Here is a 522038-nt window from a genome sequence, read left to right as displayed (position 1 = left end):
GAATTTTTGCTTTCAAAAATTTTCATTCTTGATATTGTTCTGCTGGAAATTAAATTCATTTTTCAATAAAATATAATATTTAAAAAATATCTAAAATATTTATCCTACATCTGGCGATCCTGCCAGGAGCATTAATTTTCTGTAATTGCAACATCAATAGAGATTTTGATGCAACATCTACAATAGTTACAACAACTACTTAACGAGCTTAATTTGTACTGGACAACAGAAATAAAGAGAAATAATAGAAACAAATAAGGACATATTTATGTGATAAATAATTAAATAGTATAGAGAACTTAGAACTACATTTAAAGGGTTTACTACATATAACAACATAATAACGAAGGTAAAATAACAACAATTTGAACAAATGTGAAACTAAAGGAGCAGCAGATATCGTGAGGAATTTATCAGTCAGTTCAAAATCAGTAAAAAATATAAGAATTACAACAACAACAATACAACAACAATAAATACAGCAGAGTCAGTTCAAAATCAGTAAAAAATATATACAACAACAATAATCAACAATACAACAACAATAAATACAGCAAGAAAATATATTTTTAAAGAAGATCCTTATAAATAACAATTATATGATTTGGGTGAGCTGTATCGAATATTTTTACGATTTATATTTGTAGATTACTTATATAAAAAATATATATATGCTTTGTAATTTATCTATAATACTTCATTCATTTTTAGATTTTAAATTGTAAACTTCTTTTTCAGAGATCTTTAATTTTTTTTTTATTAAAAATGTATCGTACGCCACCACGTGACACACACACGTCTATACCAACACATCGTACAAATGACTCGCTTATTGATTTACAAGGTGATGTTTTTCAGAACGATCTTGTAAATCCATACGCCAATCAAAATATTGAAATATTTGCCACTTCAGTGAAACTTCCCCAATTTTGGACAAATTGTCCTGAAGCATGGTTCATTCATGCAGAAATGCAATTCAATAGGAAAAATATTATGCAGGAGACGACAAAATATGAATATGTCATCACTGCCCTTCCTCAGGATGTCATTATGACAATTTTGGATTTTATTCAAAATCCTCCTGATGATAATAAATTCTCAGCCTTAAAACAGATTTTAATAGAAAGGTATTCTTTAAGTGAAAATGCCAAATTGGATAAGATTTTGACTGATTCAGAGATTGGAGATCGCAAACCCTCAGAGTTTTATCGGTCTCTGGTCTTACTTTCTGGCTCCAATCTCAGCTGTGAAGTCCTTAAAAAGATTTGGATGAGAAAACTTCCTAAAAATTTAAACGTTATTTTAACGAGTTCGAACTCTAATGATATAAATGATCTTTTAAAATTGGCTGATAATGTTTGGGAAGTTGTTAGCAAAAACGAAATAACTTTAGTCAATAATTTGCAAAATTCTAAAAGCGAGAATGCAATAATTTCCAATTTGGTTCAAACCACTAATCTAATATGTAAAAACTTTGAAAAATTATCTTTAGAATTATCAGAAATGAAAAAAGAAATTAATCAAAATTATTCTAGATCCCGTTCGATAAGTAGGAATCGTTTTAGAAGTCAGTCTAGATATAGGTCCAATTCGCGTGAGAATCCGAACTGGCTCTGCAGATATCATTATAAATTTGGTAACAAAGCTATTAAATGTGAACAACCATGCGCCTTTTCTAAAAATAATTCAACAAACTAAAGTTTTCCGTTGTTGCAGCGACGAACGATGGAAATTTTGAGGTATCAACTCGTCGCTTATTTATATTTGATAGGGAAAACAAGTTAAATTTTCTTATTGATAGTGGAGCAGAGATTTCGGTACTTCCAGTGACTAAATTCTTGTGTAAAAATAAATCTAACGATATTATTTTGACAGCAGCTAATGGTACTACGATTTCGACTTATGGTAAAAAAAATTTAAATATAAATTTAGGATTGAGGCGCGAATTTCCATTTACTTTTTTAATAGCTGATATAGGTAAGCCAATAATCGGAGCTGATTTTTTAAGCAAATATGGCCTACTTATCGATATTAAAAATAAATGTTTAGTTGACCCGTTGACAAGCCTTTCAGCCAATACTATTTCATGTTTTTGCAATGTCCCTCTTCCCAAAATTTTCTCAGTAGACAATCAATATACGAAATTATTAAAAACTTTTCCATCTTTAATTACGGAACCTGATTACTCAAAGCCAGTTAAACATGCTACGGTTCACAGACTAGTTACAGAAGGTAACCTACCATAATCTAAGCCCAGGCGTTTAGATCCTATTAAATTTAAAGTGGCCAAGGCCGAATTCGATTTTTTATTAAAAACTGGAATTTGTAGATCTTCAAATTCATCCGTGGCATCTCCTCTTCATTTAGTACCCAAAAAAGATGCTAATGACTGGCGTCCTTTTGGCGATTTCAGAAGACTAAACGTAGTAACAGTTCCTGATCGTTATCCCTTGCCCCATATCCATGACTTCAATATGAATCTTCGAAACAAAACTATATTTTCAAAAATTGATTTAGTTAAAGCGTACCATCAGATACCAATGGCTAAAGAAGACGTATATAAAACGGCAATAACGACACCCTTTGGTATGTTTGAATTTTTACGTATGCCTTTTGGGTTAAGGAACTAAGCTCAAACATTTTAAAGGTTTATTAATGAGGTTATAAGTGGATTGGATTTTGTGTTTGCCTATATAGATGATTTGCTTATAGCAAGTGAAAACGAACAGGAACATTTAAAAGATTTGAGTATTCTTTTTGAGAAGTTGTCGGAATACGGTCTAAATATTAAACCGAGCAAATGTATTTTTGGTGTTGGCAGTATTGATTTTTTAGGGCACAATATTTCTAGTTCTGGAATTAGTCCTTCCGATGAGAAAACAGCAGCCATACGTAATTTTGAGCGTCCGAAAAATATTAAACAAGCACAAAAATTTATAGGGATGGTAAACTATTACCATAGGTATATTCGAAATCTTGCTGAGTACACGAATATAATATATGATTTAATTAATAGAACAAACAAAAAACATGATAAAAAATTAATATGGGATGACACATCAAGAAAAAGTTTTGAATGTATTAAAGAAAAATTTGCAAATAAAGTATTATTAAATCATTTTAATAAAGATGCAAAGCTTTCTTTAAATGTAGATGCATCAAATACAGCTATTGATGGTGTAATAGAACAACATTTTAATGGCAAATCTGAGCCAATAGGATTCTATTCCAAAAACCTTTCTCCATCAGAGATAAAGTATAGTGCATTTGATCGAGAGTTGTTAGCAATACATTTAAATATAAAACACTTTCGATATCTTTTAGAAGGAAGACAGTTTACAGTTTTTACTGATCATAAACCTTTGGTTTTCGCCTTAAATTCAAAAACTGAACGTAGTCCTAGACAAACGCGGCATCTAGAATTCGTTGCGCAATTCACTAGTGATATACAATATGTTAAAGGAAAAGATAATGTGGTAGCTGACACATTGTCACGAGTTTTTGAGGTAGATGCTTTTCAAAATTTCGATCTAAATTTTAAAACCTTACGAAAGGAACAACAACAAGACACTGAACTTAATGAATTAATATCTGGCCAAACTTTTCAAAATCTTAAATTAATCAAAATTCCTTTGCTAAATTTTACCATCTGGTGCGAAGTTTCAGGAGAATGTCCTAGACCATTTGTTCCAAATAGCTTGCGTAAAACAATTTTTGATATTTTACATGGAATTGCTCATCCTGGTACGAAGGCTACCCGAAAACTAATAGTTATAAGGTATTTTTGGCCAAGTATGAATAAACAAATAAATTTATGGTCAAAGGAATGTCTAAATTGTCAGAAATCAAAAGTTATTCGTCATACGAAATCACCTATTAGCAAAATTCCAGTACCAAAAGGTAGATTCGAGCATATTCATTTGGATATTGTAGGACCTTTACCCATTTCCAGAGGACATCGTTATATTTTTACTATAGTTGACAGGTTTTCTCGTTGGCCTGAGGCATATGCACTAAGAGACATTTCTTCGGCAAATATTGCAAGAAAATTTTTCAGTGAATATATTTCGCGTTTTGGAGTTCCATGTAATATAACTACTGATCAAGGCTCTCAGTTTACATCAAATTTGTTTTCGGAATTGACAAAATTTCTTGGAAGTCACCACATAACAACGTCTCCCTACCATCCTCAAGCTAACGGAATGGTGGAACGTTTTCATAGACAGTTAAAATCTTCAATAATGGCTAGAAATGGGATTAGAGATTGGTACGAAGAATTACCAATAATACTTTTGGGTTTGCGATCAACTTTTAAAGAAGATATTTCAGCTACACCAGCTGAAATAGTTTTTGGTCAAAATTTAAGGTTACCTGGTGAACTCGTTGTCTCAACTTCTGAGAAAACAAATTCGACAGATGTTTTGAGCAGTTTACGTGAACATTTTAGAAATTTTAAATCAAATCTTGAACATCATAAAAATTCTTCTGGAATTTATGTTCCTAAAAATTTAAAAGATTGTCAATTTGTTTTCGTACGGGTTGTAAACAAACATTCTTTACAACATCCTTACGAGGGACCTTATAGAGTAATTGAAAAAGGAATTAAAAATTTTAAAATAGAAATAAATAATGAAATTAAAATTTTTCCTATTGATCGTTTGAAACCTGCTATGGTGGATTTTGCACACTTTACTAAAACAAAAACAAAAAAGAAAGTAACGTTTAATTTATATAACAATTTATCTCTGGAAGGGGGAGTAATGTAGGGTATTTGTAATAACTTTAAATAATATCAACTTTTGTTATTTTAAATATTTTATGTATTTGTTCTAATTTTCAATCTTGAATTTTTTGCTTTCAAAAATTTTCATTCTTGATATTGTTCTGCTGGAAATTAAATTCATTTTTCAATAAAATATAATATTTAAAAAATATCTAAAATATTTATCCTACACAGGATACACAAATTTTACAGTTTGAGGAAAAAATCGAGGCCGAGGTGGATGCTTTGAGAGGATGTATCGAGCAGTTACAACTAAATCGCCCGGCTGTTCCAGCGAGCAATCCGAAGGTAAAAACTCCATCTTTTGACGGTTCTGTTCCTTTCCAGGCTTTAAACTACAGTTTGAAAAGACCGCACCAGTGAACAACTGGAATGCTGAACATAAAGTTGCAGCTCTATTCGTAGCACTGCAGGGGCCAGCAGACGAAATCCTATGGACGATTCCCGAAGGAGAGCGGAACAGTTACGAAGCATTGATGGATGCTGTAGAACGACGGTACGGAAGCGAACACAGGAAACAGACCTACCAAATGGAATTGCAAAACCGCTACCAAAAAGCTAACGAGACTTTGAAGGAGTTTGCGTCGGATGTTGAAAGATTGGCTCATCTCGCAAATGCGGATGCACCCGTGGAATACACCGAGAGGGTTAAAATCCAGGGTTTTATAAATGGCATACGGGACGTGGAAACGAAGCAAGCGACATACGCAAACCCAAACTGACATTTGCTGAAACGGTATCCCATGCACTGACTCAGGAAACAGTGTAAGCCCGCATACAAAGCTCATCGCGTGGAAGTGGAAAGGTCAGATTGGGTGAACACAATTTTGGAAGCATTAAAAGGAACGCAGCAGAAAAACGATGGTGCCGTCAAATGCTTTAAATGTGGAAAGCCAGGGCACATTGCACGTTATTGCAGTACCAATCCTAACAGTTCCACCAATGTGGGTGGCTGTAAACGCAGAGCTGAAGGAGATGAGCAAATCTCCTTCGCCAGTGGAACACAACTCAATCGTTAAACTAAAGCGAGTCAGCCACAAGAGGCGACAGCCGGCTCCCGCAATTGAATGCCCCATAATCTCTATCTGGCAGAAGGTTGAGCAATATTACTGTCGGAGGGCATGGAAAGGAACGTTGACTGACTGTAGATACGGGTGCATCTCATTCCATCATTCGATCGGATTTAGTCAACAAGAAGGTAAGACCATTGCTTGGAGCAAGATTACGTACAGCCAGGGGAGAAGACACCCAGGTAATTGGAGAAGTAGCATGTGAAGTACCAATTGGGAATGTCACGGTACTACACGGTACTAGTGCCAGAGATTGTTGATGAAATCATAATTGGAGTGGACTTCTTAATCGACCAAGGCATCAAAATCGATATGCAAAACAAGACGATACGATATAAGAGCATGGATGTGCCACTTAATTTCGGCTACGAGAGAGGCTACAGCAGTAAACGAGTGCTGGTGGAAGAGAGTCAGCAGGTACCACCAAAATCCGAAGCAGTCATCTGGGCAAAGGTTGATGGAGATTGTGGGGCAAATAAAATTGTGGGCTGTTGAAGCAGCAAACAAATCAACACCGAATGTACTTGTAGCAAAAAGGCTGGCTATGACAAAACAAGATGGACGTAGTCCGGTAAGAGTACTCAATGAGTTCAAGTCACCACTCAAACTGAAACATTGCTACAACAACAACAACAACCACTCAAACTGACCAAAGGAGCTATTTTGGGAAGATGCCAAGAGACTGAAGTAGTAATTACCTGTGAACAGCTCCAGGAACAGGTTTCATCTAGTAATACTGATCTTTCAAATGACATCACGGCATGGACGGAGGGGCTAGAGGAAGCCTATCAGAGTAAGGAAAAACAACTGCTCCTAAAGTACGCGAATATAATTGACCAAGATGACTCCAAACCAGGCCGCACCAACGTTGTGAAACATGAAATTGGCACTGGCGAAGCGGGAAGTTGTGAGTCAAATCGTACAAGAAATGAGCGACAGCGGCGTCATCGAACCATCAGCTAGTCCATGGAGCTCACCGGTGGTACTTGTTAAGAAGAAGGATGGAAAATGAGGTTTTGCGTGGACTACCCCAAGTTGAACGACGTTACGAAAAAGGATAGCTACCCATTGCCAAGAATTGACGATACTCTGGACTCGCTATCTGGTACGAAATGGTTTTCCACACTGGACTTGAAAAGCGGCTACTGGCAAGTGGGGGTGAAGGAGGAAGACAAAGAGAAAACAGCCTTCAGTGTCGGTAATGGTCTTTGGCTATTTACAGTGATGCCTTTTGCACTTTGTAATGCACCAGCTACTTTTGAGAGACTCATGGACCAGGTACTGAAAGGACTACATTGGAAAACATGCTTGGTGTACCTGGACGACATCATCGTATTGGGCAAAAACTTTGATGAATATCTTAAGAACGTCGAGGAAGTTTTCCAGAGAAAAGCTGGCGCTGTTCTGAAACTAAGTCCCAAATAGTGTTCGCTGTTTAAGAAGGAAGTAAATTATCTGGGCCACAAGGTAACGACAGAGGGCATCTGCACTGCGAATGAAAAGATAGAAGCTGTAAAGGATTGGCCAAGACCACAGAACTTGCATGAATTAAGAAGTTCCCTTGGGCTGTGTACATATTACCGCCGGTTTGTACCGAATTTTGCCAGCGTAGCACATAGCCTCCACGAGCTTACAAGAAAAAATAAAGCTTTTAAATAGAAGAAGGAGCAAGAAGTGGCATTCCGAACATTGAAAGAGCGTTTGTCCACTACCCCAATGTTAGCATATCCGATTCCAGGAGCAACATTTATTCTAGATACAGATGCAAGCGGATATGCTATAGGAGGCATTTTATCACAACTGGTCGATGGACAGGAGAAGGTAGTTGCCTATTACAGCCGATCAATTGGAAAAGAAGAAAGGAACTATTGCGTTATACGGAGAGAGCTGTTGGCATTGGTAGAGTGTATTAAAGATTTTCAAAAGTACCTCTACGGGCAGCGATTCCGCGTCAGGACAGATCACGCAGCGTTAAAATGGCTCTTGCAGTTCCGTAATCCATAAGGACAATTGGCACGGTGGATCGAGCGACTACAAAGCTATGACTTTTCCATTGAGCATCGAAAAGGTAGTACCAATGGAAATGCTGATGCAATGTCACGAAGACCATGTAGTTTGGAATGCAAGCACTGCTCAAAGGCCGAGGCTAGAGAAGACATTATAGATGTCCGGCTAATGTCTATAACGTGTTAGGATGAATGGGACACAACTAAGGAAGTGCCAGCTAGAAGATACAGATATATCACATATTATGCAAGGGCTCGAACGAAACGAAAGACCAAATAGAGAGGAGATGTCAGCAGAAAGTCCCATTGCGAAGTCATATTGGGCACAGTGGAACAGTTTAGAATTGTTATCCGGTAGCCTTCATCGAGTATGGGAGAGTGAGGATGGTCAAAGTAAGAGGAAACTGATAGTTGTTCCAAGGAAAAGGATGCCCGAAGTTCTCAGTGAGCTACATAGCGGTCCAAGTGGGGGTCATCTTGAAATTACGAAGACGCTCGAGAAGATTAAGCAGAGATTCTATTAGTTTGGTTGCTGTCAGTCGGTCACTGAGTGGATTGCCAACTGCGAGGTTTGCAGCAGAGCGAAAGAGCCCAAAACCCGGAGTCATGGCCAGATGAAGCAGTATATTTAAGGTGCACCATTTGAAAGGATCGCCATGGATGTCGCAGGTCCATTTCCTACTAGCAACCGTGGAAACAAATACGTACTGGTGGTTATGGATTATTTCGGTAAATGGCCAGAGGTATATCCAATCCCAAATCAAGAATCGGAAACAGTAGCAGAAGTGGTTACAAACGATTGGGTTGCAAGGTATGGTGTATCAATGGAGTTACATTCTGACCAAGGCAGGCATTTCAAATCAGCCGTGTTTAAAGAAATGTATGTATGCCATTGTGGAACGTTTCAATAGAACCTTGGAGGAACACTTAAGGAAAGTAGTCGACAAGTACCATAAAGAGTGGGATACACACATATCATCATTCTTGATGGCTTACCGATCGGCAGTACATGAGACAACGGGCCAAAATACCGCAAAGGTAATTTTTGCCAATGACCTTCGACTGCCAGCTGATTTGAAGTTTGGGATAGATGCCGATGCAGAGAGATATGCCAAGAAATCCACTGGTGTTTTGGAAGAAGAGATGAGAGAAATACACTTGTAAGGCAACGAACAAAGATTATGAGTGACAAGCTGAAAGCCAGATACGATAAAGCAATTAATTAGGAAGGTTTTCGGGAAGGAGATTTGGTGCTGTTATACAACCCACAACGGAAAAAGGTTTGCCCCCGAGATTGCAGTGTAATTGGGAAGGCCCATAAAAAGTTGTAAAACGGATCAATGATGTAGTTTACCGCATACAAACCCCGAACCAAAATAAAAGTGGTTCATTTGGAAAGGCTGGCAGCGTATAGACCGGAAAATTTGGAGGGCAGTGTGACGAATATTACCATCTCTAAGGTTACTAAATAAAGGCACAACAACAGAAACATTAAGTAAGCTTCATAAACACATTAACCAACATTTACTCACATACATTCAAGGCAACGAAGAGATAACTCACATACAGATGTAGTCATCGGTGGAAGTATTACTCTCATATACACGCGCATATGGCTATGCGAAAGGCTATAAACGTGTATATGTAGTTTATAGCTGGTAACCAAGTAGAAAATTCTAGCAGAAGAAACGTCTAGACATTTGGGCACAGAGTATAAAAGCAGCGAAAGCTGAGTAATCTGTAATCAGTTTGATTTAAGCACGCTATCAGTTGCGAAGTGAACTTTAATTGCGAAGTACTCTTAAAGTAGTCTAATAAAGACCATTTTGTAATACAGAATATTGGAGTGTTTTATTCAACAGTTTAGTGATGCGAACGTACGCAGAAGGTTGCAAATAAGCGGAATTTTCCTAAATTAGTTACAATACACTGACCAGGCATGCTTAACGAACGAAACGATATCATTTCGTTACGATAATCAACGAAATGACTTCGTTTCGTTTATTAACGTTGATTATCGTAACGAAATGATATCGTTTCGTTCGTTAAGCATGCCTGACACTGACCAATGAACAGCTAATCACTGAAACTCAAAAGTGGAAAGCAATTTTGTATAGAATTTTCGACACTATTTTATTTTTGGGTGAAAAAGGCATAGCTTTCAAAAGCGAAAGTATATATCTTGGTGAACGAAGCATTTTTTGGGCATCTAAGATCTCATAAGCCATTATGATCCGATACTTAGAGATCAGTTGAAGAAATTAGGATTTCACAACAGCAGCACAAACGTTTACAAGTTCACTATCTTTATCCAGACATTCAGAACGAGTTTATAGAAATTTGTGCAAAGCACGAGGGGGAAACTATATTAGATCAAGGAAAGAAAGCCAAGTATTTTGCTATTATCGCTGTTGTTATGCCTGATGCTAGTCACGTTGACTACGTTCATTTTGCGCTAACTCCATTTCAGTTCAAAAGCAACAAATTTTACAATTCAAGAACGGTTTTTGGCTTTCGTGAATTGTAGCCAAAAAACAGGTCAGAAAATCGCTGATCTAATTTGCCATACTCGAGGTAAGCATGAAATTCCATTAAAAGATTGTCGTGCACAAGGGTACGATAGCGGCGCCAATATGAAAGGATCTTACAACGGAGCACTACGTCACATTCTCGACAAAAATTCGAATGCTGATTACTCGCCTTGTGCAACCCACAGTCTCAACTTATGTGGTGTTGATGCTGCAATTACTTTCTTCGGAGTTGTACAACAATGTTTTACAATTTTCAGCAGCAGTCCACAACGATGGGACATCCTCAAAAAAAAATTCACCGAGCTCTCTTCAGAGTCTTTCAGGCACTAGGTGGTCGGCTAGAATTGAGGCAATCAGACCATTCGCAAACCATGTCCCAGGATTAACACAAGCACTAAACGCATTACTTAAGCTAAATTTGACTGCACAAGCATACGGAGATGTTACCGGCATTCTCAAGTACATCAACAAGTTGGAATGTATCTTGCTCTCCTCAATTTGGTTTAAAATACTGACTACCATTAATGAAAGAAACGTGGTCTCTAAAGCTAGAGACGCAACCATAGATGTTGAGGTCCGACATCTGATTTGAAGTTGATCAGGAAACAATTTTAAACGAATGCAAAACATTTGCTTTTCAATTGAACATCTCGCCAAAATTTCCGTACATTCGAAAGAGAAAACCCAAAAACGTTCTTAAGGTAATTTAAATGAAGTGACTACGGATGATTCAGAGTCTCATTTTAAAAACAATACATTCCTGGTGATCGTTGATTCGGTAATCACTGGCATTACTAAACGATTTGCAGCAATGAGAAATTTAAGCGAGACGTTGGATGAAACTAAGGTTCGGGAGAGCGCAGCAAAATTTGTCGAAAAATACAAGTCCGACATTTCTCAAATCTTAGAATGGGAAATAATTCACTTGAAATACATTTACGAATCAAATTTTAAAAATAAAGGTCTGTCACCATTGGAATTGCTAAATGCCATCTATGTTCAAAATCTGTATATAATTTTCCCAACATTTGTGTTGCTTTACGTATCTTTTGCATTATACCTGTCACTGTAGCTAGTGCAGAACGTTCCTTCAGCGTCCTTTCAAGAATCAAAAACTTTCATAGATCGTGTTCATCTTAAGAGCGAGTTTCAGGATTTGCCGCGCTTTGTTTTGAATCCGTTTTGGCAAGACAGTTAAATTGTGATATTGTGGCGAATGTTGAAATCACTAGGCTAGTTAATAATCACGCAACAACAAAAACATGGAGCGGCCACTCTTATCTACAAGGCAACGAAGAGATACCTCACACACACAGATGAAGTCATTAGCCTAAGTTGTTACTCACACATACACACGCATATATTTAGCTCAATTACAGCAGTTATAGAAGGCGAAATGTCTGTACCTTAGTAGAAATATGCGGACGAGGAAACAGAGAGTATAAAAGCAGCGCAAGCTGAGGACTGATTAATCGGTTTTGATTTAAACACGCTATTGGTTGTGAAGTATAATTGTGAAGTACTATTCTCAAAGTAATCTAAATTAAGACCAGTTTGCAATACTGAATTTTGCAGTGATTTATTCAACAGTTTAGCGATACGAACGTTGGCAGAAGGTTGCAATAAGTTATAATATATAATATAAGTTTGGCTGTTGAAGTGAACGGACGTGTTTTTTGTTCGCTCTTGCTATGAATAATTTAACTTGTGCTAAATGCTCTAAAGCTCTTCGTGTTGGCTATGAAATCTCATGCCATGTTTGTAAAAACAAATTTCATAAAATTTGTGCAAAAGTGGATAGCAAAGATATTTGTGATTTGCTAGTTAATAATTCAAACATTGTGTTTAATTGCGATCATTGCCTAAATAACTCGCTAAATTTGGTGTCATCTATTACACGTTTGACTAAGGAGTTTAATGACTTAAAAGTCTTATACTGTTTTCACACAGACGGCTTATTGAATAATAAAGGCAGTTTTCTACATTAAGACGCTTATTGAGCTCAATCTTCCCTACAAAATTCGAATCTATTATTATTTCATTAGTAGCTAATCGAATGCCTAATGAAGTCAAAAGCACAATGCAACTCTGTTGGCAGCGTTCCGCTTCCGTTTCCGCTTCTTAGTTTTCAAAGCAAATGTCATTGCCTGCATGGCGGAACGATACAAGGTGGCCGCATCGAACAGCTTATTATAACCTTTTTTATTTGATTTGATACATCAACTACCGGCGCAGTAGGATTTTGACATTTGTCCATCGAATTTACAAGTACGTGGAATTTTGTTTGTTTGTAGGTATGTCAGCATGCTCCCACCTTGTATCGTTCCGCCATGATTGTCTGTCTCATCCTTCATACTAATCGAGCAAAAAAGCAAAAAATTTACGATTTCATTAGCAGGTGAAATGAGATCATTAAGTTTCTGTGTGAAAACAGTATTACTCACAAAGCTAATTGAAAGTGCAGTAAGTGATGGTCAAACAACAACAAAAACGTCTACTGTTCTTGCAAAGAATGTTTTGGCTGCGCCTAGCAATGTGCTCTCAGCACTATGAGTATTGATACTGATGCTGGTATTTCTTTGCGTTCCCCCCCCCCCTCCCCCCCCCCCCCCCCCCCCTGCTACTGCTGTTGTGCTGCCGCCCTCTCTCTCTGCTAATCCAGCTGCTACTGTTGGTTCTAATAAGTCGACAAAAGTTGTTGCTAATACGAATGGTCTTTTGGATATTTCTTCGCCTTCAGTTCGTGCTAATGCTGAAAATCCCCATACATCATCTGCTACTGTTGCTGGTCGAACGCCGCCGCGCTCAACTGTTGATGAATCTTCGTATGTAAACGGTGAGTGGACGAAGGTAATGAATATAAAGAATAAGAAATTGCCAAAAAGCAAACGATTACCACCCAATCGTAAGCAATTAAGTATTGTTGGTTTGAATTCAAATACCGATTTGGAGGTGGCCGGCCGTATGAAATGGTTACATCTTCCCTCGTTTTTGCCTTCTGTCTCTGCCGACAATATTATTGAATATATCGTCAAACATGCAGCTATTGAGAAGAAACATATTTTGTGCTATGCATTAGTTAAGCAAAATACACCACCCAATAGCGTTAGAAAAATTAATTTTAACCCTTTCGCTATATTGTTGCCATATGGCAACATTAAACTTTAGGACGGCGTAGTTTCCACCACTTACAAAAAAAAAAACTAGCAATTTTATGAACAATTATGTTTTTATATTTTAAGTAAAATACAAAAGTACAAAAAACCAATTTTTTGGTGTATTGAAGCTCATAGAGTGACTTGAAAGAAGGTAGTCTCTTCATTGCGATTTTTTTCAATAAAAGGCACTTTTTTGTTTTCCGGCTGGAAAAAATATTTCATAACTTTTTGAAAAATTTTTGATTAAAATATAACCATAAATATTTGCTTTAGAGACTGGTATTGAAATTTTGGATTATAAAGTTTTGTGTCGGGCGCTATAATTTTTTAAAATGTGTATGTTGCCATTTGGCAACATATGCCTTGTAAGGTGTTCAAAATCTCAGTAACGTGCGGCCAATTTTGAAATTGCATACATTCATTTGCGCTAGTAACTCCTAGCGATCAGACTTTTTTTTAACTTTAGCAAACATTTTTTAACCATGTCACGGAAAATGAAAGAACCTGATATCGAAAAAATTCTGATAAATTTTGACGACTCGCATATATCCGCACAGAGCACTCACACGATACGGAAACTTTTGATAATTTAATAAATGCATTTGACGAAAATGAAACTTTTTTGATCGAAGAGCTTTCCCGGCAAGATCAATATGAAATTAATATTTCAAATATTGACGTCGAAGAAGACGTAGGTTTGGGTGAAGCTACAATAGCTGAACCTAGCTCTATTTCACGTCAAGTTTCAAAGTTCATTCCGAAAAAAAATTGTGAGTTCCAATGGAAGAAAGCACCATAGACTCCTCTAAATACGTGTTTTACTCAGACCTACCCAAATTCTAATACGAAAGTCCCCGTGGTTTACTTCTTGGAGTATTTTTCTGAAAATTTCCTTGACCAAGTTGTGCAAGCCACTAATCAAATATCTTTATTGCAAAGTGGCAAATCTGTAAATCTCTCTAAGGAAGAGTTTCTGAAATTTCTTGCTTTAGAGATAACAATTGGAACATTGGGTTACCCTAGATTGGATATGTACTGGTCAAAGGCCACATCAATTCCGGTCTTCTCTCAATGCATGACAAGACCTCGATTTCATTCCATACGAAATAATTTAAAATTTACAACAGTCACAATCAATAGTGATAAACTGTTTAAAATTCGACCACTCCTGGATGCTTTTACACAAAAACTTTACACTATCCCAAAAGACGAAAATCTTTGTGTTGATGAAATGATGATTCCATTTAAAGGAAATACTGCATTAAGGCAATATATGCCTAAAAACCTATAAAATGGGGTATTAAAGTATTTTGTCTTTGCAGTTCGAAAGGCATAATTTACGATTTTTAAATATATTAGGGTAAGGGAACTGTTTCAATTAGTCAAAATCTAGAGTTTTGCTTTAATATTGTAATGCATTTAACGACAACTATATCTGATAATACAAATTTCAAGCTTTTTTTTGACAACTTTTTTTCTTCTCTGAATTTGTTATTATGTTTAAGCTAGGTGTTTCTATTTCATTTTTTGATAAATTGTTTTCGGCTGATCTTTGGCTTGCAAATGTGAAGGTACGCCCTTTTCGTTTTTTCGAAAAGAGGAGCAACAACAAAATCCCAAGTAACTACTGGGAATTTTAATGGATTGAATGTTTATTTTCAAAATGTATCCGGTATGCGAACGAAATCAGTAAATGTTCGCGCTGTTAGCTCGCATCTTGATTATGATGTATTCATCTTTGTTGAGACCTGGCTTAATCCAAATTTTTTTTGATGAGGAATTTTTGATGCCAACCTATATAATGTTTATCGTAAGGATAGAGATATGACAAAAAACGGGTTTAGCAAGAGGTGGTGGTGTCCTCATCGCGGTTCAACGTAAATACCAAGCTTATTTAGTATCACTTGAGAATGATGATTATCTAATTGATCAACTGTGTGTTTCTGTAAAGAGTACATTAACACATGGATCATTATTTTTTGCGGTTTCATATATTCCGCCAAATAGTGGAGATTTTCTCTATCGTCTACATGCTGCCAATATTACATCTATAGTCGTAAATAAGTTAAGTGATAATCAAATATGTATCTTGGGTGACTTTAACCTAAGTAATGTTAGTTGGTCTGGTAGCTTTTCAAGAGCAGGTCTTACACCATTGAACGTTAACTCTTGTCATGAATCTTATTTCATTGATAGCCTTTTAAGTCTGAATTTGATACAAGTCAATAGTTTTGTAAACAAATTGGATAAAATTCTAGATCTAATTTTTATTAGTGATAATTTGATATTCAATATGTCTGAATGCCTTTCTCCTATATCATCTTGCGATAAGCACCCTGTGCCTTTGATCGTTACTCTCAAATTTTATGAATTCTCGTCATGGGTTCCTGAAGAAAAAGTATTTTTTAATTTCGCAGCTTGCAATTATTACAAAATCGACGCTTCTTTAATGGATTACGACTGGGATATTCTATCATCCTGCCCTGATGCTTCTAGTTGCTATCATACTTTTAAAACTCTAATGTCCGACTTTCTTTTAAAAAATATTCCGGCTGTAAAGAAAAGGTCTTACAAACTTCCGTGGTATAACATTAACTTGAAAAAGTTAAAGAACCCAAGAAATAAACTCTTCAAGAAATTTAAATCATCTGGTAATCAAACCTATTTTATCAAATATCAACAATACTCCAAAGATTTCAATTGTTTAGATAAATTTTTGTACAGAAACTATATTCTTGGAATGGAGGAGAATATTAAATCAAATCCAAAAGCCTTCTGGCACTTTATTAAGTCTAAAAAGTCGAACTCTTCTATACCTTCGGCTGTATTTTACGATAAGCAGTTTGCTAGCACCCCATTTAAGGTGGCCAATTTGTTTGCAGATTTTTTCAGTTCAAATTTTGTTGTTGACGATGACAATCTTCCGCCTAGCTTGGACTATAACTGCAAATCTACTTTCAGTTTTGGTTCTCTTAGCCTCTCTTCTAATGATGTTATTATTGGCATTAATAAACTTAAACCATCTGCGAAAACGGACTCTGATGGACTTTCAGTTCTACTATTCAAGAATTGTCCTGCTTTAGTTGTTCCTTTAAAACTAATTTTCAATTTGTCATTGTCAACTGGAGTTTTCGTTGATGATTGGAAATTTACTTCTATTAGTCCTATTCTTAAAGGAGGCTGTAAGAATGATGTCTGTAATTATAGACCCATTTCAAAGCTTTCTACGATTTCGAAGCTTTTTGAAACTATCGTTAAGGATAAAATGTACTTTGTATGTAAGAGTCTGATTTCGCCAAACCAGCATGGCTTTGTCTCAAACCGATCTACGGTTTCGAATCTTGCAGTATTCAGTGAGTATTGTATTGCATCTTTCTCTTCGGGACTTCAAGTGGACTGCGTTTACACTGATTTCTCAAAAGCTTTCGATAAAGTTTCACATTCCTTATTGATCAATAAGCTTTCTTGTTTAAGATTTCATTCGGTTTTTTTGAAATGGATCCAGTCTTATTTATGTAACAGAAATTGTGTGGTAACAGTTGATGGCACTTCTTCTGAACCTGCTTCAATTTTGCTGAGTTCTTACTCTATGCCGATGATTTAAAGATATTTTCGAAAATTGCAAAACCGGATGATGCTGTTAAGCTTCAGAAAGACATTGATAGCTTAGCTCGGCTTACTTTAAATATCAAAAAGTGTTTTAAAGTCACTTATGCGAAAACTCGTAATATCTTGCTGACATCTTATCACATTTCCCATTCACTATTACAAAGTTTGGATGAAATTAAAGATCTTTTTTTTTCTAGTAACTTCTCTTTCAATAGACATGTTAGTCACATTATTTCGAAAGCTTATTCGGTATTTGGATTTGTTAGGCGCAATAGTTCAAATTTTTGTGACCCTTATACTCTCAAGTTGTTGTACACGGCGTTTGTTTGTTCTAAATTGGAATACGCTGCTTTTATATGGAGGCCTAGTCACAAAAACTACGTTAACAGGATTGAACGGGTCCAAAAAGTTTTTCTCAAATATGCTTTACACTCTTTGAATTTTGATGAACCAATTCCATCTTATGAATCTCGCCTGCTTTTGATAAATTTAAAAACTTTGGAAGCCAGACGAACGGTTCTCTCGCTTTATTTTGTTCATAATATTGTAACGAATGTTAGCAGCACTGAGCGATGCTATCGTCTCTAAGCCGATGCTAAGCAGTGACGTGAATGCACATCAATAATTCAATCATTATAAATTTACATAAACGAAACAATAACTGCGTCTACATATATGTACCATGTACGTATACAAGCAGAGGAGAGACAATGCACTAACACATGCATATATCTGAGAAGTTTGAGAGCTCATGGACAATGCTAGTAGATTCTAGAAAAATGCGAACGAGGAAACCAAAGAGTATAAAAGGCGACAGATGTAGAGGCGCTGTAATTCAGTTTGAGTTGAGCTATCAATCAGTTTGATTAAGCACGCGATCTGGCGGCCAATAGTAGAGTTTCATTTGAGTTATCAATCAGTTTGGTTATTAAGCCAGCGAGTAGCAAAGTATAAGTGTTATTGTGAAGTACTTTAATAAAGGCCATTTTTCCATTGTTCAATATTGGAGTTATTTATTCAGCAGTTTAGTGATTCGAACTTAGCGGAGGATTGCAAATAAGAGGATTTGCAAGTAAATTCGTTACAATTGGTGTCAGAAGAGGAATTGTTGAATAAATTCCGAAGACTTCGAATAAACTTGGACATGCCAAAGTTGAGTGAATTGACGATCCAGCAACTGAAGGAGGAGTTGGAAGTCCGTGGAGTGGCTACTTTTGGCGATAAATCCCAGCTACAAAAACGACTAAGTGTAGCTATGGTATTTGAAACACCGCAGACAGTGACGAGCACAGTATCTGTACAAACATCGACAATGGCATCTCAGCTGGAGTCACAGGAGGCACGCATTTCCGAAATGGCGTCGCAAATGTCATCTCAATTGGAAGAACAGAAGACATATATGTCATCTCAATTGGAAGCGCAAGAGGCACGTATATCTGGAATGTCGACAAAAATTTCGGAACAGGTATCATCGCAGCTCTTTGCGAAACTGGACGAGCAGGATGCAAAAATTTTACAACTCGAGGACAAAATTGATGCCGAGATAGAAGCGTTGAAAGGTCTTATGCAACAGTTACAACTAAATCGCTCAGCTGGTCCAGCGAGCAATCCGAAGATAAAAACTCCATCTTTTGACGGCTCTGTTCCTTTCGAGGTATTCAAGCTTCAATTTGAGAAGACGTCAGCAGTGAACAACTGGAATGCTGAAGATAAAGTAGCTGCTCTATTCGTAGCATTGAAGGGGCCAGCAGCCGAAATCCTACAGACGATTCCCGAAGGAGAGCGGAACAACTATGAAGCATTGATGGCCGCTGTCGAGAGACGTTATGGAAGCGAGCATAGAAAACAGATATACCAAATTGAGTTGCAAAACCGTTACCAAAAAGCAAACGAGACGTTACAGGAGTTTGCTTCGGATGTTGAAAGATTGGCTCATCTTGCAAATGCGGACGCACCCGTGGAATACACAGAAAGAGTAAAGATTCAGAGCTTTATTAACGGCATACCGGACGTCGAAACGAAGCGAGCCACATACGCGAACCCAAAGTCAACATTTGCTGAAACGGTATCCCATGCACTGACTCAGGAAACACCGTCACTTTTGAGTAAGCCGGCATACAAAGCTCATCGCGTGGAAGTGGAAAGGCCCGATTGGGTAGACACAATTTTGGAAGCACTGAAGGGATTACAACAAAATAATGCCGGAGTTATGAAGTGTTTCAAGTGCGGTAATCCAAGTCACATTGCACGTCATTGCAGAACCGGTCATGGTAGTTCCAACTTGGCTGGTCGTAAACGCAAAGCTGGAGGAGATAAACAAGAGCGAGTCAAATGTAAAAATCGAGGACTTGCCCCAGCTATGGAATGTCGTGTGATACCTATCTCGCAAACTGGAAGGAAATCGAGCAGTCTTACCGTCAAAGGAAATGTGGATGGCAAGGAGCGTGTACTGACTGTAGATACGGGCGCATCTCATTCATTGATCCGATCTGATTTGGTCAACAGGAAAGTAAAGCCATTATCTGGAGCAAAATTGCGTACGATTACTGACGAGTATAACCAAGTCCAGGGAGAAGTGGTATGTGAGGTCTTAATTGGGGAGGTCATGGTTCTACACAAATTCGTTGTGGCAGAAATCGTTGATGAAGTCATATTGGGAGTGGATTTCCTAGTTGACTATGACATCAGGATCGACATGCAGAAAAGGATTATGCATTATAAGAACCAGGATGTGCCAATTAACTTCAGTTTGGAAAAAGGTTTCAGCAGTAATCGAGTACTGGTGAAGAAAAGTCGACAAAGGCCACGAAAGTCAAAGGTAAAGGTTGATGAAACGAATGGGCCAAACAAAGCGAAATCAAAAGTACCTGCGAGAAAAACACCGGCATTGACAAACCCTAATGGACGCACTAAAACGACTGTAAGAATTTGCAGGAAGCATGCAAGGGTGGTTTCAAACCATCGCGCACTTCTGTTGGGAAACGGCGGAACGATACTGTCAAGCCAATCCGTCAAGCGCAAGCTCTGCGAAGTAGTTCATTGGTAAAACAACAGAGTGCGAGGGAACGACTAAGGATAATGAGTAGTAAGTTCAAACGCAGGTGCAATGAGAACAATAATTCGGAAGGGTTCTTGGAGGGAGATTTGGTACTGTTATACAAACCTCACCGGCGGAAAGGTGTTCCATCCAAATTTCGGTGCAGTTGGGAAGGCCCATACAAGATTGTGAAGAAGATCAGTGATACCATCTACCGCATACAAAGCATTGAGGAACCTCGGAGTAGAAGAGTGGTATATTTGGCGATGCTAGCAGCGTTTAGATCGAGAGATTTGTCTGATCGGGACGATCAGACTTAGGTGGAGGGCAGTGTAACGAATGTTAGCAGCACTGAGCGATGCTATCGTCTCTAAGCCGATGCTAAGCAGTGACGTGAATGCACATCTATAATTCAATCATTATAGATTTACATAAACGAAACAATAACTGCGTCTACATATATGTACCATGTACGTATACAAGCAGAGGAGAGACAATGCACTAACACATGCATATATCTGAGAAGTTTGAGAGCTCATGGACAATGCTAGTAGATTCTAGAAAAATGCGAACGAGGAAACCAAAGAGTATAAAAGGCGACAGATGTAGAGGCGCTGTAATTCAGTTTGAGTTGAGCTATCAATCAGTTTGATTAAGCACGCGATCTGGCGGCCAATAGTAGAGTTTCATTTGATTTATCAATCAGTTTGGTTATTAAGCCAGCGAGTAGCAAACTATAAGTGTTATTGTGAAGTACTTTAATAAAGGCCATTTTTCCATTGTTCAATATTGGGGTTATTTATTCAACAGTTTAGTGATTCGAACTTAGCGGATGATTGCAAATAAGATGATTTGCAAGCTCTTTTCTTTTGGAGAAAATTAATTTTAACATACCTCAGCGTAATCTTCGTAGCTTTCTACCTTTTTATGGCGTTAATTGTAGAACTGATTATTCGCGTAATGCTCATCTTGTGCGAGCCCTGATTGAATTTAGTTTAATCTCGAGTTCTATCCAACTTGATTTTTCATTTTCGAAAAGTGTTTTTTCTAAGATTTTAAATACTATATTCTAGGTTTTTAGTCTTAGTTTTTATTTTTATCGTTAATTGTTATTAGTCTGTAAGAATCTTTTGTTCATAGACTAACTAAATAAATAAATAAATAAATAAGCGGAATTCCCCAGAATTCGTTACAATATTATTATAAAAAATTTTGCAGCAAAAAAGCAAGAAAAGCGCACTCTTTGTAATCCGAACCTTCTACATTGAATAATTAAAATTTATAAAAATCATTATATTTATCAGAAATGTTCTAAAATGTTACCAAATAGCTAGAAAAGATTATTTGAAACAATATTTGGCTGTTAAAAGAGAATTTTATTTCTACGTCACAATAAAACAGTATAAATAAAAAAAATAAATGTAAGGCGCGATAACCTCCGAAGAGATCTAAGGCCGAGCTTCTCTTCCAATTTGCGTCGTGCTCCTCTTGATTTTTCCCTACAAATTGGCCGGACGGGACCTACATGTTTTATGCCGACTCCGAACGGCATCTGCAAGGCAGATGAGTTTTCACTGAGAGCTTTTCATGGCAGAAATACAATCGGAGCGCTTGCCAGACACTGCCGAGGGGCGACCCCGCTTAGAAAAATTTTCTTCTAATTGAAAAATCTTATTTCTAAAATTTTGATGTTGCTTTGCCGGGAGTTGAACCCAGGGCATACGGTGTGATAGGCGGAGCACGCTACCATCACACCACGGTGTGATATATAAATAAATAAATAATAAATAGTAAATATTCTGTGCTAATTTCATTTTCAGCTCTTAGTCCAAAAATCATTTAGTTGATGTGGCAAACTTTTTTTTTGATGTAATCCATCAATAATGATTCATGAATGAGACATCATTTATTAAAATTAATCAAATGTGTTAGTCTTTAGTCCCGGGCCCGGATTTTCTCACTACGGCCCTGCTGGCGAGTATAACCAAGTCCAGGGAGAATTGATATGTGAAGTCTTAATTGATGAAGTCATATTGGGAGTGGACTTCTTAGTTGACCATGACATCAGGATCGATATGCAGAGAAGGATTATGCGCTATAGGAACAAGGATGTGCGACTTAACTTCAGGTTGGAGAAAGGGTTCAGCACTAAGGGAGTGCTGGTGGAGGAGATTCGACAGAGACCACAAAAGTCAAAGAAAGTAGATCGGGCAAAGGTTGATGGAACGAATGGGCCAAATCAAATCAAAACCGAAGGATCTGCGAGAAAAACACTGACCGAAATAGACGAACTAAAATGAAGGAAAGAATGTCGCAGAAGGAATGCAAGAGTGGTTTCAAGCCAGTGCGCACTTCTGTTGTGAACCGTCAAGATGATACTGATGAGGCAAAGTCAATCCGTCAAGATCAAGCTCTGCGAAGTAGTTCATTGGCCAAACAACAGAGTGTGACGGAGCGGCCCAGGATAATGAGTAGTAGGATGAAACACAGGTACGACAAGAATAATAATTCGGAAGGTTTCCTGGAGGGAGATATGGTACTGCTATACAACCCTCACCGGCGGAAATGTGTTCTATCCAAATTTTGGTGCAGTTGGGAAGGCCCGTTAAAAGTTGTGAAGAGGATCAGTGATACCATCTACCGCATACAAACATTGGGAACCCACGAAATAGAAGGGTGGTTCAATTGGAGAGCTAGCAGCGGTTAGATCGAGCGATTTGTCTGATCGGGACGATCAGGCTTAGGTGGAGGGCAGTGTGACGAATATTCACATCACTAAGTGATACGAGCATACCTAATCCGATACTAAGCAGCCACTTGTATGTACGTTAACAAATCAGTCATTAATTATACATGTACATACTAGGCAGCAGAGAGATACTCAGCATCAGCCGAAGTAGTACTCACATATACACACGCATATGGCTATGCGAGAAACTATAAAATACAAATATACATGTACATATATGGCTGGTAACCAAGCATGAAGTTCGCGAAATTACTAGACCTTAGCAGAAATGGGTGGACGGGGCAATAGAGAGTATAAAAGCAGCGAAAGCTGAGTAGTGGTGATCAGTTTTGATTTAAGCACGCTACTGGTTGTAAAGTATAAGGCAAGGTGCACACGAGGCTACGCGTATTAGACGCTGCAAGCGAAATTTGTACGATTTGATGCCGAACACATGTATTTGAACGGAGAGCTGCATACGAGGCGTCAGCTGCATAAAAGCGAAAAAGCATGAAATTTTCGTGTAGCTAGGTGTACAGCAATGTTGGTCGCTACGCGTAAATACGCCTAGAAAAGAGCAAGAAGAAGATGTTTGTTTACAATTTTTCGTTTGCAAACTTGTGTGCTGTGCTTCCGTTTGTATAAATATATATTGAATTTATTTCATATAAAAAAATATAAAATGATCGACGCGACTAAATTCGTTCAATTGGTTGAGAATTATCCTTGCCTATACAAAAATAATTTAGCAGAATATTCGAAGAAAGATGTTACAGAAAGAGCCTGGACAGCAATTGGTGTGGAAATGAATTGGTCAGGTGTGTAGATTTTGGATTTCTTTTTATAAATAAAAACAAAGAATATGTGTAAATAGATCTAAATTTATTACAGTCTTCCTTACATTGCCTGATTGCAAAGAAAAGTGGAAGAATTTGCGAAATGGCTTTGTAAGAAGTCTCAAGCCATCTCCTAGTGGATCTTCTATTAAAGCGAAGAGGCCTTACTATTTGCACGACATTATGCAATTCGTTCTTCCATATGTAAAACCAGTGCATCATTCTGAAAATACCAGCAACATTATAATATCAGAAATGGAAGAACAATATTTGGATGCAATTGAAAAGGGATCAATTGCTGACGACAACTACAGCGGTTGTGCCCCCACGAAGACAGGGTCTTTGATCTGCAACAACCTAGAATCACATCCAGCCAAAAAAAGCAATTTGAACCAACATTTAGTGCTAAGAAGAGAAAGAAATCAGCCCGAGATGAAGTCGATGCGGCGGTGCTAAATTACTTTAAAACAAAAAAGGGAAATACAACTTCGGAAGATCCAAAAAAAATGTTTCTCATAAGCTTACTTCCCGACGTAAGAAGTCTTTCTCACAAGAATTTGCGCACATTTAAAATTCGATCTATGATGCTGCTAGAGGAGCTTTTAAATGAACAAAGGGCACAATCTGTCAGGCCGGAAATGTTTGATCCAGCAACGTCTTATGGCCAAAATATAGAAGTCTGCACCCCAGCTCCTTCGCCCGATGATACTCCAACCTATACTCCAGTACTATATAAAACAATTGACTGTGAAAATGAAAGAGCCTTTTACACAAACGAGTAAACTTTCGTTTTTGTATATTATTTATTATATAATTATACTATTATTAATTATAAACAGAGGTTAGAATGGGTATGTTTTCAGTGGGCTGATCTCATAAGTATTGTCACGGATATTAGCATCACTAAATTATCCCATCACTAAGGCGATGCTAAGGTCATGCCAAGCAGTATTTACGTTAATAATCAAATCAAGTATACACATATATAAGGCAGCCCAGAGAGATGTCACACACAGATGCATTTACTTATACGCCTATGTGCGCGCGAGAGACTGTAAACTACAAACATTCACATCAATAATTCAATCTTTATGTATCTACATAAACGAATAAATAATTGCGTCTACACATATGTACCATGTACGAATACGAGCAGCGGAGAGTCAATGCGCAAACACATGCATATATCTGAGAAGTTTGAGAGCTAATGGACTAGTAGTTTCTGGAAGCGCCTAAAAGATGTATAAAATTGTGCAATTTTAGTTATAGCTGAGAAGTTTGAGAGCTCATGGACAATGCTAGTACATTCTGGAAAAATGCGAACGAGGAAACCAAAGGGTATAAAAGGCAACAGATGAAGAGGCGCTGTAATTCAGTTTGATTTGAGATTTGGATTAAGCGCTATCTAGCGAGCTATAGCAGTATTATTTTGAATAGTAGAGTTTCATTTGAGCTGTCAATCAGTTTGGTTATTAAGTAAGCTATTCGTTGCAAAGTACAAGTGTTATTGTGAAGTACTTGAATAAAGGCCATTTTGCATTATTACCTATTGGAGTTATTTATTCAACAGTTTAGCGATACGAACTTAGCAGAGGGTTGCAAATAAGAGGATTTGCAGCAAATTCGTTACAATTGGTGTCAGAAGAGGAATTGTTGAATAAATTCCAGAAGACAACAAGGACATGGCAAAGTTCAGTGAATTAAAGATCCAGCAACTTAAGAAGGATTTGGAGAGCCGTGGATTGAATACAAGCGGCGTTAAACTCCAACTTCAGGCACGGCTACGAGAGGCAATGGAAGCAGAAGGAACTGATGTGGAAGAGTATGTCTTTCACCTTGATGGCGAGGAGACAACAAAAATTGAAAAGAATAACGAAACATCGCAGACGGTTACCAGCACAGACTTGAACATGATATTGGCTGCAATATCTGCACAAACATCGACAGTAGCATCAATGTCGTCGCAATTGGCATCCCAACTGGAAGCGCAAGAGGCACGTATAACAGAAATGTCATCGCAAATATCCACCAACATGTCATCTCAACTAGAAGAACAGAAAACAGATATAACATCTAAGATGGAATCCCAAGAGACACTTATAACATCAAAGATTGAAGCACAAGAGACACGTATAACATCAAAGATTGAAGCACAAGAAACGCGTATTTCGGAAATGTCAGCACAAATTTCAGCACAGAAATCATCTCAGATCTCCACACAACTAGAAGAGCAGGAAACCCGTATATCATCTAAACTGCAAGCGCATATGGAAAAAAAAACTAACCCAGTTTCATGAAGGCTTCAGTGGTCGACAGGATAAAATCGAGGCCGAGGTGGATGCTTTGAGAGGACGTATCGAGCAGTTACAACTAAATCGTCCAGCAGTTTCAGCGAGTAATCCAAAGGTAAAAACACCATCCTTTGACGGTTCTGCTCCTTTCCAGGTCTTTAAGCTACAGTTTGAGAAGACCGCAGCAGTGAACAACTGGAATGTGGAAGATAAAGTTGCCGCACTCTTCGTAGCATTGAAAGGACCAGCTGCCGAAATATTACAGACTATTCCAGAGTACGAACGGAACAGTTATGACGCATTGATGGCTGCTGTAGAACGGCGATACGGAAGCGAACACAGGAAACAGATATTTCAAATAGAATTGCAAAACCGCTACAAAAAAGCTAACGAGACTTTGCAGGAGTTTGCTTCGGACATTGAAAGATTGGCTCATCTTGCAAATGCGGATGCACCCGTGGAATACACGGAAAGAGTGAAGATTCAGAGCTTTATAAATGGCCTACGGGACGTCGAAACGAAGCGAGCCACATACGCGAACCCAAAGCAAACATTTTCTGAAACGGTATCCCATGCATTGACTCAGGAAACGGCATCATTATTGAGTAAACCAGCATACAAAGCTCATCGTGTGGAAGTAGAAAGGCCAGAGTGGGTAGATACAATTTTGGAAGCTCTGAAGGGATCACAACAGAAAAATGCCGGAGTTATGAAATGTTTCAAGTGCGATAACCCAGGTCACATTGCACGTCATTGCAGTAGCAATTCCAATAGTTCCAACAATGTGGGTGGCCGTAAACGCAGAGCTGAAGGAGATGAGCAAGAGCGAGTAAGAGGTAGAGAGCTAGATCCAGCTATTGAATGCCCTGTGATATCTGTGTCGCAAATTGGTAGAAAATCGAGCAGTCTTACCGTCAGAGGGAATGTGGATGGCAACGAACGAATACTGACTGTAGATACGGGCGCATCTCATTCCTTGATTCGATCTGACTTGGTCAACAGGAGAGTAAAACCGTTACCTGGAGCAAAGTTGCGTACGGTCACTGGCGAGTATAACCAAGTTCAGGGAGAAGTGATATGTGAAGTATTGATTGGGAAGGTCATGGTTCTACACAAATTTGTTGTGGCGGAGATTGTTGATGAAGTTATATTGGGAGTGGATTTCTTGGTTGACCATGACATCAAGATCGATATGCAGAGAAGGGTGATGCGTTATGAGAACCAAGATGTGCCACTTAACTTTAGTTTGGAAAAAGGGTTCAGCAGTAATCGGGTACTGGTGGAGAAGACTCGACGAAGGCCACGAAATTTAAAGGTAAAGGTTGATGGAACAAGTGGGCCAAACAATCAAAACCGAAGGTACCTGTGAGAGAAACACTGGCATTGAAAAGCCCTAACGGACGTACTAAAACGAAGAAAGATTGCAAGGGTGGTTTCAAGCCAAGGCACACTACTGTTGTGAAATATGGGAACGATACTGATTATGCGAAGCCAATCCGTCAAGCGCAAGCTTTACGAAGTAGTTCATTGGCCAAACAACAGAGTGTGAAGGAACGAACCAAGGTATTGAGTGGTACGATGAAACACAGGTACCATGAGAACAATAATTCGAAAGGTTTCTTGGCGGGAGATTTGGTACTGTTATACAACCCTCACCGGCGGAAAGGTGTTCCATCCACATTTCGGTGCAGTTGGGAAGGCCCGTACAAGGTTGTGAAGAAGATCAGTGATACCATCTACCGCATACAAAGCATTGAGAAACCACGGAGTAGAAGAGTGGTACATTTGGAAAGGCTGGCAACGTTTAGATCGGGAGATTTGTCTGATCGGGACGATCAGACTTAGGTGGAGGGCAGTGTCACGGATATTAGCATCACTAAATTATCCCATCACTAAGGCGATGCTAAGGCCATGCCAAGCAGTATTTACGTTAATAATCAAATCAAGTATACACATATATAAGGCAGCCCAGAGAGATGTCACACACAGATGCATTTACTTATACGCCTATGTGCGCGCGAGAGACTGTAAACTACAAACATTCACATCAATAATTCAATCTTTATGTATCTACATAAACGAATAAATAATTGCGTCTACACATATGTACCATGTACGAATACGAGCAGCGGAGAGTCAATGCGCAAACACTTGCATATATCTGAGAAGTTTGAGAGCTAATGGACTAGTAGATTCTGGAAGCGCCTAAAAGATGTATAAAATTGTGCAATTTTAGTTATAGCTGAGAAGTTTGAGAGCTCATGGACAATGCTAGTACATTCTGGAAAAATGCGAACGAGGAAACCAAAGGGTATAAAAGGCAACAGATGAAGAGGCGCTGTAATTCAGTTTGATTTGAGATTTGGATTAAGCGCTATCTAGCGAGCTATAGCAGTATTATTTTGAATAGTAGAGTTTCATTTGAGCTGTCAATCAGTTTGGTTATTAAGTAAGCTATTCGTTGCAAAGTACAAGTGTTATTGTGAAGTACTTGAATAAAGGCCATTTTGCATTATTACCTATTGGAGTTATTTATTCAACAGTTTAGCGATACGAACTTAGCAGAGGGTTGCAAATAAGAGGATTTGCAGCAAATTCGTTACAGTATCTTACTATATAGAAGTAGTCATGAATAGTGAACGAAAAAAGTACCAGTGTTACAAGTGGATGCTAGTTTGAATACATGTACACTCAGGGAAGTAAGTATTGGCACAAGGCCTTTTTGCGGTTTTCACCTAGTTTTGCTTTACAAAAATAATTATATAATTACATATATAAATAAGATAGACTAAAAAATCACATGCTTAAAATGTTTCCCAAAATTTAGAACACGTTTTTGAAATCGGTTTGCATAGTTTTCGTTCTACAATTCATTTAAGTTTTGTTTAAAAATAGTGAAAACAAAAAAGGAAGTAGCTGAAACAACTTGCATTAATTTTTGCTGCTATAATTTTATTCGCATGTGTACACATAGTTCAAACTAGCCTTATTCACAGAACAGATCGAGTACTATTCGCAATATTATTTGATGTGAATTATTATTAAATTAAAACAGTCTAACAGTTTTTATAAACAATAATTCCACTTCCAGGGCAAAGAAACATTTGGTAATAAAAAATAATTGCTTAAATAGTGTCGTAAGTTTTGTGGGGCAGAATTTTCCATTATGTTTACATTATCGAACTCTGGCAGAGTACTTGGGTTCCGCTGAACTGGTTGCTGGTTTTCGATATCGGGAAGGAAGGTCGTGTATGATATGCCATCTTTTTTCCTTATAAAATTATGTAGGATACAAGCACTTTGTATAATTGAAATGATTGTTTCGTACTTTTGGCATCGTACAGGTGTTGAGAAAGCTCCAAATTTTTTTTACCATCATCCCGAAACTGCACTCCATGTTCTTCCTACCGCGACTTAGTCTATAATTAAATATGCGCATCTTGTTGACAATGTTTCTTTCCGGATAATGCCGCATAACATTTTTCCTTAAAGGAAAGGCGTTATCTGCTACGAAATAATATGGAAACTTATTTCCACTGTCGTCATGCGGTAGTTCCTTTGGGGATGGTAAATTATTGTTACTTTCTAACCAACGTCCAAACGTCGAAATTCTAAAAACTCCCCCGTCGCTATTTCGCCCTGCAACTCCGCATTCTATTGATGTAAATATCCCGTCGGCATCGCAACAGGCAAGTAATATTACTGAATGGTAGTTTTTGTAATTGAAATTAGCTGAACCCGAATTTGGATATTTTTGAATTCGCACATGCTTTCCGTCGATAGCTCCCAAGCAATTTGGCAGCTGCCATAGATCAGAGAACCGTCCCGCAATACTTTTCCAACGCACCTCATTTGGCAACGTCATATAACAATCTTTTAATGAATTCCATATAGCTTTTGTAGTTTCTTCAACAATTACTCCGATTGTACGTTCTCCTCTTTGAAAATATAAAGCAAGCGCATTGAACGTGCATCCTGTAGCCAGATACCTAAACAAAAAGTTATAAAGAATTTAGACCACGCACATACACAACAACATGTTCGCCACCAACTCAGTAGTGGCCTCAATTCAAAGATACTCAGATCTAATGAAAAGCTCCGACTCAGAAAACATTCCTATAACAAATCGAATTTGTCATCAGAACAGGGTTGTTTAATTACCCCAGGTCCCGGAAGGTTTTGGAGGGACTAAGCACTATTGAAAGTACTTCAACCAGATTATGAAAGGCGAGAGGGTATCGGGCCCTGGAAATGTGCGTACCTATCTGCAACGTATGGAAATGCGGTTTAAGCCAATTGTGTTTAGAAACCTACGGGCCAGCACGTATTTATCTGGATAAAACGGTTTTCGGTCGGGAAATCGCGGCTTAGAAAATTTCAGAAGCAGCTTGTTTAGCATATCATTTCGATCTTCATCAAGGAGGAGTTCGTGTTATTCAGATGTCATAACCAAACATTCCATAGCAGTTATGAGTGTAGAATTATGGTAGGCCTGCAACTGTATCCAGTGGAGGTTATGTAGATCGGAAGACCATGCTGCAGGCTCACAAAAAAGATCTGTCGGCCAATTGCGTTCTACATCGTAGAAGGTGTTGCTTTTTGTGTCGCATCTCTACGCAGCAGTTTAAATGGCCTGGGCGGTTATGTGCTATTTAGTGATAACGACGGCTCATAGCTTTCACCGCAATCAAATCCAATCGCTCGCTCAACGGTTGAATTCAGCAATTGTGTAGGTCAGGGAAACAGACTCTTAGTCTCTACCTCCCTTTGCACCGTTTTCCAGCACAGAATATATACGTTTGCGACATCCGCTCAATGCAGCTCCTGCCATGGACGGTGCCACTTTCCTAGATGTTCTGGTCTCCGCGACGGCAACCCCCCCGACTGGTTTCATTACGCAATGTTGCCAGGCCGCATACCCAAATACACCGGGTACCCTAATGCTTACCCAAGAACGTCTAGTCCTAGGGCCACAACAGCAGTCGCGTCCTGGTTTTCCACAACCCAGGCGTAGTCACCCGTCACTTACTCCCAGAGTGATGACGTCTCCCTCTATGCACTTCAGAATTCTGCAGTTAAACTGTAATGGATTAACTGGGAAGATCACGGAGATAGTCGATTTCATGAAGCGGCACAACATCCGCATTGCTGCGATTCAAGAGACTAAACTCACATCAAGATCTGCATTGCAGACCTGTTCTGGGTATAATGTCCACAGAAAAGATCGCTGAGCGGAAATGGAGGCGGCCTCGCGTTTATCATACACCACTCTGTGCAATATCATATATTTGATCCCGGCATCGACCGCAGGGACAGTGTCTTAGAACGTCAAGGCTTATCTGTCCGGTCAGGCGATACAAACCTAGAAATCATCAACATCTACATCTCTCCTGCCACCTGTTGCCCCAGTGGATACCGCCCTAATATCAGCGCCTTACTCACTGGCAACAATCGCACTATCTTAGGCGATTTCAATGCCCATCACGATCTATAGTATTCAAAATTGCGGGCGGACAGTAGGGGTGAGATGTTGGGGATTAAATAGAAAAAACGACGTTCTGCACAATAAACGGAGATGCCCCCACACGTATGGTAGGAAGCTGTCACAGTTCGTCGGACATATCAATCGTGAGCGCAAGACTCGTAAACTGCGTCAACTGGCAGCCGATGGTAACATTGGCATCCGACCACCTGCCTATACTTATTTCGCTCGAGCGTTCCGCTGACTTCATCGTCACAGAAAAACGCACTTTCATTAACTTTAAACAAGTAAGAACGGGACTTCATACCTTTCATGAATGGGGCTGAACAATAATCTTATCCCGTTCGTAATCTCCGAATAATCGCATGTATAAGATAAGAAATATATAGTGAACAGATATACATACCTTAACGATTTTTAAGATAAATATAAAATAAAAAACGGGTAGGTACTTTGTGTGAGGATGCAAAGTTTCAGGTTTTTTGTGGTCTGCGTGTAAAAACTATGACTACGAATCACGTATTTCAAAAATATATGACGAAAACGTAACTATTTGATGAAATTTGATGAATTTTGAAGATTCTAGCCGTAAAAAAGGGGTCAAAATGACAGTTTATATGAAGTATATAATATATATACGACCGATCTCTATGATTTTTTCAGACAACAATATATGCTATATACGTAAGCATTTTGTGAAATTTGAAGCTTCTAACTGTTAAAACGGGGCAGAAATTGCGCAAAGTTTCTTATCTGAACAATCGGTTGTATGAGATATATACTATGTGTACCACCGATCTAAATGATTTTTTCAGACATCAATATATGCTATACACGTAAGCAGTTGGTGAAATTTGAAGCTTCTAGCTGTTAAAATGGGGCCGAAATCGTAAAAAAAATATTTATATACTATATATATATACTATATATACCATCATATATATATTATATATATCACCGATCTCTATGATTTTTTGACACAACAATACATACTATATACGTATCGGTGAAATTTGAAGCTTATAACTGTTAAAATGGGGAAGAAATTGCGCAAAGTTTCTTATCTGAACAATCGGTTGTATGGGATATATACTATATATACCACCGGTATCTATGATTTTCTCAGACAACAATATATGCTATACACGTAAGCATTTGGTGAAATTTGAACATATCTAAACGATTTTAAGATAAATATAAAATAAAAAATAGGTAGGTAATCTGTGTGAGGATGCAAAGCTTCACGTTTTTTGTGGTCTGCATGTAAAAACTATGGCTACGAATCACGTATTTCAAAAATATATGACGTAAACGTAATTATTTGATGAAATTTGATGAATCTTGAAGCTTCTAGCCGTAAAAAAGGGGTCAATATGACAGTTTATATGAAGTATATAATATATATACGACCGATCTCTATGATTTTTTCAGACAACAATATATGCTATATACGAAAGCATTTTGTGAAATTTGAAGCTTCTAACTGTTAAAACGGGGCAGAAATTGCGCAAAGTTTCTTATCTGAACAATCGGTTGTATGAGATATATACTATGTATATCACCGATCTCAATGATTTTTTCAGACATCAATATATGCTATACACGTAAGCAGTTGGTAAAATTTGAAGCTTCTAGCTGTTAAAATGGGGTAGAAATTGCGAAAAGTTTCTTATCTGAACAATCGGTTGTATGAGATATATACTATATATAAAACCGATCTCTATGATTTTTTCAGACAACAGTATATGCTATATACGTAAGCAATCAGTGAAATTTGAAGCTTATAGCTGTTAAAATGGGGTAGAAATTGCGAAAAGTTTCTTATCTGAACAATCGGTTGTATGAGATATATACTATATATACAACCGATCTCTATGATTTTTTCAGACAACAATATATGCTATATACGTAAGCAATCGGTGAAATTTGAAGCTTATAGCTGTTAAAATGGGGTAGAAATTGCGAAAAGTTTCTTATCTGAACAATCGGTTGTATGAGATATACTATATATACAACCGATCTCTATGATTTTTTCAGACAACAGTATATGCTATATAAGTAAATATTCGGTGAAATTTGAAGCTTCTAGCTGTTAAAATGGGGCTAAAATTTGCGAAAATATATATATATATACTATATATATATACTATATATACCACCATATATATACTATATATACCACCGATCTTTATGATTTTTTCAGGCAACAATATATGCTATATACGTAAGCATTCGCTGAAATTTGAAGCCTCTAGCTCTTAAAATAGGGCAGTAATTACGAAAAGTTCCTTATCTGAACAATCGGTTGTGGGGGATATATACTATATATACGACCGATCTCATAAATTTTTTCAGGCAACAATATGTTCAATATACGAAAGTATATGGTGAAGTTTGAAGCTTCAATCTGTTAAATTGGGTAAGATATTACAAAAATCCTCTTTTTCTGAAAAATCGGTTGTATGGAGGATATATGCTATAGTGGTCCGATCCGGTCGGTTCCGACAAATGTCTAATCGGACACTCAAATACACCTGCTCACCAAATTTTATCAAGATATCTCAAAAATTGAGGGACTAGTTTGCATACAAACAGACAGACGGACAGACGGACAGACGGACAGACGGACATGGCTAAAACAACTCAGCTCTTCAACCTGATTATTTCGGTATACTTAATGGTGGGTCTATCTATTTTCCTTTAAGGACTTACAATTTTCGGTTTCGTGACGAAATTAATATACCATTTCATTTTCATGAAAGGTATAAAAACGGGTTGGTACTTTGTGTGAGGATGCAAAGTTTCAGGTTTTTTGTGGTCTGCGTGTAAAAACTATGACTACGAATCACGTATTTCAAAAATATATGACGAAAACGTAACTATTTGATGAAATTTGATGAATTTTGAAGATTCTAGCCGTAAAAAAGGGGTCAAAATGACAGTTTATATGAAGTATATAATATATATACGACCGATCTCTATGATTTTTTCAGACAACAATATATGCTATATACGTAAGCATTTTGTGAAATTTGAAGCTTCTAACTGTTAAAACGGGGCAGAAATTGCGCAAAGTTTCTTATCTGAACAATCGGTTGTATGAGATATATACTATGTGTACCACCGATCTCAATGATTTTTTCAGACATCAATATATGCTATACACGTAAGCAGTTGGTGAAATTTGAAGCTTCTAGCTGTTAAAATGGGGCCGAAATCGTAAAAAAAATATTTATATACTATATATATATACTATATATACCATCATATATATATTATATATATCACCGATCTCTATGATTTTTTGACACAACAATACATACTATATACGTATCGGTGAAATTTGAAGCTTATAACTGTTAAAATGGGGAAGAAATTGCGCAAAGTTTCTTATCTGAACAATCGGTTGTATGGGATATATACTATATATACCACCGGTATCTATGATTTTCTCAGACAACAATATATGCTATACACGTAAGCATTTGGTGAAATTTGAACATATCTAAACGATTTTAAGATAAATATAAAATAAAAAATAGGTAGGTAATCTGTGTGAGGATGCACAGCTTCACGTTTTTTGTGGTCTGCATGTAAAAACTATGGCTATGAATCACGTATTTCAAAAATATATGACGTAAACGTAATTATTTGATGAAATTTGATGAATCTTGAAGCTTCTAGCCGTAAAAAAGGGGTCAATATGACAGTTTATATGAAGTATATAATATATATACGACCGATCTCTATGATTTTTTCAGACAACAATATATGCTATATACGAAAGCATTTTGTGAAATTTGAAGCTTCTAACTGTTAAAACGGGGCAGAAATTGCGCAAAGTTTCTTATCTGAACAATCGGTTGTATGAGATATATACTATGTATATCACCGATCTCAATGATTTTTTCAGACATCAATATATGCTATACACGTAAGCAGTTGGTAAAATTTGAAGCTTCTAGCTGTTAAAATGGGGTAGAAATTGCGAAAAGTTTCTTATCTGAACAATCGGTTGTATGAGATATATACTATATATAGAACCGATCTCTATGATTTTTTCAGACAACAATATATGCTATATACGTAAGCAATCAGTGAAATTTGAAGCTTATAGCTGTTAAAATGGGGTAGAAATTGCGAAAAGTTTCTTATCTGAACAATCGGTTGTATGAGATATATACTATATATACAACCGATCTCTATGATTTTTTCAGACAACAATATATGCTATATACGTAAGCAATCGGTGAAATTTGAAGCTTATAGCTGTTAAAATGGGGTAGAAATTGCGAAAAGTTTCTTATCTGAACAATCGGTTGTATGAGATATACTATATATACAACCGATCTCTATGATTTTTTCAGACAACAGTATATGCTATATAAGTAAATATTCGGTGAAATTTGAAGCTTCTAGCTGTTAAAATGGGGCTAAAATTTGCGAAAATATATATATATATACTATATATATATACTATATATACCACCATATATATACTATATATACCACCGATCTTTATGATTTTTTCAGGCAACAATATATGCTATATACGTAAGCATTCGCTGAAATTTGAAGCCTCTAGCTCTTAAAATAGGGCAGTAATTACGAAAAGTTCCTTATCTGAACAATCGGTTGTGGGGGATATATACTATATATACGACCGATCTCATAAATTTTTTCAGGCAACAATATGTTCAATATACGAAAGTATATGGTGAAGTTTGAAGCTTCAATCTGTTAAATTGGGTAAGATATTACAAAAATCCTCTTTTTCTGAAAAATCGGTTGTATGGAGGATATATGCTATAGTGGTCCGATCCGGTCGGTTCCGACAAATGTCTAATCGGACACCCAAATACACCTGCTCACCAAATTTTATCAAGATATCTCAAAAATTGAGGGACTAGTTTGCATACAAACAGACAGACGGACAGACGGACAGACGGACATGGCTAAAACAACTCAGCTCTTCAACCTGATTATTTCGGTATACTTAATGGTGGGTCTATCTATTTTCCTTTAAGGACTTACAATTTTCGGTTTCGTGACGAAATTAATATACCATTTCATTTTCATGAAAGGTATAAAAAGGAAAGTGGGACGAATACAAATCCTTTACAGACAACCGCTTTGCGGCCCTCCCTATCCCGACTGATGCCCGCCAAGGGGAGCGTACTTTCCGCAAGGTCATTGAATCCGCCTCGGCTCGCTTTGGTCCCGCCGGTAGAATTGCCGAAATTCGGCCCCACTTCCCGGCGGAAGCCGCAAGTTTAGCGAGAGAACGTGTCCTTATAAGACAGCTCGATCCCGGCGACCCCCAAATAAGGGATATAAACCAACGCATCAGATTGCTTGTGGATGAACACAAGCGGGCGAAATGGGAGGAGCACCTGAGCGGTTGTAACCTCTCTGCCGGTGTAGGTAAACTTTGGTCCACCGTAAAGTCCCTATCGAATCCTTCTAGGCACAATGACAAAGTTTCCATCGCCTTTGGCGATAAAGTGCTGTCGGATGCGAAAAAATGCGCGAGCGCTTTCTTCCGACAATATATAGTGATTCTACGGTCGACAAAGATGGACGGAGGGCCAACAGACACGCACATAAACATAAATTCAGCGCGTCTCCAATTACCATCACCGCCAAAGAGGTTGGCGATGCCATCGGTCATGCTAAACCATCCAAAGCAGTGGGCTCAGACGGCATAGCCATGCCGATGCTTAAAAGCCTAGGGAAAGAGGGTTTCAAATATTTAGTGCATGGCTTCAACCTGTCTCTTTGTCATACCCGAAAAATGGCCAAGGTGGTCCCGCTACTAAAGCCTGGGTAACCAGCTAACATAGCAGAGTCATATCGCTCGATATCTCTCCTATCGCCAGTAGCCAAGGCGCTTGAAGCCATTTTGCTCCCCTACTTCAAAGCAAATTTGCAACTAGCCAATCATCAGCATGGCTTCAGAAAATTACACAGCACATCCACCGCGTTAAATGCTATTAGTACTCAAATAAATTGCGGATTAAATCAAAACCCTCATCATCGGACAGTACTCATTGCGTTAGACCTGTCAAAAGCTTTTGATACGGTCAACTATGGCACGTTACTGCAAGACCTGGAAGGGTCTCCCCTTCCTCCGAGTCTTAAAAGGTGGACCGCAAATTATCTGTCTGGTCAGCTAGCATCGGTGAAATTCAGGAATGCAACTTCCAAGCCAAGACGAATTAAACAAGGTGTGGCACAGTGTGGTGTCCTATCCCCTATTTTGTTTAACTTGGAGAGCATGCAACCGCAATTGTACCGAAAATCCAGAGCCGTAATAAAATCCTCAAACCTCTTGCCGGCAGCACTTGGGATAAAGATAAAGAAACGCTCATTACTTACGCTTACAAAGCAATTGGCCGGCCGATTGCATGCTACGCGTACCCGATATGGTGGCCAAGCCTAAAGCCTACTCACTGGAAGAATTTACAGGCCTGCCAAAATACCGCCCTCAGAACCGCTATGGGCTGTCGTCTTACGTCCCCAGAACACCATCTACATAAATAGGCGAGAATACTCCCCATTAGGGAGAGAAATGAAATGATAACGAAACAGTTTCTGTTGAACACCCAGAAACCTGTACATCCCAACAGACATCTGATTGATGAGGCTATACCGCCCAGGGCTTAAGGGGTCATTTCCGTACGCATTATGAGGAAATAAGATACCTGAGGACACAGCCATATAAAGCTAAAAAGCACAAACAGGACCTCAGTGAAATCCACAAAGAGTCGGACCTCTATGCCAGGAATTGCCCGGTGAATCCAGTACTTAAAGAACAATACCCAAAACTAGCAGAAGAGGAACGACCACTGTTAACACAAGAACAGGAGAAACGCACTCTGCCTAGGGAAACGCGCCTCACTCTAGCTCAACTTCGATCTGGATACTGTAACAGGTTAAACTCTTACATATCCAGAATCAACCCCGACATACAAAATGTATGCCCCGCTCGCAATGTGTCTCCACATGACACCCACCATCTCTTTAATTGCAACGTGGAACCAACGCCTCTAACATCCCTTTAATTATGGTCCACCCCTGTCGAAACAGCCAGTTTCCTTGGACTCCCGTTAGAGGATATTGATGACAATTTGTGATCGGTCGCAGCTATTAGGTGGGGTGAAACATTACTACAACAACAACAACAACGTTACTGAACCTTTTCCAAAAATGAGGCCCTACAACTTTGAATCCCGTACCTACATTGAATGAAACAATATTATACACATACCTTAATGTTACCATAAGCCGTTCTTCAGGAGGGACACTTTCACGCATATTGGTGTTTTCTTTCTGTATGGAAGCACCAACGAGCATAACCAAATGCTTGAATGTAGCTTTTGACATGCGATAAAATATCCGGAACTTTGTATCATCCTGAGACAACTCCTTTGCACATGCAAACAGTCTACAATTAAATTTTTTCTGAATATATGGATGTGCCCAATAGTTTCTCTTTGTTTTATTTTCCTTTCTGCGACGAAGGAAATTTAGCAATACCAATTCTTCGTCGCTGGACATGTTTATGTTGACCGATACAAACAAAAATTGTTATTGAAAACCGTTTTGAATTGAAAATTCTTTTTTTCACTTATGCGCGGTGGTGAAAACTTTTGTTTTTAATTTTATACAAAATCAACTTTTGTATAATGTATATACAGCATAAATAAATTTTTGTAGCGACGCTTGTAAATGCAGATCTTGAAACGTAGAGGAATTGTAGCTACATGAAATATCTTGTACGCGTCTATGACGCGTAGCCTCGTGTGCACCTTGCCTAAGTGTTATTGTGAAGTACTTTCAAAGTAGACTAATAAAGACCATTTTGCACTATTGAATATTGGAGTTATTTATTCAACAGTTTAGCGATTCGAACGTTAGCAGAAGGATTCAAATAAGCGGAATTTCACTAAATTCGTTACAATACATTCCGGTAGAAGTGACATCAAAATATTTTGGAGTTCGAGGAGGGACAAGCATACGTGGCGCAGAGTCGAGTAAAGTCTTTGGAAGGATTATATATTGAGGACTTAGATTGTAAAAAATTTTCAGGAAAGAGTCCTTCTAATAATGAGTCACTAAATGAACTAAATAGAATGAGAAATTATAGGCAATTAAATAAAGACAAAAAACTTGAAAAGAAAATAATTAAAAAAAATTTTTAAGTTAAGCGCTTTTATTGAAAACAATATTTACATGAAGTAATAATAATACTAAAAGCTAGAAAATAATTAGGTAGGTCCTAGGTACTAGTCATCACACTCTTCATCAACCTAGGGCGTTGATCAGACAATTAAATAGAAGCGTTGGACGCGTCAAATTTCTATTGATAGTCATATATAAGACCAACTGAACCTTATTAAGGTTATGCTACGCCTCACATTTTTAGAAATTGCACGATCCCAACGCTTTTATTTAATTGTCTGGTCTACGGCCTAGATTGATGAGGAGTGTGATGACTAGCACCTACCCTGCAAAAATCGCGAGTACTCCATGCATGCATGTATGGAGTACTCGCTATGGACCAACCGAGTACTCTAAAATTAACCACAATTCATATAAATAATATGGTCCAATTTACATTGCGATGTCCTAGGACTGGATTATATACTCCAGCTCCGCATTACATCAGAGTAATCCATGGAGTACCCACAGTCCAATAAACATCGTGTAGTGATTACAATCGTTAAAAACGAGCAATGATCGGCTTACAATGTGTTCGTGTAGAAACGTGAGTTGGTCCATTGCTGCATTACAGAGGAGTATAAAGGTAAGTACTCCAGTGGACCACATGATCCAACGATTTTTGCAGGGTAGGACCTCCCTAACTATTTTCCAGCGTTTAATATTATTATTACTTCATGTAAGTATTATTTTCAATAAAACCGTTTAACTAAATTTTTTTTTTAATTATATATTTTATTTGAAATATACCCTTCAAAAAACGCGAGTACTATATAAATAATGTAAGGAATACTCCTTTGGGAGTATAGGACTGCTCCAAATCTATTCTGTATTCATACAAAAAATGTGCTCCAATTAACATTGCGATGTCCTAGGAGAGGAGTAGGTGATCGCACTCTCGCTTTGTTTGTGAGTATTCCATAGAGTACATACGTGAGAGTACTTTCCAAAGTACTTCCACTGTAGTACTCCATGGAGCACCCACAGAGGATCATATGCAAAAGTACTAAAGAGGAATTGTTATCGGAGTGAATTTAATTTAAAATGAAAGTAAATGAAGAGGGGCAATACAACTTTTATATTTTATAGTACGAATATTCTTATGTTATTTAGCATTTGCATGAATAAATTAATATTTCTCTATACTATAGTATGTATACATAAAACCAGTGCGCGGTTGCATTTTAGCAGAGTACCCATAGTAAAATTTTATTACCAGTTACCTATTTGTATGCAATATTTTACTTTTGGCAACTCTGTTAGATCGTCATCATGTCGTGATCACGGTCGTTAAAAAACGAGCAATGATCGGCTGATGGGGGTCCGCAAACGCATTGCAAAGGAGTAATGTTAGAGTACTCCAACATGAAGAAAATGGAACACGCCCTGCAAAAATTGTTGGATTACGTGTTCCATTTTCTTCATGTTGGAGTACTCTAATAATACTCCTTTCCAATGCGTTTGCGGACCACCATCAGCCGATCATTGCTCGTTTTTTAACGACAGTGATCACGACACGATGACGATCGAACAGAGTTGCTAAAAGTAAAATATTGCATGCAAATAACTAATAATAAAATTTTACTTTGGCAACTCTGATAAAATGCAACAGCGCACTGGTTTTATGTATACATACTAAAGTATGTATAGAGAAATATTAGTTTCTTTATTCACGCAAATGCTAAATAACATAAGAATATTCGTAGTATAAAATTATTACGGTCTGCTGTTATGGTCTACGGTTACGGTCCACTTGGGAGCGTTTTCGGGCGAACACACCTAGTGACTAGCGATGGGACAAAAAGTTGCGATGCAAAGGTATCGAAAACAGGAAAGAAACGATCTGCGATCACTAGCGAAAATTTGCATGCGTTTCCGGGCTTGAAAACTAAGTAGGTGGGAAAAAATTTTGTGAAGCAAAAAGATATAGCATATACGTATTTTTTTTGCTCAACGACAAGCAGACAAAGAAACTTTAAATTATATATAAGGAGAAAAGCTGCATTCACCGAAAAAAGAAAAGAAGCGACACATAAAGCCGACAGCAGGAAAACCACCAATACTGACGGGTCAAAGTGCTCCTATTAATTGCACACTGCTTGCCGTTTAACTGAGTCCCACATACTTATCGACCAACTACCCGGTCAGCACATTGGCAAAATAATTTCTGTGAATATTTTTACGCCTTCTAATTGTGGCGAAACTTTTAACTAGTATTGAACAGCTTGGAATCTTCCGTTCTTGCAATTTCCTGCGGACCAAAAAGGACATTTAAGAAACATTTAACGAATCTTGCTGATACGACAGCCTCGACAAGTCCGAACTCAAATAACCATTTTTGTAATAGTACAAGCACAAGCGAAATTGCTAGGTGATTAATTATAAAGCCAACTGACTAGATCAGCTGTTATGTCGAATATCTGTTTTTGCCGTCGACCACGGCTTTCCTCAACGGAAGACTCTTAAACCAACACCTCCGCCTCCAGGGCCAGCAGTACGCTGCAGCATAATGCAATGAACGCCAAAATTAGCACCAAGTCATACAGATCGTAAAGGTCAACACGAAGTTTTATTGCCACCAGGCCCACTCGATCACCTCGAACCCGAGCGCAACAACCACCAACAGTACCAACACCGCGCGCCAAAGACCGCGCCCCAAAACCAACAACAGAGACAACTTCACCAGCAAAAACGACATCACCAGTGACCACGCCGGCAGAGGCCCACGGTACGCACTCTGACGGCTATGTAAGTACCAGCAATGTATTAACTTAGATATAATTAGTTAAAGAAACTTTAAGTAAAACTTAGATATTGTCATAAAAGCGGTCAAAAGATTTGAAAAAGGGTCGACGTTTTTTTTGAGGAGTGTTTTATAAAAGTTTCGAAGTTTTACCTGGGTTTCCAGACTCTTTTCTTTGACCATCGAGTTTTGTTGGATGTTTCACAGTTTTTTTTAGAGAAAAAAAGTGGGGGGAATCATAGCTCGTTTTGAAACACTTCCAAATAAAACTGCGAAACTTCCATAAACATTTTCCCAACTTTGGATTTTATTTCTCTTCGAAAACGTTTTCGAACTGGTTTATATAGTTTTGTTTTACTAGAGTTTAGTTTGAGAAGTCAACGTGTGTTGTACAATCGCTAAGTGTTAAATAAAACACACATTTTTTTTTATCGGAAATGGTTTTTAAAGGGGTTTATATAGTAAGGCGCTAAACAATTCAATATTTTTTTTGCTTTTAAAATCAGATGTGAAGAAACGAAAAAAATATTTGCAAATCATTTTTGTTATTTTTTTACGCGCAGGTGTATTTTATTTATTGATTTCAATTATATAACTAACTAAATATAAATATTATACATAATTCTAAATACATATATATGTATATTGATATTGATAATGACAAAAATATATATATTATTACTATTATATACTTATATAAAAATATATATCTATATAGCATATATACATATATATTTAGACAAATTATTATAATGAATTTAAAACTAAGATACGACGAATTAAAAACACCGGCTGGACCTGTGCACCGGCAAAACCAAAAGCTGAACATTAAAACAAAATAACTAAAATCAATAAGAAAACAAAATAATTAAAAAAAAAAAAAATTATTACAGAAAAGCACGATCTTCAAAGAACAAAAATGTATCAAACTTTTTAAAAATATTAAGTAAATACGTATGTACATATATGGTGCAGACATTTCCTTTTTAAATGGAAAATAGAATAATTTGTAAATCATGCCAATTAGCAGGCAAATGCTGAAATATACAAATTGTGCGATAAATATTAAAAAAATATAGTACGTACTGCATACAGAAGCATATGTAGTTTAAAAAGAAAATGGCAATGTAGTAAATGCGCAAAAAGTTAAATTGGTTGCATTTATTTTTTTTCCAGTGCAAATTTAAGTGGAGTGGATTTTTTTCGTTTTCACTTAATTTTTTTTTGAAATGCCTTTATGAATAACTCTCAAGATCTGCTGTTTAAAATTCAAATTTTTATAAGCTTAAAATTCTATACATTTTTCTTTACATCGTTCCACTTTTGTGTGCAACAGCTATTGTTAGTCAAAATGGCACGGCTTTTTTTTTTATATTTTCCAGTATTTTTGAGATTAATTTTGCGCCATCGCATAAGTAGAAAAAATTTTATTTTGTACACCTCCGAAAATAGTAAAACGTGTTTAAGAACAATTTCGGAAATACTTTATAAAAAAAAAAAATTAATTTTTGCCTGCTTATATTTTAGCAACGAAATCAAAGAAACTTATTTTTCATCCGAAATAAACAAAAAACGACATTTTCTTGAGTATCTTGAAATTTTTCTCAAACACTAGAACTCTCAGATTTGAAGTTTTGAAAAAAATTTATAAATGTTGAAAATAAATAAATTTGATCTGTAGAACTTTCAAATTTAAAGTTAAAAAATTTTGCTTAAGTTACTTGCATAATGAATTATAAATAAATAAGTTATAAAACGGGAATGCTGACTTTCTCCGTCATTTAGAAGGAACATAGGCTTTACAGGTAAGGGGCCATCGAGAACTAGGTGCGTCGATGGCCATGGTTTTTGAGGGTGGGCCAAGCACCGGGCGTCGCAACACCACCCGCGGCGCCCCCTATATATTCGGCCCTCTTGTTTATTTTCCTTTTTGTTTGTTTTTAATTTTTCATCAGTTTTTTTTTTTTATTTTGATTTTCAGCGTTAGTAACCGACCATGTCCGGTTCGGTAATTTTTTTTTTGCGTCAGTCCTTTTTGAATTTGAATTTAAATTTTGAATGTTTAACGGTCTGTCCGTGACATCCGGTTCGACCGGATGTTGTTTTAGTTTGAATTTATAAGCGTTTTGAGTCGGTCTCTGCGCTTCTGTCGGTTTTTTTTTTGAATTTGACAGCTTTTAGTTTTGATAGGCATGATATAACATTTTTTTCTGTTTATGGCGCAGGAACAGTAAGGTTGGCAAGGACCCGCCCCAGCCGACAATGACTAGCCACTGTGCATCACCACATCATGCCGACCGCCTTCCTTACTGCTTCCAACGAAGATGCGATACCATAACAGATGGCGCCCAACGTGGCACCTGAGGCGCTGGTCGCGAGGGTCAGTCGGGTCAACCTGTGAAGTTGATCATCCCACAAGTCCGAGTAAGCAGCCACAGGAGCTGCCACCTACGTTGCGGTGGGATGGTTGGACGGATCAGGTTGCCCGGGCTGGTCATCGGGGGCAGTAGCTGACGGAGCCATGTGACTTAACGTCAGTTATCCGGACTTTGTATTCACCCGGTGAGGCAGTGCTGCACGTACAGCGGCACTCTTTCCTGTCCCACCAGACTGGGGGATCGGCTACGAAACCGCTCCACCCATTGCGGCGGAGACAGGAGAAGTGTCCGGTAAGAATGGACGGGAGGCCTCAATACCCCCAACCAGTCCCAGGGGCGAGCCCCTGGAGACTGCCCCTGCGTTGCGGCTGGGCGTGTTGAGACCAACCCGTGTGTGCCTGGAGCGGACCCTAGTGGCCCCAACCAGTCTCGGAGGGGGGCCTTAAAACCCCCTCGCATTGCGGTTGGAAGCACTAGGGACATGTATGAATGTATCTGTGTAATTTTTTTTATCTGTAGCCCGAGTGCCTTCGGGAAGGGGATGTCAGCGTTCCCATTGAGTACTCAAGATACACATAACCGACAATTATATTTCTGTTTTCAGCTGATTTTTTTTTCTACAGCAGTTATTCTCGCGAATTTTTTTGTAAACTTTTTTTTGTATAACCATTTTTTTATACCCTTCAACGTTTAGGGTATAGGGTGAAAGGGGGTGGATTTTAGCTTTTTTCCTCTAATCCCTAACTGCCTTACGTGGCAAAAGTTTTTTTTTTCGATCTACTACTTGACCACTTTTTTTTTTGATTATGTCGTGCGACCAGTCTTTTGGGCAACCGGACCGGAATACTCCGTTCGGGAGTGCGGGGAACTTTAGAGGACACCAGAACCGTGGCGGAAATAATAGTGGGGCTTTTCCAAAGGCTAAGCGTCCCTTGGTGGTGCACACCCCAGTAGGGGGGCAATATGGAAATCCCGCGGGGACACATACCGGCTGGGACCTGAACGACCCCCGCGAAAAATTGGACAGACCGGGAAGCAACAGTCATTTGAACGCGCCCCTATTAAACGCGCATGATATCTCGGGGCTAATGACCAATGTGTCGACTGGAACTGGAACACCTTGTGTGAGCGCACACAATGCACGGAGGAACAAATAATGGCTAGTTTCCACCTGTTTCTTTCCGGGCGGGCCGAAGAATGGTACTGGCTGTTCACGAAACAAAACCCAAATGCGACATATGCCTTTTTGTGCTACTCATTGAAAAGAGAGTTCGGTACTTTGAAAACTGACCACGAGATCATGATGGAGATCTCCATGCGCAAGCAGAAAGCAAGCGAGTGCTATGACGTGTTCCACACGGACATAATTTCCTTGAACGCGCGCTTAAGAGAACCCATGTCGGAGGTTCTACTGATTGACATAATAAAAAGAAACGTGAACAGTAGCTTTAAGCTGATGCTTTTCAGCGTAGGTGTAAGGACCCTTCATGATCTACGCGATGTAGCACGCAGAGGTGAACAAGTGCTGAAAGAAAGCAAGCTGTTGGGAGCCACTTACCCAGGACGGCATGTAAACGAAGCACGCGTGACAACCCCGGACATGAGGATGGAAGGCGAGGATTGCGAAATGGATCCGCAGATAGAGGCGCTGGAATATCGACGCAACAGGAGACCGGTTTATTCGGGAATCCAATGCTGGAATTGCCAGGCAATGGGCCACTCATACATATACTGCGAGGAACCCATTAGGAATCCTTTTTATTTTAAATGTGGCCATAGGGGAGTATTAACTCCAAAATGCCCTAGGGACCATCGCAGGCAGGGAAACCAGTACCCGAGCGAGAAATCGGAGGAACCTCGTTCGGCATCATAGCTCCCACACCAGCCAGTGCTCGAGGCGTCGTGCCGTGCACTGAACCAGAGGGTGGATCTCTCGCAGGTACCGAGTTGCATGGAGGTGGTGGGCTTCCGAGGTGCAGCAGTACCCTGGCAGAAGAACCCTCAAACGTAATAATAACTTACCCTGACAGTACGGACAATTCGAATAGTTCTGAATCCGATAGTCAAACGTCCTCATCCGCGATGGGCGAGCCGATCAAGATTCTGCGACGCCAGCATAGGGATGTCGCTTGTCAAACGCAATTTTCACCAAACCTAGAAGAAAGGGAACATAGGTATGAACAAATAAGACATACCATTTTTCAACAATACCCGGTATCGGACAATATTTTGAAGTGCAGGAAGAGATACCACAGGAGAGTACAGGAGCGTAGATTGCTGCAAGCCACCACGTTAACGCTTACAGAGGATGAAAGGCCTCTCGTAAAGGCTAAAATTAAAGATAGTTTTATTGTAGGGTTGTTGGACTCGGGAGCCAACGTCTCCATCTTAGGGAAAATGGATTAGAATTCCTAGAGGATAACGGCTTCGATTATCAGCCCTTACATGCGTTCGTATATACCGCGGGCGGCAACAAGCAAAAAATTTTAGGCTCAGTATCTCTACCGGTCACCTTCAAAAATATCACAAAGGTTATTCGTTTTTACTTTGTTCCTTCACTTCTCCAAGAAGCGTACTTCGGGGTAGATTTTTGGAGAGCATTTGCGTTAGCTCCCGAAATATTCCCAAGCGTAGAGTGCATAGAGATTAGACCTGAAAAGGAAGAAGAACTTAACCTCCATGAATTGTCACCAGCCCGGAAATTAGAATTACAAAAGGTCATCGAGACGTTTCCTTCGTACGAGAAGTTAGGCCTAGGGCAAACTAAATTAGTGGAGTATCACATTGGCACCGGTGATGCCGTTCCCATAAAAAGAAAACATTTCCCTCTTTCGCCACCGAGGCAAGCCGAAGCTTTTAGCGAACTAGACAGGTTACTCGAATTAGGAGTTATAGAAGAATCAAACTCCCCGTGGTGTAGTCCTGTATTACTGTTCCGGAAATCAGGTAAAGTTAGGCTGTGCATAGATTCGAGGAAGGTCAACGCGGTGACTAAGAAGGACTCATATCCCCTGCCTCATATCAACGGCTTATTGAGCAGACTGAAAGATACGCATTTTATTAGTGGCATTGATCTGAAGGACGCGTTCTTCCAGATCAAATTGACAGAGTCCTCCAAGGAAAAAACAGCATTCGCAGTTCCGGGGAGGCCTCTGTACCACTTCAAGGTAATGCCATTTGGTCTGTGCAATGGACCGCATACTATGAGTAGGCTGATGTACAAGGCAATCCCTTCGGGTCTGCGAGAGAACGTCTTTGTCTACCTGGACGACCTGATGGTATGCAGCACTAATTTTGAAGACCACCTGAAATTGCTAGCGGAAGTGGCCAGGGCTGACAATAAACGTCAAGAAAAGTTAATTTTGTCAGAAGGAAATACGCTACTTAGGGTACTTGATAGGCAGCGGGTGTTTGAAAGTGGATCCGGAAAAAATAGAAGCAATGCAAAACTTCCCGATCCCTAAATCCCCTCGGCAGGTGCGTAGGTTTGTGGGCATCACGAATCGGTACAGGGCGCTTATTACCAATTTTGCTGACTTGGCAGGTCCCTTTACGGACTGTCTCCGTAAGTCATCAGGCCCGTTCAAGCTTACCCCTGAAGGTATAGAGGCCTTCGAAAAACTAAAAGTAGCCTTGAGTTCCGCTCCTGTCTTGGTACAACCAGACTTTTCCAAGGAATTCGTAATACAATGCGACGCTTCCAAAATATGTGTTGGCGGAGTGTTGTCCCAGGACGATGACGAGGGCGCTGAGCATCCGATCGCGTTTGTGTCGAAAAAGCTGAACAATGCTCAACGCAATTATACGGTAACCGAGCTGGAATGTCTCGCCGCCATAATCAGCGTGAAGCGCTTTCGACCCTATGTTGAGGGATTACCGTTTCGGATTATCACGGACCACTCCAGTCTCAAGTGGTTAATGACACAAAAGGACTTGAGCGGGAGGTTGGCGAGGTGGTCGCTCCTACTGCAAAGATACGATTTTAAGATGGAACATCGTAAGGGCACCCTGAATGTAGTACCTGATGCGCTTTCGCGGTTTGATGCTGATGAGTTAACTTTCACTACCACACCCGGGGAAATAGATTTAGTCTCTCCCGAATTCAGCAGTAACGAATATTTAGACCTGATTCGGACCATCACCGAAAAGGAGGAATCGCTTCCGGATTTACGAGTGGTGGACGGGGTAATTTTCAAAAGAGTTAAATTTCGTAAGGGGGTGGAAGGGGAAGAAGACTCGCTGTGGCGATTATGGTTGCCAAAAGGGTTGACTGAGGAAGCAGTGAGACTAGCACATGACGCTAACCGGAGTTACCATGGTGGGTGGCAGAAAACCTTAGAACGCGTTAGGCAGAAATACTTCTGGCCGCACTAAGGACGTCAGGGACTACGTCCAGCGTTGTGACACCTGCAAAGCGGTAAAACCGACACAATCAGCAGTCGAGACCGCCTATAGAAAATACCTTTGCATCCGAAAGGCCATTTCAGCGATTATATTGCGATTTCCTAGGGCCGTATCCGAGATCTAAGCGGCGAAATCAATTTCTTTTCATAGTACTAGACCATTTTTGGCCAAAGCCCATGCAGAGAGCCACCACTGTTAACGTTATAAATTACTTCGCTTCAGAAAATTTTCCAGCTGTAGGGGTCCCTGAATTTATTCACAGTGACAATGGTAAGCAGTTTATCTCGAAGGAAATGAACCAATTTTTTTGCAAATTACGGGGTGACGCACGTGAGGACGGGGTTATATTCTCCCCAAGCAAACGCATCCGAGCGCGTTAATAGAGAAATTGTTTCGAAGATTAGAATTTTCCTCAAAGATAAACGTGATCATACCGATTGGGATAAGCATATACCCGAGATTTTATCAGTTTTGAGAAGTGATTTTCATACGGCGATTCAGTGCTCTCCATACTTTGCATTATATGGCCAAAATATGGTCCAACATGCCTCAACGTACAAAATTTTAGAGAAACTCGGCAGCCTTCGGGAAGATCAGGTTACGGTAGTAAGCAGAACTGATAAGTTGACTAATATTCGTGAGCAGACCCGTAGAAATTTAGATCAGGCCAAGGATAGGGGAGTAACCACCTATAACAAGCGCTCTAGGCAAGTCAACTACAAGGAAGGCCAGGAAGTTTTCCGGAAAAACTTTGCCTTAAGTAATTCAAACAGGGTATTAACGCCAAATTCCTGCCGAAATACCTTAAGTGTCGCGTGCTCCGAAAAATAGGCAATGCATTGTATGATCTCGAGGACCTAAACGGGAAATTGATAGGTCGCTTCCATGCTTCGGATATTCGTCCACAATGAACCAGAAAGAACGTTTCTTTGCCAAACTACAATTTGATTTTTTTTTGATATACCTACCAATTGGACCTTTTTTTCTGTCTGGATTTTCTCATAGGATGTCCACACGCGTACTCGCCGGGGACCGTGAACACCCTGGCAGTCTACGCTTAGGTTGGACTAGCCTTTCGGAGTTTGGACGAGTTCTCCATATCAAAATGTCTACACTTTTTGTTTTGCCTTTCTGTGGGGACGATAACCACTAGAAATCATCTTTCGGAGTTTTGACGAGTTCTCCATAACAAATGTCTAATTGCCGCAAAGCCCTTTTAAACTAGGAAACAGAATTAATTCCCAACTTGACTTAACTTTTTTTTTTGATGGACTTATGTTGCCCGGCTAGCTTCGTAGTAGGACTTTGAGTCTCTTATCTCAGGTGTGAGTCGTGCCCCACGTTGCTTGTCGTCGGAGGTCCCTGGCAGTGGCTTCCCACAGACGATCCGGTTTCCTGTTCGCTTCATCGTCGGGTCTTCAAAGCGAAGCAGGTTTGTTACGGTCTGCTGTTATGGTCTACGGTTACGGTCCACTTGGGAGCGTTTTCGGGCGAACACACCTAGTGACTAGCGATGGGACCAAAAAGTTGCGATGCAAAGGTATCGAAAACAGGAAAGAAAAGATCTGCGATCACTAGCGAAAATTTGCATGCGTTTCCGGGCTTGAAAACTAAGTAGGTGGGAAAAAATTTTGTCAAGCAAAAAGATAGAGCATATATATATTTTTTTTGCTCAACGACAAGCAGACAAAGAAATTTTAAATTATATATAAGGAGAAAATCTGCATTCACCGAAAAAAGAAAAGAAGCGACACATAAAGCCGACAGCAGGAAAACCACCAATACTGACGGGTCAAAGTGCTCCTATTAATTGCACACTGCTTGCCGTTTAACTGAGTCCCACATACTTATCGACCAACTACCCGGTCAGCACATTCGTAAAATAATTTCTGTGAATATTTTTACGCCTTCTAATTGTGGCGAAACTTTTAACTAGTATTGAACAGCTTGGAATCTTCCGTTCTTGCAATTTCCTGCCGACCAAAAAGGACATTTAAGAAACATTTAACGAATCTTGCTGATACGACAGCCTCGACAAGTCCGAATTCAAATAACCATTTTTGTAATAGTACAAGCACAAGCGAAATTGCTAGGTGATTAATTAGAAAGCCAACTGACTAGATCAGCTGTTATGTCGAATATCTGTTTTTGCCGTCGACCACGGCTTTCCTCAACGGAAGACTCTTAAACCAACACCTCCGCCTCCAGGGCCAGCAGTACGCTGCAGCGTAATACAATGAACGCCAAAATTAGCACCAAGTCATCCAGATCGTAAAGGTCAACACGAAGTTTTATTGCCACCAGGCTCACTCGATCACCTCGGACCCGAGCGCAACAACCACCAACCGTACCAACACCGCGCGCCAAAGACCGCGCCCCAAAACCAACAACAGAGACAACTTCACCAGCAAAAACATCATCACCAGTGACCACGCCGGCAGAAGCCCACGGTACGCACTCTGACGGCTATGTAAGTACCAGCAATGTTTAAACTTAGATATAATTAGTTAAAGAAACTTTAAGTAAAACTTAGAGATTGTCATAAAAGCGGTCAAAAGATTTGAAAAAGGGTCGACTTTTTTTTTGAGGAGTGTTTTATAAAAGTTTCGAAGTTTTATTTTATTTCTCTTCGAAAACGTTTTCGAACTGGTTTATATAAAAAAAATAAAAATAAATGTAAGGCGCGATAACCTCCGAAGAGATCTAAGGCCGAGCTTCTCTTCCAATTTGCGTCGTGCTCCTCTTGAGTTTCCCAACAAATTGGCCGGACGGGACCTACATGTTTTATGCCGACTCCGAACGGCATCTGCAAGGCAGATGAGTTTTCACTGAGAGCTTTTCATGGCAGAAATACACTCGGAGCGCTTGCCAGTCACTGCCGAGGGGCGACCCCGCTTAGAAAAATTTTCTTCTAAATGAAAAACCTTATTTCTAAAATTTTGATGTTGCTTTGCCTGGGAGTTGAACCCAGGGCATACGGTGTGATGGCCGAGCACGCTACCATCACACCACGGTGGAACTGGTTTATATAGTTTTGTTTTACTAGAGTTTAGTTTGAGAAGTCAACGTGTGTTGTACAATCGCTAAGTGTTAAATAAAACACACATTTTTTTTTATCGGAAATGGTTTTTAAAGGGGTTTATATAGTAAGGCGCTAAACAATTCAATATTTTTTTTGCTTTTCAAATCAGATGTGAAGAAACGAAAAAAATATTTGCAAATCACTTTTGTTATTTTTTTACGCGCAGGTGTATTTTATTTATTGATTTCAATTATATAACTAACTAAATATAAATATTATACATAACTCTAAATACATATATATGTATATTGCTAATGACAAAAATATATATATTATTACTATTATATAATTATATAAAAATATATATCTACATAGCATATATACATATTGTAACGAATTTACTGCAAATCCTCTTATTTGCAATCCTCTGCTAAGTTCGAATCACTAAACTGTTGAATAAATAACTCCAATTTGTAATAATGCAAAATGGCCTTTATTGAAGTACTTCACAATAACACTCAAACTGTGAAACGAATAGCTTGCTTAATAACCACACTGATTGATAGCTCAATGAAACTCTACTATTCAAAATAATACTGCTATTGCTCGCTAGATATCGTCTTAATCGAAACTGCTTGACAACTCAAATCAAACTGAATTACAGCGCCTCTACATCTGTCGCCTTTTATACTCTTTGATTTTAACATTCGCATCTTCTAGTCGCTTCGAGAATCTACTAGTCCAGCAGCTCTCAAACTTCTCAGCTGAAACTACAATTGCACAATTTTATAGTTTTTCTCATTGCATACTTATAGGAGTATCTCAGATATATGCATGTGTTAGTGCATTGACTCTCCGCTGCTCGTATACGTACATGGTACATATATGTAGACGCAGTTATTGTTTCGTTTAAGTAGATACATAATGATTGAATTATTGATGTGCATTCACGTCGGCTTAGAGACAGCAGCACTCCTTAGTTTTGCTAATATTCGTAACACGGCCCTCCACCTAAGTCTGATCGTCCCGATCAGACAAATCTCTCGATCTAAACGCTGCTAGCATCGCCAAATGTACCACTCCTTCCCAACTGCACCGAAATTTTGATGGAACACCTGTCCGCCGGTGAGGGTTGTATAACAGTACCAAATCTCCCGCCAAGAAACGTTTCGAATTATTGTTCTCATGGTACCTGTGTTTCATCGTACCACTCAATACCCTGGTTCGTTCCTTCACACTCTGTTGTTTGGCCGATGAACTACTTCGTAGAGCTTGCGCTGGACAGATTTGCTTTGCATAATCAGTATCGTTCCCACGTTTCCCCACAGTAGTGCGTTCTGGCTTGAAACTACCCTCGCATTCTTTTTCGGAAATTCGTTGCTTCGTTTTCCTGCGTCTTTTAGGTTTTGTCAATGCCAGTGTTTCTCTCACAGGTACTTTTGATTTTGATTTATTTGGCCCATTCGATCTATCAACCTTTGCCTTTGACTTTCGTGGTCTTTGTCGAGTCTTTTCCACCAGTACCCGATTACTGCTGAACCCTTTTTCCAAACTAAAGTTAAGTGGTATGTCCTGGTTCTTATAGCGCATAATTTTTCTCCGCATATCGATCTTGATGTCATGGTCAACCAAGAAGTCCACTCCCAATATGACTTCATCAACGATCTCCGCCACAACGAATTTGTGTAGAACCATGACTTTTCCAATTAATACCTCACATACCACTTCGCCTTGGACTTGATTATACTCGCCAGTGACCGTACGCAACCTTTCTCCAGGTAATGACTTTACTCTCCTGTAGATCAAATCAGATCGAATCAAGGAATGAGATGCTCCCGTATCTACAGTCAGTACACGCTCTTTACCATCCACATTCCCTCTGATGGTAAGACTGCTTGATTTCCTTCCAATCTGCGACACAGATATCACAGGACATTCAATAGCCGGGGCAAGTTTTCGTTCTTTACATCCGACACGCTCTTGCTCATTTCCCCCAGCTTTGCGTTTACGGCCACCCACATTGTTGGAGCTATTGGGACCGCTGCTGCAATGTCGTGCAATATGACCTGGGTTGCCGCACTTGAAACATTTAATAACTCCGGCATTTTTCTGTTGTCATCCCTTCAGTGCTTCCAAAATTGTGTCTACCCAATCTGGTCTTTCCACTTCCACACGATGAGCTTTGTATGCTGGTTTACTCAATAGTGAGGCGGTTTCCTGAGTCAATGCATGTGATTCCGTTTCTGCAAATGTTGGCTTTGGGTTTGCGTATGTGGCTGGCTTCGTTTCGACGTCCCGTATGCCATTTATAAAACTCTGGCTTTTTACCCTTTCGGTATACTCCACGGGTGCGTCCGCATTTGCCAAATGAGCCAATCTTTCAACATCCGAAGCAAATTCTTGCAAAGTCTCATTAACTTTTTGGTAACGGTTTTGCAATTCTATTTGATACATCTGTTTCCTGTGTTCGCTTCCGTACCTTCGTTCTACAGCAGCCATCAATGCGTCATAACTGTTCCGTTCGTACTCTGGAATAGTCTGTAAGATTTCCGCGGCAGGCCCTTTCAGTGCCACGAACAGAGCTGCAACTTTATCTTCAGCATTCCAGTGGTTCACTGCTGCGGTCTTCTCAAACTGTAGCTTAAAGACCTGAAAAGGAACAAAACCGTCAAAGGATGGTGTCTTTACCTTTGGATTACTCGCTGAAACTGCTGGGCGATTTAGTTGCAACTGCTCGATACGTCCTCTCAAAGCATCCACCTCGGCCTCGATTTTTTCTTCGAACTGTAAAATTTTTGTATCTTGCGCTTCCAACTTCGAGGAAATACCTCCTTCTTGCTCTTCGAGTTGAGCAGAGATCTGCGATGATATCTGTGCTGAAATTTGCGCCGACGTTTCGTATATTCGTGCTTCTTGTGCTTCAATCTTCGCTGTTATTTCAGATGACATTTCTGCAATACGTGTCTCCTGTGATTCCATCTTGGATGCCATATATGTCTTCTGTTCTTCCAGTTGTGATGACATGTTGGTGGATATTTGTGATGACATTTCGGACATGTGTGCCGATATTGCAGCCAATATCATGTTCAAGTCTGTGTTCGCCATTGTCTGCGGTGTTTCATTTTTCTCCTCCAATTTTGTTGTCTCATCGCCATCAAGATGAAAGACATACTCTTCCACGTCAATTCCTTCTAATTCCATTGCCTCTCGTAGTCGTGCCTGAAGTTCGAGTTTAGTGCCGCTTGCATTCAATCCACGGCTCTCCAACTCCTTCTTCAGTTGCTGGATCTTCAATTCACTGAACTTTACCATGTACTTGTTGCCCTCTGGAATTTATTCAACAATTCCTCTTCTGACACCAATTGTAACGAATTTACTGCAAATCCTCTTATTTGCAATCCTCTGCTAAGTTCGAATCACTAAACTGTTGAATAAATAACTCCAATTTGTAATAATGCAAAATGGCCTTTATTGAAGTACTTCACAATAACACTCAAACTGTGAAACGTATAGCTTGCTTAATAACCACACTGATTGATAGCTCAATGAAACTCTACTATTCAAAATAATACTGCTATTGCTCGCTAGATATCGTCTTAATCGAAACTGCTTGACAATTCAAATCAAACTGAATTACAGCGCCTCTACATCTGTCGCCTTTTATACTCTTTGATTTTAACATTCGCATCTTCTAGTCGCTTCGAGAATCTACTAGTCCAGCAGCTCTCAAACTTCTCAGCTGAAACTACAATTGCACAATTTTATAGTTTTTCTCATTGCATACTTATAGGAGTATCTCAGATATATGCATGTGTTAGTGCATTGACTCTCCGCTGCTCGTATACGTACATGGTACATATATGTAGACGCAGTTATTGTTTCGTTTATGTAGATACATAATGATTGAATTATTGATGTTCATTCACGTCACTGCTTAGCATCGGCTTAGAGACGGCAGCACTCCTTAGTTTTACTAATATTCGTAACAATATATATTTAGACAAATTATTATAATGAATTTAAAACTAAGATACGACGAATTAAAAACACCGGCTAGACCTGTGCACCGGCAAAACCAAAAGCTGAACAATTTTTGTTGTTATATCGGCCTACTGATTTTAAGATCGCGGGTTCGAATCGAGCTCAAGGCCTAACAATAATTTTTTATCATTATTATTGTTATGATAAATTTTTTCTTAATTGAAAAAATTTTTAAATTAGAATAGAAGAAAGAAAAAATTTAGACAACTGCCAAAGCTCGTTGTATAGATCCATTTCGGGAACTGCTAAATTCCTTCATCGGCAACGTTTAGGCGCCGCTGCTATAACCATTCAGCCATCACAGCGGTTTTTTGTTTGTCTTCATTAATCCTACTTCTATTCTGGTTCGTGCCAATTGATATTCACAACACTGCGACATCTGTTGCAGAATGGATGTGAAAATTGGACTTGTTTGATGGCAATGCCGCCATAGTGTCATATTTTATTGACACTTTTTCCCCGTGCTCTGGGATGTATTAACAATTTTTGTTGTTATATCGGCCTACTGATTTTAAGATCGCGGGTTCGAATCGAGCTCAAGGCCTAACAATAATTTTTTATCCTTATTATTGTTATGATAACTTTTTCTTAATTGAAAAAAATTTTAAATTAGAATAGAAGAAAGAAAAAATTTTAGACAACTGCCAAAGCTCGTTGTATAGATCCATTTCGGGAACTGCTAAATTCCTTCATCGGCAACGTTTAGGCGCCGCTGCTATAACCATTCAGCCATCACAGCGGTTTTTTGTTTGTCTAGGAAGTAGGATTAATGAAGACAAACAAAAAACCGCTGTGATGGCTGAATTGTTATAGCAGCGGCGCCTAAACGTTGCCGATGAAGGAATTTAGCAGTTCCCGAAATGGATCTATACAACGAGCTTTGGCGGTTGTCTAAATTTTTTCTTTCTTCTATTCTAATTTAAAAATTTTTTCAATTAAGAAAAAATTTATCATAACAATAATAATGATAAAAAATTATTGTTAGGCCTTGAGCTCGATTCGAACCCGCGATCTTAAAATCAGTAGGCCGATATAACAACAAAAATTGTTAATACATACCAGAGCACGGGGAAAAAGTGTCAATAAAATATGACACTATGGCGGCATTGCCATCAAACAAGTCCAATTTTCACATCCATTCTGCAACAGATGTCGCAATGTTGTGAATATCAATTGGCACGAACCAGAATAGAAGTAGGATTAATGAAGACAAACAAAAAACCGCTGTGATGGCTGAATGGTTATAGCAGCGGCGCCTAAACGTTGCCGATGAAGGAATTTAGCAGTTCCCGAAATGTAACTATACAACGAGCTTTGGCAGTTGTCTAAATTTTTTCTTTCTTCTATTCCAATTTAAAAATTTTTTCAATTAAGAAAAAGTTTATCATAACAATAATAATGATAAAAAATTATTGTTAGGCCTTGAGCTCGATTCGAACCCGCGATATTAAAATCAGTAGGCCGATATAACAACAAAAATTGTTAATACATCCCAGAGCACGGGGAAAAAGTGTCAATAAAATATGACACTATGGCGGCATTGCCATCAAACAAGTCCAATTTTCACATCCATTCTGCAACAGATGTCGCAGTGTTGTGAATATCAATTGGCACGAACCAGAATAGAAGTAGGATTAATGAAGACAAACAAAAAACCGCTGTGATGGCTGAATGGTTATAGCAGCGGCGCCTAAACGTAGCCGATGAAGGAATTTAGCAGTTCCCGAAATGGATCTATACAACGAGCTTTGGCAGTTGTCTAAATTTTTTCTTTCTTCTATTCTAATTTAAAAATTTTTTCAATTAAGAAAAAATTTATCATAACAATAATAATGATAAAAAATTATTGTTAGGCCTTGAGCTCGATTCGAACCCGCGATCCTAAAAGCTGAACATTAAAACAAAATAACTAAAATCAATAAGAAAACAAAATAACTAAAAAAAAAACTCAAAAATTATTACAGAAAAAGCACGATCTTCAAAGAACAAAAATGTATCAAAATTTTTAAAAATATTAAGTAAATACGTATGTATACACACAAGTATGTATGTACATATATATACATTTTAAGATCGCGGGTTCGAATCGAGCTCAAGGCCTAACAATAATTTTTTATCATTATTATTGTTATGATAAATTTTTTCTTAATTGAAAAAATTTTTAAATTAGAATAGACGAAAGAAAAAATTTAGACAACTGCCAAAGCTCGTTGTATAGATCCATTTCGGGAACTGCTAAATTCCTTCATCGGCAACGTTTAGGCGCCGCTGCTATAACCATTCAGCCATCACAGCGGTTTTTTGTTTGTCTAGGAAGTATGATTAATGAAGACAAACAAAAAACCGCTGTGATGGCTGAATTGTTATAGCAGCGGCGCCTAAACGTTGCCGATGAAGGAATTTAGCAGTTCCCGAAATGGATCTATACAACGAGCTTTGGCGGTTGTCTAAATTTTTTCTTTCTTCTATTCTAATTTAAAAATTTTTTCAATTAAGAAAAAATTTATCATAACAATAATAATGATAAAAAATTATTGTTAGGCCTTGAGCTCGATTCGAACCCGCGATATTAAAATCAGTAGGCCGATATAACAACAAAAATTGTTAATACATCCCAGAGCACGGGGAAAAAGTGTCAATAAAATATGACACTATGGCGGCATTGCCATCAAACAAGTCCAATTTTCACATCCATTCTGCAACAGATGTCGCAATGTTGTGAATATCAATTGGCACGAACCAGAATAGAAGTAGGATTAATGAAGACAAACAAAAAACCGCTGTGATGGCTGAATGGTTATAGCAGCGGCGCCTAAACGTTGCCGATGAAGGAATTTAGCAGTTCCCGAAATGGATCTATACAACGAGCTTTGGCAGTTGTCTAAATTTTTTCTTTCTTCTATTCCAATTTAAAAATTTTTTTCAATTAAGAAAAAGTTTATCATAACAATAATAATGATAAAAAATTATTGTTAGGCCTTGAGCTCGATTCGAACCCGCGATATTAAAATCAGTAGGCCGATATAACAACAAAAATTGTTAATACATCCCAGAGCACGGGGAAAAAGTGTCAATAAAATATGACACTATGGCGGCATTGCCATCAAACAAGTCCAATTTTCACATCCATTCTGCAACAGATGTCGCAGTGTTGTGAATATCAATTGGCACGAACCAGAATAGAAGTAGGATTAATGAAGACAAACAAAAAACCGCTGTGATGGCTGAATGGTTATAGCAGCGGCGCCTAAACGTAGCCGATGAAGGAATTTAGCAGTTCCCGAAATGGATCTATACAACGAGCTTTGGCAGTTGTCTAAATTTTTTCTTTCTTCTATTCTAATTTAAAAATTTTTTCAATTAAGAAAAAATTTATCATAACAATAATAATGATAAAAAATTATTGTTAGGCCTTGAGCTCGATTCGAACCCGCGATCTTAAAAGCTGAACATTAAAACAAAATAACTAAAATCAATAAGAAAACAAAATAACTAAAAAAAAAAACTCAAAAATTATTACAGAAAAAGCACGATCTTCAAAGAACAAAAATGTATCAAAATTTTTAAAAATATTAAGTAAATACGTATGTATACACACAAGTATGTATGTACATATATGGTGCAGCCATTTCCTTTTTAAATGGTAAATAGAATAATTTGTAAATCATGCCAATTAGCAGGCAAATGCTGAAATATACAAATTGTGCGATAAATATTAAAAAATATAGTACGTACTGCATACAGAACCATATGTAGTTTAAAAAGAAAATGGCAATGTAGTAAATCCGCAAAAAGTTAAATTGGTTGTATTTATTTTTTTTCAGTGCAAATTTAAGTGGAGTGAATTTTTTTCGTTTTCACTTAATTTTTTTTTTAAATGCCTTTATGAATAATTCTCAAGATCTGCTGTTTAAAATTCAAATATTTATAATCTTAAAATTCTATACATTTTTCTTTACATCGTTCCACTTTTGTGTGCAACAGCTATTGTTAGTCAAAATGGCACGGCTCTTTTTTATATTTTCCAGTATTTTTGAGATTAATTTTGCGCCATCGCATAAGTGGAAAAAATTTTATTTTGTACACCTCCGAAAATAGTAAAACGTGTTTAAGAACAATTTCGGAAATACTTTATAAAAAAAAAAATTAATTTTTGCCTGCTTATATTTTTGCAACGAAATCAAAGAAACTTATTTTTCACCCGAAATAAACAAAAAACGATATTTTCTTGAGTATCTTGAAATTTTTCGCAAACACTAGAACTCTCAGATTTGAAGTTTTGAAAAAAATTTATGAATGTTGAAAATAAATAAATTTGATCTGTAGACCTTTCAAATTTAAAGTTTAAAAATTTTGCTTAAGTTACTTGCACAATGAATTATAAATAAATAAGTTATAAAATGGGAATGCTGACTTTCTCCGTCATTTAGAAGGCACATAGGGTTTACATGTAAGGGGCCATCGAGAATTAGGTGCGTCGATGGCCATAGTTTTTGAGGGTGTGCCAAGCACCGGGAGTCGCAACACCACCCGCGGCGCCCGCTATATATATTCGGCCCTCTTGTTTATTTTCCTTTTTGTTTTCTTTTAATTTTTCAGCAGTTTTTTTTGATTTTGATTTTCAGCGTTAGTAACCGGCCATGTCCGGTTCGGTAATTTTTTTTTTGCGTCAGTCTTTTTTGAATTTGAATTTAAATTTTAAATGTTTAACGGTCTGTCCGTGACATCTGGTACGACCGGATGTTGTTTTAGTTTGAATTTATAAGCGTTTTGAGTCGGTCTCTGCGCTTGTGTCGGTTTTTTTTTTGAATTTGACAGCTTTTAGTTTTGATAGGCATGATATGACATTTTTTTCTGTTTATGGCGCAGGAACAGTAAGGTTGGCAAGGACCCGCCACTGCCGACAATGACTAGCCACTGTGCACCACCACATCATGCCGACCGCCTTCCTTACTGCTTCCAATGAAGATGCGATACCATAACAAAATATAAAAGTTGTATTACCCCTCTTCATTTACTTTCATTTTAAATTAAATTCACTTCGATAATTCTTTCCGACACAATTCCTCTTTAGTACTTTGGCATATGATCATGTGTGGGTGCTCCATAGAGTAATACAGTGACAGTACTTTCGAAAGTACTCTTACGTATGTACTCTATGGAATACTCACAAACAAAGCGAGAGTGGGATCACCTACTCCTCTCCTAGGACATCGCAATGTTAATTGGAGCACATTTTTTGTATGAATACAGATTAGATTTGGAGCAGTCCTATACTCCCAAAGGAGTATTCCTTACATTATTTATAGAGTACTCGCGTTTTTTGAAGGGCGTAATCCAACAATTTTTGCAGCGATACTGTTCAACATATATGTACAGGCACACACGCTTATGCATTCCAATAACATCGCCACAATCAACCAAGTGTTGCGTTTGTAATTATGAAGGAACTTCAGACTTGGCAATTGAAATGTATTACGCCTTGCCCATTAACATACAACATTTTGCGAAGCACTGTTATAAACATTCTCCCTATACAACAAAAATACTTGCTAACATATATTTTGTCGGATTTGATTGTTATATTGCACTTTTTAATTGCGAAAATTGTTAGAAAATTCACCAACCAGTGGAAAAAATAATTTGATTTGTAAAGTGTGCCAACACCCTTAGCCAAAGCAAACGTCAAATTCTTCTTCTGATTTGCTTGCAACAAAATTTGGGAGTTGGCTACTTTTCAATATCAGATGGCGCCAGTGTCGCTCATTCTACCGTTCTCCATAAAAATTCGTGCAATCTACTCATAATGCATACGCTTGTGTTAAACTCAACTAAAAAACTGCTTATGCGTCGGAGCTTTAATACTGCTATATTACTATTACCCTTTAAAAAACGCGAGTACTCCATAAATAGTGTAAGGAATACTCCTTGAGTGTTCCAAAACTAATCTGTATTCATACAAAAAATGTGCTCCAATTAACAGTGCGATGTCCTAGGAGAGGAGTAGGTGATCCCACTCTCGCTTTGTTTATGAGTATTCCATAGAGTACATACGTGAGGTACTTTCCAAAGTACTCCATGGAGCACCCACATAGGATCATATGCCAAAGTACTAAAGAGGAATTGTGTCTGAAAGAATTATCGGAGTGAATTTAATTTAAAATGAAAGTAAATGAAGAGGGGCAATACAACTTTTATATTTTATACTACGAATATTCTTATGTTATTTAGCATTTGCGTGAATAAAGAAACTAATATTTCTCTATACATACTTTAGTATGTATACATAAAACCAGTGCGCGGTTGCATTTTATCAGAGTTGCCATAGTAAAATTTTATTATCAGTTATTTGTATGCAATATTTTACTTTTGGCCACTCTGTTCGATCGTCATCGTGTCGCGATCACGGTCGTTAAAAAACGAGCAATGATCGGCTCATTTTAAATTAAATTCACTCCGATAATTCTTTCCGACACAATTCCTCTTTAGTACTTTGGCATATGATCCTATGTGGGTGCTCCATGGAGTTCTTTGGAGTGTACCTCACGTATGTACTCTATGGAATACTCATAAACAAAGCGAGAGTGGGATCACCTACTCCTCTCCTAGGACATCGCACTGTTAATTGGAGCACATTTTTTGTATGGATGCAGATTAGTTTTGGAACACTCCTATACTCCTAAAGGAGTATTCCTTACACTATTTATGGAGTACTCGCGTTTTTTGAAGGGTACAGGTACATTAACAAACATCAGAGTGCCGATATATTGCTGTTTAAATGTTTTTGTATTCAATAATCGATTGTACCCAAATTTAAATTTTGTCTTGTCACGCTTATTGTTTTGATCACAAATATTGTTTTGATTTCGAATTCAAAACTCATTGCGAGCATTTTCTACTAGCAATATAGGATATTACATATATGCTTTCAACCTAAATTCAAATGCGAAATTTCGAAAATAAAAAAATTGTTGTGGTCTTTATTTTTGGCCTTTCAAAAGTTATATTAAAAAGAATTTTCGAGTTCTAGGCCACACAGATATACATATGAGTAATAAAAATACCATATATTGTCGTATTTATTCATTTTGTCGATATTTCGATTTCAATTGGAATTCATTTTCAACGACTTGTGAATGCACCTTGTCGACTATATTTCAGGGTTCAGAAAAGTTCTTTTACAAAGAATTAAAATTTATTCATTTCATTTTTTTATACCGCCTGCGAATCAATTTTAAAACACACATTTGTTTTCATTTGATACTGACGAATAATTAAATATTCTATACATTCGGAAAAAACAATTTTTTTACGTTCATTTATGCCTTTACACAATTTTGACAAATATTCTGTTTTCATTTCATTTATACAACTGAATTATTTTTTTGTATACATTCTTAGTCAAACATTCCCGCCTATTTATCATAGGTATTTCAGCAGATATATGTGTTACGAGGATTATTGCGTTCTCGATCCCGAGCTCTGAGGAAGATAAGAAACCTATTTTTGAGACACGATAACCTAAAGGTGTGGGGATTCGGATTTTAGCGGAACTTCAATGAGTCCACTCCGAAATATTCGCCTACTGTTCACCACGATGGACGCCTGTAAGCGCATAAGTGGTTTGCTTTATAAAGTGACGCTTGCATTACAGAGTTCTCCTTTAGATTTTGGACTTGCAATATTGAAATAAGTTGCAATGAATTGCGAAACGAAAAAACCTCGTATGAACCGACCGCCTTTTCTTGACGACCTTGACAAACGTAAACCTGTGAGCTATGTAAGAAACAATTTTCTTCATTTTTAAGTACCGAAGGAGAAGATAATGTCTGCATTGTATTGCACTAATTTTGTTTTGTCTATATTTGAAATTCTGCCTATTCCAAACACTAGTTCACACAAGTGTAAACAATTTCTACATATGAGCAATGAAGGAAACTTTTTGGAGAATGAAAACAAATGTTTGTTTTTCAATTAACTCGTATTACAAATGAAAAGATAAATAAAAAAAAATTCAAATATTTGAGAACAAATTCCTGTGCTTTCTCACAAAAATTCAAATTTTTAAAGTTTTTATTTGTGACAGTAGTTGAACATGTACTCCAGCTGTATAAATATTTCAATACATTTCAAATATTGGGGAATAATAAGAACAAAAAAATTGTAAGCAAGTCTTTAAAAAAAAAAAAAGCAAGTGTTTGCTATAAAGAATAATTTGTGAAAAAATTATATTTCAAACATTCTCTGAACCCTGCTGCATTCACAAGTCCCTGAAGATGATTTCTAATTGAAATCGAAATATCGACAAAATAAATAAATACGACAATAGCCGTGTTTTTTTATACACGCCTATACGTTTACGTTTGCGCGTGAAAAAAACGCCTATCCTCGCTTATAGCGTTTTCTTTTCTGGCTAAAGTGTTACGCTTTTTGTACGCTGAGCAAGGGTTGTTGTTCTATTCTATAAAACAGGCAACGCCTTTACGGGGTATTTCGTTCTTTTGTGAAAATTGTTGCCTGCTCGCAACGCGAAAGCGTTACACTTTTACCCTGTATAAAATGGAAGTGTGGCAGTGCAACTCTATGAAACTCTCAATTCGCTCTTAAGTTCCACACATGGTTCAATTATGTACAGGTTGGCTCATCTCATCAGCTGATTTTATTTATGTCATTGCATGGTCGAACGGATTGTCAAAAGGAGATGGCAAACTCAAAATGAAACCAACACATTGGCAACATTTTACTTACACATACAAAAACTGCTAAGTTTTATGTTTCCATTTCATACCATTCGCACCAACACCAATACACAGATTTTGACAATTTGAACAGACATATTTTGTTGCTTTACAGATGAGCCAACCTGTATATAGTTGAGCCATGGTTCCACATATACTCTGTTAATATGAGTACCCAGATTGCGCATTCATGAGTTCAAAATTGCTTCGTTCTGCGCATCTACGTCACAGTTGACTGTATAAGTGATTGAAAGAAAGAGGAAAAAAAAACAAGAGCTAAAGGAAAATGACGTAAGAATTGCCCGTAAAAAAGGCTGATCTATTGTTAAATGCGCAATGCGCAATCTTCTTGTGTGATTTGTGATATGAGTGAATATGGTGAGTTGAAATGTTTTTTGTATGCACTATAGATGTTGACAATTTTCTGGGGTAGGAATAACTCTATTAAGGCTTTACCATTTACTCAGGCAACAATTTATTTGAGAAAAGAAAACGCTATTAGATAATGCATAGGAGACCCATCTAGCGGCAGTGGTTAAATAACTACAGCTACAGCACAGGGTGCACCGAAAAGCGGAGACACAACCCTCTGATTGCCATAGGGTATAACATATAGCTGAATCAGTGCGATGAATTGTGGACACACATAAGCTATCATCCGGTGGCAAGATCCTGAGCCAGATAAATAATTTTGCATGTAAATGCAACAACAACAATTTGAGCGAGATAAATCCAGATAGAAGTCTGGTTCGATTTGTGAGCCAGATAATTTGTTAATTACTTCTTTTTAGGTTGGTAACGCGGCCTTTAATATACCTACTTTTTCAAAAATAGATGTCGCTGCTTAGCCTTTCGCCGTATGAGTTAAATGAAAAACAGCAGCGACATCTGCCTATCACATTTCACGTGTGCGAAAATTTCACGACATCTGCTTCCCAAGTCTCTCAATGATCCAGAGCATTTCCGTGATAATTGAGCGTGAGCCGGAGCTGTAAGACTCACTGAAAGACGGCAAATAGCTATCATCCGGTGGCAAAATCCTGAGCCAGATAATGTGTTAATTACTTCTTTTTAGGTTGGCAACGCGGCCTTTAATATACCTACTTTTTCAAAAATAGATGTCGCTGCTTAGCCTTTCGCCGTATGAGTTAAATGAAAAACAGCGGCGACATCTGCCTATCACATTTCACGTGTGCGAAAATTTCACGACATCTGCTTCTCAAGTCTCTCAATGATCCAGAGCATTCCCGTGAGAATTGAGCGTGAGCCGGAGCTGTAAAACTCACTGAAAGACGGCAATAGAATACATAGAATTAGTGTAGAGGATGAAACAAAGACACATTTTTCAGTTACATCTGAGTATAATGCGTATTGAAATTTAGTAGTACACATTTTATGCGCAGCAATTTCAGAGGTGTATTTAAAGTTTGACGCTTAGCAGTCCATATAAAGTTTAAGCGTATAGACGTTTACGTGTAAAAAAGCCGTGTTTTTTTTTTTACACGCGTATACGTTTCATTTGCGTGTGAAAAAAACGCCTATCCTCGCTTAGATAATGCTTAGAAGACCCATCTAGCGGCAGTGGTAAAATAACTAGCTACAGCACAGGTTGTGCCGAAAAGCGGAGACACAACCCTCTGTTGTATTTCTGTGTATAACATATAGCTGAATCAGTTGTGATAAATAGTGGAAGCGCATAGAATACATAGAATTAGTTTAGAGGGTGAAACATAGACACATATTTCAGTTACATCTGACTATAATGCGTATTGAAATTTAGTAGTACTAATTTTATACGTAGCCATTTCAGAGTGTATTTAAAGTTTGTCGCTAAGCAGTCCATATAAAGTTTAAGCGTAAACGTATATAGTTGTGAAAAAAAAAAACACAGCAATATGATATAATTCATTGAATTGTTGTTACTCATATATGTATCTGTGTGGCCTAGAGCTCGAAAATTCTTTTTAAGAAAACAAAAGAATTCTTGATTTTTCAAAATTTTAAATAGAAATTAAATAGGCATATGCATTTATTATATTTATATTTATATTTATTCAGAAGAACATTTCTTACAGACTAATAACATGAAGGGCCATGCACATCAGCAGGCGATGATTCATGCCGTGGTTGAAGTCCGATTAGATTTTGGATATGGCGTAGTGGTGGTTTCAAATAGCTTGGCGCTGAGACCGGCATAATAATTTAATCCTGATTATCAAGTATGGATTGGAATCTGCACATATTCGGCAGCCAAATGGACCTATTGCCCTTAATAAGTTATTAGAGGCAAGCCAAGATCACAATATTCAATTAAAGATAGTGCACACGTCCCTGTATATGTGACCTGTTATATAATACGGAGCCACTGCACTTTTTGTGCTGCTATCTTGGGATAGGTACTTACAACGGACCATCCTTGACGCCTGTCCTGTTGAAGCATACATAGATATTGCAAAAGCGTCAAGATTCCAATTTTATTTATATTTTCTAGGCATAAATAAACCATTTAGGTCGTCAAATGAGCTCGCACAGTTTTGACAACTTTTTCTTTAATTATTGCAGTGCTGGAAATTTCCATAGGCATTTTCAAAAATACAAAACGAAAGAGAGACGGTTATCTTATCAATGATCGCCATGTTGAATGATTTTGTAATTGCCTCAAAATTTTCGTTGAACGTCCAAAAAGCGACTCATATAAATAAGCCCTACAGATGCCGCCAGGAATACTTCCTGAGCCGGAACGTTCTCTGTCTTTCTCATAATATGACATAGATAGCGAATCCATGTGGAATTTATTATCTGCTTATGTTTGCGTAAATCTATTTATGTTTGATACACACCGTTGTCATCACGGATAGGACCATATATTTTCCGGAAGACTTTTCTCTCGAATACTCCAGTTTCATCTCATATTCTCTACAGAATCCACGATTCCAAGACATACATCAGGTAAGGTGTGATGAGGGACATATACAGGGGTATTTTGTTCTTCTAGAGAGAACTTTAGCACATGTTGAGAGTGATTTTCATCTGACTTTTAAGCTGATCGTGGTCGTGGCTTAAAGACTAAAAGGCTTCGTTTATTTGGGAACCAGCATCAACACTAGCAACAACATCAGCACTGAAATCCAGCGAAGAATCAATCTTGCCAATAAATGCTACTTTGGACTAGGTAGGCAATTGAAAAGTAAAGTCCTCTCTCGGCGAACGAAAATCATACTCTACAAGTCACTTATCGTACCCGTCCTGCTATATGGGGCAGAAGCATGGACCATGACAACAGCAGATGAAGCGGCTTTGGGAGTGTTCGAGAGAAAAGTTCTTCGAAAGATTTATGGACCTCTACGCGTTGGCGATGGCGAGTACCGAAGAAGATTTAATGATGAGCTGTACGAGCTATACGCAGACATCACCATAGTCCAGCGAATTAAAACGCAGCGGCTGCGCTGGCTAGGCCATGTTATGCGAATGAAAGATGATGCTCCGGCCAAGAAAGTGTTTCTATCTGAACCCGCCTATGGAAGCAGAGGTAGAGGGCGGCCCCCACTCCGTTGGAAGGACCAGGTGGAAAACGATTTAAACTCCCTTGGTGTGACCAATTGGCGCCGGTTGGCGGAGCGAAGGAGCGACTGGCGCGCCTTGTTGGACGGCCATAACCGTTTACACGGTTAAGCGCCAATTAAGTAAGTAAGTAAGTAAGTAAGGTCGTGGCTACTATAGGGCAAATGCCTCTATTTGATTGAAGCAAGTAAACTGGCTAGTGCAGGACACGAGCACAGTACCTACGTACGCGATCGTTTCTTTCTGAAACCTCGCCCAAATTCGCTAACTCTAAAACTCCATCGCCAGGAGCGGTTATTCCTTATGACCATATGACTCTAAATATTGCATACTTTTCTGCGCACTTGAAACTGTTTTAGAATTTTTGGCGTGGAGTTTTAGCGTTAGCGATTGTTAGAATTCAGAGGCTGAACTTCCTTTCAACTATCAATGATGAGGTCTAATCTAAAAGCATGTATCGGCAGAGGGAAGTGTCTATTCAGAGTACCCAGCGAGTTGGGGGCTTATAATATACCCAACTAAAATACCCATACAAAATTGTTCAAGGAGTTATGTAGCGCCACCCTTCAAGTGACGGCCAGAGCAATTTAATACTTCGTCAACCCAATTTTTAACCTCACGTTCCCGTGCCGAGTCCTGTTTCTTAAGCAGACCGGGAAGTTTCTCATGGAACTAAAGGGTGGGGGCGGGCTGACCTAGATGGTTCAATGTTAGGTCATGAGGACCTCACATTAAGTGAATGAGTACTTAGTGTTACCAGAAGTTTATTTAACGACCAAACTGAAAAGCCCTATCGAAAACTAGGACCCATGTAATAAAATAACTCCGTCCTCTTGGCAAATACTAGAAGCTTTCTAGGAATAATGCCACTTGCTGCTTTTAGATCTGACAGCTGTATCACTCCTAATAGCTGGAGTCTTAGCCTGGCAAGCGCAGGGCTGAGTACAAAATGTGCTCGATCTTTTCCTCTTCCAACCCACACTTCCTACATCTCCTATCAGTGACCAAGCCTAATTTAAATGCATGTGACACCAGAAGGAAGTTTCCAGTCACAATACCCGTCATGAGTCTACAAGCCTTTGTTTTTAATGATAGAAGCAACTTTGTTAGTTGTTAGACCTACTCATATTCTTCGACACCTCACCGCTTGTGCACCTCTCGCCTTCTCTTAATCTTGCCCAACCTAATTGGGACGTCTACGGATACAATATAGATGCATTCTTTTCCCCGTCCCGATTGTTTCCAAAAATCTTTTAGATACTATGCTATACTGTTTATTTCGGGATCAGCACAGTATACCGCGGACCCCAGTCCTTCCACTACTTTGGAACGATCTGTTTTCACGTGTATCGCCTCGTCGGCCATTTGAGCACACTTGCGCCAACCAGCCACCTCTATTGTGGCTTTAAGAGCCACCTTGAAGCGCAGATAGGGAATCAGGTAGTCTGTTCGTCCTCGGCACTGAGCCTCGTTGCAGTTGTAACGCTATGTTCTTTGCTACCAGGCCTTTAGGTGGAATGTGCAGAATGGCATACAGTCAAGGTTGTTTTCAGGGCTCACGTAATGCTAAGCATTGATAGCCTGCACACCCCCTCTAATTTTTTGAGGCAGGTTCTTTTTTGTGTGGCTTTCCATCAAACAAGACCTCCATAGTATATAATAGGGTTTATAATCGTTGTAAATTCCCAATGAGAAAGAGAGGGCGATAAGCCCCACGTACACCGCAGCATTCTTTTACATGCATAAAGTGCCGCCGAGGCCGATATTATATGCCCCGGTACGAATATCCCGAAGCGCCCGATCCATCAAAGAGCTAATCGTGGGAAGGCACTTTCCACTTACGACAATTGCAACGTCATCTGCGTAAGCTATAAATTTTACGGCTCCCTCATCGAATCGCCTGAGCAGTTGGTTGATGACCAGCGTCCACAGCAGAGGTGATAGCACCTCATCCTGCGGAGGGCCCCTGTCCGCTGATTTCATGGTCTCATACAATCCCCATTGCACCATGTGCAACTCTCTCTTCTTTTAATTTGGTCACCAAGGGAAAAAGCTTCGGAGGATGCACTCTGTTTAGCTGGCTATTCGTTTTTTCATTGACATCTATTGTCATATGACCGGGGACCCAGTATGTAGGTATGTATATTTCTTGCTATACATATTCTTTCTACGGATTGCTTGCACCTTAACACAATGCTGTGCAATGCGAGATTATTGTCTTATTAATTGCTTGGTTATTAATATAAAAGTTTACGCGGCTGCGGTTGATGTCCCCCTTTTGAGCGCCCTTGCGCCAACTTTCCACAGCTACTGTGGCTCTAAAATCTCCATCGCAACGAAGGTATGGGATCAGTTAGTCTGTTCGTCCAATATTTCATGACGGATTGATTGGACCGAAAAATGAAAAGTACTTTCTAATCGCTAGTCTGTACAGTCGGGTTAGGATCATAGCCTTTGGCGTCATGGGGTCCAGCGTCCTATTTAATGCCATAAGGAATAATTTTGCTTGGAAGTTTGGAAAAACCCCCTTTAGACCAGCTGAATGAAATGATGGTAGCGGTTTACTCATCATCTAGATCATAACACCAAGCACACTTTCTTCAGATCTCCATCATTCGGTTGACTTCTCCTCATAGGGATTTCTGTAATCTACAGGTGCCACAGTCAGGGATTGATTTACTTCCCATGGTAGCCTCTTTTACATATTAAAGTGGCTGTCGTTTCCGTATAATGCCATTTTCAGACAGAGGCTTGATGAAATAATTAGTCAGATTTTCTACATTAAAGCCCTTATTCAACTAAATCTTCCATAGAATATTCAAATTCTTAATTATTTCATTATTGCTTTCTTGAATGCCTAATGGAGTGAAAAATCTAGTCAGTTTTGGTGGGTGTTTCGGATTATATTTTCAATGTAACAAACATATATGTATGTAATACTCCTATATTACTACAAAATGCTGGGTACATTCCCAAACATCAGAGTGCCGATATATTGCTGTTTAAACGTTTTTGTTTTTGTATTCAATAGTATAATGTACCTAAATTTAAATTTTTTCTTGTCACACTTATGCTGCTACAATCACAAAAATTTTATAGACTTTCTTGTTTTGATTTCGAATTCAAAAAGCATTGCGAGCATTTTCTATTAGCAATATAGGAGTTATTACATATATGGTAACAAATGACAACCACCAATAAATTATTTTCAACAATTTACGAAAAATAGCAAATGATCAGAAAATGAAATTTTTTTGCAGCTTTTGCAGGAAAAGATAGCATTGTTTTTTTTTTTTTAAGTAGGAACATATTGGGTTAGGTGCAACATCTATGAATTTTTATTGTCTTTAAAGTTAAAGAGGAAGTGGCTGCTATTCCCTTCCGCTGTTCACAGGTGTTCGTTAATGAAGCAAAAGACCTTGTGTGAAAATTTAAATACATATTATTAAATACATATTTCATTAAATGAAATTGCGACTCCATCAAGTTTCTGTGTGAAATCGGTATTACCTACTCACTAAAAAGCCTTTAAAAATTGTCAAAAATTGCCTGTAAAATATTTTTTTAAGGTCATAGGCAAACTTGGGCATTATTCAAATAAATTTCCATTTTTATAGATAACTAGCAGACCTGGAAGGCGTTGTTCTGCTCTAGCTTTGGTCTAGCTGCATAACTTTTAATAAGTTTTTACCTCTTACTCTCTCTCCCCATCTTCTTTATTATTTTCTTTCTAGCTCTCTCACCTCCTCCCTCCCCCGCTCCATTTATCCCTATCTCTCTACTTTTGTCTAACTACAATACAACCGGCAATAAACTCGAACTTGAAGCACGGCTACGAGAGGTAACGGAGTCGGAAGAAATTAATGTGGACGAGTATGTCTTTCATCCTGATGGGAATGAGACAACAACAAAAATTGAAGAGAAAAACGAAACATCGCAGACAGTTACGAGCACAGACTTGAACACGATTTTGGCTGCAATATCTGCACAAACATCGACAGTAACATCCAAGATGGAAGCACAGGAGGCACGCATTTCAGAAATGTAGTCACAAATGTCATCACAATTGGAATCCGTAGAGGATACCGTAGAGGATCCGTGAGGAGAACCGTATAACATCCAAGATGGAAACACAGGAGAACCGTATAACATCGAAGATTGAAGCACAATTGGAAGAACAGAAAATACACATGGCGTCACAAATTGCAGAACAATTAAAAGAAAAATGGGGCACGCATAACATTACAGCTCGAAGCACAAGAAGAGCGTATCTCTACAAAGCTGGAGACACAGGAAACAAAATTATCCTCGCAGCTGGAGGCTTTTAGTGAGCGACAAGATAAACTGGAGGCCGAGATGGATGCTTTGAAAGATCGGATTCAGGAGTTACAATTGAACCGTTCAATCACTTCAACGTCTACTCCAAAGGTAAAATCCGTAACGTTTTATGGTTCTGTTCCTTTCCAGGTATTTAAGCTCCAATTTGAGAAGACGTCAGCAGCGAACAACTGGAATGCTAAAGATAAAGTTGCTGCATTGCTCGGGGCTTTAAAAGGACCAGCTGCTGAGATCTTACAGACCACCCCAGAGTACGAACGTAACAGCTATGAAGCATTGATGGCTGCTGTAGAACGACGGTACGGAAGCGAACACAGGAAGCAGATATATTAAATCGAGTTGCAAAACCGCTACCAAAAATCTAAAGAGACTCTGCAGTAGTTTGCGTCGGATGTTGAAAGGCTGGCCCATCTAGCAAATGCGGACGCATCTGTGAATACACCGAGGGCGTAAAAATCCAGAGCTTCATAAATTCCATACGAGACGCGGAAACGATTCGCGCTACATATGCGAATCCAACATTTGCTGAAACGGTATCGCATGCACTGACTTAGGAAACAGCCTCACTTTTGAGTAAGCCCGCTTAGAAAGCTCATCGCGTGGAAGTTGAAACGCCAGACTGGGTAGACACAATTTTGGAAGCATTAAAAGGAACGCAGCAGAAAAACGATGGTGCCGTCAAATGCTTTAAGTGTGTAAAGCCAGGGCATATTGCACGTTATTGCAGTACCAACCCTAATAGTTCCAACAATGTGGGTGGCCGTAAACGCAGAGCTGAAGGAGATGAGCAAATCTCCAAATCTACTCAATCGTTAAACTAAAGCGAGTCAGCCGCAAGGGGCGACAGCTGGCTCCCGCAATTGAATGCCCCCTAATCTCTATCTCGCAAATTCGAAGAAGGTCAAGCAATCTTACTGTCGAAGGACATGTGGATGGAAAGGAACGTTTACTGACTGTAGACACGGGTGCACCTCATTCCATTATTCGAGCAGATTTAGTCAACAAGAAGATAAGACCATTGCTTGGAGCAAGATTGCGCACAGCCCTGGAGAAGACACCACGGTTCTAGGAGAAGTAGCATGTGAAGTCGCAATTGGGAACGTCACGGCACTACACAATTTTATAGTGGCAGAGATTGTTGATGAAATCATAATTGGAGTGGACTTCTTACTCGACCAAGGCAACAAGATCGATATGCAAAGCAAGACGATGCGATATAAGAACATGGATGTGCCACCTAATTTCAGCTACGAGAGAGGCTACAGCAGTAAACGAGTGCTGGTGGAACAGAGTCAGCAAATACCACCAAAATCAGAAGCAGTCACCTGGGCAAAGGTTGATGGAGATTGTGGGACAAACAAATTGTGGGTTGTCGAAGCAGCAAACAGATCAAGACCGAACGTACTTGTAGGAAAAACCCTGGCTATGACGAAACAAGATGGACGTATTCCGATAAGAGTACTCAATGGGTTCAAGTCACCACTCAAACTAACCAAAGGAGCTATTGTGGGAAGACGCCAAGAGACCGAAGTAGTTGTTATTAACTGTGAACAGCTCCAGGAACACGTTTCAACTAGTAATACTGATCTTTCAAATGACATCATGGTATGGACGGAGGGGCTAGAGGAAGCCTATCAAAGTAAGGCAAACCAACCGCTCCTAAAGTACGAGAACATATTTGACCAAGATGGCTCCAAACCAGGCCGCACAAACGTTGTGAAACATCAAATTGACACTGGAGATGCGAGGCCGATCCGTCGAGCTTGATATTGAATGTTACAATCATTCTATTGGCAACTATCTGAGAGGAAAGATATGAAATGTAGTCAAATGCACCCCACGCTTTTTAATCTGAATTAAATTATTCTGTTAATAACTTAAATTTTATTATAATTTTATTTTGAGGTGGTTAACTATAAATGATTGTTTGACCTTCTACTACTGTTATATAAACTCTTTTTAATTGAAAATTATTATCTATTTTTAAGTTCGGTTAGCTATAAAGCGTGTTTTTTAGTTTTTTTAAACTATTATTTATTTTTAATTTTTAAGTTCAAGTAATTTTAAAAGTTTTAGTCGAGAGTGATGAAACCTCGAAACGCCAGCGGTCCATGGATGAATCCAACCCCACGGCACCGAAAAGGGCCAAGACGCAGGGAGGCTGGACGCGGTCTTTCGCCGAAATTCCCAAGGGTCGGCAGATCATTGGCATTATAGACGAGAACAGCGAAGATGGCAGGATCCCGAAACAACAGTGGAAGTGGATCGAGCCCGCGCTCGCTACGGTGGCCGTTAAGGTTAAGAAAGACAACCCTGGTCCGCCGCCATCTTACACCGATGCAGGGTGCTTCCAGGGCAATGTCAAGCTAATTGCCTGTGACGATGCCAGGTCGGTAAAACTCTATATGACCGCCGTCACGCTGATAGGGGTGGTATATCTGGGCGCGCGCCTCAAAGGTAGTGGAGGCGCGTGATATCCCCTCACAACCAAGGGCTAGAGCCTGGGTTCCAGTGACGTCAACGGACCCAGCTGACATCCTGGAGCTGCTCCAGGATTACGTCCAAAAGCCGGATGGGCACTGGACGGACTCCAGCGCTGAAACCATAAACTTGCTTATGGATACACACTTCCTAGCAAGCGCGGGCGTGTATTCAAATATTGTTAGCGGAGGGTCACCTAATGATCAGCAAATAAACGAAATCACAGATGGTAAAAGGATTGATTGGGCTTTACAGACTTTCAAGCCATATAAATCGCCGGGGCCGTATGGAATTTTTCCGGCTCAGCTACAGTATACTGCCGAACTTATAAGGCCCTGGATAAAAGCGATGTTTATAGGTTGTCTTAGGCTCAATTACGTACCAGCATCGTGGAGAGAAGTCAACGTGGCCTTTATCCCCAAGGCAGGGAAAACCTCCCACTCTAAACCAAATGATTATAGGCCTATAAGCTTATCTTATTTTCTGCTAAAAGCACTCGAAAGACTCCTAGAGGACTACATCAGGAGGAGGACTGAGCCATCGCTTCTTTCGCAAGCTCAACATGCCTATACTAAGGGTAGATCAACTGACACGGCCTTGCACTCACTGGTATCCGTTATCGAAAGGTCACTTGACCTCAAGGAATACACACTGGTGGCATTTCTAGATATAGCGGGTGCCTTCAACAATGTTCTCCCTGAGGCTATCACCTCGGCGCTGGCCGATCTGGGGGTTGACGCGTGCTTGGTGGAGTTTATATACAATCTGCTTTCGCGTAGGCAGATTAAAAAGATGCGTTATCCGGTCGGCAGAGGCACTCCGCAGGGCGGCGTTCTCTCTCCGCTACTTTGGGTGGTTACCGTCAACCAACTACTACTACGCCTCATGGAGACAGAAGGTTACCAAGTGATCGGGTATGCAGATGACATCTGCGTCACCATGCGGGGGAAATTTCCGCAAGCTCTTTGCAACCTAATGGAAGGGGCACTATCCAAAATTTCTCACTGGGCCACATCCACAGTTTTGGAAGTCAACCTGGATAAAACCGAGCTTGTCCTCTTCACGAGGAGGTACAAAGTACCAAATCCGCCAAGAATTGGGGGTACGTTCTTAGCGTTTAGCGATCAAGTCAAGTATTTGGGAGTCATTCTGGATAGGAAGCTATCATGGCGTGACCATATAGTGGAGCGATCCAAGAAGGCAGCGGCAGAGCTGTTCACCTGCAAGAGGGCAATTGGCACCTCCTGGGGATTCTCCCCTAAAGTGACCTACTGGATTTACACAGCCATTGTGCCCCCGATTCTTCTTTATGCTGCCTTGGTCTGGTGGCCTGCACTAGCTAAAAGTACCTATCTTAAAATGCTTCAAAAGGTGCAACGGAGTTCGGAGCTATGCATTACCGGGGTTCTCGGCTCTACTCCAGATTTCGTTACATACATACATGGATACATAGATACATACATAGATAGATACAGGCCAAGCTAATAAAAGCGTGTTAAAAAAGGAATTTATTTAGCCATGTCCGACCGCCCGTCCGTCTATGTGTGCACACGATAACTTGAGTAAATATTGAGATATCTTATGAAATTGGGTATATGATTTCTTTGGCATTAATCTCCTATCGCTAATTAAAATGAGCGAATCGGAGAATAAACACTCCCACATTTTGTATATGTAACATTTTGGAAAACACAAGAAACCTGATTATTTGGTAAATAATACACCTATAATGTTGAAATTTGATGTGTGGACTGATATTGAGACTCTTGATAAAAATTTTAAAAAACTCTTGAAAGTCGGCGTGGCACCGGTCACTTGTGATAAAACCAATTTTACAAATATTATTAATCATAAATCAAAAACGGTTAAACCGATCATAACAAAATTCGGCAGAGAGATTGCTTTTACCATAAGGAATGATTCGAAAAAAATTAACGAAATCGGTTAAGAGCCACGCCCACTTTTATACAAAAGATTTTTGAAAGGGTCGTAGACGAATAAAATAAGCTATATCTTTGCAAATAAGAGCTTTATATCAATAATATTTATTTTTCCAAGTGGAATTATAACAACAAATAGGTAAAAATTCTAATTTTAAAAAATGGGCGTTTTAGTCTTGCGTGCACAGAACACGAACACAGAACGGGCGTTATCATTTCCCCATGCAACCTGCACTTCCACTTCTTATTGATATAAGTAAGTTTTGTTAGTCTTATAGCGTTTTCTTTTCTGAAATAAATTGTTGCCTAAGTAAATGGTAAAGCCTTAATAGAGTTACTCCTACTCGAGAAAATGTTCAACATTTATAGTGCATACAAAGAACATTTCAACTCACCATAGTCACTCATATTAATAGAGTATATGTGGAACTTAAGAGCAAATTGAGAGTTTCACAGAGTTGCATTGCCACACCGCCATTTTATACAGTGTTACGAGCCGGCAACAATTTTCACAAAAGAACGAAATACCCCGTAAAGGCGTTGCCTGTTTTTAAGAATAGAACAACAACCCTTGCGCGGCGTACAAAAAGCGTAACACTTTAGCCAGAAAAGAAAACGCTATTAGTCCTTTTAAGAGATTGCTTACATTTTACCACACTCTTCGAAGCTATATGAGAATGTTGCATTAATTGCTGCTTGGGTGTTAATCTAAAAGATGCAGCGGCTGCAGTTTAAGCTGTTTTCCTCTATTGCCCCCACTGCATTGGTCACGACCACTACTTAAACTTGATAGATAATACAGTGATTTGGTATCATATAGAATCTATTTATTTTCGGATCAGTACAATGTACACGTGTATCGCCTAGTCCGCCATTTCCGTGGTCACATTATTAATATTTATGCACTGCGACCTTTATTTGGGTCTATTGTGCTTAGGCAGCTAATCCAGCGTTGTCTGAACTGCTTTGTTTCCCAGTCACTTATGGTTTCCCCAGTGTGTGCCTTTGTGCGTCACAGGATGGCTCTGCACCATAGAATGCCGCCATTGCCCCCTGCTTGACTAGGTAGTCTGCCCATTCATTACCTTCATGACCCTGATGGAAACCCATTCTAATAAAACCTTGTTTTTGACTACCAGATCTGTTAGGACTCCAATGCCTTATTCCACTAGCTTAAAAGTAATTGTGTAAGATGTTTGGCCGTCTGATTAATGAGAATAGACATACCCAACCGCAATCTTCTATCGCATGGGTTTCTGCCCGAAAAATAGTGGAGTAGTATCACGTTGGTATAGATTTTTTGAAGAGCGGCCCACATGCTGTTTGAGGTTTTAATAGGTCATCTAGTTTTATGCCGTTTTTTATTTATGGAAAATTATTTTTGTATTCATTGCAATAAAGGGTTCAGTGTGCGTAAATTTATTATGGCATCCTTTTTTGACTGTGGGATTTTGAAATATTACATTTAATAGAAAAACAATTGGGGTAGAAAAAGCGCGAGTTTTTCAATGTTAGAAAGTTCGGGCTGGTACCTTAATGGTGCCTGTCACCGGAACGTACCGGATTTATATCCGGCAAATGACCATTAACATCGATAACAGTCCCCAAAACATTTGGGGAGTGTCTTATTGCTGCAACAACAGAGAGAACAACAAAAACATTTATCAAATTTTAAATGGTTAATCATTGTGTGCACCCAACAGCTCATATACTTAACCTGAGAAAATTTTTTTATTGTTTCAAAGAAAGAGGTCAAAGGAAATATTTTACAAAATAATTTATCTTTATTTTATAGATGTAACATATAAAAAATTTGCTAAAACGTTGCATATTCATAATTTTAATTTAATAATCAGTTAAAAATACATAATTATTTTCTAAAGTTTTTAATAAGAAGTTTTGGCATGAAAGCGCTGTTTTATAAAAATGTCCAATTATAATATGCTGTTTTTCAGTTCCATAAGGTGAATCCTTCTATACGCACACATCTATGAATTCCATATTTGTTTTTCATATGAAATTTAAAATACTTCATTTGGATTGAAATGGTTGTGTACTTTTCTTATGTAAGTAAAATATGAGAACATTCTCTGTGTATTTGTATTAAAGTTATTACTATATTTTATATAAAGGATTTGGTAATGGCTTAGTGCGTAGCCAATTTAATGTTAGGAGAAATTTATTATGTTGTGAGTGCGTGGAGAATTACATCCACGTGAATAAATAAAGATAACTAATTAGTAGTATGTATTTCAGAGCCCCATTTTAATTATTATTTCAAACTTTGAAATTGAAAACGTTGCCCAAAACCAAAAATTTATCAAAACCATGCTTTGTAATAATTTTCAAACGAAAATACAACTATTTTTTTAATGCTTACTTTATTTTGTACGTTGTTTCATAATTATTATATACGATAAGTATTTTTTTCGTTGCAAATAGAAAAACAAGTAAGGAAGGCTAAGTTCGGGTGTAACCGAACATAACATACTCAGCTGCCAAATTACAGCTTGCAAAACTTTTAAATTACCTTCTTTTAAAAGTGGGCGGGTTGTACTAATGGTGTTTTTAGACGCATTGGCCAAATAAAGCCTATTTCTATTAAATAATTTGGAAAAACGAATTGACCGGCTACAAAAAGTTTATAATAATTTGAGTTTTTCTTTTGTTTATAATCAGTGCTGCTCAAAATTTTTTATATGAAAGTGCAAATCAAATACAAATCCAAATTTGTTTTTACACTGAAATTATTATTGGATTTTAAAAAAAGTAATATAAAAATTTTAAATGTTTGAGGGCGCGATATGTTAAAGATCAAATCTACAAAATGTTTGCTTAAAATATTTCTTAAATAATTAAATCATCACAACAGACAATACCAATTAAATGAAATTCTCAAAGTAATATTTTACATACACAAAAAAAAAAATATATTAAAATCAGGTTCTACTTTTAGATAATCACAGATATTTTATCCAACGCGACATGTTCACTGATTATCGGTTGATATTTTATTCAAATTGTTATGAACAAGTGTAAGTTGGCAAAACTATAAAATATATAGGAGTTTATTATCCAAACTGACATAATCTATATACTTGTTTAATAAATTGAACAAGTGATGTTAGAACTAGCCAGGGTAAAGTTAGTCTTTGCTTGCAAAACTGAAACTCTTGGCAGCAGATAAGAAACTTTAACACAAAGTCACATCTAAAAATAAAAAAAGCTAGTTAATGTACATATGTATGTATGTTCCTATATTCTCGTATCGTCGGTATGTAGTTTTTAATCTCAGTTGAGCAGAGCTCACAGAGTATATTAATTTTGTTCGCATAACGGTACCCCATAATGGCATAAACTAATCGAGATAGACATAGACTTCTATATATCAAAATGATCTGGGCGAAAAAAGAAATTCATTTAGGCCTCTCCGTCCGTCCGTCCGTCTGCCCGTGAACATGGTAACCTGAGTAAATTTTGAGGTATCTTAATGAAATTTGGTATGTAAGATCCTGGGAACTCATCTCAGATCGCTATTTAAAATGAACGAAATCGGACTATAACCACGCCCACTTTTTCGATATCGAATATTTCGAAAAACCGAAAAAGTGCGAGAATTCATTACCCAAGAAGGATAAAGCGATGAAACTTGGTAGGTGGGTTGACCTTATGACGTAGAATAGAAAATTTGTAAAACTTTGGACAATGGAATAAAGGTAATTTAAAAGTTTTGCGAGTAGTAATTTCGCAGTCGTTGAAGATATCTTGATGAAATTTGGTCGGAACGTTACTAGTATTACTATATGTGTTCTGAATAAAAATTAGCAAAATCGGAAGACTTTAAAAAAATTTTTTTTAAAGTCAAATTTTAACAAAAAATTAAGTATTTTTACAGTATATAAGTAAATTATGTCAACATTCAACTCCAGTAATGATATGTTGCAACAAAATATAAAAATAAAAGAAAATTTCAAATTGGGTGTGGCTCCGCCCTTTTTCTTTTAATTTATCTAGAATACTTTTAATGAGTCACCGCTGATCCACCTTTATGCCGATATCTCCAAAAGTCGTCCACCTATAGATCTAAGGCCCACTCCCGTTTAAAACCCTCATTAATACCTTTCATATGATAACAATGTCATACGAACACATTCCAGGGTTACCCTAGGTTCATTTTCCTACATGGTGATTTTCCCTTATTTTGTCTGCAAAGCTCTCAGCTGAGTATGTAATGTTCGGTTACACCCGAACTTAGCCTTCCTTAAATTATGCCATTTTTTTCATTTTTCGAAATTTTCGATACCGAAAAAGTGGGCGTGGTCATAGTCGGATTTCGCCCATTTTTAATACCAAGATAAAGTCAGTTGAGATAAGTACGTGAACTAAGTTTAGTAAAGATATATCGATTTTTGGTCAAGTTATCGTATTAACGGCCGAGCGGAAGGACAGGCGGTCGACTATGTATAAAAATTGGGTGTGGCTTCAACCGATTTCGCCAATTTTCACAGAAAACAGTTATCGTCATAGAAGCTATGGTATTGGTACATTTTTTTTCGACTTATGGCATTAAACGTTTTCTAGACAAATTAAATGGATAGGGCGGAGCCACGCCCATTTTGAAATATTCTTTAATTTTTGTATTTTGTTGCACCATATCATTACTGGAGTTGAATGTTGACATAATTTACTTATATACTGTAAAGATATTCCATTTTTTGCTATAATTTGACTTAAACATTTTTTTTAAAGTCATCCGATTTTGCTAATTTTTATTTAGAACACATATAGTAATAGGAGTTTCGTTCCTGCCAAATTTCATCATTATATCTTCAACGACTGCCAAATTACAGCTTGCAAATTTTACATTACCTTCCATTAAAAGTGTGCGGTGCCACGCCCATTGTCCAATATTTTACTAATTTTCTCTTCTGCGTCATAAGGTTAACCCACCTACCAAGTTTCATCGCTTTATCCGTCCTTGGTAATAAATTATCGCAGTTTTTCAGTTTTTCGATATCGGATAAGTGGGCGTGGTTATAGTCCGATTTCGTTCATTTTATATAGCGATCTGAGTTGAGTGCCCAGGAACGTACGTACCAAATTTCATCAAGATACCTCAAAAAATTATTGAAGTTATCGTGTTTACGGACGGACGGACATGGCTAAATGAATTTCTTTTTTCGCCCAGATCATTTTGATATACAGAAGTCTATATCTATCTCGATTAGTTTATGCCGTTACAGGGTACCGTTATGCGAACAAAATTATTATAAACAGAAGTCGCTAGCGTTTTGAAACTTGTTAAAATAAAATTGAATGAGCTGCAAACATGCATACTTGAAAAATTTCTAAAACTTCATAGGAAAAGGTTGACAAATTTGCGCTCAATTGAAACTATGGCACTTCTTCTATTTTATAAGTTTTTTATTATTTGACCAATTTGTGCAGTTTTAATTGCGTTTGAAAGCAAAATCTTTAGAGGTTATTGATAACAAGTAAGAGGCAATTCCGTCCAAAATAAATGTATTAGGGTGGACCAAAGAAATGTAAAAATTCGCCCTCTTTAAGATTTCAAGCTTCTTACGCAACCTCTGATCTTTTTAGATTGACCTAAAATCTGCGGAAAGCTCGTACAACTCATCATTAAATCTTGTTCGGTACTGGCCATCGCCAACGCGTGGGGGTTCGTTAATCTTTCGAAGAACTTTTCTCTCGAATACTCGCAAAGCCGCTTCATATGAAGTTGTGATCGTCCATGCTTCTGCGCCATATAGCAGGAGGGGTAGGATAAGTGACTTGTAGAGCATGATTTGCGTCGGCTGAGATAGGACTTTACTTTTCCATAGCCTACCTAGTTCAAATTAGCATTTATTGGCAAGAGTTGTTCTTCGTTGGATTTCAGAGCTGATGTTGTTTGTGCTTATGTTTGTTCCCAAATAAACGAAGGGTTTTACTATTCCGAAACTATAGCTCTACTATATATAACTATAGTATTGTAACGAACTTTTGGCAATTCCGGTTATTTCCAACCTTCTACTAACGTTCGTATTGCTAAACTATTGAATAAATAAATATAATATTCAATAATGCAAAATGGCCTTTATTAAATTACTTCACAACCAATAGCTTGCTTAAATCAAACTGATTACTGATTACTCAGCTTTAACTCCTTTTATACTCTGTGATGTCTCGTTCACATACTTCTAGGCGTTTCTATCTTCTAGAATTTACTATTTGTTTACCAGCTATAAACTCATCAGCTATAACTACAGATGCAAAATTATAGCTTCTCACATAGCCATATGCGCGTGTATATGTAAGTGATACTTCCACCGATGATTGCCTACTTTCGGGAGTATCTCAGATATATGCATGTGTTTGTGCGTTTCTCTCCGCTGCTTGTATGGACATATATGTAGACCTAATGATTAATTTGTTTACGTACATACAAGTGTGGCAGCTTGCTTTATTGTTGTTGTGGCTTTATTTACTTAGTATCAGATTAATGATGTGAGTATCACTTAATGTCTCTAATATTCGTCGCAATGCCCTCCACCTAAGCCTGATCGTCCCGATCAGACAAATCTCTCGATTTAACCGCTGCTAGCCTCTCAAAATGAACCACCCTTCTATTTCGTGGTTTCCCAATTGTTTGTATGCGGTAGATCACATCACTGATCCTCTTCACAACTCTGCACGGGCCTTCCCAACTGCACCAAAATTTGGATGGAACAACTTTCCGCCAGTGAGGGTTGTATAACAGTACCAAATCTCCCTCCAAGAAACCTTCCGAATTGTTGTTCTTGTCAAACCTGTGTTTCATCTTACTACTCATTACCCTGGTTCGTTGTCTAACACTCTTTTGTTTGGCCAATGAACTACTTCGTAGAGCTTGCGCTTGACGGATTGGCTTTGCATAATCAGTATCGTTCCGACGCTTCACAACAGTACTGTGCCCCGGCTTGAAACCACCCTTGCATTCTTTCTGCGAAATTCTTTCATTTTCTTTTGTGCGTCCATTTGGGTTTGTCGATGCCAGTGTTTTTCTCGCAGGTATCTTTGATTTTGCTTTGTTTGCCCCATTCGTTCCATCAACCTTTACATTTGACTTTGGTGGTCTTTGTTAACTCTTCTCCACCAGTACTCGATTGCTGCTGAACCCTTTTTCCAAACTGAAGTTAAGTGGCACATCCTGGTTCTCATAGCGCATAATCCTTCTCCGGAAATCGATCCTGATGTCATGGTCAACTAAGAAGTCCACTCCCAATATGACTTCATCAACGATCTCCACCACAACGAATATGTGTATAACCATGACCATCCCAATTAACACTTCACAGATCACTTCTCCCCGGACTTGGTTATACTCGCCAGTGACCGTACGCAACCTTGTTCCAGGTAATGGCTTTACTCTCCTGTTGACCAAATCAGATCGAATCAAGTAAAGAGATGCGCCCGTATCTACAGTCAGTATACGTTGTTTGCCATCACATTCCCTCTGACGGTAAGACTGCTTGATTTCCTTCCAATTTGCAACACAGATATTACAGGACATTCAACAGCTGCAGCTAGCTCTCGACCACCCATGCTGTTGAAACCACTAGGATCAAGATCGCAATGACGTGCAATGTGACCGGGCTCCCGGCATTTGAAGCATTTGATAACTCCTTCACTCCGTTTTTGCGATCCGTTCAGCGCCTCCAATATTGTGTTCACCCAGTCTGACCTTTCTACCTCCACACGGCGTGCCTTGAACGCTGGCTTACACAGAAGTGATGCTGTTTCCTGAATCAGAGCATGTGATACCGTTTCTGTGAATGTAGGTTTTGGGTTTGCGTATGTCGCTCACTTCGTTTCCACGTCCCGTATGCTATTTATAAAGCTCTGGATTTTTACCCTTTCGGTGTATTCCACGGGTGCGTCCGCATTCGCTAAATGTGCCAGCCTTTCAACATCCGACGCAAACTCTTGCAATGTTTCACCAGGCCTCTGGAAGCGGGTCAGTAACACCATTTGATATATCTATCTCCTATGCTCGGTTCCGTATCGTCTCTCTAGAGCGCCGATCAATGCTTCATAACAGTTCCGTTCGCCCTCCGGAATGGTTTGTGAGATCTCAGCTGCAGGCCCTTTCAATACCATAAACAGTGCAGCTACTTTATCATCCGCATTCCAGTTGTTCACTGCTGCTGTCTTCTCAAACTGTGGCTTAAAGACCTGGAAAGGAACAGAACCGTCAAAAGATGGAGTTTTACCTTCGTATTACTCGCTGAAGCAGCCGGGCGATTTAGTTGCAGCTCCTGTATACGACCTCTCAAAGCATCCACTTCGGCTTCGATTTTTTCCTCAAACTGCGTTATTTTCTCGTCCATATGCGCTTCGAGTTTTGATGATATACGCGCCTCCTGCGCTTCGACTTGTACTGTTATGCGTGCCTCTTGTTCTTTCAGTTGTGTTTACATCTTTGATGTTATACGTGTCTCCTGTGATTCCAGTTGGGATACTATACTTGTCTTCTGTTCATTCAGTTGTGATGCCATATATGTTTTCTGTTCTTCCAGTTGAGGTGACATTTGCGACGACATTGATGTTACTGTCGATGTTTGTGCAGATATTGCAGCCAATATCATGTTCAAGTCTGTGCTGGTAACTGTCTGCGATGTTTCGTTTTTCTTTTAAATTTTTGTTGTCTCCTCGCCATCAAGATGAAAGACATACTCTTCCACGTTAATTGCCTCTAGTTCCATTGCCTCTCGTATTCGTGCCTGAAGTTCGAGTTTATAGCCAGTTATATTCAATCCATAGCTGTCCAACTCCTTCTTCAGTTGCTGGATCTTCAATTCACTCCACTTTGCCTATTTTAATTTTTTATAAAAAAATTTTGTTTAACCATGTCCTTGTTGTATTCAAAATCTTCGGAATTTATTCAACAATTCCTCTTCTGACACCAACTGTAACGAATTTTGGGCAATTCCACTTATTTGTAACCTCCTACTAACGTTCCTATCGCTAAACTGTTGAATAAATAACTCTAGTATTCAATAATGCAAAATGGACTTTATTAAAGTACTGCACAATAACACTGATACTTCACAACCAATAGCTTGCTTAAATCAAACTGATTACTGATTACTCAGCTTTAACTGCTTTTATACTCTGTGGTGTCTCGTTCGCATACTTCTAGGCGTTTCTATCTTCTAGAATTTACTATTTGTTTATCAGCTATAAACTCATCAGCAATAACTACAGATGCACAATTATAGCTTCTCGCATAGCCATATGCGCGTGTATATGTGAGTGATACTTCCACCGATGATTGCCTACTTTTGGGAGTATCTCAGATATATGCATGTGTTTGTGCGTTTCTCTCCGCTGTTTGTATGGACATATGTGTAGACATAATGATTAATTTGTTTAAGTACATACAAGTGTGGCAGCTTGCTTTATTGTTGTTATGGCTTTATTTACTTAGTATCAGATTAGTGATGTGAGCATCACTTAGTGTCACTAATATTCGTCGCAGTATAAAGTATCGTGGTTGCCAAGGCGCAAATGCGCAAATGCACTGACTCTTTGCTCGATGACAGCAGGTACTTCGTTTTGTCTTCATTCACCATCAAAGCCATCTCTTCCGCTTCTTCTTCAGTTCGGAGTAAGCAGAACTTACAACGTGGTTGTTCAGTAATGGCACGCTTTTTTAGAATATTGTTCCAGAGCGGTTAAGTTCTGCAGCTATTATAATTTTCTAAAGCATCAATTTAAAGAAATCGCACGATAGGTCGTCACCCCGTCTGAAACCTCGTTTAGCTTCGAACGGCTCGGAGAAGTCCTTCCCAATTCTGACTGAGCTGATGGTGTTGCCCAACGTAATTTTGCACAGCCGCATATGTTTTGCAGGGAAACCAAATTCAGACATAGCGGCATATAGGCAGCTCCTATTCGTGCTGTCGAAGGCGGATTTGAAATCGACCAAGGGGTGATGTGTGCCAATTATTTTTTTGCGAGCTTTTTCCAGGAATTGTGAAAATCTGGTCGATGTTAAATTTACCAGGTCTGAAGCCGCACTGATAAGGTGCAATCAGCTGATTCACGATGGGCTTCAATCTTTCGCACAATATACTTGACAGGACCTTATATGCGATATTAAGAAGGCTGATTCTGCGATAGTTGGCGCAATTTGCAGGATCCCCTTTCTTGTGGACTGTGCAAAGAATGCTTAGATTCCAGTCGTCGGGCAAGAATCTGCATGTGCCTTACCAACTCCTCGTCGCCATATTTGAATAGCTCCGCAGGCAATACAGGCTTTGTTGTTTTTATCTGGTCATAATCGGGTGGGGGCATATCAATTCCTTCCTCATCGGTTGCTGGATCGGGTTCATCGCCGTGCGCGGTACACCGCTCTATCCATTTAGGAAAGCAGAAAAGTGTTCCCTCAATTATCTAAGTACTCTCTGGACATCGGTTGCAAGGTCGCTGATTTCGTTCTTACAGGAGTAAGTAGCTATGGGAGATGATTGGCAAGGCAACCAAATATCAATTTTTAACAATATATATCGAAATGTACTCAAGTTATAGTGTTCACAGACAAACGAGCGCCCGGACATGGCTTAATAAAATAATTTTTTCATCATGATAATTTTGATATATATGTATATATCTTTATTTTTCCAGATTTGCGTTTACCGTCACTGGAATCCGTTGTGCGAATAAAATAAATGTACTCTGTGAGCTTAGCTCAGCTGCGTATAAAAATTTATGTGCAATCTTATATGTGGAGTTACCCAACGGTACGTTCAGAAAGTGATCACCAAATAATTGATCAATGCGACCAATTTGTGATTTTGAAAATATTCTTAGTCCTAGTTTACATATGTATAATGAGATTATCTTCTGCCCCTATTACGGTTAACAACTGAACTTAGTTGGGTTGTAATTAAAACAATTCAACTTTAAGACAACTCAACTCCTGTTTGGTATTACGAATTAAAACTTATTTCAGTTGAAGTTGAACTGATGTTGCCAACCTAAGAAAGTGATGATTTGACAGATAAATGAACAGCTGATCAATTTGTGGCGGAAATTTAGGCATTTGTAAAAGTGATTTTGTTATTAAAAGCAAACCGGACATTATATAAAATCTATTTTATAATGGCGAAAATGTTGGTGATTGATATTTTGCGAATACGAAAAACGTTCGCGTGATCATTCCGATCCCTTGGAACTACCAAGCACCAAGTAAGAAAATGTTTAAGTGACAAATGATGAGCTTCAAATGAAATTATTTTGCAGATTTGAAAGGAAGCATTTTGCTCATTACTAAACACAATTAAGGACGATTTCCGCAAACGCGTTCAAGGGAAGGCTTTACCCCTATTTTAAAATTATGCACCACACTCACTCTTTGTTGATGGCAGCTATCAAAAATGCTGTGGAAATGATTTTGGTGTTGGACTGGCTTTAGAAGTTATTAAGGAGCATATTTGTGCAAATTGGATTAATGGGAGTAGTGGGTAGTATCGATGGGACTCACGTTCGTATAATTTCACCTATTTTGGCTGCATCCGAACTGCGGCCAGCCTCGTCTAACTTCTGAATGTCGCTCCATAAAGTCAAAAAGTTATTCAATGTAATCCTTCGTTTAAACGTTGTTTTTTCTATAAATGTGTACAAAATTGTTGATCATTATTTGATTAAAAAATGTTTAACTACCGGCTTTAAATTTTTTTTTTTTTTTTTTTTTTGGGTAACGTTTTATGAGACCGTGCACCATCTAACTCTTATCAAAGGTGGTATCAGAAGGCGTGTTTCGATCTCCGTTTTTAGGATTCGAAAGCGGAAATAAAAAATTTTATTTCTGTCGAAAAATATTTACAAAAACCCTCAAAATGGCCCGAGAGGGTCCGAAATATGAGGCCCGATCCATAGTTTTTTTGCACTGAACATCTTTCTGCGTTGACGGCATTCGGCCGCGATTTGTAAATAACTCTGGGTGCATCCAACTCTTTTCTGCATTACTGTGTACAAAAAATCTGGCAAAATGCAACAACCACATGCAAATTTTAACCGAAATGACAGATATTGATATTGATATGATATGACAGAAATTAAATTTTTAATTTTTGTTTTGATTCTAAAATCGGAGGTCGGAACTTGTCTTTTGATACCAACTTTGATAATTTTTGTTAAAAATTAGGTGGTGGACCGTCTTGTAAAACGTTACCATTTTTCAAAACAACTGCAAAGAGACAACTGCTAGTAATCAGTTGTTAGATTTTGACGTATTTGACAACTACATCAACATATTGTTGTAAACGGTAATGCCACAAAAAGTTGTTAGACTAGACAACTCAACCATATTTTTTTTGACAGGTAATCTGTAATACGAAATTGCGTAATTTTAACCCAACCAGAGTTGAGTTGTAAATGGTAATAGGGGCATTCATTGTTTTACTTCACTCCTTATAGTAAATTAAATAACCATACACATTTTTCTCATCGATAATCGATAGTTATGACCAAATTTTAGAGATGCCTTTTTGTTTTTTTTTCATAGAAAAAATACCACCTCTAGCGTGTAGTCTCTAGCACGAAATATAAGAGAATCATGAAAATTTGACAGATAATAATCTAGTTCCTAGGGATGGAACATATGTAGAGATTATGTATTGAGGTTTTATTATAGATTAGTGAAGGTGTAAACGTGACTTTACGTTGAGCCAACTTTAATTTTAAGTAAACGAGCATCTACATTTGCTTTTTCACTTTAACATAATACTAAAATGAAAACTTTGTTACAAGCAAGTGAATGTAATGAAAACAATTTCTGATCAGTATTCTGACATATTTATACTTGAACCTGTTGGATGGAACTGAAATATTTAGCTAAATAGTTGGTGATCAATTGCTTGTCCGAAAGCCCCCATGGTTTTACTAAATCTGATTCTTTTTGTACATTTTATTGAAAAATTTGAGCATATATGAAAGGCAGGCTATAAAAGGAGTAGTAAGTAATTTTAAGAGTGAATAAAAGCGAAACTGGTAAATATATCCGAAAAGTGCGGTAAAAAATAAAACGGCAGTAAAAGCTGGACTTAATTCTTCCCATAAAACATGGACTTTTTTTATAAGAAGCCGACATACCGGATCATTTGATTCGGAACAATTTCAGGATCACTTCATGATTATTTTAAGTATCATTTCGGTAAAACTTCAAATTCATTTTGGCACTACTTCGGTACAATTTTGGGGCAGTTAAAGCATGCTTTCGGGTACATTTCGAAATTTTTTTAGGTATCATTTCGGAACAACTTCAGCTACAGGCCCACTTCAGAATAATTTTGAGACTATTTCGGGACCAATCAGGAACAACTTCAGGATAGTTTAGGGATTATCTTGTGATCTTGTAACTGCCCTGGAATTGTTCCGAATTGGTTACGTAAGAGTTTCGAAATAATTCCAAAAGTAGTTCTGACGTGTACATGAAAGAATGCTTCAACTGCCAGAAGAATTTTCCCGAAGCAGTCACGAACTACTCTTACTGTATATGTGGTAAATAAAAACTAGCAAAATCGGATGAACACGCCCACTTTACAAAAAAATTTTTTTAAGTCAAATTTTACCAAAGAATTGAATATCTTTCCAGTATATAAGTAAATTATGCCAACATTCAACTCCAGTAATGATATGGTGCAACAAAATACAAAAATAATAGAAAATTTCAAAATGGGCGTGGCTCCGCACTATTTCATTTAATTTGTCTAGAATAATTTTAATGCCATAAGTCGAACAAAAATTTAGCAATCCTTATGAAATTTGGTAGGGGCTTAGGTTCTATGTCGGTAACTGTTTTTCTGTCCGTCCTCTTGGCCGTTAACACAATAACTTGAGCAAAAATCGATATATCTTTACTAAACTTAGTTCACGTACTTATCTGAACTCACTTTATATTGGTATAAAAAATTGCCGAAATCCGACTATGACCGCGCCCACTTTTTCGATATAGAAAATTACGAAAAATGCCATAATTCCATACCAAATACGAAAAAAGGGATGAAATATGGCAATTGGATTGGTTTATTGACGCAAAATATAACTTTAGAAAAAACTTTGTAAAATGGGTGTGACACCTACCATATTATGTTAAAGAAAATGAAAAAGTTCTGCAGGGCGAAATGGAAAGCCCTTCGTGGTATTACATATATAAATAAATTAGCGGTACCCGACAGATGATATTCTGGGTCACCTTGGTCCACATTTTTGTCGATATCTCGAAGACGCCTTAACATAAACAACTAAGGGCCACTCCCTTTTAAAATCATCATTAATAACTTTAATTTGATACCCATATCGAACAAACACATTCTAGAGTCACCCCTGGTCCACCTTTATGGCGATATCTCGAAAAGGCGTCCACCTATAGAAATAAGGCCCACTCCCTTTTAAAATACTCACTAACCCCTTTCGTTTGATACCCATATCGTACAAACACATTCTAGAGTCACTCCTTGTCCACCTTTATGGCGATATCTCGAAAAGGGGTCCACCCATAGAAGTAAGACCCACTCCCTTTTAAAATATACATTAACACCTTTCATTTGATACCCATATCGTACAAACAAATTCTAGAGTCACCCCTGATCTACCTTTATGGCGATATCTGGTAAAGGCGTTCACCTATAGAACTAAGGCCCACTCTCTTTTAAAATATTCATTAACACCATTCATTTCATACCCATTGTAGGGTTCTTATTATTTTTATTTAACTTTGTATTTTAGTTACTTTGAACCTTGTAATTTTTAAATGTATTATCAATATTTTAAGTTTCAATATTGATTTTCAATTTTCAAAAAATTTTCTTGATTGTGAAAAATAAAAAAATATTGACGCATACATTTAGGCGTATTAAAAAAGTTTTTGTTATAAAATAAAAACGTAGTTTCAATAACTACATTGGCGATCTCTGCCTATTTGAAAAATTGTGTTGTGTGCAAATTTAAAAAAAAAAGTTCAAAAATTCGCAACAAAAGTTGTTTACAAAATAGCAAAAACCAACGCGACTTTGGAAGTTAGACGGAGACAAGTGAAAAATAGAAACATAGAAAAATAGAAAAGTGAAAGTAGAAAATTCACAAAAGAAAAACTTGAATCAGTGCAGTATGCTGTTGGAAGAACTCAATGAAAAGAAAAGTGTTTTAATGTAAAACCAACCAAAGGCCACATAAAGAGCTTACAACACAGAAACAACTTGATGAAATCCAAATCAAACGTCGAAAATGTGGCTAATTTAAAAAAAAATGAAATATTGAACGATGTGACGATTTGTGATAAATTCTAACCTAATTGCAATTTAACAGAAGTAGAAAGTGAAGAAGTAAATAAATATGCAAGTGAATCCAATAACAACAACGATAAATAAAATCTGACATAATCAAATCAATCAGATTGTAATGCAAATCAAGTTGCTGGAACTATTGGTTATTGATCTATAAACAGAATGGCGTCTGCTGGGTTTTCCTGTATTTATCAGTTGGAAATACTTGTTTAGTATTGTGTGAAGCTACATATTATATATAAGTAGTGAGAGAAGTATTTGTTTGACATCTTCATCAGCTGACCAAAGGAATTGTGATTAAATGCATATACATAAAAAACTGGTAAAACAAACAGAGATCTCGCAAATCACAATATCGGATCATATATAGACTAAATAGTCAATAGACTAGACAATAATAGACAATCAAACATCAAATCAAATACGAGGTGTGCTACCCAACGCTGTCTATTATCGGTGCTATTTGTGATGCAACTCTACGACGTATTATTTTGAAGTCTCTTGGTGTGTAGAAACGCAGCGTGAGGAAATTGGAACAAATAAACAAAAACACTTATCAGAGCGTATACAAAAACTGCAATAAAAACAGCAATCATTAAACAAATATCAACCAAAAAGAGCTGGAAGCAGCAGCAACAGTATCAACTACAAACTCAACATCATCAAAAGCCATTGCATAAATAAATAAATATTCGCAAGTATTTGAATAATAATATCATCTTTTATGTATGCATATTAAAATATAAAAATATTATTCTTATTATTATTGTAAACTCCTTTTTTATAGAATTACTAATTTATTTTACTCTTTAGTTAGTGAACTCTCTTTTTATTTAATTCAAAATGTTTCGTTCAGCACAACATAATACACAAACATCTACACTTACTAATAATTTAAATGACTCTTTGATATATTTATCAAATGACACTTCCCCACAACAAATTACAAATCCGTCTGCAAATATTACTCAAAATGAAATCTTGTCAGTTTCCGTAAAACTTCCACAATTTTGGACTAATTACCCGGAAGCATGGTTTATTCATGCAGAAACACAATTTAGTACTAAAAAAATTACACAAGAAAACACTAAATACGAACACATCATTACAGCCCTTCCGCAGGAAGTGGTAATAACTATTTTGGATTTTATTCAAAATCCCCCCATTAATAACAAATTTACTGACCTTAAAAAAGTGTTGATAGAAAGACACTCACTTAGCGAAAATTCGAAACTTGATAAAATTTTAAACGATTCTGAGATGGGTGATCGTAAGCCATCAGAATTTTATCGTTCATTAATTATATTAGCCGGATCAAATTTTAGTGAAAATATTTTAAAGAAAATTTGGATGCGTAAACTTCCTAAAAATTTGAGTATGATTTTGGCTAGTTCAAGTTCTAATAATATTACCGAATTAACAAAATTAGCAGATAATATTTGGGAAGTGATAAACAAAAATGAAGTATTTTCGGTTAATAATTTTTCGGATACAAAAGCACAAAATTCTGTTGTTGAAAACTTGGTTAAAACCACTTCTTTAATGTGTGAAAATTTTCAGAAACTTTCTCTGGAGTTAGCTGAAATTAAAACAGAAATGTATCGGAATCAATCTAGGTGGCGTTCCAATTCTAGGAACTATTTTCGAAATTCTGTTAGGCGTCGTTCTAGCTCGCGTAATAATCCAAATTGGTCGTGTAGATTTCACTACAAATTTGGAAATTATGCTAGAAGTTGTGAACAACCTTGTTCTTATAACAAAAAACAAAGATTCAGCAAACAAAATTCTTCCGATGTTGCAGCGACGAACAATGGAAATTTATAATTTTCGACGCGTCGCTTATTTATTTTTGACAGAGAAAACAAACAAAATTTTTTAATTGATAGTGGAGCAGAAATTTCGGTATTACACGCGTCTAAATTTCCTCATACGAAACGTTCAGACATAATTCTCACTGCAGCTAATGGCTCAACAATTGCCACTTACGGGAAAAGGCTTTTAAACGTAAATTTGGGTTTAAGACGTGAATTTCCCTTTACATTTTTGATTGCGGATATAGCCAAGCCAATAATTGGCGCTGAAATTCTTTGTAAATATGGTCTTCTTATAGATATTAAACATAAACGTTTAGTAGATCCATTAACCAATCTCTCAGTTAATACAGTATCTTACTTTTGTGATATTCCTTTACCCAAATTATTTGTGATTGAAAATAAATTTACAAAATTATTAAAAGAGTTTCCGTCACTTATTTCAGAGCCAGATTATACTAAACCTGTTAAACATACAACAGTACATCGACTTGTAACAGAGGGTAGTCTTCCATTTTCTAAGCCCAGGCGCTTAGATCCGGTAAAATACAAAGTCGCGAAAACGGAGTTTGATTTCTTAGTTAAAACAAGCATTTGTCGGCCTTCAAATTCTTCAGTAGCATCACCACTTCACCTTGTATCTAAAAAAGAGTTGAATGATTGGCGTCCATGTGGTGATTTTAGAAGATTGAATATTGTAACTGTTCCCGATCGTTATCCCTTACCTCACATTCAAGATTTTAATATGAACCTTCATAATAAAAATATACTTTCAAAATTAGATTTAGTTAGGGCATATCACCAAATTCCTATGGCTGAAGAAGATATTTACAAAACTGCTATTACAACTCCTTTCGGTATGTTTGAATTCATGAGAATGCCTTTCGGGCTTAGAAATTCTGCACAAACCTTTCAACGATTCATAAATGAGGTAGTAGGTGATTTAGATTTTGTATATGCTTACATCAACGACTTACTTATTGCAAGTACAGACGAAGAACAACATTTAAAAGATTTACGTATCCTTTTTCAACGCCTTACAGAGTACGGTTTAAACATTAAACCAAGTAAATGTACTTTTGGTGTACCTAGTATCGATTTTTTAGGACATAACATTTCTGGAACAGGTATTCGACCTTCCGATGAAAAGGTATCAGCTATTCGCAATTTCGAACGTCCAAAATCAGTTAAGCAGGCACAGAAATTTATTGGTATGGTAAATTATTATCATAGATACATTCCAAAAGTAGCAGAATTTACAAACAAAATTTATGATCTAATTAACAAAGTAAACAAATCTTTGGTATGGGACGAAAATTCGAATGAAGCTTTTGAATGCATTAAAGATAAATTTGCATCTACGATATTGTTAAATCATTTTAACAAAAATGCTAAATTATCTTTAAGAGTAGATACATCTAACACAGCGATTGGGGGCGTTATACAACAAAATTACAATAATAAAATTGAGCCCATTGCATTCTTTTCTAAAAAACTTTCTCCAACTGAAATTAAGTATAGTGCTTTTGATAGGGAATTATTGGCGATTTATTTAAATATAAAACATTTTAGATATCTTTTGGAAGGACGACAATTTACAGTTTATACGGACCATAAACCTTTGACTACTGCTTTAAATTCAAAAACAGAACGAAGTCCTAGACAAACGAGAAACTTGGAATTTATAGCACAATTTACTGATGGCATACAATACATTAAAGGAGAATCCAATGTTGTAGCAGATACGCTATCTAGAGCTTTTGAGGTTAATGCAATATATAATACAGAACTGAATTTTAAAATTTTACAAACTGAACAACAAAAAGATGATGACTTAAATCAACTTGTATCTGATTCTCAATATCTAAATTTAAAGTTAATTAATATTCCCATTTTAAATTTTAATATTTGGTGTGAAATTTCAGGAGAAACTCCTAGGCCATTTGTACCGAGTAATTTGCGAAAGACAGTATTTGATATTTTACATGGAATAGCACATCCGGGTACAAGAGCTACACGACGGCTCATAGTTAAAAAATATTATTGGCCTAATATGAATAAGGATATTAATATTTGGTCAAAAGAGTGTCTTAATTGTCAAAAGTCTAAAGTTTATCGTCATACAAAATCCCCTATTGTCAAAATTCAAATTCCCAAGAATAGATTTGAACACATTCATTTAGATATAGTTGGACCATTACCTATTTCAAAAGGACATCGCTATATTTTAACGATTATTGAAAGATTTACCCGTTGGCCTGAGGCATATGCATTAAAAGATATTTCAGCATCTACAATTGCAAATAAGTTTTTTAGAGAATATATTTCTCGGTTTGGAGTTCCGTTAAAGATAACAACTGATCAAGGTAGCCAATTTACATCGAAATTGTTTTCAGAGTTAACTAAATTACTTGGTAGTCACCAAATTACAACATCCGCATATCACCCTCAAGGAAATGGTATGGTTGAAAGGTTTCATAGACAATTAAAGACTACTATAATAGCTAGAGAGGACACAAATAATTGGTATGACGAGTTACCTGTCATATTACTTGGTTTGCGATCTATTTACAAAGAAGATATTTCGGCTACACCAGCGGAAATGGTTTTCGGTCAGAATTTACGTTTGCCAGGGGAACTTGTTGTGCCATCAGCTAAAAATTTCTCATCAACTGAAATTTTAAGTAATTTACGTGAACATTTTCGAAATGTTAGATCAAATTTAAGTCATCATAAAGATGCTGATACTGGAATTTATGTTCCAAAAGATCTTCAAACTTGTAAATTTGCATTTGTTCGAGTCATTAATAAACATTCATTACAACAACCATATGAAGGACCTTACAAAATTGTGGAAAAAGACCAAAAATGTTTTAAACTTGAAATAGATAATAATATTAAAACTATTCCTATTGATAGATTAAAACCTGCAATAATTGAAACAACGGACACAAACAACACGAAGAATTTACATAAAAAGAGAGTTACATTCAATTTGTTTAATGATAAATTTTCTTTAAGGGGGAGTAATGTAGGGTTCTTATTATTTTTATTTAACTTTGTATTTTAGTTACTTTGAACCTTGTAATTTTTAAATGTATTATCAATATTTTAAATTTCAATATTGATTTTCAATTTTCAAAAAATTTTCTTGATTGTGAAAAATAAAAAAATATTTACGCATACATTTAGGCGTATTAAAAAAGTTTTTGTTATAAAATAACAAGTAAGAACGGGACTGTCTTCGGCTGTGCCGAAGACTTCATACCTTTCATGAATGGGGCTGAACAATAATCTTATCCCGTTCGTAATCTCCGAATAATCGGATGTATAAGATAAGAAATATATAGTGAACAGATCTACATACCTTAACGATTTTTAAGATAAATATAAAATAAAAAACAGGTAGGTAATACGTGTGAGGATGCAAAGTTTCAGGTTTTTTGTGGTCTGCGTGTAAAAACTATGACTACGAATCACGTATTTCAAAAATACATGACGAAAACGTAACTATTTGATGAAATTTGATGAATTTTGAAGATTCTAGCCGTAAAAAAGGGGTCAAAATGACAGTTTATATGAAGTATATAATATATATACGACCGATCTCTATGATTTTTTTAGACAACAATATATGCTATATACGTAAGCATTTTGTGAAATTTGAAGCTTCTAACTGTTAAAACGGGGCAGAAATTGCGTAAAGTTTCTTATCTGAACAATCGGTTGTATGAGATATATACTATGTGTACCACCGATCTCAATGATTTTTTCAGACATCAATATATGCTATACACGTAAGCAGTTGGTGAAATTTGAAGCTTCTAGCTGTTAAAATGGGGCCGAAATCGTAAAAAAATATATATATACTATATATATATACTATATATACCATCATATATATATTATATATATCACCGATCTCCATGATTTTTTGACACAACAATACATACTATATACGTAAGCAATCGGTGAAATTTGAAGCTTATAACTGTTAAAATGGGGAAGAAATTGCGCAAAGTTTCTTATCTGAACAATCGGTTGTATGGGATATATACTATATATACCACCGGTATCTATGATTTTCTCAGACAACAATATATGCTATACACGTAAGCATTTGGTCAAATTTGAACATATCTAAACGATTTTTAAGATAAATATAAAATAAAAAATAGGTAGGTAATCTGTGTGAGGATGCAAAGCTTCACGTTTTTTGTGGTCTGCATGTAAAAACTATGGCTACGAATCACGTATTCCAAAAATATATGACGTAAACGTAACTATTTGATGAAATTTGATGAATCTTGAAGCTTCTAGCCGTAAAAAAGGGTCCAATATGACAGTTTATATGAAGTATATAATATATATACCACCGATCTCTATGATTTTTTCAGACAACAATATATGCTATATACGAAAGCATTTTGTGAAATTTGAAGCTTCTAACTGTTAAAACGGGGCAGAAATTGCGCAAAGTTTCTTATCTGAACAATCGGTTGTATGAGATATATATTATGTATACCACCGATCTCAACGATTTTTTCAGACATCAATATATGCTATACACGTAAGCAGTTGGTGAAATTTGAAGCTTCTAGCTGTTAAAATGGGGTAGAAATTGCGAAAAGTTTCTTACCTGAACAATCGGTTGTATGAGATATATACTATATATACAACCGATCTCTATGATTTTTTCCGACGACAATATATGTTATATACGTAAGCAATCAGTGAAATTTGAAGCTTATAGCTGTTAAAATGGGGTAGAAATTGCGAAAAGTTTCTTATCTGAACAATCGGTTGTATGAGATATATACTATATATACAACCGATCTCTATGATTTTTTCAGACAACAATATATGCTATATACATAACCAATCGGTGAAATTTGAAGCTTATAGCTGTTAAAATGGGGTAGAAATTGCGAAAAGTTTCTTATCTGAACAAGCGGTTGTATGAGATATATACTATATATACAACCGATCTCTATAATTTTTTCAGACAACAATATATGCTATATAAGTAAATATTCGGTGAAATTTGAAGCTTCTAGCTGTTAAAATGGGGCTAAAATTTGCGAAATTATATATATATATACTATATATATATACTATATATACCACCATATATATACTATATATACCACCGATCTTTATGATTTTTTCAGACAACAATATATGCTATATATGTAAGCATTCGCTGAAATTTGAAGCCTCTAGCTCTTAAAATAGGGCAGTAATTACGAAAAGTTCCTTATCTGAACAATCGGTTGTGGGGGATATATACTATATATACGACCGATCTCATAAATTTTTTCAGGCAACAATATGTGCAATATACGAAAGTATATGGTGAAGTTTGAAGCTTCAATCTGTTAAATTGGGTAAGATATTACAAAAATCCTCTTTTTCTGAAAAATCGGTTGTATGGAGGATATATGCTATAGTGGTCCGATCCGGTCGGTTCCGACAAATGTCTAATCGGACACCCAAATACACCTGCTCACCAAATTTTATCAAGATATCTCAAAAATTGAGGGACAAGTTTGCATACAAACAGACAGACGAACAGACTGACAGACGGACATGGCTAAATCAACTCAGCTCTTCAACCTGATTATTTCGGCATACTTAATGGTGGGTCTATCTATTTTCCTTTAAGGACTTACAATTTTCGGTTTCGTGACGAAATTAATATACCATTTCATTTTCATGAAAGGTATAAAAATAGGTAGGTAATCTGTGTGAGGATGCAAAGCTTCACGTTTTTTGTGGTCTGCATGTAAAAACTATGGCTACGAATCACGTATTCCAAAAATATATGACGTAAACGTAACTATTTGATGAAATTTGATGAATCTTGAAGCTTCTAGCCGTAAAAAAGGGTCCAATATGACAGTTTATATGAAGTATATAATATATATACCACCGATCTCTATGATTTTTTCAGACAACAATATATGCTATATACGAAAGCATTTTGTGAAATTTGAAGCTTCTAACTGTTAAAACGGGGCAGAAATTGCGCAAAGTTTCTTATCTGAACAATCGGTTGTATGAGATATATACTATGTATACCACCGATCTCAACGATTTTTTCAGACATCAATATATGCTATACACGTAAGCAGTTGGTGAAATTTGAAGCTTCTAGCTGTTAAAATGGGGTAGAAATTGCGAAAAGTTTCTTATCTGAACAATCGGTTGTATGAGATATATACTATATATACAACCGATCTCTATGATTTTTTCAGACGACAATATATGTTATATACGTAAGCAATCAGTGAAATTTGAAGCTTATAGCTGTTAAAATGGGGTAGAAATTGCGAAAAGTTTCTTATCTGAACAATCGGTTGTATGAGATATATACTATATATACAACCGATCTCTATGATTTTTTCGGACAACAATATATGCTATATACATAACCAATCGGTGAAATTTGAAGCTTATAGCTGTTAAAATGGGGTAGAAATTGCGAAAAGTTTCTTATCTGAACAATCGGTTGTATGAGATATATACTATATATACAACCGATCTCTATAATTTTTTCAGACAACAATATATGCTATATAAGTAAATATTCGGTGAAATTTGAAGCTTCTAGCTGTTAAAATGGGGCTAAAATTTGCGAAATTATATATATATATACTATATATACCACCATATATATACTATATATACCACCGATCTTTCTGATTTTTTCAGACAACAATATATGCTATATACGTAAGCATTCGCTGAAATTTGAAGCCACTAGCTCTTAAAATAGGGCAGTAATTACGAAAAGTTCCTTATCTGAACAATCGGTTGTGGGGGATATATACTATATATACGACCGATCTCATAAATTTTTTCAGGCAACAATATGTGCAATATACGAAAGTATATGGTGAAGTTTGAAGCTTCAATCTGTTAAATTGGGTAAGATATTACAAAAATCCTCTTTTTCTGAAAAATCGGTTGTATGGAGGATATATGCTATAGTGGTCCGATCCGGTCGGTTCCGACAAATGTCTAATCGGACACCCAAATACACCTGCTCACCAAATTTTATCAAGATATCTCAAAAATTGAGGGACTAGTTTGCATACAAACAGACAGACGGACAGACGGACAGACGGACATGGCTAAATCAACTCAGCTCTTCAACCTGATTATTTCGGTATACTTAATGGTGGGTCTATCTATTTTCCTTTAAGGACTTACAATTTTCGGTTTCGTGACGAAATTAATATACCATTTCATTTTCATGAAAGGTATAAAAACGTAGTTTCAATAACTACACCCATATCTTACAAACACATTCTAGAGTCACCCCTGGTCCACCTTTATGGCGATATCTCGAAAAGGCGTCCACCTATAGAACTAACACCCACTCCCTTTTAAAATACTCACTAACCCCTTTCATTTGATACCCATATCGTATAAACACATTCTAGAGTCACTCCTTGTCCACCTTTATGGCGATATTTCGAAAAGGGGTCCACCCATAGAAGTAAGACCCACTCCCTTTTAAAATACACATTAACACCTTTCATTTGATACCCATATCGTACAAACAAATTCTAGAGTCACCCCTGGTCCACCTTTATGGCAATATCTGGTAAAGGCGTCCACCTATAGGCCTAAGGCCCACTCCCTCTTAAAATGCTCACTAACACCTTTTATTTAATACCCATATCGTACAAACACATTCTAGAGTTATCCCTGGTCCAACTTTATGGCGATATCTCGAAAAGGCGTCCACCTATAGAACTAAGGCCCACTCTCTTTTAAAATATTCATTAACACCGTTCATTTCATACCCATATGTTACAAACACATTCTAGAGTCACCCCTGGTCCACCTTTATGGCGATATCTCGAAAAGGCGGCCACCTATAGAACTAACGCCCACTCCCTTTTAAAATACTCACTAACCCCTTTCATTTGATACCCATATCGTACAAACACATTCTAGAGTCACTCCTTGTCCACCTTTATGGCGATATCTCGAAAAAGGGGCCACCCATAGAAGTAAGACCCACTCCCTTTTAAAATACACATTAACACCTTTCATTTGATACCCATATCGTACAAACACATTCTAGAGTCACCCCTGGTCCACCTTTATGGCGATATCTCGAAAAGGCTTCCACCTATAGAACTAAGGCCCACTTCCTTATAAAATACTCATTAACACTTTTCTTTTGATACCCATATCGTACAAACACATTCTAGAGTCACCCCTGGTCCACCTTTATGGCGATATCTCGAAAAGGAGTCCACCTATATAACTAAGGCCCACTCCCTTTTAAAATACTCATTACCACCTTTCATTTGATTCCCATATCTTACAAACACATTCTAGAGTCACCCCTGGTCCACCTTTATGGCGATATCTCGAAAAGGCGCCCACCTATAGACCTAAGGCCCACTCCCTCTTAAAATGCTCACTAACACCTTTCATTTAATACCCATATCGTACACACACATTCTAGAGTTACCCCTGGTCCACCTTTATGGCGATATCTCGAAAAGGCGTCCACCTATAGAACTAAGGCCCACTCTCTTTTAGAATATCCATTAACACCATTCATTTCATACCCATATCTTACAAACACTTTCTAGAGTCACCCCTGGTCCACCTTTATGGCGATATCTCGAAAAGGCGTCCACCTATAGAACTAAGGCCCACTCCATTTTAAAATACTCACTAACCCCTTTCATTTGATACCCATATCGTACAAACACATTCTAGAGTCACCCCTGGTCCACCCTTATGGCGATATCCCGAATAGGCGAACTAAGGATCACTCCCTTTTAAAATACTCTTTAATACCTTCCATTTGATACCCATGTCATATAAACACATTCCGGGGTTACCCTAGGTTCATTTTCCTTCATGGTGATTTTCCTTTATTTTGTCTCCAACGCTCTCAGCTGAGTATGTAATATTCGGTTACACCCGAACTTATATGCCATGAAAAAAATTAAAAAATTGCTTCAAATAAATGTTTTCATACATTTAAAGCAATATGGGAAATCCCCGATTAACTCATACAAATAGACAAAATTGGTTAATTCGTTGTAGTTCTATAAATAGAACAAAAACAGCAACAATACCAAGTTCCCAGAAACACAATTTCTAACGTTAGAGAAATATTGTAATTTTGCATTAGAATTCTAATGCAGTTCTCTAATGCATTTCGAATCGAAAACTAGGTTAAAGAACTAGGTTAGAATTCGACTGTGAAACGATTCGAATAACACTAGAAATGCGATTTTATGATTATTGTCACAGTTATCGATTATTTGCACGACATGATCACTCATTCTTAGTGTTATACAAACAAAATAAAAATAGTGGAAATATTAAAATTTGCGAAATAAGTTTTTTATTTATAATAATAATAGTAAGTGAAAATGAATCAAAAAAAGTTAAAAAAGGAAAGCGAGCAGATTATTGAAGTGCTATTTGAATGGAATGAAGAAAACGCTTCCTCATCCGTACCTCAAACCAATGTTGAGCTCAATCTTTAACTACGGTTTAATTTTTTTATTATAATAGAAAAAGCCTTTGAAATATGTTCATTCTTAATGCATAAGATTAAACAATGAGAATTTCGCTGATTTTAAATAATTGAATTAATTACGCATCACTTCAAAATTCTCGTTAGAAACTCATTAGAATTTGACGTTAGAATTCGATTAGAATTCTAACCCTTTTCTTGATATCGAGAACGAAGTCCCCTTTTTGTCGAGAATGCTATAAGAAATACATTAGAATTCGATTCGTCTTCCAATCGTTTTCTAACCTAAATGTTTGTTGGGTTTCATTGAAAACCGCCTTACCACCAATCATAACTTTAATACATAATTACATACGAAGTATGCAGTGTGTAAAAGATTAAATAGGCAGAGAAGGCAATTGGGAGAAACTTTACAACAACTAAGGCATGACGTGGCTGAATGCGTTTGTAACACTTTCAACTATCGTAGGCGTGCGGGTCCAAATCCCACTCCCGGGAGAAAAGGCTTTGAAGAGATTTACAAGGTATAATCGAAACAGTTGTCGCCTTGTCCGTCCTAATGTCAAGTTGTTTGAATTTTTCCCAAATTATTAAATAAATTATATATATTTTTGTTTGCAAGGTTATTAAAAAATTTAATATTGAAAATAACACAGTTAACACATGAGATTTAAAAAATTTAACATATGAATTAAAAACACATTTATCTGTCCTAAAAGAAAATGTAACTAGATTTGATTAAGGCTAAACAAGCGAACAAGTATTTAAGTAAGAAGGGTATATTGCTTTTTAACCCAAAAATACATTGAACTGCACATAATATTTATACAACTTTAAATGTGTGCGGTTAGCTCCGTTGACGTTGCAGGTGGGGTTTGGGGTACTATTCAGTGGACATCTGGGAACGCCAGAGAGTATTTAAAAAAAAAATTGTAATATTTTGACAAATCGACTTTTGGCCAGCTAGATTGATCAAATACCCCACCGTGCGCCGTTTAAACTAAATACATTTTTTATTGCCGGCCTTTCATATATAAATATATCGGTCATTTACTTCAATACTGTCATAACTCAAAAAACACAATTTTCCAGGAGAGCCATTCAAAGATGTCAACTACCATATGTTGCGCATATAAAGGCATATTTTCATTTTTATAGAACGTGGTAAATTTTTGACTGATCACAAAGATTTTTTTATACGACATGGATCATGATATTGGGTACGTTTATATGTTATTAACCCAAAAGTCATGTTTTTTGAGTTATGACACTATTGAAGTAAATAAGCGATATGCTTGTATATACTAATATAATAGTCCATATATCGTACTTATGAATATGACATTAAAATAACTAATCTTCACACATCTGCGAATATAAATTTATATACATTCGTAACTATGTATGTACGTTTGAATGCATTTACCATATGTCTTTTGAGCTATACATATGTGAAAAGGGACAGTTATACATAATTTTGAAACCTCAAAACTGAGGCCTCCGTACGCTTGTGAGTATGTATTCGTTATTATATACCAACGTATTTTACAACATACCTAAAAAATTTTCTGTTATGTATGTAGATCTATTATACCCCTTCTGGTTTATGTATATGTGGCCTTGAAATCCACATACTATCTATCTAAAATATTATGTTAAAATTTTCTGTAAATATGTATATTCATATACTTATATACATTAACTTTAAATTTTCTTAACAGTTAAAAACTTGTACATATGTATTGATCGTAGCGTAAATTGGGAGGTATTTTTTTATCTATGACGATTTTTGTATTTTTATACATAAATACTGACCGCTAAACTTTTGGATTTAATGGTAAATGTAATGTGACAAAAAAAAAACAAATTTTAGTTGTGAATGTTTGAGAAAGTCGCTCATAATGGTTTTTGCTTTAAATGCATTTCAATAACTATGCTCCAGCATAATTTTTCTATAAAAAATATTTGTAAATATTTTGACCTATTTCTTTCCATTTTCCTAAGTTTTTTTTGTGTCTGTGTGCTTACTTCTTTGCATTTATACTTATGCGGCCTCTAAGAAGAGCCTTTTCTATTAAAAACTTAAAATAAAACACAAGTAAATAAATAATTAAAATCAAATAATTTTATTTTTAAATAAGAAAAAAAGTTGTTACAATGCATTCAACTTATACTCTCATTCTAAAACCAAACATAAAAATTTTACAGAAAGAAATGATAAAAAAATCAACACTCCTTTTTTCATTAAATAAAATAAAAGAAAAGAGAATATTTTCAAAAAACGAAACTAAATTTTTAATAATGTAGACATATAGGTTTTTTTTGCATTTTACAACTTAAACAATACTTAAACGATGCTAATATTATTAAGTTAATTTTTTTGTCAAGTTTTTTTACTTTAATAAAAAAATATAAATTGCACATTTGGGCAGTGGCCACAGGACTATGTCCTGCACTAGTTGGTTAGGAGTTTACTTTTAAAACTATTGCTGTAAAAAAAATTAAATTTACTGCTATGTTTTGTATGGGGCAGTGACATTTGACGGTATTTCTATAGAGAACAAATACTTTAGTACAACAAAAATTGCGGATATATAATTTAGACAAAACAAAGTAAATAAATGAGCAAGTTTCATAACTTCTCCAGATGCTCAAAACAACAACAGTAACGACCGAGCGTGTTAAACGAGTCATATACATAAACAGATATACATATGGTTTAGTGTAAATGGTAAAGTACGTTAAACTTTCATGACTATTATGGTAACGGACGGACGGTTGCTTTCCGGCAGGAGTGGTAATCGATTCGCGAAAAAAATGTTTGTCCATTTCATTTATTCAAAAGAAATATAAAAAATTTCAGGCAATCAATTCACACTCTCCTCGAAAGGCTTCAGGCTCATATCGTAATAAGCAGTGGGGCAGCCAGGATGAATTGAGATTCCTGGAAACATCACTGGTAATAGGTATGTTCTTCTTATTATCCACTACTAATTTCGCTACACAAAAAATATTTAGCTAAGCTAATATCCTTTTGTGAACTTAACATTTCCTATATTGTCCTTAATAATTTGCATCTGAGTAATTTAAAAACTCCTATCACCTTTTATCACATTTATCCTTCCATTATTTATACATATATATATTTTTTTTACCTAACCTATTTTACCAGTGATTCAATAATTTGCCACTTTTTTGTTTGCTATGTTTAAGTAATAAACGGCTTTTGACATTGTTCAAATTAGCATTAAAAGCCGAGTCAGATAAGATGAGTAGATTGCATGTATTTGCATAGAGAGCGACATCACCAGCGCCTTTTGACATAAGAAAGTAGCTCGGATCTATTTTTTGTAAAGCATAAGAAGAAGAATTCGACATTTTTTCGGCTATGAGAGCAAACAGACTTTACAAGTGTATTTATTTTTCCCACTAACATTTTTCACAATTTAAAACTGCACCCTAACAAATAATTAGGAGACCAAATATGTTAGAAAGTTTTTTTCTAGTGCAGGGGGAATCTTTATAACAGTGTTTCGAGAAATTTTTTATGAGAATGGGCAAGCCGAAAGAAGTTTTAACGGCTATTGTGACGATGTTCGCTTTTGCATCAATGCTCATGAACATGAGAAATTTCATTGTGACTCGGCCATAACTTCTTGTTGTACATGACCTTTAAGCTAAACATTTTCAACCACGATGCTGACAGTCAGCCAATTTCATTTGACTTATAGCCTGTGAAATTTTAGCAATGCAAGCAGCTTTTGTTACCAACAAAATGACGTTTCAATTCCACTAAAACAATTTCTACATTCCCTCTACTATCACCATTCTTCAAGAAATCACTCATGACGTGTAAATTCCTAAATGAATACTCTGTTTTTTTTTTTTAAATATCAACCCTATGTTTTAATGAGCGTCTCTGCCATCTTCTAATTTTTACTATTCCTCATCCATTTACATAGCGCATTGGCAATGTTTTTGAATTGGCTTTGATGTAAGGATTTTTGTATGATTGGCATTGAGATTTCTTATTTCCATTTTATGTTAAATCTGGCAGGTAAATAAACTTAATTTTTACAAAATTTGCACACGGCGATGGTTATAAGGACATGTTTATGAATTTGACTTCTTCAAGCTTTTCGGGAGCTGAGTTTTGAAGTCGAAATCTCCAACATTCAACTTCATACTGGTGTAAAGACAGCCCTACGAAGGAGCGATTGGCGCGACTTGTCGGACGACTAAAACCATTAAAACGGTTTAGAGCCAATTAAGTAAGAAAGTAATCCGTCCGGTCCGTCGAAAGATATACATTTTTGATATTCGCGTTTATTAATTCAGCTAAAAATTCAAAATATTATACCCACTGAAAATCTATGATATAATGGTGCATACAATCAGTAAGCGATATGCTTTTCGATCAATCTTGGCATTCATTTAGGGTTTGAACCGGCATAAACCTCACATCAACAGTTTTTTGAAGAAAAAAACATTGATCGGAGAAAGATAAAGTATGTAGATACAGACGCTCACAAGAAAACTATTAACAATTTTTTCTAAAAATATTACGATAAAATACGCTTTCATTTAAAGGGGCGAAGTTAAAATTTGAAAACTAAAAACACAATGGGACGATATAATCATATGTATGCAACATCTCCCGCGCAGAAAATGCGATCCGATTTTACCAAGTGCCTGGCTAGATTTTCGCCTTCAATATTATGTCTTTACAAGGAAATCATAATAGGGCGATTGTTAGCTTAACCGAGCCCAAAAAACGGTTGAAATTGTTGACTTATTAAATAATAAATAAATGTAAGGCGCGATAACCTCCGAAGAGATTTTAGGCCGAGCTTCTCTTCCAATTTGCGTCGTGCTCCTCGTCGACTCCGAACGGCATCTGCAAGGCATATGAGTTTTCACTGAGAGCTTTTCATAGCAGAAATACACTCGGAGTGCGTCCGAAACACTGCCGAGAGACGACACCGCTTAGAAACATTTTCTTCTAATTGAAAAACCTTGCTTTGCCCAGGGTGTTAACCCAGGATCTTCGGTGTGGTTGGCGGAGCACGCTACCATCACACCACGGCGGCGTTGACTTATTAAAAAACCAAAATTTAACAAAAGCGTTTTATATAGCTCGGTTTTGATAAGTCGGCTGTAGGATTATGTGAATTAACGCAATCGATTCTTTTTTATTCTGAAGCCCATTTAAGCATTATAGCGTAACCAACCACTGAACCAATTTCAGTGTAGCCTGTTTCATACCATTATATAAGTATATATGCCAGTGCCACAAAAAAAAATTTTCTAAGTATATGATGTCACTTTTCCCGAGATTTGAACCCAGGACTTTCAGTGTTGGTAGGCTGGCATGCTACCACTACACCAAAATGAAGTTTTTGAAAATAGTAAAAGCGGGGGGGGGGGGGGAAGTCATAAAGTGACATAAAATCTTTGTATTAACATATTATTCACAACAAAAGTTTAAAATAACGAAATTTTTTTTTCGTAATTTGAACTTGATTTTGAAGCTTTCAGCTACATATCGAACCTTCACCGCCAGAACGCGGAAGCGATACAATTTTCGTTCAGGTTTGCATAGCCTATTGTCAATGGCATTTGTCCTTAAACTTTAAAGCTCTACCGTAGCGAAGTTATGATTGCATCAATTTAAGCCTAGCTCCTAAATTTTTAAAGGTTCTTTAATTTTTTTGTAATAATAAATTTTTATTGTTAAATTTTCCTTTAGTGGTTTGATACTTTGTTGAAATTCGGAGAAATATTTAAACAAAAATGTTTAAAATAAATTAATACCCAAAAGTTTCAGAACAATCTCATTTTGAAAGTGGCCTTAATGTTTCGAAGTTGTTGTTGTTTTGTGCACAAAATTTTCCAAAACAAACAAAATAAAACGAAATTACAGCAAATTGTAAAACTAAAATAAACTTCAACATTTATGACTTACGACATAATACACATACATACATACATATATGTACATATGTATGTATATGCTACAGTGTAGGTATTTATGTGTGTTTATATTATTTATCTATAAACTAAGCAACAAAAACAAATCAATAGTAATCATAAGCTTTAGCTAGACGTACATATACATACAATTTATATATAGTTATATATTTACTTAGAAACGACCATCTGATAATTTCGTTTTTTGTATTTAATTTTACTAATAATTAATAACAATTTTAAAATATTACAACACTATGTTTTAACATATTTTTCTTAAACTTAAATATAATTATATTTTATTGGTTATACATACATACATATGTTATTGTGTACCTAAAATATACAATTTCGTTTTAGCGCTGCTTATAAATTAACATAAAAAATGTTCTAATAATAAATACAAATTCTTTACAGTTTGCATCCAGCTTTTATATAAAATTTTTAAACTCCGCAAATATTTATACTCATACGCATTTATAATCCCCGAAATTTGGCTGAGATTTCCGGAAACTATTATTGCTTTGTACATTCCACAAAATCGTTTAGATTTGTTAGGTGATGCTTTAATTCTAAAATAAATTTTGAAGTAAACTTGATTAGAATAAATCTTAAGTATATTTATTCGTAATTGAGTTAATCCAATTTACCTCAATGGAATGTACAGCTCCTTAATCGACGTTGTGTATTTGTCATCGGTTTAACCACACATACGCTTACACTCCATTACAATCGATTTCTACAATATCCTTTGGCACGTCCACAAATTGATAGACTAGCCGTTGGCCATCCACTTTGGCCAGAATACCGCGCTGGTAGTAATATCGAAGTGCCCGTCCCATGGTCTCATAATTCATATCTGGTTTATTTTTATGCATGCCCCATAGTCTTGATACCGCCTTTGAGTCCACCAATTTGAAAACACCCTTCTCGCGATTGGTCCACTTAATAAACCGCGGACAATATTCACGATCCTGCAGAAGCTTAAGTAGGAATTCCCATAAGTAGGTTGTAGAGCCTTCCCGACTTCTTCGCTTTACACCCATTTCAATTTTTGGCTTACGAGGTTTTTTGACTTTTCGCTGTGGAAAAGCACCTAGCTCCAGCATATAGGAGAGATCATAATTGACATTGGACGTGGCTGGCTGTATCACACTTGGTTGATGCAGCACACCGCCAGCAGCGGTCGCTTGACTATTTGCCAGCGTGGAATGCTGATGGTGGTGTAAGTGTTGTTGGTGTGCGTGCAGGGAATGATGTGATGTGATGCCGGGATTAGCACGTGGCGGGGAAGGCGTTGTGAAATAAGGTGTCGTTGAGTATGCTCCCGAATTACCGTTATTCAGCGTACCAACGGTACCGCCATTCGCAGCACTGCTGCTGCTAACCGACGTACCATTTGATGGACTCGTACTGTTAGCAAGTGGCAAGTAGTATCCATCCGGCACTAAAATGAATATATATATTTATTAATATCATATATGTACCATATTTATTACTCTTATAAACTATAATTTTTACTTAAACATTTCAAGTTTATTACTAGAGTACGGGCTTTAATAAACCGTTGTCCAAATAAAAAAAAGAGTCATCAGGTCCAAGATAATTGTAGCCCTCGTATGCATGTACCGTAGCATACTTAGTGCGTAGTAAGCCAAATGCTAATAGTTTTGTTCATACAACAAAAAAATGCTCGGATAGGCTCTAATTTCTATTTTAAAAATACAATACATCTGAAGAGATCTTTGGAAGGATCGAAATGGCTATAATATAAGTCAGTATGCTCAATTCTTTTCAGTTTCTTCTGTTTTTGTATTAAGAAAATGAATAATAAACAAAGAAAATAGATAATTTTGAAATAAAAAAAAAAAAAAAAACATTATTTTCTTATGATCAGGGGACATATTACGTTTTACGATCAGTGACTGAAAACCATTTTCACTCAGACGATAACGATGCAACTGCCAATTTCTATTTCTAAAAATAAAAAAGAGTTATGGATCTTACGAGTACTATTTGTCACTAGTTCACATATGCCATTAATACGATACACCATTCCGGAGGTTATGTTATTTAAAAATTGAGTTTCGATAACGGATCTTAAAACATAATACGGGCTCACATTTGCGTATATCCTCAAAATCTCGAAAAAAGTCATAAGTGAAAAGTCATAAGTACTAAAACTGGGGTTATAAAAATGAAAAATTTTTCAATTAAATTAAGGATAGTTATAGTGATTTAGATGTTCTGAATAAGAACTCGACGCATGTATCTGGATTTGACCTCTGATTTTATAGGAACTTCCTTTTTTACTTTTGCCCTCGCCTTACACCGGCCCAATGTTAAAATTTAGCGCCAAAAACGCGCTAAAGTCTTCATTTGTCATCCGATTTGAAAAATTAATTTTAGTAAACAAAAAGCAGTTCCAAATTATTGTAGGGCATGCCCAATCGAAAATATAAATAATATTATTTGTGTCTTTTATGATTTGTAGGATAGTCTGATCTAATTTATGCTGGTGCAAATAAAACGATTAATTCACTTTACGCCCCACGTTTCGCTGAATATTCCAGCATCCTCAGGGGCAACACTATTTATTGAACTGATCGCAAAAAACCCCAACAAAAAATATTATTTGTGATTTTTTTTATCACTTAAGGCCGTTATAAAACATTTTTTGTGAACAATGTTCACATGAGAAAATGACCCCTACAAAAACTTTTTTTTACTTCTAGTATCGTTTTGGGTTGGCTCTACAATTATTTGGAACATGTTTTTGTTTACTTAAATTTATTAGAATAATCAGAAAGCTGCATTATCGTAAAAATTCACCAGTATGCAATTTTAAATCTCAAGAGCTTTCTTAAAAAAAAAAAGGATTGAAATCGGATGACAAATGAAGACTGTAGAGCATTTTAAGCTCTAAAGTAAAACCGATATAGCTCTTTTCCTATTTCATACCTATCAAATCAGTGTTCAAACCCAAATACATACTTGGAATTCCTATTCAGAACATATGAATTCCATAGGAATATCTTTAAATTTTAAGCTGTTTTCGTAGCCGCAATTTCAGTACTTATGACTTTTTCGCAAATATCTCCTGATCTTGAGGTTGTACGGACTACTTTTTTATGTGCCAGTGTAATTAACTATATATGTACATTTCCATACAAGTTTTCATTTATAATCTATTTTATTGTAACGAATTTACTGCAAATCCTCCTCCATAACCACCAGTACGTATTTGTTTCCGCGGTTGCTAATAGGAAATGGACCTGCGACATCCATGGCGATCCTTTCAAATGGTGCACCTGAGTTTTATTCTTTCATCTGGCCATGACTTCGGGTGTTGGGCCCTTTCGCTCTGCTGCAAACCTCGCAGTTTGCAATCCACTCAGTGACCGACTGACGGCAACCAACCCAATAGAATCTCTGCTTAATCTTCTCGAGCGTCTTCGTGCTTCCAAGATGACCTCCGCTTGGATCGTTATGCAGCTCGCTGAGCACGTCAGGAATCCTCTTTCTGGGAACAACTATCAGTTTCTTCTTGCATTGACCTTCCTCACTCTCCCATACTCGATGCAAGCAACCGGATATCAATTCTAAATTCCACTGTGCCCAATATGACTTCGCAATGGCACTCTCTGCTGACATCTCCTCTCTGCTTGGTCTTTCGTTTCGTTCGAGCCCTTGCATAACATGTGACAGATCTGTATCTTCTAGCTGACACTTTCTTAGTTGTTCCTTGTTCCATTCATCCGTACACGTTATAGTAATTAGCCGGACATCTATAGTGTCTTATTTAGCCTCGGCCTTTGAACAGTGCTTGCATTCCAAACTACATGGTCTTCGTGACATTGCATCAGCATTTCCATGGGTACTCGATGCTCAATGGAAAAGTCATAGCTTTGTAGTCGCACGATCCACCGTGCCAATTAGCCTTCCGGATTACGGAACTGTAGAAAGCATTTCAACGCTGCGTGATCTGTCCTGACGCGGAATCGCTGGCCGTAGAGGTATTTGTGAAAATGTTTAATGCACTCTACCAATGCCAACAGCTCTCTCCATGTAATGCAGTAGTTCCTCTCTGTTTTTCCAATTGAACGGCTGTAATATGCAACTACCTTCTCGTGTCCATCGACCAATTGTGATAAAACGGCTCCTATAGCATATCCAGTCTCATCTGTATCTAGAATAAACGTTGCTCCTGGAATCGGATATGCCAACTTTGGGGCAGTGCACAAACGCTCCTTCAATGTTTGGAAAGCTACTTCTTGTTCCTTCTTCCATTCAAATGCTTTATTTTTTCTTGTAAGCTCATGGAGGCTATGAGCTACGCTGGAAAAGTTTGGTACAAATCTGCGGTAATATGTGCACAACCCAAGGAAACTTCTCAATTCATGCAGGTTCAGTGGTCTTGGTCAATCGTTTACTGCCTCCATCTTTTCATTCGCAGTACAGATGCCTTTTGTCGTTAACTTGTGACCCAAATAATTTACTTACTTTTTAAACAGCGAACACTTTTTGGAACTTAGTTTCAGACCAGCACCACCTATTCTTTGGAAAACCTCCTCCAAGCTCTTCAGATGTTCTGCGAAGTTCTTTCCCAATACGATGATGTCGTCTAGGTACACTAAGCATGTTTTCCATTGTAGTCCTTTCAGTACCTGATCCATGAGTCTTTCAAAAGTAGCTGGTGCATTACATAGTCCAGAAGGCATTACATACTGTAAATTGCCAAAGACCATCTCTGACGCTGAAGGCTGTTTTCTCTTTGTCGTCCTCCTTCACTTCCACTTGCCAATATCCGCTTTTCAAGTCCAGTGTGGAAAACCATTTCGTACCAGAGAGCGAGCCTAGAGTGTCGTCAATTTTTGGCAATGGGTTATCCTTTTTCGTAATGTAATTCAACTTCCGGTAGTCCACGCAAAATCTCATTTTTCCATCCTTCTTCTTTACAAGTACTACCGGTGAGCTCCATGGACTAGCTGATGGTTCGATGATGCCGTTGTCGCTCATTTCTTGTACGATTTGACTCACAACTTCCCGCTTCGCCAGTGGAACACTACGAGGAGCTTGACGTATCGGCCGCGCGTCTCCAATGTCAATTTGATGTTTCACAACATTGGTGCGCCCTGGTTTGGAACCATCCTGGTCAAATATGTTTGCATACTTTAGGAGCAGTTGGTTTGCCTTACTCTGCTTATATTCCTCTAGCCCCTCCATCCATGCCGTGATGTCATTTGAAAGATCAGTATTACTAGATGAAAAGTGTTCCTGGAGCTGTTCACAGTTAATTATTACTTCAGCCTCTTGGCATCTTCCCAAAATAGCTCCTTTGGTCAGTTTGAGTGGTGACTTGAACTCGCTGAGTACTCTTACCGGAATACGTCCATTTTGTTTTCTCATAGCCAGGGTTTTTCGTACAAGTACATTCGGTGTCGATTTGTTTGCTGCCTCGACAACCCACAATTTGTTTGTCCCACAATCTCCATAAACCTTTGCCCAGATGACTGCTTCGGATTTTGGTGGTATTTGCTGACTATTTGCATATCGATCTTGATGCCTTGGTCGATTAAGAAGTCCACTCCAATTATGATTTCATCAACAATCTCTGCCACTATAAAATTGTGTAGTACTGTGACGTTCCCAATTGCTACTTCACATGCTACTTCTACAATTACCCGGGTGTTCTCTCCCGTGGCTGTACGTAATCTTGCTCCAAGCAATGGTCTTATCTTCTTGTTGACTAAATCTGATCGAATGATGGAATGGGATGCACCCGTATCTACAGTCAGTAAACGTTCCTTTCCATCCACATGTCCACCGACAGTAAGATTGCTTGACCTTCTTCCAATTTGCGAGATAGAGATTAAAAAAATAAATAAATGTAAGGCGCGATAACCTCCGAAGAGATCTAAGGCCGAGCTTCTCTTCCAATTTGCGTCGTGCTCCTCTTGATTCTTCCCTACAAATTGGCCGGACGGGACCTACATGTTTTATGCCGACTCCGAACGGCATCTGCAAGGCAGATGAGTTTTCACTGAGAGCTTTTCATGGCAGAAATACAATCGGAGCGCTTGCCAGACACTGCCGAGGAGCGACCCCGCTTAGAAAAATTTTCTTCTAATTGAAAAATCTTATTTCTAAAATTTTGATGTTGCTTTGCCCGGGAGTTGAACCCAGGGCATACGGTGTGATAGGCGGAGCACGCTACCATCACACCACGGTGGCCGAGATAGAGATTATGGGGCATTCAATTGAGGGAGCCAGCTGTCGCCCCTTGCGGCTGACTCGCTTTAGTTTAACGATTGAGTGGATTTTGAGATTTGCTCATCTCCTTCAGCTCTGCGTTTAGGGCCACCCACATTGCCGGAACTGTTAGGATTGGTACTGCAATAACGTGCAATATGCCCTGGCTTTCCACATTTAAAGCATTTGACGGCACCATCGTTTTTCTGCTTCGTTCCTTTTAATGCTTCCAAAATTGTGTCTACCCAGTCTGGCCTTTCCACTTGCACTCGATGAGCTTTGTATGCAGGCTTACTCAAAAGTGGCGCTGTTTCCTGAGTCAGTGCATGGGATACCGTTTCTGCGAATGTGGGTTTTGGGTTTGCATATATCGCTCGCTTCGTTTCTACGTCCCGTATGCCATTTATAAAACTCTGGATTTTTACCCTCTCGGTGTATTCCACGGGTGCGTCCGCATTTGCCAAATGAGCCAACCTTTCAACATCCGAAGCAAACTCTTTCAAAGTCTCATTAGCTTTTTGGTAGCGGTTTTGCAACTCTATTTGGTATATCTGCTTCCTGTCAGGCATGCTTAACGAACGAAACGATATCATTTCGTTACGATAATCAACGCTAATAAACGAAACGAAGTCACTTTGTTTCGTTTATTAACGTTAAGATCGTCAAATTAACGTTAATTTGACGTTCTTAACGTTAATAAACGAAACGAAGTGACTTCGTTTCGTTTATTAGCGTTGATTATCGTAACGAAATGATATCGTTTCGTTCGTTAAGCATGCCTGCTTCCTGTGTTCGCTTCCGTATCGCCTCTCTAGAGCGCTCATCATTGTTTCGTAGTTGTTCCGCTCTCCCTCTGGAATGGTCTGTAGGATTTCAGAAGCAGATCCTTTCAATGCCACGAATAGTGCAGCAACTTTATCTTCAGCACTCCAGTTGTTCACTGCTGCGGTCTTCTCAAACTGAATCTTAAAAACCTGGAAAGGAACAGAGCCATCAAAAGATGGAGTTTTTACCTTCGTATTGCTTGCTGAAACAACTGGGCGATTTAGTTGCAGCTCCTGTATACGACCTCTTAAAGTTTCTCTTCCATGCGCGCTTCCAGCTTAGATGATATACGGACTTAATGCTCTTCAAGTTGTGTAGAGATCTGAGATGATATCTGCGCTGAAATTTGTGCCGACATTTCGGATATACGTGCCTCCTGTGATTCCAGTTGAGATGCCAATTGCGACGACATTGATGCTACTGTCGATGTTTGTGCAGATATTGCAGCCAATATCATGTTCAAGTCTGTGCTGGTAACTGTCTGCGATGTTTCGTTTTTCTTTTAAATTTTTGTTGTCTCCTCGCCATCAAGATGAAAGACATACTCTTCCACGTTAATTGCCTCTAATTCCATTGCCTCTCGTATTTGTGCCTGAAGTTCGAGTTTATAGCCAGTTGTATTTAATCCACAGCTGTCCAACTCCTTCTTCAGTTGCTGGATCTTCAATTCACTCCACTTTGCCATGTCCAAGTTGTATTCCCAATCTTCGGAATTTATTCAACAATTCCTCTTCTGACACCAATTGTAACGAATTTACTGCAAATCCTCTTATTTGCAACCTTCTGCTAAGTTCGAATCACTAAACTGTTGAATAAATAACTCCAATATTTAACAATGCAAAATGGCCTTTATTCAAGTACTTTCAAAATAACACTTCTATTGCTCGACAGATAGCGTGCTTAATCGAAACTGATTCTCGCGCCTCTACTGGTGTCGCCTTTTATACTGTTTGGTTTACTCGTTGACATTTCTAAGCGGTTCTGTTCTAGAATCTACTAGTTGGTTATCTGCTATAAGTTTCTCAGCTATAACTACAGATGCACAATTTTTATAGCTTCTCTCACAGCTCATGCGCGTGTGTTTGTGAGCGACACTTCTACAATTATATTGCATATCTCAGATGTGTGTACGTACATATGTGTAGACATAATGATTGAATTATTGATGTGCATCAAGTCACTGCTTAGCATCGGCTTAGAGATGGCAGTACCCCTTAGTGTTGCTAATATTCGTAACATTATATTTGAAGCATTCCTCGATATGGGTTAAATTGTGCGAACTTTTTAAGTTTTCGTCCTAACTAAATGCAAGCCATAACTTTATCAAACAAATTTTTAACTGCATTAACCTTGTATGGTTCATGTCCAAAAAAGAAACCTTTTTAAGTAAGAAAAGATCCAAAATATGCAACCATTTGTACGGAACAGCAAAAAGTGCACTGCATTTTGTGATTACTGTAAGTCAGATAGTATTTCAGTAAATAATAATTGAAAAAACCAGGGACCCAAACTGTTATTCCTTTTATAATAAAAATTCTTCAGAAAAAGCTATTTTATTAATGTGGACTTTTATTTAATATGGGTTTTTATTTTATAAGGACAGAGTAAATTTCCGACCCTATAACCATGGAACGGCTCTTCCAAGTGATTTCAATTCAATTTCAATTTATTAATTATTTAAGATACATCAGCGCATTAAGACTTAGTCGTTTTTTCATACAGTATACTTATTGTTTCAACAAAAAACGGTATATCAAATTTCGAGACAATATCTCGATTGGATCAAACTTTATGGCGAAAAAACAGGTGCAAGTTTACTATGTAAAAGTATAAGGGCAAATCCCAAAAACTTTTACTTTTTTGGATACTCGGGTTTTACACACGGGCAAAACACTTAAGGCCAGAAAAAAGTACAAGGACATTAAGTTAGACATTTTGACTCTCCGATCTGATGATTTTAAAAATCAAGAAAGTTGATAGTAAGTATTTGCAGAACTTGGAAACGTAAAAAACGTCGATTTTTACACTTTTTCAAGCGATACCCTTGATTTTTTTTTTTTTTTGAATTTTTTCGATAAAATTTTGAGGAATCGCTGAAACGCTATGGAATTTAAGCTCAATGTTGTTTTTGAGACGGAGATTCTAAAAGTATAAGCAAAATTAATGTGCCCCTCCAATACTCAAAACTATCATCAATCAAAATAGCGATACTTTTTTTTTTGTCATTTTCAAAATTGACAGTTTTTTGCTTATAGCTTTTTGAGGCAACTGAGTATTGAAATTTGGATTATTCACGATAATAGCCTATTAGGGACTAAAAATACCTGGGGCTTCAAATTCGATGTGCCCCTTTCAGTTTTGAAGGTAGAGGCAGAAAACTGGAAGCAGTTGGTTGCGTAAATTTTTTTCAAGAGCATGTTTTTTTGTGGGCACAGCTAGAATTTTACTTTTATCACTTCATACCAGTTTGTTAATTTTTTCTCTACACCACAGTGGTATACCATCAATTGGCTCATTTTGAAATATTTACGCAAGGAAAGTTATTGATGTTTGTACATGGGGCAAATATATGAAATTTTCGAGAAAAATTGGCAATCGTCAAAGAGTGTAGACAAATTTTTTAAATTTTTTTTAAACCAGGTTTTATTTAAAAGTAAATGAACGGAAATACAAATCTGGTACAAAATTTAACAAAAAAAAAATTTTTTTTCTATACTTTTAGACGATTGCCAATTTTTGGCGAAAATTTCATATATTTGCCCCATGTACAAACATCGATAACTTTCCTTGCGTGAATATTCCAAGATGAGGTAATTAATGGTATACTTCTGTGGTGTAGAGAAAAAATTAACAAACGGGTATGAAATATTTGACGGTTACCCGGTTTCATATTTTTGCCGATATCTCTAAAACCGGGTTTAGGGTATCAACAAAATTTTCCCTAAATATAACCCACATAGATATGTACACACCTAATAAAATTTCAACACAATCGGTTAAGAAGTGTTTAAATAAGTAAAAAAAAATTAAGGTTTTCCGGGTTTATATTTTTATCTATATCTCCAAAACCGGATCTCAGGTATTAAAATTTTTTTACCCAAACATACTTCGTTCACATGGCTATGTCTTTAAAGTTTAAAAAGAATCGGTAAAAATGTGTTAAAATAAATGTGTTGCAAAGTTTGCATTAAAAAATATTTGGCGGTTATTCGGTTTTATATTTTTACCGATATCTACAAAACCGGGTCTCGTGTATCAAAAAAATTTTACATAGCTAACAGCTGCATATATCTCCATATTTCGATATAATCGGTACAGAAGTGTTGAGGTAAATGTATATTTAACATTGCGACCTCAATTTATATATATTTTGCTCGAGTAACGGCGATGCATTATAGCTCCAATTTACCCTTCAATCTTCCTAACAAAAAGATATTTGCGTGATACCATGTTTCAAAAAAAAATTTTTTGCTCCAAAAAAACCAAAGTTTGGCGGATTTCCCCATAAGTATAGTAAAATGAGAGCTGGATCTCGTTTTTCTATGAAAAATTTGTGGCATTAGTATAAAAACTTTCAAATGACCACAAACCTTTCGAGTTTAGATATTTAGAAAAATCTATTGGTAAGAAATTCGTTGCCTTTTAATGAGCCGTTTCATAGCTAAAGGCCGGACTTTTATTGTCCTTAAAAATAAGAGTCCGGATTTAATTTTTATTTGTGAATTTTTTTGAAAAAGGTCCGAAAAATAAGAAGGAAATGCTATGGGTATCCATCGGATTCCATTAACTTTCACCTAAGACTTTCGAATCAAAAAAAGAAAATACCTTTTAAAATGGGTGGAAAACACTCAGAAATGGATTTGGTAGTACTCTTTTCAGGCTTCTTTCTTAACCACAATATATGTTCATTCCAAAAACAAGCCTTAGTGTACAAAATAATTGTATGTACAGAACATGCGTGTTTGTACTGTACTCGTACGAAATTCAGTTTTCTCATCTCTATTGATTTTCTCACCTCTTATACAGAAAAATTGTACTATGATTAACTTACGTATTATTTACGCATGTAAATTTACACCTGATTGCTTACACTTCTTTAAATTTACATATTCCAGGTATAGTGTTCTTCCCAAAGTTAACATATTGTGACGAATATTAGCAACACTAAGGGATACTATCATCTCTAAGCCAACACTAAGCAGTGACTTGTATGCACATCAATAAATCAATCATTATGTCTATACATATGTCCATACAAGCAGCGGAGAGCAACGCACAAACACATGCATATATCTGAGATACTCCCAAAATTGGGCAATCATTTGTGCAAGTATCACTCACATACACGCGCATATGAGAAGCTATAAACGTAGTAATAGCTGGAAATTGTATAGCTGGTAACTAACTAGTAAATTCTAGATATAGAAACGCCTAGAAATATGCCAACGAGGAAACCAAACAGTATTAAAGCAGCAACAGTTGAGGCACAACGAATCAGTTTGATTTAAGCAAGCTATCATTTGCGAAGTATAAGTGTTATTTTCAAGTAGTCTAATAAAGACCATTTTTGCATTATTCAATATTGGAGTTCTTTATTCAACAGTTTAGTGATTCGAACGTTAGCAGAAGATTTGGAATAAGTGGAATTTCAGTAAATTCGTTACAATATTAAATTTTTCGGGGTACTTAATACTCACAAATAGAAATAAGTAGTAGATAAAGAAATTAAGGTTGCTTCTAATGCTGCTTTCTAGTTTCTTTCTGTATAATTCTTTTTTTTAATTTGGTTTTGTCGGAAGTTCAGTCAGGAAGTAGTTTTAATTCCTCTAATCAGATTTTGCTAAACAAGTTTTCTATTATTCACTTCCCCATATGACCAACTTTCTTAACTTTTAAAAACTATAGAAAAAAATAACATTCAGGTTAGTTAAGTAGTTTTTCTGCAATAGCAAACCTGAAAAAAAAAATGTGATGAATCGATTATTCTTCGCCACTTTAGATTTTTTAGTCGCTCAATTTTGATCTCCTTGTGTAACGCACCTTACCAGCGGGATTGGCATACTGATAATATATATCTCTTCAGAAACTTCAAAACTTGCGTAACTTGTATGCTTTACAGTTTATGCGAAGCCTTCAACTAAGGTGGTAGAGCAAACTATGTAGTCTGAGTAAAAGATCGCAAAATAATCTGATACCTACCACCATTTAAACTATTATGCTAGCAAACCGAGTAAAAATGGCAGCTTAGATGCATAGAAAACTGGGTCGAAAAAAAGCGGAAAATACCGCCACTAAATTTTATCTATAAGTTGAAAGGGACTCGGTAAAACTATTCTTTATAATTACGGTGGAATTTGAAAAGTTGATATTCAATTTTGTCGTTGCTGGACAGCTCCATATTTCTCTCTCATCTTCTTTTGAGCTCGAACGTCGTTTTCAGAAATATGTCTTAGCTCCCATCGTTCGTGTAGAAAATTTTGAATTAATTAAAAATTAAAACAGATTCTTTAAGCAAAACACAGCCTTGACTTTTATATTTTTGGCCTATAAATTCTTCATTTGGATTCTATCACACTGTTGCCACTTTCGACCATTTGGACCAAAAATGGTCCCTTCCAACCCCATTTGGTCCGATGGTCTTTTTTGTTTTTTCAATTTTGGTCCTTTTTAGGCAGTAGCCGCGGTTTTGGAACTTTTCTTCCTTTTTTACTGAGGTTAAAATTCACAACTCTGCCCACAACATTTGGCACACTTTAATTAACCCACATATAATTTTCAATTTACTTATGTATATGGAAATCTTACCACAAAAAATGCTCAGTCAATAAAATGTAGCAGACAAATGACATTTCATAGGAGATATTTTAGGCGAGGCATTAATAAGAAAAGTCAAGGGTCTAAGGGCAAACACATTACACGGACTTATCAGATATAATTCTTGTTTTAGTATCCAGATATTTCAATCGGTTATCAAACACTTTTCGTGATAGATTTTTTTCACTAGTTGAGCTAAGAAAATTTTTTTTAAATGCACATGTGCCTCTAAAAAATTTGGCAGGGCTTTCCACTGATGGAGCCATTACGATGGCCGTCGAGTTAAAATTTGAATTTAAAACTAAGTAAAATAATGAAACTAATTGGTTTTATGTTTGGTAACACATTCAAAATTTTTTACAAAGGCACGCTGAATACTTGAAAACTAAGTAGCTCGGCATAAGAAATATTTTAACTGTAAGTCAGGCTTTATAAATGAATAACGAATCGCGATTGAACAAAATTACTTTTATATTCAGATTTTGAGGCAAATGTAAAAAAGATTTGATTTCGAAAGAAGTGTTTTGTGTTTTATTCTCGTAGGTACAGAACCCCATAAACTTCAATAACAACGCTGTTAACTAATTTCTAGTACCTACTTAAATGTAATCAGGTTCCGTTATTGCACAGTTGAAACTTTTAAGACGTTTGATTTTTAATCTGAATCCTGGGCTAGACTAAGTAAATGTGGGTTTTTCAAAAAGCACACTTACTAAATCTAGGCTTTGGTATGAAATTTCAACGTTCAGGGGAAAAAGTAAGCATCATTTATGATTTACTGAGTTTGCTCATAGTTCGGCTACACCAAAACGCAAGTTTTTGAGCCTTTTCTTACTAAATCAACAACATAATGCTGAAACTAAGAGCTATGTCAGCAAAACCACATTCAAAACGTATAGTTAGTAAAGGCATAGACTTTCCTAGAAATTTGAAAATATAATACCTAAAAGTAGTGTTTTTGTTTGTGCAATTGGAATTAAGTCTTCTATTCGCTAAGTTTATTAAAATTTTGTATAGGAAGCTATGGAAACATCCTGAAATTTTATATTTGACAACGACTACGACACTTTTGTGAATTGCTTGTATCACAATCAAATAAAACAAGAATTTGGTCATTTTTTCTTAGATTTTGTCCTTTTTGGTCCCAAATGAAAGCATGGTGTGGCAACCGTGTTCTACCATGTAAATATGTTACTCATACGCCCTGGTAAATGTCCACTTACGTGCATATATATACATACGCTAATAAACCCCACAGAAAAAAATATCAATTGCAAGCTACAAGTTAACTAGAAGTTTACTATTTTAGGGGCAAGAAAAAAATTACCCACTTTTACTTTACAAAAAAAAGGCTATTAAAATAGCCATTAAGTCATATATACACTGTTGTGCAAAACAAAAGCAGCAAATTTATTGCAATTTTTCATATTAATAAATTTAAAGAAACGATTCTTTAAAAATATGACGAAGACATTCGTAGGACAATTAGGTATGAAACATTTACTTACTTAAAGCAGTTACAAGTAAGCACAACAAAAAATTTGTAATTGGCCTAGTACGGAGCTGTGCAAAACTGAACCAAGAATCAATTATTATAATAGTAAGTACTTCTCCCATTAATTTTTCATAACGGGGAGTAACGGGTACTAGCCCCATGGGCTTTAGGGTCTTAAACAGATTAATGGGTCAACGAGTAAGTGACTATAAGCCTGCTGATTCATAGAAAATAATTTATTAGCTTTGAATATAATTTCGGGTTTTTATTGTACTAAACAATGCTTCTTTGAAGCACAATCTACTGCTATTGCTCGTTCAAGGGGTTGCGTAGTGCACTTTATACCTTCTCCTATCCAATTGGCAACCTTCATTACCCGTGGCAAGACCTGTTCCTCATGGGACTAGGGGGTGGCGAGCAGGATGGCAACAAAAGTTCAAAATAGTAATATATTAAACCATTTCCGAGATGGTCTGCCTTGTACTTTAATAGTGCTTGTTACCGGAACGTACCGGATTTACATCAGGCAAAATACCATCAACATCGATAAGAGTGCGCGAAACCTTTGGGGAGATACTAGCTCTTATTCTATCTCTTCCAATTGCTTCCAACTGACACTTTTAACATTATGATACCCTGCGAAAAAACAATAACCTCGTTTTAAGACCTTTAGAACGCATTTTGAACAGGTTCAGTCGTAGGGGGTCTGAGACTGTCGCTTCCTTTGAATGGTTAATTTAAATACGCATTGATCATACTTGAGCGGTGTTGGTACAACGGTGGCTGCCGATTGACCCGCTGAGCATCCGACTAGCACCAGTTCGGAGGTGGTCCTTAAACCTGTTGCGTGAAGTTGCCGACTTGCGCGACTCTTAAATTTTCTCTACAGGGTACGTATGATGCATGTGGATATGTATGTTTGTATGAATATGTGGAGCAACAGTATGCATGTGGGGTACTAATGCACGCACTCTATCTACTCCAAAAGCCTTATACTCTTGCCGGATAAATACGCTCATATATTTTGATTTTCACTCAATTCAATACGCTTTGCTGTTATGTTGAGCATGTAGTTGTGACCTTCAGAATTCGTGCAAAGGCAATGTGTCGATGACCACAGATGCATTCATACATACAAAAATATAAACAAATGACGAACGCAATAAAATGCATATACAATGCCATGCACATATGGAAACAAAAACTGTGCACATTGATACTGACATGCAAACATATTTATCAGTTTGATTTTATGAACCTTTAGAAAATGTATACCAACAACGTTAAGTCGACGCAAGCAGCATCAACAAAGCGTCAGTAGTCGGCAGTGAAGAAACATTTGAGACACACATACTCTTAAGTGCATGTACGTACTTACATATGTAAATATGTATATACGATGATTCGAAGAGAGTTACTACAGAGAGCGTGGAAATATTATTTTAGTAAGAGGGGATTGCGATTACACATGCATATCTACATATGTATATAAATGAGTTACTCTCGCGCTTTGGGATAAACGCATTTACATACCAACACATTTGGTAATTGCATTGCGTAAATATTCGCGAATTTAGTAAATTTTAATTTGAAATCATTGTAAATGTTAAAACTGTGTAAAAACATACAATGTTCATGTGTACGTATTTATATACGAGCTGGTGTATGTTTATTATTGAGACAATTAGGGCGATTTGATAAATATTTAGTCATAAGGCTTTTACATGCCAACCTAATAAAACCGCACTGCGTTTTTTTAGCGCACGCCAACAACCGGCGTTTTTTGCCCGAACCCAAATAAGCATGCGTTGCGACAATGTAAAGCATTTGTGCAAACGTCAAATCTAAATGTCACGCAGAACAAAAATTGGAAATCAAGTTAGGTTTTCACACAGCAAATTCAATTTAGGTTGCTCTCATACAAGTTGTATGTGCATGAGACATTTTTGACAGAAAATGACTTGCGTGTGTAAACTCTCCAAATTTTTCACAGCTGCCCTATTTCTACTAAACGGTCCACTACAGAAAAAAAACCTGCCATTACTGAAGGCAACCCTGGAAAAATCGTTGGATCATGAGGGCATGTGTGAGCTGGAGTATATGGTCCAGTCCTAGGACATAGCAATGTTAATTGGACCATATTTGTTGTATGAATTGGAGTTAGTTTTGGAGCACTCGCTTGGTCCATAGCGAGTACTCCATACATGCATGCATGGAGTACTCGCGTTTTTTGCAGCGAAGCTAACTAGTAGTTGACTTTTTACGGGTATACCGAAAATAACTCCAAAGAAGTCAGCTTTAAAACTAAATGTGAAGTCATGCAGCGTTGCATAAAAGAAACCACGGCTCACTATGTTTTGGTTCTGATTTTTGTCGGCCATCGTCATAGAAGAATAACAATCAAAGAACGTTAGTTTATTTAGCGTTTTCAAACAGATTTATAGTTAACTCGTAGTTATGGCATCATTTCGTGCAGGGCCATAAAAACGCAGCGGGATTTTTATCTAGTTTTATTTACTTCTATCTAAAAGGATTATTGTGCTATCTGGAGCTTGTGTAATATAATTGACAGTTTTCAATGAATTATTTAATAGTATTCCAAGATCCCAGAGCCGCCAGACGTTACTTCTCTTTTGACAAATAAAATGCGTCAGAAAGATTGATGTTACCGTGTGCTATGTAGGTGAGCACAACCGCAAGTTTTAGCCGTGGGCCAATTTCCCGGTACAGGACGATATGTAGTAGATAATATCATTAGATATTGAGAGATAATATTGCCAGACACCATTCACGGGCGGTTATTTGTGCCATACGCTTCAAATTATCATTATAATACTATATAAAATTTTATTGAAAATGCGGTAGCTGAAAAATCAAATCTCGAGTGCCAATCCGATTTATTTTTTATTATTTTAAAATGACGATTATCAACGACGCCAATAACAGAGATGGCAAATAAAAAAGAGAGAGGAAAAAAATAGAGTCACTTTATTAATGTTGCACTACTTGGGGAAAAGTAGTTGCTGGCATTCAAAAAGTGGTTGCTGGCATTTTTATTCATGAAAAAGTACAGAGATTTCCAACCTTTCTAATTCTTTACTGCTAAAGGATAAGTATTTTTTTGTTAAATGGCTTTTTCGATTGCTGCTACCGAAATCGATTACATTGCATATCGTGGACTATCCAATATTATTTGTATCGAAATCTTCGGCCCACCTAATTCTTTATAATGGATGCCAATCTTATGTATTCATTTCTTAAGTTCATAAATTTTCTTTTTAAATAATTTTTTATTGGATATACATATGTGCTGCTTACTTTCAACTTTTCCAGATAAATTAAATATGTACTACTTACTTCCAACACTCCGATTCCATATATTCCTTAATGACGCAGAATTTTGGTAAAGGTTAGGATGTAAAAATGTTCCTGATGGTATATGAGATGCATGCGGGTGACAATGTGTTGGTAAACCGAGCCTCGCTTTTATCTCATCACTACACGGTTGCCCTCCTGAACTCGAACTATCTACGTCAGAAACACCGCTATCAGCTGGACTCGGAGGAAATGAACCTATAAGCAAATACAATTTTAAAGTATGCATTTTTTATCTCGATTGTAAAAAACTATATCTTTTGGCATATCGTCCCGTTTTTTTGTTAACCACGTATATACAATTTAGAAATTTTCGGGAAAGCGAAGAAACCTAACGCAACAACTTACGAACTTCATTAAAAAATGTAGATACGTGGTAAAGAAGGAGCTTAAAACCATGAATTTATTTTCACATTAAAAACTGAATTTTTCAAAAATACATGGTTAACGAATATACGGGACGAAATGCCATTTAGAATAGAGTTACGATCTGAGACCTTGGTATGAAGAAATATATTAAGAGGTATGCACCGCAAAATCAATTAAAATTCAGACTTAATTCATTTCAAATAATATTATATTATACATTGCAAATGCAGAGCTTAACTTGATTAAATTACAGCAACTATAGACATATATATATGAAATGAAAGGACTTGACACTTAAAATTTTCAAAAATTGATCAAACAAAAAATATGTAGATTAATAGCGTTTTCTTTTCTGGCTATAGTGTTACGCTTTTTGTACGCCGCGCAAGGGTTGTTGTTCTATTCTAAAAAACAGGCAACGCCTTTACGGGGTATTTCGTTCTTTTGTGAAAATTATTGCCTGCTCGCAACGCAAAAGCGTCACACTTTTACCCTGTATTAAATGACGGTGTGGCAGTGCAACTCTCAATTCGCTCTTGAGTTCCACATATACTCTGTTAATATGAGTGCACAGATCACCTACCAGATTGCACATTCACGAGTTCAAAATTGCTGCGTTCTGCGCATCTACGTCACAGTTGACTGTTTGAGCGAATGAAAGAAAGAGAGAAAAAACAAGAGCTAAAGGAAAATGACGTAAGAATTGCCCATAAAAAAGAGGTGATCTAATCTTTACATGCGCAGTGCGCAATCTTCTTGTGTGATTTGTGATATGAGTGAATATGGTGAGATGAAATGTTCTTTGTATGCACTATAAATGTTGACAATTTTCTGGGGTAGGAGTAACACTATTAAGGCTTTACAATTTACTTAGGCAACAATTTATTTCAGAAAAGAAAACGCTAAAAAATAAGTACAATATCTTAGAATGACACCAGCTAATGTTGTCTATTTAGCATAGGAAAATTGGTCAGATCCCCTACAGCGCCTAGATAGAATTTTCTATTCAGATAGATATAGGGTCCCATCAATGCAGCGTGTAGTACCTGTAGAAAAAACCTGAAAGATTTCCTAAAGAAAGAGAATTATTCAGGCTGCATTTATAATAATCCAGGAGAAAATAAAGAGACCCATTACAGCACCTACATATATTTAACTTTCTATCCAGTCAGTATAAAGCATAATCTAGGAAAGATAGATATGCCTCTTTAAGCATCTACATATTTAGATATAATTTTTTTCCAGCTATAAAATCTAGGAAAAACTAGATAAACAGAATTTTCTATTCAGGCAACAAAGGGAATAGTCTTGCCTGGATCTTTACGGCATAAACGTACTTACATATCTAAAATTTTTGATATTTAGTAATTACTTATATATACCCAAAATTTATTATAGAAGCAGAAGTTTTCATTCATTTGCTGATTCAACTGCATTGATTCTGAAAGGAATTCTACAATCTTATGTACATCTTACTTGACTCCGCAGAAAACTCACCTGTGGTAGCTGCTCCGTATGTTCTGTGATGGGAATTATGTATAGAACCGCCACTCAGAAGATTATGAAGCAATGGTCGATGTGGTATGGCCAGCGGTTGAAGTTGGTTGGAGTTCGTACCAGATCCCGCCAGCGGACCGCTATGCTGTGGTAGGCCATTCACATGTTGTTGTTGCTGTTGGCCTTGTTGTTGTTGGTGTTGTGGTGAGAGTACTACATTTTGTTCCGCTTTTATATGTATAATACTTGGAGATCCCGAATAGGTGGTGTCCTGTGGTAGTTGCTGGTGTTGTGATGCTTGTTGCTGGTGATGATGATGCTGGTGGTGAGTTAGCAATGGACCTGGACTTGTTGATTGTTTTATAACCGGAATTTCAGTATCTATAAATAGAAGAAAATGAAAATTAACAGATAAAATATTTGTTTTCTATTAGCTATTCTTCTTCCTTCTTCTTATTTATCAAAGTATGAACATAAATGCAAGATTTCACTTTCCGCAAGGTCACTATTTTTCACCAAATTGAAAGTTTATTGGCGAATAATAGCCTTAGTTTGATCAATAAGGTTACTGATTAACTTGGGACATTCGGGCCTTATTAGATTTCAAGTTTTTTTCGAATGAGCACCATAATACCAAAGGCAATATGATCGAAAATCTTTATTGACCACAGTCAAAGTTCGACTTTATCTCACAACAAAGCTTTTAGCAAGTTTGGTGAACCGGGAAAGCCTATTTTTTTATTATTTCGGAGTTTTGGGTAATAACAGTGTTTCACTAGAGCGAATCACTAAAAAAGCTGAAAATGTGCCCTCCTGATTCGAATACTTACTTCATCGAGGTTTTTAAAAATAGGGACAATTTTTTTAAACACCCAGCGAAATAAGGTTTTTTGTTTATAACCCATATATTTGATCATTGATTTCAATGAGTGATACATTGTTGTAAAGGTTTTCATTCAGGCCATAATTTCTCCCAGGAAGTCATTTACTTCTTTGGCATTTTCAGTTTTTGTCAACAATTATTTGCGCAAGGTATACATATGTAACAATAATGTAAATAAGGAATAATAGAGTCAAATGTCACTTATAATTACTTTATAGTATTTACCAACGTGGAACATTTTGCTGCTTTTCCAGGATGCTGAACATTTATTTTTCGTATTTTTTTTTTATCTTGTCATGAGTTAAGTGCTCAAACAAAGAGGCACATTTCCATATGGTTTACATTCCGCACATCATTTTTATAATGCGCACATCATAATAAGTTTCAGGTGCGATCATTGTTTTGAAGATCGATAATTCTCCTAATACTAACTGTACGCATCGTATACCGATGGTTGCAAACTAACGGAAGGGGTCGGGTCTGCTGTTTAGTGTCGAAATAAGTAGATCCTTTAGTCAGCCAGATCACTGAAGTGTCTTTCATGCAGAAATTGTAGCCATGAAGAAAGCAGCAGAAATTCTGTCGCGTCAATATGTACATATATTGATAGTCAGGTGGCGATTAAGGCAATAATCTCACACAGTACTTCATTAAGAAGTTTCCTGCAATGTAAAGAAACATTGGGAAAACGTCGTTCAGGCCGGATCATACATCTGTACTGGGGTCTCGGTCATCAACGGATAGAAGGTAACGAAAATGCCGATGAGAAGATGTCTCGATCCGTTGCCAAATTTCTAAGATCATGTGAAAATCCTACGACGTTAGATTCACAAACTATCTTATATCTCCAAAGAGAGAAGGATTAAGGCTCACGATAGGCATACATGCCTGCTACTAAGCTAGGTTTTAGAAACATTTTAGAATTCGCCAATAGGTTGAAGTTATATTATAACATAAGTCCTGGTACCTAGTTGGGGTTTTTAATGTATTGTCGTCAAACAAATTATGGTAACACTAAGTATGGACACATTTTCTCAAAATCATATAAAGCGTCTTGAGTCAGTTCAAAAACAATTTTTGATATCAGCATTGCGTGGCCTTAATTGGGACTCACTTTCCTCCATACAGAAGTGTACTTCTGCTTATTAGCTTACCCACTCTGGAAAATCGGAGAATATTACTGGGGGTATTGTTTATCCATAAGCTCATTATTGGAGAAATTTATTCTGCGGGTCTTCTCAGCCGTTTGTTTTTTGCTGTTCCCCCTAGAGTATCCAGACACTACGTTCCTTTTTATTTACCCCTTTGTCGTTAAAAATTTGCTAAAAATAATCCTCTGCTTAGCTGGTGCTCGCACTACAATGACTTGTATAACTGTATCAGTATTGAATGTACTTTTGCCACTATACGTAATGCAATACTTGCCTATCTAATCTAACCTAAGAAATACAAGCTAATTTAATATACCGGCATTATTTCTTCCGTAAAAAGAATATCGTATAAGGATGAATTGGATACATGGGTTCTTCAACCTGTATCATTAAGAAGAAACAAGACAGTACTGTGCTGATTGGAATCTGGTGCATTCCAAAAACGTAACAAATATGCTTTCTCACGAGTTACTGACCGGAATCGTATGCATTCCGGCAGTATAATTTTATGGGTCAGGCATCGAGTTGATTGGAATCCGGCGCATTCCAACAACGCAAGTCATGTTACTTTTTTATGCATTGTGATGGCGTACCTCATTACACTACTCAGAGTTCTGCCGGATTCCCATGACATGCTGATTGGAATCTTGTTGCATTCCGCCAGTATAAGATCTTATTGTTTCTCATATTTCTTACTAATATATTCTGTATTTAAATTGTAATGTTTGTAACATTGTTGAAATTTCGATATATATTTAAATTTTAACTTTTGAGTTTATATTTATATCTTTTATGTTATGTAGTCAGCCATTTTACGTTTGCTGTCGACTTTAATTAAATAAATTAATAAATTCAGTCTATGTAAGGTTTTTATTGACCCGCCAGCTCAACTGTACACGTTCATACATATCAAGCATGAGTGAAAATGTAATATTCCCTGCAAAAATCGCGAGTACTCCATGCATGCATGTATGGAGTACTCGCTATGGACCAACCGAGTACTCCAAAATTAACCACAATTCATACAAAAAATATGGTCCAATTAACATTGCGATGTCCTAGGACTGGACCATATACTCCAGCTTCGCATTACATCAGAGTAATCCATGGAGTACCCACAGTCCAATAAACATCGTGTAGTGATTACAATCGTTAAAAATGAGCAATGATCGGCTTACAATATGTTCGTGTAGAAACATGAGTTGGTCCATTGCTGCATTACTGTGGAGTATAAATGTAATTACTCCAGTGGACCACATGATCCAACGATTTTTGCAGGGTTGTTCTCAGGTTCTTTAACAAACAACAGGTGGGAAAAAATAGTTTACAGACAAATCAATTACGTTAACTAACCGGTGAAATTGGGAAATCAAGATTTGGTGAATGGGTGGTGATCACCTGGCTTGTACTGTTGTTGCTGCGGGAGTTTCCCAAGCTGATAATCTATTGAGTTTAAGTAGAAATACAAACCTCACATTTCGTAAGAAATTTAAAGCAATTATTTACTATTAATTATTTATCAGTCTGATTCCTTCAGTAAATTGAAAGTTAGTTGTATGAATTAATTTATTATTCTCTATGTTTAAAATAGGTAGTTCTTGGTTGACCAAATTTATGTAATTCTATTTTCATCATTGTATGTAATTCTTTCTACTGCTAGAGCTAACATTACCATAACTAACTTGTCTGTGGTCAAGAAACTATTCACACATATATGGATACGTACGTATTTTTGTATGTTTGTATGTGATTTGTTTTCCGGTATACGACAGAACACTTAAAAACTGCAGTCAGACATGCAAAGTGTGCCTTTTCGAGTGCTAATAAACAACAATGCACCACCACAGTTGAAAGTGTATCCACAATGACATTGACCCGGTTTGCAGCAAGCTAACTCAACAACTTACCAAGCAACTGTCAACTGGGACTAAATTGGTAATAATAAAAATATTTATTTTCCCAAGTCGGCAGCCCAAATGCTGTCCAACAACAAAATTTTATAAAGAAAAATATCTATGTAGATACATATATGTATATGTATGAAAACACAATTATATACATACATACATATATGTATGCAAACAAGTTTTACTAAACCGGCGCTACTTTTTAATTTAGTTGTAAGTATTCAACTGGCACCGAAAGGAAAAATCCGCTGCAAAATGAAAATGAAATTGAAATCGCAACAAAAACAACCTGAGAAAATTCAAAGAAGTCATAACATGCATGTGTGTATGTATGTATATGTTTGCAAATGATGGTACACTGCATTATTGTATGCAATTCATCATGGTTGAGAAACGAGTTTCGCTTATGTAGTCGTTGTTAACGTACTTTCGCCAATAGAAAAAAGAAAAAAAAAAAGAAAATATCGGTAACAATATCAATAGTTAGTTGCAACTAATTATCATATTTGCAATAGCAACAACACTGCCACACTAATGCGGTTGAAAAAAATTAAAAGTAAAAGTGCATTTTCGCTAATTTCTATTTCCAGATGTTGCAGTTGATTTTGTTGTATTTATACCAACAAGAAATAAACAAGATTTCCCCTTTCTTTCCACCAAACCATCTATTTAACTAAACCGTTTTGAACCGATCTCGTGTTCGCATGTAATATTGCGATTCACGTTTGCAAACGCACATACATACATAGATGTAAGCAAAGAGCAACAGAGTGCAGCTTTTCGAATATAAACACTGCACAATGGCACAGTAATGATTTTCAATTATGTACAATAATGCTCGCTTTCAGCGATCACTATTTTTGTTGATACGCTGCCAACATTTTTCAGCAAATCGAGTGATAGAAAATTTGTTCTTTTAACAGCGAGTTGAGCCAACTGCCAAAGTAAATAATTATCCTAAATTTTTAAGGAAAGGGAATTCTTAAATAGTTTTTCACACTTCATTATAACATTAAGAAGAAAAATAGTATTCTTAACCAGCACTTTAAAATGTCAAAGAAGCCGAATAAAAACGTTGAGTGAATGTAGTGGAAAACGTTTATCTTATAGCGTTTCCTTTTCTGGCAAAAGTGTTACGCTTTTTGTACGCCGCGCAATGGTTTTAAATATATTTTGTTCTGTTCTAAAAAGCAGGTAACGCCTTTACGGCGTATTTCGTTCTTTTGTGAAAATTGTTGCGTGCTCGCAACGCAAAAGCGTTACACTTTTACCCTGCATAAAATGGCGGTGTGGCAGTGCAACTCTGCTAAACCAGGTGTTCGTGACAATTTATTTTCGTAACTTCACATATTTTTAAGCGAAGAAAATTGAAATGAAGGAAATAACTGCTAATTAATTTTTATTATCATTGACAGCGCGTTCGTGGAAATCAGCCAATACACGGGGTAGCCATTTATGTTCTCTGCATGCACTTTAAATGTTCAAAATTTTCTGGAGTAGGAGTAACTGAAAAAAAAAATACTTAACAGTGCGTTCAGAAAATGATTACTCAAGGTTTGGTCAACAGTTTTGTTCCCTGAAAACGCCCATGGCCAACTTTATACCATCTATTAATAAAGCCTGAAGACCATACTATCTACGGCTGTCTAGTTCCTTAAAGTCTCCGGAGCGAAGTGTAATAAGGCCAAGTACTAAATTATTTGTTTACCATCGATGTGATCAGAAAAAGCTAGTTTGGATTCAACAGTTTAATTGATAGTTGAAAACCCTAGTTCTTTAAAAAAGATGTTTTCAACATAACATTTGTCATCATGATGGAGGATATAAGATTAACAAGTTTTAATTGGTATTGTAACAAGCCAAATTAAAAAATTGACTTCGACTTATACTCTCAAGGACTCGGTGTTCATAAGCTATATCAAGTTGAGCGTACGTCTCAAAGAAGCTACAACATCCTTCTTTGCGTTAGTGGTTTCGGTAACGGGAAGAGGTTTTGGTAAACCTCGTACCGCACCAAAATTGATTGTCTTGAACACACTTCCACAATAAAGCATTTATTGTCTGTCGAAACTCAGTGAGTGAAGAACTCGACTAGAAACCACCTGCCCTTATCGTTAAAACAACAACAAGAACAACTAAAAAATTATATATTTTATACCATATATATAAAAATAGGGATAAAATAATAAAAAGTGCCAGAAATCTAAATTTGAGTGGAGACCTTGAACCCATCATGAGCAATTAAGTGACAAAAGTCCCACACTCAGAGAAAAAATCGTTCTAAAACGAACGAAACAAGTTCAAAAAGAACAGTCGTTGACAAAAGTCTGTTAAGTACGTTTTTTCTGAACTCGTGGCCGATGAGCTTGTTTTAAGAACAGTCTTTCCAAGCACACCGTTCGTATTTTATGACCAGTTTGGTATTGATGTGTGAACCACTATTTGTGCTTAAAATAAGATTTTTTGTTCTCACGCTTCGAGAACAACTTGTGGTCGATTTAAAATTTTTCGTTCTCAATTCAAGAACGGTTTGGGCTTGATCATTGATGGGAGGGGAAAGTATTTTATGCATTTTTTCTTATGTTTCTCTTATTGAGAAATTATTATTATTTGAAGGTGTAATCTGCATATATACTTAAAACATTTCATAACAAGTTTGAGAATTATCTGTGCATAAGTGAATCGAAAAATAATTGAACGAAAAATAAAAGTTAAAAAATTGCTTTAAAAAATTTTATAGTTTGACGGTGATCGAACTCGCGCCACGGGATCGCAACCACAACATCATAACCGCTGGGCCACTACGACTGGTTGATAGCTTGCGCCAAATGTTGTATTTAACATCGTAGTACACACGAATTTTACCGTTTCTTTTTACTTGAACCTAATTTAAGAACATTGTTCTCATTAATAGAACATTTGTTCATATTTTACCACCAGCCGTTCTCTTTTCAAGAAAATGGTTGTCAGTTCAAGAACAAGGTTGTTGTTTTGAGAACAGGTCGGTCGTGTTTCAAGTACAAAAAAGAACATGAAAATCTTGAATTGAGTCCGGTGGTGCTGGATTTTAGAACGGCGTTTTTCTCTAAGTGCATGTGTGCAAAAAAAGGTGTTTAAGGTAAAAGATCAACATTTCCGGACTTTTGGATTCTTCTCGAAAATTGTATCAGTAATCGAAAAAATATTCTTCTACTACTACATCTAGGCATTCCCCACCAAAAGTGATTTTATAGTTTTGGGGCCACGCCCATTTCCAATGACTTAATCGCCTTCAACAAAAAGTTGTCGTTTTCTATAAAATTACAAATGTAAATTATTCAATCAAAAGCGTTTTTTCATATAAGTCTGAATCTTAAAATTTGTAAATCCACATCGGAATATTTTGGTTTGTATTTGGTAATAAGTGGTAAAATTAAACGCATTTTTTTATTCAAAGGAAGACAGAAATTATCTCGTTCAGCTTTTTAAACGTGTTGTTTTAGTCCATGCAATATTTAATGAAATTTTATTTTCATAAGGAGTTAGGAAATCGGCAGAATTGATTTAAATTTTGATAAAGTGGAACCTAATTTATAATAGTGCTACATAAATATTTTGCGTTGAAAAAATGTCTCAAGCATATGCAAACAAACTTTGATTATCTTAATATGAATTGATCCACGGTGCAGCAGTGCCATAATTTAAGTCCATAAATTCGTATGCAACTCCTGCCACCATTATGACGAATGCATGAAAGTGCAAGCGAATACTGCAGGAAGGAAATGACTGACGAATTGTTATAAGAGTGCGGTGCAGTGAGGTGCATTGCGTTCACTAACGACTCATAGGCAGGCGCAAGCCGATATCATCAACATTTTAACAGAGGTAGTAGCTACGAGTGACGATGAATATTGTATGTACATACATATATGTTCATATGTGTCAGTATTTGGCAAGCAGTATATATACATACATATATCAAGAAGTAAGTGTATTTTCGACGGCGAGCCTCTGTCAGTCGATGCAGCTGCTGCGTTGCAATGCGCTTACAGCGATGTGTAATTGGGATGCAGTCGCACAAAGAAACACATGCAAAGGAAATGTGTAGGTACATATATGTATATGCACCAAAGCTACATAAATAGGCATTTTGTTAAGTTTACTAAAAGTACACTGTACGTACATATCAACATACGTATGTTTGTAAAATACTTATTTATGAATACATGCATATGTACATATAAAGGTAAATACAAATGAACGCCAAACGTCAAACGTATGGCCGCAAGAGAGGAAGAGAAATCAGGTCAAGGCTTGTCGGCATAGTAGTTGTCGTTTACAATTTATGCTTTGTTAGTTGCACTATTGCATGCTGTTATTTTTTGTTTTTGCTTTTTATTTTTATACCTTTCATGAACATGAAATGGTATATTAACTTTGGTCTGATGTTTGTAACGTTGAGAAATATAGAAGATAGACTCACCATTAAGTATACCGAATTGATCAGCGCGACGAACTGAGGTGATATAGCCATGTCCGTCTGTCCGGCCGTCTGTCCGTCCGTCTGTATGTTTGAACGCAAACTAGTCCCTCAAATTTTGATATATCTCAATGAAATTTGGCACAAGGATGTATTTTTGTATTATATTAGACATTTGTCGGATCCGGTAGGATATATATCTCCCATACAACCGATCGTTCAGATAAGACGATTTTGGCCATTCCTGCCGCAATTTAGAAAGCGTAAACGTGAAACTCGGTGATATATATTCTAATATATCATAGAAGATATCCTAAAAAAATCACTTCGATCGGAGCTATATATAGTATATATCCCATACAACCGATCGTTCAGATAGAATGATTTTTAGCAATTTCTCCCTTAATTTCCAATATAAAAACGTTAAACTTGGTGATATTTATTCTAATATATCATAGAAGATTTCATGAAACAATCATTTCCATCGGAGCTATATATAATATATATCCCATACAACCGATCGTTCAGATAGAAAGATTTTTAGCCATTTCTTCCTTAATTTCCAATATAAAAACGTTAAATTTGGTGATATTTATTCTAATATATCATAGAAGATTTCCTGAAAAAATCACTTTGATCGGAGCTATATGTATATAGTATATACCTATCCCATACAACCGATCGTTCAGATAGAAAGATTTTTGGCCATTTCTCCCTTAGTTTCCAATATAAAAACGTGAAACTTTGTGATATATATTCTAATATATCATAGAAGATTTGCTGTAAAAATCATTTCTATCGGAGCTATGTATAATATATATCCCATACAACCGATCATTCAGATAAGGGGGTTTTTTGCCATTTTTTTATTTTGTATTTATCTTAAAAATCGTTTAGGTATGTACATATCACTATATATTTATTATTTTATATATCCGATTATTTGGAGATTACGAACGGAATAAGATTATTGTTCAGCCCCATTCATGAAAGGTATGAAGTCTGCTTTGCTTCTGCCATTGTGCGTTTCGTACCATACTTTAGCTTTCTGTTGTTGCTAATAGTCACATTTGAGTTATTATTGTTGTTGTCAAAAGCAAGCTAGGGCATTGAAGATAGTTTTAGATCTGTGGCTTCATAGTTGTGTTGTGTACGTATGTATATATGTACTCTTACTTCACTCGAAAAATACGCTTTTTAGGTAGGTGTTTGTGTGAATGTGAGACGCTTAATAACGTAGCGCATTATGAACTATTCCGGCTCACCTTTAGCTACCACCCGCGTAAATGTGAATACCAAGAGGGTGTACGCTTCATTCTCCATACGAAAATATTAGTTTTCCCTCACCGTTATTACACAACTTATTCTAGTTTGTGATTTCTTCCATATATGTGAGGTGGACCTACATATTTTAAAATACATACATACCATATTGAAAATTTGTTATATACAAAATTAAAGTTGCAACAAATATTTTCAATTCGCATGATAAAAGAATTGAAAGCAAAGGGAGGTTTTGGGCAATGCTTTAAAAACTCGGCCAGCTCTATACTAATTTAAGTATTAAAGATATTCTCCTTTTTAACCACCGAAAAGCTGGGCAAGAGACACCCAAAGGTACATACATATGTACGTAGATACTTACTAAACTCATTTAAGCATCAAATGTTTAGATTTTTAGTTTCACTCCTTTATATGCTAATGTCACGGTCAAAGATGTGACATACTCATTTGTGTTTCAATTGAAGGCGTAAAAGACGTGTCACATAGGGATCAAAGTTGAAACTCTATGAAACTTAAAGGATAAGTATAATTTTTTTTAACCTTATACCCAAAGTCGATAATACATTTTGATCCCGATTGGGGGCGCTTAAAGTGTATCTTGATAGGATAGACTGAGTTTTGACCCATGTGCGATACGTCTTAGCCTCTCCATTCAATATGAAAGCTATATTTTATATCTTTGGCCGTAGTGTTATCGTTTGGGGGAGCTCTCGTTATAGATACATATATATTAATTCTACTGTTATATTTTGCTAACGCCTTATTTATATAAAATAAAAATATCTGGACGTCAATATTCTTAGGAAACTTTTCCAAATATTTTGTTCGTACATGAATAACACATCCCACGGTAGAAGGAAGAAAGTAGTAGTAGTCAGCTGTTGTTAACCATCTCATAGTCAAAAAAACCGTTCTACAAAATTAAAAAATTATGCAAAAATTTAAACTCCCGATTTATTTTGTAAGATTTCTCTCACATTTCCAAACACAAATTAACAGCTAATATTATGTTTAAAGCGCAAACATTTCCTCTTTCCGATGACATATAAGTTTGGTCCGTATACGTAGCATAAATAAAGTCAACCCATGAAAAGGGTGATTGTTAGCCCTTAACTCCAGGCTTTGAGGGTTTATTGGAAATTTTGAGTATGAGGGTTTTCTATAGTTGTTGTTGTTGTTTTAGCAATGCTCGCCCCACCTAATAGCCGCGACCGATCACAAATTGTCATCAATATCCTCTAACGGGAGTCCAAGGAAACTTGCCGTTTCAACAGGGGTGGACCATAAGGAAAGGGGTGTTAGAGGCGTTGGTTCCACATTACAATTAAAGAGATGGTTGGTGTCATGTGGGGACACATTGCAAGCAGGGCATACATTTTGTATGTCGGGGTTGATTCTGGATAGGTAAGAGTTTAACCTGTTACAGTATCCAGAACGAAGTTGAGCAAGAGTGACACGCGTTTCCCTGGGGAGTATGCGTTCCTCTTCTGCGAGTTCTGGATATTTTTCTTCAAGTACTGGATTCACAGGGCAATTCCCGACATAAAGGTCCGACGCCTGTCTATGGAGTTCACCAAGGACCTGCTTGTGTTTTTCCGCTTCATACGGCTGGGTTCTCAGGTGCCGTATTTCCTCAAAATGCTTACGGAGATGACTCCTTAGGCCCCTAGGCGGTGCTGGTTCGTCAATCAGATGTCTGTTGGGATGCCCAGGTTTCTGGGTATTCAACAGAAACTGTTTGGTCAGCATATCATTTCTCTCCCTGATGGGGAGTATTCTCGCCTCATTATGCAGATGGTGTTCTGGGGACATAAGAAGACAGCCCGTGGCGATTCTGAGAGCAGTATTTTGGCAGGCCTGTAGTTTCTTCCAGTGGGTGGTTTTTAGGCTTGGCGACCATATGGGTGACGCGTAGCACGTAATCGGCTGGCTAATTGCTTTGTATGTGGTCAAGAGCGTTTCTTTATCTTTTCCCCAGGTACTGCCAGCAAGGGATTTGAGGATTTTATTACGGCTCTGAATTCTTGGAACAATTGCGGTTGCGTGCGCACCAAAATGTAGATCCTGATCAAACGTCACACCCAAGATTTTGGGGTGTAGGACAGTCGGTAGCGTAGTGCCATCGACGTGGATGTTCAATATGGTCGACATTTGGGGCGTCCATGTTGTAAATAAGGTCGCGGAAGATTTAGTCGGTGACAATGCCAGGTTTCGCGAGGCGAAAAAACTGGAGAGATCAGGGAGATAGCCGTTTATTTTATTGCATAGCTCATCGATCTTTGGGCCTGGGCCTGTGGCCATTATTGTGCAGTCATCGGCGTAGGAAACGATTGTGACTCCTTCCGCTGGTGAAGGTAGCTTAGATATGTAGAAATTAAACAAAATCGGGGATAGGACACCACCCTGTGGCACCCCTTGTTTAATTCTCCTTTGTTTTGATGTTTCGTTTCTGAATTGAACCGATGCCTGCCGACCACCCAGATAATTTGCGGTCCACCTTTTAAGACATGGGGGAAGGATAGACCCTTCCAGGTCTTGCAGTAACGAGCCATGGTTGACCGTATCAAAAGCTTTTGATAGGTCTAACGCTACGAGTACTGTTCTATGGTGGGGATATTGATTCAAACCGCAATTTATCTGGGTGCTAATGACATTTAGCGCGGAGGTAGTGCTATGGAGTTTTCTGAAGCCATGCTGATGAGGGGCTAGCTGCAAATGTGCTTGGAAATAAGGGAGCAAAATGGCTTCAAGCGTCTTTGCCACTGGCGATAGGAGAGATATCGGACGATATGACTCACCTACGTTAGCTGGTTTCCCAGGCTTTAGTAGCGGGACCACCTTGGCCATTTTCCATTTCTCGGGTATGACAAAGGTGGAAAGAGACAGGTTGAAGACATGCGCTAAATATTTGAAACCCTCTTTCCCTAGGTTTTTAAGCATCGGCATGGCTATGCCGTCTGGGCCCACTGCTTTGGATGGTTTAGCGCGACCAATGGCGTCCTCAACCTCTCTAGCGGTGATGGTAATTGGTGACGCACTGAGTTTGTGTTTATGTGCGTGTCTATTGGCTCTCCGTCTATTTTTGTCGACCGTAGGATGCATTATATATTGTCGGCAGAAAGCGCTCGCGCATTTTTTCGAATCTGACAGCACCTTATCGCCAAAGGCGATGGAAACTTTGTCTTTGTGCTTAGTCGGATTCGATAGGGACTTTACGGTGGACCAAAGTTTACCTACACCGATAGAGAGGTTACAACCTCTTAGGTGCTCTTCCCATTTCGCCCGCTTGTGTTCGTCCACAAGCAATCTGATGCGTTGGTTTATATCCCTTATTTGGGGGTCGCCTGGATCAAGCTGTCTTATAAGGTCGCGTTCCCTCGCTAAGCTCGCGGCCTCCGCCGGGAAGTGGGGCCGGATTTCGGGAATTCTCCCGGCGGGAATGAAATGTGCCGAGGCCGATTCAATGACCTTACGGAAGGCACGCTCCCCTTGGCGGGCATCAGTCGGGATAGGGAGGGCAGCAAAGCTGCTGTCCGTTGCAGATTTATATTCTTCCCACTTTCCTTTTTTGAAGTTTATGAAAGTGCGTTTTTCGGTGACAATGAAGTCGGCGGCACGCTCGAACGAAATAAGTATGGGCAGGTGGTCGGATGCCAATGTTACCATCGGCTGCCAGTTGACGCAGTTTACGAGTTCTGCGCTCACGATTAAGATATCTGGCGAGCTATGACAACTTCCTACCATACGTGTGGGGGCGTCCCCGTTTATTGTGCAGAACGTCGTTTCGTCTATTTGATCCGCCAACATCTCACCCCTACTGTCCGCCCGCAAGTTTGAATGCCATAGGTCGTGATGGGCATTGAAATCGCCTAAGATAATGCGATTGTTGCCAGTGAGTAAGGCCTCGATATTAGGGCGGTATCCACTGGGGCAACAGGTGGCAGGAGGGATGTAGATGTTGATGATTTCTAGATTTGCATCGCCTGACCGGACAGATAGGCCTTGACGTTCTAAGACATTGTCACTGCGGTCTATGCCAGGATCAAATATATGATATTGCACAGAGTGGTGTATAATAAACGCGAGGCCGCCTCCATTTCCGCTCTCGCGGTCTTTCCTGTGGACATTATAACCAGAGCAGGTCTGCAATGCAGATCTTGCTGTGAGTTTAGTCTCTTGAATCGCAGCAATGCGGATGTTGTGCCGCTTCATGAAATCGACTATCTCCGTAATCTTCCCAGTTAGTCCATTACAGTTGAACTGCAGAATTCTGAAGTGCATGAGGGGTGACGCCGCCACTCTAGGGGTAAGTGAGGGGTGACTACGCCTAGGTTGTGGAAGGTCAGGACGCAATTGCTGTTGTGGCCTTGGGACTGGGCGCCCTTGGGCAAGCATTGGGGTACCCGGATGATTTGGGTTTGCGACCTGGCAGCATGGCGCGATGAAACCCGTCGAGGGGTTGCCGTCGCGGAGACCAGAACATCTAGGAAAGTGGCACCACCCAAGGCAGGAGCTGCATTGAGCGGATGTCGCAAACCTATATATTCTGTGCTGGCAGACGGTGCAAACGGAGGCAGGGACTAAGAGTCTGTTTCCCTGACCTGCACGATTGCTGCCAGAAAAGAGGGGGGGAGAAGAAGACGGGGGCAGGGGCTGATGCTCAGCATTGTTACCAGCTCTACTCCGAAGGTAGTAGTTATGAGTGGTATCAGCTGTTTGAGTTGTTGGCGCCGTGGGGCGCGAGCAGCAGCGGGTACTTGTTGTGGCTTGCTGAGCAGCGAAGCTGCTGGAAGGTAGTGGGGATACGCTTAGGCGTAGACTACGGGACGCCCTTGGGCGTGAGCAGCAAGGAGCCACAAAAGATTTATAAAAGTTACGTGGACGTCGGGTTTTGGGATCAAGCCCAGAACAACCTGTCCGATGCAACCATCCCTTGCACGAGACACACTGAACAGAGTATGACCGTCCTAAAAAGATTCTTTTCTGGCAAATGCAGCAAAACCATTTCTCAGGACCGGGGTCAGGAGGCGGACCCGTATTGGGTTCGATACCTTCCCGGAGTAAGAAAATATGTAGCAGTCCTGCTGCAAGGAGCTGCTGGGAGGATGACAATTTGTGGGAGGGACGAAACAAATTAAATGGGGTCACACTGAAATGACAGTCCTTGGTCGGGAAAAATCCCGAGTCGCTCCGGTACATAGAACCGACTGCCTTGGGAAGCGCTATAGTGGACAGCCCCTATCTCAGCTTTTGTTCATAAAGTGGAAATTGAAGTTCAGAATTTTCAATTGAACTTCAATTATAATTATCTGAACTTCAGTTGTAATTTCCTGATCTTCAATTGTACTTTTCAGAACTTCAATTTTAATTTTCTGAGATTCAATTGAAATTTCTGAACTTTAAATATGACCGGCAATTTAAAAAATTGCTTTAACTTTAAATTGTATTAACAAGGTCATTGAATATTTCGTAGAGATTTCACTCAAATCTACTGCGTTTCGAGATTTAGTTCAGTATGATAAAGTTTCAAAATTTATCACCGAATTTTTTCATAGGTCTCAATTAAATCCCTAAATGGATACATATGTATGTATGTATGTTTTATCAGGCATTCTACATAGCACTAAATAAATTATTACAAATTCGATTTTTACATTAGGAATTTGCGCCATGGCGGTTGGATTTGGGAAGCTTAACGCTAGTTGTTTGTGAAGAAATTATGTAAGACCGATCTTGTCTCTGCTTACTAAAGGCGATTCAAAATGATCTGCAAATATTCCGGAAAATTGTTCGTCATCCCTTGTTAATTTGAGGTCGATTGCGATGTCGTGATTTCTAAAACTCATTCATCATACCTATACTGATGTGTGGCTCGAAATCACTAACGCAGCCAAAGGAAAATGAGGGACCTTGGAGTATTAGGGCGAACTGTTTTTCGGAAAATTTATAATCCTTGCCATCCCAAAATCGAGTACCGAAGGAACGATATGTTCGAATTTTGTGGAGATATAAACATAATTCAGAGAAAAAAAAAATCTCAATGGCTGCGCCAGATAATTTACCTTAACAATTTAATGCACATGCTCTGACCCAGAATGATTGGGAAGAACCTTCATGAGCCTTTCGTAGCCCAACTAGGCTTGTTATGCAATGGCTAAAATTGCATTGCTTTTTACACGCCTATTAATGACAACAATGACTTCGTACATATGTATACATTTTATATTGCTAAGTGCTTTTTCTGTGTACTAGAGCTCTGACCGTGTTAACTGGAAGAACGCTCTGTGTTAGATGTTTTTTAAAAATAATTCAAAGAACATTTATTTCAAATTTATTTGCATATGTTCAAAATGACTTATATTTTTTTGTCAACATTAATAACGAACTAATAACGGGCCGATTCTGAGCGTTACCGGTAAAATAGTACCCAGAATGTAACCGAATGTAACCGAAAATCGTTACCAGTTCTTTTATTCGCGATTCTGGCCTAAGTGGTAATGCTGTCATCACTGAAAAACTCACCAATGTCTGTGGTGAAATTTAAAAGTTGGTTTTCTTCGCTTTACCCATGGCGGAACGATACAAAGTGGCAGCATACGACAGCTGAATATAAACTTTTTTATTTGATTTGATACATCAACTTCCGGCGCAGTACGATTTTGACATTCGTCCATCGAATATACAAAAACAAAGTACATGGAATTTTTATTTATGTTTGTAGGTATGTCACCATGCTGCAGCCTTGTATGGTTCCGCCATGGCTTTACCGAAAATGTGTCACTCGTAGATACGAGGTTAACGTATAAACGAGACGATGTGTATATATGTACATACATGCATAAGATTTTACATAGCTATATTGTAATTTATTCTGTTAAAGTACATAATGTAAACAAATATATAATATATAGCAAGAGGCAACACTTTTTTACTATTATCTTTACTTATTTGCGCTTACAATTCTTTATTTTTCAGTTTTGCCTTTTTCTAAACAACAGCTGTTGTCTGGTTATTTCGATGTAACCACCTACTTTTGTGGGTAAAAAATTATCCGGCTACTTTCGTGGATAGAATACCAAAAGGGTGTAAAAGTTTCCACATGATTTCGTTACCGTGGTGAAGAATGTTGTTACCACACTAGAATCGGGGCGTAAGTCGTAATTCTATTAAGTTATTTAAATTACAAAATTCACATTTTTGTTTGTAAAATACATACACACACTTAAACACATACATACAACACGCACGCGAGCATAAGATGATTGCGCATTCGAAGCTCGTGCTTGGCCATCAGCTTAGCGCACGGACGGACGAAGTATGGTTGTTACGGAAATGTTTATTGCGCATACGCAGTGTACTATAAGGCGGGTTTGCTTGTATTGCAATATGCCCTTTATTATTAAATACCAACATGAGTTGCATATTTTTCGGCAAACCGATATTTTGCGGAACGCTGAAATTCTCGAAGTTAATCAGACACGCCCACTATTTTAAACATGTTTTTTAGTAATATAATAATGGCCTCTGGCCCATATTTGCTACTTGCGCTGTGCACCACTACCTGCTTCATTGCTTCCTTATCTGATGCTGATGTACAGTGGTGTTTGTTTTGCTGCTCTGAAGGGGTGTAACTGTAATTATTGTACATACCCTGCAGGAAAAGAATTGAACTATAAACCGGATCGAGATCATTGACATGTTGTGCTGTTTGTGGAGTTTGTCAGGATATAGCCGCCGTTGATTTTAACGAAAGGCGACACCGGTGACGAGTACTCGTTAGGTACATAACTTATCATAATTTGTTTAAAAAAGTTTGACAGTTGCATAGTTGTCGTCTGAGTGCAAATGGTTATCAGTCACTGGTATAACAATGGTACGACCAGGTCTGGGAAGGAGGTATTTCAGCCAATTTTTTTAGTAATTTCTAAGTTTAAAACATATCTACTTATAAGATATAAAATCATTGAGATGGAAAATTTTGGGCGGAAACGGTTTTCCTTCTAATGTTCCATGGAGCTTTAAATTTTATCTTGTTTTCTGCTTAAGGTTTCTGGTATTCAGCAACAAATTAAAGTAATTTAGATTAATTCATTTCCTTTCAAATGTTTTCCTAAGAAAAATGCTTGAAAAATCATTTCGGAAAACACGTAAAATGTAATTAATTTTAAGTAACAAATATCGTGACGTTATCTACATAAATTAATATATTATAATAAGTATATGTGACTCTGCCTATGAAAAGGAGGCTTATGACCCAAAAAAGAAATTGCGAGAAACAGCTGTTAAAGATAAACAATACATTTCTACAGTTTCTAAGTAGTTTTATTTTTTTTTTTTTGAGTAATAAGCCACCTTTTCATAGGCCGGGTCACATATAACAAAAAATAAATTGAAAGTGTCGTGGTATGGATATGAATTAAAAATTTTCCGAGTATAAACGGAGGACGCGGGAAAAACATGTCAAAACCTTTTTCGCTGAAAGCCCAGATTCCACTAGGAAGCCTTTCTGGAAAGTATTTTGACAGATGAATCAGTCATCATATTGAAATCGAACCAGATAGTATAGTGAAGGAAGATAAAATCAGCTTAAATAATATAACTGGGTATAAAATTAGTGCGTCATTCCGGTAACGGTAATTTAGAAGACATCGAGATTGAAAACATAAAACATTCTTAGTACAAAAGATGGATAGCCGTGACTTGTAAACCTAATTAAATAAAAAACTGATTTTATATCATACTGAAGACAAAAATTACGGGCTTCATAAAATAACGATTTAAAGGACTTCAGCAACTTGTGACCTTGTTAACACAAATATTTACTAGTGACAGAAGCCGTGGTTAAAATCAAACGTAAAATGATTACAAATAAATTATAATTACAATGTTTAAATTTTTTTTAAGTCTTATCGTCATTTCTAGTTTGCTTAGTTAGCTTATTTTCAGGAATCCAAATTTTTTTCTTTAGGGTAACTCTTTGGAATTGCCAATACAACGTACATACAAGTATGTATATATAGTTTACGTTGCGGGCGTTCAATTTTTGCAGCGTGAGTTGCCGTTACCCCTTTTCTGGGGTCTTTTATTTTATGTTGCTTGGTGCGCTTGAATCTGTTGCATCATATATTGGATAGTAGGTCAATGAATACAAAGCAACAATAATAAAACCAAAAGTATTAAAAGGAAAAAAAAAATATGTTAACACCTGCTAAAGCAACAGAAACAAAGGTATCGGACAACGCAATACAAAAATGGAACGGTAAATTGTGAACAAGTATTTGCAATGACTTGCCTACATCCATTCATATGTTCGTATGTATGTGCGTACTTTGCAGATGATTGTGTATGAATTTATTTTAGTTATCTTTAATGGATAAACAGACTAAAGGCCGAGGCACAATGAAATTTCTCATATAAATGCGTTTAACACAAGCTTATGCATTCCAGTAACATCGCCACAATCAACCAAGATGTTGCGTTTATAAATATGAAGGAACTTCAGACTTGTCAATTAAAGGTGATTTCACCTTGCCCATTCATATACAAAATTTGGCGAATCACTGGTATAAGATTCTCCCTGTACAACAAAAATATTTGCTAACATATGTATTTGTGTCGTATTCATTTGTTATATTGTAGTAGTTTGTAATATGCGAAAAATGTTAGAAAATTTATCAACGAGTGGGAAAAATGGTTTCACTTGCAAAGTGTGCCAGCATCCTTAGCCAAAGCAAATGTCAAATTCTTCTTCTTATGCTTTGCTTGCAACAGAAGTTGCAAGTTGGCTACTTTTTTATGTCAGATGGCGCCAGTGTCGCTCAATCTATCGTTCTCCATAAAAATACATGCAATCCATTCATAATGAATAAGATTGATTTAAACGCATCTACATGAAAAACTGCTTATGTGACGGGCTTTTTACTGATGATTTTACTGAATTACAACAAGTACTAAAGTCATTCAAGCTGAGTTTACGCGAGTATTCAAAGGAGCTAAAAGCACAGTTGCCAGTTTTCGCAGGAATAACTGGTTTAGAAGTGTTTTTTAGAGAGTTGTAGGTGTGCAAGGCCAATTATTGTAGAGTTTTGAAATCCAAATAAATAATTACCAGTATTACTTAAATACTTCCGGTAAACGCGTTTATATCAGGGGCCGAAACTGTTATTCCTTTTATAATATAATTCCTTGCAAAACTATTAATTTTCAACTTTTAATATATTTGGATCAAGATAAAAATTATTTTCGGATTTTTATTTTTTGAGTCCGATAGAGCTAGTTAAACTCGGACTTTTAAAAATAAAAGTCCGGAAATAAAAGTTAAATCGGGACTTTTATTTTTTAAGGCCAAAATAAAAGTCCCGCTTGATACAAAGAAACGGCTTATCTGAAACAAACAATTTTTTTTAATTCGGATAAGCCGTTTTTTTTGTTATAAAGCCGGACTTTTATTTTGGCCCTAAAAAATAAAAGTCCGGATTTAACTTTTATTTCGGGACTTTTATTTTTAAAAGTCCGAGTTTAACTAGTTCTATCGGACTAAAAAAATAAAAATACAGATTTTACTTTTATATGTGGACTTTTATTGAAAAAGTTCGAAAAATAAAAAGGATGCATGATTCGACATGATATTGCTATAGGGATACCTGGGAACTCAAACATTTTCACCTAGGACAATTTTTTGACCAGGAATTTTTCGACTCCGAAAAAAAAAATTATTATTTTCCGTCCCTGGTTTATATACAAAAAATACTAAAAGATAGAATTTATAAATATACTAAGTATCTATACGTTACTGTATAAGGGCCTGTACAGCAATATATGAAAAATAGAAAAACCACAACGAAATGTGAAAATTTTTCTGCACGTAGCAGACGGAAGTAAAATTTTTTATCTCAGCCTTTGAATGATTGGTATTCAGTCCAAAAGGCGCATTTTGATACTTCAAATATGGGTTGAGTGCCGCCAACACTCATAGAACTTATCCGAATCCTTCTAGTCAGACTTGATCGTCCTCCAAATCTTCAAACTCCCTTAGAGTTATTCCCCCCTATTCTGCATTTCAATTATTACGTTCCCGTTCTACGCTCCGCTTTAATCGAAGTTGGGTATTCTGAATTACGACGGAATCGTAACGAGAAGAGGAAGAGCAAATAATTTTTCGATATCAGCTGTTTGTACGGAATGTGTGAACATTGGAACAAAATAAGTTAAAGAAAATTTTTAAAAACCAATGAAAAACGTTTATATTTTGTTATCCACGCCATTTTGTACAAAAAAATCAATAGTATATATTGCCGCAGTGTTATATTTTTTTGAGTGAAGTGCTTTCATAATTGTACGTGTGTTTTTGTGGTTCTTTTGGTCAATTCCCTGCCGTGGCCACCAAGTTTTGCTAAATCGGATTCCTGCACGAATACAGTTGACATTTTCTGAATTTTGTGGATGCAAATTTCATTGCACTGGCCTAAAATACTTCATGCAGATTTATTTATTCTTTCCGCAAGGATTGTTTACGTTTTCGCTTCACCTTCCTCTACTCCGGCAGCTTGCTTTGGCATATAACTGGACCCAACGAACAGAGTCAAATTATAGCTGTCTGTTACAATGGAATCAATAGCCGCGGTATTATTTGTGGAGTTGGAAAGCAACGCATGCGAAAATGGCCAGGCGAGAATGGAAAGGCAAATATTGCGACATTTGTGTAATCCATTTGAGATGAGTGACGAATTGTAAGAAATTGAACTTAAAAGTGGTAAAGTTTAATGATTTATTTTCTTATTTAGGTTCAAAAAAACTTTCGACGTAATAAGGATGCTTTCAAGTATGTATTAGATACTTTTGCGGGGCAAATACGTCCAAGGACTTCGACATCGACATGTTGTTTTTGACCTGGAAACATATAAAAAACAATCATCATCAAGACTGTTACGTTTCTTAACAAGTTTTACTCACATTTTTGTTAAAATTCTGTTATAAATTAATAAAAAAATAAAAAGAAAATATTTTTCCGCCAACAAATTGGCAACTTAGAAAAACGGAACTACGATCGGAATGCAGAATAAACAAAATCGAACGATTCGAAGTTGGATCGAAAGAGATTGGAACACAGACTACCCAAATTGCCAAATCGAAAAAATTCCAATCCAAGCCGAAATGCAGAATAGGACTGATTTTCTTTAAGCTACCGCAAGTATACATAGTTATGTACATATGTACACCTGCGCATATCTACATCAGTAAATTTAAAATAGTTAAAGATGTCTAGCCGAACAATCAGCGTTATTAATGACGAAAAATTTTCTAAAATATTCTTCTTAAATGCTTATAACTATTTTCATCAGCTTTGGCGCAAGTGTACTTGGTATAACCGATCGATTTGCTTTCGAATTTCATCGTGGAGTTTAGTTTATGATCTTTTTCGATTTATTGTAGTTTTATCCGCAAAATTTATTTTAATTGATCCAAAAAGTTCGACAAATAACTCTTATTTTTGTTCTGAGTTGATGTATACATTTATAAATTTATATTTCAAGCTGTCAAACTCCTCATAACTCCAAATTAATCTAAACCATTGTATAGTATTCCCTTTTGTCGATTTCTATTTGTCTGCATCTTCCTTTTTTAACTATTCCCCTTCCTTCTTTCTTATTCCCCCCTCTCTTTTTCCGCTTTCCAATTCTCTATCTTCCCCCATAGATTTGGAAACTGTTTCATCTTCCTGCCCACATTCCATCTGTCTCACTTCCCCCAATCTTTATATCCCTCAATTGTTTTCAACTCTTCAAACTCGTATTTCTCCCATCTCTTCTACATTTTTCTTTCTCTTTCCCTTTCTTAATTTCTGACCTTTATATACCACTATAACAAGTACTGGATATCAAGTTGAAATGTGTTTGAAGATATATAAACAACGCAGGACTTAATTTGAGATATGTACATACATATCCAGTCTTCACCTAATACTGATCTTCTATTACTCTTTTTCACTTTTTTCATTAAATTTTTTCTCCCTATTGAATGTCTCAGTCTTATTTATGAGCCGTTATTTACAGGGTGTAGGTTTGACAAAGGGACTTTGGGAAATGAATCCGATGAAATTGATTAATTTTCATTAAAGACATCATTATGGCCCCCCAGCGGGTAAGGGGGTCAGAATATACCCGCGGTAGGTATGCCTGTCGTAAGAGGTTCAGGTTGCCAGCGCAATATATAGCTTCTACAATTGGGTTTGTCAACCTCACCTATCCGCGGCGAATCCTGTTTCACTAACAGACGAGGCTCTGGCGACCCCATGCTCCTCATGGAACTTGGGGGTGGGGAGGGAGGATGGCCTGAAGGTTTAATGTGGCCACATAAATCGTTCCCGAGATGGTCGGGCTAGCACCTTAATGGTACCGGAGCGTACCGGATCTGTATCCGGCAAAGGACCATGTCATCGATAATACTCGCAAAGCCTTCGGGGAGCAACCTTATCGCTACAGCAAAAACAACAACATCATTATGGATCAGAATAACTTATCGCCCGAACTGTATCATCCCTTCCCAGCATTGGGCTTTCATTCTTTGCACTACCTTCATATTTGTGTAAAGCTCAAACCGCTGATCATTAAACCTACTTTCGGAGAACTTCTCTCTTTAATAATTCAGCCCCTAAACGAAGTTCCTACTTTCCGACGGACATAAATTCAAATAGCTAGTTTCCGCACACACTTCATCTCCAGTGTTAGTTTTCAAACGGAATGACAATACGACATCTAATCTAATATAATCTTAGGTAACAGTATTATGCTCAGAATTCTTGAATAAAATGTATTTATAAACTTGGTAAAAATAACTTAAGCTTGAAAGTTCAATAGTTGGGAAAATCTGACATACATATATAACTTCGTTAGCTGCAGAGATACTGCCTTTCAAATTAGACACATTTTTCAGAGCTACTTAAATATTGAGCGTGGTTGCATCCTCCTATAAAAATGTTTAATAGTATAGAAAACGCGAGGTTTCGATTTACAGAACTTTGAAACTCCCTACATTTGAATGTAGGCGTTGCCACGCCCAGGTACTTTAAACAATTTTCTAATTTCACCCATTTTCAATGTTAATCTATTAAGCACTCCCTACACTTCTTTGCGAACGTGCACGTGAGTATTTCCTTTAGTCCAACATCTTTGCCTTTACGCCACTTTGCGCAATAGATGTGTATCGAATTAAAAATACTCAATATATTGTGACGAATATGAGTGACACTAAGTGAAACTCACATCCCTAGTCTGATGCTAAGTAAATAAAGTCACAACAACAATAAAGCAGATAGTCACTTGTATCTACATAAACGAATCAATCATTATGTCTACACATATGCACGTATACGCAGCTGAGAAGCAACGCACAACCACATGCAGATATCTTATCTGAGATGCTCCTAACGGTATACAATTACAATTGGGGAAGTGTCGCTCACACATACAAGCGCATGGGGTATGAGAGAAGCTATAAAAATTATACATCTGTAGTTGTAGCTGAGAAATGTATAACTAACTAGTAAGTTCTGGAATTAGAAAAGCCTAGAAATGTGGAATGAGGAGGTCGGACAGTATAGGCGAGAATCAGTTTCATTAGAGCTATCAATCAGTTTGGTTATTAAGCAAGCTATTCGTTGCAAAGTATTAAGTGTTATTGTGAAGTACTTTAATAAAGGTAATTTTTCCGTTATTCAATATTGGAGTTATTTATTCAACAGTTTAGCGATGCGAACGTTGGCAGAATATTGCAAATAAGCGGAATTGCAATAAATTATTATTTATTACAATTGGTGTCAGAAGAGGAATACTTGAATAAATTCCAGAGGACAACAAGGACATGGCAAAGTTCAGTAAATTGAAGATCCAGCAACTGAAGAAGGAGTTGGAGAGCCGTGGATTGAATACAAGCGGCGTTAAACTCGAACTTCAGGCACGTCTACGAGTGGCAATGGAAGCAGAAGCAATTGATTTGGATGAGTATGTCTTTTATCCTGATGGGGACGGGACAACAACAAAAATTTAAGAGAAAAACGAAACATCGCAGACAGTTACGAGCACATGAACATGATTTTGGCTGCAATATCTGCACAAACATCGACAGTAAAAGAAATGTTGTCAGAAATAACATCGAAGATTGAAGCACAAGAAAGGCATATGTCAGAAATGTCGACACAGATAATATCCAAGATGGAAGCACAGGAGGCACATATTGCAGAAATTTCGTCAGAAATAACATCGAAGATTGAAGCACAAGAAACGCATATGTCAGAAATGTCGACACAGATTACATCCAAGATGGAAACTCAACTGGAAGAACAGAAGACATATATGGCATCCCGACTGGAATCGCAGGAGACACGCATAACATCCAAGATGGAAGAACAAGAGGAGCGCTTATCATTGCAGGTGGCACAAATGTCTTCACAGTTAGAAGCACAGGAAGCAAGGGTAACATCAAAGCTGGAAGCGCAGGATGCAAAAATCGCTCAATTTCAGGCAGAGGTCGATGATTTGAAGGGTCGTATGGAGCAGTTACAATTAAATCGCCCAACTGTTGCAGCGAGTAATCCACAGGCAAAAACACCATCCTTTGACGGGTCTGTTCCTTTCCAGGTCTTTAAGCTACAGTTTGAGAAGACCGCAACAGTGAACAACTGGAATGCTGAAGATAAAGTTGCTGCACTCTTCGTAGCATTGAAAGGACCAGCTGCCGAAATCTTACAGACTATTCCAGAGTACGAACGGAACAGCTATGAAGCATTGATGGCCGCTGTCGAGAGACGTTATGGAAGCGAGCATAGAAAACAGATATTCCAAATTGAGTTGCAAAATCGCCACCAAAGAGCGAATGAGACTTTGCAGGAGTTTGCCTCGGATGTTGAAAGTTTGGCACATTTGGCAAATGCGGACGCACCCGTGGAGTACACCGAGAGGGTAAAAATCCAGAGTTTTATAAATGGCATACGGGACGTAGAAACGAAGCGAGCGACATATGCAAACCCAAAACCCACATTCGCAGAAACGGTATCCTATGCACTGACTGAAGAAACAGCGTCCCTTTTGAGTAAGCCTGCATAGAAAGCTCATCGCGTGGAAGTGGAAAGGCCAGACTGGGTAGACACAATTTTGGAAGCATTGAAGGGTACGCAGCAGAAGAATAATTATGCAGTCAAATGCTTTAAATGTGGAAAGCCAGGGCACATTGCGCGTTATTGCAACACCAACCCTAAAAGTTCCAACAATGTGGGTGGTCGTAAACGCAGAGCTGAAGGAGATGAGCAGATCTCCCAGACCAATCAATCGTTACACTAAAGCGAGTCAGCCGCAAGGGGCGACAGCTGGCTCCCTCAATTGAATGCCCCATAATCTCTATCTCACAAATTGGAAGAAGGTCAAGCAATGTTACTGTTGGAGGACATATGGATGGAAAGGAACGTTTACTGACTGTAGATACGGGTGCATCCCATTCCATTATTCGAGCGGATTTAGTCAACAAGAAGATAAGACCATTGCATGGAGCAAGATTGCGTACAGCCACTGGAGAAGACAGACCATGTTCTAGGAGAAGTATCATGTGAAGTCGCAATTGGGAACGTCACGGTAGTACACAACTTTATAGTAGCAGAGATTGTTGATGAAATCATAATTGGAGTGGACTTCTTAATCGACCAGGGCATCAAAATCGACATGCAAAGCAAGACGATGCGATATAAGAACATGGATGTACAACTTAATTTCGGCTACGAGAGAGGCTACAGCAGTAAACGAGTACTGGTGGAAGAGAGTCAGCAAATACCACCAAAATCCGAAGCAGTAATCTGGGCAAAGGTTGATGGAGATTGTGGGACAAAATTGACACAAATTGTGGGTTTTCGAAGCAGCAAACAAATCAGCACCGAACAAACTTGTAGGAAAAACCCTGGCTATGATAAAACAAGATGGACGTATTCTGGTAAGAGAACTTAATGAGTTCAAGTCACCACTCAAACTGACCAAAGGAGCTATTTTGGGAAGATGCCAAGAGGCTGAAGTAATTATTAACTGCTCCAGGAACACGTATCATCTAGTAATACTGATCTTTCAAATGACATCACGGCATGGACGGAGGGGCTAGAGGAAGATACGTCAAGCTCCACGTAGTGTTCCGCTGGCGCAGTGGGAAGTTGTGAGTCAAATTATACAAGAAATGAGCGACAGCGGCGTCATCGAACCATCAGCTAGTCCCTGGAACTCACCGGTAGTACTTGTAAAGAAGAAGGATGGAAAAATGAGGTTTTGCGTGGACTACTGGAAGTTGAATGACGTTACGAAAAAGGATAGCTACCCATTGCCAAGAATTGACGACACTCTGGACTCGCTCTCTGGTACAAAATGGTTTTCCACACTGGACTTGAAAAGCGGCTACTGGCAAGTGGAGGTGAAGGAGGAAGACAAAGAGAAAACAGCCTTCAGCGTCGGAGATGGTCTTTGGTAATTTACAGTAATGCCTTTTGGACTATTCAATGCACCAGCTACTTTCGAGAGACTCATGGATCAGGTATTGAAAGGACTACATTGGAAAACATGCTTGGTGTACCTGGACGACATCATCGTATTGGGCAAGAATTTTGATTAAAATTTAAAAAACTTAGAGGAAGTTTTCCAGAGAATAGCTGGCGCTGGTCTGAAGTTAAGTTCCAAAAAGTGTGCGCTGTTTAAAAAGGAAGTAAATTATTTGGGTCACAAGGTAACGACAGAATGTATCCGTACAGCGAATGAAAAGATAGAGGCAGTAAAGGATTGGCCAAGACCATAGAATCTGCATGAATTGAGAAGTTTTCTTGGGCTGTGCACATATTACCGCCGATTTGTACCAAATTTTGCCATTGTAGCCCATAGTCTCCACGAGTTAGCAAGAAAAAATAAAGCTTTTGAATGGAAGAAGGGGCAAGAAGTAGCTTTCCAAACATTGAAAGAGCGTTTGTGCACTGCCCCAATGTTGGCATATCCGATTCCAGGAGCAACGTTTATTCTAGATACAGATGCGAGCGGATATGCTGTAGGAGGCGTTTTATCACAACTGGTCGATGGACAGGAGAAGGTAGTTGCATATTACAGCCGTTCAATTGGAAAACCAGAGAGGAACTATTGCGTTACACGGAGAAAGCTGTTGGCATTGGTAGAGTGCATTAAACATTTCCACAAATACCTCTACGGCCAGCGATTCCGCGTCAGGACAGATCACACAGCATTGAAATGGCTTCTGCAGTTCCGTAATCCGGAAGGACAATTGACACGGTGGATCGAGCGACTACAAAGCTATGACTTTTCCATTGAGCATAGAAAAGGTAGTACCCATGGAAATGCTGATGCAATGTCACGAAGACCATGTAGTTTGGAATGCAAGCACTGTTCAAAGGCCGATACTAAAGAAGACATTATAGATGTCCGGCTAATGACTATAACATGTACAGATGAATGGGACAAGGAACAGCTAAGAAAGTGTCCGCTAGAAGATACAGATCTGTCACGTTATGCAAGGGCTCGAACGAAACGAAAGACCAAACAGAGAAGAGATGTCAGCAGAGAGTCCCATTGCGAAGTCATATTGGGCACAGTGGAACAGTTTAGAATTGATATCCGGTTGCCTTCATCGAGTATGAGAGTGAAGATGGTCAAAGTAAGAGGAACCTGATAGTTGTTCCCAGAAAGAGGATTCTTGACGTGCTCAGCGAGCTGCATAATGGTCCAAGTGGATGTCATCTTGGAATCACGAAGACGCTCGAGAAAATTAAGCAGAGCTTCTATTGGTTGGTTGCCGTCAGTCGGTCACCGAGTGGATTGCCAACTGTGAGGTTTGCAACAGAGGGAAAGGGCCCAAAACCCGAAGTCATGGCCAGATGAAACAATACAACTCAGGTGCACCATTTGAAAGGATCGCCATGGATGTCGCAGGTCCATTTCCCATTATCAACCGCGGAAACAAATACGTACTGGTGGTTATGGATTATTTTAGTAAATGGCCAGAGGTATACCCAATCCCAAACCAAGAAGCGGGAACACTAGCAGAAGGGGTTACAAACGATTGGGTTGCAAGGTATGGTGTACCAATGGAGTTACATTCTGACCAAGGCAGGAATTTTGAATCAGCTGTGTTCCAAGAAATGTGCAAGAAGTTGGGCATTCGGAAAACACGGACAATTGCATTGCATCCTCAGTCCGATGGTATGGTGGACCGTTTCAATAGAACATTGGAGGAGCATTTAAGGAAAGTAATAGACAAGTGCTATAAGGACTGGGATATACACATATCATTATTCTTAATGGCCTACCGATCGGCAGTACATGAGACAACGGGCCAAACTCCCGCAAAGGTAATTTTTGGCAATGACCTTCGACTGCCAGCTGATTTGAAGTATGGGACAGATGCCGATGCGGAGAGAAATGTCAAGAAATCCACTGGTGTCTTGGAAGAAGAGCTGAGAGAGATACACGATCTGGTAAGGCAAAGAGCAAAGATTATGAGTGACAAGATGAAAGCGAGGTACGATAAAGCGATTAATTCGGAAGGGTTTCAGGAAGGAGATTTGGTGCTGTTATACAAACCACAACGAAAAAAAGGCTTGTCCCCGAAATTGCAGTGTAATTGGGAAGGCCCATACAAAGTTGTAAAACGGATCAACGATGTAGTGTTCTGCATACAATCCATTGGCAAATCACGAACCAAAATGAAAGTGGTTCATTTGGAAAGGCTCACAGCGTTTAGATCGGGAGATTTGTCTGATCGGAACGATCAGACTTAAGTGGAGGGCAGTGTGACGAATATGAGTGACACTAAGTGATACTCACATCCCTAGTCTGATGCTAAGTAAATAAAGTCACAACAACAATAAAGCAGACAGTCACTTGTACCTACATAAACGAATCAATCATTATGTCTACACATCTGTACGTATACGCAGCTGAGAAGCAACGCACAACCACATGCAGATATCTTATCTGAGATGCTCCTAAAGGTATGCAATTATAATTGTGGAAGTGTCGCTCACACATACAAGCGCATGGGGTATGAGAGAAACTATAAAAATTATACATCTGTAGTTGTAGCTTAGAAATGTATAACTAACTAGTAAGTTATGGAATTAGAAAAGCCTAGAAATATGCAATGAGGAGGTCGGACAGTATAAAAGGGCGACCACAGTGGAGGTGAGAATCAGTTTCATTTGAGCTATCAATCAGTTTGGTTATTAAGCAAGCTATTCGTTGCAAAGTATAAGTGTTATTGTGAAGTACTTTAATAAAGGCCATTTTTCCATTATTCAATATTGGAGTTATTTATTCAACAGTTTAGCGATACGAACGTTGGCAGAAGATTGCAAATAAAGGGAATTGAAGTAAATTCGTTACAATATTATACAATATAGTATATTTAAAAGCAGAGCTTGGAAGCTTATGATACCGCAACTGTAATGCTATAAATAATGCTGTAAAAAATTTGCGAATTTTAAACGTCCATATCAAAAAAATTCTACCGGGAATGCTTTTAGGGTTTCTAGACTTTACTTTACAATTCTAGGTATTTCTTCTTGAACTCAAACTATTCCGCGCTACAAAAATATTGTTGTACAATGATAGCATGAAATCGAAATCGAAGTTTGCATGAAAAATATTAAAGTAATTGTAATCATGACAATTACCGGCGCCGTGGTGTGATGGTAGCCTGCTCCGCCTACCACACCGATGATGCTGGGTTCACGCCCCGGGCAAAGCAACATCAAAATTTTAGAAACAAGTTTTTTTAATTAAAAAACAATTTTCTTAGCGGGGTCGCCCCTCGGCAGTGTTTGGCAAGCACTGCGAGTGTATTTCTGCCATGAAACGCTCTCAGTGAAAACTAATCTACCTTGCAGATGACTTTCGGAGTTGGCATAAAACAAGTACGTTCCCTCGTCCCGCCAATTCGTAGGCAAAATTAAGAGCACGACGCAAGTTGGAAGAGAAGCCCAGCTTTATATCTTTTCGGAGGTTATCGCGCCTTTCATTTATTTATTTAATTGTAATAAAAAATTTGTTTGAATCATATCAATCTTAAAGCTGTAGAATTACGATTATTGTAACTGTCACCTTAAAAATTGTACGATTACGATTACAGTAATCGTATTGGTTATATTTTTTAATTACAATTACTGTAATGTTGTTGTTGTTGTTGTAGCAGTGCTTCGCCCTATCCAATGGGTGCGACCAATCACAAATTGTCATCAATGTCCTTTAACGGGTGTTCAAGGAAACTCGCTGTCTCAACAGGGGTGAACCATAATGAGAGGGGTATTAGAGGCGTTGGTTCCACATTACAACTGAAGAGATGTTTGGTGTCATGTGGGGACACATTGCAAGCAGGACACACTTTTTGTATGTCAGGGTTGATTTTGGATAGGTAGGAGTTTAACCTGTTACAGAATCCAGATCGAAGTTGAGCTAGAGTGACGCGCGTTTCCCTAGGGAGAGTGTGTTCCTCCTCTGCTAGTTTGCGGTATTGTTCTTTGAGTACGGGATTCACCGGGCAATTCCTGGCATAGAGGTCCGACGCCTGGTTTTGGATTTCCCTGAGGACCTGCTTGTGTTTTTTAGCTTCATATGGCTGTTCTCAGGTGCCGTATGTCCTCATAATGCTTACGGAGATGACTCCTTAAGCCCCTGGGCGGTGTAGGCTCATCATTAAGCTCACCATTATTATATACCTACCTACGTGTGCCCGGATTATGGTTCCTGTTCCTCCCAATATAAAATATACTCTGCCGCGCAATGCGAATGGCATCATTGTTTACTCATCATTTAAATCGCATTTATATATTTTAGGCACAAAGTTATGTATGTATGTATGGTGAACTTATGTATATATCAATATAAGTAAGTATGTGCGTGAGGGTAAGTAAATTGTTTAAATTGGTGTTTATTTCGAACATGCCTTTGTGACGAAAGAGCGGTACAGCAACCTTTTTTTATAGAATTCTTCACGCTGGTGACGGCAGAAGCAGTGGCAGCGGCAACAGCGACGACGGAATCAACACCGATTGGTGTTGGATGTTGCCTAACCGCTGCTTTATTGTGTGGTTCGGCTACCTTTTACGAGTGTGTATGCGCTTATTTTGGAAATTTAGTCTCAAGTTCAAGGTCTTTTGGATAATAAATATGTATGTACATATATACTCACAGCTTATGCGGCCAGAGAGACTTTTTGTGGCTAAAAGTGTGTGTCGTTTTTTTAACGTGCCTTTTTATTAAATCATTTTATTGTTGTTTTGGGTAATATATTTTTTTTTTTGACAATACTCAGGCTAATTAAGCTTTGTTGTTTGCTGTTTCTCATGAAGAGTTTAGAGGAGCGTATGCTAGACGTTAGGGAAATGTCACTCTAAGTCGATGATATTCCCTTCGTTTTACATATGTAAGTTTAAATCTTCATATAAAATACATATATTGCTCGCTTAAACATTTATGAAATCTGTCGATATATATTGACTATTTCCTAAATGTTTCCGTAGTGGGACCGCTAACAGTGGGACCGCTATTATCCAATTGCTCTTTTAATTTTATTTCTACTAGAGCAAATTTTTTACTTTTATATAAATTATATAGCACAACACATTGATAGTAAGTGATTTGGGTAGATATTCTTAATCGGCTTTGTTTGAGGTTCCGAAATAAGTGCCTAAATCCGAAATAGTTGCTTTAGAATTTGTTTCCAAACAGGGTCACTCACCGGAATTATTACATTACCACAAACAGGCGTCGGACCTTTATGCCGGGAATTGCCCAGTGAATCCAGTACTCAGAGAACAGTACCCAAAACTTGCAGAAGAGGAACGCACACTCCTCAGGGAAACACGAGTCACTCCATCTCAACTTCGATCTGGATACTTTAACAGGTTAAACTCTTACCTATCCAGAATCAACCCCGACATACGAAATGTATGCCCCGCTTGCAATGTGTCCCCACATGACACCAACCATCTCTTCAATTGTAATGTGGAACCAACGCCTCTAACACCCCTCTCATTATGGTCCACCCCTGTTGAAACAGCAAATTTCCTTGGACTCCCGTTAGAGGATATTGATACAATTTGTGATCGGCCGCACCTACTGGATGGAGCGAAGCACTGCTACAACAACATTACATTTCTGCAATGCTTTTCAACAAAAAGTAGTCTGCAATATGTGAAACCGTATTGTAGAAAAATTTTAAAAGTAGCACACCACAAATTGGAAAAGAAGATTGCGCAACATTTCAAATATTTAAATATTGATTAACTCAGTTGATTTACTGATGTGAAATTTTTTAGAATCCATTTGTGTTGGATGTTTTGTTACTTTATTTAGGTTAAGCTGGGTCGATTTATTAACCTATATCGCGCCATCGATTTTTCGATAGGTTTTGGGCTCAGGAAAAAAAAGTTCCACTATAAATAAAAGAAAAATAAATGTAAGGCAAGATAACCTCCGAAGAGATCTAAGGCCGAGCTTCTCTTCCAATTTGCGTCGTGCTCCTATTGATTTTCCCTACAAATCGGCCGGACGGGACCTACATGTTTTATGCCGACTCCGAACGGCATCTGCAAGGCAGATGAGTTTTCACTGAGAGCTTTACATGGCAGAAATACACCCGCAGCGCTTGCCATCACTGCCGAGGGGCGACCCCGCATAAAAAAATTTTCTGCTAATTGAAAAATCTTATTTCTAAAATTTTGATGTTGCTTTGGCCGGGGTGTGAACCCAGGACATACGGTGTGGTAGGCGGAGCACGCTACCACCCAACCACGGTGGCCGCCACTCCACTAAGCATACCCAAAAAAATAATTTTCGAGCCTGCAAAATTTGAGTTTTTTGACTTTTTATACTCAGATGAGCAGAGTTCACAGAGTATATTAACTTTGATTGGATAACGGTTGGTTGTACAGGTATAAAGGAATCGAGATAGATATAGAATTCCATATATCAAAATCATCAGTATCGAAAAAAAATTCGATTGAGCCATGTCCGTCCGCCCGTCCGTCCGTCCGTCCGTCTGTACGTTAACACGATAACTTGAGTAAATTTTTGATCTTGATGAAATTTGGTATGTAGGTTCCTGGGCACTCATCTCAGATCGCTATTTAAAATGAACGATATCGGACAATAACCACGCCCACTTTTTCGATATCGAAAATTTCGAAAAATCCAAAAAGTGCGATAATTCATTACCAAATATGGATTAAGCGATGAAACTTGGTAGGTGAGTTGATCTTATGACGCAGAATAGAAAACTAGTAAAATTTTGGACAATGGGCGTGGCACCGCCCACTTTTAAAATAAGGTAATTTAGAAGTTTTGCAAGCTGTAATTTGGCAGTCGTTGAAGATATCATGATGAAATTTGGCAGGAACGTTACTCTTATTACTATATGTCTGCTTAATAAAAATTAGCAAAATCGGAGAACGACCACGCCCACTTTTTAAAAAAAAATATTTTTTAATTAAAATTTTAAAAGAAAAGTTAATATCTTTACAGTATATAAGTAAATTATGTCAACACTCAACTCCAGTAATGATATGGTGCAACAAAATACAAAAATAAAAGAAAATTTCAAAATGGGCGTTGCTCCGCCCTTTTTCATTTAATTTGTCTAGGATACTTTTAATGCCATAAGTCGAACAAAAATTTACCAATCCTTGTGAAATTTGGTAGAGGCTTAGATTCTAGGACGATAACAGTTTTCTGTGAAAAAGGGTGAAATCTGTTGAAGCCACGCCCATTTTTTATACACAGTCGACCGTCTGTCCTTCCACTCGGCCGTTAACACGATAACTTGAGCAAAAATCGATATATCTTTACTAAACTCAGTTCACGTACTTATCTGAACTCACTTTGTATTGGTGTAAAAAATGGCCGAAATCCGACTATGAACACGCCCACTTTTTCGATATCGAAAATTACGAAAAATGAAAAAAATTCCATAATTATATACCAAATACGAAAAAAGGGATGAAACATGGTAATTGTATTGGTCTATTGACGCAAAATATAACTTTAGAAAAAAACTTGGTAAAATGGGTGTGACACCTACCATATTAAGTAGAAGAAAATGAAAAAGTTTTGCAGGGCGAAATCAAAAGCCCTTGGAATCTTGGAAGGAATACTGTTCGTGGTATTACATATATAAATAAATTAGCGGTACCCGACAGATGATGTTCACATTTGGGTCGATATCTCGAAAGCGCCTTCACATATACAACTAAGGGCCGCTCCCTTTTAAAACCCTCATTAATACCTTTAATTTGATACCCATATCGTACAAACACATTCTAGAGTCACCCCTGGTCCACGTTTATGGCGATATCTCGGAAAGGCGTCCACATATAGAACTAAGGCCCACTCCTTTTTAAAATACTCATTAACACCTTTCATTTGATACCCATATCGTACAAAAAAATTCTAGAGTCACCCCTAGCCCACCTCTATGGCGATATCTCTAAAAGGCATCCACCTATAGAACTAAGGCCCACTCCCTTTTAAAATACTCATTAACACCTTTCATTTGATACCCATATCGTACAAACAAATTCTAGAGTCACCCCTGTTCCACCTTTATGGCGATATCCCTAAATGGCGTCCATCTATAGAACTATGGCCCACTTCCTCTTAAAATACTCTTTAATACCTTCCATTTGATACATATGTCATACAAACACATTCCAGGGTTACCCTAGGTTCTTTTTACAACATTGTGATTTTCCCTTACTTTGTCTCCACAGCTCTCAACTGAGTATGTAATGTTCGGTTACACCCGAACTTAGCCTTCCTTACTTGTTTTTCTTTGATTTTTAAGGTTTTTTTCATGACCTACTTAAAAAATTTTCATTTCATTTATACCCTGTCCGACTCAAAATTGTCCGCTAAAAACTTTGGCGGTAACAGTTTTTTGAAAAATGTTTTTTGGGTTTTGAGAAGTGTTTTGGTGAAAAAATGTATTTTTATTTTTTTTAAGCGTTTCTTCAGAAACATGCAAAAGTGTTGCCGATGAAAACGAATTTGTCTCATAGTTCCTATCCCACTTAAAATTATGCGATAAAAACGTTGGCATTAACAGTTTTTAAAAACAAATTTTTTGGTTTCTGGGACTTGTTTTGGTCGAAATCGATTTTTTTCATTTTCAAGGCTCCAAATCATTTTTTATGTATATGTTTCCGTTAGACCCACCAATAAGTATACCAAAATGATCAGGGGACGATCTAAGTTTATTTAGCCATGTCCGTCTGTCCCGTAGATGAGTTCGAAAAAAAGTGTTGATACCAACATACTTTATTAGCACGGCAGTGTAGATATATCTAACTTCATTTGGATCCTATGTAATTCCGGGAGTGAACTGCCAAGGCCTACTTTTTTAGTACGAGTTTAAACTACAGATAATGTTGGATAGACTCTAATCTTGAAATTCTTGATGCCAAAGATCAGTTTTTCAGTGCGGTTTTTAGCTGCAGTTTAAGTAGAACTCAGTTTAACTTTGCCACTTTGGCCGTTCACCAAAAATTGTACTACTCATCTCAGTTCAAATGCCCATCGTGACAGGTTGAAACTTTAGGTGACATAAATTCCCACTGAAACACCGGGCATTAATATGTCTTCCTAAAATTTCGATCAAAAATATTTTTATATATCAGATGTACCTCGACTCAAGTGATGAGACAACTAACATTATATTACGATAGAAATTTTTTTAAAACGGGGTCGATCCTAGGCTGTGATCCGCCAAGCCTTGTGGGTGTGTTTATGCAATGAAATCTTCTCATTCAAATTCATCTGTGCCAGCGAATGTCATTATGAGTAGTCATAAAATAGTCGTAGGTCCGCCAGTTTGTAGGAAAAAATAAAAAGCTACGCACCTCTTATTATAAGGGAAACTCGGTCTTTCTACTCGCAGGTATATGGCGCCCATAATACAAATATTACAAGGTAAAACCGGTGAGCAGCTAATGACGTTCGAAAGAAGTTTTAAGATTCACATTATTATTTTTTATTTTAATCAAGTTTTCGTTACAAAAATAAATAAGCGAAAACCAGACATCTATGTATGTATTAAAATTGTATTGCAATACACATGTATTCTAAAACATCAAGCTTTGGATTTGTATGTTAGGTAAAATTCTTCACAGTTGGTATGTGATTTTTTTGGTGGGAGAGGCATCATAACGGTTATGCTCATTACTAATTCTTCAACCATCCTCCTGCTTTATAGGGAACATGTACACAACGCTGTTAATAAGATGCGGAGCAAGCAATTTGTGTTAAATTTTTCCAAATCAGGCATCCTAGCAGACAATTTCTGTGCATCTGAGCCTCCTCGAGGTACACACGGACTATGTGGCCACATATAATACAGCGGAGAAACATGATATGGCCGTGATCGTATCCGCTCAGAGTAGGTGGCTTTCTTCAAATAGTCGCGATAAGCGAATCTCGTCATTCAAATCACATTTCCAGACATCGCAGAAGAAAAGAGCACACTTACTTTGACTCAACCTCGAGCGAGGCTACACAACTCATACTTATTGAGAATCATACTCCCCATTCGTGATATACATACGTATGTCCTGTGGAGCCAACACCTCTCACAGCAACTTTACCACCCAACCCGTTTGAAACGGCTACCTGTGATTACTTAATGTGGGCAAATTATGGTTGACCGGGAAGGCCTTGTAGGCAAGGAAACTATTACCGTGGGCATTCATTTAATGTTGCACCGGTTACGATGGCCAAGGAAAACCGGCAGCCGACAACATTTCTTCCAAATCCAGTGAACCAAAAATTTCAAACAAGAATTTTTTATTGATTTATTATAGTTTTTTATTTGGCATTAGAAGCAAGTAAAAAATGTCAAACATACAAAGTTTCTGCTAATGTCCTTTGGTTTGACATTTCCTCAAATTTTAGGAGATTAATTTTAAACGTTTCTTTTTATACTCAGTTGAGCAGAGCTCACAGAGTATATTAAGTTTGTTGGATAACGGTTGGTTGTACATATATAAAGGAATCGAGATAGATATAGACTTCCATATATCAAAATAATCAGGATCGAAAAAAAATTTGATTGGGCCATGTCCGTCCGTTAACACGATAACTTGAGTAAATTTTGAGGTACCTTGATGAAATTTGGTATGTAGGTTCCTGAGCACTCATCTCAGATCGCTATTTAAAATGAACGATATCGGACTATAACCACGCCCACTTTTTCGATATCGAAAATTTCGAAAAACCGAAAAAGTGCGATAATTCATTACAGAAGACAGCTAAAGCGACGAAACTTGGTAGATGAGTTGAACTTATAACGCAGAATAGAAAATTAGTAAAATTTTGGACAATGGGCGTGGCACCGCCCACTTTTAAAAGAAGGTAATTTAAAACTTTTGCAAGCTGTAATTTGGCAGTCGTTGAAGATATCATGATGAAATTTGGCAGGAACGTTACTCCTATTACTATATGTACGCTTAATAAAAATTAGCCAAATCGGAGAAGGACCACGCCCACTTTTAAAAAAATTTTTTTTAAAGTAAAATTTTAACAAAAAATTTAATATCTTTACAGTATATAAGTAAATTATGTCAACATTCAACTCCAGTAATGATATGGTGCAACAAAATACAAAAATAAAAGAAAATTTCAAAATGGGCGTGGATCCGCCCTTTTTCATTTAATTTGTCTAGGATACTTTTAACGCCATAAGTCGAACAAAAATTAACAAATCCTTTTGAAATTTGGTAGGGACATAGATTTTATGACTTTACTTGTTTTCTGTGAAAATGGGCGAAATCGGTTGATGCCACGCCCAGTTTTTATACACAGTCGTCCGTCTGTCCTTCCGCATGGCCGTTAACACGATAACTTGAGCAAAAATCGACATATCTTTAATGAACTCAGTTCACGTGCTTACTTGAACTCACTTTATCTTGGTATGAAAAATGAACGAAATCCGACTATGACCACGCCCACTTTTTCGATATCGAAAATTACGAAAAATTAAAAAAATGCCATAATTCTATACCAAATACGAAAAAAGGGATGAAACATGGTAAGGTAATTGGATTGTTTTATTGACGCGAAATATAACTTTAGAAAAAACTTTATAAAATGGCTGTGACACCTACCATATTAAGTAGAAGAAAATGAAAAAGTTCTGCAGGGCGAAATAAAACACCCTTAAAATCTTGGCAGGTATTACATATATAAATAAATTAGCGGTATCCAACAGATGATGTTCTGGGTCACCCTGGTCCACATTTTGGTCGATATCTGGAAAACGCCTTCACACCACTCCCTTTTAAAACTCTCATTAATACCTTTACTTTGATACCCATATCGTACAAACTCATTCTAGAGTCACCCCTGGTCCACCTTTATGGCGATATCTCGAAAAGGCGTCCACCTATAGAACTAAGCCCCACGCCCTTTTAAAATACTCATTAACACCTTTCATTTGATACCCATATCGTACAAACATATTCTAAAGTCACCCCTGGTCCACCTTTATTGCGATACCTCGAAAAGGCTTCCACCTATAGAACTAAGGCCCACTCCCTTTTAAAATACTCATTAACACATTTCTTTTGATACCCATATTGGACAAACAAATTCTAGGGTCACCCCTGGTCCACCTTTATGGCGATATCTCGAAAATGCGACCACCTATACAACAACCACCACTCCCTTTTAAAACCCTCATTAATACCTTTAATTTGATACCCATATCGTACAAACGCATTCTAGAGTCAACCCTGATCCACCTTTATGGCTATATCCCTAAATGGCGTCCACCTATAGAACTATGGCCCACTCCCTCATAAAATACTCTTTAATGCCTTTCATTTGATACACATGTCATACAAACACATTCCAGGGTTTCCCTCGGTTCATTTTCCTACATGGTTATTTTCCCTTATGTTGTCACCATAGCTCTCAACTGACTATGTAATGTTCGGTTACACCCGAACTTAACCTTCCTTACTTGTTAACTATATTTTTATCATGTATAGCTGGGAATAGAATAAAAAGCAGATGAACATGATCGACCAAGAGGGAAAGACGTGGGTTCAAGCGCGGGGCTGTAAAGTGTCGAAGATTATGTGTAAGTCTTACAACCTTAGACTAACAAAGTTGCTTCTATCATTAAAAAGAGAGGACTGTAGACCCATGATGGGTATTCTGACTGGACACTTCCTTCTGGCGCACATGCCTTTAACTTAGGCTTGGTCAGTGATAGCAGATGTAGGAAGTGCGGGTTGGAAGAGGCAACGATCGAGCACGTTCTGTGCTCATGCCCTGCACTTGCCCGACTAAGGCTCCAGCTATTAGGAGTGATACAGCTGTCAGATCTAGAAGCAGCAAGTGGCTTAAGTCCTAGGAAGCTTCTAGTATTTGCCAAGAGGACGGGGTTATTTTATAACATAGGTCCTGGTTTTTGATAGGGGTTTTCAGGTTGGTCGTTAAAACAAACTTCTGGTAACACTACGGACTCATTCAGTCTACGTGAGGTCCTCATGGACCGGCCAGTTCAACCTAACCTAACCTATCATGTATGGCGTCAATTTATTATTATTATTTTTGTTTTTCTAATTTTCTTTCTATTAGGATAGGTCGATTTGTATATGTGTGCGGAAAATTCAAATAAAGCATGTGTATATAAGGGACAGCAAAAAATTACCAGATTTCGTGGTTACAGTCACGGTTGCCACTTTTTCAACCCCATTTGGTGCGCTGGTCCCTTTTTTGTCAATTTGGGCCCTTTTCTGGCAGTAGCCACGATTTTGGTACGTTTCTTTCTTTTTCACAGAGGTAAAAATTCACAACACTGCCACACTTTCATTAACCCACATTTAATTTTTAATTTACTTCCATGGAATTCTTACCAAGAAAATTGCTAGGTCAATAAAATGTAGCAGTACAATGGCATTTCACCTAGTAGTTAATTTAGGCGAGGCATTAAAAATAAAAGTGTTGGAACTTAGGGCAAACACATTACTCGAACTTATCAGTGGCTAGATATTTCAGTCGATTATTAAACACTTTTCGTGATAAAATTTTTCACTGGTCGAGCTAAAATAATTTTATTTTTTTTTTCAAATTACGATGGCCGGCGAGATAAATGAATTGAGAGAAATGAGTTTTGCGACAATTTGCTATTCTGTAAGCTGCCTCGCGCCTCCAATCTCCAAAAGTGGTCACTAATTTGTGAGCTGGGCCGGGGCACAAAAATTGTCTCTAATGGAAAATCTCAAATATAGAGAATTGACTTGACTGAATTACAGAATCCCCCGTTAATTTACCCAACAATTTGTAAACATAATGTAAGTTTTTGAAAAGTTTTCTCAAATAAACACTAAGCTTAAAAAACATTGATTTTTTGTTTACAATTTGTTTAGAAATAAGCGTGAAATAATGGAAACGACTCGTTGCTTTTAAGCTTATAAACTGAAACTTATAAAAAAATATCTAAAAGAAAGCTTGTTATAAACGGTTTCCCAATGCTTTTTATTATAAACCATCGTTTTTATATATGACGATAATTTCAATAATAATAATATATACATAATATATGTACCTATCTATATCTTTCAACAATGGGTTCTTGAAGAATCCAAGAAACAATTAAAATGCGACCCATTCTTCTCATGAACAAACGTTAATGTAAATAATTTGAAATTCCCAAGTTGAAAAATATTGACAAAAGAGTTTTCTCATCTGTTTTTGTAAACATTATTTTATGGAAAACTTTCAAATATATTTAATACTCAAAACGCTGTTATATCGTTTAATGCAGCAAGTTTGCTTTAAGTTACTTTTCAAAACAATTCCAGAAATGCGTGTTCGGTATGTTCCAGCGTACCGAGAGATATTGAGATTTTGAGAAGCAATATATCAACGTGCAAAACAAAAGACAACACTTTGAAAATTTTTTACAAAGAAATTATATGTAAAAAATTTGAAAGCAAAACTTCTATTTGGGCACGTCGATATTTAAATCCTTTTGACACAGCTCACAGTAGCTCAATGAGTTCAAGGAATTCCAGGACTATTTTGGTGTTAAGCAACGAAGGATACTTGAAAACGAAATAGCTTGCAATAAGAAATATTTTTACATAATGCTGGAACTAAGAACTTTGTCAGCAAAACTAGGTTCAAAATGTTTGGTGGTGAAAGCCATAGACTTATCTTTAAACGTGAAAATATAATACCTAAAAGAATACTTTATTTTTGTTTATGGTTTATGCAGTTTGAATTAAGCAGTCTCGTTTTCGCTGTTTTTTTTGTTTAGTAAAATTGTATACAGGAAACCATGGACGGAACATTTCTTTTAGTACGGGACAAGAAAATAAGTTTTTGAATTGTGACTTTCTAATATCCTTTATAGAAAATGTATGCATCGGTTATCTAAAGCGAAGTTGACATAGAAATTAGCTCCCGTTTGCTTATAGTATGCGAAATAAAGATGTCCCAGGTACAGGTTTGTAGGGAAACTAGATTTTATTTTTAAATCAATTTATTTCTATATCAATTTATATATATTTTTCGGCAAATACTTTTTTCTTAAGCTGATATTAATCTCAAATCCTTCTTCCTTGGCACGTTGAAATGGGCTATGTTTACTATATATTGACATTGAAAACTTATAATGAGAACACACTCCAAAATCGACAAAAATTTAAAATTTTCCATGAAATGCTCGATTTATACAATATGGCTATCAAAAGATATAATAAGGAATGATAAGAATAATGAGGGTTAAGAATAAGAAAGGATAAGGACCACCATGGAGTTTTTTGGCCACAGAGCTCAGAAAAGAATAAACAGAAAGACAGTTTTCAGCTGAGCCATGAATGTAAGTGAAAAAGGTCAGTTTTAAAAATGATCCATACAAACTCGTTCAACCTAATATAGAAAACCGGAGCTTCTGCGCTTAATTTGAATTTTAGGGAATTCAAAATGAGAACGCATAAAATTCCGGTTATAAGTACATGTGGATTAAAAATATACATATATATTTATATATAAGCGCATATACTCATACTAAATGGTTTTTATGACATTTAAAAGATATTGTGCTAAAAGCTGGTTTCCAGAAATTAGATGATTGCAGCAAGACGAAATTTACATCAATGACACTGCTGCATTTCAATGGACATGGGTAAAATTAAAAAATAAAGTAGGTATATTTTTCAGTTTATACTGAATTGTAAGTGCTATGAAACTGCATTCGAAAACTACATATCTAAAAAATAATTCCATCTCTTAATAACACCAACAAGGGGCGTATGAGTAATAGTTTTAAATAAGTATATGTTTTAGCCAAAAGAAAAAAGTATTTCGCTATTGCATTTCAAGCTTTTCTTTCTGAACAACTATATGAATATTTAGTGGAAATGTAACGGATTTTAGAGTTCTCTTATCGGTATCGGAACCGAAAGCTGCTTACAGGATACTCATATCTTATTTGAGGAGGATGACGAATAAAGTAACACAAAAAATATATAGACGAGATATTATTTTACTTACTTAACGGACTAGTGTAGTAACTAAATAAATATAAATATTTTCCAGTGGCATAGACACCCCGAGAGCTTCCCCTTAAGTTGTTCCTTTTCCAGAAAGTGGATTTAGAACCGGCCAATTCTTAAACAATACTATTTCGCATACGTAGGGATACAGAGGAAGAGATACTGTTAGACGAAGATAAAGATACAAGGCGCCGGGAAGGGTGAAGAAGAGGGAGATAAAGACAGAGATGGAGGAAAAAAAGACGGACAGGGAGAAAGAGATACGCAGAGAGGGAAAATAGACAGGGAAGAGACTGGAAGAAGAAAGAGAGGGATCAGTAAAGGGGTTAAGAGAAGGTAAGAGGGGGAGTAAGAGATAAAAACCCTCTTAAAAGTCATGCAGATAGATCAAAATAAGGTCCGCTAGTAGGCGTATAAGGTTAGCATAATTGATAGATAATGCCGTGGTGTATGGGCGATACGTTAACGCTAAAAAAGCATACAAATGGGATATTTCATTCAACCCACTTACAAAATATTTTCATTCATTAAGCAGACGGGTTGTTGCTTAGTCGGATACAAAACTATATATTAATTTTAATTTTATTTCAAATGTGTTGAAATAATTTTTGAGAATATTTTGTCATGTGCTATATCTAGTGATAGAACGATACGAGTACTGAGTAGTATCGATACTCTTCCAAAATATTCTCGAGTATTTCGTACTCGATGCTTTTTCCCAAGTACTGAGTGAAATATCGATACTTTACCTCAATACTTTTCCTACTGTGAAATTTTGGTGGATGGAGTTAGCAGCTTTTACAGCATCATCGATGATATTTTGGTATTGAAAATGGTCGAAGTCAGACTAATTTTTTCTACAAATTGGCATGACGGGACGTACATGTTTTACGCCGCCTCCTAAGCTTTTCATGGCAGATATGCACTCGAAGTGTTTGCCAAATCACTTCCGAGGGGCGACCCCGCTCGAAAACTTTTTTTTTTTTAATATACATGTTTCTACATTTTTGATGTTGCTTAGTCTGGGGCTTGAACCCAGAATCTCCAGAATGGTAGGCAGAGCACGCTATAACCACACTACGACGGCCGCAAATATAAATTTTTTACATTAAGCTGAAGAAAATTAAAAAAAATTTGCAAACCCTTAAAAAGCTGTTGATAGTCTCACTTGTACAAATGTGTTAAATAAATTGAATTGAATTGAATTGAATATCACTTTGCAAAAATTCGAAAATATGGTCCTTGGTATTACATATAGATCCGATCAAAAGCAGATAAGAGCCACCCCTACTTTGAAAAAAATCGGGCTTACAATTTTAATCTTAAAAAAATTGTCAATATATATGGTACGTAACAATTCTACCAGCAGATATAGACTTATCAAAAGATTTTGATACAGTCAACCACGGCACGTTACTGCAAGATTTGCAGGGGTCCCCTCTTCCTCCTAGTCTCAAAACGTGGAAGGCAAATTATCTGTCTGGTCGGCAGACATCGGTGCAATTCAGGAACCTAGCATCTATACCCAAAACAATTAAACAAGGTGATGTTCTCTTCCCGCTTTTTTTTAACTTCTACATATCGAAGCCACCTTCGTCACCGGAAGGAATTACCATTGTTTCCTACACCGACCACTGCACGATAATGGCTACAGCTCCCGACCCACCCAAAAATAATAGGTGTGACGTTCGATCAGGGTCTACAGTTCGGCGAACATGCATCCGCAATTTTACCTAGAATCCAAAATTCTCAAATCTCTTGCCGGCAGCACTTAGTGTAACGATAATTTCATTGCCACTTATAAAACAAGCGGCCGACCAATTGCATGCTACGCGTCCACGATATGGTCGCCAAGCCTAAAGGTCACTCACTGGAAAAAAGGCCTGTCAAAACACCGCTCTCAGAACCGATACGGGCTGTCTTCTTATGTCCCCAGGGCACCACTTACATAGTAACACGAGAGTACTCCCCATTAGGAAGAGAAATGAAATGGTTAACATACAGTTTCTGTTGAATACACAGAAACCTGGACATATATTTAAAGAGTCACCGCTACCCAGGGTCTTAAAAAGTCATCTCCGCAAGCATTATGAGGAAATGCGGCACTTGAGATCTCAGCCTTAGGTAGAAGAAGAAAAAAGGTATGTAGAAGAAGAGCACCGTTCTTAAAGTTAAATACACTGAACTCGCAGAGAGGAAAGTAGTCTCCCTATGGAGACGCGCGTCACTCTATCTCAACTTCAATCTGGATACTGTAGTAGGTTAAACTCTTGTCTATCCAGAATCTACCCCGATATACATAATGTATGTCCTGTTTGTGCCCACATGATACCAATCACCAACCACAAAAAAAAAAAAAAAAAACAAATAAACGTGTCTAAGTTCGGGTGTAACCGACCATTATATACTCAGCTTGAGCTTACATTTCATTTCAGATAAGTTATTTTTCTACATAACACGTGGCACCGCCGGTTTAAAAGAAAAATGTCTCCCCATTTCCTCTTACAGTAAAATATCATTGATTCAAAACTATGTTTTGCTAAGTTATAGCTTATTATTCTAGTCTACGACCCTTTTAAACTTGTTTTCTATCTAAGTTGCCGTGGTCTTTAACCATTCCCGTCCATTTTTACTAGAAATATTTTCTGCTATAAGGAAAATATGTGTACACAATTTCATTACGATATCGTCGGTCCAATGCCAAAGTCACGAATGTGCATATTTGATGTTTTGAGAAAAACGCGTAAGACATTGTTAAAAATAGAGATTTAATTTTGTATTTTTCAACCACTATTGGAAGGTTTACTTTTGTAAACCACTAAGTAATGTTAATTGGAAAATGATTTTTGAATTTTTTTTCAAAAAAATGCACATTTGTTGTTTTGGCTTTGCAAAATTTGACATATGAGTGATTCTCCGCGAGCTTACAGTTTTGTGTCGTTTCGAAATTTGAAATATATTGAAGCATTTTCTATGAATTAAATTATGTAATTGAGCTAAAATTATGTTTAGTTTAAAGTTTCATGTTGAATTTTTTTGACTGGTCATCAGTTTTATGAAGTTATAGTTCATTATACCCTACAAATGTCACAACCGTGGCCTGTCCACAACCACATTTTTCAAAACATTTTAGGTGGTAACTTTTTTAATCTTTAATTACACGAGTAATAAACTGTCATTATATTAAATATTTCACGTGATCTGCAATATTAAATGTTGTTTTAATGATAACATTTATGTTTTCGATTTGTAATTTGATTTTGAAAAGTATCCATGAGTTTTTGAGAGAAAATTTTTATTCAAATCGTGAGGTTGGTACTGTTTTATTGCACACTGGTTTGTGGCGTGTGAATTTTGTGTGAGTGTGAATTTTGATCAGCAAGTGTTCCCGCGTATTTCCATGTTAATGCTTGCAGTCGTAAAATAACTAATACCAATTTTTAAACACTGAAGAACTGGAAGAACGGTACGTATCAAAAAATCATGTCACAATCGTGGCACTTGTATCTTTGTAGTTTTAAGTTAAGTACCGTCTATTGTACCATTTTTCTTTAAAGTTTGCTGACATAACCTTAAAAATTTACGGGAAATCTTGCGAGTCATACTAGATTTTTTTTAATGAGCAATTTATTGTTAAAATGTCACAACCGTGGCAGGTTTCAGTATCAAGAACAGAAATTAATAGCTGTAGCTCGTCCACTTTGGGAATATTTTTTAGCTATAAAAACTCATAGAAAAATGATTGAAAATATTAGAAAATCGAATATTTTTTTCCAAAATTTTGGGTTAGTAAAACTGAGAGCTCGCGGAGAATCGCCCGTATATAATATTTCGTTAAAACAAAAATGGCACATTCGTGACTTTGGCATTGTACCGACGATATGTTAATTTTTCTTCGAATTCTGGCTCCCGAAACATAGAAAATTGCTTAGTCATAAAAGGGGCGGTGCCACGTCCATTTTTTTAAATTTGAAGTTTTTCCTGTTTATTGTTATAAATCCACTTCGGAAATGAAATACCATTGATATATAGCTCTTCTTTGCAAAGATATAGCTTAGTTTATTCGTCCGCGGCCCTTTTAAAAATATTTTATATAAAAGTGGGCGTGGCCCTTAACCGATTTCGTTCATTTTTCTTCAAAGCATTCCTTATAGTAAAGGCAACCTCTCTACCGAATTTTGTTACGATAAGTTTAACGATTTTTGATTTATGATTAATAATATTTTTAAAATTCATTTTATTACAAGTGGGCGGTGCCACGCTCATTTATAAAAATTTGTTTCAAATTTTTATCAAGAGTCTCAATATAATTCCACATGTAAAATTTCAACATTCTAGGTGCATTATTTATTTATTTTATTTTCATTAGGGTTTTTGTGTTTTCCAAAATTTTATATACATATATAAAAAGTGGGCGTGGTTATCATCAAAATTCGCTCATTTTCGAACACCAATCTATTCTGAGTCCAGATAAGCTAGTGTACCAAATTTGGTGAAGATATCTCAATATTTACTCAAGTTATCGTGCTAACGGACGGACGGATGGACGGACATGTCTCAATCAATTTTTTTTTTTTTGATACTGATAATTTTGATATATGGAAGTCTATATCTATCTCGATTCCTTTATACCTGTACAACTAACCGTTATCCAATCAAAGTTAATATACTCTGTGAGCTCTGCTCCGCTGAGCATAAAAAAAAAATTGCAATGTGGAACCAACGCCTCTAACACCCCTTTCTCTGTGGTCCACACCTGTTGAAACAGAAGGTTTCCTTGGACTCCCGTTAGAGGATATTGATGCAAATTTTTCGAGAGCACTTATTGTTTGCGGCGAAAACACTGTTACAACGACAAAAAATATGGCAGTGCAAAGTATATAAGTTCTTTTTAGTTAATCTCGCCTCAAAACGTCTCGTGTCATAAAAAAAATAATATTTACCTCCGAGAGGAATTAGACCGAGCTTCTCTTCCAATTTCGGTCGTGCTACATATTTTATGGTGAATCCGAGCGGCATCTGCAAGGCAGATGAATTTTCACTGGTAAGCTTTTCATTGGAAAAGTACAGTGGGAGTGCTTGCCAAACCACTGCCGAGGGGCGACTCTGTTTAGGAAATCTTTTTTCTAAAGGAAAAAAATGTTCTTTTTTAATTCGATCAAAAATCATTCAATTTAATTTGTGACGTTTCTTTTTAAATGTATCCTTAAAATATATATAAGCGCACGCAAATGGGTATATAATGTTCGGCTTCGTCCAAACTTAAACTTCCTTAATTGTTTTCTATTAAATTCGAACTATTCTATCTCATTTTAAAAAAAGTGTCTTCACTTTTGGTAAAAATGCCGAAGTACTCACTTGGATCTAGTATACTCGATACCTTTCACTGAGTATGAGTACTAGCATCGATATTTTGATGCGATTGTTTTAAATGAGTACCGGTATCGATAATTTTTCTAAAAGTTCTATCACTAGCTATATCTCATAGCCTTTACTCAGTATAAGTGAAAATATGGAATTGTAATCCAGTAAACTAGATGTTAAAATCATTATGAATTTTTTTTTGTACGAGCAATAACATTCACCCAACAAAGCGAAAGTTACGCCTGCAGAGACCGCAGCAAAAATAGTGGCTGCCATAATTACGACCACAACCACATTGATGTTACATTACCTACTAACCAACCAACACATATACCTAATGAAACTACTAACACAAACCATTTCGTCTACGAACACCCAACCAGCTGAGCTAAATGTCATAACAATAAAAAAATAGTTCAACAAGAGCCATACTAGAAATGGTGTGCAAAGAGAAAAAACGATTCGAACAAACAAAAGCAATGTACATATGTAAATGTTCCCAACCTACCTCAAGAAATTCTTTGTTATGTTTGACTTTCAAAGCCGACTACCACTTTTATGCCTGGCTGTCTGGCCTACCAACTGCGCTGTAAAGTTTGTTTGAATTTTTTCTTAAAGGTTGTATGTATATATATATATACATATATATGTGTGTATATGATTTTGTTCCTATACTTGCAAACTATTGCTATATGAAGCGCCAGGCTACCAAAGCACTCAGGTCGCGCTGGAAATTCAGGGGGCCTAGTTCAACCAGAACCATTAGAAGGTAGGGCACATGAATGCTTTTGGTTAGAGCGGTACAATTGTAGAATAATTGGCGGTCCTATCTGACGGTTAAATTTTTGACTTCGTGGGCGCATACATAAATGTAGGTATACATATATTTATGTATACCAAAGGAAAGTTTTACAGAAAGCCGTTTAATTTGTTTCGAGTTTGGGGGTGCATGTCAATCTACATGCAAAAGTTTATATAAGTGGATCAAGTCCAACATTTTCAAAAGTACCGCCAGTCCCGCAGTCATAAATTAATTTTTGTGCTATCTTAAAGGTTATGATGCTGCTTGTGGTGCAATTGTATCTTTGGCTTCCCGGCATAACCGAAAATTGAGTTAGTGTGCGATTCGATATCGGGAAATGTTAATCGTTCCAGAAAGAATTCATTCATAATGTAATAGCCAACATTCATTCATTCATAATATCGACATTTCTCAAACAAAAAACTGTATTTTTCTTGGCACAACCGAGCTACTCAGCGTTTTCCCGGGATAAACAATTTTGTTTACATGTTTTAACTTTGGCAACTCAAATAGAGAACGATTCATGAAAGTTTTCAGCTTTTGACAAACTTTCTCCAATTTTCGGTTATATCGGGAAGCCACATATAATTTTGATAAATATAAAAAGTATGTATATAGTCATTAGAGCGTATCGCGAGGTATTAAGGACAAAAATTTGCAGATGCTCTAATTTGATTCAACTGAAATTTCAAAAATTAGGGAACAGTTGTACAATCCAAGTATGGAAACAAAATGTTATTTGGAGGTGGTTTTTCGCCTAATACATTCAAGGTCCCTGGAAACATTACATCGAAATTCCTAAGAAAAAAGTTTTCTAAACGGCGTTTTCTTTAGGCAATGGTCAGGTGAAAAGATAGAGAAAGTCAGAACAACGTCTGCCGGGTATGATCATAAGGTTCTCAGTATTTCATGTTGGTCCGTTATAAATTTTGACACGATTTACCTCTTTCTGTTCAATGTTTACATAGGTAAATGTTGGGTCTTGAGATTGTATACTGTCAATTCCGAGTTTTCTATTACAATCCACCCTCAACTACATGATATTCTAGATCTTCAATTATCTCACTGACGTCAATGGCCTGTCCCCATATTCCTTAGTTGTGAACAATGTGATACTCTGAAGATACATCCATTCCGTTTCGTTGACCGAAACGTTGCCATTTCCTCTAAGCAGCTTCGTAATTCTGCCGCAGTTAAATAATGCCCTCGGAATTAATGCCAGAAAACTAAGTAATGCCAGCGGGCCTTATTTCATGTACAACAAGTAAGAAAGTCCAAGTTCGGGTGAAACCGAACATTACATACCCAGCTGTGTACTTAAAACGCTGTTGTTGTTTACTTTGTCTGGTTAATAGTGTTTAAGGCTACGCAATAATATATATATGGTTCTATCCTGAGCTCATTTTCGTTCAATCGCTCATTTTCAGAGCAAACAGTTGTAGCTATGAAAAAAATGTTTATGCCAAATTTCGTTCGGATTGGGAGATTTTTGTTCGCTATTAAAAGTATTTTGGAAAGAGTAACAAAAAAGGGGCGGGTCACGCCCATTTTAAAAAATTTGTTTACGTTTTGTTCTTATCTCAGCCATACCACTACTGAGGTAGAATATCAGTCAAATAAAGTTAAGTTATTGCAAACTTTGTTAGCTTTAGGAAAAGTGGGCGTGGTCTTCAACCGATATGTATTATCTTCACTCAGTCTATATAATTCGGAAGAATAGTCTCTGCCAAATTTCAATGTAACATCTTTAACGCCTTTTGATTTACAGCTTATTAAACTACCAAATTTTCTTCTTCGGAATGTGAGTGGTCCACACCCGTATTACAAATTGTTTTGGAGGTTATGTTTTGCGTAATAAAACCAATCCAACTATCAAATTTCATTAGCTTATCGGTATTCGTTTTTCAATAATCTCTTTTTTTCCATTTTTCTAAATTTTCAATATCGAAAAAGCGGGCGTGGTTATAGTCCGACTTGGCTCATTTTCAATACCAATCTTTTCTGTGTCCAGATAAACCCGTATACCGAATTTGGTGAATATTTGCTCAAGTTATAGTGTTAACGGACGGACATGGCTTAGTCAATTTTTTTCGATACTGATGATTTTGATATATGGAAGTCTATATCTATCTCGATTCCTTTATACCTGTACAACCAACCGTTATCCAATCATAGTTATAATACTCTGTGTACACGTCCAGTGGTGTATAAAAAGAAAATAACGACCGTCAGGAAAGAAAATGCAGACCGCAAGCGTTATTTTCCTGCACGATGCTTCGTGTTTCAGAAAGGCGTGAATGTAGCATTATGTATGATACTGAAAAAAATCAACATTGCAGACACCTAAAGAAGCAAATATATGTAATTTATTAGGGCGATTATTGTCAAATTCGACACCATTTTGTAATATGTGCTGACTACTTCGATGTTGAAGTTTGTTGAATATTTTTGTTATCGGCTAAATCCCAGCTATCGAATTGACAACGCCAGAAAATATCATAGGCAAGCCATGGTAGGCAAATTGACAATTTTTTGTTTACACCCTTAGATAATCGATAAAATTGTTGAGGTGGGTTAGGAAACTGTTACCATATGAAACGAGTCCACACATACATAAGTTTGTACATGCATTCATACCAAGTTTATGTATATTGTGTATGTATGGTGTATATACATATGTATGTATGTGGCAAAATATTTAGATGGATTTGAAGAGAGGTAAATTAGTGGTGTATGAGAGGCAACTATTGCTGCTTTCGTTAAAAGCGGCTCTATGACGAATGTGACTAAATGTACAGCTGGTAGACATTTATATATAATAAATAAATAAATATATGTAAGGAAATATGTAGTTAAATGCATATATGCAGGCAAGTGTACATATGTATATGAAATGTGTGTGTGTAGCTATTAAAATGTGGCGGTAAATTTCAGTTTCGTAGCGGAAATTACGATTTCAAAATATAATTTTGTATGTTTTTAGATTTGTTTTGTTTTGATTTCCTCTCTTCTACACGTCGTTTTATTTACCAGAAAAAATAGTGTTGCTGGATAGTCATTGTTCGGTTGGCTTGTTGATTGTCTGGACGTTTGTTTGTCTATTTCTGGGTTAGCTTGATGTTAGGCATGGTGAACATCGGTTGATGGTTGGCAAATGCAGCGATTTCGTCATATTTTCCGGCTTAGCTGGAAAATCTTTCAATGACCTATGTATTTCTCATTCATGCTTAACTCGTAGTGCTAATGTACATAGCTGTAACAGAATAACTTTTCGTTTACGAAAGAGTTTCGAAATGCTAGTAGCTTAAGGTTGATGTAGGCACTAATTAAAAGTTTTAGTGAAAAAATTAAAAAAAAAAAATGAAAACTTATTGCAATTTGTACAAGTAAGGGAAGCCGTAGTTTGCTGGATGGAGGAGGTATCAGTTTATTGCAGTTCATATACATAGGCAATAGAATTCGCCAGCCAAAACAGCACTTTAAAATTTCTAATAATTTATTATAAATTTGACAACGAAATTTTTAATAGCTACTACTGTTCTTTTTAGGTTAACATAAAAATGTGTGTAAATATTTTAAACTTTTCACTTACAATATCGTTTCATCAAATTCTTCTTGTATGCTGATCGTTGTTCTGCTTTAAGCTGTGCATGTTCACTCTCAGTCACACCAGAACCCGAGTCCTCCGAATCTGTTTCCGAGTATGTACGATTACGAAGCGTTGCTGCACTAACTGATAAATCTAAAGGACTATCAGTATCCTCTTCGTCATCCTCTTCGCTGTTGCAATTTTCCATGGAATTAATAACATTCTCTCCAAGAACAATATTATCATCCTCACAATTCTCATGCATAATACGAACATGACAGTTATCATCTTGAATTTCTTTTCTTCTTTCAGGAGTATTGCATCTACGTCTCGCCTTTAGCTCTGCATCATTTTCACTTTTACTGGTAATCACCGTACGACGAACCTGTTGGCTTATTTCGGCATACTTTTCACGCTCCTCTTCAATAGAGTTATTTACGTTGTTATTCTGCTGATAACGTATTGAGGACTGATGGTCATGAGTGTTCCCAGAATATTTATGTTGCCTTAAATGATTATATAGTACCGTAAACTTTTCGCGACAGTTGAATATTCTCTCGGTTTCGGCACTAGGGGTGCTTACAGTTAGTGACGGTGAGTTCTGCGGACTGGATGTAGTCGAAATGTTCCTATTACTGTTGTTGCTATAATTAGGGGCAGGTGATATTTTTTCTGTATGCGAAATATCCGTAGTTTGCGTTGTAGACTTCTGTGTATCTATGGCACAACTTAAAATTTTGTCCTCGTTGTTATTATTGTTGTCGTTTGACGAACCCCAAATTTTATCATTGCACTCAAATGTTCTATGCTCGTTATGTTTCTGCTTATTGCAACAATTTAAAGACTTATCATCATTCAAACTGCCTGTCGTATTGACACTTGCATTGATGATGGTGGGCGATGCTAGTGGAGAAACGCTTTGCTGTGACAAAGCGACTGGTGAGGGTGAGCGTGCAGGTGAGGATAGTGCATTCGACGCTAATGATGCTGAAGAGGTTACTGAGGACACCGACGATGATACATTGTGCGTGGACGGTGGTGAGCAGGGTATGGGCGATGTGGAAACAGCTGAAGACAACGCCGACTGACTGACTAGCGTATGCGCTGCATTTGCTGCCACCAGGTGTTGCACCATAATCATAATGAAACAGTTGTTCAAAAGCGTCGAACTATCTACGACTTGAAAAAATTCGATGTTAATTTCTTCCTGGATTGAGCAGTTGTGCGTGTGATTTATAACATATGTAAATGGTAAGCAAGTAGTACTTATTTTATTTATGCCATTGATAACTGTTAATCCAGGAATCTCAAGCACTTTGTTAAACGATATCCTTTCGCACAATTTTCCTTAAACTTTAAGTTTTCTTATTTGGCTAACATTTTCAGCACCAATCTGATGTTGCGTATGACGTTGTCTTTCATCGCTCTTTTTGTCAATTTGCACTAAATATTCCATTTATTCTTGATGGAAGAAAGTGTTTTTTATTATTCACTTATTTAATATTTTTATATATTTTTTTCGTTTTTAGTACAAAAATTAAAGGATAATAATCTGTATATTTTTTTTATTTGATTGCAACCATAATTTCTTGTAACTTTTGCTGTTGTTGTTTTTTTTAAACATTTATACCTGAGCGTTGTCGATATTTATAATTTTTGAGGTATTTTGTTTATTTTGTACATTAGGATAGGACGTTTGACTCTAATATTTTAAAATTGTTTGGTTAAGAAAATTGATTGCAACGCCAAGTTAATATTAATTTAGCAGTTAAAATATTCATTAACGTTAGTTTTTAACAGAAATTCTTTACACACATTGTTACAAAATTTTGAGTTCAATTAAGAATTGTTTTTTTTTTTCTTTTTAGAGATTTCTTGTTGCTGCTCTTCTTTATTTCACTGTATAGCAGCAAAGACTACATAGATGAATGTTCAGCTGGTGTTGTCAATTCGACCTGGAATGCAACAACCGCTTGAACCACGAACGCACGTACATATACATATAATACTCACTCACGGATATACAGAATTCAAATTATCACATATGTACTGAGTATTCAATTACATATTATTCTATATCTTTGATTGGAGTAGCGGCACATCCGTTCGTTCATCTAATTCACATTCAATAAATAGCCATGTTTCATTAAGCTTAAATTAATTTAATTTTCATTCACATTTATAATTTCTTATACGTTTATGTTACTTGTATACAGTAATAATACATTCAATTCAGTTGAAACGCTGGCAAGTGAGTTAATTGGTTGAGGTATTATGCGCGTATTGCAATTTTTTCTATTATTATTGTTATGTCGAACGCACAACGTCGGTTATCTGTTACGGTATCAGCGAAACTGAAATTGTAGTTTAAACTCTAAGTCGATTACAGTCGAAGTAAGAAAACGCTGTAACTTGCGAGCAGCAAACAAGCGACTGCCAGAATTTATCGACGAAGACAACGAAAGCACCAACAGAAAAATACTAGCAAAGCCAACGACAGCAGAGCTAAGGAAGCTCTCAGTTGCGCATCTATGAATATTTATGTGTATATAAAATTGCACACACATATACCATTGCAAATCATACAAAAATTCAATTTAACAACAACACATATATATGTTGGGGATGATGACGACAACGCCAACTAAGCTGTCAAATGCCAACGACGAAGTATTGCTGATTTGGACGAATATACATACATAAAAATGTATACAATATGTTTAATTCTATACAAATAAACAGACCCACTTACATAAAGTATACACATTTGAATTTGCAACTCACACCGAACATACTTGTACATATCTAAACGAGTAGTTAGTCTAGACTCTAGTATGTAATAATATTCGCAACAAACAACTTCTTGTCTCATTTGCAAATATGCACTTGTACATAGACAATAATTTTTAAATATGTATGTAAATGAAAAGCAAAATAGTTGGTGAGCAAATCGGGAGAGCAATTTAAAATCCACCGACTGCCAATTCAACTTAAACCCCACTCAGAAGGCGCGAACATTTCCCATTAAACAGCGCAATGAGAAGAGAAAAATTTCCAAGTTATATATAAAAGTCCATACGTATAGGGCATGAGTCTGTTGCAGTGCACGGACTTTATCACTTTGTTGGTAGTTCTACAAACTTTTTAGTTTAATTTTATTTGCTGCAAGCAAAAGTTAAAAATTTACCAAATGAAATAATCGTAAACATTTTAAACGCTGAAACGCAATCCTGCAATAAAAAATTATCACTTGATAAAAAGGTAACTAAGAGTTTATTATTTTACGGGATTCTGGAAAGTAAATTACATCTAATTAACTTTAAAATATTTGAAAAATCATGCAACGTTACCACGTGAAATTGAGAAATTCGATATGAAATATTTGTAGGTAATAAAATAAAAATTGTAAAATATGAGGTTTTTTTGCTCACTCACGACGTATTTGACATAATTTTTGGGGCTGTTTCGCAGTTTGGAAAAAACTGCAAAGTTGATCGGGGCTATGTTTCTATTTTACAGTTTCATACATATGTGCGTAAAACAGTTGGTAATGTAAAGAATACATAACACCAAAGTAGTTACATAGCTTACTTTCTTGCTAGGAATCTTCGAACTTATTTAGACTTTCCCAGATTTAGGCAATCTCTTGCGAAAAATTCGTCTGCAGCATAACAACTTGTACAGGAAAAACCTTCGTATCAGATGGTTAAATAATTACCATTAATTTTGCATCGTATCGTTTTTTGCACATTCGATGATTCAGGTTAATTTTTATTTCTTGAAAAAGATATTTGTTAAATCTTCTGTAGAACTTATACTTTATATCAAAAGCCCGTGCACTGGTCTATTAATTTATTCTCATTTACTCGTACATGTACGCGTGTGTGGAGCCGAGAGCGCAATAAAAGTAAGAGTGATTGTGGGCAGTTTACTGTTTGATTGACGAACATGAGTAAATGAAAGAAAAAATTACAGTAGTCTGCACTACAATTAAAATTGTATATATAATCGACGCTGATTATCTTTCCGCCAAAAAATACTATTTAACGATGGGCCAGTATATTTTGTTGTTATAGGCCTTAATATAATCGTGCCGTTCGTTTTATCTTTGCGTGGCCGAATCGTGACATAGGATCACAGATCGAAAAATATTTTCAGAAAAAAAAATTCATGTTGTGGATCTAGTGAGTACGAGGTTTTCTAGTTTACATATTTTGTTAATCCGATACACAATTTCGTAGCTATTGTTATTTAAAAAAATGCCATTCCATCACGAATTAGTGTGACACGATTCGGCCACAGTTTTCGGTTTTGTGGTGAATGAAGACGATAAAACATACATGCTATTATTGAAAAGGGAAGAAGCAAATTTGCACCCTGGCAGTCATTTCTGCGTATAAAAATATAAAAATAAATGCAAGGCGCGATAACCTCCGGAGATATTTTAGGCCAAGCTTCTATTCCAATTTGCGTTGTGTTCCTTTTTTGTAATTTTACTACAAAAACTATGCGTTTGACACCGACTCCCAACGGCATCTGCAAGGCAGATAAATCAACAAGATTAACAATCCTGAACCCAATCATACTAAAATATATTTACTGAGCAATGAATTGCCCTTATGAATAGTTTCTGAAAGGGAATTGTTTGTACATGGCGTATACGTAATATTACTTAGTTGGATTTCGATGGTATTTTGTTAATGTTATTATTGAATTATTTTAATAATTACATACATATTACCATTTAACTTATTGAAAAAATTAATTTAGTGGTACAAACACTTCGAAAATTCATATCTTTATATAGAATCCCGAACAATAGCGAATATTTGTGGTCTTTAGTTTTGTGAACACAAAACATCGAATACAAGCGTTCAAAATTAAATTGATATTAAATAAAATCAGTAATATTTTAAAGCCGCCCAGATTTGGAGCAAGCTTCCCGCAATTTAGAATACGTATCAGTAGAATATGAAATTTCGTGTTCGAATATCTGACAAAAATTACCAAAATTGAAACAAAATGTTTCATAGATAAATGATGCCGTAAATGCCGTAAGACTGCGTAGTGTTACCCCACCGTTCTCTGTTGTCAGCTGATATGAAGAGAGCATGGAGAAACCAGTTTCTTTTGAGCAAAAGAAGAAAAAAGTTATAACCTAAAAAATATATATATTCTTTTATATGAGAGCCGATCTCTCACACACCTATGAACATAAAAATATGTAATAGGTATGTGCGAGGAAATCGTTAAGCAAAGTTAAAAAGAGCGCGACGGCAGTACATCCGCTAAACATTCAAACACAAGTGCAACATTTTTGTGTGTGGATGGCACTCTTGCTGCTCTTCGTTACTAAGTAGTAATGTTTATTGTTGTTGAGTTCCAGACGACAAATTCATCTGAATGCATGCCATGTCTGCCACCGTTTGCTGTTGACGAAGTTTACCGCGGAGGCCCCACATACAAAAACAACAATAGTACCATAAAATAGCAAACATATATACAATACAACAAAAATAATAAATTAAAACAAAAAACATCGACAACGAAAACGAAATCGCAAACCGGCAGTGGCTCTTCAGCGACCCAGACCCACTGCGCTGAAGCGACTTTTGCAAATTGGGTTGTGTATATTCATACGAAGGTGCAGTCAAACATACAAATATAGTTACGTATTAATGCACGTACGTTCGTAGGTACAAACATTTTCCACTCGAATAATTGTATGTACTTTTGTAAAGTATAAAATACATGATCATTTGATTTTTACATATATTTGTCTATGCGATTGTGAATTTTTGTGTTTGTTGTTATTGCTACTTTATCCGATTACATTCTAGACGGGTATTTGATGTGTGAGCAACTTAAGAGGGGATACGGCAGATGTTAGCGCCTACTTTCAGGGCAAGGATTACCAACACTTGCGGTATGCGGTGTTAATTTGAGTAGGGACGGAGTCTTCAGTTGCACTTCAAGAAACATGCAGAAAGTTTGGAGGTAATCAACAATACCTACATAGTTTATAGTAAACGCTTGCATGTTATGTTTGTACTAGGTGCTAGGAAGATATAACAGTGAGAAAGCCAAAAGTGATAAGCTCTTATACTTGACATAGGTTTGAGGTAGGGAAACTTCATAAAAACGGTGATATTCCAAAACAAATTTAGCGTTGTTTACACATTAGGTTTTCGCTACCTTTGATCTTCAACTCTTATGATGGAATATTTAAATCATTGTGATTATGATACATTCATATCACTTACGCGCATATAATTTGGAAAATTCAGAGTACTCCACTCATACTACAACGTTCGGTGGCATCATAAAATGACCTATCCTAATAGAAAGGTCCTAACATAGAACTTTTGTTAAAAAGAACGTATCAGAGACATTCTGTTAATAAGACCATATCTAAACGAAGTCGCTAATAAACTCGAGGAGGCTGGCTAAAAAGGTTGTAATTGAAATACAAATTTGTTTGGCAAAGAAATTCATTTTAATTTCTTTTCAATATTTGTTACGGATTGAAGTGCTAAACTATACTTTAGAAAACACACGAATCTAAATTCTGGCTTACCAATTCATGACTTTTGCGAATAGGAAATGCATTAAGTTAAATTCGAAGCTTTTTTGACACAAAAATAGTTTTTTAAGTTATAACATTTTCAACTGGTCTCCTGAGATACGACTTTATTAGCGACTTCTTTCAGATACGGCTTTATAAACAGTGTCTGAGAAATGTTCTTGTTAACAAAAGTTTTAAGTCACCACCTTTATTATCAATATAAGGATAGGCCGATATACATTAAGAAGGTTGAAAAATTGGAAAAGTACTTGGTGTAATATTGTTAGCTTTAATTTCGCTTCGGGCTTTGTTGTATTTTTAGCTATAGTTTCGAATTTATTTTTATATCCACTTTGCAGCTATGAAACATTTTATATGAAACTTCGAAGCTTTTTTCGAAACTAACACGAAATTTTTGATCCACTTTCGTTGCTATTTTAAGGGTTTAACCCCTCTTTAACATGATTTCAGTATTTTTATTAAACATAAAAAATTCCGGGCATTCAATGGCTGCGGGGTTATAGACGTCTGCAATAACACCATTATTATTGCAGGTAGATACTTGAACTGGCACTGTGGCACATGAAAAGCTAGCTCATGCAGAAGTGAAGTTCAGAAACATGTCCTAGGAACCATCGCTTTAAGCAATTTTGTAATTTTTCTCTTAAATCATTGACAGTAAAAATTTTATGAAACAATGAGTTTTGTTAAGTTTAATTTTTATTCCCTATCCCTATTGCTGGCTACATTTATTTAAGAAGGTGTAGATCATTAGTGTGTTTTTTCATTTTGTCAAAGTCTGGCCGACGAAGCCTTAGCAATATTTGGTAGCGGGTGAATAAGACCTATTTGCTCAACAGTGCTATTCACCTCATTTTCAAACCAGCTAGGCGAAGAGAATACACAAAATTAGTAAGAATTGTAACATTGAATATTACAATCAAAAAACGCTAGCTAAATCTTCGTATCTACATACAAGTGTGTGGTGTTCCCGTTTCCTCCTTTATCCTATCTTTGTAAAAACATAATGATGCATATTTGAGGGGACCAACATTGCTAACGTACGTATGGACGTGTAAGTGAACTAACGACGACGCCACGCAGTTGGCGCTATTGCATCCAATGGGGTGGCGAAGTACGACTACTGCGACACAGGCAGCGCAGCAAAAATTTTCACTTTCCGTTTGCGAATAGAGATTAGTTCGACTTTTCAACACGAACAATTTGTTATGCATTGCCCTCTTGTTTCACACTATAAACTTCCATCGTACATCGAAGGTGAACGGACGTATGTACGTAAGTACAAAAATACCTTCAAAAGAAAGTGCATTTGTTATTTGTTATATGTAAATATCTGAAATAAGCAACAATTTTTAAACTACTCTGGGTGAGCTGTATTAATGTTAGCTAACTCAAGGTTTCATCCACTCTCTTATGACAACGTTATGGAAAATACTGAGGTCCTTATTATGAACATCTTTCGGACTCCGAAATTCGATGGCTATCGAACATCTAGACTTACGCTGTCGAACTCATGTTCAAACGATTGGTCGTTTTCTACTTCTGTTCCATTGGGCTTTCCTCTTCATTTGACGAATCGTCAAACCTTCGTAGTCGCACTTTTATTTACATTTTTTCGCTCAATAATAATTTTGCATTTGTCTTATTTTATTTCATTTGACATCTGATGGAAATGTACTATTATGAACGTCTAAATTAATGTCATGATACTGAATAAAAATTCATTCGATCAACTCTTTCGAAGGTCGAATTTGTCTCATTTGTCTGGCCTGGTTTTCCATTTAATGTTATCTTTGCCTTAGGAGATGATAAAAATTTTATATGCAGGATTATGGGCTGTATGAAAAATCATATTAAAGAGGAAAATATATGAATATATATACATATGTCAGTCATTGTAATGGCTTTATCTTTTATTACAAAAATAACATTTTAACAGTTATTTTCCGAATTTTTTATATTGCTCGTCAAATAACGGTTATTTTTCTCATTTTTCTTTTTTGATTAGATTTAAATCCGAGATATTTTAATATGAATAATTTTTATTATCTGAGCAAAAAGTTGCAATATAACTGCTATTTTCTGAGTTGTTACAAAGCTAAAAGAAATAACTAAGTAAAATAAAAAACTCGACAAATAACCTCTATTTTTCGAACGAAATCCAAAAGCTTGAAAATCACTGTATTTAGAAAACAACATATTGACCGCTAAGTGGCATGCACCCAATCTCGGCAGCCAGTTCGAAACACCCTATATCAGAATATTTTGTAAAACGCTATTTCACAAAATTTCTACACCTCGCAGTCGATATCGAATCATTTCGGTTAGAGAGGCACTCTTCAATACAAGGCTGTATGGCAGTGTAAAACATGGAAGGCTTACGTAAAGCCATAAATATACACCGTGCTCTGATTCGACTTGTTTCCTTTTTACGTATTGTGGCGTAACTATCTAGAGGATTTTACCAAAACGCCCTGGACATTTCTTCCTCGCGACAACTAAGAAAGAAATATACATTTTGAAAACATAGCGGAACGCTGGTAGGCACATACATATGTCATGTTAAGTAGGGTATATTAACAATACTCATACATATGTATGCAGGTATTAACAATTTTGTTGAACTGAGAGATTTTGCACATGTTTTGGCCAAAACTAAAATTGAGTTGGTTTGCAAGCTTTCTATTCACTGGTGCAAGGAAAAGTCGGACAATACATACATAAGTACTCATATACTTGTATTTATATATGTACATATATGTGCATATTTTTGTGTGTGTATGCAAACACTTTATGGCCAAGGGAAGGAAGTCGCTTGACTAGTTCCACTTCCTTTGCCGTCGTGTTGAAAAACGAAAAGAATCATAAAAAATGAGATTTAACGAAAGTTAAGTGAAAAGTTCTATAAACAGTAGGGGGTAACAGGGTGGCAGACGAACGGAAAAGCAATCGACCGATGAATGTGACCATCAACAACGATCACCGACCCCAAAACTGTCCTCACACAGAATGACTATCAAAGCACAATGTGCTTAAAAATTAGATGAAAATTAAAATGAGAATTTTTTTTTTTAATTTGCACTAAAATACGAAAGCGAAAGTTTTTGTACATGTGTATGATTAGGCTGTTGCAAGCGACTTGTTTACTTTTTCGAAACCAATATTAATATCAAGGACTTTTTTGAGGTATTCGTGCGAAAGAACATGATGAGTCGACTTCTGAATTTGCCAAATGTATAAATATAAAATAGAGGCTATCATAAAAATCATTTGAAAATCTGGCGGCCGTGTTTGATATTTTATTTTCTCTCTTCTAGGGTAAACAAGTTTTTCCACATGTTGGCAAGATGGGACTTATATTTTGTGTGCCGATTCTGAACGGCATCTGCAAGACAGATGAACTTTGCTAAAACAATGTCGAAGGACTACCCCACTTAGAAAAATGGTTTCTAAAGTTATTTGAAGTTGCTTTTTCCGGGACTTGAACTCAGGACCTTCGGTGAGGTAAGCGAGAACATCTACTGTTTGTACCAGTGGAAATAAAAACTCAACGATTGACATGGTTATGGGTTGAAAACTTCACAATATGTACTTCAGATTCTCCTGGTGAGAATATCCAGCAAATAGGTTTTGTTATAAAAAGGATTTGACAAATATTAGAGCAAGGGCAACCCCAGTCTAAACATATAATATGCCCTTTGAACATTGAAAGGCCGTTGGAGGTGGCGTCCTGCACGTAGCAAACTAAAGGCCTTGAGTGTCCTTTACGTGTCCAGCCAAACACAGCATACTTTATGGTACACTTTTCTCCACATCCTTAACATTGTAAACTAAATGTTTTGAGAAGAACTCACCGAAGAGGCTTGATAATAAATATTGTAATAGAGCCAAGGGAAAGTGCCGAATTGTGTATCTTGCCGCTGTTAAATCCACAGTATAGTTACTTGAGAAACATGTCATGCTTTTTACCCTGAAGTTACTTCGTTTTGTTTGGTATAAGTATATTTTATTTAAATGACATTCATTAAAATTAAATTAAAGAAAGTGGGCGGGGTTGTTAGGTAATTTACTTGAATTTCTTCACAAATTATTCAGTAATATGCTTTTGGTTATGGTAAGAGGTTTATTGTCATTTCCTCCACATTTTAAAAGCTAGAAGCTTGATATTTCACGCGGTTCTTGCATGTAAGGCATACACTGTTGTCTGAAAATTGTGCAGATCAGCCATCGAGAACATCTAAAGAGATTTTAAGTCGAGCTTCTCTTCCAATTCTTTTAAATATTTCCTATAAATTGGCGGAACTAGACCTACATGTTTTATGCCGACTCCGAACGGCGACTGCAATACAGTTGAATTTTCACTGAAAGCTTTTCATGACAGAAATACTCGGAGTGCTTGCCAAATCACTGCCGAGGGGTGACCTCGCTTAGCAAAACTTTCCTTTTATTGTAAAAACTTGTTTCTAGAATTTTGATGTTGCATTGCGCGGTGCGTAAATCCAAGATCTTCGGTATGACGCTACCACCACACCACGGCGGCCGCCAATATATACAATATATATCTCACACAAATGATTTTATGAAATGTTACCAGATTATTGTACAGCTCCATTCATCAAACGTATGAGGCTGTGTTGAGGACAGTCCCATCTAAACTTATTTTAGGTAGGTTTACGAAAACCAAGCATAAGTAGTAGACCGTTTTAAGCAGATGTACCAAATATCAAAACGTGGAAAAGAATAATTCCAAAAACAAGTGATACCATAGATTTGAGTTGTAAAGGAACGGGGCGTGACACCCTTTATTTTGAAATATTTTGTATATGCCTAGGTCTATTCCTACTGAAGGTGGAAGTTATAAGTGGTTCGCACGAAACTTCGACAAATCTCTTTAAATTTAGGGCTATCAATAGTTATTAGATTATAGTTAGATAAGATTGTTATAATAGATCTAAGCAGCTCTCAACTCAAAAAATTTCAATTTTCAGAAAATTCCAAAAATTTACTGTAATGGACAGTGCTGCTTTTTAAATTGAAGTGCAAATCACAATGCATGTAAAAAATTGTACATACACTGAAATTTTTTTCGTATTTAAAAAATAAAAACAAATTTTTAAATATTCAAAGTGCTCAAAGTTTTAATAAATCGATTGCTTAAAGTATTTCGCAAATCGCCTTATAATCACAATACTCAAGAGCAATTAAACTTAGTTCTCAAAATCCAGCACAACAACTTCATTCATTAAAATGCCATTCCGATAATCTCCACCAATTTTTTTTTTACTATATTTGAATTATAACCAGAGTTATAAATTCGGAGTTGTGGTGAAAACTGAGCTTTTTAGGTGGAGCGTCGTCCTTATTGTAAAATTTTGAATCGATGTTGCCCGCGACCCAAATGTTATTCCAAATATAATATTTGAACGGGTTCGCTTGATTTATATCCAATATAGGTCGATGCAAAGTTTCAGCAACTTCTCCAACCTTAACTTGGAAATGGTTGAGACCTCGAAAAAGTACTTCAAGCTGGACCTGTGGAAAATTACATGATGTTCAACTTGAACTGAGCGCGAAACACGAGCAAGACATTTGCAAAATACTAAATTTTGCGTCCCTGGGTCTCGAACATCCTTAGACGCGCACATGCGACTTATCATAACTTTAAATACCATTAACATAATATCAACATAAAGGCGTATGCAAGTTTTCTAGTCTTATCTCAAATTCCGAGGCAAACCCTTAAAAATAAATGGCTCGAATAAATTTAATTGTTTTAATAAATCAATTTTGAATACAAATTTTTTTTAGTGCCATAATATTTTTGAATAATTTTTAGTTGTCAATTCGTTAGTGTAAATTTGTGTCGTTCTCGTTCATCTATGAAAGTGCTTTTGCTTTGCACTTACATATGAAAATTAAAAACTTGCATATGAATTTTATTTATATCTGATGGCATATGGGAGTGCTTTGAATTTTTTTTTATACTCAGCGTGCTTTGCACACAGAGTATATTAACTTTGATTGGATAACGGTTGGTAGTACAGGTATAGAGGAATCGAGATAGATATAGGCTTCCATATATCAAAATCATCAGTATCGAAAAAAAATTCGATTGAGCCATGTCCGTCCGTCCGTCCGTCCGTTAGCTCGATAACTTGAGTAAATATTGAGATATCTTCACCAAATTTGGTAAACAAGCTTATCTGGACCCAGAATAGATTGGTATTGAAAATGAGCGAAATCGGATGATAACCACGCCCATATTTTATTTATATAAAATTTTGGAAAACACAAAAAACCTGATAATTTAGTAAATAATATACCTAGAATGTTGAAATTTGTCGTGTGTACTAATATTGGGACTCTTTTGAAAAATTTTTCATAATAGGCGTGGCACCGCCCACTTATGATAAAATCAGTTTTACAAATATTATTAATCATAAATCAAAAATCGTTAAACCTATCGTAACAAAATTCGGTAGAGAGGTTGCCTTTACTATAAGGAATGCTTTGAAGAAAAATTAACAAAATCGGTTAAGGAACACGCCCACTTTTATATAAAAGATTTTTAAAAGGGTCATGGACGAATAAAATAAGCCATATCTTTGCAAAAAAGAGCTTTATATCAATGGTATTTCATTCCCCAAGTGGATTTATAACAACAAATAGGAAAAGCTTCAAATTTAAAAAAATGGGCGTGACACCGCCCCTTTTATGACTAAGCAATTTCCTATGTTTCGGGAGCCATAACTCGAAGAAAAACTAACATATCGTAATGAAATTGTGTACACATATTTTCCTTATAGCAGAAAATAGTTTTGGTAAAAATGGACGGGATCGGTTAAAGACCACGGCAACTTAGATATAAATCAAGTTTAAAAGGGTTGTAGACTAGAATAATAAGCTATAACTTAGCAAAAAATAGTTTTGAATCAATGATATCTCACTTATCAAGTTTTATTGCAAGAGGAAATGGGGAGATATTATTTTTTAAACGGGCGGTGCCACGTGTTATGCAGAAAAGTAACTTATCTGAAATGAAATGTACAATTGAAGCTCACGCTGAGTATATAATGTTCGGTTACACCAGAACTTAGACACCTTTACTTGTTATATTTGAAGTGTATGTGATAAGTGCAAGCAATACTTAATCGAGTTTATAAGCCGGAATTAAATTATTTTTAATTTTTCGTTTCCGGTGTTTACCCATTTTTTTATATTTCATTTTTCAATAATTTGGCTTGAAAAAATTTATAAATTTTCTTTGAAAAGTTTACTTTGGATGAAAATGGATTTTGTCAACATATATGTACAAAGATTACATAAAAAGAAAATATTTCAAATACTGCAATAATAAAAATGCTATATAACCTCAAATGCTTAAAACACAAACACCCCAAAAGGTAGTTTTCAAAGAAGATCCATTTTTGTACGCAACTCCTCAATTGATAATCAAAACTTTTAAAATTTTATTTTTTAAGTTAAATAAGTACCGAAGCGATTAAGCAGAGCCGGGAAAATTTGGTTCTTCTAACTATAAGTTAGTTAGGTAGATTCGGTTTTTCTGAAATTTTACAGATCCTCTCTCCGACAAGAGAAGATGATATTAGGATGGAGCAGTACAAAAAAGGTAAGAATAAGGGTTTACTTTTCCAAAACTGAGGCTGCTACTCCGACATCCACGATTTTGAACTCCTTTTTTGATGGATTCACATAGAAAATGTTTTTATATCGAGATTCCTGTAAACTAAACCTGGAAATGTGTCCAGCAGGTAGGCACGACTTTGGCCTAAAATACTAACATCGGTCTTCTAAAATTGTAATTAAAATACATAAACAATTGTATAATTTAAGTTGAAAATCGATTCGTCTTTACACAGTTAATTTGGCAACATAATGAGTTGGCGAATTGGTAAAGTGACGCATGTATCTGCATGTGTTTTGACGTTTTAAATCCAAATTCAATATTAAAATTGACATAAATGGTCCTGGTTCGGTTCTTAAGTCACCAGTGTTTTTTTAAACGTTTTGTAAGGCTTTTCTGATGACGGACACGTATTCATGATATAAAAGTATTATCTTAGCGAAAAATAATTGTTTTTTCAATATCCGAAATCGTGGTTTTGGGGAGTAGCGATTTTGGTTTTACAAAAAGTGAAACTGGTTTTGGAGGGTGAATTAGGCGCAACCTTCAAAATGCTTTATCGTAGCAAAAGTTTGAATAACGTCTAAGCTCAGAATTTGTTTGGAGAACGCCTCATATATTAGGTAAGTCGAGGAAACTTTTAATAACAGATGTATATATTCACTCAAGTACTCAAATGTTTTTTATTTGGTTTGCGTTAAAGGTGCTTTATTAATAAATTTCGTATGGTAAAAGTTACAAATTATGGAGCTGCAATCTAATTAATCATAGCAAAAAGGTGGAAGATTTGTATAATTGAGACGCTTAAAACTTGGACTGACAATGCTTTCTAACAAAGAAATTAATTTATTTTCTTTTTATTAAATCTCTTACTTTTTCCATGTCATTTTCCAGGTCATGTTCTTTTATAATATTTTGAGCGTAGGACCTCCAAAGGAATATCAGTAATAAGTTCTGTATAAGTATAATGACACGCCCAAATATATATAATTGCTGCTTTTTTTTTTTCATTATGCAAGAATATTCAATTGTTGCTATAAATTTGTTTACGTTAATGACGCTATACAGACATCTCCTTCTCATTCAACAATTCTTATGAGGTTCAACGTTTTAGCCATTTCACTGACTTAACTGCGCTCAAATTGGCGCGTGTACATACTCGTTCTTATAAATATGTATTTCCCTTTGCTACATCTTAACTGTATTGGCAACGATTTTGACTTGCTTTTGTTTTTTGTGTGTTTAGATTTAAGCACACAAAGTTTAAGTGAGTCATGAACAAGACAATACATGTTAGCGGTGAATGACCTGTTACTGTCTAACTCAAGCATTTTTTCTTATATAATTTTAACGGGTACAATTTAAGAAAAACTAAAAATTTAAGAAAAACTAAAATTTTTGATGAAAAATATTTACAAATACTAATCACTTTAAACATTTTTTTTTGCAAAATTTCTATTCTAGTCTAGAAGTGAAAAAATTGCTTCCAATTAATCAAAAATTAACTCAGATATAAAAAAGTAGCCATCAGTCTCACAAATGCACAGAATCGGAAGTAATAGGGCGTTTTTGGGGTTTCGTTCCTGGCTTGGATCTGTGGATATGTGGTACCAAGATATGGATCAAAAGCTGTGACATGCTGAAATTAAACTCTTAAACGAGATACGACTTTATTAATGATTTTCCTTAGATACGACCTTATAAGCAGAATGGTATGTCCTCCTTTACAAAACTTTAAGTTCACGACCTTTCTATTAGTATAGGTTTGGTTGAACCGGCCGGTCAATAAAGACCTCACGTCGGCTGAAAGTGTTCATAGTGTTGTTATTAGTATAGGTAATGTAATGATGGTAGTTTGATCAAATATGCTCGCCTGGCTGAGTGTTCGGTTTAGCAGAAACCTAGGCGTATGAGTAACTTTTTCAAATATAATTAATAGGGCAATCAAAATTCAACATTTACTGAATAATTTAGACTAGTACCGCCCGTGACAGAAATTCGACAGCCCTAAAATGGAAATTGAATGTGATATATTAGACATATCGCTCCAACTACAAAAATTGTTATAGATTTTTCAATAATTGTTCAAGAAGGAAAAATAAATTTTTTTCAGACCGTTAATACACTGGCACACAAAAAATGGTGGCCATACATAAGATCATATGCAAGCACCTTATGTGTTTCGGGGCGCAGTTTCCAATGTTATGAAGGATATTTCTAGTGAACTTTAATGCATCGAATAGGAACTCGAAGTATGTTTGTATTTGAAATCCGATTTTAAAAGGATGAAATGGGAAGCGGCCGGCGTAGTGTGAGGGCAACGTGCTCCGCCTACCACACCGAAGATCTTGGGTTCAAGTCCCGGACAAGGCCACATCAGAAATTTAGAAACAAATATTTTTTCAATTAAAAAAATTCTAAGCGGGGTCACCCCTCGGCAGTTATTTGGCAATCACTCTGAGTGTATTTCTGCCATGAAAAGCTTCTCAGTGAAAACTCCTCTGCCCTGTAAAAGCCGTTCAGAGTCGGCGTAAACTATGTAGGTCCCGTCCCGCCAACTTGTAGGAAACATTAAAATTAAAACATTAAAAGGGACACGACGCAAATTGGACGAGAAGCTCGGCCTTAATCTCTTCGAAGGTATATGGCGCCTTGATTTTTTTTTTTAATTCGAAAGAGTTTCTTTTTTGTTGTAAAGTCTTAGTTATTAAGTTGTTTCTATGGTATTCAATGTAAAATTTGATTAAAACATAGTACATACGACAAATAGTAGACCTTGTAAACTGCCAAAATATTAAAAAAAATCAAAACAAAATTAATTGGCTTATGCTTTATGAAATCTCACAAGTTTCATTTAAAAGAAAAATTTTCAAATCGAATGAAAAATAAGTATTGTACAGCTTTATGAATTTTAAGTTCTAATATTGAACCTCTGTGAGGCGAAGCCAAAAGTTAAATCAATAATCAGTAAATTTCCACCCGATATAATACAAATATAATTTTCGAATTCATATTCAGGGCATCTAAATAGCCAAGAAATATATATGTAGGATCCTACGACTGTAATAGTAAGGTAACCCGATCTGGACGAATCTACTGAATAACATTTTAATAACTAAACATAGTACCTTTTTGGTTTTGTAAAAAATAACGAATGTGAAAAAACTTATAAAAGAAGAGTTCATTTGTAAAATTATATGAGTTCAATTCTATCGCCAAATCAAATTGTACTTGGACTTTTAAACGTTTTCAAATAAAATAAATATATTTGTATAAAATAAAAACCGAAAATCCCACAAATTGGGGCTCAAGCGGGATCGTTTTGCGGTGAAAAAGATTAACTATTCAAAATCCCACATACATAGCTTCATTGGTGAATTTCTAATTTTATTTTTATACCCCCAGTTTTAGCAAGTACGCCTTTTTTTTGTGAATATCTCAAGGTTTTGAAGATATATTGGCAAATCTGTCTAAGAATTTAGAACCAGCGCCCTAAAATACCTGCGCCCATAGAAAATAGGTACATATGTGGGCCAAGGTGAATGTAGTAACGCCACTGAAGTTAGAATGATCTAATTTACTTTTATTGCTGGGGGTTCGGCCAGTGAGGTATGCTCCTTTCAAGATTGAATAATATACATTGAATGGAACTTGTGAATGCTTACCTGGCATGCAGCCAGGTTAGGTTAGGTTGAACTGGCCGGTCCATGAGGACCTCGCATAGACTGATTAAGTCCGTAGTGTTACCAGAAGTTTGTTTTAACGACCAAACTGAAAAACACTATCAAAAACCAAGACCCATGTTATAAAATAACTCCGTCCTCTTGACAAATACTAGAAGCTTCCTAGGACTTAAGCCATTTGCTGCTTCTAGATCTGACAGCTGTGTCACTCCTAATAGCTGGAGTATTAGCCTGGCAAGTGCAGGGCACGAGCACAGAAAGTGCTCGATCGTTCCCTCCTCCAACCCGCACTTCCTACATCTGCTAGCCTAATTTAAAGGCATGTAATGCCTGAAGGCAGTATCCAGTCAGAATACCCATCATGAGTCTACAGTCCTCTCTTTATAATGATAGGAGCACCTTTGTTATTCTAAGGTTGTAAGACCTACACATAATCTTCTACACTTTACAGCCCTGCGCTTGAACCCATGCCCGTCCTCTGTGGTCGATCAAGTGCAACTCTCGCCTTCGTTTAATCTCGCCCAGTCTAATTGGGACGTCTACGGAGCAAGCTTCAAGGGATGCGCCCTTTTTAGCTTGTTCATCCGCTTTTTCATTCCCATCTATTCACATATGCCCTGGGACCCAATATAGATGTATGCTTCTCCCTGTCCCGATTCTCTCCAGAGACTGCTTACGCTCTAACACGTATTTAGATGCTGTGCTATGCGAGATTATTGCCTTAATTGCTGCTTCTCTGTCAATATAAAAGTTAACAGGGTTGAAGCTTAAGCAATTCTCTCCCGGGTTTGTACTGCTTTGGTTACGGCTAATATTTCCGCTTGGAAAACGCTACAGTAATCCGACAGCCTGTAGAATCTGCTTATTTCCGGATCAGAATAGTATACCGCAGACCCTACTCTTTCCCCTACTTTGAAACCATCTGTGTAGACATGTATCGCCTCGTCCCGTATTTGCGCACCCTTGCGCCACCCGTCCACCTCTATTGTGGCCTTAAGATCTCCCGCGAAGCGCAGATAGGGAATCAGGTAGTACGTTCGTCTTGTTATTGATGACGCTATACTACTATGGCCATATGGTCGGCGCTCAAGATGCCCCGAGGCACCGAGCCTGGCTGCAGTTGTTAATGCTATGTTCTCTGCTACCAGGTCTACAGGTGGAATATGCAGAATGGCATATAGTGCAGCTGTCGGGGTTGTTTCAGGGCTCCCGTAATGCTAAGCATCGATAGTCTGCATACCCCTTCTAATTTTTTGAGATGTTGTTATACCCAGCTGAGCAGAGCTAACAGAGTATATTAACGTTGTTCGCATAACAGTAATCCGTAATGGCATAAACTAATCGAGATAGATATAGACTTCTATATATCAAAATGAACTGGGCGAAAAAGAAATTCATTTGGCCATGTCCGTCCGTCCGTTCGTCCGTAAACAAGATAACTTGAGTAAATTTTGTGGTATCTTGATGAAATTTGGTATGTAGGTTCCTGGGCGCTCATCTCAGATCGCTATTTAAAATGAACGAAGTCGGACTACAACCACGCCCTCTTTTTCGATATTGAAAATTTCGAAAAACCGAAAAAGTGCGATAATTCATTACCAAAGACGGATAAAGCGATGAAACTTGGTAGGTGCGTTGACATTACGACGCAAAATAGAAAATTATTAAAATTTTGGACAATGGGCGTGGCACCGCCCACTTTTAAAAGAAGGTAATTTAAAAGTTTTGCAATCTGTAATTTGACAGTCGTTGAAGATACCATGATGAAATTTCGCAGGCACGTTAATCCTATTACTATATGTGTGCTAAATAAAAATTAGCAAAATCGCAGAAAAAACACGCCCACTTTAAAAAAAAAATTTTTTTTTAAGTCAAATTTTAAAAAAAATTTAATATATTTACAGTATAAAAGTAAATTATGTCAACATTCGACTCCAGTAATGATGTGGTGCAACAAAATACAAAGATAAAAGAAAATTTCAAAATGGGCGTAACTCCGCCCTTTTTCATTTAATTCGTCTAAAAGACTTTTAATGCCATAAGTCGAACAAGAATTTACCAATCCTTATGAAATTTGGTAGGGACATAGATTCTATGACGATAATTGTTTTCTGTGAAAATGGGCGAAATCGGTTGAAGCCACGCCCAGTTTTTATACACAGTCGACCTTCTGTCCTTCCGGTCGGCCGTTAACACGATAACTTGAGCAAAAATCGATATATCTTTACTAAACTTAGTTCACGTGCTTATCTGAACTCACTTTATCTTGGTATAAAAATGGCCGAAATCCCAATATGACCACGCCCGCTTTTCCGATATCGAAAATTACGAAAAATGAAAAAAATGCCATAATTCTATACCAAATATAAATAAGTAAGGAAGGCTAAGTTCGGGTGTAACCGAACATTATATACTCAGCTGAGAGCTTTGGAGACAAAATAAGGGAAAATCACCATTTAGCAAAATGAACCTAGGGTAACCCTGGAATGTGTTTGTATGACATGGATTTCAAATGGTAGGTATTAAAAAGTGGGCCATAGTTCTATAGGTGGACACCATTTCGCGATATCGCCATAAAGGTGGACCAGAGGTCACCTTTGTACGATATGGGTATCAAATGAAAGGAATTAAAGAGGGTTTTAAAAGGGAGTGGCCGTTAGTTGTATATGTGAAGGCGTTTTTGAGATATCGATAAAAATGTTGACCAGGGTGACCCAAAACATCATCTGTTGGATACCGCTAATTTATTTATATATGTAATACCACGAACAGTATTCCTGCCAAGATTCCAAGGGCTTTTGATTTCGCCCTGCAGAACTTTTTCATTTTCTTCTACTTAATATGGTAGGTGTCACACCCATTTTACCAAGTTTTTTTCTAAAGTTATATTTTGCGTCAATAGACCAATACAATTACCATGTTTCATCCCTTTTTTCGTATTTGGTATAGAATATGGCATTTTTTTCATTTTTCGTAAATTTCGATATCGAAAAAGTGGGCGTGGTATTATCGGATTTCGGCCATTTTTTATACCAATACAAAGTGAGTTCAGATAAGTACGTGAACTGAGTTTCGTAAAGATATATCGATTTTTGCTCAAGTTATCGTGTTAACGGCCGAGCGGAAGGACAGACGGTCGACTGTGTATAAAAACTGGGCGTGGCTTAAACCGATTTCGCCCTTTTTCACAGAAATAAGTTATCGTCCTTGAATCTAAGCCCCTACCAAATTTCACAAGGATTGGTAAATTTTTGTTCGACCTATGGCATTAAAAGTATCCTAGACAAATTAAATGAAAAAGGGCGGAGCCACGCCCATTTTGAAATTTTCTTTTATTTTTGTATTTTGTTGCACCATATCATTACTGGAGTTGAATGTTGACATAATTTACTTATATACTGTAAAGATATTAAATTTTTTGTTAAAATTTTACTTACAAATTTTTTTTTTTCAAAAGTGGGCTTGGTTGTTCTCTGATTTTGCTAATTTTTATTAAGCATACATATAGTAATAGGAGTAACATTCCTGCCAAATTTCATCATGATATCTTCAACGACTGCCAAATTACAGCTTGCAAAAATTTTAAATTACCTTCTTTTAAAAGTGGGCGGTGCCACGCCCGAAATTTTACTAATTTTCTATTCTGCGTCATAATTTCAACTCACCTACCAAGTTTCATAGCTTTATCCATCTTTGGTAATGAATTATCGCACTTTATCGGTTTTTCGAAATTTTCGAAATCGGAAAAGTGGGCGTGGTTGTAGTCAGATTTCGTTCATTTTAATTAGCGATCTGAGATGAGCGCCCAGGAACCTACATACCAAATTTCATCAAGATACCTCAAAATTTACTCAAGTTATCGTGTTTACAGACGGACGGACGGACATGGCTAAATGTATTTCTTTTTTCACCCAGATCATTTTGATTTTGATATATAGAAGTCTCTATCTATCTCGATTAGTTTATGCCGTTAGGGATTACCGTTATGCGAACAAAGTTAATATACTCTGTAAGCTCTGCTCAGCTGACTGAGTATTAAAAAGAGATGAAACATGGTAATTGGATTGATTTATTGAGCCAAAATATAACTTTAGAAAAAACGTTGTAAAATGGGTGTGACACCTACCATATTAAGTAGAAGAAAATGAAAAAGTTCTGCAGGGCGAAATCAAAAGCCCTTGGAATCTTGACCGGAATACTGTTAGTGGTATTACATATATAAATGAATTAGCGGTACCCGACAGATGATGTTCTGGGTCACACTGGTCCACATTTTTATCGATATCTCGAAAACGCCTTCACATATACAACTAACGGCCACTCCCTTTTAAAACCCTCTTTAATTCCTTTCATTTGATACCCATATCGTACAAAGGTGACCTCTGGTCCACCTTTATGGCGATATCGCGAAATGGTGTCCAGCTATAGAACTATGGCCCACTCTTTAATACCTATCATTTGAAATCCATGTCATACAAACACATTCCAGGGTTACCCTAGGTTAATTTTGCTAAATGGTGATTTTTCCTTATTTTGTCTCCAAAGCTCTCATCTGTGTATGTAATGTTCGGTTACACCCGAACTTAGCCTTCCTTACTTGGTTTTGGTGTGGCTTTCCACCAAACAGAAACTCCATAGTATAGAATAGGGCTTGCAATCGCTGTAAAAGCCCAATGAGAAAGAGAGGGCGATAAGCCCCACGTACACCCCAGCATTCTTTTACATGCATAAATTGCCGTTGAGGCCTTCTTCACCCTCTGCTCCACGTTGAGCTTCCATAACAGCTTACTGTCTAGGATGATTCCTAGATATTTTGTGCAAGGTTTCTCCTGTAAGGTCATCCCTCCTAACTTAGGCCTGGTCCAATTTGGGACCTTGTACCTCTTTGTAGACAAGACCATATCCATCTTCTCCGCATTGATTTTCAACCCGATTTTAGATGCCGAGGTATGAATATCCCGAAGCGCCCGATCTATGAAATACTTAAACCTATGACAATAGTGAAAGCCCCGGCAATGTCCAAGAAGACTCCTAGAGCATATTCCTTATATTCCAGGGATTTCTCTATGCTTATTACCACCTTATGCAATGCGGTGTGCACCTACTTGCCTTTGGTGTACGCGTGCTGTGTTGATGGAGCAGCTTTTCATCCACGTTGGAATTTATGTACACATCTATCAGCCTCTCAAAGGTTTTGAGCAGAAATGATGTCAAGCTAATGGGTGTATAGTCTTTGGGATATACGTGATCGATCTTCCTCGCCTTTGGTAGGAAAGCTACACGAGCAGTTCTCCAAGAGTGCGGTACATGATTCAGCCTTATTTACCCATCGAATATTATTTTAAACCATTCCACGACCGCCATACTTGAAGCTTGTAGCATGGCCGGGAATATACCATCTGGGGCCGGCGATTTAAACTTAAAAAACATCTCCACTGCCCATTCGATTTTGGTATCGGTCACCAAGCCCGGCACTACCCGCTCCGTGATCGAAGTGTGAGTGATGTTGCTGGCTCTTCTAAAGCGTCTCCCGATGGGAAATGTGAGTCGAAAACCACCTCAAGGGATTCCTCACTATTGCGTGACCATTCCCCGTTTTCTTTCTTTATTAGTACCTGGACTATGTTTCCCCTCGCTAGGACTTTTTTCAACCGTGCAGTTTCGCTGGAGCACTCTATGCCCGTACAGAAACTTTTCCATGAGTTTCTTTTCACCCTGGTAATTTCACGCTTGTAGATCCTCAGTAGATCCCTGTACTCGTCCCAACACGCTTCGCCCGCGGTCTTTGCGAGCTTAAACATTCCTTTTACCTGTCTTCTTAGAAGACTCAGCTCATTGCTCCACCATGGCGGCTTTGCTTTTCCTCTGAATCTTCTTAGAGGGCAAGATTTGTTATACGCAATCATAAGCGTCCTTGTTAGGAATTCATGCAATCTCTTTGGGTTGTTCCACTTTTGTTTCTACCTGTTTCTGGAATTTAGTCCAGTCGTTGACCTAGGGTTTCTAAAGGTTCCTCCCTTCTCTACCCTCTTTAGGGGGATGCTGAAGCTGATATACGCATGGGCGGAGAAGTTTGGTCTATCAAGAACCATCCAATCATACCTTGATATATCGCGCTCCAGCTCAATGTAATATCCAGAACATTGCTGGATGTTGGACCAATGTATGTAGGGACATTTCCGCTGTTGGCTGTCTGCAAATTGGTTTGCAGGATGTAACAAAATAGAGATTCGCCTCTCTCGTTCGTATCTGCTACTCCCCACGCATTGCGGTGCGCATTTGCATCTGTGCCTATGCCTGCAGCCAAGAAAGCAAAAATGCTTTCTAAGAACCAAAAAATTGCCTTTTGCACAGCCCGATTAATATAATAAAATTAATAACAGCCTCACCGACAAACCTAAGACAACCAACTTCTACATCAAACTCAATTTACGTCAAATCTAAAAAGACGGATTTTTTATTGAAATGGTTTGGATTAGCTCACATAGAATTACTTATACAAATTAATTTATAAATATCTGGCTATTATACGAATGTATATGTAAAATCATACAATAACAAACAACAACGTTAATGCCCTAAGCACAAATGGTTAGTTTTACTGATGAATATGCAACTTTACAATGCAATGCCAATGGAACTCTTATTTACTATTTATGCATTTACCAATGACATTGCCACTGTAACTTGGCCGGTGCATGGTTATTCGAACCAGCAAATACAACAAAAAATGATGTTAACTGACCATCAACCGGCACTGAATTAAAAATATATATATATATATATATATATATTAAAGAGGATGTAAGCAAAACAAATTATTAACGAAATTACAAACTTAGAACTGAGTACAAACATAAATATATTTCTATAATAGCTTTAATAATGATACTTTTTTTATGGAAGGTGGTTAGTTATACAAACATAAATGGAAATTAGTATATGGAAGTATAAAGTGGCCTTCAAAAATAAAAATGAAAAACTTTTAAAATAGAATTGACAAACTCAAAATGAAATTGCAGAAAGCACAAAATAATTTGTAAAATGCAGAAGTCAGCATTAATTGAATGAAAGTATGTATCAGACTTTAAATAACTCCCAAGGACATATTCGAGTATGTGAAAGCAGAAATTAGAAGGCTGAAAGAAAACTGAGGTCAACATTTAGTTGGAAATATATGTATGTATATTTAATACTCAACAGTATTTTTATTTCGAAGAAAGTCATTGTACAAAATTATCACATCCTACATTTGTACTGAATACATAAATTGGAAATAACTGGAATAACATAGCTTATCCAATCCAAGAGTCAATCACACCTAAGCAACGCGAATTTTTTTGACGAATATCAGTGTGGACATTCACGTATTAAGCATGCGAAGCTTTGCTGATTTCAAGAACCTTACAGGACTTAAGGGCTCAGATAGGTCGTTTTGGAAACAAAATCTGAGATGAGGCGTATTTGAAACGGCAGCCGAGATAGGGTGATACTCTATTTGGCAGTCGTAGACCTATCGAAATTTGATGTGTAAACATACAGGTGTAAGTTGACAAGAGCTCGCCCAGGGATTTAAGTTAACTCACAACAGATGTTAACGAAATAGAAATTTCTTCTAATTGAAACACCTTGTTTCTAAAATTTGGATGTAGCTTTGGCCTGGGCGTGAACCTAGCATCTTCGGTGTGGTAGGCGGAGCCCGCTACCATCACACCACGGCGGCCTGGAATTTATGTTGTAGATATTTCGGGTCCAAATCGTATCGAAATGGTTCTGAAATTATTACGGAATGAGCCCGAAAAGTTAGCAGAGTGATCCCGGATTGATCTTACTTAAAATATTCGCACTATACCAAATCCGAAACACAACCGATTGTTGCTCTAACAGACCCTAAGTAGATGCAGAATGAACTGCATCTGGTGCATCAATAATTCCGAACCACACTTCCGACCTACTACCTCACAATTTTTCTGCTAGCTCCAATTCCTGCATCCCACATTCCTTTAATAGCCATATTAAAGAGAGAAACAACTTTAGGGCTATCCGCTCGGATCTCCGCCCTTATCTTCAAATTACATGAGATATCGAAATTGCAGATAGCCCAGGAAAGGCAAACTAACCCAGCAGGAAAGGAAGATAATCACAAGCTAACTTCAAGATGGTTTTCAATAGACCGATGTGCACTATTATTTGTTTGTTTTCTTTGAAAAAAGCTAAGTACTTTTGTATAAGAATGACCGAAAAGAGTCAGACGTGGGTAATTGCACTATTTGTCAACTTACTAGTAGTCAACAATTTTTTGTCGAAATATAATTAGGCTGACGACAGAGTGCAAGCGAGAAGCGTTGCTATAATATAAAGACGGAAAGGTATGAAAACTATTTCTAATGGAAAATTGTAAAAGTTGTCAAAGTGCAAAGAACGTTTCAATGTTTTAAAGCGAGCACTGTGCAGTCAGCCTTAGGCTATTCACAACTGTTATATGTAACTGTTATACTTAAAACCATGCATCAAATCCAACTAAAAGCCGGCTAGAGATAGCTTCTATTATCTGGACGAGGAAGAGGAAACAATTATTTTTATATTTTTTTCGAAACTTCAAAGAAACATCCAAAGTTCATAAAACAGTTTTTAAAGTGGCGGAAAGGACAAATATTTGTTTATGTTTAACAATTATTTTGATAGTGGTTGCCATGGTAGCGCTGCATGACTTTCCAACTAGTTAAAAGCTGAGTTTTCATAGTTAACTAGAAGTGAACTGCTTTTCGTAATCCCGCTAAATAGTCAACTAGTAGTGTGCTTTTTCTTAAGAAATTGATAATTTTCTTCTGCAGAGCAGTAATTTTTTATGAAACTGGAAAGTTGGAATTTAAAACCAGTAGCGGCTTCGATTACTAAGGTTTGTGGGAGCAAAGTTCTTGAAACTGCATAATGTATGCTATAAATTAACATTCAAATATTATTATAGGAAACTGTATAAACAATCGACATGAATACTGTAAGAATTTAGTTAGCAGCATCTAATATTTTAAGTTTAGCCGGAAATTAAAAAAAAATGTATTTATTTAATTTGCTTCATAGACAAATAGATAGATAACACCGTGTCTTCACTTGTTTAAGTTATCTTCAGCTAATTCTTGAACTGGCCATGAAATAAATTATAGGGTTTTAATATTTCGATTTAGGACAAATCGCACAGCTGTTGAAAATGAAATGACACAGTAACACAACTCTAGTTTAAACTAGAAATTTCCCCCGCTGCTCGTGAAGGCATCATCTAATATAGCCAGCGATGTGCATCCGTTAGAGCCTGTTTTCAGCCGCCGCAACGGAGTGTGTAGTATACAGATAAATGTATTTATGCATTTTTGGATATGCATGTATGTATGTATACATAATTACCAGTTATTTTTTTTTATAGGTTAACTCTAACTTCAATTGGTTACTGCACTTGCACTTTCTATTTACATTATGGACTAGAAAACTTTCGTTTTTCTCTGCTGCTGCAGCAATTTTCTTCGTTGCTGTCGCCGTTGGTGTTTTGCGATTCGAGTCAAATCCACTTTGCAATGAAAATGCAAAAATAATAAAAATAACAAAAAAAATTGCAATGCCACAATAATAGCAATGCAACATAAGCAAAAGCGGTAAAAGCAAAAATAAAAGTAAAATTGCATGAAAATTACTTAAGATACGTAGCTGAAGCGACGAGAGAGATGCTGAAGTGATAGCGATAGTGAATTTTTACTTTCTTCGTTTTTCTTCTTTTGTTTGGTATGCTGCTGTGTAACTACTTTTCATTCCTAGTTGTCGTAGTTGCTGTTGTTATTGTTGTGAATCAACCAAAGTGGCATGATGGCATGATGAGTTGAAAACTCACCAACTCATCGTTCGGCCAGATATGGTGATGACGCTAGTGATGACTATGCTAAACAAGTGGTATATTGCGATTGTTGAAGGCGGGTAAATACATACGTGATAAGGCAGGGGAAAAATTGTTGCACCTTGCTAAATTGCAAGCCAGACAATAAACAACAGCAAAAAAAAAAAAAAAAAAATTACACTAAAGTAGAACTGCAACTAGTTGTTTGTATCGCATCATTTTATAATGAAAGTGAAGTGAATTTCGCGCGCTCGCATGCACGCATACCAAAGTGGAAATGGAAAACATGAATTTGCGAGGTAGCGTTAAGCCAATACAATAAAAAAGTTAAGCCGCTATCCATATACAATAACATTACTAACCACAAAAGTCATAACAATTGAAATATTCCACATGAAATCGTAGACTTTTCCTTCGTTGAAATGAATAAGAAAAAATAGAAATTAGTTTGCACGAAAATATTTTGCAACAAAAGTTGGGTTAGTGATTGTGGAAAAGTCTCAACTATTACTGCAACCTATTACACCAGTCGACTAGCACCTAAAACACTTGCCAAGCTAATGATGATTTGGTTAATGGTCGGATTGGCTCAATATTTCACTGCCATGAAAAAAAGGCAACATACTGACCGAGTTTGTGGCTAACGTGGAGATCAGTTATTTAAATCTACTTATAGGTGGTGTGACAACTAAGTTCCGGTTGTTTGTCAATAAAAAACAAGAAAATTAAGTTTCGGGGAAAATTTTACCATCGACCTTCACAAAAGTCCTCATCTAACTCTATACAACAATTCAAACGTTTCTCCCATGTTTGGAAGCACTCTTGTAGTTCTTCGAAGTTAGCCCGTTTAGCACAACGGTTATAGCTTCTTGGACCTCGTGTACGCCGCCGTGACGAGTTCCCTTGAGTTGCAACTTCATCTTGGATAGTAGGCAATTCGCAAGGAGCAATATGGTGGAAGAGGCAACATTGCGATGCCTTTTTTGCCAAAAACTCTTGTACAGCGAAAGAGGAATGGGTCATTGCATTGTGGCGATGCAAGTTCCAACCATCCTTAGCGAGTTGGAGTCGCACACAGAAAACACGTGCTTGCAGCCTCTTCAAAATTCAAATATAGAATTTTCCCATCACTATCTGACCAACGGGATCGTATTGACGAATGATGCCACGGATATCGAGAAAAAAATCAAAATTGTCTTCAGAAGTGACTTTGACATCCTCGCTATCGTTGACCACTCTCATTTTGCACCCACTTTTGGCTTTGCTTACACTCCTCAATCAATACTCAAATATCCAGGTCTCATCTCCAGTGACCACCCATTGTTGAATTTTGCTGTGAAGCAAAATTCATGGCAGAAATATTATGGGGGGGGCAATAACTGTCGAAAACGACACCGTTATAGAAAATATTTTTAGAGTATTTTCATGTTACTTATGCCATCACTTAAATAGGGGACTTTGAGTACGCAGGCCTTCATGCTATCTCTAAGCCACAACGGTCGCCAAATAAAACCTATTATACAAATGCATGGCTCTGACACGGGTCTATTTAGTTACCTCAACACGCGGTTTGTTTGTGAATATCTTTAAAAGGTACATACTTGCGAAGCAACGATGCTTCTATATGTCCAAAGCGTGTGGGAAATTATACGGAGTCCATGTTGTTTTCACGAAACGCTGGAAAAGCTATCATTATTTGCTCAGATCGTAACAAGAAAAGGGGGAAAAGTTAATAACATGGAAGAGAAATTTAATTCTTTGCCCAACAACCTTTAATATGTACGTGCCGCGACCGTATCATTTGGTACATTTTCTTTGAGACTGAAGGTATTAAGTCGGATTTTTTTAATCAAGCGCAATATGGAGAGATTCAAATATTTTTAGTTCACGGAATTTTGTGGTACTAATAATTTTTCCATGTTAGTCCTCATTTTCGAGTTGTTCACCAAAGTTTGGCCCTGGATGACCTCAACATATTTTACGCCAATATTGATGTCACACGAAAGGGGCTACTTAGAAAGGATGCATTTTATTTGTATGTATACAACAACCAGTTCTAGAAATATCACCCAATAAACACTAAGAAAACTTGACTAAACTCATTTCATTAACATAACAACAAGATGTCGCGACCGTAATATTTTAAAATGCTTATAAATCAGAAAAAGGCTAAGACTTGTTTTCTTTAAACGCAGTGTAGCAAAAACTTCAAATTTATATATGGTAAGGTGTTTTAATGAGTTTATTCGGAAAATTATACAGTGGAAATGAGTTCCCCACAATTTATCAATTTAATAATGTCGCGACCGTAATGCTCTTCTTTGACCTTATCTGGGTTCTACCAATTCATTTTTTTATTTGTAAATTGCCCGACTATATTTCTTACTTCTTGCAGTTTTTTGCTTATATTAATCCAAGTGTCGCGACCGCAACAATCGAAATTCCGATATATAGATATTAATCGTCATTTTCCTTGGTAATGGAATAACTTCCATCCGGATTTTGCAAATTCTTTTTTGTTGTGTTTATTATTTTCAGTGGAAACTTAGTGGTCTTCTGAAAATAATTAACCAATTTGCTTTAAAGTTGACAACCTGATTCATTTCATGTGGTAACAGTTTTTCCGGGAAGTGCTTTAACCAGAGAAAATATTTTTTAGGTAATTCGCTCGAGACTTAGGACCTCTTTGACACGGTTAATATTTGAGATACTTTTCTTGCTTGCAAGTGGGGCAGGAACCGACCTGTTCTAAAAAATCTTATTTATCATGAGGTATTTTGTTTTTTCTTATTCGTGGTTTTATAGGGAGAAGGAAGAGCTGGTTGGTAAAAGAGAGGCGCAGAAGTAAAGAGGGGAGGGGCCGGTACGAGGTGAGGCAGAAAGATGGATAGGGATTAGGAGAGATAGAAGCACCCCTACTGAAAAACGGAAAGAGAGGGAAAGAGCGTAAGAGATAGATATAGGGAGAGAGAGTGGAGGAGAGATGGAGGTATAAGGAAACATAAGAAGAAGTGAGAAAGAGAGGGAGTGGATTTTTCAAATAAATACTGCTTTCTGAATTTAGTTCTTCTGCGGCAGCAACGCGTCGGTTAAAGCCTAGTATTTTATATAACAGGAAAATCTAAAAGCAGCATAATACACGTGGGAAGAGAAGGTCGCTCCACAAAAATATAAAAAGAACTTATACAAAGTCCGATATATCTGCAGGGCTTTCGATGTCGTAGGCGAGCACGGAACCACCAGATTACGGCGAAGGTCATTTCAGCTTCTATTGACACCATCAATGATACTGAGCCATACATCTGGACAGGTAGAATGAGCGTGATTTTTTCGGCAAGAGAGGTTTTCCTACTCAGTTTAAGGTTGCTGGCTTAGCCCCTGTTAACTCCACAACAACAACATCACTGACTTAGCAATAAACATACATATATAAATTTTAAAATTTTCGAATTTTCTTCGATGCATATTCTCATGAGCATCTGTTATACCTTAATCAACAATTTTAACACGTGAGGAATGTCGCGTGCGTATGAGCAACCTCAACTAAAATGATAATTTTGTTTATAGACGTTTAAGCAAAGTTGTTGACATCTGAACATCTGCGGATCGGGCAATACCATCAGACCCATAATACAGCTTCACTACACGACCTCTTTTCCACTGGGACCTCGGAAGGTCGGTTTCGCATGTAAGTAGTAGATCGCCGATGCTGATGGCCCTTGACGGTTGACATCATTTGCTGCGGCGGGTGAGTTCTGGCAAGTATTCGCGCATCCACTGCTTCCATAAGCCGTTCTTTTAAGTTTGAGCAATTCGCCACTGTTTCCTTAGGCAGAGCAACTTTTTATCTACTGGCATTGGAGTTTGCGTTGATTTTACAGAATTGAGCAAAAAATGATTCGGCGTAATTGGTTCTGGTTCGTCCGGTGTGACTGGTAGGTGCGTTAAAGGTCACGAGTTTACTATGTTTTCGGCTTCTATTAATAAACTATGTAACGTATCTACTTGCGGTGCACACTCTTTCAACATTATGTACAACGCCCTTTTAACTGATTGCACATGTCTCTCCCATACACCGCCTTCGCTTGGGTTTGACGGGCAATTAAATTTCCAACGGATTCCTAAAGGCGTTAAAGACTCCGAAATTGCACCGTGGTCTATAAAATCTTCAACACCACGCAATTCTTTCGTCAGGCCAACAAAATTAGTGCCATTGTCACTGCGTATCTGAATCAGCATACCTCTTCTGTTGATAAAGTTTCGTACGCACAATAGCAAGACATCGGACGAAAGATTTGTTGCCAATTCCAATTGAATTGCTCTGGTGGTAAGGCAAGTGAACAGTGCCACCCATCTTTTTTCTTTTCGACGGCGGATGGTGACAAGTAATGGTCCAAAGAAATCGACGCCGCTACACGTAAATGGAAGGACATAAGCAGTTAATCTATCGACTGGTAGTGGAGCCATCATGGGTTGAACTGGCAAGGCCTTGCGCACGCGGCATAGGTTGCAGTCGGCCCCACGCTTTTTACAAGCACTCGTAACGAAGGTATCCAAAACTTCTGTCTGATTTCGTTCACTATTAAATTAACGTTAATATGTCGCCACTTAACGTGATACCATTTAACAACAAGTTTCGTAAAGGCATGATTTTTCGGTAGTATAATAAGACGTTTCGCTGATATTGGTACAAATGGCGCGTTTTCTATGCGACCACTAAGTCGCAAAACTCCTTCGCTATCTAAGTAAGTATTTAAAGTTATTAACGAGCTATTTTTATTCACAGGCCTTTTGTTTCGAAGTTGATGCAACTCAACTTGGTACGCTTCTTCTTGTGCTATGCAACAAAGTACGATTTCCGCAGCCGCTTCTTCATCGGTTGTAAGTCCACCTTTTCTTACCTCAAGCTTCGTTCGCGCCTTTGCACAATTTCTTGTGAAACGAAGAACCCAGGCTATGCACCTCTTTACTCGAGAAAGATTTGAAAATCGCTTGAAGTCTACTATATTTGATTTTACGCTGACTGCTGCAAGTATCCGATGTTCTCCTTTCAACTCAAGTACGCTTTCTGCTGTCTGTGAACTATTATTGAGTTGTTGTGGCCAATCGTGCTGGGATTTCAGCAAAGAGGTCGGCCCTCTTAACCACCTGTCGTTTGGATCATACGATGCAGAGAATTTTGCCCGAGTACCGTCATCAGCAACGTTTTCTTCGGGAGGCAACCATCTCCACTGTTCGACGTCACTGCCTTCCAAAATTTCTGATATTCTATTTGCGACAAACTGCTTATAGCGTCGCGTGCTAGAGCGTGTCCAAGCAATTACCGTGGTTGAGTCACTCCAAAAGGTGACGTGGTTAGGCTTCACACTATGCTCGTTGACTATCGTTTCCTGTAAGCGGACTGCTATGACCGCAGCCTGCAATTCCAAGCGCGGAATCGATTGGTATTTAAGTGGGGCGCACTTTGCTTTTCCTGCAATAAATCGAACAAAAACATATTTATCCAGTACTCGCCAGTATACAGCCACTGCAAGAGCACTTCCGCTGGCATCTGCAAACACATGCAACTCCACTTGCGAGCACGTAAATCTTTGATAATAACACCGAGGTATTCGAACTTCATTAACCTTAGGCATCTGATCCAGCCAGGCAGTCCATTTGCTATAAATATCATCGGGAATCGTTTCATCCCACTTAACACCACGAGTCCAAAGCTGTTGATGATTAGTTTTGCTGATATAATAAAATTAGCCAATATGCCGAACGGATCGAACATAGACATAACCAGGCTGAGAACTTCTCTTTTTGTGGGCTTACGACGCTGGTTTAATATTTCCGGGGATATGCGATGAAACTTGAGAACGAACGTAAACTCATCCGTGTCCTTTGACCAATGCATCCCTAATATGCGCTCAATGCCATCTCGACTTACGTCGATCACGCTTACTTCTTTAACAATATCGCTTGAATCGTTGAGTTCTCGGTCCACTTTCTCAGAGTTCGATACCAAATTAGTGAGTTCGAATCCGCCCGTTCTATGTATTTCAACGACTTGCTTTACTACTTCTACGGCCTCTCTCTCAGTCTCAAAACAGTCTACATAATCATCTACATAGTGATGCTCGATGATGCCTTCCACGGCGCGTGGGAATTGTTCTTTAAATACAGCCGCATTCGTGTTTTTGACATATTGCGCCAAAGCAGGAGAGCACGAAGCTCCAAACAACATTCGTGTCATCACATACGTGTCTATGTGACTTGACTTATCTCCGCGTCGCCATAAAAACCTTTGGGCTTGCTGGTCTTCTTCGCGTACCACGACTTGCAAAAACATTTCGCGAATATCGCCACAGACTACGATAGGAGATTGCCTAAACTTAAACAGTATTGACAGTAGAGACTGATTTAAATCTGGGCCGCACAGCAGAGTTTTGTTCAGTGACTTACCGTCCACTTCAGCTGCGGCGTCGAAAACAATTCGTAATTCTTTCTTATTTGCGTTTCGAGCAAAATGGGGAAGATAAAAGGTTTTTGCGGACTTACAAGCAACTTCGTCCTCGCTTAATTTCCTAACGTACCCTTTTTTGACGTAACTATCTATCTTTTCGATGTATTGCTTAGCAAATTTTTCATCCGTCGACATCTTTCTCTCTATTCCTTCGAGCCGCTTCTTGGCTATTTCGAAGCTATCGGGAAATGAAAATGAATCACGAGCCCATAACAAACCGACCTCGAACCTGTCATTCCTGCGCATGACAGTTGCTTCCATTAAGAACATCGCGCGCTTATGTTCATCGGACAGTAGTGGGGCACACTTTGGCGATATACCGAGGCTTTCGTTAGCAAAGTAGTCATGGACCAAATAGTCATGGACTAAATGCTCAAGCTCCTCCAATTTGTTGCCATTTCTTGTCAGGAGCAAATGGTTTTTGACAGAAGCATGCATTTCGCTACAATTGCCGTATACTACCCAGCCCAATGGAGTTTTCATGGCTATCAAGCCGTTTTTGGAAAGTTGAAGTGGACGTCCCAAAGCTCTAAATAATTTGGCATTATCAAGGCCGGTTAGAAGACGTGCCTGCGCGTTGACATAACTTAAATTCAAAAGTTCTCTTGGTATACTCTTATCCCCGCACCGATCCAAATGGAATGACTGTTTTGGCAGATTCATATCATGTACTGTATAAAGATTTTCAATTTCGTAGGTCTTATACTGTTCACCATGACCTCTAATATGCAGGGTGACCCGCTATGTAGCATTCGTAGTAGTCACATTCCCTAACCAATGCAAATGAAGAGTATCTGAGGGCCCTGTTAGCTCCAACTCTTCTGCTAAGTCCCTCTCAACCATAGAATGCGATGCGCCTTGATCGATGAATGCATAGGTATGAACAGTTTTAGTGCCAGATGATACTACTACTGGGACAATTTGAAAAAGCACTTGTGAGCTGTCTGTAACTGCTTCAATTCTAAAATTCCGTGATACTTGGTTCGATTCGACTACTTGAGGAGCGGGACTACTATTACTTACTATTCTGTTACTATCTTCGATGTGCAAAAGCCTGTTATGCATTTTATCACAGCCGTTTACCAAACATTTCTTTTTTGAATAGCATTTTGCAATCGAATGACCTTTACCGAAACACGAATAACAAACTCTAAGCGCTTTAAACTTCGACCAGCGTTCGTTTACCGCCATTTTATTGAATATGGGACAGCTCGACATTTTACCGCAGTTATCATTGCAAACTAAACAGCTTTCTTGAGCATGAGCCAACAAAACTCTCTTTTTTACTCCCTTTGCTGGGCCAATTTCTTGCTGTTTATGCCTTTGAACGGAAGAAGCTGCTTGATTTGCAGCTCGTGGCAATGAATCTGCTATAATGTTGGCTCGCTTTGCTATAATGCTCAGAAAATCACTAAAATTGTCAATATTGGCATATCCCTGTAACCTTTCTTTATATTCTGCCCATTTCATTTGCTCTTCTATTGGAATTTTAGAAACCAATTCTCCTAACAATGTAACGTCGCAAAGCCTCCGCTCTGCCTTTGCATACCGTACGAACGCAGTCATATTCTTTATTTTATTGGCAAATGGTATAATTAAACTTATATTACCTGATGGTCACGGAGCGATCTTTCGTATTTCCATAACCTGACAATTTATAATTTGATCCGGCCTTCCGAAATTTTCTTTTAATGTGTTCATGATTTCTGGTACGCTATCTGGATACGGCAGCAAGGTGGCGACAGCAACTTTAGATTCACCATGCAAAGCTTCACGAAGACGAATGATATTGCGCGTGTTACTATAACCAAATTCTTGCGTAGTATCTATAAATGACCTTTCAAACATAGGCCATTCTAATGGATCACCTGCAAATGGCGGCAAATTCACTATTTTGGCATAAACTATTCGCTGACTGGTGACACTATAATCACTTTTCGTTGGCCGTACTGAATTGGCCAAGTGCAAAGGTTCTGAAGCGGCAGCTATATTTTGTGTACTTACTGTTGGCGTATCTATATTTTCTCTAGGCGCCATCCTCACCATTTCCTGTTGTAACGTTTGCACTGACGACCGTTTAAAATGTGCATAACCTCGTACCATACGAAAACGAACACTTTTTGATGAGAAAAGAGATTAGTCTCTATTCGTTCCCATATGACTATAAAGGAGAATGGTTCTATCGTTCCCGCTCGGGTATAAATGTGTACAATTAGTCTCTTCATAGGACATGCTCAAACAAAAGGGAACAGTTCAACGAATCCCTGCAAAAAATCGTGCGGTAAATCCCTACAGAGAGCGGCATGCTATTGATCTCTTTTGTCCACATTTGGTATCCCCTATAGTCCCTTTTGGGTATATTTGGCATCTGTCAGGTTGAAATTTATGTAACCAATTAAAAAAAAAAATAAATAAATAAAAAACGAACAGCAACGAAATGAATAAAATAAAAAGATTCAACGTGATTGAATAGTATTATTATTAGAAAAATGCGGAGCTGTTTACCGAACCTAAAATACTAGGACCATATGTTTCATTATCGTAATATTTGTTTTGTTTTTATTATTCTACAGCATGGAAAGCAAAAAAAAATTAAGAATATTATATAAATTATTATAAAATCAGTAAGAAATTCCCTACGGGTAGAAAAAGGCTTGTCCGACAGCACCCATAGGCGAACAAAAGAGACTTGCGTGACTCTGGCTGTAGAGGCACGGAGAGAATATGTCCGACACTACCCGTATGAATACAAAAATGGCCCGTTGGACATTTCCCATAGGGGTACAAAGAGGTAGTGTCGAACAGTATAGAAAATATCCATCCGACAGTACCGGGTAAAAAGAGGGTGTCGCGAAAAGTACCCAAAGGGTAGAAAGAGGAAGTGTCGAACATTACAAAAAGGATCTGTCCGAGAGTACCCGTGGGGATATAAAGACGCCCAGTCCGACACTGCCCGTTCAGGCATAAACATGTACAATTGGTCTCTCCATGAGGCATGCTCAAACAAAAGGTACCCTTCCAACCCATATAAAGAGATCAGTCGCATACTCCTTTGCGATTCATCCCGGACTCATCCTAGACTAGTCGCATTTTTTGCAGGGAATGAATATATTCAGTACCCGGCAATTTAGCAGCAAGTATAATACAAGTAAACGAAATATTTATTATAAATGCTGACCTATCAATGTATGTGTGTATGTATATGTGACCAGTGGCAGCCGGCATCCTCCTAACTGATCTCAAAGAGGAAAATCATATGCCTAACGTATAAAAATGAAAAGCAACGAGAGGGAAAGTTCCCGCCGCACGCACATATAACAGATTTTGCTATCTGGTCTATAAAATAAGCAGTCAAACAGCTAACCATCGATTGAATTTGCTGCACAAAACAATTGTGGTATTACAGAGGAAGTTCGCGAACTGAAAACGGTGAAACGTAGTGAAAATTTAAGCGGTTAGTAAGACGTTTATAGCAACTGCCTGTTGTCTAAGCCATAGGCTTTATGGCACCCATTTATGTTCATATTTTTGAAATACGTATGTGTCAGTAACTAAAATGAATTGCTGTGTTGCGTTCGCTGGATTTTCATTTTCAAGGTGCAAATACACATTAAAAATAATAAATTACAGTAGCGACAAAAACAAAATCACCATCTATCAATGCATGCTATGGTATCCGTTCCAGAAGCGTGAGTCTTTTATGACTCGGATATGAAGAAAAATTGGAGCCTTATGCCAAGAGTGTTCAGCAAACAAAGCAACTTCAGAGCAGTTATCTGTATATATACATATTTTATTTTGGAATAAATTTCATTTAAATTTAATTTGAATATAGTCATAACGTTTGTTGCTGTTCCCTTTGTAAATTGGTATGGACGCTTCGCCTAATTATTTTCTTAATTACACTGGATCACAAATTCCAATTTTTTTTCTGCACCAGAGATGCCATTATGAAATTCCTATGTAAAATCACCCTCTGATTCGGAAAATCAAGGTTATTTTTAATTATATGGTAACGTTTTTGAGATATTTACGAAGTACCGTATTTTCAAAAAAAAAAAAAAAATTGGGTCCACTTAATCATATATGTCCCAAGAATGAATTCAGCAATTCCCAAATGGTTTGATGCTTTTATAAACTGCGCATACAACACTTTTTGCTAGGCCCTGCAGATTCAAAGATAACGAACAATCATTACGGATTTTTTCGATTTTTTTTGTAAACATATAAAAATATTTGTATTTTGCGAGGAAGGATCTCGAAAACTTTTTATTATTTTGCACATTTTTTTTTTCTAAGTTCCGTTTTATTACAAAAAAAAAATAAGCTTTCATCCAACAAAATCGATGGACTAATACAAAAGTTATAAGCATTCAAGTAAACATGTCCATTTAATACTTAAGCACCCTACTGGTACCAGACGTGGATCGGGGGGGGGGGGGGGGGGGGGGGGGGGGGAATTGCTCAAACTAATCAAATACGAGGAACATGATTGTAAAATATGTGCCGATCTTAAATTCGTTGGAATTCTATGTGGTCTACAAAGTGGATACACAAAACACTGTTGCTGTCTATGCAAATGGGATAGCCGAGCTCGTCAAGACCACTACATCATAAAGTATTGGCCAGAACGAATCAAGTTTCAGGTTGGGGTGCATAAAATTAAATACTCCCCACTTATAAAGAAGGAAAAAATAATTCTACCTCCGCTCCACATCAAGCTCGGCCTTATCAAAAACTTTGTCAAGGCTTTGGACAAAGAAGGCGAAGCTTTTCATCATTTGAAGACAATCTTTCCAGAGATTTCAGAAGCAAAAATACAGGAAGGGATTTTTGTGGGACCGCAAATAAAGAAAATGATGACCAATAACCATTTAAAAGGACTATTGCCACCAGTGGAGGCAGCAGCGTGGGATTCTTTTGAAAAGGTAGTTACTTTTTTTTTAGGCAAACACAAAAGTCCTAACTGCGAGATGATAGTGAATGACTTAATCAAAAACTATGCGGAAATGGGTAAATAAAAAAACATATTTAAGACCGTTTTCTCAGTTAACTTTAAACCTAACTGCCCGAAAAGCAAAAAATTTGTATAACATTTTTTTAATTTACATGAGAATATATAGCCCTAAATCTGAATTCATCGTCCAGTTCCGACAAACAAGAATGAGAAAAATGTAAACAAAAAATTTGTTCTGAATTGAAAGATAAATCCAGCCTAAGAAAATTATATACAAATGTGTCACTTATGTATTTATCTAAAATATTTTTTTATTTTCTTTCAGGAGTAAATATGTCTTTAAAAATTCATTTTCTACACTCCCATTTAAATTTTTTCCCGCAAAATCTTGGCGACGAAAGTGCAAAGTTTTCACAAGCAAATGAAAATGATTGAAAGTCGGTATCAAGGATTGTGGGATGTCGCTATGATGGGTGACTACTGTTGGTTTCTCATAAGAGAAACCGATCCTAATCTAAATGAGCGTCAAAACAAGACACATAACTTTTTAAATTATAAAATAAGATCATGGAATTAAGACAGAATCATATGTATATATGCTATTATTTGTAGGGTACATAAGTTTTACTATATGGACATATTTATTTGAATGCTTTAAACTTTTGTATTAGTTTATCGATTTTGTTTAAGGAAAGCTTTTTTTATAATAAAACTGAGCTTAGAGAGAAAAAAAATCTGCAAAAAAATCCGTAACGATTGTTCGTTATCTTCGAATCTGCAGGGCTTAGCAAAAAGTTGTATGCACATTTTATAGAAAATTGTATTGCCTTTTAAAAGTTTCAAACCGTTTTGGAATTGCTCAATTCGTTCTTGAGATATATATGATTAAGTGGACCCAATGTTTTATTATTTTTTTTTTTGTAATAACGTTTATTCTTAAATAAAAACCATGATTTTCGGAATCAGTGGGTGATTTTACATAGGAATTTCATAATGGCGTATCTGGCGCATTTTGGTTGTAAACCAGTGTCATCAACATATTAAGAGTTTTTGTAAATATTTTGTACACTTTGAGCCTTTCTATCTCTTATATCTATTAACACTAACATTGGTATGGATTAAAAGAATATGTTCTTTTATAAAACATTAATCGAAGTCAGTAGGACTGATTTCATCGAAAGCTCATTTACATATAAACTTTTATCCAAAATTCAGTCGGGGCAGCACGAGAGTCTTAAAATGCTTGAGAAATAGATGATGAAACCGGAATTGCTGTTGTTGTTGTTGTAGCAATGTTTCGCCCCCACCTAATAGCTGCGACCGATCACAAATTGTCATCAATATCCTCTAACGGGAGTCCAAGGAAACTTGCTTGCTGTTTCGACAGGGGTGGACCATAAGGAAAGTTGTGTTAGAGGCGTTGGTTCCACATTACAATTAAAGAGATGGTTGGTGTTATGTGGGGACACATTGCAAGCGGGGTATACATTTTGTATGTCGGGGTTGATTCTGTATAGGTAAGAGTTTAACCTGTTACAGTATCCAGAACGAAGTTGAGCCAGAGTGACTCGCGTTTCCTTGGGGAGTATGCGTTCATCTTCCGCAAGTGTTTGGTACTGTTCCCCGAGTACTGGATTCACCGGGCAATTCCCGGCATAAAGGTCCGACGCCTGTTTGTGGAGTTCACCAAGGACCTGCTTCTGTTTTTTTGCTTTATACGGCTGAGTTCTCAGGTGCCGTATTTCCTCAAAATGCTTACGGAGATGACTCCTTAAGTCCCTAGGCGGTGCTGGCTCATCAATCAGATGTCTGTTGAGATGCCCAGGTTTCTGGGTATTCAACAGGAACTGTTTCGTTAGTATCTCATTTCTCTCCTTGATGGGGAGTATTCTCGCCGCATTATGTAGATGGTGTTCTGTGGACATAAGAAGACAGCCCGTGGCGGTTCTGAGCGCAGTATTTTGGCAGGCCTGTAGCTTCTTTCAGTGGGTAGTATTTAGGCTTGGCGACCATATAGGGGACGCGTAGCACGCAAACGGCTGGCCAATTGCTTTGTATGTGGTAATGATCGTTTCTTTGTCTTTTCCCCAAGTACTGCCAGCAAGGGATTTGAGGATTTTATTACGGCTCTGGATTTTCGGAACAATTGCGGCTGCGTGCTCCCCAAAATGTAGATCCTGATCAAACGTCACACCCAAGATTTTGGGGTGTAGGACAGTCGGTAGCGTAGTGCCATAGACGTGGATGTTCAAAATGGTCGACATTTGGGACGTCCAAGTTGTAAATAGGGTCGCGGATGATTTAGTCGGTGATAATGCCAGGTTTCACGAGGCGAAAAAACTGGAGAGATCAGTGAGGTAGCCTTTTATTCTGTTGCAAAGCTCATCGATCTTTGGTCCCGGGCCTGTGGCCATTATTGTGCAGTCATCGGCGTAAGAAACGATAGTAACTCCTTCTGGTGGCGAAGGTAGTTTTAATATGTAAAAATTAAACCAAAGTGGGGATAGGACACCACCCTGAGGCGTCCCTTGTTTAATTCTTCTTTGCTTTGATATTTCGTTTCTGAATTGCACCGATGCCTGCCGACCACCCAGATAATTTGCGGTCCAACTTTTAAGACATGGGGGAAGGGTAGACCCTTCCAGGTCTTGCAGTAACTTGCCATGGTTGACCGTATCAAAAGCTTTTGATAGGTCTAGCGCTACGAGTACTGTTCTATGGTGTGGGTTTTGATTTAGACCACAATTTATCTTGCTGCTAATGGCATTTAGCGCGGTGGTGGTGCTATGGAGTTTTCTAAAGCCATGCATAGCTGCAAATTTGCTTTGAAGTTGGGGAGCAAAATGGCTTCAAGCGTCTTAGCTACTGGCGACAGGAAAGATATCGGGTGATATGACTCTCCTATGTTAGCTGGTTTCCCAGGCTTTAGTAGCGGGACCACCTTGGCCATTTTCCATTTTTCTGGTATGGCAAAAGTGGAAAGAGGCAGGTTGAAGACATGTGCTAAATATTTGAAACCCTCTTTCCCTAGGCTTTTCAGCATCGGCATGGCTATGCCGTCTGGGCACACTGCTTTGAATGGTTTAGCTTGACCGATGGCATCCTCAACCTCTTTGGCGGTGATGGTAATTGGTGACGCGCTGTTGGCCCTCCGTCTATTTTTGTCGACCGTAGAAACTGCATTATGTATTGTCGGCAGAAAGCGCTCGCGCATTTTTTCGCATCCGATAGCACTTTGTCGCCAAAGGTGATGGAAACTTTGTCATTGTGCCTAGACAGATTCGATAGGGACTTTACAGTGGACCAAAGTTTACCTACACCGGCAGAGAGGTTACAATCGCTTAGGTGCTCCTCCCATTTCGCCCGCTTGTGTTCATCCACAAGCAATCCGATGCGTTGGTTTATGTCCCTTATTTGGGGGTCGCTGGGATCGAGCTGTCTTAGAAGGTCACGTTCTCTCGCTAAACTGGCGGCCTCTGCCGGGAAGTGGGGCCGAATTTCGGGAATGAAACGAGCCGAGGCGGATTCAATGACCTTGCGGAAAGCACGCTCCCCTTGGCGGGCATCAGTTGGGATAGGAAGGGGAGCAAAGCGGTTGTCTGTATAGGATTTGTATTCGTCCCACTTTCCTTTTTTAAAGTTAATGAAAGTGCGTTTTTTTGCGACGATGTAGTCGGCGGGACGCTCGAACGAAATAAGTATAGGCAGGTGGTCGAATGCCAATGTTACCATCGGCTGCCAGTTGACGCAGTTTACGAGTTCTGCGCTCACGATTGAAATATCCGGCGAACTGGGCCAGCTTCCTACCATACGTGTGGGGGCGTCTCCGTTTATAGTGCAGAACGTCGTTTCTTCTATTTGAGCCGCTAACATCTCACCCCTACTGTCCACCCGCAAGTTTGAATGCCATAGATCGTGATGGGCATTGAAATCGCCTAAGATAATGCCATTGTTTCCAGTGAGTACGCCGTTGATATCAGGGCGGTATCCACTGGGGCAACAGGCGACGGGAGGGATTTAGATGTTGATGATTTCTAGATTTGCATCGCCCGACCGGACAGATAATCCTTGACGTTCTAAGGCACTGTCCCTGCGGTCGATGTCGGGAAATATATGATATGGCACAGTGTGGTGTATGATAAACGCGAGGCCGCCTCCATTTCCGCCCTCGCGATCTTTTCTGTGGACATTATACCCAGAACAGGTCTGCAAAGCAGATCTTGCTGTGAGTTTAGTCTCTTGAAGCGCAGCAATGCAGATGTTGTGCCACTTTATGAAGGCGACTATCTCCGTAATCTTCCCAGTTAATCCATTAAAGTTTAACTGCAGAACTCTGAAGTGCATAGGGGGAGACGTCGTCACTCTGGGAGTAAGTGACGGGTGACGGGTGACTACGCCTGGGTTGTGGAAAACCAGAACGCGATTGCTGTTGAGGCCCTCGGACTAGACGTCCTTGGGTAGGCATTGGGGTACCCGGTGTATTTGGGTATGCGGTCTGGCAGCATGGCGCATGGTCGGGGGCTGCCGTCGCGGAGACCAGAACATCTAGGAAAGTGGCACCGTCCATGGCAGGAACTGCGCTAACATGCACTAAGGCGCAGACCACGTGACGTCCTAGGACGTGAACAGCAAGGAGCCACAAAAGATTTATAGAAGTTACGTGGACGTCTGGTTTTGGGGTCTAGCCCAGAATAAACTGTCCGATGCAACCATCCCTTATACGAGACACACTGACAAGAGTATGACCGTCCTGAAAAGATTCTTTTCCGGCAGATGCTGCAAAACCTTTTCTCGTGACCGGGGTCAGGAGACGGACCCGGATTGGGTTCGATACCCAAGAAGAAGTTTTTTTTACGGAAAATTACTTATAAATAGGCATATTTGAAAACTAAGATCTTTAGTTACACTTTTTCACACATCAACTTAAAATGCGCCGTATAAAATAAATCCAATTAAAATAAAGACACCTTAATGCATACATTCAGCGCCAGTGTTGCTCTTTCGCTGTGAACATTGTATCTTCTATTAGTCATATTGTTTGTGGCAAGGCTTTGGGTGAAACTACAATAAATACGGAGAAGTAGCAAAAATTAAAATAAAATAATAATAGACACTTTGACACTGAATGTCATACAGTGATAAACAGCCACTACAGCAACAAAAACAGCAGCAGTAACAGAAAAAAATGTGCAAAACTGTACATACCAACGGAAAGCTATTCATATAGCTGATAAATCCAACTACTAGCCAATTGTTAGAACAACTTGGCTATTCAGTTTTCATTTCATGCATCCATAATCAAATCCACCATTAGTTGGCTTTTATAAGGATGTGGTGCATATATAGTCCCGATATTTTTACTATAACACAGTTTACACACATGGAAAGTTACAATATTACTTTTATCCAAGGGGTTTCTTGGTGACACAATGGAACTTTTTATTTTTTGATTTAGTTTGTAATACTCTCTTATTTAATGAAAAAAAAAACATGAATAAAATTATTACAACAAAAAGGGATATGGTTGAAATATCGGAAATACTTCATACTTTTGGTGTCAACAGAAAGTGTACAAGACAATGGGTTGTACTTTGTGTGCTTCCCATTTGGTTTTACTACAGTATGTTAATGACATAACATAGATCTAGCAAGCAATGCTGTCACCTCCGGTACGATTTTCTACCATTACACTAAAATGGCGGTTTTGAGCATATCTTACCACCAAGGGATTTTCTGTCTAGGTTCTCCCATAGATGTTCGATGGGTTGATGCGCAGTGATCTAACTGCTTTGAGTGTGATAGAACACCCGATTTTTGACAACTTTCGTAGTCTGTTCGGAATCATGTTCTCCTAAAATACCCACGATTGATCCAAAACCAATTTTTCGGCACTCAATTATTGTTTAACATAATCACAGTGTCTAATTTATTCATGACACCCCCACACCATTACTTAACCACTCCATATTTCATTGTGGATAAAGCGTTACTTCTCGAAAAATGTCTTGTTCCCTATATTTTTCTTGCGTTTTTCTCCCCTGGTAGGTACCTCAAATTTGCTTTCGTTGCTAAAACTATACTGCTAGAAATAAATTCCAAAAGAAGATGTGTTTATACTCTTTTTGTTTGAGAGCTTAACCTTAAGGAAGTTTAAGGAGCGTAGCAAATGGTAAAAAAAACTACTAACGATATGCTATTTGTAGCGGAGCGGTAAGGCAGGTAGCGTATTGCCTTCCGTGATCATTTCGGCCACTTACGGAAGTTTTTAGGGACTATTTCGTTGTAATTTCGGCACGGTCGTAGGAACTATTCGGGTTCATATTGGGGTGGTGGTATGTACTGTTTCGGGATCAGTTCGTGTCCACATGACAGTGGTCCTCGGGGCTATTTCGGGAATATTTTGGTATAATTTTGGAGGTCTTTCAGGATCGTTTGGGATTATTTAATGGTTCTTCCGGTTTAATTTCGAGGTAAGTTTGTGGTAATTTCGTCAAGATATTTAGGACCATTTCGGGGTTCTCCAGAGGTCATATAGGGATATCTCCTGGGAAAATTCGGGATGGTTTTGCAGGCTATTTTGGGATCACTTGGGGACTATTTCATGGTTCTTCCGTGTAATTTCTAAGTCAGTATGTGGTAACTTTCTGAAAATCTTAGGGACTACTTCGGGGTTCTCCAGAGGAGATATATTTTTTGGTCATTTCGTGATGGTCTTGGGGACTATTTCAGGATATTTCCAGGGTCATTCGTGAGTAGTTTGCGGATGACTTCGCATCTATTTTTGGTTCTTTTCAGAATAAGCTTTTGGTTTATTTCAGGGTCCTACCGGGGTAATTTTGTGATTATTGTGGGAACTACATATGTTGAGCCCTCAAATAGTCCCTAATATCATAACGTCTTGGCTTCTTGACGTCCATTCACCTCAGCCACTTGCTACCTCAGCCAACTTATTAGAATGTTTTTGTTGTATATCATTGTATATTACAAGCTGTAAGCGCGATCGCAGAGGAAACTTTATATCCGGTTTCAACTAAACTCATGAGCTCGGACGAAACAAACGAGATTGGTAGCATGTTGCTGGCTATTAAGCGCGCCACTCCCCGGGATAAAGTTTCCAGTCGCTCTAATGTGCATTCGGAAGCATCGTCTGCATTTTTTCTTTTGCGGCCACGAGTGGGTTGTGGATGATGTAGGCGCAGGTGTGCGATTTGACAAAATCAATTTTTCAAATATTATTGGTCATAACTCAAAAACAGCTCAAGATGTCATCCCAAAACTTGTTAAACTGTTTACCCTCGCCATATAAAATGAGTCCGCACAAAATTAACGGGAATGGTAAAGGGCCATGCTTACTTTTATAGAAAAATCTTAAGCGAATAAAACAGGAAGTATCTTTGCGAGAAATAAATTTATATTAATACCATTTTACATCTAAAGTGTATTTATAACAAGTAAATGAATAAATGAAAAAAAATTTGATATAGGGCGTGGCCGTGCCTTTTTCTGACCATGCATTTTCTCACGTTTCGGGAGCCAATCGAGGAAGAAGAACTGAAAAATTGGGGAGAGATCGGTGCAATTATTTCCTTTATAAAGAGTATATTTCCAATAAAAGTGAACAAAATTTGAGTGGCCTTTTGCAACTTTTTTTCGACCTAATCTATTATCTACGAGCGTGAATACGTATGCGTAAAAGTATTTATATTCTGTGTATAGATGTAAATAAGTACAAGTTTATACATATATGTACATTAAACTAGGTCGATTTGTGTGGACGAAAGTTAACCTACATCGCGCCATCGATTTGATTTTTCGATAGGATTTGGGCTCAGGAAAAAAAGTTCCACTACGCATACCCAAAAAAAATAATTTTCGAGCCTGCAAAAAAAAAATCGAATTTTCGAGCAAAATTCTTCTAAATCTCCATAAAAGATTTTTTTTTTTTCAAAAACTGCATTTACCAATTTTGCATTTGCCATTGACACGAAAAAAAATACATAAACAATGATTTGGAGCCTTGAAAATGAAAAACTGCATAAAAAATCGTTGAAATTTTGCAGGCTCAAAAATTATTTTTTTTGGGTATGCGTAGTTGAACTTTTTTTCCTGAGCCCAAATCCTATCGAAAAATCGATGGCAGTGAATATGGTGCACATTAGGGCGTATCAAAAATAAATGCGAAACAGAGTAATCAGTGCGAAAAATGAATTTTTTCTGTTTTTACAGGGTGCCAAAATAATCGTAATAATTTTTGGCAAAGCATTTTTAGGTAAATATTCAAATCAGTCCGAAATATGTTTAACTTTTATTTTCTCCATACATACACTTTAAATTGTGAACATATGAATAGGCGATTCGGCATTCAGACGGCTGAGCATCGAGCGCCACAGTGAGATCAATTAGTGATCTAACTAGTGAATTCATAACATGCGACAACAAATTGCAATAAAAACAAAGTCAATCATTATCACAATACAAACAATGCAAGCAATATAGCAAACATGTATATGTATACATAAGAACAACAATATGCAAACAACAACATCGTTTAAGTGCATGGCAATGGCAGTGCTTTGGGGTATTGGCATTAGACGCGTCCATTGCTAGTTGTTGCAGCGTCGTTACCGTCACCAGTACCACCTCCATCACCACCGCCACCGCTGTAACCACAGCCGGCGTTACCGACGACATTCAACTGATAGAGTCAAAGTTCTGAGAGAAGGCAACAGATAGCACGTCACTTGACTCAAATGGGGACATGGACAACATGCAATCCGCCAACACTACCGACCCCGCACTAATAACCCACAGTCTGGCAGTCAGGCCGTCAAGCAGTTATTGTGGCAATCAGCCACGTAAATTGTTTCAGTTAGCTAACATATAAACTTGCATGTGCAGTGTCGGTGCATGCCAAAACAGCAAACGAATCGACTAAGCTACCCGTTTCAGGCGGCCTTAAAATCTCCCACCCACCCCCGTTTACACACACAATATCCATATTCTAATAGCCAGTGTGTCCGTTTTGAGCAATCGTCGGGCTGAACGTTGTTTCGTCTGTGAGTGCGTTTTGTCGCCTCTGACCGCTTGTTGCTCACTCCGCTTCCTGCCAGATGCAATGTTTGTGCATTCTAATGTTACACGCGATAGAAAAACATTTTTCAATTGTACATTTTTGTTTGCTTTTAATTTTTGTTTTCGTTGGCGTTTTTTACTTACATTAGCGCTTTTAGAATTCATTGTGCGTTTGCGTTGGTTGTTGTTTTTTAGTGTGGTGTGTGGTTCTTTGTTGCAGCTACGCAACTGCACTCAGCGCATATTGGCACGATTTTAGGTATTTAGCTGTGTAAGTTCATCGAGCATTTACCACACTTACACCCTCGTCCCTCTTTATCGCTAATAATATATGCTTGTTAAAATATCACAAATTGTCGACTTGCATTGCATTTTTTGACATAGGTACAGGGTGAGTGCCGCTGCTGTTTTGTGGCGTGATGATGCAACAGCAACACTCGGAAGTTCAAATGAGATCAAGGCTAGCCATTTTTATACTCAGTTGAGCAGAGCTCACAGAGTATATTAACTTTGATTGGATAACGGTTGGTTGTACAGGTATAAAGGAATCGAGATAGATATAGACTTCCATATCAAAATCATCAGTATCGAAAAAAAATTCGATTGAGCCATGTCCGTCCGCCCGTCCGTCTGTCCGTTAACACGATAACTTGAGTAAATTTTGAGGTATCTTGATGAAATTTGGTATGTAGGTTTCTGGGCACTCATCTCAGATCGCTATTTAAAATGAACGATATCGGACAATAACCACGCCCACTTTTTCGATATCGAAAATTTCGAAAAAAACGAAAAAGTTCGATAATTCCTTACCAAATATGGATAAAGCGATGAAACTTGGTAGGTGAGTTGAACTTATGACGCAGAATAGAAAACTAGTAAAATTTTGGACAATGGGCGTGGCACCGCCCACTTTTAAAAGAAGGTAATTTAGAAGTTTTGCAAGCTGTAATTTGGCAGTCGTTGAAGATATCATGATGAAATTTGGCAGGAACGTTACACTTATTACTATATGCCTGCCTAATAAAAATTAGCAAAAGCGGAGAACGACCACGCCCACTTTTAAAATTTTTTTTTTTTTAATTCAAATTTTAAAAGAAAAGTTAATATCTTTACAGTATATAAGTAAATTAAGTCAAAATTCAACTCCAGTAATGATATGGTGCAACAAAATACAAAAATAAAAGAAAATTTCAAAATGGGCGTGGCCCCGCCCTTTTTCATTTAATTTGTCTGGGATACTTTTAATGCCATAAGTCGAACAAAAATATACCAATCCTTGTGAAATTTGGTAGAGGCTTAGATTCTAGGACGGTAACTGTTTTCTGTGAAAAAGGGCGAAATCGGTTGAAGCCACGCCCATTTTTTATACACAGTCGACCGTCTGTCCTTCCGCTCGGCCGTTAACACGACAACTTGAGCAAAAATCGATATATCTTTACTAAACTCAGTTGACGTACTTATCTGAACTCACTTTGTATTGGTGTAAAAAATTGTCGAAATCCGACTATGACCACGCCCACTTTTTCGATATCGAAAATTACGAAAAAAGAAAAAAATGCCATAATTATATACCAAATACGAAAAAAGGGATGAAACATGGTAATTACAATGGTCTATTGACGCAAAATATATCTTTAGAAAAAAACTTGGTAAAATGGGTGTGACACTTACCACATTAAGTAGAAGAAAATGAAAAAGTTTTGCAGAGCGAAATCAAAAGCCCTTGGAATCTTGGAAGGAATACTGTTCGTGGTATTACATATATAAATAAATTAGCGGTACCCGACAGATGATGTTCTGGATCACCCAGGTCCACATTTTGATCGATATCTCGAAAACGCCTTCACATATACAACTAAGGGCCACTCCCTTTTAAAACCCTCATTAATACCTTTAATTTGATACCCATATCATACAAACACATTCTACAGTCACCCCTGGTCCACGTTTATGGCGATATCTCGAAAAGGCGTCCACATATAGAACTAAGGCCCACTCCTTTTTAAAATACTCATTAACACCTTTCATTTGATACCCATATCGTACAAAAAAATTCTAGAGTCACCCCTAGCCCACCTCTATGGCGATATCTCTAAAAGGCATCCACCCATAGAACTAAGGCCCACTCCCTTTTAAAATACTCATTAACACCTTTCATTTGATACCCATATCGTACAAACAAATTCTAGAGTCGCCCCTGGTCCACCTTTATGGCGACATTTCGAAAAGGCGTCCACCTTAAGAACTAAGGCCCACGCCCTTTAAAATTCTCATTAACACCTTTCATTTGATACCCATATCGTACAAACAAATTCTAGAGTCACCCCTGGTCCACGTTTATGGCGATATCTCGAAAAGGCATCCACCTATAGAACTAAGGCCCACGCCCTTTTAAAACACTCATTTACACCTTTCATTTGATACCCATATTGTACAAACAAATTCTAGGGTCACCCCTGGTCCACGTTTATGGCGATATCTCGAAAAGGCGTCCACATATAGAACTAAGGCCCACTCCTTTTTAAAACACTCATTAACACCTTTCATTTGATACCCATATCGTACAAACAAATTCTAGAGTCACCCCTGGTCCACCTTTATGGCGATATTTCGAAAAGGCGTCCACCTATAGAACTAAGGCGCACGCCCTTTTAAAATACTCATTAACACCTTTCATTTGATACCCATATCGTACAAACAAATTCTAGAGTCACCCCTGGTCCACCTTTATGGCGATATCTCGAAAAGGTGTCCACCTATAGAACTAAGGCCCACGCCCTTTTAAAATACTCATTAACACCTTTCATTTGATACCCATATTATACAAACGCATTCTAGAGTAACCCCTGGTCCACTTTTATAACGATATTCCGAAAAGGCGTCCACCTATAGAACTAAGGCCCACTCCCTTTTAAAACACTTATTAACACCTTTCGTTTGATACCCATATTGTACAAACGCATTCTAGAGTCACCCCTGGTCCACTTTTATAACGATATTCCGAAAAGGCGTCCACCTATAGAACTAAGGCCCACTCCCTTTTAAAACCCTTATTAACACCTTTCGTTTGATACCCATATTGTACAAACGCATTCTAGAGTCACCCCTGGTCCACTTTTATAACGATATTGCGAAAAGGCGTCCACCTATAGAACTAAGGCCCACTCCCTTTCAAAATACTCATTAACACCTTTCATTTGATACCCATATAGTACAAACAAATTCTAGAGTCACCCCTGGTCCACCTTTATGGCGATATCTCGAAAAGGCGTCCACATATAGAACTAAGGCCCACGCCCTCTATTTCAAAAAATTGTATTTGTGGGCCGATTTGGCTCACATGTATTTGGAGCACATATTACAAACATGAATAGAAATAATTTCATGAAAAAAGATCCCGATAGGTGTGGCAAGGATGGAGGTATTAAAAATACTCCAATTTCTGATCCGATTTGGCTCAAATTTGGAACAAATATTTCACACAGTCCGGTAGAAGTGACATCAAAATATTTTGGTGTTCGACGAGGGAAAAGAAGGAAGGATTACAAATTTTCAGGAAAGAGTCTTTGCACTAATGAGTCACTAAATGAACTAAATAGAATGAGAAATAATAGGCAATTAAATAAAGACTAAAAACTTGCAAAAGCAAAATAATAAAAAAAAATATTTAAGTTAACTGAACCTTTATCAGGTTATGCTACGCCTCACATTTTTAGAAATTTCACGCTCCCAACGCTTTTATTTAATTGTCTGATCAACGCCCTAGATTGATGAGGAGTGTGGTGACTAGTACCTAGGACCTAACTAATTTATTTCTAGCTTTTAGTATTATTATTACTTCATGTAAGTATTGTTTTCCATAATACCGTTATTTAAATTTTTTTTTTTAATTATTTAATCATAACATTTGGCCATTCACATTACTTGGGCCACATTTAATTTGAAGTTTGCAGGCTTATCAAGGACCAACACAATAAATTGCCTATTGAACTAAAAAACTTATATTTCTATTTGTTTAGAAACACTTTTATCAGAAATCTAAAAGCTAAGAGTTAGATATTAAATATGAAACAGTGATTATATTCAAATTGATTGGAATTTTCCAGTCAATAGGTTCCTCCATAGTGTTTTATGTTATCTATTAAAAATGTGCGACATGCCTATCAAGACCGCGGAACATACGGACTGCCATATTCAATGAGTGATGAAAAGAAACGCATGATGAGACCAAGATAGTAACTTTAAAAAACTAGTGACTAAAGCTTTTTGGGAACCAGCATTAACACATACAAAATCAGCCTTGAAATCCAGCGAAGAATCACTTTTGCCAATGCTTCTTTGGGCTAAGTATGCAATGAAAAGGTAAAGTCCTCTCCCGGCAAACGAAAATTAAACTTTACAAGTGTACGATAGAAAAATTCTTCGGAAGATTTACGGACCTTTATGGGTTGGCGACGGCGAGTAGCGACGAAGATTAAATGATGAGCTGCACGATCTTCGCGCAGTCAAGCGAATTGCGGCTACGCTGGCAAGGCCATGTTGCGAATGAAAGATGATGCTCCAGCAAAAAAGTTTTTTTGTCGGAACACGTTGATGCAAGCAGAGGAAGGGGGCTACAAAAAGAACTTGGCAGGAAGTAGTTGAAAAAATATTTAAACTCTCTTGGTGTTACCAATTGACGCCAGTTAGCACAGCGAAGAAACGACTGGCGCAACTTGTTGACCCTAACTGTTCAAACGGTTAATCATCAACCAAGTATGTTAGTAAGTACTGCACTGAACCAAAAAAGTGCATGTATACTAAGAAAAAGTGCACATATTTTAAGAAAACCTCTCCAAAAACCGTATTCGTAGAATTTTAGGAATATAAATAATATGGTTTCTTATATTATAAGAACGAAGTTTTGTCATAAATATAATTTTGCGAAATTTTTCTTAGATCATACGCAAATTTTCTTAAATTATATGTAATTTTTCTTAAATTTTAAGAAAAAATCGGAGTGAACTTCTATGAAGCTTTTTCTTAAGAAAACATGTACGATTTTGGTTCAGTGTGCTCATTATGGTTTTGACTTCTATCCCTTGTGATTAAAAAACATGGTTTCATGATGAAGTCAATACAAATTTAACATTTGATTATTTAAAAATTAGTATATTTACTTAAAAAAAAGGCTGATCAAAAGGTGAAAAAATATTGAACTTCTTTGCAAGTTTAACTTTGTCCTGTAATAGTGTTTCTGGTAAATTTTGAGCTTCTTAATTTTTTGTTGTGCTTCTTGTTTCTTACAAAGATAATGTTCCTGAAAATTCCAAAACCAAAATATGGCTGTCCAGATGGTGACTACGGAACGTCTATCCAATGAATATGATTTGAGTCATAGCAAGAAAGATGAGTGAAATCTAATGCAAGCCACCTTACTTAGTAAAATTGTATGTGATACTTTATCGACCTATATAAATACAATCAATTTGGTGTCCGGCAGATACTGAAGAAGTACAGAATTCACGGAAAACTGCTAAATTAGAAATCTCCTATCATATTGAATGACGTTTTCTCCTTTTTTGAAATGCATGCAAAACATGCCTTCACATTATAATACTGTAAGTTTTTGTATAAGTATCAAATAACAATTATCAATTTTTTCATATGAATTCCAGAGCCCAGAATGTACATGGTTTACACTCAACTTTCAAATAAAATGTCGCAGTTCTAAGTATTATCAATGGCTGAACATAAAAATTAATGCATAAAAAAAACAGCATTCCCAAGGTAGCCGGTTCTATGTACCGGAGCGACTCGGGATTTTTCCCGACCAAGGGCTGGCATTGCAGTGTAACCGCATTTAATTTGTTGCGTCCCTCACACAACATTAGGCTTAGATTCTTCAACGATATTTTTCTATATTTCTGAATCCGTAACATCTGAAATATATCAAGATGATCAATCGTGGGTCTCGAATAAGACTTGTTCAGAAAATACAGGAAAAATCAATGCAACTTCAATACCCACTTAATAATTCCGATCTAATATTATAAAAAGCATGCTGGAGAAAACGTCATTAGTACCGATAACATTACTTGGTTTTTCATTTTGTTTACTAGAGTAATCACTTTCACTTTCGTTTTGTAATGTTGTGGTAGGCCGCGTCCAGACGTTATCAATTATATATACATACATATGTATGTATATGTACATGTTCAAAGTAGTGTAAGGGAGTAGCTATGTAGATGACGGCATTTGCGCGCCCTGTGCTGCGTCGACTAAATGCATAACAACTACAATCATATAAACTAACAAAATATGTATGTTTGAACATGAGGGTGGTTTTTATTAACCAAATAAATGGTATTTCCAGTCTCACCGTTTAGGGTTTCAAGTTCAAATTACGATACGAATTTTCAATATTAAAATATGAAGTTAAGCACTATGTAATATTATCCATTTTCGGTGGTAGAAAACAAAAAAAATAAATTTACATATTTGAGATATTTTCGTACTTGGTATTACTGCTTGAAGCGGTGAGAACGAAACGAATCGTTAAATTGATTTACAGCGACCACCCTAATCCACATTTATATAAGTACTAGAGCCGAAGTGCAATTGCAAATATTGATCCACATGTAACACCCTAACCGGCCAATCATAATGCATACTCATATGAAGTCCATATACATATGTATGTATGGAGGATGTACATATGTATGTAATAATTTTGCTCGGATAATTTGTTCGCTTTGACATATTTTGTGATCTACGATGATGGAGAGCAGAATTGCAGAGCAATTGCATAAAAACGACAACAATAACAAAAGCTAGCAACAGCAATAACTTCTTCTGCGCCTATCCTAGCAAATGTTGTATAGTTGAACATCGAGAGCTTTATAGCAAACAAAAACGCCAGCAATTGAGGCAGCAAAGTTTCCTTTTCTAGGTCTAGGACAGATACACAATCACATTCTAAAAATTGTCTGCATGTGTTATATTAGGGGGACTCATGTAACCGTATAAATGCCTTATAAAGTGTGTAAACGTATAAATTTATCTAGTGCGTAAACGAACTGTCAAATTTTGTATGAAAAATCATTTACACAATTTGTATAAATTTACGCGCACATTTCATTGTGTAAACGCGGTAAACTCAAAGGAATGCAACCTTGCAGACATTACAGCAGGCATTTTCATCAGAAATCTCCAGCATCAGCAAGTCATTTACAAGAATATCTTAGTAAAGACGTTTTAGTTTTGATTTTTCACTCAATCTTTGCATTTTTTAATTTGTATAACAATCAAAAAATTTTTTGTTTGGCAATAATACAGCTGATAAACAATCAAGTTTATCAAGAGTATTTCTAGGTGCGTTCATATAACAGCGTGTGTAAATGGATATAATTTTACACCTTATAAGTTTATATGCTTTCATGAGTCCGCCTATTTTCATTTTAACACCCCGTTTCTTGCGGTACAAACATTGTCTATAGTTTAAATTTTTTGTGCCGACTTTTTAACAAGATCAAATAAAGAAACGAATACACTTCCACAGTGCTTCAATAATTTTCCATTTTTACACAGAAAAAATTATCAATTGCTAAAAAAACCTAACTAAAACTAAACAGAAATATGTTATTCTAAGTCAGTGGCTTAAGTGACTTTTAATACTTACTTAATTAGCGCTTAAACGTTTAAACGGTTTTTGGCCGATCAACAAGGCGTGTCAGCCAGTGTAGCCGCTGTGTTTTAATTCGCTGGACTATGTTGAGGTTTGCGTAAATCTCGTACAGCTCATCATTAAATCTTCTTCGGTACTCGCCCTCGCCAACGCGTAGAGGTCTGTTAATATTCAAAGAACGTTTCTCTCGAACACTCCCAGGGCCGCCTCATCTAGTGTTGTCAGTGTCCATGCTTCTGCACCATTTACTGGGACGGGTACTGTAAGTGGCTTGTAGACTCCGACTTTGGTTTGCTGAGAGAAAAGTTTACATTTTAATTGCCTACTTAATCCAAAGGGGCATTTATTGGCAAGAGCCATTCTTCTCGGGTTTTCAAGGCGGACGTTGTTGTTTGCGTTAATGCTAGGTCCTATATAAACGAAGTGTTTTACTGTTCCAAAATGATGGCGGCCAACAGTGGCGTGGTTTCCCGCAAGTCCGTCGACGCTTTGCTTGATGACACCAGGTACTTCGTTTTGTCCTCGTTCACCATCAAACCCATCTTTTCCGCTTCTTTTTCCAGCTTGGAGTAATAAGGACTTACGGCGCGGGTGTGACAGTGTCGTCAGCGTACGGCAGTAATTCCACGCTCTTATAGAATATTTTTCCAGAGCGGTTAAGTTCGGCAGCTATGGAATTTTCTCCAGCATTCAATTAAATAAACCTCACGATAGGGAGTCTTCCTGTCTGAAACCTCGTTTAGTTTCTAACGGCTCTGAGAGGTCCTTCCCAATTCTGCTTGAGCTGATGGTGCTGCTCGTTGTCATTTTGCACAAGATAGTTGCGGTTTTTTTTCGTGGTTTTCCCCCAAGATAAGGTCTAATCAGTCGATTCACGATGGGCTTGAATCTTTCACACAATACACTTGACATGACCTTATATGCGATACTAACAACGCTGATTCCGCTATAATTGGCGCCGTTTGCAAGATCCCCCTTCTTTTGGACTGGACAAAGAACACTCAGACCCCAATCATCGGATCACATCTTGCAACTTCTCGCCGATGTGTATGAATATCACCGCAGGCAATCCATCAGAGCCCGCGGCCTAGTTGTTTCTTAATCCTGTTATTGCTATTTTGACGGGTGGGCGTCATTAATTCTCTCATCATCGATTGCGCAATAGGCGTCATCATCCCTGTGCGGTGCGTCACTGGCTCAGAGCAGAGAAGTGTTCCCTCCATAATCTAAGTATTCTCCGGAAATCAGTTACAATGCCGCCGTTTTCGTTTTTATATGACGGTTAAGCGCTCAGTGTATTTATTCCTTATACATTTCAATAAAATGAAATACATACATATTTAGTATATTAAGTTTCGTCCGAATCTGGAAATTGTTAGTCCTTCAAGGAGAAGAGATAGACTCACTAATAAGTATACCTAAAACATCAGGAACACAAGCCGAACGAGGATTTTAACAATTTTTTCCTCATTTACTACATATATGACACACGTTATAGTCTGAAAAAATTGTCAAGATCGGTTGTATATACATATATTATGAATCCCATACGCCCGATTGTTATTGGTGTTCAAATTTCATTCATTCGTAAGAGGTATGAGGTCTTCGGCACAGCCGAAAAAAGTCCCAATTTAGCAATTGCGGTTGGGAAGAGTCGGAGTGAAAATCTTCCCGCACTATTAATTCTCAACACATATGAGCTAACTGCACCACCGAGACAACAACAAAAATAGCAACACTTAGAATATTTATGCTGTTAATCGCGTATATTGTGGTTCCGATGCTGCGAACGCAAACGCCACAGCCGCTCAGTAATTGTCATTAACAAGTCAGCCAAACCCGATCAAACTGAACCTAACAAATCGCATCAAAATATTTTGCAGCGCTGCTAATCGCTACTACGCTGCAAGCAGTGCCGCTAATAATAATATACGACGTAAGGTAAGGAAAGCCACGGAAAGTAAAAGGAAAGAAGTAAGAAATATGCGCAATGCAGGCAGCCTTTTATAGTATGTATGTATGTATGTTAGGTGGAGCGGTGTTGGAGGAAGAAGTGATTTTATATGGCTGGTTACCGATGGCCCCACTCGTTCGCGCCCGTTCCTACCAATCAACTTTAGCGTTTGCCATTGTACACTTATACATACATATATCGTCACGCGAGTGCAGCGAACTAATTCAAGGCTGCGCATACCATAAACATTGTTGTTGCATTTAGTTAATATATTTATACATTTTTATGAATGCATGTATGTTCATATGTCTCTTAGTTATGTGGCGTGTCTTGAAAGGCAAAAGCAAACAACAAACTGATGCGCTTGTATGCGTTCATGTTAGTGGTTGGGGCTACCGGGTGTGCATATAAACATATTCATACATACATATACACATGTACGTACCTACTAGAGGTTTACGCCGATCACTTTATCGACGGCGGCGGCGTACCCCGGTCGTGTTACTTTAAAAAGCTTGATGTTTCTATTTAAAAAAAAGTATATATAGTAAAGGTTTTGTTTGTACGTATTTCAGGAATCATCGTTTTGGCCATTTCGGAACGATCCGGGGTGTTTGTCTCATAATCTCGCAGATCGTTCAAAAATTTTCAGGAGTAGCTCCTTTTGGAGAGATTGTCCCTCGTTCACTTACTCCAGAGAGGCTTCGAACCAAACCCCTGTCTTTGGAATTGGAATTGAGACTCATTTGTGGCTCCTTGGCGGTCACGCACAAAGGCGACTTACCAGGCCCGACGAGAGGGGGGGGGGGGTGAGGGGGTCATTACCCCCGGGCCCGGGCTTTGGAGGGGCCCGGGAATCTCAAAATGCTATCCAAGCTTTTTGCTTACAGAAAATAAACAAAACACACCTTTAATCACCTTCGTATATAGCAATCATGTTAAATTTCAACAAATTTTAAAAATCTCTTAACGTGTCTGCACCCCACATAAGGTGTTGTTGGTTTTTGGCGTTGGCTTTGTAGCATAAAGTTGAATTCGTTTTCTGTTCCAGCAGAAAAATTCGGTATGATGCAAATTCTTATACAGCGATATACATGTATGTATGTTTGTAAAAACGTTGGCGAAAACAGTTTTTTGAAAAAAAAAACCAGATATATTTTGGGTTTTGGGGAGTGTTTTGGTTGAAAAATTTACCCTTTCGCTATTTTTTTCCGCAGGCTCGAAAATAATTTTTTTGGGTATGCGTAGTGGAACTTTTTCTTCCTAAGCCCAAATCCTATCGAAAAAGCGATGGCGCGATATCGGTTAATAAATCGACTCAGCCTAATACGTATGCATGTATACGCTTAAATATACTTTGTATATACAAATGCATATAAATGTGTAAAAGATGGTAATTTTGATTTTGAGAATTCATTCATTTTAGTATGGGTGCCCGTATTTTTTTTTGCCCCCGGGCCCGGATTTTATCTCGGCGCCCTGCGACTTGCGGTTTCTATTAATGGTCTATTAACACTCATGACTCTCGTGGCACAGGGCGCATCCACTTTTTCGAGCTACAATTCCCGATGTGCGAACAGTAACAATCCCCACCACCAATCGCTACCACGCCTCCTGACCCTCACACCATATGCCAGCTCAGACGCTATAGGACTGCGACGTCGAACTCATACCTTCCGCGTCGTCACTTTCCTAGAAGCTCTAGCTCCTAAGACTTTCTAACGGGTGTTTCTGTCGCACTATACTGCCGAGCTACACCAGGGAAACACCTTGAGACGTTAGGAAGTGACTATTCGGCCAAGGATGCCGCCCTCGAAATCATAAGCAGTTTAAGTGGATGTCATTGCGTAATTCATGGGTCAAAATATAGACCAAAGTTTGTGTTCACAGCATTGATTTCAATAGTCTTCGTTAAATCAAAACGATATTTTAAAATGAAAGTCACACGGTCATTAGTTCGACTGTAATGAGAAAGTTTTTGCTTCACCACTTTGAGTGTTCTTGCGAAGTACAAAGCCTCACCTGGTAAATATATGTGCCTATGTATTCACATTTGTAAAAGGAGCCGTAACGTGCAGGTGATATTTAAACTTGGTTGATAGGCTATAATCAATGTGATTCACCCCAAGGGACTAGTTTTGGATAGGGCCGCCAACTTTATGTCAAACCGGTAGACTTGGGTGTTGAAGGATGAAGTGTGAAAATCAAAATTAACATTTCAGACGCTATTGTATAGTTTCGCAAATAAACAACAGATGGTTGCATGTAAGCCCAAGGGATTTTTCAAACCCTTCTCATACGTACATTGTCCTCAACTTAAGTATGAGGTAAGAATCATTTCAAAGGAGTGTTTATGCCCCTAGAACCTACTAAAGGATTTTGCATCCCTGATTTCGCTTATTCTGTCAGCAATATAACATTTTTTCTTAAATACGCACCTTTTTTGGGTAATTTGCTTTTTTAATAACTTGAGGAGAATTTGAAAACATGTTCGCCTTGGGTCATTTTATTTGAATTCATTGTTCATTATTAATTTTTTGAAAAAAAAAGATATGCAAACTGGGGATATAAATTTATTATATAAGTTTCTTCTTAGTGGTTTGTTTTAATAACTTAGTGAATTGGGCGAATGAAAGTCCGTGTTAAGCTGAGATAGAAAACGCCTGTCTTTTTAAATAACTTTTGAACAATTAGAAACAGTTAAATTTCGCAATTAGTTTCTTATAACTGGCAGTGATGCGCATCCCTTGATACCCCTTTCGACCATATCCGATCAATTTTCGACATGAACAATAAAAAGCCTAACAGTCTTAAACGAGTTGAAAATATAGTAACGCGCCGGACGCCGCCGCCGCCGCGCCGTTGTTTTTGACATTCGGCGGCGGCGTGCGAAAAACCATCAAAATCGGCGGCAGCAACGGCGTTTATCGGCGGCGTATATCTCTAGTACCTACATATAACAAATATGAATAGCTATGTGAATTTGTATAAGATCTAAATTGGTAAAGTGTGTAGATGTTCCATTGAGTGGAGCAAATGTATTGTACCCAATAAGCAGCAAAAAACAAATTCACAAATATTTGATAAACCGTCAAGCTGAGTTTCAGCAATATTTTTTTCATTTGAGACCAACAGCTGAACTCATAATGCCGTCTTAAGTCGCTATTAGAGGTAAAAAACCTACATATGTGCGTATACAATAAAATTACTATCGCCAAGTGGCAGTGAAATTCGAACCGGCGCACTTGACTTAAAAACATAGGAAAATGTATTGGGCGGCTTAGCAATCTATATATTAATACGCTAACAAATTTTCCATACAATCAATTGCCATGCTGTTTCGCATACATACTTAGCATACGTAAAATCACATGAAAGTTATATGAATCGATTCGTATAGATCAGCCATAGTGCATAGTCTAATTTTATACCCAGCTGTACTTGTACACAGGGTATTATAACTTTGATCGGATAACGGTTGCTTGTACAGGTATAAAGGAATCGGGATAGATATAGACTTCCATATATCAAAATCCTCAGTATCGAAAAAAAAATTTGATTGAGCCATGTCCGTCCGTCCGTCCGTTCTTCTGTCCGTTAACACGACAACTTGAGTAAATATTGAGATATCTTCACAAAATATCGTACAAATACATCTTGATCCAGAATAGATTGGTATTGAAAATGAGCGAAATCGGATGATAACCACGCCCACTTTTTATATATATAACATTTTGAAAAACTGAAATTTTGCTTGAGCTCAAGGCCGGGTTTTCTTAAATAAAACACTTGGATGTGTATTTTATTTTGTCTTTATTTTTCAATATTTCGACTTCAGTCTGAAGTCATCGTTAGGACTGGAAATAACAAAAAACATAATTATTAAAACCAAAAAAGGCATCAACAAACATTCATTACTTACATCTTAAGCTACGCTTTGAATATAACATTTTGGAAAACACAAAAAACCTGATTATTTGGTAAATAATACACCTAGAATGTTGAAATTTGACATTTGGACTGATATTGAGACTCTTGATAAAAGGTAGAAAAAATTTTTTAAAATGGGCGTGGCACCGCCCACTTGTAATAAAATCAATTTTACAAATATTAATCAAAAATCAAAAATCGTTAAACTTATCGTGACAAAATTCGGCAGAGTGGTTGCCTTTACTATAAGGAATGCTTTGACGAAAAATTAAGGAAATCGGTTAAGGACCACGCCCACTTTTATATAAAAGATTTTTAAAAGGGTTGTGGACGAAGAAAATAAGCTATATCTTTGCAAAAAAGGGCTTTATATCAATGGTATTTCATTTCCCAAGTGGATTTATAACAATAAATGGGAAAATCTTCAAACTAAAAAATAAATAAAATGGGCGTGGCACCGCCCCTTTTGTGACTAAGCAATTTTCTATGTTTCGGGAGCCAGAACCGAAGAAAAATTTGTTCAGAATAGAACCAAATGTATATGTATTATTGCGCAGCCTTGTAACACTATTAAGTACACAAAACAAACAACAACAGCATTTCAAGTGTACAGCTGGGTATGTAATGTTCGGTTTCACCCGAACTTACACTTCCTTACTTGTTGTTTGTTTATAATTAAAAGAAACACTTTTTGCAAATTCGAACAATCTCTCCAAATATCGAAATTTACTTTCGTGCCCAAAATCACATCATTTGTAGGATCGAAACATTTTTATGTCGTCTTTCCGAAATTCAAATACTCAAACCAATTACTTAAGCGTTCTTATTCGAAATTCAAAGACACAAAATTATTATGTTTGCTATAATTCGAAATTCGGAAAGCTGCGTAGTCGTATTGCTCAAATGTTTCTCCTACATGCATATGCGTACGCGCCAGACGGTGAGAGAACTACTCTCTTACTCATTTTGAGTTCGAATAAAACATGATTTTCCCATTGTTGCCACTTACCTGTAGTGGTCTGTACCACAATCTCCAAAAAATTGTTCCAAACTAGTTTTTAGTGTGCAAAAAACTTTAAATAAAATAAATTTTTGACCGGCCAATTTTTTTTGGCAAATTTCAATTGCACGTAAATACATATTTGTTTGTATTTTAGTTGCTTTCAAAACATCCCAAATAACGAGTTAACTTTTTATGAAACTATCTAAATTTATTTATAAGAATTATGAGAAATTTTCCCCAAAATGCTTTTGCATTTCCAGATTTTATGCTCATTTTAGAACAAAAAAAAAAAAAAAATAAATTCCTTCCAAAAATATAATTTATTATTATTTAAATGCAACTGACTGAATCCGAAAATTGCATATAAAAAAAAAATCCAAAAATATTTTGGGTTTTAGGTCAAACGGCAACCGGCAACCGGCATATAACGTTATTTTTCCGATTTCCAAAATATAAACGCTTACGGTTGCCAATTTTTTGTGGCAAAAAAAAAAAAAAAAAAAAACACAAGGTACCGAAATATTCGAGGTAATTAATATTTTATAACATATGCTTACATACATATATTTTTCTAATATATTTTTCAATTCATTTGATTATATTCAACTACAAAAAAAAAAACAAACAAAAAAATGTAAGGCGCGATAACCTCCGACGAGATCTAAGGCCGATCTTCTCTTCCAATCTGCGTCGTGCTTCTCTTGTTTTTCCCTACAAATTGGCCGGACGTGACCTACATGTTTTATGCTGACTCCGAACGGCATCTGCAAGGCAGATGAGTTTTCACTGAGAGCTTTTCATGGCAGAAATACACCCGGAGCGCTTGCCAAACACTGCCGAGGGGCGACCCCGCTTAGAAAAATTTTCTTCTAATTGAAAAACCTTATAAAATTTTGATGTTGCTTGTTGTGGTGTGAACCCAGGGCATTCGGTGTGGTAGGCGGAGCACGCTATCATCACACCACTGTGGTCGCCATTATATTCAACCTTTTTATATTATTTAGTATTTTTTTTAATTCTTATGTATTTTAGTGTTTTATTTAGTTTATGATACTTTATATTACTTCCTTCTATTTATTTTTTCTAATATTCTTTTAATTCAACTTATTTTGTTTCTTTTTATCATATCATTATCATAATTTATATTTAACTTTCTATCGTAAGCCGGTTTTTTTTCTATGGGATGCTTTTCCTTCCATATATTCCCCCTCAATATTTATTATTAGTCTAACTATGCTGCTGATATATATCTCACATCCTATATGAGTAGTTTAACTTTCTCAAGCATTAAATAATATTTGAAAAATTTATATGCATGTCATTTTTTGATCTTTCTCTTTCTTCACAACTATTTGCAAATTTTACTGAAGCCTTTTTGTTCATTATCACTCACTTGGGTGGTGGGAAAGATAACGGCGCTAAACTAAAAATAGTGCAAAATATTGAAAGATTTCTACTATTTTTAATCAAAATAAAGAACAAAAATATTTGTGCATTAAGCTGAAGCTAAAAGTACTTTCATCAAATATTTTTAAATTATAGTGAAATTATTTTCAGCTATTTTTCCACTCACTGCTCAACTATTAGCGCATTAATGCATTGGATGTATAGAGTGAGTTGAAAAAATACAAGTTGGTCGAATTTCGACCACAGGCGATACTAGTGCAATATTATCTTCTCTATGTACGACTAAACTGTCTATATTCAGTTCCTGTTGATAAACTTTGTTCATTCTGCGAGATTTTTTGTAACTTTTGCTTAATGCTTGGTTTCCTGGAAAGCGGTGCCGCGACATAGCGGTAGAATACGTTGCCCCTTTGCAATGTAAAAGTAATAATGTGGAAACTAAGAAGACGGTGAAACTCTTTCATCAACGTTTTCCCATCGCTATACCCAAAGCGGTGAACTATTTTTACTTACCTCTCCATCTCACTGAGGTATTTGGACAAATTCATAAAAACATATACAATTTTTATACTCAGTTGAGCAGAGCTCACAGAGTATATTAACTTTGATTGGATAACGGTTGGTTGTACAGGTATAAATGAATCGAGATAGATATAGACTTCTATATATCAAAATCATCAGTATCGAAAAAAAATTCGATTGAGCCATGTCCGTCCGTCCGTCTGTCCGTTAACACGATAACTTGAGTAAAGTTTGAGGTATCTTGATGAAATTTGGTATGTAGATTCCTGGGCACTCATCTCAGAGCGCTATTTAAAATGAACGATATCGGACAATAACCACGCCCACTTTTTCGATATCGAAAATTTAAAAAAATCGAAAAAGTGCGATAATTCATTACCAAATACGGATTAAGCGATGAAACTTGGTAGGTGAGTTGAACTTATGACGCAGAATAGAAAACTAGTAAAATTTTGGACAACGGGCGCGGCACCGCCCACTTTTAAAAGAAGGTAATTTAGAAGTTTTGCAAGCTGTAATTTGGCAGTCGTTGAAGATATCATGATGAAACTTGGCAAGAACGTTACTCTTATTACTATATGTCTGCTTAATAAAAATTAGCAAAATCGGAGAAAGAACACGCCCACTTTTTAAAAAAAAATTTTTTTTAATTCAAATTTTAAAAGAAAAGTTAATATCTTTACATATATATCTTTACATGTATATAAGTAAATTATGTCAACATTCAACTCAAGTAATGATATGTTGCAACAAAATACAAAAATAAAAGAAAATTTCAAAATGGGCGTGGCTCCGCCCTTTTTCATTTAATTTGTCTAGGATACTTTTAATGCCATAAGTCCAACAAAAATTTACCAATCCTTGTGAAATTTGGTAGAGGCTTAGATTCTAGGACGATAACAGTTTTCTGTGAAAAATGGCGAAATCGGTTGAAGCCACGCCCAGTTTTTATACACAGTCGACCGTCTGTCCTTCCGCTCGGCCGTTAACACGATAACTTGAGCAAAAATCGATATATCTTTACTAAACTCAGTTCACGTACTTATCTGAACTCACTTTGTATTGGTGTGAAAAATGGCCGACATTCGACTATGACCACGCCCACTTTTTCGATATCGAAAATTACGAAAAATGAAAAAAAATGCCATAATTATATACCAAATACGAAAAAAGGGATGAAACATGGTAATTGCAATGGTCTATTGATGCAAAATATAACTTTAGAAAAAAACTTGGTAAAATGGGTGTGACACCTACCATATTAAGTAGAAGAAAATGAAAAAGTTTTGCATAGCGAAATCAAAAGCCCTTGGAATCTTGGAAGGAATACTGTTCGTGGTATTACATATATAAATAAATTAGCGGTACCCGACAGATGATGTTCTGGATCACCCTGGTCCACATTTTGGTCAATATCTCGAAAACGCCTTCACATATACAACTAAGGGCCACTCCCTTTTAAAACCCTCATTAATACCTTTAATTTGATACCCATATCGTACAAACACATTCTAGAGTCACCCCTGGTCCACGTTTATGGCGAAATAAGGCCACTCCCTTTTAAAATACTCATTAACACCTTTCATTTGATACCGATATCATACAAACAAATTCTAGAGTCACCCCTGGTCCACCGTTATGGCGATATCTTGAAAAGGCCTCCACCTATAGAACTAAGGCCCACACCCTTTTAAAATACTCATTAGCACCTTTCATTTGATACCCATATCGTACAAACAAATTCTAGAGTCAGGCCTGGTCCACCTTTATGGCGATATCCCTAAATGGCGTCCATCTATAGAACTATGGCCCACTTCCTCTTAAAATTCTCTTTAATACCTTCCATTTGATACACATGTCATACAAACACAATCCAGGGTTACCCTAGGTTCATTTTGCTAAATGGTGATTTTCCCTTACTTTGTCTCCACAGCTCTCAACTGAGTATGTAATGTTCGGTTACACCCGAACTTAGCCTTCCTTACTTTTTAGTTTTAATTTTTATTAGAAAATTTATACAAATAAATGAATTGGCTGAGACGGTGGACCAACTTTACAACAAAGCGGTTTCGCTGATGACGGTCGATATTTATTGGTCGTAATAAAGCTGCGCCGCTTTTGGAGGAAACCAAGCCTTTACTGAAAACCGAATCAGCTAAAGGCGTTTTATTCGTGTTTAGTTATCAACTTGTAAAAAATTGGAGAATTGGCTAAGAACTTGCCGATAATGTTTATAATCAATATCAACTGATAACTAAGAAAATAACCAAATTAAAGGATGCATTTAAAGTTGAGAACACTTTAGCGTTGGAGGTTTGAGAAAAGCGTTTTACATATATCGAATGCGTCTCAAGTAGGTATCAAATAAGAATGTTTGCTGGGTATGTACACCAACCAATTGGGAGGAATCGCTAAAAGTCGCACAAATAGACACACTGTTGCTTAGACCGTCAGTTGAGTGCATGTGGCGTTAAAAGTGAGAGCAACATACATACATACATACTTACGTCCTATACAAATACATCTGTATGCACGTTTATTTATCGATGCGTTTGTATATTCGCATGGATTAATCACATTTCTCCTAAACACGTATTTCCGAACGCACACAAGTTTGCACTTGCTCACCGTTGGCGCTATCACAATTTGTTATGGTCTTCTCATTTACTTACCTCTCCATCTCACTGTTTCCTTCTTTCGCACATTTATACTAGTGTACTGCAATTTTTACACTGCCAAACAGTCAGTGATTTGGCGCTCAAGCGTTATGTGGTTGATGCGTTAGTTCAGAAACTCTAGCGGCCTCCACTGCAAAATGTACATAATGGCGTTGATACATGAAACTTTGTAACAGGTCCCTTAAAAGAACCGTTGGTACAGGAAGCCACGTAAAACAATTCAATAAAAAGTATGGAAAGGATACAGAAGAATCTTTAAAAATAAATCCCAATGTTTTGAGAGAAATCAAAGGAAGATTTATATTGATAGTGCACAAAATTTATTTAAACCCGCGTGCCTTTGATATTTCTGTGTCTAGGCCCGAATTAATAAGTTTATTCGAAATTAATAATTAACTACAATTAGATTTCGAAGTCAAGTCCTATCGATATTAAATTCAGAAGCCCTCAAAAAAAGACACCTAAAATGGGGAAACATTTTCTAAAAAAAAAGCTCATTGAGCTCATTATTAATTTCCAGTTCTGATGCAAGCCAGGGTTGGTGCAATCTGTATATAAATTAATGCATACAGATAACGTTAAAGCTGATAAACCCCGAAAAGACGAAACAAAATTTTGTTCATTGGGAAAATTTTCACAGTTGTGCTATGTTCTGAATCTCTTCTTAAAAGATCCGGAAAAAAATTGAGAATCGGATTTAAACCAACAAAGTGATTGGCTCGTATCTTTGGACCTTTAGCCCAGGTTTTTAGCCGTAATTCAAGATACTGGGAAAATTTTATATGCAGTCATCCTTAGCAACATCATGCTTAGTAACACTGTGTTAGGTTAGGTTAGGTTTGGTGGTAGCTTCCCTGATAGAGGAAGCTCACTTGGACAACATGAAGGTCCGTTGTGATAACACATAAAATAAACTAAAATAACGGTGACGTAGATATAACTACTTAGAGAATCGTTGGGTAGCAACGATAAAGTTCCGAATAATCCCGATCTCAACCTTGGATAGCTCCTCGGGAGATCCAAGTGAGTTGCGACCAAAATACTTTCGCTTAGTTCTGGCAAAAGCTGGGCAATCAAGCATAAAGTGGTTTGGTGATTCCACCTCATCATCCTCCATACAGCTGCAGCAGGATGGACTTTCAATATATTCAGACGTACCGCATGGATACCCATGGGACAGTGCCCTTTCAAAATCCCAATAACCATTGATAGGTGACCCTTAGCGAACCCAATTATTTCAGCAGACCTCGTGCCATCCACTTTCGGCCAGAACGATCTTGCTACCCTGCAAGATGTAGTGTCCGCCCAACGTTTGCTGAGCTGACTTGAGGCCCAGCTATGGAGGAGCAATCTACAGGTGGCTAGCGGAATCCCGAAAGCCTTACAGCCATCTTCATTCGATTCAGTTGTACCGGTTCGGGCTAAGAGATCCGCTTGACAGCTACCCGGAATATCACTATGGCCCGGGACCCAGATAATCTTAATTGTGAAATAATTCGATGCAATCGCAAGTGAGGTCAGGCACTCCCAGACCACCCTCGATCACACTGCAGTTGAGGTCAAGGCCTTTATAGCCGCTTGGCTATCAGAGTAGATAGCACTGGATAGCATTTCATCCACCGCATCCTTAATCGCAGCAACTTCCGCTTGGAATACACTGCAGTGATCAGCCAACTTAAACTTGCTGCTTACATTTAGCTCATCTGCATAAGCAACCAGCCTACAGCCATTGGCTTCCAGCTCCACAAGAAGCTCGTTGACTACCACAAGCCAGAGCAGAGGAGATAGAACACCCCTGTGGCGTGCCCCTGCAACCTTCCTCTCAGTTATGGCCCCTCCCCACTCAGCTGCGACAATTCTGCTGCATAGAAGTTTGCTAATAAATTCAACCAGAGCCGCCTCGACTCTTAAACCCACCAGAGCTCTTTCGATTGCCCTCGGTAAGACATTGTTAAAAGCCCCCTCGATTTCTAGAAAGGCACCAAGAGCAAACTCTTTGTGTTCTAAGGACATTATATTAAAGGTTCAAGTGATTGCGTTGAGAAGACGTTTACTGGTTTTATGCATAAGGCCCAATTATTCTTAATCTCAAAAAAGTTTAAAAACAAAACCAAAAAGATATACAAACCTAAAAATAGAAACCTGTATATATTTATGGTTTAAAAACAAAAACTAAAAGTTTAAACTTGGTGCTAAAAGTTTAGAGAATGAATTGCATTAGTCAAAATTGCAGTAAATCACAGATTATTTTTCACAACATTTTGCTGCACTCATGATACAATAAAACAAGGTAATTTCACTTTGACGTTATTTGACATAAACGTTGTTAGTTGTCAGTGATATAATTTGTCAAATGCTGAAAACCCATTGCCACCTCAACCAAATCATGTTACGTAGCTGTTAAAAAATTTTAACTTATTTAAATACAACTAAAATGCCGCCAAATCCGTATACTCATTTAAGGAGAGTATTGCTTCTAAAACTCTGAGCTCCACCCTGCAAACCGTTGTTAGGCAGTTTGTTCGTCGCACTCTATCAATTCGTGCATTGCGACTGCGGTTTATTTTTGCTTCGCCAGTAATTTTCAATCCCATGTCGGTATATTAGGTTTCAGAGAAATTCCGCGCGTACTCAGACTTCACCTCATATGGGATTCATGTCCTGAACTACTGAAAGGTGTTAATATTGTTCAGTCTTATAAATTAAAGTCCATTGTACTTGATGGGTCGAATAGTGGTTGCAGTTTATTTGGTTCGTCCCACATTTTCTGACCATGACATTAAGCATATTCTTTTCTTCAGATCTCCGTGTTTCGATAGACATCTGCCCATAACAATTCCTGTGATCTATTACCGCCACAGCTAGAAACTGCTTCGGCGTTTCATTTATCTTCTCATGGACAAGCGGAGTCGCAGCATTTTGCTCCTTTTAAAATCTCGGAATGAAACCGAATGAATTTGTAGCATGCGTGCAACTCCTTGTTAAACTAAAGATGATATTTAAGGAAAATACTTGCACGTGAATAATTGTTTACCTTAATTTAAGGCCAGAATTTTCAATGCGAGTTTAAACATCAGGTAAAAGTGAGCTGAATTTTACCTTGTCACCTTGGCTACTTAACCTAAATTTGTCTTCTACTCTTAGTTGAAGTGCCAAACAAACACAACGTGGACAACGTACAGTATGAGTTCGTTGTTCCTCATTGGAAACACAAGAAGTCGTAGAAAGCAATAAAAAAGTGCCATTTCCATAGTTACCCATGTTTGTTTTATTCTGCCGTCTGAAGCTACTTTCCTCTCATATCTACCGACTTATGGATCATGCCTAGCGCTCACTTTGAAGATATTTTGGGTTACCTATTGCTTCTAAGCGCTAGAAAATTCCTATTGCCTTACGGTACTTTGGGTCTTTGTGATCCGTACCCTTTTTCAATATTCATCTCTGATTAGATTCACCTGCATTCCATCACGTACCTCGTTGAATTTTCGCTAATTTTACTTTCTGACTCCGACAGCTATTAGCGTATTCGCGTTTTCTTGATTGTAACTCTATTCTCCCTCTATTCTCAGAAATGTTGCATTGAAAACAGCCGGCCATACCTTCTGGCAACAAATCATCCAGTAGACACAGTTCTTGATCATAAATATTCCACCTCCCTCCTATTAGGCAAAGGGAATTATAATTGATAATTACGAAGATTTTAAAAGTCTTGGGCCTGCTGCTTATGAAATTTTTTATGTAATTTGACTTTTTTCAAAATCTGCTATAAATGGTAGTCTAACACAGTAGCCCAGGGAGAGAAAAGCTCTGCTAAGATACACACATAGTTGATCGAAGTCTTCGCACTGGTGACAAGCTGCCTGTCCTAGCAATGGCTTAAGACCCTATAGTGGAAAAGAAACTATGATGTATGTTTGCGGTGGTGTCAATATCGGGATGCTGGGTCTAATACGTTCCCGGCCGAGCTTGTTAAACATGAAAAAAAATTTCCTGTGCTTCGTATTGAAAAAAAAAAAACAAGTAGAATTTGCAAAAAACATCATTTTGGGAAATATATTCTTTGAAGATATGGTAAAGCTGTTTCAAAAGTAGAGCGTCAAAACATAGTTTATGGCAGTTTATGTTGTCGCAAGGGGGGTTGAAATGGCAGACGAGGCAATACACGTGTAAACGTGGAAGAAATATGCGACGCGAATTCGGGCTAAGACTCCACCTATTAGGAATGATATTTCTATCAGATCTAGATGCAGCAGGTGGCATAAGTTCTAGAAAGCTTCTAGCATTTGCCAAGAGGATGGAGTTGTTTTATAACATAGGTCCTGGTTTTTGATAGGGTTTTACAGTGGGTCGTTAAGCAAACTTCTGGTAACACTATGGGGGCATTCAGTTTATGTGAGGTCCTCACGACCGGTCAGTTCAACCCAACCTAACCTAATCTAACCTACTAAAATACTTGCTACTAAAAAATATTTAGTTTTACGTGAGCCGGAATGAAAATTAGTTTGCGTTTGCTTTCAACTAATTGTATGTTATAACAGTTTTATCTACACACTAAGCTTTTACAAATGTGCATACATGTATATGTGTATGTACATATGCACATATTTGTATGCACTTACATGTGCATTTGGAAATCCGTATTCAATTAAGAAACGATTTTGAAGCCTTCAACTACAAATTTTGCATTGACAAAGTTCAACAACAATCAATTAATGTCGTCCAATTGTTCAATAACTTTAACAGGGGGTTTCGTTCAAACGTTGAGATTAGCTGGCTATTGGGTTAGGCTCTAAGCGCATGTTCAAGGATATCCTGAATTCTATTGCCAGAGGTATTACGTATGCATATACACAGGTACATGTATGTATATATATGTATGTATGTATATTCATATGCAGTCGTGAAATGTTTAACTTTTATAAATTCTAAAACCAGCAATTCAAAGTAGGCCTAGATTACAATATAATGGAATTCATAACAAGAATCATAGTCGTTTAAGAGAGCTTGCAACATACATGTGTACAAACATACATATATACATACATAGCAATTTTAATTACATATTCATTCAAAAGTTTAAAATTATGCGTGTTCCTTTAAGACACCACCAATTCAGCGTACAAACTTTATACTTAAGACTGCAAATCAGAATGGATACTAAGAGGCCAGGTCGGGTTTGGTGCGGGCAAGTATCACAAAAATTCTAAAATAGGTGTGTGTATGTATGTCACACCCTGTGGCAATGCCACAATAAAGGTGCTTTTTATACGTTGTGGAGTTAAAATTTGAGTTGTGAATCGTTAGAGATTTTTTCCAACACCCAGTTCCATAACAACTACTGCGTTTGCAATAAAGCCCGAACTCTTCCCGATTTAAGCAAAGAATTTTACATGCATGATATTTATATAACACCGATTCATAGGAAACCGGACTGCAACAAAAATTTTCGAAATCGTGTAAAGATGGTATAGGTAATATTCTTTCAAATTCACTTCATTTTAAAGAGAGCCATTCAGACGCCAGTTTTAACATTAAGCTTTGACAATAACTTGAAATATTAGACAAGCGTTCAGCTATTAAAAAAAATATTTTTAAACACAAGATACATAAATAAAAGCACGATTTTTGTTAAAAGAAAGGCATGTTCATTGTGAAGTGAAAAACCTCTCTGTTTCTCCATTGCCATACCTCAAGTAGCTGACAGCCAAAGATTGGAAGATAGGTTTGTTTTTTGCTAGCGGTTAATAAACTGAAGTGCCCATTTGTGCAGTAGAATATGCTTTTTGACCATTATTTGCTTAGTGCAAAGTTAAATTAAACTCCACTATTACGGCTCGACGTTTCGCTAAGCACCTTAGCTTCTTCAGGAGCGTAGCTGAATTTATTTAGTAATTACTGGTTTGTGATAAAAATTACTAAATAAATTCAGCTACGCTAAGGTGCTTAGCCAAACGTCGAGCCGTAATAGTGGAGTTTAATTTAACTTTGCACTAAGCAAATAATGGTCAAAGAGCCTATTTCTACTGCTGTAAAACACATAATTGACTGGCTATCTTTTAATTGGTGCCCATTTGTCTTTCAAACCAACTTTTCTTTTAAATGTGTCTATAAAAAATCAGACTACATATTTTTTATTTCTTAAATCTAGATAATAGAGAAATTAGGAGCAGCCAAAAATTTTAAAATATATACTAAATAGTGCAACAACTGGTATCATCTACAAAAATGTTTGAAAAACACTATTGGCAAATGATTTAAGTAATCGAACAGCGCTGTATTACAAAATGGCCCTTATTAGACTACTTTGAAAGTAATTCGCAATTAAACTGCACTTCGCAACTGATAGCGTGCTTAAATCAAACTGATTACGGATTACTCAGCTTCTGCTGCTTTTATACCAAATGAATAAACTTTTGTTCTTCTAGAATCCTCTTCCAGGTCACCAGCCATACGCTCGAGTATTTGTAGTGTGCAACCATATGCGTGTGTATATGTGAGCGAAGTAGTAGCTGATGATGACATGCGTTTGTGGGTATCTCTCTCCTGCTTGTATGTATGTGTGTACATGGTGATTAATGTGTTTATGTAGCTTGCTTAGATGTTGTTTTGCCTTTATTTAATAACCTTACAGATGATAATATTCATCACACTGCCCTCCACCTAAGTCTGTTCATCCCGATCAGACAAATTTTCCGGTCTACATGCTGCCAGCCTTTCCAAATGAACCACTTTCATTTTGGTTCGTGGCTTACCAATGGTTTGTATGCGGTAAACTACATCATTGATTCCTTTTATAACTGCGTATGGGCCTTCTCAATTGCACTGCAATTTCAGTGACAAACCTTTTTTTCGTGGTGGGTTGTATAACAGCACCAAATTTCCTTCCTGAAAACCTTTCGAATTAATTGCTTTATCATATCTGGCTTTAATTTTGTCACTCGTAATCTTGGTTCGTTGTCTTACAAGATCATGTATTTCCCTCAGCTCTTCCTCCAAGACACCAGTGCATTTCTTGGTGTTTCTCTCCGCATCGGCATTTGTCCCAAACTCCAAATCAGCTGACAGTCGAAGGTCATTCCCCAAATTACTTTTGCGGAAGTTTGGCCTGCAGTCTCATGCACTGCCGATCGGTAAGCCATCAAGAATAATGGTATGCATGTATCCCACTCATTATGGAACTTGTCTACTACTTTCCTCAAGTGCTCCTCCAATGTTCTATTTAATCGTTCCACCATACCCAATTGTATATAAACACTTCTGCTACTGTTTCCGCTTTTTGATTTGGGACTAGGTATACCTCTGGCCATTTGCTGAAATAATCCATACATAGTTTTTTCCGCAGTTGCTAGTAGGAAATGGATCTGCGACATCCATAGCGATCCTTTCAAATGGCGCACCTGAGTTATATTGCTTCATCTGGCCATGGCTTCGGGTTTTGGGCCCTTTCGCTCTGCTGCAAACCTCGCAGTTCGCAATCCACTCAGTGACCGACTGACGGCAACAAACGCAATAGAATCCCTGCTTAATCTTCTCGAGCCTTTTCGTGATTCCCAAATGACCTCCTCTTGGCCCATTATGTAGCTCGTTGAGAACGTCAGGAATCCTTTTCCTGGGAACAACTATCAGGTTCCTCTTACATTGACCATCTTCACTCTCCCATAGTCGATGCAAGCAACCGGATATCAACTCTAAACTGTTCCACTGTGCCCAATATGACTTCGCAATGGGACTCTCTGCTGACATCTCCTCTCTATTTGGTCTTTCGTTTCGTTCGAGCCCTTGCATAACATGTGACAGATCTGTATCTTCTAGCTGACACTTCCTTAGTTGTTCCTTATCCCATTCATCCGTCCATGTTATAGTCATTAGCCGGGCATCTATAATGACTTCTTTAGCCTCGGCCTTTGAACAGTGCTTGCATTCCAAACTACATGGTCTTTAGCATTTCCATGGGTACTACCTTTTCGATACTCAATGGAAAAGTCATAGCTTTGTAGTTGCTCGATCCACCGTGCCAATTGTCCTTCCGGATTACGGAACTGCAGGAGCCATTTCAACGCTGCTTGATCTATCCTGACGCGGAATTGCTGGCCGTAGAGGTACTTGTGAAAATGTTTAATGCACCCTCCCAATGCCAACAGCTCTCTCCGTGTAACGCAATAGTTCCTGTCTAGTTTTCCAATTTATCGGCTGTAATAGGCAACTCCTTCTCCTGTGTATCGACCAGCTGTGATAAAACGCCTCCTATAGCATATCCGATCGCATCTGTATCTGGAATAAACGGTGCTCCTGGAATCGGATATGCCAACATTGGGGCAGTGCACAAACGCTCTTTCAATGTTTGGAAAGGCACTTCATGTTCCTTCTTCCATTCAAAAGCTTTATTTTTTCTTGGAAACTCGTGGAGGCTATATCATACGCTGGCAAGGATTGGTACAAATCGGCGGTAATATGTGCACAGCCCAAGGAAACTTCTTCATTCATGCAAGTTCTGTGGTCTTGGCCACTCCTTTACAGCTTCTATCTTTTCATTCGCAGGCAGATGCCCTCTGTCGTTACCTTGTGACCCAAATAATTTACTTGCTTTAACAGCGAAAACTTTTTGAGACTTAGTTTCAGACCAGCGTCAGCTATTCTCTGGAAAACTTCCTCCAAGCTCTTAAGATGTTCATCAAAATTATTGCCCAATACGATGATGTCGTCCAGGTACACCAAGCATGTTTTCCAATGTAGTCCTTTCAGTACCTAGTCCATGAGTCTCTCAACAGTAGCTGGTGCATTACATAGTCCAAAAAACATCACTGTAAATTGCCAAAGACCATCACCGACACTGAAGGTTGTTTTCCCTTTGTCTTCCTCCTTCATTTCCACTTGCCAGTAGCCGCTTTTCAAGTCCAGTGTGGAAAACCATTTCGTACCAGATAACGAGTCCAGAGTAACATAAATCCTTGGCAATGCTTGGTATTTATTATTTTTCCATCCTTCTTCTTCACAAGTACCACTGGTGAGCTCCATGGACTATCTGATGGTTCGATGACGCCGCTTTCGCTCATTTCTTGTACGATTTGACTCACAACTTCCCGCTTCGCCAGTGGAATACTACGAGGAGCTTGACGGATCGGCCTCGCATCTCCAGTGTCAATTTGATGTTTCACAACGTTGGTGCGGCCTGGTTTGGAGCCATCTTGGTCAAATATGTTCGCATACTTTAGGAGCAGCTGTTTTGCCTTACTCTGATAGGCTTCCCTCCCTCCGTCCATGCCGTGATGTCATTTGAAAGATCAGTATTACTAGATGAAACGTGTTCCTGGAGCTGTTCACAGTTAATAACTAATTCACCCTCTTGGCATCTTCCCAAAATAGCTCCTTTGTTCAGTTTGAGTGGTGACTTGAACTCATTGAGTACTCTTACCGGAATACGTCCATCTTGTTTTGTCATAGCCAGGGGTTTTCCTACAAGTATTTTCGGTGTTGATTTGTTTGCTGCCACGACAACCCTCAATTTGTTTGTCCCACAATCTCCATCTACCTTTGCCCAGATGACTGCTTCTGATTTTGGTGGTATTTGCTGACCCTCTTCCACCAGCACTCGTTTACTACTGTAGCCTTTCTCGTAGCCGAAATTAAGTGGCACATCTATGTTCGTCTTGCTTTGCATATCGATCTTGAGGCCTTGGTCGATTAAGAAGTCCACTCCAATTATGATTTCATCAACAATCTCTGCCACTATAAAATTGTGTAGTACCGTGGCGCTCCCAATTGCTACTTCATATCCAATTACCTGGGTGTCCTCTCCCGCGGCTGTACGTAATCTTGCTCCAAGCAATGGTCTTATATTCTTGTTGACTAAATCTGATCGAATGATGGAATGAGATGCGCCCGTATCTACAGTCAGTAAACGTTCCGTTCCATCCACATGTCCACCGACAGTAAGATTGCTTGACCTTCTTCCAATTTGCGAGATAGAGATTATGGGGCATTCAGTTGAGGGAGCCAGCTGTCACCCCTTGCGGCTGACTCGCTTTAGTTTAACGATTGAGTGGACCTGGAGATTTGCTCATCTCCTTCAGCTCTGCGTTTACGGCCACCCACATTGTTGGAACTATTGGGGTTACTGCTGCAATAACGTGAAATGTGCCCTGACTTCCCACACTTAAAGCATTTGATGGCATCAGCATTCTTTTTACCCTCTCGGTGTATTCCACGGGTGCGTCCGCATTTGCTAAATGAGCCAACCTTTCAACATGCGAAGCAATCTCTTGCAAAGTCTCATTCTGCCACCAGTTGTAACGAATTTAGTGAAATTTCGCCTATTTGCAACCTTCTGCTTATGTTCGTATCGCTAAACTGTTGAGTAAAACACTCCAATATTCTGTATTACAAAACGGTCTTTATTAGACTACTTTGAAAGTACTTCGAAATTAAACTTCACTTCGCAACTGATAGCGCGCTTAAAGCAAACTGATTGCGCATTACTCAGCTTCTGCTGCTTTTATACTCTCTGCCCAAATGTCTAGACGTTTCTTCTTCTAGAATCATCTACCTGGTCACCAGCCATATGCGTGCATTTGTAGTGTGTAACCATATGCGTGTGTAATGTGAGCGAAGTAGTAGCTGATGATGACATGCTTTTGTGGGTATCTCTCTGCTGCTTGTATGTATGTGTGTACATGATGATTAATATGTTTACGTAGCTTGCTTAAATGTTGTTGTGCCTTTATTTAATAACTTTAGAGACGGTAATATTCGTCACACTATGTATATATATGACCGATCAATACAACGTTTTTCAGAAAGCAAAGAATATCCTATAGGTAATCATTTGGTGGAATTTGAAGCTTCTGCCTGGTTTAAATGGGCCAGCAGTTACAATAAGCTTATTATCTTAACAAACGGTTGCAGTGGACATATGCTATTTATCTACCGATCTCATCGATTTTTCCAGACAACAATATGTGCTATTTACGAAAGCATATGGAGAAATTTGACATATTACAAAATAAGATGTAACAAAAATCCTCTTTTCTAATAAATAGGTTGTATGGGAAATGTATATGTGTATGTATATACATATATTGGGCCGATCCGAACGGTTCCCACAAACGTCTAGTCGGACACCTAAATATACACGCTCACCAAATTTTAGCAAGATATCTCAAACATTTAGGGAGTAGTTTACGTTCAAACAGACAGTGGGACAGACAGACAGATGGAAGTGGCTAAATCAACTCACCTCGTCATCCTGATCATTCCAGTTTACTTACTGGTTGGTCTATCTCTTCTCTTTAGGACTCACAATTTTGACATTCGTAACAAAACGAATATATATATAAAGAATAAAAACAACTTTCTAATCGTGGTCGCCCCTCACCACTTGTTTGCTAACACTGCGAATGTGTTTCTGCCATGAAAATAATCTAACTGAAAATTCGTCTGCCTTGCAGCTGCCGTTCGGAGTCAGCATAAAACAATTCCGGGTTTCCCCGTTTATTTGCAGGAAAAATTTAAATGGAGCACTATGAAAATTGGAAGCTCGACCCAAATCTCCTCGAACGTAAATCACGCCAAGTGTTATTTTTAAAAGACTATATGCCATCGTTGTGCTGGGAAGTTTATTTACAGCAAATAGTCGATAGTTTTTAATTTAAATCCATCTCAAATCTATCGTTAGTGAAAACGATTTGTTAAACCAAGATTAGCCAAAGGATGAAGAAGAAATCACTTGACAGTTTTACCACACGCGAGGAAAGTATCAATAAATGAGCCAAGGTACTTCAAAAAGTGTAACAGCCTGACTGCATTTAAAACGAGGAACAACATAGTGAAAACTTAAAAAACAACTGGAACGGTACTCCTCCATTTATGCAAACAAGAAGTAATACGGGGATTTTTCATTAAGGAAAATTGGTCGCAAAGTTCGAAGTAGATTTAGGGAACACATACAAAATTTTAGCAAGAAACCCCAATTTAGCAAGAAACTCTGTAGCGCAATATAGTCAGGCTTTGCAGACATTTAATAAAAATATAAAAGATATAAAAATAAAACAAATTGTTCAACAATTTGTTTGCCTGAATGCTGCATACAAACATGGATATATGAAAAACAGAAAACATTTCAAATAGGCACAATAAACGCACGAATAAACACAAAGTGTTATTCGAATCACTGTTGTTGTTGTTATTGAAGCAATACAGGGCACTCCCCGAAGGCCTTGAGGACTCTTATCGATGTTGATGGTCCGCTGCCGGATGCATATCCAGTACGTTCCGGTAACTAGCACCATTGAGGTACTATCCCGCTCATCTCGGGAAAGATTTTGTATGACCATATGAAACCTTCAAGCACATACCGCCCTCCCACCCCCCGATCCATGCCGAACTTGGTACAGGATTCGCCACGGATAGGTGAGGTTAACAATTGGGTTGGAGAAGCTATGTATTGCACTGGCAACCCCTTGAAACAGTTGCGCTACACAGCCCCTTGAATCAATTTGTTGTTTTAGTCGGCTTTTACGACAGCCATACCTGCCGCGGATATATTATAAGCCCCCTAACCGGCTGGGGTATCATCAAAGTAATATACGAATCACTCAAAGTGATATACCCGAAAGGGAGGAAAATACAGCTAGCTGACAAAAACACAAAGTAAGTCCCAATAAGACAAACAAACCAGAATAACTGACTTCTACCTGTAAACGAGTGGCACACAGCCATAAACCAATTACTCGTTTAACGAGAACGTTAAGAAATAGTATCTTATAATACTACTGTTCAGTAAAATGAAATAATAAAAACCTCCAACTAAACACGATCACGACAGAACTGAAATGAACCCTAACGATGGCACATTGTTTAAAGTGGTTTGGCTCCAAATCAAAATTGGCAAGAGATGAGGGAAAACTGTTATAAAATAATTCTAACTCTTACCCTGACGGAAACATCAACACTTTACATGTATCCTCGTTATGTTCTATCGGTAATAGAAGATTTTAAGCTTATGTTTCAATTCAGCAGACTTCATCTTTTAAAGAGGGGAAGCATTTTCCCAGAAAAGCCGAGTTTTACTTAGATACGAATGATCAAAAGCAGTTCTATTAGAAAAGATATTGCTTGCACTTTTGTATAGTCACTGTACTTTTTCATGAATAGACTCAGGGCCCAAAACCTACTACATTAAGCTGTTTATTGGGAAACAAACACATAGTATATAACTTTGGATCTATTAAGATTACCATGTCGCCCTTTCGAACTTTTTAAATACGGCCTATATCCGATTCTTTTTAAGAACGAATTTATCAGATTTTTTGAGAATTGTTTATTAACGCATTACTACACCATTCAGATGAAGAACGGCTAATCTCTTAATTTTTTCTTAAATGTCTTATTGCGGAACGAATTCAATGAGATAGTTCACAAGAGTTTCGTGTTTATTGTAAAATTGTAAGCTTTAGTAGTTGCCATGGTTACCAATACTGAATTTGATTGAAACATAGGACATACATTCGTCAAATACGAGACATTGTGAATCGTCTGAATATATAGTGAGCTGAGATAGGTCGTTTTCAAATTGGCAGCCGGGGTGATATGCATAATTTTCTTATAAATTTGGGAAAGTTCTATATGATTCAATCCCATGGATGCCGTTAAAATACACTTGCTAAACACAAGCATCTGTAGGTACTGCAATCAAAGCGCACACCAATCAAAGCGCAGTGCTGCCACTTATGGCAAGCATACATACATATTTACATACAAAATGCTCTGTTTGAGAATTTATGTGCATATGTTTGCAATTTTGCGTGCATTAAAACGCAGTCCGTAGTTTTATATGTTTTCCTAAACACGCTGAACTCAACTCAGTTCTGTGTTAAATAATAATCAAAACGCACTTATAAATTATGCGGTACACCTTGACACCAATCAGTGTTAGAGCCTAAGTTGTTTGTGCATACATAAATTCCTAGATATTGAATAAAGTATATATACATAAACAAACAAATGCAGTGAGAACCAACAAACATAGTTATTTATTGCGAACAAATGCATTCAATAGTTTTATACATTAAATAAATCAGCTAAGATTCTCAGACACCTTTTTATACTCAGTTGAGCAGAGCTCACAGAGTATATTAACTTTGATAGGATAACGGTTGGTTGTACAGGTATAAAGGAATCGAGATAGATATAGACTTCCATATATCAAAATCATCAGTATCGAAAAAAAATTCGATTGAGCCATGTCCGTCCGTCCGTCCGTCCGTCTGTCCGCGATAACTTGAGTAAATTTTGAGGTATCTTGATGAAATTTGGTATGTAGGTTCATGGGCACTCATCTCAGATCGCTGTTTAAAATGAACGATATCGGACGATAACCACGCCCACTTTTTCGTTATCGAAAATTTCGAAAAATGGAAAAAGTACGATAATTCATTACCAAATACGGATTAAGCGATGAAACTTGGTAAGTTAGTTTAACTTATGACGCAGAATAGAAAAATGGTAAAATTTTGGACAATGGGCGTGGCACCGCCCACTTTTAAAAGAAGGTAATTTAGAAGTTTTGCAAGCTGTTATTTGGCAGTCGTTGAAGATATCATGATGAAATTTTAAACGTTAGTCTTATTACTATATGTCTGCTTACTAAAAATTAGCAAAATCGGAGAACCACCACGCCCACTTTTTAAAAAAAAATTTTTTAAATTCAAATTTTAAAAGAAAACTTAATATCTTTACATTATATAAGTAAATTATGCCAACATTCAACTCCAGTAATGATATGGTGCAACAAAATACAAAAATAAAAGAAAATTTCAAAATGGGCGGGGCTCCGCCCTTTTTCATTTAATTTGTCTAGGATACTTTTAATGCCATAAGTCGAACAAAAATTTACCAATCCTTGTGAAGTTTGGTAGAGGCTTAGATTCTAGGACGATAACTGTTTTCTGTGAAATAGGGCGAAATCGGTTGAAGCCGCGCCCAGTTTTTATACACAGTCGACCGTCTGTCCTTCCGCTCGGCCTTTAACACGATAACTTGAGCAAAAATCGATATATCTTTACTAAACTCAGTTCACGTACTTATCTGAACTCACTTTGTATTGGTGTAAAAAATGGCCGAAATCCGACTATGACCACGCCCACTTTATCGATATCGAAAATTACGAAAAATGAAAAAAATGCCATAATTATATACCAAATACGAAAAAAGGGATGAAACATGGTAATTGCAATGGTCTATTGACGCAAAATATAACTTTAGAAAAAACTTGGTAAAATGTGCGTGACGCCTACCATATTAAGTAGAAGAAAATGAAAAAGTTTTGCAGGGCGAAATCAAAAGCCTTTGGAATCTTGGAAGGAATACTGTTCGTGGTATTACATATATAAATAAATTAGCGGTACCCGACAGATGAAGTTCTGGATCACCCTGGTCCACATTTTGGTCGATATCTCGAAAACGCCTTCACATATACAACTAAGGGCCACTCCCTTTTAAAACCCTTATTAATACCTTTAATTTGATACCCATATCGTACAAACACATTCTAGAGTCACCCCTGGTCCACGTTTATGGCGATATCTCGAAAAGGCGTCCACATATAGAACTAAGGCCCACTCCTTTTTAAAATACTCATCAACACCTTTCATTTGATACCCATATCGTACAAAAAAATTCTAGAGTCACCCCTGGCCCACCTTTATGGCGATATCTCGAAAAGGCATCCACCTATGGAACTAAGGCCCACTCCATTTTAAAATACTCATTAATACCTTTCGTTTGATACCCATATCGTACAAACAAATTCTAGTCACCCCTGGTCCACCTTTATGGCGATATCTCGAAAAGGCGTCCACCTATAGAACTAAGGCCCACGCTCTTTTAAATACTCATTAACACCTTTCATTTGAAACCAATATCGTACAAACGAATTCTAGAGTCACCCCTGGTCCACCTTTATGGCGATATCTCGAAAAGGCGTCCACCTATAGAACTAAGGCCCACGCCCTTTTAAAATACTCATTAACACCTTTCATTTGATACCCATATAGTACAAACAAATTCTAGAGTCACCCGTGGTCCACCTTTATGGCGATATCTCGAAAAGGCGTCCACATATAGAACTAAGGCCCACGCCCTCTTAAAATACTCATTAATACCTTTCGTTTGACACCCATAGTGTACAAACGCATTCTAGAGTCACCCCTGGTCACCTTTATGACGATATCACGAAACGGCGTCCATCTATGGAAATAAGGATCACTCCCTTTTAAAATACTCATTAACACCTTTCATTTGATACCCATATCGTACAAACAAATTCTAGAGTCACCCCTGGTCCACCTTTATGGCGATATCTCGAAAAGGCGTCCACCTATAGAACTAAGGCCCACGCTCTTTTAAAATACTCATTAACACCTTTCATTTGAAACCCATATCGTACAAACGAATTCTAGAGTCACCCCTGGTCCACCTTTATGGCGATATCTCGAAAAGGCGTCCACCTATAGAACTAAGGCCCACGCCCTTTTAAAATACTCATTAACACCTTTCATTTGAAACCAATATCGTACAAACGAATTCTAGAGTCACCCCTGGTCCACCTTTATGGCGATATCTCGAAAAGGCGTCCACCTATAGAACTAAGGCCCACGCCCTTTTAAAATACTCATTAACACCTTTCATTTGAAACCCATATCGTACATACAAATTCTAGAGTCAACCCTGATCCACCTTTATGGCGATATCCCTAAATGGCGTCCACCTATAGAACTATGGCCCACTCCCTCTTAAAACACTCTTTAATACCTTTCATTTGATACACATGTCATACAAACACATTCCAGGGTTACTCTCGGTTCATTTTCCTACATGGTTATTTTCCCTTATGTTGCCACCATAGCTCTCAACTGAGTATGTAATGTTCGGTTACACCCGAACTTAACCTTCCTTACTTGTTTTGTTTGTTAAAAACAGCACAATGTTGAGGTTAGTAGCGACTGTGGAGTTTCGGAGATTGCGGATACAGATACGGATACTTACCTACATATGTTATGATGAAATATAGTGCGTTCAACGTCTTTCGATCTTAAAATTGATTCTTGACCTTTTTAGAAATTTAAAAAAAATTTGTATTTATACAGTACATTGTATAAATTTAAAAAATTTTACTTTTTTAATTGGATCTAAAAAAGGTTCGTTGGTAGTATAGTTATTTTTAAAACACATTTTAGCTTCACTTCTTAGTTTGGATGTATGTAACTCTCAGTTACACCAAATAAAAAAATAATGGTGCTACGTATATGCACCGGTACCCGCTATTACAGGAGGTGTAGTTGGTTGGATTAAAAAAAAAAAAACACGCCCTTACTTAATTTCTTTTGCTTTATAGAATACTAGCCTTTACCCGCGGCCCCGTCCGCAAGGAGAAATTTAAATATATGGGCTATTCGCGTTAGCCTGCCTATCAAGTTATCTGTTTAAAATTTTGTTTTCTGTCTAATGCATTTTATTTTTGTAATTGAGTAAAAAAAAGAACTAAATGAGCTGATAACCTGATAGGATCCCAAATGATCCCGAAATTATCCAGAAAAAGCTACGAAATGAGCCCCACGCTATCGCGGACGGATTCCGAAAACCGTCCAGAAATGCCCCGAAAGGGTCTCCAAATTTCCCGGAATAGTCCCAAAAAAACCAGAAATGACAACGACACGATTCTAGACATATCCAGAGAACCACACAGAAATGATCCCTGAAGGTGTTCCAAAATGATCCCGAAAAGGTTCCGAAATGACCATGACGGGCTCCCGGGCGGATCTCAAAAACCATCCAGAAAATATCCAGGAAGGGTCCCAAAATTATCCCGACTTACTCCAGAAAAGTTCCGAAATGGCTCCGAGGGGATCCACGACGGATCGCGAAAACCATACAGAAATGATTCCGGAAGGGTCCCAAAATGACCCAAATGGGATCCCGCACAGATCCAGAAATGATCCCGGAAGGGTCCAAAAACTATCCCGGAAAAGTAACAAAAAATCCCGAAATGGCTCCTACGGCATCCCGGACGGATCCAGAAATGATCTCGGAAGGGTCCCCAAATGATCCCAAAATGCTCCCGAAATGACCCTGATGGATCCGGCAAACCATCAAGAAATTATGCCGGAAGGATCCCCAAATGATCCCGTATTAGCCCCGAAAAGGTCCCGAAATAACCCCGACGAGATCCCGGACAAATCTCGTAAACCATCCAGAAACGATCCCGATATAGTCCCGAAGAAGTCCCGAAATGACCCTGACGGGATCTCGAACGCATCCCTAAATGACCCTGACGGGATCCCGGACAGATCCCGAAATCTATCCAGAAATGATCTTGGGAGGGACCCCAAATGATCCCGAAAAAGTCCCGCAATGAAAACCATCCAGAAGTGATGCCAGAAAGGTCCTCAAATGATCACCTAATAGTCCCAAAATGGCCCTGACGGCATCCCGGGCAGATCCCGAAATCCATCCAGAAATGATCTTGGGAGGGTCTCAAAATGGTTCCGAAATAGTCTGGGAAAAGTCCAGAAATTACCCTGACGGGATCCAGTATGAGACCTGAAAACCAATCTTAAATGATGCCGAAAAAGTCCCGAAATGACCCTGATGGGACCCCGAAAGGATCCCGAAAACTATCCAGAAATGATGCCGGAAAGTCCTCAAATGATCTCCTAATAGCTTCGAAAAGACCCTGACGGGACCCCGAATGGATCCCGAAAACTATCCAGAAATTATGTCGCAAAGGTCCTCAAATGATCTCCTAATAGTTCCGAAAAGACCCTGACGGGATCCCGATCGGATCCCGACAACTATCTAGAAATGATGTCGAAAGGATTCCCAAATGATCCCGTATTAGTCGCGAAAAAGTCCCGAAATGACCCCTACGGGATCCCGAACGGATCCCGAAAACCATCCAGAAATGATGCCGAAAGGGTTCCCAAATGATCCCGTATAAGTCGCGAAAAAGTCCCGAAATGACCCCGACGGGATCCCGGACGGATCCCGAAAACCATCCAGAAATGATGCCGGAGGAGCCCCCAAATGATCCCGAAAGTCCTGAAATGACCCCGACGGGATCCCGGACGGATCCCGAAAACCATCCAGAAATGATGCCGAAAGGGTTCCGAAATGATCCCGTATAAGTCGCGAAAAAGTCCCGAAATGACCCCGACGGGATCCCGGACGGATCCCGAAAACCATCCAGAAATGATGCCGGAAGAGCCCCCAAATGATCCTGAAAAGTCCCCAAATTACCCCGACGAGATCCCGGACGGATCCCGAAAACCATCCAGAAATGATGCCGGAAGAGCCCCCAAATAACCCGGACGAGATCCGGGACGGATCCCGAAAACCATCCAGAAATGATGCCGGAAGAGGCCCCAAATGATCCCGAAAAAGTCCCCAAATTACCCCGACGAGATCCCGGACGGATCCCGAAAACCATCCAGAAATGATGCCGGAAGAGGCCCCAAATGATCCCGAGAAAGTCCCCAAATGACCCCGACGAGATCCTGGACGGATCCCGAAAACCATCCAGAAATGATGCCGGAAGAGCCCCCAAATGACCCCGACGAGATCCGGGACGGATCCCGAAAACCATCCAGAAATGATGCCGGAAGAGCCCCCAAATGACCCTGAAAAAGTCCACAAATGACCCCGAAGAGATCCCGGACGGATCCCGAAAACCATCCAGAAATGATGCCGAAAGGGTTCCCAAATGATCCCGTATTAGTCACGAAGAAGTCCGAAATGACCCCGATGGGATCCCGGACGGATCCCGAAAACCATCCAGAAATGATGCCCGGACCGATCCCGAAAACCATCCAGAAATGATCCCGGAAGGGTCTCCATATGAGGTGAAGCTAATTATAAAACTATGTTAATAAGGCAGCAGGCGCATTGGAGCGAATGAAAAGTTACATAGAAACATACGGGTAAAGCTAATAAAAGCGTGCTAATAAAAACAATTGAAGGAGGGCGGATGGCGGGAGTAAAAGGAGAGGACCACTGATCGTTCCTCCAAAATTGTCTAGATCTCGATCTGTATGTGCCAGATACCAAAAACTATTGATTTAGGAGAAAATTTATATTGAGTTATAACAATTTATAGATTTTACACCAGAGTGGTGATAAAGGGGGGAGCGGCGGAGGGTGTCACTGCTTACTTTGTAAGCCCTCGGCTTATTTGACCCCTTGAGTCTGTGATATTGGTGAAGGCCAGTATACGTAAAGCTATAATGTGTAAAAATTATTAAAAAGTAATTGCTCGAAGGGGTCGTGAGACCCCCACCCCTCTTTCCATGTTCGAAAAAAATTTCGCTAGTAGAATACTGTCTGTGTCCCAAATTTCATCGAAATCCGTGTAGCCATTCCGGCGTGATTCAGTCGCAAAGACGAAAAAATATAATAATTAAATTATAACTGTTCCTAGAGGGCGGGGACCACGCCCCTTTTGAAAAATATATAGCTAGTAGATCCTTCTAGACTATTGGCTATATGTGTGCAAAATTTCATCCAAATCGGTCCAGCCGTTCTTGCGTTATTGAGTCACAAAGACAAACGTCTGGACAAACATCCAAACATCTAAACATCCAAACATCCAAACTTTCCCATTTATAATATAATACTAGCCTTTACCCGCGGCCCCGTCCGCAAGGAGAAAATGAAATATGTGGGCTATTCACGTTAGCCTGCTTATAAAGTTATCTGTTTACAATTTTTTTTCTGTCTAATGCATTTTATTTTTGTAATTGAGTAAAAAAAAGAACTTTATGAGCTGATAACCTGATAGGATCCCAAAATGATAACGAAATTATCCAGAAAAAGCCACGAAATGACCCGCACGCTATCGCGGACGGATCCCGAAAACCATCCAGAAACGCCCCGGAAGTGTTTCCAAAAGTTCCCGAAGTAGTCCCAAAAAAACCCGAAATGACAACGACACGATTCTAGACTTATCCAGATAACCACACAGAAATGATGCCTGAAGGGTACCAAATTGATCTCGAAATAGTCCCGAAAAAGTTCCGAAATTACCCTGACGGGCTCCCGGACGGATCTCAGAAACCATCCAGAAAATATCCAGGAAGGGTCCCTAAATTATCCCGACTAACTCCAGAAAAAGTTCCGAAATGGCGCCGAGGGGATCCACGATGGATCGCGAAAACCATACAGAAATGATTCCGGAAGGATTCCAAAATGATCCCGAAATAGTTCGGAATTGACCAGATGGGATCCCGCACAGATCCAGAAATGATCCCGGAAGGGTGCAAAAACTATCCCGGAAAAGTAACAAAAAATCCCGAAATGGCTCCTACGGCATCCCGGACGGATCCAGAAATGATCTCGGAAGGGTCCCCAAATGATCCCAAAATGGTCCCGAAATGACCCTGATGGATCCGGCAAACCATCAAGAAATTATGCCGAAAGGGTCCCAAAATGATCCCGAAATAATACAGAAAAAGTCACGAAATGACCCCTAGAGGATCCCCAAATGATCCCGTATTAGCCCCGAAAAGGTCCCGAAATAACCCCGACGGGATCCCGGACAAATCCCGAAAACCATCCAGAAATGATGCCGGAAGGAATCCCAAATGATTCCGTAAAAGTCCCGCATTGATTCCGACGGGATCCCGAACGGATACCGAAAATCATTCAGAAGTGACGCCGGAAAGGTCCTCAAATGATCACCTAATAGTCCCGAAATGACCCTTAAGGGGTCATGGACGGATCCCATAAACCATCCAGAAATGATCCCGATATATTCCCGAAGAAGTCCCGAAATGACCCTGACGGGATCTCGAACGCACCCCTAAATGACACTGACGGGATCCCGGACAGATCCCGAAATCCATCCAGAAATGATCTTGGGAGGGACCCCAAATGATCCCGAAAAAGTCCCGCAATGATTCCGAGGGGATCCTGATCGGATACCGATAACCATCCAGAAGTGATGACGGAAAGGTCCTCAAATGATCACCTAATACCAAAATGACCCTGACGGCATCCCGGACTGATCCCAAAATCCATCCAGAAATGATCTTGGGAAGGTCCCAAAATTATCCCGAAATAGTCTCGGAAAAGTTCAGAAATTACCCTGACGGGTTCCCGGACGAATCCTGAAAGCCATCTCTAAATGATCCCGAAAAAGTCCCGAAATGACCCTGACTAGAACCCGAAAGGATCCCGAAAACTATCCAGAAATAATGCCGAAAATGTCCTCAAATGATCACCTAATAGTTCCGAAAAGACCCTGACGGGATCCCGAACGGATCCCGACAACTATCTAGAAATGATGCCGAAAGGGCCCGCAAATGATCCCGTATTAGTCGAGAAAAAGTCCCGAAATGAACCCGACGGGATGCCGGACGAATCCCAAAAACCAGCCAGAAATGATGCCGGAAGGGACACCAAATGATCCCGAAAAAGTCCCGCAATAATTCCGACGGGATCCTGAGCGGATACCGAAAACCATCCAGAAGTGATGCTGAAAAGATCCTCAAATGATCACCTAATAGTCCCAAAATGACCCTGACGGCATCCCGGACAGATCCCGAAATCCATCCAGAAATGATCTTGGGAGGGTCCCAAAATTATCCCGAAATAGTCTGGGAAAAGTCCAGAAATTACCCTGACGGATACCGGACGAATCCTGAAAACCAATCTTAAATGATGCCGAAAAGTCCCGAAATGACCCTGATGGGACCCGGAAAGGATCCCGAAAACTAACCAGAAATGATGCCGGAAAGGTCCTCAAATGATCTCCCAATAGTTCCGAAAAGACCCTGACGGGATCCCGAACGGATCCCGACAACTATCCAGAAATGATACCGAAAGGGCCCGCAAATGATCCCGTATTAGTCGAGAAAAAGTCCCGAAATGACCCCGACGGGATGCCGGACGAATCCCAAAAACCATCCAGAAATGATTTTGGAAGGGACCCCAATGATCCCGAAAAAGTCCCGCAATTATTCCGACGGGAATCTGAACGGATACCGAAAACCATCCAGAAGTGATGCCGGAACGGTCCTCAAATGCTCACCTAATAGTCCCAAAATGACCCTGAGGGCATCCCGGAAAAATCCCGAAATCCATCCAGAAATGATCTTGGGAAGGTCCCAAAATGATCCCGAAATAGTCTCGGAAAAGTCCAGAAATTACCCTGACGGGTTCCCGGACGAATCCTGAAAGCCATCCTTAAATGATCCCGAAAAAGCCCCGAAATGACCCTGACGGGATCCCGAAAGGATTCCAAAAACTATCCAGAAATGATGCCGGAAAGGTCCTCAAATGATCCCCTAATAGTTCCGAAATGACCGTGACGGGATCCCGAACGGATCCCGACAACTATCCAGAAATTATGCCGAAAGGGTCCGCAAATGATCCCGTATTAGTCGAGAAAAAGTCCCGAAATGACCAGTCCAGAAATTACCCTGACGGATACCGGACGAATCCTGAAAACCAATCTTAAATGATGCCGAAAAAGTCCCGAAATGACCCTGATGGGACCCGGAAAAGATCCCGAAAACTAAGCAGAAATGATGCCGGAAAGGTCCTCAAATGATCTCCCAATAGTTCCGAAAAGACCCTGACGGGATCCCGAACGGATCCCGACAACTATCCAGAAATGATACCGAAAGGGCCCGCAAATGATCCCGTATTAGTCGAGAAAAAGTCCCGAAATGACCCCGACGGGATGCCGGACGAATCCCAAAAACCACCCAGAAATGATTTTGGAAGGGACCCCATTGATCCCGAAAAAGTCCCGCAATTATTCCGACGGGAATCTGAACGGATACCGAAAACCATCCAGAAGTGATGCCGGAACGGTCCTCAAATGCTCACCTAATAGTCCCAAAATGACCCTGAGGGCATCCCGGACAAATCCCGAAATCCATCCAGAAATGATCTTGGGAAGGTCCCAAAATGATCCCGAAATAGTCTCGGAAAAGTCCAGAAATTACCCTGACGGGTTCCCGGACGAATCCTGAAAGCCATCCTTAAATGATCCCGAAAAAGCCCCGAAATGACCCTGACGGGATCCCGAAAGGATTCCAAAAACTATCCAGAAATGATGCCGGAAAGGTCCTCAAATGATCCCCTAATAGTTCCGAAATGACCGTGACGGGATCCCGAACGGATCCCGACAACTATCCAGAAATTATGCCGAAAGGGTCCGCAAATGATCCCGTATTAGTCGAGAAAAAGTCCCGAAATGACCCCGACGGGATCCCGGACGAATCCCAAAAACCATCCAGAAATGATGCCGGTAGGTGTCCCAAATGATCCCGAAATAATCCCGAAATGACCTCGTCGGCATCCCGGACGGATACCGAAAATTATCCAGAAATGATGCCGGAAAGGTCCACAAATGATCCCCTAATAGTCCCGAAATTACCCTGATGGGATCCCGGACGGATCCCGAAAACCATCCAGAAATGATGCCGGAAGAGCCCCCAAATGATCCCGAAAAAGTCCCCAAATGACCCCGACGATATCCCGGACGGATGCCGAAAACCATCCAGAAATGAGGCCGGAAGAGCCCCCAAATGATCCCGAAAAAGTCCCCAAATGACCCCGACGAGATCCCGCACGGATCCCGAAAACCATCCAGAAATGATGCCGGAAGAGCCCCAAATTATCCCGAAAAAGTCCCCAAATGACCCCGACATACTCCAGAAAAGGTTCCGAAATGGCTCCGAGGGAATCAACGACGGATCGCGAAAACCATACAGAAATGATTCCCGAAGGATCCCAAAATGATCCCGAAATAGTCCGGAAATGACCCAGATGGGATCCCGCACAGATCCAGAAATGATCCCGGAAGGGTCCAAAAACTATCCCGGAAAAGTAACAAAAAATCCCGAAATTGCTCCTACGGCATCCCGGACGGATCCAGAAATGATCTCGGAAGGGTCCCCAAATGATCCCAAAATCGTCCCGAAATGACCCTGATGGATCCGGCAAACCATCAAGAAATTATGCCGGAATAAAGCATAAAAAGTCACGAAACGACCCCTAGAGGATCCCCAAATGATCCCGTATTAGCCCCAAAAAAGTCCCAAAATGACCCTGACAGGATCCCGAAAGGATTCCGAAAACAATACAGAAATGATGCCGGAAAGGTCCTCAAATTATCCCCTAATAGTCCCGAAATGACCGTGACGGGATCCCGACAACTATCCAGAAATGATGCCGAAAGGGTCCGCAAATGATCCCGTATTAGTCGAAAAAAAGTCCCGAAAGGACCACGACGGGATCCCGGACGAATCCCAAAAACCATCCAGAAATGATGCCGGTAGGTATCCCAAATGATCCCGAAATAGTCCCGAAATGACCTCGTCGGCATCCCGGACGGATCCCGAAAATTATCCAGAAATGATGCCGGAAAGGTTCCCAAATGATCCCCTAATAGTTCCGAAATTACCCTAATGGGATCCCGGACGGATCCCGAAAACCATCCAGAAATGATGCCGAAAGGGTTCCCAAATGATCCCGTATTAGTCGCGAAAAAGTCCCGAAATGACCCCGACGGGATCCCGGACGGATCCCGAAAACCATCCAGAAATGATGCCGAAAGGGTTCCCAAATGATCCCGTATTAGTCGCGAAAAAGTCCCGAAATGACCCCGACGGGATCCTGGACGGATCCCGAAAACCATCCAGAAATGATGCCGGATGAGCCCCAAAATGATCCCGAAAAAGTCCCCAAATGACCCCGACGAGATCCCGGACGGATCCCGAACACCATCCAGAAATGATGCCGGAAGAGCCCCCAAATGATCCCGAAAAAGTCCCCAAATGACCCCGACAATATCCCGGACGGATCCCGAAAACCATCCAAAAATGATGCCGGAAGATCCCTCAAATGATCCCGAAAAAGTCCCCATATGACCCCGACGAGATCCCGCACGGATCCCGAAAACCATCCAGAAATGATGCCGGAAGGGTCCCCAAATGATCGCGAAATAGTCCCGAAATGATTCCGGAATAGTCCCGAAAATGTTCCAAAATAACCCCGACGGGATCCCGGACGGATCCCGTAAACTATACAGAAATGATCCCGGAAGGGTCCCAAAATGATCCCGAAATAGTCCCGAAAAAGTCCCGAAATTACCCCGGCGTAATCCCGGACCGATCCCGAAAACCATCCAGAAATGATCCCGGAAAGGTCTCGATATGACCCTTACGGGATTACAAATAAGGTGAAGCTAATTATAAAACCATGTTAATAAGGCAGCAGGCGCATTGGAGCGAATAAAAAGTTAGATAGAAACATACAGGTAAAGCTAATAAAAGCGTGCTAATAAAAACAATTGATGGAGGGCGGATGGCGGGAGTAGAGGAGAGGACCACTGGTCGTTCCTCCAAAATTGTCTAGATCTCGTTCTGTATGTACCAGATACCAAAAACTATTGATTTAGGAGAAAATTTAGATTGAGTTATAACAATTTATGGATTTTACACCAGAGGGGGAGATAAAGGGGGGCGGGCGGAGGGTGTCACTGCTTACTTTGTAAGCCCTCGACTTATTTGACCCCTTGAGTCTGTGATATTGGTGAAGGCCAGTATACGTAAAGTTATAATGTGTAAAAATTATGAAAAATAATTTCTCGAAGGGTCGTGGGACCCCGACCCCTCTTTCCATGTTCGAAAAAAATTTCGCTAGTAGACTACTGTCTGTGTCCCAAATTTCATCAAAATCCGTGTAGCCATTCTGGCGTGATTCAGTCGCAAAGACGAAAAAATATAATAATTAAATTATAACTGTTCCTAGGGGGCGGGGACCACGCCCCTTTTGAAAAATATATAGCTAGTAGATCCTTCTAGACTATTGGCTATATGTGTGCAAAATTTCATCCAAATCGGTCCAGCCGTTCTTGCGTTATTGAGTCACAAAGACAAACGTCTGGACAAACATCCAAACATCCAAACATCCAAACATCCAAACATCTAAACATCCAAACATCCAAACATCTTAACATCCAAACTTTCCCATTTATAATATATATTAGATTAGATTAGATATTAGATTGCTCGAATATTACAGCAAGGAACCAGGGCCCGTTTCGTGCTTTAAGATTCGTGATCGAAATAAATTTTTTATATCCAAATAGCTCTAAAATAGTGAATCGTATTTACACATTAGATGACCAATTTGTAGTAATTTAAAAAAATAGTTTAACATTTTCGTATTTATCGCTTGGGTGAAAATAGTTTTCTATACGTGATTGTGTAACACGATACGGGCCCAGTTTAATGGTCGAGTGAATAAAGAACTACGTATTTTCTTTATTTATGTACAATTTCTGCAATCTATAATAAATAATTTATTTTGTTGTGTATTTACTACTTTTTTGGGTATAGTAATGACTAATCTAATTTTTAATAGTTTGTGTTTGAACATCTCTGACTTAAGGAAGAGATTTGTGGGAATAACAAATAATGTGTTTATACTCAGCTGAGCAGAGCTCACAGAGTATATTAACTTTGTTCGCAAAACGGTAATCCGTAACGGCATAATCAAAATGATCTGGGCGAAAAAAGAAATTCATTTAGCCATGTCCGTCCGTCCGTCCGTAAACACGATAACTTGAGTAACTTTTGAGGTATCTTGATGAAATTTGGTATGTAGATTCCTGGGCGCTCATCTCAGATCGCTATTTAAAATGAACGAAATCGGACAACAACCACGCCCACTTTTTCGATATCGAAAATTTCGAAAAACCGAAAAAGTGCGATAATTCATTACCAAAGACAGATAAAGCTATGAAACATGGTAGGTGCATTGACCGTATGACGCAAAATAGAAAATAAGTAAAATTTTGGACAATGGGCGTGGCACCGCCCACTTTTAAAAGAAGGTAATTTAAAAGTTTTGCAAGCTGTATTTTGGCAGTCGTTGAAGATATCATGATGAAATTTAGCAGGAACGTTACTACTATTACTGTATGTGTACTAAATAAAAATTAATAAAATCGGATGACGAACACACCCACTTTTAAAAAAAAAAATTTTTTTTAAGTCAAATTTTAACAAAAAATTTAATATCTTTACAGTATATAAGTAAATTATGTCAACAGTCAACTCCAGTAATGATATGGTGCAAAAAAAAAAAACAAAAAATAAAAGAAAATTTCAAAATGGGCGTGTATCCGGCCTTTTTCATTTAATTCGTCTAGAATACTTTTAATACGTGATATTTGGTAGGGACATAGATTCTATGACGATAACTTTTTTCTGTGAAAATGGCCGAAATCGGTTGAAGCCACGCCCAGTTTTTATACACAGTCGACCTTCTTTCCCTCCGCTCGGCCGTTAACATGTTACTAAACTTAGTTCGCGTATTTATCTGAACTCACTTTATCTTGGTATAAAAATGGCCGAAATCCGACCATGACCACGCCCACTTTTCCGATATCGAAAATTACGAAAAATGAAAAAAATTGCATAATTCTATACCAAATATGAAAAAAGAGATCAAACATGGTAATTGGATTCGTTTCTTGACGCAAACTATAACTTTAGAAAAAACTTTATGAAATGTGTGTGACACCTACCATATTAAGTAGAAGAAAATGAAAAAGTTCTGCAGGGCGAAATCAAAAGCCCTTGGAATCTTGGCCGGAATACTGTTCGTGGTATTACATATATAAATAAATTAGCGGTACCCGACAGATGATGTTCTGGGTTACCCTGGTCCACATTTTCATCGATATCTCGAAAACACCTTCACATATACAATTAAGGGCCACTCCCTTTCATTTAATACCCATATCGTACAAACGAATTCTAGAGTCACCCCTGGTCCACTTTTATGGCGATATCTGGAAAAGGCCTCCACCTATAGAACTAAGGCCCACTCCCTTTTAAAATACCCATTAACACCTTTCATTTGAAACCCATGTCATACAAACACATTCCAGGGTTACCCTAGGTTCATTTTGCTAAATGGTGATTTTCCCTTATTTTGTCTCCAAAGCTCTCAGCTGAGTATGTAATGTTTGGTTACAACCGAACTTAGCCTTCCTTACTTGTTTAGAATAAGATAATCTTTTCCTTTATAGTATAACTTGTAAAATATACCTTTTACAAAAATAACAAACTTGGTCTTGAAGACAACAAATTAATATATTAATTATTTATTTACAGACCAGTAAAACCAAACATAACATTTTTCCTTTACCTATAAAACGGTATTGAGTAGCATTAAGATACAAGCCTTACGTTGAATCTCCAAGGTTTTAGAATATTCTGTGAATTCCTTATCTATCCCCGAAAACATGAACCCTGTTATTATAAATGACTTGGCAGATCTGCTCTTTGAAATAAGAACATCGGGAAATTTTCAAATACCTCTCAGCGAACCGCATCAGCTCCGAACTAAGAATTTATTCTAATTGTGTACCCTCAAAGTGGTTTCAACTAACTCATTTAACATTGTGATGTCCTGCGAAATGGCATTTGCCCCCTTTGCAGACCTTTCGAATGCTTTTTAAACTGGTACATTAGTACGTGTTTCTGAAATCGATCAATCAATTGAAATAGCTCAGAGTTCAGCGTTGTTGGGCCAAGTGTGGCTACAAATTGTTCGCCCTGCATCCGAGTAGCACCAGTTTGGAGGTGGTCATTAAAGTGGAACACTGTCCCTTTACGTGGCGGTATCGCATTTTCAATGCAGTGTAGTAATAAAAAGATGAAGTGAATTAAGTATATCCATGTCTTTAATTAATTTAGCAATTTTCAAAATAGGAAACTTTATAGAGTTTGGCTGCTAGTTAGAGAGAAACGTGTTACAATTTGTGCAATAACGAGCCAAAAAGTCCCAATGGCTACTTTGAATATCCCTCATGGTACTCAGATGGCATTTTATTTATATCCAAATGATGGGTGCTTTGTTCGTAGAATATGATTTCATTTTTCTGTTTAAAAGTTTAAAGTTGTACAAAAACGTTATGTTAACCGTGGTTTCAGAATAAGTAGATTTTAAATTTAAAAGTTTTGTTGTTGTCCTAGGTACCTTTAACAATAAAATCGTAAAGTTCTAATAAGAGTTTCCCAATTTTCTACCAGCATTTTCTACGAAAAAAAAACGGCAACTGAAAAGAAAAAAACTAGATGCCGCAAGAAAAAGTTGTGGAGTATCTTCTTAGCCTTTGTTAAAGATATGTGTGTCAGTGGATTCGTTCAAGGCGAATTCAGTACAAGATGTTGTTAGCCTAACAGCTGACTTCTTCTTTTTCCAAAGAACGCCTTTGTTCGACAATATATCAGTTAATCGAAATCAATGCATACTTTCTTTTGGCCTGATATTCTTCTGCAAGGCGAATCGGGTTGAATTCGCTCTGCCATCGCCTGTATAGATTCGTCTTGGGATTCGTTAATTATTTTATATTTTTCTCTGTGCGCTATTTACGATTTCATGTTACACATACGCCATGTCAACCAGGGGCTCTAGCCAATTTAGTAACGTTGAAATATTTTCAAATTTTAAAAGTGAATTCGCGTTCACGAGACCCACTGTGACTTAAGTTGTACTGATAATATATATTTATACCTCAATTTTGTTTTTATCACAACTAAATATCATGTGCATATAAATTTATTAAGTTCATCACGGATCTAGATATACATTTTGTTTTTTTTTTTTATATTTAGATTATTTCCACAAGTCACTACAATAAAAAATTTACATTGTCAGTAGTTTGTACTACGGCCAAATTCACTTTTAAAAAAATTAGAATTGATCACTCTAAACAAAACGGTTGTATGAAATACCCCGTCCGTAAGGACTTCGCAGAAACTGAATGATTCCTTTATGTCATCGCGAGTTTGTTTGGCGAGCCAACTGAAAAATTCTTTCAACAGTAAAGTTTTGTATTATAAACTAATACTGTTCTCTTGGCAAATAATATGTAAAATCTTCTTGAGCCCACCCATGCATGTGATGCCGAATGGTAAGAACGACCATTATAAGCCTACAGTCCTCTAGTTTATAGTGATAAGGCTTACTTTGTAGGCGGCATGTAGTGAGGTTTGCATGCTCATATGACAAAACAGAGGGGTAAATTTCTCGCATTTCCAATTCTTTATAGTGCTCCGTTATAGTTTAAAATACTTCTAGTTATTATGATATGCGAAATATGCAAAGTAAAAGTTGACGCGGATGCAGTTTTTGCAGTTTTATTCCGGTATCTCTGCTGCTTTGGTCTACTACTACCACTTTCGCCCGAAAGATACTACAGTAGTCTGTCCTCTAGAAAGATTTTGTTTTAGCATCTTCATATTATACTGTAGGGGCTACTCCTCCCATTGGTTTGTAATCAATGGTTTAAATGTGTATCGGATGGCGGTAACGTATGCGCAGTCCATGACATTGAGTCAAGTTGCATTTATGAACGCAATTTCCTTGGGATCTAATGGATATACACAGTGGCATATAGCTCTGCTTCAGAGTACTCATTAAGAATCTGCATACCCAGTTTAGTCAATTTATATACTTTCTTTGAATGATTACTTGATATTTTGTAATATGCCCAGATATGTTTTCCCAATCACCCAATCTATCTCAGAACTCACTAAAAAGTCATGAACGCACGCAGTAAGTTTGACGGGTTCCTCGTCAAGCTGCCTGCCGGTTCTTGGTGATAAAAGTTCACAAAAGAGTTATTAACTCCCCGCCTGGAAGCATTTCCGGGTTCACTGGTTCAGTGACGTCATACAACAATCAATCAATAGCATCATAATACTCAATAGAATTTACAATCGTCTTAGGCATTATAGGTTCAAAATGTAGTTGAAAGATTTTCCCTTGGAGCCTACTCCTCTCGAAAGCAATGGAAATAGGTTACAGGAAAAACTTGGGGTATACCTTAACTCACTAGTATAGGTGTAAAGTGATTAGTAGATAAACAGGTTAGGAACTATGTTGTAAACATGAAATGTTTGTACCTATATTAAACGTTAACCTTCCTAAGATCCAATAACCCCAATACCTGTATTGTTTTCAAACTAAATATGGAAATTCATTGAGCATATGTGTGTGCATACATGTACAGTAAACGAACTACAAAATGAGTGTAGAACACATTCAAGCTATGAAAAATATATATAAGTGCATTAGCTACATTCAATAACCCACTTAACAAAAAAGTTGAAACTGGCCATATTAGTCATCAATTACAGGACGGCTACCTGATTCCGTATCTGCGATCCGAAGGAGCTCTTAGAGACACAATAGATGTAGATAGTCGGCGCAAGGGTGACCAAATGGCGGAAGAGTCAATACACGTGTACATCGATGGTTCCAAAGTAGTGGAGGGAGTGCTTTGTACTGTCCTGGTCCGGAAATAAATAGATCCTACAAGGTGCCAGATCCCTCTAGCGCTTTTTAGGCAGAAGTAGTAGTCGTAACCAAAGCAGCAGAAAAACTGGAAGAAAATAGCTTAAACTGCAGCCGCGTACTTTTTATATTGACAGCCGAGCAACAATTAAGACAATAATCACGCATTGGACAATATCTAAAAGTGTATTAGAGTTAAAGCAATCAATTAAAAGAATGGGTACAGTGAGAAGCACACATCTGCACTGGGTTCGAAAGCATATGGGAATAGATGGGAATGAAAAAGAATGAACTAATTAAAAAGGGCGCATCCATCGAAGCTTGCTTCGTAGACGTCCCACTTAGATTGGGCGAGATTGAAAGAAGTCGAGAGGTGCACATGATCGATCAAGCGGGAGAGGCGTAGACCGAAGCGCTGGGCTGCAAAGTGTCGAAGATAATTTGTAGGTCCTACAATCTTTGACTAACAAAGTTACTTCTATCATGAAAAAGAGATGGCTGTAGACTCATGACGGGTATTCTGACTGGACACTGCCTTCTGGCGTCAGATGTCCTAAAATTATGTTTGGTTAGTGATAGCAGATAGGGCACGTTTTGTGCGCTTGCCAGGATAATACATTGAAAGAAAAAGACTGGTAAAATCAACCGAAATACGGGTCAATTCAACCGAAATTTCTGTTAATTTTTATCCATCGCAACAAGATGTTGAATCACCTGCGCACAAATCGTTGATTCGTAATTGACCGTTTTAGTAAACAAATGAACAAAAAAAAAAGTTGTTGCGACAGCTTTGTACGAAAGTACCTATGTTGCCATATAAATAAATAAATGTAAGGCGCGATAACCTCCGAAGAGATCTAAGGCCGAGTTTCTCTTCCAATTTGCGTCGTGCTCCTCTTGATTTTATTTTCCCTACAAATTGGTCGGATTTTATGCCGACTCCGAACGGCATCTGCAAGGCAGATGGGTTTCCACTGAGAGCCTTTCATGGCAGAAATACACTCGGAGCGCTTGCCAAACACTGCCGAGGGGCGACCCCGCTTAGACAGATCTTCTTCTAATTGAAAAACCTTATTTCTAAAATTTTGATGTTGCTTTGCCCGGGGTGCGAACCCAGGGCATACGGTGTGGCAGGCGGAGCACGCTACCATCACACCACGGTGACACTTACTAACCGAACGTCAATTGAGCTTACATCAAATATGCTGGCACACCTTAAACATTATACACTTTATTATTTTGTTTTATTAAACGCACTTTCACAAAATTTTATATTTTATAATTTACTAGAAGACCCGGCAGACGTTGTCCTACCCTAAATTTGGCCTATCTGCATACATTTTAATACGCTTTTTCCGTCTTACTCTGCCCTTTCCCCTATTCACTTTTTCCTAATTCTTTTATTCACTACTCCCTCCGTCTTTTTCGCTTCATCTATCTCCATCTTCGTCTTATTCTATCTCTTTCTCAATCTCCTTCTCTCTTTTCTCTTCTCTCAATTTCTTCTCATTCTTCTGCATCCCTTATTGCCTGTCCCAGAGGGTGGTATGTCTTTTATTCCAGTCCCAGTCCCAGTCCCACTCCGAGTCTCAGTCCCAGTCCTAGTTCTAATCCCAGTCCCAGTCCGTCTCTGGATAATATATTACTCTGTACTAAAGCACTCATCAACAGCTTTCATTTGATATCCATATTGTATGAACACTGTCTAGGCATTCACTGGCCCACGTTTTGGCCTATATCTCGAGACCACCTCAGAAACTCCCCCCCCCCCCCCCCGCACCCTCTCGGCGGGCCTAGTGATGTTCTATACTTGATATCATTCGCTATAATATTTTTTATTGATAAGCAGGTTGTTTAATTAAACACCAAGCAATTACACGGAAGTATATCGGCACCACATGTTGCGTATACATAACATTTTATTATTTCGTACAAACAAATACAAAAATTGCAATAAAATAATATTGCGACTATAAAATGAGATATAACATATCCTATCTCTCAAGTTAGGTCAAACTGAACCCCGTAAAATTCAAAATCGGTTCAGTAGTTTAGGAGTCCATCGCGGCCAAAAATGTTGTGACACGTGTTTTTTATATATTAAGATTTAATTTATAGCTTTGAACTTCGCTTTGCAAATAGAAATGAAAATAGTAGTCGCAAAACTGATTCTCAATTCTTTCAGTTGCAGCTAAGCTCATTCTCAATTTCTTCTCTCGCATGTAGTTGCCACACTTGATTGTTTCGAACAAAACTTGTAGTATAAATGTTTGACATAACATTTTAAATAGAGAACTTGTAAGTTATAGAAAAGTAAAGAATCAAATCGTTAGAAGGTAATTCACCACTGGAGTAACTTTACATGTAATTCGGCAAGTTAAATTTTCGTAACACTTTAAGTTGAAACGATTCCAAAACAACTCACACTTTTATGTTGTCGGAAACATCAACATTAAAAAAGGATGTTTTTATTCCCTTATTAAATTCGTTCGCGTGAGTGAAAATTCGTAAAAACTTGAACAAAATGTTACTAACTTTGGAAAAATCCTGTTCGTTCAAATAAAACTTTTGCAACAAGAGGGCGCAATTTGGCATTTCGCTTGGAGGAGAAGTTGCAAAATTGTACCCGATAAATAGGTGTCCCTGTTTCTCATAATTTTTTGCACAGTAAATTCAAAAAAGGATTTTTCGTTTTGTATTGATAACTGAAAAACTAGTTTTTTGTTGTTTTCCCATTTTGTGTGTTTTTTCGATTTGGTGGTTTTCTTATTATGGTGTTTTTTTTAAACAAGTCATAAGTACAGAGCGCAGTGAGCGTAAAATTCCCTTTGAAATTTGCTCATGTATTGACTGTTGATCGCTGTTGAAATGACCAGTGAGATCAGTTGTGTTAACAGAAAAATCAGTTAGTTTGACCAGGAATCTGTCAATTTTACAGAATCTTGTTAACTTAAGAGCGACAATTTCTCTTCTGTTGAAATGACTAAACTAATTTGTTCGTTTGACAAAGAACTTGGTCGAATTAACCGTAATTCGATCAATTTCACCGAATCTACGTTAAGTCAAGAACCACAGAACTGATTTGTTGATTTTACTAGCACCATTTCTTTCAGTGTACAGCTGTCAGATTTAGAAGCAGCAAGTCGCATAGGTTCTGGAAATATTCTGGCATTTGCCAAGATAACGGAGTTATTTTATAACATAGGTCCTGGTTTTTGATACGATTTTACAGTTTGGCTGGTATACAAACTTCTGGTAACACACGGACTCATTTAGTCTACGTGAGCTCCTCATGGATCGGCCCGTTCAAGCTTTTGATCCTATGGGACATTTTGCGTACATAGTCTTTGGGGTTTTAGGTAGAAATTATCAGGAAAAACTGTACACACTCTCAAGTTTAAATTATTACCAAATCCTTACCATAAAGTTCTGTTGAACTACTTAATCCCGTTAAAACTGTTATTCTGGTAGGAAGCCTACGCAGGGGATCGCGCCCGAAAAAAAAAATTGTTCTATAAAATAAGTCGCCATCTTGCAGATAAGCAATTTTTAGTGAGAAACGCGCGTACGGGGTAATGGCAATTAAGTGGATTTGTGGTATGTGGCAGCTTTTTACTTTCGCTGACGATACCTACATCAATATGGTATTATATATATTAATTTCACGAAAAGCAACATTTCTCATGTTCACTTCAAGTAAAGGAATATGTTGAAGGATTTGCACAAACCGCAATTTTCTCTACAAAGTACAATTATACAAACTGACAATATATACAATCGGCCTCCGTCGTCTATGAAAACGTAGCATCAATAAGTATTTAAGAGCAGCCTGCTTAGACTCTAGCTCATGCTCTGAGGTCATACTGCCTTTACCAGCAAGTCTAATCTTCTTGTAACTACGCTTATATAAAAGGAAGGAAAACATGAAAAAAAGCTTAGATCTACTCCATAATAAGGGGTCTTTTTTGCTTTCCTGAGGAATTATGATTGGCACTTACAATTTTTTTCGATCCACCCATTCATAGGTCCAAGAAGGTAGGTTTAACTATCGGTCAATGTATACATACGCATATCTCTTGTAACGGAGTCTATTTAAATATGCAACTATTTACGTATTAAATATATTACAAATATATATATATAAAAAGCAAGCATGTTAGTATGTATGTATGTTTGTAGGCTTATAAACTTTGATATGCTTTATTTACAACTAAATATAATCAAATTGCCCTTGAAAATATCAACTTTCATAGAATAACATTGGACGAGATCATTCGCATTCGTAACATTCGCCTTTTCGCCTATTTGCAATTGCAATCGCTAGATGACACTCGCATCTGTGAATGCATGTATGATGAGGTTATTACCCGCTTTCAAGAGCGAGCAATAGAATTTTAGATTTTTCTACGTGTACATATTCAAGTGTCCTTTGACGACTAGTTGCACGAACAAATAAATGTCTACACAACTAACAATAAAAATTGCAATAAGTAAATGGATCTACAGTGAACTCGCGATAGCGAATACGCATTTATACTAAAGAGACGATATTAATAATAAGTACTTGGAAACTCCCGAAACTCGAATAAACCTTTATTTGGCGTGACTATCAATATAAACAATATTAATATAACTTTCCAGCACTGCAATAATTTAGGTAAAAAGCTTTCAGAACTATGCGAGTTGTTTTGACATTCTAAATTGTTTTTATGCTGATATATCATACAAATAACCACAGAAACTGTTATTGTATTTGCAATAAAAAAGTGGTCGTATTAAAAGACATCCCTACATTTGTTGTGTTTTCTAGCCCGACCATCTCGGGAACGATTAATATGACCACATTAAACCTTCTAGGCCATAACGCCCCCCTCCCTCACTCCTTGTTCCATGAGGAACTTGGGGTCGCCAGAGCCTCGCCTGCTAAATATGTGTATGATACATTCTTATTTGCAACAGAATCCCCCTCGCGTAGGTGAGGTTGACAATAGGGTTGCGGAAGCTTTCAAGCTATAAAGCAGCGGCCCTCATTTAGTGAATTAATTATTGGTGCCACTTCACCGTGTTATTATCCTCTTTCGTCTTCAGTTGTCGCTGGACAGCAGAGTAGCAACATCGGATAAGGCTATTGTTTATTTGCGCATTTGCGAAAAGATATTTTGCAAATAAACGCTCATGCGCAGAATGTTTGCATGGTTTAATGTTAACAATTTATTTTGTTTATTGAATCCTCTCCTCCTTGTCTCAAAAGATGGGCCGCAAATTATTTGTCTTGTCGGCAGATATCGCTGCAATTCAGGAACGACACATTTAAACCCATGCCGTTGGGCGTTGTTCATATAAAGAAAAGTTCGCTTTACTGCGACTGCACTGTTTATAGCATTTTCAGATCAAATGCAACTTTTTCATTTCAAAAGAACCTTTTTTCAAGTCAAATGAAACCATACTACTAAGGTAATTGTCAATATATTTATATCGTACTTTATAACTGTGGAGAGATCTTTTTTAACTATGCTGAAAAACACAACCGTAAAAAGTGATCTTTTTTACTCTATGGAGCAGTTGCATTGTACTACACTCGTTTGGGCCTTTGAAAACATATATATTTGTTTTTATTCCATTATTTTTCATTGTATATTGTATTTAAATGTAATACTTAGGATATATATATTAGAATGGGTCGATTTATTAACCGACATCGCCCCATCGATTTTCGATAGGATTTCGAGCCAGCAAAAAAAGTTTCACTACGCATACCCAAAAAAATTATTTTCGAGCCTGCGAAATTTCATTTTTTTGTTTTACTTTTTTTGAATTTGATTTTTAAGGGTTTTTTCATGACCTACTAAAAAAATTTTCGGAAATTAAGTTTGCTTTAAACTATTCTGATCTATTTCGTTGTAGTGCGAATAAAACAAAGTTTATTCCACCTTACGGCCCAACGTTTCGCCAAATTTCCTTGGCATCATCAGGGGCCTAATATTTTTAGATGTGGCGTTTGACAAAATTACAAATGAAAAATAAATAAAATTTATAAAAATTACCCCATTAATTACATAGAAAATCGGTACCATCGATTTGTGGTACACTTTGTCACATTACACACTACGAACACTATAAAATTTTCATTTGATTGTATAATTTTCATGTATACCAACGTTTTTAGCGGACGTTTTTGGGTCGGACAGGGTATACATATGAAAAATTTTTAGTAGGTCATGAAAAAACCCTTAAAAATCAAGGTGAAAAAAAGTAAAAAACAAATGAAATTTCGCAGGTTCGAAAATTTTTTTTTTGGGTATACGTAGTGAAACTTTTTTTTCTGACCCCAAATCCCAAAAATCGATGGCACGATATCGGTTAATAAATCGACCCATTCTAATATATATATTCTAAGTATTACATTTAAATATAATATACAATGAAAAATAATGGAATAAAAACAAATATATATGTTTTCAAACGCCCAAACGAGTGAAGTGCAATGCAACTGCGCCATAGAGTAGAAAAGATCACTTTTTACCGTTATGTTTCTCAGCATAGTTAAAAGAGATCTCTCCACTGTTATAAAGTACGATATAAATATATTGACAATTAAGTAGACCTTAGTAGTATGGTTTCATTTGACTTGAAAAAAGTTTCATTTAAAATGAAAATAGTTTCATTTAAAATGAAAAAGGTTTCATTTGAAATGAAAAAGTTTCATTTAAAATGAAAACAGTTTCATTTGACCTGAAAATGCTATATATGTTTGTATGCAAAAGCTTTCATAATATTGTAATTGATATTGTAACGAATTTACTTGCAATCCTCTTATTTGCCCTTTCTGCTAAGTTCGAATCACTAAACTGTTGAATAAATAACTCCAATATGTAATAATGCAAAATGGCCTTTATTAAAGTACTTCACAATAACACTCAAACTGTGCAACGAATAGCTTGCTTAATAACTAAACTGATTGATAGCTCAAATGAAACTCTACTATTGGCCGCCAGATCGCGTGCTTAATCAATGACTGCTGGATAGCTCAACTCAAACTGAATTCCAGCGCCTCTACAATTGCCGCCTTTTATACTCTTTGATTTCAACCTTCGCATCTTCTAGGCGCTTCCAGAATCTACTAGTCCAGCAGCTCTCAAACTTCTCAGTTGTAACTACAATGCACAATTTTATAGTTTTTCTCATCGCATACTTATAGGAGTATCTCAGATATATGCACGGGTTTGTGCATTGACTCTCCGCTGCTCGTATACGTACATGGTACATATGTGTAGACGCAATTATTGTTTCGTTTATGTAGATACATAATGATTGTTGTATGGATGTGAATTCACGTCACTGCTTAGCATCGGCTTAGAGACGATAGCATCGCTCAGTGCTGCTAACATTCGTTACAATATGTAATATTTATTTAATTTTAGTCGCACTTAGAGCATTGGCGAATTTCGTTAATAAGCGGAGATATGTATGTAAATGAAATATTCGTAATCCCATCTGTAATATGTACATACATACTATATGTGTACACAAACTGTACTGATACTTTGAAATATTTTGTTCAATTACTGTATAAAGTTAGTTTGGAAGATACTTATGCGAGGAAATTGTGCATCGCACATCTAACTACATCAAAACAGCGATCAAATAAAAAATCAAGATGTTTAGAAAACGCGAAAAGCGACTGCCTCTTCCATTTTGAGTTAGTTCACTATTTTTTAGGTGTGCGATATATAAGCTGATTTTTGTAAGCAGAAATCTACTATATATAGCACATTTATTGGTTTAGTGCATTAAGAAGGACCTGGGCTTAAGTCACGGGAAAAGCAACATCAAAGTACCTTGGAAAACGTTTTCCTTAGCGGCATCGCCCCTCGTCAGTGATCTGGCAAACACTGCGAGTATATTTTTGCCATGAGAAACTTCCCAGTGAAAATTCACATGTACAGATTTTTGTGATACCTGGTGCGTTTTAGGATCACGGTCATGTATATTAAACGAATAGTTTCGTCCTTTTTGGTTATGCCCCAATATAATGGTATAAGGGTTCCTTTTACTAGTAAATCTATGAACACAAGTAATATGCCGCTATCCCAATGCTTTTATGAACCTTCTTTATCACAAAAGTACACCAACTTAGACAGTGTTTAATTATTAAATTTTCCAAAACGCTTTTCTCCTAACGTTGATGTACTAAAGTTAGAGTGACGTTAAAAAAACATCGATTTTTGACATATGTGTGAGCAAAAATGTACGCACGTTTAGGATTAACATACACATTCAAATACTCAAGCTTATTATTTTCGGGTATTTGTTGACTGAAATTTCAAGTTCAAGGTTATGTGGCGCTCTGCCCACAAAAAACTGCAAGCCATAAGAGCAATGATTCCTCATTGAAATTTTTCGAAGAAAATTTTATATATGTATGTACATACTATGAATTTCTCAAACACAAGCATACTGCCAAAACGAAAGTAGGTTCGACAAAGTACATACACATGCATCTATTCAAGAGTGTAGGCACCAGAGAGACATTCTAGAAAGCTGAGAAAAACTGTTGTTGTTGTGGCTGTCTATAGGAAAAGGACCCCATATAATTCGTAGGTTCTGTGTGTCTGACACAGCCACACCAATAGCTGCAGCGCGCGCATAAAGTCAAAAAATTACATACCAACATACACTAATACATACGACACACACAGCTAGAGTAGTTACGTATGTTGAAAAATTATTACGTTATACATATTAACGCCGCCGCCGATTAGAGTCGTTTTTCGCAAGCCGCCGCCGACGAAAGTCAAAAATATCGGCGCGGCGGCGGCGGCGCCCGGCGCGTTACTATATTTTCTACTCGTTTAAGACTGTTTATGCCATTTATTGTTCATGTCGAAAATTGGTCGGTTATGGTCGAAAGTGGTATCAACGGATGCGCATAACTGCCAGTTATAAGAAACTAATTGCGAAATTTAACTCGTTCTAAATGTTCAAAAGTTATTTACAACAAGTAAGGAAGGCTAAGTTCGGGTGTAACCGAACATTACATACTCAGTTGAGAGCTGTGGAGACAAAGTAAGGGAAAATCACCATGTTGTAAAAAGAACCTAGGGTAACCCTGGAATGTGTTTGTATGACATGTGTATCAAATGGAAGGTATTAAAGAGTATTTTAAGAGGAAGTGGACCATAGTTCTATAGATGGACGCCATTTAGGGATATCGCCATAAAGGTGGACCAGGCCTGACTATAGAATTTGTTTGTACGATATGGGTATCAAATGAAATGTGTTAATGATAATTTTAAAAGAGAGTGGACCTAAGTTCTATAGGTGGACGCCTTTTCGAGATATCGCCATAAAGGTGGACCAGGGGTGACTCTAGAATTTATTTTGTATGATATGGGTATCAAATGAAAGGTATTAATGAGTATTTTAAAAGGGCGTGGGCCTAAGTTCTATAGATGGACGCCGTTTCGAGATATCGCCATAAAGGTGGACCAGGGGTGACTCTAGAATTTATTTTGTACGATATGGGTATCAAATGAAAGGTATTAATGAGTATTTTAAAAGGGCGTGGGCCTAAGTTCTATAGATGGACGCCGTTTCGAGATATCGCCATAAAGATGGATCAGGGGTGACTCTAGAATTTGTTTGTACGATATGAGTATCAAATGAAAGGTGTTAATGAGTATTTTAAGAGGGCGTGGGCCTTAGTTCTATATGTGGACGCCTTTTCGGAATATCGTTATAAAAGTGGACCAGGGATGACTCTAGAATGCGTTTGTACAATATGGGTATCAAACGAAAGGTGTTAATGAGTATTTTAAGAGGGAGTGGGCCTTAGTTCTATAAGTGGACGCCTTTTCGGAATATCGTTATAAAAGTGGACCAGGGTTGACTTTAGAATGCGTTTGTACAATATGGGTATCAAATGAAAGGTGTTAATGAGTATTTTAAAAGGGCGTGTGCCTTAGTTCTATAGGTGGACGCCTTTTCGAGATATCGCCATAAAGGTGGACCAGGGGTGACTCTAGAATTTGTTTGTACGATATGGGTATCAAATGAAAGATGGTAATGAGTATTTTAAAAGGGAGTAATCCTTAGTTCTATATGTGGACGCCTTTTCGAAATATCGCCATAAAGGTGGACCAGGGGTGACTCTAAAATTTGTTTGTACTATATGGGTATCAAATGAAAGGTGTTAATGAGTATTTTGAAAGGGACTGGGCCTTAATTCTATAGGTGGACGCCTTTTCGGAATATCGTTATAAAAGTGGACCAGGGATGACTCTAGAATGCGTTTGTACAATATGGGTATCAAACTAAAGGTGTTAATAAGTGTTTTAAAAGGGAGTGGGCCTTAGTTCTATAGGTGGACGCCTTTTCGGAATATCGTTATAAAAGTGGACCAGGGTTGACTTTAGAATGCGTTTGTACAATATGGGTATCAAAGGAAAGGTGTTAATGAGTATTTTAAAAGGGCGTGGGTCTTAGTTCTATAGGTGGACGCCTTTTCGAGATATCGCCATAAAGGTGGACCAGGGGTGACTCTAGAATTTGTTTGTACGATATGGGTATCAAATGAAAGGTGTTAATGAGTATTTTAAAAAGGAGTGGGCCTTATTTGTATATGTGGACGCCTTTTCGAGATATCGCCATAAACGTGGACCAAGGGTGACTCTAGAATGTTTGTACGATATGGGTATCAAACGAAAGGTGTTACTGAGCATTTTAAGAGGGAGTGGGCATTAGGTCTATAGGTGGACGCCTTTTCGAGATATCGCCATTAGGGTGGGCCAGGGGTGACTCTAGAATGTGTTTGTACGATATGGATATCAAATTAAAGATATTAATGAGGGTTTTAAAAGCGAGTGGCCCTTAGATGTATATGTGAAGGTGTTCTCGCGATATCGACCAAAATGTGGACCAGGTGATCCAGAAAATCATCTGTCGGGTACTGCTAATTTATTTATATATGCAATACCACTAACAGTATTCCTGCCAAGATTCCAAGGGCTGTTGATTTCGCCTTGTAGAACTTTTTCATTTTCTTCTACTTAATATGGTAGGTGTCACACCCATTTTACAAAGCTTTTTCCAAAGTTATATTTTGCGTCAATAAACCAATCCAGTTACCATGTTTCATCCCTTTTTTCGTATTTGGTATAGAATTATGGCATTTTTTTCATTTTTCGTAATTTTCGATATCGATAAAGTGGGCGTGGTTATGGTCGGATTTCGGCCATTTTTTATACCAAGATAAAGTGAGTTCAGATAAGTAGGTGGGCTAAGTTTAGTAAAGATATATAGTTGTTTGCTCAAGTTATTGTGTTAACGGCCGAGCGGAAGGACAGACGGTGGACTGTGTATAAAAACTGGGCGTGGCTTCCACCGATTTCGCCCATTTTCACAGAGAACAGTTACCGTCATAGAATCTATGTCCCTACCAAATTTGAGAAGGATTGGTAAATTTTTGTTCGACTTATGGCATTAAAAGTATTCTAGACAAACTAAATGAAACTGGGCGGAGCCACGCCCATTTTGAAATTTTCTTTTATTTTTGTATTTTGTTGCATCATATCATTACAGGAGTTGAATTTTGACTTAATTTACTTATATACAGTAAAGATATTAAATTTTTTGTTAAAATTTGAATTTAAAATTTTTTTAAAAAGTGGGCGTGTTCTTCATCCAATTTTGCTAATTTTTATTTAGCACATATATAGTAATAGTAGTAGCGTTCATGCCAAATTTCATCATGATATCTTCAACGACTGCCAAATTACAGCTTGCAAAACTTTTAAATTACCTTCTTGTAAAAGTGGGCGGTGCCACGCTCATTGTCCAAAATCTTACTAATTTTCTATTCTGCGTCATAACGTCAACTCATCTGCCAAGTTTCATCGCTTTAACCGCCTTTGGCAATGAATTATCGCATTTTTTCGGTTTTTCGAAATTTTCGATATCGAAAAAGTGGGCGTGGTTATAGTCCGATATCGTTCATTTTAAATAGCGATCTGAGATGAGTGCCCAGGAATCTACATACCAAATTTCATCAAGAGATCTCAAAATTTACTCAAGTTATCGTGTTAACGGACGGACGGACGGACGGACATGGCTCAATCAAATTTTTTTTCGATCCTGATTATTTTGATATATGGAAGTCTATATCTATCTCGATTCCTTTATATATGTACAACCAACCGTTATCCAAACAAATTTAATATACTCTGTGAGCTCTGCTCAACTGAGTATAAAAAAAAATTTTTTAAAAGTGGGCGTGGTCGTTCTCCGATTTTGCTAATATTTATTAAACAAGCATATAGTAATAAGTGTAACGTTCCTGCCAAATTTCATCATGATATCTTCAACGACTGCCAAATTACAGCTTGCAAAACTTCTAAATTACCTTCTTTTAAAAGTGGGCGGTGCCACGCCCATTGTCCAAAATTTTACCAGTTTTCTATTCTGCGTCATAAGTTCAACTCACCTACCAAGTTTCATCGCTTTATCCGTATTTGGTAAGGAATTATCGCACTTTTTCGATTTTTCAAAATTTTCGATATCGAAAAAGTGGGCGTGGTTATTGTCCGATATCGTTCATTTTTAATAGCGATCTGAGATGAGTGCCCAGGAACCTACGTACCAAATTTCATCAAGATACCTCAAAATTTACTCAAGTTATCGTGTTAACGGACAGACGGACGGACGGACGGACGGACATGGCTCAATCGAATTTTTTTTTCGATACTGATGATTTTGATATATGGAAGTCTATATCTATCTCGATTCCTTTATACCTGTACAACCAACCGCTATCCAATCAAAGTTAATATACTCTGTGAGCTCTGCTCAACTGAGTATAAAAACAGGCGTTTTCGGTGTCTGCTTAACACGGACTTTCCATCACCCAATTCACCAAGTTATTAAAACAAAACACTGAAAGAAAAGTTATATAATAAATTTATATGCTCACTTTGCATATTTTTTTCAAAAAATTAATAATGAATTCAAATAAAATGACCCAAGGCGTTTCAAATTGTCCTCAAGTTGTAAAAAAAACCAAAATACCCAAAAAAGGTGCCGATTTGTTTTTTAAATATTATATTGCGATTGGCTGAAAGAATAATCAAAATCTGTGATGCAAAATCCTTTAGCAGGTTCTAGGGGCATAAACAGTCCATTGAAATGATTCTTACCTCATACTTAAGTTGAGGATATATGTATGTATGAGAAGGGTTTGAAAAATCGCTTGGGCTTACATTCAAACATCTGTTGCTTATTTGCGAAATTATACAATAGCGTCTGAAATTTTAATTTTGATTTTCACACTTCATCCTTCAACACCCAAGTCTCCGGTTTGACATTTCCTAAAGTTGGCGGTCCTATCCAAAACTAGTCCTTTGGAGTGAATTCATTGATTATAGCCTATCAACCAAGTTTAAATGTCAACTACACGTTACGGCTCCTTTTGCAAATGTGAATACGTAGGCACATATGTATATTTACCAGGTCAGGCTTTGTCCTTCGCAAGAACACTGAAAGTGGTGAAGTAAAATCTTTCGGAAGACAGTCGAACTAATGACCATGTGTGCTACTACCCTAACGTAGTGGACATTCGAACTAGTCTGAAAACTGAAGCTACGCGGTCATCCATAATGAGCTGTTATATCATAAGGCCGGAAAACAGCAGTAAACATTTTCAACTTAAAATCGGTCGACTCTCATTAGGAAGACTATTGAAATCAATGTTGTGAACACAAACGTCTGCAAACTTTGGTTTACATTTTAAAACTTTTATCCAGGGTCCTTGTAAATTTTTAATCATGCAGATGCGCCGAGGATTATACGATTTTCACCCATTACGCAATGACTTCCATTTAGATTGCTTATAATTTCGAAGGCGGCATCCTTGGCCGAATAGTCACTCCCTAACGCTTCATGGCGTTTCTCTGGTGTAGCTCGGCAGCATAGCGCGACAAAAGCATCTGTTGGAAAGTCTTGGGGGCTACACCTAGAGCTTCTAGGAAAGTGAAGTGGACGAAGGTATGAGTTCGAAGTCGCAGTCCTATAGCTTCTGTACTGGCATGGTGTGGTGGTCAGGAGGCGTGGTAGCGACTTGTTGTAGGGATTACTACTGTTCGCACATCGGGAATTGTAGCTCTTAAAAACAGTCGAAAACACTGGAGGCGCCCTGTGCTACGAGAGGCATGAGTATTAATAGACCATTAGTAGCAACCGTAAGTCGCCTTTGTATGTGACCGCCAAGGAGCCACAATTGATTTAAAGAAATTGTGTTCGCGACGATTATTAGGAGTTAACCCTAGGTGAAACTACGCTTTGCACGAGATATGCAGACAAAAGTGTGGCTTTTTTATGTATCTATATTTCTTTTCAGCCACCGTGGTGTGATGGTAGCGTGCTCCGCCAACCACACCGTATGCCCTGGGTTCGCACCCCGGGCAAAGCAACATCAAAATTTTAGAAATAAGGTTTTTAAATTAGAAGAAAATTTTTGTAAGCGGGGTCGCCCCTCGGCAGTGTTTGGCAAGCGCTACGGGTGTATTTCTGCCATGAAAAGCTCTCAGTGAAAACTCATCTGCCTTGCAGATGCCGTTCGGAGTCGGCATAAAACATGTAGGTCCCGTCCGGCCAATTTGTAGGGAAAGTCAAAAGGAGCACGACGCAAATTGGAAGAGAAGCTCGGCCTTCGGAGGTTATCGCGCCTTACATTTATTTTTTATTTTATTTATTTTCAGCAGACGCAGCAGTACCAATTCCAAAGACCGGGGTTAGGTTCGAAGCCTCTCTGGAGCAAGCGAACGAGGGACAATCCCTTCGCAAGGAGCTACTCCTGAAAATTTTTGAACGGTCTGCGGGATCTTGAGGCAAAAACCCCGAATCTTTCCGAAATGGCCAACACGTTGATTTCCTTAAATACATACAAACAAACCTTTCCTAAATATTATTTTTTTAAAGAGGATAATCAAGCTTTTTAAAGTAAGAACACCGGCATATGCCGGCGCGCCGCCTACGCCACCGCCGCCGATAAAGCGATCAGCGTAAACCTCTAATACATACATATGTACATAATAAGCAAATACAGCAGGCAACAGAACAACAAAAAATAAGCTTCGCTACAAACTCAAAAGCAAAGTTGTGTGTACACAGACACATAGAGTATTCAGGTGTATACTGGATTTTATTACTAGGTCATCAGAAAATAAAGAAACAAGCCTTTCGTAAAGTTTCTTTTTGCCAAAAATCTTACTGAACTTCATGGTTGTTATCCATTATGCTGTAACAACAAAGACTTGAGCTGCACACAACAATAAATCTTCCTCCTGCAACCATTTCTATTATTCAACCTATTGCGTCAATATGACTAAGAAGAAGCAATCATCTCTTTTATGAAAACAACCTTCGGCGCCCTAAAAAATTACTTAAATTTTTATTTTATTTCGTCTATTTTTGCTGTCCCGAAAAAGTCTAATGCCCGTCTGCCACTTTTCATTCAACCATTCCATACACGGAAAGAGCCAATATCCTTTTGACCTTGAGCATTTATTATCACGCAGACGATTTAATGACCCGTCTTTGCTGCCGCTGCTAGACGAATATCCGAGCAGACAGCAATACAAACCAAACACCATACCAACCACACCACCCAGATTCAATAATACGGCAACCTGCAAAGATGAATGTGCATAAATGTGTACTTCTTGGAGTAAGAATGTTGCCACTTTTAAAGAAATACAGCGACATATTTTGGTATTTGCAAAAATTGATGCAAAATACAAAAGGAAGAAAATACGTAATTTAAAATTTTCTTTTCATAAATAAATTATTTTCTGCATAGGTTTTTAATCAGAAATTTATTTTGACTGCAGCTATTAGGAGAAAATTCAGTGCAAAAGTTTCTGGATTTATTTATTTTCTAAATTTGTCGCTCAAAACATTATGTTCTATAATTAGTTAATCCAATAAATTAATTTCCCTTCCACTACTACAGACTTCCTTGTTCCCTACCTGCGCCTTGATAAGTTTTTTAGAGCCACGCTAGAGGCGGAAGGTTGGAGCAAGAGTATCCAAACGGCAGGCGATGCGATACACGTATTAACCGATGTTTCATAAGTAATGGAAGAGTAGGAGCTGCGGTATACTGCACACCTCCAGAAATAAACAAATCTTACAAGGTACACTGACAGCCAAGCAGCAAGCAAGGCTATAATCTGAAGGGTATAAACATTTTCTCAGAGTGAAATCAATCCATGGAAATAAACGGGATGGGGAGAATTATTCATATTGGCTCCCTGAGCAAATGGGATTAGAAAAAATGAAAAAGCGGAAGAGCTAGCTAAACAAGGGGCATCGATCGAAGCTTGCACCGTGGACGTTTCAACAAAAATTGGGCGAGTCTTGCACAGGCAAGAGCTGCACATGATAGCAGGTCTTACAACCTTATGCTAACAAAGTTACTCTTATGATTGATGGGTATTCTGACTGAACACTGCCTTCTGGCCTCACATGCCTTTAAAATAGGCCTTGCCAATGATAGCAGATGTAGAAAGTGCGGTTAGAGCAGGAAACATTCAATACGTTTTGTGCTCATGCCCTGCGCTTGCCAAGCTAAGACTACAGCTATTAGGAGTAATACAGCTATCAGATCTAGATGTAGCCAGTAGCATAGGTCCTAGAAAGCTACTGTCAGTCAGTTCAACCCAACCTAACCGTTCTTTTATATTGTTGTTAAGAATGATTTAAAGTTTTTCCATAGCTGAGTGTAAGATCTCAATATTTCAATAAAATTTTGAAGGTCGAGATAGGAAGACTTATCTTAAGTTCTGGGATAGCTCATAATTCACGTGCGCCCAGAGGTATGGTTTAAACGAACCAACAACGTGGTATTTTAATCAGCATACGAATTATTATTATTTTTTTTTTATATTCCTACTTGCAATTGTGTACATTTTTTAAACAAGCATATATTCCCTTAAAAGGCAGCAAAAATAGAGGTAAAAAATGTATAAAAACCTTTAATATTGCACTTAGGTTGGTATTGATTGAGCGCGAGAATATTAATGTGAAAGCGATTCGGAAGCAATTATGGGACAGTTCTAACGCTTTGAAGCTAAGTGATTCACTTTTTAGGCATATTTTGAGCACTTCTCAGAATTTTTCAGCACTTTTGAATAAAAAGTCAACTTTTTTTCAATTAGTTTTCGGCAATATTACAGGCTAAACAAGCCGGAATTTAAATATTTGCTGCATATTTTTACCAACTCCTTGCCACCATTGAAACAAAAATTTGGAGTTTCACCACCTGTAAAGTCTTCATTTTTTCGCAGAGGGACGAAATCAAAAAGGCGTTGGAAAAGAACATGAGGTGGGTCTTAGCCAATCTTTTTCCAGTGAGGTACTTTCAGAGGTGCTGAACATTTTGGAACCGTTGCTTTGTCCACAATGGATAACTTGGCCGACTTTAGAAGAGCAACGTGAAACTGCACACGATTTTTATACAAAGTTCGGAATACCGGGAGTTGTAGGATCTTGGGCCCGCCTCCTGTCTTCTTCCCTCTTCGCATAAATTGCATTTTTGGACGTCTTCTTTGGTACATATATTTTTTGGTCATTCCATACCTAGAAAAAGATACGTTGTCATAAAAAATAGAATTTACATACTTAGCAATAAAGGAATTTTACTTTTTCCACTCACCTTCACTCTTAACTAGAGCTTACGATTTCTTCTCGAACACAAGCGAGATTTTCGACACCAGAGAAATCGAGATCTCGACTTCTCGCGAGATTCTCGTGCCTCGAAGTCCTCGTAAATCTCGCGAGCTTCTCGATATTCTCATTTAATCGCTGTATGGACAGTATTTATGCACTTGTATTTTTTTTTTTTACTTGTGACTTTTGTTGATTATATTGCTTTAATGACATTTAATACAAAACATATTTATTATACATATAATTTTGTTCGCAATATTTTATTTTTCAACGAGACATTAAGAACACAGCTTCTCGCGAGATTCTCGAATATCGAATTACTAGCAAAACTTGGGATCTTCTCGACTTTCAATTCAGTCGCTGTATTGGCAAAATTCTATACATTTCGGAGTTTTTTACTTGTGGTTTTGCGGATATTTTGGCGTGTGCTCCAGAAGAAATCGTAAGCTCTATGTAAAACAGCATCGATTAAGTTGAATGTCGAGGAGCTCGCGAGCCTTACGAGTAATTGGAGATTCGAGAATCTCACGAGCCTTTCGAGTAATTCGAGAATCTCGCGAGCCTTACGAGTAATTCGAGATTCGAGAATCTACGAGAGGGCGAGACTCGCGAGAAATCTCTTCTCGAACATATTCGAGAAATCGTAAGCTCTACTCTTAACAGGTTGGGCGAGGCTATTGAAACATAAAGTAAGCTGCTTGGAGAAGTCCGGCACTTTTTCCCGATCATCTTGTCAAGCATCATTTCCGATTGTGCATAATTTACTGATTTTCTCCTTATAATAAAAGTACATACATGCATACATATAATTATAGGAATAGTAAATTTCAAAACAAAAAATTACTTACATACATTTTATTTTTCTCTCGTTCGCCTGTAAAATATATGTGAACAACTTTGGGTTTCCTCGCTGTTCATTTCGCCCGAACAAAGAGTTGCCAATAAGGCGAAATCTTTTTCGAACACGAAAAATTATTTCGCCACCTTCTGCGGTGGGGTGAAAAAAACTGTGAATATTTTCGGGTAAAAATAAAACTCGTGATAAGGGTGAATAGCATCACAATTACTTTTAATAAAATAATAAATTTTTCCTTTGTATGGATAACAGCCGCTGGCTCTCTCAAAACAAAATGCATGCCCAAAAATTCATATCATTCATAAATTCATTCTAGTATTTTTTCAATTTAAAAAAAATTATTGAAAATAATTAATTTTGGATTGCCATTTCCGCCGTTGACGATATTGACTCCTATAATGAGATTACACTGGACCACGAATTTCAACTTTTTTTCTTTACCAGAAACGCCGTTATGAAATTCGTATGTAAAATCACCCCCTGATTTCGAAAATTGATTTTGATTGATTGATTGATTGATTGACATTTGAGCTTTTTTCCGGCAAATCTTGGCGACGAAAGTGACGAACATGGCGAAAGGTTTCATCAGCAAATGAAATTAATTGAAAATCGATATCAAGGATTCTGGGACGTCGCAATGATGGGTGATTACTGCTGGTTTCTCCTAAGAGAAACCGATCCTAAACTGAATAAGCGTCAAAGTCGAACACATAATGTTTTCGACTACATAGTAAAATAAAATAAAACAAAATTAAAAAAAAAGTTAAAAATATGGGTAATTTCATTCATAAATTGAACTTTTAACTAAATAGAAACAGAGCATAGCTAGATATTTCACTCTTCTTTATACCATACATACGTTTTGAGGTATACGTTGAAATTGCGCAACCTGGGTATTTTTATTTGATCGCTTATAACGTACGCAGTTTTGCATCGATTTTCTTCGATGATAGCTTATATTTTTTTTAATTAAACAGAGATTTACGTAAATAAAAAATATTTGGAAAAAAGGTTGTGGTTTTGGAATGCTGCCCCCGCAAAAAGTAATTTTTTTCATATTTTTTCATAAAAAAAAACAAAAATCTGAAATGATGAGCTAATATCTCGAAAACTATATGGTGAGCAAAAAACAATGTATGATGCATTTATAGCAAATTTTATCCTCTTTCCGATTCTGTATTTGCAATTGCTTGACCCGTTCGTGAGATATACGTAATTAAAGGGAGCCATCTTTTTGGTTTTTTCGAATAACGGTAAATTGCAAATATTTCAAAAACGGTACCATAGAATCAAAAATGAACTCGATTTTCGAAATCAGGGGGTGGTTTTACATACGAATTTCATAACGGCGTCTCTGGTAAATTTTGGCCGTCGACCAGTGTTATTAAGAATTCGTATTTTGTATGGAATTCACTAATTATTTCAATAAGCCTCAGTGTGAAATTGCCACACAAATGACCTCAATGACAATTATTGCTTTCGTCTTTAGAGATTGCCTAAATTGTATAATGATGGTGGGAACATTGAAATTCACTGTCACGGCAACACTGAATTCTATACTAATTTAACGATTATTTTTGTATATCCATAAAAAAGTATGTAAGTGTGTAGTCTCCTACTCGAAGGTATGTACTTATATGGCCCTACAGGAAATAAAGAAGATATAGTAAATTTTTAGCTAAAAAAGAAAGTAGGCAGTATTACGAAAGGTGGCCCAAATGTCTCGCCAAATGTGTTGGCACTTCGTTTCTGCAATTTCGGTGCAAATGCTCTACGATACGGGCTGTAGCAAATTCTGATTAGATGCAAGTACTTGTGCGAATTTAATGGAGGGTATATGTTGAAATGATATTAATTACTTTTCAACATGGCATTCTAACAAGAAATCCAAATCTGGACTCACTATCCCTCCTGCCATTGAACGTGAAGAAAGCAAGACCGTTCTCAAAACCGACACATTTGATTGTGGACTCGGTTCTTTGTTCTCATAACTTAGGTATATAATTTTAAATTCAAGGATATTGTGCAATAAACTGAAGCCAACCGACTGATTACACCTTATTAGGGCGACCCCGTACTTGGTGAATCTACCAAATAATATTAGTTTTAAAGCTATTTCAAAAGAACATAATGGTGCTGATTATATAACGATATGTGTGACTCCATTTCCCTGCCTTTATTTTAATATAGAAGGTTGTGCTACGCTAAGAAAATGTTTATGAAATACTCCGAAATTCTGCAAGGGGCAAATATGTCTATATGTAAATATCCAAGTATATGCACGTGTATATATAAATATTTTCATAAAGCTGGTGTTGTTTATTTACTCTAACTGATTTTGTTGGTGGACGCAATTGTCGATGCAGACGTCATTTTCTTCGTTCTTCTTCTCGGCGCCTCATCTGCTATTGGTAACTTAGGCATCACTTCTTTATAGCTATGAAAAAATGTGGTGCCTACTTCGCGCCTTGAACTTAAGTTTAACTCTGAACTTTGTATATATTTTTAACCCCACTGTCGAATTTGATTGTAAAAGTTGTAGGTGAGTAGCAAATATTTATAACGCAGTGGGCAGTGGGAAGTAAAGTTAAATGAAGGTTCATACTTCGACAGCCATCTTTTTGGGCTTGTTCGACTAAAGAAATACATACATTTACAAATACACATACATACATATCTGTATGTACATACATTGAAACACTTGTTAAAGTTGGTATCAAAATAATAAATGAAAAACGTGGCATGTTTTGCGCCCCAGACAGGGTTTTATGAACTCTTTTCAAGGTTACTGCCTGTTTTCAAGGTTAAGCAGGATGCTGAAGTGGTGTAGAATTTATTATTTTAATTTCCTTCAGCTAAAGTATGTTGTCTGATTTTAGCAAATATGCACTGGAGTGTTTCCTTCAGTACCTATTGCCGATTTCTTGAATAGTGTGGCCACAAGCGGTAACAAACAAGGTAGAGTTTGTTCGAAAATAACTGAAATTAGAGACTGGACCAAAGCAATCATTTGCTTACCTAGTCAACGAACTATGTTCTGTCCCTTTCGGATTTTCACACCTATACAATCCCATAGTCACCAACGAGAACAGATGAGAGCAAATTACCCTGCTAAATATCCTGCGATTAATCTATAAAGAGATTGGTCTCCGATTGATCTCTTTTGTCTACATTTGGGCATAATTGATCTCCTTTAGTCCATTTCGGGTACAGCTGGCATTAGTCAGTTTGAAATCTATGTAGCCCATTTTAAGAAATTGTAAAACTTCATATAAGCTAAAAGGCCATAGTTAAATAAAACACAATATTTAAAATTGTATTTTAGTTTTTAATTCCTCGATATTTCGATTTCAGTCTGAAATCATCTTCAGGAACATATGACTATGTTGCCCATTATTTCTCATCCTATTTAGTTCATTTAGTGACTCATTATTACAAGGACTCTTTCCTGATAATTTTTTACAATCTAAGTCCTCAATGCATAATCCTTCCAAAGATTTTACTCTACTCAGCGCCACGTATGTTTGTCCCTCCTCGAACTCCAGATTATTTTTATGTCACTTCTATAGACTATATGTAATATTTATTCCAAATTTGAGCCAAATTGGACCACCAATACGATTTTTTTTTTATATCTCGATCCTTGCGCCACCTGGCATCGATTTTTCTTCATATGTCGCTTTCTATTCATGTATGTAATATGTGTTCCAAATATGAGTCAAATCGGACCGCAAGTACAATTTTTTGAAATATTTCGATCTATGCGCCACCTATCGGAGTTTATTTTCCTATTATTGCATTGTTATCTGTTCTGAACTATATTCCAAGTTTCAAGCTTGTAGCTTATCGGGAAGTTACTTAAATTTCAATTAGAAAATTCTGTTCGTTACACAGAGGCAGGCTAAATAAAACCGTTTAGAAATTAGAAGCATTAACGTAGTACCTGAATAAAATACAAATTAAACAAGTAAGGAAGGCTAAGTTCGGGTGTAACCGAACATTACATACTCAGTTGAGAGCTGTGGAGACAAAGTAAGGGAAAATCACCATGTTGTAAAAAAAACCTAGGGTAACCTTGGGATGTGTTTGTATGACATGTGTATCAAATGGAAGGTATTAAAGAGTATTTTAAGAGGAAGTGGACCATAGTTCTAAAGGTGGACCAGGGGTGACTCTAGAATTTGTTTGTACGATATGGGTATCAAATGAAATGTGTTAATGATAATTTTAAAAGGGAGTGGGCCTAAGTTCTATAGGTGGACGCCTTTTCGAGATATCGCCATAAAGGTAAGGGTGACTCTAGAATTTATTTTGTACGATATGGGTATCAAATGAAAGGTATTAATGAGTATTTTAAAAGGGCGTGGGCCTAAGTTCTATAGATGGACGCCGTTTCGAGATATCGCCATAAAGATGGATCAGGGGTGACTCTAGAATTTGTTTGTACGATATGAGTATCAAATGAAAGGTGTTAATGAGTATTTTAAGAGGGCGTGGGCCTTAGTTCTATATGTGGACGCCTTTTCGAGATATCGCCATAAAGGTGGACCAGGGGTGACTCTAGAATTTCTTAGTACTATATGGGTATCAAATGAAAGAGAGTGAGCCTTAGTTCTATAGGTGGACGCCTTTTCGGAATATCGTTATAAAAGTGGACCAGGGGTGACTCTAGAATGCGTTTGTACAATATGGGTATCAAATGAAAGGTGTTAATGTGTATTTTAAAAGGGCGTGGGCCTTAGTTCTATAGGTGGACGCCTTTTCGAGATATCGCCATAAAGGTGGACCAGGGGTGACTCTAGAATTTGTTTGTACGATATGGGTATCAAATGAAAGGTGTTAATGAGTATTTTAAAAAGGAGTGGGCCTTAGCTCTATATGTGGACGCCTTTTCGAGATATCGCCATAAACGTGGACCAGGGGTGACTATAGAATTTGTTTGTACGATATGGGTATCAAATGAAAGGTGTTAATGAGTATTTTAAAAGGGCGTGGGCCTTAGTTCTTAAGGTGGACGCCTTTTCGAAATATCGCCATAAAGGTGGACCGGAGGCGACTCTAGAATTTGTTTGTACGATATGGGTATCAAATGAAAGGTGTTAATGAGTATTTTAAAAAGGAGTGGGCCTTAGTTCTATATGTGGACGCCTTTTCGAGATATCGCCATAAACGTGGACCAGGGGTGACTCTAGAATTTGTTTGTACGATATGAGTATCAAATGAAAGGTGTTAATGTGTATTTTAAAAGGGCGTGGGCCTTAGTTCTATAGGTGGACGCCTTGTCGAGATATCGCCATAAAGGTGGACCAGGGGTGACTCTAGAATTTGTTTGTACGATATGGGTATCAAATGAAAGGTGTTAATGAGTATTTTAAAAGGGTGTGCGCCTTAGTTCTATAGGTGGACGCCTTTTCGAAATATCGCCATAAAGGTGGACCAGGGGTGACTCTAGAATTTGTTTGTACGATATGGGTATCAAATGAAAGGCGTTAATGAGTATTTTAAAAAGGAGTGGGCCTTAGTTCTATATGTGGACGCCTTTTCGAGATATCGCCATAAACGTGGACCAGGGGTGACTCTAGAATTTGTTTGTACGATATGGGTATCAAATGAAAGGTGTTAATGAGTATTTTAAAAGGGCGTGGGCCTTAGTTCTAAAGGTGGACGCCTTTTCGAAATATCGCCATAAAGGTGGACCGGGGGCGACTCTAGAATTTGTTTGTACGATATGGGTATCAAATGAAAGGTGTTAATGAGTATTTTAAAAAGGAGTGGGCCTTAGATCTATATGTGGACGCCTTTTCGAGATATCGCCATAAACGTGGACCAGGGGTGACTCTAGAATGTGTTTGTACGATATGGTATTAAAGGTATTAATGAGGGTTTTAAAAGGGAGTGGCCCTTAGTTGTATATGTGAAGGCGTTTTCGAGATATCGACCAAAATGTGGACCAGGGTGATCCAGAACATCATCTGTCGGGTACCGCCAATTTATTTATATATGTAATACCACGAACAGTATTCCTTCCAAGATTCCAAGGGCTTTTGATTTCGCCCTGCAAAACTTTTTCATTTTCTTCTACTTAATATGGTAGATGTCACACCCATTTTACCAAGTTTTTTTCTAAAGTTATATTTTGCGTCAATAGACCAATACAATTACCATGTTTGATCCCTTTTTTCGTATTTGGTATATAATTATGGCATTTTTTTCATTTTTCGTAATTTTCGATATCGAAAAAGTGGGCGTGGTCATAGTCGGATTTCGGCCATTTTTTACACCAATACAAAGTGAGTTCAGATAAGTACGTCAACTGAGTTTAGTAAAGATATATCGATTTTTGCTCAATTTATCGTGTTAACGGCCGAGCGGAAGGACAGACGGTCGACTGTGTATAAAAACTGGGCGTGGCTTCAACCGATTTCGCCCTTTTTCACAGTTATCGTCCTAGAGTCTAAGCCTCTACCAATTTTCACAAGGATTGGTAAATTTTTGTTCGACTTATGGCATTAAAAGTATCCTATACAAATTAAATGAAAAAGGGCGGAACCACGCCCATTTTGAAATTTTCCTTTATTTTTGTATTTTGTTGCACCATATCATTACTCGAGTTGAATATTGACATAATTTACTTATATACTGTAAAGATATTAACTTTTCTTTTAAAATTTGAATTAAAAAAAAAAAAATTTTTTAAAGTGGGCGTGGTCGTTCTCCGATTTTGCTAATTTTTATTAAACAGACATATAGTAATAAGTGTAACGTTCCTGCCAAATTTCATCATGACATCTTCAACGACTGCCAAATTACAGCTTGCAAAACTTCTAAATTACCTTCTTTTAAAAGTGGGCGGTGCCACGCCCATTGTCCAAAATTTTACTAGTTTTCTATTCTGATTCATAAGTTCAAGTTCAACTCACCTACCAAGTTTCATCGCTTTATCCGTATTTGGTAAGGAATTATCGCACTTTTTCGATTTTTCGAAATTTTCGATATCAAAAAAGTGGGCGTGGTTATAGTCCGATATCGTTCATTTTATATAGCGATCTGAGATGAGTGCCCAGGAACCTACGTACCAAATTTCATCAAGATACCTCAAAATTTACTCAAGTTATCGTGTCAACGGACAGACGGACGGACGGACGGACGGACATGGCTCAAACGAATTTTTTTTCGATACTGATGATTTTGATATATGGAAGTCTATATCTATCTCGATTCCTTTATACCTGTACAACCAACCGTTATCCAATCAAAGTTAATATACTCTGTGAGCTCTGCTCAACTGAGTATAAAAAGACTACATTTTTAACCTGCTTATTTGAATATAAACCGGAAATGAAACTTGAACAATTTTAATTATTGTTTTATTTTAAAATGGAATACATCGGTGAGTTTCATTCTACTACCGTTGGCGGTCAAAATGCAACTGAACCCTATTTCAGTCCTTATTGAACCGAAAAGGACTAGTCTTCATATGTTCCCACATGGGTACAAAGGGGATTGGTTCTACAGATCCATTTTGGGTATAAATGGGTGGAATTAGTCTCTTCATAGGACATGCTCAAACAAAAGGGGACAGTTCAACTCATACATAGAGATCAAAACTGGCATTGGTCGCATACTCCTTTGCGACTCATCCCGGATTAATCCTAGACTAATCGCATTTTTTGTAGGGTAGATTTGTAATTTGTAAATATTAAACGATGCGAGTTAACACCGCATTGTTATTTTGCAGGGCGTATGATGAACTTTTCTCCGAAGCTTTGAGACAGACATAACTGTGGCAACATGGTATTATACTTGGTTTTCACTATGTCAAGTTTTATCAAAATCTTGGTCATATCAATATCTCACACTCCCGGGAGAAAAGGCTTTGAAGAGATTTACAAGGTAAATCGAAACAGCTGTCGCCTTGTCCGTCCTGATGTCACGTTTTTTAAATTCTTCCCAAATTATTAAATACAATTATAAATTAAAAATTTCTTCAAATATGTAAATGTTTTCCTACATTTAAAAGCAATGAGGGCAGTCCCCGCTTAATCTATAGAAAGAAATGCAGAGGGTGCAACGTCAAATGCGTTTGGCGCCTGTTGACAACAAAGACAAATTATTTGAAAGCCAACAAGTGAAAACGGCGTCGGAAAAAATGAAAAATACATAATGTGAAATAAATGAACACAAAATTTGAGCATCGATTTTAACCGGGGTCTGCTTTATCGACTTCGAGGCAGTATGTGACTTAGTGGAAAAGCCTTTAACCCCAAATAATCAGCGAGTCAGTTCAAGTCAGTTTTTGATAGAGTTGGGTCGTTTCGTTCTGAACTTGTTCAATTGACCGGGTCTCTCAACTGAACAAGTGAACTAGATCTTCGATTTCGGTTCTTTTTGTTCTTTTAGTTCATTTTATCTAATGTTATTTTTTCTCTCTTCTCGTTCGCGAACATTGTAAATTCATACATACATACGCAGAAATTCACAGTGAGCACGAATGCCGATGGTGCCACTTACACTAAAGATATGTGTGGTCATCTTTGTGTGTGGCACTGCTACAACAATATATGTATGGACTAGTTATGAAGAACATGCTTTGTAAGAAACGAATTATTACTTTTATTAAACTTGAAAAGTTCATATTTACAATTTGTGTCTGTACTCTTTTAATTTCCTGGATCTTCCGAAATTTGTAACTTTTTTTGAAGTTAATTATACATATATATATTAACTTATTTATTCATTACTCATTTAAATATACCTACACAAAGCATTGCTGCATACGCACACCCATCTATACTTGTTGGCTTTTTTCGCGGGTGCGAGCAGCAGTGATCAAATTTGCATGAAAAAAAAAGAACCGATGAACAAAAAGAACAACTTGTTCGTTCATCAGAAAAAGAACGAAAGATTCGAATCTCTGAAATGAACGAAAAAGCACAACTCTAGTTTTTGATGTCAGCCATTTTGACCTAATGAAAACCAAGCATAAGCAATATTAAAATAAAGCTGCAATTAAAAGAACAAAATTGGGGAGATGCCGTTAAATAAAATTTAAAAATTGGTAATGAGGAGCCACATACCAAAACCAAACTACATTGCCTTATCGCATAATATTTTTTACAATACCGAACTATATTAAAATCTTGGTAATATTTTGCAAGAATTTAAGAAAATATAAAATCAGTAAGTAGAATATATTCGATAGAACCAGTTCAGGCATACGGCTACAATTAGTTTCTCCATAGGACATACTCAAGAAAAGAATATCAGGTCAACCCATATAAAGAGATCAAACCTGTCTATAATCCCATGTTCCTTCACAACTCATCCCGGACTCTTCCTAGAATAATAGCATTTTTGCAGCTAGTGAAACAACTTCGAGGTTCCTTTCTTAAAATATATCTCAAATCACGTTAACCTCATAATGTTCGTTTGATCTGCTAACGATAAAACTATGACGGGCCAAATAAAAAAATTACGAATTTGATATAAAAAAAATGTATACAGGCATATGCGAAATGGCGGACGATTTAAAAAAATAACCGGACTTAATTGAAATTTTAATATGTGCACGATTTCTAGGTCTGTTAAAAATATTACTGTACTAGAATTATGTATGCTATTGTAACGAATTTACTGCAAATCCTCTTATTTGCAACGTTCTGCTAAGTTCGAATCACTAAACTGTTGAATAAATAACTCCAATATTTAATAATGCAAAATGGCCTTTATTATAGTACTTCACAATAAATAACTCTACTATTGCCCGACAGATAGCGTGCTTAATTGAAAACTGATTCTAGCGCCTCTACCGTGGTTGCCTTTTATACTCTTTGATTTCCTCGTTGCATCTTCTAGGCGCTTCCATTTCTAGAATTTACTAGTTGGTTATCTGTTATAATTATAACCACAGATGTACGTATAGCTATCATATGCGCGTGTGTTTGTGAGCGACACTTCCACCATTATATTGCATATCTCAGATAAGATATCTGCATGTGTTTGTGCGTTGCTTCTCCCTGCTACGTACATATGTGTAGTCATGATGATTGAATTATTGATGTGACTTGAATCACTGCTTAGCATCGGCTTAGAGATGATAGAATCCTTTAGTGCTGCTAATATTCGTTACACTATTAATCTGCATACCAAAAAATATTCTTTGCTGTGTTGTTGAAAAGTTCCTTATTTTGCTGAACAATTTTTGAGGGCTCGTAAGGATACGAAAAGTCCTGTTGCAGTTAAAATTGCAGCTATATGCAGCTAATTTTATTGCAAAAAGTATAAGTAATAATTAATTATTGCTCTTGGCTTGGTGCAATGTGGAGCTTTTTTGTAGGGTCGTGAAAACAAATTTCAGCAATTAGGAGCATGAAAAGAAGAAGAAAAATATTTTGTAATTTGCTGAAGGACTCATTTATATACAATTAAGATCAGGGTCATAACAGTTGAAAATAGAAAAATTTTTGTTCAATAATAATTACTTGACAACCTTAACACTTAAAGCACTTTTGTGTTTGTTTTGAACTGAATAATGGGTACAGATACAAACTTACAATTCAATATAAAACAAAATTTCGAAGCACTCCCGTGAGCCCTCGGAAGTTTTTGATTTTCATATATGAGTGCAAAGCAAAAGCACTTTCATATTATGAACGAGCACTTCGGTATGAAAAAGAGATTTACGCTAACAAATTGAAAACTAAAAATTATTCCAAAATATTATGGCACTGAAAAAAATGTGTATTCAAAATTGATCCATTAGGAAAATTAAATTAATTCATGATCTCAACCAATTCTGAGTTAAGGCTCGAGCAGTTGTTGAAGGTCGATGCAAAACTTAGATTAGATTATAATAAAGCGAACTCGTTCAAATATTGTATTTGGACTAACATTTGGGCCGCCAGCAACATCGATGCAAAATTTAAAAAATGGGCGTGATGCTGCCGCCTTATTTAGATTTAGTTTTTCCCCACAATACCGGAGCTTTAACCAATTGATATATTGAAACATTTGAGCTGTTTAAGCATTTAAAAATTAAAAATAAAATTTAGTTTTTCCCCACAATACCGGAGCTGAGAGTAGTTGCTGTGCTGTATTTTGAGAATTAAGTTGCATTGCTCTTGAATATTGTGATGGTGTATAGATTTACGAAATGCTTTAACCAATTGATATATTGAAACATTTGAGCTGTTTAAGCATTTAAAAATTAAAAATAAAATTGATATATTGAAACATTTGAGCTGTTTAAGCATTTAAAAATTAAAAATAAAATTTTTAAATGCTTAAACAGCTCAAATGTTTCAATATATCAATTGGTTAAAGCATTTCGTAAATCTATACACCATCACAATATTCAAGAGCAATGCAACTTAATTCTCAAAATACAGCACAGCAACTACTCTCAGCTCCGGTATTGTGGGGAAAAACTAAATTTTATTTTTAATTTTTAAATGCTTAAACAGCTCAAATGTTTCAATATATCAATTGGTTAAAGCATTTCGTAAATCTATACACCATCACAATATTCAAGAGCAATGCAACTTAATTCTCCGCTCCGGTATTGTGGGGAAAAACTAAATTTTATTTTTAATTTTTAAATACAAAAAAAAAAATGTCAGTGTATATAAAATTGTTTACATGTATTGTGATTTGCACTTCAATATACAATATGCAATATATGAACAGCACGGATTAAATGTTTATTTTGCCTATAATAGTTATTTGTGAAAGTTTTTATACACGTTGCTGAATAACTATTATGATAAATCATTTTTTTGTTCGTTGGCAATAAAGAGTATTCATAATGGCGTTTTTGGCTAATATTTTAATGTTGGTAGCCATAATTTCGAAATGGTATACGACTTCATTTATTAGGGAATAACTCTCGTCAACAAGTTTTGCTTTGGAACAAGAACAAAACTAGTTTCCACATGACCTCAAGGCTGTTCGAAAATGCAATAAAAATTCTGCGAACGATAAAAGGTTGCAGGAAGAATGACGCAAATTCCCAAAATCCGTATGATGGAACGTCGGAATGTAATGAAATAAAAATGGTAATGTTCCGGTTGACAAATAACGCTGTTTTAGGAAATTATGTTCAAACATGTTTTGTCCAATCCATAAGAAAAGTCTTCACGCCAAACCAATAACCGCAGAATCGATATGCTCAGATCTTGCCAGAGATTGATTTCCACAACACGCTGGTTTAGCAATACAATTAAGAACAAAAGAAAACAATTTCTGTTGCCAACGAAAAAATATTAATCGTTTAAAAGAATTACTTAAAAAAAATTTTTCCCAAATTATTTAATAAATTATAAAATTAAAAAATTGCTTCAAATAAATGTTTTCACACATTTAAAAAAGCAATATGGGCAATCCCCGATTATTAAAATCATACAAACAGACAAAATTGGTTAATTCGTTGTAGTTCTATAAATAGAACAAAAACAGCAACAAAACCATAGTTTCTTTGAAAACCGCCGTACCAAGCATAGCTTTAACACATAATTGCATACGAAGTATGCAATGTGTAAAAGATTAAAATATGCAAAAAGAAGGCAATTGGGAAAAACTTTACAACAACTAAGGCATGACGTAGCTGAATGCGTTTATAACCATTCTAACTATCGTAGGAGTGCGAGTTCGACTCCCACTCCCGGGAGAAAAGGCTTTGAAGAGATTTACAAGGTATAATCGAAACAGCTGTCGCCTTGTCCGTCCTGATGTCACGTTGTTTAAATTTTTCCCAAATTATTAAATAAATTACTTAGCAACGTTAAAAATAAAAGTTAATTATGATTCAAAATAATATTTGTATTTTTGTTTGATAATTATTAAAAAAACGTTTTTGATAAATTGTTGAATTTTGGCTAAATTTTCGACTTGAAAATTTGAGATAATTGAATTTAGTCTCTAAATAAGGTATCATAAAATGTTGGTGCTATTATTCGCTAAATGGCAGAACGTATTGAACACAGTTTTATTAAAAAATATCTTCTACCAGCAATAGATTCCATTAAGACTTTATACCAAACTGTTAGTTCGGAATAAGCCTTTTTAATTGGTTAATCAGAAAAAATGTGAGAAAAATAGGATTGACAATTCTTATAACTATACTTTTTCCACTCCTAAGCCACTGTGAGCTGTGGCATGTTAGCAAATGAAATTTTAATGTCGAATTTGTCAAACTTTTGGCAAATAGTCAAAAGGGACGGCCAATTATGGTGAAAAGCAAACATGTCAATGCTTTAGTAAATTAGCAAGTGATTATAAGTTTACATGTCGATCCTGATGTCACGGTCAACTAAGAAGTCCACTCCCAATATGACTTCATCAACGATCTCCGCCAAAACGAATTTGTGTAGAACCGTGACCTTTCCAATTAAGACTTGCATTTCACTTCTCCCTGGACCGGATTATACTCGCCAGTGACCGTACGCAACCTTGCTCAAAGTAACGGCTTTACTCTCATGTTGACCAAATCAGATCGGATTAAGGAATGAGATGCGCGGTAAGACTGCTCGATTTTCTTCCACTTTGCGAGATAGATGTCACAGGACATTCAATAGCTGGGGCAAGTTCTCGATCTTTACATCGGACTTGCTCTTGCTTATCTCCTCCAGCTTTGCGTTTACGACCAGCCAAGTTGGAACTACCAGGACCCGTGCTGCAATGAACTGCAATGTGACCTGGGTTACACTTCATAATTCCGGCATTTTTCTGTTGTGATCCCTTCAGTGCTTCCAAAATTGTGTCTATCCCATTTGGCCTTTCTACTTCCACACGGCGTGGTTTGAAAGCTGGTTTACTCAATAGTGAGGCAGTTTCCTGAGTCAATGCATGTTATACCGTTTCTGCAAATGTTGGCTTTGGGTTTGCGTATGTAGCTCGTTTTGTTTCGACGTCCCGTATGCCATTTATAAAGCTCTGAATCTTTACCCTTTCAGTGTATTCCACGGGTGCGTCCGCATTTGCCAAATGAGCCAACCTTTCATCCGGCGCAAATTCCTGCAAAGTCTCATTCGCCTTTTGGTAACGGTTTTGCAACTCAATTTGGTATATATGCTTCCTATGCTCGCTTCCGTAACGTCTCTCGACATAACTGTTCCGCTCGTACTCTGGAATAGTCTGTAAGATTTCAGCTGCAGGCCCTTTCAATGCCACGAACAGTGCAGCAACTTTATCTTCCGCATTCCAGTTGCTCACTGCGGACGTCTTCTCAAATTGAAGCTTGTATACCTGAAAGGAACAGAGCCGTCAAAAGATGGAGTTTTTACCTTCGGATTGCTCGCTGGAACAGTTGGGCGATTTAGTTGTAACTGCTGCATAAGATCTTTCAACGCTTCTATCTCGGCATAAATTTTGTCCTCGAGTTTTAAAATTTTTGCATGCCGCTCTTCCAGTTTCGCTGCGATGATACCTGTTCCGAAATTTGTGCCGACATTTCAGATATACGTGCCTCCTGCGCTTCCAGTTGAGATGACATATATGTCGTCTGTTCTTCCAATTGAGATGATATTTGCGACGACATTTCTGAAATGCGTGCCTCCTGTGACTCCAGCTGAGACGCCATTGTCGATTTTTGTCCAGATATTGCAGCCAATATCATGTTAAAATCTGTGCTCGTCACTGTCTGCGGTGTTTCGTTTTTTTCTTCCATTTTTGTTGTTGTCTTGTCGCTATCAGAATGAAAGACATACTCGTCAGCATTGATTCCTTCAAATGCCATAGCTACCCTTAGTCGTCTTTGTAGCTGGGATTTATTGCCAGTAGTAGCCAATCCACGGGCTTCCAACTCCTCCTTCAGTTGCTGGATATACAATTCACTCAACTTTGTCATGTCCAAGTCTTCGCAACTGATAGCGTGTTTAAATCAAACTGATTACTGACTACTCAGCTTTCGCTGCTTTTATACTCTCTGATGCCTCGTTCACCCATTTCTCCTAAGGTCTAATACCTTCGCGAACGTCATGCCTGGTTACCAGCCATATATGTACATGTATATTTGTAGTTTATAGTCTCTCGCATAGCCATATGCGTGTGTATATGTGAGTACTACTTCGGCTGATGGTGAGTATCTCTCTGCTGCCTTGTATGTATATTGTAAATGATGACTAATGTGTTTATGTAGCTTGATTTAATGTTGTTGTGTCTTTATTTAATAACCTTAGGGATGTGAGTATCAATTAGTGATGCTAATATTCGTCGCAATATTATTAAAATTCTACGAATATATGAAAGAAACTTCCTTTGTTTAACTATGGAATCAAATAATGCGGAAATAACTTACTTTTCCTAAATATTTTCATTGCTCTAATTTAAGAAGTAATTGTGACTACTTTGTGTATTAAAAAATGCAAAATTATTACGTCAAGGTCAAAGAATATTTATCTTTCAAAGCTATCACCCAGATGTAATCGCAACAAAGACCTACTGCACTGTTGTTCATAATAATTTGGTATCTTGAAAACAGCCTGCTATACAGCGATTTGACTGCAAAATGTCAATTAAATTGACCAATAAGTAGTGATAGAACGATACAAGTACTGAGTGAGTAGTATCGAAACTTTTCCGAAAAATACTCAAGTATTTCGTACTCGATGCCTTTTACCAAGTACTGAGTAAAGTATCGATACAAGCTCCAGCGCGGTATCCAGATCACAAAAAATGCTCAAGACATTTTTTTTACTTTCCCAAACTGGAATGTTTTAATTTGCATATTTATATTTTCCTTATTTGTTAACAAATTCCCTACGAGATTCGTGTTCAAATCAGTGAATCAAAAGCCGTTTATATCTGGCGGAAATATAATAAATAAATACAAAACGCGATAACATTCGAAGAGATTTTTGAAATATTGTCCTTCATTTTATAATTAGATCTGAGCAAAACGGACTGAGGACGCGTACTTAATGAAAAAAGTTGTCTAAAGTTTTTATCTTAACAGAATATGCAATATATTGTAACGAATTCTGCGGATTCCTGATTATTTTGCATCTTCTACTAACGTTCAAATCGCTGAACTATAGAATATATAACTCCAATATTCAGTAATGCAAAATGGTTATTATTAGACTATTTTGGGAGTACTTCACACTTGTTATACTCAGTTGAGCAGAGCTCACAGATTATATTAACTTTGATTGGATAACGGTTGGTTGTACAGGTATAAAGGAATCGAGATAGATATAGACTTCCATATATCAAAATCATCAGTATCGAAAAAAAATTTGATTGAGCCATGTCCGTCCGTCCGTCTGTCCGTTAACACGATAACTTGAGTAACTTTTGAGGTATTTTGATGAAATTTGGTATGTAGATTCCTGGGCACTCATCTCAGATCGCTATTTAAAATAAACGATATCGGACTATAACCACGCCCACTTTTTCGATATCGAAAATTTCGAAAAACCGAAAAAATGCGATAATTCATTGCCAAATGCGGTTAAAGCGATGAAACTTGGTAGATGGGTTGACGTTATGACGCAGAATAGAAAATTGGTAAGATTTTGGACAATGGGCGTGGCACCGCCCACTTTTACAAGAAGGTAATTTAAAAGTTTTGCAAGCTGTAATTTGGCAGTCGTTGAAGATATCATGATGAAATTTGGCAGGAACGTTACTACTATTACTAAATATGTGCTAAATAAAAATTAGCAAAATTGGATGAAGAACACGCCCACTTTTAAAAAAAAAAATTTTTTAAATTCAAATTTTAACAAAAAATTTAATATCTTTACTGTATATAAGTAAATTAAGTCAAAATTCAACTCCAGTAATGATATGATGCAACAAAATACAAAAATAAAAGAAAATTTCAAAATGGGCGTGGCTCCGCCCATTTTCATTTAGTTTGTCTAGAATACTTTTAATGCCATAAGTCCAACAAAAATTTACCAATCCTTCTCAAATTTGGTAGGGGCATATATTCTATGACGGTAACTGTTCTCTTTGAAAATGGGCGAAATCGGTGGAAGCCACGCCCAGTTTTTATACACAGTCCATCGTCTGTCCTTCCGCTCGGCCGTTAACACAATAACTTGAGCAAAACCCGATATATCTTTACTAAACTTAGCCCACGTACTTATCTGAACTCACTTTATCTTGGTAAAAAAAATGGCCGAAATCCGACCATAACCACGCCCACTTTATCGATATCGAAAATTACGAAAAATGAAAAAAATGCCATAATTCTATACCAAATACGAAAAAAGGGATGAAACATGGTAACTGGATTGGTTTATTAACGCAAAATACAAATTTGGAAAAAACTTTGTAAAATGGGTGTGACACCTACCATATTAATTAGAAGAAAATGAAAAAGTTCTACAAGGCGAAATCAACACCCTTGGAATCTTGGCAGGAATACTGTTAGTGGTATTGCATATATAAATAAATTAGCAGTACCCGACAGATGATTTTCTGGATCACCTGGTCCACATTTTGGTCGATATCGCGAGAACGCCTTCACATATACATCTAAGGGCCACTCGCTTTTAAAACCCTCATTAATAGCTTTAATTTGATATTCATATCGTACAAACACATTCTAGAGTCACCCCTGGTCCACCTTTATGGCGATTTCTCGAAAAGGCGTTCACCTATGGAACTAAAGCCCATTCCCTTTTAAAATACTCATTACCACCTTTCATTTGATACCCATATCGTACAAACACATTCTAGAGTCACCCCTGGTCCACCTTAATGGCGATATCTCGAAAAGGCGTCCACCGATAGACCTAAGGCCCACTCCCTCCTAAAATGCTCAGTAACACCTTTCATTTGATACCCATATCGTACAAACAAATTCTAGAGTCTGCCCTGGTCCACCTTTATGGCGATATCCCTAAATGGCGTCCATCCATAGAAATATGGCCTACTCTCTCTTAAAATACTCTTTAATACCTTCCATTTGATACACATGTCATACAACCACATTCCAGGGTTACCCTAGGTTCATTTTCCTACATGGTGATTTTCCTTATTTTGTCTCCATAGCTCTCAACTGAGTATGTAATGTTCGGTTACACCCGAACTTAGCCTTCCTTACTTGTTTTTATACTCAGTTGAGTAGAGCTCACAGAATATATTAACTTTGATTGGATAACGGTTGGTTGTACAGGCATAAAGGAATCGAGATAGATATAGACTTCCATATATCAAAATCATCAGTATCGAAAAAAAATTCGATTGAGCCATTTCCGTCCGTCCGTCCGTCCGTCTGTCCGTTAACACGATAACTTGAGTAAATTTTGAGGTATCTTGATGAAATTTGGTACGTAGGTTCCTGGGCACTCATCTCAGATCGCTATTAAAAATGAACGATATCGGACAATAACCACGCCCACTTTTTCGATATCGAAAATTTCGAAAAATCGAAAAAGTTCGATAATTCCTTACCAAATATGGATAAAGCGATGAAACTTGGTAGGTGAGTTGAACTTATGACGCAGAATAGAAAACTAGTAAAATTTTGGACAATGGGCGTGGCACCGCCCACTTTTAAAAGAAGGTAATTTAGAAGTTTTGCAAGCTGTAATTTGGCAGTCGTTGAAGATATCATGATTAAATTTGGCGGGAACGTTACACTTATTACTATATGCCTGCCTAATAAAAATTAGCAAAAGCGGAGAACGACCACGCCCACTTTTAAAATTTTTTTACAGTATATAAGTAAATTAAGTCAACATTCAACTCCAGTAATGATATGGTGCAACAAAATACAAAAATAAAAGAAAATTTCAAAATGGGCGTGGCTCCGCCCTTTTTCATTTAATTTGTCTAGGATACTTTTAATGCCATAAGTCGAACAAAAATTTACCAATCCTTCTCAAATTTGGTAGAAGCTTAGATTCTAGGACGATAACTGTTTTCTGTGAAAAAGGGCGAAAGCGGTTGAAGCCACGCCCAGTTTTTATACACAGTCGACCGTCTGTCCTTCCGCTCGGCCGTTAACACGATAACTTGAGCAAAAATCGATATATCTTTACTAAACTCAGTTCACATACTTATCTGAACTCACTTTGTGTTGGTGTAAAAAATGGCCGAAATCCGACTATGACCACGCCCACTTTTTCGATATCGAAAATTACAAAAAATGAAAAAAAATGCCATAATTATATACCAAATACGAAAAAAGGGATGAAACATGGTAATTGTATTGGTCTATTGACGCAAAATATAACTTTAGAAAAAAACTTGGTAAAATGGGTGTGACATCTACCATATTAAGTAGAAGAAAATGAAAAAGTTTTGCAGGGCGAAATCAAAAGCCCTTGCAATCTTGGAAGGAATACTGTTCGTGGTATTACATATATAAAGAAATTTGCGGTACCCGACAGATGATGTTCTGGAATCACCCTGGTCCACATTTTGTTCGATATCTCGAAAACGCCTTCACATATACAACTAAGGGCCACTCCCTTTTCAAACCCTCATTAATACCTTTATTTTGATACCCATATCGTACAAACAAATTCTAGAGTCACCTCTGGTCCACCTTTATGGCGATATCTTGAAAAGGCGTCCACCTATAGAACTAAGGCCCACGCCATTTTAAAATATTCATTAACACCTTTCATTTGATACCCATATTGTACAAACGCATTCTAGAGTCACCCCTGGTCCACGTTTATGGCGATATCCCGAAAAGGCGTCCACCCATAGAACTAAGGCCCACTCCCTTTTAAAATACTCATTAACACCTTTCATTTGATACCCATATCGCACAAACAAATTCTAGAGTCACCTCTGGTCCACCTTTATGGCGATATCTTGAAAAGGCGTCCACCTATAGAACTAAGGCCCACGCCCTTTTAAAATATTCATTAACACTTTTCGTTTGATACCCATATTGTACAAACGCATTCTAGAGTCAGGCCTGGTCCACCTTTATGGCGATATCCCTAAATGGCGTCCATCTATAGAACAATGGCCCACTTCCTCTTAAAATACTCTTTAATACCTTCCATTTGATACACATGTCATACAAACACATTCCAGGGTTACCCTAGGTTCTTTTTACAACATGGTGATTTTCCCTTACTTTGTCTCCACAGCTCTCAACTGAGTATGTAATGTTCGGTTACACCCGAACTTAGCCTTCCTTACTTGTTAACACGTACGTTTGCGCGTAAAAAACGCTTATGCTCACTTAAATTATGCTTAGGAGACCCATATAGCGGCAACTAGCTACAGAAAATTTGTACCGAAAAGCGCAGACACAAAACTCTGGGGGTCATAGTGTATAATATATAGCTGAATCGGTTGCGATGCATAGTGAACACACAGCATTTGTAGAGGTGATACATAGAATTAGTGTAGAGGTGAAACATAGACACATATTTCAGTTGCATCTGAGTATAATGCGTATTGAAATTTGGGCGTACTAATTTTAGGCGCAGCAATTTCACCGTTTAAACGGTTAAGCGCCAATTAAGTAATTCAGAAGAGTAGATAAAGTTTGACGTGTAACGTTAACGCGTAAGTTTAAGCGTAAACGTCTACAGATGTAAAAAAAAAACACCTATTAAGAGCTCATATTTCAAAAGCTCATCTTTTACACGAAACGAAAAATTGTTGTTGATTGTCGAAAATTTCACTTTATCCTAACCCAACATTAATCTTGCACAATTAGTGTCGACATTTTTTTATAAACGAAAAAGTTTCCTTAGGTATTATTGAAAAAATTTAATTTTTGTCACTTACCATCGAAATCTGCGGTTTTTATCGTCGCACCGTTAACATTATCCGTGCTGAGTATGCTTTTGGCGAGTAACTTTTCAGCGAGCAATGGATTGGAAGCAATTAAAAAACGACGCGCATTCGCTTCATGCACATGCGCCGCACTTTCACTACTTCTTCCTATGTAAGAATTATTAGTCGTCCTTACACCATTTTCCCCTCGTACAATATTATCACACGCACTTGACTTTTGACTTTGGTTTAATGCTTTCACCGTAAGTGATTCACAGTGTGATGTTAATGCTAGCAAAGTGGACTCGGCAGCGCCTTCTATCGTTATACCAACATCTCCACCACCTGCTGATCCATTTGTATTTGCGCATGCTGGACTAAGTACACCAGATGCAACAACAGTGGCAGCCTCTAATGGAACAAAGCTCTCGCTAACAACCTGTTCGCCAATGTTCTCCTCCTTAAATAGATATACATAGAAATGAAGAAAAATTAAGCAAAAAAGAGGGATTTGGGGAAAAATAGTACGTTAAACTAAATCAAAATTAATATTTATAAAATTGCTATTTACTTTAACCTCAACTGTTGCCAGATCCGATAGCAAACTCTCGATTTCAAAATTGCTTTCAGATAATTGACGAAATAGTTCATCGGAAGACTCATTGCACAAAGGTTCAAGAGAATTGAGTTCCGAATTACGTTCATCCACTTGCGTTGTTTCGTTCACATTCTCATTGTTATTGCCAGTTGCTGCTTCCTCCTTAAACAACGGAAATAAAAAACATAAAAATGTTGATAAGAAAGTAAACAAAAGTGCTGTACTATCGACAATGTGACTGTAAAAACTTAATAATAAATACAGAATTGCAGGCGTTAGTACTTACTTGTAGACCAATATCTAAACCACCAACCATACGACCATCATTATCCGGACACCATAGAAGTGCGTCATCGATAAATGGCATTGCCGATAAGGCAGGGCCACTACAAACTTCAGCCAGTGCCAGTGTGTAATTTAGCGGCACCTAGTGTGAAAATGTCTTATAAACCACTGTCGGTAAAGCCGTTCTGAACGTATGACCTATTATCGGTTAAACGATTCAACCTGTTCGTGTTGGTGTTTGATAAACGGTAAGGCAGTGTTTGATTAAGTCTTAGCTAAATTCACCACGAACTAATTTTACCAATTGTAACCGGATGACTACGGCATAACGATTTTCGTTAAATTTTGGATATACACTAAAGCACTTCATTTATTTATGTATGTATACATTGGAGGCACTTTACTTACGACGGAATTTTTAATATTTATGAGGCTATTCACTACGTTATTTACTTATTTTTTAGTGGTAACTTTTGTACAATGTAAAACGAATTTAAAATTTGGACGAATTACTTTTCGATAAATTGTATACATCTATGTTTTGTATATAATAGTTAAAAATCGAAAATATCTAATATCACGACTTTGGAAGTTTTCTTCAAGAGTTTTGGGTGCTTTTTTTATATTTCGAATACTTGATAAATTTACCGAATGCTTATAGGATCAGGTTTTCGAACATCAATAGGTGATATAGAAACGTCAGATAGTCTGAAACGATATTGAAAAAATGATAAATCCAATTACTTCACAAATATAGAGGCATATCAAGAAATACAGAACTATTTAAAAAAACAGCGAAAATTCGATGAATTATAAAAGGACTTTTAACATTTCTAAAACATCGTCCATAAAAGATGTTATTGAGTTTTCACATAATATTCAAGCTTTTGAACTTTTTCTAAAAATATGTATGTATATATAATTGAATGCGTGGTTCGAAAAAACTTTGTAAGCGCCAAATTCTATACAACCTGACTTGTTGCAGTTTACCCATAATATTGCTATATTTCATGCTCAACCAATTTTCGAGCGACCCATTCAACTATTCTGTTAGGAAAAATGTTCGCATATTTTTAGCGACATTTGCTATTTTTTAATGGTCGCCTATTACCATGCCAGCTGATGGCCCTGTAATGCCTTTTTTACCTTTGAGAACAACAATTTCTAACAATTGAAAGTAATTCAACAACTGTTTGAATTTGCTTATCTTTTGAATTTGTCAAAGGTTTAGCGCAATTATTGAATTCTTGCAAAAAATTTTGCTTTGATTTTGTAAGAAAACGCGCTTATCGGCAAAATTTTGCTTTTTTGGCGCATTATCAGCATTTCAACTAAAAAAATAAAATAAAAAAGAACTAACTTCAGCAGGCTACGAACCCAGGAAAAGTTACTACAATTCAGTAGCCTGTACAACTGTGCCAAACTAGCTGATATCATTTGCTTGCCTCCTAAGAGCGCACTTATATGCATGAATGTCAGTCTGGTGACTGGTGACGGTGAATGCGTGGGACATACATATAACTAACGGCAATTTCTGACTTCGAAACATATGAAAAGAAGATAGCTCTATATCCTCTTTGGTTTGTAAAGTGTTTTTCCCTTTGCAGCATTCATTTTAATTAGAGATGCGAAATGCAATTTATATTTTTCTAACATACTCCAGTAACCCTACATATTTTTCTGATAGCCTGGTGAATCGGGCTCGTTTACAAATTTTCTGCCTTCACTGTGGCGTATAAAAGAAACTTTTTTTATTGATTTTTGATTTATTGCATTGCATTGAACCAGAAAAAATTAAAACAATAAATAAATATGATGGAGTCGACGCGGTAGTCGAACCAGAGAATTTATAAAAATTGTACGAGCAGACTTAACACCTGCGCCATACATGCTTCTGACAAAAGCTTGCTAAAAAGTCCGCCTATGCCTTACTTAATAGGGCAAGCAGAGCTGGGTAGTAATGATTACTTTAGGTATTCAATTACCGTCGATTCCCCATTACACTTACTCGAGGAAAGTAATCAATTCCTTTCCTCCACAGCAAAGGGATTGATTACATTTCAATTCCTCAAAAAAAAAACCAAAAGTAACTTGGTTTTTTTGAGGCTCGAGTACAAAAAATTTTTTGTTTGTAATTGAAGAAAACAAAAATACTTTGCTCAAATGTACATTCGAAAGGAATTGCAAATGGAATAGAAAAATTTCCAATTACATTACAAGGAATTCAAAGAGTAATTAATAATTTCCCATTCCTCAAAAGAATTGCAAAAAATTCGAAGTGTAAAAAATATTTTTGCGATTCAAGCGGTGATTTTATGAGGCCATAGTAACTCCTTGGACCACAAGAAAATTAAGCACTGTCTTCTATGACATTTCTCCTTGCGATATATGAGGAAGGATATGGTAAGATTGTATCACCGTACTTTAGACTTGCTGTTGAGCGACCGGCCAATTGCCTTTTCTAGCAACGTTTCTTCATCTTTTACCCAAGTGCTACTGGCAAGCGACTTGAGGATTTTGTTGCGACTTTGTATTTTGGATACAACTTCGATGGCATACGCTTTGAAGGTGAGAGTGTCACCGAATGTTACCCCTAAGATCTTTGGATGACTGATAATCGGTAGCGCAACACCATCGACGTGAACGTCCAATATTCCACGCTGCAAAACAGGGTGTCCGTGGATTTGGTCGGCTAGGTTCAAATAATTTGCAATCTATCTTTTTATACAAAGGCGAAAGGTTGAACCTTCTATATCTTGGAGTAGAGTGCCGTGGTGGACTTTGTCAAAAGCTTTTGACAGCGCTGGTAGTGCTATGCATTTTGCGGAAACCATGCTGATGAGTGGCTAGGCGAAGATTCGCAGTAAACTGACGGAGCAGGAAGGTTTCCAATGTCTTCGCTACTGGCAAATGGAATGATACCGGTCGTTATGACTCACCTTCGTTAGCCGGTCGCCCAGGCTTGAAAACGTGCTTCAGGTAGCTTACTCCCTCAGCGCCAAGATGTTTTAGCATTGGCATGGCTACTCCATCTGGACCTAATGATTTAGAAGGTTTGGCTTTTTTCATGGCTTCTTTAATCTGGTAACGGGTAACACGTCGTGTTTGTGTTTATGTTCCCCTCTGTTTGCACTTCATCTGGCCTTGTCTACTCAAGGACGCATTACAAATTGCCGGCAAAAACCGCTGACGAATGTCTTCAATCCGCAGAGTTTTATCGCTAGAGGCGATCGATATATTATCATTGTGTTTTTTTTCGGGTTAGACAAGGATTTGACGATTGGCTTATAGACCCCCAAGATAGGTTGCAGTTATCTAAAGGCACTTTCCAATTACGCGTTCGTGTTAATTTATCAGCCGCATAGTATATATTATTCAAGTTGAGATTCCTAATATGAGTCTAGTTGTCTCGCTTGGTCACATTAGCACCTGGCGGAATTTCGTTAGAGAATCTTTTGTTTAATTTTTTAACACATATAAGGTGAGCTAGAATCATAGCGCTGAGCCTGGTGATAATACAACACAATAGAAATCAACGGATAGATCCCAATGTGCCGGTATATTCGGGGCTAACTTGGTTGTTCGCGCATCATCTTAAGCATTAAGCTAATAAGCTCCCTTTCTACAGAGCTCCACCATTCAGTATTAATCTGTCCGAAAGGATTGCTACCATCCCAGCGCCACAGTCAGTGACTGCTTTGCCACATCACTCATCTTAGCGTTATCTCCATTTGGCTTACTTCTTACTTCCATAGTTGTCACGTCGTCACTTTTTATGTCCTCCCTGCGACTTGCAGCTTTCGAGGTAGTTGCTTCCTCGCTATTGGGCCCATCTGTCCTTTAGCTTTAGGCCTACTTGTCTTGTCTATGCTGCCCTGCCTCGCGGCTCTAAGACTGAGTCTTTCTGCATCTTCAAAACAGGCTTGTCGGCTTCCGCCGAACTTTGCCTATTTATTCTACCATTCGAGGCTTTTACCTCCTCGTACCGGTTGTAGTACCGAGGGTTTCTCGCAACAAACCTTTTTAATTGCCTTCGACCTACTTCTACCGCCTCATGAGCCCACTTCAAGCGCTCGATTTCTACTTCTGTTGGGTCGACCAGTGCTGCCAGGCGTTGGACAATTCTTAGTGCTGCTCGGTACAGCGACAGGGCTCTCTTAGCTCCTCTGCTCCGTACCATTCTCCACTCTACTACTCCATTTTCATTCGTATGCTTTTCCAACACGGAGTTCATTGAATCAGCACTACTCTCGCTCCCCGAGTCCAACGCATTGCTTAATGCGTTTTTGTCTTCCTTGGCTTGCGACTAAGTCCTCCCCTTATCATCGTCCTTATTACAATAAGTTAATGAGTCGTTCATCTCGGTCGTACGACCACCTGTCCGAAAAGGCGGTCTCAGCGGCCAGTATTATATACGGGGAAATATTCGTTCGTCACAACAGCGCCACTTACGTAAGGCCATCAATACTTTCCGAGGTGGCCCGGTATCGGGAAGGCTCTGTTGGAATACAGCCGCCAAATTTATCCGCTGGTTGCAATTCGTCCAATATGCACGGTCGGCGTAACACCCTGGATTCGGAGGTTGGCAGTTCTTGGTCACCGACATCCTGACACCCTCATATGAGGGGAAACGGTGTAGATGCCAGTCCTAAAACGCACAGAAGAGGCAACTGTGGATGGATAAAAATATCAAGAATACGAGAAAAAAGTTTTCCGGTACATTAATGGTGTTTACGTTATGCCAGCTGAATGTATCAAAGAAAATTAAAAAGTATGCTGCTTTCCTATAGTCGGCACATTTCGATAGCGGAGGAAGGAGAGGAGATGCCCCTACTTAGCTGGGAACTTTAAGAGAATAATTATTTGATATTCATTGGTGTTTCAAAATGCCTTCAATTACCACTCACAAGAAAAATCTGATGAAATAACGAAAAGTGTGACCCCAAAAGGCACCCACATCAACCGGAGTAAGTTCTTATACACAGACTAACTTGTAGTTTTTCAAATTACTTTCGCAATTCCTTTGAGGAATGGAATGGGAAATTCGAAAGTACTTTTTCCATTACTTGTAATATAATTGAAAGAAAGATGGCAGAAAATGTAAGGGCTTAACTATGAAATATCCGTCTCTAACTAGAATCCATCTAAAAGCCTTCGGACACACTTTTTTAGAAAATCTGGTAGGTTATCGGAAATATTCTTGATTTTAAAAACAACTCGGGCCAATTAAATAAAACTTGTTCAATATTTGAGATTTTTCTTATTTGCATTTAAATTAGAAAATCCGTCTTTTATAGTTAACTGAGATCAAGATATGAGTTGGTATGAAGAAACTAACAATATAATGTAAAATATTACACAAAAAGTACTTAAAATAAAAAATAAATACTAGGCGCATTTTACCGCCCAGGATATTAAGGCCGAGCTCCTCTTCCAATTTGCGCCCTGCTCGTTTTTGTTTTAACTACAAATTGTCCGAACGGATCCTACGTGTTTTATTCCAAGTTCGAACGGCACCTGCAAGGCAGATGAATTTGCACTGAGAACCTTTTCGTGGCAGATATACACTCGGAGCGTTTGCGAAATCACTGCCGTAGGGCGAACCCGCTCAGAAAATCTTTTTTCTCTCGAATTGAAAAACTTGTTTCTAAAGTTTTGATAGCGATTTTCTTAGGACTTTAGACTATGACCTTCAGTGCCATAGGCGGATCACGTTACATCAAGACTTAAAACAACTTGTATTTATCCAAAAATGTTTTTACATTTTGGTTCAAAAATCTACTTAAATAGACATGTTGATGTCTAATGACAATCTTTGTGAACTATCGTCATAACAGCAAAGGTGCCAACATAAGATTTGTCTAAGCCTAATGAGAAGCGTTGAAGATTAGGATGCTGAAACGTGGTAGCAAATCAAGCCCGTATGATTGTGGAAAATTAAAAATTACTAACAGTACAGACATACGTGAAGCCACACACAATTATGCCCTCTAACAATAATCAAACAAAATAGAAACAAATAAAAAAACACAATGGGAAAATGAAAATAATAAATAGATAAAAAAATTTCGCTGTACCGACCAGCGTAATTCGAAGCCCCTTTCTTCCGGAATCTTAGAGTTCAATAACTCCGCAATGAAATTACAACTGCCCTGCATAGATTACATGACATAAAACCGAATGGCGCACAGTGTTGCGCTGGTGCAGACGCTAATGTATACATTCACACAAACAGCCTTGCCATAACGACAACTACATACATGTATATATGTATATGAGTATATGTAGCTGCAACTGATCCAAAATGCTACCAGCAGAGAGGCAGCGCCGTTGAAAGAAAAACTTCAACTGCACCATCAAAAACCAGATAAACCGAGGAAAACACTTTACATAACATGTTATTGAACTATGGAAAATAAAAACAACCAGTCACAACACAATTATTATTTTTGTTGTTGTTTCTGTTGCTGCTATTTCTATTGCTAACTTCATTTAGTCGACTACACACAATGCAAGTTAATTCGTGGTACGATGATTGTGCATACATCGAAACCTGAAGAGAGTTCGGAGGGGAACAGCAGCAAGTAAAGCCAATGCACGGGCGAATGCGACTGAGCCAAATTCATTATAAGTGAAAGTCGGTTTTTTGCTGCAGTTCGTTAACATTGAACTACGTGAGTTGGTGAGTTGGGCTGAGCTGTGCCGAAACAAGCCGAGTTAGTTGCCTGTATGAGTTGTTCATTCGTATGCAATGCAATTGCAACAAAACAAGACGGAATTCATAGCAAAAATGAATTAGCAACAACAAAAACATGAACATAGAAAAGCAAAAGGCAAAGCAACAAATAAATATACACACATATATATGTATGTATGTACATATGTATACCTACATGCAATAGTTTGATGCATTTGCAAAAAATACAAACCATACATGCATTAGAAACAACAACACATGTGTACTAGAGGTTTACGCCAGTCACTTAATGGGCGGCGGCGACGTAGGCTCTATTATATACCAGCGGTGACCGGCGCGCTGACAAAGTGATCGGCGTAAACCTCTGAATTGAATGGCTGGATTTCAGAGTATCATATTGTCCACAACCAATGAATATGGAAACATACTGCTGACGTCAATGGTATGTTTGACGATCTGGAACAATATCATTAACTTGTGGATGATATCCGGGAGGCTTGTAAAGCGAAAATTAAAAAAAAAATATTTGGAAAGGTTTTGTTTATATGTATTTAAGCAAACCGACGTTTCGGCCAATTCAGAAAGATCCGCGGTTTTTGCCTCAAAATCTCGCGTATCGTTCAGAAAATTTCGGGAGTAGCTCCTTGCGGAGAGAGGGAGAAATACTTAATGGTCACACTTTTGTAGCGTAGTTTCACCGAAGGAGATGTTCTCGGCTAACTCTAATACACGTGGTCGGCACGATTTCTTTAAATCATTTGTGGCTACATGCTGGTCACGCATAAAGGCGGCTTACGGTTGCTATCAATTATCTGCTAATAGTCATGACTCTCGTGGCACAGCTTTAACGACTACCATCAATGCTAACGTATTGTTGATCGCGCAAAATTGGGCCTTCAGTTTTTTCGGCTGTTTCTAGGAGCTACAATTCCCGACGCGCGAACAGTAGCAATCCTGACCACCAGTCGCTACCACGCATCCTGGCCCTTATACCATATGCCAGCACAGAAGCCATAGGACTACGACTTCGAACTCATACCTTCGTTGACGTCACTTTTCTAGAAGCTCTAGGTGTAGCTCCGCAGACTTTCTGACCGGTGCGTTTGTCGCGCTATGCTTCCGAACTACACCAAAAAATACCTTGAAACGTTAGGGAGTGACTATTCGGCCAAGGATGCCGCCCTCGAAATCATAAGCAGTCTAAGTGGATATCATTGCGTAACACATGGGTGAAAACCGTATAATCCTTGGCGCATCTACATAATTTAAACTTTATAAGGACCGTGGAAAAAAATGTTAAAATGTAGAGCAAAATTTGCAGACGTTTGTGTTGTTGTTGTTGTAGCATTGCTTCGCCCCACCTAACAGCCGCGACCGATCACAAATTGTCATCAATATCCTCTAACGGGAGTCAAAGGAAACTTGCTGTTTCAACATGGGCGGACCATAATGAAAGGCGTGTTAGAGACGTTGGTTCCACATTACAATTAAAGAGATGGTTGGTGTCATGTGGGGACATATTGCAAGCGGGGCATACATTTTGTATATCGGGGTTGATTCTGGATAGGTAAGAGTTTAACCTGTTACAGTATCCAGAACGAAGTTGAGCAAGAGTGACACGCGTTTCCCTGGGGAGTATGCGTTCCTCTTCCACAAGTGGGTACTTTTCTTTGAGTACTGAATTCACCGGGCAATTCCTGACATAAAGGTCCGACGCCTGTTTGTGGAGTTCACCAAGGACCTGCTTGTGTTTTTTTGCTTCATACGGCTGGGTTCTCAGGTGTTTGGATGCCTAGGTTTCTGGTTATTCAACAGGAACTGTTTGGTTAGCACCTCATTTCTCTCCCTGATGGCGAGTATTCTCGCCTCATTATGTAGATGGTGTTCTGGGGACATAAGAAGACAGCCCGTGGCGATTCTGAGAGCAGTATTTTGGCAGGCCTGTAGCTTCTTCCAGTGGGTGTTTTTTAGGCTTGGCAACCATATAGGTGACGCGTAGCACATAAACGCTGGCCAATTTGTATGTAGTAATGAGCGTTTCTTTATCTTTTCCCCAGGTACTGCCAGAATGGGATTTGAGGATTTTATTACGGCTCTGGATTTTCGGAACAATTGCGGCTGCGTGCTCACCAAAATGTAGATCCTGATCAAACGTCACACCCAAGATTTTGGGGTGTAGGACAGTCGGTAGCGTAGTGTCATCGACGTGGATGTTCAAAATGGTCGACATTTGGGACGTCCATGTTGTAAATAAGGTCGCGGAAGATTTAGTCGGTGATAATGCCAGGTTTCGCGAGGCGAAAAAACTGGAGAGATAAGGGAAGTAGCCGTTTATTCTGTTGCAGAGCTCATCGATCTGTGGGCCTGGGCCTGTGACCATTATTGTGCAGTCATCGGCGTATGAAACGATAGTGACTCCTTCTGGTGGTGAAGGTAGCTTAGATATGTAGAAATTAAACAAAAGTGGGGATAGGACACCACCCTGTGGCACCCCTTGTTTAATTCTTCTTGGTTTTGATGTTTCGTTTCTGAATTGCACCGATGCCTGCCGACCACCCAGATAATTTGCGGTCCACCTTTTAAGACATGGGGGAAGGGTAGACCCTTCCAGGTCTTGCAGTAACGTGCCATGGTTGACCGTATCAAAGCTTTTGATAGGTCTAGCGCTACGAGTACTGTTCTATGGTGTGGGTTTTGATTTAAACCGCAATTTATCTGGGTGCTGATGGCATTTAGCGCGGTGGTGGTGCTATGGAGTTTTCTGAAGCCAGGCTGATGACAGGCTAGCTGCAAATTTGCTTGGAAGTAGGGAACCAAATGGCTTCAAGCGTCTTTGCTACTGGCGATAGTAGATATATCGGACGATACGACTATCCTCTACTTATGTTTATGTGCGTGTCGGTTGGCCCTCCGTCTATCTTTGTCGACCGTAGAATGCATTACATATTGACGGCAGAAAGCGCTCGCGAATTTTTTCGAATCCGACAGCACTTTATCGCCGAAGGCGATGGAAACTTTGTCATTGTGCTTAGACAGATTCGATAGGGACTTTACGGTGGACCAAAGTTTACCCACACCGGCAGAGAGGTTACAACCTCTTAGGTGCTCCTCCCATTTCGCCCGCTTGTGTTCATCCACATGCAATCTGATGCGTTGGTTTATATCATTTATTTGGGGGTCGCCTGGGTCGAGCTGTCTTATAACGTTCTCTTACTAAATTTGCGGCCTCCGCCGAAAAGTGGGACCGAATTTCGGGAATTCTCCCGGCGGGAATGAAACGTGCCGAGGCGGATTCAATGACCTTGCGGAAAGCGCGCTCCCCTTGGCGGGCAACAGTCGGGATAGGGAGGGCAGCAAAGAGGTTGTCTGTAAAAGATTTGTATTCGTCCCACTTTCCTTTTTTAAAGTTTATGAAAGTGCGTTTTTCTGTAACGATGAAGTCGGCGGTACGCTCGAACGAAATAAGTATAGGCAAGTGGTCGGATGCCAATGTTACCATCGGCTGCCAGTTGACGCAGTTTACGAGTTCTGCGCTCACGATTGAGATATCCGGCGAACTGTGACAGCTTCCTACCATACGTGTAGGGGCGTCTCCGTTTATTGTGCAGAACGTCGTTTCTTCTATTTGATCCGCCAACATCTCACCCCTACTGTCCGCCCACAAGTTTGAATGCCATAGATCGTGATGGGCATTAAAGTCGCCTAAGATAATGCGATTGTTGCCAGTGAGTAAGGCGCTAATATTAGGGCGGTATCCACTGGGACAACAGGTGGCAGGAGGAATGTAGATGTTGATGATTTCTGGGTTTGCATCGCCTGACTGGACAGATAGGCCTTGACGTTCTAAGACATTGTCCCTGCGGTCGATGCCAGGATCAAATATATGATATTGCACAGAGTGGTGTATGATAAACGCGAGGCCGCCTCCATTTCCGCTTATGCGATCTTTTCTGTGGACATTATATCCAGAACAGGTTTGCAGTGCAGATATTGCTGTGAATTTAGTCTCTTGAATCGCAGCAATGCGGATGTTGTGCCGCTTCATGAAATCGACTATCTCCGTGATCTTCCCAGTTAGTCCATTACAGTGGCGCTAAGGCGTAGACTACGGGACGCCCTTGGACGTGAACAGCAAGGAGCCACAAAAGATTTATAAAAGTTATGTGAACGTCGGGTTTTGGGATCAAGCCCAGGACAACGTGGCCATGCAACCATCCCTTAAACGAGACACACTGAGCAGAGTATGATCGTCCTAAAAAGATTCTTTTCCGGCAGATGCAGCAAAACCTTTTCTCAGGACCGGGGTCAGGAGACGGACCCGGATTGGATTCGATACCTTCCCGGAGCAAGAGAATATGGAGCAGTCGCGCTGCAAGGAGCTGCTGGGAGGATGACAATTTGTGGGAGGGACGCAACAAATTAAATGGGGTTACACTGAAATGACAGTCCTTGGTCGGGAAAAATCCCGAGTCGCTCCGGTACATAGAACCGACTGCCTTGGGAAGCGCAGACGTTTGTGTTCGTTACATTGACTTCAATAGTCTTCGTTTCCGGCCTTATGATATAACAGTTCATTATGGATGACCGCCCTCAGTTTTCAGACTAGTTCGACTATCCCCTACGTTAGGCTAGTAGAACAGCCGGTCATTTGTTCGACTGTCTTGAGAAATCTTTTGCTTCACAACTTTGAATGTTCTTGCGAAGGACAAAGCCGAACATGGTTAAAAAATGTGCCTACGTATTCACATTTGTAACAGGAGCCGTCACGTGTTGGTCATATTTAAACATGGTTGATAGGCTATATTCAACGTGATTCACTCCAAGGGACTAGTTAGGGAAGGGCCGCCAACTTTAGGAAATGTCAAACCGGGATACTTGGGTGTTGAATGATGAAGTGTGAAAATCAAAATTAACATTTCAGACGCTCTTTTATAGTTCAGCAAATAAAGTGATTTTTCAAACCCCTCTCATACGTGTTGAAGATATATGCAACTTAAGGGTGAGCTGAGAATCATTTCAATTTAAACCACTGGAGCCTTCTAAAGGATTTTGAATTACTGATTTCGCTTATTCTTTCAGCCAATCGGAATATAAAACTCGGCACCTTTTTCGGGTAACTTCCTTTTTTAACAACTTGAGGACAATTTGAAAATATGTTCAACTTGGGTCATTTTATTTAAATTTATTGTTCTTTATTAATTTTTTGAACAAAAATTATGCGAAGTGAGCATTTAAATTTATTACATAACATTTCGTTTAGTGTTTTGTTTTAATAACTTAGTGAATTGGGTGATGCGAAATCCGTGTTAAGCTTCCCTTGAAAGCGCCTGTTTTCTCAAATAACTCTTGAACGGTTAGAAAGTGTTAAATTTACCAATTGGATTTTTTTAACTGGCAGTGATGCGCATCCCCTGATATCCCTTTCGACCATATCGGACCAATTTTCGAAATTAACAATAAATGGCCTAGACAGTCTTAAAAGAGTAGAAAATATAGTAACGCGCCGAACGCCGCCGCCGCCGCCGCCACGCCGATATTTTTGTCATTCGGCGGCGGCGTGCGAAAAATGGCCAAAATCGGCGGCGGCGGCGGCGTATATCTCTAATGTGTACATACATAATAAGCAACAACAATCGAATCAGCTATCGTGAATACTTTTATTTTTAAACTACGCCAATATTGTTACCGAAGTGCTGTGCAACAAAATGCAACGTCCGATGAAGATGATGACAACAACAACAACTACGATGCCGGCGACGACGACGTCGACGGCTGCGTCACTGAGGCCGATGATAGCGAAAAGCGAAATGTGCAACTACTTTCAACTGCAAATCGATGGCTTCCGCGACACGTCGGGGTAACGTTGGGTTGAGTGGTTTTTCCACAAAATCGCATGCTCTGCAGCAAAGATGGCAATCGCTGTATTCAAGCGCAATTGTAGTTGTCTAGCAAGTATCTAATGCCACTGCCACCATACCAACACATCGAAACACTAATCATTAATGGCAGCAAGAACAACAAAAAGTAATTAATAACAACTACCAAGCGGCACCAGTATTCTTCAGCATTGTCTACCAACAGGCAATAATTTGCTATTATGGCAAAGTTTCCAACACATTGTAATCACTTTTGGCGATTGCATAATTTCTTTAAAAGTAAACAAAGTATTATATACCCATGTATGTATGTACATTTGTAAATACACTTGCATTTATGCATACATACTTGAATAAAAGGAATTTGTTTTATAGTTTTAAACTCAAAATGTTAGAATCACTTCTAATGCCAAATTTTAAACACATTTTTGAGTTTATTACAAGGATTAGGGGAGGGTGGGCCGTGTTTAGAAGTCCACGAAAGTGGGGAAAGCTTCTCACCACCTGAGGCAAACACATTTGGCCCCACGGTCGGAAAGTTTAGCCTACACAACCAAACTTCTCCTAATGGACTGATGCTGCTTGACTTTGCGATTGCTCGAAACATGGTCATATCCAAAACGAGGTTCATGCATAAAAATATACATGGCTGTCCCCCGCTCGAAATACTCGCAATCAGATCGACCAAGTTGTGATAGACGGATGGTGTTTTAGATGTGCGCACGATCCGAGGACCTAACATCGGCTCGGACCATTTTCTCGTTGCAGCCAAAATTAGCGCCCGCCTCTGCCCGGCTAAAAACAAGGAACCAAATACACAAGGAAAGCGGTGCAGTGAAATAACTCCCAAATGCAAAACTCCCAACAAAAAAATGAAATAACTCCCAAATATTTTCCATACAAATTGGAACTTATTTCATTATGAAATAGCTCCCAATTCATTGGGACTTATTTCATAATTTTTGCTGGTAATTGTTTCATAATGAAATAACTCCCAAATGAAATAATCCCCAATCAAATTTCTTTGGGAGTCATTTCATAATTTTTTGAGATTGGGAGTTATTTCATTTTTATTGGGACTTACTTCATTGTTTGTAATTCAGGTATTGGGAGTTATTTCATTCTCTTAAAAATACAATTTTATCAAACTTTGACGTTCTTCTAACAGTTTCTGTGGGTCGGCTATACATTAAGGGACCAATTGGTTTATTCGTAAACCAAAGGTGTTTGAACTTTGAAATTTTGCACATAGGTTCTCAGGGAGTTCTCCAACGAGAATCAATAAGTATTTTTTAATTGTTATTAACAATTTACTAGTAATTAGTAGTTAAAGTTACCATGGTATAACTATCACTTTTTATCTACATACGAACACTTTCATAAGAATTTTATACATAAGTACACTTTATAATGTTTATAAAACCACAATCAACTATTTTCATTTGTTTAAATTGGCGTATTATTGTAAAATTTAATTATTTATTTGTTTACTTTCCGCGAACACAAGCATACAGCCATTTTATCTAATTCACTGCTTGCTTGGTGGTACCAGATGGTTTAAATTGTTCCAACGAATGAAAAATTTTTAAATAGTACCAACGAGGAAAATGGACCTTTTTCATTCAACTCTCTATTTATTTATTTTACAAAAAAAGGAAAATTTGGAATAAAAAATCGCGTGATGCACAGTAATTCTGCGTAGAAAACCTTTCTGCATAGGCGGCCTTCGGCCGCACTTATAAAAAATAAGCCTGGGCTACGCCATGCCAAGTCCGGGTGTGTGGTACAACCGTGGTTACCGCCACGGTGATGTCCTTCTGCGTAGTACACCCTTCTGTGTAGAAGGACATCAACGTGGCGGTAGCCATTTTTTTCTGGATCCAAGCGCACTTAGACCCTTTTGGCTCCAAAAACTGTTGCAATAAAATTTCGAACGTTGATTGATCGGCCAAAATAACATTTAAAATTTTTTCGAGTATGCAGTTTTGTAGCCCGTTTAATTTTAGTATAATAAAGTGCTATACTTAAGTTAACGTCAGTTTCATTTTATTTTATTTTGTCACTGCTATACCATGATGCATTTTCATGTAAGCCTGCTTTTACATTAGTCAAGTATTGAACCCAAGTCTGCGGCACAGACGAGAGAGGGGAGAGGCTTCTTCACCTCTTTCAAATCAGCGAGACTTCCTACGCACTTAAGTTTAGCGCTTTATTATACTAAAATTAAACGGGCTACAAAACTACATACATGAAAAAATTCTGCATGTTCTTTTGGCCGAGCAATTAAATTTTATTGCTTGGAGGAGCGCACTTAGATCCTTTTGGCTCCAATCATTAATGCAATAAAATTTAGTACGTTTTTGGCCTGGCAAATATATCCCTGCAGTCAAAAGCCAAAGTAGTCAGCAAACATTCTAGTTCATTGACTATAATTTTTGGTGTTATCATACTGGTGAGTTTTAGAATGGTTCATTGACTATTGTGGTGTTATAAATACTAGTTAGTATTTAAATAATTCATTTGACTAGAATTTCGTCTGTCGGCTCGAGGAAATGCGCGAGTGCTTTCTGTAGCCAATTTGCAATGCATACTACAGCCATCAGCATGACTTCCGTAAAGTGCATATCACTACCACCATTCTGAACTCCATTAACACTCATAACAGGACGGCGCTAATGCAGCTTGGCCTGTTTTTACACAGTCAACCACTACTGGTTCTTTCCTTCTCCGTTAGATAGATAGATAATTTATTGAGGATTGCACTGCGACCATTGGTCAGCACCTCATCCCATCCGACTTCCATGATGAACCCTAGCAGTTCACTTGGCTTGAGGGATTTAATGTGGGAATGTTCTGGCCATGGTGAACCCATAAACTTAGCCCTGCGTCTTGAGATTGCGTCACATTCATGTGTTATTCCGTTACTTTTTAGTTTTCATATATATACATATGTATATATATACATACCTTTTATATATATGAAATATAATGAATAACATAAATTTGAGCTAATTTATCAATTTTCAAGTAATTTTTAAACCCAACTGAGACTAGTATATTAAATAGTAGGATACTGATGCAAGTATCGACTATAGTATGTCAACTATTATTACAATGATGCATAGACTGAGTAGTAGCCAACTGGTATGTTGATGTTGAATACACTGCCTAGTATGTCAATTGGTATGGTATTGGTGTATATAATAAATAGTATGCCATTTGGTATAATGCGGGCGCAAAGGCTGACTAGTATGTTAATTGGTATGAGTCTGAGGGGTATGCTGACTAGTATGTCATCTGGTATGATGTTGGTGTATATAATGACTAGTTTGTCAATTGGTATGATGATGATGCAGAGGCTGGCAATTGATATTTCATAGGACATCGCCGTGTTAAAAATAGCAGTTGCTAATATGGAAAAAAGACAGAACTCATACTAGTTGGGATTTTTGGCAAACTAGTATTCTTCTAGTATACAACTAGTTGGTTTGACTGCAGGGATGGCACTAAAATGTCCAAAATGGCTTGGATCGCATTGTCAACAAATAGACACTATATTAAATATACAAATATGAGTATAACTCAGTTTACAAAAAAAAATGTCACTTAGATCCTTTTGGTTTTGAGCCCTTCATATATAAATAGACAAGATGAAAAATGTGGAACCGTTTTCTGCTAAACTATAATTCTAAGGTATACAAATTATATATGTATTGCTAGAAAATTTTGAGCTGCACTGTTATCCATAAATAAAAAAATTAAAAAAATCAATTTAATATAAAAAATTTTACATAAAAGTCACACCACTACACATTCATTTATTCATAGACAAGCTGTGTGTGTGTACTTGCTTTTTGTGTACTATGCTGAATCGTGAGCATGGTCGAAGAGTTGCTTTGTACACAACAAAAATTAAACAAAAATACATATGTAGCTGATCATGCATCAAGTCTATTTCTTTTCTTTCCTTTGCTTTCCTTTCTTTTCCATTCTATTCTTTTATTTTCCTTTCCTTTGTTTTCTTTTCTTTGCTTTCCTTTCCTTTCATTTCCTTTCCTTTCCTTTCCTTTCCTTTCCTTTCCTTTCCTTTCCTTTCCTTTCCTTTCCTTTCCTCTCGTTTCCTTTCCTTTCCTTTCCTTTCCTTTCCTTTCCTTTCCTTTCCTTTCCTTTCCTTTCCGTATCGACTCGACTCGATGGCCACACATTCCAATTCAAGCGCGCATCATCGCGATCTTCATTTTGTTGAATGAATTTCTCGTATGTTGTCGTCACGGATGGATGGGTTTTAAGGAAAATTTGTTAATAAATAACACGAAAAATAGTTTTTATACAATTCCTTTGGTTCGATGGAAGGATCGCCATAAATATATAGTGTTGAACTATATATTTAAATAAATGTATTCTATTTATTATTTATTATATTCACTTTTTTAAAAATTTTAAAGATAACTGATTAGAAAATTTTCATTTTGAAATAAGATTAAAAGTAATATAGAAATAATTTACAAAATTAAAGTATATTTTAAAAAGTTGATAGCCCTACAGGGAGTTATTTCATTTTTATTGGGACTTATTTCATTGGGAGTTATTTCACTGCACCAAGGAAAGCTAGACGTCGAAAGCTCTTTCTGAAGCTCGCACTTCTTACATCTGCGGCTACTGACGGAGCCTTACTTATAAGCATGTGACGCCAGAAGGCAATGTCCAGTTAGTATGCCCATCGTGAGCATTAAGCCTTCTCCCTTCAGGGATATGAGCCACCTTTTTGACTTGTACATAATCTTAGAAATTTTGCATTTTTGCACGCACGCTTTGGATCATATGTATGTAACTCCTGTCTCCTTTTGATTTCTTCAAATCGGATTGGGACGTCCAACGTCGATTCAGCGTGTACTGCACCCCTATCTTTCAACTCATCAAGCATTTCGTTACCTTTTATCCTTTTATTACCGGGAACACAGTATAGATGTATAGTCCGGCCTGAGAGTTTTTCCAATGCTTCTTTGATTTCCAGGAGAAGTGTCCTTATGAAGTACTGTGTGAGATTATTGCCATAATCGCCGCCTGATTATCAATATATATATATAAATATTGATGCGACTGCAGCTTAAGCACGCTTCTTCTAGAATTTCTGCTGCTTTCTTCATTGCTACAATTTCCACCTAAAAGACGCTGCAGTACTGGCAGCCTGTAGGATCTACTTATTTCAGGATTGCCACAGTTAATAAGAGACCTGACACCTTCCATTAATTTGGTATACACGTGTATAGTATGTTCTGTCAGAAAATTTTCAATGCAATCCTCTTCGACCTTTTGATTTCACGTTTATAAATCCTCAATAGATCTCTATATTTGTCCTAGCACTCCTCGCCTTCCGCAACCTTTGCCAACTTAGAAATTTCTGTAGCCTGTCCTCTAAGAAAACACAGTTCCTTACTCCACCATGGTGGCTTGGCTTTCTCTTTGAATCTTCTCAGAGGACAAGATCTGTGTTACGCGTTTGTCAGCGCGTTTGATAAGAAGTTGTTGCATTCACCCAACTTCTCTACAGTGGTGACTTCTTTAGGCTGCCCCAGTCTTCCTGATACACATTTCTGAAATTTTAACCAGTCCGATGCCCTCGGATTTTCTAAAGGTTTTCCTCTTCTCTACCATCTTTAGGGGGATGCTGAAGCTGATATATGCATGGTCTGAGAAAGATGGCCTGTCAAGGACTCTACATTATACCCCGATATACTATGTTCAGAGCTAAATGTGATATCAAGCGCACTCTATCGTTAACACTTAACCTAAACTTACGTGTCGTCAGAAATGAGGTATTTTTGCACTTTCAGCAGTGTAAAAACTGTTAATTATCTTATTTAGATGTTAGAGAAATCTTACTAAATATATCGAAAATTTAAAACGTTGCATCTCCTTTTCGTTTTCTATAACAAGTTTCTTGACTTTTTTGCTAACGCTTATATACATAGGATTACTTTGGGAATTTGGCGGCCACCGTGGTGTGATGGTAGCGTGCTCCGCCTACCACACCGGATGCCCTGGGTTCAAACCCCGAGCAAAGCAACATCAAAAATTTTAGAAATAAGGTTTTTCAATTAGAAGAAAATTTGTCTAAGCGGGGTCGCCCCTCGGCAGTGTTTGGCAAGCGCTCCGGGTGTATTTCTGCCATGAAAAGCTCTCAGTGAAAACTCATCTGCCTTGCAGATGCCGTTCGGAGTCGGCATAAAATCATGTAGGTCCCGTCCGGCCAATTTGTAGGGAAAATCAAGAGGAGCACGACGCAAATTGGAAGAGAAGCTCGGCCTTAGATCTCTTCGGAGGTTATCGCGCCTTACATTTATTTATTTTTTACTTTGGGAAAATCTTTAGTCAGTTCTGATTCCAACAAGATACGTGCTTTAAAGATTAATTGAGGTTTTATTGGTGTATTGAACGATTTCATATGCACAAAAGGTAACAACAGAACGACCTACCTAGCATTTTTCTTTTGAGTTCTACCTGCTTTTGAAATCGTTCGTTGCGGTACCATGGCTCAATTAGAAGAGGTTTATTCTCTAATAATGGCAGGACTTTGACACTCCCAAATTTAAAAATTAGGACGGGTTGCTTTCACGAAGCCGAACTACAGAATTGACATAAAACATTCTGAGATACGGCGTTCTTCAACCTAATTCTGATATAGGGCACTTTTGAGACGAATCCTGAAATGGGGAGCTTTTGAAAAATATTTTGAGATAGGGCGATCTCGAACCGGCAGCCGACACTTCACTCAGCAGTCGCAATGAACTCATACAATAAAAAATAAAAATAAAAATGGCTGACTGTCTTTGAAATTTATATTCCGGCCTTGACAGAAGAGTTAACGTATGTGCCGTCTTGTTACAGAGGAACTATTTACCTATTTAGCCTGAAAATTTGAAAAGCTGTTTTCCGTTTAAGTCTTCATGTAATCGTTCCGGATAAATCGTTAATTTGGAATACTCAGAACACGTTCGTTTGATACTACGTAACGAGGTCCGAATGTTCCAAAGATATATGTAAATTATATTCCAAATATAAAAATGATTCCATAAATCCATAAATACTTAAGTAGAGACGAATGTACCGAACATATGGAATGAATACGTAAAAACACTCAATGTGTAAAACATTTCGTTAATGCAATTTTTAAATGAGTCGATTTTCTTGTCCAGTTTTTGGCGTTCAAACAAGAATTTAAATTTCGATTTAGGTTTTGTATGTTCATAGGTTTGTTTTCATACAAATTTCCTTTATTCAGCCCCATGAATAGAGATCCAGGTGTAATTAATAAATTTCCCATAGAATCGAAAAAAGTAATATTAAGGAAGGAGCTGATAGCCATAGCAGCTAGTGCTCTTTTTTGTATAAAATATATGTATAATAATAATAATATTAAGGATATACATATGCAGTCGAGCCCGAATCGGGTAAATGTAAATTGTTGGCCTCCTGTTTCTACTGCTAACATTTGCGAAGAAACAAAAACCAACAGACATCCTATAACTGTGGTCAATTCGATTTCGGGGCAAGATGGCTGCAATTGTCAAAAGATTTCTCAGCCGAGCAAGCTTCTTGTGATTGAATTACATATGTACATATGTATGTTACGACAAATATTTGTCGATTAGTGACAAGCAAAATAGTAAAGACAACGTTTACTCAAAATGCAGACATTCAAATGAAATTTCCCCTAAGCTTCGCGGAGAATTGCGTACTTTCACAACTATTAAAAAATTACTTCTAACCGATCGGAATTATGTATGGTCATATATGTAGTTATAATTAATTGGAGGTTCAGGGTCCCCAAAATTTTCACGGAATGAGGCATTCTGGTAGTACTACCAGAACACAATATCAATTCAGTCCGCTTCTTATGCTCCCTGATGAATGAGAATAAAAATATTTGAATTGTTCAATAGTTCAATCAGATCGTTTGTTATAAAAAGTCATGGCAGCACTTATTTTCTTCTTTAGCCTGTATCTCATACAAAATTGAGTTTAACATTTTGAAATGAATTTTATTTCGCTGTTTCGTATTGCTTTATTCATAGTACTTAAAATTCACTCCAGTCCTACATCACCAAGTAACAAAAATAAAAATGCGAAAACAAACCTGGAAATACTGGTAAGTTTCGTTTTTATACTCTCCAAATTGTCCCCAAAATTCAACTGTGGAATCCGTGTTATCCTATTCGTTTAGATGCAATTTGCAAAGGTTAGAGTTCGTCGTTTAGGGCAGCATATACATAGCATTGCAAAGCTTTTTTGTCTTATGCGGACTTAGAAACCCGGTTGTATGTTTCTGAAATCGCTAGGAAATAGTGTCGAAACAGATGAAACAGCCAAACGCATCGAATGGCTAACACCCAGAACGAAAACTATATTAGGTTGATGTTTTTATACTCAAAGTGCTTTGCACACAGAGTATATTAACTTTGATTGGATAACGGTTGGTTGTACAGGTATAAAGGAATCCAGATAGATATAGACCTCCATATATCAAAATCATCAGTATGGAAAAAAATTTGATTGAGCCATGTCCGTCCGTCTGTCCGTTAACACGATAACTTGAGTAAATATTAAGATATCTTCACCAAATTTGGTACACGAGCTCATCTGGACCCAGAAGAGATAGGTATTGAAAATGAGCGAAATCGGATGATAACCACGCCCACCTTTTTGTATATAACGTTTTGGAAAACACAACAAACCTGATTATTTAGTAAATAATACATCTGGAATGTTGAAATTTGACGTGTGGACTGATGTTGAGACTCTTGATAAAAATTTGAAATTTTTGTTTTAAATGGGCGTGGCACCGCCCACTTGTGATAAAATCAATTTTACAAATATTATTAATCATAAATCAAAAATCGTTAAACCTGTCGTAACAAAATTTGGTAGAGAGGTGTCCTTTACTATAAGGAATGCTTTAAAGAAAAATTAACGACATCGGTTAAGGACCACGCCCATTTTTATAAAAAAGATTTTTAAAAGGGCCGTGGACGAATAAAATAGGATATATCTTTCCAAAAAAGAGCTTTATATCAATGGTACTTCGTTTCCCAAGTAATAGGAAAAACTTCAAATTTTAAAAAATGAGCGTGGCCCGCCCCTTTTATGACTCAGCAATTTTCTATGTTTCGGAAGCCATAACTCGAAGAAAAATTAATATATCGTAATGAAATTGTGTACATATATTTTCCTTATAGCAGAAAATATTTCTAGTAAAAATGGACGGGATCGGTTAAAGACCACAGAAACTTAGATATAAAACAAGTTTAAAAGGGTCTTAGACTAGAATAATAAGCTACAACTTAGCAAAAAATAATCGCGACAAGACTGGAATACCAGACAACATACGATACCGGGTGCAATCAACATATTCACGGATGGTTCTAAGCTTGACGGGAAGGTGGGAGCAGGCCTCTTTTCACCGGATCTGAGTCTAGAGGTCTCTTTTCGCCTACCAGATCACTGTAGTGTTTACCAAGCGTAAATGCTGGCTATACACAGCGCTGTGAATCATCTTGGGTCTATGCCTAAGGATGGTAAACGGGTGTTTATTTTCTCAGACACCCAGGCCGCATTAAAGGCCCTGGACTCATTCGTCGACAACGCAAAGTCGGTCACTGAATGCCGCAAATAAGCACTTCAGTATCAGCCTTATATGGGTACCTGGGCACAGGGATATTGAAGGCAACTGCAGAGCAGACGAGCTGACCAGAAGAGGCACCACCGACCATATCCTTCCGGGAAATGATTCGGTAGGTATACCCATGGCCACTTCCAGGCTTCGTGTGAACACAAGCACTATAAGAATTGCAAAAGGACTATGGTCAGCCATATCATCGTGTGAGACATCCAGGCTAACCTGACCCTCATATGACAAGGGGCGCAAAAGAGCGCTGCTGATTTTAAACAAATCAGTTATATCGTCCCTGATAAGGGTTCTAACAGGGCATTGTTTAATAGGCACGCATCGTGCTAGAATGGGGGTAACGACCTTCGACTATTGTCGCAGCTGCAGATGTACAGAAGAGGAGGAGAGTGTTCAGTACCTTCTCTGTCATTGCCCAGCGCTTAGTAGACGTAGGTTGGCCATCCTTGGTAAACCTTTTCTACATGACCTTGCTGAGGTCTCTAGCTATGAAGTCAAGGCTCTAGAAAAATACATAAATTCCACGAAGTGGTTTGACCCGCTTTAGGCAGGGTAGGGTCCTCTTTGAGACCGTATAGGGTATTACAATGGGCCCATCGGTGGCCTAAGTAGTGAGCTGTTACCATAGTGTCCAGCTCAGCCCTCGCAACCTAACCTAACCTAACCTAACAAAAAATAGTTTTGAATCCATGATATTTCACATATCAAGTTTTATTGTTAGAGGAAATTGGGAGACATTTTTTTAAAAGGGCGGTGCCACGTGTTATGTTGAAAAGTAATTTATCTGAAATTAAATGTACAATTGAAGCTCACACTGAGTATATAATGTTCGTGAGTTATAAAGTTACTATACCTTGCTTTCTGCCTTCCATAACACAACCGTTATCTATTCCTAAGCCCTTGAAATGTTTAGCATTCACCTAACTGTTTATCTAGATTTTACAAAATTTTGCATACAAAATCTAAAAAGAGATAAAAAAATTCTGAAAAAAAGCTAAAAGAGCAGAAAGCTAAATAGCAGTTTTTTCAAGCTAAACGGAGAAAAGAAGTTAAATCTAAACAAGTAAGGAAGGCTGAGTTCGGGTGTAACCGAACATTACATACTCAGTTGAGAGCTGTGGAGACAAAGTAAGGGAAAATCACCATGTTGTAAAAAGAATCTAGGGTAACCCTGGAATGTGTTTGTATGACATGTGTATCAAATGGAAGGTATTAAAGAGCATTTTAAGAGGAAGTGGGCCATAGTTCTATAGATGGACGCCATTTAGAATTTGTTTGTACATTATGGGTATCAAATGAAATGTGTTAATAATAATTTTAAAAGGGAGTGGGCCTAAGTTCTATAGGTGGCCGCCTTTTCGAGATATCGCCATAAAGGTGGACCAGGGGTAACTCTAGAATTTATTTTGTACGATATGGGTATCAAATGAAAGGTGTTAATGAGTATTTTAAGAGGGCGTGGGCCTAAGTTCTATAGATGGACGCCTTTTCGAGATATCGCCATAAAGATGGACCAGGGGTGACTCTAGAATTTGTTTGTACGATATGAGTATCAAATGAAAGGTGTTAATGAGTATTTTAAGAGGGCGTGGGCCTTAGTTCTATATGTGGACGCCTTTTCGAGATATCGCCATAAAGGTGGACCAGGGGCGACTCTAGAATTTTTTTGTACGATATGAGTATCAAATGAAAGGTGTTAATGAGTATTTTAAGAGGGCGTGGGCCTTAGTTCTATATGTGGACGCCTTTTCGAGATATCGCCATAAAGGTGGACCAGGGGTGACCCTAGAATTTGCTTGTACGATATGGGTATCAAATGAAAGGTGTTAATGAGTATTTTAAAAGGGCGTGGGCCTAAGTTCTATAGATGGACGCCTTTTCGAGATATCGCCATAAAGATGGACCAGGGGTGACTCTAGAATTTGTTTGTACGATATGAGTATCAAATGAAAGGTGTTAATGAGTATTTTAAAAGGGAGTGGGCCTTAGTTCTATATGTGGACGCCTTTTCGAGATATCGCCATAAAGGTGGACCAGGGGTGACTCTAGAATTTATTTGTACGATATGGGTATCAAATGAAAGGTGTTAATGAGTATTTTAAAAGGCCTGGGCCTAAGTTCTATAGATGGACGCCTTTTCCAGATATCGCCATAAAGATGGACCAGGGGTGACTCTAGAATTTGTTTGTACGATATGAGTATCAAATGAAAGGAGCTAATGAGTATTTTAAGAGGGCGTGGGCCTTAGTTCTATATGTGGACGCCTTTTCGAGATATCGCCATAAAGGTGGACCAGGGGTGACTCTAGAATTTGTTTGTACGATATTAGTATCAAATGAAAGGTGTTAATGAGTATTTTAAGAGGGCGTGGGCCTTAGTTCTATATGTGGACGCCTTTTCGAGATATCGCCATAAGGGTGGACCAGGGGTGACTCTAGAATTTGTTTGTACGATATGGGTATCAAATGAAAGGTGTTAATGAGTATTTTAAAAGGGCGTGGGCCTAAGTTCTATAGATGGACGCCTTTTCGAGATATCGCCATAAAGATGGACCAGGGGTGACTCTAGAATTTGTTTGTATGATATGAGTATCAAATGAAAGGTGTTAATGAGTATTTTAAGAGGGCGTGGGCCTTAGTTCTATATGTGGACGCCTTTTCGAGATATCGCCATAAAGGTGGACCAGGGATGACTCTAGAATTTGTTTGTACTATATGGGTATCAAATGAAAGGTGTTAATGAGTATTTTAAAAGGGAGTGGGCCTTAGTTCCATAGGTGGACGCCTTTTCGGAATATCGTTATAAAAGTGGACCAGGGTTGACTCTAGAATACAAGGTTGGCTCTAGAGTGAAAGGTGTTAATAAGTGTTTTAAAAGGGAGTGGGTCTTAGTTCTATGGGTGGACGCCCTTTCGGGATATCGCCATAAACGTGGACCAGGGGTGAATCTAGAATGCGTTTGTACAATATGGGTATCAAATGAAAGGTGTTAATGAGTATTTTAAAAGGGCGTGGGCCTTAGTTCTATAGGTGGACGCCTTTTCGAGATATTGCCATAAAGGTGGACCAGGGGTGACTCTAGAATTTGTTTGTACGATATGGGTATCAAATGAAAGATGTTAATGAGTATTTTAAAAGGGAGTGGGCCTTAGTTCTATAGGTGGATGCCTTTTCGAGATATCGCCATAAAGGTGGGCCAAGGGTGACTCTAGAATTTTTTTGTACGATATGGGTATCAAATAAAAGGTGTAAATGAGTATTTTAAAAAGGAGTGGGCCTTATTTCTATGTGTGGACGCCTTTTCGAGATATCGCCATAAATGTGGACCAGAGGTGACTCTAGAATGTGTTTGTACGATATGGGTATCAAATTAAAGGTATTAATGAGGGTTTTAAGAGGGAGTGGCCCTTAGTTGTATATGTGAAGGCGTTTTCGAGATATCGACCAAAATGTGGACCAGGGTGATCCAGAACATCATCTGTCGAGTACCGCTAATTTATTTATATATCTAATACCACGAACAGTATTCCTGCCAAGATTACAAAGGCTTTTGATTTCGCCCTGCAAAACTTTTTCATTTTCTTCTACTGAATATGGTAGGTGTCACGCCCATTTTACCAAGTTTTTTTCTAAAGTTATATTTTGCGTCAATAGACCAATACAATTACCATGTTTCATCCCTTATTTCGTATTTGGTATATAATTATGGCATTTTTTTCATTTTTCGTAATTTTCGACATCGAAAAATATCGTTCTGAGATGAGTACCCAGGAACCTACATACCAAATTTCATCAAGATACCTCAAAATTTACTCAAGTTATCGTGTTAACGGACAGACGGACGGACGGACGGACGGACATGGCTCAATCGAATTTTTTTTCGATACTGATGATTTTGATATATGAAAGTCTATATCTATCTCGATTCCTTTATACCTGTACAACCAACCGTTATCCAATCAAAGTTAATATACTCCGTGAGCTCTGCTCAACTGAGTATAAAAATCTAAAATGGCAACACGGCTATTGATACAAATTTCTGGTTCAGAACTAGACCTACAGTACCAGATAAGTACTAGTTTGATTGTAACTAAATTTTCTCCAGTTTTAAAATCCACAGTTTGGTTTTAAATATTTCATGTCTAGCATATGTTTCAAAAAAAAGTTGTCTGCAAAAAAGAATACAAAAAAAGCTTTAAGGAGCCTCAACTATGAGAATACCTTCTTCGGAATCCACGATATATTACCAACATAAGAACTAGCTCTAAACTATAAATTTTTACACTAGTTAGGAACTATCCAAAAAGCGCCAATGAGCGGACTGGAGTGATAATTTATATCTTTTTCGGAACAATAGAAAGGTAGTGCAACGGAAACAATTTCCGCCGCCTAGGATATCGTGATGTTAAAATCGCTAGTTGAAAGCGTGTAAAAGAGATGGAGGCGAACTAGAGGCGAACTAGAAGCGCACCAGTTTTGAACTACAGATTTTCCCTACAGGGTGGATATAATGACGAATGTTCCCAGCCAGTAACTAAAGACAGTAAATTCTGGTTCAGGACTAGACCTAAAGTACCAGAAAGGTACTAGTTCGATAGTAAATATATTATTTGAAGTTCAAAAATCGATAGTTAGGTCTTTTATATTTCATATTTAACATATATTTAATAAACATGTTATCTACAAAAAAACTGCTATCAACTTAAAGGAGCTTCGGCTATGAGTATGCCTTCTTCTCCTACACTTTAAAACATTTCTCTTACGGAATCTCCCCGGCATATAGGGAAGAAAATTGGCAGGAAAAGGGTCCTACTACGGGAATTACTTCCCCATAGATTCGACATACATTTAGGCTATGACAAGCATATAATATTTGCGTCAATTCATATGAAACATGCCAAAGTCCTTCAGAGGGCAATTTTGGGAAATCCGAAATACTTAGTTGTTTTCTGGCAGTTCATTTTATGTAACTGTCGCACAACTGAAAAGGTATTTTCAAAAAACGTCTTCAAAACACATTGCAGAAAAAAGTAATGACAAAGCTTCAACATACAAACGATTTTTTACCTAGCTGGAAACTAGTTATCAAAAAAGTGCCATAAACAAAGTGGAACTTATTATCTAGTTCGGAACTACAGAAAGGCAATGCAGCGGGACAATTTCCACCGCCTAGGACATCGCCATGTTAAATTCGCCAGTTGAAAGCATGTAAAAGAGATAGATAGTATTTTTTTCTTCTATATAAATCGTGCCTATATAACGAATATGAAAGTTTGGTGACGTGTAATAGTGTCAATGGAACTTACGTCAATTGGCATTAATTCGCTTTGGAAAGAGAATTAATGTCAATGGGATTAAAAATATGAAATTTTGGCCAACTCAGATACATCATCCGCAGTACCTTTTGAGCGGTCTAACAACCGCAACGCAATTCACAGTTTTATTACTTCCAGCTACTCTTTGCCTAGGCGGCGTTAAATAGTTCCAAAGCTCACTCAAGTCATTTGAAATAAATTCTCTTTCGGGTTTGGAATTACATCATTGATGTGAATTCTATTTCCGAAGAGAACTAATGTCAATTGATGTTGTTTCTATTGTCACTATTACATGTCACCGTAAGTTTAAGCAACTACGTTTATTAAACGTATTTGAAATAATATGGTATATGCACTGCAGTCCATTTAAAACTCTTGAACTATTTAATTTTTAAAACTGGCCATAACCCAATTCGGTGACACAATTTTCTTAATAAAATTTTTTCATTTTATGTTGCTCAAAGTTGTCTTTTTTAAGCAAATTATCAAAACCTTTAACTAAAATTTAAATTTTAACGTAATTGAATTTTACCGACATTTCTGAAATCAAAGTAACAATGCGTAACCCTTTGTATGCAGCAAAATGCTTTGTCAATGACACAAAACACTGGTTCAGATATCAGTGTAAATGCCACAATAAATGAAAATTAATTTTTGGGCCTTAGATCGTGTTATTGAGTTTTTTTCCGGCTTGACTGAACTCAAAACTTATAATATGTCCAACGAAAAATATGCGGACGAGGCGACAGAGAGCATACAGGCAGCGACACCCCATGCAGACCCATATGGGGCTGTGACTGTGAAAGGGAGAAGTCCGGCAAATGCGACGGACCAGCCCAGCACCAGTAAGGAGGCCATGTCGCGAGGAGCTTTCCCCAAGGGAGCCCTGGGGTCGAAGCCTGCCAGGAAAGGTAGGCGATCGACGCCGCGTAGGAAATCTCTGGGTGATCGGCGCCTGGCCGAGAATATCTTGGAGCGCTACGGCGGAAGGGATGCAGCTCAGATTTCTGAGAAGCATGAACGGGCGCTGGAGTGGGCCAGGATCGTCGTAGCTGGCGACGATCACATACCGGTGTTGAACGATGCGGGTGAGCTTTAGGGTTTGGGGGCTAGGAAGCGGCAAAGGTCGGATGAGCGGAATGCCTCAACGACAAAAAAGGCTCGGGGAGGTGGGGACGCACTTGCGTCTAACGAAATCGTTAAACTAGCGGGCTCCATCTCCCTCGGTGTCCTGGATAGGAGTAAGGAGGATGGTGCCATATCCCGAGAGGAGTGGCTGTCGGTCGCTAGCGCCATATCAGCGGCCTATATGACCGCCGTTATGGAGAGCCCAGGTCCGCGGTCATGCTTCGAATACTCGGGACTTTATCATGGATTTAGATTGATTATACTGGATCACAAATTCCAATTTTTTGTCTGCACCAGAGACGCCATTATGAAACACCTATGTAAAATCATCCCCTGATTCCGAAAATCAAGGTTATTTTTAATTCTATGGTAACGTTTTTGAGATATTTACGAATTACCGTTTTTTCAAAAAAAAAAAATAAAACAAGTAAGGAAGGTTAAGTTCGGGTGTAACCGAACATTACATACTCAGTTGAGAGCTATGGTGACAACATAAGGGAAAATAACCATGTAGGAAAATGAACCGAGGGAAACCCTGGAATGTGTTTGTATGACATGTGTATCAAATGAAAGGCATTAAAGAGTATTTTATGAGGGAGTGGGCCGTAGTTCTATAGGTGGACGCCATTTAGGGATATAGCCATAAAGGTGGACCAGGGGTGACTCTAGAATTTATTTTGTACGATATGGGTATCAAATGAAAGGTGTTAATGAGTATTTTAAAAGGGAGTGGGCCTTAGTTCTATAGGTGGACGCAGTTTCGAAATATCGCCATAAAGGTGGACCAGGGGTGACTCTAGAATGTGTTTGTACGATATGGGTATCAAACGAAAGGTGTTAATGAGTATTTTAAAAGGGAGTGGGCCTTAGTTCTATAGGTGGACACCTTTTGGAGGTATCGCAATAAAGGTGGACCAGGGGTGACTCTAGACTTTGTTTGTACGATATGGGTATCAAATTAAAGGTATTAATGAGAGTTTTAAAAAGGAGTGGTGGTAATTGTATATGTGAAGGCATTTTCCAGATAACTACCAAAATATGGACCAGGGTGACCCAGAACATCATCTGTTGGATACCGCTAATTTATTTATATATGTAATACCTGCCAAGATTTCAAGAATTTTTTATTTCGCCCTGCAGAACTTTTTCATTTTCTTCTACTTAATATGGCAGGTGTCACAACCATTTTACAAAGTTTTTTCTAAAGTTATATTTCGCGTCAAGAAACCAATCCAATTACCTTACCATGTTTCATCCCTTTTTTCGTATATGGTATAGAATTATGGCCTTTTTGTCATTTTTCGTAATTTTCGATATCGAAAAAGTGGGCGTGGTCATACTCGGATTTCGTTCATTTTTTATACCAAGATAAAGTGAGTTCAGATATGTACGTGAACTAAGTTCAGTAAAGATATGTCGTTTTTGGCTCAAGTTATCGTGTTAACGGCCATGCGGAAGGACAGACGGACGACTGTGTATAAAAACTAGGCGTGGCATCAACCGATTTCGCCCATTTTCACAGAAAACAGTTAACATTATAAAATCTACGCCCCTACCAAATTTCAAAAGGATTGGTTGATTTTTGTTCGACTTATGGCGTTAAAAGTATCCTAGACAAATTAAATAAAAAAGGGCGGAGCCACGCCTATTTTGAAATTTTCTTTTATCTTTGTATTTTGTTACACCATATCATTACTGGAGTTGAAAGTTGACATAATTTACTTATATACTGTAAAGATATGCAATTTTTTGTTATAATTTGACTTAAAAAATTTTTTTTTTAAAGTGGGCGTGTTCGTCATCCGATTTTGCTAATTGTTATTAAGAATACATATAGTAATAGGAGTAACGTTCTTGCCAAATTTCATCATGATATCTTCAACGACTGCCAAATTACAGCTTGCAAAAGTTTTAAATTACCTTCTTTTAAAAGTGGGCGGTGCCACGCCCGTTGTCCAAAATTTTACTAATTTTCTATTCTGCGTCATAAACTCAACTTACGTACCAAGTTTCATCGCTTTATCTGTCTTTGGTAATGAATTATCGCACTTTTTCGGTTTTTCGAAATTTTCGATATCGAAAAAGTGGACGTGGTTATAGTCCGATATCGTTCATTTTAAATAGCGATCTGAGATGAGTGCTCAGGAACCCACATACCAAATTTCATCAAGATACCCCAAAATTGACTCAAGTTATCGTGTTAACGGACGGACGGGCGGACATGGCTCAATCAAATTTTTTATCGATCCTGATGATTTTGATATATGGAAGTGTATATCTATCTCGATTCCTTTATACCTGTACAACCAACCGTTATCCAATTAAACTTAATATACTCTGTGAGCTCTGATCAACTGAGTAAAAAATTGGGTCCACTTAATCATATATATCTCAAGAACGAATTGAGTAATTCCAAAACGGTTTGAAGCTTTTAAAAGGTAATAAAATTTGCTAAGAACTGTGCATACAACACTTTTGGTAGACCCTGCAGATTCAAAGATAACAAACAATCATTACGGATTTTTTCAATTTTTTTTGTAAAAATATAAAAAAATTGTACTTTGCGAGGAAGGACCTCGAAAACTTTTTATTTTTTTTGCAGATTTTTTTTTTCTCTCTAAGCTCTATTTCATTACAAAATAAAATAATTAAAAAAAAAATGTTTAAGTTAAATGGTTTTATTGAAAATAATACTTACATGAAGTAATAATAATACGAAAAGCTAGAAAATAATAGGTAGGTCCTAGGTACTAGTCATCACACTCCTTATCAATCTAGGGCGTTGATCAGACAATTAAATAAAAGCGTTAGGCACAATAAATAAATACTTAAATTTCAATTACAAAATTTGTTCACAACGGCCGTGCATGCAGCCTGCCTGCCAACTCAAGCTAAATAAAACCGTTTAAAAATAAGCTATCACTCAACAAAATCGATAGACTAATACAAAAGTTATAAGCATTCAAGTAAATATATCCATTTAATACTTAAGTACCCTACTGGTACATACATATGTGTTAGTATTCGTATATCAGTTAGTTAGTAGGTAGATTTTCGAAGGGTTATTAGATACAAAAAAATGTTAGTGTCGTTTTCTCAAACCCAGGTACATTTCAAGCAAGAGCATATTTTTAAGGCAGGTAGTGTTTTCTTTGTAGAACTAGGGAACCTTTTTGTATAGGTAGGCTTGAATTTTTACTTGATCTAAGTATAAATAATAGTACATGCGCCTTGTTCCTTCAACAAGAAGATAAGACCACTGTATGGAGAAAGATTGCGTACAGCCACTGGAGAAGGCACCACGGTTCTAGAAGAAGTAGCATGTGAAGTCGCAATTGAGAACGTCACGGTAGTACAAAATTTTATAGTGGCAGAGATTGTTGAAGAAATCATAATTGGAGTAGACTTCTTAATCGACCAAGGCACAATCAAGATCGATATGCAAAGCTAGACGATGAGATATAAGAACATGGATGTGCTAGTGGAAGAGAGTCAGCAAATACTACCAAAATCAGAAGCAGTCATCTGGGCAAAGGTTGGTTGAGATTGTGCGAAAAACAAATTGTGGGTTGTCGAAGCAGCACACAAATCAACACCGAACATACTTGTAGGAAAAACCCTGGCTATGACAAAGCAAGATGGACGTATTCCGGTAAGAGTACTCAATGAATTCAAGTCACCACTCAAACTGACCAAAGGAGCTATTTTGGGAGATACCAAGAGGCTGAAGTAGTTATTAACTGTGAACAGCTCCAGGAACACGTTTCATCTAGTAATACTGATCTTTCAAATAACATCACGGCATGGACGGAGGGACTAGAGGAAGCCTATCAGAGTAAGGCAAAACAACTGCTCCTAAAGTACGCCAACATATTTGACCAAGATGGCTCCAAACCAGGCCGCACCAACGTTGTAAAACATCAAATTGACACTGGAGATGCGCGGTGGATCCGTCAAGCTCCTCGTAGTGTTCCACTGGCGAAGCGGGAAGTTGTGAGTCAAATCGTACAAGAAATGAGCGACAGCGGCGTCATGGAATCATCAGCTAGTCCATGGAGCTCACCTGTGGTGCTTGTGAAGAAGAAGGATGGAAAAATGAGGTTATGCGAGGACTATCGAAAGTTGAACGCCGTTACTAAAAAGGATAGCTACCCATTGCCAAGAATTGACGATACTCTGGACTCGCTATCTGGTACGAAATGGTTTTCCACACTGGACTTGAAAAGCGGCTATTGGTAAGTGGAGGTGAAGGTGGAATAGCCTTCAGTGTCGGTGATGGTCTTTGGCAATTTACAGTGATGCCTTTTGGACTTTGTAACGCACCAGCTACTTTTGAGAGACTCATGGACCAGGTATTGAAAGGACTACATTGGAAAACATGCTTGCTGTACTTGGACGACATCATCGTATTGGCCAAGAACTTTGTAGAACATCTTAAGAACTTGGAGGAAGTTTTCCAGAGAATAGCTGGCGCTGGTCTGAAACTAAGTCCCAAAAAGTGCTCGCTGTTTAAAAAGGAAGTAAATTATTTGGGTCACGAGGTAACGACAGAGGGCATCTGCACTGCGAATGAAAAGATAGAAGCTGTAAAGAATTGGCCAAGACCACAGAACTTGCATGAATTAAGAAGTTTCCTTGGGCTATGCACATATTACCGCCGGTTTGTACCAAACTTTTCCAGCGTAGCCCATAGCCTCCATGAAGAACAACTAAGGAAGTGTCAGCTAGAAGATACTGATCTGTCACATGTTATGCAAGGGCTCGAATGAAACGAAAGACCAAATAGAGAGGAGATGTCAGCAGAGAGTCCCATTGCGAAGTCATATTGGGCACAGTGGAACAGTTTAGAATAGATATCCGGTTGCTTGCATCGAGTATGGGAGAGTGAGGATGGTCAATACAAGAAGAAACTGATAGTTGTTCCCAGAAAGAAGATTCCTTACGTGCTCAGCGAGCTGCATAATGGTCCAAGCGGAGGTCATCTTGGAATCAGAAGACGCTCGAGAAGATTAAACGGAGATTGGGTTGGTTGCCGTCAGTCAGTCACTGAGTAGATTGCGAACTGCGAGGTTTGCGGCAGAGCGAAAGGGCCCAAAACCCGAAGTCATGGTCAGATGAAGCAATACAACTCAGGTGCACCATTTGAAAGGATCGCTATGGATGTCGCAGGTCCATTCCCTACTAGCAACTGCGGAAACAAATATGTACTGGTGGTTATGGATTATTTCAGCAAATGGCCAGAGGCATACCCAATCCCAAATCGAGAAGCGGAAACATTAGCAGAAGTGTTTATAAACAATTGGGTTGCAAGGTATGGTGTACCAATGGAGTTACATTCTGACCAAGGCAGGAATTTTGAATCAGCTGTGTTCCAAAAAATGTGTAAAACATTGGGCATTCGAAAAACATGGACAACTGCATTGCATCCCCTGCCCGATGGTATGGTGGAACGATTCAATAGAACATTGGAGAAGCACTTAAGGAAAGTAGTGGACAAGTTCCATAAAGAGTGGAATACCCGCATACCATTATTCTTGATGACTTACCGATCAGCAGTGCATGAGACAACGGGCCAAACCCCTGCAAAAGCAATTTTTGGCAATGACCTTCGATTGCCAGCTGATTTGAAGTTTGCGATAGATGCCGATGCGCAGAGAAATGTCAAGAAATCCACTGGTGTTGTGGAAGAAGAGCTGCGAGAAATACACGATCTGATAAGAAAACGAACAAAGATTATGAGTCACAAGATGAAAGCCAGATACGATAATGCAATTAATTCGGAAGGTTTTCAGGAAGGAAATTTGGTGCTGTTATACAAACCACAACGGAAAAAAGGTTTGTCCCCGAAATTACAGGGTAACTGGGAACGCCCATACAAGGTGTAAAACGGATCATCGATAAAGTTTATCGCATACAAACCATTGGTAAACCACGAACCAAAATGAAAGTGGTTCATCTGGAAAGACTGGAGGCATTTAGATCAGGAAATTTGTCTGATCGGGACGATCAGACTTAGGTGGAGGGCAGTGTGACGAATATTAGAAACACTAAGGCATACTATCATCTCTAAGCCGATACTAAGCAGTCACTTGTATCTACATAAACAAGTCAATCATTATGTCTACACATATGTACATACAATAAGCGGAGAGATATGCACAAACACGTTCATATATTTGAGATACTCACAAAGGTATGCAATCATCGGTGGAAGTAACACTTACATATACACGCGCATATGGCTATGCGAGAAACTATAAACGTGCATCTATAGTTTATAGCTGGTGAGTTTATAGCAGGTAAACAAGTAGTAAATTCTAGAAGAAGAAACGCCTAGAAGTATGCGAACGACACAGCAGAGAGTATAAAAGGAGCAAAAGCTAAGTAAGCAGAGTCAGTTTGATTTAAGCACGCTACTGGTTACGAAGTATAAGTGTTAATGTGAAGTACTTTCAAGGCAGTCTAATAAAGACCATTTTTCATTATTGAATATTGGAGTTATTTATTCAACAATTTAGCGATACGAACGTTAGTAGAAGGTGTCAAATAAGCGGAATTTCACTAAATTCGTTACAATATGATTCAAAAGAGTGGCGATTGTTCATAGACGGCAATAAATTAAGTTTAAAGGACGTATTATTGCATATTGGCAACCAAAAGTCATCTACCCCATCGCGCATGCAGTAAATACGAAGAAAACATATGAGATATTGCAAAAATTGCTCAAATTAATCAAATACGAAGAACATAATTGGAAAATATGTTCCGATCTTAAAGTCGTTGGAATGCTATGTGGTCTACAAAGTGGATACACAAAATACTGTTGCTTTCTATGCAAATGGGATAGCCGAGCTCGTCAAGGATTGGCCAGAACGAATCGAGTTTCAAGTTTGGGGGTGGATAACATAAAATACACACCACTTATAAAGAAGGAAAAAATAATTCTACCTCCGCTCCACATCAAGCTCGGCCTTATCAAAAACTTTGTCAAGGCTTTGGACAAAGAAGGCGAAGCTTTTCATCATTTGAAGACAATCTTTCCAGAGAGCAGCAGCGTAGGATTCTTTTGAAAAGGTCTTTACTTCTTTTTTAGGCAAACACAAAAGTCTTAACTACGAGATGATAGTGAATGACTTAATCAAAAACTATGCGGAAATGGGTGAATAAAAAAACATATCTAAGACCGCTTTCTCAGTTAATTTTAAAACATATCTGCCCGATAAGCAAAAAATTTGTATGACAATTTTTTAATTTACATCAGCCCTAAATCTAAATTCAACGTCCAGTTCCGAGCAAACAAGAACGAGAAAAATGTAAACAAACAAGTAAGGAAGGCTAAGTTCGGGTGTAACCGAACATTACATACTCAGCTGAGAGCTGTGGAGACAATATAAGGGAAAATCGTCATGTAGGAAAATGAACCTAGGTAACCCTGGAATGTGTTTGTATGACATGTTTATCAAATATACCTTCCATTTGATACACATGTCATACAAAGAGTATTTTAAGAGGGAGTAGGCCATAGTTCTATAGGTGGACGCCTTTTCGAGATATCGCCATAAAGGTGGACCAGGGGTGATTCTAGAATGCGTTTATACAATATGGCTATGAAACGAAAGGTGTTAATGAGTATTTTAAAAGGAAGTGGGCCTTAGTTCTATGGGTGGACGCCTTTTCGAGATATCGCCATAAAGGTGGACCAGGGGTGACTCTAGAATTTGTTTGCACGATATGGGTATCAAATGAAACGTGTTAATGAGTTTTTTAGAAGGGAGTGGGCCTTAGTTCTATAGGTGGACGCCTTTTCGAGACATCGCCATAAAGGTGGAACAGGGTGACTCTACAATTTGTTTGTACGACATGGCTATCAAACGAAAGGTGTTAATGAGTATTTTAAAAGGGCGTGAGCCCTAGTTCTATAGGTAGACGCCTTTTCGAGAAATCGCCATAAAGGTGGGCCAGGAGTTACTCTAGAATTTGATTGTACGATATGGGCATCAAATTAAAGGTATTAATTAGGGTTTTAAAAGGGAGTGGCCCTTAGTTGTATATGTGAAGGCGTTTTCGAAATATCGAACAAAATGTGGACCAGGGTGACCAAGAACATCATCTGTCGGGTACCGCTAATTTATTTATATATGTAATACCACGAACAGTATTCCTGCCAAGATTCCAAGGGCTTTTGATTTCGCCCTGCAGAACTTTTTCATTTTCTTCTACTTAATATGGTAGGTGTCACACCCATTTTACATAGTTTTTTTCTAAAGTCATATTTTGCGTCAATAAACCAATCCCATTACCATGTTTCATTCCCTTTTTCATATTTGGTATAGAATTATGGCATTTTTTTCATTTTTCGTAAGTTTCGATATCGAAAAAGTGGTCGTGGTCATAGTCGGATTTCGGCCATTTTTTACACCAATACAAAGTGAGTTCAGATAATTACGTGAACTGAGTTTAGTAAAGATATATGGATTTTTGCTCAAGTTATCGTATTAACGGCCGAGCGGAAGGACAGACGGTCGACTGTGTATAAAAACTGGGCGTGGCTTCAACTGATTTCGCTCTTTTTCACAGAAAACAGTTATCGTCCTAGAATCTAAGCCCCTACCAAATTTCAAAAGGATTGGTAAATTTTTGTTCGACTTATGGCATTAAAAGTATTCTAGACAAATTAAATGAAAAAGGGCGGCGCCACGCCTATTTTGAAATTTTCTTTTATCTTTGTATTTTGTTACACCATATCATTACTGGAGTTGAAAGTTGACATAATTTACTTATATACTGTAAAGATATGCAATTTTTTGTTATAATTTGACTTAAAAATTTTTTTTTTTAAAGTGGGCGTGTTCGTCATCCGATTTTGCTAATTGTTATTAAGAATACATATAGTAATAGGAGTAACGTTCCTGCCAAATTTCATCATGATATCTTCAACGACTGCCAAATTACAGCTTGTAAAACTTCTAAATTACCTTCTTTTAAAAGTGGGCGGTGCCCCACCCATTGTCCAAAATTTTACTAATTTTCTATTCTGCGTCATAAGTTCTACTCACTTACCAAGTTTCATCGCTTTATCCGTCTTTGGTAATGAATTATCGCACTTTTTCGGTTTTTCGAAATTTTCGATATCGAAGAAGTGGGCGTGGTTATAGTTCGATATCGTTCATTTTAAATAGCGATCTGAGATGAGTGCCCAGCAACCTACATACCAAATTTCATCCAGATACCTCAAAATTTACTCAAGTTATCGTGTTAACGGACAGACGGAGGGACATGGCTCAATCACATTTTTTTTCGATACTGATGATTTTGATATATGGAGGCCTATATTGTTACGAATATTAGCAACACTAAGGGGTACTGCCATCTCCAGGCCGATGCTAAGCAGTGACGTGAATTCACATCAATAATTCAATCATTATGTATCTACATAAACGAATCAATAATTGCGTCTACACATATGTACGTATACGAGCAGCGGAGAACCAATGCACAAACACATGCAAATATCTTATCTGAGTTGGCACAAGAGAGGGCAATAATTTGTTCAAGTATTACTCAATTGATAAGCTATAAACGTAGTTGTGGCTTGCGATTTTGTAGCTGAAACTAACTAGTAAGTTCTGGAATGGAAAAGCCTGGAAGTATGCAATGAGAAATCAAAAAGCATAAAAGGCGCGACAGTAGAGGCGAAGAGAGAGTTTCATTTGAGCTATCAATCAGTTTGGTTGTTAAGCAAGCTAGTTGCAAAGTATAAGTGTTATTGTGAAGTACTTTAATAAAGGCCATTTTTCCATTATTCAATATTGGAGTTATTTATTCAACAGTTTAGTGATTCGTACTCAGCAGAAGGTTGCAAATTAGGGGAATTGCAGTAAATTCGTTACAATATCTATCTCGATTCCTTTATACATGTACAGCCAACTGCTATCCAATCAAAGTTAATATACTCTGTGAGCTATGCTCAACTGAGTATAAAAATTTGTTCTGAATTGAAAGATAAATCCAGCCTAAGAAAATTATATACTAATGTGTCACTTATGTATTTATATAATATACTTTTTTATTTTCTTTCAGGCGTAAATATGTCTTTAAAAATTAATTTTCTGCACTCCCATTTAAATTTTTTCCCGCAAAATTTTGGCGACGAAAGTGACGAGCATGGCGAAAAATTTCACGAGCAAATGAAAATGACTGAAAGTAGGTATCAAGGATTCTGGGATGTCGCTATGATGGGTGACTACTGTTGGTTTCTTATAAGAGAAACCGATCCTAACCTAAATAAGCGTCAAAACAAGACACATAACTTTTTCAATTATAAAGTAAGATCATAGAATTAAGACAGAATCATATGTACATATGTATGCTATTATTTGTAGGGTACATAAGTTTTACTATATGGACATATTTATTTGAATGCTTATAATTTTTGTATTAGTTCATCGATTTTGTTTAATGAAAGCTTATTTTTTTATACTCAGTTGAGCAGAGCTCACAGAGTATATTAAGTTTGATTGGATAACGGTTGGTTGTACATATATAAAGGAATCGAGATAGATATAGACTTCTAAATATCAAAATAATCAGGATCGAAAAAAAATTTGATTGAGCCATGTCCGTCCGTCCGTCCGTCCGTTAACACGATAACTTGAGTAAATTTTGAGGTATCTTGATGAAATTTGGTATGCAGGTTCCTGAGTACACATCTCAGATCGCTATTTAAAATGAACGATATCGGACTATAACCACGCCCACTTTTTCGATATCGAAAATTTCGAAAAACCGAAAAAGTGCGATAATTCATTACAAAAGACAGCTAAAGCGACGAAACTTGGTAGATGAGTTGAACTTAAGACGCAGAATAGAAAATTAGTAAAATTTTGGACAATGGGCGTGGCACCGCCCACTTTTAAAAGAAGGTAATTTAAAAGTTTTGCAAGCTGTAATTTGGCAGTCGTTGAAGATATCTTGATGAAATTTGGCAGGAACGTTACTTCTGTTACTATATGTACGCCTAATAAAAATTTGCAAAATCGGAGAAAGACCACGCCCACTTTTAAAAAAAAAATTTTTTTAAAGTAAAATTTTAACAAAAAATTTAATATCTTTACAGTATATAAGTAAATTATGTCAACATTCAACTCCAGTAATGATATGGTGCAACAAAATACAAAAATAAAAGAAAATTTCAAAATCGGCGTGGCTCCGCCCTTTTTCATTTAATTTGTCTAGGATACTTTTAACGCCATAAGTCGAACAAAAATTAACCAATCCTTTTGAAATTTGGTAGGGGCATAGATTTTATGACATTAACTGTTTTCTGTGAAAATGGGCGAAATCGGTTGATGCCACGCCCAGTTTTTATACACAGGCGTCCGTCTGTCCTTCCGCATGGCCGTTAACCCGATAACTTGAGCAAAAATCGACATATCTTTAATGAACTTAGTTCACGTGCTTACTTGAACTCACTTTATCTTGGTATGAAAAATGAACGAAATCCGACTATGACCACGCCCACTTTTTCGATATCGAAAATTACGAAAAATGAAAAAAATGCCATAATTCTATACCAAATACGAAAAAAGGGATGAAACATGGTAAGGTAATTGGATCGTTTTATTGACGCGAAATATAACTTTAGAAAAAACTTTATAAAATGGTTGTGACACCTACCATATTAAGTAGAAGAAAATGAAAAAGTTCTACAGGGCGAAATAAAAAACCCTTAAAATCTTGGCAGGTATTACATATATAAATAAATTAGTTGTATCCAACAGATGATGTTCTGGGTCACCCTGGTCCACATTTTGGTCGACATCTGGAAAACGCCTTCACACCACTCCCTTTTAAAACTCTCATTAATACCTTTAATTTGATACCCATATCGTACAAACTCATTCTAGAGTCACCCCTGGTCCACCTTTATGGCGATATCTCGAAAAGGCGTCCACCTATAGAACTAAGCCCCACGCCCTTTTAAAATACTCATTAACACCTTTCATTTGATACCCATATCGTAAAAACATATTCTAAAGTCACCCCTGGTCCACCTTTATGGGGATATCTCGAAAAGGCGAACACCTATAGAACGAAGGCCCACTCCCTTTTAAAATACTCATTAACACCTTTCTTTTGATACCCATATTGTACAAACAAATTCTAGGGTCACCCCTGCTCCACCTTTATGGCGATATCTCGAAACGGCGTCCACATATGGAACTAAGGATTACTCCCTTTTAAAATACTCATAAACACCTTTCTTTTGATACCCATATTGTACAAACAAATTCTAGGGTTACCCCTGGTCCACCTTTATGGCGATATATCGAAACCGCGTCCACCTATGGAACTAAGGATTACTCCCTTTTAAAATACTCATTAGCACCTTTCATTTGATACCCATATCGTGCAAACGCGTTCTATAGTCACCCCTGGTCCACCTTTATGGCGATATCTCGAAAAGGCGACCACCTATACAACAACCACCACTCCCTTTTAAAACCCTTATTAATACCTTTAATTTGATACCCATATCGTAGAAACATATTCTAGAGTCACCCCTGGTCCACCTTATGGCGATATCTCGAAACGGCGTCCACCTATGGAACTAAGGATTACTCCCTTTTAAAATACTCATTAACACCTTTTTTTTTGATACCCATATTGTACAAACAAATTCTAGGGTCACCCCTGGTCCACCTTTGTGGCGATATCTCGAAAAGGCGTCCACCTATGGAACTAAGGATTACTCCCTTTTAAAATACTCATTAACACCTTTCATTTGAAACCCATATCGTACAAACGCATTCTAGAGTCAACCCTGATCCACCTTTATGGCTATATACCTAAATGGCATCCACCTATAGAACTATGGCCCACTCCCTCATAAAATACTCTTTAACGCCTTTCATTTGATACACATTCCAGGGTTTCCCTCGGTTCATTTTCCTACATGGTTATTTTCCCTTATGTTGTCACCATAGCTCTCAACTGAGTATGTAATGTTCGGTTACACCCGAACTTAACCTTCCTTACTTGTTTGTAATAAGAATGAGCTTAAAAAAAAAATATCTGCAAAAAAATAAAAAGTTTTCGAGGCCCTTCCTCGCAAAGTAAAAATTTTTATAAAAAAAATTGAAAAAATCCGTAATGATTGTTCGTTATCTTTGTTCCTGCAGGGCCTAGCAAAAAGTGTTGTATGCACAGTTTATAGGGAATTTTATTACCTTTAAAAGCTTCAAACTTTTGAATTTCTCAGTTCGTTCTTGAGATATATATGGTTAAGTGGAACCAATTTTTTATTTTTTTTTTTTGGAAAAACGGTTAATCGTAAATATCTCAAAAATTTTACCATAGAATTAAAAATAACCTTGATTTTCGGAATAAGGGGGTGATTTTACATAGGTATTTCATAATGGCATCCCTGGTGCATTTTGGCTGTAAACCAGTGTTATTTGTGCTGACGAGCGGTCGGCCTGTATCTTTAAAAGAATAATTTCTTTGGTTGGGGAGGTGTGGAAGGGAGCTAGGTTAGAGGCCGTGGAAAGGAGGGATCTCCCCCCTCCACCGAGGGCTCGAGTGTGGTTCCCTGCCGGACCCTCTCAGCCGGAGAAAATATTAGAGTTGATGCGTTACTGCAACCAGAACCTTCCGACGCATAACTGGATGATCCTAAAAGTAGAGGAGGCCGTTGGGCCACGTCGGTAAGTGCTGATTCTGCTAAACGCAGAGTCCACCAGTCCTCTCTCTGACATGAGGGGGGTTATCTCTTATGGTCTCGAGCGTATGGTCCTCAAAATCGACCATGCCGATTCGATGGGAGATGGCTCCTCTCCCCCAGATACAGTTCGGGAGGGGGAGGCGTCCGCAGGTGAGCCAGCACCCGTGGTTGTGGTTGCTGACCCCACTAACTCGGACAGCGAAAACACAGTTGACGTCTCGTCAATGGTGGGATCTGTCATCAGCGTTAGTCGTCTGGCTGATAGGGCAGAGGAGGAGCTCCAAGCCTACGAGGGCTAATCATCGATGGCGGGATCCGTCATCAGTGTAAATCGTCTGTTTGGTAGGGAGGAGGATCTCCTAGCCTCCGACGGTGAATCCGCCAAGGATGGGGTGCGGAAGAAGAGTGGTGTTAATGGAAATCCGTCAAATCAATCTTCAGCACTCTAAGGCGGCTTTCGCAAAGTTGTTGCTCTGCCTTAAAAAAGGCGGAGTGGATACAGTCCTTGTCCAGGAGCCGTGGTTGAGTAGTAAGGGCAGAAATATTTCTGGATTAAGGACGGGAAAATTCAACACCTTGGTGCATGGGGAGGCAGGTAGGCCTAGATCCTGTGTGATTGTTAAAAAGGAATTCAAAACTTTTATTCTCACTAATTTCAGTAATGCTGACGTAACCGCGGTCTGCCTCGAGCGAGGTAGTAACTAAATGTGGGTGGTCTCAGCGTACATGCCCCTTGGGGACGTAGCGGGACCACCACCTGCGATACTGGGCGAAATCACCGCTGAAGCAAGACGGAGAGATGTTGGCGTGATCATAGGTGCCGATGCTAATGCCCACCATAGCATCTGGGGTAGCTCGGATAAGAACACCAGAGGTGAGTCTTTATTTACTTTTATTGTAGATGAGGGACTTGTATATGTAATAGGGGGAATGACCCGACTTTTATTACTGCGGTAAGGGAGGAGGTCTTGGACCTTACCCTGGTTAGCAGAGAACTGGAAGATCGGATATCTGGCTGGAGGGTTCTCAACGAGCACTCTTTCTCTGATCACCGATATATTCAGTTCTCGGTGAATGAAGAACGTCCCGGTAAAATATCTTTTAGGAACCCTAAAAGTACCAACTGGGACTTGTATTGTAGGAAGTTGGGAGAGCTATTGCCTGAGGCGCCTATCGTTGGTTCGGACCTGTCCGAATCTGAAATAGACGGTCGGGTGGAAAACTTCACCTTGGCAAGCAATAGCGCCTTTCAACAGTCCTGCCCACTGAAAACTTACAGGGGAAGGGCAAGCCGCCCTGGTGGTCTGATTCCCTTGACGACCTAAGAGCGTCCAATAGGCGGCTCTTTAACAGAGCCGGGAGGAGTAAACTACCCTCGGACTGGGAGCTCTATAAGGTGAGTCTGGGGATTTATAAATATGAAATAAGGATAGCAAAGCGAGATTCATGGCGAAGCTTCTGCGAAAACGTAGAGGGCTGCAATGAATCCGCGAGGCTTAGAAAAATACTCTCTAGGAATCCCGCCCCTCGGGGGTATCTGAGAGATGATGGTGGGGACTGGTCGATGAGAAGCGAGGAGTCCCTGAGACTTTTACTGAACAATCATTTTCCCGATGTCCCAGTTGCGCAGGGATCTTCGCTTGCGTGGTCGGCGGTTGCTGGCCATGCAGAAATGCCTGCCATCCCACTACGGGAAAGTCAAATATCCTGGGCTATAAATTCGTTCAAGCCCTATAAGTCACCCGGCCCGGATGGCATCATTCCTGCGCAACTTCAAAGGTCTTTAGGGATTTCCTGACGCTGGTTGGCCATCATCTACACTAACTGTCTCAGGCTTAAATATATCCCTAAGTCGTGGCACACGGTTAGGGTCATCTTCATTCCGAAGGCCGGCAGGGGCTCTCATGTTTCACCTAAGGATTTCAGGCCAATCAGTCCCTCGTCGTTTCTTCTTAAGACGTTTGAGCGGCTGATTGACCTGTACCTACGGGAAAGGATACCTGGGGGGTTACTGTCGGCTTCACAGCATGCGTACTGCAAAGGCAGATCGAAGGAACCGGCTCTCCATTCGATTGTAAAGCAAATAGAGGTGTCTCTATAACATAAAGAGTATGCTCTGGGTGCCTTTCTAGACATCGAGGGGGCTTTTAACAATGTATTACCGGGGGCAATCGAAAGAGCTCTGGTGGGTTTAGGAGTCGAAGCGGATCTGGTTGAATTTATTAGCAAACTTCTATGCGGCAGAATTGTCGCAGCGGAGTGGGGAGGAACCATAATTAGGAGGAAGGTGTGCAGGGGCACGCCACAGGGAGTGTCCTATCTCCTCTGCTCTGGGTTGTGGTAGTCAACGAGCTTCTTGTGGAGCTGGAAGCCAATGGTTGTCGGGTGGTTGCCTATGCAGATGACCTCGCTATCCTAGTCAGGGGCAAATTTCTGGGCACCCTGCGCGATGTTCTGCAGGGCTACCTGGATACTGTGGCTAGGTGGGCTGAATCATGTGGATTGGCGGTCATCCCGGGAAAAACAGAATTGGTTCTTTTTACAAGGAGATATAAGATACCCGACTTCAGAACCGATTGGAGGGGTACCGTTGGTACTTACTGACAGGGTTAAATATTTGGGAATTGTTCTGGACAAGAAGCTGTACTGGAGGCCCAATGTGGAAGATAGGGCCAGGAAGGCCGCGGTTGCCTTGTACTGCTGCAGGGGGGCTATCGGAAAGAGATGGGGGCTCTCGCCAGGAGTAGTACACTGGCTTTATGAGATGGTGGTCAAACCGATTCTGCTCTATGGGGTGCTGGTCTGGTGGAAAGCACTGGACACGGCGAGCACCTCCAAAATGTTAGTGTCAGTGCAACGGACGGCGCTTATCGGTATCAGTGGCGCTATGAGAACAACACCTACCTTGGCACTGAATGTCATGCTGAATATACATTCAGTAGATATTGCGGGAAAGGCAGCCGCGGCCCGGTCGTTGGCCAGGCTTCGTGATATGGGTTATATGCTTTCTGATTTCGGACACTCTAGCCTTCTTACTAGTTTCGACTTTATCCCGGACAGGACGGACTATTGCATGCCGGTGGCCGCTCCCTATACAACCTTCACCCCAGTCATTCCCCCGAGGGAGGAGTGGAGAAGAGGAATTATCTGGGGCATGGGACCGGTTAACTTGTTCACGGATGGGTCGAAGTTGGACGGAAAGGTTGGCGGGGGGGTCTTTTGTCAAGAGCTAAATGTAAGCCGCAAGTTTAAGTTGGCTGATCACTGCAGTGTATTCCAAGCGGAAGTTGCTGCGATTAAGGATGCGGTGGATGAAATGCTATCCAGCGCTACTACGGTTAGGGAATTTAACATCTACTCTGATAGCCAAGCGGCTATAAAGGCCTTGAGCTCAACTACAGTGCGATCGAGGGTGGTCTGGGAGTGCCTGACCTCACTTGCGATTGCATCGAATTATTTTACAATTAAGATTATCTGGGTCCCGGGCCATAGTGATATTCCGGGTAACTGTCAAGCGGATCTCTTAGCCCGAATCGGTACAACTGAACCGGATGAAGATGGATGTAGGGATTTCGGGATTCCGATAGCCACCTGTGGATTGCTCTTCCATAGCTGGGCCTCGAGTCAGCTCAGCAAACGTTGGGCGGACACTACGTCTTGCAGGATATCAAGATCTTTCTGGCCGAAAGTGGATGGCAGGAGGTCTGCTGAAATACAGGGCACTGTCCCATGGGTATCCATGCGGTACGTCTCAATATATTGGAAACTCCATCCTGCTGCAGCTGTATGGAGGATGATGAGGTGGAATCACCAAATCACTTTATGCTTGACTGCCCAGCTTTTGCCAGAACTAGGCGAAAGTATTTCGGTCGTGACTCACTTGGATCTCCCGAGGAGCTATCCAAGGTTGGGATCGGGATCATTCGGAACTTTATCGTTGCTACCCAACGATTCTCTAAGTAGTTATATCTACGTCACCGTTAGTTTAGTTTATTATATGTGGTATCACAATGGACCGTCATGTTGTCCAAGTGAGCTTCCTCTATCAGGGAAGCTACCACCAAACCAAACCTAACCTAACCTACAACCATCAATATCTTTCAATATAAAATTGACCTACATACTTTAGTTTTAAAATATCGTTTGGGTTTAACGAAGACTTTTGAAATCAATGTTTATCTGCAAATTTTTGAAATATAAATTAAAAACGGTATCCAGGGTCCCATTCAGTTTTAGTATAAAAAAGTACAGCGCCCACTTGCAAAATTGAACTTAGGGTAGCCGAGGGTTAAACAATTTTCACCTGCGAGTTACGCAATGCTATCCACTTATGATTTCGAGGGCAGCACTACGCGCTGAATAGTTTTGAAGTGTTTCACAGGAAATTTGCATAGTCTCTTGTAGGCTATGTAGCTCGGTAGCATGGAGCAAAAAACATCCTTTAGATAGTCTGCAGCTACACCCAGAGCGTCTAGGAAAGTGGCATCGACGAAGGCATTAAGTCGAAGGCCAATGAGTTCTGTGCTGGCATATGGAGTGAGGGGTCAGGAACTTATAATCTTCTTATACGCATGTGTGTGAGGAAGAGGAAAGAGGCGCGGCAGGGAGATTGCTCGGGATTATTCCTATTTGACTTCAGAGGTTGTATCTTTTAAAAACAACGCAACTGGTTATCTGGTCAGCATTGGTGCTAGTCATTCAAACTGTGCCACGAGAGTCATTGCTATTATAATTTGTACGAAGCCACAAATGCTTTGAAGAAAAGGTGTCAGCGACGAGTATCAGGGGATAAAAAAATGTAAGGCGTGATAACCTCCGAAGACATCTAAGGCCGAGCTTCTCTTCCAATTTGCGTCGTGCTCCTTTTGATTATCCCTACAAATTGGCCGGACGGGACCTACATGTTTTATGCCGACTCCGAACGACATCTGCAAGGCAGATGAGTTTTCACTGAGAGCTTTTCATGGCAGAAATACACCCAGAGCGCTTGCCAAACACTGCCGAGGGGCGACACCGCTTAGAAAAATTTTCTTCTAATTGAAAAACCTTATTTCTAAAATTTTGATGTTGCTTTGCCCGGGATGCGAACCCAGGGCATACGGTGTGGTAGGCGGAGCACGCTACCATCACACCACGGTGGCCGCCATCAGGGGTTAGCTCAGGACATATCCTTTGGTGAAACCACGCTTTTCACGAAGCACATACACATAAGAATATGATATAAGTTTATGTATTTTTTTGTTCGGTAGACTTAGCAGCACCCGTCTCCGGGATTAAGTTCGACGCCTCCTAGTCTATGTACGCTACGTAAAGTATAATCAAGTTTATGTTTCCCTTGCTATGTACTGTTTTGTCACGCAATGCACTGTAAGTATAACTGACCCTTTACTTTATGTCAAACAGGTAGGCGAAAGTAACTTTCAGCTGATATGTTGCCATCGTTTAACCTAGTGCAAATACACTAGCAATTTGTCTCTGAAGCGAAACGAACGCTCGTTTCGTAATAGAGAACGAGGCCCTAAATTTTTTATTTTTTGATTTTCAGTAACACGCTCTTGTTTTGTTTTTTTTTTTTACAGAAATTTATATAACAATGCCAGAATTTTCTATCACGCAAGTCACTTATTCGATAGGAGATTTCTGAAGAAATGGTCGCCGATGATATCACCATTTTTGTTCATTCTCATCAGTTTTCAGGAAGAACTGGGGCCCTATTCACTATCTGTGAGTTTTAAAGTGTACACATGAAATTGTGTAAACTTTGAAATTCTGATTCTGTACAGCAAAACTGTGAACAAGAAAACTCACTGATAAAAACTTCGTGAGTTTTCTTGACAGCCAGTGTACACTATTGTTACATTCAAAATGCATACGTACTGTTGCAGAATAACCTTTTTCTTTTCATGGCGTGTGATAAACATTTTCTCACTGACATATGACTTTTACATTCAACGCTCATTCAGCAAAGCAATGTGCACAATACTTTACAGAATCGCATGAAAATGTTAAGTGTAAATTTTTTGTGCAAATGAGTTTTTAATAAATGTACATTTTTCAGTTTTTAGCAGTTAGGGAATTGACCCCCTGTTCTCCCAAAGCAAAACGACGTTTAGATACGAAAGCGAAAAAGCAATTAGAAACTACATACATATATCGATTGGAATAAAAGTTGCTAAAGCGATAACATGACAGTGTCGACGGTGATATTATTTTCGTGTCACGAAAGTAACTAGTTCGACATATTTTGGAAAGTCCAAATTGGCGAAGAGCATTCATACTGAGGTGGGAAAATCTTTCGGATAGAAACCTAGTAAGGCAGTTGTGAGCCAAATCTGGTTAACAGGAAGCTCCTGTGTGAAGTGAAGTTATCAAAAATGCCAATGAACTCGTGCACCATAAACAAATGTGCCGAAGTATGTTCTTGCGAATAAATAATTTAAAGAAAAAATTTGGATTTTGCTCAACTTTTTAATACAAAAATGCAAAAATTCTGTGATTGGTCATTTACCACAATAAAGTTTTTATTCAAGCTTAAGGAAGAAATTTCGTTGAAGAATTTTTTTTTTTCTGTGAAATGAAGTTACATATGTATGTCGTATTGATAGCGATAGACGATCCAATTTTCTGTAAATTGCTGGCAGGGAATTTTTTTATTTTAGGATGTTTTAATAAATTTGGTTTTGCTTAAAATCAGAAGTATCTACTTTTAGATTTTTTTAACTTTCATTTTAGACTTTAAACTCAGGTGGAAAAAATTTGAATAATTGCACAACCCGATGAATGGTTTAAAATTTGGGCTCAGTTTTCTAGCCGTGTTTAAATAAAAGTAGTTATATTACAAACACAAATAACTAGAACAAAATATATGCATATTTGATTTTCAAGGCGAATTTCAAATAGTATTCAGAAATCATACACACAAATAATATGAACATTAGGATGGCCCTTATAAATCAAATAAACGATTTGTTCCAGTCTCGCTTCCCCAGGCTGCAATACCTAGGTCAAAAATATCACATAAAAGTTTGCAATTGGAAACGATTAAGGCGTGTTGTACAGGGCTCGAGCTCTATGAAGACTCTGTATGTGACCCGGTCTATGAAAAGGTGGCTTATGACTCAAAAAAGAAATTTCGAGAACCAGCTGGTAAAAATAAACAACGCATTTCTTCAGGACGGTTGTGCTCTTCTTTTTTTTTTTTGAGTCATAAGCCACCTTTTCATAGACCGGGTCACATATATTGAAATCTGAGCTAAACTCCGCGCGCGAGATCTCTTAACCGATTCTTTTTGGGACCAAAATTTATATGTGATACCTCAAACTGAAGTATTATCAATGTTAAATTTCTAGTATTCATGGAGATATATTTACACAGGGGTCAAGTGCAACATCTTTTAAACGTCTCCAATGGAGATAAAATTTATGTGTGATATTTTCGGCGCAGATAGATGAGACTGGAAAATAAAGCTTATTTAATTTACAAGGGCCGCGCTAATGTAAATCATACCCCTATATATGCTGGTTGTGTAATGTTCATTAACGTTCTAAAAGTACTTAGAGAAAAACAAACACGAAATGTGTGTATCTCTCTTTGGCACACAAGATACTTTTTTCTAACTATCGAAAACACTAACGAAATAAATTCAATGGCAAATGTAACGGCGTTTTGGCCATGGCTTGCACTTGAAAAGCCCCAATGCCCAAGTCAATAAGCACCAGCGCAACCTCGAATAGAACAAAGTTTTGTATGTAGATATATATGGATGTGTATGTGCACAAAAGCATACACACATTATACAACCATATATGCAAATACGTAAGTCTTAGGCCATAATACAAATACCCTGACACTCAGGCGAGCTGAAGAACAATATATTAGGAAGCCACTATGAGCTAGTTACATACATATATGTTTATACATAGATGTATATTATTAATAGAAGAAGAATATTCATCTGTAAAAAATGTAGGTAGCAAAAATATGTCCATGAATTTAAAAAAATTAATTTTGATTAGGTATTTTATCGATTAGACCCAATTTACCATCTGAGTTAGAATATTTGAATGTACATATGTATGTCAGACTTTAACTTTCCGTTTTGGTGGCTCTACGTAGAGTGAAGACATGCTTGAAACTTTCATCACGAGTAAAGTCTACAAAAGGACTAAAGATTTTCAATTTTAAAAAATATTTTTTATGTTTTCAAGGTCGCAATTTTCTATTTAGAATAAAGTAAATAATACAACTAATATATGTATTTCAAAAAACGATTTTTCCAAATAGAGCCCGATTAAAGATTTAGTTTTTTCTTGTAAAAAGGTTTAGACAACTGATGCTGTAAACAAATTTACAATGAGAGAAATAAATAAATAAATGTAAGACGCGATAACCTCCGAAGAGATTTTAGGCCGAGCTTCTCTCATATTTTCTCCTTTTAATTTTTCCTACCAATTGGCGGGATGGGACCTACATGTTTTATGCCGACTCCGAACGGCATCTGCAAAGCAGACTAGTTTTCACTGAGAAGCTTTTCATGGCAGAAATACACTAGGAGTGCTTGCCAAATCACTGCCTGTAGCTACTAGAGATATACGCCGCCGATTTGCGCCGTTTTTCGGCGGCGGCGTCCGGCGCGTTACTGTATTTTCTACTCTTTTAAGACTGTGTAGGCCATTTATTGTTCATTTCGAAAATCGATCCGATATGGTCGAAAGGGGTATCAAGGGATGCGCATCACCAAAGAGGATAAATATAATAAGAGCCACCAGTCTGCTACGAGTGGCGAGTAACTCGCTGGAAATTAAAAAAAAATTGATGGCTAATGTTTTCTAAGGGGGACATTTTTAATTGTCTCGCATTTATCCATGCCGTGTAGGCACCTTGTGCAACTGTGATTTTGGAAAGAGAATTAATTAATTAATTAAATACAGTTGGAAAAATAAACACAAATACCCCACGAAAATGTATGGAAGACATTTTATGCACATCTCGCAAAAAAAACAAAAACCAGCGACTACCTCAAAGAAAATATTTAGCAAATGGCTACAAGTAACGAGTGAAGTCTCTTATTATATTTATTCACTTTGGCATCACTGCCAGATATAAAAATCCAATTGCGAAATTTAACAATTTCTAACCGTTCAAAAGTTATTTCAATGCCAGCTTAACACGGACTTTGCATCACCCAATTCACCAAGTTATTAAAGCAAAACATTAAAAGAAAAGTTATATACAGACCTATTCTAAATATTCTCGCGGAATTTTGTTCTCGCGGATTTTTTTATTCCCGCGGAAAAATTCCTCCAATTCTGTTCTCCTAGGGAGAACAATAATTGGGGAACAGGAATTTCGAATTTTCGAAGTCAGCTGTTTTGTCAATTGAAATTTCGTTGCACATTTCTTATTTTGTTTAAAAGATTGAAAAGTTTTATTATTGTTGCAAATTTGTTGGAAATTAAGAAATAAAATATAAACAATGCACAGTATTAATTGCATTTCATGTGGTATTCACTGAAATTAGTAATGAATTGGTTCCACAGCAACATCAACAGCGGAACATAAGAAGAAGACGGCCGCATAACACAAATCTGCCGGAGTTGCCTGCTTTCGTTCAGCAAAGCAATTTTCTGGCGGCCAAGTTGAGTTGAATTCCTACTTCTTCATATGCCAAAATCTATTCAAGACTTATTAAAAAATCCTTGCACAATTTCTGGATGGCTGCATCAAATATGTATACCAAGAGCTCTACCGTTGCTTATGATATACTTTTCGACTTAAAATAAATATTGTGGTTGTTGTTGTTGTTGTATTAACAGTGAGAATATTGGGGTAGAATGTAAATACATATTTTAGCACAAGTTTGTACAAATAAGTGTTCTTTCTTAAAAGAACCAATTTCCTTTAACTATTTTGATGCATTCCCTTTAATTTAACTAGTGAAAAAACTCTTATGAAATGGTAGAGAAATCTCCCTCTCCCTCACATTCATAATACCTACTTTTCTCCCATAACCGGTTTCCGCTTTTTCGAACATTGTTCAGAATAGGAGGAAAGGGAGAAGGGAAAAAACTCGCACGGAATTTTCGTTTAGAATTGGGCTGATAATAAATTTAAATGCTCACTTAGCATAATTTTTTCAAAAGAGTTAAAAAGAACAATGAATTTAAATAAAATGTCCCAAGTCGAACATATTTTCAAATTGTCCTCAAGTTGTTAAAAAAGCACGTTACCCGAAAAAGGTGCCGAATTTTATATCCCGATTAGCTGAAAGAATAAGCGAAATCAGTGATGCAGTATCCTTTAGTAGGCTCCAGTGGTTTAAATTCTCCTTTGAAATGATTCTCAGCTCATACTTAAGTTGAAGATATATGCACGTATGAGAAGGGTTTGAAAAATCACTTTATTTGCTTAACCATAAAATAGCATCTGAAATCTTAATTTTGATTTTCACACTTCATTCTTCAACACCCAAGTCTCCAGGTTCGACATTTCCTAAAGTTGGCGGCCCTATCCGTAACTAGTCCCTTGGAGTGAAACACATTGTATATAGCCTATCAACCATGTTTAAATATGACCTACACGTGGCGGCTCCTGTTACAAATCTGAATACGTAGGCACATTTTTTAACCATGTTCGGCTTTGTCCTTCGCAAGAACATTCAAAGTTGTGAAGCAAAAGATTTCTCAAGACAGTCGAACAAATGACCGGCTGTTCTACTAGCTTAACGTTGGGGATAGTCGAACTAGTCTGAAAACTGAAGCTACGCGGTCGTCCATTCTAAAATATCGTTTTGATTTAACGAAGAGCGTCTGCAAACTTTGGTCTACATTTTAAAATTTGTATCCAGGGTCCTTGTAAAATTTTAATTATGTAGATGCGCCGAGAATTATACGATTTTCACCAATGAGTTACGCAATGGCATCCACTTAGACTGCATATGATTTCGAGGGCGGCATCCTTGGCCGAATAGTTACTCCCTAACGTTTCAAGGTGGTTTTTTGGTGTAGGTCGGAAGCATTGCGCTCCAAAAGCATCCGTCAGAAAGTCTGCGGAGCAACACCTAGAGTTTCTAGGAAAGTGACGTCAACGAAGGTATGAGTTCGAAGTCGCAGTCCTATGGCTTCTGTGCTGGTATATGGTATAAAGACCAGGATGCGTGGTAGCGACTGGTGGTCAGAATTGCTGCTGTTCGGATATCGGGAATTGTAGCTCTTAAAAATAGCCGAAAATTGGAGGCGCCCTTTGGCGCTATCAGCAATAAGCCAGCATTGATGGTAATCGTCAAAACTGTGCCACGAGAGTCGATAATTGATAGCAACCGTAAGTCGCCTTTGTGCGTGACCAGCATGTAGCCACAAATGATTTAAAGAAATCGTGTCGACGAGGGGTATTAGAGTTAGCCCAGAACATCTCTTTCGGTGAAATTACGCTACAAAAAAAGTGCGACCATTTTAAATATTTCTTCGTCTCTCCGCAAGGAGATACTCCTGAAATTTTTTGAACGATACGCGAGATTTTGAGGCAAAAACGCGGATCTTTACGAAATGGCCGAAACGTCGATTTCCCTAAAAACATATAAACAAAACCTTTCCAAATAAAATTTTTTTTTTTTAATTTTCGCTTTACAAGCCTCCCAAATACTCATCCGCAAGGTAATATTAGGTAAGGTGATATTGTTCCAGATCGTCAAACATACCATTGACGGCAGCAGTATGTTTCCATATTCATTAGTTGTGGACAATGTGATACTCTGAAGTCCAGCCATTCAATTAAGAGGTTTACGCCGGCCACGCCGCCGCGGCCGGTATACAATAGAGCCTACGCCACCGCCGATTCAATGACCGGCGTAAGCGACCGGTCTTTCTTCTGATTGAAAAAACTTGTTTCTTAAATTTTGATGTTGCTTTGTCCGGGCGTGAGCAGGATCTTCAGTGTCGTAGGCGGAGCACGCCACCACTACACCACGGTGGCCGCCGTGAAGGAAGCATTCATTTAAACCTTGTTCAAACACGACAGCTAAGAACAACCTATTAGGCCTTTAAAATAGTTATCTACCATAGAGCATAACCATTCAATGATTATGGTCATGTACTGGTTTTCCCAAGCATGTCTTTAGCAGTGTTTTGTGCAATAAAATTGCTTATATCACGCATCTTATTGCAAAATTTTAATTTAATTTAAATTTTTCAAAACGTTATGAAACCTCAAAGCACGCAGCTGGGGAATTTATGATGGCAGACATAGAATGTCCTTAGGGGCGAAAATTACCGGCTATGTTGTCTTTGAAATTATTTTTTTTTTAATGAGTCTGGATAAAAAAATAAAACTTTATTTGCGTTCTCCCAACAATGCTAACCTTTGAAATTCGTAGGATATAATTGTTGGGTTTTTGACTTATAATGTGGTAATGTGGTTTCCCACATTCTCGTCGTAGTTATAAATTGTATCTTGAGATATGCACGGGTTCACATTGTTGTTGCATGTAGAACACTTTTGGAGATAATATACAATACGTTCTATGTTTTTATACCCAGCTCTACTTGTACACAGGGTATAATAACTTTGATTGGATGACGGTTGGTTGTACAGGTATAATGGAATCGAGATAGATATAGACTTTTTATCAAAATCATTAGTATCCAAAAAAAATTTGATTGAGCCATGTCCGTCCGTCTGTCCGTTAACACGATAACTTGGGTAAATATTGAGATATATTCACCAAATTTGGTACGCGAGCTTATCTGGATCCAGAATAGATTGGTATTGAAAATGGATGATAACCACGCCCACTTTTTTTATATATAACATTTTGGAAAACAGAAAAACCTAATTATTTAGTAAATTGTACATTTGGAATGTTGAAATTTCACGTGTGGACTCATATTGAGACTCTTGATAAAAATTTTAACACAATTTTAAAAATGGGCGTGGCATCGCCCACTTGTGATGAAATCAATTTTACAAATATTATTTATCATAAATCAAAGATCGTTAAACCTATAGTGACAAAGTTCGGCAGAGAGGTTGCCTTTACTATAAGGAATGCCTTGAAGAAATATTGACGAAATCGGTTAAGGACCACGCCCATTTTTATATAAAAGATTTTTAAAAGGGTCGTAGACGAAAATAATAAGCTATATCTTAGCGGAAAATAGCTTTGTGGAATTGAATTATAACATTGAAAATTGGAAAACACTAAATTTTTTTAAAATGGTGGTGGCACCGCCCTTTTTTTTCTAAGCAATTTTCAATGTTTCGGGAGCCATAACTCGAAGAAAAATTTACATATCGTAACAAAATTGGGTACACATATTTTCCTTATAGCGGGAAATATTTCTAGTAAAAATGGATAACATTGGTTAAGACCACGCCCACTTTTATATAAATGACTTTACCAATCGTATTTTGTGCCATTATAACAAGAAATGGAAAAAAATTCAAATCTTGAAAAATGGGCGTGGCATACAATGCATTTCCCAACGTTTTTTGAGCCATAACTCGACCTAAAATTTGGTGTTTACTGGGAATATTTTTAGTAAAAATGGACTAAATCGGTTAAATCGCCTTTTTTTATATAAAAGATTTTGTAAAAGTGCGTAGATGCAGGTAATACGCTATTTCTAGTAAAAGTTGGAAAATATCATTAATAACCCTACCCTTTGTTTGTAATTATTTGTTCCATCCTAAATCTCCTGATCAAGCAAAATGATTTATTGAAAGTAATAGCATCCTTATGTCCCCGCCAATAGAATAAGTGTCAGACGCCTATAATGTATAAACACATTCTATGGTAAAAATTTAGGCCAATATCCCCAAACCATATTGATACTTTCTTCAATACCTTTTGATTGATATCCACATTGTCACCTTAACTCACAGCACATTTTTCGAAACTCCGTTTTTCACAGATTTGATATGGGTGCTATTTAAAGACGAAATATAGATAAAAGCTGATTATGTTATATAACTAATTAATATTCCGTTTAGCACTCTTTTAATTTACAAATATATTTATTAATACTTTTTTAACTTGTTTGATTCTTATACGTTTTGAAAAAGCGCCTTTGAATTATTATTTTATTTAACTATTAACCGTAACTATTAAGCGATAAAACAATACTAAACTAAAATTTTACTTTTCAGTCAAACTATTGGGTCGCTCGTGAAATCTTTCCATAAACATTTAATAGGGCAATGGCTACCAAAAATTTCAATTCCTCAGTTAAGAAGCGCCTAAATTGTTCATTATCTGATACTATGTAACACACAGTAAGATAGCAGCGATGCGGTTTTAGTTATTGCAGAGCTAGGTAAAAAACAACCCTTAGCGAGCAATAACGTTTTTTAATACAATGGCACTTGTGTCTTTATGTTTATTGTTCTGTTGTATCTTTATTTTAAAATAAACAGTAGGGAAATCCCCATATCTGAACGAAAACTGCATTATATTATTATCAAGGTCATTGGTGTTAAGGGCCCATTACTGATACTTAGCATAGACTTGACTTGACTTGGCGTAAACTTGGCCACGATTATGCTCCACTTAGCGCATACAATCTGGCATCATAACCAATAAATGTGTATCTGTATGACAAAATGTCAAAATGAAATGGAACCCAACAAATGGCATCTCAAAATGTAAACGTCACTTAGAACTTACATAGAAAATCAGAATTGAACAGACTTCTAAGTCAAGTTGCAAAGGCCCCATTACTGATGCTTAGCATAGACTTGACTTGGCTTGAGAACTGTCACTTACAGTTCTGTTAAATGAACATTGCATGTTACTGTTTACTCAAAACTTGGCAACACTTAACTTGACTTAGAAGTCTGTTGAATTTTGATTTTCTATGTAAGTTCTAAGTGACGTTTACATTTTGAGATGCCATTTGTTGGTTTCCATTTCATTTTGACATTTTGTCATACAAATTGACATTTATTGATTATGATGCCAGATTGTATGCGCTAAGTGGAGTATAATCAAGGCTAAGTTGCCAAGTTTACGCCAAGTCAAGTCAAGTCTATGCTAAGTATCAGTAATGGAGCCTTAAGTTTTGAGTAATCAGTAACATGCAATGTTCATTTAACAGAACTGTAAGTGACAGTTCATAAGCCAAGTCAAGTCTATGCTAAGTATCAGTAATGGGCCCTTTAGCCCCTGTATCCTTTTTGCTTCTTTTAAATGAAATTTAGCTCAGAATAGAATCATATGTATATGTATTATTGCGCAGCCTTGTAACACTATTAAGCACACAAAACAAGCAACAACAGCATTTCAAGTGTACAGCTGGGTATGTAATGTTCGGTTTCACCCGAACTTAGACTTCTTTACTTTTTTATGTTTTCTAGAGTCACAGACTAACCCTTAAATTTTTTTGTGTATAGAACAAAATTGTTTACCTCTTCCTTTTACTACGTTGTTAAGACTGTGTTTATACTCAGGAAGTTTCGTGGATAATTATCGTGCGGTTAGAAGTTTTAGCGTTAATTTTAAATATTTCGTTACCTTAACGAGTTATTCATACTTTTTTTTTTTACCAAAATTCAAAATTTCTGATTTTACTACTCTGTTTTCTAATTTTATTTTAAACTTATTCGAACAGCCTGTCTTGAAACAAAATCAAAAAGATTAAGAATCTAAAAATAGAAATTTGTATACATTTCTGGTTTGCTAATAAAACCCAAGAGTTTAAATTTATTGCAGAAAATCTAAAAATGGATAATTTCTTTCGTCAAAACTGTTGCAGCTCACGGATTTTTCTCTGAAACATTTTGTTATACATACATATAAAGTGTTATGCTATGTATTACTACACAGATGGAATAGCTCAGTAGGTGGAGCAGGCTGATTTATTTTTTTTATAACTGCAGATGTAGATGTTTAAAAGATCGGTAAAAACCCTAGTTTTAAACCAAATTCGGTTGGGCTCAAACTTTTGTCAGATTCTCTTTTCATTTTGCTCACTCCATTTCCATACGACAATACTATTCATGACATTCCTCTTCAATTTGTTGCTAACATAGATGGGCGCAGTGCACTTTATTTTCAATTTTTGGCACAACGCGCTAAATTTTCAATTTCACCTGCCACTAAAAATTTAATGGCGGGCTACATATAGAATAGTTGGGAACCACTCTAAATTTAGTAGAATTGAAAATTTTGTGCACTGTGCCCAACTATGGTTGCAAATACACCTCAGCGGGTTAGTGGGTTAGAAATAGATTCAAGGGTTGTGTAGCGCAACCTTTTCAAAGTTTTGCTAGCGCAATATATAGCTTCTCCAACCCAATTGTCAAACTCACCTATCCGTGGCGAATCCTGTTTCATTAACAGCCGAGGCTTTGGCGACCCCGAACTCATCATGGAGGGGTGGGATGGCGGGATGGCCTAGAAGGTCGCATGCGGTCATACCAAATCGTTCCCGAGATGGTCGGGCTTGGTACCGGAACGTACCGGATCTGCATCCGGCGAAGGACCATCAACATCGATAACACTCCCCAAGGCATTCGGGGAGTTTCTTTATCGCTACAACAACAACAACAACATGGTTGCAAACAGCTGTTTGGTTTATTGAAAACTTCACAAAAAGAACATCGTATATTCGATATAAAGGAAAGTATTTATTAAAAAAATATTATTTCGGTAACTGGCATATATTCTTCTTCCCATTTTATACAATATTACTATTTCGAATAGTAATTGATATTTTTTTTTGGTAACTAACCAAGGCGAATTCAGTACCAGGTGCGCCAACAGCTGATTGCTTCGTCTTGATAATTTTCCATACAACGCTTTGTACTACAACATGTCAGTTAATCGAAATCAATGAAAATTTTTTTTTGACTTGACATTCTTCTGTACGGCGAACTGATTGAATTCGCTTTGCCACCACCTGGTATGCATTCGCCTTGGTAACTAGCGAAACGAAATATATTTTGATAGATTCGTTTTTCAATAAATTTGATGCTATTTTTTTTGTTTGTTTAATTTTATTAAAACACGAAACAGTAATGCATTTTTTTCGTTTTTTGGGGAAGTGCACGTTAACTTGCTGCTCTGTGTTCAAGATTCAAAACAAATATGAAGTGATATTACTGTAAATTCAAAAGAAAAGTTTCATACTTAAGGAAATATTGCAACTAACTAGAATCAATTTTTTTAATGTTGTACAATATTTTATTGTTGATTAAGCAGATCTTTCAGAGACCCAAGCCCGGTTTTTCAGTGAAAATTTAAATTTGAGTTAAAGTTGATACGAGTTTAACCTTGACGCTTTGCTCGATAACTTAAAATGCCGAAATGGCAGGGTTACACCCTAGCAAACTTTAACCTGCGCTCGCCAGGGGGCATAGTTACCAGATGTCGACGCAGCAAAGTTCTAGTACATGCAGAGAGGACGAAGTTATTCTATAGCATAAGTCCTGGCACCTGATTGAGGTTATTACGTTTGGTCGTCAAACGAATACTGGTAACACTATGGACACATTCAGTCTATGTGAGGTCTTTATTGATCTGTTAGTTGCCTTAAAAAATGTTTAGTTTTTTGTAAAAAAAAAACAGCCTTTTACTACTTCAAGATAATCTACATAAAATATTTGTCAAATAATACCTGTTGGAGGAAATTAAGTACGCAATATTGTAAAGTAAAATCATAGTGAGCTAGGAACAAGTGAATAGGAAGCTTTGAAGAGCAAAATGTGTTTTAGGACAGTTCATTGTAAAGATCTACAAGTAGGATATGTAGGAGCACGCACATACACAGCCACGCTCACATGATAAAATGCTTGTTCTTCATGGTTTTTTTTGTGGATGCTATTTGGCACTGTTGTACCTCTTAGGTCCAAAAAAAGTGTAGTAGCTGCTATCGAAAACTGCGTAAAATTTTTATTGTTATATTACAAAGAAATATCCTTATTTACTTTCAAACTAGCACTTAATTACATCTCTCTTTAAAATCCATATATTTTGAACAATTTTAATTAACAAATTGTGATACTTTATTGCCGGGGACATTGCTAAAACATGACCAAAAGCGTCGGGGGAAGTATTAATAGACGCGTTTTTGTCTCGTTTCCAATAATTCGAATACTTTTTCTCTTTGAACTATTGATAACAGGACAAACCGCGTCTTTTCATTTCCCTTTCAACATTTTTGGACGGGTTATTTCAGTCGACCTCGGTTTCAAACTGTTTTTCTCGGAGAAATTTTGAACGGATAGAAAACCTTAACAGCCGTGTTTGTATTCTTAATGCTGGAATAACTACGCGTCCTCAGATACCCCAATTCAAGACTTTTTTTAATTTGTATAATTTTCTGTAGGACCCATATAGGTGCACTACATTTTCATACTAAATTCGTTCAACAAAATTTACCATCACAGCAACCCATATCTGATATTCCGGTCCGTTTTTTGTTTCCCTGTGTCGCTTTTCACGACAGCAACCCCGGTAATTTTGACACTTCGTTCAGTGTCAAACGCATGTTCCACATACCTGACCGAAGTGTCAAACTGCAGTGTGTTAGAAATAGAAAGGAATTGTTTCCTTCTCATACATATCATACTTGTAAACCTGTACTATGGGACAGTTTTCTAAATTAAAAGTGCGTAGACTAGTTGTATACGCGGAGAATAAAAAAAAGAAGTGTAACCACCGGCGCATCGCTACATATCAGAAGAGAAAATAATTGTTATGGAAGATTCGACATATAAATATTAAATCTATTTTTTTTTTGTCACTGTTACATTGATGATAAAGTCCGAATTAGGCATTCAATGAACCAATAATTAAGATTTTTTATTTTGTATGAGAGAGATTGTGCTCAATAACCTTTAATAAAGAAAACTTGACTAACTATTTCTTTTGCTATCTGTGTGATTAAACTAAAAAGGCAAACTTAAGCTACCATTACTATGCTAAAGACTTCACTTACCTTGACTTGGCAACTTAACCTTGATTATACCTTACTTAGCCAAAACGATCAGTTCTACATGAAACTTTTATCCTAATGCCATTATTGCTATATGAAATTTTATACAATTGAAGAATTTTATGTAAGCAAATAAAATTAACGTTTTACATTACCTGTCGCATACGAATTCCTGATTTATACCAAAAAGTGGAATCATAATTTCGTATACTTCAGAATCGTTCGCTCTGATATGCACTTCATTGACTTACAAAAATGCATACTAAATACTTTAAATAATAACTACAACATTTATATAATTTAGAATTTACTCACCTTAATTTAAGGTATCGAAGGTTTTTCGTGTGTTTATTGTTGCTTCACAGAAAGGCAGTGTTGGATAGCTTTTAGGCTTTAATAAGTATTTAAACGATATGTTAATAATATTATATTGCAGTGCTGTTTGATTATTATCAGTTAATCAGTCGTTTAGAGGTTGTTTTTGATTTCTTCTTGTAAGTTTTTGTTTTTATTTTTTATTTCTTTTTTTTGGATTTTGTGTGCCTTTCGTTCCCCTTTTAAATTTTTTAACTTCAAATATGCAATCTGCTCTGAACCACCTGTACATTTCTCAAAACTTTCTACACCACGAAAGCACACAATAATAAATTTTGTCTTCCACGTTTTCTTTAAATTTGTTATAAACCTTTTTTTAATTTTAAATATATTGTATATTTTTATCAGTTCATAGGCTTCAGTTGTTGTTTTATTTTGATAGATATAAATTCTTCGTCACTGCTACATTAGCATTTTTATTTTGCATCGAATTCCATGAATATGTAAAGTCTTGCCATTAACATCCACAAATCCCACCTTAGTTCTTCGGGGACGCATTTATAGAAGTTTATATAACCCAACATTGGGGCATAAGCGCATTTGAGACTGTAAAGAAAAGAAGATTTTTTTAAAAACTTTGTAAAGCTAAGTTTCTATACATTTTTTTAATTAAATATAAGAGCTTTAGAGACTAGGGTTTTTTTATTTTTATGACTTGGGATAAAGCAGATACAGTTGCATTCATGGAATCGGAAAAACTACCCCACAATTGAATGAAAAACTTACCCCATAAAATGGTAACTAGGTTTCAATGATTATTATATTTCACACAAATGCTCTGAAGATTCACTCTCCATATCCAATCACCATGTTTTAGAGCTATTCCCCGATGGGATAATCTTTCCCTTCTTCAGTATTATTAGACTAAAATGCGCCTATATGACACCATACTTTTTTCTCTGGGGATACATTCAGGATATGCTAAATTTACAAGCACTGGCCTAAAAGGCCAATAACCGAACATATACATTATCAGAATCCCCGCATATTTCTCAGCCACAATATTCGCTTAAAAATCCTTTTCTCGTTTGTTTGCTTATGTCACTATTTACAAATCCTTTTGATGTTTTACCACTTAAAATGAACGTTTACTTTCTAATCCAAAAACTTTGAAATTTTGCCTATTTATTTATTCGGCACTACTTTTTTAATTATCACCCAAAGAGTATCAAAAATCATAGCTCCCTGTTTTAGAAATAACACGGTAACCTTCGATTTCTTCAAAATTACCACAGGGACAGATTTGGTCATTTGACAAAAGTGCTACTTTAGTTCAAATACTTAACCAAAGCCTGCGGCGATATTAAATAAGGCGGCGAGGGGTTGGTAAGGCGAATGCATAAAATTGTATGCAAACAGAGCACACGATGGAGGTTCCTGCTATTTAAGACAACAATCGCGGAATCAACCTTCTTAGTATCGCATACAAGGTGCTGTCAAACGTATTTTTCGAAAGACTGAAGTCCACCGTGAATCGGTGAGGCTTCAGACCTGGTTATTCTCTACATCGGCCAGATGTTAACTATACCCCAAATCTTTCAAAAATAAAAACCGCTAAAACAAAATTGACACAGATCACCTCTTCGTCAATTTGTAAAGTGAGAAAAGGAGCTACCTATAAGTATGCCGCTATGTCGTAATTTGATTTCCCCGCAAGCGTTGAGCAACACCATCACCTAATTCAGAATTGCGAGCCCGTTCGAAACTAAACGAGGTTACAGACGGAGTGACCGCCTATCCTGCAATTTTTTATATTTGATACTGGAGGGAATAATACAAGCTGCAGAGCTTAAAAGCCCTGGAACAATATTCTATAAAAGTGTGCAATTACTGGGGTATGCTGACGACATTGACATCGTCAGCCTGAATATCCGCGCAGCAAATTCTGCTTACTCCAAACTGGAAAATGAAGCGGGCAAGCTGGATTTAATAGAGAATGCGGAGGAAACGAAGTACCTGTTGTTACCACGCAAAGAAACAGCACATTTGCGACCTGGCAACCTCGTTACTACTGGAAGCCATAATTTCGATAAAATAAAGGACTTCGTTTATTTGGGAACCAGCATTAACATAAACAAGAATTCTGCTGTATGCTGCAGAAGAAGCTGGTTAGGGGACTTAGAATATACCTGCGGCAGGTATGCCTATCATAAGCGGCGACTAAACTACCAAATTGATTCAAGGGGTTGTGTAGCGCAACCCTTTCAAGATGTTGCCAGCGCAATATGTAGCTTCTCCAACCCAACAACAACATGTGGTCATACCAAATTGTTCCCGAGATAGTTGGGCTAGTAGCTTAATGGTGCTTGTTACCGGAACGCACCGGATCTGCATCCGACAAAGGACCATCAATTTCGATAACACTCCCCAGGGCCTTCGGGAGTTCCAATTTTGCAATAACCCGACGATGTTATTGTATACTTTACAATGGCACCAATTGAAAGAGCAAAGTTTGGTAAAAAGCCTCTTGTATGGTAAAATATGTGTACTATATGCTCTAGGGCAAACGGTACTTGTCACATTGGGTTCCTATATTCAAAAAATAAAAAATACACCTTTCTAATGCAGCAAATCGTGTCACATTTATTTTGGCCTAATTTAGCCTCTTACTTGATAACTTCTATAATATAAAATATGAACAGTTAATTAAAAAGTTGGGAACCACCAGACTTTCCATGATTGCGCAAAATTACATGTACTGGGTTATTGACATGACCGTCACATAACTTGAAAAAGGTGTACGAAAAACAACCAGGATTTTCTCGAAAAAGGTGTACAAAATTTACCAGAGCTATTAAAAACAATACTCTGCCAAGGTATTAAACTTTGTAGAATATTAATTTTTAGAATAGTACTAGAAGCCCGGCAGACGTTGTCCTGCCCTAAATTTGGCCTATATGCATACATTTTAATAAGTTTTTTCCGTCCGACTCTGCCCTGCCCCCCTCTTCACTTTTTCCTAATCCTTTTATTCACTCCTCCCTCCGTCTTTTTCGCTTCATCTATCTCTATCTTCGTCTCATTCTATCTCTTTCTCAATCTCCTTCTCTCTTTTCTCTTCTCTCAATTCCATCTCATTCTTCTGCTTCCCTTATTGCCTGTCCCAGAGGGTGGTATATATTTTATTCCAGTCCCAGTCCGAGTCCCACTCCGAGTCTCAGTCCCAGTCCCAGTCCTAATCCCAGTCCCGGGTACATCTCTGGATAATATATTACTCTGTACCAAAGCACTCATCAACAGCTTTCATTTGATATCCATATTGTATAAACACTGGCCCACGTTTTGGCCTATATCTCGAGACCCTGTATCTGTAGTAACCACCGCGTGAGGATTACGCAACTTGTGTGAAAGTTTGAACAAAATCGACCGACGCATCTCTTCAAACACCGGCGACCAACTAACACACATTTTAGCCTTTCTTTTTATATATATATATTTTTATTTTTCACACTTCACTATAATATTAAAACGAAATGCAGATTTTCATTGCTTTTGAAATTCGGCTTAAAAATTGCACATGGAACAACTAAAGACTCTCCTGTATTAAAAAAAATATCATAGTACCTCTAAATCGCGTGCCCCCTCAGAAACACCCCCGGGCCTGGTGATGTGCTATACTTAATATCATTCGCTATAATATTTTTTATTGATAAGCAGGTTGTTTAATTAAACACCAAGCAATTACACGGAAGTATATCCGCACCACCTGAAAATATGAGTGCCACTGCGTATACGTAACATTTTAATATTACGTATAAACAAATAAAAAAGTTGCAATAAAATAATATTGCGACTATAAACTGAGATATAACCTATCCTATATTTCAAGTTAGATCAACCTACACACGGGGTGCAAAACAAATTCAAAATCGGTTCAGTAGTTTAGGAGTCCATTGGCCTCAAACTTGTGACACGTGTTTTTTATATATTAAGATAAGAACTACAAAAAATCAAAAACTGAAAAAAATCACCCTAATATATGTAGACGTATTACAAGCACCTTTATCAACTACATCGGCGTAGTAAGTATGTGTACGCATATATATGTCTGTATGTACACGACCATAATATTCTTATTATTCTACTTTGTTAACCTCTACAAGGAAAAACTTTAAAAGCTACTTAGTAAATGCAGTCAGCTTCCTTATTTTCCCGTTTTTGTTTGACTTTTTAAATTTTATTCTTTGTTATTGTTTGGTTCGAGTGTACGATTAATAATAACTTGTCATCTTTTTGTTTCTAAACTTATAGCTGTTGTTGCTAAACGCAGTAGAGCTAAAAGCTCATTTGATACATATACAACTGCAACTATATATGCGCGTACCCTGCAGGAAACGGTGGTAACTACAAATTAACCTCAAACTAGTTTATTATAGTTACACTATAGAAGATAATGATTTATTTCTTAATTTTCTTTGGAAAGCTTAGTTTTTAGGGACGGTCACATAAATATTAAAATCACTAGGAACCAACCATAACATAATTGGTTTCAGTCGAAACATTATAAGCTACCTACTAATATTAATACATAATATATTTACGAGACACACCTAAGACAGGCATGGCTGTGTTGATTGATTTAATTTCAAATTTGTTTCCGGACGTACACATTTTTACACATCGACTTTCAAGAGTTCTTGGTACTCACGCCTGTTTTATTTTAGGTACAACCAGCTTTTCTTAGTTAGCTAAAACTAGTTAGTTAGTTATTTTTTAAATTTTGCTCTTAATATATATTTTTGTTCTTGTAGGGTTGTTGTTGTTGTATCAGTGCTTCGCCCCCTCCAATAGGTGTGACCGTGTCATCAATATCCTCTAACGGGAGTCCAAGGAAACTTGCTGTTTCAACAGGGGTGGACCATAATGAGAGGGGTGTTAGAGGCGTTGGTTCCACATTACAATTGAAGAGATGGTTGGTGTCATGGGGGGATACATTGCAAGCAGGGCATACTTTTTGTATGCCGGGGTTGATTCTGGATAGGTAAGAGTTTAACCTGTTACAGTATCCAGATCGAAATTGAACTAGAGCGACTCGCATTTCCCTAGGGAGTGTGCGTTCCTCTTCTGCAAGTTAAGGGTATTGTTCTTTGAGTACAGGATTCACTGGGCAATTCCTGACATAGAGGTCTGACGCCTGTTTGTGGAGTTCACTGAGGACCTGCTTGTGTTTTTTGGCTTCATACGGCTGTGTTGTTAGGTGACGTATTTCCTCATAATGCTTACGGAGATTACTCCTTAAGCCCCTGGGCGGTGTTGGCTCATCAATCAGATGTCTGTTGGGATGCCCATGTTTCTGGGTATTCAACAGGAACTGTTTGGTTAGCATTTCATTTCACTCCCTGATGGGGAGTATTATCGCCTCATTATGTAGGTAGATGGTGTTCTGGGGACATAAGAAGAAAACCCGTGGCGGTTCTGAGAGCAGTATTTTGGCAGACCTGTAGCTTCTTCCAGTGAGTAGCCTGTAGGCTTGGCGACCATATCGTGGACGCGTAGCATGCAATCGGCTGGCCAATTGCTTTGTAAGTGGCAATGAGCGTTTCTTTATCTTTTCCCCAAGTACTGCCAGCAAGAGATTTGAGGATTTTATTACGGCTCTGGATTTTCGGTACAATTGTCGAAATGTAGATTCTGATCGAACGTCGCACCCAAGATTTTGAGGTGTAAGACAGTCGGTAGCGTAGTGCCAATGACGTGGATGTTCAAAATGGTCGACATTTGGGACGGCCACGTTGCAAATAGAGTCGCCGATGATTTAGTCGGTGATAAAGTCAGGTTTCGCGAGGTTAAAAAACTGCAGATATCAGGGAGGTAGCCGTTTATTTTGTTGCAAGGCTCATCGATCTGTGGGCCTGGGCCTGTGGCCACTATTGTACAGTCATAGGCGTAGGAAATGATAGTGACTCCTTCTGGTAGCGAAGGTAACTTTGATATGTAGAAGTTAAACAAAAGTGGGGATAGGACACCACCCTGTGGCACCCCTTGTTTAATTGTTCTTGATTTTGATGTTGCGGTTCTAAATTCCACCGATGCCTGCCGGCCACCCAGATAATTTGCGGTCCACCTTTTAAGACATGGGAGAAGGGTAGACCCTTTCAGGCCTTGCAGTAACGTGCCATGGTTGACCGTATCAAAAGCTTTTGATAGGCCTAGCGCAACGAGTACTGTTCTATGGTGGGGCTTCTGATTTAAACCACAATTTTTCTGGGTGCTAATGGCAATTAGCGCGGTGGTTGTGCTAGGAAGTTTTCTAAAGTCGTGCTGTGGTAGTGGCAAATTTGCTTTGAAATAGGGGAGCATGGCTTCAAGCGCCTTGGCTGCTGGCGATAGGAGAGATATCGGATATGACTATCCTATGTTAGCTGGTTTCCTAGGCGGGACCACCTTGGCCATTTTCCATTTTTCGGGGATGACAAAGGTGGACAGAAACAAGTTGAAGACATGTGCTAAATATTTGAAACCCTCTTTTCCTAGGCTTTTAAGCATCGGCATGGCTACGTCGTCTGGGCCCACAGCTTTAGGTGGCTTAGCTTGACCGATGACATCCTCAACCTCTTTGGCGGTGATGGCAATTGGGTACGCGCTGAATTTATGTTTATGTGCGTGTCTATTGGCCCTCCGTCTATCTTTGCCGACCGTAGAATGCATTACATATTGACGGCAGAAAGCGCTCGCGCATTTTTTCAAATCCGACAGCACTTTATCGCGGAAGGCGATGGAAACATTGTCATTGTGCTTAGACGGATTCAATAGGGACTTTACGGTGAACCAAAGCTGACCCACACCGGCAGAGAGGTTACAACGACTTAGATGCTCCTCCCATTTCGCCCGCTTGTGTTCATCCACAAGCAATCTGATGCGTTGGTTTATATCCCTTATTTGGGGGTCGCCGGGATCGAGCTGTCTGGTCCGTTCTCTTGTTAAATTTGCAGCCTCCGCCGCCGGAAAATGAGGCCGAGTTTCGGGAAATCTTCCAGCGGGAATAAAGCGAGCCGCGGCGAATTTATAGACCTTGCGGAAAGCACGCTCCCCTTGACGAGCATCAGTCGGGATAGGGAGGGCAGCAAAGCGGCTGTCTGTAACGGATTTGTATTCATCCCACTTTCCTTTTTTAAAGTTTATGAAAGTGCGTTTTGCGGTGATGATGAAATCGGCGGTACGCTCGAGCGAAATAAGTATCGGCAGGTGGTCGGATGCTAATGTTACCATCGGCTACCAGTTGACGCAGTTTACGAGCCCTGCGCTCACGATTGATATATCTGGCGAACTATGACAGCTTCCTTCCATACGAGTGGGGCGTCTCCGTTTATTGTGCAGAACGTCGTTTCTTCTATTTGATCCGCCAATATCTCACCCCTGCTGTCGGCCTGCAAGTTTGAATGTCATAGATCGTGATGGGCATTAAAATCGCCTAAGATAAAGCGATTACTGCCAGTGAGTAAGGCACTGATATTAGGGCGGTATCCACTGGGGCAGCAGGTGGCAGGAGGGATGTAGGTGTTGTTGATTTCTAGATTTGCATCGCCTGACCGGACATACAAGCCTTGACGTTCTAGCACATTGTCCCTGCGGCCGATGTCGGGATCAAATATTTGGTATTGCACTGAGTGGTGTATGATAAACGCTAGACCGCCTCCATTTCCCCACTCGCGATCTTTTCTGTGGACATTATACCCAGAACAGGTCTGCAGAGCAGATCTTGCTGTGAGTTTAGTCTCTTGAATCGCAGCGATGCGGATGTTGTGCCGCTTCATGAAATCGACTATCTCCGTGATCTTCCCAGTTAATCCATTACAGCTTAACTGCAGAATTCTGAAGTGCAGCGGGGAACACGTTGTCACTTCAGGAGTAAGTGACGGGTGACTACGCCTGAGTTGTGGGAGGCCAGGACGCAATTGCTGTTGTGGCCCTGGGACTAGACGTCCCTGGGTAAGCATTGCGGTACCCGGTGTATTATTTGGTTTGCGGCCTGGCAACATGGCACAATGAAGCCCGTCTGGGGGTTTCCGTCGCGGAGACCAGAACGTCTAGGAAAGTGGCACCGTCCAAGGCAGGAGCTGCAGTGGGCGGATGTCGCAAACATATATATTCTGTGCTGGCAAACGGTGCAAAAGGTGGTAGGAACTAAGAGTCTGTTTCCCTGACATACACGATTGCTGCCGGAAAAGAGGGGGGAAGAAGATGGGGCGGGGGCTGATGCTCGGCATTGCTACCCACTCTACTACGTAGATTGTAGTTATGAGTGGGAGCGGCCGTGTGAGCTGGTGGCGCCGTGCAGCAGCGTGTACTTGTTGTGGGTTGCTGAGCAGCAGAGCTGCTGGAAGGTAGTGAAGAGGCGCTAAGGCGCAGACTACGGCTCGCCCTTGGGCGTGACCAGCAAGGAGCCACAAAAGATTTATAAAAATTACGAGGACGTCCGGTTTTGGGATCTAACCCAGAACAACCTGTCCGACGCAACCATCTCTTGCACGTGACATACTGACAAGAGTATGGCCGTCCTAAGAAGATCCTTTCCGGCAAACGCAGTAAAAGCATTTCTCAGGACCGGGGTCAGGAGATGGATCCGGATTGGCTTCGATACCTTCCCGGAGCAGGAGGGTATGGCGCAGTCCCGCTGCGAGGAGCTGCTGGGAGGAAGACGATTTGTGGGAGGGACACAACAAATTAAACGGGGTTATACTGAAATGACAGACCTTGGTCGGGAAAAATCCCGAGTCACTCCGGTACATAGAACCGACTGCCTTGGGAAGTTCTTGTAGGGTTTTGTGCCCGTACATAGGTATTGGCAAGCCAATTGAATGCATCTTAATATGTATGAATATATGTATAAACATGCATATATACATTTGTATGTATGTAGTCTGCAAAAATATGAGAGAAAGTCACTTATAGTGTCAGTTTGGATCTACCCTTGCAGAAATGTGAAACAATGACAATAGACTTCAAGACAATCTTCGAACTAGTGCATAATTTTATTGTTGGAGCTCACTTGAGCCAAAGTCAGCGATCATTTTAGAACTACGTACGACTGAGACAGTTGTGAATGCAGTTAGTAGAAGTCACTGCTTGCGGACTACACCTCTTAATGCGACGGTTCTATGCCTGTTTCAAAACTACAAAATTTTCTGTAGGGTATGTATAATTGTAATTAGAATGCAATTACGAATATTCTCGCAAACATTTTTGTTCTCTTTTTTGTAACGAAACAAATTTTACGTACAATAAATATGTATAAATGCACTGCCGGTAGGAAAACAAAATGTTGCTTGTTGTAAAAAGGCGCTTATACATATATGTATGTATGTATACATATGTATTTACACAGTTAAAAATATTGGCCTAAATTTTAACCCATTCTCGGTCTAAGCAATTTTTCAATAATTTTTATACTCAGAGTGCTTTGCACACAGAGTATATTAACTTTGATTGGATAACGGTTGGTTGTACAGGTATAAAGGAATCCAGATAGATATAGACTTCCATATATCAAAATCATCAGTATCGAAAAAAAATTTGATTGAGCCATGTCCGTCCGTCCGCCCGTCCGTTAACACGACAACTTGAGTAAATATTGAGATATATTCACCACATTTGATATACGAGCTTATCTAGACCGCGAATAGATTGGTATTGAAAATGAGCGAAATCGGATGATAACCACGCCCACTTTTTATATGTATAACATTTTGGAAAACACAAAAAACCTGATTATTTCGTAAATAATACACCTAGAATGTTAAAATTTGACGTGTGGACTGATATTGAGACTCTTGATAAAAATTTGAATATTTTTTTAAATGGGCGTAGCACCGCCAACTTGCGATAAAATCAAGTTTACAAATGTTATTAATCATAAAGTTTCACTCGCACGTAGACTTCCTTACTTGTTTTTTTTTTTTTTTTTTAATAGCTAATGCACGCTTTTCTGGAACGTTTGTCTTATAAAAACCAACCCATTGCGCACAAACATATCCTTTCCACCTGAAAAGACGGGTACCAGTGCGTATACGTAACATTTTTATTATTATTAATGTATGAAGAGTTACATATGTTTATACAATCATACATAAAAATGTAATAAGATAGTACTAAATCTAATCCAGTTTATTTCATTAAAATTTTTTCATATATCTGACTTTATCTACATATTGTACATTAATCAAATAAAGGAGGGTGGCGGAATGGTGATCGTGCACTTAAGTAAATTAATGTATATACTAATTAGCGGGGAAGGCTGTTTTATAAAATTTTTCTTTTTATTATTGGTATAGGACATGTTTCACTTCTTCATCAGCTAGCTATTCGGGAGCTGGGCTTTGAACTTGAGTTCACCTACATTCACACTGGTGTTAAGGAGATGTCACTATCCACTCAGCCATTCGAAGGCCCCTCTGCACGTTTTATTAATGGTCCTAATTATTGCCTTTTTGTTGCTATTCTTTTTATTCATATTTACTATTGGGCAAATCACAGGAGTGTCATATTCGTGTAAAACTTTAAGATTTGAGTTGTTTCCAATATAAAATTTGATTATAGCATAACACATACGGCGAAAAGGAGACCGCTTGAATTTCCTGTGTATGTTTTTAATCCCAAAATGATAGTACTTTCACATTGTGGGTATATATTTGATAAAGGAATAATATAAGGCACATATTTCAAAGAAAGATCGATGAAAAAACGCAAAATAGTATCAATACAAATTGATTAATTCATTGTCCTTTAATAAAGTCAATATGTCCGAATATGGATAGAGCGAATAAACTTATTTCATATTTTTAATTTTTACGGCGGCCACCGTGGTGTGATGGTAGCGTGCTCCGCCTATCACGCCGTATGCCCTGGGTTCAACTCCCGGGCAAAGCAACATCAAAATTTTAGAAATAAGATTTTTCAATTAGAAGAAAATTTTTCTAAGCGCGGTCGCCCCTCGGCAGTGTCTGGCAAGCGCTCCGATTGTATTTCTGCCATGAAAAGCTCTCAATGAAAACTCATCTGCCTTGCAGATGCCGTTCGGAGTCGGCATAAAACATGTAGGTCCCGTCCGGCCAATTTGTAGGGAAAAATCAAGAGGAGCACGACGCAAATTGGAAGAGAAGCTCGGCCTTAGATCTCTTCGGAGGTTATCGCGCCTTACATTTATTTTATTTAAATACATATGTCATTGTTTTTGTTTTTATCGAATAATTGATAAAGCATTCTGGGTTCGAATCAAAGTGAAATTAACAAAGTGTGATGGAGAGTTGAATATCATTCTCTTATAAGGGACTATGTCAAACAAATGTAAACAAATGAATTAACCCTATGTGGTGTATGTACCATTTTATCACTTCTGTCTTTTTTTTTTGGCATTTTACCTTGTGTGACAGCATTATTTATGACTACACAGAAAAGAATATGAGAACTTCAAAAGCACCGTACTTATTTAATTTAAACAAAAGTTATATTTGAATATCTGACATTAACTATATTAAAATAGTGCTTTGCTAAAAATAAAACATACCTGTTTACAAGCCGCTTAAGCTATTTTTTGTATTTAGTTGCCCAAGATTTATGCTTTTCCGCATTAATGATCTTCCCGCTTCCAGAACTACTTATCGGTAGGATTTGATGTTTCAACTGGTTTCGAAAGGGCTTTCCCTTTCAGTTTCCAAGTCGGATACATATAGCTATGGTATTTTTGTAATTGTGCCCAACTTGAGGGACTCGGTTCAATTGGAATGGTAGTAGCTCCTTCATACATCGAGCACGTTTGTGAATACTCAGATCAAGCGGGCAGCTGATAAAATTAGTTTCCTTAAAATTATTTTCGGAAAATCGAAATGAATTTGTTAATACAACGCCATATCTTTCTTCCTATCGCTTCCGTGTTTGTTCGCAAGCTGATATTTAAAAAAAAATGGACTGCTTTGCTGTCCTCACTGTTGTAACATGCACCGCAATCCTCTGTGCCTCTTTTCATATTTCTACCTTCTATGATCTAAATGGAATTGTGAGAGGATTCAAGGGTTGATAAGCGCAACGAAAAGCTTTACAGCATTACAGCTTCCGCAACCCAAATGTCAACCTTACCTATCGTACCTTGTATTTATTTATTTTCATTTTAAAAGGTAGAAATTTATCAGTCAATGCAGCGGCCCTAATGCGTACTGACGATGAAGACTTAGCAATGTTCGAAACGGATCTATCTGAAAATGTCTACTATCTAATCCAAATTAAATAATTAAGGAATTCACAATTTCTATTCGCCGTATGTGCTATGCTTCAATCAAATTTTATACTGGAAACCATAGAAAAAAAATTCTTAAAATATTACAAAAATACAGCACTCTTATGAATTGCCCTGATAATTTTTCAATTTTAGAAAAATTAAAATAACACTAATAATCACAAAACTATTCTTATAGGACTTGAGCTCGAGTTCAAACCAAGAATCCTATAAATATGTAATTCATTCTATAGCATAAAATATATAGACAGAGTTTAAAACCGGAATAAAAAGTTTTGCAATGTTGCTGTTTAGCTACGAGGGAGGACTTTTGTCAGAAAACCCGGAACTGCTTTAAAAAAATCCCTGGAGTTACGAGTTTTAAAACTAACTCGTCCTTAAAAAGTACCGATACAATCGAAGTTTGGGATATGGACTAATAAAAAATAAACAAAATACCGAAATCGTATTCAAATATTTGATCCGAACCGAAAGCCGGATGACTTTTCGCAGCGGTTCGATATATAGAATTGTAATTTATTTGTTTCTTTGCTTTTTTCTCTACCATTCGGGACTGCCAAACTTGATAAGAAAATTTATGCGATATTTAAAAAATAGAGAAGAATAGATAATACACAGCGATTTTCGAATAATATTGATATATTAAACTTTTTAAATGTCTACCCAGAAAAAGAGTCTTAATTGTTCCTGCAACCCAGATTTCTGTATAGGGAGGTTTTTTTTTAGAGTAAGGGGTCGAACTTCAAAATCAAAGTGGGTGACTTAACTTTCCAGTTGGATGTATTATATAATTTATTGAGAAACTGAGGTCCGATTTGTGCTTTAACTTCACTTGTATATTTTAGAAAGTATAAAAAGAGGGTGGAGCCGTGTGTAGAAGTCCACGAAAGTGGGGAAAGCTTCTGATCGGCATTCACCTGGGAATGGCCAGAGCGATTCTTTTGCATGCGGTTCAAGCAACTCACTACTGCCGGTCGCTTGCGGCCAAGTATCCTCTGGGTAGCCGCTAAACGGATGGGAGAGCTAATGTGAGAAGGCGACAACCTGGCTAGGCGACTCTGACATAATCGGTTTAAGGGCTAGCCGGGGGAGATCTCATCGGCAGCGTCTGTACACCTCTAGGTGCGGCTGCAAGCGGGCGTCTGTCTTGGAGCAAGCGGCTCGCTATATAAACGTGCAAGTAATATTTACACCCCCGCTGAGCGGCTTGTGCGCTGGGCTTGGGACCCGCCACGTAAAACCATACTCCAATGAAATGTAACAACAAGCCTCGGATAAATACACTCTCTATTGATGACGACCATGGCAAACGTTTGAAGGACAATGAATTGAGGGCATGCACCTGGAACTTCCGCTCCCTGAATGGGATTGGTGCAGATGCCCGGCTGGTTGATGTCCTCGTCAAAGCAAAATCTGACATAACCGCCATCCAAGAAATGCGTTGGACGAAGCAAGGAAGAAAAAAGATCAAAAATTGTGACATCTATTGGAGTGGCCATACGAATAAGCGCAGTTTCGGCGTCGGATTCGTGGTGGGAGAGAGACTTTTTCGCCAAGTGCTGGCGTTCACGCCTGTGGACGAGCGTCTCGCCGCTATCCGAATAAAAGCAAAATTTTTTAATATATCATTCATCTGCGCCCATACACCGACAGCGGAGAAAGACGATGAGGTGAAAGATACTTTTTATGAACAATTAGAACGCACATACGAGCGCTGCCCCCGTCATGATATAAAAGTCGTGTTTGGCGACTTTAACGCCAGGGTGGGCAAAGAAGGCGGCCTAAACACCCGCGCTGTTAGTTCTGCTTACTCCAAACTGAAAAAAGAAGCGGTAAAGATGGGTTTGATGGTGAATGAGGACAAAACGAAGTACCAGCTGTCATCCAGCAAAGAGTCAGCGCATACGCGCCTTGGCAACCACGCTACTGTTGGCAGCCATAATTTCGAAATAGTAAACGACTTCGTTTATTTGGGAACCAGCATCAACACTAGCAACAACATCAGCACTGAAATCCAGCGAAGAATCAATTTTGCCAATAAATGCTACTTTGGACTAGGTAGGCAATTGAAAAGTAAAGTCCTCTCTCGGCGAACGAAAAACACACTCTACAAGTCAGTTATCGTACCCGTCCGGCTATATGGGGCGGCTTTGGGAGTGTTCGAGAGAAAAGTTCTTCGAAAGATTTATGGACCTCTACGCATTGGCGATGGCGAGTACCGAAGAAGATTTAATGATGAGCTGTGCGAGCTGTACGCAGACATCAACATAGTCCACCGAATTAAAAAGCAGCAGCTGCGTTGGCTAGGCCATGTTATGCGAATGAAAGATGATGCTCCGGCCAAGAAAGTGTTTCTATCGGAACCCGCCTATGGAAGCAGAGGTAGAGGGCGGCCCCCACTCCGTTGGAAGGACCAGGTGGAAAACGATTTAAATTCCCTTGGTGTGACCAATTGGCGCCGGTTGGCGGAGCGAAGGAACGACTGGCGCGCCTTGTTGGACGGCCATAACCGTTTAGACGGTTAAGCGCCAATTAAGTAAGTAAGTAAGTATAAAAAGTTCATTTTAGTTTATGACGGGTGGAGCAAACACATTAAAAGCAAATACTTAGCATAAGGGAATTTTTGCGAACTCTTGAACTGATCGAGAACCCATTCACGGAGCCAAAAGCCGCTTTGAATATGCAATTTAAAATTGTTCATCTCACTTACATTTTAAAATATACTAATAAATATATATAATTCTGATGGAAAAACACCAAATTTTTGGTGATCCACCCTAATGTTCATACATATTTACATTTAAATGCACATATATCAATGTATATAACATGTTTGTGTTTGTGCCCGTATAAGCCTAATGCATTGCGATGACCTTCCCACACTGTCATGGCTGAAAAAAAAAGCTTCAATATTATTATATACATACATACATATGTACATGCGTGATAACTTGCACATACATATGTGACTATAAAGTGTAGTGGTGAGCAATAAGAAACGTATAGAAACAGAGACCAAAAGCTAAGTTTTTACAAACGAGAATGAAATTGGCTTACCTACTGATTCACTACCGAACAATCTAGCGAGGAGGCTAACCGGACTGATTGTATATGCACAAAATAGTTGGTCTAATCAACCTCAGTCTAAATTAATTGTTATTATTAATATTTTTTCTTATTTATAACTATTTGTTAAGGGAATCGAAAGCGTATAATTGGTAAATGCTTTGTAAGAGACAAAACTATATGCTCCCTGAATAGTAACTAGTATCTTCATCGCTTTTGCTCTCATGTTGTACAATGTACATGTAACAAAAAAAAATTTAATTTATCAAAAAAACCGGTGGCGCATATTTTGTTAATTTTTTATTTTTGGGAGCATGGCACCAGACGCTGCTGATATTACAATGCCACTGACACTGTCATTGCCACTGCAGCGTTCATCACTGAACAATCAGCCACAACGAACCCCTTTGAAAATGAAGAGGAAAGGGACATTAACAATAACAAAACGACCGCCACCAACCCGAATCGGCCATTCAACTCGAATGAAGCTCAAAAATGTTCATATTTATTTTGACAATTCGACTTGCAGTAACGCACTTGTTTCGTATGTAAATACATATGTATGTCTGTATGTACATTAAATCTCTCAACAAATAATTACAACAAAAGAAAGCAAATTAAAAGAAAATAATAACGGAATTAATACATTTACTTGTGCAATAGTTTTTGTCATATTCGCGAAATTCTCTAAACACTCATCAGTATCTGTTGCCTATGAAAAATCATCCAGTTCATTATACAACTTTTACTAAATATATTCTTGCATCTTGAAAAATCGTTTTTAAAATAAAAAATGTATGCAAGGTCTGATAAACTCCCAACAGATTTTAGCCCGGCTTCTCTTCTAATTTGCGTCGTCCTTCTTTTAATTTATCCTACGAATTGGCGGGACGGGACCGACATGTTTTATGCCGACTTCGAACAGCATCTGCAAGGCAGATGAGTTTTCGCTGAGAAGCTTTTCATGGCAGAAATACACTCGGGGCTTTTGTCAAATCACTGCTGAGGGGTGAAAACTTGTTTCTAATAGAAAAAAAAAACTTGTTTCTAAATTTTGTATGTTCTTTGCCCGGTGCGTGAGCCCTGGATGGTATGGTAGGCGGAGCACGCTACCACCACATAATGTTTGGTTTACGAAAAAAAAAAACGTGATTTGCAGTTCAGATAATGGAGTATTTGCTGGATAACGTATATATCAAAAGTCTTTGCCGCATTTGGATGTTCGAATGAGCAGATATATTCCACATAAATATTATAAAAATTTGTGTGGGGCATTCCACGGTTAGTAGCTGATACATTTAAAAGACAAATACAAGTAGAAACTTGATTTTTGATTGCTTGATCTTGAAATAATCGTTTTAACAGTCAAATCAACAAAAAAAGTTCATTAAATGTAAGCCACGGCTCTGTGTAAAAAATACAAATAAAATGATTTAAATATTGCTTTTTCTAGACTTTGGTGATTTTCGGTGTTATAGACATATCACGCTACCATCACACCACGGTGGCCGCTGGGCTCTAGTTTGTTAACTGAGAATTATTATTGCCATCCTAAATATACCAATGAGAGCTTTTAAAATATAACAGTGGCTGTAGCTGTTGCAGAGGTTTCTATTTCAACAGAAAAATCAGTCACGTTGATTGAGAATCTGTTAATTTAACAGAATATTGTTAACTTAGATTAACAGTTCTTTTCTGTTGAAATGTCCAAACAAATTTTTTCTCTTGGCAAAAGAAATCTGTTGAACTAACAATAATGCGATCAATAACGATGAATAACTGTTAATTTAAGAAAGAAAAACCTGATTTGTTGATTTTACTAGCTTCATTTCTTTCGGTTTATGTGTGTGAAAAATCCAAAATAAACACGCGTACACTAAGTCAGATGAAATTACAGGAAAAATTATTAAAATTTGAAAAAATATAAATAAAAATCAAATTTGGTAGTACTCGTATCAAGGTTTATTAAAATAACTAAAAAAATTAGAATAGGATAGTCCGCGAATTTCTCTCAGCTGCGATAATATCGGCTGGCCCGCCTGGCATTAATATCTTCATACATAGATATGACATATGTATATACCAAAGTTACCATCTATTCCTCTATTCAATTATTTTTATAATTATGTGAATGTCGTTCGTCAATTGGAGTTTGCCAGAACACATTGAAATGCACTCTCCATCGGAAGTATTTTTCTGAATGCGTTGATGTGAGTACATGGCAAGCTGACTGCTGGCTGCTGGTTACCAGTTTCTAGGGATTTACAAACGATTATGTATATGTAATTACTGCTTAATAAAACATTTCAATCTGAATTACACTGTGATCACTGTTGCGAATTTTTCGATTTAATAGTGTTCGCGGTTGAGTCAAAAGTGTGCTGGGAGAATGCGCTCGCATCTTTCTGTAATATAGTTATTTATGTACATATATCCTCTTAAAGTCTACTAAGTCGGTCATAGCTGTAATTAGTTCCAAACGATTTAAGTAACCAGTTTCATTTCCTTATTTAGGTTATGTTGTGGAGAATTTATATTGGCAACGCACTGTGAATGCGCCCTCCTGCTTCTGAATTGCGACCGTGCGTAGTTGAGTTACGTTGCCCGTATTTAGCAACCCTGGCGAAACGGCACCGTTTTCCATTTTATTTCCTTAAAATAAATTATAGTTCTCGGTCGTATCAGCAGCAGGAGTACGCACAAAAGCGTAAGATTAAATTTTAATGTTTATGTGATTTGTATTTAACATTTATGTACGTCATATTGTTCCCATAGGAAATAAAACAACATTGCATCGTACGTGTAAGTGTTTTTCATTGTTCTTATTTGGAACTCCTGCAAGATCGGGAACAAACTTTTATTTCGCTTTTATTGGCCTCATCGTACGTGAACCTTACTACTGTAACCATCAGCTAATGCAGCCAATCCACTGTGAGATCGGTTCATCCAAGAAGATATAAGCATATTACATAAAACAGCTCATCCAGCTATACAGCAGCAACAACGTAAAGGGGCATTCGACGAAAACAGTACACTGTGGGCAAGCATAATAGTGGTCAGGTAAGAGTGCATAAAAGGTGGTTGGGAGATTTTGGTGGTCAGGTAGTGTCCTAAAGGTTAGTGATTAGGCCAATAGAAGGGTGTACGGTATAATTTGCCGCTATAGCGTCTTAGCAAAATTCCGTTATCCGTTGTTTCGCAAGTTCCAATCGTTCATATTTGTAATGCCACTAACTCGCTCTGCGTCTGCCAATGAGGCAGAAAGAGACGACTTAAATTCCACGATAATCGAAAATACAGCGAGTGCAAGCAATTCTATTGAACAACGTCTTAACCAAATGGCGCAAAAGATAAATGCGCTACAGGTCGAACTGGATAACAGCAACCGTCAATTACGAGAAACTCAATTGCAACGAGCTGAGACCCCGGAACAAGTAGGTAACGCGAGTGTATCCTCATTGTCATCGGTATTGACGGAATTAAATCGTACGCTTTCATCCAGTAGAAGAGAACAACATCGCAAGCTCTATGACCTTCCTGAATTTGAAGGCCGGCCCGAAGACTGGCCAATGTTCAAGGAGGCATTCCACATGACAACGGAGGAGTACGGGTACAACGATAGGCAAAACATTATGCGTCTGCAGAAAGCTATAAAGGGCAAGGCAAAGGATACTGTTGAGTGTCTCTTGATTCACAGCAGTAATGCGTCGCAAGTTATGAAGACTTTGGAAGAGCGATTCGGCAGTCCAGACCTACTGGTGAAAAGCCAGATTAGTAAAATACGCGACGTACCTAGTATCGCGGACAATCGTATCGATTTACTTATACCATTTGCGACTAAAGTGCAGAATTTGGCGTCATTCTTAAAAGCCGCAAACTGCGACCACCATTTATGTAATCCAACGCTCATGGACGAATTATTGGCGAAGTTGTCAGTACAACGGAGGCTGGAGTGGGCTAGACACGCCATATCAATTACACCAAGAGCATCTATAGTCGATTTAAGCAAGTGGCTGCAAGAGTTGGCACGCATAGTTAGTTTAGCATGCGCAAACACAAACGAAAATCCGAGGTCGTCGGCGGTACGTGGTGAACAACGCCAGAGATTTCTTCATACCAACAAAGTATCAACTAAAAAACGGTGCAAAATTTGCTCCGACGATCACGAGGTCGAAAAATGTAAACAATTTTTAGATTTGCCCTGTAATCAGAGGTGGCGTGTTGCACGTTTGAACAAACTTTGTTTTTCGTGTCTGAAATCAGGTCATGTAGGTAGTAGCTGTGCGAAGCGTCGTAATAATAGTGGTCCCAATGCAACTAGATATACGCATAGGCTTCTAAACGAAGCAATAACTAGTGAAAATAAACAACCAGAGGTACGTCCCATGCTTACTAGCTCTGTTGTAGGTTCCACTAACTCTAAGGTTTTGTTTAAAATTCTACCCGTACGGTTGTATGCAGGAAACAAGCAAATTGATAGTTATGCATTTTTTGATGAAGGTTCTGCCATTACTCTAATGAACGAAAACCTTGCAAACAGACTTGGCCTCGAAGGGAAAACAGAAAAGTTAACTCTCCAATGGTTCGGAAGTAATACAGCGACAGAGACGTCTAAACGAGTTGACGTCAGAATATCCGGAGTAAGAAATAACGATAGAATTTTTAATTTAAAAAATGTTAGTACGGTACCGAATCTCCAATTGCCAATGCAGACACTTAACATTGAAAAGCTCTGGTCCAAGTATCGCCACATGAAGAAGTTGCCCATTTGTGGCTATGAGGACGTCGTTCCTGAACTTCTTATTGGAATCGATAACGTTCACCTAGGAGTTGCGCGTAGTGTCGTCAGGGACGGATGGAAGGGGCCAGCCGTAGTCAGGACCAAGTTGGGTTGGGTTGTGTACGGTTCGGCGGCAGGTAATCCGACTGCTAATGGAGGTCGTCTATTTCTTACGCAAGTCGAAAACAATGAATGTAACGAATTGAATCAAATGGTGAAAGAATTCATAGCAAGCGACCAGTTAGGCGTGCGTTGCGCCGAGCATGTGGAGAGCGATGAAGTTAAGAGGGCCAAATACCTGTTGGAGACTACGACTGTTCGGAAGGGAGATCGCTTTGAAACCGGCCTCTTATGGAAGAGCGAGGACTCAAAGCTCCCGAGTAATCGAATGATGGCTGAAAAACGATTTCTTCTCCTGGAAAAGAAGTTTGAACGCGATGAGCATCTCAAGGAAGAATACGCGCGTGTTATGACCGAATATATGGAAAAAGGGTACTCGAGAAAACTGCGGAAGGAAGAATCGGAAGTGTACAACAGTCGTACGTGGTACATACCTCATTTTGCAGTCTACAATCCAAAGAAACCGGGTAAGTTGAGGTTAGTCTTCGATGCTGCCGCAAAGATTGATGGTCAGTCCCTGAATTCCGCGCTGCTTAGTGGTCCGGACCAGTGTCAACCCTTAGCAGTGGTTCTAATGAAGTTTAGGCAGCGAAAGATTGGAGTCTGTGCGGACATTGTCGAGATGTTTCACCAAGTAAAAATCAGGGAGGAGGATCAGTCAGCGCAGAGGTTCCTGTGGAGGACTGACACCAACGGACCTATCGAAGAGTATACGATGACAGTGATGACATTCGGAGCAACTTGTTCCCCTTGTTCGGCTCAGTTCGTAAAAAATAAAAATGCACGTGATTTTCAAGATCAGTTTCCAGAGGCGGTTAACATTATAATTAAAAACCACTATGTTGACGATTTGGTTCACTGTTTTTCTAGCGAAAGCGAGGCACTGAAAATTATACGGGAAGTTGTGTGGGTACATAAGGAAGGCGGTTTCGATCTTAAGCGTATGGTCTCGAACTCCCTACTGGTTAACAAGATGTTCAACGATAACCACGAAAGTCAACAAGTTTTTAGTCTCGATAAAGAAACGTCGCAGGTTCAGAAGGTGCTAGGTATGTGCTGGGACACTAGCCAGGACACCCTTCGCTTCGCTACGTCATTCGCGAGGGTCGATAAAAGACTACTGGAAGGAGCAAGAGCGCCTACAAAACGAGAAGTGCTAAGTATCACTATGTCCTTGTTCGATCCGTTCGGTATGGCAGCTGAGTACTCCTTGGTGGCAAAACTGATACTACAATTGACCTGGAGGAAAAACGTGGATTGGGATGAAGAGATTCCAACGGAAGCACGAGGACTCTGGAGTAAATGGTTAGCTATGCTTGACGATTTAGGAAACCTCAGCATACCACGATGTTATAGTGAATTCTTCATGAGCACACCAGTCGAGTTGCACGTTTTCGCGGACGCCAGCGAGGTGGCCTTTGCTGCGGTGGCATATTGGCGTATGATGGAGACGTCAGGAACAGTGAAGTTAGCATTCATAACTGGAAAGACGAAATGTGCGCCATTAAAGCTGACTTCGATCCCTCGTTTGGAGCTACAGTCAGCGGTGTTAGCTACTCGTCTACGTAAGTTCATCGAGCAAAGTCACGAGATAGAGCCCTCCAGGGTGGTGATGTGGAGCGATTCCAAGACGACAATATCGTGGATTAAGTCAGATCATCGACGCTACAAACCGTACGTAGCTCACAGAGTTAACGAGATCTTGGATGGTTGTGAACCAGCTGAATGGCGGTGGCTCCCAAGTGGATTGAATCCAGCAGACTTCGGAACGCGAATCAGAAGCACTCATAGGGAATCTCTGTGGACGACTGGCCCAGAATTTTTGTTCGGAGATGAGACGGAGTGGCCGAATTATGTAGAACCGGATGAGACGAAGGAAGAGCTACGAAAAAAACCCGCCTTTTTACTAACCATGAGCCAATTAACGTTGTTTGAAAGATATTCGTCGTTTCAGCACATGCAGAGAATTGTAGCGTGGATCTTACGCTTCCGTGATAATTGTACTAAAGTCCCAGAAGAGAGGAAACTATCCTATTTGGACCCGTCAGATTTGAAGAAAGCTAACTCGGTGATTTGTCGCACCGTTCAAAAGGAGTCTTATAGCAAGGACTACATGTCACTGGAATTGACCGGGAAAGTAGGACGGGATAGCTCACTGTGGAGATTGACGCCGTATCTGGATGACCTTGGAGTTGTTCGCGTGAATGGTAGATTGAATAATACCGCGGCCCTTTCAACAGACGCTCGTAGGCCGATCATACTTCCGAAAGTTCATCGAGTAACCAACTTGATAGTCGATCATTACCATAGTTCCTGGCGCCATCAAAACGATGAGACGATAATAGCGGAGCTTAGGAGGCGGTATTGGATCCCTAACGTACGGGTGGCAGTGAAGCAAGCTTCCAGAAGGTGCCTTAAATGCAAGAAGGATCGTGGCCAACCAGCGGTACCAATGATGGGACAGTTGCCTGAAGATAGAGTAACGCCGTTCGTGAAACCATTCACTTACGTAGGGTTAGACTATATGGGTCCCTTTACCGTAGTCTCAGGTCGTCGTAGTGAAAAGCGTTGGATAGCGTTGTTCACCTGTCTTACTACACGGGCCGTTCATCTTGAGATAGCCAGGGACTTATCCACCGATACCTGCTTGATGTGTATTAGAAATTTTATGAATAGGCGTGGCACTCCGGTGCGTATACGTTCTGATAACGGCACGAATTTCATTGGAGCCGACAGGGAACTGAAGCGACAACTATCAGAACTCGAAAATGGTAAGGTAGCAGATGCATTGTCGAAGAAGAGGGTTGAATGGGTATTCAACTGTCCCCTTAACCCCCACGAGGGAGGCTGCTGGGAGCGGCTGGTCCGCAGCGTAAAACGAGCCATGGGGGATACATTGCACAGCGAAAGTTTACAGGAACACGGTTTGTACAGTTTAATGGTTGAGGCCGAGAATATTCTCAATTCGCGGCCGCTGACTCACATACCTTTAGATGCACCTACCGAAGAACCCCTCACTCCTAACCATTTCCTTTTAGGTACAGCAAACTCTGATCAGACTCCTAATCCTCTGGAGGAGAAGCTGCGCGCCACAAGAAAACAATGGCGAAAAGTTCAACAGCTGCAGCATAGGTTCTGGAAGAAGTGGCTCGCGGAATACCTTCCGGACCTGTGCCGTCGAACGTAGTGGTATCAACCGGTGAAAGCGTTGGAAGTTGATGATGTCGTTATGGTTTGCGACGCTGGGATGCACCGCTCCAAGTGGCTTATGGGAAGGGTGACACGAGTGTATCCAGGCAAGGATTCGCAAGTCAGAGCAGCGGACGTGAAGACGAAGTTTGGCACGTACAAAAGACCGGCTCGTATGCTTGCTAAGCTAGATGTTGGTGAATCTGAGTCGAGCTAGATTCACGGAGGCTGGGATGTTTTGGAGAATTTATATTGGCAACGCACTGTGAATGCGCCCTCCTGCTTCTGAATTGCGACCGTGCGTAGTTGAGTTACATTGCCCGTATTTAGCAACCCTGGCGAAACGGCACCGTTTTCCATTTTATTTCCTTAAAATAAATTATAGTTCTCGGTCGTATCAGCAGCAGGAGTACGCACAAAAGCGTAAGATTAAATTTTAATGTTTATGTGATTTGTATTTAACATTTATGTACGTCATATTGTTCCCATAGGAAATAAAACAACATTGCATCGTACGTGTAAGTGTTTTTCATTGTTCTTATTTGGAACTCCTGCAAGATCAGGAACAGGTTATAATAGGTTTTTAATAATAAGGTTTTTTGTATTTAAGGGAGTATATATTAGAATTTTTCTACAACATTTTTTCTCAACTTTGAGCTAAAGTCTTAGCAAAGGTCAACTGGGGGTATGAGTAACATTTCCTGTTTTAGAATTTTTTCCAATTTTTGGCATGCGTTACATTTTTTTAAATCGCCCTTGCTTTTTAAATCCATTAAGATATCTCTATTTCTATTTGCGAAAAGTTAAAATTGTCGACTCGACTTGAGTGGCGAGGTATGCAAAGTGACTCACTACCAGTAAAAAAATGTTTCGAGTCGCTCATTTCTTTTGTATATACCGCGGGAGCAGGACAAGCCAGTTGTGAACTGTATATATTGTATCTTTAGTACTTGGGGAAGCTGATTCGCTGAAGTTGGCAATAAAGCATTCACTTCGGAGTAATGCGTTCGTCTTCGTTGGAAAGTTGGTAAAAAAGTTATCCCTTGAATTGGCCTCGAGAGTATAGCGGTGTCTTTATGTTATAATCTAAGCATACACTTTTCAATGATTCTGCTGCGGATGGCCGAAATAAAAGTTGATCACATTCCTTAGTTTTGGAAACTTATTCATCAAGTTAAGGGCCAGGTCCCGTTGCCATAATCGTGGAGTCGTCGACATTGGAAATGATCGTAATTCCTTCTGGTGCGGAAGGGAGTTTTGATATTGTAACGAATTTACTGTAATTCCTCTTATTTGCAACCTTATGCTAACGTTCGAATCGCTAAACTGTTGAATAAATAACTCCACCATTCAATAATGCAAAATGGCCTTTATTAGACTACTTTCAAAATAACACTACTATTGCTCGCCAGATAGCGTCTTAAATCAAACTGATTGTCGCGCCTCTACTGTTGCTGCCTTTTATACTCTGTGATTTCTCGTTCGCATCTTCTAGGATCTTGGTTATCAGCAATAAAATTACTACGTTTATAGCTTCTCATATGCGCGTGTATGTGTGAACACAATTATAATTGCATACTTTTGGGAGCATATCAGATAAGATATCTGCATGTGTTTGTACGTCTCTTCTCCGCTGCGTGTACGTACATCTGTATAGAAATAACGATTGATTTATTGATGTGCACACAAGTCACTGCTTAGCATCGGCTTAGAGATGATAGTTTCCCTTAGTGTTGCTAATATTCGACACACTGCCCTCCACCTAAGTCTGATCGTCCCGATCAGACAAATCTCTCGATCTAAACGCCGCTAGCATCTCTAAATGTACCACTCTTCTACTACATGGTTTCCCAATGGTTTGTATGCGGTAGATGATATCACTGATCTTCTTCACAACTTTGTACGGGCCTTCCCAACTGCACCGAAATTTGGATGGAACACCTTTCCGCCGGTGAGGGTTGTATAACAGTACCGAGTCTCCCTCCAAAGAACCTTCCGAATTATTGTTGCCATCGTACCTGCGTTTCATCTTACTACTCATTATCCTGGATCGTTCCCTCGCACTCTGTTGTTTGGCCAATGAAGAACTACTTCGCAGAGCTAGATCTTGACGGATTGACTTTGCATCATCAGTATCGTCTTGACGTTTCACAACAGTAGTTCGCGCTGGCTCGAAACCACCCTTTGTATTCTTTCTGGAAAATTTTTCAGTCGTTTTAGTGTGTCCATTAGGGTTTGTCAATCCCAGTGTTTTTCTCGCAGGTACCTTTGGATTTGATTTATTTAGCCCATTCGATCCATCAACCTTTACCTTTGACTTTCGTGGTCTTGGTCGAGTCTTCTTCACCAGTACTCGATTACTGCTGAACCCTTTCTCCAACCTAAAGTTAAGTGGTACGTCCTGGTTCTCATAACGCATAACCCTTCTCTGCATATCGATCTTGATGTCATGGTCAACCAAGAAGTCCACTCCAAATATGACGTCAATGAATTTGTGTAGAACCATGACCCTCCCAATTAAGACTTCACATATCACTTCTCCCTGGACTTGGTTATACTCGCCTGTGACCGTACGCAGCCTTGCTCCAAGTAACGGTTGTACTCTCCTGTTGACTAAATCAGATCGCATCAAGGAATGAGGTGCGCCCGTATCTACAGTCAGTACATGCTCCTTGCCATCCACATTCCCTCTGACGGTAAGACTGCTCGATTTCCTTCCAATTTGCGACACAGATATCACAGGACATTCAGTAGCTGGGGCAAGTTTTCGATCTTTACATCTGACTCGCTCTTGATTATCTCCTCCAGTTTTGCGTTTACGACCAGCCAAGTTGAAACTACCAGGACCGGTGCTGCAATGACGTGCAATGTGCCCTGGCTTTCCACAATTAAAACATTTGATTGCACCATTATTTTTCTGTTGCGCTCCTTTTAATGCTTCCAAAATTGCGTCTACCCACTCTGGCCTTTCCACTTCCACGCGATGAGCTTTGTATGCTGGCTTACTCAAAAGTGAGGCTGTTTCCTAAGTCAGTGCATGCGATACCGTTTCAGCAAATGTTAGTTTTGGATTCCCATATGTAGCTCGCTTCGTTTCCACATCTCGTATGCCATTTATAAAGCTCTGGATTTTTACCCTTTCAGTGCATTCCACGGGTGTGTCCGCATTTACAAGATGAGCCAATCTTTCAACATCCGAAGCAAACTCCTGCAAAGTCTCATTAGCTTTTTGGTAACGGTATTGCAACCTTATTTGGTATATCTGCTTCCTGTGTTCGCTTCCGTATCGCCTCTCTAGAGCGCTCATCAATGTTTCGTAGTTGTTCCGCTCCCCTCGGGAATAGTCTGTAGGATTTCAGCAGCAGATTCTTTCAATGCCACGAATAGTGGAGCAACTTTATCTTCAGCACTCCAGTTGTTCACTGCTGCGGTCTTCTCAAACTGCATCTTAAACACCTGGAAAGGAACAGAGCAGTCAAAAGATGGAGTGTTTACCTTTGGATTGCTTGCTGAAACAGCTGGACGATTTAATTGCAACTGCTCCATACGACCCTTCAAATCATCGACTTCTTCCTGAAATTGCATCCTGCGCTTCCAGTTTTGATGATACCCTTGCTTCCTGTTCTGAAAGTTGCGAAGATATGCGAGATTCTTGTGCTTTCAACTGCTCAGCCATTTATGTCTTCTGTTCTTCTAACTGTGTTTCCATCTTAGATGTAATCTGTGTCGACATTTCTGAAATACGCGTTTCTTGTGCTTCCATCTTGGATGTTATACGGTTCTACTGGGATTCTAGTTGTGTTTCCATCTTGGATGTTATACGTGTCTCCTGTGATTCCAATTGTGATGCCATATATGTCTTCTGTTCTGCCAGCTGAGATGACACTGTCGATGTTTGAGCAGATTTTGCAGCCAAAATCGTGTTCAAGTCTGTGCTCGTAACTGTCTGCGATGTTTCGTTTTTCTCTTCAATTTTTGTTGTTGCCTCGTCGATATCGGGATGAAAGACATACCCTTCCACGTTAATTCCTTGTGCTTCCATTGCATCTCATAGTCGTGCCTGAAGTTCGAGTTTAATGCCGCTTGTATTCAATCCACGGCTCGCCAACTCCTTCTTCAGTTACTGGATCATCAATTCACTTAACTTTGACATGTGCTTGTTGTACTCGAAATCTACGGAATTTATTCAACAATTCCTCTTCTGACACCAATTGTAACGAACTTACTGCAATTCCTCTTATTTGCAACCTTATGCTAACGTTCGAATCGCTAAACTGTAAATAACTCCACTATTCAATAATGCAAAATGGACTTTATTAGACTTCTTTCAAAATAACACTACTATTGCTCGCCACATAGTGTCTTAAATTAAACTGTTTGTCGCGGCTCTACTGTTGCTGCCTTTTATACTCTGTGATTTCTCGTTCGCATCTTCTAGGCGCTTCCATTTCTAGAATTAACTAGTTGGTTATCAGCTATAAAATTACTACGCTTATAGCTTCTCATATGCGCATGTATGTGTGAACACAATTATAATTGCATACTTTTGGGAGCATCTCAGATAAGATATCTGCATGTGTTTGTGCGTCTCTTCTCCGCTGCGTTTACGTACATCTGTGTAGTCATAATGATTGATTTATTGATGTGCATACAAGTCACTGGTTAGCGATGACAGTTTCCCTTAGTGTTGCTAATATTCGTCACAATATGTAGAAATTAAACAGAAACGGGGTTAGGACACCACCCTGTGGTACCCCCTGTTTAATTTTCCTGGGTTTTGAGATTTCGTTCTTAAATTGAACCGACACTTGCCGACCATCCAGATAATTAGCGGTCCATCTTTTTAGACAAGGGGAAGGTGTGAGCCTTCATGTCTTAGGGTAGTGTGCCGTGGTTGACTGTGTCAAAAGCTTTTGACAGGTCAAGTGCCACGAGTACCGTCCTATAATGGAGGTTTTCCTGATTTAGTCCGTAATTAATCTGAATGTTTATGGTGTTTAGCGCGGTGGTGGTGCTGTGCATTTTGCGGAAGCCATGTTGGTGCGTGGAGAATTTGAATGATAGACGAAGGCTACTGGAGAAAGGAGTGATATCGGTCGATACGACACGCCTTCGTTGGCTGATTTACCAGGCTTCAGTAGTGGAATTATCCTGGCCATTTTCCATTGTTCGAGAGTGATAAATGACTTCAGCGACAGGTTGAAAACGTGCGTTAAGTAGTTTATTCCCTCAGCGCCAAGGTGTTTTAACATTGGCATGGATATTCCGTCTAGACCTATTGATTTGGAGCTTGGTATTGTGGAATACACAGAATACTGAATAATGCATTATAAATTGTCGGCAAAAGGCGCTCGCGCATTTCTACGCATTACATAAAGTTTTATCGCTGAAGGCTATGGATGCTTTATCGTTGTGTTTAGTTGGATTGGACAGGGATTTGAAAGTTGACCACAATTTACCAACACCCGCAGAGAGGTTGCAGATCTTTAGATGATCCTCCCATTTGGTACGTTTCTGTTCATTTACCAGCCAGAGTTTCCTAATTTCGGTGTCTTTAGGGTCGAGATGTCTCTCCAGGTCACGTTGTTTTGCTAAGTTTGCAGCTTCAGCCGGGAAATGCGGTATGATTTCAGATATTCTACCGGCCAGAATAAAGCGTGCAGAAGCTGAAGCGCTGACCTTGCGTAACGCACGCTCGCCTTGCCGGACATCAGTCGGGGTGGGGAGAGCAGCAAAAGATTGATTTGTGAAGGTTGTGTAGTCTTCTCAGTTAGCTTTTTTAAAATTAATAAAGTCCGCTTTTCAGAGGTGATGAAATTGGGAGGTTGCTGTATTGAAAGGAGAATGGGCAGGTGGTCAGATGCTAAAACAAGCCTTGCATGCATATATGTATGTTTTTGTTGCATAGTTCCGATAAGTACGACAATTTTACGTTTCATTACTTTTCGGAAATAGAATAATTATCAGCGAAAAAATTTAAGATTGGCCGTAAACACTGCATAAATCGGTGCAACATTGGCCCAGATTTATTCTAGCTATTATTTCGAAACATATAGGCAAATATTTACTTGGCTACGTGGATATGAGAGAATATCTACAAATCACTTTGAAATATTCGGAAATTAGTTATTTGGGCTTAAAACAAAAAGACCTCTTTAGTTATTCGATATAGTAAAATACATACATTTTTAGTTCTTAAACACTTAATATTTAATTATACTGTTAAGCGCTTAACGTGTTTGTATCTAAATAAACACAACTCTAGCTAACTGAAACGCAGCTCTAGTCCAAGGTCGCATGGCCTAAAACGTTTTTAGGTTGTTTAATAAAAACAATACCAGCAAGAAATACATATTCAGCTAACAGCAATAGTTAAAATATTGGCTAGAACTTCAAAATAAATTAGTGTGTCTCATCTCATACAAAAATGAAGATAGAAAATATTGAGGCGAAACAAATGTGTACATATAAATGTTCAAGACTAGTTAAACTCAAATAAAATTAAAACAAATACATAATTAAGTTAAGAGCGTATATACATACTTATGTATGTATGTACATAGATATGTATGTAGGTACATAGATACGTATGTACATATTACACCCAAACTTACTATAGTTTAAGTTGATTTAATCCATTTTTTTTGAGTGTGTAGGAAACCGAGAACTACGTATAATCAACTGTAAATTTCAAATAAAACAATAAGTGCTGTACGCAACCTTCAACAGTCTAATACATTTAACATATCCTCTTACTTTACTCCCTTCAAGCAGCACCCGGCCTCAATAGAACGAGCAATGCAAAACGCAAAACGCAGAGCACAAAGCACAAATCATGATTTTCTTCAATATTCAAGTAATATTAGAGTCAATACATAATTCGTCTGTGTATAAATGTGGTTATGACTACATATGCATATACAGTTTACATACATATATACATACATACATACATATCTAGTAGACATTGTCGCAGTCGCAGTAGCAATCATAGTTAAATTCACATTCAGTCATATGCGTATCAGGAAGTAAACATTTCAAGGATTGACTCATTAAAAAGTCGAATGCGAATGTGAAAACAAAACATTTTCAGCAACGCCATCAACGACAGCTAGCAACAACAAAGGCAAATGAACAACAAACGCCTCGTGGCAGTGACGGTGATGGCCAAGACATTCGACAAATGACGATGCGAACGACGAATGACGGTAGTGAATCAACAGTGCATTAGAGAGAAAAATGCCCTAGTAGAAACGCGGCTAGAGAGTAATACTATTAAAAAGCAAGTAAGGAAGTCTAAGTTCGGGTGAAACCGAACATTACATACCCATCTGTACACTTGAAATGCTGTTAATGTTTGTTTTGTGTGGTTAATAGTGTTGCAAGGCAGCGCAATAATACATACTAGTATAGCCTGTGGTCGAAATTCGACCAATTTGTATTTTTTTCAATTTTCGATTCAGTCAAGTTACATTTAAATAATAATAAACTAAGTTAAAATAAAGGAATATATAATAAAATATAATAAGAAATAAAATAAATTAGCATAAAAGACAATATAAAAAATTCAATGTTATATCTTTGTAGGAAATTTATTTATTTTTTTGTTCAGTATAAGACGTACTTTATCTAAAATGAGGATTAAATCTGCAAATGCAAAAACCTTTTCGGGCAAATTTGCCATTAATTGTTATAAATAAATTTTGTTAGTTTCAACAAAAGTTAACTCAATATTTGCGATTTCATTTTTTTTTTTTTTTTTTTGAAAGCACCTAAAATAAAAAACAAAGAATCTGTGAATAAAGACCTATGTATTTACGTGTAAGTGAAATTTGCCACAAAAGATGGGCCGGTCAAAAATTAATTCTATTTAAGATTTTTTTGTACGCTACAAATTATTTTGGAAAATTTTTTTAGGATTTTGGTAGAGACCACCATAGGTAAGTGGCAACAATGGGAAACCATGTTTTATTCTTTCACCTTCTGGCACGTACGCATATGTATGTAGGTGAAACATTTGAGCAATACTGCGTAGTCGCTTTTAAAATTTCTAATTCGGTGGGGTTACATAATAGCTATCATCCGGTGGCAAAATCCTGAGCCAGATAAATAATTTTTCATGTAAATGCAACAACAACGATTTGAGCCAGATAAATCCAGATAGTAGCCTGGTTCAATTTGTGAGTCAGATAATTTGTTAATTACTTCTTTTTAGTTTGGTAACGCTGCCTTTAATAAACCTACTTTTTCAAAAATAGATGTCGCTGCTTATCCTATCGCCGTATGAGTTAAATGAAAAACAGCGGCGACATCTGCCTATCACATTTCACGTGTGCGAAAATTTCACGACATCTGCTTATCAAGTCTCTCAATGATGCAGAGCATTCCCGTGAGAATTAAGCGTGAGCCGGAGCTGTAAAACTCACTGGAAGACGGCAAATATAAAAAATGTAATGTTATATTTTTGTAACTTTTTTTTTTTTTTGTTCAGTATAAGACGTACTTTACATAAAATTAGGATTAAATATGCAAATGCAAAAACATTTTCGCCCAAATTTGCCATTAATTGTTATAAATAAATTAGTAAGTTTCAACAAAAGTTAACCCATTATTTGTGATTTCATGTTTTTTTGAAAACAACTAAAATAAAAAACAAAGAATATATTAAATAAAGACCTATGCATTTACGTGTAAGTAAAATTTGCCCAAAAAAATAGGCCGGTTAAGTTATTACTTATCATTAAAGTTTTTTTGTGCGCTAGCAATTATTTTAGAACAATTTTTTATTTGAACTGAAAATGAGTGAGGCAGTAGTTCTCTCACCGTTTGGCGCGTACAAATATGTACATATGTAGATGAAACATTTGACCAACGCGACAATGCAGCTTTTGGAATTTCGAATTCAGGGGGGTTTGTGAAAATAATGGGTCCTACAGTTGGCAATTTTGATATTTACACAGATTTTCGAATTTACACAAAACTTTTTCTATTAATTATAAACAAATAGGGTAATATTTGTTAACACAAATAGGCCTATGCACTGCGGCTGATCTATACGAATCGATTCATGTTACTTTTATATGATTTTACTTATGCTAACTATGCGAAACCGCCTGTCAATTGATTGTATGGAAATTTTGTTAGCGTATTAATATATAGATACATATGGTTCTATTCGGAACTAATTTTTCTTTGAGTTATGGCTCACGAAACATAGACAATTGCTTAGTAATAAAAGGGGCGGTGCCACGCCCATCTTTTTAGATTTGAAGTTTTTCCTATTTATCGTTATAAATGCACTTAGGAAATGAAATATAATTGATATAAAGCTCTTTTTTGCTCTTATTTTATTCGTCCACGATCCTTTTGAAAATCTTCTATATAAACGTCGGCGTGGTCCTTAACCGATTTCGTTAATTTTTCTTCAAAGAATTCCTTATAGTAAAGGCAACCTCTCTGCCGAATTTTGTTACGTTAGGTTTAACGATTTTTGATTTATGATTAATAATGTAACGAATCCCACTTATTTTACACCTTCTGCAAACGCTCGAATCGTTAAATTGACGAATAAATAACTCCAATATTCAGTAATGCAAAATGATCTTTATTAGATTACTTTGGGAGTAGTACAATTATACTTCACTTCGCAACTGATAGCGTGTTTAAACCAAACTGATTTCTGACTACTCAGCTTTCGCTGCTTTTATACTCTCTGTTGCCTCGTTCACCCATTTCTCCTAAGGTCTAGTAACTTCGCGAACTTCTCGCCTGGTTACCAGCCATATATGTACATGTGTATTTGTAGTTTATAGTCTCTCGCATTGCCTCTCTGCTGCCTTGTATGTACATGTGTAAATGATGATTAATGTGTTTATGTCTTGCTTTAATGTTGTTGTGCGTTTATTTAATAACCTTAGGGATGTGAGTATCAATTAGTGATGCTAATATTCATCACAATAATATCTGTAAAATTGATTTTATCACAAGTGGGCGGTGCCACGCCAATTTAAAAAAAAAATTTCAAATTTTTATCAAGAGTCTCAACATCAGTCCACACGTCAAATTTCAACATTCCAGATGTATTATTTACTAAATAATCAGGTTTGTTGTGTTTTCCAAAACGTTATATACAAAAATGTGGGCGTGGTTATCATCCGATTTCGCTCATTTTCAATACCAATCTATTCTGGGTCCAGATAAGCTCGCGTACCAAGTTTGGTGAAGATATCTCAATATTTACTCAAGTTATCGTGCTAACGGACAGACGGACGGACACGGACATGGCTCAATCAAATTTTTTTTCGATACTGATGATTTTGATATATGGAAGTCTATATCTATCTCGATTCCTTTATACCTGTACAACCAACCGTTATCCAATCAAAGTTAATATACTCTGTGTGCAAAGAACGCTGAGTATAAAAACAAAAACAACAGCGGGGAAAACTGATTTTAAGCCACATACATACAGACGCAGTCATAGGCTAATGGTAGGCCTGTGGGTTAGAAATCCGACCACTGGAGTTCCGATCTCACTCGTGGAGAATATAATTTTTTGTTTAGAAATAAAAAAGATATCTGAAGAGATCTTTGCAGGGTCCAAATAGCTATAATTTCAGACTTTCAGTTTTTACATTATAATAAAATACAATAATTTAATAAAAAAAACGTTATGTATGTAATACGTTTAAAACTCATTAAATTTAATTAATTTACTCACTAATGGGGTGCGTACTGCGAAAATACTTCTAACAAATCCTGTTGTGTTTCATTCCTAGGTGGGTATGTATGACGCTCATTTCTATTGACAAACCCTTTTTTTAGCGAAAGCTTCCATTTTGTTTTGTGCGTTTAGTATTGTAAACAGAATGCACCCCAATGCTAGTCTAATGCTTATCTATCAATGTTCCCATAGACATAGTTGAATTTTTCTAAACACTGGTAATAACGTCTGCATACATACATATAGGGTATATTTATGTGTGTGCATATTCGTATATTCCTTGTAGGAAACTTTCGAAGGATTGCTCTTCTTTAGAAACTCTCATTTCGCCATTAACTTTTTTCTTGCAACCGCTATGCAAGTGGATGTTGTCCTCTGCTAGATAACCATTTATACCGTTTCGAAAAAATTTAGATCCTTGAAATTCGTTTTTCCTTCTGAACCATGTTTACCATTTTACTTTTTCCAAACTACATAATACCATTTTAGGCTACTACATTCAACTACATTGCACAAGAGCTAAAGGTGTAAAGACTGCCTATTCTTCATTTAAAAATGTGGTTGTCTATTTTTGCAAGGGTGAAATCAATTAACCGTGGAACTTGTGCCGTTTTTGCCCAGCCGTTCAGCTCTGAACCAGATATTTGGACCGCTATTTATTGATTTCCCTCAGGGTTCTCTTCTACAATATTTTGCAATGTTATCTACGCAATACACGTTTACAATATTTAACTTAATTTTTTTTTTTTGTTTTTTTTTTGCTTTTGTTTAGATTTAAGTTCGTTTCATTTATCATTTTGTTCTCCTACAACATATGCAATTCAATTTCACATTTCAGCTCATTCTCTTTAAAAACTATCATATGTATGTATGCATACATACAAACTTGCCTTCACTTATACATTTAAAATGTATAATTAAACGAAATTGTAGTAGTGGCAGAATGCATTTGCATGTGCGTATGTGCGAATGTACGATTTGCCACCGCCCCCTGGTACACCCCACAAATAATACAATAGCGAGACGCTAGCTTTTGCCTACCCGCATACTTGAAAATAAACGCAATGAAAATATTATTGAATTGTATAAATATCTTTCAATGAAACGTTTTATGTACATGTTTCATGTTTTTTTAGTGAATATGGTAAATGGTTGTTGTTGTTGTTCTCTACAATGTAAACACTTAGAAATAGCCTTTTTTCATGGCGTTTACCTCTTTACAATATCAACTGCTTCGACCGCTTAAAGCCCATCAAGCAAATAAATAGGAGAACATAGAACGCGTAGTTGTGGTTAAGCGATTTCTGTACCGAGTCGACAGTACAGTAAATATGGGTAGATCTAATTCTGTTTGGGTTTTAAAATCTTACGAAGTAACTTCGGAAATATCAACGCGTACCTCGTTCCTCTTCGGATGCAAGAGGCAAAAACATCATACATACTTTGAACTTCCGGTTGCAACTTACCAGTTGTTTCTAAAAACTTTCAAGGTCCTTTAATACTAAAAGCATTCCATGAATATGAATGAGCGAATCGCGCTGCTTGCCTTGTAAGCTCTTTCATCATGGTTTACAACGACTGAATATAAATGTATGAAAGCTCAGTAATTTAAACGGCAATTCTAAACATTAGCTAAGCCGTCGTACACAGTCTGTATTATCTTGAAAGCTAACAACTATTAGGAAAACGTATAAAAAGCAAATCGTTTTTGATTGCTCAATTTTGTATCGGCTGTTATTTGTAAGTGGCTACCGGCATTTGGGATGCGTATTAAATACATTTTATTTGTAGTATAAGTTGCTTTTTTTGCAAGCGAGCTTGATTTTTGCTTTCTATGCAATTCGCTAATCTACCTATCGTTTTACTTCCATTAGCTTGTAAAAAATAGCAGGTATTATAACACTTCGACTTTTTTCGATGCAGTGCTTAAAAAAAATATATGCAATAAATCCTACATAATTTGCACCGACTCCGAGCGGCATCTGCAAGGTAGATGAGTTATCACTGAGTAGCTTTTCATGGCATAAATACATTCGGAGCGTCTGCCAAATCACTGCGGAGAGGCAACCCCGCTTGGAAAAATTTGTCCTAATTAAAAAAACTTGTGTTTAAATTTTTGATGTTGCTTTTCCCAGTAACTGAGTCCAGTATATTCGGTGTCTTAAGGGGATGCAGTGCATAGCTTGGTAAAATCGCTAAAAATTCGATTTTTCTAAATACTTTTCCTCGAAAATATTATTGCTGATTAGAAAATAATTTTTAATCAGCTGAGTGCCTAGCCCTTCAAGTGTATTAACATTTTTATACCTATCTGTACTTGTAAACTGGGTATTATAACTTTGATCGGATAACGGTTGGTTGTACAGGTATAAAGGAATCGAGATAGATATAGAATTCCATATATCAAAATCATCAGTATCGAAAAAAAATTTGATTGAGCCATGTCCGTCCGTTCGTCCGTCCGTCCGTCCGTTAACACGATAACTTGAGTAAATATTGAGGTATCTTCACCAAATTTGGTACGCGACAATATATTGGTATTGAAAATGAGCGAAATCGGATGATAACCACGCCCACTTATTATATATATAACATTTTGGAAAACACATTAAACCTGATTATTTAGTAAATAATAAACCTAGAATATTGAAATTTGACGTGGACTGACATTGCGATTCTTGATAGAAATTTGACAAAATTTTTTAAAATGGGCATGGCACCGCCCACTTTTGATAAAAAAAATTTTACAAATGTTATTAATAATAAATCAAAAATCGTTGAACCTAAAAAAAAATAAAAATAAATGTAAGGCGCGATAACCTCTGAAGAGGTTTTGGGCCGAGCTTCTCTTCCAATTTGCGTCGTGCTCTTCTTGATTTACCCTACAAATTGGCCGGACGGGACCTACATGGTTTTATACCGACTCCGAACGGCATCTGCAAGGCAGATGAGTTTTCACTGAGAGCTTTTCATGGCAGAAATACACTCGGGGCGATTGCCAAACACTGCCGAGGGGCGACCCCGCTTAGAAAAATTTTCTTCTAATTGAAAAACCATATTTCTAAAATTTTGATGTTGCTTTGCCCGGGGTGTGAACCCAGGGCATACGGGCGGAGCACGCTACCATCACACCACGGTGGCCGCCAAATTGTTGAAACTATCGTAACAAAATTCGGCAGAGAGGTTGCCTTTACCATAAGGAACGCCTTGAAGAAAAATTAACGAAATCGGTTAAGGACCACGCCCACGTTTATATAAAGATTTTTAAAAGGGTCGTGGACGAATAAAATAAGCTATATCTTTGCAAAAAAGAGCCTTATATCAATGGTATTTCATTTCCCAAGTGCATTTATAACAATAAATAGGAAAAACTTCAAATTTAAAAAAATGGGCGTGGTACCGCCCTTTTATGGCTAAGCAATTTTCTATGTTTCGGGAGCCATAACTAGAAGAAAAATTAACGGATCGTAATAAAATTTGGTACACAGATTTTCCCTATAGCAGCAAATATTTCTAGGAAAAATGGACGAGATCGGTTAAAGACCACGCCCACTTTTATATAAAAGATTTTTAAAAGAGTCGTAGAAGAAAATCATAAGCTATATCTTAGCGAAAAATAGCTTTGTATCAATAAAATTTTACTCTAAATTGAATTATAAGATTAAATTGGAAAACACTAAAATTTTTGAAAATGGGCTTGGCACTGCCCCTTTTTATACTCAGTTGAGCAGAGCTGACAGAGTATATTAAGTTTGATTGGATAACGGTTGGTTGTACATATATAAAGGAATCGAGATAGATATAGACTTCCATTATATCAAAATAATCAGGATCGAAAAAAAAATTGATTGAGCCATGTCCGTCCGTCCGTCCGTCCGCCCGTTAACACGATAACTTGAGTAAATTTTGAGGTATCTTGATGAAATTTGGTATGTAGGTTCCTGAGCACTCATCTCAGATCGCTATTTAAAATGAACGATATCGGACTATAACCACGCCCACTTTTTCGATATCGAAAATTTCGAAAAACTGAAAAAGTGCGATAATTCATTACAAAAGACCGATACAGCGACGAAACTTGGTAGATGAGTTGAACTTATGACGCAGAATAGAAAATTAGTAAAATTTTGGACAATGGACGTGGCACCGCCCACTTTTAAAAGAAGGTAATTTAAAACTTTTGCAAGCTGTAATTTGGCAGTCGTTGAAGATATCATTATTAAATTTGGCAACGTTACTCCTGTTACTATATGTTACTATATGTACGCTTAATAAAAATTAGCAAAATCGGAGAAGGACCAGGCCCACTTTAAAAAAAAAAAATTTTTTTAAGTAAAATTTTAACAAAAAATTTAATATCTTTACAGTATATAAGTAAATTATGTCAACATTCAACTCCAGTAATGATATGGTGCAACAAAATACAAAAATAAAAGAAAGTTTTAAAATGGGCGTGGCTCCGCCCTTTTTCATTTAATTTGTCTAGGATACTTTTAACGCCATAAGTCGAACAAAAATTAACCAATCCTTTTGAAATTTGGTAGGGGCATAGATTTTATGACGTTAACTGTTTTCTGTGAAAATGGGCGAAATCGGTTAATGCCACGCCCAGTTTTTATACACAGTCGTCCGTCTGTCCTTCCGCATGGCCGTTAACCCGATAACTTGAGCAAAAATCGACATATCTTTAATGAACTTAGTTCACGTGCTTACTTGAACTCACTTTATCTTGGTTTGAAAAATGAACGAAATCCGACTATGACCACGCCCACTTTTTCGATATCGAAAATTACGAAAAATGCCATAATTCTATACCAAATACGAAAAAAGGGATGAAACATGGTAAGGTAATTGGATCGTTTTATTGACGCGAAATATAACTTTAGAAAAAACTTTATAAAATGGTTGTGACACCTACCATATTAAGTAGAAGAAAATGAAAAGTTCTGCAGGGCGAAATAAAAAATACTTAAAATCTTGGCAGGTATTACATATATAAATAAATTAGCGGTATCCATCAGATGATGTTCTGGGTCACCCTGGTCCACATTTTGGTCGATATCTGGAAAACGCCTTCACATATACAACTACCACCACTCCCTTTTAAAACTCTCATTAATACCTTTAATTTGCTACCCATATCGTACAAACTCATTCTAGAGTCACCCCTGGTCCACCTTTATTGCGATACCTCGAAAAGGCGTCCACCTATAGAACTAAGGCCCACTCCCTTTTAAAACACTCATTAGCTCCTTTCGTTTGATACCCATATCGTACAAACACATTCTAGAGTCACCCCTGGTCCACCTTTATGGCGATATCTCGAAACGGCGTCCACCTATGGAACTAAGGATTACTGCCTTTTAAAATACTCATTAACACCTTTTATTTGATACCCATATCGTACAAACACATTCTAGAGTCACCCCTGGTCCACCTTTATGGCGATATTTCGAAACGGCGTCCACTTATAGAACTAAGGCCCACTCCCTTTTAAAATACTCATTAACACCATTCGTTTGATGCCCATATTGTACAAACAAATTCTAGGGTCGCCCCTGGTCCACCTTTATGGCGATATCTCGAAACGGCGTCCAACTATGGAACTAAGGATTACTCCCTTTTAAAATGCTCATTAACACCTTTCTTTTGATACCCATATTGTACAAACAAATTCCAGGGTCACCCCTGGTCCACCTTTATGGTGATATCTCGAAACGGCGTCCACCTATGGAACTAAGGATTACTCCCATTTAAAATACTCATTAACACCTTTCATTTGATACCCATATCGTACAAACGCATTCTAGAGTCACCCCTGGTCCACCTTTATGGCGATATCTCGAAAAGGCGACCACCTATACAACAACCACCACTCCCTTTTAAAACCCTCATTAATACCTTTAATTTGATACCCATATCGTACAAACACATTCTAGAGTCACCCCTGGTCCACCTTTATGGCGATATTTCGAAACGGCATCCACCTATAGAACTAAGGCCCACTCCCTTTTAAAATACTCATTAACACCATTCGTTTGATGCCCATATTGTACAAACAAATTCTAGGGTCGCCCCTGTTCCACCTTTGTGGCTATATCTCGAAACGGCGTCCACCTATGGAACTAAGGATTACTCCCTTTTAAAATACTCATTAACACCTTTCATTTGATACCCATATCGTACAAACGCATTATAGTCACCCCTGGTCCACCTTTATGGCGATATCTCGAAAAGGCGACCACCTATACAACAACCAAACTCCCTTTTAAAACCCTCATTAATACCTCTAATTTGATACCCATATCGTACAAACGCATTCTAGAGTCAACCCTGATCAACCTTTATGACTATATCCCTAAATGGCGTCCACCTATAGAACTATGGCCCACTCCCTCATAAAATACTCTTTAATGCCTTTCATTTGATACACATGTCATACAAGCACATTCCAGGGTTTCCCTCGGTTCATTTTCCTACATGGTTATTTTCCCTTATTCTGTCACCATAGCTCTCAACTGAATATGTAATGTTCGGTTACACCCGAACTTAACCTTCCTTACTTGTTTACAATGCATTTCTCAACGTTTCTGGAGCCATAACTCGACGAAAATTTTGGTGTTTAACAGGAAATATTTTCAGTAAGAATGGACTAAATCGGTTAAATCGTCTTCTTTTATATAAAAGACTTTGTAAATGTGCGTAGATGCAGGTAAAAAGCTATTTCTAGTAAAAGTTGGAAAATTTCGTTAATAACCCTGCCCTTTTTTTAATAACGCTTTTTAGTACAATGGCACTTGTGTGTTTCTGTTTATTGTTCTGTTATATCTATATTTTAAAATAAACAGTAGGGAAATCCCCATATCCGAATGAAAACTGCATTATTACCCGCTCAAGGTCATTGGCATTAGCCTCTGTATCCTTTTTGCTTCTTTTAAACGAAAATTAGTTCAGAATAGAATCATATGTATATGTATTATTGCGCAGCCTTGTAACACTATTAAGCACACAAAACAAACAACAACAGCATTTCAAGTGTACAGCTGGGTATGTAATGTTCGGTTTCACCCGAACTTAGACTTCCTTACTTGAAGCATCGCGCTAGATATATGAGAACTCTGTCATATTGTGCAGGTGAAAAAATATTCGTTTGAGTCATGTCCATCCGCCCGTGCGTAGGCACGACAAATAAATCTAATACATGGATTTAACAACAAGCAACCCACCCCAGTATATAAAATTTACTGATATGATACACTTTAAAGGCTTGTCTACCATACTGAAGGCCCCAGGTTCGTAACTAGGGGCTATTAACAGCAAAACAGCAAAAAACGCGGTTGTCCCTCGGTTGCGGTTTTGTAATCTCGAAAGCTATGAAGAATTTATTTTTTTGATGTTGAAGCATAAAACGATCTATCAAACTATATGTCTGATCTATATGGAAAAACACGCAAGGAGATCAATCGGTATACCTCCGATCTTATTATATGTGGCTGCGCACATATCGACTCCGATCAATATCTCCTCGCTGCCAAAACCCAAAAGTATTCAACAGAAGCACAATTACAACATACTCCCAATGACTTTGCAGCTCGACTCTTACACCTACTCTCTGACAGCACAAGACAACCTGCAGACTGCAGGTGGTTGATTCAAGGAGTTGAAGAAGCGCAAGTAGTTTTATAGCTACTTAACTCCTCCCATATGAATATGTACGCACGTGAAAGTACATTAATGGCGAAAGGATCCAGAACGTACTGGATATATGTACATTAGGGTGCAGTGAAATTATTTTTTTTCGACCTTCAGAAAGTTGCCTTTCTAGACCAGAAATAAGGTAGACAATTTTTTTCACTCATCGTATGTTTAGAGGTGCCCCAACGCAACTAAACTTTGAAAAAGACGGTAGGTACATTTTTTTGTTTTTTTTTTGTGTGTTTTTTTGACATTGATTTACTTTCCCTTGTTGTTATTGTGCTCATTGATTTTACAGCCTACTGGTTTTCATGGCCTAGTATGTGCCAGTAATACTTTTACTGATACACTTGATTAGAAACATACTATTATCAACAAAAAACTGTAAAACACCATTTAAAATTTGTCGTTTTTAGTTATAATATGTAACTTTACTAAAGTTAAGTTAAAAAAGAAATAAAATAAATATGTAAATAATGAACTTTGTAAAATCGCGATTATTTTGCTCAACTTCTTGGGGCTGGGGGCACCTCAAAACGCCATCCTACGAAAATAATATTTGGTGGTTTTGGTTAACTCTTATAAAGACAACTTTTCATTGCTAGGCTATTACAAAACAAAAAAAAAAACAAAAAAAAATCCATAGGGTATCGCTCCACCCTAATGTACATATACCGTTAAAAGGACTATTATCATCGATAACACTCCCAAAAATTATGTTTTGATTACGCTTGAAATCAAATATAAAGGAGGAATTCTTCTCTTCAGCACAACATGCTTACAAGAAAGGCAAGTTAGTCAAAATTACATTGCATAGAGTTGTCATGACTATAGAGAAAGCCCTGGAACACCAGGAATATGCCCTAGGTGTTTTTCTGGACATATCCGGAGCTTTCATCAATGTCTCGTAAAAAGCAACCATGGAGGGTCTCAACTCGATTGCGGTCTATGCGAGGCAGCAAAATCTGTAAAAAGAGGAACACCGCAGGGCGGGGCAGATGCCTAACAACAATCAGCTCTCTGATGGATCAGGCACTTCGGGATGTACATGCCTGGGCATCTGGAGTCGATTTAACCACCAACGCAGAAAAACCGATGTAGTATTATTTACTAGGCAATATAAGGCACATAACTGGACTAAGCCTTAGCTCGGAGGTGTAACCCTATAAAAAAAGCCCAAAGTATCTAGGAGTTATACTTGATAATAAGTTGTCGTGAAAACTTCATGTGGAAGAGCGGTACTGTATGCAAGCGAGAGGATGCTAGGATGAACGTGAGGCCTATCACCCAAACTCTCTCATTGGGTATTTATGGCAATTGCGAAACCCATACTGTACTATGGAATTCTCGTTTGGTGGACAGCCACACAAAAAAGTACGTTTACCAAAAAACTTGAGGCGGTATGGAGAGTATCAATGATTAGCATTACGGGAGCCCTAAAAATTACCACGACAGCAGCATTGAACGCCAATCTACACATCCAGCCTGCAGACATAATGGCCAAAAACATCGCGATTGCAACATATGGCCATAGAAGTATAGCGCCATCTAATATCGGGAAAAGGGAATATATGGTCCCGTGCCTGAGCTTCGAAAGACAACTTGGGACCACAATTGAGCTGGAGGGTTGGTGGCAGCGTGCAGAAATGGCAAAAAATACTATACATATGTACACGAATGGTTCAAAATTAATTGAACGGGTTGGGTACGCTACTTACTGTATTTATCCCGAAATAAGCAGATCCTACAGGCTGCCAGATTACTGCAGCGTCTTTCAGGCTGGAAAGCAGCGGAAATTCTGTATTCGCGTCAACATATATATTCAAAGTGCGGTGGCGATTAAGGCATTAATCTCGCACGGAAGAAGTGTTCTGGAATACAAAGATGCATTGAAAAACTTCGGTCAGGCCGGATCATACTTCTATACTGGGTTCCCGGTCTTAAAGGGATAGAAGATAACAAAAAGGCCGATGAGTTGCTAAGGAGGATGCAAGACTCGCTGAAACGACTATAGATGTCTTGATCCGTTTGGGAGAAATTAAAAGAATAAAGGGGCTGCATATGATCCATCAAGCAGGAAAGGCGTGGACAAAAGCGTGCGGCTGCATAATTTCTAAGATCATATGCAAAGCCTACGACATTAGACTCACAAAGTGGCTCAATTCTCGTCACATGCTTATAAGTTAGGTTTCGTCAGTAACCGCAGGTGTAGGAAGTGCGTGTTACAGGAATAAACGGTTTAACACGTTATGTGTTCGTGTCCTGCGCTCGTCAGGTCAAGACTCCAGTTATTTAGGGTGACAAGCTTGTCAGATCTAGAGGCAGCAATTAAACTAGGTCTTACGGTATTCTAAACATAAGTCCTGTTTCTTCAGTTTGGTCGTCGAGCAAATCCTGGTAACACTATGGACACATTCAATCTAGGTGAGGACTTTATTTACCGGCCAATTAAACCTAACCTAAGGTTACCCCAACCAATTATGACAAGTTACGAATGACATTTTCCTACAGCAACAACGTCACCACCGCTGATGGATTAGCTGTGGAGTTATTCAATTATGACAGCGGTTTGTGCAGAAAGTCGTCGTATGAGTACATGCCAGAAATTGGAATCTAAATATTCTTTGTCTAGTCCACAAGAGAAGACATCTTGCAAACTGCGCCAACTATCGCGGAGTCAGAACTGCTACAACAACAACAACAACATCGCGGAGTCAGCCTTCCAGCCTCGAATTTGTATCGGTCAACTGTGTCGTGGCTGCCAAAGGCTTACCCTCTGCCTACAATTTAGGTCTACTGCCAGATTTGTCTCCTTCAGCATAAAGTTAGGGAAATCGCACCATAAGAATTATCCTTGTCTGAAGTCTCGTTTGGTTTCGATTAGCTCGGAGAAGTCCTTGCAACCCTGACGGAGTTGATGGTATTGCTTTACGTCATGCGAAAAAGACTTATAAGAATTTCAATTCAAACAAAGCAGTAAAGAGGCAACTCGTTTTCAATGTAGCTGGAAATCGAAAAAAAGATTAACACTTCGCATAAGAGTTGGCGCATGCTCCTTATCAGCTCTTCGCCTCCGTATTTTAACAGTTTGGGGGATGGTCGGACACTACTACGCGCTTCGTTATTCATTAGCCGGGATATCGCTGTTTTCACTTTATCTAGTCGGGTGGCGAAACTTGTATTCCTTCCCCCTTGGGGGATATCGATTTAGTCATCTTCTATATCTCGCGCTGCCTAAAAATGAGAAGTACTTCCCCATCAGCCAGCATCTGAAGCTCATCGGGCTCTCGCCGTTCTGCCTCACACTTCACGATATTAAAGCCGAGTGCAGTAATCGTTGGCTATCTGTTTTGAGAGCAGTTCTACGACCGAAAACTATCACTGTCCCTGCGTGCACTTTCATCGCTGGACGGGGGCATGTGCGTGCGTGTCTTTTCTGCAACATGGTACTGGTCTGAGTCGATGGTTGGAGCCGTGGATAAGCTTATCAACCACAACCGGTTGGGAGATATTGTAGTGGGGAGTCGTTGTCATCCGCATCTTATATTAAGGTCTTTTCGAAAAATGTTAACCATAGTTGATACGCCAAGTGTAATATCTTAAGCTTAGACGCCAAGACAAGAAATAAATACGAACACCTGATGTTTAGAGGTTCTATTGTTTTCATATCCTGCGTCTCTTTCTATCACCCGCTGAAGACAGCCTTGCGCGCTGCCATATTGAACATCCTGCCGAAACGCTGCCAAAACGCTAAAGGGCCCATTACTGATACTTAGCATAGACTTGACTTGACTTGAGAACTGTCACTTACAGTTCTGTTAAATGAACATTACATGTTTCTGATTACTCAAAACTTAGCAACACTTAACTTGACTTAGAAGTCTGTTGAATTTTGATTTTCTATGTAAGTTCTAAGTGACGTTTACATTTTGAGATGCCATTTGTTGGTTTCCATTTCATTTTGACATTTTGTCATACAAATTGACATTTATTGATTATGATGCCAGATTGTATGCGCTAAGTGGAGCATAATTGTGCCTAAGTTGCCAAGTTTACGCCAAGTCAAGTCAAGTCTATGCTAAGTATCAATAATGGGCCCTAAAATAGTTGCCATCTTCAACATCCTCTCAAACAGTTGGCGGATAAGATATCACACTAGTTTTGTAGACAATTATTGCAACACACAGCTTCTCTTTTGTCGCTTCGCTTACATTTTTAAAATTTGCGAATTCCATAAACTGACTAGAAAGCAATTTTCCGGTTACAGACCGAATAATCGGAAATCTTCGATGGTTCAGCTAATTTGGAATATGTCTGCAAAAAAGTGCGACAAATTTTTAAAGAGAGTATCCCGCGAATAATAACGTTCGTAGGCAACAGTGTGTCCTTCATGGGTGCTTCTGGCAATAGACCGTTTTAAATTTATGTTGCCCATTCGGTACAGTTATTCGAAAACCGCAAATACACCCGTATTGGTGGAATAATAAGCTTTTCGACTGTAGAAGTAGTGGAGCAAAAGGGCATGTCACAACCCATTCCACAAAGAGGACAATTCGCCACTTCATAGGACTCGCCAAAACAAAATTGAGCTGTGGACCTTAAGAAAAGAGATCAGAACTGAAATTATTCGCATGCTTTTTTGCTACCCATTCCCGTTTTTATAGGCTAATCGGATTTTTTGTGAGGATGCTTTAATTTTATGGAACCCACGTTATCGGGTTCATTGGGGTAAACTGGAATCTGTTGAGAAACAAATTTTTGGTTTTTGCGTCGAGTTGTTTACTATAGGACCCAGGACGATAGAGTAGGGAGGACCTACTCTAAAAATGAACCTTGCACTATGTGATACCAGCTCTTATAGTTGTATAGGGAAAATAAAGAGGGCTTCCCAACGGCGTGCGTTATAGTTAAGAAAATATTTGATACACGGGTAGAAATTTTTACCTAAATTTTTGACCATTGTTCGGTGTAAGCAATTTTTCAAACATTTCCCACCCTCTTAGGCCCTTTTTATACTCAGTTGAGCAGAGCTCACAGAGTATATTAACTTTGATTGGATAACGGTTGGTTGTACAGGTATAAAGGAATCGAGATAGATATAGACTTCCATATATCAAAATCATCAGTATCGAAAAAAAAATTTGATTGAGCTATGTCCGTCCGTCCGTCCGTCTATCCGTTAACACGATAACTTGAGTAAATTTTGAGGTATCTTGATGAAATTTGGTATGTAGGTTCCTGGGCACTCATCTCAGATCGCTATTTAAAATAAACGAAATCGGACCGTAACCACGCCCACTTTTTCGATATCGAGAGTTTCGAAAAACAGAAAAAGTGCGATAATTCATTACCAAAGACGGCTAAAGCGATGAAACTTGGTAGGTGGATTGACCTTATGACGCAGAATAGAAAATTAGTAAAATTTGGACAATGGGCGGGGCACCGCCCACTTTTAAAAGAAGGTAATTTAAAAGTTTTGCAAGCTGTAATTTGTCAGTCGTTGAAGATATCATGATGAAATTTGGCAGGAACGTTACTCCTATTACTATATGTGTGCTAAATAAAAATTAGCAAAATAGGATGACGAACACGCCGACTTTTAAAAAAACATTTTTTTTTAAGTCAAATTTTAACAAAAAATGTAATATCTTTACAGTATAAAAGTAAATTATGTCAAAATTCGACTCCAGTAATGATATGGTGCAACAAAATACAAAGATAAAAGAAAATTTCAAAATGGGCGTAACTCCGCCCTTTTTCATTTAATTCGTCTAGAATACTTTTAATGCCATAAGTCGAACAAAAATTTACCAATCCTTGTGAAATTTGGTAGGGAAATAGATTCTATGACGATAACTGTTTGCTGTGAATATGGGCGAAATCGGTTGAAGCCACGCCCAGTTTTTATACACAGTCGACCGTCTGTCCTTCCGCTCGGCCGTTAACACGATAACTTGCGCAAAAAACTATATATCTTAACTAAACTTAGTTCACGTACTTATCTGAAGTCACTTTATCTTGGTATAAAATATGGCCGAAATCCGACTATGACCACGCCCACTTTTCCGATATCGAAAATTACGAAAAATGAAAAAAATGCCATAATTCTGTACCAAATATGAAAAAAGAGATGAAACATGGTAATTAGATTGGTTTTTTGACGCAAAATATAACTTTAGAAAAAACTTTGTAAAATGGGTATGGCACCTACCATATTAAGTAGAAGAAAATGAAAAAGTTCTGCAGGGCGAAATCAAAGGCCCTTGGAATCTTGACAGGAATACCGTTCGTGGTATTACATATATAATTAAATTAGCGGTACCCGACAGATGATGTTCTGGGTCACACTGGTCCACATTTTGGTCGATATCTTCAAAACGCCTTCACATATACAACTAAGGGCTACTCCCTTTTAAAATCCTCATTAATACTTTTAATTTGATACCCATATTGTACAAATAATAAATAAAATAAATACTCATTAACACCTTTCATTTGATACACATGTCATACAAACACAATCCAGGGTTATCTTAGGTTCATTTTGCTAAATGGTGATTTTCCCTTATTTTGTCTCCAAAGCTCTCAGCTGAGTATGTAATGTTCGGTTACACCCGAACTTAGCTTTCCTTACTTGTTTTTGATTAATTACGCTTCATTGCTGCTATCAACCAGGTGTTTATTTCTCATAATAAACAGCTGCTGGTTTCGGTGGTACCACCTTGGGGTTTTTTTTCCAACTCCACCTGAACTCGATATCCTATGTAGGATATCAGCTGGAGAAATTCATTTGAGAATTGTAAATTTTCCAAAATCTCTCAAAGGTCGGATAATAATTTGATAATGATAATAACGTTGGAGACCAACTCGAGAACTCTAAATTTTACAAAATTTCTCAAAGGTTGAATAGTGATTGGAGAATAAGGTTGGATATCAACTCGAGAACTATCTGGTTTATGAATAATTATTTATATATATACACTAGAAGACCCGGCAGACGTTGTCCTGCCCTAAATTTGGCCAATCTGCATACATTTTAATAAGCTTTTCCGTCTGGTTCTGCCCTCCCCCCCCCCTCTTCACTTTTTCCTAATCCTTTTATTCACTCCTCCCTCCGTCTTTTTCGCTTCATCTATCTCCATCTTCGTCTCATTGTATCTCTTTCTCAATCTCCTTCTCTCTTTTCTCTTTTCTCTTCATTTGATATCCACATTCTATAAACACATTCTAGGGGTACCCGGATCCACGTTTTGGCCTATATCTCGAGACCCGAGTCACCCAGGGGTATGAAAATTACCCCCTACTAAAGCACTCATCAACAGCTTTCATTTGGTATCCATATTCTATAAACACACTCTAGGGGTACCCGGGCCCACGTTTTGGCCTATATCTCGAGACCCTAGTCACCCAGGGGTATGAAAATTACCGTCTACTAAAGTACTCATCAACAGCTTTCACTTGATATCCATATTCTATAAACACACTCTAGGGGTACCCGGGTCCACGTTTTGGCCTAAATCTCGAGACCCTAGTCACCCAGGGGTATGAAAATTACCCTCTACTAAAGAACTCATCAACAGCTTTCATTTGATATCCATATTCTATAAACACACTCTAGGGGTACCCGGGTCCACGTTTTGGCCTATATCTCGAAATCCTAGTCACCCAGTCACCTATCCTATATTTCAAGTTAGATCAAACTATACACGGGGTGCAAAACGAATTCAAAATCGGTTCAGTAGTTTAGGAGTCCATTGGCCTCAATTGTGTGACACGTGTTTTTTATATATTAAGATATATCGCTGGAGAAATATTCTTTTCATGTTTGTTGGGTAAACAAAATCTAGTTGTTGCCGTATATAAAATTATCTATATAATAAAAAAATACCAATGTTGCAGTACTAAAAAGCGTGCACAAAGGCGGCCTTAAACTGTGGTTAGTAGTTATACTGGAGTTTAAATTTGACTAGAGTTTAAGCAAACTTAGTTTAAACTTAGCTTAACCAACTACTGAAAAACCGGGCTTTAGTAAAGTTTGAACTGAGCTCAATCGGCTGATGTTGCAGGGTTAAACTCTACTTAACCAAGCAGCTGTTTGCGTTCTTGTTTGTTTTGATAACAAAATATTTTTGAAATAGTAAATACATTCAAAAGTACCAATATTTTTGCATTTAAATGAAAAATTAATATGTCATCTGCGGAAGGCAATCATAGAGATACAGAGATAAACGCATTAATTTATTTATACACAAATACTTCAGATTATAAAAAGTAAGGCGCTTTAGCCTCCGAAGAGATTTTTAACCGAGCTTTTCTTCCAATTCGCGTCGTTCTCCTTTAAGTTTTTTTCTTCAAATAGGCGGGACTGAACCTGCGTGTTTTATGCGGACTCCGAACAGCATCTGCAAGGCAGATGAGTTTTCACTGAGAGCTTTTCATGGCAGAAATACACTCTGAGTACTTGCCAAATACTGCCGAGGGGCGACCCCGCTTTTCTTGTAATTGAAAAAACTTGTCTTTTTTTTAAAGCTTTGATGTTGCTTTTCCCGGAGCGTGAACCCAGGATCTTCCGTGTGGTAGGCGGAGTACGCTACCATCACACCACGGCGGCCGCTACTTCAGTTTATACTTTTTACCTACTTCATCGTAGAGTATTTTCTCAGCAAAGCCATCGAATACGTATGTAAACAAAATTCAGCTTATGCAGTATCTACAAATTATCTAGATAATGAAAACCCAATGTTGCCATACAAAAAAGCCTTCCTCAAAGGCGGTATCAAACTGTGACTGAAAAACTACTCCGTAGATTGATTGGAGTTTAAATTTGACTTGAACATAACCAGCTACTTAAAACCCGCACCTTAACCAACTCCGTTTGCTAATTTTATTCGGTTCAAATTTTAAACTTAATTGAACAGCACGAAAAAAGTATAATATTTATTTTGAAACAAATTCGGTGTATCTTATATGTATGTAGTCCAAAAAGTGTTCGGAGTTAGGGCCGTTTTCTCGACTGCTTGTTAATGTAGAGATAACGCAACTGGCAGATAAATTTGTCAACATGATAAATTCGATTTCATTTTCTATATAAATATTTTTTTCATTGTTGAGGAAGTGTGGCAGCGCTGCCAATGGACATAAAAGAAACTGTCAAAACAATTGTAAACAAAAACATTTTGTTTAAAAACTGTGTGATTTTCGTACAAAAAGGTAACAAGAGTTAAAAAGCTTAGAATAGAGAATGAAACAGTTCTTGAAAGGTTAGTGGAAAAATTTAAAAACTTAATATAAAGCTGGATGCAGTGACGCGAAACAGGAAATGAAGCAATTGCGCATGGCAATCAGCTGTTTCTTGGGTATAAGGCTTGCGCGTTTACAACATTTTTTGGATTGTTTACACTTTCATTGTAAACAATTGCAAACAATTGTAAATAACGTAAACAATTGTAAACATTTACCAGCATATGTCATTTCAACTTATATTGTAAAATGTTAAGTCAAACAGATCGATTTTAAAAGTCCAAAAAGTTACTTTTTATTTATTATAAATGAAAACTGACCAAAACAATGAAGAGTCGGACAGTGAAAATTAATAAAAAATATTAAAATACTAAATATTAAAGCGTATTTTTGTATTATTTTTTTGCAAACTTGGAAAACTGTTTGAAAAATAGTGAAAATGCTTAATTAGTAGTAGATTGTTTCTGACTCATAAAAAAAGCAAAAAAATGAATTGTTTACAATTGTTTACAAAAATGAATTGTTTACGTAAACAATTAGCGTGTAAACAATTACACTGTTTACATGTTAACAATTGCTGTAAACAATGTAAACAGTTTACAGGCCCAACCCTGGTATAAGCAAAACAGATGGCGGTATCGAATCGACAAACTTTAGCGGGTGGATTGGCTGCCTGTAAGATTTTCTGACAGGATAAATATAACGGGCATTGCAGAAAATGAAATTGCGTTTCAAGTAGAGATAAATTTTAGCAGGCAGTCGAGAAAACGGCTTTTAATCTCAAACGTTTAACCGTGTATATGTTTGACGTAACTTGGCAAGACTATTCTATATATGTACCATATTTATTTGAAATTATTTATTACGAAACTCAAGATCATGATGCAATTACTTTACAGTCATGATGTAATACTAAAGGTGACGTCAACAACATAACCTCACTTTTTCGGCAGCTCTATTTTCCAGTATTTACTTGTAATACAAAAGTAATAAATTTTGATTGCTTCATTTTTCGTACAATTTTCCTAAAAAAAAAATAAGTTTTCCGCTTAATTATACTCAGTTGAGCAGAGCTCACAGAGTATATTAAGTTTGATTGGATAACGGTTGGTTGTACATATATAAAGGAATCGAGATAGATATAGACTTCCATATATCAAAATAATCAGGATCGAAAAAAAATTTGATTGAGCCATGTCCGTCCGTCCGTCCGTCCGTCCGTTAACACGATAACTTGAGTAAATTTTGAGGTATCTTGATGAAATTTGGTATGTAGGTTCCTGAGCACTCATCTCAGATCGCTATTTAAAATGAACGATATCGGACTATAACCACGCCCACTTTTTCGATATCGAAAATTTCGAAAAACCGAAAAGTGCGATAATTCATTACAAAAGACCGATAAAGCCACGAAACTTGGTAGATGAGTTGAACTTATGACGCAAAATAGAAAATTAGTAAAATTTTGGACAATGGGCGTGGCACCGCCCACTTTTAAAAGAAGGTAATTTAAAACTTTTGCAAGCTGTAATTTGGCAGTCGTTGAAGATATCATGATGAAATTTGGCAGGGACGTTACTCTTATTACTGTATGTACGCTTAATAAAAATTAGCAAAATCGGAGAAGGACCACGCCCACTTTAAAAAAAAATTTTTTTAAAAGTAAAATTTTAACAAAAAATTTAATATCTTTACAGTATATACGTACATTATGTCAAGATTCAACTCCAGTAATGATATGGTGCAACAAAATACAAAAATAAAAGAAAATTTAAAAATGGGCGTGGCTCCGCCCTTTTTCATTTAATTTGTCTAGGATACTTTTAACGCCATAAGTCGAACAAAAATTAACCAATCCTTTTGAAATTTGGTAGGTGCATAGATTTTATGGCGTTAACTGTTTTCTGTGAAAATGGGCGAAATCGGTTGATGCCACGCCCAGTTTTTATACACAGTCGTCCGTCTGTCCTTCCGCATGGCCGTTAACACGATAACTTGAGCAAAAACCGATATATCTTTACTAAACTCAGTTCACGTACTTATCTGAACTCACTTTATCTTGGTATGAAAAATGAACGAAATCCGACTATGACCACGCCCACTTTTTCCATATCGAAAATTACGAAAAATGAAAAAAATGCCATAATTCTATACCAAATACGAAAAAAGGGATGAAATATGGTAAGGTAATTGGATTGTTTTATTGACGCGAAATATAACTTTAGAAAAAACTTTATAAAATGGTTGTGACACCTACCATATTAAGTAGAAGAAAATGAAAAAGTTCTGCAGGGCGAAATAAAAAACCCTTAAAATCTTGGCAGGTATTACATATATAAATAAATTAGCGGTATCCAACAGATGATGTTCTGGGTCACCCTGGTACACATTTTGGTCGATATCTGGAAAACGCCTTCACATATACAACTACCACCACTCCCTTTTAAAACTCTCATTAATACCTTTAATTTGATACCCTATCGTACAAACAAAGTCTAGAGTCACCCCTGGTCCAGAAAGGCCCACTCCCTCTTAAAATACTCATTAATTCCTTTCGTTTGATACCCATATTGCACAAAAGAATTCTAGGGTCACCCCTGGTCCACCTTTATGGCGATATCTCGAAACGGCGTCCACCTATGGAACTAAGGATTACTCCCTTTTAAAATACTCATTAACACCTTTCATTTGATACCCATATCGTACAAACGCATTCTGGAGTCACACCTGGTCCATCTTTATGGCGATATCTCGAAAAGGGGTCCACCTATAGAACTAAGGCCCACTCCCTCTTAAAATACTCATTAACTCCTTTCGTTTGATACCCATATTGCACAAACGAATTCTAGAGTCACCCCTGGTCCACCTTTATGGCGATATCTCGAAAAGGGGTCCACCTATAGAACTAAGCCCCACGCCCTTTTAAAATAATCATTAACACCTTTCATTTGATACCCATATCATACAAACAAATTCTAAAGTCACCCCTGGTCCACCTTTATGGCGATATCTCGAAAAGGCGAACACCTATAAAACGAAGGCCCACTCCCTTTTAAAAATACTCATTAACACCTTTCATTTGATACCCATACCGTACAAACAAAGTCTAGAGTCACCCCTGGTCCACCTTTATTGCGATACCTCGAAAATGCGTCCACCTATAGAACTAAGGCCCACTCCCTCTTAAAATACTCATTAACTCCTTTCGTTTGATACCCATATTGCACAAACGAATTCTAGAGTCACCCCTGGCCCACCTTTATGGCGATATCTCGAAACGGCGTCCACCTATAGAACTAAGGCCCACTCCCTTTTAAAATACTCATTAACACCTTTCGTTTGATGCCCATATTGTGCAAACAAATTCTAGGGTCACCCCTGGTCCACCTTTATGGCGATATCTCGAAACGGCGTCCACCTATAGAACTAAGGCCCACTCCCTTTTAAAATACTCATTAACACCTTTCGTTTGATGCCCATATTGTGCAAACAAATTCTAGGGTCACCCCTGGTCCACCTTTATGGCGATATCTCGAAACGGCGTCCACCTATGGAACTAAGGATTACTCCCTTTTAAAATGCTCATTAACACCTTTCATTTGATACCCATATCGTACAAACGTATTCTAGAGTCCCCCCTGGTCCATCTTTACGGCGATATCTCGAAAAGGCGTCCATCTATAGAACTTAGGTCCACGCCCTTTTAAAATACTCATTAATACCTTTCATTTGATACCCATATCGTACAAACGCATTCTAGAGTCAACCCTGATCCACCTTTATGGCTATATCCCTAAATGGCGTCCACCTATAGAACTATGGCCCACTCCCTCTTAAAATACTCTTTAATGCCTTTCATTTCATACACATGTCATACAAACACATTCCAGGGTTTCCCTCGGTTCATTTTCCTACATGGTTATTTTCCCTTATGTTGTCACCATAGCTCTCAACTGAGTATGTAATGTTCGGTTACACCCGAACTTAACCTTCCTTACTTGTTTTATCTATAATCTTTAGGGGAATACAAAGTTACGTTATCTTTATGTCTGAAAATTCTGGTAGCGGCTTATATAGTTATTATATTGCTAAATGTATAGTAAAATCTACTCCGATCGTAGTAGAATTCAAAAGCAGTTATGTATGATAGACAACCATTTAAATTATGCATGCAGAATTTGTCAGAATAAGGGAAAACGTCAAAGGGATGAAGGCCTGAATATTCTTTTCATCATACTTTACAGCCACCTGTCTGATGTTGGCAGGTTTTTTATCTAATCCGCCATCTTGAACTCCAACTCTGAAATACAATTTGCCTCTTTGCGAGACTACATTTTTATTTAGACGAAAAGGTGTAGTAAAAACAATAAAAATCAACTTTTTTTCTCCAATTCTACTTTGTTCTGACTTTTTCCTAAAAATTTACAATTTTCATAAAATAGTTTTGTTTATTAAACAAAATTATACAAATTTTAATATTTTCGGCTTAAATGCATGATTCAATTACTAGATGTTTGTTCTCCAACGATTAAAGAGCTTTGATACTCCCAAATAGGAAAATGTGGACGGGTTGCTTTTCGTAGTAAGGCAAACGGGGAATAATTCAATCCCTTTGAGCGAAGATTGTAGTAGAAAAGTACCTTTTGAAGTATATTATTAGTTATAGTAAATTTGTAACAGCTAACAGGTTTTGAGGGAAATAATTCATTTTCCACTAAATATTTCGTGAATTGATAAAGAGTTATGATGGTCATTTATTCAATAATACAATAATCTACACTACCAAATTCATCATAAAATTTAAAAAAATATTCTACATTTTAATTTGGGAGCAAAATAGCTGCTATTTGAAAAAAAAAAATGTCAGCCGAGCAAACCTCTTTGATTGAATCATTGCTTAAATGAAGCTAATATGTGTAAAATTATAATGAAAATGCATATTTCAATTCTTTTAAAAAATTTAATTTGGCCATTTAAACTGTGATGAGCAGTAAAATTCAATTGATGCGTCCAAAGTAAACTGACCACAAATTCAACTGCAGTTGAAACTTTCATTGAAAACCCGGACATGAAAGGAAGAGGTGTTATCCATTATTTAGTTGAACTTTACTGACTTTGCGGCACTTAAATGGGTTTCGGGTTCGATGGAAAGTTTTACAGTCACACTTCAAAGTTGTCGTTATACTTTTAAATATGTTTCCATCCTTGTAATTTCCATCTGCTTTGTTGATTTGTCGTTGAGAGTCGGGAGTAAAACACATGCCCTTCTCATGATTCAATCACAAGAGGTTTGCTCGACAGACACATTTTTTGACAATTGCAGCCATTTTGCTCCCAAATCGAATTGACAACCGTTAACTGTGTTGTTTCTTTGCGAATTTTCGAAAAATATTAGTAGTAGAAATAGGAAGCAATCAGTTTACAAATACCCGATAAGTTCTTAACTGCATAATTCCTTAGAACATTTATTTTAATTTTATGATGAATTTATTAACTATGGCATGATCTATTAGTGTGGCTGAACATAGGTTTTATGAAAAGTACGGACACCAAGGTATCGTGCACTTTCGTAAACCTGTGAACATACGAAACCTAAACCAATTCAAAATTCATCGTTCAACGTCAAAACCTCGACTATTAAATCGATTCACGTAAAAATGTCATTAGTAAATAATGGAGATGCCATAACGAAATGTACTCATTGGGCATGTTAACTTATTCAGGTAAAAGTCTAGAACAGGACTGCTAATACGCGTCCAAAAATATCGAGATAGGTGACCTCGACAACAATCCTAAGGCGGAAAAGAAAAATTGTATCTCTGTCCCGAGATATGTGCAGTTGAAGTTGGCAATTTTCATGTGTTTGTTGTAATGTTTTTGTGCTCTGAAAAAGATTTTGTGTACAAAGGGAATTTGCACGCATTTAATTTTGATCCGACCTCATTGGTGGACCGGCCAGGGTAATTTTTTATAAGCTCGGCTGAAGGCCGTCAACGAAACCCGGGGTAATTTTCGGTTTTTCGAAAATATCTTTTGAACGAGCTAGAATATTTATTTCCGCCCTCGAATTATTGTTATCGAGGTCAATACGCGTCTTTGACACTTCTCTCGATATTTTTGGGCACGTATTAAAAGTCGACCTTCTGATCTATTAATTCCGTATGTTCGGAACATCCGTCTCCATTTAAGAGGAGAATCTGTTTATATTTGGAATATTATGTATATTCGGACCTCGTGAGGTAGTATCAAATGAACATATTCCGAATATTTTAAATTAACGGTTTGTCCGGAAAGCTTCCATGAATACTTAACGGAAAAGAGCTTTCCGAAATTTCAGAATAAAAAGGTGAATACTCTCTGTGTAGCGTCAGGACCGCACAAAAGCTTAACTCTTCTGTCAAAGTCAAGGTAGGAATATAAAGTTCTAAGACAATTAGCCATTTTCTTTTACTTTTATTTTTGTCAGTTCATTGCGGCTGCTGAGTAGCGTATCACCCCATGTGGGCTGCCTGTTCAAAATCATGCTATCCCAAAATATTTTTCAAAAATTTCACAATTCAGGATTTGTCACAAAACCGCCCTATATTAGAGTTAAATTGAAGAACGCTTCATCTCAGAATGCTTTTCATTAACTCCCTCTTATAACAAAATGCATTGAACTTATGCTCATGTAGGGAGTTTTGGAAACAAATTTTGAGATAGTGCATTATTGAATAAAATTCTAACGTACGGCATTGTTCAAACAATTTCTGAAAGAATGATCAAACCAACATAACTTTATCAATTCACGAAATATTTCGTAGGAAATGAATTATTTTCCCAAAAAATTTTGGCATTTACAAATTTATTATCACTACTATTATCTACCAAAGATACTTGTCTACTACAATTTCACTGAAGGGGATTGAATTATTCCCCGTTTTCCTTACTTCGTAAAAGCAACCCGTCCAGATTTTTCAAGTTGGGAGTGTCAAAGATCTGTCATCATTGAAGAACAAACCTCTAGTAATTGAATCATGTGCCCTTCTAATGTATTATACAAATGGGAAGATCACACAAACCTCTTGACAGTTCAATTTATGATGTATTACTAATTTTACCAAGTTATTAATTACTAAAATATGTCAGGGGATATAGTAGCCCCGCGGTAGTGGACCTAGGACCAGAAGATCTTTTCCGAAGCGAGCCGGATTTATGTATTCTAAATTACAATCCATAACTGTAACATTCCTCTTATCTTAGTGGACTGATTTTAAGGGCAAAACAACAACAGTCAGTTACATTTTTTTGTAACTATATTTAAAATATCATTGTTTTAGCGAAGTTTTTACATAAATAAGGTATAATAAGAGAGTTTTGGTGTTCTTGTTGTAAGAATGCCAAAAACATTTCTCGAAAATCTTCAGTAGCGCTGCAAAGGGGAAAATCCTTGATTGGATATGACGTAAATAAAAAATTGAGAACAAATTAAACAGACATGCACTATATATTAATGGAAACAGACACAATATGGACGTAGAAGTTTAGGACGGCCTTAATTATAGAAGCCAACACCAAGGATACCCAAATGATGAATCTCTGTAATCAAATCCAGAAAAGGTCCATCGATATTCACCTAATAGTTTATGTGAAAAAAGTTCTGAAAGTGAAAATATGCCATAATGCAAAAAACAACACTTTTTCGGGGACAACATTGGTGAAAATGTTCAGATAGCCGAATGACAGAACAAAGAAGAATTAAGAGCAAGGCTATTGATGGCTTACTTCACCTGGCTATTCCACCATGGTATGGGAGCATGGTGGAACCACGTATGGGAGTTTTCAATATGAGCTGGCATTATTAGATTATGCTCGAAAACCCTTCACAAAATTTTCAGGTTATCCTAAGTTTATTGTAAAAGCAGCAGCAACTTTTCAACAAATTTTCACTCTACATACATATTCAGAAAAATTAATTGATTATCGAGTAACGAAACACAAAAATCGGTAATCATTAAAAGTTGGATAAATCCATTAAATTTAAACCAACTTTTGAGTTGTTTGGAAAAAACTCAAAAGAAAAAATATGGGTTTGCTCACCAAATACTCTCAGATACCTTATTATCTTAAGTATCATAAATTCCATTAAACAGATCTTATCACTGAATACCGCACTAGAGGTCGATGACGATCACTTTATCGGTGGAGGCTACGGCACTCCGGCGAATTTACCATAAATAATTCGCTTTTCTTATATCTATTTATATAAAAATTAAATTCTGTGTGTGTGTCTGAGTGTTCCCTATGGAAACGTATTTCCCACACTTCAATCATCACCAAATGTCGGCTATAGGTTCCTTCGATCAATACGAAGCTTTCTCATATTTCAGAACTAAGAATTTTAAATTAAAATTTTTATTTTTTTTTTTCAATTTCACGTGCGACACTGGGTGGTGCGACAAAATTTTGTATGTCAGCAAAAGTTACTCATACGCCATGTACGTACATAAGTGCAGAACTTTTATTTGGTCATAGCATTGAATTCACAAAAAGTTAAAGCGATTGCATTGAGTGATTTAAAAGGTTTTATTAAATTTAAGCATTTCATTGTAAAAATAGCTGTCTATATGAGATGATAGACAAAAATTGTGCAGCTAAAATATATTGACAAAATAAAATTTGAAAAATAAAGCAAAGAATGATAAATCTGAGGAATGGGGGATCCAAGAAAAAAGAAAGATAGAGGTAGAGGATGTAAAAAAAGAGGGAGAGATAAGGAAATTACAAGGGGTAAGAATGAGAAAAATTGGGAGATACCAAAGAGATTTCGGCCAAGCTTCTCTTCATATTTCCGTCGTGCTCCTTTTTTATTTTTTCTGGCAAATTGACGGGACGGGACCTACATGTTTGACCTGGACTCAAACCGACATCTGCAAGGCAAACGATTTTTCACTGAGTATCTTTTCATGACAGAAATACACTCGGAGTGTATGCCAAATCACTGCCGAGAGGTACAATGCTTAGAAAAACTTTTTTCTAATTGAAAAAGCTTGTTTCTCAATTTTTGATGTTGCTTTGCCCGGGACTTGAAGCCAGGATATTCGGTGTGGTAGGCGGAGCACGCTGCCACCTCACGACAGCAGTGGTTTAATCAAGCAGTTGATAAGCGAAATTCCCAGCTTCGTTAACCCAATTGTCAACCTCAACTTTGCGAGGCGAATCCTGTTATAAGTATGAATGTATCATACACATATTTAGCAGGCGAGGCTCTGTCGACCACAAGTTCTTCACCGAAGTAGGGAGTGGACAGGCGGTATGACCTAGAAGGTTCAATGTGGTCATATTAAATCGTTCCCGAGATGGTCGGGCTAGTACCTTAATGGTTTTTGTTACCGGAATGTGCCGGATCTGCATATGTCCGACAAAGGACCATCGAGATCGGTAACACTCACCACAAAGGTTCGTGAGTATCTCCATCGCTTCAACAACAACACTACTCCACGGCGGTCGCGGTCCCATATAAGATTTTTTTTATTTAAAAGACTAATATTCAGGAAAGGATTTTTTCCTGCAGCAGCCGATTTTATGTGCTGGGGTGACTCGTATTTCAAGGTAACGCGGCTTAATTTCTCACAGATAGTTCAAATTGTAATCCAGGGAGTAGCTCTTTGCGGAGGGACTGTTCCCCACCCACTTACTGGAGGAAGGCATCGAACCTAAACCTGAGCCTAGAGAGTACTGCTGCATCAACTAAAAAACATATACATTTATATAAAAGGGTCATACCCTTGTCTGTATGGCTCGGTCTCGTGCAACGCGTGGTTTCATTGAAGTAGTGTTCTGGACTACCTCCTAACACTCGTCGCCTCCAGGAATTCTTTAGAGCATGTATGATTCCCCCCCCCCCCCCCCGCTCTTTCAACGCCTATAAATGGTTATGACCCAGACAAAATTCCAGTTGCTGCTCGCGCCAAAGGGTGCCTTCCGTTTTCGATATTATACCAATGGAGAAAAGTGGAAAGAATTGGAAAATAGGGTATGGTACCTCGCAAACAATTTTTTTCCACGGCACATTTCTGAAAGTTTTAAGGAAAATTGGAGTATATTGGCGAAAGGGGTGTAGAGCATACCATACAAAATCAAATCAAATTTCAATAAGCAAATATCTAAAACCACTGAATCTACATCATGGTATTCGCTGAATATTGCTAATGTGGGAAGTCTTGCAAAAGGAAGCGTGCGCACGTAGAACTGTACTATCATAAATGTACATACATATATGTATTACTATATAAAACCGTACATATTTTAACTTCATTTTAGTTTAGCCCATTCGCATAAAAGGCTGAAATACCAAAAAAGGGGCGTGGCTATAAATTTGGTTTGGACCTAGGTACTCCAAAGAAACATTGTGTTGTACAGAAGAGTCGAAATTATGTGGCACATCTGAAGTAAAGAGAAATTTGTATGTCCAATATCTAGAAATATTCGTGCTAACTTAAATTTTCCTATCTCTTATCTAGGAATTAGATTGGTAGAATTTGTGACTCCGGGCGATACTAGTAATAATAATAATGTATAGATCAAAATAGGCTAAGTTTAATCCAGCGAATCGGATTGCGCTTTATTACTGCATATTGTGACAAAATCGTTGAAATTTCCAAAGTTGAAACGTCAGCTAGTGCCACCTTTGACACAATTTATTAAAACCAAATATGACAACTTTAGAGAAATGTTAAAGTTCAAACAAAAACTTACAATTTTATTTTGAAATTCTATGTTATGCATCAAAAATTTTGGACAAGTAAACAGCAATAAATTTCAAGTAACTTCTAAGTACCCTTTTATCTTTTTATACGGAATGATGTTTGTAGGTACCTATCTCCTTTTTTGTGTACATACACTTTATGCCTTAAGTTCATCTGCAGCCACTTTTTGAACAACTCCCGCATCCGCGCCTTCGCTAGCTAACTTTTTAGCTACCATGCATTTCCAAAATGCATCAAAACGTATTATGGCAGGCAAACCAACAAAACACAACACTCCAATCCTCGCACATCTCACATTACCCAGTTTGCATCGTATACAAACCGACCAACCGACAGTGAATGTGATTGTTGTTTGGGGCAATTGAACTTTCTTAAGAAATTGCGACATATACACTTTGAAAAGCTCTGGATTTACAAGCAAATGTACGCCAATGACCGAGTTCGGGTGAAAGACCTTCGATAACCATCATCATCATTATTATCATGGTAGTCATTGCACCAACTCACTTACTCACTCACATATTTATGCATATGTAAACTCATTTCGGTCGTCATCAAATGGTAAACGTACGTTCGCTCCCAACTAAATAACTCGCTCACAACCAGTCTGGCCAGACGGAAAAACCAAACAAGCACTCGACCAAACAGAGAAATGTGGAACTGCTCACCGGATTGGGAACACGGTTGCCACTTCCGTTCATTTGGACCAAAAATGGTCCTTTCCAACCCAATTTGGTCCGCTGGTCCATTTTTTTAATTTTGGTCCTTTTTAGGCTGTAACCAAGATTTTGGTACTTTTGTTTCTTTTTCACTGAGGTTAAAATGTACAACACTGCCCCCAAAGTTTTCCACACCTTTATTAACCCTTACATAATTTTCAATTTACCTCAACGGATTTCTTGCCAAAAAAATTGCTGTCATTAAAACGTAACAGAATAATGACATTTTCCCTTGCAGATAATTTATAAAAGTGTTGGATCTTGAAGCAATCCAATTTTCGTTAATTGTTGATAAAACAAGGGGCTAACACTTTTCGTAATAGATTTTTGTCACTATTTGAGCTTAAAAACAAAAGTTCTTGCAAATGCACGTGCACCTCAAAGAAATTTGCGGGAGTTTGCCACTAATGAAACCATTATGGAATTGAAAACTAAATTAAAACATGAGAATAGTTTGTTTTATATTAGGTGCACTTGGCACTCCGAATGATTATATCAAAATATTGGATATTTAAAAAATTGCAGTGTACATAATTAAGAATAGTAAGTATCTTGGCGCAAGGATCATTTTTATTGGAAGTAAGACGGAAGTATTTTTTGAAAGCCTTAACTTTACATATGCTCAACGTAGAACTGAAAAAAACGCGATGTGTCAAATTTCTCGTACCTACATAGTTAAATGTAATCAAAATTCCATCACTACACAGTTGAATCTTTTAAGACTTTTCAATGGTTAATCTGAGAGTTGTGGCTAGATTCAATAAATGTGAGTTTTCAAATGTACATGTTTCTTTAAACCAAATTGTATGGAAAAAAAGTGTACCTTTCCAAACTCGCAATTACTGAATCTGGACAATAGATGAGAAAATTGAAGCGTAAGGATGTATTGGTAAACGGGAGAGCAAAGAATTAAATTTGCGTATCATTAAATAAATTTGAATACCCAGGGTTGGAAACAACTGGAGAAATGTAGTTTAAAAATAAGATTTTTGTGTACATAAAATTGAACTTGTGTGGCTTGCGGCTACGTGTTTTCCTCTAAGGTTTTTTGTTAAAAGAAATATTTATTTAAGGCTTTTTGTTAAAATGAAAGTGTGTGTGACATTGTACTTTACCAAAGCAAACTAATCACAGAAATGTAGAAACCTACTACCTAAAAATACCCTTTATTTTGGTATGTGCAACCTTTTGTTATTTTTAACATATATGTATATATTAGGCGATTCACAAAGTTTTCTTTTTGTTTAACAGAAATTTTTTGTAGGAGACCATGGAAGCAGCCTGAAATTTAAGATCTTACAACGAATTCGACACATTTGACTAATGAAAGACTACAAAATTGTGGTCCATTTCTTTGAGATTTGGTCCTTTTTTCGGTGACTTTTGGTCTTAAATGAAAATATAGTGTGGCAATAGTGATTGTGAATCTCTTGTTGTCGTCAGCCTGTTCTGGCGCACTGCTTCCCAATTGGTTGCACTTCCTCCCGCCAAGATACATTACGCCTCACAAAACATTACTCGCAAACTTAATATTCAATGAACTAAATATAAACGAAGGCGTGAATATACAATTCAGACAAACTGAGAGTAAGAGTACAACGTGTATTCGTTTTACCGTCCATAAAACGGCAGTGTTGGCACTGTGGTACATACAGAATGCATAAACCTTGCAAATACTTAAAGATATCAAAAACATCGTTTATGATTAGATAGAAAGTCATTTTATAAAATATTTGACTTCCAGTATGGTACTCAGATCCAAAGCAAATACTTAAGAAAAACTTCATATAACTAGTAAAAATATAACTAGTAAAAGATCTGGCAACAAATAGCGCCAAGAGTTTGTATGTTCCTATAAAAAACTATGACGCACTATTGAAGATGTACATTAGAGCATATCACGAGATATAGAAAAGGATAAAGTCTAAAAAGGTCTCCCGTTATTGAACGCTTGCTTTGGGTAATTATTTAATCTTCCATTTTTAATATTAAGTGCTCCGCCTACCACACCGAAGGTCCTGGGCTCAACTCATGGGCCAGAGGATATCAAAAACTTAGAAAAAAGTTTCTTCAATCAGAAAAAATTTTCCTTATCACGGCCGCCCCTAGGAAGTGATTTGGCAAACGCTCCGAGTGTGTTTCTGCCATGAGAAGCTCCTCAGTGAAAATGCATTTGCTTGCAGATACTGTTCGGTGTTGGAATAAAAACATGTCCAGCCAATTTGTAGGAATCATTTAAAGGAGCACCAAACGAATTGGATGAGAAAACCGGCCTAAATAACCTCGGAGGTAATTAGCACCAGTTCGAAGGTAGTCATGCGACGTAAACTGCACAACTATCACTTTGTGATAACTAAATTTTCCTTAAGTTCTGGTTAGAAGTACGGGAACTCATATAACCATATAAGTGATTTGTAAACCATGTTAGCCGGATAAATTTACGAAAAAAGTAAGTAAGTAATCTAACGAGATTGGTGTGTAAAGAAGTTGAAAAATTCATGCACCTCAAGGAGGGTACACGGCACTTGATTGTTTCAATAGATTTAACAAACACAAAGGAATTTTTTTCAAAATAATTTAATACAATTTTATTTTAATTTCGAGTAGCTACATTCAAAGTGAATTTAACAAAGCGTGATTGACAGTTGAATGTGATTTTCTTGTAATGGACTATTATCCCAAACAAATTTAAACAAATGAGTTAACCCTATGAGGTGCATGTAACATTTTATCACTTCATTTACCTTGTATGGCAGCATTATTTACGACTACAAAGAAGAGTATATGAGGAATAGGGCTGTGAACTGCATCCGGATTTTTCAACTATCCTGATAAACCGGATATTCGAATAACTGGATAGCTAAGCAAAAAATCCGGCTATCCGGATACTCGGATTCGTAAATGGAAAATCCGGATATCCGCTGTTCGGATATCCGGATACGTAAACGGAACCGGATATCCGTATGACCGGATACTGGAATATAAAAGTTGAATATCTACGTATCAGAATTGAACGAAGCAAACATCGAAAAATTATTCACAAATATGTTTGTAGATTATTAAATTAACGTCAAAAATTAAAAAGCTACAATTTTACAAACATCAACAATTTTTTTTTTTTATGTTAAATAAACATACATACATATGTATGTATATGGTACATCAATTTGTTGCTTGAATTGGATATCCAAAAATTCGGTTATTAACCGGATCTTCATAACTCCGGATATCCGGATAGTTTCACAAACGAATATTAAGCGGATATCCTTGCCGTCCGGATTTTATCGGTGTCACGGATAGTCCTAATGAGGACCTTAAAAGCCAAGCGTTATTTCAATAAAACCATGGCTCAATTATATGGTTGGCTGATCTCATCAGCTGATTTTATTTATTTCATTGCATGGTTGATGGGATTGTCAAAAGGAGATGGCAAACCCAAAATGAAACCAACACATTGGCAACATTTTCTTACACATACAAAAACTGCTAAGTTTTATGTTTCCATTCCATACCATTCGTACCAACACCAATACTCAAATTTTGACAATTTGAACAGACATATTTTGTTACTGTACAGATGAGCCAACCATATAGTAGTTGAACCATGAATAAAACCATACACACAATTTATATCTGTCTATCTGACATTATATTAAAAGGGTGTTTTGCCAAAAATAAAACATATCTATTACAAAACCTCTTAAGCCTGTTTTTTTATTTTATTGCCCAAGATTTATGTTTTTCCACATTAATTATCTTCCCACTTCCTTAACTACTTTTTGTTAGGATTTTTAGGTTTATACACTTAACCTCATCTAGACTTACTTCCATTTTAAAATTTTCTGATTTCGAAAACTGCTTCCGAAAGGGCGTTCTATTTGAATTTCCAGATCGGAAGCATATATGATATTTTGCTCATTTGTGCCCAACTTGAAGGACTCGATTCAATTGGAATGGGAACAGCTCCTGGATACACCCGAGCGCATTTGTAAATACATTTGTAAATGGTGAGCTGATAAAACCAGATTCCTTAAAAGTATTTTCGGAAAGCGAGATGAATTTGTTAATACAACCCCATCGTTTTCGTCTTCCAAGTTCCTCGTGGTACCAGAAGTTGGTGGCGGTATTGCTAAGAAGGTTCAATGTGATCACATTAAATCTTTCGCGAGATGATCGGGCATGTACCTTAATGTTGCTTGTTACTTGAACGTACTAGACCTATATTCGGAAAAGAACCATATCGATAACACTCCTCAAACCCATTGAAACATTTTCTGAAGAAGCTAAGATTTTTTTCTTTTGACATAATATTCCGGTTCTTTATGAGAGAACAGTCAAATTCAATCGCACCTTGGCTACGTTTTTAATGTGCGTTTGACAGAAATTGCATATACGTACATCCCACTAAACTGTTAAATGTATATATTAAAACGATTCTTAAATATATACGATTAAATGTTATTGTTATTTTTTACGCTAAACTCTATAGTATAAATTGTACACTGTAGTTGTTGTCGCTGTAGCAGTGCACACTTAGTGCTTCATATTGTTTAGCTACTATAGTTTTGAATAGTGTTTTATGTAAGAAGAGTCACCTTTACTATATGTCTATTCGGCAAAGGAATTATACCGACTAAAGGAATTTTAAGTGCTTCATCAATTTTTATATCGCTAAATCATGGGTTTCCGAAAATTTCAAATGTTTGCCCTCTCACATAAGGGGGCACAACTGTGCTTTGCAAAGCAGACCCCCGCTCCAAATATTGAATTTTACAATAAATTTTTGGTTTTTTTTTTTGTGAATTATTCATCGTGCTAAGCAAGCTATTTCGTGTAAATATTACAACTCGTATTAAGTTAGCTGACATTTAAACTAAATGCTACATAAAATATACATATTTTTCTCTAAAATCAATAACATATTCTTATCTTTTTACGGGCATTTACAAAGCAAAAACGAATGAACCATATTTTTCGGTTCCCACCTCATCTGAAACTAGTTTTATTTTATAGTATAGTTAAAAGATAAACATTCAATAAACAAAAATATATAAGTATTTTAAAGTTGTAAAGGCTTCTTGATCAATCGTTGTCTAGGACGAAAAACATTCCTAAATTTGAACATAATTTTATGCAAAATAAACACTGTAATCTGGTGTCGGCTTGCATGACTGTCTGATATATATACAGAAGACAGCGACTAAAACAAACCGAACAAAAGGTACTACAAATAATAAAAAAATAAAATCTAAAAGTCGACAACATCATTAACAAGCAGCAACAATATATTGCTGCTGGTAATGACGTTCTCTTTTTTGTTATTTATTTTTTCATTGTTACTGCTGTTGCTTTCTTTATTGTTGATATTATTTAAATGCTTAGAGAGAGCTTGGAGCTACATATGTTATGTATGTACATAGCTTTGTATATTATTAAAACATATGATTCGAGAGCGATTCAGATTGTTATTCCACTGTTAAATTAGACGTATCTGTACATTTCACAGAACAATGTTATGAACTGAGGCTTGATCTCTAAAATATATTAACTATAGACTATACTCTAAAGGTTTATTGTGTATTCTCCAGAGCAATAGCAGATTTACACTCACTGTTGACGAACCACAGAATATACTTATTTACATTTTTATCTACATATATACGATTATGTCTTATCTACTAGGCATTTTGCTCTGATGACGTAGTTGGCACTCACCAGGAGAACTCCTAAAAGCAATAATTTATTGGTGCATTTTTGCTTTAGTTTGGTTTATTTTGCCATTTCGTCATATTTGTAGTGCTTCTAGCTCGATTTGCTATATCAAAGTATTTGTCGCTGCTTATAACGATTTTTAGGCGCACATTTACAAAGTAAGGTAGTCCCTGGACTTCAATAAACTAAAATCAATATCATACTTATCAATGCAATGGTACAGTAATACATTAAATATCGGAAATAAAGAGCCAAGATGAAATTTTATTATGTTAAATATCCGAATAAGTAATTATTAATTTTTTTCATATACTTGAATAAAGCTTTCTTAAAAACGAAATAGTTAAAATAGTTATGAATATTTTATGGGGTAAATGAAAGGCCAGCAGTAAAAAATTTATTTTTTTAAGAGTTAATAAAAGAAAAACTTATGAACTTATCCTTAATAACGAGGTATAACAAACAATTTTAGTAAAAATGGGACACCCCATTGAAAGTCTCATTTTTACCGAACTTTTTTTATGCTTCGTTTTTAGGGATATGTTGATAAGTTTTTCTTTCACACATTTAATATCTACCAAACTGTATACTCATTTAGCTTAACTAATTAGCGAGAAAAGTCTTTGTAAAAATATAAATTGCATTTGAGCATATAAAAAAATATTTTTTTATTTTAATTGTTTAGTCCGAAAGAAATCTTTAAATCTGGACTTTAACTTTTTAGGAATGAAAAAAAGTCGGGCACTATAACTATGGACTGGCTCATCCAAATGAAACAAACTTTTTTTTCATACAGAGCCCTTCTTGTTTCAACAGAAAGCGATGTTTCAAATTTCAATGCAATATTTCATAGTATCAAACTGTATGGCGAAAAAACAGATGCAAGTTTACTATGGAGCAATTTTAGTATTGTACTACGAGAACTGGTTATGATTTTTCAATGACAAATTTCTAGTATTAGTAACACAAATTTTGAAGCACCCCTACAGGTTTCAAATCCCGATTTTTGGGAGAATCGATTGGTAAAAAACTCGTTTCATTTGGACATATCAAATTTCAATATTCTACGTGTATTATTTACTAAATAATCAGATTTTTTCTTTGTTTCCATAATGTAATATATATATAAAAAGAGGACGTTGTTATCATCCGATTTCACTCATTTTCAATGCCAACCTTTTCAGATAAGCCCGTATTACCGAATCTGGTGAAGATATCTCAATGTTTGCTCAAGTTATCGTGTTAATGGACGGACGGAGATGGTTAAATCAAATCTTTTTTCGATACTGATGATATATGGAAGTCTATATCTATCTCGATTCCTTTATACCTGTACAACCAACCGTTATGTTTCCAAAGTTAATACACTCTGTTTGCAAAGCACGCTGAGTATAAAAGTGATGCATGAATCGTCATGAAAATGCTATGGGTGTGCCCGGGATCCTTTCACCTTTGGCGCGGCCTTTTTCGACAAAAAAAAAAAACAAAGCTAATAAAATGCATCACTAAACTAAATTGAGCGCACTATTAAACATGCAAACATAAATACCTTTTTTTATACTCAGTTGAGCAGAGCTAACAGAGTATATTAACTTTGATTGGATAACGGTTGGTTGTACAGGTATAAAGGAATAGAGATAGATATAGGCTTCCATATATCAAAATCATCACTATCCAAAAAAAATTTGATTGAGCCATGTCCGTCCGTCCGTCCGTCTGTCCGTTAACACGATAACTTGAGTAAATTTCGAGGTATCTTGATGAAATTTGGTATGTAGGTTCCTGGGCACTCATCTTATATCGCTATTTAAAATGAACGATATCGGACTACAACCACGCCCACTTTTTCAATATCGAAAATTTCGAAAACCGAAAAAGTGCGATAATTCATTACCAAAGACGGATAAAGCGATGAAACTTGATAGGTGGGTTGACCTTATGACGTAGAATAGAAAATTAGTAAAATTTTGGACAATGTGCGTAGCATCGCCTACTTTTAAAAGAAGATAATTTAAAAGTTTTGCAAGCTGTAATTTGGCAGTCGTTGAAGATATCATGATGATATTTAGCACAAACGTTACTCATATTACTATATGTATGCCTAATAAAAATTAGCAAAATCGGGGAACGACCACGCCCACTTAAAAAATTTTTTTTAAGTCAAATTTTAACAAAAAATTTTATATCTTTACAGTATATAAGTAAAATATGTCAACATTCGACCCCAGTAATGATATGGTGCAATAAAATACAAAAATTAAAGAAAATTTTAAAATGGGCGTGGTTCCGCCTTTTTTTTTTTAATCGTCTAGGATACTTTTAACGCCATAAGTCGAACAACAGTTTACCAATCCTTGTAAAATTTGGTAGGGGCTTCGATTCTAGGACGATAACTGTTTTCTGTGAAAAAGGGGCGAAATCGGTTGAAGCCACGCCAAGTTTTTATACACAAATGAAAGGTATTTTAAACAGGTGTCCTTCCGCTTGGTCATGCAAAAATCGATATATCTTTACTAAACTCAGTTCAGTACTTATCTGAACTCACTTTGTATTGGTGTAAATAATGGCCGAAATCCGACTATAACCACGCCCACTTTTTCGATATCGAAAGTTACGAAAAATTAAAAAAATTCCACAATTCTATACCAAATACGAAAAGAGGAATGAATCATGGTAATTGGATTGGTTTATTGACGCAAAATATAACTTAGAAAAAAACTTTGCAAAATGGGTGTGACACCTACCATATTAAGTAGAAGAAAATGAAATAGTTATGCAGGGCGAAATCAAAAGGCCTTGGAATCTTGGCAGGAATACCGTTGGTGGTATTACATACATATATAAATAAATTAGAGGTACCCGACAGATGATGTTCTGGGTCACCATGGTTCACATTTTGGTCAATATCATATATATGATAAATACATATACAACTACCACCACTCCCTTTCATTTGATACCCATATTGTACAAACGCATTCTAGAGTCACCCTTGGTCCACCTTTATGGCGATATCTCGGAAAGGCGTCCACCTATAGAACTAAGGCCCACACCCTTTTAAAATACCTTTCATTTGATACCCATATTGTAAAATACAGTCGTTAAATAAACGGCAAGTAAATTGGCTGCGTTAAAAATCACGATATTAATATTTCTGGGAATTTTTGTTAAAAAAGAAAATCGGAATTTTAATTAAATACTTTCAAACACGAAAAGCTGCTTTAATTACAAATCAAATGGCATTTGAGTACTTGGCGTACGTTTTATCACAAAATGAAGAATTACTAAGTCCATCGCCAGTGGTTCTTAAAGAAGTCGATGACCCATTCCACTTGAATGCAACGGAGTTTCTAAAGCTGTACCGACTAACCCCAGACTTGGCTCATGATATTATTTCTCAACTTGATGGTCAATTAAGGGGTACAAGAATAACTGCGATATCAACAGACAAAAAAAAAAAAAAAATTAATATCGCATTTACTTACCTTTTGTTAAAATAGGTAAAAACTTGCATAATAAAGACTTTTAAAAGCAGTTAGTATAGTTAGTATTTTTGGCATTCATTTTGTGCTTTTCGCTTTTTTTTAGGTTTCCTTAAGCTGTGCTGCCACCTTTCTACTATTAAAACGAAATTTAAATGTCATTTAATTCGAGTCGTTAAAACTAAGTTAGTGAATAGTACAATCGATAAAGCAAGCGACAAAAACGTTAATTAAAATCTCAACAAATCGCATCGTTATAAGTTAGTGAATTCCGCTACTGGCCCACCTTTATGGCGATATCTCGAAAAGGCGTCTACCTATAGAACTAAGGCCCACTCCCTTTTAAAATACTCATTAACACCTTTCATTTAATACACATGTCATACAAACACATTCCAGGGTTCCCCTAGGTTCATTTTCCTACATGGTGATTTTCCCTTATTTTGTCTCCGTAGCTCTCAGCTGAGTATGTAATGTTCGGTTACACCCGAACTTAGACTTCCTTGCTTGTTATTAATATTTTTATTAAAATTATTAGTATAACAAAAGCAAAAAACTATTTTGATAGAATTTCAGATTTAACAAATTTGAATCTTAGTTTTTAGAAAAACTGTGAAAAGAGCAGAGAAACTCAACTCGACCATGGCCTTTATGGCTTGTGGCCATAGATATTTTTCAACACATACACAACCAAAAATGTGAGCCTTATTTTAAACCATTCTTTTAATCAATTACTTTAATCAATTTTGCAAGCATACTTAATCTACACGGACGGACATGAGCAAGTCAGTGTCTTTTTTCATCCAGAGCATTTTGAAATATGGAAGTTGATATGTATCTCAATTCGTTTATGCCGTTACGATCAACCGTTATGTTACCAAAGTTAATATACTCTGTGTGCAAAGCACAGCTTAAAATTCAGGCTGAAATTTCTAATCGTGTTTGTTATATACATTAGATGTGTTAGATTGGTTTATATATATATATATATATATATATACTAACACTGGCTAAAAATGATGGTCATTTCGTTTCAATAAAAAAGGCTCTCTCATTTCACCGTGTTTGATTGCAAACATCACGCTTAACGTCAAGCCAAATGTCTGCTCGTTTCATAAAAAGCTGCATTTCAAAAATGCATAAAGGGCACATTTTTGTGCTGTTAAGCTTTGGCAGGGTAGATGATTGCCCTGTAAATCAGCTGCTACTAATTTTATTTAACGAATTATTTTGATATAATCAATGTGTTTATTTTGCAGACTTGACTAAGGCAGATAAAATAAGCTTTACTGTTTTGTCTTCGTTTCACATAAAAGGTGCATAGAGGAGAGGCACACTTCTGCAAAAGTGCAAGAAAAGATGAAAAGAAATCACAATTAAAAGCAATCGCTGCGCTCTCTTTTTCATTAAAACCAGTATTGTCTTAAATTTAAAGAAAATTATAAGTATGTGGCACAAAAAAGTTTCAGGGCCCGTATTATGTGCTAGAGGTTTACGCCGATCACTTTATCGGCGGCGGCGGCGTTGGCGGCGTTGGCGGCGCGCCGGCGTACGCCTATGTTCTTATTTTAAACAGCTTAATTTTTCTGTTTAAAAAAATAATATTTAGGAAAGGTTTTGTTTGTATATATTTAAGGAAATCAACGTTTCTTGGACATTTCGGAATGATCCGGGTTTTTCCTTCAAAATCTGGCAAATCGTTCAAAAATTTTCAGGAGTAGCTCCTTGCAGAGGGATTGTCCTTCGTTCACTTATTCCAAAGAGGCTACGAACCTAACCCCGATCTTTCGAATTGGTACTGCTGCGTCTGCTGAAAATAAATAAATATATATAAATATATATAGAGATATGCAAAGCGCAGTTTCACCTGGGGTTAACTCCTAATAATCGTCGCGAACACAACTTCTTTAACTCATTTGTGGCTCCTTGGCGGTCACGCACAAAGGCGCCTTTCGGTTGCTATTAATGGTCTATTAATACTCATGACTCTCGTGGCACAGGGCGTCTCCAGTTTTTTCGGCTGTTTTTAGGAGCTACAACTCCCGATGTGAGAACAGTAGCAATCCCGAACTCCAGTCACTACCACGCATCCTGACCCTCACAACATTTGCCAGCACAGAAGCTATAGGATATCGACTTCGAGCTCATACCTTCGTCGACGTCACTTTCCTAGAAGCTCTAAGTGTAGCTCCGAAGACTTTCTAACGGATGGTTTTGTCGCGCTATGCTGCCGAGCTACACCAGAGAAACACCTTGAAACGTTAGGGAGTGACTATTCGGCCAAGGATGCCGCCCTCGAAATCATAAGAAGTCTAAGTGGATGTCATTGCGTAACTCATGGGTGAAAATCGTATAATCCTCGGCGCATCTACATAATTAAAATTTTACAAGGACCCTGGATAAAATTTTTAAAATGGAGACCAAAGTTTGCAGACGTTTGTGTTCACAACATTGATTTCAATAGTCTTCGTTAAATCAAAATGATATTTTAGAATGAAAGTCGACCGATTTTAAGTTGATGTTAACTGCTGTTTTCCGGCCTTATGGTATACATAAGAGCTGATTATGGATGACCGCGTAGCTTCAGTTTTCAGACTAGTTTGACTGTCCACTTCGTGGAGACTTGGGTGTTGAAATATGAAGTTTCAAAATCAAAATTAACATTTCCGACGTGTATAGTTTCGCAAATAAACAACAGATATCGAAATGTAAGCCCAAGTGATTTTTCAACCCCTTGTCATACGTACGTTAAGTATGAGGTAAGAATCATTTCAAAGGAGTGTTTATGCCCCTAGAAGGTTAGATTAGTTTAGAGTGGCCACCGGTGCGAGCACCAGTGCACTTAGGCTCAAAAGGTCCCATTGTGATACCCCGTGGATATCTCCCCTACTCAAACCAACAGGTCGATTCAGCAAATGTCAGGAGTTTCTTAGGTTCCAACTTAGCCAGATCACAAAGATCGTCAAAGAAGGGAGATTCCAGAGATTTCTTCCTCTTGCGCCAAAGCGCAGGACAGTCGCACAGAAAATGCTTGACTGTTTCTATCTCCTCTTCGTCTTTGCAGCTCCTGCAGTAATCATTATAAGGAGCACCCCCCGTTGTACATGCTTCCCGATTGCTATGTGGCCGGTTATAAGTCCAACCACCAGAGATATGTTCCCCCTTCCAAGAAGAAGGAAACTTCTTGTTCGTCTCGCGGCCCATTTAGGCCACACGAGCTAAGTGTGGTAGCAGGATTCGAGATTGCTCCATCTCACACCTGCTTCACTAAGGAAAATTCCTTTCAAAGTGAGTTTACAGGTAGCGAGCGGCATGCTCAATCCCTTCCGAAAGCGGAACGCAAGTTCGTCAGCCATCTCATTGCCCGGTATTTCCGAGTGTCCAGGCACCCATACCAGACTAAGGGAAGTTTGCTCAGCGATCTCGTTAAGAGATTTGCGGCACTTCTCTACTGTCCTGGACTTACATGTGACAGACCGATCCAAGCGCTTTTAGTGCAGCCTGGCTGTCAGAGTAAATACAAATTTTATTATAGCCGTGAACAGCATTCCTCAGCGAGGTGATCAACGGGGTCATTTATAGCAACCACATCCGCTTGAAAGACGCTGCAATGATCGGGTAGGCTAAAGGATAGATTCCACCCTAATTGAGGTGCAAAGTCCCCGAAGAACCTACTAAAGGATTTTGCATCACTGATTTCGCTTACTCTTTCAGCCAATCGCAATGTAATTTATTTTTTTAAATCGGCACCTTTTTTGGGTAGTTTGCTTTTTTTTAACAACTTGAGGATAATTTGAAAACATGTTCGCCTTGGGACATTTTATTTGAATTCATTGTTCATTATAAATTTTTTTTTTAATATGCAAAGTGAACATATAAATTTATAATAAAACTTTTCCTTTAGTGGTTTGTTTTAATAACTTGGTGAATTGGGTGATGCAAAGTTAAAATAACTTTTGAACAGTGAGAAAGAGTTAAATTTCGCTATTAGTTTCTTATAACTGGCAGTGATGCGCATCCATTGATACCACTTTCGACCATATCCGACCAATTTTCGACATGAACAATAAATGGGGTTACACTGCTACAACAACAACAAGTAGAAAATATAGTAACGCGCCGGACGCCGCCGCCGCCGCCGTCGCGCCGATATTTTTGATTAATGGCATATGCGAGCTAGCGACACTCGTTAGACCCATAACTTATTAAAATTTTTAGAAATAATTTGACAGTTGCATAGTAATCGCTTGGGTGAAAATGGCTTTCAGTCAGTGATCATAATAGGTAATACGTGCCCAGGTTTAGATTTAGGATCAAATATTAAAGAGTATATTAGTTATGTATTCACTGTTTCTACTTTTTGATCCGGATGAAGGTGCACATTTCTGCACATGGTGTGGACGAAAAATAAGTGTTTGATGTTCCAAACTACTTATATGTAGAAGAAAGCCTTTGGCGAGAGCTCTTTTGAAACTTTAAAAAAATTCCTTTTTATAAATTTGTATTATGTTTTCAAGTATGCATTATTTTATTAAGGAAACTAAGTTTTTGTAAACTGTTATGTAAGTTTCATCCATTCGTGCATATTTTAAATTATTCTATTTACACAAATAAATGTTTGCGTTACTTTAATAAGAAATATAAGATATTATTATGTACTAAAAAATAAATTTCTTTCTATGGGCTACTTTCAGAACGGCAATTTTTCTTTTTAACTCAGAGTTAATGTCATAGCAAAAATGTATGGGCTTAACCAGTTATGAGAAGCGAACTCTAAGTTCTGCAAGTTGGTCTAAGCATTCTTCGAAATACAAAGATTTATTTGTTTCTTTGGATTTTTCTGCTTCCTACTTGATCCTTCAGCGAGCAGCTCACTATCCGTATCGTTGCGGGACAATTACTTAATTATTCTTTAACTCACAACCTTAACAGGTTCCTCTCTCTGATTTTTGGATAATGACAATGCAAGTCAATCTGTGAAGTTTTTCTCGTTAAAGAAAGTATTTGAAGAAAATATATGATTATTTAAAATTTTTCCAACGATCCCGCTATTAAAAAAAAAAACTAATTAATGAAATGTTATTTCAAAAATGCTTGTACCCTTTTAACTAAACTTATGAAAAATTTATCATAATAAACAAACAAAAAAAATAAAACAAGTGAAGTACTACAAACTTAGTTGATCTTGTAATGGATCTTCACTAAGACAAAACAGCATCATAGTAGAAGTTTTGGACATGATGGGTGACGACATATTTTGGCCACCATATTTGGTCGTGACTTCAAAAAGTCCGAAAACTATTCAACACTACTACAAATAAGATTAAACGCGTTAGGTAGCTAATAAAATTTGCAGGTATGAAATATTACATTGGAATATTTCTCAATATGGAAAATAAGAATGTATGAATAAATTAAACTAAAAAACCTTGTTGCATAATATTGGCAAGCCATGAACTGTATTGAGACTCTCAAAAGCCAGTTCAAGTCATTCACTGCTTTACGGTTGTTTCCACCAATAAACAAAAACAACAACTATGATTGTCATCAATATCGTCAAAGAGCATCCACCTGAACACTGGCAGTGGTTAAGGACAACATTTGAAATACCTAAGTGCAAGTTAACTTGCGATTTACACGGTCGTTCATATCATGGTTCAAGGACCTTAATTCAGCAAGTATGCGCCTACAACTGCTTGACATAATCGAACAACAACAATGTCAATCGAAACTTTACACTGATAATGCCAGTGAACTTAAATGTTTTTTCTTTTTCAGATTCGACGTTCGCATTGCCAAAAATACTTCAAAACTTAATAAAAACAAAAGAAAATTTAAAAAATAAAGGCATATACACAAACGTGCGCAGATAGATATTAACAGTACGTATACATAATAAACAAAATGCCGAATAAAAAATTTAAAAGCAAAAAAAAAGGTTGAATAACGTGTCTGCAAGAAAAACAAAAAACGTTAATAACTATTATGGAAGCGCAGAAGTTAGCGAAACGAGTAAAACGCGAAACAGAAACACTTTGACTTTAATCAAAACTCGCCTTAGCTCAGATGGTTTGTATTTGGTTTTTTTTTTTTTTGTACGCGAGCAAAACTTTTCGGTTAGTTCTACGTTCCGTTTTGTTGCCTATTCTAGTACACGCCGTCATATAAATGCATACGAAAAGCAATGTCGAAGCCGAAACCGAAAGCGAATATGGTGCTAACTTTGAAGCCGAAGCTAAAGCTTTTCCGAGGTCACAAAAGTTATTGTGAGTTAAAATCAAGGTGAGTAACCTTGGCCTTATTTTGATTTTCGGCTATGCAGTGTGAGTATCTACCAAAAAATAAAATCGAAAGAGCAAAAGCAAATATAAATACAAACACAAAAAAAATTAACAAACGTTTTGCACTTCGTTACGACCAAAGCGTAAATGAGCTGCTTGAACTACGAAGTTGAATAAAACTTGTGCACGTTGGTTTGCTCGTTGGCATTGTGTAAGGTCATGTTTTTTAAATTATCTTAGATACATAAATGCCAGTTGGAGGGAAGTAGTGAAAGCAGAGCACGTAGTAACGTTGTTTGTTTAACTGTTGGTGATTCGGTTATGACGCGATTGAATTAGCAGCTTAGAATTTAATTAATAGATTAGGGTGTGGAGCCAAATAAAGTTCGTTCCTAAGACAAGATAATAAGTGGGGAAAAACCAGCATTTCCCCATTGGACGACCTAAACTGTTCAGATTTTAATTTGGTCAAGATATTAATATTATTATTATATGTAGATGAAACATCATGGTATGGGTTTTAATGTCTCGGAGAGTACGTTTTACGACATTTACAAACAGCGACACCCGAAACAAAGTTAACTTGGCCCAACTTACCAGCGAGGAGGTTGAGGCCGACCTTCTCTTTCAGGCGATACTACTTTTAGTTGTTTCCTATAAATTAGCGGAAATTATGTCTTATAACGAGTACTATCCCACCTTAAGCGGATTATTTAACCAAAAAAGTATATATAAGTTCTCACCACGTTTCAAATAAAAAGAAACTAAACAAATTTTAAGCATTTCCTTTATATATAAATGGACAAAAATGCAACAAAAAATTTTACAAATGTTAACCACTTTTATATTTTTATTTCTCATAAATATTTTTACAATTTCTATGTCAAAATTTTAAAATCAAAGTTCAGCAAAAATATATACATATGTATGTCTTTATATAAAGGCACATTTTTCTCTGGTTTTTGTCCAGTTATATAAAGGAAACGCTTTTTTAATTTATTTTTATGCCCATTTATATAAAGAAACTGCTTAAATTGTTTAATTTTGTTTCTATTTCCCATTAGTTTGGCGCAATTGAGCTCTTCTATACGACGACCATTCAAAGATTTTACTCGGCTCAATGCTACGTAGGCCTGGCCTTTGGCGAAAAGTGCAGATCCTAGATTTACCACCGTACACCCTTGCATTTTGTGGACTGTGCAAGCCCAACACAGTATAATAATCGATCTTAAGATTCCCTCCGTTCCGTAAGATTTTTCTAAATATCTCAATCCGTGCGCCCCCTAGCGAAAATTTTTGTAATATGTTTTATACTGTCATCGCCTCTGAATTGAAATTTCGAGTCTCTAGCTCACCAAGAAGTTACTTAAGAACCGATTTCAAAATTCCAAATTTTCAAATTCTTATCTAATTATTTCGAACCGTGCGCCACCTAACGGAACTGTTTTCCCTTTTTTTGCATTGTCTCGTTGTTACTTAAAATCGATTAGAAGCTTTGTGTTGTTAGCTTTTATAACCATATATTTTCAGAAATAAGTGGCAGCCCTCACTACAACGGCCCAAAAAATTTTTTTCAATAATCTTTTTCTTAGTGATTCTTGTTGGTTACATAGAACTGCAATACAAAAATTTTGTCTCAAAAATATGTTTGTTTATTTTCTTGATCTTAAAGTCAGTAAATGTCTTTCAATCGTCGCATTCTGCAGAGCGGTTTTTAATAAAACTTGGTTCTATTACAATATTTAGAGCGCTTCTGTTAATGAGTAGTTTCACAGCTGAATTCAGTAAGCCGTCTTAGTCACTATTAGAGACATTTTGGGGTGAAAATCAGTTTTGAAACATTTTGGCTGTATAAGCCGTCTATCGACAGAGTCTCACAAAACCGGTCACTAATTTGAGAGCTGTGCGGGGCAGTTCGCAAAAATAAAAATTACAGCAAAGTATGAACATTATAGCTTTATAGATAATTATTTCATTCCAAAAATTTAAAATTAGAAAGAACGCATTAAAAAAAAACTAAATAAAAATTTATTTAAAGATGTACCGCGGCTGAGGTTCGCACTTTGGGATTTTTCAAACAGAAATCAGAGCAAGCTCAGCCATATCACACAATGTTGGATTGCCAAAATGAAATTTTTATTATTTGGTCAATTTATGCGTAAATTATTATTTTGTTGATTGGGTGGGTTTGTGACTTTTTCTAACTGAATACCGAAATAAACTCCAGTCACAAAAATTTAGGGAGATTAGATCAGTTCAAATGGCTACCCTACTAAATTCCAAAGTTATCATATGTGACGTTCCAATAAAGCAGGATCCAGATAAAATTAAAATATGTGCCAACCTTTTCAAACAAGAGAATCGAGAAGTTAGAAGCAAACTCACATACCCATTTGCCCAATCCGTTACTGACAGATATACAAGAAACAAGTATATTAGGGCTAGGTGACATACTTAAAAATACTTCTGTATAAGTGCGACATAAAATGATTTTCGTTTGATAACCATCTTGACATGTATCAACTAGTTATACTCAGTTGAGCAGAGCTCACAGAGTATATTAACTTTGATTGGATAACGGTTGGTTGGACAGGAATAAAGGAATAGAGATAGATATAGACTTCCATATATCAAAATCATCATTATCGAAAAAAAAATTCGATTGAGCCATGTCCGTCCGTCCGCCCGTCCGTCCGTCTGTCCGTTAACTAGATAACTTGAGTAAATTTTGAGGTATCTTGATGAAATTTGGTATGTAGGTTCCTGGGCAATCATCTCAGATCGCTATTTAAAATGAACGATATCGGACAATAACCACGCCCACTTTTTCGATATCAAATATTTCAAAAAATCAAAAAAGTGCGATAATTCATTACCGAATACGGATTAAGCGATGAAACTTGGTAGGTGAGTTGAACTTATGATGCAGAATAGAAAACTAGTAAAATTTTGGACAATGGGCGTGGCACCGCCCACTTTTAAAAGAAGGTAATTTAGAAGTTTTGCAAGCTGTAATTTGGCAGTCGTTGAAGATATCATGATGAAATTTGGCAGGAACGTTACTCTTATTACTATATGTCTGCTTAATAAAAATTGGCAAAATCGGGGAACGACCACGCCCACTTTTAAAAAAAAAAATTTTTTTATTCAAATTTTAAAAGAAAAGTTAATATCTTTACAGTATATAAGTAAATTATGTTAACATTCAACTGCAGTGCAACAAAATACAAAAATAAAAGAAAATTTCAAAATGGACGTGGATCCGCCCTTTTCCATTTTATTTGTCTAGGATACTTCTAATGCCATAAGTCGAACAAAAATTTACCAATCCTTGTGAAATTTGGTAGAGGCTTACATTCTAGGACGATAACTGTTTTCTGTGAAAAAGGGCGAAATCGGTTGAAGCCACGCCCAGTTTTTATACACAGTCGACCGTCTGTCCTTCCGCTCGGCCGCGAACACGATAACTTGAGCAAAAATCGATATATCTTTACTAAACTCAGTTCACGTACTTACCTGAACTCACTTTATATTGGTGTAAAAAATGGCCGAAATCCGACTATGACCACGCCCACTTTTTCGATATCGAAAATTACGAAAAATGAAAAAAATACCATAATTATATACCAAATACGAAGAAAGGGATGAAACATCGTAATTGTATTGGTCTATTGACGCAAAATATAACTTTAGAAAAAAACTTGGTAAAATGGGTGTGACACCTACCATATTAAGTAGAAGAAAATGAAAAAGTTTTGCAGGGCGAAATCAAAAGCCCTTGGAATCTTGGAAGGAATACTGTTCGTGGTATTACATATATAAATAAATTAGCGGTACCCGACAGATGATGTTCTGGATCACCCTGGTCCACATTTTGGTCGATATCTCGAAAACGCCTTCACATATACAACTAAGGGCGACTCCCTTTTAAAACCCTCATTAATACCTTTAATTTGATACCCATATCGTACAAACACATTCTAGAGTCACCCCTGGTCCACGTTTATGGCGATATCTCGAAAAGGCGTCCACATATAGAACTAAGGCCCACTCCTTTTTAAAATAGTCATTAACACCTTTCATTTGATACCCATATCGTACAAACAAATTCTAGAGTCACTCCTGGTCCAACTTTATGGCGATATCTCGAAAAGGCGTCCACCTATAGAACTAAGGCCCACGCCCTTTTAAAATACTCATTAACACCTTTCATTTGATACCCATATTATACAAACGCATTCGAGTCAACCCTGGTCCACTTTTATAACGATATTCCGAAAAGGCGTCCACCTATAAAACTAAGGCCCACACTATCTTAAAATACTCATTAACACCTTTCATTTGATACCCATATAGTACAAACAAATTCTAGAGTCACCCCTGGTCCACCTTTATGGCGATATCTCGAAAAGGCGTCCACATATAGAACTAAGGCCCACGCCCTCTTAAAATACTTATTAACACCTTTCATTTGATACTCATATCGTACAAACAAATTCTAGAGTCACCCCTGGTCCACCTTTATGGCGATATCTCGAAACGGCGTCCACATATAGAACTAAGGCCCACGCCCTCTTAAAATACTCATTAACACCTTTCATTTGATACTCATATCGTACAAACAAATTCTAGAGTCACCCCTGGTCCATCTTTATGGCGATATCTCGAAAAGGCGTCCATCTATAGAACTTAGGCCCACGCCCTTCTAAAATACTCATTAATACCTTTCATTTGATACCCATATCGTACAAAATAAATTCTAGAGTCACCCCTGGTCCATCTTTATGGCGATATCTCGAAAAGGCGTCTATCTATAGAACTTAGGCCCTCGCCCTTTTAAAATACTCATTAATACCTTTCATTTGATACCCATATCGTACGAAATGAATTCTAGAGTCACCCCTGGTCCACCTTTATGGCGATATCTCGAAAAGGCGTCCACCTATAGAACTAAGGCCCACTCCCTTTTAAAAAACTCATTAACACCTTTCATTTGATACCCATATCGTACAAACAAATTCTAGAGTCAGGCCTGGTCCACCTTTATGGTGATATCCCTAAATCGCGTCCATCTATAAAACTATGGCCCACTTCCTCTTAAAATACTCTTTAATACCTTCCATTTGATACACATGTCATACAAACACATTCCAGGGTTACCCTAGGTTCTTTTTACAACATGGTGATTTTCCCTTACTTTGTCTCCACAGCTCTCAACTGAGTATGTAATGTTCGGTTACACCCGAACTTAGCCTTCCTTACTTGCTTTTAATAAATTTCAAATAGGTTGCAACCTTGTAAAGACACCACAGTGGCAACACCTAGGTTGAATCATAAAGCTCTCAGATTTCATGTTGTACGCTATACATTTTTTCTGACTGCCTTTAACAAATGATGTGTTCAAGTAATTTATTAGATGATGTGGTTTTCTAAGCAGCTGATCAGTTTTACATTTCGACGCTGAATAAACTTCTGTTTTTGGACGGAATATGGGAAACAAAACCAACAAGTAAGATCGTGTGTCATGTGTACACGCCCCTCCTGTCGAAAATGCGACATTGTTGTGGCAGCACTGGACCATTTTATAGGGTTTTGACGTCCAAAAAATTACGACAGTCGCTCATTCGCTGCGCTACCTGACGCCAATTGGAATCGCGAGGTGAGCTAAATTCGGCTTTCACCTGGGCCTTCCAACGGACTGGTGGTTTTCCTCTTTCTCTGCTTCCATAGGCTAGTGCCGCTAAGAGCACCTTCAAGAAATGAAGCCTTTATTTGTTTGGGCTAGCCACTGTAGCTGCGGTACGTTAAAACGCTGAAGTATGTTTGTTGATGTCAGAAAAAATCCTATTCAGCTCATCATTAAATGTTCTTCACTCGTCGCCGTCATCAAAGCATAGGGGTCCATTACTCCTTCTTAGAACGTTTCCTTCGAATGCTCTCAAAACTGAATTATCAGATTAGTGCCTTGTAAGTATTTTTTTTTTTCGTTTGTCAAAAGATAACTTTACTTTTCAATTGCCTACTTTGTTCAAAATAGCATTTTTTGGCAAGCTGATATCGTTGTTTTTATATTTTTGGTTCCTAGATAGACGAAGTCGTCATTGTGCGCTAATTTTTTGCAGTTAGGTTAGTTTGTTCCTCGTCATAGACGTAGGAAAACATTTATTCGATTGCAGACTCGTATTCAATATCTTTTGGCAAAGCTTCATCACTACATCCCTTTAAAAGGGCATATAAGTCCTCCCTTCATAAATCGTCGTTTTCTTCTTGCAGCAGTCGGCTCCGGTATTAAAACTCTCCCTCTTTCAACGAACTTTCTGATTTTTGGACGCTATTTCAACTTGCTGGTAGCTCGAGTCCTCGGACCTAAGGTATCTCTGCCTTAATTATTTTATACGACCTATAAAAAAATGTTATTTACTTAAGTGTTTTAGAGTAAAAATTGCATGTGCCAAAATTTAAGCCTTTGTTTTATTTTTTTCTATTACGAATAATTTTAGTAATTAGTTTTATGGGCTTTTCTGTGAAAGCATACCAAGAAAACCATACGGTTTGCTAATGCTTTTTGCGGACAGTCCCTGTAATTTTGCATGGTTAGTTTCTAACCGTTCATCAGACTACACAGTTTTTAAACATTCGAAAATTTTACATATATTTTGAATAAAAATTGGTTTAAATCATTCACCGAACTAAAAAAAATACTTGAAGAAAAAGAATTAAATCTTGGTTGGGTTTGCATTAAAACCAAAAAGTTTAAAAATGTCTTAAAAACTTCAATTTCCATAAGAAGAAAGCGGGATTTTTGAACTTGATAAGAAAATAGAAAAAAGTTCTTATTAAAAAATTTAAATTACGAAATATCAAATACAAAATAATTTGTAACTAAAAATAAACGAAATTACGAATTTTAAAGTATAAAGTTATGTTATATCTTTTCTGAGAATTGAATTATGATTTAATTAAATGTTAGCTTCTACGTCAGCAGCTTTTAACAAACCCCTCCGGAAGCACAAAAAACATTGACAGTCATAACGGCGAGCAGCATAAGGAAATCGTGGTTGTGTTCTTGTTTCAAGGTGATATTTTAATTGCATTTTAGTTGGTTTTGCTACCTTATACCCTAAGGTCAAGATCGCACTACGCAACGGGAAAGAGCACGGTAGAAATATTCATGATATGTATTGTGACGAATACTAACAACACTAAGGGAAACTATCATCTCTAAGCCGTTACTAAGCAGTGACTCGTATGCACATCAACAAATCAATCATTATATCTACACATATGCCCATACGAGCAGCGGGGAAGAGACGCACAAACACATGCATATATCTTATCTGAGATGCTCACAAAAGAAGGCAATAACTTGTGCAAGTACTCACAAATACACGCGCATATGAGAAGCTTTAAACGTGTTTATAGCTGTAATTTTATAGCTGATAACTAACTAGTAAATTCTAGAATAGAAAAGCCTAGAAGTATGCAACGAGGAAACCAGACAGTATAAAAGGCAGCAACAGTAGAGGCACGACAATCAGTTTGATTTAAGACGCTATATGGCGAGCAATAGAAGTGTTATTTTGAAAGTAGTCTAATAAAGGCAATTTTGCCTTATTGAATAGTATAGTTATTTATTCAACAGTTTAGCGATTCGAACGTTAACAGAAGGTTGCAAATAAGGGGAATTGCACAAATTCGTTACAATTGATGTCAGAAGAGGAATTGTTGAATAAATTCCGAAGATTTTGAATACAACAAGGACATGGCAAAGTGGAGTGAATTGAAGATCCAGCAATTGAAGAAGGAGTTGGAGAGCCGTGGATTGAATACAACCGACAATAAACTCGAACTTCAGGTACGACTACGAGAGGCTATGGAATTGGAAGGAATTAATGTGGACGAGTATGTCGTTTATCCTGATGTGGAAGAATCAACAACAAAAATTGAAGAGAAAAACGAAACATCGCAGACAGTTACCAGCACACACTTGAACATGATATTGGCTGCAATATCTGCACAAACATCGACAGTAACATCAATGTCGTCGCAAATTTCATCTCAACTGGAAGAACAGAAGACATATATGCCATCACAACTGGAAGGACAGAAGACGTATATGGATCCCATCTGGAATCCCAGGAGACACGTATAACAGCCAAGATTGGAGCACAAGAAACGCGCATTTCAGAAATGTCGTCACAAATATCAACTGATATGGCATCCCAACTGGAATCGTAGGAAACCCGTATAACACCACAATTAGAATAACAGAAGACATATTTGGCATCTCAATTGGAAGCGCAAGAAGCACGTATATCTGAAATGTCGGCACAAATTTTAGAACAGGTATTATCGCACCTCTTTGTGAAACTGGAAGAACAGGATGCAAAAATTTTACAACTCGAGGACAAAATTGATGCCGAGATAGAAGCGTTAAAAGGTCGTATGGAGCAGTTACAACTTAACCGCCTAGCTGTTTCAGCAAGCAATCCAAAGGTAAAAACACCATCCTTTGACGGTTCTGTTCCTTTCCAGGTCTTTAAGCTACAGTTTGAGACGACCGCAGCAGTGAACAACTGGAATGCTGAAGATAAAGTTGCTGCATTGTTCGTGGCTTTCAAAGGACCAGCTGCTGAGATCTTACAAACTATTCCAGAGTACGAACGACACAGTTATGAAGCATTGATGGGCGCACTTGAGAGGCGATACGGAACCGAGCATAGGGGACAGATATACCAAATGGAGTTACTGAACCGCTTCCAGAGGCCTGGTGAAACATTGCAAGAGTTTGCGTCGGATGTTGAAAGGCTGGCACATTCGGCGGACGCACCCGTGGAATATACCGGAAGGGTAAAAATCCAGAGCTTTATTAATGGAATACGGGATATCGAAACGAAGCGAGCAACATACGCAATCCCAAAACCTACATTCACAGAAACGGTATCACATGCTCTGATTCAGGAAACAGCATCGCTTCTGTGTAAGCCAGTGTTCAAAGCACGCCGTGTGGAGGTTGAAAGGCTAGACTGGGAGGCGCTGAAAGGATCGCAAAAGCAGAGTGAAAGAGTTATCAAATGCTTCAAATGCGGGAAGCCCAGTCACATTGCACGTCATTGCGATCTTGATCGTAGTGGTTTCATGGGTGGTCTTAATAACAAAGCTGAAGGGGATGAGCAAAAGCGAGTAAGATGTAGAGATCGAGAGCTGGCTCCAGCTATTGAATGTCCTGTGATATCTGTGTCACAAATTGGAAGAAAATCGAGCAGTCTTACCGTCAGAGGGAATGTGGATGGCAAAGAACGTGTACTGACTGTAGATACGGGCGCATCTCATTCCTTAATCAGATCTGACTTGGTCAACAGGAGACTAAAACCGTTACCTCGAGCATGGTTGCGTACGATCACTGGCGAGTATAACCAAGTCCAGGGAGAAGTGATATGTGAAGTCTTAATTGGGAGGGTCGTGGTTCTACACAAGTTCATTGTGGCGGAGATTGTTGATGAAGTCATATTGGGAGTGGACTTCTTGGTTGACCATGACATCAAGATCGATATGCAGAGAAGGGTGATGCGTTATGAGAACTAGGATGTGCCACTTAACTTCAGTTTGGAAAAAGGGTTCAGCAGTAATCGAGTGCTGGTGAAAGAGATTCGACAAAAACCACAAAAGTCAAAGGCAGCAGATCGGGCAAGGGTTGATGGAACGAATGGGCCAAACAAATCAAAACCAAAGGTACCTGCGAGAAAAACACTGGCATTGACAAACCCTATTGGACGCACTAAAACGACTGAAAGAATTTTCCAGAAAGAATGCAGGGGTGATTTAAAGCCAGCGCGCACTACTGTTGTGAAACGTCAAGACGATACTAATGATGCAAAGTCAATCCGTCAAGATCAAGCTGTGCGAAGTAGTTCATTAGCCAAAGAACAGAGTGCGAGGGAACGATCCAGGATAATGAGTAGTAAGATGAAACGCAGGTACGATGAGAACAATAATTCGGAAGGTTCTTTGGAGGGATATTCGGTACTGTTATACAACCCTCACCGGTGGAAAGGTGCTCCAGCCAAATTTCGGTGCAGTTGGGAAGGCCCTTATAAAGTTGTGAAGAAGATCAGTGATACCATCTACCGCATAGAAACCATTGGGAAACCACGAAGTGGTACATTTGGAGATGCTAGCGGCGTTTAGATCGAGAGATTTGTCTTATCGGGACGATCAGACTTAGGTGGAGGGCAGTGTGACGAATATTAGCAACACTAAGGAAACTATCATCTCTAAGCCGATGCTAAGCAGTGACTTGTATGCACATCAATAAAGCAATCACTATGTCTACACAGATGTACGTACACGCAGCGGAGAAGAGACGCACAAACACATGCAGATATCTTATCTGAGATGCTCACAAAAGAAGGCAATAACTTGTGCAAGTACTCACATATATACGCGCATATGAGAAGCTATAAACGTAGTAGTGTTATTTTGAAAGTAGTCTAATAAAGGCCATTTTGCATTGTTGAATAGTGGAGTTATTTATTCAACAATGTAGCGATTCGAACGTTAGCAGAAGGTTGCAAATAAGAGGAATTGCACTAAATTCGTTACAGTATATAATCTTATGGAGTCCCAAACTTTACGGCGTAGTTGATCTAGGTTAGTTTAGGCTGAACTGGTCGGTCTATGAGGACCTCAGAAAGATTGAGTGAGTCCGTAGTGTTACCACAAGTTTGTTTAACGACCAAACTGAAAGACCCTATCAAAGACCAGGACCTACATTATAAAATAACTCCGTCCTCTTGGCAAATACTAGAAGCTTTATAGGACCTAAGCCACTCGCTGCTTCTAGATCTTCTGTATCCCTCTAATAGCTGGAGTTTTAGCCTGGCAAGCGCAGGGCACGAGCACAAAACGTGCTCGATCGTTTTCTCCTCCTACCCGCACTTCCTACATCGACTACCACTGGCCAAGCCTTATTTAAAAGCATGTGACGTCAGAATACCTGTAATGAGGCTGCAGTCCTCTCTTTTTAATGATAGGAACAACTTTGTAAGTCTAAGGTGGTAAGACCTACATATAGTCTTCGACACTTTACTTCTGCGCGCTTGGACCCACACTTTTTCCGCTTGGTCGGTGTGCACCTCTCGCCTTCTCTTAATTTCGCCCAATCTAATTGTTACGTCTACGGAGCAAGCTTCGAAGGATGCTCACTTTTTAGCTAGTTCATCCGCTTTTTCATTCCCATCTTTTCCAACCCCAATATAGATGTATGCTTATCCCTGTGCAGATTCTTTCCAGGGATTGCTTACATTCGAACACACTTTTAGATGCTTGAAAAAAGCTACAGGATCAGCACAGTATACCCCTTCCACTACTTTGGAACCATCGGTGTACACATATATCGCCTCGTCCGCCATTTGGCACCCTGGCGCCAACCATCCACCTCTATTGATCTAAGTACAGGCAAAAATTATACAGCCTTCGTTTTACCCAGGGCCGAATTAACAAGTAGGCAGAATAGGCAGTTGCCTGGGGCCTCCGAAAAATGAAAGACTTCTAAAATTTTCTTACAAGCATAAAATTCTAGAGAGTGAAAGAAAAATATAATCAGAACTGAAAATAATTTTTACGCAAATAAGTAAAACTCAATTGACCGTATTCAAAAGGCGACGACCGACGAACTAGAGAAGGTTCCTAAGAAGGACACTTCCGACTCATTTGACAAATTGTATTAGCGTGCAAAGAAGTGTATCGAAGTGAAAGGAGAGTATATTGAGTAATAAAAAAGAATTATCTTAAAATGTATACTGGTTGTTTTTATTTTGAAAAATTTCAGTTATTTTTGGAACAGAGACTGCTATGCGTTCAGTGAGTAAGTCATTGCAAAGTGAAAAAGCAGATTTGCAAACGTGTGCTTTTTTGTACGGATTATTAGAAAAGAGTGTAGTTTCATTCCGTGAAAAGTTCAATGATTTCAAGGAAAAAACAAAACAATTATTACCTGGTGTTGGTTATACCAAAGAATATATATTTGTTAAGAGGTGTCACTCAATACTTTTTTTTGTTGCCAAAGCAACGAATTCATGCCGAATGTTTTCTCAAGGAAGTTTTGTTTAGTTTTCTTTAACTGCATCCTATATATATATATGCGGTGAAGTGACTTTGCATATTTACGACTTTTGGAAAGAGAATTAATTAATGAATTTAATGCAATTATTTAAATAAATACCAAATACCCCACGGAAATGTATAGAAGGCGTCTTTATAAATACATCTGACAAAAAAAAACCAACGGCTACCTTGAGAAAACATCGAGTAATTTGCCGAAGTATGCGTTCTGACGTCTCTTATTAATATATACTCTTTGGTTATACAGAAATCTTAAAACGTACTCATCGTAGAAAAAAAACAACCTAATGACGGAAATGCTCCAGAAGTAGAATTTTCACCTCGCGATGCTTTTAGAACAAAAGGTTTCCTCGAAATCATCGACAATCTTCACAGTGAAAATATATGGAAGTTTCAGAGAGATTTGCATTTCTGATCAACTTTTCTCTAAGTGATGGAGACCTCCACGAAGCTATAAATAACTTAATTATTTTTTTATTCTAGAGGTTTGTAAGAATTTTTCATTGAAATTAAACAATTCCAAAGGTACCAGATACCAGGTACTCAAGATACACTGATGCACAAAAAACTCATAGTCATTTGTATAAGATTCTAATGGAAGTTCAATTAGCCGATGTATTTCCTAACACAGAAATAGCTCTTCGGATTTTTTAACATTAATGATCACAAATTGTTCTGCCGAACGATCCTTCTCGTAATTAAAAAGAATCAAAGCTGCTGAAAGAGCTACAACACGTCAAGAGCGACTGGAGATGTTAGGTATACTTTGCATTGAGTCAGATTTATGAAACAAAATCGATATTGATGATATTGTAACGAATTCTGGGGAATTCCGCTTATTCTAAACCTTCTGCTAACGTTCGAATCGCTGTTAAATAAATAAGTCTAATATTCAATAATGCAAAATGGTCTTTATTAGACTACTTTGAGAGTACTTCACAATAACTCTTACTTCACAACTGCGTGTTTAAATCAAACTGCTTAGTCATGCCTCAGCTTGCGCTGCTTTTATACTTTCGGTTTTTTCGTTCACCCATTTCTCCTAAGGTCTAATAAATTCGTGGCCTTCATGCTTGGTTACCAGCCATATACATGTATATTTGTAGTTTGTAGCCATATGCGTGTGTATGTGTGAGCATCACTTCGGCCCATGACTACATGCGCTTGTAAGTAACTCTCCGTCTCCTTGTATGTATGTGCGTAAATGCTGATTGATTTGTTTACGTACACAAGAGTGGCAGCTTTCATTATTGTTGTTGTGCCTTCATTTAACAGCCGCTTAGTTATGTTAGTATCAATTGAGGAATTTGCCGAAAACGAATGTAGAAAACGACATGTTTAAAATGTAGATAGTAATTTTATTGATATTATTACATTGTGACAATCAAATTTTTATGAAAGATATTAGTTTCAATTTTTAAATCGAAAAAAGAAGGGAACGGACGTGAAAAAAGGGCCTCCAAATCGATGGTTGCCTAGGGCCCCGTTAAATGTTAATCCGGCTCTGAGTACAATAAAGTTTTTATAACTTTATTCGTTTAGGAGTAAGCAAATTTCATGGTTGGATTTTAAATCCATAAGTTAAACATTCAAACTGAATTCAGAAATTTCATTTTCAGAAGCACTACAAATGTGTTTATTTAAAACCAAATTTGGGTTGGTCATATACATATCACTCATTTACTTCAATAGTGTCATAACTCAAAAAACATGACTTTTAAGTTAATAACATATAAACGTACCCAATAACGTGATCTATGTTGTATAAACAAATCTTTGTGATCCGTTAAAAATTTACCACGTGCTATACAAATGAAAATATGCCTTTATATGCGCAACATATGGCAGTTAAAACCTTTGAATAGCTCTCCTGGAAAATTGTGTTTTTTGAGTTATGACACTATTGAAGTAAATGATCGATATGTAGTACAAACAAGTTTTATATTTAAGCACATAATTTTAACCCTGTGACATCTAGGTAGGGTTTGTCCCTTTTTGTGCTGTCTATATATCTTTTGTTCCCAGCTTGAATAGTCTATGCTCGGTCTGCCAGAGCTCGTAGATTGTGGAGCATACTCCTCCAAGAAAAAAGCTAGCTACAAGTTAACTATAAGTTGGTGTTAAATAAGCAAAGTAAGTCAATGAAGTGAGTTATTTTCGGTATTCCCATATAATATTCTACTACTTAGCTTGTTTTTATCAATTGATAGTTTCTTTCGGCAGGCACATTTTTCGTAATGGAACCCCTCTAGGCCCTAGATAGGGTTTTCTATCATATCACGTATTTAGACAGAGTCACGCTTATGTATGGATTTTCCCAGAATATTTTCCAGTTGGGTATTTGAAAATCAAATGCAAGCCAGACATTTAGATAATTGTTAAGCTATTTCTTACCTTAAATATCTTGCTTACACAAATGTTCTGAAAAGCTGTGTATAATATTATAAATATAACCTATAACAATCTGAGCTAACGTCATGCCTAATTCAAAAATTTTTTATTCAAACATTAATTTTAAAATATTCCTCAAATGTGTATCGGAAGTTGCGTTTCGCACCAGTCACTAATTTTACATCATTAAAACCTTCAGCCGTTATTTCACAACAGGTTTCAATGGCTAAGCCTTTTACTCACAATTCTTTTGTTTATCATTTGGCAACACGTACATATGTACTTCAAAGCTATCGTAAGCCAGTCTCTAATATCTCATTAACACATTTTTGTGTTCTTTGTTCACCTTTCTATATTTTTAATCTTCTGAAATAATAAAGATATTTATTTGTATGCCTACTTATCTGATTTTATGTGCGCCTATTAAGAACTTACAAAAAAGCTTTTCGGATTCGAAAAAGTTGTGCACCATACTTGCTTTGAAGCTTCAACTAAATAAATGGTTGTATAGCCGAAACAAATACAAAATATTTATATTTGTATGTATACTTAAATAAAATATTAGAGACAATGAAAGGTCAAATCATTTCGCATCAATGCCAACGTCACAAACTATTTTAGATTAGTTAGTTTTAGAAACGCCAGTTATCAGTTGTTGACCAAAATGTTGATAAATATATATGTAAACATTTGTATAAACGCATAAAATTGACTGCAAATTTTTGTGCACAATTTACAAGAGAAGCAAGCTCCAAGCAAGCTGTAAACCTTCTATTCAAATCCGACATCCTTTTCATTGCACCTCTACAAAATGAGTCTTAAACAAAATGATTACATCAATTAGACAAAGTAATATAAACTAAGAATTGTCATATAGACAAATGTTTATATGTAAAAAGTTACTTAGCTGTATTGCCTTCAATTGAAACTCTATATGCAAGTACCGTTAACTTTTCACAATCTAGTATCTCTGTATATTCTTTGAACCCTGGCTGCCTCGCTTTTTTCAAGGATTTTCAGAGATCTATTTTTTTGTCTATGCATGTAAATACTTAAATGACATGTTCAAGTTTTATGAACAATGGCAAATAATATAAAATACAAAACAATATGTCACAAAAATTCGTTTGTATTAAAAAGCACCTCAACAAAAATAGATACAATTATACATAAATATATGTATGTTATTGTAGGTAGTGTATTAACGTAAGAAAATTGCTAAGATCTGCTACAATTGCTATTGGTTAAGTCACGTTTATCTACGTCACCTCCAAAAAGATTTTTTTAAATTAGTATTAATTTTCTTTTCAGCCAGTTAAACAAACGCCAAGCCAGTGCCAACAATATAACGTTTCTTATTGTTAGACGTCTGTCTGTATGTACATTAGACTTATTAACCGATATCGCGCCATCGATTTTTCGATAGGATTTGGGCTCAGGAAAAAAATGGCGAAAGGGTAAATTGTTCGACCAAAACATTCCCCAAAACCCAAAAAAAAATTTTGTTTTTTAAAAACTGTTATCGCCAACATTTTTACAACAGTTTTTTGAAAAAAAAAATATTTTTTGGGTTTTGGGGAGTGTTTTTCTCGAAAAATTGACACTTTCGCCATTTTTTTCGCAGGCTCGAAAATTATTTTTTTAGGTATGCGTAGTGGAACTTTTTTTCCTGAGCCCAAATCCTATCGAAAAATTGATGGCGCGATATCGGTTAACTTTCGTCCATACAAATCGACCCAGGTTAATGTAGGTACATACGCCGATCACTTTATCGGCGGCGGCGGCGTAGGCTCTATTATATACCGGCGGCGGCGGCGTGGATGGCGCGCCGGCATACGCCGGTGTTCTTACTTCAAAAAGCTTGATTTTTCTATTAAAAAAACTAATATTTAGGAAAGGTTTTGTTTGTATATATTTAAGGAAATGAACGTTTTGGGTCCTTGCGAAGGGATTGCCCTCGTTCATTTACTCCAGAGGGGCTTCGTACCTAACCCCGATCTTTGGAATTGGTACTCCTGCGTCTGCTGAAAAGAAATAGAGATACATAAAATGAGCACACCTTTGTCTGTATATCTCGTGCAATGCGTAGTTTCACCTGGGGTTAACTCCTAATAATCGTCGCTGACACAATTTCTTTAAATCATTTGTGGCTCCTTGGCCACACGCACAAAGGCGACTTACGGTTGCTATTAATGGTCTATTAATACTCATGACTCTCGTGGCACAGGGCGCTCCCAGTTTTTTCGGCTGTTTTTAAGAGCTACAATTCCCGATGTGCAAACGTAGCAATCCTGACCACATCGACGTCACTTTCCTAGAAGCTCTGGATGTAGCTCCGAAGACTATCTAACGGATTTTTTTGTCGCGCTATGCTGCCGAGCTACACCAGAGTAACATCTTGAAACGTTAGGGAGTGACTATTCGGTCAATGATGCCGCCCTCGAAATCATAAGCAGTCTAAGTGGATGTCATTGCGTAGCTCATGGGTGAAAATCGTATAAGCCTCGGCGCATCTACATAACTAAAATTTTACAAGGAACCTGGATAAAGTTTTTAAAATGTAGAACAAAGTTTGCAGACGTTTGTGTTCACAACATTGATTTCAATAGTCTTCGTGAAATCAAAATGATATTTTAGAATGAAAGTCGACCGATTTTAAGTTGAAAGGTGTTAACTGCTGTTTTCCGGGCTTATGATATAAGAGCTCATTATGGATGACCGCGTAGCTTCAGTTTTCAGACTAGTTCGACTGTCCACTACGTTAGGGTAGTAGCACACACGGTCATTATTTCGACTGTCTTGGGAAAGCTTTTGCTTCACCACTTTGAGTGTTCTTGCTAAGGACAAAGCCTCACCTGGGAAATATATGTGCCTGCGTATTCACATTTGTAAAAGGAGCCGTAACGTGTAGGTGAAATTTAAATTTGGTTGATAGGCTATAATCAATGTGATTCACTCAAAGGGACTAATTTTGGATAGCGCCGCCAACTTTAGGAAATGTCAAACCAGGAGACTTGGGTGTTGAAGGATGAAGTGTGAAAATCAAAATTAAAATTTCAGACGCTATTGTATAATTTCGCAAATAAACAACAGATGTTTGAATGTAAGCCCATTTTTCAAAACCTTCTCATACGTAAATATATCCTCAACTTAAGTATGAGGTAAGAATCATTTCAAAGGAGTGTTTATGCCCCTAGAACCTACTAGAAGATTTTGCATCACTGATTTGGCTTATTCTTTCAGCCAATCGCAATATAAAATTTAAAAAAAATTTGTACCTTTTTTGCTTCTTTTCTAACAACTTGAGGACAATTTGAAAACAATTTGAAACGCCTTGTGTAATTTTATTTGAATTTATTGTTCAATATTTTTTGGAAAAAATATGCAAAGTAAGCATAAAAATGTATTATATAACTTTTCTTTTAGTGTTTTGTTTTAATAACTTGGTGAAATGGGTGATGCAAAGTCCGTATTAAGCTGACATCGAAAACGTCTGTTTTTTTAAATAACTTTTTTAACAGTTAGAAAGAGGTAAATTTCGCAATTAGTTTCTTATAACTGGCAGTGATGTGACCATATCGGACCAATTTTCGACATGAATAATAAAAGGCCTAAACAGTATTTTTAAACGAGTAGAAAATATAGTAACGCGCCGGACGCCGCCGCCGCCGCGCCGATATTTTTGACATTCGGCGGCGGTGTGCGAAATCGACCCTAATCGGCGGCGGCGTTTATCGGCGGCGTATATCTCTAGTACATATGCATAAATATAGATATTTTATTATTATTGTTCTTACTGTTATTATTCTTTTAATTTTCTTACTCACACGCTTTGTACATATACATATATATATACATATATATACATATGCCTATTCGTATTTGTGTGTGTACAACTGCACTACATATTTAATACTAGAGAGTGTTTTAATTTTTTCAAAGCATGTTTATAGAACCTTGAAAAGTGAAACATAAGTTAACTGTATTTTAGTTGACATTGTGAAAAAGCACGTAATGATAAACAGTCTAGGCGATTTGAAGAGTCAAGTCAAGTCTAGCTAGCTAGCAAAATACTGGGAATTTTTAGAACTTAGATGATAGACGAGCAAAACAGAAATGGTAATGTGATATGCGCCAAATTTTATTTTAATTATTTGTTTTGTTTCGAATCACAAACGTATCAGATGCTCTTAAAACTGAATACATGGATCCCCTTCTATCGCCACCTTATCACCTTCTGAATTCCTATCATAACATGATAAACATTTCACCTCATCATAGTTTGTATATTTAGCACTAGAATCTAGTTTTAGGTGTTCGGACATATACATATATATGTATGTGTGCATATACATATGTATCGATATTAATGCATTTTAATGTCGTCTCGTTGCGGCATTTGCAATATTTTTGTTTGGAATACGAGGCGTAACAAGTACACTAGTCAATGTCTAGGTCATTGCATAGAATGCATAATCAAAGCAGTATATATATAGTATATATATGTATGCATGTAAATGCATTTGTATGTGCATGTAGTATGTTTATTAAGGTGACACTTAAAAAATCGAATCATTTTTTTTTTTTGTCTTACCCCGTCATGTGACCATATTTCGATCAGACAATGTCTCTATTAAAATAATGGACTCGAGAGCAGGCGGTTAAAGCGTGTGCACGGGGGTGCAATTCCAGATTTCGCTATGGTGACTCAAAACTTAAAAATGTCTAAGTTTGTTTATCTAATAATCTAAAGATACCACATAAAAATGTTGGTCACAACTGAGGAGTTGCGTGCAAAAAGGTATCTTCTTCGAAAACTAAGTTTTGAGATTTTTGTTTCAAATATTTCAGGTATATATTTTTTAAACATTTTCTTAATATGTATATAGTTTGTTTCATATATAATCTTTCCCATGTGCATATACATATGTACATATGTTGACAAAACCCTTTTTTACAATTTTCCCCAAAAATAAACATAGAAGCAACAGTGGTTATGTTATGTTAATTAAATTTTTGTATGTCTCACTTCTCATGTAAAAACGGTCAAATACAAAGTTTCAGCGAAATCGGGAGGCGTTTACATATCTTATATAGGCCGGCACACTGTATGGGGAGTATGAATAACAAATTTTTTTTTTTAAACAAAGCAAAAAAACAGCATAGGCATAGAGGTTTAAATTTTTCGATGTCCTTAAGTCAGTTTAACAGATATAAACAAAAAAGATTTGGTATGGGTATGAAAGAGGACCTATTCTTACTTTTGAGCTGTTTTACGCGAAAAGGGATCGTCGGCCCTTGATCCCTTTTTGCAAGCAATCTAAATTGAAGAAGGTTCAGGTGGGCCGCATAAGAAGACACAACTTAACCATATGAAATCACCAAAATAGTTTACAAAAATCAGAAAAGTGCACTTTTAAACGAAATCGGAACTTTGTTGAAAAGAAAAAGTTTTAGAAATTACTTGTATTAGTGTAATGTATGTATGTACGTATATCTAGAATTTACTTATTTGATAATTGCAAAAGTTTGTGAGTGAGTTAGTGAATATACTTGCAGACAGAGGTGACTAAGGTTAACCTACAATTTGTTTTATTATTTTATACAATATTGGTATAAACTGCCCAGCCTTAAACTTTTGACTAACCACAAACATTTTCCTCCTTCAATGCGTTTTGTAAGTCCTAAGTGCTTCGCGCGACTTGTCCGATAATTTCACTCCATATCCTTTATACCTAAGCGTTAACTGAATTGTGGCATCTAAATTCTTTTAGGATAGAGCTTTAAACAAGTGTAACAGTTATTCGTCGCCTCCCTGTATATATATATATTTATTTATATTTTAACGAATTTACTGCAATTCCCCTTATTTGCAATCTTCTGCTAACGTTCGTATCGCTAAACTGTTGAATAAATAACTCCAATATTGAATAATGGAAAAATGACCTTTATAAAATTACTTCACAATAACACTTATACTTTATAACTAGCTTGCTTAATAACCAAACTGACTGATAGCTTAAATGAAACTGATTTCTCGCCTCCACTGTTGTCGCCCTTTTATACTGTCCGACCTCCTCGTTCCATATTTTTAGGCTTTTCTAATTCCAGAAATTACTAGTTAGTTATAAATTTCTCAGCTACAACTACAGATGTATAATTTGTATAGCTTCTCTCATACACCATGCGCTTGTATGTGTGAGCGACACTTCCACAATCGCAATTGCATACCTTTAGGAGCATTTCAGATAAGATAATTGCATGTGCTTGTGCGTTGCTTCTCCGCCGCGTGCACGCGTAAGTGTAGACATAATGATTGAATTATTGATGTGAATTCCCGCCACTGCTTAGCATCGGCCTAGAGATGGCAGTACCCCTTAGTGCCACCAACATTCGTAACAATATATATACACATATGTATGAGGAGTAATCGGGAAACACGTTTCAAGAGCCAATCTCTGCAAGCAGTGGATTCTAGCAAATAAGCGTGATCAAACATGAATTCGGCCAGTATCATGCTTGTGATAAGTTACAAAAATAAGCCACGCCCAGTTTTTATACACAGTCGACCGTCTGTCCTTCCGCTCGGCCGTTAACCCGATAACTTCAGCAAAAATCGATATACAGTGCAGTCGCGAAAACTCGAACACACGATAACTCGAACATTCGGAAACTTGAACATTTTTTTTCTCCATTGACTAATCTAAAAATCGAACAATTATTTTCTTTTTTCATGGAAAAACATGTGGAAACTGTCGTTTTGCATGTGCTGTAACGGCCGATATTAAAATTTTTGTCGTTATGTGCGTCTTTTGTTTCATTCTAAGGCGCCGCACTGGCTAGGTTTCTTGCTAATTACGGAACTTTTCTTTTAAATTGATTGATATTTGTCAGAGATATGAACACGGGATTTTGCGCGGTTAAGATCAAATTCATTTTCGTTTTCTAATGGGACGAAAACTAAATGTTTTGAGTTTAGCAAAAAAGGCTGAAATAATTAACGAGGCCAAGAATGGCGTTAGTATCACAGCTCAATCCAAAAAATATAACACTGCCAAGTTCACAATTTGTGGAATTGTGAAAAATGAAAACAAAATTTTGGAATGCGTTAATAATACGCTATCGGGACCTGGCAAACGTAAAACGCTTCGCGGTTCAGAATTACCAAACATGGAAAGAAAGCTTTACAAGTAGTTTTTATTACAACGCAGCAAGAATTATCCTATAAATGGATTAATTTTGAAAGAGAAAGGTAAGGAGTTGCATGCCAAATATAGCGAGAATGGCTCAACCTTCTTTGCCAGCGATGGATGGCTACAAAATTTAAAAAAACAGTATGGCATACGATTGATTTCAATCTCAGGGGAAAAACTATCCTCGCGACCAGAGTTAGTGGAGCCTTTCAAAACTCAGTTACAAGCTAAAATTTAGGAGCTTGAACTATGCCCAGAACAAATTTACAACGCAGATGAACCCGGGTTATATTGGAAGCTCCTTCCGGGAAAATCATACGTTTCTAGAATGGAAAAGCAGGCACCGGGAAACAAATCTGAAAAACAGCGCCTCACATTTCTGGCGTGTGCGAATGCTACTGCGAAACACAAGGTTAAAATTCTTGTCATTGGAAAAGCCAAAAACCCGCGTGCATTTAGGCATTTTAACTGCCCAGTGGAGTACCGAAGCTCAAAATCAGCCTTGATGACATCAAATCTGTTCCAAAATTGGTTTCACTTTTCGTTTCTACCACAGGCAAGTTCATATTTGACTACAAACTAAACACCCTTTAAAAACCTATTTTTTTATTACAGAGGTGAAAACTTATTTAAAAACCAGTAAGGAAGGCTAAGTTCGGGTCTAACCGAACATTACATACTCAATTGAGAGCTATGGAGACAAAATAAGAAAAATCACCATGTAGGAAAATGAACCTAGGGTAACCCTGGAATGTGGTTGTATGACATGTGTATCAAATGAAAGGTATTATAGAGTATTTTAAGAGAGAGTAGGCCATAGTTCTATGGATGGACGCCATTTAGGGATATCGCCATAAAGGTGGACCAGGGCTGACTCTAGAATTTGTTTGTACGATATGGGTATCAAATGAAAGGTGTTACTGAGCATTTTGAGAGGGAGCGGGCCTTAGGTCTATCGGTGGACGCCTCTTCGAGATATCGCCATTAAGGTGGACCAGGGGTGACTCTAGAATGTGTTTGTACGATATGGGTATCAAATGAATGCTGTTAATGAGTATTTTGAAAAGGAGTGATCCTTAGTTCCAAAGGTGGACGCCGTTTCGAGATATCGCCATAAAGGTGGACCAGGGGTGTCTCTAGAATGTGTTTGTACGATATGGGAATCAAATGAAAGGTGTTACTGAGCATTTTAAGAGGGAGTGGGCATTAGGTCTATAGGTGGACGCCTTTTCGAGATATCGCCATTACGGTGGGGACAGGGGTGACTCTAGAATGTTTGTACGATATGGGTATCAAACGAAAAGTGTTACTGAGCATTTTAAGAGGGAGTGGGCATTAGGTCTATAGGTGGACGCCTTTTCGAAATGTCGCCATTAGGGTGGGCCAGGGGTGACTCTAGAATGTGTTTGTATGATATGGGTATCAAATGAAAGATGGTAATGAGTATTTTAAAAGGGAGTAATCCTTAGTTCTATAGGTGGACGCCTTTTCGAGATATCGCCATAAAGGTGGACCAAGGGTGAATCTAGAATGTTTGTACGATATGGGTATCAAACGAAAGGTGTTACTGAGTATTTTAAGAGGGAGTGGGCATGAGGTCTATAGGTGGACGCCTTTTCGAGATATCGTCATTAGGGTGGGCCAGGGGTGACTCTAGAATGTGTTTGTACGATATGGGTATCAAACGAAAGGTGTTACTGAGCATTTTAAGAGGGAGTGGGCATTAGGTCTATAGGTGGACGCCTTTTCGAGATATCGCCAGTATGGTGGGCCAGGGGTGACTCTAGAATGTGTTTGTACGATATGGGTATCAAATGAAAGGTGGTAATGAGTATTTTAAAAGGGAGTAATCCTTAGTTCTATAGGTGAACGCCTTTTCGAGATATCACCATAAAGGTGGACCAAGGGTGACTCTAGAATGTTTGTACGATATGGGTATCAAACGAAAGGTGTTACTGAGCATTTTAAGAGGGAGTGGGCATTAGGTCTATAGGTGGACGCCTTTTCGAGATATCGCCATTAGGGTGGGCCAGGGTGACTCTAGAATGTGTTTGTACGATATGGGTATCAAATGAAAGGTGGTAATGAGTATCTTAAAAGGGAGTAATCCTTAGTTCTATAGGTGGACGCCTTTTCGAGATATCGCCATAAAGGTGGACCAAGGGTAACTCTAGAATGTTTGTACGATATGGGTATCAAACGAAAGGTGTTACTGAGCATTTTAAGAGGGAGTGGACATTAGGTCTATAGGTGGACGCCTTTTCGAGATATCGCCATTAGGGTGGGCCAGGGGTGACTCTAGAATGTTTGTACGATATGGGTATCAAACGAAAGGTGTTACTGAGCATTTTAAGAGGGAGTGGGCATTAGGTCTATAGGTGGACGCCTTTTCGAAATATCGCCATTAGGGTGGGCCATGGGTGACTCTAGAATGTGTTTGTACGATATGGATATCAAATTAAAGGTATTAATGAGGGTTTTAAAAGCGAGTGGCCCTTAGATGTATATGTGAAGGCGTTCTCGCGATATCGACAAAAATGTGGACCAGGTGATCCTGAAAATCATCTGTCGGGTACTGCTAATTTATTTATATATGCAATACCACTAACAGTATTCCTGCCAAGATTCCAAGGGCTGTTGATTTCGCCTTGTAGAACTTTTTCATTTTCTTCTACTTATATGGTAGGTGTCACACCCATTTTACAAAGTTTTTTCCAAAGTTATATTTTGCGTCAATAAACCAATCCAGTTACAATGTTTCATCCCTTTTTTCGTATTTGGTATAGAATTATGGCATTTTTTTCATTTTTCGTAATTTTCGATATCGATAAAGTGGGCGTCGTTATGGTCGGATTTCGGCCATTTTTTATACCAAGATAAAGTGAGTTCAGATAAGTACGTGGGCTAAGTTTAGTAAAGATATATCGGTTTTTGCTCAAGTTATTGTGTTAACGGCTGAGCGGAAGGACAGAAGGTGGACTGTGTATAAAAACTGGGCGTGGCTTCCACCGATTTCGCCCATTTTCACAGAGAACAGTTACCGTCATAGAGTCTATGCCGTGAGAAGGATTGGTAAATTTTTGTTCGACTTATGACATTAAAAGTATTCTAGACAAACTAAATGAAAATGGGCGGAGCCACGCCCATTTTGAAATTTTCTTTTATTTTTGTATTTTGTTGCATCATATCATTACTTGAGTTGAATTTTGACATAATTTACTTATATACAGTAAAGATATTAAATTTTTTGTTAAAATTTGAATTAAAAAATTTTTTTTTTAAAAAGTGGGCGTGTTCTTCATCCAATTTTGCTAATTTTTATTTAGCACATATATAGTAATAGTAGTAACGTTCCTGCCAAATTTCATCATGATATCTTCAACGACTGCCAAATTACAGCTTGCAAAACTTTTAAATTACCTTCTTGTAAAAGTGGGCGGTGCCACGCCCATTGTCCAAAATCTTACTAATTTTCTATTCTGCGTCATAACGTTAACCCATCTACCAAGTTTCATCGCTTTAACCGCCTTTGGCAATGAATTATCGCATTTTTTCGGTTTTTCGAAATTTTCGATATCGAAAAAGTGGGCGTGGTTATAGTCCGATATCGTCATTTTAAACAGCGATCTGAGATGTGTGCCCAGGAATCTACACACCAAATTTCATCAATATACCTCAAAATTTACTCAAGTTATCGTGTTAACGGACAGACGGACGGACGGACGGACATGGCTCAATCAAATTTTTTTTCGATACTGATGATTTTGATATATGGAAGTCTATATCTATCTCGATTCCTTTATACCTGTACAACCAACCGTTATGCAATCAAAGTTAATATACTCTGTGAGCTCTGCTCAACTGAGTATAATAATGGGCGAAATCCGACTACGCCTACTTTTTCGATATCGAAAATTTCGAAAAATGAAAAAAAAAAATTCCATAATTCTATACCAAATACGAAAAAGGATGAAACATGGGGATTGGATTGGTTTTTTGACGCAAAATATAACTTTAGTAAAAACTTTGTAAAATGGGTGTGAAACCTACCATATTAAGTAGAAGAAAATGAAAAAGTTCTGCAGAGTGAAATCAAAATCCCTTGGAATCATGGCAGGAATACTGTTCGTGGTATTACATATATAAATAAACTAGCGGTACCCGACATATGATGTTCTGAGTCACCCCTGGTCCACCTTTATCTTGACATCTCGAAAAGGCGTCCACCTATAGAACTAAGGCCCACTCCCTTTTGAAATACCCTTTAATACCCTTCATTTGACACCCATGTCATACAAACAGGGAGCGTGTCATTATTCTGTATTACAAAATTACTTTGAGAAGGCACTAGCGGCTAAGACTATCGGCCTGAAAATTCTAACAATGCTTATTCTAATTCTAGAGGATTTCTTACTAAATTATAAATAATCAATAGAATAGCTTAGTACATGTAGTATGAACGCAGTGTCTGTGATTCAGCAAACCAAGCAGTGAATAAGGCTTCTCTAAAGCACTTCGCACAGCCACCGAGAGAAAAATGGTTACCGGCAACCACGGAAGAACGACTGGTACGATGAAGAATGAAAGAATAGACGCTGCCTACAGGGCTACGCTAAAAGCGTGCGCAATAAAAAGAGTGTGTGAATGCAACCGCGTGTTGAAAAGGGAAGAAATACGTATTTTCAAGGGGAAAAAAGCAGAGGCAGAAAGGCGTGAGTGCAAGGAGTTTGAGCTGCTAACCACCGGGAATAACGCACCAAAATTTTACCAAAAAATTCGGTGACAGACGGAAGGTATAAGTCCGGGGCGAACTCTTATAAGAACGAAAACGGTGACCTTGTAACCGATGTCCGGAGAGTACTTAGATTGAGGATGAAACACTTTTCTGCTCACCTAAATATAGACAGCAATGTACCGCACAGAGAACACACACTTGAAGATGATGGAATTAATGTCGCGGCGAGGAGTTGGTAAAGCTCATACATCAGCATCTTTGCAAAATATGGTCGGACGAGTGCATGCCCGATGTTTGGAATCTAAGTGTTCCCTGCCCAGTCCACAAGAAAGGGGATCCTGCAAACTTCGCCAACTGTCGCGGAATCAGCCTTCTTTATATCGCATATAAGGTCATTGTGTAATAAGTGTATTGTGTGAAAGATTTAAGCCCATCGTGAATCGACTGATTGGCCCTTAACAGTGCGGCTTCAGACCTGGTAAATCTACCAGATTTTCACATTGTGCCAAATCTTGGAAAAAACCCACGAAAAAAGAATTGAGAAACATTACCTATTCATCGATTTTAAAGCAGCCTTCGACAGCATGGACAGGAGCTTTCTATATGCCGCTATGTCTGAATTTAGTTTCCCCGCAAAACGTATACGGTTGTGCAAAATGACGTTGAGCAACACCATTAGCTTAGCCATTCGAAATTAAACGAGATTTCATCGTGCGGTTTCTTTAATTAGCTGCAGAACTTAACCGCTCTGGAATAATACTCTATGTTGTTGTTGTTGTTGTAGCAGTGCATCGCCCCATCCAATGGGGGCGAACGGTCATCAATATCCTCAAAAAAAACCTTGTAGTTTCAACAGGGGTGGACCATAGTGAGAGTGGAGCTAGAGGCGTTGGTTCCTTATTGTAATTGAAGAGATGGTTGGTGTCACGTGGGGACATATTGCAAACAGGACATACATTTTGTATGTCGGGGTTGATTCTGGATAGGTAAGTGTGAGACCTGCTACAGTACCCAGATCGAAGTTGAGTTGAGTGACGCGCGTTTCCCTAGGGAGAGTGCGTTCCTCTTCTGCGAGTTTTGGGTACTTTTCTTTAAGAACTGGGTAATTCCTAGCACGGAGGTCCGACACCTGTTTGTGGATATCACTGAGGACCTGTTTGTGCTTTTTTGCTTCATAGGGCTGTGTTTTCAGGTGCCGTATTTCCTCATAATGCTTACGGAGATGCACTTCTTAAGCCCCTGGGAGGTGTGGCCTCTTCAATCAGATGTCTGTTGGGATGCCCAGGTTCATGTTTCTAGGTATTCAAGGAGTGCAAATGAAAATATCTAGCATCAATACTGCGGACCATTTTTTTCTCAACGGAATATCATAGAGGGTAAAGTTTTGCGTATGTGGTTTTCCTTGCGTGCAAAAATGTGCTCCAGAATAATTTTTTTTGCACGGTTTTTGCAACAATTTTAAAAATAGAAATTTATTTCACAGAAATAAAACATGTGCTCTTAAAGAGTTTTTAATTACAAGCAAATTGGTGTTTGAATTATCAAAATCGGTGGGGCCTATCGGCTGCTATTCAACTTTAAAAGAAAAAGGACAAAGAAAATTCAAATGACGATAATTAACAATAGAATTTTTTTGGAAAAATGGAAGACGAGCATTTGCTTGTATTATAGATAGCTATCAAATAATACATTTGTTACTCAAAAATAAATTATGACGTTTTTCGGTGATCACGTTCAGAAATTTTCACTCTGTGTCTTTAAACATAACTTCTATTTACATTGTTATTAATACATTGTTTTGTTAAAATTATATAAGTATGAAATGTACACACCCAGTAATGATAAAAGTACCAAATAACAAGTAAGGAGGGCTAAGTAGGCTGTAACCGAACATTACATACTCAGCTGAGAGCTTTGGAGACAAAATAAAGGCAAATCACCATGTAGGAAAATGAACCTAGGGTAACCCTGGAATGTGTTTGTATGATATGGGTATCAAATGCAAAGTATTAAAGAGTATTTTAAAAGGGAGTGGGCCATAGTTCTATAGGTCGACGCCTTTTCGAGATAACGCCATAAAGGTGACCCGGGGTGACTCTATAATGTGTTTGTACGATATGGGCATCAAATTAAAGGCATTAATGAGGGTTTTAAAACGTTTGCCCTTAGTTGTATATGTGAAGGCGTTTTCGAGATATCGACCAAAATGTGGACCAGGGTGACCCAGGACATCATCTGTCGGGTACCGCTAATTTAATTATATATGTAATACCACGAACGGTATTCCTGCCAAGATTCCAAGGGCTTTTGATTTCGCCCTGCAGAACTTTCTCATTTTCTTCTACTTAATATGGTAGGTGTCACACCCATTTTACAAATTTTTTTAAGGTATATATTTTGCCTCAATAAACCAACCCAGTAACCATGTTTCATCCCTTTTTTCATATTTGGTATACAATTATGGCATTTTTTTTCATTTTTCGTAATTTTCGATATCGAAAAAGTGGGCGTGGTATAGTCTGATTTCGGCCATTTTTTTCCAAGATAAAGTGAGTTCAGATAAGTACGTGAACTAAGTTTAGTAAAGATATATCGATTTTTGCTCAAGTTATCGTGTTAACGGCCGAGCGGAAGGACAGACGTTCGACTGTGTATAAAAACTGGGTGTGGCTTCAACCGATTTCGCACATTTTCACAGAAAACAGTTACCATCATAGAATCTATGCCCCTACCAAATTTCACAAGGATTGGTAAATTTTTGTTCGATTTATGGCATTAAAAGTATTCTAGACAAATTAAATGAAAAAGGGCGGAGCCACGCCCATTTTGAAATTTTGTTTTATTTTTGTATTTTGTTGCACCATATCATTACTGGAGTTGAATATTGACGTAATTTACTTATATACAGTAAAGATATTCAATTATTTCTTAAAATTTGATTTTAAAAAGATTTTTTTAAAAAGTGGGCTTGTTTTTCATCCGATTTTGATAATTTTTATTTGGCGCATATATAGTTATAGTAGTAACTTTCCTGCCAAATTTCATCGTGATATTTTCAACGACTGCCAAATTACAGCTTGCAAAACTTTCAAATTACCTTCTTTTAAAAATGGGCGGTGCCACGCCCATTGTCGCAAATTTTACTAATTTTCTATACTGCGTCATAAGGTCAACCCACCTACCAAGTTTCATCGCTTTATCCGTCTTTGATAATGAATTATCGCATTTTTTCGGTTTTTCGAAATTTTCGATATCGAAAAAGTGGACGTGGTTATAGTTCGATATCGTTCATTTTAAATAGCGATCTGAGATGAGTGACCAGGAACCAAATTTCATCAAGATGTCTCAAAATTTTGTCAAGTTATCGTGTTAACGGACAAACGGACGGGCGGACGGACATGGCTCACTCAAATTTTTTTCGATACTGATGATTTTGATATATGGAATTCTATATCTATCTCGGTTCCTTTATACCTGTACAACCAACCGTTATCCAATCAAAATTAATATACTCTGTGTGCAAAACACGCTGAGTATAAAAAATAAAAAGTATTTAAAAACAGAATACATACATACTTTCGAAAATACTTTGAGATCGAAAGCTTAAATTTTGGTATTATTACGCGCTGTATGCAAATCAAAGGCAAACATTCAAGAAAAATTTTGCATTTCACGATGCATGGCAATTTATACATGAATTATGTTATAAAAATAAAACAAAATTTATGAAACTTTTTGATACCATTTCCCCTAACCCTCCACAACCAAGCTCACGATCCGCCACTGCTTCCAGTGAGTAACCTTAAGTTAGCCGGCCAATTGCTTTGTCTTTACCCCAAGTGCTGCCGGCAAGGGATTTGAGAATTTTATTACGGCTATGGAATTTAGGTACAAATTCGCCAATATGTAGATCGTGATCGAACGTCACACCCAATATTTTTGCGTTTAAGACAGTCGGTAGCGTAATGTCGTGGATGTTCAATATGGTCAAAATTTGCCGTGTCCATGTTGTAAATAAGGTCGCTGATGATTTGGTCGATGACTATGTCAGGTTTCGCGAGGCCAAAAAATTGGAGAGACCAGGGAGACACACATAAAAGCGTGCAATCTCTGGCGTATGCTGCTATAATCGGCCTGAACACCCGCGCCGTAAGTTCTAACTAATCCAAACTAGAAAAAGAAGCACACAAGATGGTTTTCATGGTGAATGAGGACAAAACGAAGTACCTGCTGTTATCGAGCAAAGATTCAATGCATTTACGCCCTGGTAACCATGCTACAGTTGGCAGCCATAATTTCGAAGAGGTCGAATACGTAGTTTATTTGGGAACATAAACACAAACAACAACATCAGCTCTGATATCCAGCGAATAACCACTCTTGCCAATAAACTCTACTTTTGACTAGGTAGGCAATTGGAAAGTAAAGTCCACTCTCGGCAAACGAAAATCATTTTTTACAAGTCACTTATCGTACCCGTCCTGCTATATAGTGCAGAAGCATGGACATGACAACATCAAATGAAACTCTGGGAGTGTCCGAGAGAAAATTACTTCGAAAAATTTACGGGCCTCTACGCTTTCGCGATGGCGAGTACCGAAGAAGAATTAATGTACGAGATTTACGGAGACATCAACATGCGAATGAAAGATGACGCTCCGGCTAAGTATGTTTAATGCTAGTGCTAATGTATGTTTAAAAATCCCATCGACATATTAAAATTTCTAATGGAAAAAATCAATGCCTTTCGAAAATATCGGCGAAGAGTTTCGAGTATGATAATGTGCATGTATTAAAATACTGTACTAAAATCTGCTTTAATTGAACAAATTTTGAGTTTCGCTTGATAAAATTATCAAATAATTGAGTTGTTGCATACATACTCGGAATTTCTCTGAAAATTGGGATTTAAGATATACATATGTGCCTTAAACTTTCAAAGCCCTTTAACTGCTTAGCTGTTACAATATATAAAAAAGGTTATATATACTTAGTATCTTTCCAATTTGTATATTTATAACATCTGTTTTTCACATTTTTTGCCAAAAACGGCTATCTAATATGGAGATACATACATAGATGTGCCCGTTTTATCTAGCAATGGGGGTAAGTCAATTGTGTGTGTTCCATAGCCTACGTAGAAGGTAGGAAAGGTGCATTTCAATGAAATTCGTAGCGTGCTCGCCTGTCTTAAAGAAGGTTCTGGGTTCGAGGCCAGGGAAAAGCACTACCGAAGTCATAAGAAAAAAGTGTTTTTTTAATTAAAAACAATTTTTCTAAGCGGGGTCGGCCCAGCAATTTATATAAAAAATTAAAAGAAGCACGACACTTATTGGAAGAGAAGCCTGTCCAAATCGCCGGTTTTTGCTTTTATTTGTTATTTGATTACAATTTTAAAATTTGAGTAATGGTAATCGTGCTTTGCTCGATACACCACTACAAGTTGTTTTAGTTTTGTTCGCAATTGACTTTCTTCTTAAGCTGCGTAGTCGTAAAACTATCAAGAATCAAAATTTATATTTAAAACTGTTGTAATCACATTCGAAAACGTCTGTTTTTGAACGTTACAATATCCTTTAACTCCGCTTTCTATATATGTTTTAAATTTTTAATAAGCTTTCTTTTAGGCTTGAGTTATTTATACATACAAATTCAGGAATCGTCACAGAAAATTATAAAAATTATGTGTACCAAAGTAATACATTTTTATGGGGATTGCAATTAACTTTATGCCGACACTATACACACCAGTATTTTTTTTTTTTTTTTGTTGCGATTCAGCATTAAAATATTTCGTTTGCATTTTAAAATGGGTTACAATTTTACAATAAAGCTAAATGAATCTAAAAAAAAACCGTGCTGTACTTTCGTTATACATTAGATTGGATCGCATTTATAAAATAAGCGATTTTTTCAGTCCACCACCCCCTCTTCGGACTGTAACACCTAGGTCCAAAATATCACATATGAATTTTGGTGTTGATCGGAGACGATTAAAGGGTGCCACACAGGTGTAAAGCGATTTTATTAAGGAGGCTCGAAAACTCTTAATTATATTTTTATGTCGAATGTCCGAAATCGATAGTGCTATACTGCCGTCCTAAAAAAGAATTTGGGTATCTACTTTCTTGCTGAAACTGACTTAATGAACTTGTTTGTAACTTTCCAACGTATGCTGTTTCTTGTTTTGTTTTTTTTTTTTTTTTTGTTGAAAATAAGAATATTAGACTAATTTGGATGTGATTTTTCTATTTAAGAAAAAATTTCGAACTCCTTTTACGCAAACTTTAGGTTTTTGTAAATTACTAAAACAAATTCAGATATCCACATTCTGGAAGGAATAGGCGGAAAGCGATTTAAATTCCCTTGGCGAGCCTTGTTGGGCGGCCATAACCGTTTAAACGGTTAAGAGCTTCTCAGCGAAAACTTATCTGCTTTGCAGATACCGTTCGTAGTCGGCGTAAAATATGTAGGTCCCAACCCGTCAATTTCTAGAAAAAATTGAAACGAGCACGACGTGAATTGGAAGAGAAGCTCGGCCTAAAATCTCTTCGGAGGTAATCGCGCCTTGCATTAATTTTTTATATTTTCATACGAGTCAAAATATTTGCAGACTTAATGAAATATCAACTAATTTTTATTAATTTGGAGCTTTGTTTGTTCAGCTAGTCAAACTGTTCGGCTGGCAAATCAATTTACCCAAACACACTGAATACCTACTTTCCGTTTTTCTATCTTTTTGATATCATTTAGCCAACTTTTTTGGTTTTAGCCTATTGGTTTGGCCGACCAGTGGTTAATGTATCAAAAATCTGAAAAAAGGTCAACTGTAGACTTCAGCATATGTACCCACCCAATAATAAAAATAAATTTTGTTGGCGGGTTAGCACCTTACAACACGAATTTGACAAATATGTTACTCATACGCAACATGGGCCAAATATCTTCCTTTATATGTATATAGATATGTATATGAGTCGATACAAATCAAAACTGCCTAAGTCCGCATATGACATTTTTTAAGATTTTTATTGAATTAAACAAATATGCCAAGTCATATTGATTAGACTAAAAAATGTATTCAAGTTTGGCGCTCTGCTATGGTATTCTGTGACTTAATTTAGGAATTTTTTAGAGCTGCTTTTTCAAAACTGTTTAAGTTCAGATCAATTTTCTTTCAAAACCAACTAAGTCCATGCGTTTTATTTCAAACGCGCTTAAGTCCAACGTTAAAACTGCTTTATTTCAAAAATGGCTTAACATTTAATTGTTTTTTCTCCGCTAAATGGTTTTAATATTAATCAAGTAAACATTTATACAATTTCGCAATATAAATTATACTACGCAGAAAGAAAGAACCGTCATTTTCCAAAATTAGTTTATGATGGACTTAGGCAGGTTTGATATGTATAATGTGGAAAATGTAATAATGTAATAATGTGGAAAAATAAAACGGGTGTATAACACAATCCCTAATCACAAAATCCCGAAATACAACATTCCGAAACATATAGTCCCGATATGACCAAATCTTGCAGCTCATAATCCATACTATTTTAGACACCTTTGCACAACAACACTTACCCAATCCAACCCCGATTACGCGATCCGCAGCATTCCTGCGCAGAATACCTTTCTGCACAGGCGTAATGTGTGGTAACGAAGTTTTAGTAAATTTGTATGTATTGTATGCTGTCGGTATTTGGAGTTTGTCGGGATTTTGTTAGTCGGGATATTGTCTTGTCGGGATTTCGTTATGTTTAGGTTGTATTATGTCTGGATTATGTCTTGTTGGAATTTTTGAAAATTGTCGGGATTATGAATTGCGGGTTTTCTGAAAGTCGGATATATGGGGCGCACCCAAATAAAACAAGATATACATCAAGTTGATCTTATCAAGAAAATAAAAAACTGCATGCTCAACATTTTACAAAATCAAGCCCCCCCCCCCCCCCCCCCTCCCCTTTTTATGGTTGAGACCATATATTGACCTATAACTATATTTCCGTTTAGATACACTTGCGGAACGGCACATTTTTTTGTTTAGCTCAGATTTAATTTCAACAAGTAAGGAAGGCTAAGTTCGGGTGTAACCGAACATTACATACTCATCTGAGAGCTTTGGAGACAAAATAAGGGGAAATCACCATGTAGGAAAATGAACCTAGGGTAACCCTGGAATGTGTTTGTATGACATGGGTATCAAATGGAAGGCATTAAAGAGTATTTTAAAAGGGAGTGGGTCATAGTTCTATAGGTGGACGCCTGTTCAAGATATCTTCATAAAGGTGGACCAGGGGTGGCTCTAGAATGCGTTTGTGCGATATTGGTATCAAATGAAAGGTGTTAATGATTATTTAAAAGGGAGTTCGCCTTAGTTCTATAGGTAAACGCCTTTTCGAGGTAATGCCATAAAGGTGGACCAGGGGTGACTCTGTAATGTGTTTGTACGATATGGGAATCAAATGAAAGGTGTTAATAAGTATTTTAAGAGGGAGTGGGCCTTAGTTCTATAGGTGGACGCCTTTTCGAGATATCGCCATAAAGGTGGACCAGGGGTGATTCTAGAATGCGTTTGTGCGATATTGGTATCAAATGAAAGTTGTTAATGATTATTTAAAACGGAGTGCGCCTTAGTTCTATAGGTAAACGCCTTTTCGAGGTAATGCCATAAAGGTGGACCAGGGGTGACTCTGTAATGTGTTTGTACGATATGGGTATCAAATTAAAGCTACTAATGAGGGCTTCCCAAGGCAGTCGGTTCTATGTACCGGAGCGACTCGGGATTTTTCCCGACCAAGGACTGTCATTTCAGTGTAACCCCATTTAATTTGTTGCGTACCTGCCACAAATTGTCATACTCCCAGCAGCTCCTTGCAGCGGGACTGCTCATATTATCTGGCCCCGGGAAGGTATCGAACCCAATCCGGGTCCGTCTCCTGCCCCGGTCCTGAGAAATGGTTTACTGCGTCTGCCGGAAAAGAATCTTTTTAGGACGGTCATACTTTTGTCAGTGTGTCTCGTGTAACGGATGGTTGCATCGGACAGGTTGTTTTAGGCAAGAACGTAACTTCTATAAATCTTTTGTGGCTCCTTGCTGTTCACGCCCAAGGGCGTCCCGTAGTCTACGCATAAGTGCCGCCCCCTCCCACTACCTTCCAGCAGCCTCGATGCTCAGCAAGCATCAACAAGTACCCGCTGCTGCTCGCGCCCCACGGCGCCACCCACTCATACGGCTGCTCCCACTCACACCTACAATCTCCGTAGTAGACTCGGTAGCAATGCCGAGCATCACCCCCTGCCACCGTCATCTCTCCCCCTCTTTTCCGGCAGCAATCGTGTAGGTCAGGCAAACAGACCCTTAGTCCCTACCTCCTTTTGCACCGTTTGTCAGCACAGAATATATATGTTTGCGACATCCGCCCAATGAAGCTCCTGCCTTGGACGGTGCCACTTTGCTATATATTCTGGTCTCCGCGACGGCAACCCCCCGACGGGTTTCATTGCGCCATGTTGCCAGGCCACATACCCAAATACCCCGCGTACCCCAATGCGTACAGCAGTTGCGTCCTAGCCTGTCAAAACCCAGGCGTAGTCACCCCTCACTTACTCCTGAGTAAGATCACGGAGACAGTCGATTTCATGAAGCGGCACAACATCCGCAGTGCTGCGATTCAAGAGACTAAACTCACAGCAAGATCTGCTCTGCAGACCTGTTCTGGGTATAATGTCCACAGAAAAGATCGCGAGAGCGGAAATGAAGACGGCCTCGCGTTTATCATACACCACTCTTTGCAATATCATATATTTGATCCCGTCATCGGCCGCTCGGACAATGTCTTAGAGCGTCAAGGCTTATCTGTCCGGTCAGGCGATGCAAACCTAGAAATCATCAACATCTACATCCTCCTGCCACCTGCTGCCCCAGTGGATACCGCCCTAATATCAGCGCCTTACTCACTGGCAGTAATCGCTTTATCTTAGGCGATTTCAATGCCCATCACGATCTATGACATTCAAACTTTCAAGCCGACAGCAGGGGTGAGATATTGGCGAATCATATAGAAGAAACGACGTTCTGCACAATAAACGGAGACGCCCCACTCGTATGGAAGGAAGCTGTCATAGTTCGCCAGATATATCAATCGAGAGCGCAGGACTCGTAAACTGCGTCAACTGGCAGCCGATGGTAATATTGGCATCCGACCACCTGCCTATACTTATTTCGCTCGAGCGTACCGCCGACTTCATCGTCACAGAAAAACGCACTTTCATAAACTTTAAAAAAGAAAAGTGGGACCTCTATAAATCCTTTACAGACAACCGCTTTGCTGTCCTCCCTATCCCGACTGATGCTCGCCAAGGGGAGCGTAAATCCGCCTCGGCTCGCTTCATTCCCGCCGGTAGAATTCCCGAAATTCGGTCTCACTGTCCGGCGGAGGCCGCAAATTTAGCGAGAGAACGTGACCTTATAAGGCAGCTCGATCCCGGCGACCCCCAAATAAGGGATATAGACCAACGCATCAGATAGCTTGGCGATGAACACAAGCGGGCGAAATGGGAGGAGTAACTGCTCTGCCGGTGTAGGTAAACGTTGGTCCACCATAAAATCCCTATCGAATCCTTCTAAGCACAATGACAAAATTTCCATCGCCTTTGGCGATAAAGTGCTGTCGGATGCAAAAAATGCGCGAGCGCTTTCTGCTGACAATATATAATGCGTTCGCCGATGACTGCCCAGGCCCACAGATGGATGAACTTTGCAACAGAATAAACGGCTACCTCCACGATCTCTCCAGTTTTTTCGCCTCGCGTAAACTGGCATTATTACCAACTAAATCCTCCGCGACTTTATTTACAACATGGACGTCCCAAATATCAACCATTTTTGAACATCCACGTCGATGGCCCTACGCTACCGACGGTCCTACACCCCAAAATCTAGGGTGTGACCATTGATCAGGAGCTACATTTTGGTGAACATGCAGCTGCAATTGTACCGAAAGTCCAGGGCCGTAATAAAATCCTCAAATCTCTTGCTGGCAGTACTTGGGAAAAGACGAAGGAACGCTCATTACCGCTTATAAAGCAATTGGCCAGCCGGTTGCATGCTACGCGTCCCCTATGTGGTCGCCAAGCCTTAAAACTACTCACTGAAAGAACCGCCACGGGCTGTCTCCTTATTTCCCCAGAACACCACCTACATAATGAGGCGAGAATACTCTAACTGCTAACCAAACAGTTCCTGTTGAATACCCAGAAACCTGGGCATCCCAACAGACATCTGATTGATGAGCCAACACCGCCCAGGGGCTTAAGGAGTCATCTCCGTAAGCATTACGAGGAAATAAGGCACCTGAGGACTCAGCCGTATGAAGCCAAAAAACACAAGCAGGTCCTCAGCGAACTCCATAAGCAGGCGCCGGACCTTTATGCAAGGAATTGTCCGGTGAATCCAGTACTCAAAGAACAGTAGCCAAAACTTGCGGAAGAGGAACGCATACTCCCCACGGAAACGCGAATCACTCTAGCTCAACTTCGATCTGGATACTGTAACAGGTTACATTCTTACCTATGCAGAATCAGCCCCGACATACAAAATGTATGCCCCGCTTACAATGTGTCCCCACATGACACCAACCATCTCTTTAATTGTAATGTGGAACCAACGCCACTAACACCCATCTCATTATGGTCCATCCCTGTTGAAACTGCAAGTTTCCTTGAACTCCCGTTAGAGGACATTGATGACAATCTGTGATCGGTCGCACCTGCTGGATGGGGCGAAGCACTGCTACAACAACAACAACAACAACAGGGTTTTAAAACGGAGTGGCCCTTAGTTGTATATGTGAAGGGGTTTTCGAGATATCGACCAAAATGTGGACCAGGGTGACCCAGAAAATCACCTGTCGGGTACCGCTAATTTATTTATATATGCAATACCACGAACAGTATTCCTGCCAAGATTCCAAGGGCTTTTGATTTCTCCCTGCAGAACTTTCTCATTTTCTTCTACTTAATATGGTAGGTGTCACACCCATTTTACAAAGTTTTTTCTAAAGAATTGGTATTCTAGACAAATTAAATGAAAAAGTGCGGAGCCACGCCCATTTTGAAATTTTCTTTTATTTTTGTATTTTGTTGCACCATATCATTACTGGAGTTGAATTTTGACATAATTTGACTTTTAAAAAGTGGGCATGTTCGTCATCCGATTTTCCTAATTTTTATTTAGCACACATACAGGAATAGGAGTAACGTTCCTACCAAATTTTATCATGATATCTTCAACGACTACCAAATTACAGTGGGCGGTGCCACGCACATTGCCCAAAGTTTTACTAATTTTCTATTCTGCGTCATATGGTCAACCCACCTACCAAGTTTCATCACTTTATCCGTCTTTGGTAATGAATAATCGCACTTTTTCGGTTTTTCGAAATTTTCGATATCGAAAAAGTGGGCGTGGTTATAGTCCGATTTCTTTCGTTTGAAATAGAGATCTGAGATGAGTACCCAGGAACCTACATACCAAATTTCATCAATACATCTCAAAATTTACTCAAGTTATCGTGTTTGCGGACGGACGGACGGAGATGGCTAAATAAATTTCTTTTTTCGCCCAGATCATTTTGATATATATAAGTCTATATCTCTCTCGATTAGTTTATGCCGTTACGGATTACCGTTATGGGAACAAAATTAACATACTCTGTGAGCTCTACTCAGCTGAGTATAAAAATTTGTGACAAATGTATGAGTTTAACCCCTCATGACTGGTTAACTCTGAGTTGAAAAGTTAACTTGCCATTCTGCAAGTGATTCTTAGTCTACAAACAAAGTATCTATGTCAGTGGAAAGGAAATACTTATTCGCTTTAAGCGGTGTACAAATTTGTTATTTATCTTATGAAATGTCAGAGAAATTTTACAAGTGCACGGAAATTTAAAATTGTTGCATCATTTTCCATCTTCAATAACGGGTTTCTTGACTATTTTGTTTACCACTATATACAGCAGTATTTACAAAGGGCTTCGATTGAACCAAATCTATTGAAATTCGAAGGTTTAGGGGAGTGTTATTGAGCCGGATATATGTAGATCCGGTATGTTCCGGAAACAAGCACCATTACCCTATAAGATCATCTCGGGAAGGATTTAACATTACCCCATTGAACCTTCTAATTGGGTTGGAGAAGCTATACCTAATGGTTTTTTTCTTTTCTCACGTTGCACTCCTAAGACCTATCTTTTGAACTAGATTACCTAGCATCTGTCAAATGGCTAAATTGCTCTTGCATCCCCTTCAAAGCATGGCGCTACCCTTTGAATCATTTGGGTATTTTATTCGCCTCTTACGACCTGCCGCGTGTATATTCTAAGCGACCTAAGCCGCTGGGTGTTTTACTTAATACGTATATCATCATATGACTTAATATACATATAATACCCATTTGTTTGAATGTTTCGAAACATCTGTTGGACAGGGCCTTCGTCAATCGAGGAAGCGTGTGGTTTTATAAATTTTGTGATTTTAGACAATGCATAACTTAATTTACGTACTTACCTTTTGAAAAAGTAAAAGTCTATTCCATTACTAAGTTCATTATTTAGCACAGCCTGATAATGTTTATATGCCATCAAATAGCAAATATAACGGCGAAGTTTCAAGCATGATCAGCCTTTAACTTATTTACATATGTACATATATATCTATTGCATATTTCTGTTTGTTGTCGATATAGAATGGATTCGGAATTAGTGCACTGATTCCATGGTGATTCCACCATGACTGATTCAAAAAACTATATGAAACTATTATATTATATTTTAACGCCGCGCATTTGTATATTTGTCAATTGACGAATTGATGTAAAAAAGTAACACCAATAACAACCATTTGACAACAACTCAACAGCCGAGCGGTACAAACGCAAACTCAAAGGCAGCGGTCACAGAAGCGTTGAAAACAAATTCAATTTAAAGTACATTTTGTTGCATCTGTATCGAGGTTCAGCGTGACAAATACATCGGCAGCAACAACAACAATAGCCTGTTGTAATAAGCGAAACGATAAAAACGGCAATGACAGTAGAAATTGGATGACGCTGGGAGGAGTGCAGTAAGGAGACGTTGGAGGTCGTACTCTTTCTACTCTCACTCACGCGGCAACATTAAAAAAAATAGCTGCACACTCTGTCGTTGACCCCGTGCGTTGCGATGCGATGTGATGTGATGTATTGATATCGCAGGCAGTATTAGGTTTATTGCCCTTGGCGGAGATGATATTCGTACAAACAGAATTCATTCACATTGCTCATATATGTATGTATGTGGGTATACAACTCACATTGAAGTAATATAAAAAAATACAAACTCATATACATAAACGAAAAGAGTTGGTGCTAGATTTTTAATGTTGTGGTTTTTAAGTTTCACAAAGTAACAATTTTCCTTAGAATTGGTGTGATGAGAAATACTTGTCAAAGTTTCATTGCCATGCATAGTATTTATTGATTTTGCAAATATCGGAAATTGTTGATTCATGTACGGAAAAATTATAATAAATAGATGTTTAACATTTTGTTGACTGCTTTTCGTTAAATACTTAATAAAATAAAAACAAATGCTCGTTCAAATATGAACTGCATGCATACATACGTATAAAACAATATGTATGTATGTATATACATATGTGTATAAGTACGACCATTCGTATTTATATGTATGTATATTATAAAAAGCTCAAATAGAGGTAAATGGCAAATGCATTTTACGCTTCCTCTTGCAATGACCATGGCATTCACACAAAACCTCAGCGACTAATACGGTGATGTAGTGGAGACGCCGACATACTCGAGGCACCGTTCAGGGACTCACGCTGATAGTTGGTGCGCGCAGCAAGCGTGTGAGCGAACGGCTGTAGCTCAATCGGCGTCGATGACCAAGTACCAACAAAAACAAGATGAATTTGCATTATTCGAACATTACTTATAAAGTAAAATTGATGTGTTACGCGATTACAAAAGTTGTTGTAGTTGTTGTTAGTATGCATTGTTGGAGTTGATACCGATTACGCGAAATGATGTTAATGATTACAATGATAATAATGAAGTTGATCGTACAGCCAAACGGCCGACTAACTGGTCGATTGAAGTCTTTCAACGATGCTCACTCGCTGCAGCAATTGGTGTTGTAGCGTTTGCCGCTGGCGTTTTGTTCGTGGAGAGCGTTTTGCTCGCTGCTGGCTGGATGGTGGGTGTCAGTGACACCTTCAAGTATGAAAAAAAATATATATATACCTATATTGCAAAAAGTTTGAATTGAATAATTGTGGTTTTCGATTTATTACTTTTGTTTTATAGCGATTTACAAGGCTTTTAAAACAATTTTTTTAAGGTTTCAAAACATTCTTTTTTAATTTAGTGTTTTTGATAATATTTAATAATTAATTTGGAAGCAATTTTCAAGTCTAAGCTTTTCATTTTTACACTACAAAAAAGTGATAATGCATTAAAAATCACATCATAATTGTTTTTAAAATGAACAACCTTAGGTCAAAAAAATTTAGGAATTTTTTATTTTTAAAACTTTAATGTAATCTTTTTTTCGCTCTATTGGTATTTAGCGTATGTATGTACTTAGCAACGGTTGCACTCAGAGAATTGGACAGGTACATTTGAATGTTCCATTCCCTTGATTCACTTTTGCTTTTTCATGATTATGTATTAATTATAATTGCTGCGTGCACTTTTTTCACTTATACATACATACATGCATACACGCACATATGTTGTACACATGTACATACATATGTATGTATATTTATTTGCATCTACTTGAGTATACCAGCGTATTAATTTCTGGACCTTGATTTTTGTAATTTTTGTAATTTTTTCCTTTTTTAATTGAATTGAATTATGTCACAGGAAGGCACATTACGCATAAATGATATGCATTTGTTTATTTTTTTTTATTGTTTCATTATTTTAGCACCATACAAAGTAACCAATCTTAACCCGTCATAATATATGCGTTATGTATGTTGTACATATGTAAATATTTGAACACAATTGAACTAAAAATTTGCAATCCAATTCATGTGCCAACTTAAAAGTCACATAAAACGTCAAATTAAACCAATGAATGGACGGGCGGGCTGCCGACTGCAAATATATTTGGTGCCACAGCCAAGTTACGTTTGTAATATCACGCGTAGTACCGTAATTGTAATTAAAATGAAAAGCCAAACCGAAAATAAAAACGAAAGCAAAAAGAATAAAAAAAGCGAGTTCACTGTGTTTGTTTGGCACAGCTAATGCACGAATTTTAAATAAACATATTAACTCGCAATTATTCGTCCGTTAATATCTTGCGCGCTCAATTGAGTTATGTTGATCGACGTTTCGTTGCAAATAACCGTTTATTACCGTAGTCATACAAAGACTAAAGTCTGCTAAATGCCGATACAGTAGGCATGGTCCGTACATGCGCTTGGCAAAACGAATGAGCAACAACGACAATAACATGACAATGCACACAAAACAGCGAGACGTTAACATAATGAGAGCGCAGGTGGCTCCATTTAAGCAATGTTGCAGTTTTCAGTTTTTCTTTTTTAGCAAAACTTTAGCATTTCCTATCAGTGGAGCACATTTGTATTTATTTCTCAGAGCATTTTAGTGCTCTTTAGACGAAATATTAATAGCATGGCACACTACGGGCATACTCGCATAGGCATCAACAAGCTTCAAGTTCATCAACTGAACTTCAAAGCTTTACTGCCAACAATGTTTATGTATTTTGCCGTTGCTTGGCTGTATATATATACATACATATGTGCATCGTCATCGTTGCCACCTTCAGGTTCAAAAACATTGTGGCAAAAGCTATATACAGTCATGTGGGTAAGTCCTGGGTGAAGAGCACTTATAAGCAAACTATAGCATTTTTCCAAAGTGACTTATTAATTTGTATATATTTTTTGTTAACATTGTACATACATAAATCAAAAAAAAAAATGTTTGATAATTTTTCCAACCTCGAATTTTTCCGCATTTAGCACATTTGTTTTCCCTGAAAAGTTAGACATTTCTTCAGTACACACGATGGGTAGATTTGTTTAAACAACAAATTGTCAAAAATCAATATTTTCTACATAGAATTTACTCTTTTTCCCTATAATTGTGGAGGTCCACAACAAAATAAAACATTTACATAATAAGTTTTTTCGAAAAAATTGACAAAGTTTGTTACCGTTGACCCTTTGAACGAAATTTCTTCTTTCTTTTATACAAGGAGTAAGTTTGCCTTAAAACGAAGGCGACGTCATCATCAGCCAGCTCTATTCCAGTTTCGCGATAACTGACGCTTATTGGGGGCACCAAGTGAGACCAAGTCTTCCTCCACCTGGCTCTCCCAACTCAGTGGAGGTCTCACCCTTCCTCTGGTTCCAAACTTCGGTGTCGACTGAAATACTTTCTTGGCGTCTTCGTCCATTCGAATAACATGACCTAGCCAGCCTAGCCTTTGGGTTTTTATTCGCTGCACTATCGTCATGTCTACGTAAAGCTCAGATAGTTCATCGTTATACCTCCTTCGATACTCGCCGTCGGCTTTACCGACAGGACCATAAATCTTCCGAGAACTTTCTTCCGAAAACTCCAAGCTCCATCTCATCTTCTCTCGATTTCATTATTCCGAGCCATACATCAGCGCAGGTATGAGAACGATTTGTAGAGCGTGATCTTTGTTCGTCGAGAGAGTTTACTTTTACAATTGCCTACGCAGTCCAAAGTAGCACTTGCTGCCAAGCGTTATTCTGCATTTGATTTCTAAGCTGACATTATTTGTGCTGTTAAATAGACGAAATCCTTCACATTCTCGAATTATTATCCGTCAACAGTGACGTGGCTGCCAAGGCTCTAATGCGCCGATTCTTTGTTGGATGACAGCAAGTACTTCCTCTTGTCCTCATTTACGGCAAGTCCAACTTTGTTTTTTATCTAATAAAGACAAGGCAGAACTCACAGCGAGTTTGTTAAGACCAATATAATATCAATATCATCAGCATACGTCAGTAATTGTACGCTCTTATATTATATTCTACCATCATGGTTTAGTGCTGCTGCTAGAAATATCTTCTCTGGCCTTATGTTAAATAAAATAATTTGAAATTAATTTTTAAGTTAGGAGTTTTTATTGAAAACAACCTAACCCTTTTGTGCCTCCTTGACTTTTCTAAGGCCTTTGACTCAGTGAAGCACAACCTCCTTTGCAAAAAATTCGAATTCTACTTCGGGTTCTCTACTAAATCTGTTGAGCTTATGGCCAGTTACCTGGAGGGAAGAACCCAGAAGGAAGTTTGCAAAAACTCTGCATCCATATCTCGTGTTGTCCCACAAGGCTCTCTGCTTGGTCCTCTTCTGTTTAGTCTTATTGTCAATGATGTTTTCTCAGTGTACCAGCACGTAAATGTCCACGCATATGCTGATGACATTCAGTTATATCTACCTAGTCGTGTCGACATTGTCGAAGATGTATGTTATAAAATAAATAGTGACTTGTCTACAATCTGGAAATGGGCTTGTGAAAACTGTCTATGCTTAAATGCTGAAAAGTCATATGTGTTGCCTGTAAGTAGTACCGTTGTACATGTTGAAGATATTCCAAAGCTCTTTGTTGGAAATAGTGCCCTCTCGTTTACTGAAAAGATCCGAAATTTGGGTTTTGTGATAAACTCCAAGTTGACCTGTATTGACCACGGTAAAAATTCTAAGCAATGTTTATTCTATTTTGCGTCGTTTAAGAGCTTCTGCTTCTCTTACACCTTTGGAGACCAGAAAAAAGTTAGCTATACAATTGATTGTATCACACATAACATACTCTAAGCTTGTCTACAGTAAATTAGATTCTGCTTCGAGCCATAAAATTGACGTTGCATTGAATAATATAACGCGTTATGTCTATGGCCTTAAAAAGTATCCACATGGAGATGCAAAGTTCTAGGTTGCAGTATTTTTGATTATATTGCTGCACGAAACTGTATATTTATGTTCAAACTTATTGAATTCAAAACACCAAATTATCTTTATGAAAAACTAAAATTTTAAGTCTCCTAACTCCGCAAGCTAATAATACCACGATGTTTATATTTGTCCTCATCGAGTCTGTTTCTTGTTAATGCGGTAAGGCTCTGGAACTCTATTCCTGATTCTCTCAATGCTGATATGGGTAGTAGCAACTTCAAGAAGCTAATTCATAGTTACTTCAATTCAGTGTAATGTGGTTACAATATAATTTCATCTATATTCTATTCTTTCTTTCTTAATAAACTTAAGCACTTTCTTGTTCTTATTAAACGTGTATTCTAGGTTAAGTATTAAAGTTGTTATAAAAACTTCAATATAAAATTATTTATTTGGTTTTTAAAACTTGCTGATGTACTTATAAAGACTTTGTCTTACAGATACAACCACTATGTTAAATAAATATTAATAAATAAATACTTACATTAAGTAATAATAAAACCAAAAGCTAGAAAATAATTAGGTATGTCCTAGGTAGTAGTCATCACACTCCTCATCAATCTAGGGCGTTGATCAGACAAATAAATAAAAGCGTGGACCGCGTCAAATCGGGAACTTACTTAAATTTCAATTACAAAATTCGTAAACAACGCTACACAGATGCAGATCAGGTACGTTCCGGTAACAAGCACCATTAAGGTTAGTACTTCTCACTTCCCAAGGCAGCCGGTTCTATGTACCTGAGCGATTCGGGATTTTTCACGACCAAGTGCTGTCATTTCAGTGTAACCCCATTTAGTTTGTTGCGTCCCTCCCCGGCTTCACTAGCTCATACGGTCGCTCCTTCTCATAACTACAATCTCCGTAGTAGAATAGGTAGCAATGCCGAGCATCAGCTCCTACCCCGTCTTCTTCTCACCCTCTTTACGGCACTAGCACACGAGTAGGTCAAGCAGACAAACTCTTAGTTGCTTTCACGTTGTTGTTGTTTTTGTAGCCATAAGGCTCTCTCCGAAGGTCTTGGGGAGTGTATTGATGTTGATGGTCCTTTGCCGTATGCAGATCGGGTACGTTCCGGTAACAAGCACCATAAAGGTACTAGCCCGACCATCTCGTGAACGATTTGGTATGACCACATGAAATCTTCTAGGCCATACCGCCCTCCCACCCCCTAGATCCATCAGGAGTTCGGGGTTGCCAGAGCCTCGGCTTGAAACAGGATTCGCCACGGGTAGGTTAGGTTGACAAATGGGTTGGAGAAGTTATATATTGCGCCACACAACCTCTTGAATCAATTTGATATTTTAGTCGCCTCTTACGACAGACATACCTACCGCGGGTATATTCTAAGCCCCCAACCCCGCTATCACCTTGTGCACCGTTTGCCAGCACAGAATATATATTTTAGTTTAGTTTAGTTTATTAATTCAGTCTATGATCAAAAATCTTAAAGACTAGATACAATAACATATTAAAAATAAATATAAACATTAAACATATACAATAGGTACAACATTATGTAAATAGTAAGTCAATGGAAGCCTTGAATGTATCTCTGGACGCAGAAAAATCAATATTTAATCTAGTAGAGAGCTTATTTAATTCTGTAAAGGCGCGAAAAATTGGGCTAAAATAAAAGTAATTTGCTCTACAAGAACTCAAATAAAAAGGCAGGAATGCGCGCAGGTTTTTTTGCGGCATATTAAACGATATTTTGCCAAGAAGAGTCGCACAGTCCAAAGAGCCCACAATTAAGTCGTATACAAACATAACCAAGTGCACCGTTCTCCTCGCTTCAAGTGATTGTAGATTGATCAGTTGAAAACGAGAAGAATAAGAAGGCAGCGGGTTATCAAAATTTATGTAGTTCAAAGCAAAACGGACAAACTTTCTTTGAACTATTTCTATTCTGGCCGAATGATTACTGTAGATGGGGTTCCAGATATTGGAAGCATATTCTAGTTTGGAGCGCACTAACGATATATATAGGGCTTTCTTAGTATACGGATCTTTAAAGCCCCTTGCATATCTGCGAGGAAAATCAAGGCTCCTGTAGGCCATTGGAGCACATAACATATGTGATTGGTGAATGTGAAATTTGAGTCAAAGACAACGCCTAGATCAACATGTTCGTTAATTGACGCCAACTGGATGCCTGATATAGAGTACAACGAAGAACAGGAGCTCATGGATTTTGAGAAAGACATACTAAAGCATTTTTTTACATTTAAGAAAAGATTATTGGCGCGTCACCCATCATCCACATTATTAAGGTCACTTTGCAGAAGGCAGGTATCTGAAGGGGCATTGATTCTACGGAAAAATTTAAGATCATCAGCAAATAGCAGAAAACTGGAGTTTTTGAAGGAGGAACCAATATCATTTATGAAAGGCACAAACAGGAGTGGACCAAGAATACTGCCCTGAGGCACTCCAGATGCTGCGACAAATGAGTGGGACTTAAGATTTTCGATTTTAACACACAAGAGTCTATTCGTCAGGTAGGATTTCAACCAGATTAAAAACACAGAGTGAAAGCCAGTACACTCAAGTTTATATAAGAGAATGTGGTGAGAGACTTTGTCGAAGGCCTTCGAAAAGTCGGTGTATATAGCATCAACTTGAGATCCATCTTTGAATGCAGATATACAGAAATCCGAGAAAGACGCCAAGTTACTGACAGAAGAGCGTCCGGTAGAAAAACCATGTTGATTGGGTTCAACAATGCGTTTGACTATGAAGCATAGTTTATCTTTTATTATTTTTTCGAAAAGTTTCGAACAAACAGTAAGTTTTGCAATGGGCCTATAGTTTGAAACATCGTTTTTATTCCCGGTTTTGAAAATCGGTGTTATCGAAGCACATTTCCATCTATCAATAAAAATGCCAGATGAAAGAGACAAATTAAAGATGTAGCAAATAGGTGAACTAAAGATACGCTGCAGTGCTTCAGAACATACGCGCAGACGCCATCACTGTCGCATTTCAGCTAGGGCTTTAGTGTTAACATATCATTGCCAATGTCAGTATTGGAGATCGTGAGCGATCCAAAATCTAATCGTTCAGTGACAGCCGAGAGCAGATTCGGAACAGCAGCATCATCTTCAAAATTAGATTTAAAGGATTCAGCGAAGAGTTCTACAGAACCATCCAGAGACTGCGCGCTCTTGCCATTAAAGTGCATGCAAGTGGGAATATTAGAAGAGCCACGTTTGGAGCTAATAAAATTCCAAAAAGCCTTAGCATTTTCTTTTAGATCCGTTTCGAGCCTTCCCATATACTGGTTATACAGAAATTTATCGAGAACGTTAAACTGTTTCACACTAGTTGTATATTGCTCTTTGAGGAAAGTATCCGTAGTATTAGCCCTATACAACTTATTATACTTATTTCGCTTATTTTTTAGATTTTTTAGACCTTTTTTGTACCAAGGCAGTTTATATAGTTTTGGCCCAAGAGGAGGCACCTTGATACTAAAAATCTCACACAACTTATACTGGAAGGTATCGTAGCAAGCGCTGACGCCCTGAGAATTAAACAGATTTTCCCAAAGCGGAAAGCATTGTTAAGCTCCTCAAAATTAGTTCGCCGGAAGTTTAAAGAAAGATTGTCCGCGAGATTATAAGCAGGAATCGCGTCAAAGTATTGAATGAAGATAGCAAGCGGAACATGATGCTTATCGGACGCGCATGATGGGAGAGTACTCTCAGACAATTCAAATATTAAATTTTCGTCCACAAACACAAGATCAAGCAACCTAGAAAGAGCGTTAAATAAATGATTAATTTGGATAAGATCACAACTTAAAAAACTATCAATGAGATTAATTTCATGTAAGCGCGTAACATTTGTAGGAGTTAAAATGCAATTATTCTGTAAATTCAGCCATGTGATGTCCGGCATATTATAATCGCCAAGAATACAAAAATTAGCATCAGCATTAGTTTCCCAAAGGTTGACAACGTTTTCGATGTGAGCACTATATAGACTGTCACAACTGTTGGGCGGTATGTATGAACAGCAGATGAGCGTATAGCACGAAGAGCCAGAGATTCGGACACACAGCTGATCGATTAGGGAATCGCGGTGAAGTAATTCAAAGACTGAGGCACGTAAGCCTCTTTTTACTGCGATCAAAATACCACCACATTTTCTCAGCCCGGTTTTGATATAATCTCTGTCTTTGCGATAAGTTACAGAGAGCATAGGATCGAAAAACTCTTCATCGAAGAAATCCTCATTAAGCCAAGTTTCGACGAGAACGTAAACATCGTAGTCCATCCGCGATGAGGACAAGAGAACATCTATCGCCTTTGTGCGCATGCCACCTATATTTTGGAAATAAATTTTCAGTGATCTACCCGCTCTGTCAACTAGATGGGTAGCTCGGTCAGCGTTGAGCGACTTATAAGAGCTAGGTGTTGTTAGACTGACTTTCAAATTGCTGAAAGGGCCGAACGTCGACGTCAGCTGGCCAAACGTTAGGGTTTAAAAGACTGTCATACAAAGCAGTAGTGACTCCGAGCTTGAAATTTATGCTCTCCAGGCTATCCAGTGGAACACCATTTTTCACTAGCTTACGGCACGAAAGATGTTTGCGGTCAATTCCAGCATGCTTTGAGACAAAATCTATGACATTTTTTTAGGAGACCGTCGGCTTGAAGGAAATGTGAATCCATTTCTTTTTAGCAACGGCCTCGAGCTCGGTGCTCCCATTGCAGCCATCAATTATAGTCCTCCTAAGGCTGTTCCTTTCACCGATAGTTTGACGGCCAACAGTAGCACTATCCGAACTATTAAGTGTATTTACAGCATGGCCAGAAGCATCAACAGAATCCGTAGCACTGCTCATATCAGAATTGGCAACAGCGGCAGTAGAATTAGCAGAGCGTATTCTGGTATTAGGGCTTGCTGCATTGGCTATAGCTGCAGGGTTTGACTTAGCATTGGTATTGGCTTTAGCAGGTTTGCTAAGGAAATGTTAGGTGGTTGTTAGCAGAATTGTTAGCTATAACAGCAGCATTAACAGCGTTGGCGTTAGCAGCATTGGCACTAGCAGCATTGATAGCAATAACAGAAGCGCTCGAGTTATACGCCAATTACACGGCTCAAGTATTCGTGTGCCAATTAACAATTTGCACAAGGATTTGCCCGGTGTGTGCACTGGTTGCGCTATTTGCGCAGAGAACTGCGCTAAAATCAAAACGATTTTGATATTTACGCATGTCTGCAAATATTGCACATGCTTTTTTCTTCGTGTATGGTGAATCTTACACAGTTTACCTGTGGTTCCTGATAATATAACATCAGTAATTGTTGCTTAAAAATGTTAATATCGAAGGCGTAAGGACCATCTCTAGTTTGTAACAGAAATTCGTACAAATTCAATAACACATAATAATTTTTTATACAATTAGAACATATGCTTTATTTGTTGTGTTAGTTGAAAAATGAATATTGGGCAGTGCTGCAATGAGTTGAGATGGTCTTGAAATTAAAATATATATACTATAAATACAATGGAAAATAAAATCTTCTTGTGCGATTTTTTCGACTTATATCGTGAATTACCAGCAACAAAAGGCGCCGCCAGCTGTTGGGCATAGGACAAGTTAGGTATTGCGGTGTTTGGCGAGGTGTAGGGGAGGTTTGCAATTTCAGTGTTAGCAGTAAAAGGCAATGTATATGAAAACAGGTGATCGAGCAACTAAATGGCATTGCATACATTGCTGATATATGTTTGCGATATCTTCCCAATGCAGTTCCTGCTTTGGACGGTGCCACTTTCCTAGATGTTCTGGTCTCAGCGACGGCAACCCCCGACGGGTTTTATCCCGCCATACTGCCAGGCCGCAAACCAAACTACACCGGGTACCCCTATGCTTACCCAAGGACGTCCAGTCCCAGGGCCACAACAGCAATTGCGTCCTGGCCTCCCTCAACTCAGACGTAGTCCCCGTCACTTACCTCTAGAGTGACGAGGTCTTCCCCGTTGCACTTCAGAATACTGCAGTTAAACTGTAATGGGTTAAGTGGGAATATCACGGAGACAGTTGATTTTATGAAGCGGCACAACATCCGCATTGCTGCGCTCCAAGAGACTAAAATCACGCAGTGGCGTAGTGAGGCTTTCTTGCGCCCGGGGAAATAATTCAAAAAAATTCAAAAATTAATAAACCAATAAAGTCGTAGGCTGAATACATCATCTATAAGCAGACTCAAATACATATTTATAATAATATGATTATAATACATTAGTAAAACTAATATCTATGTGCAAATTTTGCTTGCCTTTGAGGAAGCAAATATATCAATGATATCATCAAAATTTATCATTTCAAATTTTTCGTTTTCCACACTTAATAGTGTTATGTCACTTATGCGACCCTGCCCCATTGTTGCTCGTAAATATGTGAAAAACACTTTTAATTTGCTGAATGAACGTTCGTAGCTAGCAATTGATACTGACATAGTCAAGAGTATTTGAAGTGCCCCTCGCAAGTTTGGAAAAACATCTCCATACGAGATTATAAAAGTAAGTAATTCTAACGGAGTTTTATGTTCCATTTCTTCCTTACTGCGAAGAAATATTTTGCAGTCACATATTTCGATAAAAAGTTCTGTTCCATCGAAATGTGTATTATAAAACTCACTCGAGTTCTACAATTTCTTTCTAAGTCGTTATTATCCAAATTTCCAACGTCTAAGAGAAATTCAAATTTAAAATTAATGTCGTTTATTCGTGTAAATCTTGTACGTATTTATTGTTGCGGCGCCTTCTTACACATTTTAATATATCAATATCCCATTTTTCACAAAGAGACTTCGCTTTTTCTATTGCTTCTTCACAGAGTGTGTCTCAAATTTCGGATAGTTCAGTCGCTAATAATTTAAGATCATGATACGCTTCTCTCAAAATAATCGCCGGATTTTCTAATCTGAGCTACACACGATCAATCCCACAGAAACCATCGCGAGAGTGGAAATGGAGGCGATCTCGCCTTTATCACCCACTAATCAGTGCAATATAATCTATTTGACCCCGACATCGGCCGCAGGGACAGTGTCCTGACAAGGCGATGCAAATTTAGAAATCATCAACATCTACATCCCTTCTGTCACCTGTAGCACCAGTGGATACTGCCCTGACATCAGCGCACTACTCACAGACGATAATCGCATTATCTTATCTTAGGCGATTTCAATGCCCACCACGATCTTGGCATTCTAACCTACAGGCGGAGAGCAGAGGCGCGATGTTAGCGGACCGAATAGAAGAAACGACGTCATTCAGGATAAACGGAGACGTCCACACTCGTATGGTAGGAAGCTGTCACAGTTCACCAGATATATCAATCGGGAGCGCAGGACTCGTAAACTGCGTCAACTGGCAGCCGATGGTAACATTGGCATCCGACCACCTACCCATACTCCTTTCGGTCGAGCGATCTGCCGACTTCATCACTACTGAAAAACATACTTTCATCAATTTAAAAAAAGGAAAGTGGGAAGATTAAAAAACTTATACTGACAACCGTTCCCTATCCCGAGTGATGCCCGTCAAGGGGAGTGTGCTTTCCGCAAGGTCATTGAATCCGCTTAGGCTCGTTTTATTCCCGCTGGAATAAACCTGGAAATCCGGCCACATTTTCCAGCGGAGTCCGCAACTCTAGCGAGAGAATGTGACCTTATAAGACAGCACGACCCCGGTGATCCTCAAATAAGGGATATAAACCAAGGCATCAGATTGCTTGTGGATGAACACAAGCGGTCGAAATGGGAGGAGCACCGGTGTAGGTAAACTATGGTCCACCGTAAAGTCCCTATCGAACCCACTAATCATAATGACAAAATTTCTATCGCCTTTGGCGATAAAGTGCTGTCGGATGCGAAAAAATGCGCGAGCACTTTCTGGCGACAATATGTAATGCAATCTACAGTTGACAATGCCAGACGGCGTGCCAACATACGCGCACACAAGCGCGTCCCCAATAAACATCACCACCAAAGAGGTTGAAGATGCTATCGTTCATGCTAAACCATCTAAAGCAGTAGGCCCGGACTGCTTAGCCATGCCGATGCTTAAAAACTAAAAATAGGGACTTAATTATTTAGCGCATTTCTTCAACCTGTCCCTGTCCATCTTCGTCATTTACGAAAAATGGAAAATGACCATGGTAGTTCTGCTTTTAAATCCTCGGAAACCAGCTAACATAGGAGAATCTTATCATCCGATATCTCTCCTATCGCCAATAGCCAAGACACTTGAAGCCATTCTGCTTCCCTCTTTCAATGCAAATTTGCGTCTTGCCAATCATCAGCATGGCTTTCGACTACATAGCACTACCACCGCGCTAAACGCCATTAGCACGCAACTAAATTGCGGATTAAATCAAAAACCCCACCACAGGACAGTACTCGCTGCACTAGACCTATCAAAAGCTTTTGATACGGTCAGCCACGGCACGTACTGCAAGATTTGGAAGGGTCCTCCCTTCCTCCAAGTATCAAAGGGAGGACAGCAAATTATCTGTCCGGTCGGCATCGGTGCAATTCAGCAACATAACATCTAAAACCAGAAGAATTAAACAAGGGGTACCACCGGGTGGTTTCCTATCCCCGCTTCACCACCAGAAGGAGTCACTATCGTTTCCTACGCCGATGACTGCATAATAATGGCCACAGGCCCAGGCCCACACATCGATGACCTTTGTAATAAAATAAACAGTTATCTCCCTGACCACTCCAGTTTTTTTGCCTCGCCAAACCTGATATTGTCACCGACCAAATCACCGGCGACGTCCGATCAGGATCTACATTTTGGAGGGAATGCAACGGCATTATACCTAAAATCCAGAGCCGTAATAAAATCCTCAAATCGTTTGCCGGCAGCACTTGGGGTAAAGACAAAGAAACGCTCATTACTCCTTACAAAGCAATTGGCCGACCGAGAAGTCCAAGGAAACTTGCAGTTTCAACAGGGGTGGACTATAGTGATTGGGTAGTTAGACGCGTTGGTTCCACATTACAATTAAAGAGATGGTTGGTGTCATGTGGGGACACATTGCAAGCAGGGCATACATTTTGTATGTTGGGGTTGATTCTGGATAGGTAAGAGTTTGACCTGTTACAGTATCCAGATCGAAGTTGAGCTAGAGCGACTCGCGTTTCCTTGGGGAGTATGCGTTCCTCTTCCGCAAGTTTTGGGTACTTTGAGAAATGGATTTACCGGGCAATACATGGCATAAAGATCCGACGCCTGTTTGTGGAGTTCACTGAAGACCTGCTTGTGTTTTTTTGCTTCATACGGCTGAGTTCTCAGGTGCCGTGTGCTTCCCAAGGCAGTCGGTTCTATGTACCGGAGCGACGCAGGATTTTTTCCGACCAAGAGCTGTCATTTAAGTGTAACCCCATATAATTTGTTGCGTCCCTCCCACAAATTGTCATCCTCCTAGCAGCTTCTTGCAGCGGGGCTGCACCACATTTTGTATGTCGGGGTTGATTCTGGATAGGGAAGTGTTTAACCTGTTACAGTACCCAGATCGCAGTTGAGCTAGAGTGACGCGCATTTCCCTAGGAAGAGTTCGTTCCTCTTCTGCCAGTTCTGGGTATTTTTCTTTAAGAACCTGGATTCGGCGGGTAATTCCTGGGATAGAGGTCCGACGCCTGTTTGTGGATATCACTGATGACCTGTTTGTGCTTTTTTACTTCATACGGCTGTGTTCTCAGGTGCCGTATTTCCTCACAATGCTTACGGAGATGACTCCTTAAGCCCCTAGGCGGTGTTGGCTCATCAATCAGATGTCTGTTGGGATGCCCAGGTTTCTGGGTATTCAACAGGAACTGTTTGGTTAGCATCTCATTTCTCTCCCTGATGGGGAGTATTCTCGCCTCATTATGTAGATGGTGTTCTGGGGACATAAGAAGACAGCCCGTACTGCCAGCAAAGGATTTGAGAATTTTATTACGGCTCTGGATTTTCGGAGCAATTGCGGCTGCGTGCTCACCAAAGTGTAGATCATGATCAAATGTCACACCCAAGATTTTGGGGTGTAGGACAGTCGGTAGCGTAGTGCCATCGACATGGATGTTGAAAATGGTCGACATTTGGGACGTCCATGTTGTAAAAAAGGTCACGGAGGATTTAGTCGGTGATAGTGCTACGTTTCGCGAGGCGAAAAAACTGGAGATATCAGGGAGTTAGCCGTTTATGCTGTTGCAAAGCACGCCGATCTGTGGGCCTGGGCCTGTGGCCATTATTGTGCAGTCATCGGCGTAGGAAACGATAGTAACTCCTTCTGGTGGCGAAGGTAGCTTAGATATGTAGAAATTAAACAAAATTGGGGATAGGACACCACCCTGTGGCACCCCTTGTTTAATTCTTCTTGGTTTTGATGTTTCATTTCTAAATGGCACCGATGCCTGCCGACCACACAGATAATTTGCGGTCCACCTTTTCACACATGGGGAAGGGTAGACCCTTCCAGGCCTTGCAGTAGCGTGCCATGGTTGACCGTATCAAAAGCTTTTGATAGGTCTAACGCAACGAGTACTGTTATATGGTGGGGGGTTTGATTTAAACCGCAATTTATTTGGGTGCTGATGGCATTTAGCGCGGTGGTGGTGCTATGTAGTTTTCTGAAGCCATGCTGATGACATGCTAGATGCAAATTTGCTTTGAAGTAGGGGAGCAAAATGGCTTCAAGCGGCTTGGCTACTGGCGATAGGAGAGATATCAGGCGATACGACTCTCCTATGTTAGCTGGTTTCCCAGGCTTTAGTAACGGGACCACCTTGGCCATTTTCCATTTTTCGGGTATGACAAAGGTGGAAAGAGACAGGTTTGAAACATGTGCTAAATATTTGAAATCCTCTTTCCCTAGGCTTTTAAGCATCGGCATGGCTATGCCGTCTGAGCCCACTGCTTTGGATGGTTTAGCATGACCGATGGCATCCTCAACCTCTTTGGCGGTGATGGTAATTGGTGATACGCTGAATTTATGTTTATGTGCGTGTCTGTTGGCCCTCCGTCTATCTTCGTTGACCCCAGAATGCATTATGTATTGTCGGCAGAAAGCGCTCGCGCATTTTTTGGCATCCGACAGCACTTTATCGCCAAAGGCGATGGAAACTTTGTCATTGTGCCAAGACGAATTCGATAGTGACTTTACGGTGGACCAAAGTTTACCTACACCGGCAGAGAGGTTACAACCGCTTAGTGCTCCTCCCATTTCGCCCGCTTGTGTTCATCCACAAGCAATCTGATGCGTTGGTTTATATCCCTTAATTGGGCGTCGCCGGGATCGAGGTGTCACGTTCTCTCGCTAAATTTGCTGCCTCCGCCGGGAAGTGGGGCCGAATTTCGGGAATTCTACCGGCGGGAATGAAACGAGCCGAGGCGGGTTCAATGACCTTGCGGAAAGCACGCTCCCCTTGGCGGGCATCAGTCGGGATAGGGAGGGCTGCAAAGCGGTTGTCTGTAAAGGATTGGTATTCGTCCCACTTTCCTTTTTTAAAGTTTATGAAAGTGCGTTTTTTGTGACGATGAAGTCGGCGGTACGCTCGAACGAAATAAGTATAGGCAGGTGGTCGGATGCCAATGTTACCATCGGCTGCCAGTTGAAGCAGTTTACGAGTTCTGCGCCCACGATTGAATTATCCGGCGAACTGTGACAGCTTCCTGTAGGGTTCTTATTATTTTTATTTAACTGTGTGTTTTAGTTACTTTGAACTTTGTTATTTTAAAATTTTTTATCAATATTTAAATTTTCAATGATTTTTCAATTAACAAACATTTTCATTGTTTGAAGTTGGATATAAGAATTAAAAAGATCAAAATAAAATATAATCCAAACAACATTAAACAAAATTTTATTTATAACCCACAACTGGCGGTCCCGGCCTATACACCTAAAATTGTGCTACAACAAATTAATGCAATTAATTAGTGCGCCTAAAATCAGGCAAAAGAACAATTTTAAAAAGTAAATATTGTATAGTGTTGTGCAAGATATAAACAGCATTTAAAAGAAAAAAACATATTTTAACAACTTCTACAATAAAAATATAAATCAATATTATCAACAACTCCAAAAACTGCATTCCTACTGTTGTTGTGGAAGCCCTCAAGTCGGTGTTTATTGTCTTGGAATTTGTCAGCAGTATCAATTTTTCGTCCTTTTGGTTGAAGTTAATAATTATTTGAATAGTGTTCTATTGAATTATCAATGTGGAATAGCATCGATCAACTTTTGCTGCTGGCTGTTATTTAAAAACTGTTTTTACAAGAAGACTTCATTTATTATTAAACTGCAATTAGCGTATTCATTTATTCGTGATGCGTCTGCGCTATTTATTTGATTAAAAGAGTTAGCAGATAATATAGTTTAATAGAATGCATTCAAGCTTATTGGTCAAAATTGTTCTGGATATGTATTTTCATTTATGCCACATTCATTGAGATCAATTGGAATCATCTTATATTCATCTACCAAGTGCAATAAAAGTCATCAACAAAAGGTAAACACAGTACAAAAAAATTAAAAACAAAAAAATAACCAACTGTGAATAGCTTTTCATACAATAAGTCGCTAACATAGAACGCGCGATTATTAAGTGCTGCGCGCTAAATCAAACTCGCAGATTAAAAATTTAAGTACAACGTCAGCAGTAAGAACCAGTGAATATATGTTATAAAGGTGTACAACAACATCACACTCACGAGCAGTCTGACGCAGCATATAGATCATCTTATTTATATCCACATTTGTCAAATGCAAATGCTTCAAAATAGTGAAACAAGCATCGATCAATCCCTCAGACTCAATCTCAACAAAGCCATTGCATAAACAAAGCTGTTATTTTTGAGTTCCCTGATTGAGCAGCTAAAACATCAAAAGCCATTGCATTAACAGCAACAAACTGAATATTCACAGCAAGTATTTTGGTGAACAGTTATATTATTTTATAGAATTACTAGTTTATTTTACTGTTTTGTTAGTGAACCCTCTTTTCATTTAATTCAATATGTTTCGTTCACCACAACATAATACACAAACATCTACATTTACTAACAATTTAAATGACTCTTTGATAGATTTACCAAATGACACTTCTCAACAACAAATTACAAATCCATATGCAAATGTTACTCAAAATGAAATTTTGTCAGTTTCAGTAAAACTTCCACAATTTTGGACTAATTGTCCGGAAGCATGGTTTATTCATGCCGAAACACAATTTAGTACTAAAAACATTACACAAGAAAACACTAAATACGAACACATCATTACAGCACTTCCGCAGGAAGTGATAATAACTGTTTTGGATTTTATCCAAAATGCTCCTATTAATAACAAATTTACTGAACTTAAAAAAGTGTTGATAGAAAGACACTCAGCGAAAATTTGAAACTTGAAAAAAATTTAAACGATTCTGAGATGGGTGATCGTAAGCCCTCAGAACTTTATCGTTTATTAATTATATTAGCCGGGTCAAATTTTAGTGAAAATATTTTAAAGAAAATTTGGATGAGTAAACTTTGAGTAAATTTGAGTATGATTTTGGCTAATTCGAGTTTTAATAATATTACCGAATTAACAAAATTAGCAGATAGTATTTGGGAAGTGATAAACAAAAATGAAGTATTTTCGGTTAATAATTTTTCGGATACAAAAGCACAAAATTCTGTTGTTGAAAACTTAGTTAGAACGACCTCTTTGATTTGATAGAATTTCCAGAAACTCTCTTTTGAGTTATCTGAAGTCAAAAACCAAATTTATAGAAATCAACCTAGATTGCGGTGCAGTTCGAGAAACAAATTTAGGAACACATTTAGGCATAGATCGAATTCACGAAATAATCAAAATTGGTTGTGTAGATTCCACTACAAGTTTGGAAGTAATGCCAGGAAGTGTGAACAATCTTGTTCGTATAACAAAAGCAAAGATTCAACAAACTAAATTCTTCCGTTGTTTCAGAGACGAACAATGGAAATTTAGAATTTTCGACGAGTCGCTTATTTATTTTTGATAGAGGAAACAAACAAAATTTTTTAATTGATAGTGGAGCAGAAATTTCGGTATTACCCTCGTCTAAATTTCTTCATACGAAACGTTCAGACATAATTCTCACTGCAGCTAATGGCTC

General features: G+C 37.8%; 1 protein-coding gene across 18 annotated transcripts; it reads right to left on the bottom strand.

Annotated features, from left to right (window-relative positions):
- Positions 1-106166: 106166 nt before the first annotated feature.
- Positions 106167-505293, bottom strand: Eip74EF (Ecdysone-induced protein E74). 18 transcript variants are annotated; one of them, XM_067791371.1, is made up of 11 exons: positions 504702-505293; positions 504165-504354; positions 502430-502677; positions 384375-384980; positions 322708-323414; positions 322395-322583; positions 321836-322283; positions 129661-130041; positions 127777-127992; positions 110684-111480; positions 106167-110605 (listed from the first exon to the last, which is right to left on the bottom strand). In XM_067791371.1, exons 5-10 carry the CDS (start codon positions 322786-322788, stop codon positions 110750-110752), a joined length of 2046 nt encoding a protein of 681 aa, XP_067647472.1. In that variant the 5' UTR covers positions 322789-323414; positions 384375-384980; positions 502430-502677; positions 504165-504354; positions 504702-505293; the 3' UTR covers positions 106167-110605; positions 110684-110749. The 18 variants fall into 18 exon arrangements, with proteins under 18 accessions (XP_067647472.1, XP_067647474.1, XP_067647480.1 ...); XM_067791373.1 differs by having other exon boundaries at positions 502430-502667; XM_067791379.1 differs by having other exon boundaries at positions 502430-502588.
- Positions 505294-522038: the final 16745 nt, after the last annotated feature.

Source organism: Eurosta solidaginis, chromosome 5 (assembly GCF_040869045.1).
Source record: "Eurosta solidaginis isolate ZX-2024a chromosome 5, ASM4086904v1, whole genome shotgun sequence".
Taxonomy (NCBI): Eukaryota; Metazoa; Arthropoda; class Insecta; order Diptera; family Tephritidae; genus Eurosta; species Eurosta solidaginis.
This window is presented reverse-complemented; position numbering and strand designations above follow the sequence as displayed.

What these genes read in the sequence shown, in the direction of transcription:
- Eip74EF (XM_067791368.1), bottom strand. Translation starts at nt 183,820, where the DNA reads ATGATTATGGTGCAACACCTGGTGGCAGCAAATGCAGCGCATACGCTA. An exon ending in GAATTTGATGAAACGATATT is followed by an intron (nt 130,042 to 182,682) that starts GTAAGTGAAAAG and finishes TTCTATTTATAG; the next exon opens with ATACTGAAATTCCGGTTATA. An exon ending in ATGGAATCGGAGTGTTGGAA is followed by an intron (nt 111,481 to 127,776) that starts GTAAGTAGTACA and finishes TATTCATTTTAG; the next exon opens with TGCCGGATGGATACTACTTG.